We start from the raw sequence: 555766 nt of genomic DNA, 5'->3' as shown, positions 1-555766 counted from the left end.
ACAAATTAAAATAATTCTATTCATTTTTTGTTTTATTTTAAAAACGAAAAGAAACAAAAGAAAATTTTGTGAAAAATGTGTTTTGTTTCCACTGAAAGCATATCCCTATTGAAGAATGTAAACGAAATAAATTTGCATGTATGGAGTCTCCTAGGTCAGGTTTGAGAAGCCTTGCTCTACAAACATTCCAGCATTCTCATTAAGAAATACTAAGACAAATATAGGGCTCAGTTCGGTCTTGCTATTTTCAGCCTCCATTAACTGACTAGCAGCAGTTTGGAAAACTGTTATTTGGAAAAACTTAAAGAAGACTATATTTGGGAAGTATTTGAGGTGTGCAGGAGGTGAAATCACCATAGACACTCCATAAATACCCTTCATGCCACCCTTGAACCAACCTACAGCAGGTTAGTCACCCACACCTTTACATACTTTCTGTCTGCCTCCCAGAAGCCTCCAGTGACTATATTTACTCTTGCAAGAGCAGGCCTTCCTTTTGGCATGCCACTCCCATTATTCTCTATGAAATAAAATGGGAGAATTAGTCTCTCTTCCTCCCATGGAAATGGGAGCTGTACCAGGACAGCTTCTGTCCTTTTACTTTTTATATCCTGTTTACATGGAATGCAGAAGACATGTCAGACAAAGATCCCAAAAAGGTCGCATTTCAGAAGACACTCTTCTTTTTAAAAGGGCTGCACAGCCTCCTACCTGCTATATATCCAGCCTAGCACTTGCCACCCGTGACATGACCTTTTTTCAGTCCTACCTCTTCTGCACAAGCTCTCTCATATATGCAGACCTGTAATACACTGTTCGGAGGTGTCACTAGTATTTATTTATATTTATTTTATTTATTTTAAGTTTTTCTATACCGGCATTCGCGATGGGTATCGCATCATGTCGGTTTACAATTAACAAGTGAAGAGGTAACAAGAGGTCATAAATAACAATAAATAACAATAAATAACAATAAATTATAAAGGTAGTAGTAATAGTAAACAATATACAAGTGAAAGTTAAGAGTTGCAGTTACAATAAAACAAGGGAGTAATATAACTTGGAACAGAGAAAAGAAGCAGGGGTTTTAAACTAGATACATAGTTTTAAATATGATAAAAAGATAGCAGGGGTTTTAAACTAGATACATAGAAACTAGTAGAAAGAGGGAAGTAATGTTACCTCTTTATAGGTCTCTGGTGAGATCCCACTTTGAGTCCTGGAGACCACATCTACAAAAGCACATTGACAGGGAAGAGACAATTCAAAGAAAGTCCACCAAAATGATGCACGAAGCGCCACACACAGAGAGACTGAAGGAGCTAAAGATGAACTTTCTGAAAGAAAGAAGAGAAAGGGAAGATATGATACAAACACTCCAATATCTACAAGTACCAGAAGGTAACATTTTCCACAGAATCAAAAGATCAAGGGAAGCTTATAAGGAATGTGAGAAGATGCTATTTCTAACAGAGAGGGTTGTGGAAACCTGGAACATATTCCCAGAAGAGGTTATAGGAGCCGAAACGGTGGCAGAATTCATGCATGCATGGAATAGGCACAGAAGAATCACAGTGATGGAAAGAAAGAGAAGAGCACGTATCAAGCAAGCCCTTTGAAAGCACAGTAGGCTTGTAGAAATGAACAGACTGAGTGGTCCAAGTGGTCCTTTCCTACTAACATTGTCTACACTTTTAACTTATTTTATATTTATAGAATTTTACAATTAAACCAGGAAAGCAAACATTCCCTTTTAGGAACAGTAAATCCTCATAACTATAAATGTAATTTCAGAGGAAAGAGAAAAGAAAAAAACAACTATTTAGACATTCAAACCCACAATTAGGGGGAGGAATCAGGGAAAAAGAAACTACAAAATAAGGGCTAAAAGAGAAGATTACCACTTAATATGGCAAACAGAAGTTTCAATTACACATCACTGCCACAAACTCCTTGTCACTGACTAAGATGAACTAGACCAACCGCTTGATCTGCTTTCCAAAAATCTCTGGAGTTGCAAAGGATCTAAAAACATACCTAATCCCTTCATATTTAATTATACATTTATCAGGAACTTCAGATTACGAGGGCAGCACTTTAGTTAGGCCGCATTATTATCTAACAATCTTCATTTTATAAAAAGGTGACACTGGTGGAAGACCCTCCACAGGATACTTCAAAATCTCAAGGAAATATTTTTTTAATTTTAAGTGATATCAATATAGTAGATTTATGGAAATTAACATATTGCAAATGCCTTCTCCTGGCGTTATTCTCTAATATTTCAGTTTTATTACAAAGTGCTCAATTGTCTTGAATAAGTGCAGCAATAGTAGCCTGAAGAGTGAAGATACCAGTCTCACAATTCTACAGGCGATCGTAATGTTTCACCAAAACCTTATCTTGAAAAATCAGTTTTAAAGTTCCTGTGTCACAATTGGGAAATGCAGCCTACGATAGAAGTCTCAATTTGTGAGATCAAAGTTCAAACGTCCCTCAAAAAGACATCCTGGGGGTGTCTTGGGCCTGGGTGAGAGTACAACTTTGTCGGCAGCAGGCCCATGGTGGGAAGATAACACTCAAAGTAACTGCCATTTCTTCTCATCCATTCTGTGGAGCGGCTAGGCCTACTTCATCCAGGATCTCCTTCTCATGAATCCCCCTCACAGACTTGATTTGGAGTGAAGAGCATAAGAAATGCCACATTAGGTCAGACTCAAGGTCCGTCAAGCCAAGCATGCAGTCACCAGTCCAGATCACAAGTACCTGGTAGGATTCCCAAGAATAGGTCCAATTCTTCCTGCTCATAGCCAGGATAAGCAGTGGCTTTCCCAAATCCTCATGACTAATCGTGGTTTATGGATTTTTTCCCCAGGCACTTGTTTAAACCCAACTACTGTTAACTACTTTCACTACGTCCTCTGTCAACAATTTCCACAGCTTAGTTGTGTGCTGAGTGAAAAAACACTTTCTCCAATTTCATTTAAAAGTGCTACCTATTAGCTTTATGGAGTGTCCCTTAATCCTTGTACTATTGGAAAGGGTAAATGATCGTTTCATATTCACCTGTTTAACACCATTCATGATTTTATAGATCTCTATTATATCTCCTCTCTTCTGGCTGAAAAGCCCTAACCTATTTAGTCTCTCCTCATAGGAGAGCCATTCTATCCCTTTAATCATTTTGGTCACATTTCTCTGCATCTTTTCCAGTTCTGCTGTATCTTTCTTAGATGGGGCACTGCACTTACTATTTAAGGTGTGGTCACACCGTGGATAGATGTAGAGGCACTGCTTTTTTGATCGCTGCTGCACAATGAGCTGATAATTTCAAGGTATTGTCCACCATGAGGCCAAGATCCTTTTCTGGCTGATAACATTCTTACAGAACCCAGCATTGTGTAACTATAGTCTGGATTCTTCTTCCCTATGTGCATCACTTTGCACTCATCCACCTTAAATTTAATTTGCCATTTAGTTCTTCCACAACGCTCGATACAAGACCTACCCCTCCTTCAGTATCTTCCACATTCTAACACTGCCACATCATCATCCCATGCCGATATTCCTAAAAACTCATCATGGCTGGAGGTGTTGCAGGAGCGGGGGTTGGGGGGGTGTTGGAAGATCTTCCATAAAAGCTGAAGTCAGTCTTGGGGGTAAATGGGCTACTTTCTATCTCTTCTGCCCAAGTTTTACCAGTTATTACAACTGGGGCTTCAGCCTGAGCTCTCCGGGAGACAAAAGAATCGATAGGACCAACTACAGTAGAAGCAATCAGGTAATATTTTCTTTTCCTTTCCTTCTTAACTATGACAAGCAACAATTCCTGATCTGGTCCAGCTCCATACAGAGTTCACAAGCACAGGATTTGTTTCTGTTGGTCATCTTGGCTCCTTTCCCTCACTTCTACATTTCCATACAACCATAATCTTGTCTTTATAGCCGAGTAATCAATCACACACACTAAATATAAAAGGCTAGATTTTGTTTTCACTGCCCCTTTTGGAGGTAGGGGTGATGCCTGTAGGAAAGTTGCTTTGTCTATATTGGTATTTCATCAGGAGCTGGGGAATCATTTTCTCCTCCAGGGCATCCTCTCCCTGCTTCAGCTGGACTTAACCCTAGAGGAGGGACATGTTAAGGTGGGTTTGAAAGAAAAAAAAAGCAATTCAGAAAAGATGAGTCACAAACAAAACCCAGGAAATATATAGCAAGACAGGGTGTAGCATGTACAGTGCCACCTCTAGAAGGGTGCTCTCCTACTCCAGGGTAAACCCCACGACATGCATGTATCCAGTAGTGGCAAATGTGGACTGAAGGACTTGGACCATTTTTTTTTTTTTTTTTTTAGAAACTACATGGTGTGTCTAAAAAGAACACGATAGAAAACAATAAAAAAAATAAGGTAGAAACTGTTACACACATGATCTATAGACTGAAATTAGAAAGGTAATGAAACAATGGGCAGTCCAGGTAGTAGCCACATTCAGCCACATTCTTCCCATGAACAATTTGTGCCTTTCTTTTGCATGCACCATAGAACTGTGCTCAAAACAGAGAATTCAAACACAGGGACAAAGGGGTTTATGCAATTTGTGAAAAATTGATTTGTGTCTGCCACTAGTCCCACACCAACATGAGAAACGCAGGCATAGACACTGTGTGAAAGCATACTTACAGTCACACACAAGCAAACATGCTGGACAAAGGTTGACCTACAAATCTAAATACTTATGGGTTGGCTGTCCTTGACCTTCCATAGCTAGTCTCCTAGACCCTCATACAGAGGAATTCCACAGAGGGCATTTGGGAGCTCATGATTTGCTCTCTCATACCCAGGACAGAGGATACCTTGCTGCAACCCCCAGACTGGCAGGATGGTAGTCATTAGGTCTGGATCTGTCTGAAAATCAAAACAGAGAAAACACTATTTATTTCACTGCCTGCATAAAGTCACAGCAAACTACTGCTCGCACTCACCTCCACATCTGGACCCACTAACAATGCATGATAACCCTGAGGCATTCCATTGTTTACCTTTTTTCACTGAAAAAACTGACCATTGTCCTACTCGGCTTCCTATCTTTTAACCAGTTTTCAATCCACAATAGGACATTGCCTTCTATCCTGTGACGTTTTAATTTTCTCAGAAGTTTTAGATAACACTTGGCTGCTATGGGTGCAGATTTCTTTTTAAAGTTTCCTGATAAATGTATAACTAAATATGAAGGGGTTAGATATATATTTTTTGATCCTTCGCAACTCCAGAGATTTTTGGAAGGAAGATCAAGTGGTTGGTCTAGTTCATCTTAGTCACTGGCAAAGAGTTTGTGGCAATTTTCTGTTATGTGTAATTGAAACTTCTGTTTACCATATTAAGTGGTAATCTTCTCTTTTTCTCCTTATTTTCTTTTTTTCCTTGATTCCTCCCCCAAATTTTGGGCTTGAATGACTAAATGGTTATTTATGAATACAATAGTGTGATGGAAAATATGGTTACTTACCTAAGTTGGCAGGAGCACCCACCAGGAGTCATCTTTCATTTTTCAATACTGGTTCAGGTAGACCAGCTGGAGGGATGCAGGCAGTGGTGGCTGAGGCAACGTTTGCAGAGCTGTTGACCATCTCAACTCTTAATCAGGGTAATATGCTTCAGCACATCTTCTTTGCAGTAATATAGTGTGCTGCACCACTACTAGGGCAGCTCAGTAGAGCTATTTAAAGGACCATATCTGGTTTTGTTCTCTTAGCATAGGTTAAAGACATCCTGAGCTCTTTTCTGACAATGAACAAAACCTTTTTGAAAGGAACAGGAAAAATGAATAGCATTATTCATTCTTTGATTTCCAGAATTGACAACTTGTTTGTACATGCCATGCTTGACTACCAGTTTGATGCTACTTGGTATTTCTGTATTGATTTATATAACAGCAGGAGGTGATCATCTTGTCATAGAGATGCATTTCCCAATATGGGTCATGGATGCAGTGCACAAGATCCTGGCAAGGGTAGTGTATATGAAGATTAAGCCCCCTATATGAATATCGATGATGTGGGCATTTCCTCTATGGAGAAGGTACAGAGAAGGGCAACCAAAGTGATAAAGGGGATGGAACAGCTCCCATATGAGGAAAGGCTGAAGAGGTTAGGGCTGTTCAGCTTGGAGAAGAGACGGCTGAGGGGGGGATTTGATAGAGGTCTTTAAGATCATGAGAAGTCTTGAACGAGTAGATGTGAATCGGTTATTTACACTTTCGAATAATAGAAGAACTAGGGGGCATTCCATGAAGTTAGCAAGTAGCACATTTAAGACTAATCAGAGAAAATTCTTTTTCACTCAACGCACAGTTAAGCTCTGGAATTTGTTGCCAGAAGATGTGGTTAGTGCAGTTAGTGTCGCTGGATTCAAAAAAGGTTTGGATAAGCTCTTGGAAGAGAAGTCCATTAACTGCTATTAATCAAGTCTACTTAGGGAATAGCCACCGTTATTAATTGCATCAGTAGCATGGGATCTTCTTGGTGTTTGGGTACTTGCCAGGTTCTTGTGGCCTGGTTTGACCTCTGTTGGAAACAGGATGCTGGGCTTGATGGACCCTTAGTCTGACACAGCATGGCAATTTCTTATGTTCTTAAGTCTTGCAAGGTATATGATGCAGTGCTGGAGCATTTTTGTGGGGTACGTAAGCAGGGCCAGATTTTGGGATGGGTGAGCTAAACAGTCACATGGAGTGCCATTAGCAGGGAAGCACCCTGGGCACCACTGTCACCACCCATCCCACATCAGCATGGCTGTGGTGGATCCCAATCAGTCGCAACCAAAGAGAGGACTAGTGGCTGCGGCAGAAGAGAGACCCAGTGGCCATGGTGGATCCCATCCCACCTCAGTTGAAGCACTTCCAGTACCAGGTGTTGCCTTTCAGGCTCGTGTCCGCCCCATGGGTATTCACAAAATGCCTGGCCATATTCATGGCGCACCTCCACAGACTGGGAACGCATGTTTTTCCCTATCTGGATGATTGGCTGGTCAAGAGCACATCTCAGGTAGGGGCAATCAGGTCCATGTGCTTGACCATTTAGATGTTAAAGTCACTAGGATTCGTTCTCAACTACCCAAAGTCCCATCTCAGTCCGTTACCTCAACTGGACTTCATCAGAGCCCTGCTAGACACGCTCAAGCCAAGGCTTTTCTGCCATGCCAGAGGGCTGTCATAGTAGTGACCATTGTGGCAGAAATTCAACAGAGCCAGCAGGTATCGGCTTGGCACATATTGAGGTTGTAGGGCTACATGGCCAGGACTGTCTGTGTTATTCCCTTGGCACGATTACACATGCGCAGAGCCCAATGGAACCTGAGGTCTCAGTGGCGGCTACATACCTGTGACCTGAAGTGCCTGACCTGGAAGGTCATATTTTTGGTAGCGGTCACTTCAGCTCGCAGGGTCAGTGAGCTCCAGACCTTAGTGACTTATCCACCTTATACTAAATTCTTTCATGACAGTGTAAGTCTTGCGTGTGCACCTTAAATTCCTATCTAAGGTGGTGATGAATTTCCATCTTAACTAGTCAATCATCCTGCCAATATTCTTTCCCAGGCCCCATTTGCACCAAGATGAATGAGCACAGCACAGTTTGGACTTCAAGCGAGCCTTAGCCTTCTATCTGGAGTGGACAGAAGCCCATAGACAATCCACCCAACTTTTGTTTCTTTTGATAAGAATAGGTTGGGCATTGCCGTTGCCAAACAGACACTGTTCAATTAGCTGGCAGATTGCATCTCTTTCTGTTATGCCCAGGCGCAACTGCATCTTGAAGGTTAAATCAAGGCTCATTCTGTCAGAGCCATGGCAGCACTGGTAGCCTACTTGCAAGCAGTTCCCATGCAGGAGATCAACAAAGCTGCGACATGGAGTTCTCTACACATTCACATCCGATTACTGTCTGGATAGGGATGGTCAACTCGACAGTAGGTTCAGCCAGTCTATCCTTGGGAACCTGATCAAGGTGTAGAACCCAACTCTCCCAACCTACAACCCATTGTTTGGGTTCAGGCTGCCTCTCCGTTACCAACAGTATCGGTGTTGTTGTGCCTGTGGCACCTGGTTAGGTGTCTGTTGGTCCCCTTTTGTATTGGGGAGCAGCCTGTAGCTAGGGATTCATCCATGTGTGAGGACTATCATCCTGCTTGTCCTTGGAGAAAGCAGAGTTGCTTACCTGTAACAGGTGTTCTCCAAGGACAGGAGGATGTTAGTCCTTACGAAACTCACCCGCCACCCCCGCGGTTTTGGGTTTCTCCTTAGAAATTTAGAGAAATTATGGCCGAAATGTCCAGCGGCTGAATCCCTAAGAAAATTTATATCTTTTCTTACAAAATACCATACACTAACCAACCAATAAAACAAACAAAAAAAAGATTACTATGCTAAGCAATTCATGTGGTTATATTTAATTCTAAACTGCTTTTTGAGGTTGTTAAAAATTTAATTAAAGACCAGACATCTTCCATCACAAGAAACTACAACTTCACAAAGACTGCATGCAGTGTATGCCACTGCATTCTTAATAAGTTGAAAACACAATTCCCATCTGCTCTCCAACAAAAGCACCTGAAGACCCTGACGGCATGGTTAAATGGTCCATGTTCAACAGAGTATCGAAACTGGAAATTTGTCAAATCATTACTAAAATTAAACCTGCCATTCACCCTCGTGACCCAATTCCAGCCAGTTCCTTGAAATAAATACACAGGATTATTACTCAATCACAACATTAGTTAACCTGTCTCTCTCAGAAGGAACTGTTCCAAATAGGTTAAAACAAGCTGTGATAAAGCCGATCCTTAAAAATCGTCCAATATCCAACTTTCTTGCAAAAGTTCTTGAGAAAGCAGTGTTATCCCAGCGTGTAAATCACCTGGAAGATCAAACTATTCTCTTCACAAATCAATTTTGATTTAGGAAACATTACTCCTCTCATTAATGGACTCAGTTCTACGAAGACTTGACTCTGATAAATCAATTAGCACAAGACTATAAGATTTAACAGCCGCCTTTGACATTGTGGACGGCAGGGTACTCAGATGGTTCTCTTCATTTCTATCTAACAGAACATTCCAAGTCAAATTAGGCAACCATATATCTGATACTTTCCAGTGTGATACAAGTGACCCTCAAGACTCAGCCCTCTCAGCAACACTATTCAATATATACATGCTCCCACTGTGTAAATTACTGACGAATCTAGGAATAACCTTCTTCTTGTATGCTGACGACATACAGCTTTACATCCCACTCTCTAGATCATTTGAATATACAGCTTCATTACTCTCTACCTATATGAAAGCAATACAACAAGAACTTTTGCAACTTAAATTAACATTAAACCCCAAAAAGACTGAAATCATTTGGCTAAGAAGAAACTCAGATAGTTAAACCACCTGCATTAGACATGAGTAATTTTCAAATTAATCCCTCAAATCAAGAATGGGATTTAAGTGTACAGTTAGATGAGAACTTCACAATGAAAATGCACATCAGTAAATTAATTTAGACAGGTTATGCCAAGTTGTGGATACTACAATGGCTGAAACCACTATTAACTTTTGCAGGCTTCCATACTGTATTGCAAACTCTAATCTTCTTAAACCTTGACTACTTAATTCCTTACTACTAGGTCTTCCAGCAAGCCACTTAAAACCACTACAACCATTACAAAATGCTGCAGCATGAATATTATTAGGAACCAGGAAATATGATCACATTACATCATCACTAATGTCACTGCATTGGTTACCAGTGCAATCCAGACTCACCTATAAAGTATTAACGCTAATATTCAACATCATTCATTCCAATAACACTGGCTTGTTAGGAATGACACAACCTTATAATCCTCAGTGAACCCTAAGATCTCAAAATAAAGGACTACTGACTATCCCCACAATACGGAGCACATATCTGACGCAAATAAGAGATTGACTGTTTTCCATTGCAGGTCTAAAGCTCTGGAATTCTCTGCCTGAGACTTTACGTATTTTGCCAGATAGAAAGAGTTTTAAATGTGAATTAAAAACATGACTATTCAAAAACGCATATAATTTAAAATAAAAACATTAGAATATACAAAACCACAAAGACAAGGAGGACAAAAGATAAAAATCGAATCATAAAGAATAAATCAAAATGAGAGAATGCGAGATTCTGAAAACATCCACTGACAGAGGTGAAAACTATCATTTTGTTGTAATTATCTGTACTCATATGAACTAGATTAATTTTAATATATACCAGAAAATTTAACTTGTTAGATATTAATGCCTACCCATGAATACCACCCCTGCAACCAATCTTTGTTTGTTTAGCTATAGTTATGAATGTCACTTTGTAAACCGTTGTGATCTTTACATGGAATGACAGTATATAAAATGTCTAAATAAATTAAAATAAATATTCAATCCCATCAGGTTCTAATAGAAAGGAGGAATATTAAAAAATGATAAACAGGATAGAACAGCTCCCCTATGAGGAAAGGCTAAACTGGATAGGGCTCTTCAGCCTGGAAGGCTGAGAGAGATGTAAAAGAAGTCTATAAAATCATGAGTGGGATGAAACAGGTAGAGAATGGTTATTTATCCTTTCAAATAGTTCTAGCACTAGCAGACACTTCATGACGTTAATAGGTAGTACATTTAAAACAAATTAGAGAGAGTATTTTTTTCACTCAGCATATAATTAAACTGTGGAATTTGTTGCCAGAGGATGAGGTGAAACAGGTAGTGTAGCTGGGTTTAGACAAGTTCCTGGAAGAAAAACATTAGTCATGTACAATTAGGAAAGCTGCTGGCTGTGATCATGAAGGATTGATCTATTCTTTGGGATTCTGCCAGGTAGTTGTGACTAGGATTGGCCGCTGTTAGGGACATGATGGTGGGTTTGATGGACCTTTGGTCTGACCCACTATGGCATTTCTTATGTAACTATAAATCTTCTATTCCTCATGCAGGTACATGTTCCAGAAATATTTCAGTTTTGATTCCATGCAAAAATTATCATGAGCAGCTCCAATCATGTCATCCTAATGAGTCTCGTTATTCGTGGAATGTGAATCTGCTGAACGTGAAATGTCTTTGTGGTAAAACCACCAATAATTGATTTCATTAATGACAAATCAGATGATATTTTCTGAATCAGAGAGACTTGGACAGACAAAACTGGGGGCCTTAATCTTAAACTGAGTCTTTTCTTCTGGACACCTAGAGGTAGATTTTAAGAGCCACGTGTGGGCATGTGCACATGGATGCAGCGATTTTAAAACATACGCGCGTATATGTGCGTATTCGCATGCATTTTAAAATCAACTATTCGCGCATACATGTGTGCATGATTTCATATTGCTGCGCGCATGTGAGCGCAAATGCCGCCTTGCTCATGTAAGTGGGGAGGATTTTACTAGACACATGCGCCCATGCTAGAGTCCATTTTCCCAGTTCATTCCCAGTTCGCCCAGTTAACCAATCGGCCTTCCTAACCCCCCTATTATTTTGCCTACCTTTTATCCTGTTAGGCCAGACTCCCTAAACCTTGCTAAGTAGCCTATAATTTTTTATTACTTACACGCCGTTCATAGCAGAAGTAAAGTCATGCGATAGGGGAGTACATAGCTACATGCAGAAATCATGTCTCAGCATGGCCCGCCTGTGTCCTGCCCAGAACATACCCATGTCCCACTCCTTTTTCCCGAAATATTTTGTGTGCACGTAAGAAAAATGCACGTTGTTGTGGGCCTTTTAAAATCCACACGGTGCTTGCACATCCAAGACACACACATCTCTCCCGGTTTTACCACGCACAAGGCTTTTAAATCAACCAGGTGGTTTTTCCCATACAAAAGAGATAAAAGAGGTGGTGGGGTAACTTTGTTGGTACAAAACTCCATTCGTATAGTTAAACCTTTAGTATATCACGCCAAAGGGTTAGAATGTCTTTTAATTAAGTGGGAAGGTATAGCCAAGACTGCATTGTTTTTGGTTTATTATGCCCAATGTGATCATGATGTATCCTTTTTTTTAATTAGAATTCCCACAGCTTTTCATCTTAGGAAGTTTTAATACTCAGCCTGAATCTGGAAATGAATTTCTGGAATAAGTGAAGGTTTTGGGCATGGAACAATTGATGAAAAACCCAACTCATAATGCAGGCCATGTCCTTATTCTGGTCACATTCCAGCGAACAATAACAGCAAAGATCTGACTGTTTTACCAGTTTCTTGACTGACCATAATTTGATTAAATTTGACTATGTTCATCAAAAATCAAAAGATTCTGTGCCTCAGGTCAAGGCTTTTCACTCACAGCATAATTTATCTCCTAAAAATTATGTAGGTAATATTGCCCTTGTCAATTGCCAGTCAATTGATCATACAATAGTATAAGGAAGTATCTACAGCTTTTAATAAAGTTGTTCCCCTAAGAAAGCATCATGTCTCCAGATTAAAATCTTCTTCTTGGTATACTGATGATCTTGGGCCAACTTAAAGAGGCAAGTCACAGATTGTAGAGGAAGTTAGGAAGCATTTGAAACAATATCATTCAGCAATCCTGATCGCTAAACAAAAATATGTCTATTAGAAATATTTGACACAAAGCTCTAATAGAGAATTACTTAAATTAGTGGAAGAATTATCAATGTGATGCTCCTGTGTCTGTTGACTGGGACAATAATAATGTAGTTACTCATAGTGAATTTTTTTAATACAGAGATGCGTGTGCATGTAGGCGGCTTTTAAAATTGGGTGAACGTGTGCATCTTCTACACGCGTGAGCATTTCATGATTTTGGCGATTGCCCGGCTTTTAAAATTCACCTTCAAATATAATATGGAAACCACTCTGGCTTCCTTTCTAGATTTCAGTTATCAAACTCACAGTAGTGGTGGGAGTACTATGTTACTTTTTCTGGATCTTACCACCGATTTCAATACTGTAGATTTCAACATTTTGTAGGATCATTTATCCAATAGTTGGTATACTCTGGTCTTAGTCAATTCATATCTGCAGGACAGGAATCAAAAGACGATGGCAGGAGATGTTTTTTCCTAGTCTTTATCGATTAAAACAGTGGGGGTCCACAAGGATCAACATTTGCCCTATTATTATTTAACTACTTACTTCCATTAGTGAAGCTCATTCAATCTGTTCATATTAAATGTCAGATTTATACTGATGATTTACAATTATATATTTCAGGTAGAAAGGATTTGACAGATGAAGAGGCTATGCTATATAGATGCCTGGATGCTATTGCTTGTTGGCTTAAAGGAAATGTGCTGTAGGTGAACTCTGATAAAACAGAGATCCTATGATTTGTCCTCTCAGTTCACCTTGTTCTTCATTGCTACCTGTAGATTAAGAAGTTTTCTTGCTGCCCCAGGCCTCCTGTATGAAGTCTGGGGATTATTACATATATCTCCCAAAGCATGGGCCTCCACATTGGAGCAGTGACTAAAACTGAAAATTCAGCAGTTAAAATTATTTATTAAAAATGTTATACCACCTCCCTGAGTCAAAGACATGTCCAAGGCCGTTACAAAAACATACCAAAAATACATAACAAAAGCAAACATCAGATAAAAGTATGCTACTGCATAAAATAGCACTCCTTCAGAAACATTCCACCAAGTAGCAGATCAAAATGCTGTATGTATCCACTCATTAAAAATGGTTAACCAGTATCTGGGTAACAAGGATTCAAAACTTGTGACCCCCAGGTGTTCAAGGTTGGGACACTTTGCAGCATAGCTAGAAGGAGCTAGACTCCCATTGGACCAGTAGTGGGTGCGTCTCAAACTGAGGAATATAAGGTGCCCTAGCCTGACACCTCTTTGCCAGACCAACACTTTTCTTAGATCTTCTCTGGGATCATCTGGCTTGGTTCCTGTCCTGTTTTTGACTCCTGCTTTGTGATTGATCCTGGTAAGCCTTGGCAGCCACCTGCCCCCAAGGGCCCTAACTCATGGGGAACAGTGGATGCTTCACCTTCAGTGATACCTTGTTGCTCCAAAGTATGCCTTATATCCAAGCATGGTACCTTCCTTGCCTTGCCAGAGCAAGCCCATAACAACCACAGCATTTATTACCCCAGCCACTAAAGTTATCTCCACAATATTTCACCTAACATACCAGGATGAAAAATTAAATTAACTACCCCCACCTCCCATAAATCCCAAGATCATCATCCACCAGCCCATATTTTCACCCACCTAATTCTCCAGCATACAATAATTAATACTTTCTGGCAGTTACTGGATCATGAAGACTTAGTCACACACTGGTGACATCAACATGGTACCATTGCAATGGCCTCTATCAAAACATTATCTGTTAACCATTTGGAAAAAGTTCTAAAGTACAGGCGATGCTTAAGAAAAGGCCCTAGTTCTTGTTCTGACTAAGTGAAATTTTGCCAATGAAGGAAACTGCAATAGGCCCTCATTTGCAGAGTCTAAGGCTCCTGACGGAGCATTGTGCTTCAGTAGCTTCCCTAAATAAACAAGGCCCATATTATGAAGGGCTTTGAATGCTAGGCAAAGCATTTCAGATCGACACTGAATAGGAAAAGGAAGCTGGTGTAGCTTACATAATGCAGGAGTAACATGATCATAAAGACTACCTCCACTAAAGAGCCTGGGCACAGAATTTTGTACTAATTACAACCTTCTCAAGGACTTTTGTGAATCACCTACATATGCTGGTGGGCAAGCAAATCTTGCTTTTTTTGTAATGAGAGCAGTTGACTGAGGTAGGACTGTTATGGTTTAATTTAGTTTCTAGTCTTTGTATTTTAAGATTCATTTTATATTTTGCATTGCATATTTTTGACTATCAAGTATGGAGCTTATATGTTTATGAGTGGATTTATTATTGCTTATATGTCTGTATATGTAGGGTTAGCTGAGTGATTTATCATGATATCCTATGGAAGCAGGCTGTGAGAGGATGTTTAAATAGAGCAGTGCTGTGATTGAATTGTGCTCAAGCATTTTTGGCATGTTTCCCCTAGTTTGCACTGACATCACTACTTGATCATGCACCATGCATGTTTCCCTATCCAAATTCACATGTTGCTGACATCACCAGAATGACTTTCCACATCCAAACAGAATAAAGTCTCATACATATTTTAATAATACAGATATTGTATTTTGTACTTTGGAGAAGGGCTTTCATAAAATCCCTCATTATCCACAGATTATTATTCTATTTGCAACTATTTGGGCTCCCAATGAACCACTTTTCCAGCTTGAGAATGTGTATGATATTATCCTGGTCGACCCCGTAGTGAACATTATAATCTGACAGATTGTATAGTTTCATATAATTACATATTTTACTCCTAAAATGCATATTTATATATGGCTATAGATATACACACAATTATTAATATAGATTTATACACATCCATATGAAAAACATAAAAATACAATATAGACATGTATATATAACAAGATAAATATGAAATATAATAGCTCTATGTAAACATTCTTCATTGAGATGTAGAGGGCTATGAGAGGATCATGAGGATCCGCATCAGGCACTATATTCTTGTCAATCTAATCCTAAACAAACTCAACACTGAATTTCCATCTAAAGAATAATGCAGAGGCAGCCTTGCAAACATACAGGATGCTGTTAATTTTATTAGCATATTGTAATTTGTAAGCGGCAGCTTATAATAAGTACATCACCTGCTGTTCTTTATAACACCACATAAAACTTCTGTTTCCGTTTTCACATCTTCTCTGCTCAGATTCCTGAACAAAGTCCAGCTGTGACTTAAACACAGCAATCCTGATATTTATACCTGCTGTCCACAACGGAGCCACCAATTATTCACTTGGCCGAGCTCTGAAAAAGTCATTTCTGCAAATATGTCCCTTCACCTAGCAAATCTTTCTATGCGTCTGTGCTATACACCACATTTACTGCTGCTTTTTCCAACCTATAATCCTGATGGCCGTCCTGGACGGGGAACAACTATGCTCCTTAAACTGAACAAAGACAATTTTATTTCTCAAAAATATTAACACAATGAGATGTCTTTCCTGGAAGCATTTCCTACTTACTGGTATTTATTAAAAGAAAAACAAATCACAGGTTGTTCTCATGGCTAGAAAATGCTATACTTTCCTACAAGACTTAAACGTGTAAAAAGTTCTTTTATCTATCAAATGAAAAGATGTTTTTCCAACACTGGGTCAGATGTATTAAGTGATTTTCCCCACAGACACAAAATGTGAAGAAAACCCTTGCTACATCTTATATTTTGCATATAGCAAATTTTATAGAATTTTCTACTTGTTTTGTTTGTAACTATATAAGGATTTATTACTAGCATGAGAAATTAAATTTGCTATTTTACTGGCATATTCAATTAAAAGTGACTATGAACCTATGACAGAGGTTTTATCCTGTGATTGACTGAAAAGCAGATATTTTGGATATAAAATGAATATAATTTGTTTTAGTTTAGTAAATAAATGAACCCAGTATCTGATACCTGTGTCAGTCAGTTACAAGACATAAAAAGATAGCAATCTTCAAATAATGTGGTTTTCATACACGCTACACATTATTCTTACATCCCCATATAAAGACAAATAATGGAAATGTAATTTTGTTTTTCTAGGGCCATGACTAATTCTGGCTTGAAACTTGTTAAATTAGGAAAAAATGATCAGTCAGATGATTCAATTTAAAGAATTGACCCCCCCCCCACTATCCCCCCAAAAACCCTTAACCTTAATTTACAATTATTTAAAAATGCAATAGCCAAAAAGTATAAAAAATACTAACCTGCCCTGTAGAAACTGGAAGTTATGATCTGTTTTTTAAAACTCAGTCTTGGACAATCAGAAAATACAAGTAAATGAAGAGTTGCGCGTCTCCCTGCTGCCCGACAGTTATTCCTGAAATGATGTCTGGCGCCCCCTTCAACATTAAAATTCAACATTAAGTTTCCTCTTCATTCCTGAAGGCTTACAAGATTGGAGCTAGAATGCCATATTCCCCATTGATTAAATTAATCTAAAGATCAGTTTGTGGGCTGTGAAATTAGAGAGAATTAATTTCCCTGAAAATCTAAACCTTTTTTTTGAGTGGATTCAGATGGAAATGTCAGCTCCTTACTCTTTCTGATCAAAATTACTTTACCCTGAAAAAAAACACAAAAGAGTATAACCCCTTTCACCTTTCTGGAAAAAAAGCTTCTATATTGAATTACAGAATTAGCATCAAACAGCAAGAGCTAAAAAACACTAAACAGAGAAATCGTACCTCACATTTAAATTTAAACAAGTCTAATTTTTATAAAAAGCCTTTTTGTTTCAGGCATTGATTGTAAGTTGGCTTTATCGGAGTTTATTTTTACTAGTAAACAAACTAATTAAGAAATTGTTTCCTTTTTTTTTTTTGGTCTAGTGTCTTTCCCCGGTCTTAGTTGCAGGTAAGGAGCTGGTCTGACAAGATTTGTTACATTTTACCGGAGACCCTTTCAGACCACAAGGAGGTCTCAGATTGCCAAAATGAATCACTCCCACAGAGCAGAGAGGACCAGTTCTGCCTGGAAAGTTTGTCAGTATTATGCTTACCATCAACGATAATGCATGAGGCTTAGGGATCGTGAAATTGGCTCATCGTGGTATCATTTATTTCACAAAAGTAGGGGAATATGAATAGAATAACGATAAAACATAATGGATTTCTGGCATGCAATTTGTTCAGACAGGATTCCAAAACCTTTATAATTTAATACTTGGAAGATGGCCATGTAGTCATTTCTGGGGTAGAAAGTTTGGTGGTTGATGTGTGTAAGACAAGTTCTAAAAGGAGAGGAACAAGAAACAATGGGATCAAGTCACCCAAATTCTTTTTAGCTTCTGGAGGGTGAATAGAAGAAAAGACTCAAATAGCAACTGTAGGAAAAGCAGATATTTGGCAAAAAAAAAAAAAAGGAAAATAAAGGATATAGGGAACTACCACACATACTCCATGAACACCTTCCACTCAGCTCACAAAGACACATATTCCTTTTATTTCTCTTTCCCAGTCCTCAGACCCAAAATATATTTACTCCTGCTCCAGGCCGATATATGTCCAGAATGGAGCCTGCTGATACCATGCAGGCTGTGGGAGCAGTTCTGATGTATTTAAACAGGTAAAATTAACTTAAAGAAATCCTTTTCTTTGGAACAAGCGCATAGGAAACAATTATTTAGCCTTTCAAATACTAGGATTAGGAGATACCCCCATGAAGCTAACTGGTAGCAAATTTAAAACACATTTTAAGAAAGTCAAATGTTTATCAGTTGGCATGTAATTGCACTGGAATTTGTTGCCAGAGGATGTAGTCAAGCTCCTCTCACTTTTGACCATTTTCTTCCATTTGATGCACACTGCCGATGCCTCCTTAAGGTTCTTCCGCATTTTACCACGATCATTTTATTTAGGGATGTGCATTTGTTTATAATGAATGCCAACAATAGCATGACGTGGTGCATTTTTTAATTTATTCCAAATGGATCGAACCAAAGATAGCCTTCTTTGAAAATGTCCAAAAAGTTTTGAATATTTTTATATTTGTGGCATTTAAAAAAAACAAAAACAGGTTTTCTGTGGCTCTTGCTGGGCCTCCTCAGTCAAAAAGCTTTCCAGTGCCAAGGCCTAGAATATTGCTCCTGGCCGGGTTCTGGCACTTTAAAACTGGTGCTATCTGTCTGCAGGAGAGCACCAAAGTGATGTCACTTCAGCACCTTCCACCACATCGGCCACCATAGTACTGGTTGCTCTGGAGGAAGGCACCAGGCAGATAGTACCACTTTTAAAATGCTAGGACCCAGGAGCAGAAGCATCTGGGCATCCTACCTGCCCTTTTATAAGAAAATCCTGGAAGAGAGTTAAATAGGAGCTCCCAGACCCAGCAGTTTTTCACAGAGGGAGAGTCCTGGCTACAGAAGGCCCAGACAGTTTTTTTTGGCCCATCTGGGGCCAAAGGACACCCTTTTTTTTTTTTTTAATTGGTGTGTTTTCTTTTTTTGTTTTAGGTTTTTTTTCTTGTTTAACTTTTTTTTTAATTTGGCAAATAAACCAAAATCATAAAAATCATTAAATGAACCAAATAAAAATGAACCTCCCTCCAAAATGGAAAAAAAATAAAGTTGGGGGTTCTACCTCTCTAGTATTTTTGAAATCCAGAAAACTGACAGGAGGCAGGTAGCATCTAATAGACTATCCAATTTATTGAAGCATAAACCTTTGAGGACAGTGTCTACTTCATCAGATGCAACGCTCTTTGAAAGCTTATGTTTCAATAAATTGGTTAGTCCATAAGGAACCACCTGACTCCTGTCATTTTTTGCTACACCCACTGAAGATTTGAAATCCAGGACTTTGAACGATGTGTGACTCCTCTAAGCCTTGGTTGTCGTATCAGACCAGACCATCTGATGATCACTGATGCTCAGGTGGATACCTACCTGGGCATTAGAAACACTTTCTCCCTTGTATCATCTCATGGGTTCTAAGGAGAGCCACTTTAAGGGCGTCCAAGATCTCTCTACTCATTCTGCTGACATGATGCAGGTTAAAATCTCCTAATACTTCCCCCCTCCATGGACTAAGGGGTGAATTTTCAAAACATATATGCACCCAAGTATCTTGTACTCAACCACATGCTATTTTATAAACATTAAATGTATGCACATATTTTCAGTCTCCCATGCACATTTACGTATGAAAAAATAAAGAGTGATCTAGGGGCATTCCAGGGCAGGGCCAAGAGGTACAAGCACAAGATGCTAATTTGAGATAAGTTCCGAAATGTGCATGTGTAGTTATTTGTGTAATTTTACACTTGCTAATTATTTATTTATATAAAGGAATTTATTTTCTGTTCACATCACCGCATGGCTCGAAACAGAGCATAAAATACACATATGTAATAAAGAACATATATAATAAAAATTAAAACAATGTGTGCTATTGATATTGGACTGATTTATAGCCATTTTGGGCATATTGCACAGCCCAATTGGTTGGGTGGGAGATCTGCGTGAACTGGGGGGGGGGGGGGGGAGTTCAGAGTGAAGAAGTAGAAGGGTCTTCACCTGGAGCAATGTTTCTTCTACGCTGTGCACAACTTTTCTTGAAGATGCGCATAGCTTTTAAACCTCCCCCCCCCCCCCCCCCCCCCAATGCAGGAAGACTGGCAGGGCCATGGTGGAGCTCATCCCACCCCGGCCCAAAGCATAGAAGAAACCCCCAAATTCTGAGTGTTCCTCCTCCTTCCTGCTGGCGAGGCCCTGGAAGAAAAAAAGTTGCTGGAGCCACACGCACAGGAAGAATATACCAATTTCCATGCCTACACAGGGTTTTAAATGAGTACATTATTTTTTTGCATGTATATTTAAATGTGTATGCTTTTTAAAATAGGTAAGAAGTATACACATTTTCAATGCATTGCAGATATTCGCTTATAAGGTGACATATGTGCATTTTATAATCCACAGGTACCTGATAAATGTGGGTTATAAAATACTATAGTAGATCTCCATGAGGCCATATATGCATGTATATGGGGCAGTGTTGAAGTTTTTGAAAGTTAGCCTCTATGTTACAGAATATCTTGCCTTGACCTATTGCTGATATAATACCAAAGCATCATCAGTTAACTCTCCCCCATTCTGCCTGCATATACAGTTTCCCCCAGGGATCATTAGATAACTGGTTTCCCACTACATATATCAGAAGCATTTTATTTTGTTAATAAAAAACTTTACTTCTTTGTTTACATTCAGATTAAAGTACAGAGAAGGGTGACCAAAATGATTAAGGGCATGGACTGTCTCCCCTATGAGGAAAGGCTGAAGAGGTTAGGGCTGTTCAGCTTAGAGAAGAGACTGCTGAGGTGGGATATGAGAAAAGTCTACAAACTCATGAAAGGACTTGAATGGGTAAATGTGAAACTCTTTCAGATAATACAAGGATTAGGGGGCACTCCATGAAGTTTGTGTTGCATCTGTCGCTACTTGACGCTCTCTCTCCGCCCTCTCCACCTCTGTGGCGACTCCCTCCGGGTCTGACAGATGGTTGCTGCTGTGGCTTCTCCATGCCGTCTCCCTCCAGCATCCCCGGACCGGCTCGACGCTGCGGATCCGCCATGTTGCCTGGTGACGTGGGGCGCGTGCATTCCCATTGATGTGCCGGCAGGGGCGCGGGCCTCGGGGGCGTCCCCCTGAGTTGACGTCATCCACTTCCAATGTAGAGGGTCTCAGTATTCACTAACGAATTGAGTTAGCAAGGACACGGACACGGATACAGATTCGGATTCGTCCAAGCTACTCTGCCTCCTCGGACTTAGCAGGGGTACCCGCTCCTCGGGGGCCTTGCTCTCTTTTCTTTATTTCATATTGCAGATGGGAACCGGTACTCACTCCTCGAGGGCCCATGTTCCTGAACACTCTGAAGATTCTCTACTGCCTGGAAGCTATCGCAGATACAGACATTTGTGAGTTACTATTTCAGATTGCAGATAGGAACCGGTACTCGCTCCTCGAGGGCACATGTTCCTGAATACTCTGAAGATTCTCTACTGTCTGGAAGCTATCGCAGATACAGACAATTGTGAGTTACCATCGCTCTCTCAGAGCTTTCCCTGGAACCAGGTACTCACTCCTCGAGGGCCTAACCATTTCCAGCTACGGAGCTTCTTAGACTTTATGAGTTTTGTCATCCAGTTCTGGTTATGTACACTGCATACCCTGTCTACTCACTATCTATAGTTTCTCTACAGCTCAGCAACCCTGGGAACGCCGTTCCAGTACCTGAGGGACTTCAGCCCTGCCGGGCGTAGCAGCTCACTACTGCCACCTCTGGTGGTTCTACTAACCTGTCTAATAAAAGAACTATCTGTGTCTGTCTCCATATCCAAGCCTAGCCGGTGATCCCTCTCAAGATATCCTCCTGGGGGCGCAGTCATCTGCCTATTAATCAATAGGGAATAGCCACTGCTTGTTGCTTACATTAGTAGCATGGGATCTATTTAATGTTTGGGTACTTGCCAGGCACTTATAACTTGGATTGGCTATTGTTGGGAAACAGGGCTTGATGAACCCTTGATTTGACCCAGTATGGCATATCTTATGTAAGCCCCTATCTTTAAGGTATTGTTAGTTAATATTACTCCTGCCAAAAAATAAATGAGAAATAATTGATTTTTTAAAAGCTTGTGCTGTTAGCTAAAGAACCTTGCTGAGTTAGGGCTGTTGTCAGTTACAGTTATGGACTTGCTGGGGTTGCTGCTTAAACCCATTCTCTTATTACTTCCTTTGACACTGATGCTTAAAATGAAGAACCATAATCATGCCTCATAAGAGCTCTGATCAGTTGTTACATCAGTGCTTGGAGCATAACTATCTTCCACTTCATTTATTTATTTATTTTTTATATACTGACATTCTTACATCCGATGTAAATCATACTGGTTTACATTAAACAGAATAGCAGGAAATAAATTTCCATAGTCTAATACAATGAACATTTATTAACAAGCAAAAAGAAAAGGTAAAGAATTGGAATAAAGGTTAAATTACAGAAAAATATAAAAGGTTTTTTTTTTTTTTTAGAAGCACAAGGGTTGCACAAAGGGGTGCACAAAGGGTAGAGCCCCTTTGTTGCGCCCCTTCGGCGCGCAGCACCTGATGGTGAGGCGCTCTTCAACCGTCGCCGGGGCTCCCAGTGACGTCAGGGGGGGCGTGGTCACACATCGCATCGCAGTCATTCATTTCCCTCACCTCATTTCCACCACCTCCTGCTCCACTTAAAAAAAAAAATAAGCATATTTAAATAACTACAATTTTTATTATAAAACTTCTCTTCTAAAGCACCATTGTTTACATATTAGACGTGCCAAGTGTTTGCTGAGACTTAGTGTCAAGGTTTAATAACTTTGCAACCAATCCTAATCCACATATTCATTGTATTTTTCTTTGTTGTAGAAATATAGTGTGCACTTAGCAAGTGCAAGAGAGGTTAGGAATAAGAATGCATGCTAGTTTACACTACACAGACTCACTGTTTCATCTTATTCCTTTTGGGACATTACAGAAGTACAGAATCAGAGCAGGCATGGAAATTGACCTCCTTCGATAAGTGGTTAATACTCATACCTATAGATGAGTAACATTTCCAGTTGGATATAAAGCAGTGAGGAAGGTTCCTGTTCCTGGGTTATAGAAGAGATGGGTTCATCCTACTTCTCTGTTCACTTCTCAAATAAGTCAAAACCATTAAGGAAACTTTGAGTACGTCCTATTTCAACCTCCACCACCAAGAATTCTGGAGGCTGATATTCAGAAGCCATTTAAACAGATAACTGAAACTATATCTGTCTAAATGGCAAAGAGCTCATATTAGAAGCGGTATGCAGTTAAATTTTAGAATTTAGCTATGTAAAATCAGGGCAGACTGGGGGACGGGCCAGGAGTTAGCCACATAACTTATGTGGATAACTCTGGTCGCACCGTAGGGCTGTCCTAAAGTTAGCTATATATACTTATCTGGCTAACTTTAAGATAGCTGGGGATATTCAGCAGTGTGGCTGCACCACTGAATATTGCCTTTAAGTTAGCCGGACAGCTATATCTGGCTAACTTACAGGCCGATACAGTAAAGCGCGGCCGCGGTTACCCTGTTTCTAACCCGCTTTCTACCCACAATTTGGCCGCGTAAGTCTAACCCGCGATTCACTATCCATTTTTACCAATCTTTACCGCTTCTTTAAATCAACGCGTATCCCTTTCCGCCCGCAGCATGTATATGAGATGTAAATGATCGGATTAGCTATTCCCTCCCATACAGTAACTTGTGGCCTGATTATCGCCTTTTTAACCAACTGTTTTGCCGCGTCTTTAACCCGCTAATTTACCATCTGCCCTGACCCTGGCGTTAGAGGGAGGTGACAGCAATAGGCAGGCTCTGGTCAAATAAGTGGGTGGGTTGGAGCAAGCGAGTATCATGGTGTGGCCTGGTTCTCCTACGCTCGGGCCTGGTTCTCCTTCGTTCAGGCATCGGGGATTGCCAGTCCTCTCTCCCCCCTCCCCCTCCCGAAGCAAGGCGCAGGGCGAAAATCGACTCGACATGTTATTAAAGCAAATAGAAATTGTAACAAAAGTAAACTTACTGCATGCTTCCAGCAGCCCCAGTCCTCTCTCCCCTCCTCCCGAGGCGCCCACTGCGGCTCCCCTGCCTCCCGGGGGCAGCTGGCGGCGAAAGCGGCTTCCAGCAGCCCCGCCGGCGAAGGTGCATGAACGGACGTCCAATTTGGGCGCTCAAGCAGCGAAGGCGCATGAGCGCACGCTGTGACCTGAGCGCCCGGATGGACGTCCGAGGTCATGGCGTGCGCTCATGGGCCTTCGCTGCTTGAGCACCCAAATTGGACGTGCGTTCATGCACCTTCGCCGGCGGGGGCTGCTGGAAGCCGCTTTCGCCTCCAGCTGCCCCCGGGAGGCAGGGGAGCCGCAGTGGGCGCCACGGGAGGAGGGGAGAGAGGACTGAGGCTGCTGGAAGCATGCGCTTTGGACACGGTTTGCATTTGCATGCCATTTAAATACTGTATCGAGCGGTATGTGATCCGAACTGTGTGCGCGGCAAACGAGCGGGCGCCCGGCCCTGCCGCACTTTTTCTTAAGCGCCCTTACTGTATCAGCCTGATAATTAGCTGCTCCATGGCTGAATAACGGCCCTGAGATTTCTAGCCCTGCATTTTTGCATTGACAAAGCAGAATGACAACCCTCTGCAAACAAAAAGATTGATGTTTAAAAAAAATAAAGAAAAAAGGACTGAGTCAGACTGTTTCTAACAGAGTGTTACTGTGGTATGTATGGGAATTATTCTATTACTTGGAATGTATAAAGACTGCATTCCAATCACAGTACCATGTTAGTGATTTTTATACCTAGATGGGGCAATTTTCAGATTGTCCACTTTGGGACAAAGACCACACAAAAAGTGAATTGTAAAAGCTGGGCATGCACCAAAATTGGGAGATGTGTGCACATCTAGTACATGCGTGTCCACCCAGGTGTGCACAACTACTGATGCATTGGGAATAAAGGGACGGAATGGGTGTAGGGAATGGCCATTCCAGAGTGGGACCAAGAGATAACACATGCAAGTGAGCTATGGCCTGGTTGTGTGCCTAGGTATATTTCAGTGCAAATTTACTTCCGCTATGCAGGAAGTGTAAGTCTTTATAAAACTATTTCCAGGCATCTAGGAAGTGCTTGAAGCATCTGGGTTAACTGAGGGGAGTACAAGCTAAAGAACCAGGAGGGTTTGGAGGACCTAGCTCTAAACTGGGCAAACTCATGGACAAACTGGTGAAACTGGTATGGACTGGACACACGTCTGTTATAAAATTCCCTCACTTGCATGTCCCAAAGCTATTATGTGGCTGTGCGCACAAAAGCTTAAAATTAGGAGCACACACATGCACGCAGGATATAAAATTGCCATGTATCTGGCCACGTGCCCATATATTCATGTATATCTGCACCTGCTTGAAAGTTACCATTATACAAAAGGCTTTGTACCAATTCTTAAAGAAAAAATATGTATGTATATTTACTTTCAGGCCGATATAGTACAGTGCGCTCCGATGGAGCGCAGTTAGCTGGCATTTGGACACGCTAGCTTTACCCCTTATTCAGTAAGGGGTAATAGTGTGTCCAAAACGCTAATAGGGCCATTTGCATGTTGCGGGCGCTATTAGGTTCGGGGGGGGGGGTTGGATGCGCGTTTTGGACACGCTAGCTTTACCCCTTATTCAGTAAGGGGTAATAGCGCGTCCAACCCCCCCCGAACCTAATAGTGCCCGCAACATGCAAATGCATGTTGATGCCCCATTGGTCATTCCCGCGCGATTCAGAAAGCAAAATGTGCAGCCAAGCCGCACATTTTGCTTTCAGAAATTAGCGCCTACCCAAAGGTAGGCGCTAATTTCTCTGGGCGATATTAAGTCTGAGGTCCCGAAAGTTAAAAAAAAAAAAAAAATTTAAAATGCAGCTGGTGGGTCGAAAACCGGACGCTCAATTTTGCCGGCGTCCGGTTTCCGAACCCGTGATGTCAGCGGGCTCGAGAACTGACGCCAGCAAAATTGAGCGTCGGCTGTCAAACCCGCTGACAGCCGCCGCTTCCGTCAAAAAAGAGGTGCTAGGGACGCAGAAGTGTCCCTAGCGCTTCTTTTTACCACCGGGCCTAATTTTAATAAATTAAATACTGAATCGCGCGCACAGGAGAGTGGCCTGTGCGCTCGCCCGCTCTCCCGCGTTTTTACTGTATTGGCCCGTTTGAAACTTGTCATAAATAGAAAATATGTGCAGTCACTGACACCTGCATTTTCTGAAGGTAGTTTTTTGTTGGAAGAATGTGTATGTAGAGCTGAAAATACTGTCTACATACTTTTCCTCCCACCCTAAACATGCCGCTGGGAACCCTTCCTCTCAACTGAGTAAGGTTTCAAAGGGATCCCTCATGAAAAAATAACCTGAACATAAGAAATTGCTATGCTGGGTCAGACCAAGGGTCCATCAAGCCCAGCATCCTGTTTCCAACAGAGGCCAAACCAGGCCACAAGAACCTGGTAATTACCCAAACACTAAGAAGATCCCATGCCACTGATGCAATTAATAGCAGTGGCTATTCCCTAAGGGGCAGATTTTCAAAGGGGTACATGTGTAACCCCCGAAAAGCTGCCCCTTCTACCCCCTGCGCGCACTGAGCCTATGTTGCATAGGCTCGGCGGCAAGCGCATAAGTCCCAGGGCTTTCCTGGGGGGGAGGGGGGGGCTTGTCGCAGCGGCGCATCATCGGGGGGGGGGGGGGGGGGGCGTTCCGGAGGCAGGGCCACGGGCGTGGTTCCAGCCCGGGGGGCATTTCAGAGGTGTGGCCGAGGCCTCCAAAACTGCTCCTGGGCTGGGGACTCGCACGCCAGCAACCGGCCAGCGCGAGCGAGTTACGCCTGCTTCAGGTAGGCGTAACTTTTATAATAAAGGTAGGAGAGGGGGTTTAGAGAGGGAGTTTAGATAGGGCATGGAGGCAGGCTGCACGGCTCGGCACGCGCAGGCTGCCGATTTTGCGCAGCCTTGTGTGCGGCGACCCCGGATTTTAAAAGATATGCACGGCTACGCGTGTATCTATTAAAATCCAGCGTACTCTTGTTTGCGCTGGGCGCATGTACTTTTTAAAAATCTGCCCCTTATTAAATTTGATTAATAGCCGTTAATGGACTTCTCCTCCAAGAACTTATCCAAACCTTTTTTGAACCCAGCTACACTAACTGCATCCTCTGCCAACAAATTCCAGAGCTTTATTGTTCGTTGAGTGAAAGAATTTTCTCTGATTAGTCTTAAATGTGCTACTTGCTAACTTCATGGAATGCCCCCTAGTCCTTCTATTATCCGAAAGTGTAAATAACTGATTCACATCTACTCGTTCAAGACCTCTCATGATCTTAAAGACCTCTATCATATCCCCCCTCAGCCATCTCTTCTTCAAGCTGAACAGCCCTAACCTCTTCAGCCTTTCCTCATTGGGGAGCTGTTCCATCCCCTTTATCATTTTGGTTGCCCTGCTCTGTACCTTCTCCATCACAACTATATCTTTTTTGAGATGCGGCGACCATAATTGTACACAGTATTCCAGGTGCAGTCTCACCATGGAGCAATACAGAGGCATTATGACATTTTCCGTTAAATTAACCATTCCCTTCCTAATAATTCCTAACATTCTGTTTGCTTTTTTGACTGCTGCAGCATACTGAGCAGATGATTTTAAAGTATTATCCACTATGATGCCTAGATCTTTTTCCTGGGTGGTAGCTCCTACTATGGAACCTAACATCGTGTAACTACAGCAAGGGTTATTTTTCCCTATATGCAACACCTTGCATTTGTCCACATTAAATTTCATCTGCCATTTGGATGCCCAATCTTCCAAGGTCCTCCTGTAATGTATCATAATCCGCTTGTGATTTAACTACTCTGAATAATTTTGTATCATCCGCAAATTTCATAATCTCACTCTTTGTATTCCTTTCCAGATCATTTATATATATCATTTATATATATATATATTGAAAAGCACCGGTCCAAGTACAGATCCCTGAGGCACTCCACTGTTTACCCTGTTCCACTGAGAAAATTGACCATTTAATCCTACTCTGTTTCCTGTCTTTTAACCAGTTTGTAATCCACGAAAGGACATCGCCTCCTATCCCATGACTTTTTAGTTTTCTTAGAAGCCGCTCATGAGGGACTTTGTCAAACGCCTTCTGAAAATCCAAATACACTACATCTACCGGTTCACCTTTTTCCACATGTTTAACCCCTTCAAAAAAAATGAAGCAGATTTGTTAGACAAGACTTCCCTTAGATAAATCCATGTTGACTGTGTTCCATTAAACCATGTCTTTCTATATGCTCTACAATTTTGATCTTGAGAATAGTTTCCACTATTTTTCCCGGCCCCGAAATCAGGCTCACTGGTCTATACTTACCCGGATCGCCCCTGGAGCCTTTTTTAAATATTGGGGTTACATTGGCCACCCTCCAGTCTTCAGGTACAATGGATGATTTTAATGATAGGTTACAAATTTTAACTAATCGATCAGAAATTTCATTTTTTTAGTTCCTTCAGTACCCTAGGATGCATACCATCCAGGCCAGGTGATTTGCTACTCTTTAGTTTGTCAATCTGGCCTACTACATCTTCCAGGTTCATAGTGATTTCATTCAGTTCATCTGACTCATCACCCCTGAAAACAATCTCTGGAACTGGTATCGCCAACATCCTCATTAGTAAACACAGAAGCAAAGAATTCATTTAGTCTTTCTGCAATGGCCTGCATTCATTTCTTCCATTTTGGCAGGTACCCGCTTACCTTGCTAACTTTCTAGTACACACAGCAAAACAGAGAGTGTGCATGTATTTTTAATAATGAGATACATGTATACTCTCCCTTTCCCCACGTGTACTAGTAAGTCAGCGAGGTACGTGGGTACCATCAGTTCAAGGAAATGAGCACACATGAATGCATATTCTTAATATACGCAGGTATGCAGCATGTATTCACATAATGCCATTTTATAAACGTCTAAAGTACTCATGTATTTTTGGTTTTGTGTGCATATTTTACCAGTGCAAAAAGGGTGCGGTCTAGGGGTATTCTCAAGAAGTACACATGGAACTTGCTTTTTATAAGAGATGTGTGTATAAATTATGAAACATTCATACAATTTTACCAGCTAACTGACTAGCACAAGTGAAACCAGACTGGTCTGTTGTCTACAGTTTTTGGGTGGGAGGTCTGGGTAAACTGGTCGAGGTTGAGAGTAAAGTGCTAGAGGGTCTAGGTATCGGCCACTGGCAATATCAAGTACACACACAATTATTTTCAAAACAGTATAACGGTAACTTTCAAATCGGCGTGCATGTGCACACATAGATCAACCTGCACCCAAGTATATGGTTATCTTATAACATACGCATGCATGTTATAAAATAGCCAGCCCATGTGCACCAAATTTTAAGCATGTGTGCAAATGCCGCTTCTACTGCATAAATCAGAGGATTTTAAAAGGGGTGCACGCAAGCGCTATTCCTAGTTAAAAGATAAGTCCTCTAAACCCCCTTATTTTAACAGCCTTCACTTCCCCTCCGTTATCTCCAACCCTTAAAATCCTGCAGCTCTGCCTATTTTTATTTTAGCTTATACGTCATCCACAGCAGAAGTAAAGTTATGCAGCAGGGGGCCTCGGTGTGTCCCAGATCACAGAGTTACATGCCCATCTTAGGTTCATGCCTCATCCATGCCCCTTTTTGAAAACTTCTGAGCTGTGCGAGTCCTGGGAGATACACGCGTATCTCGGCAGCTTTTAAAATCTGCTCAGCATATGTGAACCCAACTGTTATCGATCACCCCGCCAGGAGGGCGGAGTTAGCAATCTGTTGTGACTAGACTCCTGTAGAAGAGAGGAGTTAGCAATCTGTTATGGCTTACCCTGCCAGGAGGGCAGAGTTAGCAATCTATTGTAATTCTGCTTATTAAGAGGGGAGGAGCTAGCAATCTGTCATGTGTCACTCAAGAAGGGAGGAGGTAGCAGTCAGTCACGCCATCAGGAGGCAGAATTATCAGTCTGTTAGAGGGTCTGCTAGGGGTTAAAGGTCTGTTATAGGTTAGGATTGCAGCATAGCAATCTGGAGTAGAAGCTGCTATGGAGTTGCTACCTAGAGAGGAGAGGTCAGCAACCATGTAAGATCTGTTCTTCCCAAGAGGAGGAAATAGTATCTGTTATGGATCTCCGCACAGAGTGGCAACCTGATATACGAGAGTTCCCCTGACAGGAGGTGTTGGCCCTCTGTGTGGTTCCTGCTAAGAAGTAGCAATTGGTTATGATACAGTTCCTAAGGAAGAAGATGTTAGCAACAGTTGAGGGTAGACTGCAAGGTAGCAATTTGTTATACTCAGCTCTTGAAGTGTGAGGGATGAGCACTCTAATGTAGAAAGGTGAATCCTTGGGTCTCTGGCAGATGATACCACCCTCAAGAGGATATCAAGAGAGGGACTACCGACTAGGCTGGAGTATGGAGACAGACACATATAGTTCTTTATTAGACAGGTAGTAGAAGCACCAGAGGTGGCAGTAGTGAGTTGATGTGCCCGGCAGGGCTGCAGTCCCTCCGATCCTGGAACTGCAATCTCCGGGTTAGCTGAGCTGTAGAGACTCACAGATAGTGAGTAACAAAGCGTACACAAGTTTTGTGTGCGTGGAGACGGACCGTGCCGGTGTAGAAATAAGATATATACACGCACGTCGGAATCTATTTAGACCATCATCCCACTGATTCTCTGATACAAAAGCCCCTGAGGCAGCCACTTGTAGTGGCGAAACTCGGCCAGAGTCGGGCACTTGCATATGATTTTAACGTCTCCATCAAATATTTGAAAAAGACTTCTTGTGGCATCCACCACTTTGTTATTTCCTTACGGCTCTACTGGATCGCCTACCCTGTTGTTTTTTGGGTCCATAGATAGTGAGTAGACAGGGTATGCTGGATACATAACCAGAAGTAGATGATACACTCAGATACAGGTCAATACAGTAAAGTGCGGCCACGGTTACCCTGCTCCTAACCCGCTTTCTACTCACTTTTCAGCCGCGTTAGTCCTACCCGCCATACACTATCCCCTTTAACCTACTCTTACCGCCTCTTTAAATCACCGGGTAACCCCTTCCACCCGCTGCATGTATATTACATGTAAATGATTGAATTAGCTATTCCCTCCCATACAGTAACGCGCGCCCCGACTATCGCTTTTTTACCCTGCTGTTTTGCCACGTGTTTAAGCTGCTAATTTACCGCCTACCCCTACGTTAGAAGCAGGGGTAAGGGTAGACTGCAAACTTTCCCCCAAAAGGAAACCTAAAAACCTAAAATCACCTCCTCCCGCAGCGACTTGACATGTTACGTACTTTTTGTTGCTTTCAGCCCCTTTCCTTCTCTGCCGTCCTCTGGAGGGGGCAGCCGGCGTTGAAAGCAGCTTGCAGCGGTCCCCCCTGCGCAGGTCCCGGTTCTTCTGGCTCAGCCCTCATCTGAAGATTGTGAAGTCAGGTAAGAGCCCACTGGTCTGTGCCCTCTCCAGTCACGGCGTGAGCGGAGCGAAGCATACTTTCATTGGCTTGAGCGCCCGTCAATTTGGGCGCTCAAGCCAATGAAAGCACATGGACAGATGTGCGTGACACATGCCATGATGTCACGCCCGCCCATCCATGTGCTTACATTGACGGGCGCTCAAGCCAATGAAAGTACATGGATGGGCAGGCGTGACGTCACGGTGTGCGTCACGCACGCCCGTCCATGTGCTTTCATTGGTTTGAGCGCCCAAACTGACGGGCACTCAAGCCAATGAAAGTACGCTTCGCTCGCGCCATGACAGGAGAGGGTACAGAACAGTGGGCTCTTACCTGACTTAACAATCTTCAGATGAGGACTGAGCCAGGAGAACCTGGACCTGCGCGGGGGGGACCGCCACCGGCTGCCCCCTCAGGATGACAGCAGAGAAGGGAAGGGGCTGAAAGCAACAAAAAGTAAGTTTTCATGGGTTAAAGTTGGGATCCACTTCCTGGTGCCTGTCATTTCAAATGTCATTTGAAATGACAGGTACCAGCGCACCCAGGATACTGTATAGGCGCTGTATTAAGTGCCTATACAGTAAAATGGGTTGTGCGGGCCTAACGCGTCGCAGACGCTTCTTGGACGCGGCTTGCATTTGCAAGCTATTTAAATACAGTATCGAGCGGTAGATGAGCAGGACTGTGTGTGCGGCAAACGCGGGTGCGCCCTGCCCTAACGCAGCTCTTCTACCGCTCCTTACTGTATCGGCCCGATAGATTATAATAAAGCTCAGTAGGTGGAGAGAGTTAGGCCCACAAGGAGCAAGTACCTGGTTCCAGGAACAGCTCTGAGAGAGCGACGGTAACTCACAGTTAATTATCTCTGTAATGGTTTCTAGGCAAACTGTAATAAGAACGCACAATATCTGTATATGAAATAACTTCTGAAATAGAAGGAAGGTTTTAGGAACATAGGCCCTGGAGGAGCGAGTACCGGTTCCAATATGCAACAGGAAAAGAAACTCACAATGTTCACATCTGCGATCACTTCCAGGCAGTAGGGAGTCTGAGCGTTCAGGGATGTAGGCCCTCGAGGAGCGAGTACTGGATCCCATCTTAGCAATCTGAAAATAAGAAGAGGGAGCAGGTACCCCTGGTAAGTTCAAAGAGGCAGAGCAGCGGAGAATGAAGCGGGTCAAGATGATCCCCGCAATCAATCCCTTGCTAACTCGATTCGTAAGCGAAGACGTTTTATGTTGGAAGTGGATGACGTCACTACGGGGGGACGCCCCCAAGATTCGCACCCTTGCTGGTACAAACTTCGGAGCACGCGCGCCCTACGTTATCAGGAACATGGCAGCCCTTGGACTCCAAGAGAAACGGCGAGAAGCCGCAGCAGCAACTGACCATCAGGCTTGAAGGGAGTCGCCTCAGAGGTAGAGAGGGTGTAGCGAGGGCAAGAATAGGCACGAACGCAACACCTAACATATTCGCACATCTCCTAATTAATGACACGTTGGGCGTTTAAAATTCACCTTTATATGTGGATACTGCCTCCGCATATAAATTAGGGTTATTATGTGTACATATTCTATTTTTTTGCATCTAAAATATACCCCTGTTTGTTTATAGAGAAAAGTTCTTTCATTACACTGGAAATATTCACATGTAATGAAACATATGCATGTCCTTTCAGAGCAGAACTATGCAGTTTATAAAATACTAGGCTAAAACTTCCATGCATCCACTTACACGTGCAAATGCTGAACCATCAATAGTTAGGTTCAATGTGACTAAATGTTTAATGCAAAGTTTTAGCTGCACTGAGGGAGGGAAATTTTCAGGTAGCTAATTTACACAGGTAAAACAGCAAACAACGATATTTAAGAATTAAATTTCTATTCTTGGAGTTATGCATGGATTTCTTTCCCTGCATGTATAAGGGATGAAATTCTACTTTTGTGACATTCACAGGATTAATTGCTATTCCTAAAATATGTAAGGTTTGGATCACTCAGCCTTGGCAGGGTGGATTCCCGCACAGATTATGGAAGAATGGACTCTTTTTCCTGAGGATACATTGCTAGTCCTGTGTTGTAATGTGCAGATTTCTGTTGCTGGGACATGTAAAGGATGGATTTTAATGGTAACTGCATAAATAATTAATTTCTTATATCGGGATGTGTAATTCCTATTACTATTTGTGTAGGGTATGGATTCCTGGTACTGGAGTAATTCCCAAACACAAGATAAGCAAGGAATGGATTCCTGCTCCTAGAACATGAAAGGAAAGAATTCCTATGTCCCGTCGATAGCAGGAATGAATTAGCCATGCTGTCATGGGATCTGTCAATCAGGTCCGGGAGGCAGAGCTTTACAAAGCAGAGATTTAGATATTAGCTCTCTCGGCTGCGAGTGTGTTCCCGCGCAGGAAAGTAACAGATTCTCCTCAGTCTGTTTTTTCCGCGAGCGGGATCACACGCGGGGCTGACTTCTCCTCAGCATTTCTTATTGTATAGAAATGTCAAAAAAGCCGGGGTTTAAACCCTGTGCCTATGGCAAGGTAATGTCTGTCACGGATGGCCATGACCGATGTTACCGATACCTGGGACCAGAGCATAATTTACAAAATTGTGATTTTTGTGCTCGAATGTCCCCAAGAGCCCAGAAACAACAGGCCTACAAAGTGTTTGAACTTTTCACATTTTCCGAGCCATCGGAGGCTCATTCTTCACCGGGTCCCTCGTAGACGGCGGCTCAGTCACAGAAAACAGAGTTGTCGTGGGATCCTCAATCCTCCAGGCTTGGAGGTAAGGACTTACCGAGCTGACATAGGCCTTCGGATCCGAGAGGACTGAAATAACCTCGGCGATTGGCGCAGGAAACAATGGCGCCGACGACTTATGCGCCTGAAGTACCTTCTGCGCCCAAATCACCATTGGCGCATAATACTTCATCATCGGCGCACAAGACACAGGCGCGCACAATGCAGGAAGCGTACGCGCATAACGCGCCGAAGACTTCTGCGTGTATGGTGCCGGAGCCATCTGAGCGCATGGCGTCTGACTTCTGAGCACAAATCGGTATATGCACACAACTTACAAAAAACATCGACGCACATGGCGCCAAAGGCATTAGCGCATTTGACAACACACAGATCGACGCACAGTGGACTACAAAAGTCCAAACAAATACATCATTCAATACCACATGGGGTAAAACGAAGACATCAGTCTCCACCTGTACCTCATTCCACCTCTTCAGACTAATTCTACAGAGGTGAAATCAAAATGAATCAGACGATCACTGTTGGGAGATGGAACCCATACAGGATCATCGTCACACCATCACCATAGGCGATCACGTCACTCACATCAAAAAGCTGTGAACACGAGAGATACATGGGCAGTGAGCCCTTCCACTTCTAGGTCATCTCACCCATGAAGTGTAGATTCCCTATCTCGTAGACAATTAATACAAATCACTTCCTCTGCTGCATCTTCATCCTCAGATATTTCTGTTAAGACCACAAAGGGCAAGATGAGGAACAAGTATGATGTACAAGCTACTTCCGCTAAAATTCCTACAGTATTGCTTCGCAAACAGCAGGCCATTTGACGAATTTTCCCAAAAAGCAGGGTTTTATTCCCCATAGTTCCTCATCCCCAAAAAGTCGGGTGGACTTTGCCCCATATTAGATCTACGGGAATTGAACAAATTCCTTTCCAAAGAGAAATTCAAGATGATATCGTTGAAATCTGATTCAACCCAACGACTGGATGTGTTCCATCGATCTGAAGGATGCGTACACATATTCCAATCCATCCATCCTCTTGGCGTTACCTATGCTTTCGTTACGGCCATCAACACTACCAGTAGAAGGTTCTTCCCTTTGGACTATCGGCTGCACCCAGGGTTTTCACCAAATGCATGGTTGTGGTGGTGGCTCATCTCAGACAACAGGGTATGACCATCTTTCCATATCTGGACGATTGGCTAATAATAGCCTCGACCCCGGAGATCTTACTCAATCACCTCCGACGGGTGATACAGTGCTTGCAGGAATTGGGGCTAGTGATCAATTTTCAGAAATCACATCTCCAACCAACACGACGACTACAGTTCATAGGAGCAGGCCTGGACACTCCGTTGCAAATTCCACCCCCATCATTGCACCTTTTGCGTGTCTTGGGTGCATTCTCTGGCATCCTCAGCTCGGTACTCACCCATATGTGAGGACTACCATCCTGCTTGTCCTGTGAGAAAGCAAATGTTGCTTACCTGTAACAGGTGTTCTCACAGGACAGCAGGATGTTACTCCTCACGATACCCACCCGCCACCCCACGGAGTTGGGTCTGTATACGTTTTTACATTTATTTTAGTTTTGCTTGTGCTTTTAGCTATAAGATGAGACTGAGGGAGACACCTGTGGTTCACAGGGATAATTGCAGGCTGAGCATGCTCAGTGCACCAGTGTCAGTCAAAGCTTTATAGAAACTTTGACAGAAAAGTTTTCCGTAAGAACATAAGAAAATGCCATACTGGGTCAGACCAAGGGTCCATCAAGCCCAGCATCCTGTTTCCAACAGTGGCCAATCCAGGCCATAAGAACCTGGCAAGTACCCAAAAACTAAGTCTATTCCATGTAACCACTGCTAATGGCAGTGGCTATTCTCTAAGTGAACTTAATAGCAGGTAATGGACTTCTCCGCCAAGAACTTATCCAATCCTTTTTTAAACACAGCTATACTAACTGCACGAACCACATTCTCTGGCAACAAATTCCAGAGTTTAATTGTGCGTTGAGTAAAAAAGAATTTTCTCAGATTAGTTTTAAATGTGCCCCATGCTAACTTCATGGAGTGTCCCCTAGTCTTTCTACTATCCGAAAGAGTAAATAACCGATTCACATCTACCCGTTCTAGACCTCTCATGATTTTAAACACCTCTATCATATCCCCCCTCAGTCGTCTCTTTTCCAAGCTGAAAAGTCCTAACCTCTTTAGTCTTTCCTCATAGGGGAGTTGTTCCATTCCCCTTATCATTTTGGTAGCCCTTCTCTGTACCTTCTCTATCGCAATTATATCTTTTTTGAGATGTGGCGACCAGAATTGTACAGTATTCAAGGTGCGGTCTCACCATGGAGCGATACAGAGGCATTATGACATTTTCCGTTTTATTCATCATTCCTTTTCTAATACAAATTCCTATTCTAACAAAAATTCTAACAAATTTCTATTACAATTTTTAATTGTAAATTTTTAATTTTTAATTGTAATTTTTAAATTTAAATTTAAATTTTTAATTGTAAATCAATTGTAAATTTGTTAGAAATTTACAATTTCTAACAAAAATTCCTATTACAATTTTTTTCAACTGTACCTTAATTTTTGAGCTCTTTCATCTTTGTATTTATACTTTACTCACACTCCATTTACTCTCTCTTTTATATATATATATATTTTTTTTTTTTCTATATAATATTTATTACTACATTACTATGTTTAATTGGTTATCTATTCTATTTGTTCCATAATTTGTTAGTTCTATTGTTACCTGTTTTATTGATCAACTGTTCTATGTAAAGCCCACTACTCTTTTTGGGCATTTAAAAGTTGTATGTAAACCGGATTGATTTGTAGTTCCTACAAGAACTTCGGTCTATAAAAAATTAAAAATAAATAAATAAATAAATAATAATTCCCAACATTCTGTTTGCTTTTTTGACTGCCGCAGCACACTGAACCGACGATTTCAATGGCTCCATCCTGTGATGTCACCCATATGCAAGGACTAACATCCTGCTGTCCTGTGAGAACACCTGTTACAGGTAAGCAACATTTGCTATATGAGTCTAATCAAAGTGGGGGTGCTCCGATGTTGATCCTTTTTAGAACCACATTCAATAATAACACTAATAGTAATGTAAAACATGAACATAGTATGGATAGCTGAAAAGAGAACTTGGCAAAGACTTTTCAAAATTTGGAAAGATACGCGTGAATGACACAGGGGCAGGGATTGTATGTGGTTATTTTGAAGAATTTAGTGCTATTTTAACATATTAAAGATATGTATTTTGTGAAAACATGCATGGTTCAAGTCTCATACTTAACCAGTACACTATGGTAGGAGACAAATCATTGCTTCCATTAAAGTCAAAGGGTTGCATACAATCTCCAAGAGAATTTAAAATGTGATTCTATAGCAAAAACTGAAAGAAAATGAAATTGGAAACAAATATTTGAAACAGGGAGTAATTTTAGAACACAACACATAGCAGTGAAGTCTGCATGTACCTGTTAAATGCAGACTTTACTGCTGATTTTCAAAGCTATATGTACAAAATCAATTTGAAAGTGCCTGGGTAAAGTGTCCTAGTACATGCACAAGTTTCACACAGAAAGTTATACCTATTTTTCTGTGGACAAGCATAAGGCAGCCACACAAACTGAGTGACATTATCATGTCTGTCTTTTCTCTCTCCTAGCCCAGAAAGATCTAAGTATATTTCATTTCATTTATTCAGTTTTATATAGTGCTTGTCAAGCAAGTTACGCAGGTGGTTTACAAAATAAAATATATATACTATATATGTACTGTTTATCTTCTGGGTATGTATGGGAATTCCCATGCTAACATTACTGTGCATCTCTCCCCCCATGGTCTTGTTTTGTCTGCTTCATGAAAATGGTCAGTTCTCTCTCTCCTCTCAAGTCAGCCAAGATTAAAAGAAAAAAAAAAAAAAAGATAAGTAAAGAAGCACCAAAGAAATTCAGGAATTTAAAAAACTCCTCTGGATGGCTTCAACTAAATCTTCTTCAGAAAGATATTCACCCTTCAGGAACACCATTAATATGGAGTACTTCCTTTCAGCTTGGCAGCAGCTCTGAGAATTTTTACTAAGTGCCTAGTAGTAGCTGTTTCCATATGTAGACGACTGGCTAATATCAAGTACATTTTACAGAAACTCTATAAAAAAAAATAAAATGCATATTAAGTCATGAAAATGATGCAAAATCTCGGATTTCTAGTGAATTACAAGAAATCCAACTTGGTTATTTATTTATTTAACTTCTTTTACTATACCGATACTCAAGATCAGGTCTTATCGTACCGGTTTACAATATAACAGGGGGAAACCAATTAACATCTAGGTAGAAGGTAAAGTTACATTAAAACAGGGAGCGTAAAATGGGAGATGGAAGATAGGGCAGAATTTAAACTATAACAATAGAGGAGTGATAAATATAATCAACAAGAACCAATAAATTAGTAATATATAAATAGAGATTTATCCTCGGCGGTTATTAACATGGTATGTCCAGTGGGAGGAGAGGAGGGGAGGTGAGTAGGGGGAGGGAATAGGGAGAGGTTGAAGGGTGAGAAACAGTGTTGGTCGACGGAGGTTCCTTTAACGATAGGCTTGTGCAAACAGCCAGGTTTTAAGTTTTTTTCTGAATGTTAGATGGCATTGTTCCTGGCGTAAGTCTTGGGGAAGCGAATTCCAATGTAGCGGACCTGCTGTCGAAAGTGCTCGCTTGTGAATAGAGTTGTGGACTGAGAATTTGTAGGGGGGGGGCCTTGAGCGAACTTTTGTAGGCAGTTCTGATTGGCCTTGCGGAAGTAAGTAGTTCGAGAGGGAAGGTGAGTTGGACTGTGGATTGTTGGCAGACAGATTTGTGGATGATAGTGAGAGCTTTGAAAAGTATTCTATATTGAATGGGAAGCCAGTGTAAGATTTTTAGGATTGGAGTGATATGGTCCTTGCGCCGTGTGTTTGTAAGGATCCTGGCTGCTGCGTTTTGCAGCATCTGTAGAGGTTTGGTAGAAGAAGCGGGGAGACCGAGTAGTAGAGCGTTACAATAGTCGATCTTTGAAAACAGTATTGCTTGAAGCACAGAACAGAAATCCTGGAAGTGTAAGAGCGGTCTTAGTTGCTTCAGGACCTGTAGCTTGAAGAAGCATTCTTTGGTTGTAGCGTTAATGAATTTTTTGAAATTCATTCTAGAGTCAAGGGTGGCCCCAAGGTCTCTGACCTGGCTTGCTAGTGGGATTATTGCATTATTGGCGAAGGGGTAGTTATCGCTAGGGGAGATAACCAGGAGTTCCATTTTGGACGTATTTAGGACCAGGTTGAGACTCGAGAGAAGCAGGTTGATGGCGTGTAGGCAGTTGTTCCAGAAATTTAGAGTAGAGGAGATGGGGTCCGAGATGGGGATTATGATTTGCACATCGTCCGCGTATATAAAATGGGTGAGGTTGAGGCTATTGAGTAGCTGGCATAAAGGGCGTAGATATATATTGAACAGGGTAGGGGAAAGTGAAGAACCTTGTGGTACTCCTTGTTTTGATGGAATGGGGTGGGATTCTTTGTCGTTTATTTTAGCTTTGTAGTGCCTGTTCAGAAAGGATTTAAACCAGAGCAGTGCGGAGCCAGAGATGCCTATTTCCATTAGACGGTTGATGAGGATGTCATGATTTACCGTGTCGAACGCTGCAGAAATATCGAGTAGGGCTAGAAGGTATGATTGTCCCTTGTCAAGGCCCATCAGGATGGTGTCCGTTAAAGAAAGAAGGAGGGATTCTGTGTTTAGGCGTTTCCTGAATCCGAATTGAGAAGGGTAAAGAATATTGTGAGAGTCCAAGTAGTCAGTGAGTCGGACGTTGACAAGCTTTTCCATTAGTTTAGCTATAAAAGGTAGGTTAGCGATGGGGCGGAAATTTACTGGGTTGGCTGGGTCCAGATTGGGTTTTTTTTAGTAAGGGTTTCAGCGAAGCAATTTTTAAAGTGTCAGGGACAGATCCTTGATTGAGGGAGCAATTTATGATGTCTGCCAGAGGTTTGGCAATGGTGTTGGGAATGGTGAGGAGGAGTTTGGTCGGTATTTGGTCCAATGGGTGTGAGGAGGGTTTCATTTTTCTTGATAATCGATTCTATTTCCAGGGATGATGTAGGTTCAAGATATTCTAGCGTCTGTTTAACTCAAAGATATTCTAGCGTCTGTTTAACTCAAAGATATTCTAGCGTCTGGTTCCAACTCAAAGACTGGAATTCATAGGTGCAAATCTAGATATGATCCAAAGGAAGGTCTACCTTCCAATTCACAGAGCAAACAAAATAAAAATGTTGATACAGGCCTTATTCCAGAACAGATGGATTACAGCATGAAGGTATTTGAAAGTATTGGGGCATATAGCTATCAAAAGTTCGTTACACCTTCAGCAAGACTAAAAATGAGACATGCATAGTGGCACCTAAACAACAAGATTCTGATAACACCAGAATTTCTACACTCCCTAAAGTGGTGGACAGAAACTAAGAATCTGGTATCAGGTCAAAGCATACATCTCCTGCAAATACAGAAAATTTTGACAACATATCTGCTCCATATATAATCACAGGGACTTTGGACAAAACAATCTTCAATTTTCTAGAAATGAAAGTGGTCTACAATGGTTTTCGAGTATTCCAGTCTTCCCTAAAGAACAAGACTCTCCAATTCGCACAGACAACCAAGTAGCAAAGTTTTATATCAACAAACAGGAAGGAATAGATTCTCACCAGCTTTGCAAGGAGACAACGAACAATTGGAAATTAGTGACAGAAAAGATCTCAGCTACCTCTGTCCTAGCAGACAGATTGAGCCACCAACTTCAACAGTATAAACGGACACTTGACGATGACACGCTACAGAACCTCTTCAACCATTGTGGGGAGGGGGGGGGGGGGGGGGACGCCAACCATAGAATTCTTTGCATAGCCATTCAATCACAAAATACAATGATATTGCTCCAACAGACCAACCAATCAAGCACTAGTGATGGATATATTTATCATACCATGGAACAAAGGCCTACTTAATGTGTTCCCACTGATTTCCTTAACAAGAGCAATTCCCAAATTGAGAAAAGATAAGCTACAAACTCAGCCCTCTGGGGATAGGGAATTAACCACAGTACCTGAATGTATTCTGCTTTGAAGTGGCTGAAAGGCAGAGAATATAAATACAATAAATTAAAAAAACAAAACAATTATTCTACCACCACCATTTTGGCCACATCCATGGCCTTACAGGCTTGCAATGGATAGCTGGGGTGGCTATGAGGACCGCCTGGTAACTTGTCTGCCTTGTACAAAGGAGACAGACCTCACGAATCACCTAGATAGGATTTTAGACAGTGCTGCGGAGGAACTGGTTGTCGTGGTACATGTGGGCACCAACATAGGAAAATGTGGGAGGGAGGTTCTGGAAGCCAAATTTAGGCTCTTAGGTAGAAGGCTGAAATCCAGAACCTCCAGAGTAGCATTCTTTGAAATGCTCCCTGTTCCACATGCAGATCCCCAGAGGCAGGCAGAGCTCTGGAGTCAACGTGTGGATGAGACGATGGTACAGGAAAGAGGGATTCAGTTTTGCAAGGAACTGGGCAACCTTTTGGGGAAGGGGGGAAGACTTTTCCAAAAGGACTGACTCCACCTTAACCAGAGTGGAACCAGGCTGCTGGGGCCAACTTTTAAAAAGGAGACAGAGCAGTTTTTAAAACTAGAATAAGGGGAAAAGCAGACAATCACTCAGCAGTGCATGTTTCAGAGGAAGGTATCTTTGAAGGATACTAATGAAACAGGAGAGTTAGGGCACAACAGAGAGATTCCAATAAAAGCAAAAGTAGTCCATGTGCCTATAACGAAAGAATCACCTAAGCTAACGAATTCCAAATTATCCGTCAACTGAAAAGCAGGTTGCTAATACAAACAAAAAACACACTTTGAAATGTCTGTATGTCAATGCCAGAAGTTTAAGTAGTAAGATGGGAGAGTGTATAGCAACGAATGATGAAATAGACATAAGTGGCATCTCAGAGACATGGGGAAAGGAGGATAACCAATGGGACAGTGCTATATCAGGATACAAATTATAACGCAATGATAGGGAGGATCAACTTGGTGCGGGGTGTGGCATTTTATGTCCAGGACAGCATAGAGGCATTGCCATTAGCAATGGTTACATGGAATAGACTTAGTTTTTGGGTACTTGCCAGGTTCTTATGGCCTGGATTGGCCACTGTTGGAAACAGGATGCTGGGCTTGATGGACCCTTGGTCTGACCCAGTATGGCATTTTCTTATGTTCTTATGTTCTTATACAGGAGTCTAAATGCACAGTAGAATCTATATGGGTAGAAATCCCAAGGGTGTTGGGTAAGATTATAGTGATAGGAGTATACTACCATCCACCTAGCCAAAAAGGTAAGACAAATGATGAAGTAAGAGAAATCAGGGAAGCTAACCAATTTAGCAGTGCAGTAGTAATGGGAGATTTCAATTACCCCTATATTGACCAGGTAAATGTGACATCAGGAAATGCTAGCGACATAAGTTTCCTGCATGAAATAAATGCTTCATAGAGCAATTGGTTCAGGAACAGATGAGAGAGGGAGCTAGTTTAGATGTAATTCTTAGTGTAATGCAGGATTTGGTGAGAGGTAATGTAGTGGGGCCACTTGACAACAGTGATCATAACATGATCAAATTTGAACTAATGAATGGAAGGGGGACAATATGTAAATCTACAGCTCTAACACTAAATTTTCTAAAGGGAAACTTTGATAAAATGAGGAAAACAGAAAAAAAAAAACTGAAAGGTGCAGCTGCAAAGGTTAAAAGTTTACAATAGACGTGGACATTGTTTAAAAATCCCATCTTAGAAGCATAATCCAGATGTATTCCATGCTTTAAGAAAGGTAAAAGGAAGAAAAAATGATTACCGGCATGATTAAAAGGTGAGGTGAAAGAAGCTATTTTAGCCAAAAGATTCAAAAATTGGAAGGATCCATCTATAGAAAATAGGAAAAAGCATAAGCATTGTCAAGTTAAGTGTATAACATTGAAAAGACAAGATGGGAGATGCACCTATATCCACGCAACCTCTAGTCAGCAGGTTTATGAGAGGTTTAACTCACCTTAAGCCACCAATTCGGCCTCCAGTCACAGAATGGGACCTGAATTTGGTGCGTTCTCCTTTCGAACCCATAGATTCCTGTGATCTTAAATTTCTCACATGGAAGACTATCTTCCTCATTGCCATTACATCAGCTAGAAGGGTTAGTGAGTTACGAGCCCTTGTCACGTACGAACCCTATACGAAATTCCTACATGACAGAGTGGTTCTCCGTACACATCCAAAATTCCTTCCCAAGGTAATTACGGAATTCCACTTGAACCAATCCATAGTTTTACCCACATTCTTTCCAAGGCCTCATTCTCACCAAGGAGAACGGGCCTTACATACCTTGGACTGTAAGCGTGCATTATCTTTCTATTTAAACTGCACTGCAGTCCACAGGAAATCCAATCAACTTTTTGTCTCTTATGACCCAAACAAACCGGGTCAAGCAGTGGGTAAACATACTCTATCCAACTGGTTAGCAGATTGCATACAGTTTTGCTATGAAAAAGCAGGCCTTCCTCTTCAAGGGCGAGTAAAGGCACACTCAGTAAGAGCAATGTCAACCTCTGTAGCACACTATCGTTCAGTGCCAATCCTTGACATATGTAAAGCAGCAACATGGAGTTCTCTTCACACCTTTGCAGCTCATTACTGTTTGGACAAACAAGGAAGACAAGATTCAGTCTATGGACAATCTGTCTTAAAGAACTTGTTTACAGTTTAAAACCCAACTCCTCCTACAACCATCCTGCTGTGATCTTCGGCTGCCTCATTTTCAACAATACTTCAGTGTTGCCTCACTACGAAATGACTCAGCCTCTAGCTTGCTAATCACCCATATGTGAGGACTAGCATCCTGCTTGTCCTGGGATAAAACAAAATTGCTTACCTTGTAATAGGTGTTATCCCAGGACAGCAGGATGTAGTCCTCACGAAACCCACCCGCCACCCCGCGGAGTTGGGCCTTATATTTTTTATTTTATTTTTGCTAAAGCTTATTGCTACATACGAGACTGGAGTGAGACCCCTGTGGCAGAGAATATCATGGCATGCTCAGTAGCCCCAGGCTGCCAGTCAAAAGTTTCTAGAAACTTTGACAGAAGTTTTTCCCGCAATAGGGCTCAGTCAGTGACGTCACCCATATGTGAGGACTATATCCTGCTGTCCTGGGATAACACCTATTACAAGGTAAGCAATTCTGCTTTCTACTAGCAGAAAAGAAACCATCCACTAGGAAATCAAATAGCCATAACTAGACAAGATTTACTCACTGGTATTAAACAAAGGGGACAGACACCCACTCCTGTGCTATTCCACAGTACATTACTTAATGCACCTTATAAACGGTTTGAAGTCTAACTCCATATAAGTATATCTAAGCGCCATCACAGCTTATCATCAGCATGAAGGCCAGCCATTTTTGTATTAGCTGGTAGTTTCTAGATTTTCCAATGTAAAGCCTTCAATTAAAATACCACCACCATAGTGAGATCTAAATACAGTGCTCCAGCAGCTAATAAGGTCACCTTACGAACCTATGGCAAAAGCAGAATTAAAAATTTTTGATATGGAAAATTCTCTTCCCAATAGCCATAACTTCGGCCTAGAGAATAAGCTACAAGCACTAGTAACCTACCCTCTGTACACCCAAGTATTTAGAAATCTAGTAGCATTATGAACACATCCCAAGTTTTTACCTAAAGTGCTAACCTAATTCTATCTAAACCAGATGATTACATTACCAGCTTTTTTTCCCAAGACCACATTCAATGCCAAAGGAACAAGCTTTTCACAAACTAGACTATAAGAGAGCACTCTTGTTCTATCTAGAAAGAACTAAATCATACAGAAAGTCAACACAACTATTTGTATTTTTTGATAAAAGTAAGAAAGGAAATGCAGTAACAAAACAAAATGTTATCTAGATAACTTTCCCAATGTATTTCTCATGGTTATGAAATAAAAAATTGTCAAATTCCGCAATCAATAAAAGTCCATCAGCTAAGAGATGTTGCCACATTGGCTCACTGAAACATCATCCGTACAAGACATTTGCAAAGCAGCAACATGGTTGATGATACATACTTTTACCCAACACTATTGTTTAGAATAAAAATCTCAAGTAGACAGTAAATTTAGATGTGTACTCAATGTTTTAAATGAAGAACCAACTTCCCGCATAGCAGCATGGTTTGCGAAAAGATGTAAAGAGCAGTTTTTGAGGCTGCTTTGTTATGCTAGTCCATGGAGAAAGCAAAGTTGCCTACCTATAACAGGTATTCGCCATGGACAGTATAAAAAAAAGACAGCCACACAATCCTTCCCTCCTCCTTGGGAAATTCAACACAAGCTTGGAAATAGACTGAAGGAAAAGTGTGTGACAACTTTAGCATAGGAAATCTCAGACATGCCCAGAAGATATACAAACAACTTTCTGAGCTAGGGAAAAGACCCACACTGTGCCATTGGTTGACATCGCCCAGTTTGTGTGACTGTTTGTTTAGCTGTCCATAGAGAACACCTGTTACAGGTAAGCAATTTTGCTTCTAGTCTTTGCTTAAGTCCTAATCCTACCCCCCTCCTGCAATATCCATTGCAAATATATATATACACATATAAAATATTTGAGTAATCAAGTTACATACATGCCCACTGGAGCAATTTTCAAAGAGTTACTTAAGGATATAAAACTGGGTGTTGTGTGTGTAAGCAGCTTTCAAAATTACTCCCATAGAAGGCAATTTTGGAATTTCCCTTTAAAAACTGAAATCAGAAGATCCTGCAGACTTGGCAGATGCAAAGTTGCAAAAAAAGTGGATTATAAAGCAAATAAATAATTTCCTCATCAACTCTTTGATGCTCAGATGAGTTAAATAATTTTGTTACTGTATTAAATTTTACTTTATAAGAATAATAAACTATTTTCTACTTTGAGTAGATACTGAATTAGGCAGGAATTAGGGGAATCATCTTAAAAAAAAAAAAAGAGGGTGCAAATTGTGAAGTTGCAGAAATGCTCTTGGCTTAGGTTCCTGGAATTCTTATTACAGCATTCAGAAAGCGCTGCTAAAGACTTTGATATCCATATCCTTAGAAACCAATGCTCGAAAGGATCCTTTTAAGATTGCTTGTCAACAAGAAAATGGTACCTTGCTAGCTGCAGCTGATTTTGCCATATGGCTTGTCTCGGAGAGTCAATAGCAAACTTTAAACATATTGAATGTAGTTTTCTGTAACTTGAAGTATTAACATTTTATTAAGGAAAACTCCCATTAAATTCTGAATGATATTTTATATATATAGCACCACATTTATGAGTAATGTAATAGAGGACAGTGGCAAAGGTCAAGGTTGGATTATCTGTTATGCATACTGGCAGATAAAAGGTCCATGTGCTCGAAATACTATGAGGACTGATGAGGTTAATGATCGTTCCGGCTGTGCTCTACATAGTGGAAGGATGCGCAGTGATTAAAGGTCATGCTGTGTGGTCATTTTGGCAATCTAGAGGTCAATATTAAGCGGTTTTGTTTGGCTAACCTCAGGACACTGCCAGACAAACTCAAGTTCCTGCCCCTCACAATGGATACGTTTTAGCAGAGTAAGCATTACCCAGGTAAAACTTACCTGGATAAAGAAAAACAAAAAAGGCGATGATGGGGCATTCTGGAGAATGGGCTTAAATTAAGCTAGCTAGAGCTGATATTCAGTGCTATCTGGGTAAGTATGGTCATGCCAGAGGGATGTTCTAAAGTTATCTGGCTAACTTGATCTGGGTAGCTGACTTTAGATGGGTATACTCAGCAGAACGCATAACTGGGTATGATCTGCTATCTTTACCTGGATAACTTTCCTGCTCCCTGGCTTGCGCCCAGTATGGACCTCCTAAATAGGACAGGCACGCAAGACTCCATCTGATTTCACAATGGGGAAGGCAATTTCCAAAAGCCATTTATTCAAGTAAATAGATTATCTGAAAATTGCCCATCCTGTATGGCTGTAAAAGTGCACATGGGTGTGAACAACATGCTTACCTTTACCTGCATAAATATCAGAGGTGGGGGGGGTTAGTTCAGGGAGGCAACAATATGCATAGTTTTATATTTTCAAAACTAAGCATTTTTTTTTTCAGAGAAAAGAAATATGCAGAAAAAGTAGGTATAAATCTCTGCAGGTACTTTATCCCTAGGTAATTCTCAAAAGGAAAGCATGCATGTACTTTCACTTTGAACCTGTCCCAGATATAACGTACCTCCGAACACTTGCATCTTTGTGTGTCAGTGCTTTAATGGAAAATAACGTGCATAGATATGGCAATGCAACTTGTGTCTGTTCTTTTCTACCCCTGACCTAAGCAGGCCTCCAGGACAACTTGTGGAACACTGCATCTACACTTAGCAATGTCCAGGAAAGGCAATTTTCAGACCAACACAATGTAGTTAATATGCATGGAAATGGCTTTGAAAAAAGCTCTTATAGAGCTATAAAAAAAAAAAATTGAATACAGCTCCTCACTGGCTGCTAGCTTTCTGATTTTTTTTTAAAAAGTTCTGTTTAAAATGTTCTTGGCCTAAAATAATGAAGTGGCTTGGGTCTCCAGCTTGCATTTATAAGAACAAATATTTTGAAGGTGTTCTTTCCTTCAGTTAATTTCTATTAAAATGTCTAGTGTTTATTTCATATACTGCTTATCTAAATAAAATGATGTCAATGACCTTTTCAACAGCCTTCACTGGATACTGGTAGAAATTAAAGGTCTCTCAACCTTTAAATACTGGAGGTTTACAAGGCAAAAGGCTGGGAATTTCCTGGTACAGCTCTAGCATCAATGGTCTGCAGCAGTATCAGTTTTATCATGGACTTTTTTTTTAAACTGTGATAAACTTGAAATGTTCAGAGGTGGCCAGACCTAAGAACCTTTTAAAAGTTGTGATCAGTATATTTGCTGTACAATACAGTGAAGAATGACACTGATGACACAAGATGAGCGCTACAGGCACTTCCTTCTGTTCTAGTCTGGCCTTCAGGTCAGGTCAGTATGCTGTCAACAGGGTGTGTGTATCACCAATACACAGTACTTTGGTGGCCTCAAATCCTCGTTCAAATAAAGGCACAAACTAATTAATACCCAGTGCATCTTACCAGTCCTTAGCCAGCTTTTGTACTACTTAAATCCTTTCACTTGCCTCTGTTCCAGAAACTATCCCAGCAGTTTAAGTGAAATGCATTCTCTAAACTTGAGAGAAAGAGGATAGAGAAGAAAAGAGAAAGACAGACAAAGAGGAGGCTGGAGATGCTCTGGCCCAGTTTTCCCTTGAACACCTGATATCTGGCCTGTAACACCCATTGTAAACTGTGAGCAGAAATGGTTCATACAATTTTTATGGGTATAACCTGAGCTGTTAGAACCCCAAGAAAAAAAGTCTCTTCCACTTTGTTACCTCAATTTAAAAGATACCTTATATAAAAATCAACCAACCATAATAGAATCAAAAATCTGTAAAAAGTCTGTCTGTGCAAGTCTGACAAGTTCATTTCATTTTGGGTTCCACATAAAACTGATCTCCATCCCGAATGTTGTAGGAATGAAGTGCTCGTGCATTGAATTTCATCTCCTCAGGACCAAAGGGAGCCTCATGGTCCAGGTAGTAAACTCGCATGTTGTTTGTGGATAATTGTACAACAGTTTTTAACTGTTTCTTAAATTCTGCCACAGTCTGGTCCAGGCGAATCCTCATTTTTTCAACTTTTTCTTCAAAGTGCACTTCAACCTTTGCACTGCTCTGAGGTCGAAGGTCCACCTCAGCCAAAGGCGCCAGCTTCCCATATTTTGTTACTAGCTCATGATATCTATGAAATAAAATAGCAATAGCTCAAGTGATCGCTCTCAAGGATCCTACATTAACAATAATAATTGTATTTATATTCTGCCTTTTGTGACACTTCAAAGTGGACTACATGCATGTACTGTAGGTATTTCCCTATCCCCAGAGGGTTTACAATCTAAGCTTGTACCTGAGGCAATGGAGGGCAAAATGACTTGTCCAAGGTCATAAGATGTGTCTTTGGGATTTGAATCCTGACTTGCAGCCCACTATTCTAATCACTAGGCTACTCCTCCACGCTCAGCTATGTGTGTGTAAACCATCATGTCACTGATATTCAACCACTTCACAGCCATATTTAAAGGCTCTAACTTAAAACAAAAAACCCACAAAATTCCTCATGATTCAGTTTGTCTGCACATTTCTGAAATATCCAAGAATTTAATTTCAGGATGGGATAAAGTTTACAGAAAAATGCATGTAACAAGAACAGCACTGTACAACCATTTTTAAAAATAAGAATACGGCAAAAATTGCACAGCAATTTTTATACACAGTTTGCACAAACTTTTTCTGAGGATTTATTTTCCTATCCAGAAACTACAAGAAATTATTTCCTTGGGCAAGAAAATGTGCTGTTAAAATTGTGCAAGCAAATTGCCTTCTAGGTTGAATGCATGGTTTCTATTAGGGATGTGAATCGTCCTAAATCGTCAGAGTGCACGATACAATACGAATGCCCCCGATTTATAGTCATAAATCGTCCTAAATCGTTAAATAGGGCACGGGAATTATTTGGGGGAGGGCGGGAAAACCGGCACACCAAAACAACCCCTAAACCCCACCCGACCTTTTAAAACCAATTCCTTACCCTCCCCCACCTTCCCGACCCCCCCCAAAACCTTTTAAAATTACCTGGTGGTCCAGGGGGGCCTCGGGGAGCGATTTCCCGTTCCCAGGCATCAGCTGCGCTAAAATAAAATGGCGCCGATGCCCCTTTGCCCTTACCATGTAACAGGGTATCCGTGCCATTGGCCGGCCCCTGTCACATGGTAGGAGCACTGGATAGCCAGCGCCATCTTTAAAGATGGCGCCGGCCATCTTTACTCATCAGTCCCTATTATAGAGTATAGTATAATAGGGGCTGATGAGTAAAGATGGCCAGCGCCATCATAAATAAATTTAAAAATCGGCCTGCGGCTTGAAAACCAGATGCTCAAGATGGCCGGCGCCATCTTTAAAGATGGCACCGGCCATCCAGTGCTCCTACCATGTGACGGGGGCCGGCCAATGGCACGGATACCCTGTCACATGGTAAGGGCAAAGGGGCATTGGCGCCATTTTATTTTAGTGCAGCTGATGCCTGGGAACGGGAAATTGCTCCCCGAGGCCCCCCTGGACCACCAGGTAATTTTAAAATGTTTTTGGGGGGGGGGGGGCGGGGGGGGGTTTTAGCAGCGCAGGCCTCCCTAAAAAAAAAAAAAAATTAGCGATGTGAATTGGAATCGGAAACGATTCCAATTCACATATCTTATCGATCAGATTTCCCCCCCCCAGCCGAACCTGATCGTTAAGACGATCTGGCACATGATTCACATCTCTAGTTTCTATCTCCCTCCCCCCTTTCCTGAAATTTATATCTGGCCTTGCCATCTACATTGCTGGATAGGATCACTACCAGTCAAAGAATATTAGATTTGTGAACAGACACAGGAGATTGGAGTTCAGCATCTTGCTCACTGAGGAAAGTAGTGCTTTGACACATAGGGGACAATCTTGAATAGCCTACATTCAGGCTAATAAAGGTCGTGGGAGTGCGCCTGCTCTCCCGGGGCGCGCACAGGCCACTCTCCTGTGCACGCGATTCAGGGGGGACAAACATGCCAATTAGGGCCTGCGGTAAAAAGAGGCGCTAGGGACACTAGTGCGTCCCTAGCGCCTCTTTTTAGATGGAAGCGGCGGCTGTCAGTGAGTTTGACAGCCGACGCTCAATTTTGACGGCGTCGGTTCTCAAACCCGCTGACAGCCACGGTTTCAGAAACTGGACGCTGTCAAAATTGAGCATCTGGTTTTCAAGCCGCAGGCCGATTTTAAATTTATTTTAAACTTTTAGGACCTCACACTTAATATCGCCATGATATTAAGTCGGAGGGTGCACAGAAAAGCAGTTTTTACTGCTTTTCTGTGCACTTCCCCGACGCCGGCAGAAATTAACGCCTACTTTTGGGTAGGCGCTAATTTCTGAAAGTAAACTGTGCGGCCTGGCTGCACATTTTACTTAGTGAATCGCGCGGGAATAACTAATAGGGCCATCAACATGCATTTGCATGTTGCGGGCGCTATTAGGTTCGGGAGGGGGGGGGGGGGGGTTGGACGCACTATTTCCCCTTACTGAATAAGGGGTAGAGCTAGCGCGTCGAAAACGCACGGCCAAACGGCCCGATTGTTTGTCAAACGCATGGGCACTTATAGCCCATGTTCATTGCAGGTAATTTTCAAAGGGAAATGACCTCTGCTGTTTTCCTTTGAAAATGGGTAGTTGCGCTAAAAGTGGCCGCATTCTATGTATCTCCTACTTGTGTGGGTGACCCAGTTGGGAAGCAAAATAATGCAAGTACATCTGCAAAGTACATGTGCACATGCTGCTTTACTCTCCCCAACCTAAAAATACTCTCAAGAATACCGCTTTAAAAGACGCTAAGAATACAGACACAGTGAATGCCCGTGCGTACTTTTAGCTGGGCAGAGGGCAATTCTCAGCCATGCCATTTTACTTGGGCGAATAAGCTTTGAACATGGTCCTTATTGTGGGCACACTGTTACAAGACGTGAACCGACACAGGAGATTGGAGTTCCGCTGGGAGAAAGGGGGCACAAACAGCTCATGCTGTAGGAATGGCCCAGCAAGCAACAAAGTTCCAACAGGGTCAGAGTTCAGGATTTTCACACCATGGGAGGGAAAAGGACCTCAAACAAATGTGGCAAATACAATGAACCAACCCTTTACAGTAAAAAAAAAATAAGCAGAACCTGACACATTCACCAGAGGCAGGCCAGGTGTATACTACTACTACTAGGTCAGTCTATACACACAAAGCTCTTAGCTTCACTTGCTTAATCATGATGTGTTAGCAGAAAGTGAAAATAAGAGCCTGATTTTAAAAAGCACTTACTGTAAATGCTTACAATTTGGTTTTTGAAAATTGCTACAATATATGCCATTGAATTGTTCATAGGATATTCACGTGTAAGTGCACTTTATGCATGTAAATAGCTTTTTAAAATTGCTACGATAGTATGTTACATTTAACTCCATTTAAAATTACCTCTCAAGTGAAGATAAACTAGAAATCCTTATTTCTAACTCCAGTGCAAGTCACATAAGTTGTTGGCATGACCAGATATGCAGGTAATGCCAATCTGGCCAGGAAGTCAAAGATGTCTAAAGGTTTTCAGAACTGACAGTTCGTTTATGGAAGCTGTATTTGTTTATTTTGAGTTCTTTATGAGTTTGCTGTTTTAATCAGGAAGATTTTCTGAGAAAAGCAAAGCTGCATAAATAAAATATACGTAAGGGTATATTTCTTTTATGTTGCTCCAGCAGCTGGTAGTGCAGATGCTTAACCTTGGAATCCTGACAAGGACACGACGTCACACAGGCATGGAATCACACATTTCTGTTCTGCATCATCTCGCACTTCTGACCCAGTTTTTTAGTTTGCCTTTTTCTGCACTCTGTCTTGTTCTGGTCTTTTAAAAATCTTTATGTTGTGTTTTTCTATCAGACACCATCTCTGTGTATGTCTCACTCCTTCTCCCAATCACCAACAGACTCTTCCTACCTCAGTCTTTCCCTTACTGAGCAAGTATATCTGTATTGGCCAAATTTAAAGAAAATCCTATATCTTTATGATGAACTTTGCACTTTTAAAATCACAGAAAGGTAGGATAAAAAGGGATATCCCTCTATCTCCAGACAGAATCTACTATACTTATATCATTGCAATCAAATTTTTGGCCGACTTGCACTTAATCTGTTCCAGTACAGTCAAATGCTTCCTAATATAACACAATCTCACCTGCTATAATTCATTACTTTTTATCCTTTCATAAATTTACAAAAAATAATTTCCAACACTTTTTTAAATTGAAAACTTCAATAAAAAGGTTAAAAAACAGGTTGATTATTCTTAAACTCATTGATCAAATAAGTTTTAGGAGGAGTAAATCTGTTGTCTAGTCATTAAACTATGCAGAAGCCATGAGCACAGGAAATCCTGGAATCAGTGACATAGAGCATACAAGGAGTAGGGAATCCTGGGGACAGTGTGATGTCGCACAACCCACAAGCAGCAGGAATCCCAGACTAATGTGACATCACAGAGGCTGCGAGCAGCAGGAAATCTCAGTATAGTGTTCCTGTATTTCACAGAACCTGCAAGAAGCTGGGAATCCCAGAAAAAAAAACAGGATGTCAGAGCCCATGAGCAGCAGGGAATCTCAGGGATAGAGCAACATCAAAAAATTCAAAGGAAGAGTTGCTGAAAACTAAAATGCTGCAGCCAAGGCCTGTTAAAAACACATGTTATAAAAATAAGCCTTTAAAGCAGAAGGATGAAAACCCAACTAGTTTCATTACTGGATACTGTGGAAGGAGCCTTGCACTATAAAGCTTCATGTTTCCTTCAAAGTTCAACAGAATTGTTTTCTAAATCTTTTTGTAGGTGACATTTTTTGTGCAAATGTTTTCCTTATTCCAAATATACATCTTAAGCAAAATTTGCAGTATTTCAAAAGTTGTATAGGCTAAGTATCAGGCTTATTTTTCTAGCAATAGCAAAAAAGAAGCCACATGCCTGCAAGTTGGTCTGCTGGCAAAATTCTGAGATCACGCATCTTTTTGACAAATATTTCATTTTCTATGGACTTCTGTACAGTAAGAAATTCCATTTAAAAAAGTATAAGCAAAGTCTGCAAGCTTCCTGGAGAAGTAGCCCAAGTCTTAAAAGTAGCATTTCTGAGTAAAAAAAGTCAGCCAGTGCACTTTGGAGAAGTTGCTTGCTTGCTCAGTTGTTTCTCTGGAACGTAATTCCTTTCTTGAGGTTGCAGGAACTGAACTTTAAGCAAAAGATGCACTATTTCAAAACTGCAGGCACACTGCTTTTTGTACTTTTTTGCCCTGCTTTTGCCTGGAACTTAAATCTGGCTCTAAGTCATCTGTAAGTCGTAATCATGATGAAAAAAATTCAGTACTTTTATTTCCAAAAGCCAAAGTAATAACTGTGATAAAATAAACTCAGAGAAAATGATGCATTAAGTATAATATGCACTGCAACCCCCCCCCCCCCCATAGCTGTTTCTTTTTAGTATTTCTGGCTTCTCTCATACTTTTGTTGAACTCATTAAAGGATTTAAAGGTGCTTGTCCGACCGACATTGTCTCCCCTCCCGACAGAGTCCCTCTGGCAAAACACATCAGAGAGTCTGACTTCAATGTTACTGTTTTACCTTTTGAAGCCTCAAATAAACATGGATTTGTTGAACAATAAATTATTTTGGGGAATCTGTGGACAGTATTAACATATCTAAGTGCATATTTTGCTATTCATTTTAATATTTACCATGGCTATTTTAGCACATCTGCTGATGCCTGCACAAGCTTTAAAATCTGGCACAGAGCCTGCAAGCAGCAGGGAATCCCAGAAATAGGGTGATGTCATAGAGCCCATGAGCAGGGAATCTCAGGGATAGTGCTAAATCAAAAAATGTAAAGGAAGAGTTATTGAAAACTAAAAGGCTTCTGCTGAGGCCTTTTGAAAATGTATGTTATAAAAATAAACCTCAAAGCAGGAGGATGAAAACACAAACTAGCTCCATTAGTTAAATCTGGCACAAATAAAAGTTCATTACTCCTACAATTACTCGTAATTCTGCGAGATTTCTTTGTGATTTAAATCATAAACCTTGCCCTAGGTCTTCTAAACAGAAAGGGAGCAACATCTCCAGTGCTAGGCTGGGAAAATAGGAGAAGCAGCTGACTGAAACGACAAAGAGTGAAAGCTGCTGAGCAGAGGTAGCATTTCAGGGGCTCTCAGCACTCAGGAGAACACAATTAGCCTTTTGTTTCTACCTTATGCAGAAGATTAATGTGATCAGTGCTGTGTTGCTGGCCCCGGCAGGACATGATGGAGCCCTGGCAGCATGTACAACCCAAGGGAATCACGTAAAATGTAGGAATGTTCCCTCACAACAGCAGCCTCTCTGTTTGTCTGCGGGATGAGATGACCTCCACAGCCCACTAAGATTTCCCCAGTGTCTCAGACAAATCAAGCCTTCATTGGGATGGGGTGTCCAAAAACAGTTTTCTGCCCTGTTCTCACCATAGCAAGCAGATACAATCAGTGCTATTTAGAAACCATTAGCACTTAGATAAGAAAACATACACGCCATATTTTACAAACAGTTCCAGGGCCAATAATCAAACTAGCATCTCTGAATTCATTAATATATGTGAAGAAAAGCTCCTAAACAGGGTTTAAGAACCTGTTCTGCATCTCCTTAGTCTGCTTCTGAAGCAGCAGCTCCATCATGCACAGAGTTCCACCACTGCACAGCCCCTGTAAAATGAGCCGAAACAGCAAAGTCTGTGCTGGAAAATCTTTGTAAGCCTTTCCTACATCTCTTTTAGATGCTACACAGACAATAGAGCTCAAAAAGGTATGGTCTTCAAGGAAAATGGGCAAACTGTGCATGGAGCTTTACAGCTTGAGGATATATGTTCTTAGGTGTCCACGTCTCATTTTATGTGGAATTCAGGGAGCAAAAAAGTCAGCGCTAGAATGAGGACGGTAGACTCAAGAGTAATCTAAGGACAGTGGACAAGGACAGTATGAGAAGCACAGAGGATCTCACAGGGAGAGGAAAAAGACTATAAGGCTGAGCAAGAGATGTGCGTGGGAAGACCAGATTGGCCGTATCATCTTTATATGATTGTCATGTTCTATATTTCTTTGAACTGGGAGTCTGTATCATTACAGGTATTTCCCCTCCTTATTGGTTCTCCAAAGAGATCACTTGCTGGTAGAGACTCCATGCCTGCACAGCTCAAATCTGAATGTAAAGTGGCTTTAATTAAAAAAAAACAAACCCCAAAAAAGCTATTTCTCAAGTTATGACTGTAAAGTAAGATATATTAGCTCTATATGGTCTTGAAGGGAAGGAGATTGTGCAATCTGACTAAAGTTTGATTTGCCCAAGCTGAAGCATCTCCATAAAAAAGACAAACAGAAGGCAGTGGGGGATACCTCTCCCCAAATTACACAGCATGAAAAAAAAAGAAGTTGTAAAATGATGGTGTTTGCTAAGTTTATGTACTTGTACCTCCCACGTGCGGTTTTACTAGTTTAATGACACAAGGTACTGTGCCTACTTCTGACTGCATGTTTCATCTCTCTCACCTCAGTTATTCTCTCGTAAAATTTCTCTGTGATGTCAGTCTCCCAGATTCTCACCTGAAAGGCAACTCTTCCTGTGGGAGATTCATATGGTAACGAATGAAGAATCTCTCAGAATCCTCCCTCTCACCATCAGTGACAACACTTCCATTCAGCTTGGAAACAGATGGCAACCTACAAATACACAAAAAAAAGAACAAACCAAACCAGTACAGCACCGCCACATAACATACTGATCATTTCTCCTAAAGCAATGCGTTGTGAGCTGCAATAATTTAGAGGCCCATTTACCAATATGCACAAACATGTATTAACACAAATTGTCAAGTGTTGCTAGTAAATAGGTCCAGATTTTCTTAAATATACATTAACAAGCATCAGTGAATTTTGGCAAATAGGACTCTTAATCTCAAGGAATAAGGTGCTTGTTCTACGTCCACACTGATCCCACTTCTTCAATCTGTATTCTGAATACAGTGTACAAGAAATTATACATCCACCTTTTACCTTCTTGGAGCAATTCCATTGATGAGAGGACAGACACCTCAAGCCATTCCCGATCTCATCAGCAGTCCAGAAACACATCATGACTTAGAGGCAGAAGGAAGAAAGGATATCACTACCCTCCAATACCATCTGCAGCATTGGCAACTTCCAATTGTGACAGGGGCAGCAGCTCCCTCCATCCCATGCTGGTAGGGACAATTGTCTCTCATGTCAGCTAGCCGTTCCCCCCACTCCAACAGCGGTAGCTGTTCCATGCTGAGAGTTCCCTCCCATGGCAGCAGTAGCTCCCTCTGCAATGGCCTCCATTGCTCTCCTTCGGCTTTTTTTTTTTTTTTTTTTTACTATTCTTGTATTAAAAAGACAGAGCAAACTGAAAGACCAGACCTGGCTATTACCAGCTTCCTGCGCTCTTCAGTGCTGTAAGGCTGCAGGAGAGGGATGCCTAATAATCTCACTTCTTCAAGCTTGGGGAAAGAATTAAGTTTGTCAATGTCCTCCCAGCAATTCAGACCTGCTTTAAAAAATGCATAGTTTAGAAAAGAAAGAAATAATACATAGCTGGCAATAAGAAAAATGGGTACTTCTGGCTACCTCTCATTTCATGGATGGCATCTGAGCTTAGTATCTTACATTACATAAGGTAGAATAAGCATCTGCCATGTCCTTGGATTTCAGCATGTGCTTGGTTACAGGAGTTGTTGCTTCTTTAGTGGAAGTTTATTATAATGTTCTTTTTGGGTCAAAGAAAGCAATATAAAGCCTATTCTGATTTAGAACACCGTACAAAAATGTACCCTGCTCTGTATGTCAAAGTACATGCAAAACATGTAAGAAATCTGGAAAACAAACAATGACTATATTTTTGGTACAGTCCAAGAACTCTTTAGAGGATGTATTTCTTGCAATTAATAGCCTGACATACTTCAGAATGGTGGATTGTAATTTGTGAAAACAAAAAGATTAAATTATAGCTTATTTTGATCACTGTGTATTTGTGGGTTTTTTCTGTGCTGCTAAACTGTTTGAATATAATTGCAAAGGTGCAATCTTACCAGAATGAGGTGAAAACAGCAATTAAAAACAAATGCAATCATCTTGTGAGCAAAGGAGATAAAATTTGGTAAAGGTCAAATAAGCAATGAAAAAGAACAAAGTTGGAGAAAACTCTTAATAAATGTGGCCCTAAGTCAAAATAGCACTATAATCACAGATGAATACTAAACATTGATTCCAGCTGTATACACTGTAAAACAAAATAAGAAGTAGAGGATAAGCAGGGGGCTGTGTCTCCTCTTGCACGTCACCTGAATTATGCAAACTGATTGATCGCAGGTTTGGAAAAAGTCTTGTTAGAGAGTCATCGGAGTCTTCAATTGCCATTACGTTATTGTTGGCCAGAATCAGGGTGTCCAGATAGGGAAACATTATTCCTAACTTGCGAACCTCAGTCCAGTCATGCAGGTTATTGTCAGTTATATGTAGCAGTTTGAGAGACTGAGAGCAAACAGGAGAACATGAGACGGTCTCGTAGTCGTTAAGGCACAGGAAGAGCTCCTCCAGCCTACAATAGTATAGAAAGTAGCTCTCACTTCTGCAGTTTCATCATCTCTTCACCCATACAGCATGCCCTACACTGGCATCTTCTACAAGCAGACTAAAGCATCTCCATTACTGACCTCCTCCTACAAACTATGCTTTCTTAACAGCCCCTTTCAGCATGAATCTCTGTGTGTAATAGACACACACCCCTGCATTAAAACCTCCAGTAGCTCCTCTCTATACCCTACTGCCATCTAGAAGTCTATCCATGCACCTATGTCTCCTAGAATCTCCACTCTATACAGCCCCTTGCCCCTAGGAGTCACTCTGACAGACCTCTTTCTTCCCAGAAACCCATCTACATATATCCCCCCCCACCCCCCCCCACACACACTTAGGCCCTTCTCTGAATAGAACATCTTACTTACACTGGTAATTCCTGCAGCAAAGTATGGACTGTTTCCCAAGATGCTTTGCTGTTGTTGAGGACCAGTTTACGCACTCGAGAAAAGGAGACCGCATATGTTTGTTCTAAAACAGACATGTGCAGAGGATTGGAGCTCAGGTTTAAAAACTCCAGCTGTGGAACGTTGGATACAATTTTACTGACCTAAGGGCAGCAGACAAAAGAGAAGAGACAATGCAGCGATTCCATGACAACGACACACATTCATTGGACATCCTCTCTCTCTCTCTCTCATCTCAGTTCAAGTTGTACAGCAGATAATGATTATTTTGGCTTTAGTTATTTGTAATTGTCATTAAAATTTTTTGTTGCTGCATTAAAAAGTACAGAGACTTTTCAGGAAGTACAACATTCAGACACTACGGGATTAACTTACTTCTTGCCAGTCTTCAAGTTTATTATCAGAAAGATCGAGTTCTGAAACATGGGCACAAAAGGCAGCAATTTCATTTTCATCCCCAGCGCATCTTATTCCACAACTGTTCAACACCAATATGCTGGGCAGATTCAGGCGGTCTAAAAGGGAAGAAATGGTCTTAAGAAAAACATTTGTACACATGAAAAGCATTACACCTGTCAATGTGCTAGCATAAGACATGAGGTCAGCCCATAAGAAAAGAACATGGGAAGCATAGCATGTGATACAATAACTGGTACATGGCGGTGAAATGCCACAACCTTCATGCAAAAAATCACATGACGGCAAAGTGCTGCGGGGTATGCGCAGGAATCTTTCAGTCTGTGGGACAAAGAAATTGAATTTGTTTTGACTTCTCATGTATGACTTTTCAACCTTATGCTTCTTTATGATGAATCACGAATAAACAGATCTCTAGCCTAAACGGGGTCAGCTGTATGTAACTGCTATAGGTACTGGGCATGGAGATCTGAATATAAGAGCAAGTACAATATTTCACATTTATGAGTTTTAGTGCTGGTCTTTGAAAATTATTTTATTACTTAAATTTGATGCTCTGCACAAATACATCGTATCCCATGCCAAATTCTAGATTATAAAAAACAATTATACACCATACAAACATATATGCTAAATTAATTAATACATTACAATTAAATTCATGTCTTTTAAACAGGTGTAAAACGTCAACAGCAAAATAAGTGTATCCAGCTATATTAATATTAGTCGTCAATTAAACAATGCAGTGTATGGCCAGGTTTTTATCTTTCTAAAAATGAGAAACAGGCTCTAGCTTAATTTCCAGGGAACTCTCATTCCAAAAGCAGGAGCAGAGACTCTAGTAGTTAATAAGAAAAAAGGATTTAATTTCCCTAACTACGCATCATCTGTTCATTTATTTTATTTATTTTCTCTTTTTTTCTATACCACCTATCATCAATCTAGAGGGTTTACAAATTTTACATACATAAAATACAATACCAATATAAAATAGTATAAAACATACAACATGAATAAGCAACTCTTGACCTTCCCCTCTAACCCCTCTTGCTGCTTAACTCTTCAACCCTATTTACCTTTAGATAACATTATAAGCCTCTTTAAAAAGCCAGGTTTTTAGCATTTCCCCAAATAGTTTATGCTCTCTCATTAGCTGTAACTCCTCCGGCATTGAATTCCAGAGTACTGGTCCTGCCACTGAAATTGTTCGTTCACGTACCATGTTCAAGCTAGCTTCCTTCACTGAGGCGGTGACAAAGGCCTTTATTCACATCCCACTGTAATCTGGATCTCAACCATCCATTTTCCAGTTTATAGAGTACATTATGTATTATTAACACTTTAAAACTGTTTCTAAAAAATACTGGCAACCAATGAAGGTCCTTAAGTACAGGCATAGTATGTTCATACCTCCCCACTCCACACAGTACTCTGGCCGTGGAATTTTGTAACCACTGTACTGATTTAATCATGTTTTTTGGTAACCCTAGAAAAAGTGAGTTACAATAGTCAATATTATTATTTAGTACCATCATTTGCATAGCTAACTGAAAATCATCAAACCCCCAAATATGGCTTTAAATCAATACAACATATGCAATTTGAAGTACCCGATTTTCACCAGCCTTATGCACATGATCTTTCATAACTAATTCACAATCCAACTGGACTCCCAAGTTACATACAACTGACAATAGTGCAAGATCAATTTCTTCAGTCTCATTTAGTACCCACCTGCCATTTTTGGGCATGCAGGAGCCTTGACTGCCAAAGTTTCACATTCCTGCAGTGCAATCCAGGCCCAAAGTTCTTATAGATACCTCACTTTTCACATCATGTGCAAAACACTATGGCATTTTGAATTAAGAAGCTATTATATGTTTGATCCCGAACTGGGTCGTCTAATCTGCAGAGGCAGCATTCATAGCCCTCCCCACCAGGGAGGGAGGGGGTGGTGAATCATAGATATTACTTAAGGGTGACACCTAGTGGCTGGTTTCAGAGCTGATGATTGTAGCACCCAGAAAGAGTTCTGGTGCATAGACCTAGGCTCAGGACTGTCACTGCAAGGACCAGATTATGTTTGGCAGGCAGCAATATAAAGTAAGGGAAATATCCCTGGGTAGTCATGAAGGAAGGCTCATGGCACCAGGTCCCAGTCTTGGTTCTGACTGCGCTGGAAGTATAAAAGGAGGAGGAGAAAATTGCCAGGTCAAAGTCAAAATCTAAATGCTGACAGGAAAGTTGCAAGAATCTGTCTCCAGAACCTACCTTTCATGGGTGAACCCTGAGGTCCTGCTGGGACATGAACCCCAACTCCGGGTCCCCGACGATATGGGAAGTTCTCAGGACTGTATTTCTCACACAGAACCTGCATAAAGCTTCTTCCGCTGGATGGCTCCATTTTCCTCTCCTGTAAGAGAGAATTCATTATGTTTGGTATGATCAAGATAAGAAAACATCCTTTAAAACTACAACAAGGCGATGTGTGAACATTTTACGATGCCTAAGTTTCCTTCTTTAGTGCAGAAATTTGCATATGGTCATGGCTACTAACCAATGGCAGGGCACTTTTTTGCGCATAGCTTGCGGACATATGGCACACGCATAGTTTAATATGTGTGCATACCATCCATTCTTATACGCGTGCCATACATCCACAAGGTATGCGCATACCCATGGAACAAAAGAAATGAATGGCCCAATGGATGCACATCCCTAGTTTTTAAAATGCTTGATGACACCAAATGTGTTCTATGTATCCCAAAAATTGCAATAATCTCACCTTGTTTTTTGTTCTTATGAACTGACAACGTAATTGCAAATTAAAAAAATAATTTAAAGCGGGATGAGGTAAGTTTCATATACTTAGACGCATGCCTCCACGGCCTTGCCTCTTACTTTCCAATATAATCATTAACTTACCTCCCTCCCACTCACTTTATTTTGTGTTTTTTTTGAATAAGATTTTTTCAATATTTTATTTAACTCATTTTTGTTAAAAAATATAATCTCCACCTTGTCTCTAGGTTTACCCAATTTTTTGAAAAAAAGTTTTTTCTCTAAAGGCTTGTCATAGGCACTATCACCTTATGAACCTAATCAATAAGGGGAGATTTCGCTTAAATCTCCAAACAAGAGAATTTCATATGAACGCCAACTTCATGCTATTAAATGCCGTGGAGGCATGCGTCTAAGTATATGAAACTTACCTCATCCCGCTTTAAATTATTTTTTAAATTTGCAATTACGTTGTCAGTTCATAAGAACAAAAAACAAGGTGAGATTATTGCAATTTTTGGGATACATAGAATTAATTTGGTCTCATCTTTAGCGGAGATTGATATAAATAAACCAAATGTGTTCTGACATCCTTGAGATTTCAAGTGAACTAGAACTAGGTTGTTTTCCTATAGGACATAAAATGGAGAAGGGATTCTAAGTGGGAGGGGATGGGGGAGATCACATGAACAAAATGAGGCGGGGGGGGGGGGAGGGAGGTCACTGGGCATTCTATTATCTGTCACAAATTTGATTAAAATTGGATAAAGAGTTAAAAAATTATTAAGATGGCTGCAAAGAGCTGTCCCAGCGGCTCAGCTGATAAGTGCTATGCACTGCCACATAGAAGGACCACTGTTCAATCCCTGTGTTGAGTCTTCTACTGCCTGGGTTAGCCAGGGCTGCAGATATGGCAGAGGCAATGTTCACAGCTCCTGGGAAAAGGGAGTTATGGTCATTGCCTAAGAGCGATACCTACTGGTTGGATTCAGAGACTATGATTGCACGATTCGAAAAGGAGCCCTGATGCATGGCTGCTGGCCCAGAACTGTTATTGCAACGAATGAAGTAAATGTAAATTGAGAGGTGATATCAAGTAGGAGGAAAAACCTTCAGGTAGTTGCGAATCACAGCTCCTGGTGCCAGATCCAAGCCCTGGTTTTGATTAAAGTGGAAGTACAAAGGAGTAGGAGGAAATTGCTGGGTCAAAAAAAGAAAGGAGGAAGACAGACACATACACAATGATCAATAAGGCTGTTTCCCTGTAGGAAGTTTGGCTACAAAGGGGCAGTCAAATTGATTTTTAAAGGTAAAATATGATAGAATTATTTGCCTTGTGGCTGATAGAGAATAAGATATTTCAAATATAATATTAATGTATTCTGTTTTAATTTTTTTTGTCAACAAGCAAGAGACACCATCCGACGCAGGAAAAAAACCCCAAATGTTTCTTCTGGGCATGCACAGACATTCCTGCGCAGCCACTGCATGAGCCCTCAATCTTTTTTGTTCACTGAAGAAATTGAGTCATACCTGTTAAATTTCCTTTCCTTGAGTCCTGCTAGACCAGTCCAGACAAGAGGATTTTACTCTGGTCCCCTCCCCCCAGGTGATGGAGAGAGAGAACACACCTTTTTCTCCAGGACATCATCGCTGGATAAAGGGTGATGCAGTCTGGGCCCTTGCCATTAACCTATCAAAGCAATGGAGCAAGCCCCTAAACCAAAAATACATTTACCTTTGCTTGAACTTCTACCAGTATCTCCTAGGCATAGGGAAAGGAGGAGAAAACAAAACAGACAGACAATGTGGGTACAGCTGCCTTCCAAAGGCTAGGCAAGGAGAAGGAGCGAAAAAGAGAAAAAAACATTCCGTGCAGCTGCTGTGTTTCCGGAAAGTTCCTGGCCTGGTCTAGCTGAACAGGAAGGAAATGAACAGGTTTACTTATTCTCTAGACCAATCCAGACAATTGGACATTTCCCAAGTTTAGACCTTGTCCAGACGGGAGGAAGACTGGGCTGCTCTGAGAACAGTCGATCTGAGAAAACGTGCCCCGAATGCAGCATTTGCCTTGGCTCCTATATCCAGTTTGTAATGTTTAACAAAGGAATGCAAGTATGACCAAATAGTGCTTACATATATCCTCAGGAGTCACTGCAAAGGATTCTGCCCATGACACCTGGCTCCTTGCTGAATGAGCACAGAGCATCTCTGGCACCTGTTAACCTTTCAGTAAGAATGCCAATGCTATTGCCTTCTTTATCCATCTGGCCAGAGTAGCCTTGGAAGCTGCTTTGCCTCTATGGGGGCCATCAAAGAGTATGAATACCCTGTCCATTTTCAAAAAGGGGTTTGTCGCATTCAGATATCAGAGAAATATGTGTCGGACATCTAAAAGATGGAGTTTGCTCTCTTTACTATGACATTTGCTTCCCCAAAAAAGGCTGGCAGTGAGATAGACGAAGACTAACTGAAATTAAAGGGCAACACCACTTTTGGGAAAAAAGGATGGAACTGGCTGAAAGGTAACCACTTTAGTGGAAAACATCAGGTAGGGGTCTCTGCAAGATAAGGACTATAATTCCAAAATACGTCTGGCGGAGCAGATGACCACCAGAAAGAAATGGCTTTAAGTAAAGCCTGGTCCCAGGCTCCAAGGATGAACTTCCCAATGCATTTAGGACCAAATTAAGGTCCTTTGACCCAATCTTTGTAGGAGCAAATGGCTGAAACCTGCTTTTTTTTTTTTTTTTTTTTTTTTTAGAGTGACAGCCCCTTACCTAGGTCCCTCTAAAAGAAGGCCAGGCTGGCCGCATCTGCCTTATAGGATGAAACTGACAGCTCCTCACCAATGTTCTAATTTTTGAAAGACTACATGTGCAAAAATTTTCATGTACATCTTTTTGTTAGTAGAGTTCATATTTGTGCGCTACAAGCCAATATAATGCAAATATTGGGATATATTGTGCACACTATGTTTTGCTGTGTGCAGAGGGTTTATGGCCTGTGTGCATGCACACAGCTTAGAGGGAACAGTGCTCCTCACAAAGAGGCGCATACCCAAACATATACCAAGTAGACTGAGTTCTTACATGCCCTTAGAATTGTTGCTATAACTAAAGGGTGGGGTATCCTTTCCTGTGCAAGTGAGCCCTCGCAAGGGCCAGGCCTTAAGACAAAATGGAGATAGGTCCCTCCATCGGAATTGGACCCTGAAATAATAAATCACATCTATCGAGTAGCTGAAGAGGGGGCCCAGCTAGAAGTCTTGCCAGCTCCACATACCAAGGTCTTGATCAATCCTGAGCTAAAAGCATCACCGTGGATAATTGATTCTCATTCTTTTCATGGTCCTGTTTATGAGGTGCCTAGGCAGGAAGACAAAGAATCCTGTCTTGTGGCCAAGGCAGAATCAAGGCATCTATGCTGCTGGAGCACCATTCCTTCTGATGACTAAAGAACCAGTGGGTTGATGAGGTACCCAGTTGCTCTGGGTGTGAACCCCTTAAATGTGAGCTCCCCAGCTCAAGGTTGAGACATCTGATGTCAGGACAATTTGACACTGAGGAATTTGAATTGGCAAATCTCAAAACCAGATTGGCATAATCTAGCCATCCTGGGGATTCCCAGCCAACTAGGTTTTCAAGATATTTGCAATGAATACAAAGCATTTCCTAAGAGTCTTTCTCCCTTTAAGTTCATATCATGATGACTCCTTAAGATTTTTCCATGGAAACCACTACCTTGTCCTTTACTGAAGCCATGTAGCAGTTTAGCAGCCCTTCTCTGAAATGCTTCCATGATCTCAAATGTTCTTACCAGGGCATGGCCACCACAATGTAACAACAGTATCCAAGGTGATCTTTCAATAGTGACCTATACAAGGGCAATACCCCCCCCCTTTTCCCGTTGCTGTTATCCTGTGTACCCAAGCATATTGTCAGCTTTCCCTGTTGCTTTATTACACTGTCTTGCAACCTTCAGGTCATCTGATATTACTCCTTCTAGGTCTTCCTGTTTGATAGCTGCCAGGGGCAGGGAAATATCTACAGTAGCTGATTGTAATCCACTTTGAAGTGTCATGAAAGGTGGGATATCTAATTTGTATTATGTCTTTCCTAGACCTCAATATAATATAAAACATTTTTAGTTGACTGTAAAATTTTAAAAAATAAGGGACTTAATCACATATACAAGTACCCCAACACCTGAAATAGGTTTAGAAAGGGATAGATAACAGTAAGGGGAAATAAACAGCAGAGAGACAGCAAGAATACAGGGGCCGATGCACTAAAGTACACCCAGCCTAGCATACAGGTTTATGCGCATTTTGGATACACTAGACTAGCACCTGATGGCAGTGAGGGAATTAGTATGTCCAAAACGCACGCCCAAACAACTGCTTAGCCAACAGCACTCACCACGTATTAATTACATGTAGATGAGGCTATTAGCTATTACCCCCTGATGCAGAAAATCCCCCCAGCGCCCAAAGCACACTTAACGTGGAAAACTTAACTCTGGCCCTACAGCTGGCATTAAGTCATTCCGGGAGTCAAGGGCTCATGGCAACAGCTGAGCAACAGCTGCCTCTGGCAGTTCCTGGGTGCTGGAGGCTGCTGCTGGCTCTGGCCACGTGTGGGGCTCACTTCACAAACATAGCAGCAGCAGCCCTGCTCTGCACCACCTCTCCCTTCCTCTGATCATCAAGTGCTTTCTCCAGAGCTGTTTTTCCCTTTCCCTCCCTCCCTTTCACCATATGTGAGGTGGATTTGAGCTGGGCTGGTTTTCTTGTGCCTGAAGAAAAGGCAGCTAGTGTTTGGTTATTGGGAGAGCGGGGGGGGGACTGTGGGGCTGTCCCGTAGTTCCTGAAACATTTCCTCCTGTCAGTGGGTTGTTTTTTTTTAGTAAAATCCCAGTCACATCTCCTGGGCGCCTAATCCATTTGAGTGCTAGGAACACACAATTTTTTGTAGCAGGTCCTTTTTAACACAGCATCTCATTTTAATATTGCATCAGGTGCCAAGAGAGGTGGCTATGCGCGCATTAGGAAAACGGGTGCTCAATACGAGTGCCCATTTTAATACGCGTCTTATTGCGTTCACCTGAAAGAGTTTATGAATCTGACACCCATTTGTGTTATTTGTTATGCTCTGCAGCCATGGCTTTGTTGTGATGGTAAAGAGCTTGGAACCAGGTCCAAGTATCCAGTTACACTGTATTTCTTTAGGGAAGGGATTCCCTAAAGAATTAAAAAATTATTTTTAATTATTTTTCTTTATCCAACAATTTTAGAGAATTCACTATTTTCAAAAGAAACAGTGCAACTAAAAACACTGCATATACATCTTACAGACTGGATGAGGAATTGAAAGCTGCCATCATTTATTATGCTACTTTGTCACTGTACTTAGTGACTGCACAATGTCCCAAACCTAGGGACTTTTGTTTTCAGTTTTATTTTATTTTTCCTGGGAATTTATCAGTGTTTACTACAATAAGGAATCTTGATTTATAATGTGCAATTTGAATTTTAATAATATTTTATTTAGTGCTTACATCCAGTCACAACCCTATTGTTGGTATTATGAGGTTTTACAAGTGCTGAAAATGAATAATGAATGAAATGAGCACAAAAATCCAACATTTTATATACCCAGAAGAATGGAGTCTTTTTCCCCCTCAGATTCCTCCTGATTTTGTATTTGTTGTAATAAACACTGATAAATGGCCTGGAAAATAAATGAAAACTGAAGATCTAAACTCATCTTTTAGTTTTTACCTTTCTTCATAGACAAAAAATATTGCCTAATTTCTGAGAGTTCTGTTTTGAGATCAGAATAAAATTACAACCCTAATGTAACAGTGTTACTTAGAAAATGTTCTTGCAAGAAGATGAACAACTTTGGTAAAACTACTTCTAAAAGCAGTGAAGTATTATTAAAGTAAAAGAATGAACTTACCGTACCTTCCTTAAGATCAAGAGGTAGAATTTCCTGTAGAACAGGAAGTTTTGTTCTATTTACTCCTACTACTGCCTAAGGTGGAGGCAGAGGTTAGGCACCAATCACTAAGAAATGTAACAGACTTAACAGCCCCTAACACTTCAAGATAACAAATTACAACATTATAGGTCAGTCTGATTACAAAGCAGCTAAAAGTTTCAGTGATTGGATTTAGAGCAACATGATCATGAATTCGGTTTTATAAAAGTTCTCCAGCTGTAGTCATTTTTATTAAAGATTTTTCTTTGTGTTTTTATTATTTTTTTGACAAACTTCTTTAATGGTCTCTCTCTGCTTTTAGTCCCTGAATGGATATTTATAAACTTGATCTATATATCTGGAGTAGATAGTGTGACCTAGTGCAGGGGTTCTTAACCCAGTCATCTGGATGTATGTAGCCAGTCAGATTTTCAGGATATCCTAAATCAATATGCATGAAACAGATTTGCATTCCACTATATCCAAATGTATGTCATATTCATTTTGGATATTCTGAAAACCTGACTGGCTACAGTGGTGTCCCAAGGACTGGGTTGAGAACTTCTGGCCTAGTGATTATACACTTGTGAAGCCTGAAGATCCAGAATCCAAGTCTATTGCTCTTCTGTTCTCTAGTCCCCTGATACCCAATGCACCCTGAGCTCAGTCTAGACTCTCAGCCTTTTCTACCCAGCTAACTAATAGTGGAATCCACTGTCAGAGCATGTTACGCTTTCATTCACTCCAGAAATGTTTACGAGTTACCTGAACAGCTGTCTCATCTAAACAGGTTTCAGTTTTTACCATCCTTTTCATATAATATGCAAATCTATTTCATGCATATTTATTCATGCACACTTTATTTATAGTCTGCTCTTCCAATTTGCCCAAAATGGTAACAGCATCAAACATCATTTCAAATTTGTCAATAAAACAATCAAAACCAATCACAAATAACGTATCAAAGTCAACAAACCTTTCCCACTGGAAACAATTTAAAACTCCAGGGAGGAAGACTTAGAACCAATGTCAGGAAATATTTCTTCACAGAGAGGGTGGTGAATGCCTGGAATGCCCTTCTGGAGGAAGTGGTGAAAACTAAAACTGTGAAGGATTTCAAAGGGGCATTAGATAAACACTGTGGATCCCTAAAAGGCTAGAGGATGGGAATAAATAAAGCTTAACCGGCACAGAGCAGCAGTTACTACCCTTAAGAGAAACATGGGGGTAACCTACAAGGAGCAGCAGTGACTGCCTTGGGAAGCTTGCTGGGCAGACTAGATGGGCCATTTTGGTCTTTTTCTGCCATCATTACTATGTTACTGTGTAAATATACATTATAATAAAAGAAAAGACTGTGTGAGTGTGTGTGTATATATATAATACTACAGTTTGCACAAACATAGAAAAACTGATGGCATCTATCAGAGGCTAGTGCTGGCAGTCAGTGTGAATGACCAAGTCAGGTGACCTGTTTGTGCAAGTGACATCCAGGAGGCTCAGGCAAAGTTAGAGTGTAATTGGCCTGCGCAGGTTGAGGAGGTCACAAGACAATGGCCCATGTAGGCCAGTGGCTGGAGCAAATAGATAAATTGTCCTGGGGGACAAAGTACTGGGGTTAGTAGGGGAAGAAAAGTAGAGGTCTAGGCATGTTGGTATGAAAACACTCACTGCCCAGCAAATATTTGTCTGGTGTCAGCTAGTAATTTTAAATAATCTAGACTAACCATTCACTATATAAATTAAATCATTAAAGGGTAGATTTTAAGCAGCCCGTGCGCATAAATCCCAGCGTTTTTCGCGCATGGCCAGGCCTTTTCGAAGGGGCGGGGGTCCATGTTCTGGGTGGGGAGCAGGCCGGGACAGCTCCATTGATTGCTGTCCCGAAGACCCAGCTGCTGAAGTAAGTTGTGAAACAAAGAAAAAAAAAAAAAAGAGAAAAAAAAGGTAGGGTTTAGGGCATGGGGAGGAGAGGAGAGGAGAGGGAGAAGGGAGGTTAGGTAGAGGGGCTAGGGAAGTTCCCTTCCAGTCCACTCCTTAATTGGACTGGGAGGGAACTGGGGAAGGCTGGAATGCATCACCGCACAGAAATTGCAAAAGTCCCCCCACCTTGCGCAAGCCACCTGCACATACATGCGCAGATTATAAAAACCTGGTGCGTGTGGCCTATGGATTTTCTACAATGCACGCGCATGTTTTTGATTAATATGTTTTTGATTAATCTACAAACCTAGTTCATAAATGATATCCTCTATGTTAACAACCATATGAACCGTTTTTGAAACACTGTTAAACATCGTAACTTTGTAAACCGTTGTGATGGCGAAACCGAACAACGGTATATAAAAAACTCGATAAATAAATAACAAATAATGGTAGAAAGTCAGCACGTCCATGTGTGCGTACACGCGCAGAGTGGAAAATCTACCCCAAATAATTAAAGTTGCCAAGGGAAGAGCAAGAAATTTAAAAGATAGTCATAAATATGTAATTCAGGCCGCTGTTTTGGCCAAGTTTATCATATAGGCTTTTTCTATGATACCTTGAACAATAAACAAATCACAAAAACACAAGGAAACCCAGCTTTATCTAAGGAAGCATCTGACTTGCCCAAGGTAACAAGTGTCAGTGACAGATGCTTAACCTGGAGTCAGCTCATTATTCTAACCAAAAGGCCATTCTCTCTCAAGGACATTAATGCATATAGTGCTGTCCGGTGCAAGGAGGTAAAGAAAGACAGAAGAGCTATATGAAAAGGCAACAACCACAGATGTGAACAGTGAAGCAATCCTATATATCCTCACACACTGTGAGGCAATGACAAGCAGATTAACTTCTTCCCCTATGTAGGGGCTTTGTTGGGGGGGGGGGGGGGGGGAAGAGGATTAGTGTATAAGAGATGGCAAATGCCACCCCCTCCAAAAAAGGTGTCCCCTCTTTGCCACCCTCAGCCAGTACCTCGTTGCATTCCAACGCCGCACTCCCTCACCGCGGCTACCGCCGCCTCTTCCTCCTCCAAACAACCCCAAGGGCAACGGCCACTGCAGGCGCGGGACAGACGGCGCCAGCAGTAACTGCTATAGAAATGGCTTCACCGCTATCTCTCCTCTGGTACGTCGCGCCGGTGCCCGGCGAACTCCAACGTGGGGACGCAGTCGCACGCAGCACGTCACGGACAGGCTGATGTCACATAACGGCTCTTCCTCCAGAGGCAGTGATGTGAGGCGGTAAGGGCCGCCCACCGTCCGCACGATTGGGTCAGCGGTCTGGTCGACACGGAGACGGCATTACGGCTTGGAGGTACGTCAGAACTGAAAATTATTCATATCGTGTTGGGGCTGGATACTTGCTGACCTTGGGAGGGGGAGGCGGTAAAGGGAGGAAGGCTTGCCCTGTCCAGTGGCCTAAATCTTTGTTGTGGTTTGTCGACGGCGGGTAAACGAGGCGGTTACTAGGCTAGGCAGTGATGTGTCATCTATGACGTAAGGCATGTGTTTGATGGGGATTGGGGACAGGTGGTGGTGACAAGTGATGGGGAAGGGGAATTGTATACACTTGCTCTGTAGCTGCACATTGCCCAGGGCGGGCAGTGACCAGTAGGTGGAGTAGGAGAGCTGTTCGGTGTCTCCTCTTTTAGTTTTGCTTTTCTCTTTGTCTACTAGGCTGCCAGCTGAAGCCTCTCATGGTATTAGGCTGCCCACTGAAGCTTTTCTGTCAGTAGCTGGGACTCAGGAGATAGAGAAAAAGCAAGAGCAGTCTAGTTGCTGCACAGTCCAGTCTATTGCAGAGAAGTGCATAGCCAATAAAAGCAAAAGTAGTCCACGTGCCTGTTAAGTAAAGAACCACTTGCATTAAAAGATTCCAAATTATCCCTGTCAACTGATAAGCAGGTTGTTAATATAAACCAAAAACATACTTTGAAATATATGTATGCCAATGCCAGAAATCTAAGAATTAAGATGGAGGAGGTAGTGTATAGCATTGAATGAAGAAGTAAACATAATTGGCATTTCAGAGGATAGGAGGATAACCAATGCTATACCAGGGTACAAATTATATCACAGTGATAGGGAGGTCCAGATTGGTGGGGGTGGCACTTTATGTTTGGGATGGCAGAGACCAATAGGATAAAGATCTTGAAGGAGACCAAATGCACAGTAGAATCTTATGGGTAGAAATCCCATGTGTGTTGGGGAAGAGTATGGTGAGAAAGGTATACTACCGTCCATCTTGCCAAAATGATCAGATGGACGATGAAATGCTAAGAGAAATTAGGGAAGCTAATAAATTTGGTAGTACAGTAATGGGAGTCTTAAATTACCTTCGGGAAAAACATATCACAATCTTTGTATTTAAATGTTATCAATGTTTAAACTGTAATATTCGTGCATAGATATCACATTTATAGATTAGGGACCTTCATAACATCCACGGTGCTGCAAGTTAATACTTGTGTTTTTGCACCTATGTGGATAATTTTTAATCATTGGTCCAATAGTCCACTGCTCATTCAAAATAATTTTAAACTTTTTAAAATGTTTTTATATTTTTCTAATTTTTGTAAAACACAGAGGATTACTTCCCAGTTTTTTGCTTAGCCGGAGTCAGAGGTCCGACGCGCACGTTTTGTGGTCCGCTGCTTTAGGGATATTTAGAGCTGACTCATATCGCCCAGCGCACTTCACCACGGTGCTGCTGCGGGTAAAAACTCCATTTATTGCAATTATTCAGTTATTTCTGAAAATGAAGCACTTTAAATTATATAGCCTCTGAAAATTCAATCGCCAAACATTCTACAACAAGCACATCTCACTCAGTGGGGAAAAAACACCGTCACTTACCGTACCTGTCTCCATATTCAGTTTCGGCAAGTCAGCAACTGAGTGACTGAAATCGAGTCTGATTTATAGGTTGATTTACTGATCTCACCTGATGTGAAGAATTGGCCATGATTTTACCGGGAAATCACACAAAATGGTGCCACTCAATTTCTTTATTGAATCCACCCGGGGTGACTGATTGCAGTAGGAAAATCCACTTTTGTTCACATTGCCTGAGCTGTGTTATTCTGTCTCCTCCTTTCCAATGTTGTTTAACTATTTCCAAGATTGTCCACTTAATGTCCTTGAATTTGTAGTTGTATTCTTTAAAGTGGGCAACCAAGGGTTCCTCAAGCCTGCCTGTATTTAGACAGCACTTGTGCTCAGTTAGACGAATCCTAATTTGGCGTTTAGTCATGCCCACATATGTTAGCGGGCATGGGCAAAAGATAGCATACTCCACAAAAGTGGAGTGACATGTAAACTTTGGCAAGGTCAGCACTTTGCCCGTGGCTGTGGTGATGGTATTCTGAGTAGCTTTGAGGGGGCAATACATGCACTTGGTGCATGGTTTCACTGGCTCAGGCTTGTCACTGGGATTATAGCAACTGGTGCGGACTACATAGTCCCTGATGTTCCTGTCTCTTGAATATGCAATCCTTAATGGTTGGTTAAATAAGGGATGAATTCATGGAAGGATTTCCCAATGTTTCCTGATGGCTCTACTGATTGAGGCTGACATCAGTGTATGTCTCAGCACCATGGTCTGTGGGTTCAAATCCTGTCCTGATGATACTTTTTGGTAAAAATAAATAGTCTCTATTAGAGTACAAGGCTCTTCTCTATGCTGATTTTACACATTGTCTCGGGTACCCTCATTGTAGAAAACGATTAGCCATATGCTTGGCTTGATTTTTGAACTCATTACGATCGGTACAAAGCCTCCTCAGGCGGAGAAATTGGTCGACTGGTAAGTTGGTTTTAAAGTTGGCTGGGTGAAAACTGTCAAATCGTAATAGGTTTGTTATGGTCATTCGGTTTCCGAAAGATGCTTGTATTGATACCCCGACCATTCCTGGAAATCAGTATGTCCAACTATGAGATTTGATGATGGTGAAAATTCATGGTAAATTTTAAACAGGAATCTAAATTGTTTAACCAGATGTGGAATTCTTGTAGACTTGATATGGAACCTGCCCAGATAGCAAAGATATCGTCAATGTATCTTTTCCAGCATTTTAAGTATGCTGTCCACTTACATCCATGAATGTATTGTGCTTCGAACATGGCCACAAAAATGTTGGCCACGTCTGGGGCCATTGCTGCGCCTATCGCTGTGCCCCGAATTTGGAGATAAAATTTGTCTTCAAACATGAAGTAGTCTTTGCTTAGTGCAAGTTCAAGCAATTCAATTATGTAACTGGTCGGGATCCTTTTTGGGTGCAAGCAGGTTTCCAATATTTTAGTGACTGCCAATAATCACCTGATCCTGCGGAATGACAGTGTAGAGAGATTCAAAGTCTAAGGTGACTAAAAGACAATCTTGAGTCAGATGTACTGTGTCAAGGAATTTTAGCATGCTCGAGCTGTCCTTAATATAGGAAGCCGCTTTTGGAATATATGGCTGGAGGATTTTATCTAAAAAAATGGAGATGGGTTCTAAAACTGATTCTTTGGCTGACACAATGGGTCTCCCGGGGGAATTATTAATGTTTTATGTATTTTTGGTACAATATGCAATAACTCGTAAGGTACCCCAAATCAAAGCCTCTTTCAACCACTTCTTTGACTTCCACTAAAATCTCCTTAGTGGGATCCTCTCCTAACAGTTGGTAAAAAGTGTCATTGGCCAGTTGATGGTAAACCTCATGTAAGTATGAGGTCTTACTTATGACCACAACTGCTCCCCCATTGTAGGCAGGCTTGATGACAATGTCTTCTCTGTGCTGTAATTGATGTAAGGCTTGTGATTCCTCTTTCATCATGTTGTAATACATGTGTGTGTTGGTTACCTCCAAATGTTCGACATCACGCAGAACTAGCTCCTGGAATGTATTAATGGCAGGATCCCCCGGTGGGGGAGGATTCCATTTGGATTTTAATTTGACCAATGATTCATTAATAGGGGTGGATTCAAATGGACTCTGAGATAGGTATATTTTTCGTTGTAGCTGCCTGATAAATTTAATGAAATCGCACCTGAATTGAAATGGATCATGCTTTTGCGATGGAACATAGTTAAGCCCTTTATTCAGAACCCTGTGTTCTAGGTCTGTTAAGGGGCATCCTGATATGTTGATGACTGCTGAATTTAAGTCCAGTCTTTCTGTCCTCCCTGTGTGGAATAATAATGGAGTTTTTACCCGCAGCAGCACCGTGGTGAAGTGCGCTGGGTGATATGAGTCAGCTCTAAATATCCCTGAAGCAGCGGACCGCGAAACGCGCACGTCGGACCTCTGACTTCGTTTAAAAAAGTTTCTAATTCTTTTGAATGAGCAGTGGACTATTGGACCAATGATTAAAAATGATCTACATAGGTGCAAAAACACAAGTATTAACTTGTAGCACCATGGATGTTATGAAGGTCCCTAATCTATAAATGTGATATCTATGCACGTATATTACAGTTTAAACCTTTGATAACATTTAAATACAAAGATTGTGATACAACGTTTTTCCCGAAGTTATACAATTCGTTGTACAGAGGATAAAGAGTTACGTCTGTTTTAGTCTTAAATTACCCCAATATTGACTGGGAGTTAAATGGAAAGATTAAACTACATTTTTGCTTCAGTGTTTACCAATGAGGAAGTTGGGGAGATACTCATTCCGGTAGTGTTTTTCAAGGGTGATGATTTAGATGTACTGAACCAAATCACAGTGAACCTTGAAGAAATAGTAGGCCAGATTGATAAACTGGATCAGACAGTATACACCGTAGGGTTCTGAAATAACTAAAAAATGAAATTTCAGATCTATTACTAGTAATTTGTAACCTATCTTTAAAATTGGCCATTATACATGAAGATTGGAGAGTGGCCAATGTAACCACAATATTTAAAAAGGGCTTCAGGGGAGATCCTGTAAACTGTAGATTGGTGAGCCCGACTTCAGTGTTGGGAAAAATCGTGAAAGCTATTTTAAAGAACAAAATCAAAGAAGATATAGATATACCTGGTTTAATGGGACACAGCCAGCATGGATTTACCCAAGGGAATTCTTGCTTCATAAATCTACTACATTTTTGAAGGGATTAACAAATGTGGATTAAGGAGAGCCGATAGATGTAGTGTATTTGGATTTTCAGAAGGCGTTTGACAAAATCCCCCATGAGAGACTCCTAAGAAAATTAAAAAGTCATGAGATAAGAGGCAATGTCCTTTTGTGGATTGCAGACTTGTTATAATATAGGAGACAGAGAGTAGGATTAAATAGTAGCTTTTCTCAGTGGAGAAAGGTAAACAGTGGAGTGCCTCAGGGATCTGTACTTGGACTGGTGCAGATGACAAAATAATTCAGGATTGCGAAATCACAAGCAGATTGTGATAAATTGCAGGAGACTAGAAGACTGGGCATCCAAATGGCAGATGAAATTTAATGTGGACAAGTGCAAAGTGATGTACATAGGGAAAAATAATCCACGCTGTAGATTATGTTAGGTTCCATATTAAGAGTTACCTCCCAGGAAAAGATCTAGGCATCACAGAGGACAATGCATTGAAATTGTCGGCTTATTTGCTGCAGCAATCAAAAAAAGCAAACAATGTTAGGAATTCTTAGGAAGGGAATGGGGAATAAAACGAAGAAGATTATAATGCCTTTGTATCGCTTCATAGTGAGACCACATCTTGAGTATTGTGTGCATTTCTGGTCACCACATCTCAGAAAAGATAGAATTAGAAAAGGTACAGAGAAGGGCAACTAAAATTATAATGGGGATGGAACAGCTCCCCTGTGAGGAAAGGCTAAAGAGATTAGGGATGTTAAGCTTGAAGAAGAGATGACTGAAGGGCATATGATAGAGATCTATCAAATCATGAGAGGACTAGAACAGGTAAATGCGAATTGGTTGTTTACTCTTTAAGATAATACAAGGACTAGGAGGCACTCCATGATGTTAGCAAGTAGCATATTTAAAACAAATTGGAGAAATTGTTTTTCATGCAATGTACAATTAAGCTCTGGAATCTGTTGCTGGAGGATGTGGTTAGGGCAGTTAATGATCTGGATTTATAAAAGGTTTGGACAAGTTTCTGGAGGAGAAGTCCATAAACTGCTATTAATCAAGTTGACTTAGGGAATATCCACTGCTATTATTGGCATTAGTAGCGGGGGATCTATTTAATATTTGGGTACTTGCCAGGTACTTGATTCCTGGATTGGCCACTGTTAGAAATGGGATGCTGGGCTTGATGGATCCTCTGTCTCACCCAATATGGCAATTTCTTATGTTCTTACAGCCCGCTGAAAACCTGCCCTTAGTTTGGAGGTACTATGTACCTGTGTGTTTGCAAACCAATTTTCAAAGGGAAACTTCCCCTGGAGTTTGTATGCCCTGTTCTCATGCTGTCTCCAGTGTCATCTCTTTTCCCCATAGTGAAAAGACTGTGTGTTTGTTCCAGTCTGAAATGCACCTCCTTGTTCAAGAAGACCAATTTAAATTCTCCCAGATCACACATGACATGCAGCTAATCATGGTATGACCCAGATCTGAATGTATATGACAAAGGAGAGTTCTCTAGCCAACTTTGCTCTCCACCTTATTTATTATCTCATTCATAACTTGGGTCATTTGGACTCTGGATTTCTATTTGAGGGACAGATGTTATTGTAGCACCCCTAGTCTGAAGCGCCTCCGGCATCATGGAGAAACCCAGGAACATGGCTGAACTTCCTGCAGGCCCTGAGCCCTTTTTATGGGCCTGACTACTTGGACTTCCTGTAACATGCCCTGAGGACATCACATCCTGCCTAGTATAAAGGAAGCTCAGAATTACTACTCAGTGCCTTTGCAACAGGTCTCCTGCTTGTTCTGCAATGCTAGTTGCTACAGTGTGTTCCTGCTTTGCTGCAACCTTTCTTCCCCTTGCCTTATTTCTTGTTGCTTGCTTTGCTCTCTGCCTGCCTCGACCTCAATTTGGCCACTGACCTTGCTTACTTCTACCTTCCTTGTACCTGGGCTGACCAACCACCTCCCAAGCGGGGAGGTGGTTGGTCAGGCAGAAGACTTAGTCTTGTTGTGTATCAGCTGTTGCCTGTTAAGATCTATCTTGTGCTTGCACAAGACAGGCTGTATAAACTTAACAGCTGCCCAAGGGCTCACTATCCTCATCTCACGACAGTTATTGCTGCTCTTAATTGAGCTTTCAAGCAGTAACTCATCTGTTCACATTTTGCATCCTCATTCACTATCTCTGTTTCACTGTCTTCTTGTCTCTAGTCTTAGCTTTTAGGAACAGCAGAGTAATGTTTCTTCTTTTGCTTCTACAAAGCTTTAATAGCATGATAGATTTTCTCCTCATTCTTTCAGGAAGAGTCTAAAATAGGCTTCCAATATCCAGTAATGGTAGAAATAACCTCTTCTTTTGCCATTAACTGATTCTACAAATAATCTTTGTTATACTTTTCATGTGAACCAAAATGTTTTGACTCAGTAATTTGATAAATAATTTTATACTTTTATTGATAACTCGCTTTGAGCATTCTCTGTATGGAAAACCAGAAAGAAATAAGAATATTGATGAATATGTGTATTTCTTTGTTCACCTTCCTAACCTTGTGTGTTTCTGCATGACTGAGCTCTAACGATCCTGTCAGTTCCTGATTTAATGACAATTTTTTTTATTATTATGCAGTTTGTTACAGTTTTCATCAAATTCAAGTATCCTAGTAGTATAGGGGTAGATTTTAAAAGAAGCACATGCGGCCTACATTTGCGTGCACTACCTGGCGCTTGCACATGTACGCCTGATTTTATAACATGCGCGTGGATCCCCAGAGAGCAGTAATAACTGTTTGGGCCCAGCTGGGGTCAGAGAGGCCCCAGGTCTCCAGGAGAAGGCAGCTCTTGTAAAAAGATAAAGGTAAAGAATGAATGTGAATACTGAAAGTAAATGCTGAGAAGTGAATTCTGAAGATAAATGCTGAAAGTAAGCTACTTTTGTAAATAAATATTATATAAGAAAAGTCAGAGTCCACTATGTGTCCGTCCTTTGGGGTGTTACAGATCACTTGTGCTTTCTCACAAGCCGGAGAACTAGTTATCCAGCTAAGTGATAGCCGTTCAGAGGGGCTGGATACTCAGCCGCTGCTCTTAGTTGGATAAGTCCTAATTTATCCAAGTAGTGCTGAATATCACCCTCACGATATCTTAATCTCAAACTGCTCTTTACAGCTACATTGCTACTTAAATACTCAGCATGTAAGATTGGTGGCTCAGTCTTACACTGAGTACCTAATCTAATAATAAGAGTACCCATTAACAATATATTCAGTTTATTCAATTCACACAATTAAAACAATGTAACACATTCACATCATACAAAATGTTCTCCCTTTAAAAACCACCCCAAATGAAAGCAATTTAGCTTGAGACCACGTGATCCACTGCACGAGTGAGATGTGTTGCTGGCTCGCTCCTGGTGCCCCCTCTGTGAAAAGCCTTTTATTTTAGAATTTCTTTTAACTGTGGCCACCTAACTGCTTACCTGTGGTTTCCCAATGGCTTAATGAGATTTTCTACTTTGGGGAAGCTGCGCTATATTGAGTAAACCGCAGAGGAAAAAGAAACCTCCAGGTAAGCAGCCTGAAAACAAAATGGTGGACAGCTGTTCGAGCTTGCAAGCAGCGTCGGGTACGGGCACTTTAGTGGAAGAAGTGATGAGAGCTGTTGTGCAAGCTCTGGATGCCTGATTTTTAAAGAGATTTCCCAACAGAATGCTTCAGGAAATGCAACGCTGAGTGAAATTAAAACCCAAGTGGAGGTCATGCAGTGACCTTTTCTTATGTTTAGGTCTAGATCCCCTTGAAGAAGTCTCAGACCACCATGGCGTAGAGTCACGAGAGGTGGCGTGGGATAATTGTGGAGATTGATGCCTCCGTTTTAGGCTGCTTCGGCTTGGATGTGACACTTTTTGTATCTTTAAAGGCGTAGGTGTTCGCCTATCCCGTGATGGACTCCTTGATCCGTTTTGGGGTTCTTGTTGTTTAGTAATTGATGGTCTCGGCGCCTTTTACAACCTCATCAGATAACTCTGACCACAGATGCCTCCAACAAGGGTTGGGGGGCACATCTGGGCGAGCTGAAAACTCAAGGTCTGTGGACCCCTCAGGATTCTACATACCAGATCAATCTCCTAGAACTACGAGCCATTTGGATGGCACTTCAAACGTTCTCGGATCAGATACGGGGATCAAGCCTCATGGTATATACAGACAACCAGGGAGCCATGTTTTACATAAACAAGAAAGGAGGGTCCGGTTCCTGGACTCTATGTCAGGAAGCAACACGAATTCTATATTGGACAGTAAAAGCCCTAGTATCAATTCAAGCAACTTATCTTCCAGGTTTGGACAATGTAACAGCAGACCGTCTCAGTCGGATTTTTCATCCACACGAATGGACTTTGAATCCAGAAGTGGCACAAAACATCTTCAAACAGTGGGGGTTTCCCATAATAGACCTCTTTGCCACAGAAGCTAACAGACAAGTCCAAACCTTTTGCTATATTTACCCCAGCAATCAAAGGATTGCTCCAGATGCCTTTCTCATTCCATGGACATCAGGCTTGATGTACGCCTATCCACCCATTCCACTCATATCTCGAACGATTCAGAAATGCATCCAAGACGTATCAGACATGATTTTAATAGCCCCGGCATGGCCGAGACAGCCGTGGTATGCGTACCTCGTGAAACTTTCCATTCATCCACCAATGACGCTACAAAATCTTCCATATCTTCTGACACAGGAAGGGGGCTCATTACTTCACCCCATGAACCAATCCCTTCATCTCACAGCGTGGAGATTGAAAGGCAAATACTAAATTCCTTAGGTTTATCTTCTCAGCTAGAGGATATTCTTATTGCATCATGTAAACCTTCAACCAGACGTAACTACAAAGGAAAGTGGCAGCGATACTTGGACTGGTGTACTCCAAAGAACATAAACCCTTTCTCATTCACTGCCACTCAATTACTACAATATCTTCACACACTCTACGAAGCAGGATTAGCCACCACTTCGGTACGAGTCCATATCAGTGCTATAGCAGCTTTTCACGAACCTTTTAATAACCTTCCAATGTCTAACCATCCATTGATTTCTAGATTCATGAAAGGAATGATACGACTTCGCCCACTGGTGACTAAACCTCCAATTCCATGGGATTTAAATGAGGTACTGGAACAACTAATGCTTCCACCTTTCGAACCATTAGACTCTAGCCACATTAAATATATGACATGGAAGCCAGTCTTTCTTATTGCCATAACTTCTGCTAGGAGAGTCAGCGAACTACAAGCCTTGGTTCACTACTCCCCTTATCTAGAATTCTACCATGACAAGGTGACCCTTCGTCCTCGCCCTTCCTTTCTGCCTAAGATGGTAACATTTTTTCATCTTAATCAAACAATAACTCTACCTATTTTTATGCCAAAACCACATAATATCGAGCGTGAAAAACTTTTACACATGTTAGATTGTAAAAGAGCTTTAGCTTACTATAAGAAAAGGACTCAGTCAATTTCGAGACCATCTCAACTGTTTCTTTCCTTTAACCCGAATGATCCTGGACAACCAGTCTCAAAAAGGACCATAGCCAGTTGGTTATCACAATGCATACTTTTTTGCTATAATAAACGTTCCATTAAACTACTCACAAAGCCTCAGGCGCACCAGATTCGCGCCACTGCAGCATCAGTTGCCCACTTGAACAAAGTTCCCTTAATTGATATCTGCAAAGCGGCAGCATGGTTGTCCATTCATTACTTTCACATCGCATTATTGCCTCCAACAGCAAATGACCTCTGATGCAGCACTAGGCACGGCAGTCTTATCATCACTAAAAAGAACATGAGACTGTCTACCACTTCAGGGGTTGATGTCCAAACCTGGAAACATTGAATATACAAGGACACAACCCAGGAGCTTGGGACTCCCAGACAGCATGGCTAATTCAGCCCTGCTATCGACGGGAAAAAGCAAGTTTGCTTACCGTAAATGGTATTTCTGTAGATAGCAGGATGAATTAGCCATGCGCTCCCTCCCTCCTCCCTAGACAGTCACACAGAGACAGACATATCTTCTTGACTTACCTCTCGCTTGGCTACAAAGAAACTGAAGAGGTGAGGGAACCGCGCGGGAACAGACGGACAGAGTCAAAAACTCTGTGATCAGCTAGAGGAAACTCCGCCTACTCAGGATTGCGACGCTTCCCAGACAGCATGGCTAATTCATCCTGCTATCTATGGAAACACCGTTTACGGTAAGTAAACTTGCTTTTCGCCTTCATCTGGCAGGGCCAGGGTTTTCTGCCATCAGTGGTCTTCAGCTTCGCCAATGCAGCTCCTTCAAATGGTGAGGCTTGGGCTCCCTGCCAATCCTGATACTCAGTTTCGCCATCACTTCTTCGGATTGAAAGGTCCTGAGATCCCCACCAACCTGATTCTCAATTTCTCTGCTGCTACTACCACCCACCTTTAGGTTATGGCGCCTGAGTTTCCCGCCAACCCCATCTTCAATTTCGTCACTGCCACTTCTTCTGTTCTTTGCTGCAGCTCCAGCTTATATTTTTGCTTTTGTCCTCCCACCTGTGATGTCAGTGTCACAGACGGGATGAAGACAGACAAAATTGAAAAAATATTTTTTCAATTTCATAAAATACTTTAATGTTCTAGACTGTCTTTACAAGCCCTGATCTCTGAGAAAGATACTTGTCATATGGGCGCCTCTCAGTGAGACCTGCTTTAACTTTGCTCTTAAGCAATTTTGCAAAGACTTTTCAGTGATATTTTTATAGTCAAAGGCTTAGACTATTGGAGGCAATATTCAGCTGCTAAGTGGCTTGGTATATTCAGCAGCATGGTTGCAAAGCTGAATATACCCAGCTTAACGTCGTGACCGCAGATGCACTATGCGCACCACTGCTCTCCTATACCTTCTGTATCTTACTACAATTTATTCAAACATATGAGTCTGTCTCCTTGTGGTGTAAAAAGGTCGCAGCTTTATTATTTAATTAACAATAACATAGTGATGCACGAGTCACCCTTCTTATCTGTATATAATATCCAGTCCAGGGTGCCACCCGCCGTGTCTCCTAGCAAGGCGGTCCCTTCCGCCGGCCCCCCACTGTTCTCCTCCTAGCAAGGGGGCCCCCATCCGGGCCTGCCAACTCAGGACCCAACTCGTGCACCCGCCTAAAGCTGCAACATGTGTATCAACATTTGACTGTTGCGATGCTTAACAAATCTAATAAATGATGAACAAACTAACCGTATAACAGAATGTCATTAACAATAACAGGTTACTATACATTATTCTTGGAACCCCATAATTAATGCCCACCCTCTAGTCGTAAATGTCCTTGTTACTGTGCTTACTGATAAATCTTGGCAGCCTGGGGGGGGCTGGGTGGGCAGGCTTTTTGTTGCCACCGCTGCAAAAGAGAGCGATGGCGGCAGCGACCCGTCCTTTTATTCCGGCCGCGATGCACATTTATCGCACGCCACGGGCCGATGACGTCAGGAGGGGGGCACGTCGGTTGGGGCCGCGCTCTCGCGAGAGGCCCCGGCCAACGTGACCCCGGAAACCCTTTCGCCTCCAGAGGGGAGCGGGGTGCGTTCCCCGTGCCTGGCGGCGCCACCATTAGCGGTGGGCTCGCACACTGGGCGTAAGCCCTTGTATATCTTAAAGTTATCCAGGTATGTTTATCTGGCTAATTTAGGACAGATCAGCTAGAATTTAGCCAGAGAAGCCTCTAAATAAGCCAATATTGCCATTTACACAGATAAAAGCCATTTATACAGATAATCTTTCAGTTGCGTATTGACCTCTGATAATTCTAGGGGAAGGTTGTTAATTTTTTTTTTAAACTTTAGTGTAGAGGGACCCTTACTGTTCAATATATTTATAAATGATCTGGAAAGAAATACGATGAGTGAGATAATCAAATTTGCAGATGACACAAAATTGTGCAGAGTAGTTAAATCACAAGCAGATTGTGATAAATTGCAGGAAGACCTTGTGAGACCTTGTGAGACTGGAAAATTGGGCATCCAAATGGCAGATGAAATTTAATGTGGATAAGTGCAAGGTGATGCATATAGGGAAAAATAACCCATGCTATAATTACACGATGTTGGGTTCCATATTAGGTGCTACAACCCAAGAAAGAGATCTAGGTGTCATAGTGGATAACTCATTGAAATCGTCGGTTCAGTGGGCTGCGGCAGTCAAAAAAGCAAACAGAATGTTGGGAATTATTAGAAAAGGAATGATGAATAAAACGGAAAATGTCATAATGCCTCTGTATCGCTCCATGGTGAGACCGCACCTTGAATACTGTGTACAATTCTGGTCACCGCATCTCAAAAAAGATATAATTGCGATGGAGAAGGTACAGAGAAGGGCTACCAAAATGATAAGGGGAATGGAACAACTCCCCTATGAGGAAAGACTAAAGAGGTTAGGACTTTTCAGCTTGGAGAAGAGACGACTGAGGGGGGATATGATAGAGGTGTTTAAAATCATGAGAGGTCTAGAACGGGTAGATGTGAATCGGTTATTTACTCTTTCGGATAGTAGAAGGACTAGGGGACACTCCATGAAGTTAGCATGGGGCACATTTAAAACTAATCGGAGAAAGTTCTTTTTTACTCAACGCACAATAAACTCTGGAATTGTTGCCAGAGAATGTGGTTCGTGCAGTTAGTATAGCTGTGTTTAAAAAAGGATTGGATAAGTTCTTGGAGGAGAAGTCCATTACCTGCTATTAAGTTCACTTAGAGAATAGCCACTGCCATTAGCAATGGTTACATGGAATAGACTTAGTTTTTGGGTACTTGCCAGGTTCTTATGGCCTGGATTGGCCACTGTTGGAAACAGGATGCTGGGCTTGATGGACCCTTGGTCTGACCCAGTATGGCATTTTCTTATGTTCTTATGCTGTATTATTATTGTTATTAATAAGTGCCTTAGTAGGTTGTATTGTCTTTTTAAAGGCCAAACATTGTAGTACATTAGCTTTCAAGACCACTTTTATTCCTTCTTCAGATGTAAAGAAAATATTTTGCTGCTGTTTGTCTTGAAACTCAAAATAAGTCAGGTGCTAAAACAGTTTCAACAGAGATTGCAAAGTGGTGATGTATTCTTATAACCTAGATTTACATCTCCTAGAAGGGTGATTATTACCTTATATAAATTGTAGTGAGATTGCTGAGTCACCAGTAATTTGGCCAAGCTCTCTCTGTTGTTCTTCATACAATAGTCTGTGAGTTGCTGTTCTGATAATTAATATTAAATACATGAGATCAGAAGGACAAACATGCAGAGTAAGAAATTAACATATATAGCAGTGACTCAACTATCCTACAGCTCTCCCACTGGGCCATTCATCAGTGGGAAGACCAGCAGACTCCAACCCTACTCTTTCAGCGCATCCCAAAATAAGTCTATAAGCAGTAGCATTCATTAAGATAGAGCCTTGGTTACTAGCTTTTATTCTTTTTGGTGATTCCTTTGCTGGTAAAGGTCAAAGGCTTTTATCATTTAATAGGAGATAAAGATATTGTCCCTGGAGCTGTGTACTGATACTGACACTAAAGATGTACTGATGCTAATTTTCTTTTGACATTTCCAGGAGCTAAACCTTTTGTCTCATTGTTCCTGGTACATGAATCCTTCCTGACACAAGAATGCACCCTGGGGCCTTTGACAGTGCTTAATCTCTGTCCTGGGGCTCTGCCTAGGCACTTCATCTACATTCCATGATGGAAATTGTAATTTATCGCCTCCTCGTTGTTCTAGAGCAGTAGTATTCCAGTCCTTGAGGGCTGAAGATGGCTCAGGTTTTCAGGATATCCCTAATTTGCATGCACATTGCCTCAATTGTATGCATATCTGTCTAATGCCTATTCATTAGGGATATCCTGAAAACTCAATCTTTTTGCAGCCCTTGAGGACTGGAATATCACTGTTCTAGGATCTCTTACCTGTACCAACTGTGTTTGCCTCCCACTTTTAAACAGGAGGAGGAGTGGCCTAGTACTTATATCACTGGACTATGTCAGAAGTCCTGGGATATGAGTTCAAGACTTTCTACTGACCCTTCTGAAGGCTAGATCCAGTATCTCAGGGGTGGCCAAATCCAGTCCTCAAGAGGCACAAATAGGTCTGGTTTTCAGGGTATCCACAATGAATATTCATGACATAGGTTTGCATGCACTGCCTCCACTGTTTGAAAATATATCTCATGCATATTCATTATGGAGTAGTTGGTACAAGACCCAATCCTTAGAGGAACAAATGATTTGGTGCGAGAGGTAACTGTGTTCGGTCCACTTGGCAATAATGGTCATAACATGATCAAATTTAACTTGATAACTGGAGGGAGGACACTAAGGAAAATACTATGGTAGCATTTAGCTTTTAAAAGGGCAACTATGATAAAATGAGGAAAATAGCTAGGAAAAAACTGAAAAGTTAAGAATTTACATCTGGTGTGGATATTGTTTAAAAATACCATCTTGAAAGTCCAGACCAGATATATTCTATGCATTAAAAGTTAGAATGGAAGGTCAAACAACTGCCAGCATGGTTAAACAGTGAGGTGAGAGAGGCTGTTCTATTAAAAAAAATCTTTCAAAAAATGGGAACGGGATCCGAATGAAGAAAACAGGAAACAGCATAAGCATTTTGCAGTCTATGGACTTGAAGATGAGTATCAAGAGGAAGGCAAACGTCTAGGCCAATTTGTGTACAAGCAAAATGGCGATCCGCTGCAAACTTTCCCATGACGGTGGGAAAATGAGAATCCCTTCCAGATAGTGGAACTATGCATAAGTTAAATGCAAAGCATTGATAAGGAAGGCAAAGACAGAATTTGAAAAGAAGCTTACTGTGGAAGCAAAATCTCATTAAAAAAAAACGTTTTCAGGTACATTCAAAGCAAAAGCCTGCGAGGGAGTCAGTTGGACCTTTATGTGATTAGGGGTAAAAGGGGCACTAAGGGAGGACAAAGCCATAACAAAGATTAAATCAGTTCTTTTGCTTTGGTCTTTACTGAGGAAGAGGTAAGGCAGATGCCCCTGCCAGAAGTGATATTTAAAGGTGATAATCCAAAGGAACTGAAACAAATCTCAGTGCACCTGAAAGAAGTAATAGAGCAAATTGACAAACTAAAGAGTAATAAATCACCTGGACCATATGGTATACATCCCAGAATGTTGAAAGAGCTGAAAACTGAACTTGCAAACTGTAAATTGTCATTAAAATCAGCTTCAGTACACAAAGACTGGAGGGTGGCCAACATAACACCAATTTTTAAAAAGGGGTGATCCAGGAAACTACAGACCAGTGAGTTCAGTGACAGTGTCAGGAAAAATGGTAGAAACTATTATAAAGAACACAATTACTGAACATGGTACAAAGCCAAAATGGACTTAGCCAAGAGACGTTTTGCCTCACCAATCTGTTACATTTTTTTGAAGGCACAAGTAAATATGTGGATAAAGGTGAACCAGTTGTGCCCCCTGGTCTTTGCACTTTTTGAAAGAGTTAAACAACTGATTAACATTTACTCTTTTCAGTTCACTCATTATTTTATAGACCTCTTTCATATCTCTCCCTCCGCTGTCTCTTCTCTAAGCTGAATAGCCCTAATCTTTTTACCCTTTCATTATAGGAGAATTGTTCCATCCCCTTATCATTTTGGTCGCACTACTCTGTACCTTTTCTAATACTGCTATACTTTTCTTGAGATGCAGTTACCAGAATTGCAGACAATAGTCAAGCTGTGGTCTCCTGAACCACAGCTGGGCTTACACTCTTATCCCTGCCAGCGAGTCCTGCCCCCGCAGGGTCTCGCCCACAGAACTCTTTCCCTCCATGGGGTTTAAGGTGGACCAGGCTTCTAGCCTGGTCCTGCACATACAGACAGTGGAAAACAGGGTCACTCCATTACACCTAGATTAGCCACTGTTGGAAACAGGATACTGGTCTTAATGGACCTTTTTAGTCTGGCCCAGTATGGCAAATGTTATGTTCATATGATATTCCGAAAACCAGGTCTGTTTGTGCCTCAAGGACTAGAGTTGGCCACCCCTGCAGTATATGATTTTCAGTCCTTCATAGAACATTCGTTGGCAATTAGCCAGTCTTGAGGTATGTAAATGAAACTCTGTATGTGTATTTATTATATAAATAAACATAATAATGCAGTACATGTCATTAATTCATAGTTCAGTATGTTAGCATTGTAACTTATTAAACACACATTTTTTTCTCAGTCAGTTCATTACATCCTTCCCTCTTTGGTGGGTTCTTTAATTTATCCGTGGCTTTTACTGAAATTTGTTCGCACACCAGTAACTGTCCTGTGCTCGCAGAGTTTGAATGTTGTCCACTTTACTGAACAGCTCAAGTCTTGTCTTCATGTTTGCATGCACCAGAAGGCAATACTGTGTCTTTTAATAGTTGTGTTTGGCCAACTAAATCCAGTGTTGTGACCAAGTGGCAGGATATTTCTATTTTAGACCGTTATTGTAAGACTTTGCATCTTACCTGGACTGAACTATTTCTGATAAGATCCTTTTACATCTCACAAACATTCTTTGTCATAGGGAAGAGACATAGACCAGTAATATGACATCATATGCAGCATGCCTACAAAAGCCTCACTCACTGGGTTTTGAAATGTCCATTTGTTTTTAGATGGAAGTCTACATCTCTCTGGCTCCTCCAAGACTGGTATTTCTTTGTACTCTTTTTCCAAGCAAAACGCCAGATGCTTATCATAAAACCCCAAGAGACCATATACATAGCCACACCGCCAAGTTTAACATACCACCTAGGCTTTGGTGAGATAAGTTCACAATAAGAAGCCATGCCCTACACCAATGCGCACTGCAGTGAAGAGAGCCACAAATAGGAAATCTACAGCATCCCCGGCGATGCTGTGATAGTTCCCCTCTTTGTCTTAGAAACCAGCGAGCCTGCAGCAGTGGGTTAGTAATTTCACTGCCAAGAGAACTGCATTGACCTCGGCACCAGACTCTCCCAACAGCAACACCATATTGATCCCCAGGATGCTTAGAATGTGATGAACGAGCATCAGGGCACTTTCTGTCTGAAAATACACACACCAACACAAGTCGAAGATGAAGTAACCCAGAGTGAAACAAAGCACCTGTATCTGAAGTGCTGTATTTGGGGAGCCTGTATGGAAAGAAACCAAACAAGTCATTAGAAGGTGGAGAGGATAAGCCCACTCTGCTTCAGCAACCAATTGGTTGTGGCTTCCTGAAGGAGACTAAATTCTTCTTAAAATTTGATTCTGCTGTTTATGGACATAACTTTGTAAAAAGGAGAAGAGTAATGATGGCCAGGACTTTTCCAGAGAAATCTGGGCCCCTAAAAGTCTTCTATAGTAGCTTCTCCTAATGTTTCTAGAGCATCTAGAAAATTGTGGTAATTGTCTCGGAGTTTGTAGAGAACTAGAATCTACTCCCCTTGCATGCTGGTGACAAGTGAAACCAATATATGGAAAAAAGAAAAACTGAACAGCAAGGGGATGTTTTCATCACCTGGATAAATTTCCCAAAACACACCTGGATGTGTGAAGGGCCACGGGCCATCAATAAATCCAATATATGCAGAAAGGGAGATGATGAGAACCCCATGGATGATAGTGACTAATCGACAGTTCCACTCGCAACTATGAAGTTTGTTAAGCTGGCAGAATGAAACATATAGAGTGAACCAACCAATCAGACTGCAGGCCACCTGAAGCATGGGTGAGGTCATTGTTCTGTGACAAAGGAAAAAAGAGTCAGATCAAAACCAACCAATCATAATGCAAATCGACCGCATTAAAAACAATAATGTCAAAGTAAGAGAAACTTGGTTCATAATTGCAACCACCCTTTATGGAAAGAGACATTCATTGGATTGATATGAATCAATCCCACATTAATTTATTTTTTAATAATTGAATGTTTTGTTAGCCTGTTTATACAAATTTGTTGAAGAGAAAAAGATAATCTATTTGTGAAATGTTATACTATTTCTCAATCCTCATTACAATTTTCTTCCACTTTTCTTTTCTCTCACATTACCCCTCTTTCCCACTGTTTCTTCCCATTTCAAAGGAACATTTATTTATTTATTTAGACATTTTTATATACCGACCTTTATTTATTTATTTATTTATTTATTTATTTATTTATTTATTGTTTTTGTTATACCGAGTTTCATGACTGGCATCACATCAACCCGGTTTACAATTAACAATGTGTGAAAAGCATAAGGTAATGTGATAACAATATTCCCAATAGAACTGTGAACTTTAAATACATTTTATAAAATTTTATAAAATTTTATAAAATTTTTATAAAATTTTATAAAAAATTTTATAAAAATTTCAAGTCGGTTAACAGTGCAATAGAATTACAACATAGAAACAACTATAAACTTCATATTTCTTCAATTTAAAACAAAATACACAATCAATTAAATATAAAATCCCTAAAACCAACACTACAGCAAACTACTTAAACATAAAACCCAGACTACAATAACAGTTGCATGTAAAAATCAATATTACCGTAAATAATTGTTAGTTTAGTTATTATAATCTAAAATTAGTGGCGGTCATTTGCTAAGGTTAATAAGGCTTAATTTTGAGTAGGAGTCAGGGTATAGGTACTAGTTAACTTCGGTAAAAGCCTGTTCGAATAACCAGGTCTTTAACAGTTTTTTAAATCTCTGTATACTTGGCTCTCTTCGAATGTTGAGAGGCAACGAATTCCAAATTTTTTGACCGGCCAAAGATAATGTTCTTTCTCTGACTGAACTTAAATGGGCTATTTTCGGTGATGGTATTGTTAACCGTGCTTATCTTAAATTACGTGCTGGTGTGTGGATACGAAGGGAGGCATTTAGCCATTCGGTATTGATGCCATACACTGTTTTGTGTATTAACGATAGACATTTATATTGGATTCGTGACTGGATTGACAAGCAATGTAGGTCTCTCAAAACTGGGGAGATGTGGTCATATTTCTTCATGTTGGTCAGTAGGTGTGCTGCTGTGTTTTGCAGTAACTGTAACGGACGGGCAGTTGAGTTTGGTACTCCCAATAATAAGGCATTGCAATAGTCAATCTCTTGTCCTCTCAACTATCTTTACTCTACTCTACCAGTTTCTCACCCCCTCCTTTCACCATCCAAGCCATTTGCACCCTTCTTCTCCTTCAACACAGTTATCCATGTGTCTCTCCACTTTCTACTGTTGCAGTACTCCAGTTTAATGCGGGTCCTACACAGTGGCTGGTGCTTGGAGGGGAATAATGTTTTTATTATGGGGAGAGACAGGTGAGAGTGCAGTGGCTCAATGGGGCTAGGACATGCAAATTACCTGCCGTGAACAGTGGAGTATGTGGGTAACAAGTCTCTTAAATAAATAAATATAGATTGGCTTGAAGTAGGAGAAGGGAGAGAAAAGTGTAGTAGCATCTGCTAGGGAAAGAATGGAGGGAAAGTCAGAGAGTTTGCTGTGGGGTGAGGGAGCCAAGGAGTGGCAAGTGCCCCCCCCCAAAACCCCCCCCCAAAATAAAACAAAACAAAACAGTGGTTGTCCACTTCACCACCTCAGGCAGTACCTCGTATTCCATCATGGCAATCTCCACTTTTTCCTCCATGTCACTCTGCCAGCAACAGCCACTGCTTGTGCATGTGGGCGGCAACAGTAGAAGCTGTGTTTGTAGCTGTGCTGCATTCTCTCCTCTGCTGCACTGCACTGATGCCAGGCATACTGACCATGGAGAAGCAGTCACCTGCAACATGTCACCAGCATGCTGACATTGCACATCTCTTCCTCCAGGAGCAGTACCATCCATGTGATTGGGCCAGCATTCTGGCAGACCCTGAGAAGTCCATTTTCAATAAGCCAGAAAGTGAATAAACTATCCAAATAAAGTTGTCTGGGTAATTTTTATCTGGATAATCAGCAGAACATCCAGATAAGTTTCTGTTGACTATTTTAATAAAGTTTATATGGATAATGTTAGGCCTGCTATATGCATGGACCAATTTATCTGCACAAGTTTTAGCCAGATAGCACATGATATAGTGCTATCCAGCTGAATATGGTAGCTTGCCATGTCACTTGCCCTGTCCCCTTTTTAGCCAGGTAACTTTGTCTGCACAAAAATGTGGGCAAAGGAGGTATAACTTTAAAGGGCTAGATGTATGTGGTTAAAAGCTGATTTTTATTCGCATAAATCCATTGAATATACACATCTGAGATCGCATCATAGTGATAAATTTAAATAATTCATATCCTTTGGGTGCTGCATACATGCTGGCCTAGAGTGGGGGATGGCGGAGGAGCCAGTGGGAAGATGCACTTGGAGGTAGGCCTGTTCTGCCCAGTGGCCCATGTGTTTGATGGAGATTGGACATGGTGGGGAAAGGAGGCAGTTAGAATGCTGGATAATGATGTGTCCTTTATGAGGTGAGGTGTGTGTTTGAGGAATGGCAACAATGGGTGGAAAGGGCAGGAACAAGTAAAGATGGAGGGAAATGTCTTACAAATCAAAGACTCCCCATAAAAGAATGAGCCAAAAAAAAAAAAAAGCTGTGTAAAGCCTGGGAGAAACAAGAAAAACAGCAGCTATAGCAACAAAATATGTTGTATTGTGCATCTGGCTAGGGACAACATAGTCCAGCACCAAACCCTGAGATGTGTCTTTTTTGTTGTACTTTCTTTAGCCTGTAATTTTTCTTTCCTGTTATTTTATGATTTTTTTTTTCTATGTATTGCTTTGGCAACACATATAACACTGTCAGGCTAGTAATCTGAATCTGCTCTGAAGCTACACATTGCAAAGGGCAGGTCACTAAGCAGAGCATGAAAGCATTTCAGTTTTTGAGTGCTCTTCTGTGTCCAGTCTCTTCACATAGTACTATTCTACCCACCAAAGCCTCTCTTTCAGTAGTTCGAACTCAGGATACAGACAAAATGCAAGAGTCTAGGCAGTAGTTTAGGTACCTGACAGTCCAGTCTGTTCTTAGAATACGATGCTGCTTAGCAAAGCCTCTCAGGCACCAATGTATGCATATGTTAAGGCACGGTTGTGTGCACATTTTGGTGTATACATCTTTTCTCCTGATTTAACAAGGAGTTTAGCGCTCAATGTGCACACAAAAGTGAAGAAAACTGTTCATAATGATATGCATAGCACTCATAAACCATGTTTTCTGCATAGAAAATATACACACAAATCATGTTTTGTATGCACATTTTTAGTTGGTTCACTTTTTTAAAACTCCCAATACATTAGGATACTGTTAGCTTACTGCATTAGAAGTTAACTTTTTTAGCATGTGAGTAAAAAGCAAAATGTGTACTACAGATTAGCACATTTTTTTTTTATCCATGGCATATTACATCGGGGGCTCTCTGTAGTTGGCAGGTACATAAAAAGCAAGAGTCTAGATCAGGGATGGTGAGCTCCACAGGCCAGGTTTTCAGGATATCCGCAAGGAATATGCATGAGATAAATCTGCATACAGTGGAGGCAGTGCATGCAAATCTTTCTTATGCATATTTGTTGTAGATATCCTGAAAACCTGGCCTGTTTGTGGCACTCGAGGGCAGGAGTTTGCCATCCCTGGTCTAGGTCATAGGCTAGCTGCCTGACAACTTTATCATCTGAGTATCATCAAAGCCTGTCAGTAGCTGGGAGAAGTGATATTGTGAGGTTAAATTTACCAGGCTTAAGTGACATTTCTGTTTAATGAAGAAATTAGAAAATAAAAACGTAAGATATGCCATACTGGGTCAGACCAAGGGTCCATCAAGCCCAGCATCCTGTTTCCAACAGTGGCCAATCCAAATCACATGTACCTGGCAAGTACCCAAACATTAAATAGATTTCAAGCTACTATTATTGATTAATAGCAGTTTATGGATTTTTCCTCTAGGAACTTATCCAAACCTTTTTAAAACCAGTTACACTAACTGCCGTAACCACATCCTTTGGCAATGAATTCCAGAGCTTAACTGTGCACTGAGGGAAAGAATTTTCTTCGATTTTGTTTTAAATGAGCTATTTGCTAACTTCATGGAGTGCCCCCTAGTCCAGTGGTTCTCAACCTTTTTTCTGTTGGGACACACCTCATGTCACATGCATGACACACTGAACACATGATCGTCATGGGACTAAATGTAAACATATACTCTGTATCTACAGGAACTGCCCTGACCCTCAATCAATGGGTGCAGAACAGAACTAGGACATTCCCTGTTCAATTTACTATCCAAAAAATATATTTCTGGTGTCATCTTAGTAACAGCAACATAAACACTCTCTCCTACCAGGTACAATAGCCCGCCTTATGAAAAAACAGTAATTTACCATCAATACATGTCCTATTGAGAAAACACAACAAATAATATTGAAACAAATGCCTAAGTGCTAGTAAAATACCTCACCTCAGTCACACACATAGACTTGACCTTCACCAAGTACAGAAAGACCACAAATTACAAATAGGGAGACAGAAACTGGTATGGAAACCCAAAAAAGCCACTCTGCATGCAGTGCAAACCTGGAGAAATGAAAAGAGAAATATAGCACATAACACACTCCCAGGTCTGCAATAATGCACACAAACTAATGTACAAAAGGTTACACCTGCATTATGAAACTCATTCAAACAGTAACAACCCTACCTATGAAAAGGCAACACTACAAATATTTAACCAGGCTGTAAACACCAATACACCTCCTATTAGAAAAATGGATCAAGCCAAGCTGCTATAGATTTCTCCACACAAACTACAAGCTTGCAGAATACCCTTACCCAGTCACACACATAGGCAGACCCTCTCCAAATATAGAATAAAGTGACCATCAAATTAATGTGTTTGGTTTTCAATTGTTGCACTACATACACTGTTACTGTTTCCAGTTCAGTTTTTGTCTCCACATTTCTATTTATACATTTCTCAAGTAATATAAAATAATAATTCTTAAACTAGAATAATAAATGTTTCAAAACAGCTGATAAATAGAATAACATCCAATCATTAGAAACTTGCAAAATTATTAAAAATTCTATAAACAATAAAATATTTCAAACAGCAGATACATCACATAATACCCAATAATTAAAATAGCAGTCAATCAAGAAAGATAAACTTAAAAAGCCACCTTTACTTACCCTCTCCAGCAACTCTCCTACTCCTTTCCCTTGTAGGCCAGTGGCTGCTGAAGCTCTGTCCTCATGCTTCTCTTCCTTAGGGCCCATGACTAGTCTGCCGTGCATACACACACCCACTTTCTGTCTCTCGCACAACAGTTATCTTTCTCTCTCTGTCTCTCTCACACATACCAGTCACTTCCCTGACCAATCTTTTTCTCTCACACACACACCATCACCTCCCTGACCAATTTCTCTTTCTCACACACACACACACCAGTCACCTCCCTCATCAGTCTTTCTCTCTCACACACACACATACACAAGTCACCTCCTTCATCAATCTCTCTCTCACAGCCACACTCCAGTCACCTCCCTGACTAGTCTCTTGCTCTCGCACGTTTTCTTTCTTACTTACATACACAGTCTCAATCACACACATTCTCTCATTCTCTCTGTCTCACTCACTCACCCCCACTCCCAGCACACATGGCAGCTACAGCACACGGCACCTGTATGCTGCTATTAAAGCAGTCGTGACAGGCTGGGAACTGTAACAGTAGTGACTCCCCCTGCCCCGCAGCGGTAAGAAGGCAGCACTTTGCCTGTGCTGCGATCATTGTGGTGCAGAGCAGTCAGCTGAGAATGTGGCTGCGGAGATTTCCTGCCACGCAGCCATTTGGGAAATCTATCGATTAGCTGCCCCGGGTCTGTGGCGAACGACTATCACCGCCGCAGACCCGGGGCAGGTAATCAATGGATTTCCCAAACAGCTGTGCAGCAGGAAATCCCCACAGCCACATTCTCAGTTGACTGCCCCTTTGCTCTGCACCGTGATGATCGCAGCACAGGCAAACAGCTGAGTTCTGCCTTCTTTCTGCTGCGGGACTGGGGGACTCTTGGGAGCCTTGGGACACAATTTTGGCAGCAGCATGGCCCTTTTTTCCTGCATGCCCGGTAAACATCACTTCTTCTTCCGGGCCAGAGGGGCAGAAAGAAAAGGCCATATTGCTGTTGCCGGATTCTACAAACACTGCTGCCATTCCATTCTGGGCTTCAGTGTGCTGATAGTCTGGGCAGGGATGGCAGCTGTGTTTAGATGAATTCTGTGCATCTCACTGGGGCGAGGAGAGGGAGGGAACAGCAGCAGGAGACCAGGAAGTGCGCGACACACCCTCCGGTGCTTGGCGACACACTGGTGTATCGCGACACACTAGTTGAGATCGCTGCCCTAGTCCTTTTATTATCTGAAAGAGTAAATAGCCAATTTACATTAACCTGTTCAAGTCCTTTCATTATTTTGTAGACCTCTATCATATCCCCCCTCACTTTCTCCAAACTGAACAGCCCTAATCTCTTTAGCCTTTCCTCATAGGGGAGCCATTCCTTGCCTCTTATCATTTTGGTTGCCCTTCTCTGCACTTTCTCCAGTGTAACTATATATTTTTTGAGATGTGGCGACCAGAATTGCACACAGTATTCAAGGTGCAGTCTCACCATGGAGTGATACAGAGGCATTATGACATCCAAAGTTTTATTCACCACTCCCTTCATAATAATTCCTAACATTCTGTTTGCTTTTTTGACTGCCACAGTACACTGAGCCGACAATTTCGATGTATTATCCACTATAACCTCTAGATCTCTTTCGGGGTGGTAACCTCTAAGATAGGACCTAACATTGTGTAACTAAAGCAAGGGTTATTTTTCCCTATATGCATCATCTTGCACTTGTCCGCATTAAATTTCATCTGCCATTTGGAAGCCCAATCCTTCCAGGCTCGCAAGGTTCTCCTGCTATTTATCACAGTCTGCTTGAGATTTTTTTTTTTTTTAATTATAATGTTTTTATTGAGTGCAATAAACATTCAAACCAATACAAAAGGCAACTGTGATTATTATACAAGTTATGAAGCATATGACACCACACTATACTCAAAGTACAATGTAAACTTCATACTACAGTACACTCACATTTCTCCTTTTCGTATCCCTTAGTCTGCTTGAGATTTAACTACTCTGCATAATTTTGTGTCATCTACAAATTTGATCACCTCACTTACATAGAAACATAGAAATGACGGCAGAAGAAGACCAAACGGCCTATCCAATCTGCCCAGCACACTTGTTGTACCCCTTTCCAGATCATTTGTAAATATATTAAAAATCACCGGTCCAAGTACAGATCCCTGAGGCACTCCACTGTTTACCCTTTTCCACTGTGAAAACAGATCATTTAATCCTTCACTGTTTCCTGTCTTTTAACCAGTTTGCAATCCACAAAAGGACATCACCTTCTATCCTATGACTTTTTAGTTTTCTTAGAAGCCTCTCATGAGGGACTTTATCGAACACCTTCTGAAAATCCAAATACACCACATCTTCTGGTTCACCCTTGTCCACATGTTTATTCACCCCTTCAAAAATTGTAGGAGATTAGGGAGGCAAGACTTCCCTTGGGTAAATCCATGCTGGCTGTGTCACATTAAACATGTCTATCTAAATTTTTTGTGATTTTATTCTTTATAACTGTTTCCACAATTTTTCCTGGCACTAAAGTCAGGCTCACCGGTCTAGAGTTTTCCGGATCACCCCTTGAGACCTTTTTAAATATTGGGGTTTCATTGGCCACCTTCCAGTCTTCAGGTACAATGGATGATTTTAATGATATAGGTTACAAATTTTTAAGTTCTTTCAGATCCCTGGGGTGTATACTATCCAGTCCAGGTGATTTACTACTCTTCATTTTGTCAGTCTGGCCTACCACATCTTCCAGGGTCACCTTGATTTGGCTCAGTCCATCTGAATTGTCACTCTGAAAACCGTCTCTGGAACAGGTATCTCCCCAATATCCTTCTTGGTAAACACCAAAGCAAAGAATCCATTTAGTCCTTCCGCGATGGCCTTATCTTCCCCAAATGCCCCCCATACCCCTCAGTCATCTAATGGTCCAACCAACTCTCTCACAGGCTTTCTGCTTCAGATATATCCAAAAAAGTTTTTATTATGAGTTTTTGCCTCTATGGCCGACTTCTTTTCAAATTCTTTCTTATCCTGTCTTATCAGTGTTTTTCATTTAACTTGCAAATGCTTATGCTTTATCCTATTTTCTTTTGATGGATCCTTCTTCCAATTTTTGAATGAAGATCTTTTGGCTAAAATAACCTTTCACCTCACATTTTAGCCATGTGGCAATCATTTGACCTTCCTTCCACCTTTCTTAATGCATGCTTCTAAGATTGTTAAAAAATACCATGTCCATGCCTGTTGCAAACACTTACATTTTGTAGCTGCACCTTTCAGTTTTTCTCTTTTTATTAAACTTTCCCTTTTGAAAGTTTAGTGCCAGAGCCATGGATTTACTTACTATATCCCTTCCAGTCATTAATTCAGATTTGATCATATTATGATCACAATTACCAAGTGGCCCCACCACTTGGTAATTGTGATCTCTTTCACCAAATCCTGCACTCTACTGAGAATTAGATCTAAAATTGCTCCCTTTCTCATCGGTTCCTGAACCAATTGCTCCATAAAACTGTCATTTATTCCATCGAGGAACTTTATCTCTCTAGCATGTCCTGATGTTATACTTACCCAGTCAATATTGGGGTAATTAAATCTCTCATTATTTTTGCACTACCAGTTTGCTGAGCTTCCCTAATTTCTCTTAGCATTTCACTGTCCGTCACATTATTTTGGCCAGGAAGATGGTAGTATACTCCTTTCACTATACCCTTCCCCAGCACACAAGGGTGCCAATGCCATCCAGTGCGCTGAGCCCAGCGCACTGTATAACCCGCAGTTGGTCGCGGGTTGTAGAGGTGCTAACTAATCCACTTATGCAATAAAGGGATTAACGCCTCTACAACGCACGTCCAACGCAGAGTGAAACTAATAGCGCTCATCACATGCAAATGCATGTGAATGAGGCTATTAGCTATTCACTCCCTATGCAAAAAAGAAATGTGTGTCTAGGACGCACATTTTAGCGATCAGAAATTAATGCCTGCCCGGATCAGGCATTAATTGCTGAGTGCTACTAAAACTAGTTCAGAAAAGCAGAAAAAACTGCTTTTCTGTACTGCCTCCTACTTAATATCCTAGCACACTTAATATTGATTTATTCACTCCTTCACTTATTGCCCATTGGTCCTTTTCACTGACATTTGTATTTAATATTGATTTTTATACACTCGTGGTGTCGGTAGTCAGGTTGGGAGAATGGACGCTGAATTTATCAGCGTCCATTTTCCTAACCCCTGCATGTGCGCTGGTTAGGAAAGCGGGACGCTGATAAATTCAGCGTCTGTTTTCTTAACCGGCGAACAGCCACCGACAGTGGACCTCTCTCCGGCTTGTGCTGCAATATTGCATCGCGCCCCCAGGAGAGGTGCCTGGGGTGCATTATGAAAGCGGGCGTTGAATACACAGCGCCTGCTTTCAGCGCACGTTTTTTGCATCGGCCATAAGGGATTTCTACCTATAAAGATTTGATTGTGCATTTACGGCCGAATTTTAAATTGGCCACGCGCATAAAAAATGGGGGTTACGTGTGTGGCTGGGTGTTGTGCACACCGCATGCATTTTCAAAGTGGCCAGGCCAATCGTATAACCCCCGTTATGTACAGAAGGGCCGGCATGCGCAAGTTGCTTCTGTTCCCAACAGAGTAGTAAGCAACAAAACAAAAAAAAAGGAAAGATAGGAGAGAGGATTTAGGGGGTGGGAAGGAGAGGGGAAGAGGAAGGGAGTATGGGTAGGGGGGGAGGGGGGAGGGAACTCGGGGAGGCCTGATTGCGTCGCTGCACGTAATCTTATAAAATTGACCCTCCCCCCCCCCCCCCCCCCCGTGCGCTGCCTGCACATCCATGCGTGGATTATAAAATCCCACACCATGTGCTGGTGGCCATGGGATTTTATAACATGTGCGCGCATGTTATAAAATCAGTGAGTCCATGTGTGCTGCCGGGAGGCGCGCGCACCTTTTAAAATCTATCCCTTAGTTCTACAGGATCTTTATCCTGTTGGACTCTATGCCATCCTGGACATAAAACGCCATCCTGCCACCGAGTTGCTCCTCTCTATCACTGTGATATAATTTGCATCCTGGTATAGCACTATCCCTTTGACTATCCTCTTTTCACCATGTCTCTGAGATGGCAATTATGTCTGTCATCATTCATTGCTGTACACTCTAACTCTCCCATCTTACTTCTTAGACTTTTGGTATTAGCATTCAAACATTTCAAAGTGTGTTTTTTGTTTGTATTAATATTCTGCTTTTCAGTTGACCGAGATAAATTTGAATCTTTTAGCTCTGGTGAGTTTCTAATTATAGGCACATGGATTGCTTTTCTTATTGGAACCTCTCTGTTGGGATGCCCTAACTCTAATACTTCATTAGTATCCTTCGACGATACCTCCCTCCGAACCATGTACTGCTGAGCAAATGTCAGTTTTCCCCTTTGATTTAGTTTAAAAGCTGCTCTACCTCCTTTTTAAAGGTTAGCGCCAGCAGCCTGGTTTCACCCTGGTTAAGGTGGAGCCCATCCTTTTGGGAAAAGTCTCCCCCTTCCCCTAAAGGTTTTCCCCAGTTCCTTACAAAACTGAATCTCTCTTCCTTGCATCATTGTCTCATCCACGCATTGAGACTCCAGAGTTCTGCCTGCCTCTTGGGACCTGCGCATGGAACAGGGAGCATTTCAAAGCATGTTACTCTGGACGTTCTAGATTTCAGCCTTCTACCTAAGAGCCTAAATTTGGCTTCCAGAACCTCCCTCCCACATTTTCCTATGTCATTGGTGCCCACATGTACCATGACAGCCGGCTCCTCCCCAGCACTGTTAAAATCCTATCTAGGTGACTAATGAGGTCCGCCACCTTTGCTCCAGGTAAGCATGTTACCAGGCACATTCTTTCAACAAATTATTCTAAGTCGTGGAAACATTTCAACCCAGCTTAGTAAACTTTACACCTGGTTAGAATACAGCATGGATGGACAATCTTTTTGGTCCAAGGGCCACAGCTTCTTTCTGAATGGTGGACCATTGTTCAGCAGGGGGAGGGGGTTCCCTTGGAGCTCTAGTCAAGGAGTTGGGAAGGAAGGGTCTCCTTGAAGCTCCAGTCACAGGGAAAGTGAGAAAAAAGGGAAACTTGCATGCTGCAGTGACATCACTTCCACTGACCCACAGATGTCACTTCCTCCCTTGGGCTGGCGAAAGTGATATAACCGTTGCAGGCAATAATATCATTTGTACCACCAAGGGCACTGGGAAGGATGCTTGTGGGTCAGAAGAGGACTGGGACTCTCACGCGGTCACAGGCTGGAAGAAGAATGCCTGTGGGCCATAGTTTGGCTGCTCCTGGAAATGCGTGTTACTGAAAATGCAGTGCTGGATTTTGCTGCTCAGAGTTTTGCTGGAAGGCGTTGTGGGGAATAGAAGCTGAGATTATTTTCAGGCTTTTTGTTTCAATTGCCTTGCTAGATATTTTGAAAGTGATTCTATCTATCTATCTATCTATCTATCGCACAATATTTACTCCGGCACAAATTATACAAGAATCCTCCTTATTATTATTAGATATTAACACACAAAAAACAAAGGTATTCCTCATCTCGTAATTGTTTATACAATGCTCTCACTGACTATTGTTTACAATAATACATTACTTTTATTTAGCATATATAAATGTTCACAAAACATTTATTTCATGTTAAAGTATCAACCTATTATCATACAACATAACAGATCTCATACACTCCCCATTAAAATACAAAATCCAAATATCAAGTTATATCTAAACCTTTATGAAAAATCAATCAAGTGACAAGCAACACAAACATATGCAATAGTACTTCAGGTGCACTCAAAATGTACGCACCTAGTTACCAAAACTTGGCAACAGTGCTGGTCGTACATAAATACTCATGTCATCTCGCTTCACTGTCCATAAAATGCTCTACCAGTTCTTACACTTCCATGAAAGAATATACGCTGTTGCAAAATTACAGTACAACACCCCCGACTTTTGTATGATGTAAAATTAGCTCAGCTGATGCAGGTTTGCACTGAAACAGGTGGTCTGCATCAGCAGAGTTAATTTTACATTGTACAACAGTTGTAGGTGTTGTACTGTAATTTTTCAACAGCAAGGTTCATTCTATACTGTGCTACAACCGGAAGGAAAATGAGGAGTAAGCCAAATTGCCGGATAAGTAATGGTTCGGTCTGCCGAGATCATTCAAAATGGAGGTATCATCAGAGGTGTCTTCAGAGCTCCCGATAACATCGTATCAAATTGAATTGTGATGAGCAGAGAATATTCTTTCATGGAAGTGTAAGAACTGGTAGAGCATCTTATGGACAGTCAAGCGAGATGAAATGAGTATTTATGTACGACCAGCACTGTTGCCAAGTTTTGGTAACTAGGTGTGTACTTTTTGAGTGCACCTGAAGTGCTATTGCATATGTTTGCGTTGCTTGTCACTTAATTGATTTTTCATAAAGGTTTAGATATAATTTGATGTTTGGATTTTGTATTTTAATGGAGAGTGAGTGAATGAGATGTGTTATGTTGAATGATAAGTAGGTTGATACTTTAAAGTGAAAAAAAGTGTTTTGTGAACATTTATATTTGCTAAATAAAAGTAATGTATTGTAAACAATAGTCAGTGAGAGCATTGTATAAACTAGGGGTTTATACAAGGAATTTATATCAAGCGTGTTTTATTAAAAAAAAAAAAAAAAAAAAAGCTTATGTTTTTGGTTTTGTCTGTCCATCTGTTTGTGACACCAACATCAAAGTGGGGAATAGCTAGGACAAGTGGACAAAACCAAAACATAAGTTCTAGTGGGGGAGCCACCACTGGACAAATCAATTTTCTTGCTGGGGCTTCTGCTTTGGCAAAGAGACGTCTGCTCCCCAAACAACCACCCCAAATTCCTCTGGCAACTCTTACCTCTCGGCTCTCTCTGCGCTGTGACAACTGTCCAACCGCTCAGAAACCGACAGATCCTCCTCCAAGCCAGCAGACATTGCACTGGCTCCTCTCGCCTCCTAGTTCTTGTGGCTCTGTGAGAATGGCCCAAGCACACTGAAAATACAGGCAGAATATTCCCCCCTCCCTCACCCCGAAGCTCACAATCCTGGATTATAAATAACTCCTTCTCATTAATATCTCCCCATCCCCCATGAGTCATCTGCTCTTCTCCAAGACTGTGTCTACTCACCAAGAGCAGTTATAGCAAGGCAGCCTGCCGCATGATAATCCTCTCCCTCCTCTGTCTCCTCCTCTTGCAATACTCTCACTCTGAGGCACGCTTGCGTGGTTGCTGTGGTAACCACAGTACTCTGCTGGTGAAAGGACTCAGACTGCTGGCTGCTAATGCTGCACTAACCCCCTCCGCCACCCTTGCTGTTGCAAGCTGCTTAGCTGGCAGATGGGCCCAGCTCGGTGACTCCTGCTACATCAGTCACGTTCCTGGAGGTTGTGACATACACACACACACACACGGCAGTGTCTGGACAAAAAAGTGTGCGCTGCACAAGGGTTGCTTTCAAGCATCCCCCTTTCCTTTCAGGCTTGTGTGCTTACAGACTCATTGACTGAAAAGAGTGACATGGTATACCCCAGTTCTTGGCATCCTTCTTGCCCGCACTTTGTGATGGCCCTGCACACACCCCACCTCCTAACACACTTCACCCACAGAGAGGTTGCAGCTGTATTTTTACATTGGTATGTGATGAGAAAATAATGCAGACTTTTCTGAAGGAAAGGATAGTAAAGTATCTCAAATCCAGTGGGTTGTGAGAACAAAGGCAGTATGGGTTTACCAGAGAGAGATTGTGTCAGATGAATCTGATTGATTTCTTTGACTGAGTGACCACACAGCACCAGGGCTGACCTCCGAGAAGTGTGGGGTGAATCTGCTGGAGAAGGGCTCTCCTCCTGAAACTTGATGAGTAAGGGGGCCTCCCCAGAGGTTGAACACTGCTGCTGTGTGGGCTGTTGCAATTCTTGGCTCACTAGTGGAAGATGAGGGGTTTTGGGGATGGGGCTTTCTCCAAGGACAAGCAGTATGTTCCCTGTACATACTAGGATCAGTCCAGACTGTGGGTTATGCTCCCATTCCAGCAGGTGGAGTCAGAATCAAAAGCTCGAGGGGAGGTCCTATATGACCTCACACCTTGTGCCTCAATCCTCAGTATCTTCTGACTCCAGCAGGTGTGAGCAGGGGACTGATCAGTCCCCAGCACAGGTTTTTAGGTTTTATTCCTTATTTCCTGTATTTTTGAGGAATCAAGAATTTAAAAAAAAAAAAAAAAAAATGTAATAGTTATCTAAATTTTAGTGGGATAATTGTTTGTTGGGTAGAGAGGAACTTGCTGATTAACTGGCTCTCTGTTCCTTTCCCCTAGTCGTTTCTCACTGTCATTTTTGATTTAAAAAAAAAAAAAAAAAAGATTTTCTTTCAGGTTTCCCTCTTGCCAGTTTTCTCGGCACTGGAGGACGACGACATTTGTTGTTTTTCAATCAGTTTTTTTTCTGACTGCTACTTTTCAAGACACCCCTACCTCCCCCTTCCTAACTAATTTATTTTTTGTTACTGACCCGCGGCCCCGCGACGTAACATTCCCCGGGGCCGCCGGCTTCTGGGAGGTACTTTCCCCAGCAGCTATCTCGGTCGGTAGGAGGGGGTCGAGGGTTTTGCGGCCGTTGGTTTTCAGAGCGCCGGGGGTTCTTTTTCTTCAACTGCCGCGCAGCCTAGTTTCCTGCCTCTCCGAGAGAAGGGGTTTTACCTTCTCATGCCGCGAACGTCGGCTTGTTCGAATTGTGGCCGTTTGGGGAGCCGACTCTCCAATGAGGGACTGTGCTCTGACTGCGTTCATACCGATACGGTAGACGCACCGGCTGGAGATGGCACAGGAAACTCAACGGAGGAGAGCACTTGTAGGCAGCGGCAGGTCCCGTTCCCGCTAAGTGCGGGAACGGCGGCCATTTTGTTTTCGGAAGATGAGGCTGGAGTCTCAGACTATGAGGAAGAGAAGGACTCTATTTCTTTACAGACCCCTGTTCTGACGACCACAGGGGCCCAGGGACAACATTTTTCGCTTGGGGGACTCCCTGGGGGAATTCCTCAGGGTTTACCAGGTTTTTCCCCGGAATTCATCATTCTGATGCATCGCGCCTTTTTGCAAACCAGTGGTCAGTCTTTATCTCCCTCGGAGCCTCCTCCAGCTAAAGTTCCACGTATAGATCCCTCTCTAGGGGGTCCTTCATTACAGGGTTCAAACCAACCGATAGCTACGGCGCAGATGCCACCCAGACCTATCTCGGGTACGTCTCAGGGATCGCCAATAATCCCAGGGGGGGATGTCAATCCAGATTCAGCTGGTGATGATCTTTCTCTATCAGTACAGGTAGAGGGAGACGATCCGAGGGTGTTACGCATCTTCCAAGCGGATGAGTTAGAGAGCCTCATTCCATATATTCTCCAGGAAATGGACATTGATCCCCCCCCGGATCCAATGCCTTCGGATCCCAAGGTAAGGAAAGGGGATCCTCTCCTTGCGGGGCTTCGGCCCTTGGCAAAAGCGTTTCCTACGCACCCCAGCTTTCTACAACTCATTTCCAGGGAGTGGGATACACCAGAAGCCTCCCTCAGAGTAAGCAGAGCCATGGAGAAACTGTATCCTCTCCCTATGGATTTTCTGGATCTTTTAAAGGTACCGGCAGTTGATTCTGCGGTCTCGGCGGTTACAAAAAGCACCACCATTCCGGTTACTGGTGGTACGGCTTTAAAGGATCTACAGGATAGGAAATTGGAAGTCTATCTTAAGAGGATTTTTGAGGTTTCGGCTCTCGGAGTTCGGGCTGCCATTTGTACCGCCCTCGCGCAGAGGGCTGGCTTACGTTGGGTACAACAACTCCTCACTTCTCAAGATCTTCCTGCCGCCGAGGCTCATCAGGCAGATAGATTAGAGTCCGTGATGGCATACGGTGCGGACGCACTGTATGACCTTCTCAGGGTTCTCTCTCGATCAATGGTGGCGGCTGTTTCAGCCCGCCGTCTCTTATGGCTCCGCAACTGGTCAGCAGATTCCTCTTCCAAGACACGTCTCGGCTCATTGCCTTTTAAGGGCAAGTTCCTCTTTGGTGAAGATTTGGACCAGATTATTAAATCTCTGAATGAGAACGCGGTACATAAGCTTCCGGAGGATAGACCCCGGTCAGCTAGATCATTCAGTTTCTCTAGAAACCGTTCTCGGAACCAGAGGCGCTCTAGAACGAACAGACAACAACCGACATCGAGGACTCCCTCCTACCGCTCACAAGGATGGAATCGGTCCTTTCGAGGGCGACGTCCGGGAAGAGAGGCTACGGCTCCCCGCTCAGCCTCCAAGCCAGCGCAATGATGTCAAGTTAGCCCGCGGGCTGATCCCGCGGGTGGGGGGCCGGATCTCTCTCTTTTACGATGCGTGGTCCAGAGTCACCACGGACCAGTGGGTCTTGGACATATTAAAACAAGGTTACGCGTTGGATTTTGTCCGCGCCCCCAAAGACAGATTTCTTTTCTCCCCTTGCGTTTCGCTTCACAAACAGCAAGCTGTACGCCAGACTCTGCAACGCTTGCGGGCCCTAGGGGCAATAAGGCCAGTATCCGTCACCGAGTTGGGACGAGGTCAATATTCCATCTACTTTGTAGTACCCAAGAAGGAGGGCACCTTTCGACCCATTCTGGATCTCAAAACCGTCAACAGGGCGCTTCGGGTCCCTCGCTTCCGCATGGAAACGCTCAGATCGGTGTTAGCTGCGGTCCATCGGGGAGAATTTCTAGCCTCATTGGACTTGACGGAGGCGTACCTCCATATTCCGATCCATCCGGATTTCCAAAAGTATCTGCGTTTCAAGATACTGGGACAGCATTTCCAATTCAAAGCGTTGCCTTTTGGTCTAGCAACGGCTCCTCGAGTATTTACAAAAATAATGGTCGTAGTCGCAGCGGCACTTCGCAGGGAAGGGATCCGGGTGCACCCGTATCTAGACGACTGGCTCATTCGGGCAAAGTCCCAAAGCCAGGGGGTCCAGGCTGTGGACCGAGTAGTGTCCTTGCTTCAATCGCTGGGATGGATAATCAACTACGACAAGAGCCACCTAACACCCTCTCAGTCAATAGACTTTCTGGGCGCTCACTTCGACACAAGGGAAGGAAAGGTGTTCTTGCGTCCAGAACGGGCGCAGTCATTGAGAGAGCAGGTTTTTCGATTCTTGACACTCCAAGTTCCAACAGCCTGAGATTATCTCCAGGTTCTGGGAACGATGGCCTCCACGATAGACCTTGTACCTTGGGCGTTTGCGCACCTTCGACCTCTACAGAAAGCGCTGTTATACCGGTGGAAGCCAGTATCTCAAGATTACAGTGCGATTCTGCCAATTCCCCCAGCGGCGAGACTCAGTCTACGTTGGTGGCTGGATCCTCGCTCCTTGGCTCGAGGAGTTTCTTTGGAAACACTGGACTGGTTGATGGTTACTACAGATGCCAGCCTCTCAGGATGGGGGGCGGTATGTCAATCGAGTTCCATCCAAGGCATTTGGACGAAGGAACAGAAACAGTGGTCCATCAACCGATTAGAGACAAGGGCAATACGTCTTGCTCTACAGGGATTCCTTCCGCTGGTTCGTCGGCGAGCAGTCAGGATCCTCTCGGACAATGCAACTGCAGTATCGTACATCAACCGTCAGGGAGGCACAAGGAGTCGTCTGGTCGCATGGGAAGCGGAAAAGCTAATGCAGTGGGCGGAGCGACACTTAATTCGCTTAGCGGCCTCGCACATTGCAGGTATAGACAACGTACAGGCGGATTTTCTCAGCCGTCAACGTCTGGATCCAGGAGAATGGGAACTCTCCAGGGAAGCGATGTTTCTGATAGAGAGGTGTTGGGGTCGTCCTCACGTGGACCTCATGGCCACTGCCAAAAACGCAAAGGCTCCGCGCTTCAGTCGCAGGCGGGAGCACGGTGCGGAGGGCGTAGATGCCCTGGTACTTCCGTGGCCCAAAAAGGTCCTCCTTTATATTTTTCCACCGTGGCCCCTGGTGGGGAGAGTACTCCGTCGGATAGAGAATCACCCAGGACCGGTAATTCTGGTAGCTCCAGAGTGGCCAAGGAGACCGTGGTTCGCGGATCTTCTTCATCTAGCTCGCGAGGGACCGATTCGTCTCGGACACATTCCTCGACTTCTAAAGCAGGGGCCCATATTTTTAGAGAGGGCAGATCGCTTCTGTCTTGCGGCCTGGCTTTTGAGAGGCGCAAGCTGAGGCGTCAAGGATATCCAGAAGCGGTAATTTCCACCTTATTGCGGGCTAGAAAGTCTTCCACCGCCATTACCTATGTGCGGATATGGAAGGTTTTTGAGGATTGGTGTGTGACCCGTTCCATTTCTCCGGGTCGCGCCTCAGTGAACCAGATTTTAGCTTTCCTCCAGACCGGACTTGAGATGGGTCTTGCCTATAACTCCCTTCGAGTGCAGGTATCGGCGTTGGGAGCATTGTTACAGTCTGGTTCTCTCTCGTCGCTGTACTCTCACCCAGATATTCTTCGTTTTCTCAGGGGTGTACGTCATCTGAAACCTCCTTCCAGATCACCCTGTCCGTCTTGGAGTCTTAACTTGGTGCTCGAGGCTCTCGGAGGTCCTCCATTTGAGCCTTTACGGAGGGCCACCATCAAAGACCTCACCTTAAAGACTACTTTTCTGGTGGCCATAAGTTCCGCGAGACGTATCTCGGAACTTCAAGCTTTGTCTTGCCGAGAACCTTATCTCCGTTTTTCTGATGACGGAGTTTCCATACGGACGGTACCTTCTTTTCTCCCAAAGGTGGTTTCTTCTTTCCACTTGAATCAGTCGGTAGAACTCCCTTCCTTCTTACCGTCAGATTCCAGACAGCTCCGTAGTCTGGATGTAAAGAGATGTCTAATGCAGTACTTGGCATCCACTAATGACTTCCGTCTTTCAGATCATCTTTTTGTTCTATGGTCTGGCCCCAGAAGGGGTCACATGGCTTCTAAGACAACCATCGCCCGATGGCTCAAGGGGGCAATTGCTGCTGCATATATAGGAAAGGGGCGCACTCCGCCTGTAGGAGTTAAGGCACACTCCCTTAGGGCGCAAGCTGCTTCGTGGGCAGAAAGTTCGTCCGTGTCCTCTCAAGAGATTTGTAGAGCGGCCACCTGGAAGTCTTTACATACTTTCTCTCGACACTATCGTCTGGATGTTCGTGCTCCGGGTTTCGGATCCTTTGGTGATAGTGTTTTGAGAGCAGGGCTGTTATCGGCCCACCCGGAGTAGGGAAGCTTTGGTACATCCCACAGTCTGGACTGATCCTAGTACGTACAGGGAAAAGAAAATTATTCCTTACCTGCTAATTTTCGTTCCTGTAGTACTCAGGATCAGTCCAGACACCCTCCCTGGTGATTGGGATTTATTCGGGGATAAGCCTCTGCTCTCTAAGTCTACTCCTTTTCTTCTCCTAATTTAGCCCTGGGGCTCCAGGGCTCATTGTTTCACAGTTTGGTTTACAAGTTCCATGTTGGAGTTGTTTTATCAGTTTTTTAATCTTCGTTCATTCTTGTTGAATAAGTGTTATTCTTGATTCCTCCGTCTCTTCTCTTTGGCTTTGTAAGTCTAGTTACTGAGGATTGAGGCACAAGGTGTGAGGTCATATAGGACCTCCCCTCGAGCTTTTGATTCTGACTCCACCTGCTGGAATGGGAGCATAACCCACAGTCTGGACTGATCCTGAGTACTACAGGAACGAAAATTAGCAGGTAAGGAATAATTTTCTTGTAGTCCTCATACATGGGTGACATTATCAGATAGAACTGTCCTTTGAGAACATCTGTTCCCTGTACGTACCACTCTGCTTTCCAAAGTGCAGGACCTGTGGTTATAACCCTGACTTTCCCCCTTCCCCAATGATGGCCTTGCCTAACGGGGATAACCAAGGTCTGCAGGAGGCAGTTATTTATACTTTTGTGGAAAAGGAATGTTAGAAAACCAGGAAAGAAAGGGAAGCAAAAAATCACAGCACATTTTGCTTTTATCTTTTTTAATCAATAGGGAGTAACATAGTCTTGAGGATATTTCTTACTGCAGTTTTTTAAATTTTGATTTTAGCACAGATGTTAATTTAACTACTATCTTAGTGCTGAAGTTAACTACCATTTTAGCTCACTTCTTCCAATTAGCGCATACTTTTTAACTATCATGCACTCTGCATATAGTATTATTAACTTATTGCACTGGAAGTAAAGTTAAAATTTAACATGGTACCCGGTAGTTAAAAAATAGACATTAGTTTTTAGCACAGATTTTTACTGCAGTTCTTATTACTTCGGTTCATAAGTCAGTTAGGCTCCACCAGTCCCTATTTGCTCCTTACAGCAATACACACAAGCCCTTGTTAGGTTGGTCTAACCCCCTATTGATCTTTCACATCTGGGGGAGTTGTGCTGCCATACAAGACTGCTCACAAACAGAATCATTTTTTAATTGTCTCCCTGTTTATACAAGCTTTTTTATTCCTTCTCAGGCCTCTATTGAGTGACTGTCAGCAGAGCCATGGGCGATCTGCTTACACTGACACAGCTTTCACATACCAGATTATCTTAAGTGCCATTATACAATACATCTGTCACATTGATAAGGCATGGGTAGCAGCCCAGGAACTCTATGTACTAATACATATACAGCAGCTACATAGAATAATATATCAAAACTTAGTGTTTGATTCTCTGGCCTAATGTATCCCAGATATGAAAATACCGAGAACCCCACAATGATCTTTTACACAAACTCTTCACTAATGCTTCCCTGTCCAGTCCAGGACACGTAAAGATGCCAGACCATCATATTATAAATCCAAAAAGCAAAGAGTGATCCTACCTCACACTCACAGTCATTAAGAAAAAGACAGGAACTGGAAAAGTAAAAAAGCACTTTTTAAACTAGAAATATTTCTAGAAAAGGGACGGGGTGTGGTCTGGGCAGGGCATGGGCGTTTTGGGGCAAGAACCAGATTTATGTGCATAAATACGCACTCCGGAGCATGTTGAGGTCCCCTGCTGTGTAACTTTATTTCTGCTATAGAATTGTAAGTTAAAAATTAAAGAAAACTAGGCAGATCTGTAGTGTTTTAAGGGTCAGAGCTAACTGGGGAGGGAGAGAAGGCTATTAAATTCGGGGGATTTGGAGGACCTATCCCTTTACTGAGTGAACTGGGGGTCGATCTGAAAAAACTGGGAATGGTGTCGGCACGCTCCCTTTTAAAATCCCCTGATTTACGCCCTAGAAGCGGGATTTGCGTGCCCACTTAAAATTCGGCACCCGTGTGTGCGGCCAGGCTATTTTATAACATGTAACGTGTACAAGTTATAAAATAGCTGTGTCCCTAGGCGCTGGCTGATGTATGCGTGCAAATTTAACCCGTTTGAAATTTACTGGTCCCTGTGAATAAATATTTCTTAATATTACTCCTATCCTGCATCTTTCCCCTTGTTGTAGAAGTTCCTTTCTGCTGAAACATGCTTGCTTCTTGTGCATTGTTTATACCTTAGAGGTGAATATGAATGTCTCTACATGCCCTCTCTGTTAATTTCTCCAGATCCTTATCTTATTTCAGATAAGGGATATGCATTTGGATGATATGAATATGAAATCTGATCCAAATAAGTTGATTTGGTTTGGGTCATCTGAGGTGAATGGTCACAAACCCCCAAAAAATCCAAATGCTTTTTGGCTCATGAGGTTAGGTCCCATTAAAGTCTGTGGGGAAGCAAAGCCAAATAGAGCAGAATCAGTTAGAAAGGGGCAAAGAAGAAGCAGGATAAATCATGTTTCAGGATTTTTTTTCAACCAGCCTATCTCAGCTGACAACTGCAAGGATGGATTGATTAATTTTTTAGGTGAAAGTGAAAATAAGAGCACTTTGAGCAGTCAGTGACCATTTTGTTCTCAGTCATTCGTCCGTTGAATCTCAGAAAGAGAAAGCAGATATTTTGAAGCTCCTTGCTTCAAAATTCCAGAGTTAAAGAAAAGATTAGAAAAAAGCTTTATATTTAGAAGAGAATGCAAGATGAGCTTTTTAATTGACTTTCCCTATCCTAGCTGTGTTTCTAGCAGCCGGTGAAATTATAATCTGTCAGATGTGTACAGTGTAACTGAATATTAGCAGGTCAAGACCACTTCTTTTCTACAGCAGGCAAGGCAGTATGTGTCAGTATCTGTAAAAAATATACCATGAGAGAAAGTTTCTCTTGTTCTCTTGCAGCATGTGCAGAGTAGCCCATCACTGACTATGACTGGGAGCAGCTTGCTTTCTCTGTGTAAAAGAATTAGTGACTATACTAATTCTTCTATGGGTGGTTCTTGTATTAAGTTCTTAAAGGTCAATTTTAAAAGCCTGACGCGCGCCAAAATTAGAGGATATGCGAATATGTGAGGTTGGCGTGCACCAAGCGGATTTTAAAAGTGCCCAGATACATGCGTAAATACTGCTGCACACACAAATGAAGCTCCCAAAAGGGGGGAGGGATGTGGGCATGGTCTGGGTGGGAAATGGATGTTCTGGGATTTTGACTTGAAATTAGTGCGTAAATATTTACACGATCCGACATGCAGCAGGGGACCCAGGTGCACAACTTTACTTCTGCTATAGATGACCTGTAAATTATAAAACAAAAAAAGCCTGGCAGATCAGGGTTTTAAAGGTGAGGGCTAACAGGATGGAAGAAAAGCTATTAAACTAAGGGGGGTTGGAAGTCCTATCCCTTAAATGGGTGAACTGGGAACAAACTCGTAAAATTTGCAGTGAGGTCAGTGTGCGTGCCTTTTAAAATTCCCTCACTTACAAAGTAAAAGCAGCTTTTTGTGAGCACAGGCAATGTCACCTTAAAATTGAGCACACATGTGCTTGTGGCCATGCTATTTTATAACTTGCGTGCATATAAACAAGTATGTTATAAAATAGCCATATCCCTGGGCACGGGCTGATGAACGCGTGCACATGTTCACCCACGCATCACTTTTTCTATGAAGTCAACAAGTATGCCATGGGGTATTGATGCCCCTGCGCTTGATGCTGTACCCTTTGCTCAATTGCTTATGGTATTGATGCCATTGTTGGTGCTCCTTGTCCCTCTTTTTTGTTCCTTGGATTGTTCATGCTACTATTTGTGATGCTCTGCTTTGACCCTCTCATGGTGGCTTAGGCTGTTCATGGTGTTGTTGGCACCTTTTGCCCCTCTTTTGGGGCCATGGAGTTTTTGTGCCACTCTTGGTGTCTTTGGGTGTTGTTGTTTCTGCTGCTGACACCTACCAGCAAGATTCATAAAACTTGGATGTAAAACCTCAGTGTTAAGAGAGGATGTATTACTTCCCCCATTGACCTTAATGTAAATGAATGACCAATTGCAACAAACTGAATGAAATTGGAAACTGAACAGACATTTTTTTTTCTGTGCATACCCCTAATTTCAGAAGGCTTATGGTTCATACACTGCACCATTTTGGTAACCCCTCTCCCAACTGTTCCTAATCTGCTTGTATTCTTTAGGAGACGCAACCTCAAGAATTATACAATTCTCCACATGAGGCTTTAGTTACCAATGGTGTATACAAAGGCACCTTTTGTTCTATTGATTGATTATACCTCTCTCTCTATGCACCCTAGCATTCTTCTGGCTTTGTCTATTACCTTGATGTATGATTTTGCAACCTTGAGAACATCAAACATGATCATCCCAAGATTTCACTCCTGTTTGGTCCATATTGATATCTCAGTCCTCATTATATAATGTCTGTTGGTTTTCTGCATTCCAAATTCATGAGACTCTACACTTTTTACATTAAATATTAAGAATATAATATAAGATATGCCATACTGGGTCAGCCCAAGAGTCCATTAAGCCCAGTATCCTGTTTCCAACAGTGGCAAATCCAAGTACCCAAATATTAAATAAATCTCAGGCTACTATTGCTTGTTAATTAAAGTAGTTTATGCATTTTTCCTCTAGGAACTTATCCAAACCTTTTTTTAAACCCAGCTACACTAACTGCCATAACCACATCCTCTGGCAATGAATTTCAGAGCTTAACTATGCGCTAAAACCTGGTTGTTCAGGAAGGCCTTTTCTGAAATCAACTAACATCTTTTCATTCAGACTCCCATATTACTTATTTCACTGTCATTTTATGAATTTTAGTAACAATGCTTTACCTATCAGTTTAGTTTATCACCTTTAACAACGAATTCTCAGACCATCCCCATTTCACTAATTTCCTGTCATTTTATAATTTTTAGTAAGAATGTTTTTACTTGTTGTTTTTTATCATTGATTTAAATGCTTTTAGTGTATTTATATGCTATTAACATTTTAATTATGTTTTAGGAATATTGTATGTTTATTAGTCTTGATAATGTGATGATTTCAGTTTTTAGGAACTGAAATCTACTAGAAATTTTATGCCTTTGTTGTAAACTGTTATGATGGAAGGATTAAATGGACAATTTTCTCAGTGGAAGGGAGTGGGCAGTGGAGTGCCTCAGGGATCTGTATTGGGACCCTTACTTTTTAATATATTTATAAATGATCTGGAAAGAAATATGATGAGTGACATAATCAAATTTTCAGATGATACAAAATTGTTCAGAGTAGTTAAATCACAAGCATTTTGTGATAAATTGCAGGAAGACCTTATGAGACTGGAAAATTAGGCATCGAAATGGCAGATGAAATTTAATGTGGATAAGTGCAAGGTGATGCATATAGGGAAAAATAACCCATGCTATAGTTACACGATGTTAGGTTCCATATTAGGTGCTACAACCCAAGAAAGAGATCTAGGTGTCATAGTGGATAACACATTGAAATCATCGGTTCAGTGTGCTGCGGCAGTCAAAAAAGCAAACAGAATGTTGGGAATTATTAGAAAGAGAATGGTGAATAAAACAGAAAATGTCATAATGCCTCTGTATCGCTTCATGGTGATACCGTACCTTGAATACTGTGTACAATTCTGGTCGCCGCATCTCAAAAAAGATATAATTGCGATGGAGAAGGTACAGAGAAGGGCTACCAAAATGATAAGGGGAATGGACCAGCTCCCCTATGAGGAAAGACTAAAGAGGTTAGGACTTTTCAGCTTGGAGAAGAGACGGCTGAGGGGGGATATGATAGAGGTGTTTAAAATCGTGAGAGGCCTAGAACAGGTAGATGTGAATTGGTTACTCTTTCGGATAATAGAAAGACTAGGGGGCACTCCATGAAGTTAGCGTGTGGCACATTTAAAACTAATCAGAGAAAGTTCTTTTTCACTCAACGCACAATTAAACTCTGGAATTTGTTGCCAGAGGATGTGGTTAGTGCAGTTAGTATAGCTGTGTTTAAAAAAGGATTGGATAAGTTCTTGGAGGAGAAGTCCATTACCTGCTATTAATTGAGTTGACTTAGAAAATAGCCACTGCTATTACTAGCAACGGTAACATGGAATAGACTTAGTTTTTGGGTACTTGCCAGGTTCTTACGGCCTGGATAGGCCACTGTTGGAAACAGGATGCTGGGCTTGATGGACCCTTGGACTGACCCAGTATGGCATGTTCTTATATTCTTAAGTTACTGAATGACGGTATACAAAAACTTATAAATAAATAAGTGAAAATAATTTTCTTTGATTTATTTTAAATAAGCTACTTGCTAACTTCATGGAGTGTCCTTCTATTATCTGAGAGAGTAAATAACTGATTTACATTAACCTGATCAAGTCCTTTCATGATTTTGTAAACTTCTATCATATCCCTCCCCCTCAATCGTCTCTTCTCCAAACTGAAATGCCCTAACTTCCTTAGCCTTTCCTCATAGGGCAGCCGTTCCATGCCCCTTATTTTGGTTGCCCTTCTCTGCACTTTCTCCAGTACAACTATATCTTTCTTGAGCTGCAGCGACCAGAATTGCTCGCAGAATTCAAGATGTGGTCTCACTATGGAGCAATACAAAGGCATTATGACATCCATCATTTTATTTGCCGTTTCCTTCATAATAATTCCTAACATTCTATTTGCTTTTTTGATCACCACAGCACACTGAATCAACGGTTTCAATGTATTATCCACTATGATGCTTAGATATCTTTCCTGAGTGGTAACTCCTAAGATAGAACTTACCATTAGTGTAACTACAGCAAGGGTTATTTTTCCCTATATGCATTACTTTGCACTTGTCCACATTAAATTTCATCTGCCATTTGGAAGCCCAATCTTCCAGTTTCACAAGGTCCTCCTGCAATTTATCACAATCTGCTTGAGATTTAACTACTCTGTATAATTTTGTGTTATCCGCAAATTTGATCACCTCATTTGTCGTACCCATTTACATATCATTTATAAATATATTAAAAAGCACCGGTCCAAGTACTGATCCCTGTGGCACTCTACTGTTTACTTTTTCCACTGTGAAAGGAGACCATTTAATCCTACTCTGTTTCCTGTCTTTTAACTAGCTTGCAATCCACAAAAGGACATCGTCTCCTATCCTATGACTTTTTAGTTTTCTTAGAAGCGTCTCATGTGGGACTTTGTCAAACACCTTCTGAAAATCCAAATGCACCACATCTACTAGTTCACCTTTGCCATATATTTATTCACCCCTTCAAAAAAATGTAGGAGATTTGTGAGGCAAGACTTCCCTTGGGTAAATCCATGCTGGCTGTGTCCCAGTAAACTATGTCTATCTAAATGTTTTGTGATTTTATTCTTTATAACAGTTTCCACGATATTTCCTGGCACTGAAGTCAGGCTCACTGGTCTATAGTCGCCCTTTTTAAATATCAGGGTAACACTGGTCATCTTCCAATCTTCAGGTACAATGATGGTTTTAATGATAGTTTATAATTTAATTGGCATAGGTCTGAAATTTCAGTTTTTAGTTCTTTCAGAACTCTAGGGTGTACACCTTCTGGTCCAGGTGATTTACTACTCTTCATTTTGTCAATCTGGCCAACACATCTTCCAGGTTCACCATGATTTGGTTCAATTCACCTGAATCATCACCCTTGAAAACCTTCTCCGGAACGGGTATCTCCCCAACATTCTCTTCAGTAAAAACCACCATGCCAGACTCTTCCCAGGTTCCTAAGTACATTTGTATCTTAATGTATGTTACGTCAGAGAATGATATTATATTTTTTGCATATAGGAATGGGATTGATTTAAGTTCTAGACTTGTATATGTCATTATAGTTGTGTGCTTACTATTACTCTTCAAATGTCATTTCAGTGAGATGTTAAACGGGTTCACAATGATTTTCTCATATGCGTAATGATATGAGCACATATGACAGGTTTTGGTATACAGACTTACCCCTCCCCATCCCTAACTTATCCCTTTTTTTTCCACCCTAAACATTTTTGACTAACAACACCACTGGGGAGAGAAGAAGAGGGCAGGGAAGAGAAGAAGAGTGGGGCCTGTAGGAGATGTAAGAGGAGTCAGCTGTGGTGTGTTTTTCTTAGGTCTGAACAGGGACTAGTGAATAAAGTAATAACTAGCTATAGGTGGAGTAACCTATTGGCAGCAGTAGAAAGGTGGCCCTAGAGCAGGGAGGAAGAAAGTATACCGCCTTCTGCCTCCAGGGGGAGAAAGTGAGGGTTAGATGGACTGGAGGGTGAGAGGCAGTTTGTGGAGTCAGGATCCAGATTTGTGGGGCTTTTTTTAAAAGCAGTTTGGGGATGGTGGTAGGAGGGGATGGATCAGCTGGTGAACTTTTTTATATTGGGACTTTGGGGAGGAGGTGGGAGGGAGATTGGCTAGCCAATGACATTTTTATATTGGGATTTTGAGGGAGAGGTAGTAGTGGGATGGAGATCAGGGCTGCAGGTGGTTCCTGAAGAGAACTTAACTTGCCATCATTGATTTACAGTACTAGCCAAATATATTCAGGAGTAAAGGTTGAATGCCCTATATATAAATATAGCCAGCTAAGTTTAAGCCAGGATGATTTTCAATCAAAAATCTAGTTGGCTGGAGTCGGCCAAAAATCAACCTTACTTAGCCATCCAAATTTTGACTTTCGTCAGTTCCTTGGTGGTTTTTTTGAATATTGACCTCTAAGGAAACATGATTATTGAAATTCTTAAATTGCCTTGTTTACAATCTTGGAAGAATTACCAGTCAAATCATGCATTTTGTGCATAATTTTCCAAAACATTTACACACATAGGAGTGAATTTTCAAAGGAGTTCTACATGTAAAAGTAGCATGTATCATAGCAATTTTTAAAAGCCCATTTATATGCATAAAGTCCATTTACGCTTGTGAAACCTTTTGAAAATTAAAATCCCTGTGGAGTGAATTTTCAAAGGAGTTATATGCATAAAAACAATTTTCAAAAGCTCATTTTCCTGCTTAAAATCTTTTGAAAATTACCTCCATAAAACCCAGTTTTTTTAAAAAATTACATGGGGAGTTAACACTTAAAACTTTTTATTTAATGAATTTGGATAGTTTCCTAGATTAAGTTGTAATGCCTACTTTTAGTTATTTTTTAAAACTGTTTATTCTTGTTTACCATTTTGTGAACTTGTTTTTATTTATTATGAATCTTGTTGTATGTCTGCATTAATTTATATGTTTTGAAATTGTGATCCTCTCTGAACAACGTTGTCACAGTGGGTGGAATAAAAATTGTTTAAATAAGTAAAAGTACATGTGAAACGATTTTCATGTGTACTACAAAGAGGTGTTCATGGGGTGGAGATATGATTTATGTGCATACTTTTTGATTTTCAAAAGTATGTGTGTAAAAATACATGCAAAAAGTAGTGTTGTGTGTGCACCTGTGAATTTTCAAAATGCATATATACACTTAAATCTGTTTGGAAATTTGGGCTAAAATCTGCAGGTAAAAAGTACCTAGACTTTAGTCCTAGATGGGCTGTTTGAAAATTACCCTCCATATACTCAATACCCAGTGTTGCGTTGCAGAGTAATCAGAAAGGCGCTCTCAGTGAACTCTGCCGATCTAGAAGGTCTAGACCTCTTTAAAAACCTTCAGCCCTCTACTCAGAATAAAGCATCCAAGAGATAAGTCGTTTTAAATGGAAGTAACAGTGAAATGTTCTGGAAATGAAACTGTAATATACTACAAAAAACTAATATACATTCTACTATCTCATTTCAACAAAGTTTCGATGCATTGTTCATGTTAAATCCTCTTGGTATTGCTTAATCCTGGAGTCTGCGTCCTTCTTTCTTGCGGGCTTACTTTGGATCTGGAGCTGCTCCTTGGTCTATAAAATGTTAAGTTATTTTAAAACTCTAAATTGTTTTCTGTCTACAGTGTGAGGGGGGGCTGGTTTTTGTTTCCTAAATTTAAAAAGTGCTATTAATTTTCAATATGAGTATGTCAGTCAGAGGAGCTGTCCAGAGGGTGGTGCTGAACAGCAGTAAAAGACTTCCCGTATTCTGTGAATAAATATCGAGTGCACCTACACACATACAGTCGTTCTTACAGATTCTTTCTCTAAGCAAAAAACACAATTTAATAAATCCCTGAAGTCTACCCTATTATTTCATATGGAGCAGGGGCATGTGGTTTACAGAATATTTTAGGAAGTAATTTTCAAAAGCATTTACATGCATAAATATATTTTTAAAATTTCCCTCTGAGTTGTATGCAGAAAAGTACACACAGAAGCGATTTCAAAGTACTTTTATGCATAATTGAAAAAGGCATCCCTGAGGGCAGCGTTGGGGCAGAGAATCCGTTTGCTTTCAATTTTTGAAACTGTGCACGCAAATGTATATGTACACATTTACACCTGCTCCCAAGCATACATTTGCGCGCGTATCTACTTAAGTCCACATGTACTTCCTACACATTGTTATAAAATGAGTGGCAGCTCATCTTCAGCATGCTCAGGGTTTTTCTTCCATTTACTTCTAGATGTTGGTGACATCCTGCGGGTGACTGCATTTGTCTGAAAAGGGATAATAAGGTTCATATATTTTATAATGAAGCTGGGAATGTATTATTGGCTCGGAAGCAGAGACTGGACTTAAAACCCATATAAAAGGGATTTATTTGGCTCCTTTTAAATAGGTGGCGCCTCTGAGCCATGTTGTTTTGTTTTTTTTAAACATCGGATGTGATTATTTTTATTTACTAAAGTGGCTAAGTATCTTTCAGTCACAGATTTTTCTAAGTCCAGAATTTGGGTGAATTAACCACTAAAGGAATAAAATATTAACTTAATTTTTTTTATCTGTTTACTATCTTAAAGGCAAACTATTGATCCTGCTTTTAAAATAATGTTTTATATTTCAGAAGGCCTGAACAAATGGTTTTGAAATGAGGATGAAGTATGGTTTTCTTAGAAAGAAAAGCTTTGGAGGTAATTTTCAAAAGGAATTAGATGCGTAAACATTGAAACATAGAAACGACCGCAGAAAAGGACAAATGGTCCATCCAGGCTGCCCAGCAAGCTTCCCATGGTAGTATCTGCTGCGCCGTGCAGGTTACCCCCATGTATCAGTAAGTTTTGCTTGACATGCTTTGCTTATGGACTTGGCTGTAGAAGCAGTCCTGTGTTATTTTTCCTAAATGTCTGAACATCAGTTCCCCAGACTGCAAAATGTCATGGCTTGTGTTGATTGTTCCTGAATCCAAATTTCTCTTTCCTTTCAGCCCTTCACCCCCCCTCCTTCGAAGCAGAGAGCACCGTTGTAATTGGGTCAAAAGCATCAAAGCTTATTGGTTAAGGGTAGTAATCCCATGCTTCTATTAAAGGTAGTAACCACTGCATTGTACTGGTTACCCCCGTGCTCATCAGTTCCACAGACTGTAAGTTGGGGCCTTCGATGGTTGCTGTCTAAATCCAATTCCCCTTTTTCCCTGCTGTTGAAGCAGAGAGCAAACTTGGAGTTGCATCAAAAGTATCAAGGTTTATTTGGTTAAGGGCAGTAACTACTGCACCAGCAAGTTACCCCCATGAATGCTTTCTTCGTTTCCTTTAGGTCTTGGCCATAGAAGCAGTCCTGTGCTTTTTTTCCTTATGTCCGCATAACAGTATCTCAGACCATGGAAGTCGGGGCCCTCTGTTGTTGTCTGAATCAAATTCCTCTTATCCCCCTGCCGTTTACCTGGGGAACAATGTTGCAGTTGCATTAAAAGCATCAAAGAATATTGGTTAAGGGTAGTAAGGTAGTGACCTGGATTGGCCACTATTGGAGACAGGATGCTGGGCTTGATGGACTCTTGGTCTGACCCAGTATGGCATGTTCTTATATTCTTAGTAATCTCCATGCCTTCTGCTAAGGGTAGTAACCGCCATACCAGCAAGTTACCCCCCTGCACACTTATCTCATTTCCATCTTATAGGCTTTAGAGATCCACAGTATTTAACCCATGCCCCTTTGAATCCTTTGACTGTTGCCTTCTTCACCACCTGTTCTGGAAGGGCATTTCAGGTCTCTACCACCCTCTTCTTGAAAAAATATTTCCTGACGGTTCTGAGTCATCCCCCCTGGAATTTCATTTCATGACCCTTAGTTCTATTGTTTTCTTTCAAACGGAAAAGGTTTGGAGTCCATGCATCATTGAAATCTTTTAGGTATCTGAAGGTCTGTATCATATCTCCCCTGCATCTCTTCTCTTCCAGAGTATACATATTCATATCCTTCAGCCTCTCCTCATAGGTCTTCCGATACAGACCCCAAATCATTTTTTGTCACCCTTCTCTGGATTGCCTCCATCCTGTCTCTATCCTTTTTGAGATACGGGCTCCAGAACTGAACACAATACACCAGGTGAGGCCTTACCAAGGATTTGTACAAGGGGATAATCACCTCCTTTTTCTTACTGGTTATTCCTCTCTCTGTGCAGCCCAGCATTCTTCTGGCTTTAGCTATCGCCTTGTCACATTGCTTTTCCATCTTCAGATCCCCAGACACTATCACCCCAAGATCCCTCTCTTGGTCCATGCACATCAGCCTTTCACCCCCCATCACATACAGCTCTTTTAAATTACTGCATCCCAGATGCATGACTCTGCACTTCTTGGCATTGAATCCCAGCTGCCATATCTTCGACCATTCTTACAGCTTTCTTAATTCTCTTTTCATTCTCTCTACAAATTATCCACAAATAGACATATTTTACCTTCTATCCCTTCCATAATGTCGCTCACAAAGGTATTGAACACAACCGGTCCCAACACTCTTCCCTGTAGCACACCACTTAACACAGCTCTCTCTTCGGAGTAGGTTCCATTTACCATTACACCGTTTCCAGAGACATATTGAAAAGGTCCTTCAGAGAACCTACCAACTCATCTCTGAGCTCCCTCAGTATCCTGGGATGTATTTCATCCGGCCCCATGGCCTTGTTCACTTTCAGTTTTCTTAGCTCTTCCCATACATTCTGTTCCCTAAACGGAGTTTCATCTACCCCATTCCCATCTACAGTTTTGTCTACAAGCAACAGTCCTTCTCCGGGGTCTTCTTTAGTGAACACCAAACTGAAGTATTTGTTTAATATTTCTGCCATTTCTTCATCTCACTCCACACATTGGGGTAGATTTTATAAATTTGCGTGATCGCGTACTTTTGTTCGCGCACCAGGCGCGAACAAAAGTATGCTGGATTTTATAAGATACGCGCGTATCTTATAAAATCTGGGGTCGGCGCATGCAAGGGGGTGCACATTTGTGCAACCTGCGCGCGCCGAGCCCAGCGCGCGCTGCCTGTTCCCTCCGAGGCTGCTCCGATTTCGGAATGGCCTTGGAGGGAACTTTCCTTCGCCCTCCCCCCATCTTCCCCTCCCTTCCCCTACCTAACCCACCTCCCCAGCCCTATCTAAACCCCCCCTTACCTTTGTTGCACGATTTATGCCTGCTAAAAGCAGATGTAAATCTGCGCGCGCCAGCGGGCTGCTGGTGCGCCATCACCCGACTCGGGGGCTAGTCCGGAGGCCTCGACCACGCCCCCGGGCACGCCCCGAAACGCCGCGTCATTCCGACACGCCCCTTTTACGAAGCCCCGGGACTTACGCGCATCCCGGGGCTCTGTGCGCGCCGGCGGCCTATGCAAAATAGGCGCGCCAGCGCATTTAAAATCCGCCCAATTGTACCTTGTCACCTTTCATTTCACTATACTACTGGTTCTTCATGCCTAAATGGGCCTTTGAAAATTGCTACAATATAGGCTACTTTTACATGCATAAATCTTTTTGAAAAATACCTCCATTATGCATTAAAAGGTCTGAAATTATATAAAAGTTAAATGTGAGCCGCCTTAATGTTTGGCTCACTAATCACATGTTATTATCTGAGACAATTTAATACAGGCACTACTCAATCTCTTTTTTACTGTGACAGCACAGAGCATGGTCAGCACTCACATAATCCCCTCCAAATCGACCAAGTTTAGTGCCTACACAATTGGTTGTTCAGCACAGTATAACCTTGCCCTTCACACACCGTTTTCCCTTGGTGTGAATCAATGGCATGTCAGCTTGCTGTTCATAAGTCACTGCATCGTGCAGATTCTCTCTTCACAAGAAGATGTCACTGGCTTTACCTTTCCAGGAACCTGCAGTGGACCCAGCTCCAGACAAACAGAATGAGAAAAAACAGGTGGGGTTGGGGGTTTTTTTTTGTTTTTTTACACATTATGGATGCGAATTAAAATAATAATCTAAAAGATTCAGGCATTTTACATTAGTGTATTCAAATTAGAAAGAGTTGGAACAGGATGCCTCTTGAATTCAAGGTTTCTTTACCTCTGAACTTTTATTTTACAATCAGAAATTGCATAGAATTTTATTTTTTTTTATCATAAATTGAAACGCTTTACAAAACCCTCATGATACTGAGCGGAAAGAAAAGTGTTAGGAAGGAAGGTCTTTTTTCCAAAGCCCATTAATGATCTGGTGTAGTCTTGTCATAGGCGCTTTTTCTATCATCTTACTGCAGCAGGATATTTTGTAGCAAACCCTCATGTCATGAGCTGCTGTCTCTGTTGGTTGGTGGACTTACAGTAACTTTGTTAAGTCTTGTAAATGCCAGTCTTCAGATGGAGAGTTTCCATGTCTGCATCACCTTCTCTCTATTCAAGAATGAGATGCAGAGACAGTAATGCAGCTCCTCCATCTTATGGTACAGGAGATATTTGATACCTTTCATCCTCCCTACACTAAGCAACCTTTCTTTAACATGTCAACTTGAAAACAAACAAAAATTAAAAAGACACAGAAACCCACCACTGTCTGGATATTTCAAGGCCTCTCTAAGTGTATGGTCTCTGATGTTCATTTTTGGCATTGTACTGCATTAATGGACTCCTGCGTTTTGTCTCCTGCCTTGGACCTTTTAACCATCATCTCCCTTCTGACATTACTGCATAGGAAGAAATCTCTTTATCCCTGCAGACAAACGCTTGGCGATCAATAGACGAGAAAAAATGATTCCATTTCTTCTGCTCCATCAGCCAAAGAAACCCCCGTTCTTCTGACTCCTTTCCCCATAGTTATTGCAACCTGCTAATAATTTCACTGCTGGTGTGGGCAGATTTGGCACGCTTCTGCAGTCTGGGAATGGAAAGGCCTCAGTGACGCTGGACTGTTGCTTTTTAAAGTTTGGAATGCCAGGTCAGCAGAACAGTCTCTTACAAAATCATTTTGAGGGAGTACATTTTCCATCCAGATGTCTTTCTGTTCTGCTTTTCAGATGTCTTGACTGTTAAAAATAAAAATGTAAAAGTTTTTGTAATTCTATAGGTTCATGTCCTATGTGTCAAGTTTATTATCCTTCTCTGATGTCCTTTACCATTCTATTCAGGTTCACTGCTGTTTGTTGTTTTCTCCCAGTCTAAACTTTCTTCACTTGGGGCTAGGGATGGACGGGACCTGAGACCCTGGAATCTGCGACATTCAGGACAGACGCGAATGTGCGTGCAGCCACGTGCCACAAGCGCGGCTTCTTGTGCAAGTCGCTGTGCTAATGGATCCGGGCCACTTCCTCCACATAATTTTCCATTACTGAGGGTGGCTGTGTTGCGGACTCGGCGTTCCTCGGTGACAGCAGAACGTGTTCGTACCCCTCCAATGTGTCTTCGTCGAGGGTGGAAGCTCTCCTTGCAGAGAATGATATTCTGCAGTTCAGTCATCATCTCTTGGCAAACTGACACCTGCAGCAGAGAAGAATGGCACATTTTTAAAATACTGATCACGCTGCATGATTTGATATTTCTGAGGTTTTGCACTATACCTGTAAAATAACTTTTTTTTTTTTACTCTCATAGGAATCAATTTTCAAAACTATACAGGCAGCTGAAAAATCCATAGGTACTTTTAACCCATGGATTTTGCATCAGTTTTCAAAAAGGATGTATGAGTGCTGCTGTTGGCTCAAACTGTAACACTGACATTCTGCCTGGGGACTCTAACCCAGGGGCTAATCTTACTGGGAGTTACCTGAGGGGCTTATCACCTGCATGCACACAGGACTGCATCAGGGGCTTACCCAATGTAAACACACACACAATTACTGGCATTATACCTGGGGGCTTGAACCCAGGAGCTTATTCCCCACACAAATAGTCACACGCATACTCTGACTCAGTACATCATGGTTCCAGGTATTTCTGATAGGTTTATTTAAGCAATAAGAGGATAGAACAGAGAATAAATAAAATCAAATACAGAAGAGTTAGTTGCAGATAACTATATATATATATCTTACATTTTCCAATTGGTCAATCTGTGCTATCATGTCCAGAAAGCGATCTCTTTCTCCTTTAGCTATTATCAGTCAGTTTAGTACTTGCTGCTATCCCTTTGCCAGTTATACTTTAGCTGTATATCTGGAACTGTTATGAGAAATGCATGCAGTGTTCCCAAAGCACAGTCTAGGCTGTCTCTTGACTCCCTCATATCAGATTCTGTGCACCTGATATTTACTACTTATTTTCACAGAGGTCCATCTCCAATAGGGCAGTTAGTGGACAAGTTATCTTGCTAAGGATAACTGGATATCTTGACTTGTATATTCAGTGGTAGAAATGTCCTGCTGAATATACTTGCTTAAAGTTAAAAACCTAACCAGCTATGTTTGAATATAGCCAATTAGGTTTTTAAGTTATCCGGCCTTATGTGCATGATAACTTCCTATTTATCCAGACATCTTCAAAAATTATCTGGGTAAATAGCACCGTGAATGTAAGAATGAAGAAGAAGTGGTATGGCCGATTTTGAACCTTCAGTAACATTTAAAATGCACTGTTGGAGCATTCTCCTCCAACCCACAATCCCTTTCAAATTAAATAAAAATTGTGCATGGTGGCACTTGGAACTCTTAAACCCCCCCCACCCCCTTCCCTAAAGCTATGAGAAAATAAATCTGCTGCTGCTGGTCCCTCCCTCCTTCGCCTTCCCCCAACAAGATATGAGTCACTGCATATCTAAAGCCCCGACTCTCCTCCCATCCTCCATGCCATGGAAATTCCTGCCGAGAGCGAGATATGCCCTTACCCGTTCCCGGCATGCTCCAGCCTAGCCTCTGTCAAAGCTTTGCTGGAAGCTTCCAGTGCTAGAAGTAGAAACCCTCAGCGAGAGTAGTCAGAAGGAATTCCATTACATTTGCACTTTCCCTTCAAAATTTGCCCAAGGAAAAAGTAACCACAGAAAATTTCACCTTTTTTAAGCAGATACGTTTTCCGATCTAAACAATACACTCACTCTGCATGTTGTTACATCCCTCGGCCTAACTCCACCCTGGGACATCTCCATGAAAATGTGGGTAAAAGTACATAAGTTATGGAACAAAATCCATATTTTTCTCTGAAGACAAGCAGGATGGTAGTCCTCATGCATGGGTGACATCATCGAAAGGAGCCCAGCACGGAACTTTAATCTCAAAGATTCTAGAACTTTCAAACATGCCCTACTGATCATGTGCAGCTGTAGTTATCACCCTGCCCTCTAGGCAGAGTCCTTCTATCTCTTTTTTTTTTTCTGGGGAGCCGCGTGTCTCATGGTATTCAGCTTTGCTCTCTCCTCACGGTTTTTGTAAGTTATTTTTTTCTAGAGCTGCAGCTGTTTTCTTTCCTTTACCTTATGGAGGTTTTATTTCTTTTCCTTTTTCTTCTTCTTTCCTCTGTCTGCCAGCCGCATGGAGAGCCTTACTTGCTATGCAGTCTGGCAGAGTCAATTTCTATTCTTTATTTAAAAAAAAAAAAATACTGCACCGGCAGTTTAGTATCTGAGTCCTCTCCTTGCTCTGTCTGTTTTTGTACCTTTGTCAGGTGCTGGCAGGACTGACTGAATGCAGTCCGTGGGTAATCCTTGTAGGCTGCTGAGCTTGGGGACTCGTCTGAGTTCTACCCGGGCAGGAGTTCCATGTTGTTTCACCAATCAATCAGCATTGATGGAGGTTCGGACAGTGCAGAGATCGAGGACCACACTGTTCCTGGCGGGGGGGGGGGGGGGGGGGGGGGAGCTCATCCTCCCCACATTCAAAGGAGCTAGTCTCCAGGGGCAGGAGCCCTGGAAGACGTAGCCTCCCCTCCTGCTTGCCTGTGATATGGCAGTGCATTGCCTTGTGAGAGAGGGTGAGTAGGAGCCTGGGCAAGTAGCTTGCTGCTGTACCTTCAGTGCCATGCCCAGTAACTGTTATTAAAGCTCTGTTGTTAAAACTGGGAATTAACAATCTGTTATTAGAGCTCTGTTGTTAAAGCTGAGAGATAGCAATCTGTTATTAATGGAGATGCTGGAGATAGCAATCTGTTATTATTTAGAATAGTTGTGGGTGGATCAGTGGCAGGTGACCATGCCCTCGGGGGAGATCCCGAGAGGGACAACTGTCAGGCTAGTGTAAGAGACAGACACACACTAGTTCTTTTATTAGACAATATATTAAACCACCAGAGGTGGCAGTAGTGAGCTGGAAGCGCCCGGCTGGGTTGTAATCCCTCAGGTATTGGAACAGCGATCCCAAGGTGGCTGAGCTGTAGAGAAACTAAGAAAGTGAGTAGATAGGATATGCAGAGTTCTGGAACAAGTCCTTGATGATAATACTCACACCATAGTCTTTTGAGGCAGCCCAGGAGTTGGAATGCAGTAGGCCCTCGAGGAGTGAGTACCTGGTCCCAGGGAAAGCTCTGAGAGATAGATGGAAACTCACTAATGTTGTAAGCAGTGATGACTTCTTAGCAGAAGTGGTATTCAGGAGCTGGTCCGGGACGTGGGCCCTCGAGGAGTGGGTACCGGTTCTGGACTGCGATCTGAAAAGAAAAAGAGTGAGGCCCCCAAGGAGCGGGTACCTCTAGTGAAGTCTGAGGATGCAGAGTAGCTAGGTTTGCGGAGAGTGAATCCCATCCGCAATGATACCCGGAGGTAGCGAAACCCCTTGCTAACTCGTCTTGTTAGCGAAAACTGAGACCTTAAATATCTGGAGCTGATGACGTCCTCTCAGGGGGACGCCCCTGAGGTTCGCGCCAACACCGGTACATCAGTTGGGCCGCACGTGCGCCCTTAGGCATCTGGTCAACATGGCGGCTTGCAGCGTCGAGAGGGTCAGGGAACGCTGGAGGAGGACGGCCTGGAGGCGCCACAGCAGCTAGCCTTCCATCAACCCCGGAGGGAGTCGCCAACGAGGTAAGGTTGGCGGAGCAGAGACGACGGAGAGCGACGGACACAACAGTAACGGTTGCCTGTGCACATCTGTGACCAGTGACATGTTGATCTGACACATCTAGGTCAGGACAGCGTCAGGGACCAGGACTGTCATTGAACGCCCAACTGGAGAGTTGACAGGTTTTTCAGGATCTGGAGGCTCGATTCCCAAAGCTTTCCTATCCCTTCAGGAAGGGAGGATTCATTTGGGTTCCAGGGCAACTCTTATGAGTTCCCCTTTGAATGCCTGGTTGTCCACCCCTGCAATGGGTGTCCATCATTCTCTGTTTCCAGGAGAAGGCATGTCACTGCTTTTGACTGGCGGTAGTGCTCTCCTTAGGTTGTCCTAAGGCACAGCAGGTCTATTTTGCAAGGGAACCTTTCCAGAGTAGCTCCCCGGTAAATATTAGAGGTTTCTCCTGTCCAGGAGTCACATTTGATACCTGCTGCGCTCAATGGGAGTTTTTTTTTATAAGAACCACTATTGCCAGTCATTCTCGCCTGTAGACCCTACCTCCAGTGAGAAGGGTTCTAATTCATCTAATTGGTGAGTATGCCTTTCAACCTATCGCCATATCCATGGCTGAGGGAGTTGGGGGAATGAGGGATCCTGCAACAGAGGTGCTACTCTGGTTGCAGTGGCTTGCAAGCTGTACTACCCTATTTTAGGGATATCCCTGTCTGCGGACAGGGGAGTCCTGGTTCATCTAACGATTGTTCCATTTACTGGACCGTGTGCTTCCTTGGGGGAAGTATATGCTATCATGGCTGAGGTATTAATCTCTAAGCCAGGTTCAGGGCAATCTGTTCTGAGATCGCCCTTGCCCTGTCCTGCTACCCTTAGAGTTTCCAGGTCAGTGAAGAAATCCTATTTGACAGGGGTTTGCACTTGCAGCACCCCGGCTTCCTGTCTCTTAGTGGTGTGTTTCTGGATTTCTTCCCTGGGGGATTTGCTTTCAGTTTCAGCTGTTTCAAGCAGGCTGAGGGCTCTATCTCTGTCGGTAACTCTCTACTGGAATCGGCAGTGAGTTATTTGCTTGGGGTGAGATATACAACCTAGCGACTTGTGCTTACTCTGGCAATCCAGCGGTCTGCCTCCTTGTATTCTTTGCTCCTTCCAACTTCCAGTTGGAATTTCGGAGGGGGGGGGGGGGGGGGGGAAGGGAGCTAAGGCATTCGTGCAGGGAAACACACACCACTTTTTCCTATATTTTCCAAAAGTTCTGGCCAATACTGCCTTTAGCTTTTCTCACCTAACTAGGTTGTCCAAAGTGCCTTCCTGCTCACCTGAACTATCCTGCAGGCAGCTGGATAGCCCTGATCTTAACAGGGTTCAGTGTGGGTGAGCTTCAGGCCTAACTTACCTCCCTGCTTGGGGTTTTGGGCTAGTGATCCCATTCAGGGATTGCCTGAATTTCTTGTTGCTGTCCTGCTGGTCAGCTATGTCTGGTTCTTTAGCATGTAGGGTCTGTTACAGACCCTTCCGTAGTTGCCGATTATTCTTCCAAAAGTTGCTTGGGTTTTCTGCCCATTATGCCTTTTAGCCAAATATGGGCACACTTCTGCAGAGACATTTAGTTCTTCTGATGTCAGTGGACCGCAGTTTGTTACTGGGGAGTTCTCGAGCCCCAGTTGTTTTTTTCAGTTGTCTTGTAACAACAAAGAAAACTGTGCGGTCTTCATCCAAGAGTCTTTCTTGTGTTTACATCTCTAGACTTTTTCCTATATCCAGGAGGTTCTAGACCTACTGTTAAGAGTTTACTAATCCGAAACCCCTGCCTTAGGCGCCTCTGTTATGCATCGGGGTTTTGTGTCTCAGTCTTTTCTATGGTTTTCTCTTTGTAGAGCCCAACTCTTTTCCTGCCTAGACCCCTTTGTCGGTCGGCTGCCTCACAAGGAAAAGGGAGGGAGGTGGTGCTTTCAGCACGGTGTGGGGTCCCGCTTCATTCTGTTCGGATAGCCTACAGCTTGGGATTCACCCATGTGTGAGGACTACCATCCTGCTTGCCCTCGGAGAAAGTGTTTTCTGAGGACAGCAGGATGTTAGACCTCACGAAATCCGCTCGCCTGCCCTGGGAGTTGGTTCGTCCATAAGCTATATTATGGACTGAAGGACTTTACCTAAGGGTCAGGGTGATGACTGCAGCTGCACATTCTCAATAAGGCATGTTTGAAAGGTCTAGATTCTTGGAGATCAAAGTTCTGTGCCGGGCTCCATCCGATGATGCCAACCCATGTGTGAGGACGTCCTTTGAGAACACCTGTTATAGGTAAGCAACTCTGCTTTATCTTCTTACAGTGTGGGCAATTTTCAAACAGCCTATATAACTCAGGCTTTTGAAAATTGCTCTCCCCATGTTCTCTGTACAAAAGGAAATAGAATTGTTTCCCTAATAAAAATGTTCTGTAATCTGTCATTTTATCTGAGCGGTCTTGAAAGTTGCTCCGATCTCTTAAAATGAATAGAACATTACCTCAGTTTCTTCAGCATGTTGAACTGTCCACAGAAATTCCAGCATAGCCATAAAAATTGCTACAATTAAACCACAGATGAGAACTACAAATATTCCACCAATGTTCTCCATTCCCAGACCTGAACAAAGCAGAAGAAAATTGATTGTTCTATTTGTCACTTCAGGAATATAGCATTAGCTAGGATTAGAGCTTAACAGTGGTGGAAAAGGAGGGCAGAGAGGTCTCACGTCCATCCTTCCCCATGGACTTAAACATTTTCTGTAACTGATATGTCTTTGTCTCATCCTCTCGGTGCTAGCCTTTTAGCTCCTTTACCTTCCTTTCTCCAACTTAGTACTATGCAACATAAAGATTTTACAATGCATTTGCATATTCTACAATGAAGGGGATTTTCAAAGGCATTTCCATGGGTAAAACAGTACTTCACCTACAGAAATAGCTTATTATAAAATTGCCTGCCAGATATGCTGGTAAAGTTACTCACGTATGCCCTACATGCATGTGAGTTTATCCAGACTGAGTGGAGACATTTTCGGGGTGATGTTGGGGAGGGGTTTGGACCTACGTGCATGCTTTTAGCTTTTCAAAAGTAGGAATGCAGATTTTCTTAAAAGTGTTTCCTGTGCACGCACAAATTAGCAGGTTTAATTCTGTGTGGGTAGTTTTCGTGGGATAATTATCAAAGTGAACATATTTGTACATGTGGGTTCACTTTGAAAGTTGGTGTAACATGGTTATATTTGTCAACTTTCTTATGTGGACTGTTACTAAATAACTCTGTATTGTGCATAAAGTGGGTAAATTTAGAGCATGTACATCTTGCTACATATCTTGATTCATAAGTAGCTCAGGACTGGAATACACTGGCATAGTGTGAGGTCTGGTCAATTTGGGATTTGAAGTGGGGATGATTTAGTTTGGAGGATAGATGGGCACAGAGTGAATACAGTGAAAGGCCACAGTCCCAGGGGCAATGACCTGATCCCCAAGAAATCAGATTGGTTGGAGGACCAGTAAAAATGGGTTTCTGGGAACAAGGAAGCATTCCCAGCAACTTGAAGGCTGACCAGCTTCTTACCACGGAATTTAGATCTTGAATTCTGACTCTGAACCGGTCATGCTTGCTTGCGACTTAGGCTGCCTGGTTCTTAGCCTACTTGTTTGTGGACTTCATTGAGCTTTGGTTTAGATCTGCATCTATCTGTTCCCTATTGGCAGGATCAGAGCTGATCTATTTATATTTATTATCTAGTATAACCTGGAAGTAAACACCTAGATCTGTACGTGACCTGTTTGTCTCTCTGTTCTTCGGGAACCCATGAGTACACCCTTCAGGGAAGTGATACAACGTATGAGTTCCAGATCGCTTCAGATTGAGAGACAAGTGCCTAATCCTTAGCATACTCTGTATATATTGTCTTTCACTAGGGCTTACATTTGATTGAATTTTGTACTTTGATCCTCTGCAGCTGATCCTGAAGTAATTCTTTGTCTAGAAGTCACTATTAGTCAACCAGGACAACTGTAAAATCATCTAATTTCTTCTGTCATAGTAAATCAAGATGCTAGAGTATGATTTATTGATTTTATTTTGCTGTGACTAAATGAGTGTTTACCACAGTCTGTCAATCCCTGACTTGCTTTGTTACAAATTTACAAGGTTAAAGTTTTCCTTTCCTTTCTATCATCATTTTTATTGCATTCCTGAAAGCCTGTCCAGCATGTTTGATAAGTAAGAAAAGTCTTCCTTAAGATTCAGCTCTTTTGCCTTGTGGAACAACATTTACCCTGTGGGGATAGGGAAATACCTACAGTACCTGAATGTAATCTGCTTTGAAGTACCTGAAAAAGCAGAATATAAATCAATAAAATAAATGTTTACTGTTATGAGATCCCAGGACAGTGCCAACTGGTACTGGGATGATAGTATATCAAGGATCTAACTGAAAACAATTGATAGCTATTCCCATTGACAAAAAAGAAAAATTAAAGGAACTCGCTTACACAAATAAAATATAAATTCATTTCATTCAAGAAACCCATAAAAAATAAATTTGTGATCTTCCCATAGCTAATCCTACCTGCCCATTTTTACTTTTCCTTTATCTACAACTATTTATCTCAGTCTTCCTTATTAGGGCCACAACTAGGGTGGGGCAAGTGAGGCACCCATCCTAGATTCTTCTCTGAGATGCCTCCAAATATATGCCATGTACTTCCTGTATTTTGTGTATTAAACCAAAGCTGGAATATCTTGTAAATGTATGTATGCACAAATGTGTAATGAATGTCAAATTTAAAACTTATTTAAACTTTAAACATTTTATAATTGGATGGGGGAGGGAGCACTAAATTGACCTCCTACCCCTTGCACTGGATTTTTCTTATCATTAATCCATGCTCTGTTAACTCATGCCAGTGTATACCGTGAGTTGTATACAATTGCAGGGTGAGAGAACAATGGCTCTTCCAGCATTAACTGTGTGCTCTCTAAAGTTTGCAATAATAGCACTTGGTACCACAGCTTCCTTCCTTAACTTCCCTAACATTAAGAACTGGATGATGGAAATTCAGAAGAGAAAATTAGAAAAAAGACTGTGATGCATACCCACCAGATTTAAGAAAATGGGATTAATGGTTTTATGCTCTGAAAGGCAAGAATTAAAATTAGGAGGGATGGTGTTCATTGGTATGAGAGAACCAAAAACTTTATAACTAGTTGTTTTGATTTTTCTTTTAAAGAAGAATTTAATATATTTTAATGTAAACAATTCAAAGCATCTCATGTAACATCTGTCATATGCAAACAAGGCAGGAACAATCTATATAGATTTTACAAAACGTTATCATCCATCCATATTCAAATACACACCTAACCATCACACATATAGCACTCATACTCAACGCATTTAGTATAAAATCACTATAACACACCATCTCAAACACAACGCAATAACGTGCATACTCATATATAACTATCTAACTCCAATTCAGGCATAATTGCGCCAACTCAACATCACGTTCCTAATACAACGTAACTGCAAATGTATGATATACCACTATTCATGCTACAATTAGTTCAATATTAGATCATATCATTTGCAAGTTTCCACACGTTTACAAATACATTTTAAATCACCATACACTTCAAAAAGTGTATTCAACTTTTTGGAGTGTATTAGGAACGTGATGTTGAGTAGATGCAATTGTGCCTGAATTGGGAAGAACTTGAGTATCATTTGAGATGGTGTGGTGATGCCTAAATTAGGAAGTTTTTGGAGACTACCTTCTTGAAAAATCAATTTATATCCTTGAATTTAATATTAATGATAAGATACCCCAAGATATAAGGCGGAGTTAGATTCAGGTTTAATATGGGGTGGTATGTTTTAAGTTATGAGCGTGTGTTGATGATATTCATGTGGGTTATGTATTGGTATTGGGCCAGCTATTCCCCCTGAAGAAGCCCAGGTTTGGGTGAAATGAGAGACATTTGTTGGGGTGTTTTATTGAAGAGTGAAGGGATTTTGAACTGAAGAGTGAACTATAAAAGTGAATTGAAGAAGCCCCGATGGGACAGGTCAATGGGAATTGAGATTTCCGTCATTTATTGGAGTTAGATAACCACTTAAACCTAAAGAAATTCGTCAACAACACTACCAAAGAGTGCTTTTATAAACTCCAAATACTAAAAAAGCTCAGACCCCTCCTACACTTCTGGGACTTCCGGACGGTCCTCCAAGCCACCGTGTTTTCAAAAATAGACTATTGTAACTCCCTCCTCCTGGGCCTCCCTACAAGCACCACTAAACCCTTACAGGTAGTCCAGAACGCAGCCGCTAGAATCCTAACAAACTCCAAAAAAGGCGACCACATCACACCCATACTTAAGAACCTACATTGGCTCCCCATAAGCGCCAGAATCATTTATAAGTCCCTCACTATCATACACAAAACCATCCACAATCAACTCCCACTCACACTAAAAATCCCGCTACGATTCCACACCTCAAATAGACCAATTAGAGAGGCCTATAAACAAACCCTCCACACCCCCCCCCCCATCAAATCCACCATGCACTCCCTCACCAACAAACGGGCCTTCTCCTTAGCGGGTCCTTCCCTCTGGAATGACATGCCCCCCGACCTCCACCAGGAAAGCTGCCCATTCACCTTAAAAAAAAAAACCTCAAGACCTGGCTGTTCACCCAAGCCTTCCCCTAACACCCCATTACAGGCTGGTGAGCCTCAATTCCTTCTCAGCCAATCCTAACCCCCCTCAAAGGCCAATGATTTCCTCACTATGCTACGCCATGCTACCCTGTAGACTCTACCGGGACTAATGTATATTGTTGATAGGTATACAGTTGACATGTTCACTGTTGATCTACCAGATATCAGGCACTTCCTTACCCTGCCAGGCTATGCTACCTGGCAAAAACCAAAGTGCATTATGTATATTATTATTGTTGATATGTTTTCTAAGTTCAGTATTACTAATTCCTAGTTAGAACCTCCCCCAGTATTCTGTTGTTCTGTTCCCCTCTTCGCTTGATTATTCCAGTTCACTGTAACCCACCTAAATAGCGTTCGATGTAACCTTTCGTTGTACTTTTGTTCTATGTAAACTGATGCGATGTGACATTTGCCATGCACTTCGGTATAAAAAAAGAATTTAAATAAATAAATAATATATGAGTATGCATTTTATTGTGTTGTGTTTTGAGGTGGTGTGTTCCAGTGATTTTATGCTAAATGTGTCTGATATTGGTGGTGTATGTGTGATGGTTTGGTGTATATATATGAGTATGGATGGATGATCATTTTTATGTACAATGTACCTGCATTGTTTGCATATGATAGATGTTACATGAGATGCTTTGAATTGTTTACATTAAAATTTACATAAAATTATTTTGTGAAAAAAACGTATGTTATAAGTTTTTGGTTTCTCTCATTTTCAATTTTGTGCATTTTTGTGATATATAAAGGAGAATTTTAAGACCTGCACGCCGGAGCACATGTGCGTATGTTTGCCGGCTCTCACACACGGACGCAACGATTTTATAACATACACACATATATGCGTGCCTGTTATAAAATCAGCTATACATGTGTACATATGCATACGATTTTACATTTACACACATTTGCGTACAAATACCGCCTCAGTTGCGTAAGGGGGGGGGGGTTTAGTAGATACTGCACTGACGCAATTAGCTGTTTCCCCAGTTTGTTCCCAGTTCACCCCAGTAAAGGAGAGGACTTCCTAAACCTCCTAGCTAACTTGCCTCTCTTTTACCCTGTTAACCACAACCCTTAAAACCCTGCTGATTAACCTAGTTTTCTTTGTTTCATGACTTACATGCCGTTCATAGCAGAAGTAAAGTTATGCGGATAGGGATCTCAGTGCACTGAATGCATAAATACTTATGTGCTGGTTTCATTCATATTTCTTGGAATGCCTGTACCCTGCCCCTTTTATGAAAAAAAAATTTACTCGTGCATCAGGAGATACGCATGTAGCCAGGCACCTCTTAAAATCCATTTAGCGCACACCGGCTGATACACGCACATAGCTCCTAGCTTTGGCGCACATAGGGCTTTTAAAATTCACCCAATATCGAGGGAATTGATTTGTACCTTCTCTGTACGTGTACATTGGTGAGAGACTTAACAATTCCAGTTCTGTCACATTGTCACACCAATGGGATGTACAAAAGCAGGGACCCCAGGGCTGGGTTAAATGTAACTTGTAGTACACTTGTACTGAACTTTGCTGTAGAAGATGCCCGTATGCTTCTTCTGTAATGCTTTGTAAATAAATGTAGAGATGTCTGAGATCAGTTCTGTTTAATATCTTTATGAGCGATATTGTGGAAAGGTTAAAAGGAAAAGTTTGTCTTTCTATGGATGACTTAAAGATATGCAATAGAGTGGATAAATCTGAGGGAGTAGACAAAATGTGACCTCACCTAAAAAAGCTTGAGGAATGGTCAGTTATGATTCAGTGCAAAAAAGTACAGAGTCATGCATTTGGGGTGCAAAAATATAAAGGAGCTGTTTGTGTAGGGTTGTGTAGAAGCTGATTTATATCGATCAGGAGAGACACCTTGAGGGTGATAGTGTCTGATCTCAAGGCAAGTGGCTAGAGCCAGAGAGAAGCTATGTTGCATAAATGAGGCATAACCAGTAGAAAAAAGGAAATGATGATGCCCCTCTACAAGTCACTGGTGAGGCTTCACTTAAAATACTGGAGGTCATACTTCAAATGGACAGAGATAGATTAGAAACAGTCCAGAGAGAGGGAGCCAAAATGGTGTGGAGTTTGTACCAAAAGCCATATGAAATGAGACTTCAAGGCCTGAACATATATACCTTTAGAGGAGAGACAGGGGAGATATGATACAGTCGTTTAAGTACATGAAAGATATTCACACAACTTTTTCCAATGGGAAAGTAGCTGTAGAGTTTGAAGCTACAAGAACAACATCAGAAAATTCGTTTTTCACAGAATGGGTAGTAGATGCATGGCATGCCCTCGCAGAGGAGGTGGCATGGATATAGACAGAAGCAAAATTTTAAAAAAAGCATGGGATAGACAGAGAGGATATCTTATTGGTAAGAAGATGGAAACAAAACACTGAAGTGACCTGCATAGGGCAGTGGTTCAACCCCAAACCACTTTGAAATTCTTATATTGTGCTTCTAAGTAAGCCATGAGGGTGACTTGCATGGAGCGTCAGTTACACCCTTAAACAGAAGGCGAAGGGATAACCTTCATGGAGTGGTGGTTACAACCCTGAACGCCTTGCTGGGCAGAACAGATGGGCCATTTCACTCTTTTTCTGCCATCATTTACTGTTACTATATTTACCAAAAAAACTCACATTAATCACCAGTTAAGCAGTCCTACAAAATAATGTTGATCACCATATTTATATTTTATAATTATAAATGTATAGATGACCAGGGAGTTGTCTTACATATTTCTTCTACTGAGGCTTGGGATTTTTTCACAATAAGACTAGGATTCCGATGTACTAAAGCGAGAACATTTTTTCATACTCCATGTACAAAAAATGTGTTATTTGTAGTAGTGTGCACTCTTTGCCATTTTAGTGCATGAAGCGAACTTCTTTTAAGAAAGTTTTAGCTTTACAAACAGTAAAATTTCACACAGTAGTATGCTTGCAAAATTTTATTTAAATTAATAGTTATTGAGTTGCTATGATGCAAAATTATGCAAAGCCACTAATTTATTTATTTAAAAAATTTATGAATCGCTCTTCCTGATTAAGAATCACTCAAAGCGATATACAATCAATATGATAATACATATCAGCCAAAATAAAACCTAAAAGATGACAGATCGAAAATCTGCACACATAATTAAAATACTTAAAATAATTAGCACATAATAAAACTATGCATGAAATTTGTTTCACAAAGTTGATTTCCTGTAGAAAATCTATACATGCTATTTCACAAATAGTGCACTAAATTCTTCTGAGGTTAGTAAACTGATCCTTAGAGCGATGATATGCTATGTATTCTTATTCAACAAGATAACGGAAGTCTTGGTTGCAGGAAGTCCTTTTGTGGTTTTTTTTTTTGTTTTGTTTGTACCTTACATTTCAAAAAGCTGTTCTACTTTCCTGAAGTCCTTGTTTCTATGCAAATAATTTGTTATTCCTTTTAAAAAAGTGTATTCAATTCCAATTAATAAAATAATGAAACATTTCAGCAAAACAATTAACCAATACATAAAAATATTATTAACCTCTTCCCCTTTTTTTTCCAACAACACACTAGAAGGAAACTTCACATTGAACAATAAAATAAAAATTACCAGATCTCCTGGTAGCAACTGTCTGACTATCTCATAGATCAACGACAAACTTTCTATTCAGAAAATCTGGATTATCGGGCAATATTGCATATCATATAACCTCTGCTACCACAGGTCTAACAGGAGTCATATTCTTTAATTACCATTCTATTTAGTCTATCAGGCGTGCAATACCATCTGTACACAAGTTTATAACTCTTCTCCTGCACATTGGTCCTAATAGAGCTACCATTCCAAAGCACTGTAAAGACTCCCATCTATTCATGATCATTTATTACATGACCACAGTCTCTCACCCAGGCTTTTTTAAAATGACATATTTTTTATAAACTTGTTTATAGTAAAGATATAGTTTAAAAACCAAACCTTTACTCTGTAGTTTAGAAACTAAAAGACGTGCTCTTTTGACGTCTAAGGAGCATGCCATGGTTTTCTTTCTCTGTCATTCTGAGGATAAATGAAAGAGTAGTACAATAGCTTGATTCATGTGAAAAAAATACATTTTTGAAACAAATGAAGGAAGTATTCTGAGGACAACTTTGCCCTGAAAATACTGAGTAAGTGAAAATTTACAAAATAATGCTTGAATTTTACTATGCTAGCCAAAGAACTGGCTACCAAAAACATACTTATTAATAATCAAAAAGTACAGACCAAAAAGACTGAGAAGCTTAAAAGGGGAATTCATCAGTGCATTTAAATCTTAAGAAGAAAGGGGGTACAACTTTTTTGGCTTCACATCCTTTCACAAAATGAATTTTGTTGCAATGAATATTGTTAATATTGCCACAACATAAACTTCTTAGTATATGCATTGAGGCATTAATTGAGGCCTTTGAATAAACTCCAGTATTGCTTGGATAGAAACTCTATAAGGAGTAATGTTAGTGGAAAAGAACCAGCTTGCAAACTTTCTCCAAATTATGCAGTATGATTTATTAGTTGATCATTTTTTTTGCCCACAGTAGTCCTGATATTACTCTGCTGTAATATGCCTTTGTACTTAACATTTTCTTTTCAACTTCCATGCTGCCAGATTCAGTACAGATGAGTTGGGATGAAGAACTCATCTCTGTGACAGTAAATTGTCACTGATAGACAAATGGGGTGATTTTGAAACTAACTATCTGCTTTGATGTACACCTTGAAGTGCCGAAAAGCGGAATATAAAAATCTAAAACCTAACCTAAATTTAACTGTGGGGCTTGCAATACCCATGGGATTATAAACTTATTTTCAAAGGGAAACCCCATCTGCAATCATTGGGTACAATGTATCCATGTACATGAAGTTTAAATGCTTTAAAGCAGGTACAAATGTACTTGTGGAAAGTATAGAATTAAAGCCCTGCACTTACTTTTCCACCCCCGACCTTTCTCCATCCTGACTTCGCCCACATTTGCTGTAAACAGTCTGCCGGCAAATTGCCAGGCAGACTGGATGGAAATTTGGTCTTTATCGTCCATCATTACTATGTTTTATGTTGGCCAAGAACTCCTTGGCCAACATGAATTATGTCTGATGGGCATGAATTATGTCTGGTGGGCATGAACTTACTCTTTGAATTAACTTTGCTATGATGGCTCATGAAGGAAAAATGAACAGAAGATATTTCCAAGTGTTAACTAAGAAAGCAAACCGGTAGCCGATCCAAGGTGGCTGTCAGCAATGAAAACACGTGGATGGATCGGTGTAAAACAAAGTTTTATAGAAGCTTGCCCGACTCTGGCCGAGTTTCGCTCAAAGAGCTGCCTCAGGGGCTTGCAAGCCACTCGAATTGGCTTAAAACATCACAAAGTTATCACGTAACGAAGTCAAAGGTGATAACACAGCAGGTTTCTTTAAAATAGTATTAAAATCAAGTACTTTTAAAGGAGATCTTTAAAAGTAAGAGTATTATATACCAAATAAACGCTCAGCATGGATTAATGCCTTCTGCATACTATTTTAAAGAAACCTGCTGTGTTATCACCTTTGACTTCGTTACGTGATAACTTTGTGATGTTTTAAGCCAATTCGAGTGGCTTGCAAGCCCCTGAGGCAGCTCTTTGAGCGAAACTCGGCCAGAGTCGGGCAAGCTTCAATAAAACTTTGTTTTACACTGATCCATCCATGTGTTTTCAAGTGTTAACTAAGCCTGATCTCCTGAAATATCTTTGTTTTTCTTGTTTTGAAAAGTTTCCATTAAATTTATTATTGGCTTCTTCTCCTTTTTGGCATATTAATTGGAAAACTTCTGTTTTTAACTCCCATTCTTCTGGGTGTACCTGATGGTGACTTGGTCAGTCTACATAGTATTCAATATGCCCATTATATGAATGGCAGTTAATCTATGAAGTGGAGTTCCTCTTAGGACAAAACATTTGTAGTTTCTGATATCAGTAGAGAACTCCTCATGTCACCTTGTTTGCAGATGTACAAAACTGCTACAAAGTTGTCCAATGACTGATAGGGATGTGCATTCTTCACATCTGTTTTGGTGGGTACACATGTACCTATTTTGAGATACACGCATATTATCTGTTTTCCCACATGTACTAGAAAATCAGCGAGGTATGCACGTACCCACCGAATCAGATGAAATGAACACATATCCCTATTGATTGAATCTTTTTAAGGTACAAAATATGACTCTCATTTCTAAAATATTTGTGTGAAGTTTTTCTTGGTGAGGCCATTGACCTTGGGTATAATATTTTGTAAACAGAGTTCCCCAGCCCTTCTAGCTTGCATCTGAGGTTTATGAATTTCCTGAAAGAATGGCTAGACACATCCTTCTCTGTAAATTTTCTTTTCTTGAATAACTTGCAAAAAAGTCCATGTCCATGTCCATGTCTGTTCTGGATTTTGGCTAAGCTTGTATCAGCCAATTTTGAAAGGTTCTGAAATGGAAAGTTTTGCCCATGGAACTATCTCTGTCATGGACACTGACACACTCAGCCTTAGAAGATGAAGACATTCTGTATATACGGGATTATACGTGTTTTGTCATTTGGATGAATATGTTGATTGTACCATGCTCAGATCCAGTAGAATAGACATGTAATCAAAAGTATATAAATAAACAAATAAATAAATTCTCCTGTGGAATTTCATTTGATGGCATAAGACTACCTGTCTGGGAGATGACAGATGTAGTTATAACTTGGGAATTACATTATGCCTGTAGTTTTCACACGAGCATTTTTTAGTGATTGGTCCTTACCAACTTGGGAGCAACAAATGTCACTTTTAGCCTTTCTGTCTCTGCATGTTTTCTACGGTTTGGCCTTGCGATGCAATGAATACCATCTCAGTGTTCCTGAGCTTCAAGTTTCTGGGTCACTGTCAACAGCTCCATCTTCACATGTTCTCTATAACCACAACCTCAGGAAGCACTGAATATCACCCTGGGGTTCCTGAGCCTTTGCTCCCAGTTCTCTGGTCACTTGAGTTTAGTGTGCTCCCTTCCTTTGATAACATCAGACTATTGCAACATATTCTTCCTGAAGATCCATTGCAGAGAGAGAGTGAAGCAATGGGATGGGCAAAACCAGTTACAGTTCAAGAAAGCATGGGAAAAGTACAGAGGATTCCCAGCAGTAAAATCAATGTTGCTGTTTACTGCTAGATTTAAAGCTTTTGTGATCTGTCTTGAACTACTGGAAATGAGCGGAATATAAGTTTTAAAATTTTGTTATGATTATATATCTGTTTTCCTCTTGAAATTCTGAAGGAACATTTTTTAGTGAGTTTGGCTTCTCTATGGATGACAGATTTCTTTCTAAAGCCCCTTTATGAAAGTCTGGTAGGTTGAGCAGTGACTTTTGGCTTGTCTTGTGGAAGAAAAGCTTTCTTCCCATCAGCTAGACCTTTAACTAGACCTTTTCAAGCTGAGAACCAAATAGTTCTCCTTCAGAAGGAATAAAACATCTGCACAGCAATATTTAAGTCAGAGGGCTTGCTGCCATTGCTTTTGCTGAAGGGGTTTTGTCTCCACTTGTACCCTGGAAGCACTGAATAGATGCTGAAACAATCCGCTTTTACTTTTTTTTTCCTTTTTGATTTTAGGGCCATCCACTTAAGTAAATAAACTAAGTCTGTGAAGAGCATGTCATGACATGATCCAACCCCACTGACCAACTGACAAAAAACTGAAGCTGGAAGGTGTGGTGCTGGTGATGTCGCTGTGAGCCTTAATGAGACCAGCATAAAGCTAATACTGGAACAACCACTGGTCTCGTACTCCTCAATGGTACATAATTTTCAAAGTGTATACTAGGGTGAAACTGACAGAATGTCTTACTATGGCCCTAATCCTTATCAGTTCACTATGTAATATCCATTCCCTCCTTTAGTTATGAATCCTCATTTCAGCCCTGGCTATCAACTTACCCATACCCATCAGCCATCTTCCACCAGTTGATCAGCCTCACCTTCCATTATGTTGCATCCGTCAGTCTCAGAATGCTTTGACCTCTGTGCCTCACCTTTCTTCCTGCTCTCTCTGCTAGCCTTGGGAAGATGGCCGCCGCTGCGTCTTCATGCCACTCTCTCCGGCGTCTCCGGAACAGCAATGGCAAGGCAATCTGCCATGTTTCTCCTGAGGGCCTCCTAGGGTGCGTGCACGCCACTCTGTCTTTATCCACGTCATGGCGGGAACCTCGGGGGCGTCCCCCTCGAGTGACGTCATGCCATCCGGGTATTTAGCCTGCCCTTCATTTGCTAACAATCGAGTTAGCAAGGATTGGAATGCCTCTGGCCTGAGCTACTCTGCTGCTTCCGTGCCGCCGCTGGAAGCTCTCTCTGCCCTTTGGGGTTATTCATCTAACCTGGGTACCCGCTCCTCGGGGGTTCTTTGCTTTGTTTCAGGTGCCTATCTGGGATTCCAGGTACTCGCTCCTTGAGGGTCTGCTCTCCCTGCCCTGGTGCCTGCAATCCAACTACTTCTGCCTGCTGGAATCTCCATCAATACAGCTACCAACTTAGGCCTGGATTTATCAAAATGCGGTAAATACCGCATGCGATAGCAAAAGGGGCGTGTTTTATGCTAATATAGTATTTATCGCAATTTGCGATAATTACCTGTGCAAAGAGCTAAGTTAGTGCACATTGCGATACCACTTCAGATTCTGCGATAAGTGCCAAACCTGATGTATTACCTGCATTCAACCACTGGGGAACAGTTTTTTCAATGATCCCAGGAGAGAGAGAGAGAGAGCGAGAGAGAGAGAGTGCCTTGCTATAGTGCCTCTTCCCTAGACAGCTATTTATATCCCTATGATGGACACACTACCTGGGCAACAACAAGCTAGTTTGAGAGAACATTGCTCAAATCTCATCTTGGAGTGAGTTTCCTCACACCGAAGGCCATCAAATCTTCACAAGAGACCACTGTTCTGTTCGTACATCTCACGTTGAATGTGAAAGTGGCCCCCAACCCCCTACACTCATACCTAATCCCCACCTCGAGTTACTAGGTGAGCCTCTCATAGGGATACAAATAGCTGTCTAGGGAAGAGGCACTATAGCATGTCTCTCTCTCTCTCTCTCTCTCTCTCTCTCTCTCTCTCTCTCTCTCTCTCTCTCTCTCTGCTGTTTTACCCCTTTATTATTCCCAAATCATTTTCCATGAAGCTAATAAAATAGCTCTGTTAATTGTCACCTTTTATATCAAATTTTAACTAATTTATTTAAATATTAGTTTGCTGCAAAATACCTAATTAATTAGATCTAAACACAACAGCATTATCTCTTGAGTAAGGCTGAGTTTAAATAGCTTGTTACAGCCATAAATCAACAGTAAAATATTAATGGGTAAAAGACTCAGATATCACAGAGCAAATGTTGGCTACATATTTTGGGAGTAACAAGGGCCTGTAAGCTGTACTGCATACATTATTTATTTTAAAAAATGTATAGAACGCTTATTGCCATTTTTAAGTGGTTTACAATTTAACATTCATAATAACAAAATTAATTCAAGCACAATATTACATTTTAAAACAACATAGATATACTAAAAATAGTAAAATCAATTAAAACACAAACCCCCCCGCAATAAAAACATAACAATGAATACTAATAAAATACATAAATGCTGCGGACTCCAAGGGATGTAATAACTGTAAAAGCAAAAGCCTAATATTTTTGACCGTTATTCTAATGGCTCATCAATCATAGTTAAATCATCAGCTGTTGCTCTCCTCAGTTATATGCTTGGCTAAAGAGAAAGGGCTTAACAAGCTTCCTAAACCTAAATAGTGAACTTTCGATCTGTACTTCAATAGTTAGCAAATTCCAGACAGATGGGCCTTGAATGCAAAAAGAGATGTTCATGAGATTTATCGAGTCTGAAATGCCTAAAAGAAGGGACATCAAGCAGATATGTCACAGATCTCAAATATCTGGTAGGCTCGTAGAGTTTTAAAACCAAATTAAAACACGATGATACAAGACCATAAAAACCCTTAAAAGCTAACAATAAGATCTTAAATTTTATCCACCAAGCTATAAGCAACCAGTGATGCTAAATCAAAATGAGAGATATGTGCTATTGCACATCTGGGGCAACCCCAAGAAGAGGGAATTACAATAATCCATTGAAGACAATACTAACGAATGAACAAGTTTTCAGGTTCTTTTTTGTCAAAAAAGGAGGCAACCTTTTTTGACCCTTGCAAGGCGACCCTTGCTTACAATAATTTAAGAATTAACTTAATACTTAATTCTCCTTCACATTTCCCCCCCCCCCTCTCATTTACTCTCTTGTTAATATGTTATATTTATTTTATGTTCATCTCTATATTTCCCCCTCCTTCTAATCACCCCCATGTTATTATGTTATATTTGTTTTATGTTAAACTTGTTCGATGTAAAGCGCCACCCCAGGCACTAGTTTATGTTACGCTGTGAACCGATGTGATATCACTGATGAATGTCGGTATATAAAAACGTTAAATAAATAAAATAAATAAACCCACATATGCAAAGTTTTTAAGAAATATATCTCTGACAATCTGATTAATATGGGGACATAGTGACAAAGTAGTATCCATGACCACTCCCAAATTATGGGCCTGGTTGACAGTTGGAATAGAAATTCCATCTACCATGATGTTTTTTGGGATGTTTTCAGATGGAAATTTAGCTAAATACAAAATCTCAGTTTTACACATATTTAAAGATAGTCTAATGTACTGTTCTAGTGCAGTCCTGGAAAATGCATGTGCTTTTTCTTTGGGACTAAGATTCCTTATATGTCATGGAATTGCTACATGCCATCTTCTGGTTAGTGTGGTTGGGAAAAGTTCCTTTATAGAGAGATAGCACTGGAAAGATTCTGGATGGATGGATACAGCACTCCTCTCAGTGCTCCAGTGGGGAGCACTGAGAGGTCCAGTGGGAGCACTGAGAGGAGGATCACCTTGCTGGTGGCTGGAAGTTTTGCTTGGGAAATTTTTTTTTTTTTTTTAAGTATTGGGGTGGTTAACTATTGGGGAATATTATTTAGTGTGTTTGTGCTTTTAATAGTCAGTAAGGCAGTGAATAAACAGAATGTTGGGAAATATTAGAAAGGGAATGGTGAATAAAACAGAAAATGTCATAATACCTCTGTATTGCTCCATGGTGAGACCGCACCTTCTATACTGTGTACAGTTCTGGTCACTGCATCTCAAAAAAGATATAGTTGCGATAGAGAAGGGCGACCAAAATGATAAAGAGATGGATCAGCTCCCTTATGAGGAAAGACTAAAGAGGTTAGGACTGTTCAGCTTGGAAAAGAAACGGCTGAGGTGATATGAAAGAGGTGTTTAAAATCATGAGAGTTCTAGAACGGGTAAATGTGAATCGGTTACAGTATTTAATGTTTCGGATAATAGAAGGACTAGGGGGCACTCCATGAAGTTAGCACGTAGCACATTTAAACTAATCGGGGAGAGTTCTTTTTCACTCATCGCACAATTAAACTCTGGAATTTGTTGCCAGGGGATGTGGTTAGTGCAATTAATGTAGCTGGTTTTAAAAAAGAATTGGAGAAGTCCATTACCTGCTATTAATTAAATTGACTTAGAAAATAGCCACTGCTATTACTAGCAACAGTAACATGGGATAGACTTAGTTTTGGGGCTTGATGGACCCTTGGTCTGACCAGTATGGCATGTTCTTATGTTCTTAAGCTGTTTTGAAATGAAAGAGCCAGCTGGAACATGACTATTCAATATAGGGACAAAAGTATCGACAGTTGGTTTTGCTGTAAGAGACATGATGCCACGCCCCTTCAAGGCTGGCTCAACCCAATGTGCAAGCCATGTATGTGCACAGGCTGGTGGCTTAGTGAGCACTTGGGGCCTAAGTCAAGATAAGGCCGCTGGACCAGCAACCAAGATGAAGATAATGCTGATACCACCAGACCCCAGACCACCAGGCAGCCAAGATCAGGACAAGGCCACCCACCTGATGGTGCCAAATCTGCCAGATGGCCAGAAGAAGAAAAGGCCATGAGGCTGTTCAGTGGTTCCGGGTGCTACTGGGCAGTTCTTAACCCACTGTGTGGCCAATATGAAGGAACTGCAGGGCTGCCCGGAGGTTCCCAACCCCCTTTACCCTGACCCTACGCATCCGCCCCCGATACCTTATATTTTACTTCCGGGAGCAAAGGACCCTCTGCCCGTCTCCTGGCACCTCCATGCTGCCCTAAGAGAGACAGCACTGGAAGCGTAAGCTTGGGTTAAGGGGAGCTAGAGGCAGCACTGGAAGCATAAGCTTAACACAAGCTTACGCTTCCAGTGTTGTCTCTCTTAAAGCACTGCAGAGGCGCTGGGAGCAGGGAAGAGGGTCCCTCGCTTCCAGCAATAACATATAAGGTATCGGGGGTGCCACAACATTTTAATCCTTGTGGGTGGGTGGGTGGGAGGGAGAGAAAGGAGGGGGCAGCCTGAATTTTGTTTTTAGAAAACACCAGGGGTCTCTGTAGTGTAAAAGATTTGGGGCTGAGGGAGGGGATGGCCCGATGGCCCATTTAATTGTTTGGTTCTTTTTCTTTAATGACAGTGCTACTTAGCTGGATATCTTTAGATATCTGGTTAAGTAGCACATTATCCAGGCACACAAGGCTGGATAACTAAAAAACCTACCCGACTACTTTCAAATATAGCCGGTTAGGATAACTTTAAGCTTGTATATGCAGTGGGATGTTTATCCTGCTGAATATATGGGTCAAGTTATCCAGCTAACTTTAGCCAGATACCCTGTCCACTAAACGACCTATAAATTGACCTCATTATTTCTTGATTTTATTGTTTAATGTCTAAGGATTGGTGATGTTTCTGTTTTTCCATTGTTGCACTGCATAGAGTCTGACTTGTGGTTTCCGGTTCACTTTTTGCCTGATTGTTTCTATTTATACTTTATGGTTTCTTTTTCCTGTGTTTGGTGAGAATCTGCCTGTATTCTGCATGTGTGACCATGAAGAGGTATTCTGCTACTGTATAGGAATCTATAGAAGTTTGGCTTGTTCTGTTTTCCTAATATGAGGTGAATTGGTATTTTAGGGCCTGGTGTAATATTTGCAGTGTTGCCTTTTCATTTTTACTTTTTAAGTGCTGTATTAGTGTGGGAGATTTATTATATTTTAATTGTAATTTACTCATGGCTTTCTGAGAGTCAAACCCACACCTACCATGCATTACAGTACCCCTAATGCCATACGGGTTCCAAATGTCTTTTTTGCACAGTTTTCTGGTTGGCACCACAGTAAGACATGGAAATATAATATACATGATGTGATAGTTTTTAGTTCAGAAGACTGAATATTCTTTTTCATGTAAAATCTGTTGTTATAAATACATAATTCTTAACTGTATGTTTGGAGGGGAGAGGGTGCAAGGGTATAAGGCTCGCCTTGGACACCTAATACTCTTGCTCTGGCCATGGGTTCCAGGGGAAGGGGTGAAGACCTGGAGGGTAGGATTGACAATTTTTTAAATTTAATTCTCTGGAAAGAGCTGGACTGTTTTTTGGTGGGCCCGAGACAGTGACTGAATGAAGGGGGTGGGGGGGACACAGCACAGTAATTGTTTGCACAGGGCAGCAAAAAAGCTAGCACTGGCCCTGCTCCCTTTCCACTTGGGGGGGTGTTGAATATTTTTGCTTGTTTACCATCGAACTAATTGACATGATCTAAAAAGCTTTCTTGAGAAATGTTAGCAAGCTAATATGGTACTATTGGTGGTTTTACCTTTTGCCCTATGATCCTCTTCTTTAGGGCATTTTCCCCCTTCCCACCATTTCTGCTTTAAAATCTCCAGGCGGTTGTTCTCTTGCAATTGGAGAATTGCCAAATCAAATTCATCACGGAAAATGGAGCCTGCAGAAAGAGTAAGTTCAATATAGGTCTGATTCTTTACAGGAGAGCTTTATGCTCAAAATGTTTGGCACTTATTGTTTAACCAGCTTTATGCTGATTCAGGTTTCTTGAGCATGTCTTGATGAGAATTCTTTTCTGCTTCTGGGAACATGTGTCCTGTGTTTAAAAGCAGCTGAGAAGTGATGTCAGCAAACCTTGTTCTGGGATATGAGGAACTTTGCGATATCACTGACTGCTCTGCTTCTGAAAATAGATGTTCCTAGTAGTAATAGAGAATCCAAGATACTGTAGCTCAGAATCCTCTTGGGTGTTCAGCTTATCAGAATTTATCATTTAGTTCAGATTGGGGAAATTAACTTATATATGGCTAAATAATAAGCAGCCTTTGATTAACATATAGAAACATAGAAATGATGGCAGAAGAAGACCAAATGGCCCATCCAGTCTGCCCAGCAAGCTTTCACACTTAATTTTTTTTCTCATACTTATCTATTACTCTTGGCCCTTAGTGATTCTGCACATATAATTCCCCTTTAATGATATATAAAACCTTTCCTCTTACTGTGAATACATTATTGCAACCCCTGATCTAACCTATCACAAGAACATAAGTGGAACTTGTTCCAGTTAGTGTGAAATTTCTTAAAGATTTTGAGGGGATCATTTTCAAAAATATTTCTGTGTTTAAAACTTGTTTTTATGCACATAAGCAGCTGCTCTAAAATTGACCTGGGTTCAGTGCTTTTAAAGTCCACATGTAACCTAGTTCTGTGCATAATTTTTTATTGACAGGGAAGAGATGTTCTGGGGGAGAATAACTTTGTGTGAGGTAATCTGTGCACATACTGGGCCAATGGCCAAAGCATATTCAAAATGAACTTATGCTTCTAATCTTGCTTTGAAAATATTGCCTAAGGTCTGCATATACAAGTTATACACACAGTTATAAAATTACCTTCTTAAATGGCCGTAATAAGAGAAGAAAACTAAGAGAAACACTACTCAACAGCCAAAGGAGCTCATAACTAGAAAGGCAAAACAGAATGCTTTGCATTGGCATAACATTCTTATCCATTATTTATTTATTTATTTATTTATTTATTTATTTATTTAGCATATTTTATATACCGAGGTATAGCAGAGTTGCCTTCACTCCGGTTTACAGTTACAACAACCTGATACATTTAAAGAAATTTAACAGCAAAAAACTGTAAACACTGGTATAGAACAATAGCATATAACTGATTAAGATATATAAGAAAATATGTATAAGAAAAAATCTGAGTTCAAATCGTGTAGGGGACATCTGCTATAGAACAAAATGGGAAGGATTCTGGTAGTCAGAAAGAAAGTTAGTCATTGGAGGGAGGTTGTATGTCAGATGGAGGGACACTCAAAGGGATAGATCTGTCGATTTATCCTTTATAATCTTTGAGAGTGTTGTCTTAGAGAGTTTGGCTGAGTAGCCAGGCTTTAAGATCTTTTTAAAAAGATTTTATGTTTTCTTGAGCGGTCAGGTGATGAGGTAACGAATTCCATAACTATAATTATAATTATATAATATTATAATTATATATAATTATAACCAACATCTGAAACCTCTACATAACAGGTTCACTGTACATATCACAGGCTATGGGGGAGCTAGCAAACTGTGATGCAGACTGCACCAAACATTATAATGTGAGGCTTAAGGACCTGAAAATGTTCAGCCAACAGGATATGATAGAGATATTCAGATACCTCAAATGTTTTTTCTCCACTGCAGTCCTACACCATATGCATGGCAGAGCTCATTTCTCTGTAACATGAAACTTTCTCCACCTGCTTTGTCTCAGGCAAATTGATTTATCTGAAGTTGTTTCAGTACTGCAAACCTTATAGAAATTTGTATAATCTAAGCTCTAGAATTCATTGCCAGAGGATGTGGTTACGGCAGTTAGTGTAACTGGGTTTAAAAAAAGTTTGGATAAGTACCTAGAGCAGAAGTCCATAAACTACTATTAATCAATAAGGATTAGAAGCTTGAGATCTATTCATTTAGGGCCGGATTTAAAAAGGGTTACGTGCATAAGGTACGCGCGTAACCCTTTTAAAAGCCCCCTGCGCGCGCCGAGCCTATATTGCATAGGCTTTTGGCGTGTGCAAAGCCCCGGGATGCGTGAAAGTCCCAGGGCTTTCTTGGGGTGGGCGTGTCGGGAGGCATGACGCGGACAGCGCGTCATCTGGGGGCGGTGCTGTGGGTGTGGTTTCTGCCCGGGGGCGTTCCGGGGGCGTGGCCACGGCCTCCGGACCAGCCCCCGGACCGGAACACGGCGTGCAGCAGCCGGCCTGGCGCGCGCAAAGTTACGCCTGCTTCGAGCAGGCGTAACTTCTGCGACAGAGGTAGGGAGGGGGTTTAAATAGGGCCAGGGGGGTGGGTTAGGTAAGGGAAGGGAGGGGAAGGTGGGGGGAGGCGGAGGGAACGGGCAGCACGCACAGGGCTCGGCATGCGCAAGTTGCACAAATGTGCACCCCCTTGCGTGCGCCGACCCTGGATTTTATAAGATACGCACGTATCTTATAAAATCCGGCGTACTTTTGTTCGCGCGCACGTAGAATTATAAAATCTACCCCTTAATGTTTGGCTACTTGCCAAGTACTTGTGACTTGGACTGGCCACTGTTGGATACAGGATACTGGGCTTGATGGACCCTTGGTCTGACCTAGTATGGCATATCTTATGTTGTAAATATGACTACAATTTTGGCACCAGGATTCTTTTTCATACCTACTGGCATCCCGATCCCATAACCCTTGGTGTCCAGGAGACCGCCGATCTGGGTCAGGTTACAGTTTTGTTGACGATAATACTCATTCATAGTGGACTCCAACAGAAATGCGTAATTGGAATTCAGAACTCTTGCAATCCCTTCCTCTGTGCTCTTCACAAAAACACTTGGCTGCTTTGAGTACATGTAATTCCACATCCGCTGGTAGGTCTGGTATCGGGAATTCTACAATAAGAAATGTAGTTTGCAGATGGAAGTTGTGCTTTCATTTCCAGAACTGCTTAAACATTATGCCTACCCTGCATTGACACCTTCTTCTAAATTTAGATGGTTAAAAGAGGCCCTTTCATCCTGGCTTAGCTATCCCTAATGTCCTGTCATTCCTGTCCCTAATGGACTTGCTGTCCTGTGCTACCAGCTAATTCAGTTTCATCTATACTGAAATACAGTATTAAATTTACAAGAGCATACTGCATCTCATTCACTCTACTTGTTTATCCTGTACTTATCACTTAATAGCAAAATTTTCACCTTTCATTAGAAAACAGGATTTAAAAAAATATTTGGTACAGTATATACTAAAAACTGACCCACACAAAAAGTCAGGTACAAAATGTGCAACAACACAATACAAAACCATTTTGAAAATGCAGATCTTATTCATGTGGTCTGCGATACAATTCTTTGAAGACTTAATTGTACATTTTAAGCAATGTGAATGAGCATTTATTTTAGTACTACGTTATATATGTTGTATCTGAGTTTCAATGTAGATGCTGTCAGCTTGGACCCAAAAAACAAATCGGAAGCTGATCAATAATGCTAGAAATCAATATAATCTGGGATTCTTTACTGGTGTTAGCCCGACTCTGGCCGAGTTTCGCTCTCGCAGGAGCTGCCTCAGGGGCTACTGTACCAATGGTAGCTTGTATTATCTCATGTGAATAGTACGAGAACTTTACATCACATCAATCGGAATTATAATAGGTTGACTCAACATTGAAGCAGTCACTTTTCAAAGCAGAGTGTGATTGATGTTTTGAAAACACGGAAATCACTCTCAATGCGATATATATTTTAGTCACGTAATGAACGGAAAGATGCCGTCAGCTAGTGCATCCTAATAGGGAATTAATATACTAAAAAAAGACTAATTGGTCAATCAGGTTGTAGGATGTGCATACGTTTCCTCGAATTTGGCAGATACGCACGTACCTCACTGAATTTCTAGTACACGTGAAAAACACATGGGGTGGATTTTAAAACCCCTGCGCGCCAGCGCGCCTATTTTGCATAGGCCGCTGGCGCGCGCAGAGCAAGTATTTAAAATCTGCCCCACAGTATGTGGGTATTTTTAATAATGAGATACATGCATTCTGTCCATTTTTCCACGTGTACTAGAAAGTCTGTGAGGTATTTGCACACTGCCGAATCCAAGGAAATGAATGCACATCTTTATCAGACTGGCCTATTTGACCATCTTCATTACTTATCCATCAGGGTCTGAATGGAGCTGTTTTGGTGCCCTAGTATTGACATTTCATTTTATTCCTTTTTCCCTTACTTTCTTAAATCTTAGATTTCCCCCTTCCCATACAGCATGCTGAGGTGGCTTTAGGAACCTTCCCTCAACACCGATCATTGGCAAGCACAGGCTACCAAATTAGTATGAGCATTTTCCCACACTGGGCACGAGCATACCACTTCTGCAGCATGCCCAGTTTCAGTCAATCCCTGTGGATGGGAGATCTTGTATCTTAGTATTAGCCCAGAGCAGACCCTTTGTATTCATATTCTATATGTGGAGGTATTCTATATGTGGAGGCATGTGTGCAGTCAGCAGTTAACAATAATAGTACATGTATGTATGTAAACGTAGTGTATCAAACCAGGTACGCCTTCGATCTGTAGATGTTTAGAGGGCTATTGTGAGAATAGGGGCACAATTTACATACTGTAGGTACTTTATACCCACCAGCATACACTTTAATTTTTAAAAGAAAATGCACTGCGGAAGTTTCCCTTTGAAAATCTAGGCCGTTGCTCACACTGCATTGAAACAAGAGCAACGTATGCACCAGAAAGTAAGTACAATGATTTCAAAATTAAACCACCAACTCAATCTCTCCCTTTTATTCCTATAGGCAGAAGTAATGGGTTCTTTCATCTGCACTCAGTGGGAGGAAGAGCCATTTTTAAAGGGGCTTTTTCACTGATAAATATGTTTACCAACATAAAAATGTTTTAAAAATTGCTCACTTAAATCAATTTATAAAATAGCCTTCAGCAGATATGTTGTTTTTGCTTTAATAAAAAACTTTTACAGACTGATTGATTTTTGTTTGAATATTTTTATGATATTAGATGCTGCCTGGAGTTGGGTGCATTATTAGCATTATTTGGTGTTATATCTAACAGTTCTACTAACAGCATATTTTGACATGTATATTTACCACAGCTTATCTGAAACAGAAAGCCAGACTAGGCAGTGACAGGCTAATTTCAAATGGAATCTCCATTTATAACAGAACAAAAGCACCACTCCCAAATTTGTCTGAAATGAGGATTTACTTGGAAGAAGGTCATGCTTGAGCCTCCGTGAATTGTGCCATACTCAATAGCTGTCTGATCGGCCAGATCATCCACGGACTCGATCGGCACATCCATCCTCTGCACTGTAAGAAATGCTGCCAGGTTGGCTGTGTAAGAGGAGATGATGATCAGGGTAAATGCCCACCTGCATGACAGAGACAGCTGAACTTAAAGAATTCCATCATCTCTGGTAAACAAAACAGTATTGTGCTGTGAATGTTTCCATTTCTTCAGTACTCTCTACCCACTCAGTATCCCACAAGGATATACAGCAATTTCTCCATGAGATACCGAGTCTTCTGTATACACAGGATTCCCACAGTGTTTTACGAAGACACAGCTACCTACATGATGATACTGAGATTCTCTGTACAGAATCCCAAAGACAGTAGGAAGGTTGATGAATATGGAATTGAGCTAGGAGAATGACGGACTTCAATGTAACATAATTTATACAAAGTTAAGTTTCTCTAACAGTGTATCTCTGTCTTCTTTCCATATCATTATTTCTCACAGGACAAGCAGGATGGTAGTCCTCACATATGGGTGACATCACAGGATGGAGCCCTGTATGGAAAACTTTTTTGTCAAAGTTTCTACAAAGCTTTGACTGACACTGGCACACTGAGTGCACTGAGCATGCTCAGCCTGCAATTATCCCTGTGAACCACAGGTGTCTCCCTCAGTCTTTTTTTTTCCGCTCTGCAGTAAGCATAGCGGTTAGGAGCTCTGTGAGAAATTCTAACACTTTTTCTTCACGGAAACACTTGAACTTTTACTTCAGAAACACTTTTCCCTGCACCGGTCTCCCTTTGCGTACGTTTATTCGATGCTCGGTGAGTACTATGCCCTGTTTTTTCGGTCGGTTCCTGTCACCTCCCTGGCCTGCCAACTGACTGCGTTCTTCCCTCTCCCTATGTTTCAGTTAGCCACACATAGCCTGCGAGTGTCCCTCTGTGACACTCTGCCTGATTATTAGCATTAGTGGGACAGGGACTTCCATGGTTTCCGTTGCCGCCAGGGCCCCTGTCGAGTTCAGGTCCTTCGATTTCCTCGGTACCCTCATGCAGTCAATGCCCCCATCGCTACCGTCAGTACCCCTTTTTAGACCGTCCTGGATTCTTCGATGCCATCGGTATCCCTACCCCCGCAGTACACTGATGCCATCGGTCCCTGCATCGTTCTATCAGTGCCATCCATGTTTTTCATCCATGGCACTGAATTTTCCTTGGGTTTCATCGGTGCCATCATCACCTGGATGGATGCCATCGATCTACACTTTTGTGTCGTCGTGCCATCCATGCCCAGGTCGATGCCATCATCGCCCAGGGCACTTCCATCGATGCCAGGGTCATTTCCATCGATGCCATTATTTTATCAATGTCATCGAAGCCCAGCACATTTCCATCGATGCCATTGTCCATGGCATTGATGCCAATGTCGATTCCACCGGTGGCATCCATGCCAATGTCAATTCCATCAGTGCCCATGTTGGTGCCATCGATGCCCATGTCGGTGGTATCAATGCCATCGACGCCATTGGTGCCAGAGTCTATCCAATCGATGCTGTCAACGTCCGTGGCCATGCCGTTGATGCCCATGGCCATGTCACCGATGCCGTCAGCGCCTGCCTCCATACATTGATGCCCTCGATGCCCACGTCGTTTCCATCAGTGTCTTTGACGTTCCTATCGATGCCGGTATCATTTTTCCGATGCCAACAATGGTTTTTTTATTATTCGATGCCACATTGTTTCCATAGATACCTTCGCCGATGCCGTCAGTGCTTCCGTCACTGTCATCAGTGCTCTGCCTGGGTCATCGACGGTTTTTCATATATATTTTTGACGATACCCTTGAGGCCACTTCAGCTGCCATCGACACCGTCAATACCGACATAGCACCTCCACGTAATGCCCTTGCCTAAACACAGTGCTCCATGCTTTGGGTTCTTATTAAAGCCCCATATTAGCCTACGACACTACATAGTGCCAGGAGCAGTGCAGGCATGCTGACAGTCCGTCATCAGTTGCCATCCAAGACAGCGAAGGCATCCATCTTGGCGCTGGGGAAAGACTGGGCCGAGCACCGTGGCACGCATCGTCACCGACACAGTGACCGTCCGCCATCCAGTACATCGGTGCTATCTTTCTCGGTGCTGGAGAATGCCCGGGCCGAGCAACATCACCACTGCCATCGCCACTGTTCCGCACAGTGCTGGCAGTCCTTGGTGCTCCAGAAACACCAGAACGCGTTCCGAAGAATTCTGCACTGGCTTCACGAGACATGAGAGCCGGGTTCACAAGCTGTTAATTGGCTCCCCTGTTCCCGAGGCGTGCCCCACCGACATCGGTGCGGGATTGTGGCCCTCCACAAAATTACTGTGGTAGCGCCAGCCACACTCAGCCTGTCTCCTCTATACCTGCGCCACCATACCAGGCATCAGAGTTGAGTCGGGCATCTACGTCCGACAGGCTACCCCTCGATGATTCCTGAAATCCACAGAGCCAGCAATCTTCACCGGCTCGTCCTTTGGCGATCCACGTCAGATGGTAAGTACCAGCTTCTGCGGCATTCCCATTGAGATGTGTTCTCTAATTCGGGCCACATGGTTCGAAAAGTTCTAGGTCACATACCTTTCAAGAACAGTATTAGTATCACATATCGCTATGCCAGCTATGTCAGCCACAATACCAAGAGAACCTCTCTATCATTTCTTTGGGATTGCATCTGGACATCCTCCATTTTCAGCAACGGGGCTCTGTACTGATTAATACTCTGGCTTCTGGTTCCTAATTCAGAACCAAAGTTCCAGATGCATTCGCTGATCTGCTAAACATGAGTTCCAGCAAATACTACCTCGAGTGCAAGTCCACCTCGAAGCCTGACGACAGGTCTCGATGTTTCCTTGTACAGCATACAGAAATGCGAGTAAGACTTTACCACTCACGCTCCCGGAGGAGGTTACATGATATCCAGATTACATCAGCCCCTCCAGTTGGACGCCTCTTGGTCTCCCAACTGGCCGGATATCAGAGCAGCCACCCCACTTTGTACCAAGGTTCCCGGTACACTCCCCCAGATGCTGCAAAGCGCAGTGGGGGGGGGGGGGGGGGGAGGGGGATTGGGGAGTTTTAATTACACTATTCTTTCTTTCAACAGAAAGTAGTTACTCTCCGCCCATCCTGGACCTCAGAAATACCAACTTTCTTCAGAAGGTACAGGTAAAATGGTATCTCTCGTCACCGTGCTTCCATATCACAGTAAGTAAATTACCTCTAATCTTTCTATGTGCTTCATGGCGAGTCAACAATATTACAATCCTAAACTCTGCCAGTTGCACCAGCTTCGGCAACTGGGGTATTTCATTGAATCACTATCGGTGACTGCTGTTTCTCTACTGAGTGCAACATCATTCACGCTTTCCTTGCATAGACAGCTGCATAACCACAGTCAGTCCATGCAAGGAGTTCTAACTTCTTCATGACTCACTATAAATTTACTATAAATTTACTATCTGGGATTTCTGTCACTGCCATAAATCCCTTATACAACACTTCTGGCCACCACAGTCACAATGACCTTCCTGTCCAGCAACCGCACAGACATTCTAACAAATTCCTACATGTCCCTGCGCGCATATTCCATAACCTCAGCCCCTCAATTTTTCATTGTCGGGCTATGGGTTTTTTTTCACTATGTACTTTCCTCATAGATCCAAAACTGCTATGGGTTAGATTCAGTGAAATTTATTTATTTATTTTATTTATTTAAATTTCTATACCGATATTAGTGGGGACATCAAAAACAAAAGGTTGGAAATTACATAAAACAGGTAGGTGGGGGGGGGGGGGGGGGAATAGGAACTATAGAACGCAGAGTAGGAAGTACATAGGAACAGGCTACTCAGAAATTCCATTATCAGTGAGTTTAAGCTGTTCAACTGCTTTCGTCCCTCATCTATATTGCAGATCTAGAACCAAAATCCTAGTCTGATCCTGCTCATGCTCGCATTTACTCAGGGTTGTAAGTTTGACCTAAAATCTTCTCAACCCAATATGCGTCTATTCCGCTCCAGGCACAGTTTCACAAAAACTTCCTGGAGCTTGTAGCCATGAGTTGTACCCTTATGCCTTCCAATACTGCCTCTGCAACAAATCTTTGTGCATACAGACAGACAGCATAGGGACATTGTGCTTTCCAACACACAAGCATGCACAACATCTTAGCTGCTCTGCAAGGAAGCTGCGCAGCTCTACCCTTGGCCCTTGCTTACTCTACGCATCCTCGGGCCACTTATCTAAGAGACTTACTGAACGCACTAACAGACCTTCTCCATATAGGTTCTATCCTCTCGAATGGTCTCGGACTACATGTGTGGCGAGAAAAATCTTCTGGTGCTGAGGTCAACCGAACTTGCCCTCTGCGTCCGAATCAAACCATACGGTGCACAGATTCTACTCCCTACACATGTTTCCAATGCATTCCCATAGACGCCTTTCTTTCATCAAGGGCCTCTTAAATGTGTCTCTTCCGCTGCCTCTCATAGCCAGCTCTCTTCTAATGCTGAACCGGGATGGGGTTCACTGTTCCTCAGACCCACGTCCTGGCCGAGACCAGTATGCTTCCCATACTTCTCAATCTATCACACCAGTAACCAATTCGCCTTCTCACAAGTCAGTTTCAAATCGTAGACTCACTGATGTTCTCAAGTACTGGTAGCGTCACAAAACCTTCCATACAGAAATCCTACCATTCAAAATGGCATGATTTACCACATCATGCATACAAAAGGGTATTACCCGTTTTCTTTTTTCTACACCACTCTTTTCTCTTGCTCCCTCGGATTCTGCTCCCCAGACATCCTCCCATAGGTACACCTCTGTTCCAGTTGGTGTATCGTTTAGGAGTGGAGATACCCGATTAACGGTAAACCCCTTCTGAGTCATCTTACCATGGATTATCCATTGATCAAGCCGCCTCTATTTTCACTAGTCACAGAATGGAACCTATATTTCGTGCTTATAAGTCTCATACGTTCTCCATTTGAGCCTTTCCATTCCTCTCATTTCACAGTATGACATGGGAAATTCTTTCCCTCATAAATGTCATTTCAGCCAACAGGATTAGTGAGTTACACACCTTGTTACATACTCATTAGACCCTGCATTCCTCCGTGACCGAGTGGTTTTACATATTCAACTTCATATCCTTCATAAGGTAGACGTTGCATCTCATCTTACTCAGAATATACTCTGCTCATTTTCCAACACCTCTCTCTCACCAAAGCGAGAGGGGTTTTCCACTCCTTGGACAGTAATAGTGTACTTGCATTCTATCTAGATCGCACTACACTCCATAGGAATTCCACCTAACTCTTTCCTTCTGTGGCAAGAGTCAACCTGCGAGTTCCACTGGGCAAACAGACCTATTCCTCCTAATTGACAGTCTGTATTTCTTTTCCTACCAACAAGCAGGCATTTCACTAAACACTGTGTAACCACACTCTGTTGCATCAGACCCAGCCTCAATAGCTTTCCTTCGGCCGGTGCTGCTTGTACATATTTATCAGGCTGCAACCTGGAGCTCTCTCCATACCTTCGCAGCCATTATTGCTTAGATATGACTAGCCGGCATGCTCCATGTTTGGCCAGTCCGTCTACTCCTATTCTTTTCGGTTTAACTACCCAACATCCTTCCACCAACTCGTTACGGGTTTCAGGATGTCCTCCGTTCCAAATTCCACCCCTGTCATTGCGCCTTTTGCATGTCTTGGGTGCATTTGGTGCACTCTTGGGCATCCTCAGCTTGGTACTCACCCATATGTGAGGACTACCATCCTGCTTGTCCTGTGAGAAAGTAAGTGTTGCTTACCTGTAACTGGTGTTCTCATGGGACAGCAGGATGTTAGTCCTCACGAAACCCACCCGCCACCCCGTTGAGTTGGGTATGTATATGTTTTTCCTTTTATTTTAGTTTCGCTTGCGCTTTTAGCTATAAGACGACACTGAGGGAGACACCTGTTGTTCACAGGGATAACTGCAGGCTGAGCATGCTCAGTGCACTCAGTGTGCCAATGTCAGTCAAAGCTTTGTAGAAACTTTGACAGAAAAGTTTTCCGTACAGGGCTCCATCCTGTGATGTCACCCATATGTGAGGACTAACATCCTGCTGTCCTGTGAGAATACCTGTTACAGGTAAGCAACACTTGCTTTATTCAGAACTTCCCTCTTCATGGTATGACATTTTGCCAGGGGTACTGTTACATTTTCTTACCAAACGCCACTGACACAACGTGTAGACAATGCTCTTGGGGCAATAGTGGAGCCCTGCTGCATGAACCCCCCAACTGGAAACCAGAGGCTGTTCCCAAGGGAATACTGATTCACGAGTAGGTTACACCTGCCCTGAGAACAAGGATGGGGGCTGTACCACTCATATGGCGTCAACCTGAGGACAAAAAGACAAACCCATTTGTTAGATTCACACTAAGAGGAAAGCAATGACAGAAAGGACATATTTTCAAGACGTTATTGTAATATTACATGGATGCGGCAAAACACATATCAGTGTGTACTAGTACATTCTCAAGTCACTGTTTCCAGGCTTTCTTCAATGGTTAATGATACCAGGATCACTGTAACAAGCATCCAAAATTGTGGTAATATAATATTCTGATTATTTGAGGCTAACTGTATTAGAGTTACAGCCCAAGATAGTACTTTACAATGTACTCTCTAGTCACTCATATTCCACTGCAACAGCTACACCTAGAACTGGAAAAAACGATCTTCTATACACTAAAAGTCCATACTTTGCAGTAGACGGCTAAAGCTGGGAGTCGAGTTAAGACAAATGTCGGTGACAGTCGGTGGAGAATAACTCATGCGTCAAAAGTTCTAAACATGACTCAACTCCAAGGTATCTCGCTTATCTAAATACTATTATGAAATTACACCATTCATTTATTAGTAATGCACTAATTAAAAATTAGTTAATTCCATTTCTGTTAGCACTCACCCACTACAAAGCAATTCTGGGTTCATGTTCTTTATAACTTCCAGTTAAGATATTTTTGTATTTAATTGGTGTTGCACTCTGAATGTAAATGAAATGACAAATTTGACTAATCTCCTGTGCAAAGTGAACCATTTTAAGTCATAGGTGCATGATTCCTGTGATTATTCACATGCAAGAATGCAAAAAGAGATGGAATGAAGTGGGCACAGACATGCTACTGTCCAATAAAATATTGTTTTTTCAATTCTGGCTGGCTGGCATCATCTCTCGTGCAGAGCTCTATCTCTAACATTAGGTGGCGATATGAGGAAAGGAAAACAGGAGGCAGAATACCGAGCAACCAGGAAGAGCACACAGCTGACAGCCAGGTAAGCAAGAAGCATGAAGAGCCAAACCCCAGGAGAAAAGGGATCCAGAAATGAGAAATAACCAGGTTTCCGTCCCTAAAATTCAGACAGAAAAAAAATTGTCACAATATTCATTAGAACCATGTAAATATCATCTGGAATCAGCACAAGTAACAATAAAAAAAACTAAACTAAATCCTAACTATCTAACATAAGGAGTCCCTGAGGATAAATTAATACAGGAGTCACCAAGTCAAAATGGAAATCCATCCGTAGAGGACTGGCAGTTTTCTGAATGGAAGACTTGGGGCAATCAGGCAATGACACTATAAGAATGGTAATAAACCAGCTACAAGTGCAATTACGCCACAGCAACACAGGTAATAAGAGGAGGGATACATTAAGAAAGGCTGCCATTTGTGTTATTTATTGCTAACTAGCAGTGACAGCATTAATTATCATATGAGAATCTGCATAACAATTTTAATAACACTGAAAGATTTCTTACCATATGAACTCTGTACAGGATGCTAATTCCCAAAGTCATGAATGGCTTTGAGAAATCAATCACCTTTTCTCTCTCTGCAGTGATTGTGAGGCCAGCAACCGCTAAATCTGCTTTCTGCAAATAAAGGAAGAATGGTATGAATCTAGTGTCTTCTTGGCAAGAGAAAATCCCATCATTGCACGTGGGGCTGTGGGAGAGGAGTGGGAAAGAAGTAGAAGATGATAAATTATGCATCTATCCATTCTCTCCTCCATCTTAGGGGTGAGCTGGGGTCAGAGGCCTTCAAAGTGCATAACATGGATAATATGCTAAGGAATTTGGACCAATACAATATTTTAAGATTACGTTTGAGTTTTCAAAACAAAAGCCAGACAGGTCGGGACAAAATGACATAAAGAATACAATAACAGAAGTCAGAGTCTTATGATGAGCAACCTTCAAATGTTTATGGGGAAGGGAAGGAGAAGCCCCTAAGCTATCTCAGAGAAAGATCTCCCTCCCTCCCACACACACATACATACACACACCCCACACCAGCATACGGTCCTTAAACACTTTAATATTCAAAAAGCTCTGACATCAGGGTTGTCCCTGCATCATACTATATAGAGAGATTTGAGGCACAGGGAACCTTACTAATGTCACCAGGATTTTAAGAGCGAAACGAGAGAAAAAAGATGAATCATGTTACTGGTATACTCTCTGTTAATACAGGCGGAATAATCAAACTGCCAGCATCAGTGCAAACTCTGCGGGTAGTCTGCACCAGTAATCAAAGCAAAGCTATGCAGGTAGTTTTTCTTTGAATATTGGCTTAGGAAAAAGTCCCTGCAGAGATTTCCACCTGCTTTTTTGGTGGAAACATTTTTCAGTCCAAATGACATGCATTGTTGCCTCCCTGATTTAACTGCGTCTGTGGGAAAACCTCCAAACTGTACAGGTAGAATTACATGCATTGTTAAACAACGGGTGAAGATGGGCAATTTTCAAAAAGCACCTTTCTGTGGGTTTTACCTATGGAAATTGCTTTGAAAATTGCCCTCAATATTAAACTCATTTCATAATCAGTTTAGGTTATGAAAGATAAATTTAACATTTATAAGACTTTCATATTATTAAAATAATATGCTAAGATAATTACTACAATCTTCCTTATACAATCGTGTGCAAATATTTAGGCATCTCTGGTCAAATTATATGTTACAATGAATCTCTAAGTGAAGAGAAGTTGACAAAATCTCTATAAAGTTAAACATGATGAGGGAAATATTGAGCCGTAGTGCAGTTCGGCTAGTAGCCAAACTAAATTTATCCGGCTAACTTAACCCATATTTTCAGCAGCGCAGCCATGCCACTGAATGTATCTGGCTAACTCTGAATATCCCACAAAAAGGCAAACCTTTCCTTCTAACCCTGCTGCAGTATTGAACAGTCTCGACCCCAGGATAGATCAATGAGGCATTCCACGCCTTTCTTTCCTTGGATGTATCATGTTTTCTTTGTCATGCTCCCTGAGATTTTTATGACAGAAAAGCCAGAAAACAAATATGAAAAATAGTCTATCATGGAACCAGTTTGTAATCCATGGGATCCAGTTTATTGATGATATGCTGGATAGTATCAAATAATTTGATGAACCCAAAATAAACCTCATCTAGTTTATGCTCTTGATTTATGCCATTGAGGTGGTCATCCTCAGGGCCAGTGCTACCTGTTTTGTTGCCCTGTGCAAACAATTACTGTGCTGCCATCCTCTCTCCCCCTCAACTGCTAAAGCTCCATTAATTATAATGGTGCCATTCCTGGGCTTCTTATGTTTTCCTAACAATAACAAATTGTGTCTGAGCATCATTTACAGAAGCAGTGAGGTTAGAATAAGGCAACCAGAATAGTGGGCATATGTGGCATGCTTAAGTGGGCAAGTAGTTCATTTGCAGGGAAGGGTGGTTATCTGCAGAACAGTCCCATGGAAATTTGTTATAATCTACTCTCAAAATATATCTTAGAATTTTAAAATCAGTAAATATTTGAACCTCAGTAAAATGTATCAAGGCTGGTGGGTATGTCCTACATAGGAGGGAATTAATTATGCACCAGAAAATTTCAAATAATCCAAAAAACTCTAGCTGTTCTCAACATAAAAATTATAAAAAATAAAATAAAATAAGTGACCAAACCCCTCCAAACAATGTATATTCTGTGGGGACAAGTCCTGGTCAAATATTTTGAATTGGGTGCCAGAATATTTTACACCAAGCCCAGTGCAAGAGCATTAGGTGCCCTAGTTGAACCTTACAGTCTTAGGCCTTGCCCTCCCCTCCAGCCCCACAACACATAATTAAAAGTTATGCATTTATAGGAACAGATTTTACATGAACAAGGGCATTCTGAGGTAAAAATATCACAACATGTAATATTTAATATGGGGTAGATTTTCAAAGGGTTGCACGCGTAAGATACGTGTGCAACCCCCAAAAACCTACCCCTGCCTCCCCCTGCGCGCGCCAAGCCTACCTTGCATAGGCTCGGTGGCGCGCGCAAGCCCCGGGACGTGCATAAGTCCCGGGGCTTCGAATAAGGGGCTAGCTGGGGGCGTGGTCATGGTGGTGGGCTGGGGGTGTGTCTGGGGCATAGTGGTGGTCTGTGGGTGGGGCTGGAGGCGTGATGGCGGTACGGGGGCGGGACCGAGTGCTCCGGCACAACGTCCTGTGCCGGGGCAGCTAGCCAGCGGTGTGCGCAGGCATGACTCCACGAAATAAGGTGGGGGGGGATTTAGTTAGGGCTGGGGGGTGGGTTAGATAGGGGAAGGGAGGGAAAGGTGGGGGGGACAAAAAAAAAAGTTCCTTCCAAGGCCGCTCTGATTTCAGAGCGGCCTCGGAAGGAACGGAGGCAGGCTGCTTGGCTCGGCGCGCGCAGGTTGCACAATTGTGCACCCCCCTGCGTGCGCCGACCCTGGATTTTATAACATGCGCATGCCAGCGCGCGCATGTTATAAAATCGGGCGTAGATTTGTTCACGCCAGGTTGCGCGAACAAATCTGCGCCCTCACTTAAGTTTAAAGATTTGCCCCTATGTGTACTGCTGTGGTGCCAACCAGAAAACCCTGCAAAAAAAAAAAAAAAAGCACATGGAACTCCTGTTTTATTAGCCTTTTGTAATGTGTGTTGGATATGGGTTTGGCCCACAAAAAAAAACAAGTAAATGGAGTTACAATTATAGTATAGCAATTCTTCCATACCAAAAGTGCCAGCACTCAGACAGCAACAATCCTACTGATGAAAAGACAATACTACAAAAATTACACCAGGCCCTAAAACATCAATATATCTTGTTAGGAAATAAAACAAGCCAAGTTGCTATAGATCGCTATACCAAAGCTATATGCTAGCAGAATACCTCACCTCAGTCACACATGCCGAACACAGAATAAAGAGAGCATAAAATATAAATAGAAATGTGCAGGCAAAAACTGAATTGGAAATCTGAACAAGCAAGATTCTCTATATAGTGCAACAGTAAAAAAAACAAAACCGCCCCCACAAAAAACAAATATTAACATAGTTCATACATTATCAAACAATAAAATCAAGAAATATAAATTAATAATAGTAAAACCATTATAATAAAAAGAATAAACATTGCAAAACAGCTAACAGAATAACATCTATTAATTAAAAACATATACAATTTTTTAAAAATTTCCCAAACACCAATAAAATATTTCAAAACACCAGACATATCAAATAACACCCAGTAATTAAAACAAATCCATTTGATTTCCAGTTACCTGAAACTGCCATGAATTAGTGGAAAAAGGTGGGCGCACAAATTTTCTCCTCTCTCATATACACACACACACATACATAAACATGTTCATTCTCTCATACAATACACACCCACATGTTCTCTCACACAAGCAAACACATGCTCTTACATACGCACGTGCACACATTCATTGTTATACACACACATGCATGCACATGCTCATATGCACCTACATGTTCACAAGCTCACACACACACACTTCCTTACATGTTCATGTTCTCTCACACAAACATGCATGCATACTATCTCACAAACATGCACCCACGTGTTCATGCTCTCTCATACACATGTGCATCTGTATGCTCGTGCTCTCATGCATGCATGCACATGCCTTCATGTTCATTCTCACACACATGCACACACACACAAACATGCTCTTTCACACGCTTGGGCCACTGCGTGCTTGGCTGCTGTTGCCTCTGTTGCTGCTGTGTGCAAGTGCATGGCTTGCATAGTGGATTCTGCCAGCCTTGGTAAACCAATCAGAGATATTGATTCTCAAAGTACCATCAGGCCTGCAAGTTCACCATAGGGTTTTAGAATTGCCTCATGGGCAATTGTCCATGGGCTTGCAAGCATATTTTTAAAGGGAAACTCCCTGCAGAATTTTCATTCAAACTGCAGGGCTGGCTGGCATGCCTACAAGCTTTGCACTTGCTTTAGAGCAGGTGCAAAAGCTAGAGTGTAAGTCATATATAAGGATTTAAAAAAGAAATCCCTGCACATTTTCTGCTGGCTCCGCTCTCTCCCGGGCTAGAGCCCCCATCCCTTTGTGGTGTGAAAAACACAAGTACTTTTACCCCCAGAGAGAGAAGGCAGTTTTTCAGCCTCCAATTTTATCTGGGTAACTGAAAAATAAAAACATGATGACAGAAAAAAAACATAGCCTATCTGGTCTGCCCATCCGCCCAACTAATTTATCTTTACAATTGCCATCACTCTCTCAGAGATCCCCTCTATTTATCCCATGCTTTCTTGTATTCAGATACCATTTTTGCACTAAGATTACTCCTGAGTCTAACCCCTTTCACTCTCACTCCATGATCCCTCATTCTAGAGCTTAATAACCCGGTAAAATCTTTTGTAAACTGTCTTCCCCATCTTTAGAAGCACATTCTTATTACATGGAGATGCCTGTATTACAATTTGTAGTTTTATTCACTTTTAAAAATGCAGAGAAAACATGAATTCCTTCCATCAATTAATTAATATAATTGCAAATGACTAAGTCCAATTCAGTGAAGGAATTAAATTCAGATTCTGTCACGAATACAGATGTAATAGTTGCTACTACCCTTAACAGAAGTCTTGGGGTTAGCTTATACGAGCTCCAGTTGCTACTACTCTTAACAGAAGGCTTGGCAGTAGCTTGCATGGAGTGGCAGTTGTTAATACCCTTAAAATAATGTAAAACACTTGCTGGGCAGACTGGATGGCCCATTTTGGTCTTTATCTGCCATCATTCACTATGTTATTATGTTAATAAACTACATGTTTCTGTTGCAAGCTGGCTGGCTGGCTGTGCTTGTCTTCTCAATCATGGCTGGAGCAATCTACAGCTGGAACTTTAGCCAAATCTAGTTAGATAGAAACCTTAATTCAGCCCTGTACAAGTAGTGACAATTTTACCATTCAACATAAGTCACCAATGAGTCCCTGCTAGAAGAAAAGCATGGAATGTGCTAAACTTTTCAGACTGAGTTATTTGAAAGAGTAACATGTTCTTTTCCTCAAGAGGATTCTAGAATTTTAATCCTTTTTATGTCAATTACAATTAGAGTGAAATCAAGGAAATTTGGAACCCATGATTTTATTAATGCTTACCCTTGTGATTAACTCTCCCACCATACCAGTCCAAGTGCCATTGGCCTCAGGGACCCCATAGACTCCATCTGCGACCAGGCGGATCTTATAGTTAAAGTGCAGGATTTCAGACAGTTCCTGGAGCATGTCCACACAGAAACCCTCATATCGGTCATTGCCCTCCAGGTTGTGGTGATTCCCCTTCAGCATTAAGTATGGGTTTTCCTGCAGAGAAACTGAGGACAATCATTCTCATTGTCACTTCAGTATCACAGCTGATACCTCAACATTCCATCAACCTCAGTGTCTCCATAAAAATGCTGATATTACGACAAAGACCTTTGATGTTGCATCTAGAGCTCCACCATCTCAGCAAAGTAAAAGCCTTGTGCTTAAATTTAAAAAAAAAAAAAAAGTGCATGCAGGAGAACAGAAATTGTAAGATCCTAATAGAGATGTGAATCGGAACTGGAATCGGTTCAGATTCCGGTTCCAATTCACACGTGGGTTTTTTTTCATCGGGCCCAATCGCGGTTTTGTTTATTGGCTGCGCCCGAGCCGATAAACAAAAAACCCACCCCGAACCTTTAAAACTAATACCTTAGCTTCCCCCTCCCTCCCAACCCCCCCAAAAACATTTTACAAGTACCTGGTGGTCCAGTGGGGGTCCCTGGAGCGATCTCCCGCTCCCGGGCCGTCAGCTGCCACTAATCAAAATGGCGCCGATGGCCCTTTGCCCTTACCATGTGACAGGGTATCCGTGCCATTGGCTGGACCCTGTCACATGGTAGGAGCACTGGATGGCCCGTGCCATCTTGTGCTCCTACCATGTGACAGGGGCTGACCAATGGCACCAGTAGCCCCTGTGACATAGTAAGGGCAAAGGCTATCGGCGCCATTTTGATTACTGGCAGCCGATGGCCCGAGTGCAGGAGATAGCTCCTGGACCCCCGCTGGACCACCAGGGGCTTTTGGCAAGTCTTGGGGGACCCTCCTGACCCCCACAAGACTTGCCAAAAGTCCAGCGGGGGTCCCGGAGCGACTTCCTGCACTCGGACCGTCGGCTGCCAGTATTCAAAATGGCGCCGATAGCCTTTGCCCTTACTATGTCACAGGGCTACAGGTGCCATTGGTCAGCCCCTGTCACATGGTAGGAGCACAAGATGGCACCGGCCATCCAGTGCTCCTACTATGTGACAGGGTCCGGCCAATGGCACGGATACCCTGTCACATGGTAAGGGGAAAGGGCCATCGGCGCCATTTTGATTAGTGGCAGTCGACGGCCCGGGAGCGGGAGATCGCTCCAGGGACCCCCACTGGACCACCAGGTACCTGTAAAAAGGTTTTGGGGGGTCGGGAGGGTGGGGGAAGCTAAGGGATTAATTTTAAAGGGTCGGGGTGGGTTTAGGGGTTATTTTTGTGTGCTGTTTTTCCCGCCCTCCCACAAAACGATAAGAGAACCCCCACGATCAATATCGTGGGGTTTTCCTATCATTTTGGGGGAGCCCCCGATTTCTGACTATTTTGAAAATATCGTCCGATATTTTAAATCGTCTGAAGCCCGATTTCACATCCTTAGATCCTAAGGGTCTAATGCAAGGACTTTTTTTAGCATTTCAAAGAAGACCTGACCCACCAAATATATTGGTGAAATCTAGGAGTTCCTCTATTTTAGTTTTCCACATAGGAATTTCTTGCAATTTCTTCATGTTATCAGATTTCTAACAAGGATGATGGAGTAAGAAGATGCCCCTTCTAATAGTCTGCCTCTGTTTGTTCTCTTAATGCACTTGACCTGCCTCAATCTCATTGGTTTGGCATTCTGACAATTTTGAAGACACAAACCTTCATCTTTAATTCACTAACTGTGTTTCAAACCTGAAACTATTTCCTGGCTTCATTTAAAATTGTACCTATTCCCAATCAGAGCTCTCTCCCTTGTTGCTTCTAAAGCCCTCAAATGTCAAATTACATTTCCATATGAAACGTCAACATGAGTTTAATTTCTACTGTCAAGACGTTCTCCTCAGCAGAGTAATGATACTCCTGACAAAATCTGCATATGGAGCACTGAACCAATAGACAAAAAAAAGCCACAGACAGGTGCACAAAACTGAAATTGGCGTGGGTGCGTTCTTACTTACCAGAATAGTAGTAACTATGAGAGTGGTGTTAAACAGACTGTCAGAGATGTTGGAAGAGAATAATCTTTTGTCCATGGAGAGTCCGTGAGTAACGTGCCAGTGTCCAATCTGTAGAGATGCAAATTATTGAGAACATATAATAGGAACAAATTGACATCTTAGAATATCTCATTATTACACTTATGTAACAATCAACCTAGTCCTTGCAATCCAAAGGAAGACACTTTCTGGAAAAAGCAGGTGGATTTCACTTACACTGATTTTTTTTCTTATTAAAGTGTTGAGATCAGGGGAGATTTACCTTCAGTTTATTGCAAAAGTAGCAGACTGGCTCATAAAAATATTCATGGGCTGCTGCTGAAGGGGCTTTGAGAGCCACCAATACCTAGTGGTTAGTGCATTCTTTCCCAGGCCTTATTCTTAATGCCTTCAAAACATTAGTGTCTCTTTCTAAATCCGGATGCAAATCTCGCAGCACCATCACTATAGTTCAGTCTAACCTACCTTCTTGATTACAAAGCATTTTTAAATTCAAGATATTGATACTGCAGAAATTAAGAGGATAATTTTCAAAGGCATTTCCACGGGTATAATAGTATTTTATTTGTTATTTATTGGATAGTCTACCTTTTCCCAAGATTAGCCTAAAGGCAGATTACAATAAATTTAAATGAAAGAATAGCAAGTAAGACAAGTTTACAGTTAGAATCAGATTTACAGTTAAATTAGCACTGGGAACCCAGTGGTGGATTGAGGTCTCTGTAGAGAATGCCTGGCCAAAAAGCCATGCCTTAACTTTTTTTTTTCTCTGAAAGTGAGGTAATGTAGCTCAAGGCATAGGGGTAGTGGTACCTTGTTCCAAATTTTTGGGGCATAACAGCCGAAAGTACAAAGCACAGGACAATCTGGCAGCAGCCTGAGGAGGAAAGGAAAGGCAAGCCATTTGGGTGGACTGAAATTCTCTTGTGGGTGTGTAGGAGGAGAGAATTTGGGAGAGGTACTCAGGGGCCTGTTTATTCACACACTTTTAGGGCGAAGCAGAGAGTTTTGAATTTTATCCTGCTTTCAACTGGGAGCCAGTGTGGTTGATGTAGTATTGGTTTTATGTGGTCAGTTGCTTTTGGCTCCCTCCGAAATTCTAGCTGCAGTATTTTATAGGAGCTAGAGATGCTTCATGCTGTATTGTGAGATGCCATTGAATAGAAAGTTGCAGTAGTCAAGTTGGCTGGTGATTAACCATGGATTAGAATAATGAGATTATGCTTATGAAGGTAGTTGGCACAGAAACATAAATGAGGTCCTTGCCAATTCAGTGATGTGCGTTTCCATTGTGAGGTTCTAATCGAGTTGAAGCCCCTTAGGACACTAGTGGCAAACTCTGGCCTTCGAGGGCCACAAACAGGCCAGGTTTTCAGGATATCCACAATGAATATGCATGAGATAGATCTGCATGCTCTGCCTCCAATGTATGCAAAACTATCTCATGCATATTCATTGTGGTTATCCTGAAAACCTGGCCTGTTTGTGGCCCTCGAGGACTGGAGTTCGCCACCCCTGCCTTAGGATGTAAGAGATAACTTGATAGGTACCCACAGGAATGCCCACCTGATATGCAGGTAAACGAGCATGTATATTTACCCAGACTGAGCAGAGGTAATACTGGGATCATTTTAGCAGGTGTAACTTGTGCGGGTAGATTTGGTGGGATAATTTTCAAAGCATGCTTATGTACATAAGTCTAACTTATGCAAAGTGTTAGAAAATTACCCCCTAATTGATCAATATATAATTCTGATATTCATTAAACCTCTGAAGACCTTATGTATTATCATTATTTAATTCATTGCTATCTTTATTTATATCCGGAACGGACAGTGTATGTGGCAGTGCATATAGACAATACAGATGAGTTATTGAAGGAATAGAATGAATAACACAAAAGAAAAAGATATAGATGGTAACTCCAAAATGAGCATGTATGTGCTCATACATGTGCGTTTCAGAGCAGGAGCGAAGATACACTGGAATTTTTAATCATGCAGGAATGGTAACTTTCAAACCAGCATGCGGGTGCACATTTACGCTCATACGTCTGCCCACACCCAGGGTCGTGGCTGTTTTATAACATGTGCGTGCATGTTATAAAATAGTCTGGCTGCACTCACGTGTGTGCCAAATTTTAAATGGGCAAGCACGTGTTCACCGAAATGCCGCTTCTACCGCTTAAGTTGGGGGCTTTAAAAGGAGTACGCGCCGACACTATTCCTAGTTTTACCACTTTGTCCCCAGTTCGCCAAGTTGAGAGAGGTCCTCAAAACCCTCCCCTCCCAGTTTAATAGCCTTTACTCTGCCCAGTTAGCACCGTTACTTAAAACCCCGCAGATCTGCCTAGTTTTTTCTTTTTTTACTTACACATCATACATAGCAGAAGTAAAGTTACGAGGCAAGAGGCCTCAGCGCGTGCCAAGCCGCGTCAGTATTTATGCACCCATCTTATGTTCACGCCCCAAAACACCCATGCCCCACCAAGAACAGGCTCTGCTCCTTTTTGAAAATTTTCAAGATTTTGTGAGCTGCGGGAAATTTTGGGTCGATTTTAAAAGGAGCGCACATGGATGTGCCGATTTTATAACATGGCGCACGTGTTATAAAATCCGATGGCTGTGCGGACATGCGCACCAGATTTTAAAATCCACGCTTGCAAGTGCGGACGGCTCGTGGGGAGGGGGGGGGATTTTAAAAGGTCATGTGCGGCAACAGGAGTAGGGTTTCCCCAATTCCCTCCCAATTAAGGAGCGGACTGGAAGGGAACTTCCCTATACCCTGCCTAACCTTCCTACCCTTTCCCTTCTCCTCCCCGACCCTTAACCTCTTCCTAACTACTTACTTTTTTTTGTTCAAATACTTATTGTCCTGGCACGCCCCGCACCCCCCCCCCCCCGTCCCGTCCCTTTGGAGAAGCCCAGCACTTCAGCACATAATGGGGTTTACGTACGTAGCCAGGCCCTTCCTAAAATGTGCGCAGCACATGCAAGGCCCAGCCACGCATGTAAGCCCCCCCGTTTTTACGTGTGACGCCCTTTTAAAATCGGGCCGTATGCGCATATCTCAGTAGCTTTTAAAATCCGTTCAGTGCGCACAAACCTGATTTCTTTGCGCATCCCCTAATTAATGCATGCGTCAGGCTTTTAAAATTCACCTCATATGTTTTAAAATACACCAACCATGTATAAGTATGCTCCTGCTTTTAAGAGGTTACTCAAGCACAGCTAGCGCACGTGTCTTCCATAGGACTTTGTATATAAGTGGATTTTATTACATGCTCATGCGAGCCACTTTCTTAGTTTTCCAACTAGTCCACCACTTTGTCCAGTTAATATCGAGATCTTTCAGACCCCTCTGGTTCTTCATCCTGCATGCCGCCCAGTTGACCTGGATTCCCCACTCTGTCCGATGAGCCTAAAACCTGAGATCTACAGACTCGCTCCTCATTAGCAGCAGCAGTAAATTTACATGGATATCTCACGCATGCATGCTGCGGTTTTCAGTTTTAAAATATGGAGATAGGCGCATAAGTGTTGGGCCTGCCCCAAAATGCCCATGCCCCTCCCCTTTTCTGCCCCTTATTCCTCACACGCACATGAGTACTTATGCACTTATTTTGCGGCTTTTTAAAATCTGCGTTGCTTGCGTGCGGCCCACATGTGTATATAGGCATTTTTGCATGAGCATCCCTTTTAAAATCGACCTCATAATAGGTAAAGAGTGCTCTACTCCCTCTTTTACTTCTTGCTTCTTTAAATTTTAGGTAGATTTGTCTGTGTTAAGATTTTAGTAATGAGGCAAATTGGCAATATTATGAGGGCTGTTATTCATATGTGAATACGGTCAGAGATGGAAATTACCCACACAGAAGGTTGTTTAGCATTTTATAACTTTCATGATATTTTTATTTATCTATAATGTATTATGCTCTGCTTGAGTTTTATGATAATTTTGTTGAATTTGTTCTTATGATTGTGATTTGTTGCCTGTACATTGCCTGCAGCTCATGAGGTAGGCGATAAATAAACTTGACTAAATAAAAATAATCCAAACAGCTTAAAATATAAATTAATCCTCTACTGTTGTGGTACTTGGTCTTTCACCACTGACAGAAACACATAGAAATTTATGAGCTGAGTCTCCATTACTTGTGCTGGCAGTTCATTTGTATAGCATTCTGAATATTCAGATCTCCCAATTTCCAGCATTCACATTTAACCCCTTCCCACAATTGCTCCATGATGCTGGTGAGCTGGGGGCTAGTTTATTCAGACATGGAAGGAAAACAAGAGAGAAATGTTGATGGAGGGATGAGAACCCCCCCCCCAAAAAAATAAATACAGGGAGAAGGCGAAAGGGAATGAGACAAGGAAGAGTAAGAAGAGAGAAGAAAGTCTATAACATTTTCCATCTCATTTAGAGTTTAATGAAGAAGAATCCGTGTCTACCTGGGGATGACTGAGAAATGAAACAGAAATTCACTAGCAAAATTTAAAGAAGTTCCAAGACCTTGACTTGTCAGCTATTCTTCTATGAATAGCTTTAGAAATAAACCAGATCAGATCATGGTAACTGTTATTAGTTTAGTCCAAATGCTTTCATGCCTTTTGCATGCCATCTGTCATTTTAGATGGGTAACATGCATATTAAATCCATCCTCATCTCCCAAATTCCCCTTTTCTCTATCCCCCCAGTACCTTCACCAAGATCCCTTTCACCCAAAGAAAGAACCAAATGAATTAACTGGAGGAGGCAATGTCAGAAAAAGATTCTATTTTTGAAAAGTAAAATAAAAATGGACATTCATTAGTGTGCAAATATATGCACACTTATTTATTTAGCTATTTTATATACTGTCGTTCCAAATAAAAGATCACAACGGTTCACAACATGACGTACATATTATAGATCAACATGTACATTGACTGGAAGAGGTCAGAAACATATACTTTAAATGACGTCCTTGAGGATGCATGCTCTGAGTTCAAATGATTTTAAGTTAGGTTATAGGCATTTTGAAATAACTATGGTTTTAGGTCACGTTTGAATTCCTTTGTGTCTAGAGTCAGTCATAGAGATTCAGGCAGAGAGTTCCATAATTTTGGGCCTGCTATTGAGAACACACGGTCAGGTGATTGTTCTGTAATGATGTCACAACTAGCAATCCTTTGTTTTGAGATCTTAATGACTTCTGCAGCTTGTATGATTGTAGAGCTACATCTACCAAGCCAGAGTTGTATATTTGTCACATAATTGCTGCAGAATTTTGAAAAATCTGCACTGGCCATAATTGACTAAACCATAAGGGACATAGTTGTTGAAGAGCAGCTTCATAGGGATATCAAGCGTAACACTTTGGAAGGCGCACGACCCCTATGTTGTCATAAGATCATGTATGTTGCAGAAAGTACTCCTTACTGTACCAGGCTATCCTCTTGAAAATTTGAAATAAAAGAGTAAACATTTTGCCCAAACTTGCGTAAACCAAGATTAGGAAATACTTCCCAAGAGATTTATAAACTTGTTCATGTCATGAGTTGAAAATATTGCTTTGCTACTGTTTATGTCCCTGTTCGATGTAAACCAACCTGATAAGGTATTTAACCTTGAAGGCCGGTATAGAAAAATGCTAAATAAATAAATAAATAAATAAATATACATTTGTTTTCAGAAAGTCTCATTTCACAACACAATGCCATTTATGGGCCAAAATTTACAACAAAGACACATTTTTTGAGACTCTATACATGGCTAACAGGTATAATTCCTAAAATGGCATAATACTATTAGTAAGAGTCTTCTGTTTGCTCCCTGATATGCCATTCTATCTATGTAATATAGGCTATAGCCTATCTGCTGTGCTACCTCAATAGTAACAAATGGAATCACCTCAAACTACTGCACTGTACAGCTAAATAAGACAAAATGGATCTCTGGTAAGAACACCAAATGCTTTAAAAAAACATGCAGGCTGATGCAATATCAGGTGCTCAGGTCAGCATGCTGCTAAACGTGCAGTTGGATGCACAGACTTGCGCCTGATGGTATCAACACATCCAAATGTGTTCAGTTCTGGAGACTGTATCTCAAAACAGACATTGACAGGATGGAGGCTGTCCAGAGAACTGTGACAAAAATGGTGGGGGGTCTCCATCAAATGACTTATGAGGAGAGGTTGAAGGACCTAAATATGTATACCCTGGAGGAGAGGAGTTGCAGGGGAGATATGATACAGACCTTCAGATACCTGAAAGGTCTTAATGATGCACAATCAACAAACCTTCTCCGTTGGAAATAAATTAGTAGAACTAGGGGTCACGAAATGAAACTCCATTGAGGAAGACTCAGAACCAACATCAGGAAATATTTCTTCACGGAGAGGGTGGTGGATGCTGGAATACCCTTCCAGAAAAGGTGGTGAAGACAAACACAGTGAAAGATTTCAAAGGGACATAGGATAAATACTGTGGATCCTAGGGACTAAAGGATGGAATTGAAGAGGGAAGTGCATGGGGGTAACTTGCTGTGTGGCAGTTGCTACCCTTGGCCAGTGGGCCTTAATGCTGTTGGTGCAGCTCCAATATTGCTCTTTGCTTTAACAGTAGGGGGAAAAAAAGAGGGATGGAATCGGACTCAGACAGCAGCCAACGAGGACACTGGATTTTGGGGTCTAGGAAAACAAGTAGGAGTGGGGGTAACTTGCTGATGCGGCTGTTGATGCCCTTGACCAATAAGGCTGATTCTTTAGATGCTACCACGAGCTTGCTGGGCAGACTGGATGGACCGTTTGGTCCTTTACTGCCATCGTTTCTATGTTTCATTTCTATGTTTCAAAACATGCGTCCAAACCAGCACGTAGCTAATAGCTCTCATCACATGTAAATGCCATGTTGAGGCTATTAGCTAGTACCCCTGATGTAAAAAAAAAACCATGCACCCAACGTGCACATTTTAACCCTCAAAAATTAATGCCAGTCCTGGAACCGGTGTTAAGTCTTGAGGAGCCCCAAAAGTTGAATAAAAAAGCAAAAAATACTGCTTTTCTGTGGTTCCTCTGACTTAATATCATCGCAATATTAAGTCGGAGGAACTACAGAAATAAATAGCAAGGGAAAAAAAAGTCTTGACAGCGGTCAGGTTTGGAAAACAGATGCTCAGTTTACGAGCATCCATTATTCTAACCTGTGTCAGCCACTTCTCCTGGGCACCCGATGCCAAGGAAGCACTAGGGACACACAATTTCCCCTAGCGCCTCCTTTTTAACATAGCAACTCATTAGCATACTGCATCGCGTGCCCGGAAGAGGTGGATGGGCGCACGTTAGGAAAGCAGGCGTTTAAATCATGAGTGCCTGTTTTTCATGCGTACATATTGCATCAGCCTAATGGTACATTGCTTGGATGGGGTAAAGAAATGAAACATTTCCCTGCAATTGGTACAGATCATTAGTTGATAAACATGTGAGTCCTAAAACTTTTGTGGGGGCAATTTTTGAATTATCCTGATAGGGACAAAAAACATACCTCTTTTATATTCATGGGCTTTGCACCAAATTTCAAAGTAAAAGCACACCTGTACTTTTGTTCTGAAATTTGTTGTGGGTATAAAGTACTTGCAGTTGCTTGCATCTGCTTTTTCTGCAGGAAGCATATGCACAAATGCCGTTTGTATGCCTACTTTGCTTCTCCTGACTTCATTGTGTCCCCGACTACACCACCTCTCAGTGTTCCACAATGTATGCATGTTCAGCCTCACTGCGGGAGGACAGTTTTCAGGCAGCTGATTAAAACACTTAAAATAATTTTTACTCTTCTAAATTACTTTGAAAATTTTCCTTCACTGCACTAATACTGTATGTTGTGCAATAGGCTCTGTATAGGGATTCAATTAATAATTAGTACAAGTCATTCAGGTTTGATAGGTGAAGGAATTCCCTGGTCAGAAAAGCTCACATTGTGTGTGTTTATTCTTGAATATCCCTAGTCTTATATATTCTTGCTCCTCTATGGAAAGTAGTTGCTATGGGATGCTGGAATGTGGCTACTATAATCACATTTTCTCGTTTTGGCTTATCCTATTGTTCTGTATAATTTAAAGTTGTCAGGCATCTGTGGCAAATCAAACTGGTAAGTTGCTATGTGCCTATAGGTAAGTTGGTTGGACAGAGTCTGAATTTTCCCCTAAATTGATAAGGCTTGCAGTTCACCTGCAGGCTTTTCAAACCTTTTGAAGATAGGTTACAAGGTCAAAACAGGATGGAAGAGAGGCCTAGTGTTGCATTCAATGTTACGCATGCCGCCCGTGGCAGACCCACAGCGTGGCCCTCTCACCTTCTCATATGGACTCCAGCTCCTGGTTCCTCTTCACTGGTGGTGGTGGGCCGCCAGCTCCGACCTCGGGTCGCCTCCAGTTCCTCCGGCTCTGCCATGGTCCCCAGTGTTGCCAGCCAAGATGTCCTTGCTCTTCAGGTCTCTCCTCATGGCCCGCGGATAGACGCCGCCATCAGCGCCGCGCCCCTCCCTAGGCGAGTGTGCATCGCTAGTTCTTTTAAAGGGCCCATGGCGGGAACCTGGCTGCGGCCTTGGATGCTGACGTCAGACTCTTCAGCGTATATAAGCTCAGGCCTCGCTCCTTAGCGTTGCCTTTGCAACAGGTCTCCTCGTACTCAGAGTACTCGTTGCTGATAGAGAATCCTCTCTACCTTGTGTTCCTGTTTTCTGTGGTTCCCGGTTCCTGTCTTCCTCGTTCCTGCCTCCTCTATGTGTTGGACTGACTCTTTGGATTTCAACCCTGCTTTGTTTGACTACTCTTCAGCTCGTCTCCAGCCCTGAACCTCAGCTACGCTCGACTACGCCTGCCTTCTCCATGCCCTGACCATTGCCTTTCTTGACTACGCCTGCCTTCTCCGTGCCCTGACCATTGCCTTTCTTGACTACGCCTGCCTTCTCCGTGTCCTGACCCTTGCCTTGATTGACTATGCTACAGACCTCTCTGAGTCCAGAGTTCCACATTGCTTGCCACAACCTCCGCTTGCCACCGGCTCCGATCCTAGCCTGTCAGTGATGCCTCCTTTTGTCTGTCCTCTGAACGTAGACTTACAAGCCTCTGGCCTTTATTTGCTTGAGTGCCTCCAGTTATCTTTTGTTCTTTGGCGCCTGAGTTCTGTACCGAATCCAGTCCAGGGTAGGACTACGTCATCTGCCAGCTGCTGTCTCTGGTCTGAACCACATCTCTTTACTCTTTACTAACTAACCTCGAGGCCCACCTAAGTCCTGCCGGCCCCAGCACCCAAAGGCTCAACCCAAGGGGAATGAGGGTTGGTATAGGTGAAGCTCCAGAGGCCTCTCACTTCAGGCAATTGACAGTTATTGACAATTAATCAGTTTTATATACCGATGTTTGGTATTTAACTTCACATCGATTCACATTTTCTTTATATAATCAATAAAGTAAAACAAAGTACAATCATAATATTAATAATTAAAAAGTTTGATAACAAATTAAGAATATAAAAGCATATAGATAAGCATTAAAAATTAACAAAAATAATAAATAAATGAGATCATTGACAATTAATCAGTTTTATATACCGATGTATATACGGGTTGCGTCAACCCCACCTCGGCCTAAGGGTCCACCTCTGACACAACATTCAAGAAGCTCACAAGCTCCCCTCATAAGCTGCTGCACTTACCGTGACCATGGACTCCCTCAGGCCTTTCCCAACACCGGGCTGCCCCTCGGAGGTGTGGTGGGAAGCCATGCTGTGATGCAGTGGGATGCCGCTTAGCTCAAGTGCGGCAGAATACTGTCGATACCAGGAGGCCCTACTCTCCTTAGGGCATGTGCACGCCGACCGCTGCAAATTTAAAGGGCCAACGGCAGGAACCCTCTTGATATCACCTCTTCAGCCTCATAAAATGCCGCTCAGGACGCCTCTCCAGTGCCTCAGGAATAGATCAACTACTTTGGTAGCAGTGCTTTGCTTCAGTGTGTTCCTGCATTCCTGTTTCTGGTTCCCCTGTTCCTGTTTCGTGTTCCTGATTCCTATTCCTGGTTCCTGTGCTGGCAGTCTGGTCCATTTCCTTGAGTTCTTGTCTTGTCTTCTTCATGAACATAAGAAATTGCCATACTGGGTCAGACCAAGGGTCCATCAAGCCCAGCATCCTGTTTCCAACAGTGGCCAACCCAGGCTACAAGTACCTGGCAAGTACCCAAACACAGTAGATCCCACATTACTGATGCCAGTAATAGCAGTGGCTATGCTCTAAGTCAACTTGATTAATAGCAATAATGGACTTCTCCTCCAATAACTTATCCAAACCTTTTTTAAACCCAGTTGTACTAACTGCACTAACCACATCCTCTGGCAACAAATTCCAGAGCTTAATTGTGCGTTGAGTGAAAAAAAAACATTTCTCCAATTAGTTTTAAATGTGCTACCTGCTAAATTCATGGAGTGCCCCCTAGTCCTTCTATTATCTGAAAGCGTAAATAACTGATTCACATTTACCCGTTCTAGACCTCTCATGATTTTAAAGACTTCTATCATATCACCCTTCTGCCTTCTCTTCTCCAAGCTGACCAGCCCTAACCTCTTTAGCCTTTTCTCATAGGGGAGCTGTTCCATCTCCTTTATCATTTTGGTTGCCCTTCTCTGTACCTTCTCCAGCGCAACTATATATTTTTTGAGATGCAGCAACCAGAACTGTACACAGTATTCAAGGTGCGGTCTCACCATGGAGCCATACAGAAGCATTATGACATTTTCCATTTTATTCACCATTCCCTTCCTAATAATTCCTAACATTCTGTTTGCCTTTTTGACTGCCGCAGCACACTGAGCAGACGATTTCAATGTATTATCCACTATGTTGCCTAGATCTTTTTCCTGGGTGGTAACTCCTAATATGGAACCTAACATCATGTAACTACAGCATGGGTTATTTTTCCCTATATGCATCACCTTGCACTTGTCCACATTAAATTTCATCTGCCATTTGGATGCCCAATCTTCCAGTCTTGCAAGGTCCTCCTGTAATATATCACAGTCTGCTTGTGATTTAACTACTCTGAATAATTTTGTATCATCTGCAAATTTGATTACCTCACTCATCGAATTCCTTTCCAGATCATTTATAAATATACTGAAAAGCAGTGGTCCAAGTACAGATCCCTGAGGCACTCCACTGCTTACCCTTTGCTACTGAGAAAATTGACCATTTAGTCCTATTTTCTGTTTCCTATCTTTTAACCAGTTTGTAATCCACGAAAGGACATTGCCTCTTATGCCATGAGTTTTCTTAGAAGTCTCTCATGAGGGACTTTGTCAAATGTCTTCTGAAAATCCAAATACACTACATCTACCGGTTCACCTTTATCCACATGTTTATTAACCCCTTCAAAAAAATGAAGCAGATTTGTTAGGCAAGACTTCCGTTGTGTAAATCCGTGCTGACTGGTTTCAATTAAACCATGTTTTTCTATATGCTCTGTGATTTTGATCTTTAGAATAGTTTCCACTATTTTTCCTGGCTCTGAAGTCAGGCTCACTGGTCTATACTTTCTCTGATTGCCCCTGGAGCCTTTTTTAAATATTGGGATTACATTTGCCACCAATCTTCAGGTACAATGGATGATTTTAATGATAGGTTACAAATGTTAACTAATAGATCTGAAATTTCATTTTTGAGTTCCTTCAGAACCCTGGGGTGCATACCATCTGGTCCAGGTGATTCGCTACTCTTTAGTTTGTCAATCTGGTCTACTACATCTTCCAGGTTTACAACGATTTGATTCAGTTCATCTGACACATCACCCTTGAAAACCATCTCTAGAACCGGTATCTCCCCAACATTAGTAAACATAGAAGCAAAGAATTCATATAGTCTCCAAGCCTTCGTCTTCAGTCTTAAGTGTCTTCTGCTCTTGCCTGTGCTGCTCCTTGCCTCCCTACCTTCTCTTCATCCCTTGTTGTCCCCTCGGACGCATCCCTGGTTTGACTTTGGCTCGGACTCTGACTCTGATTGAACTCTGCCTGCCACTGACCACTGCTTGAACCCTGACTCTTATCGAACTCCGTCTGCCACTGACCACTGCCTAAGCCGGTCCTCCCTTGCTGCCACCTGCCCTGACCACTGCCTGATTCTGACTTCACCTGTATTTCTCCTGCAGTAGACCCTGGTCTGCAACTCTACCTTCTCAATGGACCTTTGCCTCACCAGCAGAGGCCCGCGCCTAAGTCCTGCAGGCCCCGGCACCCAAGAGCTCAACCTAAGGGGAATGAGGGCTGGTACAGGCGAAGCTCCAGTTGAACCTCTGCCACAGCCAGTTCCACCAGCTGATAATGAGGACCTGCATGGCTCCTCCCTGCAGGTTGCATGAACTTCACCTCGGTCCACGGGTCCATGCCCGCAACACCTAGAAACCTTCTAAGGAAGAGTGTGCTTCAGTGTAAAGAAGGGCGGCCTATCTTACTTTAAGTGGGAGTGAGTTCCAGCAGAGAGAGACAGGTCTACCATTCTTCAAGAGAGACTGAATTCTGCATAGAGATAGGAGCCTATCATTCTTCAAGGCGGAGAGGGTTTCCATACTTAAAGGAGGTATGCAGGTTCCTGTGTAGAGAGACAAAGGCCTACCATACTGTCAGGTTGGAAGGCTCTGCAGCACAAACTATGCTGGTTAGTGTTTCAGTGCTGTTTTATTAATAGATAAAGCAATAACATAAATATTCCCTGACTTATGATGTATTGCAGGTACAAATCAACAGGTAACTTCAACCAAGGTTACAAACACTCACAGTTAAGGCAAAGCTTAAATCCAGTCCACTTATCCTGTCCAGGTCAGTTTCCACAGTAATTTGTCTTCATGGACACACACAGTCAATACTTGATGCAACTTCTATTTATAGGACTAGCACAGAGCTTCAAGACTTTCACATAACATCAATATATATAGGATGAAGTGCTCACAAGTCTTCCACTGGGATCCCACACTGTCACTTGGCCTCCTAGCCGTCTTAATGCTGGAAACATCTTCCAGTATATCTTTTGAATCCTCTGAGGACCAGTCTGGATTCTCAGGGGTGGGGGTCATATGTGGACTATTGGTATGCTGGGCCTGGATTTCTCAGAGCCATTCTGTGGCCCTACATACAGTCCAACAGCTTTGCACCAAGCAGATTATTTATTTATATTCCACCATATAGGTACTGGTTCAAGGCCATCTGTAACACTTTTTGCCCTAACACATACATCTAGGAGCATGACATTCTACATATAATGGGGCCTGGCATACTTCAGGGAGAATAAGTTCTAATATAGCGAGATGGGCCTTGCATACAATGGGGAGTGAGTTTCTGTAGGTTTATAGTAATGAGTAAGTTTTATTATTTATGAGTATTATGTTCTTATAAATGTTATTGTTTAAAGATATTTTGTTACCTCTTTCTCAATTTTGTTTTTATTTAATTTTTGCTTTTATGTTTTATTCATTTTATATGCTACGTATGTAATTGTATTATAAACTGCTCTGATGATTTGTCAATGGAAGAACAGCATATCAAAAAATAATAGTAATAATAAATAATAATAGATAGATGGGCCTGGCATACTTCAGGGGGAACCAGTTCCATGGTAGGGATTGCAGCCTGGAATACTTCAAGGGGGAGTGAGTTTCATTGTAAAGGGCAGCAAGAATGAGCTGATGCGATAAAGGGGAGAAAGCTGTATTGTGTGCAGGGTTACATGAGAAATGAGTACTGAGATGTGGGGAGGAGAAAAGTGCAAGGCCATGAGAGACAGAACAAACAATTTTAATGTGGAAAGAGACAGAGAGCCAGATGAAGGCCCCAAGGATTGCAAGTAACATTGGGAGAAAGTAGAAAACGAGGAATTAATAATTATCATTTTTTATATATCCCAGTGCTTCCCCAGAACCTGATTTGAGGGAATATTGGGTAGGTACGGCACAGGACAGGCACAGAAGAGAGTGGCTCTACATCAGAGCAGTGAAATGTGCATATCTATTTTATCAGGATGAAGGACCACAAAATGAGATGTGCAGAGCTACAAAAGAAGTATGGCTGTGGTAGGAAATATTAAATCTCCAATAGTGGGTCAACTGGGAATTGTGCTTCCTGTTTTTGTGTTGTGCAGGAAATATCAAAACAGAAATACCTTAATGTGAGCATTCTTGGAAGCCAGTGCAGATAGTCAGCAACACTAAACTGTAGAAAAGAAGTCTATGCTACAAGGACAATCCTACCCCCAACCTTCACATCAAAGGCTTGCCTCATTCCAAATGCAGGTCACAGACAGTTCAAAAAGATAAACAATCCACTTGTTAGAATTCAGACAGTGAAACCTATTCTGTTCAAAAGCAAATTCCCAGCAGCTCAGGGGCCCTTGGTTTAATCCAAATTACACACAGACAGACTGTCTCTTCAGACAAGAAAAGATTGGCTGCACCTGTCATTCGCATTTTAAATATTCAGTTATAAAATAACTTTGTTAAGCAGCATAATCTGATTGGTAACTGAATATTCCAACTTGTGTAAATATTAGAGTATGAATACACAGGTCAAAATGTTTGTGGTGATAGAAAGGACAAGGAGATGTTTTTTAAACACCCCAGGATGAGACAACCATGCCGGGATAACTGCATTTCCTGAGTGGTAAAATTTACCAGATACACAACAGACCCTAGAGCTCTTCTGATCTGCTGTTATTTCTTGCATCTTAGAGGTCAATATTCAAATGACTGTTGAGTGACCAAGATAGCTGGTTAAATTTTAATTGGCTAATTTAGGATAATTTTCAGCCACAATCTAGCCAGCTGTCTCAGGGCGCCAGATTTAGCCGCTCTGCAGGGTAACATATTCAGTTTGGTTAGCTAGCTAGATCCATTTGAATATCAGCCCCAGAGAGTCACTCTCTTGTCACCTAAAAAAGAAAAGAGTGTAGGAGCATTTTCTCAGTAACTTGCGATAAGAACCTTGCTCACTCCTGGAAGAAAGAAAAACAGTCTGTTATCAGGAAGAATAGCACATACCCCATCACTCTGTGTAATGTTCTGGAGAGCAGAATGCAATTTTCCATAAAAAAAAAGAAATTCAAGGACAAAAAGGGTCATGATATGAAGTGGGAGGGAGGGTGGCGCAGAGAAAATATGAGGAGATGCTTCTTTAATGAGAGGGTGGTAGAAACCAATACTGTGACAGAATTAAAGTATGCTTGGGACAAATAGAGATGGCAGTGATAAGTTTATTTATTTTATTTTATTTACAGGTATTTGTATATTGTCCTTCCTAAATTTAGATCAGGGCGGTTTCGAGTTTAAAAACATTCATAGTATGCACAGTATACAAAAGTACAAAAATAACATAGTTATCATATTAGGGGTTAAATATCTGCAATAATTGTGCTAAGAGCTCTGTTTTAGGATTAAAAGCATTCTAGTACAAGAATGCATCCAGTATTAACCGAGCTCTTAAGATGGCATTGTATTTAAACAGCCAGGTTGTCATATCTTTTTGAATTTTTTAAATCTTTAGATATCCGTAAATCGTCAGGCATGGTGTTCTACAATTTGGGGCCAGCTACTGAAATTGTTCTCTCATGGACTTTACTCAAGTGTGCAAACTATATTGAAGTTACACTTAATAATCCCTTATTTGATAATCTAAGAGGTCTTGAGGGTATGTTTAAGTGCAATGCTTCTCCAATCCAATTTGTATCTTTACAGTTGTGATTTTATAAATTAAGAAAAGTATCTTGTATGGGATGCGATATTCAATTGGTAACCAATGAAGTGATTGTAATATGGGTATAATATGATCACAGTGTAAAAGAAAGTTTTTTATTGAGGGGGTTTGGTTCATGTATGCAAACTTTTATATTCATCTACCCAGGAAGGATAGAGGACAAAGGAGGAAAGACAAAAAAAAATTGACTTCGTTAAGGAGTGATATCTGCACACAGTCGTCTGTATAGTTCATAGCTGGGAGATATCCTTAACAACAGCAGCACAGATGAGAACAACCAGCCAGAAATGGTGAGTCAATTGGTTCTTATCAGCTGTCATTTATTATGTTACTATGTTAGTAGAGGTCTGTACTTCCAGTCTTTAAATAAAAATGCAGGCATGGTGAGATATTTGTGAATATTTTCAGGCTGGAACAGGGGCAGGTACTACAGCTACCCTCTATGGAAAAAAAATCAAACATGACAAGTGTGACTCACAGTGACAGCCCTAACAAATTCAATGAAATCAGCAGTTCATATTTTAGGCTCTGCATAGTTCGATTGCACTGTGCTGGGCCTAGAATATGATCACTTACAAACTTGCTTGGCACTAGGCCATCTCTCTGAAGTCAAGCAATTTATTATTTCATATTCAACAAAGAGATGAAATACAGTCAAACCAACAGCATTGTTAACTGAAGTTGGGAAATGGAAACTCAAATATATCTTACCTGTCTAAAGCCATTCCTTGCATATTGCAAGATCTTTAGAGCATAGTTTGATCTTTGCCCTTTACTGTTGAATTCAATATGGCCAGTGAGACCTTCCAATTCTACCTGTGCAAGAGAGAGGGAATTAGAACACCATACTGAAAGAATCCCAAGCCTAGTAAAACTATAACAGATAACAGTGCCCATGGGTAACTGGGGCGAGCGTGTCCTTTCCCTCTGTGAGGAGAATTCCCCCACCACCACCTCACATGCCTCTGCAAAAATCCTCCCTTCTGCCCTTGACCTCTTTCCATGTCTCCTCTCTCACCTCAGGGTCAGGAGCTCTCTAGACACAGGCATCAGTTGCATTTCCTTGAAGACATTTCAGCATGGGGCCTATAAGCCAGCATATGCTCACTGGACTTGCAGCAGTCCCTTCCTCCCACATGGGCTTTCTGTTACCACGGAAACCTCTGTGAGGGTCAAGATCACTGCCAGGCTTGTGAGTGCATGCCAATTCACAAGCACCCCTGCTGTCTTTTCTTAAAGGAGTACTGAGATGCGCAGTTGTGGGCATTACTCAAGAGGACAGGGGCATGGCAGCAATGCCCCAGCACCTATGAAAATTAGATGCCTGAAGCAGTTTCTTATGTTGCCTATGCCAAACTCCAGGCCTGACTGCACCAACACAAAGGAGCATATATCTTACAATTTCTAACAGTGAGTGTGGGAAAAGGCAATCTATTCAAGTGATGATGTTCTTTGGGATGTCTCTAGGGATTATGACAATACACACTGCCAATCCTCTGATCCAGTGACGTTGCTGTAAACTTGTCCCTAAGCACAGAGTACATCAAATGGGATTTAATTGGATAACTCTTGTGCTCAGAAAAGACTTTTGAAATGTCCATCTATAAAAGGTTGGCAGACCTGGCATTTGCAATAGGATGATATACTCTGTCCTCGATCTGATGTCTACCCTGGAACAAAACTGTCCAATTGTCCTTAGATGTAGCTCTAAATATTTACTCCCTCTTAAAGCCTTGGAAATACTATTAGTTTATTCTAAAGTTCTTTATTGACGTCTGAAGTAGGAAAGCTGCCAGGATCCAAAATATTACATTTCCAAATTGCTGCATTTCAATGATATCCATGTCCTGTCTTTCCTGTGTATTCTGTCTCATCTTGTCCATGTTGAAAACTACCAGAAACTGCATCACTAATTTGTTTTGTTGGATTTTGATGATGTTATTCCTGATAGTGGTACACAGAGTGAATGAGGCAGCATCTTATCCTTTAAATGACACATACTTCAGTATAATTATGATGTCCCTTTGAGCCATGTTACATGAGGTGCCAACAGAGGAAGGCCCATCCCATTATGTCTGGCTGCTAAGAAAGATCAGGCTTCACATACACTTTGTTTTTTTCACATCCCAAATGTTTACTAAATTGCTCATGTATAAGGGCCAATTGTACTTTTTTTTCTCATGTGGCCCTGAACTACACTGCCAACAAGTATTATCTTGCCAAGTTGTTCTGGCATAAATCTGCCCTTCTTTAGCTCAGAGCAAATTTATCAATCTGCCTCAAATATTGACCAAGACTCCAGGCTGGTGCTGGAAAAATAAGCAGACGTGCAAATCAGCAGTAAACTTCAATCCCTTCTCACCATTCTTAGATAGTTCATGAGGCTGGTGCCGTGTTGCCAGATCTGGGCTGATCCACAGGACAGAGGTTTCACACCAATCTCCTGGCTTCGGTTCAGCTCCTCCACTGCACTCAGTACAGCATAGACAGCATCAAACAGCAATGCAGAAGAAAGCTGCAGTGAAAAGTGGCACATTGTGCACATCACCAGCTGTTAGTTTAATGTATTCTGTATTTTAATGGTATCTCTGAAATATTTTATTACTGCTAGATAAGATAAAATGGTATAAAAACCTAAAATAGATGAAGCCATAGGTTTATTTTCATAGGTATCAGTACACAAAAACACTTATCTTCTCATCACGGACTCTGCAGCATTGATTCCATATCTGGCAGCTTCCCCGACCCATGTAACAGGGGAAAACTGCGCCAGAACAATATGAAGTTGGGAGAAACATTTGAGAAAAAAAGATTCCTTTCTGGGAGAGAATTTTGTATTTATAACCAGTACCTCCAACACAATGCAGAGAATTCAGCTCATCTGAAGAAGACACAACAATAGGGAATGTATTCAAAGGCACAAGCACTTAATTAGAAACATCTGTTTTTGTCTAAATTCTAATTAACTAATGCAGCCAACTATAATTTGACTGATTTTCTCAGCTTTTTTGTCCTTAACAAGGTTATTAACGGTAACAGTGCAGCAGGATACCATTCACACGGAAGGTATTTCAGCAGTGCAGTCCCTACCAGTACAATGGAGTGGGTGGGCGAAGGCGCATTGGGGTAGATTTTCAAAAGAGTTCAACAGTGAAGTTAACTGGTTAATTGTTACCTTGTCCAGCCACAGCTAACTGGTTAAAGTTGTGGCTGAATAGTGCAATTATTTGTGCATGCGTACTTAAGCCAGCAAATTGAGCTGGACTGTGCTGAATATCACAATAACCAGCTAAATTTGAAAACATCACCTAGGCATGCCCTGACCCAGCCCATGTTTTGTCTGGCAAAATGCATGTATTTGTTTATTTAGTTGGATTTCTAGTTTACACAGTTATGTCTAAAAGACACCCTTGCCATGTAACAACAGATAAAAAAACACCACAAGAGATGTAAACCTTCAGTACAATAAAAACAAATATCAAGCACAAACAAAACAAAAATATAAAAAAATCAGATATTAATAACAGAGTACTCAAAAAACCCCCCAATAGTTATAGCTGAAATAAACAATACACAGTAAGGCCTGCGACATAACTAAAACAAGACCCGACAAGGCAGTTCAGGGAAAGGCTGTTTGGAATAGCCAAGGTTTTATGGGTTTACAAAACTGATGGTAATATGGACATAGCCTGGCTTCTGTGGCATGTGGCAGAGAGATGCATAACTCATAAAGGTGGAGTAGTTGGCAAGGCTACCTGCAATGAGTGTAGTTGGTGTGAGGGAGTAGTGAGGTGGGTAGTCAAATAGACCCAGCTCTTGAAATGCCTTAAACGTCAGCCAGACAGTTTTGAAGGTGATCCAATACATGACTGGTAACTAATGCAAATCATAGAAGTTAGGCATTATATGGTCTCTGTATTTGGTGCCAGAAGTGATATGCGCAAACATTCTGGACCAATTGGAGATAATGGAGACTGCAACCAAAAGGCGGTTACAGTAATCCAGGCACATGAGTGGTTACTGTAGTTGGTGCTCTCACAAAATTGGACAAGTTTGCTTTATTAAACATAAAGTAGCCAAACTATCCCCTACATTCATCAAAATGTAGGAATGTAAATCAGGCTTCGGACGATTGAAAATATCGTCGATATTTTCAAAATCGTCAGAAATCGGGGGCTCCCCCGAAACGATAGGAAAACCCCATGATACTGATCGTGGGGGTTCTCTTATCGTTTTGGAGGAGGGCGGGAAAAACGGCACACAAAAATAACCCCTAAACCCACCCCGACCCTTTAAAACTAATCCCTTTGCTTCCCCCACCCTCCTGACCCCCCCCCAAAAACATTTTACAGGTACTTGGTGGTCCAGTGGGGGTCCCGGGAGCGATCTCCCGCTCCCGGGCTGTCGGCTGCCACTAATCAAAATGGCGCTGATGGCCCTTTGCCCTTACCATGTGACAGGATATCCGTGCCATTGGCCGGCCCCTGTCACATGGTAGGAGCACTGGATGGCCCGCACCATTTTTAAAGATGGCGCCGGCCATCCAGTGCTCCCTCCATGTGACAGGGGCCGGCCAATGGCACGGATACCCTGTCACATGGTAAGGGCAAAGGCCATCGGCGCCATTTTTATTAGTGGCAGCCGACGGCCCGAGAGCGGGAGATCGCTCCCGGGACCCCCACTGGACCACCAGGTACCTGTAAAATGTTTTTTGGGGGGTCGGGAGGGTGGGGGAAGCAAAGGGATTAGTTTTAAAGGGTCGGGGTGGGTTTTTTGTTTATCGGCTAAGGCGCAGCCGATAAACAAAACTGTGATCGGGCCAGATGGAAAAAAACCCACATGTGAATCGGAACCGGAATCCGAACCGATTCCGGTTCCGATTCACATCTCTATCAAAATGTGATAAGAATGCACAGACTCTATAACAGGGTACCAGCAAGCTAAGCCAAGATAACATAGCACAAAAATTCACCTTTGTGAGACTTTCCTCACTCCAAATGATGTCAAATCTTCACCAAGATATACTGTGCTGTTTGTACGTCTCACTCTGCATGGAAAACTGGCCCCTAAACCACCACCAACACTTCACCTCAAGCTATTAGATGCCCCTTCTATAGGCATATAAATAGTTGCACACTGTGAGGGCCTCCCCAGAGGCTTATTGCATGCGTTAACGCCATAATTCATTTTGATGAATGACCCTGTATGACTGCAAACTCTGTGAATATGGTCAGTCATTAACAAGTTATTGTCTAAACTAACATGCAGACTTCTTACTTGCAATGTCACAGGGGCAGGGTGGCCCGGTAACAAGAGGGCCTGTAGTCTTTATGGACGATTCTTTCCTACCCAACAAATTTCAGTGTTTGCTAGATTCAGCTGAAGAGAAAATCTGTGCATGCAGCAGTTTTGGGGTTAGGGGGAATTTTTAACTCTCTATATTGATATGGTTAAAAGCAGATTTTAACTGCATAAATCATTTGAATATCAAACACATTGGCAATAAAGATGGCTATTCTTTTAACATTTCTTTTCAAAGCAATTCTTGAATGTTGGTTTTAGTTCTCAGACTTCAGCATCATGTTATTTTATCGCTACTAACAAGTTCTACATATCTATGGAGCGTTTTAAAGAGTATCAGATTTCCTAATAGTTTTTGTTGCATAACCATGCCTTATTTCTCGCCTTAAAATAACTGCTTTCTGAGCCCAATGAGATCCAGACAGAGACCTGGACAGAGAAGCAATAGAAGAAAAGAAACTAGGAAACAGCCTGGTTCAGTAATTTGTAATGGAGATATTTTTCCAACTGGAGATACATTTTTTTTCTCTAAAACTCATCACCTGTGCCTACCCCTTCCCCCACCAGAGAATGAAAGGCACTTCTCCTTTTCAGAAGGAGGAAGGCAGAATCCATTCCTCCCGAAAGACAGGAGCACATTCTCCTCCTGAAAGGGGCTACAGAACCTCTCTCTATATATCTTTGCCTGCAACAATACCCTGAAACACTGACCTTGTTAGGTCTTCATTTGCTGGAGTAGAGAATCTTACTTACTGCTGGCCCAGTGAAGGGAGCATGTTCACAGTTTTCCTGCCAAGACTGGTTAAGGCTCTGGACAAATTCTTGGAAGAACCCATGAGACTGATTGAAAATTGAAAATCCCAAGATGTTAACACGATCATCTAGTAGGCTGTCCAATCGCTGGAGGGAAAACTCCTGTATCACAAAAGCAGAAAATTACACTATCAGTACTCGTCGGAACAGGAAATTCTTATAATAACTGTAATATAGAAGCCTCCAAAGTATTTCAGTTGTATTTGTAGTGCATAATAGATATTTAGGGGATAATTTTCCAAATGATTTATGCGTGTAAAAGTAGTGTATATAGTATCAATTTTCAAAAGACCATTTACTCAAAGTGAATTTTAAAGGCACATCAATTATGCACAAATTGGGCATACATGTGCCCACCCTATTTTCAAAACTCGGAGATGTGGGTGCATTTCGGACTGCTTGCACATCTCACAGAGTTTCACAAAGGGGTGGGGTGCATGCATGGTCTGGGCTAGGCATGGGCATTCCAGGGCGGGGCTAAGAGATGTGCCCATGCCCTGCCACATACATTTATTTCTGCTATGGAGGAGGTTTAAGTCAGAAAAATAAAACAGCTGTTTTGGAGTGGTTTAAAGGGTCTTGGGTAACTGGGGAGAGTGTAGGCTATTAAACCAGTGGGGTTTGGAGGACCTAACTGATAAGCAGGCGAACTGGTATACGAACTGCTGAATCTGGCAATGGCATGGATGTGTGCCCTTTTTTAAATTCCCTGACTTAAATAGTAGAAACAGCATTTATGTGCCTAAGAAAATGCACATTTAAAATTGGGCCTACTGTATTTTATAATATACACGTAAGTTATAAAATCTTTGTTTGCCTGGGTGCACGCCGGCATGTGTGCCAATGCGTGCCTGCATGCAGGTTTGAAAGTTACCATCATGCAGTATGCGATTTGCCATACTGGGTCAGATTAAAAGTCCATCAAGTCCAGTATCCTGCTTCCAACAGTGGCCAATTCAGGTCACAAGTACCTGGCAGAATTCCAAGCCTCTTATCCCAGGGATAAGTGAATATCTGCAACTCCACCTTAATAATGATTTATGGACTTTTTCTTCAGGAACTTATCCAAACCTTTTTTAAATGAAGCTACAATAATAGCTTTCACCACATCCTCTGGCAACGAGTCTTTGTACTCTTTGAAAGATTAAATAACCAATTAACATTTACTCGTTCCACTCCACTCATTATTTTATAGACCTCTATCCTGGCCGGCACAACCATTAGACAGGTCTAGGCAGCCGCCTAGGGCAACAAGTGGGCGGGGCACCATTGGGATATGTGAGGGTATGCTATTTTCAAAATGGCAAAGGAGGAGAGAGAAGAGCGAGAGTACTATGTGAGGGAGGACATGACTATATGACTATGAGGGCCCCTTTGAACTCAAAGTGGGTTTTGGGGAGGGCAGTGTTACATTAGTCTGTCTAGGGTGCTACAGACCCTTGCACCGGTTCTGTCTCTATCATATCTCCCCTCAGCCTTCTCTTCTTCAGGCTGAAGTGTCCTAACCTCTTTGGCCTTTCTTCACATGGGAACTGTTCCATCCCCTTTATCATCTTGGTCACCCTTCTCTGTACTTTTTCTAATTCTGCTATATCTTTCTTGAGATGTGGAGACCAGAACTGTACACAATACTCATGGTTGCACCATGAAGCGATACAGAGGCATTCTGATGTTCTCTGTTTTATTCTCCATTCCTTTCCTAATAATTCCTAGCATTCTATTTGCTTTCTTGGCTGCTGTTGCACACTGAACAGAAGATTTCAATGTATTTTCAACGATGACATCTAGATCCTTTTCCTGAATGGTGACTCCTAATGTGGAACCTTCCATTGTGTAGCTATAATTTGGGTTACTCTTCCCTAAGTGCATCACTTTGCACTTGTCCACATTAAATTTAATTTGCCAACTGGATGCCCAGTCTCCCAGTTTTCCAAGGACTTCTTGCAATTTCTCACAATCTTCTTGTGATTTAACAACGTTCAATAATTTTGTGTCATTAGCAAATTTGATCACTTTACTTGTTGTTCCCATTTCCAGGTCGTTTATAAATGTATTAAAAAATAGGGATGTGCATTCGTTACATTTGTTTCGGCAGGTACCTGTGTACCTCGCCGATTTTTTAGTACACGCGAGAAACGGAGAGTATGCATGTATTTTTAATAATGAGATACACACATACTATTTGTTTTCCCATGTGTACTAGAAAGTCAGCGAGGTATTTGTGTACCCCCCAAAACACATGTAATGAATGGACATCCCTATTAAAAAGCAGTGGTTCCAGAACAGATCCCTGGGGCACTCCACTATTCAGCTTTCTACATTGGGAAAATTTACCACTTAGTCCTACTCTTTGTTTTCTATCTTTTAACTAGTTCCCAGTCCACAATAGGGCATTACACTCTATCCCATGACTTTTTAATTTCCTAAGAAGTCGTTCATGAGGGACTTTGTCAAATGCTTTTTGGAAATCCAGATACACTATATTAACTGGCTCACCTTTATCCACATGTTTGTTTACGCTCTCAAAAAATGTAGCTTTTTGGTGAGGCAAGACGTCCCTTGGCTAAATCCTTGTTGACTTTGTCCCATTAATCTATGTCTATCTATATATTCTACAATTTTGCTTTTTGTGATAGTTTCTATCATTTTGCCTGGCTCAGATATCAGACTCTGTAGTCTGTAGTTTCTTGGATCATCTCTTGAGCCCTTTTTAAAAACTGGTGTTACATTGACAACCCTCCAGTCTTCAGGTACCCCATAGATGATTTTAATGATAGTTTACAAATTACTAATAGTAAATCAACAATTTAATTTTTCAGTTCTTTCAGCACTCTGGGATGTATACGATCTGGTCCAGGTGATTTGTTACTTTTTAGTTTGTCAGCTTGCCCTAGTACTTCTTCCAGGTTCACTGACATTTGTTTCAGTTGTGCAGAAATATCACCTTTGAATATCATTTCTGGCAAGAGTTTCTCTCTTACATTTTTCTCAGTGAATACTGAAGCAGATAATTCATTTAGTCTTTATGCTATGGCTCTGTCATCCTTAAGTGCCCTTTTTACCCCTTGATCATTTAATGGTCCAATTGACTCACTCACAGGCTTTTTACTTCATATATACCTGAAAAAGATTTTTTTTTTAATTCTCTCTTTGCCTTCCTTATCAATGCTTTGCATCTAACTTGCCAGTGCTTATGCTGTTTCCTGTTTTCTTCATTCGTATCCCTTTTCATTTCTTGAAAGATGTTCTTTTAGCCTCTATAGCCTCTCTCACACAAATTAGCAGGGGTGCAGATAGCTTTGGTGGGGTAATTTTGAAAGGGAAAGTATGCATGTGCTTTGGTGTAAGTTATGATATGTTTGATTGAAAATTCATGCGGGCTATTACAAAATTACCCCCTTTATGTTTTGCGCTACCTATTTTAAGTTAAGATCTTATTTAGCATAAAAGTACATTTTTCAGGGAGTTAAAATTTGCAGTTTCATGCTCCTTGTGTAGGCATGTGAAATATTACCCAAGTAATGACCTTGGTGATAGTTTTATTTGCCCTCGCCTTAAGCATAGAGATATAATCCTATTCAGCTACAGCCATGCCCACTGCAGTAGGTTTTATCACTTGATTAATGTGGCATGAAGAAAAGGAGTAACAAGGCGAGAAGGTTCCCAGTTGGTATCCTATAGTCAGTAAGCGAGAAGAGAGGTGAGCAAAACTGGATCTAACTTGGTTGGCATAAGAAGTATTGGCTGATACATCCTAGAATTATGTTTGTGTTCAGCATTTTGGTATGCAAAAAGCTTGCTTTGGTTTTCTCATAGTTTTTGTGGAGCAAACTAAGGGGACGATGTCCTAAACTGCACTAACATCAACCATTAATCAGTTTTTAAACCGTACATTAACAGTCAGTGTTTGAGATGCAAATGAGGCACATGTTAATGCGGATGGTAACAGAAAACCTTAACTTCATCTGAGGTGTAGCAAAACATTTGGTGTTAATGCTTCAGCATTGCATTTTGTGCATTTTAACATGTTATTTTTTCGCTGCACTAATAGATAACAAGCTATTTAGCATATTTTTACATCCCATTATTCTCCAGCATTTATTTTGCATTAACGCTAATGCAAGCCAATTTACATGCAATAACAGCCCTGTTTATGCATTTTAACTGATTGTTTTAAATAACCCAGGCATTTAACACGCATTTATGTGGTAAAACACTGTTTTACCCACGGGAATATCTTTGAAAATAACCCTCAAAGGGTCCACTTGAAAACACAGTCACTAGAAAAGAAACCGTACAATCTTGATCTAACAACTTAACCTTGTTTTTTATTTGTTTCATTAACAAATGAGCTAAAATCTAAGCAGGTGCATGAAATATTTGGGAAAATATATAATGCTGAGCTAGTTGGTCATGAAATGCATCAAAATTCTAAGTATTTCAACAAATAATTGCTTTTGCTAATGCTGTGACTAACATCAGAAATTGAGTTTATGGGGTAATTTTCAAAAGCATTTACGCACATAAGTCGCATTTTTAAGCTCGTAAATAGTCTTTTGAAATTGCCTGGGGGTGGGGTTGTACGCATAAAAATATGCACAAAAGTAATTTCCCACATATGTCTACGCATACTATAAAGAAGGCTTTTCATGTGGCGGAGTTGGGGATAGGGACAGAATTTAAACACCTCATTTAGATTTTTGAAAGTTTACGCTTCAATGGACATGCACAAAGTGCTCTTGCACAGATATGTCAGCACTGGTTTCAAATTTTCTAAGGGCAATTTTCCAACTGCCCACATAGATTAAAGTCTAAATGTACTTTTTCACCCATAGACTTTAGCCAGAATTTTAAAAGGAGATTTATGTGCATAAATCTGCTTTGAAAATTTGCTCATACCAGTGCAGACATATGCGCACAAAAAAAGTGAAAGTCTGTCCGTCCCTCAGAATGCCTCTTCGTAGCACATATAAAGTATACTCAGAATTGCTTTTGTGCAAACTTTTATACACAGAAGCCCTCTGGGCAATTTTCAGAAGGACATTTATATGTATAAAACTGGAGTCTATGCATGTAAATCTCTGAAACTTTCCCCCTCAAAGCAGATTCATGCACATAAATCTGTTTTGAAATTTCTGGCTAGAATCTGTGGGTAAAAGTACTCGCAGATGTTAGCCTGTTCAGGCTGTTTGAATATTACCCTCCCCATGTTTAGGGGAATAAAGTCTGCAGATACTTTTTATCCACAGACTTCAGCCTGAATTTCTCACAGTGCATTTATGTGCATAAAATCACTTTGAAAATGTGCAGGCATGCTCAAGAGCCCCGGGATAACTGTGTGCATACTTATTGTTTGAAAACCAAGAGTATGCATGGAAATCAGGTCACTGCTGCCCCTGGAACGCCTCTTTCTAGTGCATGGACAAGTATTCGCAAATTTCTCCTTGTGCATACTTTGACATGCACACACACACCCCTTCCCGGGATAGTTTTTAAAACCAGGGTTCTTTGTGTAAATCCTTTTGAAAATTACCTCTCCATGTTGATCAGAGTCCTCCAGAAAGTTTGGGAATGGTATCTATTATCTTCCCCCTCCCTGTAAAGTCAGTACATGTACATTGTGCAGTTCTGCCAGGCAGTGCATTCATTTTTTGTCCAAATTCCACTGTGAGTACAATGTTTCATTTGCATCCCTTCCATATCACTGCAACACCAAGGAATGCTTTCAAGGCCTTAATATGACTCTTATCCATATGCAAAACATTTACTCCCATAGAAGCTGCCTCTATACCATATGTTGAGATGCCACTTTGCTGGATTTATATTTATGATGCAAATCTAGCATACTCGTCTTCTCATTTACAAATAAAAACAATCAAAACATCGAAAGTACAAGAGACATGGCAATTAAACTGAAGGAGAGAGAGCGCGAGAAAGGGGAGAGAAGACCAGAGAAACCAAAAGCATCTGAAAGGTTTTGCAAGGCTTCAAAGACCCTGTCAGACAAAGAGAGGAATGAGTTCTGTTTTGACACTGAAATATCAGCATTAGTCAACAAACATCTGACTGCTATCATCCTCCTGTTCCTACAAGGCATCTTTTCAACCCACGGAACAGGGACAGATGGTTAACAAGTCAGGTTATTAACACGTGCTGCGCACAGCTAGAGTGTCGTCAACACCTGCATACTAATCAGGCAACTAGAACGGCACTAGCACCCAAACCCTGCTTCTGTAGAATAGCAGAATCCTCCCCTCTTGCAGAGCATCATTAAGATGAGGCCGGACATTCTTGCTCCTTAATGTTTTTATTTTATTTTTCCCAGAAATTTATCAGTGTTTATTATAATGAGCAAAAACAGGAGGAAAAACAATGGAAATAAAGGACCCTTTTTTTTTGTTTGTTTTTCCCACTGTATTTCTCTCATTTTTGTTCATTATAATAACACTGATCAACTCTCAGGGAAAATAAAATAAAAAATGACAACAGAGGTCCCTATGTATCAGTCATTTCTAAAAGTAAAGTGTTTCTCAGCAAAAAGTTATCTTTTTGGAGTGTTTCATTCTAAATCATAATCTATTACAGGGATGGCGATCTCCAGTCCTCAAGTGCCACAAACAGGCCAGGTTTTCAGGATATCTACAATGAATATGCATGAAAAAGATTTGCATGCACTGCCTTCATTGTATGCAAATCAATCTCATGCATATTCATTGTGGATATCCTGAAAACCTGGCCTGTTTGTGGCACTTGAGGACTGGAGTTCACCATCCCTGGTTTATTATATATAAAAAGACTGCAAACAGGCTGTGACTCCCTGTGGATTTGCATGTGTTAAGAAGTTTCCCAGGCAATGTATATGAAGAAGAATAGTAAGGTCAGGGCATAGCTGAAGGTGTCATTAGCTTTTAAAGAGGAGTCCGGACTGGTTGAGATAAAGATGTTCTTTCTCAAACGGCCATATATATATATCACGTTACATATAAAAACTGGTTTTCATTCTGGCTATTTTGCTGTTATTTCCAAGACTAGCATTCAGTCCCTCAGCTCAGCATTCTCTGCCATAATGCAGGAGTAATATTTATAATTTATGAAGTGCCACCAATGTACTCATTGCTGAGATTTCACATAGAATGTTGTTGCCCCAAAGAGATAAAATTAAAATTTGAGCAATTGTAGATTCCTGCTGATCTGATCTGTTCCTACTCTTCACATCTTTTTCTACTTATAGATGTTACATCTGTTCTTTAAAATTCATTTTTTTGTTTTTCTGGTCATTTTGTTCAGATGACATCATTTTGTAGTACCGATACATACCTAAGAGTACCGATTATTAGGTAGTTGTGTTGAGTTGAATTAGTAATAAGAGAGCAATGTACTGGAGACTTCAGTTAGGTCATAAGGATAAAATATCAGACATAGCCAAATCCGTCAGTGCTCTGTTCATGTTGGACCCAATCATTTGTGAGCTCTTCTGCTAACTCACTGAATTTGTACTTTCAGTAGATGCATAGGGGACAGGGTCAAATGCATTGTACCAAATCAGCTCTTGTAGCACATGCATGAACATACAGACTGAAGATATGAGCTGAAAAAGTGTCTTACCAGATTAGTGAAGATGTATGTGTAATAGGCTGACACCATACCCAGTTCAGCAGCCTGTAAAGAAAAGCAAAGGAGATTAATTCAAAGTAGAGCCCTTCAGACTACACTTGAAATAACAAAAACTCAGCTCAGATTTTTTTTCCCCAAACTCCTGAAAACTCTCCAGTCAAATCCAGGAGTTAAGCAGGTCAGGGAGAATAAGAAAAATCCTCATGAAGTCACCATCAGCAAGCTTGTGATGTCAAAGAAAGGGGCATTGTAAAAGAGGAAAACAGGAGACCGAGAGTAGTCTGGAAGAGGGAGAAGAGAAGGAAGAGAAAACGGACACAAGCATTTCCAGAGCTGGTAAAAGAGAGCTTTAGAAAACCACCCTTCCCTTGCACCATCGCATGCAACTTTACGCACAGTGAGAAGAGGTTGCGACTGGGGAGGGGCTTGCATGCATGTGCCAGCTTTTGCATTTTCAAACGTATGTGCAGAATTTTCCTTGGGAAGAGTACCCTGCACAGCTTAGCAGGTGTCAATGCGTGCAGGCAGTTTTCCTGGGATAATTTTCAAGGTGAAAGCATGTGCATACTTTCACTTGGAAAACTGGCGCAAATTCTGTGGACAGAACATACTTGTGGACTTTGCGCTAAGGTGAGCAGTTACAAAATTACCCCCACAATGGATACCACACTTTTTCTGATGCCTGCAAATTTTTCAGTGGTTGGTATTGATAGAAATGAGAATAGTTCAGAACAGAGAAGTGGAAGTTGAAAGAAAAACAAAGAGAAAAGGAGAAATAAAAAGAGAGAGAAAAGGAGAGGAAAGAATGAAACGAGAGAGACTAGAAATAGATAAAAGACATATGGAAAAAGGAAAAGCTAGAAAGAGATGACGTGAGCCACAGGGAAGGGGAACTGTGTCAATAGCGGATGATCTACAGCAGTAACGGTTGCCATGGTAACTGGCTGTGGGGATAGCCCTCTGTCCTGAGAGAACGCACTGAAATTGTTTATCACTTAAAGACAAAAATCTCATTCACATTTTCCACACACCAGCAGCTTCTGAGGATTTCGGTAAAACAGCAGGGTTGAGAACAGGAAAAGTCTCTCCCTGGGAAAATGATTAAGCACTATCTAAATCTAAAATACTGTGGGGACTTGGACAGAAAAGAAATGGAGAGTGAAAGTGACTGAGAGCATCAGACAAAAATACAGAGCGACAGGGTAAAGACTGGAGATAAGCTGGTCAAGAAACATGCATGATGAGAGGTGATGCAATATAGGAAAGAGGTTGTGCGAGATGGAGACTGTACAAAAAAAGGCAAACTCCCAAGACAGACAGAAAGGGACAGAGAAAGCCATTCTCCCGATTTGCACAAGCAGCGCCTCTGTCCAGCGTCCACAGATCCCTAGCAGATTCTTTGCACGCAGCTAAAAGAATACGAGCTGTGCATGCCTGTGCATACTTTTAGCAGGGACAGAGCAGAGAAATTTTTTGACGTGCCTTTTAGTGCTCCTTTTGCCCTGCTTAATTAATTACACATGGCATGATGATATCAATTTCGGTCATTCCCCAGCTATCAGTTTCAGAATTGTAGCTCACAGCACATTAACAAGCCCTTTCTTTGGAAAGTCTTGTACACGTCCTACTTGGACATTATGATGGTAACATTTAAACCGGCACATGGGCGCACATGTGCGCTCAATTTTAAATGGGCGCAAGCTTATGCACGCAAATGCCGCTTCTACTGCGTAAGTGTGGAGATCTAAATAGACACACACACCATCATTACCCGTTTTCCCAGTTTGTTCCCAGTTTGCCCGGTTAAGGGATAGACTTCCAACCCCCCCCCCCCCCCCCCAGTTTAATAGCCCTCCTTCCTCCCTGATAGCTCCGACCCTTAAAACCCTGCTGATCTGCTTAGCTTTTTTTGTTTTATGGCCTACACACCATCCATAGCAGAAATAAAGTTACGTGGCAGTGGACCCCAGCGCGCTTGTGCATGGGGTGCGATCCAGGTAACTATAGACCAGTGAGCCTGACTTCAGTGCCGGGAAAAATAGTGGAAACTATTCTCAAGATCAAAATCGTAGAGCATATAGAAAGACATGATTTAATGGGACACAGTCAATGTGAATTTACCCAAGGGAAGTCTTGCCTAACAAATCTGCTTCATTTTTTTGAAGGGGTTAATAAACATGTGGATAAAGGTGAACCGGTAGATATAGTGTATTTGGATTTTCAGAAGGCGTTTGACAAAATCCCTCATGAGAGGCTTCTAGGAAAAGTAAAAAGTCATGGGATAGGAGGCGATGTCCTTTCGTGGATTACAAACTGGTTAAAAGACAGGAAACAGAGAGTAGGATTAAATGGTCAATTTTCTCAGTGGAAAAGGGTAAACAGTGGAGTGCCTCAGGGATCTGTACTTGGACCGGTGCTTTTCAATATATATATAAATGATCTGGAAAGGAATACGAGTGAGGTTATCAAATTTGCAGATGATACAAAATTATTCAGAGTAGTTAAATCACAAGCGGATTGTGATACATTACAGGAGGACCTTGCAAGACTGGCAGATGAAATTTAATGTGGACAAGTGCAAGGTGTTGCATATAGGGAAAAATAACCTTTGCTGTAGTTACACGATGTTAGGTTCCATATTAGGAGTTACCACCCAGGAAAAAGATCTAGGCATCATAGTGGATAATACTTTAAAATCGTCGGCTCAGTGTGCTGCAGCAATCAAAAAAGCAAACAGAATGTTAGGAATTATTAGGAAGGGAATGGTTAATAGAACGGAAAATGTCATAATGCCTCTGTATCGCTCCATGGTGAGAATGCACCTTGAATACTTGTACAATTCTGGTCGCCGCATCTCAAAAAAGATATGATTGCGATGGAGAAGGTACAGAGAAGGGCAACCAAAATGATAAAGGGGATGGAACAGCTCCCCTATGAGGAAAGGCTGAAGAGGTTAGGACTTTTCAGCTTGGAGAAGAGACGGCTGAGGGGGGGATATGATAGAGGTCTTTAAGATCATGAGAGGTCTTGAACAAGTAGATGTGACTCGGTTATTTACACTTTTGAATAATAGAAGGACTAGGGGGCATTCCATGAAGTTAGCAAGTAGCACATTTAAGACTAATCGGAGAAAATTCTTTTTCACTCAATGCACAATAAAGCTCTGGAATTTGTTGCCAGAGGATGTGGTTAGTAGAGATGTGAATCGTGTCCTCGATCGTCTTAACGATCGATTTCGGCTGGGAGGGGGAGGGAATCGTATTGTTGCCGTTTGGGTTTTAAAAATATCGTGAAAAATCGTTAAAATCGTGAGCCAACCCCCTAAAACCCACCCCCGACCCTTTAAATTAAATCCCCCACCCTCCCGAACCCCCCCCCCAAATGCTTTAAATTACCTGGTGGTCCAGAACGGTGGCGGTCCGGAACGGCCCCCTCAATTGAATCCTTTTGTCTTCAGCCGGCGCCATTTTGCAAAATGGCCGCCGCAAAATGGCGGCGGCCATAGACAAAAACGATTAGACGCAGGAGGTCGTTCCGGACCCCCGCTGGACTTTTGGCAAGTCTTGTGGGGGTCAGGAGGCCCCCCCAAGCTGGCCAAAAGTTTCTGGGAGTCCAGCGGGGTTCAGGAAGCGATTTCTTGCCGCGAATCGTTTTCCGTACGGAAAATGGCGCCGGCAGGAGATCGACTGCAGGAGGTCGTTCAGCGGTGGTACCCCCGCTGAACGACCTCCTGCAGTCGATCTCCTGCCGGCGCATTTTCCGTACGGAAAACGATTCGCGGCAAGAAATCGCTTCCTGAACCCCGCTGGACTCCCAGAAACTTTTGGCCAGCTTGGGGGGCCTCCTGACCCCCACAAGACTTGCCAAAAGTCCAGCGGGGGTCCGGAACGACCTCCTGCGTCGAATCGTTTTTGTCTATGGCCGCCACCATTTTGCGGCGGCCATTTTGCAAAATGGCGCCGGCTGAAGACAAAAGGATTCAATTGAGGGGGCCGTTCCGGACCGCCGCCGTTCTGGACCACCGCTGGATCCCCAGGTAATTTAAAGCATTTGGGGGGGGTTCGGGAGGGTGGGGGATTTAATTTAAAGGGTCGGGGGTGGGTTTTAGGGGGTTTTAGTGTGCCGGTTTTCCTGCCCTCCCCCTTCCCCCGATTTACGATTTTTTAACGATAAATCGGGGGAATTGGTATTGTATCGTGGCCCTAACGATTTTTGACGATTTAAAATATATCGGACGATATTTTAAATCGTCAAAAAACGATTCACATCCCTAGTAGTTAGTGCAGTTAGTGTAGCTAGGTTCAAAAAAGGTTTGGATAAGTTCTTGGAGGAGAAGTCCATTAATGGCTATTAATCAATTATACTTAGGGAATAGCCACTGCTATTAATTGCATCAGTAGCATGGGATCTTCTTAGTTTGTGGGTAATTGCCAGGTTCTTGTGGCCTGGTATTGGCCTCTGTTGGAAACAGGATGCTGGGCTTGATGGACCCTTGGTCTGACCCAGCATGGCAATTTCTTATGTTCTTATGTTCTTATGTAAGAATTTACAAGTCAATTTCAATGTGAAATCCAGACCAGACCAGACCATGCCCATGCCCTGCTCCTTTTTTTTTTTGTAAAAAATAATTTTGTGCATACAACGGAGATATGCGTGTATCCCGGCAGCTTTTAAAACCTGCTCGGTGCATGCCGGCCCAGCACATTCACGTATCCCCTAATTGATGCTTATGCCGGGCTTTTAAAATTCATCCATATGGGGGTAATTTAAAAACTGCCTACATTGATGCAAAATCTTTGTGGAATTTTACTTTACACTCATTTTGATAGTGAAAGCACTTTCACTTTGAAAATTACCCCAAAAGAAAGCTACCTGCACACATTTACATCTGCTAATTTATAGGGATGTGCATTTGTTTCTTCTGTTTTGGCAGGTTCGTGCTTTCCTCACCAACTTTCTAGTGCACGTGGGAAAATGGATAATATGCATTAAAAGTACATGCACTCTTCTTTTCCCGCTTGTACTACAAAGTTGGCAAGGTATGTGCATACTTGCCAAAACAGATGTGACGAATGCAGATCCCTACTAATTTGTGCGAGTAGCTTTTCAGAGAAAACTTATATGCATATGTTTGAAAATTCAAAAGTATAAAGTGGAATTTTAAAAATGTTATGTGCATAAAAATGAGTATATGCGAATATAAATATGCTATTTTATAAATCTCAAATATATACATGTAAATAGGGTTGGCATGCAAATATACAAATATAAAAAAGGGGCGGTTAAGGGCATTCCAGGCAATACACTAAATCTCTAAGTTTTGTATTTTCTACATTCCAGGGTGGAGCCAACATTTACATATGTAAGTTGCTATTTTATGTATGTAGCTTTGGCAACTTATTTGCATATATTTACACTTGCTCATTATTTGGTGTAAGTGATATTAAACATCTTTATTGTGTAGTACTGTCTGGGTGGAAGGTCTGAGTGAACTGGGACGAGTTCAGGCTAAAGAACCAGGAGAGTCTCAATGACCTCAATGACCTGAAGAAGGACTAGAAAAACTGGTGGACTAATTTCAATTACGTGCATATGTTAGAAAATTTGCAGACTTACATATGTAAAAAGAGACTTACCTGTGGTAAGTGCTACTTAAATTTTGCATGTAAAATCTTCACACACATATTTTTTAAATAAGTATAAAAACGTGGCTGCAGCAGTTCAGCGCTACTTAGCCAGATAAGTCTTAAAAGTGCTACTTCTCTGGCTAAGTAAGATAACCGGATAAGTCTCAAATTGAGCTACTTATCTGGATAAGTTATCTAACTTACTTAGCCAGATAAGTTGCTGTATTTGAGACTTATCCAGCTATCTTACTTAGCCTGATAAGTAGCACTTTTAAGACTTATCCAGCTAACTTGAGTATCGATTCACATGCATTTTTTTACATATACAGAAATGTTACAGGGAAGAATTATGTGTATTTTATAACCCTTGTGTTTATGATAACGCACAGGTTATAAAATACTGGGGTAGATTTGTGAATGACCATATAAAAGTGTATATGGTGCATGTGCAGGTCTTTAAAGTTATTGTTTATGTGTGTAAGTGCAAATCCTTTCTCAATTCCACTCCCAGGTACGTCCTCCCTACTGCTGGTAAAAGTACATATATGGAGGCCCTGCACGCATGTTACATGTATGCAAAGTATGCAGTTTTCTAAAAGCCCATGTCTACAGATAAAGCACTGTTTTACCCACAAAAATGGCTTTGAAAATTACCCTCCCTTTGGATTCTCTGCAGGCTGTAATATCTTATAATGGACTGCCATAAATACTTCCAAAGGTGATGTACATGAACTTTCAAAAGTCTATAGGTTCTTTTTCAGATGCACATGATCTGTGATCATGACAGCCCCACACTATTGGATGTAAGAGGAATGGCAGAACCCCTGAAAAAGTCAGAGTTCAAAGGTCAACTGTTTGCTCAGAACTACATACAGCTCCTTTAAGGTTGACCTGGACTAGGCCCTACAGATGTCAGCATCTTGATAAATCTATGTTAATGGAAAAATTGATTCCAGTTGTGTGCCAAATCTTACAAAGACCTCTGCAATTAAAATCAATAAACTATTTGTAAGAAACATTTTTATAATCTATCACAAAAACGTTTGTAGTTCACAGATCCCTGTAGAAATGTAACTTTAATTTCCACAACTACTAACATAGCATGTATTCTATTTCTGCCAGCCACTCGTACATCCTTCTGGCCTTCCTCTCCTAGGATCCAGGCATGTAATGGCAAATACTGCACAGAACAGAGATTTCAAAAATAGGGAATCAATCAAGTCTTGCTTCTTACACATAAATTATGTTATGTTGATATTGATAAATAATCATGTGGTCAGATCGTCCTTTGCCTTGATCTGCTCATTTTGTATTGACCTTATGAAGGGAGTGTAACTCCTGAAAGCTAGTCAAAAGATGTGTTAAGTTAACCCAGGAAAAAGGTATTACTTTTCAATTTTTAGTCAGTCTACAAATGTATCATTTCCAGTTACTGCAGAGATGATATACATATCAGAGGAAAATCAGAGTACATTCTTTCTCATTCACACATTTCCAACAGTTATCAACAGTAAACATATGAAAAGTTGATTTTAGGGCTCATATATTTGATTGCAAATGTAGAAAAAACACAACTTGGTTTTCCTTAGTCAGATAAGCTCTGAAATAGCTGAAATTAGTGGAAATCTCCACTGAGCGGGGAGGGTAATTTTGAAAGCCATTTCCTCAAGTAAAACACTTTTCTCCATCGACAAGCAAGTATGAATTAGCCATAATGCCACTGAATGTGTAATTAGTATTTTTTTGTGTTTTTATATTTTCTTATGCGACAGTTGTAAAAGTTTACTGTTGTAACCTGCTTTGCATCACTCTTTTGAGTTGAGGAAACAGTAACTAAATAAATAAATAAATAAATAAAATAACAGATGGATAATGTCATCTGATGATGCTGACATGGATCTAGCTGTTAGAACTGGATTTAAAATTATGGTGTCCATAGGCAGAGGTTCAGGAATTGGGGTGTTTTGCACCCAGAAATTAGAGAATGGCATGGGGAGTGCTAGTTTTGGGATGCCCTAGGCATGTGCTTGTGTTGCTTTGGCCTAAACCCTGCACTGCTAGCACATGCACACTGCCTTATGAGCTCCTTTCTGTGTCCAAGCTATCACATGGACGTGTCCAAGGCTCTCTTAAAAATTGTTTTCTACTTTTTGGGACCTAGTGCGCCTACCTGCCTTATTGCTTTCTAATTTTTCTGCCATTGCCTCGCAGCCCCTCAAACAGAGCTTGTAGAGGCCAATATTCAGTAGGTTGTTTAGTGAACAAGTACTCAGATAACTTAAAAACCTAGTTTACTGTGTTTGAATATAGCTGATTAGATTTTTAAGGTATCCAGCCATGAGTGAATGGATAAGTTGCTACTTATCCATCCCCCCACCCCCTGACAAACCCTTCCTCAGATTAAAATGTTTAACTTAGGTCAGGGCCTCCCATTCCTCCCCCCCCTGCAATGTTAACTAGGACCCCGCTGCACTCCCAACCCCTCCTGGACCCTCCCCCCACTTCCCAAAGCCTAAAACTCCCTGCCAGGAACGAGGTCTGCACTTACTTGCTCCCAGCGAGGTCCAGTGCAGCTTTTGAAAGTGCTGGAAGCATAAACTACACTCAGTTTATTACCCTTCTAGCGCTGGAAGTGTAAACTGAGTATAGTTTCAGCACAGCTTTGATATAAACTGCACTGGACCTCGCTGGGAGCGAGTAAGTTTAGACTCTACTCCGCGCCAGGATTTTTAGGTCTTGGGAAGTGGAAGGAGGATCCAGCAGGAGTTGGGGGTGCAGGTCCTAGTTAACATTGTGGAGGGGCTGGGAATGGAGGGCCTGGACTTGGTTATACACTTTAATCTGAGGAGGGGTTTGTTGGGTGGAGTGATGGCTCACAGCAATCTGGAACCTTTTTGTATTTATGAGATGTGGTGTGGGGGGATGCAAGGGTCGATAGGGCAACTTTAATATTAGATGGGAGGAGAGAGGAAATCGGGCAATAGGCCCCTTTAGTTCTTTTTTTTTTTTTTTTTTAATAAAAAATGCTACTTACCGAATATCTTTTGAAGATATCCGGATAAGTAGCAAGTTATCCAGCACACAAGGCCAGATAACTTAGCCAGATATAAGCGATATTCGGCTAAGTTAGTCGAATAACTCAACACCTCCCTGGGATGCCCCTGTAACACCCCTTTTTAATCTGGCTAAATTTTAGTCAGTTAAGTGTCTGAATATGGCTGTTTTGCCATTTAGATGGATAACTTTGTAAATTCTAAAAAACCCCCCAGAAAAACAGAAACTAGAAATCATAAAACAATGTCAAAGAGTATGTGGAAGTCCAAGGCCAAGAAGCCTGTGATAAGCAGGTTCAAGGCCTGCATCTGTGTGTGTAAGATGTCCAGCACAGATATGCACGCCATCTGTTATTTTTGCTTGGGCCCCCTAATCGTGAGTCCTCCAATTGCTACATCTATGATCTGATGTCCCCCAGGACCAGAAGCACCGTTTCTGGAAGATGGAAACCGTAGGAAGGCGCCATTTGGTAAGAGCCCAAAGCTTTGGTGTGAGCCTGGGAAGTGGGTGAAACTGCTGTGATGCTAGGTTCCTTTTCAGCTTTAGTGGCAGCCCTGAGTGAAAATGAGCAGATCTGGATATCTCAAGAGGATGTCTTTCCAGTAGTGGGAGCCCAGCTTTTGGATCTAGTGAAGAATTTCTTTGCCTCCTTAGAACCTGAAGACTGAAGAGGGAGATTAGAACCTCTCCTGTTCAAGATGGAGGAAATTTCCCTGTATAGTGGGGCTGCTCCAGTTCCATGCCGATGCACATTTCCTTGCAAGAACTTCTAGTGTTGGGAATAAATTCTCACCTTGAGGTGAGGAATTCTTCTTTTCTAGGAGAGCCCTTTCACAAATCAGAAGGGGAAGAAGTGGGCTCCGTCCATTCTGGGTTCCTTCTGGATTTTTCCTCAGTTGCCTTCATTATTAGAGTTATGGCTTAGTGTTCTGTGATCAGGAGGAAGATTCCAAGGGAATCCCATGTGATCCCCTACCTGACTTGTCTCAGCATCCCTCTCATCTGGAGGATCTCTGCTACTCCAGGTTTTTGGATAAGCTGGCAAAGACAGTGGCTATCAGTGTTAGGAAAGTAAAGACCCAAGAACAGATGTCTCCAGTTCTTTTAACCCCCAAGTAGATTCCCATTTCACAAACTCATCCAGGACCTTCAGGTGAGGCTGTGGTAAACACTTACATTGTGTCTTCTGGTAGCTTGGAAACTGAATCTGAAGTGTAGAGTTCAAGTCACCCTGGGATTTTGGGTAGTCCAATTGCCACATCACTTCATGGTGACAGAATCAGCATTGAAGCATAAACTGCACTCAAGATACCTCTAACACATCCCCTGAGAAGCACCCGAAGGTGTTGGGTGTGTTTGGGGAAAAAGGTCTTCCAGGGTTCCATGATGAGTACCCAGATTGCAGCTCACCAGCTCTACTTGCGCAAATACATCCGGAAGCTAAAACCTTTGACAGAATTGTCAGACACAGAACAGGTGGACTTTCATCACACAGTGAAAGGTGTAGAGGAATGTGAGAGGCACCTTATCTGTTCCATATATGAAGCTTTTGATGCTTTGGCGAGGACTTTGGCTGCTTTCATAGGGCTCTCATGGCTGCAGGCGAGTAGCCTCTGAGAGGATGTGCAAGATCTTCTCACAGATGTACCCTGTTTATGGGACAATTTGGTGATAAGTTGAAAGAGATGGTATCTCTGATGAAGCACATACTTTCACTTTGAAAATGTGGACAAAGTCCGCAGATAACAATTACCCACAAACTTTGCACCAACACAGGCAGTTAGAAAATTACCCCATAATATATTCATGCAGGATACCAGGTTGAACACTTAAAGGTGAATTTTAAAAGCGATATGAATATCAAAACCGGCAGATGGATGTGCTTGTATTGCTTATTCGCACCCATTCAATTTTATAAATTGGCCACATACACGCGCAAGTACTGATGCGCGAATATCTCTCATCAGGAAAAAGGAGCAGAATGTGGGCGGGGCATGGGCATTCTGGGAGGGGGCCAAAAGATATGCCCGCATGTCTGTACGCATATGGGCACATGTCCAGGTCCATTTCAGCGCAACTTTACTTCTGCTATGGTTGAGGTTTAAGTCAGTATAAAGCAATTTCTAGCCACATATGATCTTATTGAGGGGTTTCAGTTAACTGGGAGGAGTGCAGGATAAAGAACCCGACAGGTCTTGAAGACTTAACTGTAGATTTGGAAAACTGGTGGATGAACTGGTGAAACTGGTCATGTCTTGGATGTGCACATGTTATAAAATTCCCTCACTTGTGCGTCTCAAAGCCAACATTTCCTCACTGTGTACATACGGGCCGATACAGTAAAGTCTGCGGGAGAGCGGGCGAATGCCCGCTCTCCCGGCGCGCGCACCGGTGAGGGGCCGGTGCGCGTGATGCAGTATTTAAATTAGGTCCGGCGGTAAATCTGGGTAAAAGGAGGCGCTAGGGACACTAGCGCGTCCCTAGCGCCTCCTTTTTGACAGGAGCGGCGGCTGTCAGCGGGTTTGACAGCTGACGCTCAATTTTGCTGGCGTCGGTTCTCGAGCCCGCTGACAGCCACGGGCTCGGAAACCGGACGCCGGCAAAATGGAGCGTCCGGTTTTCGGCCCGACAGCCGCGGGCCGAATTCAAATTTTTTTTTTTTTTTTTTACTTTGTTTACTCTTCGGGCCCTCCGACTTAATATCGCTATGATATTAAGTCAGAGGGTGCACAGAAAAGCAGTTTTTACTGCTTTTCTGTGCACTTTCCCGGTGCCGGAAGAAATTTAATTTCTGAAAGTAAAATGTGCGGCTTGGCTGCACATTTTACTTTCTGTATCCCGTACGCATACCTAATAGGGCCATCAACATGCATTTGCATGTTGAGGGTGCTATTAGGTGCCGCGGGTTGGACGCGCGTTTTCCTCCCCTTACTGAATACGGGGTAAGGGAAAACACGCGTCCAATAGCAGGCTAACAGTGCGCTCTGTCGGAGCGCACTGTTCTGTATCGGCCTGATACAGACTTAAAATAAGGAGCACACATTTAGACCTCTAGCCTATTTTATAACGTGCACATACTTGCACACATGATATAAAATTTCAGCGCATCTGCCTACATGCCCATATGTAAATGGGTGCTTATGCGCCCACTTTAAAATTACCATCCCTGAGGGTAATTTTGCAACAGACTGCATAAAGTAGATGCAAATATATGCATCAGTCACATCAGTTTTCTAAGTTAACTTATGTGCTTTGAAAATTATCCAGCTGCTTTATATGCAGAAAGTTTTTGGGAAACTTTACATGCATACATTTAAAAATGCAGAATTATATGCATAGTGCCAACCCCTTCCCAAACGCACCCCCAGGCATGCCTCTGCTCAGTTCAGATAAATGTAGCTGCATTCCAGACACATGTGATGCAGTTTTACAATAGCTCACTTCCCCAAGAAAAGCACCATTTTACCTGTGGAAATGCCTTTGAAAATCACCCTCTTAACTGAGGTCGAGACTGAGAAGAGTATGAACTTTTGCTATCCCTAACTTTAATGGCTAGTAAATACACTTCCCTCAACAGTTTATAAACCCACTGTCTCAGCACTTAACTTCACCCTCACTGGTTTAAAAATAAGCACTAGTCAAAAGCTTGAGTTTTTCTCTCTTAACTTTGGAGGTATTCTTGGCACGTCTGCTATGGGCTGTGCTGCTTCTTCTGACCCTATAAATAAATATGTGCTCAGCTGTTGCAGTGCTTAGGAACAGGGTGCATGTATCCTTAGGTCCAAAGCATTTGCTAACATCCTTATGTTCCCCACATAAACAGAGTAGTGAATGCTTGGAATGAGGCTGAATATACATTTTTTAAATAAAATAAATGCTGTGTCTGTCACTTCACCTTCTGCAGGATGGTGTGTGACATGGAGGCATTGGCATAGACAATGATTGTTCCTGTCTTGTCATCTCGGATCTCTTTCAGGAGTGGGGTGGGATCCCGGCTGTCGTCCAGCATCCGGACTGAAAGACAGTCCTTTGAGATGAGGAACTGACGCAGCAACTTCTCCAAGTTTAAAAGGCCTAAAAAAGAAATTAACAATAGCTTTCCAATTAAAGGCACCATATAATTCTCCATCCCCTCAGAGGGGCAATCTCACCACCGTATTTCCAAGATCCATCACTAACTCTTATACCACGATCAGTTTCTGTTATGCAGGAAACTGACCAGCTAGTGTCCTGCCACAAACACTGAAACATGGGACCTAATTTTCAAAAGCACTTACCCATTTAAAACTGGGTTTTGCTCATGTAAATGCACTTTAGTCCAGTAAGTGGGCTTTTGAAAATTGCTATAATATATGCCATTGAATTATCCATAGGTTTTACTTGTGTAAGTGCACTTTATGTGCATAAATGGCTTTTGAAAATTGCTATGATAATATGTTACATTTACACATGTAACTCCTTTGAAAATTACCTCCACAGTTCAACCCAGGGTCCACAATGTTTGAAGGATCAAAGCTACTTGTGCATATAGAGATACAATATGTTACACTGTGACGGATGATTATACCCTGCACAAGGTGATCTGGAGCTCAAGGGTTTAAAGTATTGGCTACCGCAAGCTATATATTGAAGTAGTAGGAAAGTAAGAGCATCTTATTTATAATAGCTATAATGTCAGCTATGTAGTCTGGATGGGGGGATCCTGGGTGGAGTTCAGGGAACTGGGTGGGTCTGAAGCTTCCTTACATATGGGGGCAATCTTCAAATCCGTGGTACCTTGTACCTAATTTTCAAAGGGAAAGTGCATGCATACCTTCCTTTAGAACACTGTCCACAGGTATAAAGCATTGCTGACTTTGCATCTGCTTTTTTGTTCTGGAAAAATTACAATGGAAATTAAGAATTGTAGATATGAAATTATGGTCTGTGTGTTATTGTCCTCCCCATCTTAAACACGATTCTGGAAACTCCTCCTCACAGTCCGCGGCACCTAGAAGTATGTAGGCTATAGAAGACTACATACGCTTAGCTAGATTAAGCAAGAGCAGTTTTTAGGCCACCAGTTTACCAGGTAAAGCGCTTCGAAAAATGCCCCTGTATAAGAAAGACCCAAGAAATGGAGGCTGTGTCCACTTCTACTGGCTTGCAGACAGGTTTGTTATTCTTAAGGCAGATAGCACCGTGGCCAATTCCTCAACCTCCTGATTAAGGAAAATGATGTCTTCTACATGAGTTTGTCCTACTGCTTTCCTGTCTTGGAGATTGGTAAAGGCTATTCAAGAGAACCTTAGCTCAAAAGGAACATCATCAATGTAACTGTGTTGTTAGGATGTGACACCTCATATTTTATGTGGAGCCTCTCAATACTTTTCAGAGGGTGCTCTCGTTAAGTCGTTTTTCAAGCGTTAACCATGATATGTGGACTCGGTTATACGCTGTATGGACTCATTGATTTTATAATCACTGGTGTCAGCAATCCCTGATCTTAAAGCAATGGATTTGCGAACATGAAACAGAAAAATTTTTTTAAAGAATTTTTTAAGGTTAATTATGCGATGGAAAGCGTTCACTTATCGTATTCTGCTGAGCGTGCATGGGTGACAGCTTTTTTTCACAAACACCGGTTTAAACCCGTATGGACTCATTGATTTTATAATCACTGGTGTCAGCAATCCCTGATCTTAAAGCACCAGTGATTATAAAATCAATGAGTCCATACGGGTTTAAACCGGTGTTTGTGAAAAAAAGCTGTCACCCATGCACGCTCAGCAGAATACGATAAGTGAACGCTTTCCATCGCATAATTAACCTTAAAAAATTCTTTAAAAATTTTTTTTCTGTTTCATGTTCGCAAATCCATTGCTTTAAGATCAGGGATTGCTGACACCAGTGATTATAAAATCAATGAGTCCATACAGCGTATAACCGAGTCCACATATCATGGTTAACGCTTGAAAAACGACTTAACGAGAGCACCCTCTGAAAAGTATTGAGAGGCTCCACATAAAATATGAGGTGTCACATCCTAACAACACAGTTACATTGATGATGTTCCTTTTGAGCTAAGTGTCAATATATACATCATTCCTTATACAGTTCATCTTTAATTAATCGTATTCAAGAGAACCAGCATGGCTCCCTTCAGCCCTGCTATTTTGGTGAGGGCTTTCTTTTGCTGCTGTTTGGATTTGAATGCCCTGACATAAGGGATAAAGACTGCTTTTATTAACTAGTTAAGGAGAGAAGTAACTCTCTTACAGGACCAGGGGCCTTAAATCTGTGTATGTTCAATAAAGTGTACTAGAAGCATACACCTTGTTCCTGTTGTTGCTTCCTCTTGACTGCCCTTTTACACAACACCCTAGGAGATACACAGGTGCATAGACATGTACAGACATACAGAGTCAGTCCGATACCAGTATGGACACAACCACAGCATACATTTGCACAACTTACAGCATGATTACAAATACAACCAACACTGGCTTTTCATAGACTATCTGCACATGTGTAGTATGCACACATAGACTGCATGAATGTGTATAGTCAACCTTCATGTACAGACATTTAAATACGCTGTGTATAAATAATGCACAAAAGGCAATCGTTGTTCACTGAAAAAGTGGTCATGTAATAAGACTGGAGGAGAATGGGCTCAGGAATAATGTAAAGCATTTTCATAAAGGATGGTGGCAGAATGCAGATATTAGGAAGGTGCACTAATGGTAACTTTTAGAGATTTAGATTGCATCCAGCATATGCTGGTTTATGAGTGAAGTTCATTTCTGTCATGGTGTGCACAAAACTGACCCATTTGGAGAAATTATCACAAGAACCAGTAAGGATTTCAAGAAAGTATGGGACAAGCATAGAGGATCCCTTGTCACAGGGAAGTGAGCAGAAAGTAGGAGATCGAATAAAGGGGGTAATTTACTATGCCACGACATTTTATCGCAGGAGAGGAAAAATATTGCAGTAGGGGATATTTCCCGCAATATTTGGCCCCCTCCATCGTCTTAAAGTGCCAATTGGCCCAGAACAACTCCAACCAAATGTGCCAGTGCCCCCTTGGAGGTCTGGGTAGACCTCCGTCCACCCTCTCTGCCACCTGTAGGGGCAACCCAGCAGGGGAAGATATTTAAAAAATAGATCTAATAGTCGTGCGATGATGTCCCACCCCTTCCCTTTTGTCAAATGTTGACCTCCCCCAATCCAAACACCCCCCACACCCCCAGTAGCAGCCCCCCTGGATCTCCCCCAACATACACTATACTCACTGGCAATCTAGTGCAGGGCCTCCCAGTCAGTCGGGTTTTCAGAACATTCTCCCTGCTAGTCCAATAGATGGGGATGCTGCCCTGGCCCCCATTGAACAGCCAGGGTAACATTTTAAGGTAAGAGGAGTCTGGGGGCAGTGGGGTCCACTAGATTACCAGGGAATATTGTTCTGTAAAAAGGGAATGGGGAGTCCACTATACTACCTGGGAATATACTGTATGTTAAGGAGGCTCAGGGGAGGCTGCTACTGGAGTGTGGGGAGGTGTTTGCATTGGAGGGGGGGGTTGACATTTGACAAAAGGGAAGGTTTTAGGAAGGGGTGGGGTGTTACTACATGACTATTTGATCTATTTTTTAACTTTTTCCCTTACTGGGCCACCTCTACTGGTGCTGCAGGTAGGTGGGGGTGGGGATTTTGGCACATTGTGTGTGGGAGGGGGTTTTCCAGGCTATGCGGCCCTTTAAGAAGCAGGCCGGAGGCATCCAGATGCATTAGCGTCCCAGTGCCCCCTGGGAACAGTTTATAATTTTTAAAAAAGTATTTATTTCCCATGCACTCCTGAGTCGTATGTAACTTTTCAGGGAAATAACACAGCTGCAACAAGCCGTGTTATTTTATTTGCTTAGGATTAACTATGGATTAGTTGCTTTGCGTGCTTTTCAAAATGCGGGCATGCAAATGCATGCAAAGCAGTTAATCTAATTAGGGAATTTTTTAAAGGCCAAATATAGGGGCTGATGTAATAAGAATCGCGGTAAAATTGTCACTATTTTTCAGCATGGTTTTTTTTGGCACACGCAGCAAAAACAGGCACCTCTGTGGGATGTAATAAGGAAACGGCATGAAAATGAGATATAGGCAAAAAAAATGCATGGACTACCTAATACATGCGCCAGTACCTGCGTAAACCCTGCTACAGACAGCCGCGGGAAAATCACACATTAAATTATAGGCGCTAATAGAAATGTTGCAGAGTTCATTTCAAACCTAGAAAACAGGCAAGTGATCAAAGACAACAAAAGATGAAGTACATGTGGTACGTTGTTAGAAATAAAACTCCACCCCAAAGATAACTTAACTTTTTTGGGTTCTTTTGAGATCAGGGCACACAGTATACCTTCCACAGGTAAAGCACCCGTTCATTTCTCTTATGTCGTTGGTGTGGGTAAAGGCAAATATGCAATCAGAAGTATACAGTTGGCATGGCTTATTACTCTGAGGTATATGTAGTCAGATATGCAGGAGAGTTGGCATGGCTTATGTATCTCAGACATGTACTTAAACTTAACTCCTGCCCTGACCCAGGTGCTAAAGAACTGACATAAATAAACTCACATTAACCCTTCTCCCTGCCAGTGAGGATCTTCATTGTTTGTGAATAGTTAATTGCCTCCTTTGCATTCCATTTACATGGACTCACATTAAACCAGCCGCAGCTGTTTACCCAGGTTTGTGCATGCATTTTTTCTGTGCTAAATATGTTATTAAATACATGCATACGGTTAGCACCAAAAAACCTGTGTAAGGTTTACCACAGCTTATTACATCGGCCCCATTGTGAGATACTGCTGCGATATGGGTATATTGCATAATAGATTTTTCATGCGTTTTTGATGTGCATTTGTTTCCTCCGATTTGACGGTCTGCACATACCTTGCTGACTTTATAGTACACGCGGGAAAATGGATAGTATGTGTGTATCTCATTATTAAAACTACATGCATATATATATATATCTATCAATTTTCCCGCGTGTACTATCAAATCGGCAAGGAATGCACGTACCGCCGAATCAGAGGAAACGAATGAACATCCCCAACTCTTATCACGGCTTAGTAAATGACCCCCAGAGTTTGTAGTACTACACCACCATACTCTATTCATAATCCTTGAACTTTTTCTATTGGAAAGCAAACTGTAGAACTAGGGGTCATGAAATGAAACTCCAGGGGGGACGATTCAAAACCAACATCAGGAAATATTTTTTCATGGAGAGGGTGATGGATTCCTGAAATGCCCTTCTGGAGGAGGTGGTGAGGATGAAAAAGTAAATGAATTCAAAAAGACATGGGATAAACACTGTGAATCCCTAAACTGTAGAGGTGGAAATGAAGAAAAGGGTGCATAGGTGTAATCTGCATGGAGCAGCACCTACTCCCCCTAACAGAAGGCATGGGGATTACTACCCTTAACTAATCAGCTTTCATGATTTTGACACAAAGGCAACATCGCTCTCTGTTTTGACGGTGGGGGAAAAAAGGAGAAATTGATTCAGATGGCAACAAACTCTGGGCCCTGACTTTTACGGTCTGGGGTACTGATTTGCAGACATTAGGGACAAAGCACAGGACCGCTTCTACAGCTACATCCAAAAGCAAAGCACATTCAAGCAGCATTGTCTGAATCATCAAGAAGTTGCTCATCATGTAAAAATGTTGCCAGCAGTAATTTTGTTATGAGTTTGACAGTTGCTTGGTTTTAATGTTAATATTACTACCCTTAACATAAGACTTAGGGGTAACCTGCATGGAGCAGCAGTTACTACCTTAAGAAGCTTGCCAGGCAGACTGGATGGACCATTTGGTCTTTTTCTGCCATTATTAATGTGTTATATATGTAAAAGGAGAGAGAATGGGCAGACTAGCTCTGTCTTGTGGTTCTTATCTGCCATCATGTTTTTCATTTATGTGTCTAAGCAAAAGTGTAAAACAGGAGACACGTATTGTCCACCTTTGCTCCTCAATAAACAAGTGAATATAAAAATAAAAAACAAAACAAAATATGCTACAAAAAATATAAATTTAAATAAAGTGAAATAACCCCACAAAATAAAATATTTTAATATTTAATATTTGTATGTTATAATAAAAACTAAATCTTAAAATTAAAAGTAATAAAATGGTATTTTTTTAGGCTTAAAAATTAAAGGCCTGAGTTACAAGCTTTTTCTCATAGAGGCAGAATGGGACAAAAGCCTTTGGAAATCAGACCCTAGTTTGTTCAAGTGCTGTTGCACTAATTCAGTAATTTCCCACATGTGCATTCAGTTTTTAAGATTATAGAATGTCTGAATACTGACTTTAGTTTTGGCCCTATTCTTTGCAATTTACAAAATTTCTAAAGTCCCCGTGCACCATGAGAACTATGTGTGACATATTAGGTGGGCAGAGTCAGCAACGTTTTAGCACATGTCCAAGAAAGAGAAATACAGTTGTTTTTACAGGTCTGTGATCCATTGCATTCAGAGCATCTTTCAGCATGAAACCAAACAATACATAGCACAGAACAAATGAAGAAAAACTAACATTCTGCTTTGGCACAAATGAGGCAGGCAGTGGTGCTGTTGAAGAAGTGAAGAAGTGTGGCCACTGCAACGCTGACATCTGTGTTGCTGGGATGTAGATTCAGTGTTGTAAATCTCTGAAACTGGAACTTCAGAAACTCCTCTGGAGCAACCTTAACATGCGGAACCTACAGCAGAGAGAATATAGATAATTATATATGCTGATAATGGTATGAAGTGAGAGGGACAGGGCAGGAGAGGCGTGGCCCTTACGATACAGCGTAACCATGACAGATGAAGAAAGACATGATCCTTATAGAATAATGTGAAAAGTTTAAAAAGTGACTCTTTCAGTATGATATGATGGTTGCAAAGCCAGAAAGAACTGGGAGATGACCCTTATTATGTAATATGACTGACAAGAATAACTCTTGCAGTACAGTATGACCCTTATGGTAGTGTGGCAGGACAGAAAAAGAGGGATTCTTACTATACTGATGGGCAGAAAAGGTCAAGAAAGAAAAGACTTAACAGTACAGCCCATGACTATAACAGGGAAGCAGAGAAGTGAGCCTTACAGTACAGTAGGACAGTCAGAGGGTAGAAAAGCAGTGATCATTATGGTACATTATATTAATGACAGTAACAGGCTAGTTCTTCCAGTGGACAGCAGCAGAAAACTAGGAACATATGTTTTTCTTTCTTAATACATTATGTGAAGCTCCAGAGGACAAGGTAGGGATAGAAAACCTATGGTTCTGTTTCATTAAGAGAGTGTCAGGTTCTCTCTGCTTCCATTACTAACACATCCAGAGAGAATGAGCCAGTGACAAACAACCGCACTCCTTAGGGGATGAGTACATCACTGGCAGGAGAAGATGCTCTGTTAGGAACCAAGATCAGAAAGAGTGCTAAACTGCTATTAACCTGTTTCTTACTCCAGCTTTCACTGGAGTGAGTGCTGATAATTCTCCATCTGAGAGTTTAGGGTTTGCTGCAACCAGAGTTAATCAGTTAATGGAATAGAAAGAGTCATAGAGAAAGTTATTTTATTTTAACTCTATAAACTGCATTAAAATAATTGGATACTTTGAGTTTATTCTTGGATATCTTCATTTGTATTGGATTATTGCACATTCATATTTGTGGTCCCTGAGGTTTTTGGAGGATTTGCAGGATAGGTTAGCATTTAGCAGATGGCTGTTGCATGGTCTTACTTTTCACTAGGATGAAATAATAAAGAAAATTCATGTCTGGTGCATACAGCTCTAAGGTGTGATTTAAAACTCTCCTTTGGATGTGAAAGTGCTAGAGGATGGCAGAAAAGGGAATGGTGTGTAAAACATATAGATAAGATAATTTTTAGCAATCGAGTAAAAAAAGGAAAGAGAAGCAGAGTGAGAGCTTGAAAAGAAGATAAAAAGTGAGAAACAGGCAGAGAGACAAAATGAGTGTGAGTAGAAATAAAGAGATTTTTTTCTAGGGATATGCATTTGTTTTGAAATGACATGAAAAATACAGTGAAACAGATGGTTTTGTTTTGTGTCATTTCAAAGCAAAAAATTCATTTTATTTTTTATTTGTTTTGTTTTCTGTTTTATACGCACAGGGCCAGATATTCAAACCTGCGCGCACAAATCTATGCCCGATTTTATAACATGTGCACACAGCGGCGCGCATGTTATAAAATCTGGGGTCGGTGCGTGCAAGGGGGTGCACATTTGTTCACCTTGCGCGCGCTGAGCCCTAGGGGAGCCCCGATGGCTTTCCCCGTTCCCTCCGAGGCCTCAGAGGGAACTTTCCTTCCGCTCCTCCCACCTTCCCCTCTCTTCCCCTATCTAACCCGCCCCCCCAGCCCTACCTAAATCCCCCCCCCCCCACTACCTTTGTTTTCAAATTTACGCCTGCCTCTGGGCAGGTGTAACTTGTGTGTGCCGGCCGGGCCGCTGTGCGGAGGCCTCGGTCCTGCCCCCGGACCAGTGCCCCGCCCATGCCAACGCCCCCTTCCCGACCCCGAACCGGCACCCCGCCCACTACCCCGCCCCCTTCCCACCCCTTTTTCAAAGCCTCAGGACATGCTCGCATCCCGGGGCTTGCTTATGTCGCCGAGCCTATGCAAAATAGGCTCGGCATGCACAGGGACAGGTTTTTGGGGTTATGCGCAGAACTCTTTGAAACTCTACCCCACAATTTGTAAATTGTGTGCGTAAAATGCAATTATTGGAGGTAATTTTCAAAAGGGTTCTGCATACAAATGTAACATACTATCATAGCAATTTTCAAAAGCCTTTTACATGCTTAAAGTGCACTTGTGTGTCTATGACCTGCTGACAATTCAATGGCATATAGAGTAGCAGTTTTCAACAGCCCACTTACATGCATAAAGTTCATTTACACTTATAAACCCTAGTTTTAAACATGTAAATCCTTTTGAAAATTACCCCTAATGTGTGAAAAACTGATTCTGTGCATGCTATTTGCCTTTTAGACACACACTTTGCATATTGCATGCACAAAAATGGAAAAAGAAATGAAATAAAATGAAAAAAACCCAAACCTCTAAAATGTAAATAATTGGTAATCAGTTGCACACCCCTGGTTCTTTCCTGAATTCTAGCTTACCTCCTTCTCTCCACAAATGTTGCTGATGATGGAACTAGATGCAGGACTTGAGGATGGTCCCAGAACAGACACTACCCCCTTTGGAAGAATCTGGCACACTGAAAGATGGATCATAAATGGTAGTTCCAAAGTGAAATAAGGATTATAGATAAGGATTACTGAGCTGCTGGAAACAATATAGCACAAAGGTTAATGTGTATACCATCATTTTGACATTGTTCAAATACATTGTATAGATCCCATAGACATCTGCCCCCTCCAAATCCCACAATGTCTTACAGTATCTTCCCTCTGCTGCTAGTGTCTGCTTCCTTTTAAACTCACAGTGTCTGCCAATCCAACCCTACAGTATCTTCCCCCACTGTCACAGTGGCTTGCCTATCTAAATCCGCAGTCTCTGATCTTACTAACTTCACACTATCTGACCCCACAGTGTCTTCTCCTAAATCTAAGCCATCCCCTCTTCTAATTATCTGTTACCTATTTCCACAGGGAGGTAAGTTTCAAAGCCACTTATGCACTTAAAACCCAGTTTTATATATGAAAATGGTTGTACTAAAATAGCCTGGGGCTGAGAGCAAGTAAAAGTATGCACCTAACCCAGTTACATGCATAATTTTATGCAAACTGAGCAGAATCGTTCCAGGGGTGGAGATCTAAGATCATACTTTCTAATCTAAGAATTTATGAGGTCCATATTCAGTCACGGTACAGATAGCAAAATTAGTCAGATAAACGTAACCGGCTAAGTCTGGAGATATATTCAGTTGTGTTGAATGTAGCTGGCTGTCTTAAAGTTAACCAGAATTTAGGACAGATCTACAAGCCAACCAGAGTCAGCTGAATAAATTACCTGGCTGAATATCAGAGTTAGCCGGATAACTTAATCTGGTTAACTCAGCTCCTAACTTATCTGGCTAAATTCTACCAGCTAAATTATTATCTGACTAGAATTTAGCCGGATAAGTGCCCAAATCTTCATTTAGTCAGATAACATCTGAGTTATCCAGCTAAAAGCCTTTGAATACGGACCTCCATGTATACGCGTAAGTTATGCTCCCTGAAGAGAATGTGTAACTTTAGGAAAGTGAATGTGTGTATGTACTCATCCAGTTACCCAAGTTTTTTCAAAATAACTTTATACACATTACATAAGTTCACTTTGAAAATATGCGGTAAACTCTACGTGTGCATTGTCCATGCAGACTGAATTGCCATGCAGGCTGTTTCAGAATAACCTCAGATTATCCATTTCCACTTTCCAGAGCGCAGTCTCCATCTAATTTCCACAGTATCATCCTCCTCTGACTCAACTTTCTCTAGTTTCTGTTCCTGTTAATTCCATAGTATCTGGGCTTATCTAACTTCAAATTATATGCCCCCATTCTCCACAGTCTGTCCCTATCAACACACTCACTACTTTTTCCACAGTATTTAAACCCAAGGTACACTGAATCAGACTTGCCCTTCTACATGTCTCAGAGTAGTAATGGACTGTACATACTGGTTTCTGCTGTCTCGTATTCACTGTCTCTCAGCAGCTCAAAGATATCCACCTCCAGTTTAGCCTTCCCCAGCCGCTCTGGGACTCGGTTTATGTGATCCTTTGCAAGCGATATAGATAATCTTTCTCCTCTGCTACACTCCATTGGGTCATCTAGAATGGCAGCTACAACATGGAAAGTTCTCCAGTTAGAACATATAAACTTGTATATACTACAAAATAAAGTAATTCTATAAATGAGGGTATGCTATAGTACCCTCCAATGCCTCCAAGTTACCTAGGGCCACTTTATGGGTATGGCAAGGATCAATGATAAAAAGAACATGCTTTGTGTATTTATATGTAATAAAGGGCTTAAAAAATTATTGCAAGATCTGTACCCTCCAAAATATTAAACATAGCACATTCATTAAGGGTATATAAAATTTTATATTTAGAGCATCTCTTTAAGAATGAACCAAGTTATGAGGACTCAGGGCTCAATTTACTAAGGCTTTTATTTCCATTCTGTGTACATGGGGGAAAACCCTTAATAAATCTGGCCCTTTGCAACCAGAAATGGTAGCTTTCAAACCGGTGCCCGGATGCACATGTGCGCGCGTGCATCGGTGCATACCCAGGAAAGCGGCTATTTTATAACTTGCGCGCATATATGCGAGCATGTTATAAAATATCCTGGCTGCACACACATGTGCGCCAAATTTTAAGTGAGTGTGCACATGTGTGCCCAAATGCTGCTTCCACTGTGTAAATCGGGGGATTTTAAAAGGGGTGTATGTGACGCTATTCCCAATTTTATCAGTTCATCCCCAGTTCACCTAGTTAAGAAATAGGTCCTCCAAACCCCCCTAGTTTAATAGCCTTCATCCCCCCCCCCCCCTAGTTATCCGCAACCCTTAAAACTCCGCAGATCTGCCTATTTTTCTTTATTTTTTAACTTACATGTCATCCACAGCAGAAGTTAAGGTATGTGGCAGGGATTGTGTAATTATTTATGTGCACATCTCAGGTTCATGCCCCGAAACGCCCATGCCCCATTCACACCGTGTCCATGCCCCACCCTTTTTAAAAAACTTTCGAGATGTATGCGCTGTGGCATTTATGCGCTTATCCAGGTACCTTTTAAAATCTGCTTGCCATGCCTGAGCCCAACCTATTCTCGCATCCCCCGATTGATATGCAGCCAGGCTTTTAAAATTCACCTTATACTCTTTTAGGCTTAAAATCTAAAGGCCGAATTTTAAAACGGCCGTGTGCGTAAAAATGATAAAGCGGTGGGCCAGGGGGCATGGTGTGGGTGGGCCAGGGCAGAGGCCGGCCAGGACAGCGGCCATTAACTGCTGTCCTGGGGAAGCATGCGCCGGCAGTTGGCCGGCGTGCGCAAACTAGTAATTCGTAAAATAAAACATTTTCGGGTAGGTAGGTAGGGGTTAGGGGTTGGGATGGAGAGGGGAACGGGAAGGAAGGTTAGGCAGGGGGTAGGGAAGTTCCCTCCCAGTCCCTCCTTAATTGGAGCAGACTGGGAGGGAACTGGGGAAGGCCCAATTGCATCGCCGTGCATAATTTAATAAAATTCACCCCCCTCTGTGCGCCGCCCTCACATGTGTGTGCAGCGAACAGTTTTTATAACATACGTGCGCCAGCACACGCATATTATAAAATCGGTGTGTCAATGTGTGTGTGCCGGGAATTGTGTGCACATAGATGCACGTGTGCTGCTTTTAAAATTTACCCCTAAGCATTAACTTCATTTCGTTCAGTAGTATAACAGCATCCAGTCTCCAACAGTGGCCAACCCCGGTCACAAGTACCCAAGCAGGATCCCAAAGAATAGATCTGTATTGATCCAATGTGCGACTGCACCTTGAATACTGAGTGCTGTTTTCGTTGCCCCATCTCAAAAAAGAGATAGCAGAATTAGAAAAGGCACACATAAGGGTAACCAAAATGATAAAGGGAATGGAATAGTTCCCCTGTGAGGAAAGGATAAACGGGTTATGGCTCTTCAGCCTGAAGAAGAGACAGCTGAGAGATTCACCTAGGGTGAATCCCTAGCTACAAGCTGCTCCCCAACACAAAACAGGAACCAACAGTCACCCAACCAGGTGCCAATGGGCACAACAATACCTGTGCTGTTGGTTAAAGAGTGGGGAGACAGCCTGAACCCAAACAACAGCTCTAGGTTGGGAAAGTTGGATTCTACGCCTCAAACAAGTTCCAAAGGACAGTCTGGCCAAACTTATTGTCACGTAAGCCATCCCTATCCAGACAGTAATGTGATGTGAATGTGTGGAGAGAACTCCACATTGAAGCCTTGCAGATCTCCACAGGAACTGCTTGCAAGTGAGCCACCAATGCTGCCATAGCTCTGACAGAATGAGCCTTGACATGACCCTCAAGATGCAGTCCCGCCTGTACATAACAGAAGGAGATGCAATATGCTAGCCAATTGGATAGTGTCTGTTTGGCAATGGCAACACCCAACATATTCTTATCAAAAGAAACAAAAAGTTGGGTGGACCGTCTATGGGCTTCTGTCCACTCCAGACAGAAGGCTAAGGCTCTCTTGCAATCCAAACTGTGCAGTGCTTTTTAGCTTTGGTGCGAATGGGATCTGGGAAAGAATATTGGCAGGACGACAGACTGATTAAGATGGAAATCCATCACCATCTTAGGCAGGAAGTTAGGGTGCATACGCAAGACCACCCTATCATGAAAGAACTTAGTATAAGGTGGATAAGTCACTAAGGCCTGGAGTTCGCTGCCCCTGCATGCTGAAGTGACTGCCACCAAAAATATGACCTTCCAGGTCACAGGTGCATAGAGGCTCAAAGTTGATTTGACAAGAACATTCCTGAACGGACCAAAGACCCTGGGTACCGAGCCCATCTACATGAGCTCCCAACCCCAGGATAGATGCATCCATGATTAGGACAATTTGCGTGGGGACGCTCCAAAATGAGATCCCCTGTTCCAGATTGGAAAGTGCCTGCCATCAGGACAATGTGTCTCGGAGAGATGGAGTGACTCGGATGCAATCCTGGAGGCTCTGAGTGCCACTGTGACCTCAGGGTCTACTGTGGCAGAGATTCAACAGAACCAGCAATTATCTGGCTATCTTTAAGATAGTTGATTTGCGCTGTCAAATACTGCACCAAAGTTAGCTAGATAAGTTTATCCACCTAACTTTGCAAACTGGCCAGTGGCTGAATATTGCCTCAGTGTTTCCTTTAGGCAGATCTAGTAGACATGTTAGCCTGGAAGAAAACTGTTGTGCTATTTTTTAAGGAACACACAAAACAGATGTTATAATACATGAGCTTTTGAGATCTCATTGTTTTTATAAATCTGGCCCTTTATGTTTTTATCTATTGAGTGCCTCTATTATAGTACATGACATTGGTAGTGGTGGTAGTAAAAAGGACAGGAAAGAGTAAAAAATAGTAGATGACAGCCGCCTGTAGAACCAGACTGCTATGATGAACAAATAGGATACAATATAATCAACAGGCTTCAGTAATGACCTGGTTTTATGGCTAGTGAGTATTTTAAGGGCAGATCTTCTGAAACAAACAATGGTATTAGTTCCAGTTTCCTAATGAAAAAAGAGATGCATGAACATATATTTCAATAACTATTTCATTATTAAGATCAGGTTATGCATTGGCAGTATCCCCAGATGTAATACCTTAATATGAGTTTCTTCAAAGAAAATTATTTCATGGCGTGGTTTGAAAACTTAATGCAATGAGACAGAGATGCATATACAAACTTCCCAGCTCTCCTCCAGAGAATAAAATCAGGGACAGATCCCTCACCCCTTTCCCAGGGGGAGAAATCAGGGACAGACACCTTTTACAGAAACATAGAATATGATGTCAGATAGTCTGCCCAGATTTCCTTCCCTATTGATTATTGAGTCTACCCTTGCTTTTCCTCTCTTAATGATTCTCTGTGCATGTCTCATGCATTTTTAATATCTTATACTATGACCCCTTTTCTAGAACAGTATTTATTAAACTTGGGGTTGTGACCCACTACTCAGTCACGGGACGCCAATGACTGGGTCATGGTCTCACACCTGCATCCATTCGGTTCCAGCTGTTCTGGGGAGAAGAGGAGCAAGAGCAGCATGTGGCAGCTTTTCACTGCCCACTATAGACTCTGTGTGGCTCTCAGGAAGTTTGAGCCACATGGAACCCATATTCCTGCACCATTTTCGCAATCACCAGTGACAAATGCTGGAGTAGAAGCAATACATGGCTCAAAGTGATGTGGAGTTAGCCAGGAGACAGCAGAGTGAGTTATTGAGAGAAGGGAAAGTGAATGGGGAGGGGCTGGGGAGCTGGTGAAACTGAACAATAGAGACTGGGAAAAGGGGCAGTGTGAGAATGAGCAAGAATAATTCGGTGAAGATTTGTTGTATTCGTGGGGAATCACGATACGTTTCGCTTCCCCACAAATACAACGAATATGGCCCTATATGTTGCGGATTACCAATATGTTGCAAATGAATGCACACCCCTAATGTCTATCCTTAATTGTCCATGTGCTGAACTGGATTGTATATAATGTTATTTGACTCATGTTTTTCAGAATGCTTTTCTGCTGGAAAAGTTGTTAAATAAAGAGTTATAAAAAAAAAAAGCGAGTGGTTCTGTATAATTTTCCAAAACTTCATAGCATGTAGTTTCCAAAAGAGCGGGTGAATTCCTCCTCATTCCACTCCATACTGGATCACTGAACTAGGCTTCCTCAAAGAGGTTAACATTAAGTTTTTTGTTTCATTTTGTTTACAATTGTTTTCATTTAATTTGTAGTTTATTTTGTTTTGTCTGTTTGAAACAAAATAAAATAAATGTAAAAACATAACCAAAAGGAAGGAGCCAGGAACTCCTTTCCCCTTCCGAAAAGCACCAGCGCCATCAAAATTTAAAAACTGAAGCCTCTCCGGTCCTTCCTCTAGCTCAACCCCACCACCTCCAGATCCATCTTACCTTGTCCATGCGGTGTAGACATCCAAATGGGGCAGGAGCAATCACCAGTTGATCCTGCCCTGCTGGGTTGGTATTTAAAAATGGCACTGGTGGACCCTGAGGCCGGGACTGTTCAGTTAGAAACATAGAAATGACGGCAGAAAAAGACCAATCAGCCTATCTAGTCTGCCCAGCAAGCTCCCACACTTATTTTCCCATACTTATCTGTTTCACCGACCACCAAGTTCAGGGCCCTTGTTAGTAACTATTTGATTCAAATTTCCTGCCATCCCCTGCCATTGATGCCGAGAGTAATGTTGGAGGTGCATCAAAGGGGAGCATAAGGCTTAATGGTTACAGGTAGTAACCGGTGCATCAAGCAAGTTACCCCGATGCTTGTTTACCCAGACTGCACAGATCCATGCCTTGTTGGATGTTGTCTGAATGTAAATCCTCTTTTCCACATTTCTCCCTTTTCTCACAAGTTGTATGGAGGTATGGCCGTACATATGAAGATATGTACCTTGGTTTCAAATGAAAGCACATCCCTATCGTTAAGTTACTGGCATTTATACATAATGGCCTCTTCTTCACAACATAATTCATTAAGCTGTAAATCCTTCATTGCTTTGGCAAGTAATGATTGCATTATAAGTCAAGTGCTCCTGATAGTCTTTTATCAGTGGTGGCATTAGCTTCCTTGAGCATGCTTTTTTTTCACTTTTATTGAATTATAGGATTTTAGGTTCTAGATCTCATTAACAGCAATACAAATGTCCTCCCTCTTAGACACACTGTGATGCAACAACAACAAAAAAAACATGCCAAAAACACACTCAGCACCTTTGTAGCAAACCTGTCATATTAAGACATTTATTTACCTTGGTCTTATTTACCTTGGTTTTATTTACCTTGGTCATTCTTTTGTTATCTCAGTGTTAATCTCTCTTTTGCCTTCTCTTCATTCCAAGTTGCATTTTATCCCTGTTTTATTGTAACTGCTACCTTATTCTTCTATCACATGTTAATGTTTTTAAGTTATTAAGTATTTATTCTGTTGTCACACCTTGTTATTTGTAAACCGGCATGATGCGACTCCCATCGCGAATGCCGGTATATAAGAAATTTAAATAAATAAATAAAATAAATAAGACAACACTAACATTCAGAACTCAAAAAGCAATAACCCTACTTTTGAAAAAGCAGCACTGCAAAAATAGCTGTGGCTCTATACAGCTTCTATGGGGAGAAAATCTGGATGGCTATCGATCCCTGCAGAACTACAAGCTCTAGATATTTAAATATCTGAAAGGTATTAATGCATGAAAAGCAAACCTTTTTCAATGGAAAAGAAATTGTACTAGGAATCATGATATGAGACTCCAAGATAATAGACTCAAGAACAATGTCAGAATGTACTTTTTCAGAGAAAGAGTGGTGGATGCCTGAAATGCCCTCCTGGAGAAAGTTGTTGAGACTATAACAGTATCAGAATACAAAAAAGTAAGGGATAGACAGAGGATTCCTGACAGAAAGATGATGGGAATGAAACACTGTGCACCCCTAGTGGGTGGCAGCTTCTTAGTTCAGTCTCACTGACTCCGTCAAGAGCCACCTTGCCTGCAGCCTGCTGTCAGGGCATCCATCCCACTGTCCGGCTCCCGCACCTAATCACTAGGGATGTGAATCGTTTTTTGACGATTTAAAATATCGTCCGATATATTTTAAATCGTCAAAAATCGTTAGAGCCGCAATACAATAACAATTCCCCTGATTAATTGTCAAAAAATTGTAAATCGGGGGAAGGGGGAGGGCGGGAAAACCGGCACACTAAAACAACCCTAAAACCCACCCCGACCCTTTAAAATAAATCCCCCACCCTCCCAAACCCCCCCAAAATGCCTTAAATTACCTGGGGTCCAGAGGAAGGGTCCCGGTGTGATCTTTTACTCTCGGACCTCCGTGCGTTGTATTTTGTTTTTTTGTCCCCCGATGTCAGGAGCGTAGGAGATCGCTCCCGGACCCCCGCTGGACCCCCAGGGACTTTTGGCCAGCTTGGGGGGGCATCCTGACCCCCACAAGACTTACCAAAAGTCCAGCGGGGGTCCGGAACGACCTCCTGCAGTCGAATCGTGTTGCTGTACGGCCGGCGACCATATGTGTTCACGCACAGGTAACCAATTCAATTTACAAAGGATTGGTGAAATATGTTTGGTCCGTTTCTTATGAGAAACCAGCCGGGCAGTAGCAGCATTTAGTAAAAGTTGCATAGGTTGCAATGTGATCTTGGGTAACCCTATAAACAGGCTGTTACAATAATCTAGATGTGGAAACATTATAGAACGAACTACAGTCAGAAAATCATGATCATAGAAAAGATGCCTTAAACCAGCAATCAAACGAAGCTTAAAAAAAACAGTTTTGATGACCGCTCTAACCTGTGGTTTAAAGGTAAAGGACGCATCAAGCAGAATTCCCAGACTCTTTAGGGGCTTAGTAACAGAGAATGAAATATTGTCAATCACAATAAACTCTTGATCAGATTTAACATGAGGAGCATGAATTAACGATATTTCAGTTTTCTTAGTATTCAAGGATAATTTATTTTGTTTTAACCAACGCTTTATCGAATCAATACACAGTTGAAGCAAATCTACAGTTTCTTGCCAAGACTGAGAACTAGGGAAGAGTTTGGGCTGCCTAGGCTTGAGTGAAAGCGGGAGTCTCCAGTAATCGGTGGGAAAGGTCTAGCTCAATTCCTGGCATCTTTCAGGCAGTGGCGCCTATGATGAAGGCTGTATTGGCCGCAGGCTTGCTAAGGCTCTGCTCTGTATATTTCTAGCAGACATTAATTCATACATAGGCCACACCCTCTCTTATCCCTAGGAGATATCAGCTCTATCCTCACGCAGGTCAGACCGTTGTACTTTTGTCTGATTGCTTTCTCTGCACTTGAAAGGAAGAAGTGAAATGCAGCAGAATTTTCGCCTGCCAAAGTTTCCTGCAAGATGAGAGAGCAAAGCTTGTACTTCTCGTTAGGCTCCCATGAGATTAGCACTCTCATCCCTTTCCCCACACTGTGTCTGCAGAATTTACTTATTTGCACTTTCTCTCAATGACTGAAAACTTAAGGAATTTTTAAAGTGTGTCTGCCTTACAGATTTAATGCATCTATAACATTAAATATACTGAGGACTGCCACAATGCCACTTTGGGGATAGAAAAAGAATAATTCTTTTAATGCTCAAGAGCATCTTTAGTATGTGTTGTGCATGCTTTTATTTGTTTTGTCTTGGGTTTTTTTTTTTAACATTTTCTCATTATTTTAATTTTTCAAACCAAAATAGGCAAAACTAAATAAAAAGAACATCAATACATATTACAGCAATATGAGTCTGTTCTAGCATACCATTTATTAGTTCAGGAAGGGAAACAAAATAAAGATGTATCCCCTCTTTTTTGTAAACTACTCATATGCTTTTTCATTTTTATAGGAGCCTTACAATATTCAAAGATTAGGCAACAGAACCACAAGATGCACACAGCAGGGTAAGTCAATCTGTACTCTGCACCAGATTGTTTTGATGCAACTCATTAAGCAAGAGAAACTGCACATAATACCCAATATGAATTTCCTCTACGTAGATGCTTTATAATCATTGTGTTTGTATTTAATTTATGGAGAAAGTTTTCCCCATTGCACAAAGTGGAACGGTCTTAACAGCTGTTCTGTTGTGTTTGCTACCACGGGATCTGAAGCTGATGAGGGATGTAGCGGTCAATCAAGTGAACTGAATGACTGTTCCTCCATTCATAATTAAGAGATTTGGTTAGTTCTAGGCATCTTCCAGCTTATGAATCGAAATATTACTGACTGGTTTCACTTCTCTTCTACTTAGAAATTAAGTAGTGGCGTTCTCAGCCTGAAATTGCTTTGTTAGCATTTTATTGTAATGCTTTCAATTGGCTGCAGCATTTGTTCTATTAATGTTAAGAAGCCAAAATCAGGTTTGCACTGATAATGTTAATTAAACAATTTAACTATCTTTTTGTTTTAAATCTGTCATTGTAAATGATTAGCAGTTTTAAGATTTATATTAACTACTTTGTTTCCCTTCTGGTGGTGAAACAAAAAACAATTCCTTTCAACCTTAATTTGCTGAGAATTTAAACTTTTACAACTTTTCAGAAACTAAACTGAAAAGAAAATAGTGAGTGGAACACCAGAGCTGCCATCTAACATTGAACTACACCATCTGGGATTACTGGATCCCAGATGATCCACTACAACATCAGAAATACTGTCCCCATTGGTAAGCATCAAGTCCAATATTGCCCTCTCCCATGTGGGTTTTCTTATCAGTTGATGGAATAGTTCTGCCAGCAGAAAATAGAGGTTCTCCCAACTTCTCCCAACTGCTCATCTGTCCCAATCAACATCTGGTAGATTAGAATCACCTAGCATTAGCACCTCCCCTTTCATAGCAATTCTATAAATATCCCCCATTAAATCTCTATCTATTTCTTCTGCCTGTGATGGAGGTCTTTATATTAAAGCAATATAAATAGATGTTCCAATCCCTCTTTCCAGATTAACATCCCTACAGTTCTGTTGTTTTAATATTATTTTTTCCTTTCTTCCTACCCTGTCCTTCCTGTATCCCAGTCATGGTTTTCCATGTACCAAGTCTCCATGACAGTCAGTACTTCGAAGTCATCCTCTTCCATGACTGCTTCTAGATTTGGGACTTTATTTCCCATACTATGGGCATTAGTATACATTAGTTTGGAACTTTTGTTGTCATCTTCCAATTCTGTAAGTGCAAATTAGTTATATTAGAATTTGTGTTATTTGTTTGGCCTCATCTTGCTTTCTTTTCTTTTATACAACCTCTTCAAACTGATGACTTGAAGATTGAAATATACAAATTTATTTGCTGTAGCTGGGGAACTGTGAATGCTTCTCCATCTGCTTCTCATGCTAGGAATTTCTTTTAATGAATCATTATGATTGTGAAGATCTGAAACCAGACACTTTGACTAGATACTTTGACAGTTTTTGTACACTTTAACTTCCATTTATCTTCTAACATCTTTAAACAAATTGAAATTATTCCCCAGTTCTGTGACTGCTGCGCCTTCCCTCCATCTGCAGCTTTCTGCTTCTCACTTTGTGCTGTTCCATATTCTTTATCATATTTATTTTTCTAAGGCAAACTATTTATCTGTTTAAAGAAAAATTAAAGATTTCTAAGATAAATACCAAGATTGGGTACAATGTTAGACAATGCAACAAATTGAATGAAATGCTTATGGTGAATGTGCTACTTCTTGATGTATGATAGTGTGATAGTACGTCTTCCAAAACCTGCATTCTTATACCATAAGATGCTTGTTCAGATTGTAATTAAAGCAAGTTAAATGATCTTAACTGACCCAATTTCGCCTCATTTTTTTTAAACAATAAAAAGTAATTCTATTCTTTCCTCTCTTATCTGCCTGACTCTCTCCCTCCCTAGTTACTGTCTTTCAGTCCCTTCTCCATAACCTGGGTAGCCGTGACCATTTGTCGCTAAGGTAGGGGGAGAGACGGTAGTACACATTCACACATTCCAAAACATCTTAGAGACCAAATGTGGGTAAAATTGGCTGCAGCTTTATTAATAATAATATACAATCATAATCAATATAATCAAGCCATAACATAGATCAAACTATCAAACACCTCCTTGTGGCAGGCAGCATGTCATCTCCAGACCCGGGGCCTGCTGCAACCAAGCAAGACCCTGTCCTCTGGAAGGTAATTCTCCTGGGCGTTCCCGGTCACCCACCTCACCCAAGCAAGGTGACTGCCTAATCGACAGAATGGGGGCATCCGGACTGCCACTGCTGCAGGGCCAGCAGTGGCAGTCCGGATGCCCCCCGGCAGCAGACAACCCCCCTTGGCATCGAAGTATGGTGTACCATACGCTGTGCACTGCCTTCAGCTGGTGATCCCCCCTCCTGGCTTGCATACCCCTGCCATAGGGTTCTGGTAGCAATAAGGCTTACCTGGGACCGTATCCCAACACATTTGCAGCCAGTAACTATCAACCCAGTAGCACCTGTGAATAGCCCATCTCAAAGTGTTCAAGAACAGGTCCTGTCCCATATCTAAGAAATGGACCCCATCTTTGCGGAACAGCTCCATGCAATCCACACATAGCCAGTTGTGCCTCACTTGCATGCCACCACGATGTTCAGTAAAATTGCCAGTCTGTTTATTTAATTTCTGCATCCACTGTCCCTACAATGGTGAGTTCAAGTGACTCTAGTGCAGGGCATTAAGGACAAGATGAGTGCGATGTCATTCCTCATATTGTCCAGGAGCAGCCACCCAGGGATGTTTCCTAAATCATTGCCTCCGAGGTATATGATTAATACCTCAGGAGGGGCAGACCTCCTTAATTGCTGCCTCAGCAGGGGGATGAGCTGGTCCTAGCGCATGCCCCTCTGGCCAAGCCATCGCACTATCCCGTTTGTTACCACTACTCCCAGTTGTCCACTATTGGGATTTTTCAGTGCGCGCTGCTCCACCCAGAACACAAACGAGTGTCCTGTGATCCATATCATCCGACATCACTCGTGGAACCCATTAAAATATTATCTACCTACTGAAATGTTTCGGACAGTGCACCAGTCCTTGGTGTAAGGACATTTTGATTATTGTTGCACATTATAGATAGATTTACCACAAAAATTACTTAAAGTATTGCAGCTAATACAAAATAATGCTGCTAGAGCTCTTTTGGGATTGTCTCAGCTTTAAAATCGCTGCATTGGTTGCCTGTGAAGAGCAAAGTTTTGGTTGCTGGTGATTATTTATAAAATGTTAAATTCTAATGAGAGTTGTTTGCTGAAACAGAGCTTGAGCTGATATAAGCCAGGAAGAAATCTTTGGTCATTAGGAGCACATTTGTTAAAAGTTCTTAATTCAGTGTTATTTATTTGACTTAAAACTTAAAGTATTAATTTAAAGTATCAATATGAAGATAACTTCACCATCAAAAATCAAAGACATCAGTAGAATGAGCAAAAGTAATGAGCGATGTAAAGTATATTAAGACAAATTACAGACTAATCCGTTAAGATCACTGAAGTGGATCTTACGTATTACAAACTACTGTCCTGATGTTTAATTAACTTGTATCTGATGTAATATTGACTTAGAACATGTATTTGTTGTTGCAGAGACCCAGATTAAGAATATTGACCTAGAATATGAATATTGTTTTTTGTAAACCTTTGTGATCTTCTTTTGGAATGACAGTATATAAAATGCCTAAATAAAATAAATAAATTTGAACAGACCAGGTCTAGGGCTTTTTCCTATGTTGCACCCACTATGTGGCGAGATCTTTCTGCTTATCTTTCAGGAGGTTGATGAGTCTGGAGAGAATTCCAGAGTGGTATGGAGCCTGCTGCCGCCTTTTTCACAGACGCAGGCTGTGATTTGGTCCAGACCTCGGTCAGAGGAGTGGCTTCGGTGATAGCAGCCAGGTGTCAACTCTGGTTGCGAAATTGGTCAGCTGACACAGCTTCCAAAGCCAATCTTACCAAGATGCCCTTTAAAAGCTCGCTCTTGTTTGGGAGCGAGTTGGAGAAACTGGCCAGTAAGTGGGGCGAATCTCCGGTGTCTTGGTTGCAGGAGGATAAGAAACATTTACAGTGCCCCTTTGGTATGAGGGGTCATTTCCGGGGTTCCGGGCATTTTTGTCCCTACAGAAGGACAACCTTTCAGTGAACTCAGCCTTTTGGTAGGTCTTTTCATCCCCAGCAGCCCAAGAGAGGAGCAGGCTTGGATAGTGGACCTTCCTGAGCTTCCCAATGAAGGTTTGCCGACCCACTTTCAGGAACAAGAAATAGGGGGACATCTCTCTCTCTTGTGTCGGAGGTGGGTCGAGATGACGTCGGACCAGTGGGTTCTGGAGGTGATACGTGAAGGTTATGCACTAAAATTTTGCAGTATTCCTCGTGATGTGTTCATGATGTCCCCTTGCCACTCTCCAATTGGAACACCAATGCCTTCTACGCTTTGCGATGATGGGGCGCCATTAATTAATTTTCAGGTGCTACCTTTTGGTTTCGCCACCACTCCCAGAACATTTTCCAAGATTATGGTGGCGGTAGCAGCAGCCTTGCGAAAAGAAGGAATCCTGGTGCACCCATATTTGGAAAACTGGCTGATTCGAGATAAGTATCAGGAAGAGAGCTGCTTGGTGCCTAGTGGTTAGAGCAGTGGGCTACGAACTAGGAGACCAGGGTTCGAGTCCCGCTGTTGCTCCTTGTGACCTTGGGCAAGTCACTTTACCCTCCATTGCCTCAGGTACAAACTTAGATTGTAAGCCCTCTGGGGATAGGGAAATACCTACAGTACCTGAATGTAAACCGATGTGATATCTCAGATTGAATGTTGATATATAAATAAATAAATAAAAAAGGTGTTTTCCTTATTGCAGGAGCTCGGTTGGGTAGTGAATTTGACCAAGAGCAATCTTCAAGCATCCCAGTCGTTAAGAGTATCTGGGGGTCCAGTACAACAAGGGACAGTACAGAGTTTTCCTACTGGAAGTTCAGATCCAGAGATTGATGTCTCAAGTGCTTCAGTTGATGAACACCATACGCCCAACGGTGTGATCCTACCTACAGGTACTCGGTTTAATGGCAGCTATCCTGGAACTGGTGCTGTGGGCAAGGGCGCATATGCATCCTCTTCAGTGCTCCCTGCTACCTTGTTGGATCCTGCAGTCTCAGGATTATATTGTTCAGCTCCACTTGCTGATAGAAATCTGCTTCCGCCTCCAGTGTTGGTTGCAGGAGGATCATCTGAGAAAGGGAGTCCCCTTGTCCTCTTCGGCCTGGTTGGTACTCACGACAGATGCAAGTCTCCACAGTGGGGGGGGGGGGGGGGGCTTACTGACTGGAGACAGTTAACGGCCTAGGGGTGCTGGAATGCTGAAGAGTCCTGCTTGCAGTTCAGCCACAGGCTGCAGAATCAAGTGGTTTGTGTGATGTTGGACAACACAACGATGGTGGCCTATATCATTCTCCAGGAAGGAACCAAGAGCCAGCTAGTGTTGCAGGAAATAGACCAGTTGATGGAATGGGCGGAATGTCATCTCCAGATGATCTTGGCCTCTCACATTGCAGGAAAAGACAATGTAAGAGCAGACTTTCTCAGCAGGGAGAGTCTGGACCCAGGAAAGTGGGTGTTGTCAGCCAAGGCATTTCAGCTGATTGTGGATCACTGGGGCCTTCCATTCCTAGACCTGCTGGTGACTTCTTGAAATGCAAAGGTTCCTCGCTTCTACAGTTGCAGGAGAGATCTGTGGTCCCTGGGAATAGACACTCTTGTACATGTCTGGCCGGAAGACAGATTGTGTTGTGTTTGTGGCATTTTGGACCCTTAGTCGCAGTGGAGATGACTCCTCCCACGGGGAGAGGCCCCTTGGGGAACCACAGCGATAGGCTAAATGCAGAGAGCGGACACTTGTAGGTGGAAAGCTTTATTGTACTGCTGTAGATAGATGGTATGAGGCAGGAAGGAAAGGCACTGGAATCTGGCAAGGTGAAAATACGTTCTGACAGTCTCAGATGTAGATATCTCACCCAGCTGTCCAAGGTAGATAGGACCCCACCGTGCAAGATAAGCCGAGCCTGGTGGGTGGAGTTGGAGAACCAGATCATAAAGGTACTCACTGGAATGTAGTGCAGGCATCTTCCTGGTAGTGAAGATGGTAGGACCGAAGGTCCATGGTGCAGGATACTAGACCGGTAGGCCCTCAAGGAGCGAGCACCTGATAGTCCTGAGATCCTGAAATGAAGAAGAGAGATAGACCCCCAAGGAGCGATTGTCTAATTAGTAGAGGCCCCGAAGGGTGATGGAAGTGAGAGACCCCGAGGAGCGGGTGTCTAGAGCTTCTAATGGAGCGAGGCCCTGGAGGGTAGAGCAACGTCTAAGCGTGCAGCTTAGAGCGGTCAGAGTAGCTAGACCGTAGTCTTTGCTAACTCAAAGGTGGAAGTGTAGCGGAGGCTTTAAATACCCGGAGGTATTGACGTCATGCGATGGGGACGCCCCTGAGATTCCCCCCATGACATGTATTAGAGCATAGGAGATGTGCGCGTGCGCACCCTAGGAGGCCACGGGAGTGAGCATGGCGGACTCGGATGTCCATGCTGAGCTGGAAACGCCGAGGCCCTCGGCACTCGACAGTGGAAGTAGCCATCTTGCCCAAGAAGGAGGAAAATGGAAGAAAAGAGGTAAGGCAGAGCGGTCGCAGCCGTCTGTGACCGACAGATGCAACAGATTGCTTTAGGCCTTTCTTCCATGGCCCTTGCTGGGCAGGATAATTCGCAAGATTGAAGGCCACAGGGGGCTAGTACTCTTGGTGGTGCTGGACTGGCCTAGGCATCCGTGATATGCGGATTTGCGATGACTCCTGGTGGAGGCCCCGCTTCGTTTTCCGCTGCACATGGATCTGCTTCAGCAGGGACCGGCTCTTCACGAGGATCCGACTCAATTCTGCCTTGGCACTTGAGAGGGCTTGCCTGTTAAAGCATGGTTATTCCTCTGCGGTAATTGCCACTTTACTCCGCGCTCACAAGTTTTCCACTTCCTTGGCTTATGTGTGGGCATGGAGAGTTTTTAAGGCCTGGTGCTAGGCATGGGGTGTCCTTCCTCTTTCACTTAAGATCCCGCTAATTCTGGATTTTTTTGCAGGATGGATTGAATAAAGGCTTGGTCCTTAATTCCTTGAAGGTGCAGATTGTGGCTCTTGCCTGTTTCAGAGGCCTGGTGAATAGTGTTTCCTTGTCATCTCATCCTGATGTGGCCCGTTTTTTGAAGGGAGTGAAGCACTTAGGCCTCCCTTGAGGTTACCGGTTGCATTCTGGAGTTTTAATCTGGACATTTTGGTGGGTCCTACATTCCGACCATTGCGTAGCCTTTCCTTATGGATGTTGACTTTGAAAGCTGTGTTCCTGGTGGCAATATCTTCTGTGCATCGGTCTTCTGAGCTGCAGGCATTGTCTTGCCGGGAGCCGTTCCTTCAGGTTACTCCAGCAGTTTTACAGCTGCATACTGTTCCATTCTTCTTGCCCAAGGTAGTCTCGGACTTTCATTTGAATCAGTCCATCTCCTTGCCATCCCTGGATAAGGTCAAGGATGCGGTGGAGTTTCGCCTTTTGCGCTCCTTGGATGTTAAGCGTCTTGTCATGTGGTATCTGGAGGTCTCTGAGTCTTTTCGAAAGATGGATCGCCTGTTTGTTCTCCATGGTGGGAGTGAGCAGGGAGTTCTGGCTTCGTTCGATTAAGTAGTTGGTCACAGCCATGTATGTGGATGTTGGAAAGCCATTGTCTACTCATATTATGGCTCATTCCACTGGCACTCAGACAGTGTCATGGGCGGAGGTTAGCCTGTTGTCTCCCCTCGACATCTGCCGAGCTGCTACGTGGTCTTTCTTTCACACTTTTCCAGGTTTTATTGTCTGGATGTGCAGGCCCAGGAGGATGCAGCCTTTGCATGTGCGGTGTTGACTGGACCGCGGGCAACCTCCCACCCTGTTGGGGAGTAGCTTTGGTACATCCCACTGGTTCTGAGTCCATCTGTCTGCATGCTAGGAAATGGAGAAATTATGTACCTGATAATTTCGTTTTCCTTAGTGTAGACAGATGGACTCAGCTTCCCGCCCTCAGCTGCCATATAAGTGTGTCAATTGTCCTCCTGTGAGGCTCTGGATCCCAAGAGATTACTGGTAAGTGTTCATCCAGTCCCTAGCTTGGGGTACCTAGAATCTTATGTGAGTTCTGTGTTTATGGTTGGTTGATTACAGTTCTGGTTACATGTTTTTAATCAAGTTTTTTGTTAGTCTGTCCAGAGTTGCTTTTGAAGAGAATACTGGCAGGCTGGAGTCACTGCAGGGTTATGTATACTGTGACTTCAGCTTGCTCTGTCTCCATCTGCTGGCAGAGGAGCATAAACCCACTGGTCCTGAGTCCATCTGAATACACTAAGGAAAACTAAATTATCAGGTAAGTAATTTCTCCAATATTTTGGTGTGTGGAATAGAGTAAAGCAATTTGTTATTGTGGTTTGAAAATCTTTTGAGATGTTATTGCTTTAATGGACTTTATAATAAAATATTTTTCTACATTGAATAACACTAATGTGATATTGATGGTGGTACTCTTGTATATATATCATTTATTTATTTATTTATTTAACTTCTTTTACTATACCGACACTCAAGACCAGGTCTTATCGTACCGGTTTACATTAAAACATGGGGAAACCAATTAACGTATAAGTAGAAATGAGAAGTTACATTAAAACAGGGAGAGTAATAACATGGATGTCGGAAGATAGGACAGAATTAAACAATAACAGAAATGGGAGATCAAGAATCAACCAATAAGTTAACAAAATTACAAACTATAAATTAACATAAAACAATAAATTAGTAATACAGAAACATGGATTATAATCATGGATCATAATCATACATACTATAAAACAATGTAAAACAATAGTAAAACACAATATTCAGGAAAAAAACACCCTAATAAACAGACTGTGATATAAAATAAAATGTCAGAAATCTTTGAACTAAACATAAAGACTTAGATATTCAAAGTAGCCATTTATGTAAGACTGTCTGGCTAACTTACATGGGATATCCAGCAGCAAAATGTATAAAGGTTTAAAAAAGAACTGTGCAGCAATTTTCTGAGTCAGCCATGATAAAATGTTTACATAAAATTGACTAGTAATGGCCTTCTTTGCATGCATACAAATCACATGCAAAGAAGGTCATTGTAACAGAGGAGGATATCTGGGTGGGGAGAAGCAAAATATTCAATATATTGTGCAATGTTGCGTGATATACACGATATAATGCACGTTAAAGCCCTAATACAGCTTGATGAATCACCCGGAAAGTTACCTAAGTTAGCCAGATAAATAGCGCCACCTCAATCTACTCACTGCCTGCCCACTGCCCACCCATAACTTATCCAACTAACTACTTATCTGGATAAGCCACTTATCCCGTTAAGTGGCAGCTGCTGAGTGTTTGTTGAATATATAGTGGCCATCACTTAGCCAAATAAACCACTATTTATAAGAACATAAGAAAATGCCATACTGGGTCAGACCAAGGGTCCATCAAGCCCAGCATCCTGTTTCCAACAGTGGCCAATCTAGTCCATAAGAACCTGGCAAGTACCCAAAAACTAAGTCTATTCCATGTAACCATTGCTAATGGCAGTGGCTATTCTCTAAGTGAACTTAATAGCAGGTAATGGACTTCTCCTCCAAGAACTTATCCAATCCTTTTTTAAACACAGCTATATTAACTGCACTAACCACATCCTCCGGCAACAAATTCCAGAGTCTAATTGTGCGTTGAGTAAAAAAGAACTTTCTCCGATTAGTTTTAAATGTGCCCCATGCTAACTTCATGGAGTGCTCCCTAGTCTTTCTACTATCCGAAAGAGTAAATAACCGATTCACATCTACCCGTTCTAGACCTCTCATGATTTTAAACACCTCTATCATATCCCCCCTCAGTCGTCTCTTCTCCAAGCTGAAAAGTCCTAACCTCTTTAGTCTTTCCTCATAGGAGAGTTGTTCCATTCCCCTTATCATTTTGGTAGCCCTTCTCTGTACCTTCTCCATCGCAATTATATCTTTTTTGAGATGCGGCGACCAGAATTGTACACAGTATTCAAGGTGCGGTCTCACCATGGAGCGATACAGAGGCATTATGACATTTTCTGTTTTATTCACCATTCCCTTTCTAATAATTCCCAACATTCTGTTTGCTTTTTTGACTGCCGCAGCACACTGTACCGACGATTTCAATGTGTTATCCACTATGACACCTAGATCTCTTTCTTGGGTTGTAGCACCTAATATGGAACCCAACATTGTGTAATTATAGCATGGGTTATTTTTCCCTATATGCATCACCTTGCACTTATCCACATTAAATTTCATCTGCCATTTGGATGCCCAATTTTCCAGTCTCACAAGGTCTTCCTGCAATTTATCACAATCTGCTTGTGATTTAACTACTCTGAACAATTTTGTATCATCTGCAAATTTGATTATCTCACTCGTCGTATTTCTTTCCAGATCATTTATAAATATATTGAAAAGTAAGGGTCCCAATACAGATCCCTGAGGCACTCCACTGTCCACTCCCTTCCACTGAGAAAATTGCCCATTTAATCCTACTCTCTGTTTCCTGTCTTTTAGCCAGTTTGCAATCCACGAAAGGACATCGCCACCTATCCCATGACTTTTTACTTTTCCTAGAAGCCTCTCATGAGGAACTTTGTCAAACACCTTCTGAAAATCCAAGTATACTATATCTACCGGTTCACCTTTATCCACATGTTTATTAACTCCTTCAAAAAAGTGAAGCAGATTTGTGAGGCAAGACTTGCCCTGGGTAAAGCCATGCTGACTTTGTTCCATTAAACCATGTCTTTCTATATGTTCTGTGATTTATCCTACTAAGTAGTGTTCAGCGACTTTGGAATATCGGGCTCTTAAATGCCATATACCTAATCAGGAAAGGCTGATTGAAATGGCCAAGTTTTTGCACTGCCAGGCCTCCAGTGGTAGACCATTCTAGATAGTTGATGCTACGCAAAAAAAAAGGGCCTATTTTGAATAGAAGTAAAATGGAAACGAAATAATACAATAGCAAACAAAATTTTGTTTGTTTTCATTTTCAAATGACCACCACCCCCAATCCCCCTCACCCAGATTCCCTCAAACTTGTTTCATAATTGTTTACCCAATCCATGGGACTAAGGGCAGGATTAATCCTCAATCGCTCCTGCCCCATCAGGTCTTCACTTCAAAATGGCACTGGTGAGCACTGAGGTCACCATCTTGTGATTGTACAGAGGTATATTTTCACCTCCCTATAGACTGAATAGGCCATCATGTTCTTTGTTTCTGTGATTTTGTTTCCATAGGGTATACTTTTAGTATCCTACCAAAACTTGTGCCTTAATAATTTTAATTGAAGATGAAATGAAATAAAATAAAAATGGCAGTTTTCTACTCATTTCATGCATATTTACATGCATAAAATAGGCTTCTGATCACTGCCCAGTCGCTGCTGTATAGCAGCACACATTCATTCATCTTCTGGGAGAAGGGCATTTGCTGACTCAGCATGTTGGTCTGTCCATTGGGAGAAGTACGTGAGCACTCTAACAGCACCTGTACTTCTATCTGCTGAGGAAAGAAGCATCGGGGGGGGGGGGGGGGGGGGGGGATGGGAGGCTGGGGGAGTGAATGTTCCAATGTACATGTCTTTTTTTTCCTATCATTTTTGAAAGGACCTTACATTAGTTTACAGATAATTGTGTGGACTCAAAATTAGGCATCCTGAGTAGAAGGTGAAGACATCTAATGAACAGTTAACAACTATTCTTCAATAAAGTATGGAATTAGAAAAAAAAAGTTTTAAAAACCCCATAGCTTAAATCTTTTTTTTATTATACTGATGTATATGGCTTAGTGACCTTCTACTGTCATCTAATGTTGACTAAATCTGGTTGCTGATTCCATTTTATAAATATATGATGATAAGTTTTTTTCAGACTCTCTAGAATGCTTAGTCCATGTGAGAAAAGGAGGTGAAGCAAAAGGCAGAGGGGGAACGTATTAAAGATAACTGACATGAGATAGAAAATAAAATAAAGGAGAGAAGATGTGGAAAACATTGAGAGATCATGAAAGATTAAGGAGAACAAGAAAAGAGAATATGAAAAGTAAAAACAGAGGGAAAAGATGCTCAACAGGATTATTTTACTTTTTCTTCTCATTAATTTTTTGTCATGTAAAGTTTGCTCTCATTTCTCAAAGCTATCAGTATCCACCAGGAGTGACTGTTTGTTATCTAGGCATAGCTACACAACACAGATGAGGGTTGGATGCAGAAAGGTTTGATGCAGAAGTGGAATAATGAAGGCAGAACCATGTTTCAGTTCTGCACAGAATTGAGTTATTTTGTATGACTAATGAAAGACGACACCTTATAGTCAAAATTCCTTCTTATGCAGCAGGATCCCACTCACAGATCAAGATCACCCAACTTCTCCACCCGATAGCAACTGTCACAGGGTATTCCACTGCTTTTCTCTAGAATGAACTATTAAGGATCACTTTATCATCTGCTGCCTTACAATTTACCTTCCAGGTGTCCAGATGTCCATCCCCATCTGTAAGATCTGTTACAAGTGCATTAGTGCCTGTCTGTGTGATTTTCTAATGATTATTCTGGGCTCTCTCATCTGGCCCTCGTAATTCATAGTAAATAAATCTCTCCGGGAGTAGCAGCAGGTATTAAGTAACATCAAGTCAATTACTATACAAACATGATCCTTTCAGATGGTGTTCATAATCTGCTCAAAATGAATCGTTAGTAATCTGTCATTCCTCATTTGTTCTGTTTACATTATGGGGTCAGTTCTCAAAGAGTTACGTGGAGTTGTAGATGTAAAATCAAGATATACGTGCATATGCAACCTTTGGCAATAGTAAGCACGTTTTCAGAAGATCAGAAATACATGCATATTTACCATTTCGCATGTACTTCTTTGTGAGTAAACAAAAGGATAATTTGGGGCGAGGTTCAACTTACATGCAGGTGTTTATACTTGCTATTCAAGTCTCAGAAATGAAAAGGCACTTGGCTTTTGTCTGCAGTTTTTGGTTGGGAAGTGAGGCTGAATTGGTGGCTTAGAAGTGAAGTATGCATATCGCTCCGGCTATCCTAGCCCTCCAGGTTAATACCCCTTGTTATATGTAACTTTCATTTCTTGTTATATGGTTGACTTTGTTATTCCCCTCATGTTATTTGTAAACCGATCTGATATGAATTTCTTTCATGAAGATCGGTATATAAAAATGTTAAATAAATAAATAAAATAAATATGTTTTAAAATACCTGTTTACAGGTGAATTTTCAAATCTTACATGTGTAAAAATTAGCACTTGCATGCATAAAATAGCATATACGCAAGAGCATACTATTTAAAACACCCCAACATACATAAAGAAATCAGGGTCTGCGTTTGTGAAAAAGGGTTGGGCCAGGGGTGTTCCAGGGAGAGACCAACATTTACAAGCAGAAGTTGCTATTTTACAGTTTGCCAGAGTGATGCGTGTAAGTCTTTTACTTGATTATATTTACTCCTGCTCAATATCTGATGTAAGTGATCGTAGGCATCTTAAAAGTGAAAAAATAACCGGGTAGGGTGTCTGGGTGAAATGGGGGAATTTCAGGCTGAAGAGCCGGGAGGTTTTTCACAAGCTGCATATGGACTCAGTGAACTGGTAGATTAATTGGTAAGACTGGTTATTTCATTGCCACGCCATGTTATAAAATCCTCTGCCATACGCATATAAAAGCCATCTTACGGGGGTGGGGGGTTGGGGGGGGGGGGGCTGGTAAAAGTATCTAACTATTGCGAGTAAAATCTCTGCGCACACAAGTACTGATGCAGGAGTATCTCGCATTTGGAAGAAAGTAGTGGAATGTGGGCAGGGCATGGACGTTCCAAGGCAGGGCCAAGAGCTATGCGCACAAGTAGCTACTGTGCTTTGGTTCAGGCTCAGGAATATTTCAGAACAAAGCTACTTCAGCTATTGATGAGATGTAGGCTCTTAAGAAATCTATTTCCAGGCATCTCTGAAGTGTTTGAGGGATCTGGATTAACTGGGGGGTGCAGGCTAAAGAACCATGTGGATTTTGAGGACCTAGCTCTAGACTGGGCAAACTGGTGGGGAAACTGGTGAAACTGGTCATGGGCTGGATATGCGTCTCCAAGTTTAAAATTAGGCGCACACATAAATGCACCAGGGCTATTTTATAATATGCGCGCATATGTGCGTGAAGGATATAAAATTGCCACGTATCTGGCCGCACGCTCATTTACATATATATATATGTATGCCTGTGCGCCAGTTATAAAGGTACCATCCCTGCATGTACTTTCAGAGCAGAATTATGCGGTATTTTATAAATTGTGCAGCTCGTGCTGCACAGTTTTTTTTAAAATACTAGGATAAATCTCCACATATCCACTTACATCCTCATATGCAGTTCCGCAAATAGATTTGAAAGTTAGGCTTCCTGCACACATGGCAGACTTACGTACACTATTGAAAATTACCTTCCCCTATGAAAATATTTATTACAATAGTAGTAAATTGTTTCAGTAAAAGAAAAACAGATTTTTTAAATTTTTAGTAACATTATAGTACTAAAAAAAAAAAACCTGAAATCTAGTATCCAGAAAATCACCCACTAAGGCTGAGATATTTCTTGTGATTTTCTGTTTCTATTTTATCATCTCCATTCTCATATTACAAAAATCTAGAAATGGAGACCCGGGTGCTGTCACCTGGAAGGTAAGAGGGATGCCCTTCTGTCCCATTTTCCATGCTTTTGAATTTTTGTATCAATTAAGGCATCAGAATACTTAACATGCAGTGTGAGGATTGTTTTATTTGTGATTTGTAGTGTTTCAAACCTTTGTTTTAAACTTTTACCTTTCTGAGCTCAGTAGCTAATCATTTCTTCTATCCATAGATCTAGCTGTGAATGATTTCTTTGCCAACTCCTGAAAAATAGTCTTTGATATACAGGGTGATCCAATTCTTTCTACCTCAATCTTCTATTTCTAAACTGAAAGGCAATCTCTCTACATATGTCAAAGGTAGTCAGTCCTTGAAAATCACAAGCCAGTCAGGCAATTCACACTGAATATTGAAAACCAGACACGTTTGAGGCCCTTATAGGACTGAGTGGCCTAACCCTGCTATAGGCTAAGCTGTCCATCCCCAGGATTAATTTGATGGCTATCCTTTGTATTCTCCAGTGCCCTGGTAGTTGGAAAAGGTCCTGCTTTGACTACACATTTGATTTTCTAGTTACCCATCAGATATAGATATCAGTGTAAATTACTGATCAATAAGAAACCTTTAAATAATCCGCAGTCTCTGATTGGTCAAGGACTAGAGAATTCTTGCATTACCAATAAATGCCAGTCATTCATATTGAATCATCAGTAACAACAGGAGTAGAATTCACTGCTTGGGATGAACAGGCTTAAACTGTTTTCCTGTCTTTGTCTAACATGTCATCTTCCTCTAGAACAGCCATCTTAAAAGTCCTGGGGGGGGGGGGGGGGGGTGGGGGGGGGGGGGGGGGGGGGGGGGAGGTGACAGTATGTGAGGCAGGATATGATGGGGAGAGCCACGATTAGTTGGTAATGAGGAAATAGTTGTAGGAACTAAACAAGCTGTTGGGGAAAATAGGGAGCAAATACGTAAAACATATTTATTTGTACTTCTGGTCTTCTTCGCCATGAAAAAGTGTGCAAAGTGGATTAAAACTCATAAAATGCTACACATGAAATGCTAATACAATATATAGGACACTGAATTCAGTCAAAGCCAATAATATTACATACAATTTACCAACACAGAAATACTGTTTATACTCACAGGGGCGGATTTTCATACTCCGCGAATAGGCCTACTTTTGTTTGCGCCTGGAGCGCAAACAAAAGTACGCTGGATTTTAGTAGATACGCGCGGAGCCGCGCGTATCTGCTAAAAACCTGGATCGGCGCACGCAAGGCTATCGATTTTGTATAGCCGGCGCGCGCCGAGCCGCGCAGCCTACCCCCGTTACCTCCGAGGCCGCTCCGAAATCGGAGCAGCCTCGGAGGGAACTTCCTTTTGCCCTCCCCTCACCTTCCCCTCCCTTCTCCTACCTAACCCACCCACCCGGCCCTGTCTAAGCCCCCCCTTACCTTTGTCGGGGGATTTATGCCTCCCAGAGGGAGGCATAAATCCCCGCGCGTCAGCGGGCCTCCTGCGCGCCGGGACGCGACCTGGGGGCGGGTCCGGAGGGCGCGGCCACGCCCCCGGGCTGCCCCGGGCCGTAGCCATGCCCCGGGCCCGCCCCTGGAACGCTCCCGACACGCCCCAAAAACACTGCGCGGTTCGGGCCCGCCCCCGACACGCCCCCCGACACGCCCCCTCCGAAAACCCCGGGACTTACGCGAGTCCCGGGGCTCTGCGCGCGCCGGTAGGCCTATGTAAAATAGGCTTACCGGCGCGCAGGGCCCTGCTCGCCTAAATCCGCCCAGTTTTGGGCGGATTTAGGTGAGCAGGGCTCTGAAAATCCGCCCCACAATGAACACAAACTGAAACTAACAATAAATCAATTATATTAGCTAAATGCAAAATTAATTCTCAACAATAATCTATAGATTGTAAAAATAATTAGTTAAATACCTTTATAGTAAATGGCATTCTAAAAAATGGATTTTTCAAAAGATTTTCCATGCATAAAACTGGATTTTATACATGTAAATGCACTTTACCCATATAAGTGGGCTTTTGAAAATTGCTACAGTGTAGGCCATTGAATTGTCCATAGGATTTGCTTGCATAAGTGCACTTTCTGCACGTAAATGGCTTTTGAAAATTGCTACGATAGTAATTACATGCGTAACTCCTTTGAAAATTCACCTGTAAGGTTTTAATTGTCTTTTAAAAAATTAGGTAAATATCCAAACCCTGAATTTCCATGGTTAAAAGTTCCAAAACTTTGGACCAGCATAAGCAAATGTCCTTGTTCTCCCTAGGTTAATATCCCAAGGAAACAGGGTTCAAATCCCACTGCCACTCCTTATGACCTTGAGCAAGTCACTTTATCCTCCATTGCCTCAGGTAGAAATTTAGGGAAATACCTACAGTACAGTACCTGAAGTGCCTGAAAAAGCAGAATATAAATTGAAGAAATCAAATCAAAATCGAAAGAGGTAATTTAAGAAGGGCCTTCTGTGATGATCTAAGAGTTCTTTTAAAAATGAAAAATGGAAGAAAATGAGAATGGTCAGGAAAGAAGCAATAGAAAAAGTAGAATTAAATGCAGTAGCAGTTGGCAAAGGCAAAGAGGGGGAACACAGACACGCAGCAATGCAAAGATGTGAGAGGCACTGGAAGAAAGGAGATAGCTAAAGAGCAATAGAGAGAGAAAGAGCTCTAAGTTAACTGATTTTGTGAATACCCTGGATTAAGAAAGGCCATGTTGGTTGTCTTGATGTGCTGATGGATGAAAAAGTGTCTGTCATTGGTTTTATGAAGAATGTTCTCCAAGAATGCAGAGTGATGTGTTTTAAGTCATTAAGGAAATAATAATCAACAGACCTATTTGTGCCAAAAGCCTTTGGCTGCTTTTATGATGCCATTTTAATACAGTTTGTTGAAGTTAACACCAATGCCCTTAAAATGAACATTTTATAAGTCTCTCCTGTTTATCCACATCTCTATTGCTGCTATTAATATTTAATGTCTCTGGGGTAAAGTGTGCTCTCCAATATAACAAGCCCTGCTCCAGCATTAATGAGTGTTCAGGAAGCCAGGATTCTGATAGAGACTTAACCTTTTCCCTGCCAGGATTGAGAGAAAATTCCTGTACAACCAGTAACACTGTCCCAAGCATTAATATTTCTAACAAACCCACACTGGAGTTTATCTATCCAACAAATTAGTCAGCATCTATCAAATAAGCTCTTCTGATACAGTATTGCTACATATCCTTCCGCTGATTTGTTCCATTTGGAGCTGCCTTGTCAGTTTTAGGGTGATCCCCCTGTATTCAGCTGCCTTTTACTGAGTGGAAATTCCACCAGTAGCACAGACCTTCTGTAAACTGAGCTGTTTATCTTGGATTTTGGATTTTCTCTTCTCTTCCTTGAGCTGAGATTATTTCTTGTTAAAGTGTACTTCATGTATTGTTACTCTAGCTACCTAGGAAGAGCTTTCAAAAACATAATTCTTCAGGAATAAAATAAAAATAGGAATGAAAAAATGGGATCTAATAATTTTGTTCCAACAACTGAATTTTAACTTGGAAACAGATTTTCCAGTAGTATTGCTTTAAAATTAAATATATAGGGTCAATATTCAAAAGATTTACCCACTAGATTTTCCCCCTTTGCATGCACTGCCTCCATTGTACTCAACTCTAGATGTGGCCTGAGGACTGGGGTGAGAATTCCTGAGTTAAACCAATTTTCAAAGCAGACTTACATGCATATGTCCATTATCCCACCAAATCTACCCACACAAGTTATACCTGCCATAACAGCATAAATTTCCCATATAAATGGCTTGGACAGTTCAGACCATAGTGCAGTGGTAGGCGTCTCCATCATGGAGGGCTGCAAGCCGGTCGGTTTTTCAGGATATCCACAATGAATATACATGAGAGATATCTGCATACAATGGAGGCAGTGCATGTGAATGCATCTCATGAATATCTTCTGTGGATTTTTTAAACCCCACCGGCCTGCAGCCCTCCATGATAGAGTCACCTACTTGGTAAAATCATGTTGCCTCAGATTCTGTAACCCATTGGATTATACATAGTTCATTTTCCTTTCCTTTAGCAGAGTTTCCATTAATTTTCCCACCAACTAGGTAAGGCTAACCGTCTTGTAGTTTCCACCTTCTCCCTGCTACGACTTTTGTGGATTGAGCAGGTCTTTCAGCAGACTTGCCAGCACTTATCTGAGCTCCCTTAGTATTCTGGGAGGTATCTCCTTTGGCTCCATGTCCTAGTCCACTTTGAGTTCTGCTAGTTCCACTCAAGCATTCTCTTCTGTAAATGGGGATATATCTACCCCATACTCATTCATACTCTTACCAACTTCAGTTTTCAGAGTATTCATTTGTAGATCAACAAACTTGTTTTCTTCTTTAGTGTAAGATGTGTTGTGAACTGCATCCCAGTCCCCAGCAACAATCTTTAACATGTTGCTTTTTGTGGCATCCCAAACACAAACCTTGCTGACCAAGCATATTCCCACAGTTCTAAAAGAAAGTGTCTTCCTTCATTCACTTACAGACTGCTCAATGGCACACTGATATCAGATCTATGAAAGACTAATTCATCCAGAGTTGTAGAGTGCCCCAACCCAACTGCACTAGCATATATGTCTTGTACCATGTACCGCTAATAAACAAGACCAAATAATATGTCTTTTGCTTATTCATTGAAACATATGCTGAGCCTGTTAGGTCTTAAGAGAAGTCATTAGAGACCAAAATTTGTTAATAAGACATTTGCTAATTTATTGCTACCTCCTTCATTTGTTCTTTCGACTGCTGGACAAGAAAAGAGGGCAAGAGGATGTTGCACTTGACCACGGTGAATGATACAAAATGGTTTGGGGGACAATTTTTTATTTTTTATTATTATTTTTTATTAGATATTCACTGAGGTCAGAATTTTGAATATCATTACAAAAACCTTAGGATTACATTTCAACAGGGTTTCACGATACGTAGCATGTATTCGTGAATATGCTATTTTACAAGTGAGATTACGTGCATATTTTCCATTTCGTGCGTACATTTTACTGGTGGAAAAAAAGAGGCAGACCAGGGACATTCTGGGGTAGGCTTCAGAAGTATGCACGGTAGTGGCTATTCTAGAAGAGATATGTGTGCATACATTAACAAACTTATTCATACACTTTTACACCTGCTACTTGACTAGCACAAGTGAAATTGGACTTGTTTGTTGGCTGTAGATTTTGGGTGGGAAGTCTTGGTGAATTTCTGGATGCTAAAGATGAACTGGAGGTAGACTGAATGAACTGGCGGAGGTAGCAGCAAACTGGCAATTTCAAGTATGCACACAAGTATTTTCAAAGTTATATCCGCATTTATTATAAAGTAGTTGTCACCACGTATAAATCAGGGTCATTATGCATACATGTTATACTTTTTATGCACCTAGAATATATGTCCATATTTTTAGAAAATAGGTAGAGAAAATCTGTGTTTTCTTGCATTGGAAATATTTGCACCAACTAAAACATATGAGGTAACTTTCAAACCAGCACATGGGTACACACATGCACGCATATATGCACTTATGTTATAAAACCAACCTCAAACCCTCTCTCACTAATTCCTGCTGAATATTTATCATACTATTACCATTCACAACTGTGTCATATTTATTCATTTGATTACCTATGTACCGTTTCATAGTCTTATTTTTTCACTTGCTATTCTAATGTATCAATAGGCTGAAATGTAAATATTGTGCTGTTCAATTTCTCCCCTTCCATCCCAAGTTTATTTTCCTTGTTTTTTGTAACTTTCCCTCTCCCTTTTTCTGATTCACTGTATTTAAAGTTCAAGGTTCTTATTGAAAATATTGTTTTTTACGTTACGTTATGCTTTACACTCCTTGTTATTTGTAAACCGGGTTGATGTGATGCCTATCATGAAACTCGGTATAACAAAAACAATAAATAAATAAATAAATAAAATAAATAAATAGCTTGGCCACACACACACACACACATGTGCACCAAATTTTAAGTTGGTGTGCGCAAGTATGCGCAAATGTTGCTACCATGTAAATCGGGGGATTTTAAAAGAGGCGCGCACTGACACCATTTCCAGTTTTACCAGTTTGTACCCAGTTTGTCCAGTTAATAGATAGGCCCTCCCAACCTCCCTGGTTTAATAGCCTTCACTCCCTCAAGTTATCCCCGACCCTTAAAACCCCACAGATCTGCCTATTTATCTTTATTTTATAACTTACATGGCATCCATAGCAGAAGTAAAGTTACGCAGCAAGGAGCCTCATCATGCATCGTGCATGAACATGCACATCTCAGGTTCATGCGCCGAAACACCCATACCCCACCCAGACCATGCCCACACCCTGCCATTTTTGAAAACGTGTGAGATGTACGCACTGCGGCGTTTACCCATGTATTTGGGCGGCTTTTAAAATCCACTCGGTGCGCATGAGCCCAACATATTTGCGTATCCCCTAATTAATGTGCATGTCGGGTTTTTAAAATTCACCTTTATGTGTGTACTTTTGGAGAACTATGCAGTATTATAAAAATTGTGCTAAATCTCCATATATGGACTTAGCATGAAAGTTAGGCTCCTTGGGGTAGATATTCAAAAGCTATTTAGATGGATAACTGAAACAATTATCAGTCTAAATGGCCAAACTGCGACTTTAAAACTCTTACCCGGCTATATTCTAGCCAGATAAGTCGGGGGCATTCCAAGGTTGGGCAATAGACAGTACCAGGAGAAGCGGAGGAAGTTGATTAGGTCAACCGGCTAACTCCAATATTTGGACTTAACCAGTTAACCTAAATGGATAACTCTGGCCACCCTGTAGGGCAGGTCTAAAACTAGCCAGATATTCCTATCTGGCTAACTTTAATAAAGCTGGGTGTATTCAGCAGCGCAGCTGCACCATTGAATATCCCGGTTAAGTTAGCCAGATAGATATATCCGGCTAACTTAACTAGCCGCTCAGCAGCTGAATATCAATCCCTTATTGTCTTATCATTAATGAGTGCAGCAAAACATTCTCATTGTTTTGTTTTGGTTTTTTTAAACTCTTTTTAATTTTAAATAAAATATAAAGTATATTTGATAAAGAAAAATAGGCAACGTATATGGTTATATTTAACATAATGAAGAAATTATTAAAAAAGAAATAAGTATCCCAATACATAATGCCAAATTTAGACCTCAATATAAGGGGGAACAGTAAATAACCATGGGAAATGGCTAGAACATAAGGCAAATTACAGACATAAGGATGAAAGCTTCAAAGCAGAACACTACCCAATCAAGAAAGTTCCACATTAACATAGGAAGAGGAAATCACAATACCATGTTTGGCATCCAAGAATGTTCAAAAAAAAAAAGAATCGTGAAGAATCCAAAGTTACCACACATTTACAAGAGTAGCGTATAACACAGGTAGATACTAAAGCAAGAACTTCAGATTTCATGGCCAAAAATCTTTTTCTATGCTCCTGCATTGCTCTGGATAAGTCTGGGAACATTCACATTTTCTGACCTTTAAACAGAACATCTTTATTACGAAAATACAGACGAAAAATATTGTTTCGATCTTGCATGAAAATGAAAGTCACCAACAAGGTAGCACAACCCACCACAATTCCTTCTTCAAAATTCTTCAAGAAATCAGTTCAATTAGCGGGAACATCCGCCAAAATGTTATCTACAGGTCTCTTAGAAACAGGCAAGAAGATCTTCTCTATAGGAGGTAGTGCATTCTCTGGAATTGACAGGACTTCCTTCATGTAAGAAGCAAAAAAAGTCAGCAGATGAATTCAAAGGAGTCTGAGGAATGTTAAGAATTCTCAGGTTCAAAGATCTGAGGAAATTCTCAATATTTTCAGTTCTACAGGAGGTAGAAGATAGAGCTTTAATAATATTAACCTGCACATTTTGAGCTTTCATTAAAGATGTCTCTCCTTCAGATACCTTATTTTCCACAGAACATAATCAAAGTTCATGAGATTGAAATTTATTATGCAAGTCTGAGGTTAGAGAAACTAAAGATGACACAGACTTGATAGACATCATAACAGTCCATAGACTGTCCAGAGTTATTACTGCAGGTTTCACAAAAGAAGCTGAATCATGAATACCCAAAGATGGGGCCAGAGATGGTAACACAGAGCCTATGGAGTTGACTTCAGATAGCCCAGCCAATGTGGTAGATTGTGCGACCATCCCCTCTGCACCAGCCAGTGATTCCCAGGACTCTCGCAGCTCTCCCACCAAGCTCTGCCGCCAAATCTGCATCAGCTGGGCAAGGAGAACAGAGCCAGAAGATGTACTAGATCCATCCAAAAAATCCAGCAACTTCAGAAGAAGCATCTGTGAAAATGGCGGCACTATCGGGCAAACGCGGAGTGGATCGGCGGTCGGGGCTGAGAGAGACTTCCGCCGCTGACAGGCCAGCGTCCCCAGATCCAGCCAAGCCGGCTTCTGCTGCTGAAGTAAGGGTAAGTGCGTATTCTGGCATCATTGTCTTACAAAGGGCAGACGACATTTCCACTGGCTTGCCCTTCTTGATAGCTCCTTTTTGTTTCCCCATCTCTGAACATTCTCATTATTTGACAGGCCCTGTGGAGAGTCTGACCTTTCAAATTCATGTAGAAAGATTCAGAACTTTCTGGAGTCTCATTCATCACAAAGATCCAAGCTGTAACCCCATTGTATTCACGCACACTGATGAGCAGCAGCTGCAAATGCTATTCTGACCACAAGCATAACCTCAGAGCATCATTCTCTTTGAAGGCTGTCCCTGGGGAGGAATGCAGAAAGGGAAACCTGAACACGACCGGAGTTTTCTAATCAGTCATAGGGAAGACAGTTCTATTAGGTGTCGGATCAGCATGTCCATCACACTCCTGCGAGCAAACACAGAAAAGACACCCAGTCTCACACAAAATCTCAGTGCAGGCCGCAATCTCATACAAGCAGTGTGCCTGGGCACGGACACTCAATCATGTTATCGGTGTACACATATAATCAATCCTGACCGGGATCTCAAGGTCCCATTAGAAACTGATGAAATGTGTTCTACTCCATTTTGGGTCAGCTGTGTGGAAATATAATTTATTTTCTGATACTAGTGTGCTGCTTCTTACTCTGGGCAACCCCACTGGAGTACTTGAGCCTCCTGTACTGATTAGGCTGCTTGGATGCATAGAAATAAAGGTCAATAAATAAGTTAGAAAGGAGCATTCAAGAGCAGTTCCCCTTTCATCAGGTCAATACAATTTAACACACATTAGTGCCTTCGCCTGAAGTGAAACAATGGAATATTTCATGTCACCATCAACAAGGTGGCATGATCTCATTTTTTTCTAAATATCAGAAATTTGCATTTCAATTTAAATAAGTCTGCAGTGTTCAAATAAATTCTTAGGTTTATTCTTTGTTTCCTTTTCTTTCTACTTTCATTCCTAAATGGAAAAAAAATAATCTTTAATGGCATGTTCAGTAATAGTAACACAAGGAAGAAAATTGCTGCTAATTTTTCTAAATTATCTCATCATTTGTACACAACAGCTGTAGAAAAACTATAAAACTCAAACTCCACTGTTGGGGTAGTCTCCATGTATGCCAGATTCCTGGGTTTTGTGCACAACATCACAGTTTCTTCCTGTATATTACGGGGGTACAGGGAAATGAGCAGCCAATCAGATCACTGGGATTGACCTAGCTGACATGCTTCACTGCATTATTATGTTTTGTAATTAATTTTTCAGCAGCTTTCTGAAGGTGCTCCTCCCTCTGCCTCCACCTTCCTGTGACAACTGTACTTGGGCAATGGAGATCCATTGCTGGCTGATGGCAGGAATGGGTTCGTAACATTTTCTGCTTGCTGGAGTTGATCAAAGACTGCGAAGTTGTCAGCTGTCACTGATGAGCGTCAGACCATCACTTCTACATAGCATTTATCTGTCAGGACATATTGTCATCTCTCCAGCTGCGGCTGAGCTATAGGCCAGAGAGTCTGCTCTCCACATTTCCTGTCTTGCATACAGTAGCAGCTGAATTGTTCCACTACCCAGGGACTGACCTCACACCACAGGATGTAGAAGGTTCCGGAGGAAGCCCTAATGTTTGGCCCCTGGTGAAGGATTGTTGCTACAGTAAACAGACTTGGTACTTGGGAGGGTGGAAGGGGATATATAAAACAGTGGAAAAATCCCCAGGAGATTGCGAATTAAGACTCATGGCACAAGAATCAAACACTTCCAAATAAGTTCCACACTCTTGGACTTATGGCCTGGTGGAATAGAAGCATCAATCTTGGGCTTCTATGGTCAAATCATATTGCTGCCTAGATGTAGTAATTTGTGTATGCTGTCTTGTTCACAGCATTTTTGGTGGTGTTCACATCAGCTCGCAGAATGATTGAGCTCCAGGCTTTAGTGACTTTAGCATCTTGCACTAAATGTAATCAAAACAAGGTGGTGCTCCTCATCCATTTCAAGTTCCTGCTCAACATGTATCAGATTTCCACCTTAGCCACTCCATTTAAAATAAAAAAGACCATTAAACATTATTTCCTCACCCACATGAGCGTAAGGGAGAGGCTGCACTTCATATACTGGATTGCAAAAGATCTGTAACCTAGTATGGAGCAAACTGATGTCCAAAGAAAGTCCACCCCGTTTTTTGTTTCTTTTGAGTGCAATAGGTCAAGTCTTTAAATGACAAAATATACCATTTTAAATTCGATAATTTGTATTTCTCATTGTTATGGCCTGGCAGGTCTGACCTTAGAAGAGCATATTAAGGCCCATGCTATCTGGAATCTGATAGATCATTTTGTATCCTAGGTGCTGTAGTTGCAACTTGTTTTGCTATATCATTAGATAAAATATTTTGCACATCAGAAGAACATAAGAACATAAGAAATTGCCATGCTGGGTCAGACCAAGGGTCCATCAAGCCCAGCATTCTGTTTCCAACAGTGGCCAAACCAGGCCTCAAGAACCTGGCAATTACCCAAACACTAAGAAGATCCCATGCTACTGATGCAATTAATAGCAGTGGCTATTCCCTAAGTAAACTTGATTAATAGCCGTTAATAAACTTCTCCTCCAAGAACTTATCCAAACCTTTTTTGAACCCAGCTACACTAACTGCACTAACAGGTAACAAATTCCAGAGCTTTATTGTGCGTTGAGTGAAAAAGAATTTTCTCCATTTAGTCTTAAATGTGCTACTTGCTAACTTCATGGAATGCCCCCTAGTCCTTCTATTATTCGAAAGTGTAAATAACCGATTTACCTCTACTCATTCAAGACCTCTCATGATCTTAAAGACCTCTATCATATCCCTTCTCAGTCATCTCTTCTCCAAGCTGAACAGCCCTAACCTCTTCAACAGTTCCTCATAGGGGAGCTGTTCCATCCCCTTTATCATTTTGGTTGCCCTTCTCTGTACCTTCTCCATCGCAACTATACCTTTTTAAGATGTGGCGACCAGAATTGTACACAGTATTCAAGGTGCGGTCTCACCATGGAGATACATAGAGGCATTACGACATTTTCCGTTTTATAAACCATTCCCTTCCTAATAATTCCTAACATTCTGTTTGCTTTTTTGACTGCTGCAGCATACTGAGCCGACGCTTTTAAAGTATTATCCACTATGATGCCTAGATCTTTTTCCTGGGTGGTAACTCCTAATATGGAACCTAAGATCATGTAGCTATAGCAAGGGTTATTTTTCCCTATATGTAACACCTTGCACTTGTCCACATTAAATTTCATCTGCCATTTGGATGCCCAATCTTCCAGTCTTGCAAGGTCCTCCTGTAATGTATCACAATCCGCTTGTGATTTAACTACTCTGAATAATTTTGTATCATCCACAAATTTGATAACCTCATCATGGTGGTTATACCCTTACAGTTGAGTTAATGCTATGCTCACTGAATGGAAACCATTAAAAATTCTTGTAAATTCAGTAGAAACATATAAACATAGGTTCATATTCAGTGCGAAGAGCGGGTAAAGTTATGCCGATAACTGTACGCGGATATTCAGTGCAATGCAGCCAGTTATGTGTTTCGCTAATCATACCAGGATAAAGTCCAACTTATTTGGATATTTGGATATTCTCCAGGTAACTTTAGAACTCTTTTCAGTATACAACCAGACTTATCTGGAAAGCTTAGTCGCATAATGCTGAATATTGGGTAACACTCAAATCAGTGGTGGTAAATGCAGCAGGAAATCTGTATCCCACGATTTGTCCAGCCTAGTCCAAACTTAGCTGGACAAACCACTTTTATTATGGACCTTTGCAAGATTGGTCTGGCAGGACCAGTTGTTCTTGAACCTCTGCTGGTTCTTGCAAATCATTCCTTCCCCACAAGTGTACTATCATCTCCTTATTTATGATGGCTTCTTGCATCTTTCCTGAAATTAATGTTAGATTAGCAGGTCTGTAGTTTCCTGCTTTGGTTTTGGATCCTTTTCTGAATATGAGAACTACATGTGCTCTTTGTCACTCTTGAGGTTTTTGGCTGGTCTTAATTGCTGAAAACTAATTTCTAGTTTTATCCATAACAGAGCTTACAGCATTCGTCATATCCATTTCGGCAGGTAAGCACGTACCTAGCCAACTTTTTAGTACATATGGGAAATGGAGATTATGCATGAATTTTTAATGATGAGATTAATGCATACTCTCTGTTTTCCCACATGTACTAGAAATTCAGCGAAGTACGCACATACCCACTGAAACGGATGTGACAAACACACATCCCTATCCTTTAGCAACCTTTTATTAGTCATATACTTAGAGCACCTTTTGAGGTTGGTTTTGCTGCCTATAGCAATATTTATTTCATTTTTCATTTTAGATTGCCTGAGTACCCTCTTTAACGCTCTTTGGGCCTCCCTAACCCCTACCCACCTCCTGAAAACTCACCCCGAATCAACATGCCTCCTTACAATGGTCCATATATTGAGTGTCAGGCTGAGCCTTATAAAGAGGCTCTCCCTCTCCTCCCTGGACTCTTATGCCTACTGAGGACCTGTAGCAAAGTTACACTTGCTGAATGCCACTTTCTGTAGCCCCCCGCATGGCCCACTTATGCGCGTATGTGGCCATTTTTGCGCGCGCAAGGCTTTTAAAATCGACCTCTCGGTGTTTAAATTGCCGCTTTAGGATTCTGTTAAAGTGATTAATGAACAGGATTTGGTGGGGGCTGAGGAGCAGGTCTCCTCAGTCCATGCATGCAGTGCTGTGCTAATAAAGGATAATTTGGCTGTCCGTATTAAAATTAAACATTTGAAAATGACTGTAGGAGGGAAAAATCTTAGATTTAACCACTGTCTTCCAGCTATTATTGGATGAAGAGCTTGAACATCCCTACTGAAACCCTCCCGCCTACTGTATGTTTGGTAGGGATGTGCATTTGTTTGAAACAAAAGTGTAAAATGTGATGAATGAGCCTGTTTTTGTTTTATTTCAAATGAACCGAAAATGAAAACAAAAAATGTGGTTAATTTTTCATTTTTGAGAAAGAGTGTGCACTATTAGCAAACAGGAAGCTCTATTAGCAAAATAGTGCACACTATTTGCAAATAGGTGCGCTATTTCCCCCCCCCTCAAAAAAAAAGCCCGAAAATGAAAATCAAACAAAAAATCTCAGAAGTGGAATTTAGGGTGGTTTTACATACACAGTAGGAGGTACGAACACATCACTGAAGATTCATACATCACAGTATACATCACTGAAGATTTTCTGTCATTTCAATTGATGAAAGGTACAAGAGGAGTTGATTTGTACAATGCACTCTCTACCCAGCTTCAAACAAGCTAGGTAGAGAGTGCAACAAGTTAGGTAGAGAGTGCAACAAGCTAACACGGGCACAAGGCACAGAAAAAAGGTGTAGTTATTTCTGGCATTAAAATCCGCTATACTCTATCGCATTTGACGTTAGGAGCCATTCATTACCATTAGCTCTGCCCAAACTCCTCCCACTCACATAACAAAAGTCACATTTGCATAGTAGTGTGCGTTGCACTATTTAACACACACATTATGGCATTATTGCACATTTTAGGGCCTTAGCGCGAAATGATAAATGACCATGTTAGTTGGATATAACTGAAAATCAGCTAAGTTAGCTGGATAATATAGCTCCACTCTAGAATGCCCCTACATTATCTGGTTAAATTTAGTCAGATAAGTGTCATAAATATTCAAAAGCTTGTGAGTTATCTGGCTAAATGCCTTTGAATATGGACTATATATCTATCAATCTCTCTGTCTTTCAATATATATCTATACATATCTATATATTTCTATATATATATAGATATATATATATATATATAAAAAATATCCATATGTTTCAGAAATCAGTGTCTGCTGAATATGTCATCTGTAATTTTTGGGAATAGACTGCAAACTTCACTCAAAATATAATCCAATTGAAGTAGATTAGAAATAAAATAAATAAAATAAATAAAAATACTGAGTTAAAAATTAAAAGAAATTCATACTGCATTGCTTGAGGATAATATCTGAAATGGCTGACTGGACTGAACTGGAATGTTTCCTCTTACTATTCACCACAGAAAAAAATGTAAATCATGTTGTCACTTCAGTAACAGTGACACAAAAGGAACAATATGCAGCTCGGCAAATTAACCGGATAAACATATCTGGCTAACTAGCAGAGTATGTTAAAGTTAGCCGGATATGTTTATCCAGCTAAGTTTAGGACAGATCAGCGGCACGACCAGAGTTAACCACAAAAGTTTCCCCGGCTAACTCCAAATATCAGAGTTAACTGGTTAACTTATGTGGCTATCGCCAGTCCTCCCCGAAATGCCTCCCACCCGCCCCTGGAACGCCCTTGACTTATATGGATAAATCTAGCTGGATAATTAGTTATCTGGCTAGAATTTAGCAGGCTAAGTCTCTCAATAGGTCTGTTTTGCCATTTAGACAGATAACTTTTCAGTTATTCATCTAAATGGCTTTTGAATATTGATCTCACTGTCTCTCCATTATCAGGCACATTGTGTAATAATTCAAAACTGCAAAAAAGTCACTCATAACCTATATATTAAATCTACCATACCTAAACAGCAACAACCTGTATGAAAAGGCAATACTACAAATATTCCACTGTGTCTTAAAATACCAATATACCTCCTGCTGGAAAAAGAACCAGAACAAGCTGGACTACTACATATCACTACACAGAACTTATATGATAGCAGAATACCTTACCTCCTTCTCACACAATTAGAACACAGGCCCTCACCAAATCCAGAATAAGGGATCACAAATAGAGATATGCAAACAAAAATGGAATTTTCTTTGTTTTGCTCTCCACTCCAGCTTCACATGCTCCTCCCCCTTCAACCTCCCTTCCTGCTCCCTGCAGACAGGAGGGAACAAGAGGGAAGAGATGATCTTTGCTTTGCACTGTGCTCTCTTGGCTGCAGACTCCCCATTCCCCCTTCTGTTCCATGTATATTGCTTGGGAGGGGAGGCGCTGGAGCAGGCAGCGCAGAGGCTTGTTCTCTGCTACTGAGATTTGAGGCACTGGTCAGCAAAGTCATGAAGGCAGAGCCCTGTATGCTCATGCAATGGGTCCCCAGCTATGCCCTTAGGTAAAATCAGCCTTTGGGCCTGAGATTTGGGACAGCATCTCCCCTTGTTCCCTCCTATTCCTGGCACTGATAAGAAGATTCAGCAGTAGAAGGAAAAGCAAGAGAAGCTGCGTCCAGTTATAGTCCCACAAAATGTATGTAATCTTAAATTTTGTACATTATTTCATTTCTCCTCAGGTTTTGACCAGAGTAAGAGAGTGTTAGCTCCCGACATCTAATCAAAAATGTATTACGTTAGTCCAATAAAAAGGTATCACTTTTTTTTTTTGTTTACTGACCTTTATTTCCATGAAAGGAAAGAGAAAGAGCAAAGACAGTGTTGCATGATCTGCTCTGCTTCTTGCATGGAATGATTAAGAATAATATAAATGTCAGGAAAGTGAGTATTTTATCTAGTGCAGTAAATTGACTTGACTCTTCCCTCATAGCCAGGATGCATTTCGGGTCTTTTTGGTTTTAGCAGTTACAGAATGAAGCTTCTTTGGCTTTGCTTTTTTTTTTTTTTTGCTGAGATCTGCAACGTGTCACCTGGTCTTTGATTACTTCTAATCCAGCAGAACCCTGTAGTCCGATTATTTACTGATCTTTTCAGACATTTCTGCTTACTCTCCCTTTCATTTCTGCCTTTGCCAACTTGGAGCCATAGTCATCTTGCAAAGGCGACACCTAGGGGATGGATTTAGGGCTCATCATTGCAGCATTTTGGAAAGAGCCCTAGTGAATGCCTTCCAGCTGAGGATTGTTGCCGCAATAACTGGACTAAGTAAGCTGGGAAGGGATATAAAATGGAAAGTAAAATTCGCCAGGTAGTTACGAATGGAGGATCATGGCAACCGATCCCATTCCTGGTTCCTGTTGAGCAGAAAGTCCAAAGGAGTAGGAGAAGTCTGGCTTCCTATTATGAATTCCAGAGATACTGACTCTGCAAAGAGCCATTCACTCATTATATAACTAATTAAAAAATACAGCAAGGTGTGGCGGGAGGGCTGGAAGCAAGCTGCACCTTTGTTAATTAATAGAGAGATGGAGTGTTCCAGATCAACGTGGGACATAAGAATGTAATAGTAAATGGGGAAATGTAGCAGGGTTGTAATATAAAGAGATTTTTCCAGAACTTAGTGACTGGCTGGGGGCAGTTTTGTGGGGAAAAATGTTGAACTGGAAAGCAGAGGCAGCAATGTTAGAATAGCAAGGACGAAAGTGCAGTGGATTAAGGAGGACATAGCAAGAACTAGGGTACAGTGATGTGAGGCTAAATTCCTCCCTCCTGGCACAGGAGTCCTGCTGCATACTGAAATAAAGTGTGTGTGTGTGTAGGGGTCGGGGGAGGATTGAAATCCAAAGGGTTAAGATTTTCACTCCTGACGTAGAGCCATGCTGCATGATGGATAGCAGGGGCTGAGGTACAGTGGGTTAGGATAATTTTCTCAGGCGTTCTGCAGATTATGAATATCATTACCATAACAATCCAGCTGAATCCATTCAAGCCTTCCTCGGTGCAACCCAGGGTCAGGCAGATGTCTCCAGTGACACTTCAGCTCTCACAGATGCTGCTATTGTTGCACTGTGCATGCTGGCCCTGGGCACTGTAGGCAAAATATGTTATGGTCAGCCTGGTGGGTCAGAAGGGTATGGGGGGTTTCAGTTTAACAAACATTCTTTTCTGGATATCTATAAATCCATATGCTGGTGTAACTCCGGAGGTTAATTCAATCCATCTTTGAATACAAAGCCTCAGGCTCACATTGAATCTCTTTCAACTTCAGAGGTAAATAACAAAAGCTTATCCTTGGGAACCACCTTGCACTCCGTCAGAAGAATCTCATTTAAAGTGAGAATGCTATATCTGATTTTAATTACCTGCATCTTTTAACAGTAACTATTTAATATCCACTAGATTCCACATAACCTTCAAACAGTAGAGCATTCTGTTCTTTACATAGTTGACTGATGATGATAATTTAGATCCATTAAGCTTTTCTCCCCAGAGTCAGAATGGGAGAAAACCACAGTGACTCAGGCCCTTGATGACTTTCATTCAGAATGGATCCTGATACACTTTACAATTAAAACACATCAGAAATGCACATGCAGCTGTCTGCAGCAAGGATAGTCTGGCAAAACATTTATAGGGCCAAGAATACATGATAGCTTTTGCAGGAGAGACGTTAGAGGGAATGGCGTTATTATGGTTACCCAATTACAAGTAAGTATATTGAAGTTTGGTCAAAAAAATGTGCCATGTGAAATACAGCAAAATATATCATATTGTCCTCTTCCTCTAGAGTCTAGAGTATATGCATTTAGGTCTCTAACTTTCACCTCATAGAATTTATGGTGTAGACTCTGCAATGTTTTGTTAGCTCTTTTCTGGACTGCCTCTATTTTGTCTACTCCTTTGAAGATAGGCCTCAACATTTGGACACAGCACTCCAGATTAGGTTTTACCAGCAATTACTCTGCTATTACCACTGGCCTTTTCTTCCTACTCTCCCTTTGTAGTTTAGCATTGTGGCTGTTGTCAATGACTTGTAAGGTTGTGCATTCATTTTTAACAAATGCACTAAATGGGACGAATGAGGCCATTGAGATGGCCTTTCATGAAAATATCCAAAAATTCTTGTATGTCTGTACAAGAATATGGTGTCGACTGTCCCCGAGACAGTTGCCAAAGTGACGTTACTTTGGCACTATCCTGCGGAAAACCTGCACCATTTTTAAAGCACAAAGAGTGAGGGCAGAAGCAAGTGGGCATCACTCCTGCCCTTTCTATTATGCCGGACCCCATGCTTGAAGTTGGTGGGGGCCAGGGAGGTCCCCAGCCTGGGAAAATTTTTACTAAGGAGTTGGAGTCTGTGTGGTCCGAGGAGGTTCAGCTGGGTAGGCTCAGGCCCCATGCCCAAAGCTAGATTTTTACCGGCCCAGATTGTTAGGCCTGGGCTCCAGGCTTCTCTTTATTGGGCAGAAGGGAATTTAGAGAGTCTTGGGGGGGGGGGGGGTGTCTGTTTAATAATTGTTTTGTTTTGGGGTTCTTTTTAGCCATTTAATGTTCTATTCCAGTTTGGGAACATTAAATGAACTAAAAAACAACCCCCCTCCCCAAAATGAAAAAACTAAAATGAAAATGTAAGCCCTACATATCCCTACTGCCTCCAGTTTGGTGTACATCATTACCTCATCCCCCATCATGTACTGCTCCCTTGAAGGTGATTTTAAAAGAAATGCGTGTGCACAAAATATCAGATACGTGTGCAAGTAGCGCTTATTCCTTCTAGAGCTATTTTATAAACCTCACACATACATGCACAAGTACTGCTGTGCAAATAACTTTGTAAGTTTAAAAAAGGGATGGGGCCAACATTTACGTACACAAGTTGCAGTTTTATATCCGAGCACAGTGTGCATATAGCTGTTACCTGCACATAGTTACTTCTGCTATGTACGGGGGGCAAGACAGAATAAAACCCTTTATAGCCAAATCCTGACTGGGGGAGTGCAGGGTGAAGAACCAGGGGGTCTTGATGACCTAGAGATAGATTGGGCAAACTGGTGGACTAATTGGTAAACCTGGTGATTTCCTTCACACATGCATGTTATAAAATGTGCTCATTTGAACATGTAAGCGTCAAAATATATAAATAACCTTTCCTCATTTAACTACTTAAAATTAGGAGCACACATACGCATATTTTATATAATACACATGCACTTGCACAGACTATATAAAATTAATGTGCACATGGGTGCGTAGACACTCATTTTAAAGATATCGTCCCTGGTTTCTTTACCCCAAATGTATACCTGAATTTACACCCTTAGAAAATATTTAATGCAAAACCAAAACTGAGGGGGCGTAATGTTTCATTATACCCTGTCACTTTCCCTACTGTATCTGCAGCACCCAGTTGATCCGCATGATGCCTTATATGTTAAACTTGCAATTCCTGCGTTCCACAATGGGGAACTTCAGCTGTAACTTTATATACAACAAATGCTTTTCTGTTGCACAACAGATGATCTGCCATATGCTTCATATGCACAAAAGAAAATACTTTCCATAAGAACATAAGAATTGCTATATTGGGTCAGACCGAGGGTTCATCAAGCCCAGTAACCCTGTTTTCAACAGTGGCCAGTCACAAGTACCTGGCAAGATTCCAAACAGAGAATAGATCCTATGCTGCTATTATGCAGTGATAAGTACTGGATATTCCCAGAGACGGTATCCTTGATACTGATGCACAGGCAGCACATGTATGCATGTATGTTGGCTCGTGCCAAAGGATGCAGCCATTTTATAATATACGCATGTATATGCACGTATGGTATAAAATAGGCTATACACACATACTTGTGTACGGAGTTTTATTTGGACACACGCAAATGCTGTCTCTACTGCTTAAGTGGGGGATTTCAATAGACATGCACACTGATGCATTTACCAATTAAACCAGTTCATTCCCAGTTCTCCCAGTTAAGGGATCAGACTTCCTAACCCCCCTTGTGAACTAGTCTCTCTTTTACTCTGTATAATAAGGAGTGATAAAACTAGAGAGAGATGACGGAATCCCCCACTGTAAGGCCTTATAGGTCAAGCACCCATTTTTAAATTGGATGCACATACTACTTACTGGGAGCCAGTGCAGTTCCTTCAGGAGAAGGATAACATTATCAAACTTAGATTTCCAAAAATAAGTCTGGATGCCGTTTTTTAAACTAATTGGACCCTTCTAAGCTGAACAGTTTTGAGCCTGTGGAAAAGCATATTACAATAATCTGGCTAAGATAAGTGAATGAATAAGAGTTATAAAATCTGCTAATTCAAGAAAAGGCTGGAGCCAATGAGTCAACCAAAGAAGAAAGCAGCAACTCTGCATTAGGTGAGCAATATGACTGGAGAAGCTCAATGAAGAATCAATTGTACTGTCAAGTATAGTAATAACATCCTTGGTCTGGATGGGAACACCAGCAAAGATAGGAGCAGAAAAGTGACGACAAGAACTTCTACTGAACCAAAATGCCTCAGATTTTTCTGGATTAAGCAGTCAGCACCCATAGATAGAAAATCATTGAAATTAGAGAGTGAGTGTGGTAAGTCTGTATCACAGCTTGCAGTGAGCTGGATATCATCAGTGTAAAAATAACTTGAAAACCCCAGACAAGATAGGATAAATATAGATTGAAAAGGATGTGAATGAATATTCAGCCCTGAGGAATGCCATAATTCAGATGACAAGTGTTACGTTTGGCGGTCCATGGGTCAGGCCTGTGAGCCGCTGTACTCACTCTGGTTGCTGGCCTTTTCCCATGGCATGGACACCACCAACGACGGAACACTGCCAAGTACAGCGAGCTGCCCCTAACACCGCTATCTCTATGCTCCCTCACAAGGTTCCCTTACGTGCATGCAGCATGCTCAGAGCTTTAAAGAGCCCACGGTGGGAACAGACATCACGACGCCCTCTGATGACATCACCGGTTCCTTGTATATAAGGGTCTCCAGAACACTCTCTCAACAACAGGTCTCCTTCATTAGCATTGTGTGTTGTTCCTGTGTTCCTGATTGTTCCTGCATTCTTGCTCTTGTTTGTTCCTGCCATATCTCATCCAGCTTTGTCTTCTCCAGCCCTGCTTTCTCCTGCTTGTCTCATCCACCCTTGTCTTGACTAGCTTGTCTCATCCAGCCTCATCCCCTTTTCCTTGTCTCATCCAGTGCTTTGTGTGTCTTCATCCATTCTGGCCTGATCTCCTGGTATCGACCTCTTGCTTTGGACCTGACCACGCTTGCCTGCTCCTGAACCTGACTTCTTATTCAGACCTGACCATAAATGCCTGCCTTCTGGGCCTGACCTCTTGCTTAGACCTGACCATGTTTGCCCACTGCCTGCCCCGAACATTGGCCAGTCTCCATTTCTCCAGCTTGCTGCCTGTCCTGACCCCAGCATGCCCTTGGACTCTTGCTCTCTTCACCACCCAAGGGACCTAATGGACCCCAGAACCCAAGGGCTCAACCCGCAGGGGAGGTGGCTGCTATAGATGAAGCTTCAGACTGTCCCACTACAGGGTGCATTTGACAGCTGCTGGCTTAGGCATTGTAGGTTTGCCTATGAGACTGTGTCAATTAGACTGCAACACAAAGGCAGTCTAAAACAAATTAATGTACTTTGCTGGGTTGCTAAACCATTAGTGTGAGTCTGCACAGGAAAAGAAAGAAATGTAGTAAAAATTAAAAAAAAAACAGAAATAAAGAAAATTATATCTTCCCCTCTGGAATCCCAAATAGCTTATAAATAGAGATAGAAGGGCATTTCAAGAAATCACATAACAGAAATTTTGGACTGGAGATTTCTACAAATGTAAAAATTGCATAACCTCAAATTATATCATTGATTTAGGAAATCTAAATCATGGCACCTGCAAAAAGACATAATAACTAGATACATATAACAATCAATTATCGCATGGCAGATCAAAGTACAGTGATTCATGTGATCAAAAGAACTACATCACGGTAACCAAACATAAAACAAAAAAGAAATCAGGCCAAATGAGTAGATAACTCAGGTCATATAATGAAGTAATGTTGAGCTGGCTTGCTATGACAAGCTCTGAATTCTGACAATCAATGGAATATTCGGTGTATTCAGTAGGTTGTATTAATCTTTTGCTAATCAAGGCCTAAGTTAAATATGTGTGCATAGAACATGTGTGTATGGAAAGGAGCAACACAAATTCAAATTGATGCAGAAGTCAAATGTAATAAACAGAACCACAGATAACTCAGGTATGGCAGATACTACATAGAACATATATTTCATAAGACAAACACATATCCATTTATTTCACAAACATACAGAGTTTAAAAAAGGATTGGAGAAGTCCATTACCTGCTATTAATTAAGTTGACTTAGGGCCGGATTTTAAAGGGTTGGCGCATAAGGTACGCGCGTAACCCTTTTAAAATGCCCCTGCGCGCGCCGAGCCTATTTTGCTTGGTGGTGCGCGCAAGCCCCGGGACCTGCAAAAGGGGCAGTCAGGGGCGAGGCCAGGGGGATGGTGTCGACTTGGGGGTGTGTTCGGGGGCATGTGGGCATTCTGGGAGCATGGCCGAGTGTCCCAACATAGCGGCCTGTGTCGGGGCCTGCCGTTCCAGCAGACAGCCGGCGCGCGTAAGTTACTACTGCCCGGAGGCAGGCATAACTTAGCGGATAAAGGTAGGGGGGGTTAGATAGGGCCGGGGGGGTGGGTTAGGTAGGGGAAGGAGGGGAAGATGCGGGGGGGGGGGGGGGGGGGAAGGAAAGTTCCCTCTGAGGCCGCTCCGATTTCAGAGCGGCCTCGGAGGGAACGGGCAGTGCGTGCAGGGCTCGGCGCGAGCAAGGTGCACAAATGTGCACCCCCTTGTGTGCGCCGACCCCGGATTTTATAAGATACGCGAGGCTACACGCATATCTTATAAAATCCAGTGTACTTTTGTTTGCACCTGGTGCGCGAACAAAAGTACGCGCGCGCGTAGATTTATAAAATCTACCCCTTAGATAATAACCACCGCTATTACTAGCAACAGTAACATGGAATAGACTTAGTTTTTGGGCACTTGCCAGGTTCTTATGGCCTGGATTGGCCACTGTTGGAAACAGGATGCTGGGCTTGATGGACCCTTGGTCTGACCCAGTATGGCATGTTCTTATGTTCTTATGGTATCTCCCCAACATCCTCATTAGTAAACACGGAAGCAAAAAATTAATTTAATCTTTCTGCAATGGCCTTATCTTCCCTAAGAGCCCCTTTAACTCCTCAGTCATCTAGTGGTCCAACCGACTCCCTCACAGGTTTCTTGCTTTGGATATATTTTTAAAACTTTTTATTATGAGTTTTTGCCTCTATGGCCAACTTCATTTCAAATTCTCTCTTCGCCTGTCTTATCAATGTTTTACACTTAACTTGACAATGCTTATGCTTTATCTTATTTTTTTCAGATGGCTCCTTCTTCCAATTTTTGAAGGATGTTCTTTTTGGCTAAAATAGCCTCTTTCACCTCACCTTTTAACCATGATGGTAATCGTTTTGCCTTCCTTCCACCTTTTTTAATGCGTGGAATACATATGGACTGCACCTCTAGGATTGTATTTTTAAACAATGTCCAAGCCTGTTGAACACTTTTAACCTTTGCAGCTGCACCTTTCAGTTTTTTTCTATTTTCCTCATTTTATCAAAGTTTCCCTTTTGAAAGTTTAGTGTTAGAGCTGCAGATTTACTTATTGTCCCCCTTCCAGTTATTAGTTTAAATTGATCATGTTATGATCACTGTTGCCAAGTGGCCCCACCACCGTTACCTCTCTCACCAAATCCTGCGTTCCACTAAGAATTAAATCTAAAATAGCTCCTTCTCTTGTTGGTTCCTGAACCAATTGCTCCATGAAGCAATCATTTATTACATCCAGGAACTTTATGTCTCTAGCAAGTCCTACATTTACCCAGTCAATATTGGGGTAATTGAAATCTCCCATTATTATTGCATTGCCAAATTGGTTTGCTTTCCTGATTTCTCTTAGCATTTCATCATATATCTGACCATTTTGTCCAGGTGGACGTTAGCATACTCCAATCACTATACCCTTACCCAACACACATGGGATTTCTATCCATATAGATTCTACTGAGCATTTAGTCTCTTGTATGATCTTTATCTTGTTGGACTCTAAACCCTCCCGGACATAAAGTGCCACACCCCCATCAAATTGATCCTCCCTATCATTGCGATATAATTTGTACCCTGATATAGCACTGTCCCATTGGTTATCCTCCTTCCACCAGGTCTCTGAGATGCCAATTATGTCTCTCTCATCATTCATTGCTATACATTCTAACTCTTCCATCTTACTTCTTAGACTTCTGGCATTGGAAGTTTAGTTAGAGGGGTAGGGAAGTTTCCTCCCAGTCCGCTCCTCAATTGGAGCGGACTGGGAGGGACCTGGGGAAGGCCCGATTGCATCACTGCACTTATTTAATGGAAATTCATGCCTCCCCCCCCCCCCCACGCGTGCCACCCATACCTGCGCGCGGCCATCAGATTTTATAATGCGTGCACTGGTGCTCGCATTTCATAAAATCGATGCATCCATATGCGCACGCCGGGAACTGCATGTACATGGACAGCTGCACGCTGTTTTTAAAATTGACCCCTTTATGAATATTATTTTACTATTATGATTGCTTTATATTTCTTAATTTTATTATTTAATGTTTTATGAAGAATGGTAATGTTCCTGTTTTTCCATTGTTGCTCTGCATGTAGAGGCTGGGCTTGTTGTGGATTCCAGTTCAGGTCTTCTCAGCACGTTTCTGTTTATATTTTCTGATCTCTTTATTCTGTATTTGGTCAGAGTCTCTCTGTGTTCTGCACATGTGACCGAGGTAAGGTATTTTGCTAGCATGTAATTTCTGTGTAGGGATCTCTAGCAGCCTGGTTTCCTAATAAGAGTTTTATTGATATAATATGTGCAGTGTTGCCTTTTTATAGATAAGGTTGTTAGGGTTGTTTTGGTACGGGAGGTTTACTATATTGTAATGGTAATTCTATTTGTTCATGACTTTCAGAGGGCCAAGCCCACACGCAGCACGCATTACAAAAAGTCTAATTCCATAGGAGTTCCAAGTGTCTTTTTTGCAGAGTTTTCTGGTTGGCACCACAGCAGTGCATGTAAATATAATATGCATGTTGTAAGTGTTATTATTGCCTCAGCAGACTGTACTCTTGAATGTTCTTTTTCATGTACAATTTATTATAAATGCATAATTCAATTGTGTGTGTCTGTAAAGGATGTGGGTGTGTGTGGAGTGGTGTGTGTGTAAGGGCTGTAAAGTTTGCCATGGGTACCTAATACCCTTCTGTGGGGGGAAAGGGGGGGTGGCAGCTATAAGAGATTGCTGGAAGGAGCTGGGCTTTATTTGATGGGCCCGGGACAGACAATGAATGAATTGGGGGGGGGGGGGGGGGGGGGGCAGCACAGTAATTTTTCACACAGAGCAGCAAAAAAGCTAGCACTGGCCCTGCTGCTACACGAATAGTTCACAAAAGACCTGCTTTACTTTGCACTATAAATTGCCCTTCAAGTCATTAATTTGCTTGTTTGTGTATTTAAAAGTAAATAAATTAATGATGGTTAGTGCCAGGAGTCCTTTCTTTTTATTTTATTACTTTAAATATCTCTCTTGAATGAAGAAAAAGTGTTACTGCTGCTGAGAAAAGATGTTCTGCTATTTCTCTGGATATATATCTTTGGATCGCTCTCTGCAGAAACTCATACATTAAAATGAGTAATATTGGGGAAAAATACGTTTCGCATTAGGAATTAACTTTATTGTATGCTCTATGGCAAATAAATAGACTTTTGGGAATCTAAGGAGTTTCTTAAGAGGAAAAGATTTAATGAAGGTTACAGAGTGCATACATCTCTCTGGTAGGATGCGGAAGTGAAACATGAACATAAAGTAAGGAGATCATAACGTAAACATATACATTTCAAATGTGACGTTATAGAAGAGTTCAGAAGATTAATAGGAAGGACATGATTGATCTCAGATGAAAGAATGCATGAGATGATGAGAAGTGGAAGGACCCTTGCAGAAGATCTGGCCAAAAGGAAAATGAAATTTTCTGGGCATGAACAAAGATGTTAGTGCTGGCTAGAGGGCAAAAGAATTAGAGGAAAGCAGAAAGCAGTCACAGGCAGTGGTCTGAAAACGTCATCAGAACAAAGAGGAAAGATGGGCACAGAAAAAACTGGTGCCCTATAGTTGCCAACTTTCATATCAAAGACAGCACTTGAATGGTGAAAATATATAACATAACATTACTAAACCAAGACTATTCTCGCTGTATAATTTGCATTCCACAACTTCAGATATATGAATGATAAACACATATCAATAAGCAGTTATTGAAAGCAAGAGACATAGCATTAGGGTCCATATCTCAATATCAATATCTTCTGATCCTGTCTGCTATTAGGAATTTGTCATTTCCCCTTGTAAGGTGGCATTTAGTTTAGTTTCCTTTATTTAATTTCACATTTTATTTGTTTTATATATGCAGCTATCAAACTGCATAAGTCAAAATTATAGAAATGACAACTGCTGTTGGGCTTTTTCATTGATTCTGTAACCCAGTTTCCAATAATATTGACACAAAACAATTAGGGGTAGAATTTCAAAGGGTTGCGCGCGTAAGATACGCGCGCAACCCCCAAAAACCTACCCGTGCCTCCCCCTGCGCGCGCCGAGCCTATTTTGCATAGGCTCGGCTGTGCGCGCAAGCCCCGGGACGTGCGTATGTCCCGGGGCTTTCAAAAATGGGCGGGCCGGGGCCGGGGGCGGTGGTCCGGGGCGTTCCCGAGTCCTCCGACACAGCGGCCGTGCTGGAGGTTTGCACGCCGGCAGCTGGCTGGTGTGCACAAGTTACGCCTGCCTCAGGCAGGCGTAACTTTGACAACAAAAGGTAGGGGGGGGGGATTTAGGTAGGGCTGGGTGGAGGGTTAGATAGGGGAAGGGAGGGGAAGGTGGGGGGGAGCCGAAAAAAGTTCCCTCTGTGGCTGCTCCAATTTCGGAGCGGCCTTGGAGGGAACGGGGAAAGCCATCAGGCCCTCCCCTAGGGCTCGGCGTGCACAAGGTGCACAATTGGGGGCCATTGCTGCTGTGTCGAGGGATCGCGTGCCGGCAGCCTGCCAGCATTTGCAGCTTGTGCCTGCCTAGAGGCAGGCGCAAAAGGTAGGATACATCTTTGGGGGGGGGGGTTTAGAGTAGGGCTGGGGGGGGGGAAGGTTAGGGGAAGGGGTGGGAAGGTCAGGCTAGGGGGAAGGGAGCAGAGGAAGGCAGTGTGGCTCGGTGCGTGCAAGGTGCACAATTGTGCACCCCCTTGCACGTACCGACCCCAGATTTTATAGCATGCGTGCGCGCAGGGTAGCGCGCACACGAAGGCCACACACGCATGTTATAAAATTTACCCCATACTTTCTTGTTCCCAGCAATCTCTTATAACCTGCCTCTGGCCAGTTCAGTTCCCAAGTGTAGTGGCCTCCATATTCCCTTCTTGATCTCTTATGATCCCTGGCCCTACTTGCTTCCAATTTTCTTGTTAGCTCTGTTGCTAGAGCTCTACTCTCCATCTCCTGATTGTTGTTGGTTCAAACCCTGTTGGCCCCTTTCCCTGACAGATATCAGTTGTTACTCTCCTAGTTACGTTTTCCTTGGAACCAGACAGGAACAGTATATTAAGATTTTTTTGTTTTAAAGATTTGCTGGTTTTGAATTGTAAGTTATGGGTTTGCCCCTATTTATGTAGGGTGACAGTCTAGGAGGAAAATAAATGATTTCTGTCTATGCACAAGGAGGTGTTATCACAATTTTCCTTGTGATATATCTGTTGTTGCTTGATTAAATAGCTGAATGAAAGATAACTTTTTTCTAATTCAACCATTTGAAACCTTTTCTTGATGCTAAATTATCTATCTGGTGGGTAATATCTGAGCTTATTGTTGAAGTAGGAGGATTCTTTTAACTTATACTATCTGTATCAGCTTGTATTAAGGAACTACATAATTTCTTTTGTATTTATTAATATATATTTTCCTTTTCTTTGGTATGCTATCTAGCTCTCTTTTCACTTGGATCTCTTCTGTTTTAAGCGCTAGATAGAAAATGTTCATGAGATTTTTCCTTGTCTCTTTAGTTGTATTTTTATTACCTTCTCATGTGTTTTAATTTCCTGTATTCAAGTTATGCTTGAAGAATATTTTTAATTTTTCGATACAAATAAAGAAAGAAAAATCAAAACATCTTTCTCCTCTCATGTGTAGACCTACAAATATCAGGAAATATGTGAATTTTCTGTACAGAACACAAGGAATCTGTACAGCAGAAAAAAAATGTCAGCATCCTATCAGGATCAATATCCAATGTGACCTTAACCAGAAGGGTAGCTCAAATTATCACGTCCTTCTGTGATCTTTCAAGCAGGGCAGTAACATTCATATTGTCAGGCTTTATGTTGTGTCACCCTTTCCATGGGTCTTCCAGCACCTCCAAATATTAGTGATATGCATACTCATTTTTTTTGTCTTTTTCTTTTTTGTTTTTTTCTGAGATTGTTTTTCATTTTAGGGCTTTTTTTTTGTTTTGGGGAAATAAGAGCACCCTATTTGCAAATAGTGTGCACTGTTTTGCTAACAGTGCTTCCTATTTGCTAATAGTACACACTCTCACGAAAATGAAAAAGTAATACTTTTTGTTTTATTTTTTGGTTCATTTGAAACAAAACAAAAATGGACTCATTCATCACATTTTACAGTCTTGTTTCAATCAAATGCACATCCCTACCAAATATACAGTAGGCGGGAGGGTTTCAGTAGGGATTTTCAAGCTCTCCATCCTATAATAGCTGGAAGACAGTAGTTGTTAAAGCTAAGATTTTTTTTCTCCTAGAGTCATTCTCCAAATGTTTAATTTTAACATGGACAGCCAAATTATCCTTTATTAGCACAGCACTGGATGTGTGGACTGAGGCGAGCTGCTCCTCAGCCCCCATCAAATCTGTTCATTAGTCACTTTAACAGAATCATGAAGCAGCAGTTTAAACCCCGAGGGGACAATTTTCAAAGGATTTACATGTGTAAATGTATCTACTATTGTAGCAATTTTCAAAAGCCATTTACCTGTGTAAAGTGCACTTATGTGGGTAAATCCTATGGACAATTCAATGACATATATTGCAGCAGTTTTCAAAAGCCCACTTACACCGGTAAAGTGCATTTACATGTTTAAAACCCAATTTTAAGCATGTAAATGCTTTTTAAAATTAGGTCCTGAGGTAGTTGCATAACAATCATTAATACAACCTGGAAGTGAGTTGTTCTTGAAGCTAATAATGGTCTAAATCTGCCCCAAAGTGATCTCCTTCTGATGCTATAGCAGTACCCTCAACCTGAGGAACTGGCAGATTCGCCAGTAAACTTCCTATGCTGCATCACCTGTTATACCATTGTTATCAGTGTGTTGCTCCCCACACCAACTGCAGTTCCAATTCCTCATTTATGAGAAGGATTCCTCTGTACCTGTGCAATGGTCCAGAGTAGACACACTCCCCCCAGGCACACATTTTTCCCATCATTAAGAACAATGACTGTATTGCAGACAATGCCAGATTGATTTTGTCAGTTGGCACAGAATGAGGGTCTAAAGAGGTTTATAGGTCCAGGATCATGGAGTACATTATCAGACTTCATGGCCTCATAAATGGCCTGGCTCCCCAGTTCCTGACCACACAACAGACTGCTTCATGGCCCTCAAGGTACAAACCATGGAGTCAGAGGGGTAGTCTAAGTTTTCCTCTTGCATTTGACCATGTTGGATATCAGAATTAGAGAGAAGGAAAAAGTTAAACCAAATGAAACTTATTAAGAAAACAAAAGATATCATAAACTAGCACAGAACAGCACTAGCATCTCCAGGTAGTACCTCCCTCTCCTAACCACAAGAAATTTGTACTGTATGCAGCGTTTGGGATAAGTCGCAGCAGAAAGTGGACAGCAGTTGTGTGAGATCACAGGCTAAATAAAAAAAAATTAAAGAAAATAACTTGAAGGATAAATATCTCATTTATGCAAAGCTGATGAAGTGGACTCTTTTCCTCAAACTTATGCCTGGCAGTTTATATAGTAGGCCTGTGGGTAAATCCGGGCCATCTCTTGGTTGTGCTTAGACTTCAAGAAATGTCCTTCTTCCTGGAAGACCTGAGGGCTCTGATCTTGGGCTTCAGCCACCCTCCCAGCATAGAAGACCGAACAAAAGAACCCGAGTCAAAGTGGATGCTTGAGTTTTGTTAAATCACACTCCGTGACAAGACACCTCCCACTGGGCAGTGGCAGGGACCATGCTGACCTCATACATTCAGCGTCTGAGAAGACTCTGATGTATATAATCCGGGACACTTTGGTGGCACCCTTACAGGTGCCACCAGCTTTTATGGCATTTTTACTCTAAGAAGAGTTTTCTTAGTCTTCAGCAGAAGCTTATAAGAGAGAAACTTTGCTGCAATGCAAAAATTTGAAGTCTTTTCCATTTATTGGTGCAAAGGCAGGCGCCATGATGGATAATGCTGTAGAAAGGGTTTCACATAACTCTATCCTCTAGGTTGTAGTTTGTACATAAGTGCATTCAGCACTTATGAAAAACTGATAAATGAGGTATATTTAGAGAAAAGGCATCTGTGTTTACAAAAGGAACACATTTTACTCCTGGGAAAAACATGCAAAGTTTATTCAGCCTTTATCCAGAAGCGTGAACTAGTCATATCGTTCAAAGATCTCGCATAATTAGTCACATACTTCTTAGATCAAGAAAAAGGATTCAGTCCAAGCAAAAACCTGAAAAAGGCACAAAGGGGGTAACTCTGTGTGGCTGAATCCAACTTTCTACTTTTTGCTACCTAATTACCAAACACCAGCCAAAAGCAATCTCCTATTAAACATGAAGGACTGTAACTTCTGATCACAGATAATGAGGACTAATTACTATGGTTACCCAGAGTACAATATCAGTGAACAACCAGCTGAGACAACAATGAGCTGTGACTTTTCCCAGTGCAAAAACTCTATTCCAGGAACAGATCCATAATGAAGTCGGGCTATTACCAAAGCCACAGTTAATAAGCAGTCATGCTCAAACCTTGTCAGTGAGCCACTCCAAGATTCAAAGTCATATTCCACACTATTTTCTTTGTAACACAACTGGAAACAGGATCAAGTAAAGAATCATGACTCAAAGGCAAAACCAAATTATAACAGAGGTTGGCTATATCTATTCACAGCTAGAAGTGCTTACAATTCACATGCTTATAGTCACCCCTATTCCAACATTGATTTTCAGCGCTAGCTGGCTAAGTTTAAGCGTCCGTGTTTGAGAGCTCTAAACCTAGCTGGTTAACTTTCAGATGGCTAGATTTAGGATGGTTTTCAGTTCAAAATCTAGCTAGCTAGATTTGGCTGAAAATCACCTGGACAAATATTGGCTGGCAAAGGGGTGCATTTACTAAGCTGCAAGAAGGTATAATACACAGAAAACAGTGTTTATCATGTGATATACCTAAACTAATAATAACATTGTAGACTACTTAGCTTGAAAAAACTGTCCAACTCAGTACACTGGTTCAGAAATTGTTGTGTTCAATATCAATGCCCCATCTGACATAAGCCCATGTTTTGGTGTCCCTAGAGCTGCCTCAGGGATTCCAATTATCTTATCCCTTGTCTTGTGAACCCTTCCATATAGAATTAAAAAATGGTGCCTAGCTCAACATAAAATAAAATTCATTTTTAATTCTGGAATCTGTGTGATTGTTTTATTGAATTGATTTGAGGTTCTTGCTCCTTTGTCGGGTATATAGATTTTAACCAGCCAGCTCATAGTAAAAGTGCTCTGTAATAAGTGAAATCAGAGAATTATATTTTTCTTTTGTGTCCTGTGCAGACTTAAAGATGTCATTTGTCGAAGCTAAAGCAATGCACCCCAGCATTGATTGTTATGAAAAAAAAAATGCTACCCCTTTACTAAAATCTTAACCAGAATTTCTGACTCTTGCATTATCAATTACTTCAATGACAAATCTCATGGACACCTGCTTTGATAAATACAGTTGAGGCATTCTGTAAGATTATTCCTGCTATATTGCATAAGGACCCTTTAAAAGGTGAATATAAGAAAATGTTAATCTATACAGTCATTTACAAATAGCTCTGCTATGAAACTATTACAATTTCAGGCTCTCCCTTTGCAGCCTCTTCTCCTAGGGGATCCATCTCTAAATTGATCGATAATACATGAGCAAAATCCAAGAGTACAGGCATGGAAAGTGGAAAGGAAGGAGATGTGGTCTGGAGAACCCAGCTCTCTGTGCTCCAGAAAGTTTCTTGATTTAACAAATAAACAACTTGGCCTCAAACTCTGGGCCGGATTTTTAAATCTACGCGCGCGGGGTACATTTGTGCAAGATACCCGGCACGCACAAATGTACGCCTGATTTTATAACATGCATGCACAGCCACGCGCATGTTATAAAATCCGGGGTTGGCGCGCACAAGGGGGTGCACACTAGTGCACCTTGCACGCGCTGAGCCCTAGGGGAGCTCCAATGGCTTTCCCTGTTCCCTCTGAGGCTGCTCCGAAATCGGAACGGCCTCGGAGGGAACTTTCCTTCGGCCCCCACCCCCACCTTCCCCTCCCTTCCCCTACCTAACCATCCCCCAGCCCGAAAATAAATAAAACCCTTACCTTTGTTGCAGAAGTTACGCCTTCCCCCGGATCAGCAGCCTAGCAGAGGCATCTGGTCATGCCCTGCCCCGCCCCCAGACCTCCCCGTCCCTTTTTTCAAGCCCCAGGACATACACGCGTCCTGGGCCTATGCAAAATAGGCTTGGCGCGTGCAGGAGCGGGTTTAAAAGGGTTGCGACGTAATATATGCCCGTAACCCTTTTAAAATCTGCCCTCTGTGTACCCCCCTAATTTGGTGAGTGTGACTGTGGATTCAAATATCTGTTGATACAGTTTGATATTAGCATAAAAACTACATATAACTGAGCAAGAGTAGGTGAGGAAAAGGAGTGAAATGATTTTGGTTGGGATAAACTGCAGAGTGAAACATAATTTGCAACAGACACACGGAAGAAGGAGATTATTTTGGATCAGATGCAATGAAGGATGAGACATTATTTTGGCTGGGGCACACCAAAGGATGTGCTGTTTATTTAGACTGAGAGGCACTGAAGAGTGGGATGTTGCTTTAACCGACACTGAATGGTGCAGTACTTTGGACAGCAGCCTAGAGGTTAATCCTAAAATCCTCAGCTCAGTTTACTTACCAATCCGTAGAGAATGAGGGCTACCAGCAGTCTTCATTAGCCACACCAGAAAGAGCACCACAGGCGCCAGGACCCGGGGCATTTTCTATAAATCTTCATGGAGCACTGTGGTAGTCTGGGCATAACATAACTCTATGAAAACAAAAAAACAGTGACACAGATCTATATTTACAACACAGCCAACCAATGAAGAACTTTATCCGTCAGCAGGGTGTGGAGCCCAGAACCAAACAGCCGCATCGGGGACCCGGAACATCAATGTGCCCAGCTCTGCCCCCACGCTGATAGGAAATGATAATGCTGGGGGGAGCCCCATGCCACCTTGCTGGCATGGGGCTCCCCCAGAACGCAGGATCCAGGGCAGTTACCTCAATTCCCCTCCCATTAAGGATGGCCCTGACAGTCAGTAATACCACATAAATTAAATGAGCAAGAACTACAGAATTTCCGTCTAATTTGGCATTTCTCACCAGAGCTACTGAAAAAGCAGCAAATAGGTCGCAATATGTCCATAGAGATAACGGTTTCTCTTTGCTTTATCAGATGTCGTGTGGTGATCCACAAGGTTCCCTATTTTCACCATTGCTCCTTAATGTTTATTTACAACCATTAACATGTGTGATTAGAGAGCACAGTATTAAATATGTATTCTTTGCATTCCCCATTGGAAAGGCTCTGTAAATGCTTGGCTGCCATCTCAAGTTGGCTAATCTTTTTTTTTATATTTTAATTAAGCTCAAATAAAAGGTCTAAATTTTGGTGAGAGGTTAGAAATTTAATTTGGCTATAGAAAGGGAGAGGTGGTTTGATTTATAGTTAAAATTATATTTTATTCTGATTCTAGGATCATAACTTCATTTGTATATGATCAAGAATTTGGGTGATGGTATTTTATATTATTGTAGAAGTATTACTTTGCTGTGTGATGTGATTATTTTTTATTCTGTTGCTTGTATTAGTGTTACTTCTGTATGTAGCATTTTGTGAGCCGCCTTGGTTGTTCTATAGAAAGACAGGGTATAAATATTGGAAATAAATACAAAATAAACATAACTATCCTGACCAATGAGCAGAATCCTAGTAGCTGCAAAGGAATTTCTCTGGCTTTCTACCACCGTCGTTCTGCTCTTTGCACAATGCATACCAGCTTGATACTAAGATTGGAAAACTGCCTCAGAGGGCTGACTGCCAATGCCTTGTTTTTCTTTAACATTTTTTATTTATTTTCTAACAGCAATAAAATACAAAAATACAAGGCACCATTTATCACCCACACTAGGCTGAATCCATCAATTCCAAATATCAACTACAGAATCTCAGAAGTTCACCATGCGCTTTGCCTTCTGCTTATTTTGGATAAACGGTCTTTTTTTTCTCACAAGGAGCCAGTGGTATTCATGTGTTGTTAATTCTTCATCCTGACCCCAGTTTGATAGAATAATAACATTCTGGCATCAATTTTAAGAAGAAAATCAAAATATGTTTTTAAAAAGGGGGAGGGGCGGAGAAGTGGAAGCCAAAAGTAGTGCCTCTGGCATGGTTTTGGAGTTGATTTCAGGATTTATAGAGCATTTTTCCATAGACACAAAGGATGTGATTTATTAAGGCTTTTCTCCCATTCTGTGCCTATGGGAAAAGCCTTTGATGAATCAGGCCCAAAATGGGAGCAGACTTTAGCACATCTAAGCAGGCAGAGCTTGTGCCTAGAGGCTTGTGCTGTAAGAAGGAATAAGGAGGAATTTCGCTCTTTAAATACCTCTTAATATTGCTTCAGAATAAAAACCCTCATGTCATGCCAGTTGTTTATCTCTCATTTTCCCGCTGTCCCCCCTTCATTACTTTGTGATTATTGATCCTGCTTTTCACATTGCTAGATCATTTTTCAGCACCAGTTAAAGGACTGTGCAGGGGGGATTTTTCTTTCGGTTTGTCTTTTCCCCATTTCCAGAAGGATTTGGTTCATTTAATGTTCATTTTGATTCAGTTCAATTGCCCAGTCAAAATAAACAAATTCCAAAGAAAACCCCCAAATGAACCAAAACAATCCCCTACCCCCACCCCATGGTCCCAGTCCCCTGCCTTCCATTTACCCCTTCCATAATTGTGCTGAAAGGGCAGGAGGAATCCCTGGTTGTTCCTGCCCTGCTGGGTCCTCTTTAAAAATATTTTACACCTCGAGAGCAGATGTCGCTCTGTGTATGAATGTGGCACACACAGGAATTTCTGAAGCTGATTTATGCACATAAATTTGCTTTGAAAATTCTGTCTAAAGACTTTGAGTAAAAAGTACTCGCAGACTTTGAAAATAACCCTCATAAACAGTAAAATTATCAAGAGACTTTGCCTGAAGAAATTCTAACGCAATGGTTCTCAATGGAGGCACTGCAGTCATATACATCTCATGCATATTCATAATGGATATCCTGAAAACCAGACTGACTAGGCAGGTTCCAAGGATAAGGTTAAGTACCACTTATCTAAAAGATTTTGAGGTAATGCCAGTTAATCCCAACTGAGTTCCTGCACTATCTAATTTGCTCTGAATTTAGCAAGCACAGTTACAGCCAAAATCCTGAAAACCTTGGGGCAGATTTTTAAAACGTACGCCCGCACGTACTTTTATTCGCGCGACAGGCGCAAACAAGAGTATGCTGGATTTTAATAGATACGTGCATAGCCGTGCATATATTTTAAAATCCGGGGTCGGTGCGCAGTCTGCCTCCGTTCCCTCCGAGGCCGCGGCCTCGGAGGGAACTTTCCTTCCATCCCCTCGCACCTTCCCCTCCCTTCCCCTCCCTAATCCTCCCCCCCAGCTGTATCTAACCCCCCCACCTTTTTTGCAAAGTTACACCTGCCCGAAGCAGGCGTAACTCGCACACGCCGGTGGGCTGCTGGCGCGCCAATACCCAACATGGGGGCTGGTCCGGAGGCCTCAGCCACGCCCCGGAATGCCCCCAGGCTGGCACCACACCCCCGACACGCCCCGAACATCGCGCTGCCCCCGACATACCCCCCTAGCAAAGCCCTGGGACTTATGCGCGTCCCGGGGCTTGCGCGCGCCGCCAAGCCTATTCAACATAGGCTCAGCGCGTACAGGGGGAGCTTGGGGCAGGTTTTCGGGAGGTACGCGTGTATCCCTTTGAAAATCTGCCCCCTTGTGTTTTTGCATTGTTCACAACTGCTCCATCCTGTTGAGAAGAGGATTATGCTCTCCTTCCATAGACCGTATTCTAGTTGCTATGTTAGTCCACTTGAATATGTAGAAATGAGGGTCAAACAGATTTGAGGTGAGACCTTTTTATTGGACTAACTTGATATATCTGTGACTAGTTTTCATTGTAACTGCATTGTTTCTTCACTGATCTGATGAAGGGATCATAGTTCTCGAAAGCCTTCATTTCTGCTCTTACAGACAAGCAATATGAATCTCATTCAGGCCCTCTCTTCCAAGGACTCAGAGGTATCTTTCCAATCAAACGCTGCAGTCTCTCAGGTCACTGTCACAACAGGAGCACTGGAAAAATGTTATGGTGGGGGCAGTGTTGATTCCTGTGTATAACAGAAGTTATGGGCTCAAACCAGGAGGAGCAGCCACACACCCAGTGCCTCAGTTTCAGCATACATACGCATGACCTCATTCAGCTTCTTGATGTTTCCCCTCTTTGCACTCTATTTAGGTAGGATGTCACATAGGGAGCCAATCACATTTGTCCTCATGCAGCTGCTCATTTTTATCTGAAGTAGGAGGAGGTCTGATACCACTACCCTCCTATCTAGAACAGAAAGAGATTGATGCCGCGTGCATGTTATAAAATCCAGGGTCGGCGCGCGCAAGGTGGTGCACACTTGTGCACCTTGTGCGCGCCAAGCCCTAGGGGAGCCCCGATGGCTTTCCCTATTCCCTCCGAGGCCACTCCGAAATCAGAGTAGCCTCGGAGGGAACTTTCCTTCTGCCACCCCCACCTTCCCCTCCCTTCTCCTACCTAACCCGCCCCCCAGCCCTTCCTAAACCCCCATCCTGACCCCTAGTTTATTGTAAACCGGTACGATAAGACCTTGTCTTGAGTATCGGTATATTAAAAGAATTTAAATAAATAAATAAATAAATAAATAAATAAATAATCTTTAAGTTGCGCCTGCCTCTGGGCAGGCGTAGATTGCGCGCGCCGGCCATTGGCCGGCCCGCGATCCCGGGCACAGTGGCAAAAGGCTGCTGTGCCTGGAGGCTCAGGCCCCGCCTCCACCCTGCCCCCGGACTGCCCCACCCCGCCCACTCCCCGCCCCCTTTTTCAAACCCCGGGACATACGCGTGTCCCGGGGCTTGCGCGCATCGCCGAGCCTATGCAAAGTAGGCTCGGCGCGCGCAGGTGCAGATTTTCGGGGTTACGCGCGTAACCCTTTGAAAATCTGCCCCATAGTGAGCAAGAAGGCCACTCCAAACTCATTCTCTAGTGCTGATAGCACTAACATGTACAACACACTTGGAACATGAAAAAATCATGATCTACATCTTCAGCCACATATAGATTATCCATCAACCCTGTTCTTTTCTACATCAAAAAGAAACAATAGGGCCAATGCAATATTGGCGCGCGAAAAACGGGGGCTCTCGATTGAGCACCCACTTTCCTAACGTGTGCCCACTCACCTCTCCCGGGCACGCCATGCAATATGGTAATGAGCTGCCGTGTAAAAAGAGGTGCTAGGGGAAATTGTGCGTCCCTAGCGCCTCCTCTACATCGGATACCCAGGAGATGTGGCTGTCAATACGAGCGTCGGTTTTCTCCGGCTGCCGGCACAAAAAACATGCAATATATACACGGCCTAGACTGTGTGTCCAGAATATTTTTTTTTTCAAGATTTTATTTTTTGTGCAATGCTGCAGTGCTTTCTGTGGTTCCTCCTGTTTTGTATCACGATGATACTAATAGGAGGAACCACAAAAAGCAGGATTTTTTTTTTTTTGGGTACAGCCCTTGACCACAGCATGCCTTAACGCCAGCTCCCAGGCTGGCATTAAATTTACCACATTACAATGGTCGCATTGGCTGCGTGGGAATTTTTTAAATCAGGCGGAAATAGGTAATAGCTTCATCTACATGGAATTTACATGTGATAAGCACTATTAGCTATACACTGGTTTGGATATACGTTTTGGACGCATTGATCCCAGTATTGCTTCGGGCGTAAGTCTTGTGCATCCAAAACATGCGTCCAACCACGCGTTTAGCAGCGCACGGACCTGAGCACCCAATATTGCGTAGGCCTGAATGTCTTTAGAAGTGGTTGCTGTGGGTGCTACACTTTAGAAGTGTAAATATACTTCCTCTATTACAACAAGAGCTGCTTAACACTATAAAAAGAAAAACAGGAGAGGATGAAAAAGACGATAGGAAGAATCTTTTATCAGTAATGCCCTTTAACGTTTTCTACAGTAGAAAGGATTTTCAAACTTTAAAGGTTAACAAAACAGACAATACCTTTTTATTGGACTAACAATGCATTTCTCAACTAGCTTTCGGAAGTTAACACTCCTGTTTGGACTGGAGGAAGTGAGTGTTAATTCCCAAAAGCTAATCAAGAAAAGTATTAAATTAATCCAAGAAAAAAGATCTTGTCTGATTTTTCGTTAATCTTTATTTCTATGTATTCAAGTGAACTGACACGGCAACCTCACTACTTTATCCACAGCAAGAAATGCAGCACAGAATAAAAAAAGGAAAAATTGAAACCTAGGGGAGAAGTTAACCCCTTTTCTAGCTAATCGGATAGGGAGTTAAAAGCAAATACAGTTATTAAGATTCACCTTTTTCTTTATTTTATTCCTAAGGAATAAGTAGCTTCCACTATTCTGAATATAAATGTCACAGAAAAGGGTGGTGGATGCATGGAATGTCCTCCTGGAAGAGGTGGTAAAGACAAAAACAGTAACAGAATTCAAAATGGCATGGGATAAATATTGGGGAATCCCTACTAGCTAGAGAATGGAAATGAAGACATAGGGTCATCTCTGTTATTCCTTAAGAAGTGAATTTTCAAAGGCCTACGCATGTTATAAAATAGTTGCGTCCATGTGCGCGCACAGAGAACGGCGTACGCGCTCCTTTTAAAATCAACCCCAAAATTTACATTTCTGCGTGCAGATGACCTGCATAGAGCAGCAGTTACTTCCCTAAAAAACTTAGGGATTGATTTTAAGACCCGTGCACATGAGTATATGTGTGTGCGGTACCCGACGCACACACGGATGTGGCTATTTTATAACCCGCGCGCACATGCAAGGTGGCTTTTAATATCTGCGCTGGGAGGGAACTTCCCTATACCCCTACCTAACCTTCCTACTCTTCCTCGACCCCTAACCCCTTCCTAGCTACTCACGTTTTGTTTTTATTACTTCTGCTCCTCAGGAGCAGAAGTAATCTCCACGCACCAGCCATCTGCCAGCATGCGCTTCCCCGGGACAGCAGCTAATGGCGCTGTCCCGGCCCACCTCCCCGCCCTGCCCCGGCACCTCTGCGTGTAACGGGGGTTATGCGTGCGGCTGGGCCCATTCTAAAATGCGAGCAGTGCACAATCCCTGGCCACGCGCGTAACCCCCATTTTTTACACTCCTGTTTTTTTAAATTGGGCTATTACTGGGCAGACTGCATAGACCATTTTGGTCTTTATCTGATTTAATTTACTATGTTATTAATTTAGACAACCTGGAGCACTGCTCTTATATTAATACAGTGACAGTATGAACAACTGAGCAGTGTACTCAGAGAGAGATCTTTATAAAGTACAGTGTAGCTAGAAAACCATTGTAAAAAGATATAAAATGAAATATATTACAACAAAAATGTAAGAAGACAAAAGGAAAGCATTAAAGTTGAGAACAGGTGAATAAATAAATGCAAACATCTTGCTTATTTATTAATTTAACAGGTCTTATATTCCACAAAATCTATAACAATGCTCAATTCGGATTACAACCCATACATTCATAATTATCACATACTTATCAAACAACAAATAAACAAATAACTAAAATCATCTAATACTGCTGCTTCAACTAGGTGCACTAATTATCATTCATAATGAATCACCAGAACTTTGCCGATTCATATCACGTGTCTATTACACAATTAATACTGATTTTCCTTCTTAACAGAGAGGTAATTGCAGAAATGGATAATGATAACCAGCAAGCAAAGGGAAGGGATGAATTGTTGGATGATACTATCCATAACAGCTTGCAGGTCTCAATTATCCCAGTTTGATGTCTGAGCGTTCTCAGTACAGGGATGGATTTATCGATCAAGCCTGATCCATCATGCAAGCTGACATGTCCTGCTGCAGAGGCAATGAGTGGCCATTCTCTTTCTGTGAGGCGAGAGCACATGACTGATTATTTTAGGAACACTGAGGAACAGACTTCTAGGCTAAGGAGCTCTAGAGTTCTTTGCTTTTCGGGGGGAGATTTCAGGTCAATATAAAAAATTGTTGGAGTCAAACTTTCAATGGGCTCTTTTAAAACTGGCCTAATCATATCATTTAAAACCCTACCTGGTTTAACCTGCTAGGAGTATACATTCCTTCATTAGATAAGGATAGGTACATCTTTCTCTTTTTAGCTATCTGTCTCTCAATATATTTATTGATTATATTCTCTACTGCCTTTATCAGCAGACAATGCTCAGATTTAAAATAAAAGCATGAATATACAGTACTTACACAAGGAAAATAAATTATGTATAACCCTTGCAGAAAAATACGGTATATTTTTTTTTATAAAGGCCTGATAAATGCAGCAGCCTTATTAGCTAACATAAATGTAAATCCTTCTATCTCCATCCCTATCTTTTCTCCTGTGTAGTCTCTTCGGGAGTAATTTTGCAACAAACTGCATACACAGGCAGACTTTTACACGTATCCATATGCATTTTAAAAGCCCTACACGTGCCAAAGCCAGGAGATATGCGCATGTCTTGGGCTGGTGCGCGCCATACGGATTTTAAGAAGTGCCCAAGTACGTGCGTATCTTCCATTACATGCACAAATAAAAAAGATACAAAGGGGCAGGGAATGGGCGTGGTCTAGCTGGAGCATGGGCAGGATATGGGCGTTCCGAAAAGGTCACTTGAAATGTGCGCACATTTATGTGCACAAGCGCGTGCCAGGATCCTGTACCATGTAACTTTACTTCTGCTGCCTGTAAGTTTTATAATAAAAAAGTCAGGGCTAGTCAGCGGGCTTTGAAGGGTCAGGGCTATAGGGTAGAAGGAAGGAAGGATAATTAGGGGGTTAGGAAGTCGGGAGCCTTTACCTGGGTGAACTGGGAATGGACTGGGGAAACTGGTAATTGTGTCAGCTCGTGTATCTAATAAAATTCCCTCCACTTACGCGGTAGAGCCAGCATTTGCACGCATAAGCACGTGTCCATACAAAACTGCATGCACATGTATGCGCGTATACACGTGTATGTTATAAATTGGCCATGTCCATTTGCATGAGCTGCCGTATGTGCATACATGTACACCCGCATAGCTGTTTAAAAGTTACCGTCATAAGTTTAATCAGTTTTCAAAATGAACTTACCCGCGTTACGACCCTTAGAAAACTACCCAGCAAAACTAGACACACAAAGTTACAACTGCTGTTTGGTACCAGTAGTTTTCACTGTGAAAACTTATGCGCAGGAAGGATAGCTTTCAAACAAATGTACACTGTGGCATATATGTGCATATATGGCTGTGAGCAGATCTACACTAGTATTTTATAACCCATTTATATGATATATGCACGTTTTATAAAATACGCGTATCTCTACCCTGTAACATATGGGGTAGATTTTAAAAGCAGGGCACTCGCGTGCCGGCCCGCCTATTTTGCATAGGCCGCTGGCACGCTCAAAGCCCCGGGACGTGCGTACGTCCCGGGGCTTGCTAAAATGGGCTGTCCAGGGGCGGGTCCGGGGGCGTGTCTACGGTCCGGGGGCATGGCCGAGTGCCCTGCCACAGCGGCCTGTGTCGAGGCCTGGCCAGCCGGCGTGCACAAGTTAAGCCTGCCAGTGGCAGGCGTAACTCCATCGAACAAGGTAGGGGGGGGGATTTAGGTAGGGCCGGGGGGGTGGGTTAGATAGGGGAAGGGAGGGAAAGGTGGGGGGGACAAAAAAAAAGTTCCCTCCGAGGCCGCTCCGATTTTGGAGCGGCCTCGGAGGGAATGGAGGCAGGCTGTGCGGCTCGGCGCGTGCAGGCTGCCGATTTTGCGCAGCCTTGTGCGCGCTGACCCCGGATTTTAAAAGATACATGCAGCTACGCACGTATATTTTAAAATCCGGCGTACTTTTGTTCGCGCCGGTTGCATGAACAAAAGTACGCGTGTGTGTATTTTTTAAAAATTTGCCCCTATGTGTGTATGTGAGCTTACATCAATATATGCAATGCATTTAAAGAAATGATATCAATGCATTGAACACATTTACTTTTCCTACCTATTTTAGAAATATATACACATAAATTTTAAGTGCAAAAGTAGAGTAGGACTTTGTGTATAGCAGGATTTGCATAAATTGGTGTACTTTCAAACATGAGCACGTCAAGGAAATTACCAATTTTACCAATCAGTCCACCAGTTTACCAGACCTTCTCCAGGTCATCGAGATCCTCCTGGTTCTTTAGGCAGAACTCCGCCCAGCTCACCCGGGCAATAGTACACAATAAACAGGTTTAATATCACGCCAGATAATTAGCAGGAGTACAAATATGTGAGTAAGTTGGCAAATCCATGCATGTGTCTTTTAAAATAGCAACTTATATGTGTAAGAGTTAGCCCCGCCCTAGAACGCCCCTAGACTGCCCTATTTTACGCATGTATATGTGCACGCGAAAGTGAAAATACGCACAAGTTTTATAAAATACGGAACATGCGAGTAGATGTTACTTATGATGGTAACTTTCAAACTGGTGCATGGTTGCACTTTGGCGCATGTGCGTCATCGTGCCCCCAGATATGTGTCCATTTTATAACTTACACGCACAATATGAAATAGCCTGGCTGTGCACACATGTGCACCCAATTTTAAGTGGATGCGAGCCTAGGCGCGCAAATCCCAATTCTACCACATAAGTCAGGATATTTTATAACGGACACGCGTCCATGCCATGTCCAGTTTCACCAGTCGATTCACCAGTTTGCCCAATTAAGAGCTAGGGCCTCCAAATCTCCCTGGTTTGATAGCCTGGACTAACACCAGTTATCACAAACCCTTTAAACCCGGTGGAATTAGCTCATTTTTTTATTTTTTAAGTTAAAGCTCCTTCATAGCAGAAGTAGTTATGCGGCAGTGGACCTGGATGCACACAGAGATGCGTAAATATTTACTTGCACATCTCTTGGCCGTGTCCTGAAACGCCCACACAATGCCCAAAACACGCCTCTTTTTGAAATGTGCACACAACAGGAGATATGCGTGCATCTAGGCGGCTTTTAAAATTCGGTGAGTGCACATGAGCCCAACTTCTGTGTGCATCTCCTGATTTTGGTGCACACTGGGCTTTTAAAATTCACTTTTGTGCACATAACGTTTTGAAAATTCACCCCATATTTGTTTTAAATCAAAAACTACGCATGTAAATGAAAATCCCACCCAGACCCCCACCCCTCTTCCCCTCTTCAGAATGCTTCTCCCAAATGAGGGTAAAAGTGTGAGTATACAGTGCAGCTCTTATAGGCGCACTTTTACCCAACTATTGAGCTGGTAATTTTATAAAAGGGCATTTCCACACCTAAAACATTGGGAAAACCTTCATTTCCTTTCAAAAATTATCCTTCTTGTTTTTTTGCCACCATTTCTCTTTCCTTCTTTCCAGCTCTTCATAGACACATGGGGCCTGATTTTAAAAAGCATTTACTCGAGTAAAAACCAGGTTTACTGGAGTAAATTCACTTTACTTGAGTAAGTGGGTTTTTGAAAATTGCTACAATATATGCCATTGACTTGTCTATAGGATTTACTCACATAAGTGCAATTTACTTGAGTAAATGGCTTTTGAAAATTGCTACAATAGTAGCTACATTTACGCATGTAGCTCCTTTTGAAAATTACCCCCTAGGGGTACATTTTTGAAAGGTTCTAACCCCCCCCCCCCACACACACACACACACCCCCCACCTTTTATTTAGCTGCTCAAAATGTGGGGGTTCCCAGGAACATGGTTTGAGGGGGGAAGTTAGGGGATATTAGCTTGCCAGCCCTTGCACAAAATGCTTAAAGCAGGAGCACTTTCAAGCACATGGACTGCGTGTAGAACCTTAGCTTTCTGTTCTTTCTCGCTCCCACTTTTTCTCCTCTTTTCTATATTCATTGGCTGCCTTCTTTGCTCATACTGGGATCTCTTGCTGCCCTTTCTACAGAAGACCATCTGAGAATGTGGGTGATCACATAATATATGTATTGTTAAATACAATATAAGGAATCAGCAAAGCCAAAGCAAAAGCAATCTTGCTGTCTGTTTCACAGTAACATAATAAATCATTTAATTGTATTTATTTATTTGGTTTATATTTCACCTTTAAGGCACGTCAAAGCGGATGGCAGATAAATTGTAATGTACACCGCTCTGACCAGATCTGTCTGCTTTAGCAGTATAAAAGAATTTAGAAACAGGCCATCTGGTCTTTATCTATTTATTTACTTATCTAGTCTACCTCAGTTGTCTTTCTCTTTGGGTTTCTAATACTTTAGACAAATGAACATACACATTTCCAACTTCCCCCATGTCTTTTATCCCGCCTCTGTCTCAATCATTGTCCACCACTGTCCCCAATATCTGTTCCAAGCTTGTTTAAATTCTATTATAATGCTGGTCTCCACAACCTCTTCTATGATTCTTACAAGATCCATCATTAATTCAGCACCCAGGTCCCCTCCCATGTCTTACCACCAAGTTTTGTAATAATCCAAAAAGACAACAAAACTAGTGAGACTGTTGTCCAAAACTTCAGCCCCACTGTGTTCATTGATGTTTATAACCATGGCTACTCCTTGCAGGTTACTCAGCCTTCTGGAAAGCTTCCGGCTGGATTTACGCGCGCAGGGCTTTTAAAATCTGCCCCTATGTGCATATATGTGCATGTGTGAAATAAAGGGAGTGGAAAAGGGACAGGGCATGGGCATTCCAGGGTGAGGCCAATAGTTACGCACATAAATCCGTATTTTAAAACTGGAAGCTGCTGCACACAGCGGCTTGTTAACCACATATATTTAATGCTACTTCAGATGAGGAGTAAGTCTGCAAACATCATGTTTTAGGAATAACACAACAGGTGAGGGATCCGGGTCAACTGGGGGTAGTGCAGGATGAAGAACCAGAGGGATCTGGATGACATGAGCAAACTGGTGAACTAACTGGAAAATCTGGCAGTGTCCATCACATGACTGTGTTTTAAAATCTGCTTTCCTATGTGCATTAAAACCGACAAAGTCCTAAGGAAGATATGCAAATTATGCTTGTTTGAGTAATGGCTTAAAATTAGGAGCGCAGAAGAGCATGCATGATTTAAAATTCCAGCGAATGTCTGCTCATGCACCCATGGGCACATGCGTGCACTTTTTAAAATTAGCCTGCATGTGTGTAAAACTTAACAAGTGTGCGCATAAGTAGCCTCTACTCAAATATTCTGTATATTATAAAAGTTTGAAATAAGCATGCATGTTCACTTTTGCATGCACATATATGCACATAAAAATGGGGTAGTCTAGAAGCATTCGGGGCAGAGCCAACATTTACGCATGTAAGTTACTATTTTAAGGTACGCATGTACATTTGCCAACAGAATCATGTATTTTTACATCTGCTAATTATCTGGCATAAGTGATATCAAACAGATTTATTTTGCAGTATTGATTAAGTGAGAGGTCTGGGTGAAAGGGGGGGGGGGGGAGTTCAAGCCAAAGAATCAGGAGGGTCTCCATAATCTGGAGAAGGACTGGGCAAACTGGTGAGTAATTGATAAAACTGATAATTTCCTTGATGCATGCAATCCCACTATACGTAAGTCCTACTTTATTTTTGTGCATAAAATATATGCACATATATTTTTAAAATAGGTAGGAAAAATACAAGTGTTCAATGCTTTGATATTCGTTCTTTCAATACATTGCATGTTTTGCGCATAAGCCTGCATGCACACGTTATGTTGTAGGGTAGAGATACACTCATGTATATCAAATGCACGGGTCATAAAATACTAGTGTGGATCTCTTGTGACCATATATGCATGTATTACCACCGCACGTATTTGTCTGAACGTTACTCCCAGTGTCTGACAGTTTTTGGTTCTTATCCTCCTGACTGATATGTTTTCAAAGGATTTTTTTTTTGCATTCCCAATGCAGGATTTTACACTTTTTAATACTAAAACTCATGTTCCAAGCCCGTGACCATTCTTCTAGTTTTTTCAAGTCCCCTTTCATTTTGTTCCTCCCTTCCCTGCTCTCCTACAGGTTTTTGTATCATCATCTGCAAACAAGCTTATTTTTCCCTCGTTCCTTACCAGTGTTGCTAATAAAAATATTGAAAAGGTCTCACTACCAAACCCTATAGTATCCCACTGGTCACTTTGCCTTCTCCTAAGTGGACTCCATTTGCTACCACAATGCTACTGCATCTATGAAAGAAGACCAAGAGAAAATAAATATGCAGAACCTGTAAGATTTCTAAACACCAAGAATATGAAAATTATGATGATCAGCAAAAAGAATACCAACGCTGGAGAAATATTTGCTGATGGCACAACTCTGGAACACGTTAAAGAATATAAATATCTCGGTAACTGGATCATAGAAGATGAAAAATATCCAAAAGAAAAAATAAAAAGAACGGGAAAAGCAAAAAAATGCCTTTTGGGATTGCTAGTAGTTTCTTAGGAGATGCTTAGATTTAAAGCTAAAGAAAAGGCTACTGAGTGTATACATCTCAGTGCTAGGATATGGACATACAGTAAAGAGATCACGAAAAAAAAATACAAGAATTTTAAATTTGTGTTAAAAGACTTCAGAAAATTGGCTGGCAGGGCTAGATCTCAAATGAAAGAGCACATGAGATGGGAAGTGGACAGTGGCATGTGGCCAGGGCCTTCTAGGGATTCAGTGACTCCCCAGCCCTAGGGTTGCCAACTGGCCAGCTTTCAGCTCTTCTGGTTGGCTGCTGGCAGAAGTAAAAAAAAGAAAAGCAGTGCAGGACAGCACAGATGAAGAGAAAGGAAATCCAGCGAGGGGCCAGAGCTGATGTGTATTTTCCTGGCAGGCCCTGCAGTGGCCCCACTTCCTCCTCCTGCATGGGCCTCTTGTAACCAAGGAAACCTGGGAGAGGAGCAGGGCCGGCTGGAGCACACACAACACACCGGCTCTGGACCCATACTGGATTTCTTTTCTATTGCTGCTGCTCCTACAGAAGCTGTAACCCTGAAAAATCATAAAGGGAGAGGGGGAAGAAATCAAGAAGGGACTGTTTCTGCAGGAAAAGAAGCCAGGAACTGAGGAGAGAGAAGCTGAGAAGAAGCCTAGAAGGAGAGCAACCAAGAAGGGTGAGAAAAGGGCCATGGGGGAGAAGGGGACTAAGAAGGCGAGGAACCTAGAAAGGGTCGTGGGAGCGGGACTAAGAGAGAAATGAGCCTGGAAAGAGCAATGGGGGCATGGGGAAGAAACTAAGAGGGAGAGAGTACATTTTGGGGGGGGGGGGGGGGGGGGGGGGGGGAGTGGGCATAAGAGAGAAAGAGGAGCCATATTGGGGCAGGATACATAAGAAAAAGAGGAACCATATCAGAGGGCATAGGAAGGAGAGGAGCCATATAGGAGGCATAATAGGGAGAGGAGGTGCTATATGAAATGGCAGAGTGTCACTGCCTGGGAAGGGATTGCTCTGCTCCTACCCTGGTCTGTTAGGGCTCTGAGGACTTGAGGATGTGTATGGAAGTAGCTGGGCCGCTGGGGACTGAAGAATTTTTATAAAAGGGGCTCATGGATTATGTGTTTGGGGGTCTGTGGAGGACAGATCATATGTTTGGGAGGGGGCAGCTGGTTGTAAAGGGGAAGAGTTGGGTGATGAGTTTTTCCTTTTTAAATAGTTGGCAACTCTTCAGAGCCCTAATCGGCATCTTTTATTTTTGGGGCTTTTTTATTATTTTTTTTAACAGCAGTTATTGGCCTGCACAGCCAACAGAATACAGTGACAGCCTGTGCAAACCCAACAGAGGCAGGGACTGCAACATCATCATCGACCCTTGCAGGCTGACAGGATGCAGTGATTTGGTCTGTGTGGGTTCAACAGAAGCGGGAAATACAGTAGCACCATCAGCCCAGACAGGTGCAGTGACTCAGCCTGCGCAGACCCAGTCAAGACAGGGACTGCAGCATCATCAGCCCACACAGGCCAACAGGATGCAGTGATTCAGCCTGTGCATCCTAAGCAACGACTGGGATTCATTGACAATCATTAAGGACTGAAGCACAAGGAATGGGCCCACCAAATGGATATGCAATCTGGGCCTAGAACAGAAGGGGCTGCTGAACATCAGAATTGAAGGACATTGGCAAAGCTCTGCTAGAGAACCTGGTAAAAGAGGGGAGGGGTGGGGAAGGCAATGGAAGGTGACTATGCCGGGGGTAAGAGAGGGAGGGGAAGCTGATTATGCCAGGAGAATGAGGAAGAGGGAATGGAAGGTGATTATAGCAGAGGAATGCGAGGGAAAAAGAAGGGAAGGGGTGGTGATTATGTCAAGAGGATGGGAGAAGAGGGTAGAGAAAATGATGGTGTGCATTTCCTGAATCTTCTATTTTGAATGTTACCACAAACCACTGGAAATGGAAGAACCCTGATGAAGACCTGTACAAAAGGAAAATGAGAGTTGCTGAACATGTTCTTAGAGGCTGAGATGACAAATTAGCTAATCTAGTACTACAGCAGCCTCGGGAGATGACATAAAAAATGGTCAAGATCTAGAAACACAGGCAAAACAAAGAAGAAAGCTGAGCATAGTGAGAACTGGTGCACAATAGGGGCCAACTGTATCAAAGATGGCACCTGATGGTAATAGTGATGAAATTTGAAACTTGTGAGTAGTAGCACCAGTCCTCAAAGCTTCTCACTTAGGGGTCATTTACCAAGCCTCAGTATTTTTCTCCTCAGCAGAAAAATACCATGGGGGTTTTCAAAGCTGTGGTACTTGGTATCGCAGGTTTGGAAATCGCGCAGTGTTTTCCCTAGTGATAAAGTTCCATTGGGAAAAATGGAGTGGTGTGGAGTGCCCCAAAAGACGTGCAGTGGCAGCCCCTTCACTCAGGACCGCCGTGTTCTTAAAGGGCCACCATGGCCCAAAAGACACCTCCCCACAACATAACACCCCCTCCAGGATCTTGTGAACTCCCACCCACCCTCCTACTGCCTCTAGAGGAGGCCCTTGAGTCAAAAATATGTTTATCTGTGCAGCAAACACCCTTCCCCCCTACCCAATCCTCCCTGTCCAATAAATTGCTCCCCTGGATCCACATGCCCCTCCTCCCAATTCCCCAAACCACTCTAGCTCACTGCTCTGAGGATACCTAGTGGTCTAGTGGAGCCCAAAGTGCCCATTAGGATACAGGCCCAACATTCTCTCTATTTGATAGGCACTTTATTATTAATATTTATTTAGTTATTTAGCTCATGCCTTTTCATTGTAGTTCAAGGTGAGTTACATTCAGGTACTGGAGGTATTTTCCCTGTCCCCAGAGGGCTCACAATCTAAGTTTGATAGGGGATATCTAGTTTCGTAGCCAGCCGACACCATTTTGAATAGAGAGAGTGCTGGGACTGGAATCTAGGGAGTAATCTGGACTTCTCTAGACTACTGTTTATACCAGGCTATGGTGGTTTGGGGGATTGGGAGATGGTGGGTGGGTGGATGGATGGAGTGGGCCATTTGGATCTAGGAGGGGTGATTTATTGGAAAGGAGGAGGCAGGGCATTCACTGTGCGACTTAAAACATTTTTTTTAACTTATTCTCCTGAGGGCTGCCTCTAGAGGTAGTGGGCAGGGGTCTCACAAGACCCTTAGGGAGGTTTTCACAGATTGGGGGAAGGGGGTGTCTTTTGGACCAGGATGGCTCTTTATGCATCAGCACATGAGCACTGGGATTTGTGTTAGCATCCCGATGATTTCGGGGAAAGTTAGCTACAATCAGGAAAACACAGCTTGTGTTTTTTGAAGATGCATTATTTTATTAGCATAAAATATACTAGTAGTGAGCTGCGTTGCATGCATTTGCAGTCTCATTACCATACCAGAGTTATTTGGGGTTAAATAATGTAGTATTTAAATACTGTGTGTTATTGCTGCATTAGATGTTTAAAGTGGAGTAACGCTGTTAATGCACAGTAAACACCTAACACTGCTTAGTAAATGACCTCCTAAGCTAGTTAACATTCACACATCTTGAATAAGCATTCATAATTAAATTATCTTTTAAAATATATAAATGAAAGTATCAGAAGTAAATCATTCAGACGTCTCATGCTTGGAATGATAAACGGACAGAGCAAGCTGACTCTGAGTATCTTAAGGGCTTTCATTAGGGAATTGAATCTGTTTACATCTGCTTTTAACCCAAGTTAGACTTTGTCTGGAAATTATCAACTCATTTGCGAGGCATTAGAGCTTTTTGTGATGTTAGTTTTAGGAGGGTTCATGTTGCATGTAATGTTATTGCCCGGAGCCCTTGGTCGAATGGGTAGGTTTATAAATGTGAGAAATAAATACATAAATATAGAAAGGAGGTTTACTGGAGACTGTCATTGTCTAGGGGAATAGAAGCTTGAACTCCAACCTGACTTAATCAGGGATGAAGGCGTTTAAGCAATAAGAAGTCAATCAGCTGTTGCAAGATCATCAACCAAACCGTAATAAGAAAAGTGGCCTTATAAACTAGAGGCACCTGCTGCTCATACTGCTTCACAGGCAGCAGGAGGCTGAGTTTGATAGACCTTTGCTCTGACCCAGCATGGCACATCTTATGTTCCTATGTAAGATTACAATTAGCTAGAACATGAGGCACAGGAGGCTGCAACATTAGGGGGGACATATCTTTTACTAAGAATGTTTCCAATTCCTTGCCTTTAGTTAATGACAGATAAGCAGCTGGCAGAAATGTTAAGATCCTTTCTTATTTACCACATGCTAAGTAGAATGAGATTTTCCCCTTCTGAAAGCTCTCAATAATATCCCTTACCATGCAAGCACTCATCAAACAATCAAGGATAGACCTCTCCCCTCTTCCCTAGAGAGAGAGGTCAGGAACAGATCCCCTCACCCCTTCTTCAAAAAAAGAAATCAGGGCTAGACTCCCTCCTCCTTCCCCCACCTCAAAAAATAAATCAGGTACAGACCTCTTACTTCACCCTGAAAGAGCGAGATCAGAGACACATTCCTTCAGACTCTGCTTCAGAGAGAAATCAGTAGGGATGTGAATCGTTTTTTGACGATTTAAAATATCGTCCGATATATTTTAAATCGTCAAAAATCGTTAGAGGCGATATATAATAGGAATTCCCCCGATTTATCGTCAAAAATCGTAAATCGGGGGGAGGGGAAGGGGGAGGGCGGGAAAACCGGCACACTAAAACAACCCTAAAACCCACCCCGACCCTTTAAAATAAATCCCCCACCCTCCTGAACCCCCCCAAAATGCCTTAAATTACCTGGGGTCCAGTGGGGGGGTCCCGGTATGATCTTCCACTCTCGGGCCACGGGTGCGTTGATAGAAATGGCGCCGGCGCTACCTTTGCCCTGTCATATGACAGGGCAAAGGTAGCGCCGGTGCCATTTTGGTTCCTGTCCCCCGACGTCACGAGCGTAGGAGATCACTCCCGGACCCCCGCTGGACCCCCAGGGACTTTTGGCCAGCTTGGGGGGGCCTCCTGACCCCCACAAGACTTGCCAAAAGTCCAGCGGGGGTCCGGGAACGACCTCCTGCACTCGAATCGTGTTGCCGTATTGCAAAATGGCGCCGGCCATACATATGGCCGGCGCCTATTTAAAAAAACAAAACCGCGACGATCCGATTCCCTCCCGCCCCCAGCCAAAATCGATCGTTAAGACGATCGATCACACGATTCACATCTCTAGAAATCAGTAGGGCCAGTGGAAGCTGATTTGGCACCTTAAGCAAACCTTTAGTTTTTACCCCCACCCTCTCCTCTTCACTTATCTATTGGTGGCAGCTCCAGCCCAGCACTCCCTCCTACTCACAGCCGTGGCTCCAGGATTGCACTTCCTTCTGTGGTGGTATTGGCTCTAGTACAGGATTTTGCCACCCCCAAAATCTTGGTGCTTTAGGCAGCCACCTAGTTTGCCTAATGGAAGCGCCGGCCCTGGAAATCAGGGACAGAAGTTTAACCTCCCCGTCCCTTGGTCCAAGACAGAAATTGCTGAAAAACCTCCCACATCTCTCCTGGAGAGAAATCATGGACATATCTTTCTCCTCTTTTAGCGAGAAATCGGAAACAGGCTTCTCCTTTTTATACAAACTACTCAATGACAAGTTTTCTAAAAAATCAGGGATAAAGGATGAAAAGGAAAGTCAGTAACAACAGAAAAAAAAGACAATGATCAGTGTAAACATAATGATTTTTTAAAATAAAGATTTTGATAGGCCTTCTGCATTCTTCCAAGCAGAAACTTTAACCATGAGAGCTGATGCACTTAGATCACAGAAACATAGAAACATGATGGCAGAAAAAGATTGTTTTGTTTAGCCCATCCGGTCTGTTCATTTGTCTAATTAATTTAGTATTATAATTCTCATCACTTCCTTAGAGATTCCCTGTTTTTATCCCATGCTCTCTTGAGTTCAGATACTGTTTTTGTCTCCACAACTTCCACTGGGAGGCTGTTCCATGCATTCACCACCCGCTCTGTAAAGAAATATTTCCTAAGATTACTCCTGAGTCTACCCCATTACCCTCATCCCATGACCCCCTTGTTATAGAGCCTCCTTTCCATTGATAAAGGCTCTCCTTCTGTGCATGGAAACCTTTTAGATATTTGAATGTCTCCATCATATCTTCCCTTTCTCGCCTTTCCTCCAGGGTGTACATGTTTAGATATTTAAGTCTATCCCCCTATGCTTTAGAATGAAGACCACTGACCATTTGAGTAGCCACTCTCTAGACTGACTCCATCCTGTTTATATCCTTTTGAAAATGCATTCTCCAGAATTATACAGTATTCCAAGTGAGGTCTCACCAGGGACCTATACAGGGGCAATATCATCTCCTTTTCCTGCTGACCATTCTTTTCCCTATGCAGCTAAGCAATTTTCTGGCTTAACTTTCTGGCTTAAACACAGACCTCTCATGTTTAAAATCATGAGAGATCGTGTTTAAAATCATGAGAGGTCTAGAACGGGTAGATGTGAATCAGTTTTTACTCTTTCAGATAATAGAAAGACTAGGGGGCATTCCATGAAGTTAGCATGTGGCACATTTAAAACTAATCGGAGAAAGTTCTTTTTCACTCAATGCACAATTAAACTCTGGAATTTGTTGCCAGAGGATGTGGTCACTGCAGTTAGTATAACTGTATTTAAAAAAGGATTGGATAAGTTCTTGGAGAAGAAGTCCATTACCTGCTATTAATTAAGTTGACTTAGATAACAACTACTGCTATTACTAGCAATGGTAACATGGAATAGGCTTAGTTTTTGGGTACTTGCCAGATTCTTATGGCCTGGATTGGCCACTGTTGGAAACAGGATGCTGGGCTTGATCGACTCTTGGTCTGACCCAGTATGGCATGTTCTAATGGGGGTTTTTTTGTTTTGTTTTGTTTTTTGCAATTTACTGTTTATTCAGCTTTTTCAATATTCACAAAAGTAAACATTATACAGTGCGTAGATGTGAACAACCTATATCAAAGAAATACATTTTGTTCAATAATATCACAAATTAGTCCCTTCTCTACTATTCCAAGCAATCCTTGGGAGGGAGTTTAATAGGCAGTTATTAAAGAAAAAATCAATTTTAAATTTAACAGGAACGTCGCATGCATGTAGACAAATTTTTCTCTGCTACGATATCACTATGGGATTAAAGGGTTAACTGGTTCCAGAAATTTTTGCAAATGATTAGGGTCAAGAAAAATATATTTTGCATTTAAGTGTTTTACAACACATTTTGAGGGATACCTAAGACTAAAACTAGCTCCTTTGGCCACCGCTTTAGGTCTTAACAATAGGAACGTCTTTCATCTTTCCTGTGTTATACGTGAGATGTCAGGGTAAACCCAGATTATTTTCCCATAGAAACACTAAGCGATTTCTCATAAATCTTTTCATAATCATTTCCCTGACTGATGCAAACGTGCAAGATAGAAATAATGTCATCCTCTTTTGAATCTCAGTGTCCACTGAAAGTTCCAATATTTGAGTCAAATTCAGTTGTTGCTCCTTATTTTCTTCTTAAGAACATAAGAACATAAGAAAATGCCATACTGGGTCAGACCAAGGGTCCATCAAGCCCAGCATCCTGTTTCCAACAGTGGCCAATCCAGGCCATAAGAACCTGGCAGGTACCCAAAAACTAAGCCTATTCCATGTTACCATTGCTAATGGCAGTGGCTATTCTCTAAGTGAACTTAATAGCAGGTAATGGACTTCTCCTCCAAGAACTTATCCAATCCTTTTTTAAACACAGCTATACTAACTGCACGAACCACATTCTCTGGCAACAAATTCCAGAGTTTAATTGTGCGTTGAGTAAAAAAGAACTTTCTCCGATTAGTTTTAAATGTGCCCCATGCTAACTTCATGGAGTGTCCCCTAGTCTTTCTACTTTCTCCTTTACTCCTTTTTCCGGCAGATAGTAAACTCTAGCAAGAACAGGAAGTCCCTCTACTGGTATTTTCAAAATTCTTATCATATATTCTTTTAACATCTCATATGCAGATATTTCTTTTACATATGGAAAATTTAATATTTGAAGATTCAAGTACTTAAGTTCATTCTCCATATTTTCTATTCTTTTCAGATTTAAATCTTCCACTCCCAGAATTTCTACCTGAGTAGTTTCTAATTTCTCAACATGTGATTCCATTTGGTGAATTTTAGATGATTTCTTGTTAGATTCTTGCTCCAAATTAAAAAATCTGCTATTTGAATCAATTGTTATTTTAGCCAAACCGAATATAACATTTTCAAGACATAAGAACATAAGAAAATGCCATACTGGGTCAGACCAAGGGTCCATCAAGCCCAGCATCCTGTTTCCAACAGTGGCCAATCCAGGCCAAAAGAACTTGGCAAGTACCCAAAAACTAAGTCTATTCCATGTTACCATTGCTAATGGCAGTGGCTATTCTCTAAGGGGCGGATTTTAAATGCCCTGCGCTCGCTGGCGCGCCTATTTTGCATAGGCCGCCAGCACGCGCAGAGCCCCGGGATGCGCGTAAGTCCCGGGGCTTCGTAAAAGGGGCATGTCGGGGGGCGTTGCGGAATGACGCGGCGTTTCGGGGGCGTGACGCGGTGTTTCGGGGCGTGATGCGGCGTTTCGGGGGCGGGCCCGGGGGCGTGGCGCCGGCCCGGGGGCGTGGTCAAGGCCTCCAGACCAGCCCCCGGGTCGGGTGATGGCACGCCAGCAGTCCGCTGGCACGCGCAGATTTACATCTGCTTTCAGCAGGCGTAAATCTGCCAACAAAGGTAAGGGGGGGGTTTAGATAGGGCCGGGGGGTGGGTTAGGTAGGGGAAGGGAGGGAAAGGTGGGGGGAGGGTGAAGGAAAGTTCCCTCCGAGGCCGCTCCGAAATCGGAGCGGCCTCGGAGGGAACAGGCAGCGCGTGATGGGCTTTCCACAGTGAACACCAAATGGAAATATTTGTTAAGCAATTTTGCTTTTTCCTCATCAGCTGGGTTCAAAAAAGGTTTGGCTAAGTTCTTGGAGGAGAAGTCCATTAATGGCTATTAATCAATTTTACTTAGGGAATAGCCACTGCTATTACTGGCATCAGTAGCATGGGATCTTCTTAGTGTTTGGGTAATTGCCAGGTTCTTGCGGCCTGGTTTGGCCTCTGTTGGAAACAGGATGCTGGGCTTGATGGACCCTTGGTCTGACCCAGCATGGCAATTCCTTATGTTCTTATGTTCTTATCACCTTTGAGTCTCACAATGCCACTTTTGCACTTCCTTCTCTCACTAACATATCTAAAAAAAGGTCTTGTCTACCCATTTTAGGGCCTCATTTTCTAAAGTATCGCAGGCCTGCGATACTTTAGAAAATCGCGCTAACGGGGGGGGCGGGGGCCGAAGCGGGGGGGGGGGGGCGGTCCGGCAGCGATCGCACCGCCGCGGTGCGATCGCTGCCGGCATCGCGCCCAATAACTACACCATAGAAGGTGTAGTTATTGGGCGCGAAATAGAGAGCGAAAAGGGCCTTACCTTTTCGCTTGGCGCGCTGTCCTCGCGAAGTCGACCCCGGTGACGCCCCCGACTCCTCCTCTTCCAGGGCCGACTCCGCCCCGATTTCAGTAGCGCAGACCTGCGCTACTTTCGCTAGCTATCGCAGGCTTGCGCTAACAGCTTTGGATAATGAGGCCCTTACTGTGTTTGCTATCTTTCCTTTTATTTGAATTTTTGCATTCCTAACTGCTTTCCCAACTTCCCTTAATTTTCCAGATATTGTTGCCTGTCTTCCTCTGTCTGCGATTTCTTGTAGTTTATGAATGCTAACCTTTTCTCCCTTATCTTCTTAAATACTTCTTTAAAAAAACATAACGGCTACTTTTTCCTCTTCTCTTTGTTTGCTTTCCTTACAAAAAGAAAATTTAAGGCTGCAGAGCAATTTAAAGCTGTTTAGAAAACTCCTCAAAACATGGTTGTTCGAGCAAGCATATAGAGATGGCATAGGCTAAACTGAATTTCCACACTCACTACATCATTTTATGTAACCTGCTAGGATTATTTTATTAGATTCATTTATGTCTATTTTTAGTTACTATTAAGGTTTTAGTTCTTTTATGAATCATTAAGGCTTGAATCTTTGTATTTATAATTAACTCTGAGATTAGATTATTTTATTGTATTTTAATGTTTTTTTATATATCTATGATTAATATTTTTATTTCATTAATAGTTTGATGTATGAATAATTTTTGTATTAGTGACTTATTTTTAGTGTTTTACACAAGATTGCAATTTTCTCATGTTTATTTTTATCTTATTTTTATCATTTCTATGTTTCTATCTTTGTAAACCATTGTGAAGGCAAGTACCAAACAACGGTATATAAAAGTCTACAAAAAATAAAATAAAAAATATCATGAATGGTTGGCTGTTAATTGCAAACTGCAAGAGTGACAGACCTTGGCAAGAGGAGTTAGTCTTGGAAAAATCTTCCTTTTCTGTTCTCTGCCAATACATGTCCCAGTTCACCAGATAAGAAAAACAATGGATGAAATCTTTGCCTCAAAAATGCATCCTATATTAGATTTGTCTTTGGGACTACACAGGAATCAAGTTCCACACAGATTTTCACCAAGTAGACAACAGGCAGTGTTCTTCAGCTCAAAGATGATCAACCAATCTTGGGCATAAATAGCAATAAAGAAAAAAGAGAAACATAATTACAGAAAAAAATATTAAACTAAACAAGGCCAAACTAAAGATTAAACAACATCTTCAACCTGAGCCTGTAATCTCTGCTTCCACACTGGGGAGATTCTAGCACTGAAATAAAGCATCCCTTTATCCTCCCTATCCTGCCATACCCTCTTTCTCTGAACATTTTTCATTATATGTGTGTCCTCTGTGTCATTTTGGGTGTGCTTCTTTCTAATTCTTCTCTTTTTTTGTAGATTTTTCTTATTGTGGTCTGAGCCACAAGTAGGTGTTTGGGTAGCTAATGGAAGTGAAAATTGATGCCAGCGGCTGTGATTGGTGACTGGGGAAGACCAACTGTGAGCAGATCAACTAAAATTGTGCTTGCGGCAAAACAACATGGGAAATTGAGTTTGCATCAGTGGAAATAGGTTGTGTTTTCTGACTTGTTGAACTAATAATGCCTAGTAATCCTTCTACCCAATTTTCAGCCCAGGACACTGGGAGAGCAAACGAAAAACTGAAGCAGCTAAACTACAGGAGAAACTGAAGAGGAGGTTCTGTATATTGCAGATGCTGAATGTGTTGGTGTGCGTGAGACTGATGCTACGTTTTTGTGTACATGTGTGACCAAGGCTGCATGTGTATATGTGGCTGAGGTTATGTTTCTGTAAACGAGGATGCATCTGTGTTCTACAGGAAGTACATAATGACTCGCCTCATGGTCTGGGAGCTATGCACACAGCTGTAATTTGCCTCTCAGTCTGGTGATTGTGAAGATGTACCACTGGACTGGGTCACTCATCCTGAACTACTCAGCTGTGATGTATGCGATATTTACAGAAGAGAGATTACACACAAATAAATCCTGTCTGAAATATCTGCAGAACAAAATCAGTTCTCTGCCCCTTGGGCATGTTTCAGACTGCTTTTTACAAAATTCACTCCCTTAATCTTGAGCTGTTGGCTGCAGACAGAACCAATTCTTTCATCACTTACTCTCCATGCACCTCTCTCTCATCAGAGATGTGTGTGTCTGATGGACTAAATGAAGATAGAGAATGGAAATGAACGAGAAGGGGGAAAGGAGTGGAATGTGAGAGTTGCAGAGGAGGCAATGGGAGAAAAGGGCATGAGTATAATATATCAGGCAGTTGAGTGATGTTTGCAATCAGGTGTGAATAAATGGGTTTGTCCACACCCTATGAATTTCCTGTGTTTTGGGGCTTACACTTCAATTGGAACTGGCCCCTACTGGGACTACAGTGCCATGAGCTTATATTTGCAACTGCATAAACTGTGACAGTTGGACTGGGTTTTTCATGTCACTATAGGCATGCAGTTCCATATATGTAATTGTAGTGCCATCACTGCGGGCATGCAGCTCTTTATATGGAACTGTAGTGACATCAGATATATATCAGAGAAAGAAGGAAGGCCAGAAGTGGTAGTGAAATTGAATAATGACAAGGAGTAATGTTTGGAGAGACTGAAGAAATGGCTGAAATATTAACAAATACTTCAGTTCACTGTTCACTAAAGAAGACCCGGGAGAAGGACCGTTACTGGTTGGGAAGATTTAGATGGAGATGGGGTAGATTGCAGAAGAGAATGTATGGGAAGAGCGGTGGTGGTCCCGCTTCACAAGAGTGGTAGCAGAGAGGAGACTGGAAACTACAGGCCGGTTAGTCTACATCGGTGGTGGGAAAATTAATGGAGATTCTGCTGAGGGAAAGAGTAGTGAATTATCTACAATCAGGTGGACTGCTGGACCTGAGGCAACATGGATTCACCAGGGGAAGGTCCTGTCAGACAAATCTGATTGAGTTTTTGATTGGGTGACTAGAGAATTGCATCGAGGAAGAGAGCTTGATGTGATCTACTTGGATTTCAGCAAAGCTTTTGATATTGTCCCACAAAGGAGGCTTGTAAATAAAATGAGAAGCCTGGGAGTGAGCGCCAAGGTGGTGGAATGGATTACAAACTGGTTGACTAATAGGAGACAGCATGTAATGGTAAATGGAGCCTACTCTATAGAGAAAACCATGTTAAGTGGAGTTTCACAAGATAGGTATTCAGACTGGCTCTGTTCAATATTTTTGTGAGCAACATTGCAGAAGAGATAAAAGGTAAAGTTTGTCTATTTGCAACTGATAGTAAGATCTACAACAGAGTGGTCATGTCTCAAGGAGTAGAAAGAATGAAAAGTGATTTAAGAAACCTGGAAGAGTAGTTGAAGATTTGGCAGCTGGGATTCAATGCCAAGAAATGCAGATGCATGCATCTGGAATGTGGTAATCCAAAAGAGTTGTATGTGATGGGGGTGAAAGACTGATGTGCACAGACCAAGGGAGGGATCTTGGAATAATAGTGCCTGGTAATCTGAAGATGGCGAAACAATATGACAAGGCAATAGCTAAAGACAGAAGAATGCTGAGCTGCATAGAGAGAGGAATAACCAGTAAGAAAAGGAGCTGATAATGTCCTTGTACAGGTCTTGTTGATGCCTCACCTGGAGTACTGCATTCAGTTCTGGAGACCGTATCTCATAAAGGATAGAGACAGGATATAGGCAATCCAGAGAAGGGCGACCAAAATGGTGTGAGGTCTGTATCGGAAGACTTATGAGGATGAAGGATCTGAATATGTATACCCTGGAAGAGAGGAGGTACAGGGGAGATATGATACAGACTTTCAGATACCTGAAAGGTTTTAATGATGCATGAACTTCGAACCTTTTCTGTTAGAAAGGACTCAGTAGAACTAGGGATCATGAAATGAAACTCCAGGGGGGACAATTCGGAACCAATGTCAGGAAATATTTCTTCTCGGACAGGGTGGTGGATGCCTGGAATGCCCTTCCAGAGAAAGTGGTCAATACAAAAACAGTAAAAGAATTCAAAGGGGCATGAGATAAACATTGTGGATCCCTTAATGCTAGAGGACAGAAATGAAGAAAAATGTGTATGAGGGTAACTTGCTGGTGCAGCAGTTACTACCCTCAACCAATAAACCTTGATGCTTTTAATGCAACTGCAACATTGCTCTCTGCTTTGATGACAGGGTGAAAAGAGGAATTGGATTCAGAAAACAACGAAAGAGGGCCCAGACTTTTATAGTCTGGAGTACTGATATGCATGGGGCTAACCTGCATGGAGCGGCAATTACTACTCTTAATAGAAGGCATGGGGATTACTACCTTTAACCAATAAGCCTTGATACTTGATGCAACTGCAATATTGCTCTCCACTTCGAAGGTGGGGGGGGGGGGGGGGGGGGGGAGAGAATTGGATTCAGACAACAACCATCATGGGCCCTGACTTTTATGGTTTGGGGTACTGATATGTAGATTTAAAGGAAAAAGCACAGGACTGCTTCTATGGCCAAGTCTATAAGCAAAGCACACCAAACAGCTTTGTCTGAATTTTCAAGAAGACATATCACCCAGTAAAAATGTTACTAGCAGTAATATTTATGGGTTATCATAAGGTTTGGGGATAACTGAATGGAATGGCATTATTACCCTTAAGAGAAAAATGGGGGTAACCTGCATGGAGTGGCAGTCACTTCCCTTAACAGTAGCATGGGGTAAACTGCACGAACTGGCAGTTCTACCCTTAACAGAAACATGGGGGCAATCTGCACAGAGCGGCAGTTAGTACCATAAGAAGCTTGCTGGGCAGACTAGATGGACCATTTGGTCCTTTTCTGACATCATTACTATGTTAATGTTAATCACAGTGGGCATGCAGCTCCATATATGGAACTGTAGTAATTATAGGAAATTTAGCCTGCAGTATCATTAAAAGCCAAGTTTCCACGTTTGCATTACTATATTAAAAATATAGAGAAAATGTTAAAAAGGACTGCTTTATTTTTAAATCAGATGCTATTTTCACAGATATTGTAAGAGATTCAAAGGTTTGTTTAGAGTAATATCTAAAAAGAAATAAATGGTAGTTCTCTTATAAAAAGCACATTGTGTTACTTTGCCCTTTTTCAAAAATACTGTGACCTGTGACAACTCTTTATAAATTATTACTACATAGCTGGGAAAGATGACACTGATATGCAGTGCTGGGAAGATTTATTTTTGCCTTCAACTTCCAACCTGTTTCATCGATGTATCATCGACATCCAGTGCAGGAGAATTCAAAGAGGGATGCTACATTGGTGAAACAGGTCGCAAGTTAAGAATAAACCTCCACAGAAGAATAAGGTGACACACCTGCAGGGGTAGCATTTCTCCAGACCAATGACCTTCTTTCTGATTGGAACATTAAAAGAGAACTTCATTACAGCCTCTTAATGTAAGTCATTTTAAATTGAAATGATCAAACACTGTGAAACAAATACAAAGGCACTTACTAAACATTGGTTTCCTCACTCATAGGGCCATATACAAAAAGTAATTTTTCCATTTCATGCCTTTGATAGAAAAGTTTATTAAATCCCATAGGAGCAATAAAACTTGCACAAACATTTTTTTAGCGTGGGCTTGCAAAAAAAAAAATTAAACGTGTACATTAAAAAGCCACTTAACAAGTGATGAAAAAAGATTGTGTTAATATGATAATAAATGTCCCCAATTTCATGGTAATGCTTTTCTATGCATAGAAACCAGAAAATGAATTGGCTAAATACCGTGAGCATGTTATGCTAAGCATGCTCTGTTCCCTTTTTCTTGACCCCTTTTGTTGGTTTTGAAGAGGCGCACAACTAAGCTGGCACACAAGGATTGCTTGTCAGGGCAGAGGGAAGATATGGGAGAGCTAGGACAGGTGAGGAAGATCAAAGGAGTGAGAGAACAGAAAAATGGCATGAGTGTATGTTTAGAGCCATCTGTTTTCTGAATCAGTAAGAATCTTCAAAGAACAGTATGAGGACATGGTTGGGGATAGAAGGGAGCAATCAAGTAGAGACCCAGGAAGGAATCTGGTTGCCCTGATTAAGAAGGGCACTGAAGTATATGCATTGCAATGGCTGCACCAAAGAGTCTGCTATTGCCTCAAAATTCACAGAAATTAACTCTATATTTATTTATTTATTTATTTTAATTTATTTATTTAAAAAATCATTTGTATACCGCTTTTACAAAAATAGTATTTGATCAAAATGATTCACAATTAACAAACACAATTTAAAAACAATAAAAGTAAAATATATAAAATAAAATAACCATCAAAAACATAACAATTAACAACTTAAAGGGCATTAGCATAAGTGCCATAATAAACTGCAATCAAAAAGTTAGGTAAACCAAGAAATGGGAAGGAAAAAGAAGGGACAGGAGAAATACCAGCAGTGTAAGGTGAGAGTATGGATCATTGAGGATAACTGGCTCAAATCAAAACAATTGGAAGCTCAAAAAAGCATTTGAACCTCCGGCTGCAGTTCAGCCTCAAGCCTTTGAATTTCTGTAATGGTCTTTGGCCACAATAACAATGTCAATGACAACAAAGACCTTTAGTAACCTATTACTGCTTGTGTAAAGAAAGGGGGCGTTATTTTTTAAGTGCTTGTGTTTGTCAGTGTGTCTGCTCTGTTACCTCTGTCTCTCTGTCATTCTCTCCATCTCTCTCTCTTCCCTATCTTGCTAGTACCCTGTGAAAAAGTTCTTTTCACATTGGAGAGGAGGTTTGCGGAAGGACTAGAAGACCCACTCGCCAGACACTTGTCTCTGAAAGGAGTCCCATCTGCTTTGTAACTATCTGGGGAGCTTCCAACAAACACTGCTGTTTAGGATGAAGTCTTTGAATGTTTGCTATGCTTAGTGTAAGTACTAACCTTTTGCTATTTTTTGATGCACCACATGTATACTATATAATAAGTTAGTAAAAACATGTATTTATTTATTTATTTATTTACAGTTGTTGATATGCAAAGCCAGTATGAAGTTCTAGAGATACAAAAAAACTTTGAAAAAACATTTCCGATGGAGTGCAAGCATTAAAAGAATGAGTCCATTAAACATCTCCTATCAATATGAAGAACATTTTTGGACATGCCAGTCTGAGATGAGAGTTTAAGATAAGATTGTGCAGAAAAACTCTTTGATGTTATACAGTCCCCTACATATAATTTGGATTATATTCATCACCCCCTGAGGAAGCTGACTATCAGTGAAACAAGAGCCTATTGTTGGAGTTTTCTGATGAACTTTGGTTTTGGAAAGATTTACAAATCTTTTTTATTCTCAACATAGAGGCATTTATTATTAAATAGAGTCATTTGAAAATCATTTTTAGATATTTATTTGTGATTTAAAATTGTAAAATGTTGTATTGTCTTTCAAAGGAAAGGTGATTTGGTTTGTGTGAGATGTGGTATGTGTGTGTGTATAGAATGTGTGATGATTTTATTGAATAAGTATTGGTTGCATGGTGTATTTTTAGCATGTTGATATAGTGAGGGTGCTCTTGTAATTTTATGGGACTATTTAATGTTTGTTAAGTAACTATAGTATTTAAAATGCATTAAAAAATCAAAATAAAGATTTGTGTAAAAAATATATAATTTTTTTCCCTTTTTCACATTTTGGATTGCAGTCCTTAGTGACCAGAGTTACCATGGCCGTGATAGCAGTGATCCTGAGCGTCATGCCAGTCCTTGCAGCCTGTCCGTTGTGAAATCTCTGTGCCTTGCATATTTGGGGGGTAATTTTATAACTGTCTGCACTGATTCAAAGTCAATTACCCACAGATTTTACACCAATTTTCAAAGGGAAAGTGTGTGCATAGTTCCTCAGGGCTGGTTTTACATTACTGGCACCCATAGCCAGTGTGGGGGTGGGGCTGACAGGCATCTTGAGATACGGGGGTTGGGGGTGCCGTTCCCAGCCAATTACCTAAAGTGTCACCATCCCAAACTTGCAGCAGCAACCTAAAAAAAGAAATTTGGCAGGGGGCCTGCAAGGCCCTGCCCCTCCCATGGATTTCCATAGTAACAGAAAACCCATGTTGAGGGAGAGGGCAGTGTCTTGAGTGTGTGGCGGCCGACTGTAGGCCCCCTGTTGAATTTCTTTTTTTAGGTTTCTGTCACTACTGCTTTAGGTAAGTAGCTGGGAGGCAGCCACAGATAGAGGCATCCCAGCAGGCAATGCTCTAACACCTATCAAAATTTGGTACCAGAGGCAGTTGCCTATTCCTAAACAAATTTTAGCATGCACATGCTAAGGTCTTTCCAGACTTCTTTAACATACACAGTAAGGCCTTTAAGGTGAATTTTTAAACCCGCGCACGGGCGTCCTTGTGCGTGTGGTTCCCGGCATGTAGGTAAGTTCTTTATATGTTTTAACAAACAGACTGAAAAGCAGCCTATGTCCATCAAGCCCCTCCTTCTCACTATGCAAAACACTGATGGAATCCAACCTAGAATTTACTTGTATATTCAGACATAATTATCCTTGGCTCATTTGGCACTGAGCCCTGAAGGGGACCATAACTCTCAATCTATTAGCCAAGACAAGATGGGCAGGTTGGGGAGATGGTGTTGGGCTACATATGGGAATCTGTAAGCTCATCTGCCTAGAACAGAACCCATCAGCTATCTACTATGTTAGTCCAATATACTTCTTTGTTTTCTTTTTTTCTTGCATGTTGATTTTAAAATTACAGCGCCTTATCAAATAATGTGAACATTACCTCTTTTATTTCATTTGCTTAGCATAGTTTTCTTTAAATAAATGAACTCTGCACTTACTTTGGCAAAATAATATTCAAAAACTCCATTGTACTTGTAATATCCTTGCATCTCAGACCAATAAGAAAACAATCAACTTCTAGTACATAAATTAACTTTTATATGAATACATCTTGCCGCTTTCTGGTATATGCTTCTAATATCCACGGCACATGTAGGACTGGCTTCCTGTTTCTGAGACCCTTCGTTAAACTCTCCACTTCACTGCATTACATGGTAAAGACCTACAGGTCTTAATGAATGATTTATTAGAAGAATTTGGAATTCACTTGTTTGACTTTTGTCATTAAGATGATAACTTTAAAGCAAGCATGAGGGTGCCCATACACGTGTGTATGGGCGCGCAAGTGGACACACGCTAGAATTTTAAATCATGCTCGTACTTGCATGCATATGATTTAAAATGTACCTACCGCGCATTAAGTATGCTCCTAGTTTTCAGCCGTTACTTGAGCATACATAATTTGTGTATCTTCCCTAGGACTTTGTCAGCTTTAATGCATGTAGGTAAGTGGATTTTAAAACATGCTCGCACTAAGGACATTTCCCAGTTTTTCCAATTAGTATACCAGTTTGCCTAATCAATCTCAAGGTCATCCAGACCCCTCTGGTTCTTCATCTTGCAATCCCCACGGTTGTCCTGGACCCTCACCCTGCTGTGTTAGGCCTAAAATACAATTTCTGCAGACTTACATCTCATCAGGAGCAGCAGTAAATATACATGTCTAACAAGCCGCTGCATGCTGTGACCTCTGGTTTTAAAATACAGATTTACATGCGCAACTTTTGGCCCCGCCCTGAAATGCACATGCCCTTCCCTTTTTCCTCCCCTTTTTTTTTGCTTGTGCACCACACATACGCACATAATTAGCGACTTTTAAACTCTGCCTCACTCATGTGCAGCCCACATACTCGTGTTTATGGACCTTTTAACACAAGCAACACTTTTTAAAATTCAACCCTAAGATTTTCAGATAAATATCATGTTGAAAATCGATGCCTTGCTTTAAAAAATCTGGTATTCTCAGAGGAGCCACAACTAATCTGTATGGGGCACAGAGTATGAAGTGCGGTGATGCCCACCAGCTGGTCTGTTCAGTACAAGCCTTGTAAGACTCCAATGCAACATTTAAGGGTTACATTTCAAAGGGATTCCTATGTAGAACAAAAGTGTTGTATGTGCAGAAGTGGCTTTTTACAGAGGCATTCCTGGAGATGGGAAAGGTTTAGGACATGCATGTAAATCTGGTAGTATGATCATTTTTTGGGAAAAGTATTTTTTTTGCATCAAATAGCAAGTGTAGCATGGACGGGAGTAGTTTTGGTAGGATAATTATGAAGCAGATGTATCTGCATAAGTCTGTTTTGAAATCTGGTGTAACAAGTACTTTTTTGATGACTTTTCCCTGCAAGCTGTTTGGAAATTACCCTTCCTAGCCTCTAACCGTATAATCCTCTTCAACCCCAAGTGAAAAATGCTTGAAGTTCATTGTAATTATTTCTATGGCATATTAATCATTCAAACACATTTTCGCATTACATTAATGACAAGAGCCTATTTTTATATTGTCCTCACCATCTGTATGGATTTTTCACATTAACATTGTACAGTGGTGACTGGAGCTCTGGCAGCAACAAAACTAAAAGCCCAGGAACAGCGAATTACACAAACATGAAGTAATGTGCGACCTTTGCTTTTCCAGCGGCCCCCACTGTGCTTTCCTTGAGTAGGCAGCTTGTGAAAGGAAATTTGTCTGCTTCCACATTATTTTCGCATGCCTTTCCACCACAGTAATCTGCCTCTACAACTCTTTCTTGAGATGAGGGAGAAATTTCGACTTCTTGGCTTCAGTACGCATTAGGGATGTGCATTTGTTGGATCTGTTTCAGCGGGTACGCACATCCCTCACCCACTTTCTAGTATGCGCGGGAAAACAGTATGCATGTATCTCATGCAGTTTTGAAAATTAATGAAAGAGATTTAAACATAAAAAACATGAATACGCTCCATTTTCCACATACCAGCCGAAATGAATGTGATGAATGCACATCTCTAATATGCGTTACCCATGACACTATTACCTGATGTAATGGCTTGGTGGTACTACCACCTACAGTTACAGGCTGTCTCTGTTCATTATTATTATTATTATTATATATATATTTTTTTACCAACAGGTTGATCCAGTTCTGGTTTTCCCCAGTTGCACGCATGGACTCATAGAAGTCCATTTTTAGACATGCGCGTGAGCCTTGCTGGTATCTGCAGTCTCTCAATGAATCTGCAGGAATCTGCACGGCTCAGACTCGCCAAGCCATGCCATGCCTGTAGGAGGGTGCATGATAAGTGATTGGGGGTTGAGGGTCTCAGGTTGGCTGGTGGTCCAAGGCTGGGTATGTGGAGTCTATGGTTGGCTTGGGGTCCGAGTCTGGTGGCTGGGGTCCAAGGCTTGTTGGAAAGGGGTCTGAGGCTGGAAGGTGGGGGGGGGGGGGGGGGGGGGAAAGGGGGTTCCAAGGTTGGCTGTATATTTGAGACTGGTAGCTGTCTGGTAGCTGTCTGTATGTGTGTGCGCTGTTTAAAAAACAGCGCACACACATACTTTTGTGGGCCAAGGCTGCCTCTTAGCTCTGATTAGGTGAATGCATGCAATATGGTAAAACAAGGTCTGGAGCATCCTGTTGGAAAATGGAACCAGCTAGCAACCTTACCACTGATTGCCATTGCTATGTGACACACTACTCTGCCTGCTGAACCACAGCGTGCTCTGTTTTGAACTTAGTTTACTTTGCAGTGATCCTCGATTTTTCGGTATTTGGCCTCTGTATATTTATATTAGGGTTTCATATTTGACCACCTTGTGGCTATAAAGCATATTCTTAACGGCTGTTCAGACTGAAATGCAGCTAAAAGGAACTCTTTGGCCTCAAGGACCATCATTTTTTCTTGATGTAGCTTTTAGCTCGCCATTATTTCTGTTACAAAAAAACAGTTTCTGTACAGACTCTGCTCATTCAGACTGGCAATGCCTCCTGGGTGCATATTCTTAAAAGCTATTAGAGTGGCTTTCTTCACCATAGAAAAGTTGAAATGTTTTATTTTTTCTGATATCATTTTAAAGCATTTTCTTTTCTGGTCAGTCTGGGGCTGCTAAACTTTCTCTCTCCTTAGTGCATTTTCAGTATCCCTACATATCCTGACATTTTATTGAAATGGTACTTACAGTCCATAATAGTGAACAAGATACACATATTGGGGTACATTTTAAAAAACAGCGCACACACATACTTTTGTTCGCGCACCAGGTGCAAACAAAAGTACGCTGGATTTTATAAGATACGCGCGTAGCCGCGCGTATCTTATAAAATCCAGGGTCGGCTCACGCAAGGGGGTGCACATTTGTGCACCTTGCGCGCGCCGAGCCCTGCGCGCGCTGCCCATTCCCTCCAAGGCAGCTCCGATTTCGGAGCGGCCTCCTTCCACCCCCCCCCCGCACCTTCCCCTCCCTTCCCCTACCTAACCCACCCCCCCGGCCCTATCTAAACCCCCCCCCTTACCGTTATTGTAAAAGTTACGCCCGCCTCTGACAGGCATAACTCGCGCGCGCCATCTCCCGACCCAGGGGCTGTTCCGGAGGCCTCGGCCATGCCCCCGGAACACCCCTGGGCCGGCACCATGCCCCCCAACACGCCCCTCCGGAACGCCCCGAACGTCGTGTCGCCCACCCGACACGCCCCCTCTAGTGAAGCCCCGGGACTTACGCACGTCCCGGGGCTTGCGCGCGCCGCCGAGCCTATGTAAAATAGGCTCGGCACGTGCAGGGGTGTTTTAAAAGGGTTACGTGCGTACCTTATGCGCTTAACCCTTTTAAAATCTACCCCATTGGGAAAACTCTGAAAATTGTACTGAGGGCCATATATAAATTGAATCCTCAAAAACTGATCTTCTGAAGGACATGGACATAGAAAGGCTTAACTGTATTTCATAGGTGCATGCGTAGAGGATCACTAAATGCCTCAGGTTTGACCAAAATCAAGTAAACACATGAAGCAACTGCTTTAATCTGAGCTCAACACAATTAGATGGTAACTTTCAAACTGGTGCGCAGGCGCGTGCCCAGATAAGCAGCCATTTTATAACTTGTGCGCGAGTTATAAAATAGCCTGGCCATGTGCACATGTGCGCCCAATTTTAAGTAGGCGCACATTCACACCATTGCCAGTGTCACCAGTTCATCCATTCACCCAGTTACGAGCTAGGTCTTCCAAACCCCTCTGGTTTGATAGCCTGCGCTCCCCCCAGTTACCCGAGACCCTTTAAACCCATGCGAAATGGCTAATTTCTTTTATTTTTTTAAGTTACACTTCCTCCATAGCAGAAGTAAAGTTGCACGGCAGTGGATCTGGACATTTATGTGCATATCTCTTGGCCACATCCCATAATGCCCACGCTCCGCCCAGATCATGCCCACACAGGCCCCTTTTTAAATCAAGTGAGATTTGTGCGCAGCAAGATTTGCACATGCACCTGGGTGGCTTTTAAAATTCATTGGGCATACACGAGTCTGACTTGTATGTGTATCTCCCGAGTTTGGCACGTGCCGGGCTTTTAAAATTCAGCTTTTAGGTTGCAACCCTCTCATCTCATCCAACTTCTGTAGCATATTTTTTTTATAGGAAATTACATTAACACCACTAATGTTAGCAATCTCTCTTTTACCAGGAATTGGCGGCAGAAATTTCTGCTCCAATAATTGCCTTGCTGACTGTGCGTGAGCAGAGTCTCTAACGATTAGCAGTCTAAACAATCTCATTATATTTCCCCATGACACTGCTACTCATGCAAAGCTGTCATTAGGTCACACTTAGGATATTAGAATTTATATTATTTCTTGTTGTTGAAACCCCAATTAAAGGATTAGCAAAGGCAATAGCAGACTTTGAACCCATTTATTGGTGGTTGCTCAGAGTGTGGCTGCACTTTGATGGAGGCAATACAATGCACTAGATAGCAATGAATGAATTAAAAAATGTTGAGCGATTATGATGAAGGAACAAATAATGTTTGCTTGTTTAGATATGAGAAAATGAGGCAAGTGAGAAAGAGAACAAATCTTGACATTTGAGATATTTGTGGTGGTGGCACTGATCAGTGATTTATCCAAAGAAATAGTTGGTTAAAGACCAACAGACATTCAGAAGCATTATCAGATTTTTTCAGAGATGTGTAGGATTGTTATATTTTGGATTCTGAGTATGTTTAAACTGAGTAAAATGCAAATTTTGCAGATCACTGACATCTGTACTGACAAGTGTTTTCTTATGAAAAGTCAATAAAGTTTAAGTAAAAGAAAACAAACAAACACTATATTCTCCTAGTACATGCTGAATGAATAACACAATTTGTGTGTCTCCTTCTTTTGATTTCATGGGTTTTAAGTCTCTTAAGCTCAGTGGTCAAGATTAGCTATACTAAGAATTTCTCAAGCTCTGTAGTCTTTTTATTAGTTATCCTGCGGGGGGGTCTAGCTATATTCCTATTTATTTATTGGCAGGTGTGCTGCCAGTTATAAAACCAACTTTACTGCTTTTATACAATGCACAAGCTAATCAGGTCAACCACCCTCTTTCTTTTCACCCAGCAGTGTGATGCTCCCAGCTACTCTCAGGAGTTTATTCCTCTGCACTGCCATCATTAAAACAAGAATAGTGCAAACAAAACATCTTAATTTGCCTGTCGAGTTTGTGTAATGTATGGGATTTGGCCAGCACCATTGAGATCTATATTACCAACAATCCAGCTGCCAACTTATCCAGCTAACTTGGCTGAGATATTCAGTGGTGCAGCCATGCTGCTGAATATACTCTGCTATCAAAGTTAGCAGATACATTTTTATCCTACTAACGTTAGTGCAACTGAATAGAAGTTATCCAGCTAACGAAGCCAGATAATGGCGAAAAATTGACACTTATCTGCTAAATAGCTGGATAAGTAGCTCTAACTTGGAATGCTCTCATACCACCCCTCACTTATTCAGCTGTTTAGCTAGACCACTTAGCTGGCTTAGTCAGAAATTAACCAGCTAAATGATGTCGAATATCGACTTCTTTGATTTCTAATGTGGGTATGCAGGGGAAAGTGGTCATAGTTGGATTCTGGAGAACTCTAATACGCAGTACTTTCTGGCATTTTAAATCCAGTTGTACTTAAAGAAAACAAAAAAACAAAGCCTGTTTTTGAGAATAGGATACCTTATGTTGAGGATTTAAAAATCAGTACTGGAGCAAAGGTGTTCACGCCTGCTTATAAGTGGATAAAAACAAGTTTATTCAGCTTTCAATGGACCAAAGTACTATGGAAGGCAGAGAAGATTCCTTTCGGTACATTAGACATTATACCCAGCTTGGCAATAACCAACATTTATGTGTAGCCTAAGTCCTAAAGAGAAAGGGTTTTCCATAACAAGCTTCTCAACAACTTGAGCAGTTGTATTGTGCCTGTATTGGAACCATTGAGAATTTGTCAATTATTGTGATATTCATTTTCCATTCCAGCAGAACAAAACAACCCCTCTTTCATGTCATGCAAGATATGGCAGGTGTGTTGGTGAGATAGGAGCACAAGGGAGTGATCAACTAGCTAGCAAACAGCAGTGCAGTATTCCTCTCCACCTAAAGCAGTGTCTGTCCCCAGGAAAGGATTGCACTCCTATGCCAACCACAACATCGATCTGGCAACTTAACTCTACAATATTCAGCCAGCAGGGAGCTCCAAGAACAGTTATATTCAGGATGACTGAAATTAATTTTGCAAGCCAAACATCTTTCAAAACATCATCAATTATTTAGGTATTGAAAAATAGAAATGTAAAATTACCAACTCATAATGCACATATGTGAACATAATGCAGAAACATGAACACAAAAATATCAGCAGCATAAACATAATATAATGGTACAATACTGTGTATGTGAGATATAGAGAGCTATTAAAAAAATAGCTGTTTATAAATAAATTATAGTTTAATGATTCTAATTTTATTTTCATTGTTTGTGACTAAAGGGAAGGGTTCACCATTGCAAAACTATGAGATAAAATTGTTCTCCTCGTGAACAAGCAGGAAGATCAAACCTATAAGAATGGTGGAGAATTGTAAAACAGTCTTGTGTACATATGGATTACAGCCCTAATTTTCAAAGTGGACTTGCACTCGTAAATCCATTTGGAAAATTAGCAGGGTTGTGAGTATCTTAGAGCAGCTTTGGTGTGCACGTTTACATCCACATCCTCACAAACATTAATGCAAATACTTTTGAAAACTGAAAGTACAAGCATAAATAATTTCCACACCCCCAACTCCACCCCTGGTAACAGCGCTTTGCAGTATACATAAATATATGCGCAACATCACTTCCATGCATATTTTTATGTAAACAACTCCCAGGGCAATTTTCAAAAAGCCCATTGATACAAATAAAAGCTTTTGAAAATTGCTCCAAGAGATGTCAACTTTCAAACATGCATGCGGGCGCACGTGTTTTGGCCCGCACTCAGGGACGTATATGCATTCATGTTATAAAATAGCCTGGCTGTGCATGTATGCCAAATTTTAAGTGGACACGCATATGTGCATGCAAATGCCGCTTCTACCTTGTAAATCAGGGGATTTTAAACAAAGCACAAGCTTGTATCATTCTCAGTTTTACCAATTTGTCCCCAATTCATCCAGTTTAGAGAAAGTTCCTCCAACCCCCATGATTTTATATCTTTCACTCCCCCAGTTATCCCCGACCCTTAAAACCCCAAAGATCTGCCTATTTTTCTTTATTTTTTAACTTAGATGTCATTCATAGCAGAAGTAAATTCATGTGGCAGGGGGCCTTGATGTGCACCGGAATGCGTAAGTGTTTACACGCACATCTCTGGTTCATGCCCTGAAACACCCATTCTCCGCCCAGACCATTCCCACCCCACCCACTTTTGAAAACTTTTGAGATGTGCACAATGTGGAAGATAAGCAAGAATCTGCTCGGCATGCACAAGCTCGACTTATTCGCTTATCCCTTAATTAATGCGTGCATCAGACTTTTAAAATCCACCTTCAAATATTTATTTATATCAAAATGTAATTTTATTATTTTAAAAAAGGAAGTTAAATTAACTGCTAATGTGGCTGTTTTCTTCAACAGTGCCCTCATGTCCAATGTGAAAGTAATTCTTATAGCTACTGTCTTTGTAACTTCAGTCACAAATATGTCCGATTGCAGAACAGTCCTTTAAATTTCACTCTTTCCTGGAAGTTTAATTGATTGTTAAGGCTCCACCACACACATAACAGGCTTCTCTTCTGCAAAGTTCAGAAGTTATCTATTTGTATGGGTCATGAATTTTGCATAAGTGAGACCACACATTGAAACCTCAATTTTAAAAAGTCAAAAAGAGAACTTGGTAACTTCCCTGGTAGTGATGCAATGCATTCTAACCATTCTCACATATGTTAACAAAGTTCAGACTAGGAAAAATTTGATTGCAGCTACCACAAGTAGAGAACCAGGGCTGGAGCAGAGGGGTAGGTTCTCTCTCTGTAAATCTGAGAGCAGTGGGAAGACGAGCGGGGGCGGGGTGGGGGGGGGAGGAGAAAGAAGAAGTGCTGGAGTCCCATTTTTTCTATGTCTTCAGAGTTGGGTGGCCTAGGCATGTACCTCTTTATTTAAGAACATTTATATCCTGAATTAATTCGTCATTTAAGGTAGGGAACACGAAAATACACATAAAATAAAAAAACAAAACAAAAACGTGGCTAAAATATCTGCATACTCTATAAAAACAAGTGCTGGAGTCCCATTTTTTCAATGTCTTCAGAGTTGGGTGGCCTAGGCATGTACCTCTTTATTTAAGAACATTTATATCCTAAATTAATTCATCATTTAAGGTAGGGAACACGAAAATACACATAAAATAAAAAAAACAAAACAAAAACGTGGCTAAAATATCTGCATACTCTATAAAAACAACAACAACAAAAAAAACCCCCACACACCCTACCCCTAACCACAATTGACAAAATCTACCACCTTCCACCATTATATATTATATTTTGTTGTGACAACCTGGTTTTTTTGTCCATTGTGGTTAGGGGTAAGGTGCATTTTATAAAATATCTACATGACATGAACTTCCTAGTTAAAAAACAAAATAAGAACCACCATAGAGATCCAGGTGCATCCTAATAAATTATAATAGCAATAACAAACAGACTCTAATTAAAATGCATAATACCCTGTAACTTAGACAGAAGCTAAATCAAATTCATTGAAGGGTGAAAAAGACATGAACCCTGAACTCTGCAATAACTCACATCTGATTACTCAGTTGAGTCATTGGAGTAAAAGTCTGCTGAAATAGAAATGTCTTTAATGATTTTTTTTAAGGATTGGATGTCATTAAGCATCCGCAAATAGTCTGGGAGAATGTTCCAAACAGAGGGGGAGCAGCAGAAAAAAATCTTCTTGCTTATGTGTGCTAAGTGGACAGAGTGAGTAGAAGGCCTTGCTGCACAGATTTAAGTGAATTCATAGGTTTGTATATATGCAGCATAGCACTGACCCAGGAGGATAAATTAGTACTCAGAAGTATGTGGCTTTACATCACTGTTTTGTACTTAATTTTCAACTGGATCAGCAGCCAGTGGAAGAAACTGAGTATGGGAGTAATATATTCACGGATAAATGTGTAACCCCTGGGCTAGCATCCCTTCTCAGGACCCCAAAGACCACACCTCAATTAGTCAACGTCCTCTCTTGATCTTAATCTAATCTGTGTGTCCAAGAATTTCCTGTCAGAGGGAAGATTTTTGTTCTAGGTCCTGAGTGATGTTCAAGTTTTAGTCAAGTATTTAACGTCTGTTGTGAACTGCATTAATTATCATGTTGGAAGCATATGTGATTTCCAACTCAAACGTTTACTGATTTAAAGATGGAAACCTTAGGGGTAGATTTTAAAAGGAGCGCGCGTGGCCTACATGTGCGTGCGCGATTTTATAACTTGCAGGCGCGCGCAAGTTATAAAATCAGGGGTCGGCGTGCACAATTGTGCACCTTGCGCCCGCCGAGCCGCGCAGGCTTCCCCCGTTCCCTCCCCCTAACCTGACCTTCCCACCCTTTCCCCTAACCTTTTCCCCCCCAGCCCTACTCTAACCCCCCCCTCCAAAACTTTTGTTTTACCTTTTGCGCCTGCCGGCCAATTGCCGGCATGCGATCTCTGACACAGCGGCAAATGGCTGCTGTGCCAGGAGCCGCTGACCCCACCCCTGCCCCGCCCCCAGACCGCCCATGCCCCGCTCCCTCCCCACCCCTTTTTGCAAGCCCTGGGACTTATGCGCGTCCCGGGGCTTTACGCGCGCTGCCGGGCCTTTTTAAAATAGGCCTGGTGCGCGTAACCTTTTGAAAATCCGGCCCTTAATGAACACTTTCCTTACAACTTTTGCTGTATACAAAATAATTTTACAGCTTCCAATCACCAGTAAATCTGTGACTTTACTCTTCCAATAAATTTATTTTGTGGTTAACTCCAATTCCAATTAGTTATTTTTATTCTTCTCTGGACCAAATTAATGGGACAATTTTAAAGCTTCCTCTCAATAGCTGGCAAGCAGCATGATAACCCAATTTAGTTGTATTAGTGTAACAGTCCCATTTCTCATATCATTACTTTAGTTATTGAATATTCTCCTTCCTTTGTTTTATATCTGGATGGTACTGTAGTATTTCCCTTTTTTTTTTTTTTTTTTATTTATTTATTTATGAAGTTTTTACAATTTTAGACAATAATCAATCTTGTCAATAAAAAGGTACATGCATGAATTATAGAATCCTTTAACAATTCAAATAAGTTTTAACAGAAGAATAACAAAAAAGAATTCCAATTACATATACATGCACCTGTTTATAAAGAAAAGGAAGGCCCTAGTTTCTATTATCTGGAGCAAATTTTAAAGAAAAAATTTTTTTTTTTTTAATCTATAGGAAATAGGTGTCCTTAAGTGTCATTTTTCCATAAATCCTATGACCAGTTAATTGGGAGGAGTGTTAGTTTTAACTCTAGAAGCCAAAAATTTTCTTAATTCCAATGGTTCTAAAAAAACATAACGGTCATTTAAATGTCTTACAATGCATTTACATGGATGATAAATTGTCATCTGCGCTCCTAGTTTAACTTCTGCACTCATCTGTAGGAAATTTTTCCTTCTAACTTGTGTGTTTCTAGTTATGTCTGGGTACATCCAAACTTTTTCAGTGAGATATAATTTCTCTCGGTTCCTTAAGAACAGTTTTAGTATGTTATCTCTATCTTCATTTTTTAGGAACCTCACACATAATGTTCCCCTAGACTCAATTTGATCTTCCATTGAGCTCTCTAGGAAATCTGTTAGATTATCCAATGGCTGAAGTTGATTTATAGCCTTAGCTTCTTGATTTTTGGTTACAATATAAAAGATTTTCTCTAATAGAGGAATATCTTCAAAGGAAATTAATAAATTTTGATTTAAAAATCTTTTAAATTGCTCCAAATGCGATATTAATTTAACTGAGGGGAAATTTAAGATTCTTATATTTTTATAGCGAGAATTATTTTCTAAAATCTCAAGCCTCCTTGAGTTCGCTGTTTCTCCCTTTATCAGCCCTATCTGTATCTCTTGGACTTTAATCAACTGTTTCTCTAGGTTCTCACATTTCTGGGTATTGTTTATTACATTATTTTCAATTGCTTTTCCTTGTGTCTGTACCTCAGACAATTTTACTTCCAAATTATTCATTGAAGTTTTTAAATCAATTAAAACTTCCCATATGTTTTCAAGAGTAACCCCACCATTGTTCTTAGTTTGAAAGAGTTTCTCCTTAGCACTGCTCCCAGTTTGCTGTGGGTAGTTAATGATCCTCATTTCTGAGGGTCCTACCCCTCCTATGCCGCTTTTAGGTGTTGATGTTGGGGGGTCCATTGATGCAGATGTCACTCCATTTCCTTTCCCCATTACCTCCAATGGGTCATCTAAGGAACTCCCTCCAATAGCCTCACTAGATATGTTTCCTCCCCCGAATTTAGTTGATAAGTCCACATCTTCAGTAGGACTTATCTCCTCAGGATTCATATTTTGTAGAGGCTTAGGCGGATCGGTAGTCCTAGGAGCTCTGGGACTTAAAGAGATCTGAAATTGTTCCTGAGGAACCAGAGACTGCTCCTTCTCTGTTCCTAATTCGGAATTGCCCAGAGATGTCTCACTTAAGATTTTGAGAAAGTTGTCAATTAAAGGCTGTGAAGGGATTGGAGTGAGGCCAGTCGGGGTTTCTGGACGCAGCCTTCCCTTCCGCTTTGTATGAGGCATTTCAAGGAAACGAAAATATTTTTATACTTTCTCAAACACCTATATTCACTAGGGACTTCGTGAGGGAGGGAGAGAGATACGGGTGCGAGAGAAATAAGACTTACAGTTTGATGATTACAGCTCCTTCTCTAAGCCGCGCGCGCCGGCGACGACTGCGCGCCGCAGGGGGGGCCGGTTTTAGCACTACCGGTCCCTCCCCTTTGATGACGTCAGACGCGGTAGGCAGGCACAGGAAGGTCTCGGAGCCTCACTGAAGAAAAGTTCAGGTAATCCAAATTGGTAGAAAACTAAGCCGGCTCTGGCAGGGGAATCTCCTCACCCCTCAACCCGTTCTCTCTCTCCGTCCCCGAATCCTTTCCGCAGGGGGGGCCGGTTTTAGCACTACCGGTCCCTCCCCTTTGATGACGTCAGATGCGGTAGGCAGGCACAGGAAGGTCTCGGAGCCTCACTGAAGAAAAGTTCAGGTAATCCAAATTGGTAGAAAACTAAGCCGGCTCTGGCAGGGGGAATCTCCTCACCCCTCAACCCGTTCTCTCTCTCCGTCCCCCAGTATTTCCCTTTTGATCTCAATGAGATGATAATGGATGCACCAGATGGATGCCATGGATCTTCGCACAACTCCTTCCCTTCCTTTCCCTTCTCCCTGGGAATGAATGATAATTAATTTCTGCAAAAGGACATTGATGGTCCTTTGGGTTTCCCTGTGTGAGAGACACCTTATCCTCCAAAGTTTGGCAAAACGGAGTCCGTGGGCAATAGGATACTCAGTCAACTAACAAAAATAGAGAAACCAAAATACAGAGGAAGGAAGGACAGAAAATGTCCTCCTCCTAAGAAAAGGTTTTCGAGAAACATGGCAAACATGGAGGTCACATGATGTGGTGAGCTGGGGCAGACGGTGCCATCCTCTGACAATCGCATGAAATCCCCTATTTGCGGGGTCAAAGTAGTGCACAATTTGGCCTGGTAAGAATAGCATATGTCGATTGACAAGAACAAAAAAGCACTCACAATACCCACTTCACTCTTGGATCACAACTAGACTATGGTCAGGCTTTGTACAGAAAGACCTACTTATTCTGTTCTATTTAAGTATGCTAGCTTTTTGTTTTTTTTGTTTACTTAAAATTATTCTGCATAATTCACATCTCATACCATAAAAAAGACCCTTATAAACAACTTGATTTGCAAGTGCAGTCTGCTACTTTAAATCAATAAATTAGTGAAATGTGCAGCTAGGAATGCAGAGACATATCTAAATTTTGGGCTGTAGAAAAAATGGCCTTGGTTGTTTAATCAATAAAAATGTATTTCCAACTGCTACTGCTGTTGTGATTACAAAACAATTTCAGCCAGAGTGAAAAAAGTCACTGCATCTAAATTAATGTCAGAGAGGACAGGGGCTTATAGAACAGTGAATAAGATACAGATCTGGCCACTAGCATCTCCTAATGTTCAACATTCCATCCCCCAAACTAGCTGTTCTTCCCTTCAGCCTGGCTAAATTTACATTCTCCAACAAGGCCGTTAGTATGCAGCAACTGAATGTACCGGTGGCAAATAGGTGAAAGGGTTGACTGAGACAGCCAACTGTGCATGCATGGCAGGAACATAGAAATACATGGGGAGGGCAATTTTCAAAAGGGGCTGTCTGATAATTACCCACCCTGTCTGCGGTCTGCGGGTAAAAGTAAGCATGGAGATCAACAAGAAGCATACATTTACCCATGTGAAAAGTAGATGAGATCAGAGGGAGGCAACAATGCATGTAGTTTGGAAAATCCCCCCGCCCCTCAGTAGAAGAAGCCTTTTGGGGCTATGGTCATAACCAATGTTTTGTGCAACATGCCTTCCCTTTGCAAGATACATTAGTGATTTCTGTTGAAAGAAATCTGTTTATTCCGGTTATATGTGTACAAGGACAGAATCCAAAACTAGACTGTTTTAGTAAACAGAATAACAAATAGCAGTAAATATGAAACATGCTTGGATTTATTGCCCACTTTTATTGGTTTGGGTTCCTTTAAGAGAAAAGTGCAAACATAAATTTGAAGCAATCTAATATAATTTTATTTGGAGTCTTTTATATCAAAGCATCCTAAAACAAAATACAGTTAGAAAAGATACAACACAGTTTTATAGAACAATATAGTTGAAAAAAAGAAAGAATGTAAGCACTGATACATCAACCTGGGTAACAAAGATACAGCATGAAGAGGTTTACCATTGACTGGAGAATGATCAGCCACACCACTGAAACGTCAGGAAACAAGGTGTGAGGGAAATGGGTAGACAATGTGTTGAGATGCTCATGCAGTAGGCAGGGATTATCAAGGTCACTGCAGCAATCATAGCACTGTTTCTTTAAAAGCGACAAGACATGGCTTTGCATCAGAACATTTTTGGAAGTTTTCCCCAATGCCTTTTTTCTGATTATGTTCCAATGGAATTGGCCAGAGTAAAAGGAAACAGTGTAGCACGGGCCAGCTCTCATCATTATCCAGGAGCTGGCCCGTGCTACAGTGTTTCCTTTTACTCTGGCCAATTCCATTGGAACATAATCAGAAAAAAAGCATTGGGGAAAGACTTCCAAAAATGTTCTGATGCAAAACCATGTCTTGTCGCTTTTAAAGAAACAGTGAAAGAACAGTGGGCTAAATTAAAAGGAACTATAATAATAGCAGCAAATCTTTTTGCAAGAAAAGTAAATAAAAGGAAGAAAAAAACACAACGGAACTTGATCTGGTTCTCCAAAGAGATGGTCGAAAAAGTTAAAGCAAAAACATCAGCATTCAAAAAGTACAAAGGATCCGCAAAAATCCTGGATCGGCGCGCACAAGGCTATCGATTCTGTATAGCCGGCGCGCACCGAGCCGCGCAGCCTACCCCCGTTCCCTCCGAGGCCGCTCCGAAATCGGAGCGGCCTCGGAGGGAACTTTCTTTTGCCCTCCCCTCACCTTCCCCTCCCTTCCCCTACCTAACCCACCCGCCTGGCCCTGTCTAAACCCCCCCCCTTACCTTTGTTGGGGGATTTACGCCTCCCGGAGGGAGACGTAAATCCCCGCGCGCCAGCGGGCCGCTAGCGCGCCGGGACGCGACCTGGGGGCGGGTATGGAGGGCGCGGCCACCCCCCGGACCGCCCCGGGCCGTAACCACGCCCCTGGGCCCGCCCCCGACATGCTGCCAACACGCCCCCAAAACGCCGCGCCGACCGGGCCCGCCCCCGACACGCCCCCCTCGCCAAACCCCGGGACTTACGCGAGTCCCGGGGTCTGCGCGCGCCGGTAGGCCTATTGAACATAGGCGCACCGGCGCGCAGGGCCCTGCTCGCCTAAATCCGCCCGGATTTAGGCGGATTTAGGCGAGCAGGGCTCTGAAAATCCGCCCCTTAGAGAATAGCCATTGCCATTAGCAATGGTAACATGGAATAGACTTAGTTTTGGTGTACTTGCCAGGTTCTTATGGCCTGGATTGGCCACCGTTGGAAACAGGATGCTGGGCTTGATGGACCTTTGGTCTGACCCAGTATGGCATTTTCTTATGTTCTTATGTTCTTATGTTCTTATTTGCATTATGATTGTTGTGTTCCGCGCCCGTGGATGGCTGCGAGCACACCCACCTACCTGAACTCCGTGGCGGCCACCGCGGCAGCATCGGGGCAGATTGCCCTACTTCATGTGCCTGGTGCCCCCGCGCGTTGAGGCGGGCCTCCGGACTAGCCGCCAGGTTAGGAGCTGTTCCTGCTCCTCCCTCGTGGCAGCTAGCAGCTTTCCTCCGCGGCCCGAGATCCAAGATGGCCGCTGCCATCTTAGGCGCAAGGCCGTGCCTCCTCACCAGAATTAAAGGGACCTTGTCTCTTTAATTGTCTACAGCTGATTCCAATCCATTGGGCCAGAGGAAGTATAAAAGGAGATTTCCTCTGACCATTCCTTGACTTGGCAACTTCCGTGGTTAGTCAGGTCTGCTTGCTTCGGTGAGTTCTTGTGCTTTGGATCCTTGTTCCTGTTTCGTCTTGGTGTTCCTGGTTCCTGACTTTGGATCGGCTAGCGGTGATTCCTGGTGTGTGACTTCGGATTGGCTAGCGGTGATTCCTGGTATTTACTTCGGATTGGCAAGTGGTGATTCTCTGGTATGTGACTTCAGACTGGCAAGTGGTGATCCCTCAGTGTGTGACCTCGGACTGGTAAGCGACGACCCTCTGGCACTTGACCTCAGACTTCTTCTTGACCATCGTCTCCAAGGGCCCGCCTAAGTCCCAGCGGCCCGGGTCCCTACGGGCTCCTCCCGGGGGGACCACGGGCTTCCAGGGGTGAAGTTCCAGTCAGCCCTTGCACCGAACTTCTTGATCTCTCAAAGGTCCTCCTAAGTCCCAGCGGTCCGGGTTCCTACGGTCTCCTCCTGGGGGGACCGGGGACTTCCAGTGGCGAAGACACACTTCCTTCCTTCGACGTTACGACTCTCCATCTGCCTCCACAATTGCCTCTGTCTCCAGTGCCAAGGGTCCGCTGGTCACGTCTTCTGTTCCTGCCTCGACAGTCGACAGGAGAACCTACGGATCTTCCTCCTAAGGTATTCCATCCTCCCGTCGGCCCAAGGGTTCACAAGCCTGAGCATAACAATGATGTGTTGACTCATTGAAAATTGTGTTGTAATCTTTGTTTTTGCTCTACTATCAATCACTTAGTTTGGATAGCGCCTATCTTTTGAGGTCTAATGGCACGGAATGAACGATGCTTTATAAAGCTGGATGGGATAAATAACTGTTGTATCTACAGTGCTGAGCAGATATTTCTCGTAATATTTTTCTCCCTTGCCCTCATCCTGTCCAGATGCAGTTAATACTAAATAATTGAAAGAAGGAAAAGAAGACCTAGACCTTGTCCAACGAACACAGGACATGGCTGCAGGCTAATGTCCTCCCCTGACCCCAGCTATGGCTTTAGCCTGCAGGTGTCTCCAAGTTAGGTTATAGGCTTTTAAAATTGCACCTGATTTATTTATTTAGTTTATTTTAAAATCTTTATGACTCACTCTTTCCAGAATTAAAAAATTGCTCAAAGCGATGTACACAATATGCAAATAATGCACAGATCACCTTGGAAATTTCCCTTTAAACCTAAACAAAACTGCAAAGTTGGGGATTATTTTGTAACTGCCCACATTGGTACAAAGTCTGTGGATACTTTTTACCTGCAGACTGTCCACCACTTTTTAAGGGAAGACACATGTGGACTATCCCTTATCCCACCAAAGCTGGCTGCATGTTTCCACCTGCTAATGTGTGTGCATAGTTTTATTTTGGGGGGAAAATACGCACTTAAAGGTAAATTTTGAATGCCTGGTGCATGCATAAATGAAGGGATGCACACACAAGTCAGACTTTTGTGCACCGACCAAATTTTAAAAGCTGCCCAGATGGGTGTGTATCTCCCGCTGCACGCACATCTTGCTTGATTTCAAACAGGGGTGTGGTATGGGTGTGGCATGGCTAATAGATGTGCGTGTAAATACTTATGTGCCCTAGCACATGCCCAGGTCCACTGCCGTGTAAGTTTACTTCTGCTAGGGAGGAGGTGCAAGTTTCATTTCTGCTGGGTTTACAGGGTCTGGGGTAACTGGAGGGAGTGCAGACTACTATATCAGGGGAGGTTGGAGGACCTAGCTCTTAACTGGGGGAACTGGTGGACAGACAAGTGAAACTGCCATTAGCGTGGATGCACACCCGTTATACCCTGACGTACGTGATAGAATTGGGATTTGTGCGCCTAGGTGCGTGCCCAATTAAAACTGACTACACATGTGCATGTGGCCAGGTTATTCTATAGAGTACATGCATATGTGCATGAATGTTATAAAATGGCTGCATATCTGGGAATGCGCTGACGCACATGTGCCAAAGTGCACCCACGCACTGGTTTGAAAGTTACTGTCATACTTTTGAAAATGCATGTGATTCCAAACCCTGCCCCTACTTCCTCTCCTGGGAATGCCTTATCAAACTGCATGTACTTACCCATATATCAGGTGGGCAATTTTATAAAAATAACAAAAAATAAAAAATTCCACAGGTAAAGCAGCATGGAAATGGCTTTGTACAGTATCCACCCTATGAGTAATTTTCAGTAGCTCATTGGAATATTGGAAGAAAGTCTGCGTTGCACAGATTTGCCATTGCTAACTGTAGATTTTGATTTATTGTTTAAAGGGAAAAGTTGATGCGTGTGTGTTTGGTCGAAGTGGAATTATGTCAGTGTGAGTTCCCTGTCAATCGTAAGATTTTCAGAATGCTAAGAGACCAGGATGCTAAAGAGTTCAGCATGACAGCTGCTCACTTAGAATCCCTACTGCAAAACTCATTTTCACTTATCTAGAAACCACACATGGAAGAAAATGCTGAGGAATCAGGGGAGTTATCAGTTAAATAAAACAGCAAAGTCTGAAGTCTGCAGCTTTGAGAAAATGAGACTGCTGACACGGAAAGCAATTCTGCCCATGCTTAGAAAACACAAAGCAAAACACCCTGAAAAAAAGTAGTGCTGTGTACTAGTTAAAGCAATAAAAGCTAGGGTGATAAGATCTATACACCTTCTCTTTCACCCTCTGGGGTTTTAATCTAATTTCAGTTTCTGAATCTCTATCTCATTAATGTGTCCATTGCAGAAATTAGACCATGAGCAGTCTGCCCAGATAGGAACTCCCCAGAAGCAGCTTTCCCATTTCACTAATTTGTAAATTGTCCAGCTGTTGCTCAGCCTTGCCACTATCCCCAGCACACCAGTAAAGAGGTAGTGAGGGAGGTGGGGGAGTGCCTGTCAGGATAGAGACACAAAAAGGCTCTCAACAATTAATAGGGCTGAAGAAGGCCACACAGGCTGCCTTGGCCCATTTTCCTTACACGATTACTAAAAATAATTTATATACTTCTCACCTTGATCTCTTTTCCTAACACACTAGGCAGCCACAGGCCAGATCTTGTTCATCCTCCTCTTGACCAATAGATATTAAAAGAGGTCCTGGGTTCACATCTTAGTTTAGCACAAGAAGCTGAGATTCTTGCTTATCAAGTGTCAATTGCAGAATGACACTTGGCAATGTTTCCATCTGGGGGAGCTCAGTATACAGATTAGGGTACACCGTATTCACATTGGGACGGTAACTTTCAAACCGGTGCATGGGTGCACATTTGCAAGCAGACGTCAGCCTGCACCCAGGGACATGACTATTTTATAACATGCGCACATATTATAAAAAACCTGGCCGCGTGGACATATGCACTGAATTTTAAGTGTGCGTACGCATGGGTGCGCAAATCCCACACACACAAACGCCATTCCCAGTTTTACCAGTTTGCCCCCAGTTCACCCAGTTTAGAGATAGGTCCTCTAAACTCCCCCCCCCCCCCAAGTTTAATAACCTTCACTACTCCCAGTTAACCCTGACCCTTAAAACTCCACAGATCTGCCTAGTTTTGATTATTTTACAACTTATACCTCCCTCCATAGCAGATGTAAACTTATGCGCAGGGATTCTGGGTGTGCGCCCAAGTGCACATCTCTGGTTCATGCCTCGAAATGCCAGGCCCCACCCCTTTTTGAAAACTTTGGAGATGTGCATGCAGCGGGAGATTCACACATATCCGAGCAGCTTTTAAAATCTGACTTATTCGCACATCCCCTAATTAATGCGCACACCGGGTTTTTTAAATTCACCTTTTTGGGAAGAGATTAGGGTTGTGCTTTTAACAAAATGCTTGTGCAGAAAAGCCAGAGAATAACCAAAACTCTGAATTAAGATTCAGGTATTTTAACATAACATAGCAAACATACTAGCCGTCCTCTCCAAAACATTCCCAGTCTGCTTCCCTCTGAGGAAATCCTCATCTAGGGCGCGTAGACCTCTGGGTTCTAAATGAGCTGAGTAAAGGATGTTTGCATGGCGGGCCTGTAGTATGGCAGAAGTGTTTCTTAACCTTTTCAATGCCCAGGCCCTAAACTGATATGGACCAGTTGACTGGTAAAGTGGGGGAAAACTGAAGAGTGGGGCAGGGGAGGAGTTTCTTCCTATGGCTGAAGATCATGGAGGTCCCCTCCATGGCTGAAGTGCAGGGTTGAGGAGGGGGAAATACACATACTCCCCCGCCCCCCTTCAGTCTGAAACCAACCACCCCCTAATGTTTTAATTACAAGAATTAGGACCCAGAGCAGGCGAGGAAGAGAAATCAAGTCCAATGGAGAGTGAAGCCATGGACTAAAAATGTTTACATTTGTGGCAGTGGGGATAGATGCCAGCGGCCTTCGTAACTGCATAGCCAAAAACCCGCAGTGAGGGCAGTCTGGGGCTCAGCTGAGCCTGCTGTGCATTGTTTAGTCTGCAAGCCTAATGAGCTGTTCAGTGCCAGTGGTAGGGAAGAGCTGGAGAATGCCTGGAGCCTGTCCCAACACCCAGAAGCAGCCACAGTATGCAGCACTCTGGGGCCCAGAGCAAAGCCAATACCAGCCTGTTTTGACTGGGTGGTTTGGGGCAGTAGAAAATGTCTAGGAACCTTCATTTTCGATTTTTTTTTTTTATTATTTCCCCAGGAATTTATCAGAGTTTATTATGACAAGAACAAAAACAGAAAAAAATCAGTGGAAAAATGTGACTCATCATTTTTCTAAGTAAATATTGGAGTTTATTTTGGTGGACAGAAGCCAGGACAATAAAAGAATATTAAGCCGATTCTCCCACTCAGCAGCATCCCTATCTCTACCCCCATCTCTGCCTGGCATGTCCTTTTCTTTCCCCATACCCTCAACAAAAATCTCCCTTTTTTCCACCCATTGTAACAGCATTCATCCTTACTGCTAGTGGCTCCAGATATTAGGGATGTGCATTTGCTTCCTCTGATTAGCTGACTTTATAGTGCATGCGGAAAAATGGATAGTATGCGTGATTCTCATTATTAAAACTACACGCGTGCTAACCGTTTTCCCATGTGTACTAGAAAGTTGGCGAGGTACGTGCATGCCACCATCTTGGAGGAAACGAATGCACATCCCTATCGCATATCTCCCCTCTCCCTCACTCTGCAGCACTGCACTTCTCTCTGGAGGGGCCAGGGAGTGGTTCTGGTGGGTGTGGCCCTCTTCAAATGCTGCATTAGTGGCACCAAGCAGCAGGCACTTTGGCTGCTTGGTGGGATGGGGAGGCGGAATTGAAGCAGCAGGCGAGCACTTACACTAGTGGAGGGCTTGACTTGAAACACTGTAGGTGTTTTGGCCTGAACTGGCTTCCAGCCCTTGCTGAAGGCCTTGAGCAGCTCTGGAGCTGCTCTTTACTCAGCCTAAAATTAGGGTGAAAATCAGTTTAAACCAATTGTCACTTTTGAAAATACCCAGGAATTTATGTGTGAAAATTGATTTAAACTGAAAACAAAGGACCCTAAAAGAGTCTCACTCGTGACTGCAGGCAACCAGATGGGAGCCAATATCTAGCTGTAAGGCCCAGCAATGTTTACAGAACTCTGCAGCTAAACTATTAACAGGTACATCTAGATGCGATCTTAGAACCCCCAATTTTATTCATCTTGCTTTGGCCCCCAATTAAATATTGTATTGATTACAAGACTAACGCTGATATATAAGATTATTAATAGTGAGGACACTAAATGGTTAGGTGCTGTGCTTCATGTCTATACCCCTGAGCTCTCTCTAAGATCAGCCAATAAGGGATGGTTGGAAATCCCAAGTATTCCTCAAGCACATATGGGAGATATCAGTTGCAGGTTCAATACTATGGAATACGAGGCCAGAATGTCTATACCTAATAACATACACTACAATATTTTAAAAGTCATTAAAGATATAGTTATTCAAATTGGCATTTGATGAATCTACATCTTAAAGTATAAATCACTGTGACCCTTGAAATAGTGGTTGAAAAATATTCTATAAATAAATAAATACCCATATGGCTGCAGTGTGGGTCTGCTTCCTCCTGCAATAACTGCCATCAGGGGCAGTTCTATAATGAGCCAGGGTGAGGAGGCTGCCTCAGGTGGCCAAATTTGGGAGCAGCAAAAAAATGCCTCCCAAAACGCCCGGCAGCTGCCTCACCCTGCAGCCGAAAAAGGAGGAGGGTCCCATGCACCGCAAGTTGAGTCCATCCCGCTGACAGCAGATATATTGGTCTGTAGGGTCTGGGGTAATTTTTGCAGCATTGCCTTTTCATAGTTAGGATTTTTACTGTTTGAGGGCTGGCAGTTAGTGCTCTTTTAGTATGGAAAGTTTACAAATATTGTAACTCAGTTTATTCTGGGCTTTCTGAGGGCAAAGTCCACACCCAATATACATTACTATAGGCCTAATACCATATGCATTCCAAGTATGCTTTTTGCAGGGTTGTGATATTTTTACCTCAGAAGACTGTACTCTCAATGTCCTTTTTCTTGGAAAACTGATTATTATAAATGCAGAATTTGTTAGAGATACCTTCATTCAAAATAGCAAGATTGGGCATAACTAGAGAAAAAGCATTCTCACAGGACAAGCAGGATGGTTGTCCTCACAAATGGGTGACATCGAGGATGGAGCCCACCACGGAAAACTTCTGTCAAAGTTTAAACAGAACTTTGACTGGCCCCTACTGGGCATGCCCAGCAAGGCACTGACCCTGCAGCCAGCAGGGGTCTCCCTTCAGTCTTCTTTTTTCCGCGCAGCAGTTGCCACGCGGTGAAAGGAGCTCTCTAACCACGTTCCTGACAGGAATTTGGAAGTTAATTTCCTAAGAAAATTTTGCCCCTCAGGGGTCTCCCTTCGACAAATTTTTAGTCATCTTACGGAACCCGGTAAGTTTTTTGCCTCTTTCCATCGACTACCGTCGATTTTGGCCCTTGAGGCCTGTTGGCACTTACCGATCCCCAGCCTAAATTTTGGCTTCAGGCCATGGCAACGGGGTTCCGCCGTTGTCCGGATTGTACCCGGACTATGTCCATCACAGACCCCCACAGGGTTTGTGTAATGTGTTTGGGTAGTGAGCATGATGTCCTGACTTGCACCAAGTGTGCCTTAATGACACCCAAGGGTCGCAAAGCCAGGATGGAGAAGATGGGGCTCCTCTTCCATGCACCCACCCCAACGCCATCGATAGCATCGACGTCATCGGAACCGGCACCGTCGAAGTTGTACCATCATCGTCAACCCTCCGGTGACCGTCCGCCATCGATCGCTTCTCGGCCGTCGACTCCCGTCCCTTCCCCGGATGGGCGAGGGGATCGGAAGGAAAAGCACCGCCATCGACGGCACAAGTCTCGGCCTGTCGAGGATCCACAGCCATCGACCTCTGCTCAAGCCGAGCCACCGACAAAGAAGCCGCGAACAGACCGGACACCCTCCATGTCTCGTTCGCCGGCATCGAGGAAACCCTCACCCTCCCGGGGTGCGGGGGCCGTGATCCCACCGGTTACGGTGGTCCCTCCGGCCCTGCCTCAGCCTCCCTCTCCCGTCGACCCGGGTATGGTTACCCCTGGTCTCCGGGCAGAACTGGACCGGCTGGTCCAGGAGGCCATCGAGAAAGCAATGAAGAAATTGCAACCTCCATCGGCACCGTCTCCGGCACCGGTTCCAGTGCCCCCCTCGACACCGACACCGGCACCGGCTTCGCCACCGAGGAGGGAACCGACCACCGAGCCGTTGATACAAGCGCTAGCACCGCTACTGAGCCGCATGGAGGCGCTCATGATGGCCCTTCCATCGGTGATTCCAGTACCATCGACAACACCACCGTCTCCGACTGGATTTTCATCGGCAGGAGAAACACCATTCCGGATTCCCCCTTCCGGGGTGGTTCCATCGGTGCCTTCTGGTATATCTCCACCGATATATCCTTCGGTTCCATCCATTCCACGCCAGGCACCGATTCCATCGGCAGCACCGAAGCCATCGATGCCATTTCTGGTTCCACCTACGGCACCGATTCCACCTCGGTTTCCATCGATGCCTTCAGAGCCTCAGCCAGGTCCATCAGGGCTACAAGCCCCACTTGATCCCTACGATACCTGGGGTGATGATGATGATACATCTTCTGACACAGATTTGCCTTCGCCACCATCTCCTACAGAGAGTAGAAAAAGATCTCCTCCTGAGGATCTATCTTTCATTAATTTTGTGAAAGAGATGTCAGAAGTTGTACCTTTTCAACTACAATCTGAAGCTGATGACAGACACCAGATGATGGAACTCCTTCAATTTCTGGATGCTCCAAAAATCATCGCTTCCATCCCTATACACCAGGTGTTTTTGGATCTGCTCAAGAAAAACTGGGAATCTCCTTCATCAGTGTCACCAGTTAACAAAAAAGCTGACTCCACCTACCTTGTCCAGTCAGCACCAGGTTTCCAAAAGCCTCAACTGGATCATCGCTCTGTTGTGGTTGAGTCCGCGCAGAAGAAGGCCAAGCGTCTTAAGCCGCACTCTTCTACCCCACCTACCAGGGACAACAAGTTCCTAGATAGTGTTGGACGGAAAGTCTATCATGGAGCTATGTTGATTTCACGCATAGCTTCATATCAACTTTACATGACTCAGTACAACAGAGCCATCCTTAAGCAGATGCAAGACTATGCTGACACGTTGCCAGACCAATACCAACCGCAGCTTCAAGCCCTTCTTCACAAGGGATTTGAGGCAGGGAAGCACGAGATTAGGACTGCCTACGACATATTCGATGCTTCCACAAAAGTTTCAGCCACAGCCATCTCAGCCAGACGTTGGGCTTGGTTAAAATCATCCAACCTTCGCCCAGAGGTTCAGGATCGTCTTGCTGATTTACCCTGCTTAGGCGATAATTTGTTTGGAGAGCAAATTCAGCAGATTGTGGCGGAGTTAAAAGATCACCATGAGACGTTGAAACAACTCTCATCTGTCCCACCTGAGCTGACCTCCAAGCAACCGCAAAAGAAAGACTCTAAGAAGTCATTCTTTCGACCACGCCGTTATTACCCTCCATCGGCCAGGCCTCGTCCAGCTCGATCCTCTACTAGGCCTCAGCCGCGTCAGCCTAGGAAACAAAGGCCTACTGTAGCCCCTCCTCCTGGGCCTGCGGCTGGCCTTTGACTCCCCTGTAGGGAACACATGCCAAACCCCTCTTCCGGACATCCCTGTAGGAGGTCGACTGTACCATTTTCTACAACCTTGGTTGCAGATCACCTCAGATCAGTGGGTGCTAACAATTATCGCACAGGGTTACCACCTCAACTTCATAACTCTTCCGGCAGACTCCCCGCCTCTTCAAGCGTGGAGTCTATCCACCCATTTGGCTCAATTACAACAGGAAGTATCCCTTCTTCTACAATCAAATGCTATAGAACCCGTTCCTCCCTCTCAACGAGGCAAGGGATTCTATTCCAGATACTTCCTAATACCAAAGAAATCAGGGGGACTACGTCCCATTTTGGACCTTCGAGCCCTCAACAAATACCTTCAAAAAGAGAAGTTCAAAATGGTAACCCTAGGCGCGCTGCTCCCTCTGCTACAAAGAGGGGATTGGCTGTGCTCTCTCGACCTCAAGGACGCTTATACCCACATTGCGATCACACAATCCCATCGCAAATATCTGCGGTTTCTAGTAGGCCACGACCATTATCAATACCGTGTCCTCCCTTTCGGTCTAGCTTCTGCCCCACGAGCCTTTACCAAATGTCTCGTAGTGGTAGCAGCATTCCTAAGGAAGGAAGGTGTCCACGTCTACCCATACCTGGACGATTGGCTAATCAGGGCCTCCACCCAACAGATAGCTCAATCCTCCCTAAAATTGACAATTCAAACACTCCTTTCCTTAGGGTTTCTCGTCAATTATGAGAAATCTTGCTTAGTCCCGTCTCAAACCTTATCCTTCATTGGGGCAGACTTGGACACCTTACAGGCAAAGGCTTACCTTCCTCTTCAGAGGGTCCACACCCTAATGTCCCTGGCTCGCCAGCTCCAGTCTCAGAACACTGCCACGGCTCGCCAGTTCCTCATTCTCCTAGGGCACATGGCATCCTCGGTTCAAGTCACTCCCATGACCCGACTAGCCATGAGAGTAACACAATGGACTCTACGACACCAATGGATTCAAGCTTTTCAGCCTCTGTCCTCCATAGTCACAGTCACACAAGCGCTGCGCCTATCCTTAACCTGGTGGACGACTCAGGTCAACCTCCTTCAGGGCTTACCCTTTCTTCCACCGGATCCGCAAGTAATCCTAACCACTGACGCTTCTCACATCGGTTGGGGAGCCCATGTGGACGACTTTCAAACCCAAGGGTTATGGTCCAAAGAGGAAGCCGAACACCAGATCAATTTCCTGGAACTTCGAGCAATCCGCTATGCGCTCTGCACTTTCAAAGATCATCTCTTTCATCAGATAATCTTAATCCAGACGGACAACCAAGTGGCCATGTGGTACATAAACAAGCAGGGAGGCACAGGCTCCTTCCTTCTGTGTCAGGAAGCTGCGCAGATCTGGGCGGAAGCCCTCTCCCACTCCATGTACCTCAGGGCCACTTACCTGCCGGGAGTAGACAATGTATTGGCAGACCAGCTGAGCCGTGTCTTCCAACCACACGAGTGGTCACTCGATCCTCTGGTAGCGACCTCTCTGTTTCACAAGTGGGGTTCTCCCCGCATAGACCTCTTTGCGTCCCCTCAGAACCACAAAGTGGACGATTACTGCTCTCTCATTCGGAGCCAGCACTCTCGGCCGAGGGATGCATTCTCCCTCAAGTGGACATCTGGTCTGCTCTATGCATTCCCTCCACTCCCTCTTGTGTCAAAGACTCTCGTGAAGCTACGCCAGGACGGAGGAACCATGATCCTGATAGCACCTTACTGGCCAGGCCAAGTATGGTTTCCAATACTCCAGGATCTCTCCATCCGCAGGCACATTCCTCTGGGAAAGGACCCGCATCTGCTCACTCAAAACGACGGATGCCTCCTCCATCCCAACCTCCAAGCCTTGTCCCTGACGGCATGGATGTTGAAAGGTTAGTCCTTCAGCCTTTCAACCTTTCAGATTCCGTTTCTCGGGTCCTGATAGCTTCACGAAAGCCTTCCACAAGAAAGTCTTACTCATACAAATGGAAAAGGTACACATCATGGTGCACTTCTCAGTCCCTTGATCCCCTTTCCTGTCCAATCTCCAAATTCTTGGACTATTTATGGCATCTCTCTGAATCAGGTCTTAAAACCTCTTCTATCAGAATGCATGTCAGTGCGGTAGCCGCCTTCCATAAGGGTATTGGGGGTAATCCTATTTCAGTACAACCCCTAGTAACACGCTTTCTTAAGGGCTTGCTCCATCTAAAGCCGCCCTTGCGTCCTCCGGCCCCATCCTGGGACCTTAACCTGGTTCTTGGTCATCTTATGAAACCTCCTTTCGAACCTCTGCACTCCTGTGACTTTAAATATCTCACTTGGAAAGTGTTATTCCTTTTGGCTATTACTTCAGCTCGCAGGGTTAGTGAATTACAGGCCCTAGTTACCTATCCGCCTTACACTAAGCTCCTGCAGGACCGGGCAGTACTCCGCACTCACCCTAAATTTTTACCTAAGGTAGTTTCTGAGTTTCATATCAATCAATCCATCATACTACCTATCTTTTTTCCCAGGCCCCACTCCAACTCTGGAGAGCAGACCCTGCATACCCTAGACTGTAAACGAGCTCTAGCTTTTTACCTAGACCGTACAGTTTCCCATAGGAAGAGCACTCAATTATTCGTCTCTTTCCATCCTAATAAGTTGGGACAACCTGTGGGTAAGCAGGCTCTTTCTTCCTGGTTGGCGGACTGCATTTCTTTTTGCTATGAGCAAGCTGGCATTCCTTTTCAAGACCGTGTTAAAGCACACTCTGTGAGGGCCATGGCGACGTCAGTGGCACACCTTCGATCGGTGCCGCTTCCTGACATCTGCAAAGCTGCAACCTGGAGTTCTCTCCATACCTTTGCAGCCCATTATTGTTTGGACAAGGCTGGAAGACAGGACTCCATCTTCGGCCAGTCTTTCTTACGTAACCTTTTTCCAACCTGATGTACCAACACCCTTCCACCTACCCGGTTGGGTGCGGATGCCCTTTCCCAAATTTCTCCTCACTTATTGTGCCTGCTGCACACCGTTGGGTACATTTGGTGCAAGTCGGGACATCCTCAGCTCGGTACTCACCCATTTGTGAGGACAACCATCCTGCTTGTCCTGTGAGAAAGCAAATGTTGCTTACCTGATGTAACAGGTGTTCTCACAGGACAGCAGGATGTTAGTCCTCACGAAACCCGCCCGCCTCCCCGCGGTGTTGGGTTTGTTTTATTTTTACTTTCTAGGCACTGCCTGTAGCTTTGAAAATCAGACTGAAGGGAGACCCCTGCTGGCTGCAGGGTCAGTGCCTTGCTGGGCATGCCCAGTAGGGGCCAGTCAAAGTTCTGTTTAAACTTTGACAGAAGTTTTCCGTGGTGGGCTCCATCCTCGATGTCACCCATTTGTGAGGACTAACATCCTGCTGTCCTGTGAGAACACCTGTTACATCAGGTAAGCAACATTTGCTTTCTCTGTAGCTGCTCCTGAAATGTGGAACTGTCTTCCAGAGCAGATTTGGCTGATCTCATGCAGTTAAAGATTAAAAATGGCATTGAAGACGCAATGGCTTAGGCAAGCATTCGAAATCATCTAAAAACAGATTCCAGTGCATGGAATATTTTTATTCTGATATAATTGTGTATTGTTCAACCGATTAATTTGTTTTTAAACCGCTATAAACAATAGGAGGTATGCGGTCTCTAAATTCATTTCAAACAAATTAAATACATAAATAATTGTGTGTGATGAGGGTGGGGGGGCACAGGCACACTGCTGCAAAGCTCGCCTAGGGTACCTAATGCCCCTGTACTGGCCCGGAGAGTGTGCCCCACACAAAGACCCCCACCGTTCACCCATCTCCCACTTCTCCAGGGGAAAAGGTGAGAGGCAGTTGGGAGGGTTCCTAGAAACATTATCACTGGCACCTCTGGGAACTCTGAGCCCTGCTTTCCCCCTCCTGCCAGACTGTAAAAGGACCCCCTTGCCCCTCTTGATAATTTGACCTGTGGTGTGCTTTGTTGGTGGAGGGGCGAGATGCCAGAGAAAGACTGTGACACAAGAAGTAAGCAGTAGCAAACATAGGTCTGTTTCTTATCTGGCTGTAGTTCCCTTTCACAGTCTTTCCTGTTACAGGACTTGTCTGTAGTTTTTGGGAGGGAGGATCTGGGTAAACTGAGCGGGGCTCAGGGTGAAATAATATAGGGTCTAGTAAGTATTTTCAAAATGGAACATGAGCACACTTGGTAAACGCCTGTCTCCACATTTAATTCTGGGTATTTATTCATGCAGTGTCACGGTTATTTTGCATATAAAATCCACGCACGTATGTTTACAAAATGGGTAGAGGAAGTATGCGTTTTCTTGCATTCAAAATGTGAGTGTGTACTTTCAGAGCACACAAATAAATGGAATTTTATAAACTGTGTAGCTCTGTCTGCATTATTCTCCGCATGCCCAATAACATGAGCAAAAGCTGTACCGCAGAAAGTTAGGTTCCCTGGGGGCAATCTTCAAACTGTAAGCGTTGGGACAGAATCCACGGGTACCTTTAAACTGCAGACTTTGCACCAATTCTCAAAGAGATACTACACACGTGCCCTGCTGAGGGGATTAAGCAGCCACGGACACTTACACCTGCTTTTTGCCCCAGGAGTTCCTTCCTCTAAATGCAGCTGAATGTTTGTGCATTGCAGAGCAAGTATCAGACAGTTGATTTACGTACCCAAATCCCTATTTCCATGCATAAAAAGCTTTGAAAATTAAGTGGGGAGGGTTGGGGGCAAGGCATGGGCTTCAGAGTTGGTAAGCCATAGCCTCCACCCCGAGCACAGAAAGCTGAAGGGACCTTGTCATACATAGGAATGGAAGAGACTGGTGATCGCTCTTTGTGCCTTAGTTCAGCTAGCCTTTCAGCTGAGACAGAGGAGCATCAGTGTTTATTCTTTTTTTTTTTTTTCCCATTTTATTTATATTCCACTTTTCAGGGCATTTCAAAGTGGATTATGTTCAGGTACAGAAGGTATTTCCCTGTTTCCAGAGAGCTCTCAATTGTACTTTGTACCTGAGGCAATGCAGGGCAAAGTGACTTGCCCAAGGTCACAAGGAGTGGCAGTGGGATTTGAACCCTGAGCTTCCCTGGCTCGCAGCCCCTGCTCTAATCACTAGGCCACTCCTCCATCAGCTGGCTGTTAGTTTTATATCCCAGGTGATGAACCCAGAAATTCAAATTACCTCTCCCCTTTTCATCCTCAGTCTTCTGCTCACCCCCATCACTCACCTCTAACCCTCCCCTCCCTTACTCAGCCCAGTTTTTCTCTGTTTTATCCTAGTTTGTTTCTTCCCCTCTCTTGTTTCCTTTCCTCTCTCCCCAATGCCTCCTTTTCCCCTTCTTCCATTGTCTCTCCCATCATCTCCCCTCCCATATCATTCTTATCATCTCTCCCACCTTCCATCATGCCCTCTCCCCATATTTTGTAATTTCTCTCTCGTCGTCTTTCCTTCTCCCTCCCAGTTCAAATCTCAGTCCTTTCCTTCTAGTCCTTGCCGTTGGGCCTTAGGTCGTGTCCCCCAAACCCTCTGTTTACTGGGCCTTTGCTTCCTTTCCTCTAGCCTTGCCAGCAGAAGTCAGTACAGAGATTCTCCTCATGCTGCCAGGTGATTCCAACAGCCTGCAGTTTGGATCAATCGGACTCTTTCTCAATGCTCTCAAAGTTCCTCCAGACCCTTCAGCTGATGGATTCCAGGCAGGACCTCCACATCATGAAGTCAACACTCCTGAGGTCCAGAGTTGGTATGATTCAGTTCAGGTCTAAGACTGATCATTATACTCTAAATTTTCGCTTTAAATGAGATCAAAGACTGTTCTGCTTGTCAGTAGATCCCCTTGAGTGGGATCTACTACTGTTTGCCTGGAAGGAGTTTGTTTAGAGAACAATGTTTCCCCTAGTTGTATGAGTGTATGTGGGGTGGTTGGGGGGGGGGGGGGGGCGGTTAATGATCAGTTACAAGCTGGTGACTATGTAGTGGGATTCAGTCCCTGATTTTGGAGGACAATACACACAAGATGAGGATCCCAGACTTCAGAGCCAAATCTGTGTTGCTGGCTGTCCTCTTATTGGAGGGGGTCTTCCTTGTCTATGAGGCTCTAAATTCTTGTAAAAATGGCCTCTCTTCAGGCTCTCTGGCAGCCAGCACCTCCCCTGGCAGTGGAGAAAAAACTGCAGTTACCAACACTTACAGTCCTTCTCTGCCGCTAGCTGCCCTGTCCCTCCTCACAGCCTGCAAGTCTGCAGAGAAGATGAAGTCCTGTATCCCTCCACAACCACTTTCCATGTGACAGCAGCAACAATAAGGTTCCAAGAGGAAGAGGCTGTGTGGACGGACCTTTAAACCGAAGCAGGGTTGATGCAACCTGAAGGCAGGAGCCCTGCAGGTCCCCACCGTCAGCAGGCAGACCCGGATGAGGCAGAGGCCCAACTGTAGCTTTGCCTTTACCAGCCCACATTCCCCTCGGATTGAGCCTTTGGGTGCAGGGGTCTCTGTGGGTGGAGAGATCAATCGATGTAGCTTGAGTCAGAGCAGGAGTAGATGAAGTATATCCGGTGGCAGGCTATGGTTGGAGGCAGTCACCAGTCGGGAGCATCCAGAAAGAAGTTCATACCAGGTGTCTGTCCGTAGGGAAGGAGGGACGGATAGGCAGGGCAGGAAGACAAGGAGCAGAACAGGCAGGTGAGGAACCGAAGAAGAACTGAAAAACTGAAGCAGGACCACAGATACTGAAGACAAAGATGAGGACCACTGGAACTGGAGAGCAAGGACAAGGAACACTGAAGTAATTCTCACTACAGGAATGTAGGAAGACCTGTTGCCGAGGCAAGGCTTGACTGTAGCGTTGCCCTCTTATAGGGCCTTGAGCTGACTTCATCAACAGGGGCCACAGGAATTGTCTCACCATGGTCCCTTTAATTAATAAGAAGGGGCATGGTGCTCAGTGCCAGCGGTGTCCAGCCGTGTGTGCCAAGGAGGTCTGTGGAGGCATGGCTGGTCAGGCCAGTGGCACTCTGCTGCATCGGAGAGCTGCGTCGGTGGCATCAGAAGCAAGCGGGGCCCAGGCAAGAGGTGAGAGTGGCAATTTGCGGGGTTAACCTGCGGACCGCCGAACATAACGGAGGCGATCTAAAGTTCTTGATCTTTCTGACCACCTATGAATAGGACGCAAGTCCGACTTAGAACAGACAGTCTTTGGTCTATGGCTTAAAGCTCTGCACAAGGAAACTAGAATTTGTCGCCAGCATGGCTGTGGGATTTGCCCCATGGAGCTGAATGGATATATGAATGTGAGGGATGAAATGAGATGGAAAGCTGGAGATATCAGAACAGAAATGTTGGAATCTGCATAACAATCTTTTTTTTTTTTTTACGGCTAGAGTTTCCTCCTGCTCCTTTCAGGTTTCCAACTCAGTTGGACCCAGTGCCGGGATCCTGACACTGTGAGCCTTCATTTGCAACTATCTGGTTAATGTTTCCTCCTGATTTATCTCACCTCCCATCTTATATTTAATCTGCTCATTGCATCAACAGTTCTGGCATGATGGCCATGCACTGGGCCTCTTTCATGGGCCCTGAATCCAGCCTCTAGGTATCACTCATGACTCCCATCTTCCCGGGTCTAAGAATGCTGTTTCTGCAGCTTCCCCAACCCAGGATTATTTACAACAAGCTCATTATAGGGAATTTCCTCTTGCAATAAAGTCATGAAGGCCTCTTTCTTTCCATTGTTCTTCAGTGGTGGCAAAGCCCCTGGTTTAGTGCATCACTGCTAAGCAGCACAGATTTTAATCACCGTTAGGGACAATTACTGTGTAGCCTAATTCCAAAAGACCAGAATTGAGTGATGCATCACAGCAAAACAAGAGGAGGGCAAACCCTGCAGCTGGGTGCCCTGAAATCTGACTGGCATTGGTGGCAAACTGGGACGAGCAGAGCTAAGATGATATCTGTCATTTGTATTTCTTATTTTCATTTTCCTAGCTCAGGCTTTTTTTTTTTTTTTTTTGTCAGAAATGCTATATCTTTATCTGTTCACTGCCCTGAAACATCTGTTATTGGCAAATTTACAAATTTTCACTATAGTTGGAAACCTGAAGGAACATTTAGGAAACTACAGTCCTGCTATTATAAATAAATGAAAATTGTCACACCAGCTTATGTTTCTGGCTGTGCTCTGTACCTGCGAAAACACTTTCATTTTTAGTGTTTTCTAAGTAAAATGATTCATAATGGCAGAACTACCTTCTGGTAAAACCAGCTACTCATGCCACAGGTCACTGTGCTCACCTCAGACAAATGAAAGGACCTGCCCTGAATACCCCCAGCAGGGTTGCAAAGAGGTATTCTGTTCCCCTAATTTCATCAGTTTGGTGCAATACACTCCTTAATCAGGTTGGAACTTCATGAATCTGTGTCTTTCTCCTTGTATAATACTTATTCTGCCTAGACAAAGTATTATTGTCAATTGTTGTTGCTTAAATTTTATGTTTATTGTTTGTGTCCTTAGGCTACCCACAGAGAAGCATCCTATTGTTCCCTTGGTTGATTCAACAGTCTGATGAAAGTAATAGGAGCAGTAATTGTAATTCTAAGCTCTCTTAACTCATTGCATGCCAACCGGTTCTGAATCATGGACCTCACCTTTTTATTAATGCAGTTAAGCCAAATTTTATAATCATGAATTTTAAAAAAATGCCTTTACCCTAGAGTCTTGTAGATTATGGCGTGAATGTTCACAATGGGGTAGATTTTCAAAGGGGTACGTGCGTACCACCCGAAAACCTACCCCAAACCCCCCCTGCGGGCAATTTGGTGCCTATGGCCAAGTGAAAAACTGCACCCTCACCCATTCTTATTTATTTGACATTTTATATACTGTCATTCCATGAATAGATCACAACGGTTTACAAAGTGACATTCACAGTTATAACTCAACAAATAAACAAACAAAGTCAAACCAATGCAACATTGCCATTTGATTCCTGGGATAGGACAGTCAGTAACATAGCTGAAAACCTTAGTCCTGTCCAGACAAAACTATTAACAAAGAAAGGAATAACTCCAAACATAAGAAGCCCTGGTACATGATGAATTAAGAAGAAAACAGAGCCTTAGAAAATTGCAGAAACAATGGCGGAAATGCCCATCTGCTGAATCCCTAGGAAAATATAAATCTTTCCTTACAAAATACCGTACACTAACCAATAAAGCAAAAAAAGATTACTACGCTAAACAGATTCATGGGGGTTCTATTTAATTCTAAACTGCTCTTTGAGGTTGTTAAACATTTAATTAAAGACCCATCTTCCATCTCGAGAAACTACAACTTCACAAAGGCCTCTTTTAATGTTTGTATAGCAATGCCCATGGCCAGTGCAAGGGTATTAGGTGCCCTAGGAAAACTGTACAGCCTTACACCCCCCCCCCCCCCCACCCCTTCATGCCCTCCTCACACACAATTAAAAATTATCCATTTATAATAACAGATTTTACATGACCAAGAACATTCAAAGCACAGTCTTGTTAAAATTATCATTTACAATATGTATATTATGTATATTATATTTACATGCACTGCTGAGGTGCCAACCAGAAAACCCTGCAAAAAAGCAAGAGATACTTGGAACCCATATGGTATTAGGCCTACTGTATGGGGTCTTGGGCATGGGCATGACCCTCAGAGAGCCGCTCAAACAGCAACAACCCTACCTATGAAAGTTAAAACTAAAAAAATTATACTAGGCCTAAAATAGTAATAAACCCCCAATTAGAAAAACAAAACAATCCAAGCTGCTATAGATCCCTACATAGAAACTACACACTAATGGAATAACTCACTTCAGTCACACATGCAAAACACAGATAGACTCTCAAATACAGAATAAAGAGACCTTACATTAGAAATAGAAATGTACACATAAAAACTGAACTGGAAACTGCAACAAGCCAAATTCTGTATGCATTGCAACATTATAAAAAACAGAAATATTACCATTTCTCATAAAACAAAATTAGTAAAACCATACTAATAAAAAGAATAATTCAAAACAATGAATGAATAGAATAACATTCAATAATTAAAATCTCATATAAAATTTTCCAAACATCAATAAAATATTTCAAAACAGACACATGCCACAGGGCATTGGACTATTTCCGGAAGGGTGCATTCTTCCTTGTCCTCCGAAGCAGTGCGGCCCCGCCAAAATTGATGGCATCAAAGCGCTGCCTTAGTAAGTGGAAAATAAGCATGGCCCCACCAGAATCAGAGGTGTTACCAGTGGGGCCCTGCTGTTTTTCCACTTACTAAGGCTGCGCCGACCACGCTGTCAATTTCGATGGGGGGGGGGGGGGGGGGCACACTGTTTTTTCTTTTGCTGAGCAACTGCTGGTCGCACTGCTCTCCTTGATGCTGTTTGGTAGCCACGACTATGGCCGTGGCCATATTGGCCATAGGCATGCTACAGCTGACTGAAGGATATGTAAGAGAGAGAGAAAAGATATAAACACAAGGAAATATTGGTTAGAATAGAGTAAGAGAGATGGGAGCAAATGTCCTCTAGGATAATGTAGATGTCTGGGTACACCAAAGTAGTTTTTAGCTTACTTTCCAAAGGGAAGAAGCCTTGCAAGACTGCCATGTCCCCAGGGGAGGGGGGGGTTGATGTGTGATCAGTAACATTTGATGGCTCATAAAACCTTTTACTGTTTGTCCCCTTCTGATCACTCATCAACCCCCTCCCCCTTCTCCCACCTTCTGCTTCACCCTATCATTGGAAGACCTCTTAGGATTCATTTTATATTCTGACCCAAGGAAGGGTGTATTAGCTCTCAAAAGCTAGTCGAGAAATATATTAAGTCAGTCCAGGAAAAAGGTCTCACCTGATATATTTGTTTTGTTGATTTTATTTGTTAACGTTTATTTCCATGGATCCAAATGGACTAACATGGCAACCACACTGCATTATCCTTTTAAAAGCAGATTTTGTATAGGAAACTTTAGAAAGTGTTTCAAAATGGGGGGGAAGAATGTTAAAATTGTTTGGGGCCACTGCACATAAAGGGGCGGATTTTAAAAGGGTTACACGCGTAACCCTTTTAAAAGCGTCCTGCATGCGCTGAGCCTATTTAGCTTGTCCCGAGGCTTGAAAAAATGGGCGGGAAGTAGGCGGGCCGGGGCGGGGCCGGAGCCTCCAGGCACAGCGGCCATTTGCTGCTGTGCCTGGGATTGCAGACCGACCGTTACCGGCAGGCGCAACCTAGGCCTGCCCGGAGGCAGGCGTAACTTAAAAATTAAAGATAAGGGGGGGGGGGAGTTTATTTTGATCTGATGGCTTTTAGCTCACTTAACTGCTTCCTGTGGAGTGGACGGGGGAGGGAACAACCTGATGTTTGTTATCTGTTCAGCGTTTAGTTCTGAGAGGGGCTCAGAAACCCGCCCTCTTCAGTGTTGTATTAATTACTGATGTTAAAAAATAAATAAAAACGTTTAAACATAAAAGGTAAGGGGGGGGGTTAGGTAGGGCTGGGGAACGGGCTAGGTAGGGGAAAGGAGGGGAAGGTGGGGGGGGGGGCGGAAGGAAAGTTCCCTCTGAGGCCGTTCTGATTTCGGAGTGGCCTCGGAGGGAACGGAGGAAGGCTGCGCGGCTTGGCGCGCGCAAGTTGCACAATTGTGCACCCCCTTGCGCTCACCGACCCTGGATTTTATAACATGCGCGTGCGCAGCTGCACGCGCATGTTATAAAATCGGGCGTAGATTTGTGCGCACAAATCTACGCCCGCGCATAGTTTTTAAAATCTGGCCCAAAGTGTGCTAAAAACTTTGCACACATTTTTTAATGCATGCGTTAAAAAAAAAGGTTTACTATCGATGTAGTAACTTAATGATGTGCGTCACCGGTGTGTGCTATGAAAAAGACGTTGCTAGCTGTTAGTACATTCTGTAGGCCCCATCCCAATTAGCCCAAAGGTAACCCCCTCCTAGCCTGCTCCCCCAGCACATTAATGATTACCTTCTGGACACATGCTCTCTCCCACCCCATGTTGAGTCTCTTACCGGCTCAGCTTTCAGCGATGATCCGGTGTTGTCCAAACTTTGAACCGTATGCAGTATTGGTGATTCCAAGTTCACAATACCAGAATGTCAAACCAGCAGGGGTAAGAGCCTCTCCTCCTGCCATGTCAGCATGGGGGCGGGGGTAGTTGGAGTGTTCAGGATGGAGGACCAGCCCTCTGTTTTTGGTGAAAGGCCTTCCTCCATCTGTAAACTACTGTGGTGCCAAACTGTGCTGGCTCCTGGGCTGGAGGAGCATCTCTTGTGAAAATCATCCTCAGCACTTGGCTGACAAAATCCACCACTAAAGTGACAGCTGCCCTCCCCCCTCCATGGTGCATCCAGGCCCAATCGGGTCTGTCAAACTGGGGGGGGGGGGTCCGAACCCAGATTCCCCCGCCCTGCAGCACAGAGCACGGCAGCCTGTGCTTTTTCACTCTGGAATATGCATGCGCATACAAAATCAGCTTTTATTTTCCACCTGCAACGGTTTCAATGTGTGCAGCCTCTAGGGAAGGGAATGTTATCTTTGTTTTTAGAATTATAATAGGATTTTAAACCTGCCTGAGAGGGTGCATAGCTAAAAAGCTATTTTGAGAAATAGCTTGCTAATAAATTAAGTACGTTAAAAGAAAGTCAATAAAGTAGCTGGGTGGAGATGATGCTTTTCTATTGGATTAACAAATGTTTTAAGATGCAGCTTTCAGAACTATTAATGTAAAGCTCCTTGATACATGGCTTGAGAAAGGGGGCTATAACAGCCCTGAAAGCAGCATCTGAAAGCATTCATCAGCCTAATAAAAGGAATCGTCCCTACCCAACCTCTTTGTTAGGTTTCTTTTGAAACCATTTATTTCATCTAAAGATAAAGCGTAAGTGTTTTTCTTTAGTAGTTTAATACTCTGGAGAGCAGTCTGGAAAATGAAAAAGGCAGATTTACTTCTATTCTCATCTTAAAATGGGGGTGAAGGGAGTGCGGGGCAGGGGGTTGATTTAGAGTTTAAAAATTGATTAACATTTTGCACTGTGATAGCAATTTGGTTTGGGCTGCAGAATATTCCTGCTAAAATTGATTAGGCCTGTCAAAAAAATTAGTAGCAAAGTGCTCGGCTAATTAAGGTAGTTCAAGCCTTGGCAGAGCAGCCTGCCTGGACTACAAGACAGATTTCTCTGGCAACATTAGGGTAATTTCACCTTCTTCTCTCATCATTACTGAGAAAGAGAGGAAGAAAGATGTTTAGTCTAACAGATGACAGTGTCCCAGGGAAACCTCCAGGCACATATTCCTGCAGAAAGGGAATTCCATGTTTAAAATTAATTCATTTATATATTACCCTGGAAGAGAGATGAGAAGTGGGGGCAAAATGGGAAGGACACCTGGGGCAGTAATGGAAGATCCTGGGCGAGTGTAGGTTTGAAGGGAGAAGGCTGAAAGGAAGTTGATCTGTTGCATGTACTTGGCTAACATCTACCAGATAGATTTACAGAAAAGAAAGCTTGTTATTTTAATTGGTTAGTTTTGGGATGTTTTTGGCCTGGTAATTCCTCCTTTCTCCTTTTTTTCTTCCCATTCAGTCGGAACCAGCACTGGGATTCTGATACCATGGACCCTCACTTGCAACTATCTGGGGATTTTCCCCCTGTTTAACAGGCCCACCATCCAACTGTTCCTAGTTTGGTCATTGCAGATATGGCCCTGAAGCTGGGAACCATGAACCAGAGCAGAGCTCCTAAAAGCTTGCGTCGTGGGCTCTAAATCTGGCCACCAGGCATCAACCTTAATGATATCATGACTTCCCCGCTCCCCCAGGGGCTGTGAACACTGTTCCTGCAGCATTTTATTTATTTATTTATTTAGAAACTTTTATATACCGGTATTAGTGGGGACATCATACCGGTTCACATAACAACTGAAAGATTGGAAAATACATTTCAACAAGGGGGATGTAACTGGGAGAGGGTAGAACATAGAGGCAGTAGGAAGGACAGGGAAAACAAGAAAATCATAACCAAAACAATTTACAATTTACAATGAATGTCTCCTTAATATAAGGAGAGGGAGTCACCTGAATGGGGAGACTACGAGGGGGGAGTGGAAGGAATTATTCTGTGTAGGCATGGTTGAACAGGAGAGTTTTTAGTTTCTTTTTGAATTTAACTGCACAAGGTTCAAGTCGCATGTGGACAGGTAGGGAGTTCCAGAGAGCCGGACCGGCAATAGATATGGCACGGTCGCGGGTGGAGGAGAGATGAGCCAATTTCAAGGATTGGACATGTAGGGTGCCTTTGTTGGTGGATCTGGTGGCTCGGGTGGACAGGGGGGCAGTGAAAGGGAGGTCGAGCCAGTTGGAGTTATGGGTGTGAATGGACTTGTGAATTATGGTCAAAGTTTTGTAGTGTATACGGGACATTATGGGAAGCCAATGTAGATCCTTGAGGATAGGGGTTATATGGTCATGTTTGCGTGTGTTAGTAATGAGTCTTGCAGTAGCATTTTGCAGAAGTTGGAGGGGTTTTATAGAAGACATTGGGAGCCCTAAGAGAAGGGCATTACAGTAATCTAGTTTGGAGGTGAGGGTGGCTTGGATCACTGTGCGGAGGTCATGGGCGTAGAGGAGGGGTCTGAGTTTCTTTAGCACATTGAGTTTGAAGAAGCCAGTTTTGAGGATGGAATTGATGTGAGGTTTCATACTAAGATTGGGATCAAGAAGGACTCCGAGGTCTCTAACGGAAGGTTGAGCTGTGAGGAGGTAAGTTTAGGGTCGTTAGGCAGGCGGTCAGGGGGGAGCGAGGAGATGTGGAGGAGTTCCGTTTTGTTGGTGTTGAGAGCAAGCTGAAGGTTGGTGAGGAGGGCGTTGATGGCTGCAAGGCATTTTTCCCAGTGCTCCAGGGCGTCAGATATAGAGTTGTGAATGGGAATGATGATCTGTACATCATCAGCATAGAGGTAGAATTTGAGTTTAAGGTCAGAGAGGAGGTGGCAGAGAGGGGTGAGGTAAATATTGAATAGGGTAGATGAAAGTGATGATCCTTGAGGCACTCCTTGTTGAAGGGGGTGTGAGGCAGTTAGGTTGTTTCCAATTTTAACAGAGAACTTTCTGTTAGAGAGATAGGATGTGAACCAAGCTAGAGCTATTCCTGAGATGCCGATGCTTTCTAGCCGTGTCAGGAGGTGGTGGTGGCTGATGGTGTCAAAGGCCGCTGAGATGTCAAGAAGGGCTAGTAGGTAACTGTGGCCTTGTCCCAATCCTCTGAGAAGATAGTCGGTAAGGGAGAGCAGTAAGGATTCGGTATTAAAGTGTTTCCTGAATCCAAATTGGGAGGCATGGAGGATGTCATGATTTTCTAGGTAGTCCATGAGTTGTGAATTGACCACCTTTTCCATGAGTTTGGAGATAAAAGGGAGGTTGGAAATGGGGCGGAAGTTGGAAGGGTCTTTCGGGTCTAGGGAGAGTTTCTTGAGTAGGGGTTTGACAACAGCGTGTTTGAGGGAATCTGGGACTATCCCGTGGGTGATGGAGCAGTTGATAATCTCAGCTATGGTGCTGGCTGCAGACCTGGGGTGCAGAAGGCCCAATCCAGGAATCAAAGGGGGTCCCTGCACATGGTCCTAATTGATGACTTTTAATGGTCATCATACATGTCCTCATGGTCCCAAAAGTTCTTTTAGATCTCAGACTCTGTTTTAAACATTTAACTGACCCTGTTTAGGAATGTTAATATGTTCACAAACTAAGAAGAAAAGGCATGGGAGTGCTTATTAATCCTAGAATACACCATATAGGAGGTTGCTCTGGGTTTGCTGTCTCTCCTCAAAGTGTGCATGTGCTGGAAAATAGGACAGGGCATTCAGTAATTATTTGGGGCAAACCGTATGTTCTCAAATTATTTAGTATGCTTGCATTTGTTTTCTTTGGACCCCACAGAGTAGGCCCAAATCTCAGATTAATGAGTACATTTTCAAGGGGTTATTTGTGAAAATTAGCATACCTAAGAACATAAGAACATGCCATACTGGGTCAGACCAAGGGTCCATCATGCCCAGCATCCTGATTCCAACAGTGGCCAATCCAGGCCATAAGAACCTGGCAAGTACCCAAAAACTAGGTCTATCCCATGTTACTGTTGCTAGTAATAGAAGTGGCTATTTTCTAAGTCAACTTAATTAATAGCAGGTAATTGACTTCTCCTCCAAGAACTTATCCAATCCTTTTTTAAACCCAGCTACACTAACTGCAATGACCACATCCTCTGGCAACAAATTCCAGAGTTTAATTGTGCGTTGAGTGAAAAAGAACTTTCTGCAATTAGTTTTAAATGTGCCACATGCTAACTTCATGGAGTGCCCCCTAGTCTCTCTATTATCTGAAAGAGTAAATAACCGATTCACATTTACCTGTTCTAGACCTCTCATGATTTTAAACACCTCTATCATATCCCCCCTCAGCCGTCTCTTCTCCAAGCTGAAAAGTCCTAACCTCTTCAGCCTTTCCTCATAGGGGAGCTGTTCCATTCCCCTTATCATTTTGGTAGCCCTTCTCTGTACCTTCTCCATCGCAATCATATCTTTTTTGAGATGCGGCGACCAGAATTGTACCCAGTATTTAAGGTACGGTCTCACCATGGAGCGATACAGAGGCATTATGACACTTTCCGTTTTATTCATCATTCCCTTCCTAATAAGTCCCAACATTCTGTTTGCTTTTTTTGACTGCCGCAGCACACTGAACCGACGATTTCAATGTGTTATCCACTATGACACCTAGATCTCTTTCCTGGGTGGTAGCTCCTAATATGGAACCTAACATTGTTTAACTATAGCATGGGTTATTTTTCCTTACCTTGTATTTGCTATTTTATAAACATCAAAAGTATGTGCATATTTTCGGTTTTGCATGCACATTTACCTGCGCAAAAAAGGATGTGTAGGGGTGTTCCGAGGTAAGGCCAAGAGGTACATATGGAAGTTTTGATTTTACATTAGTAAACGTATTTGCACAGTTTTACACCTACTAATTGACTAGCGCAATTGATATCAGACTCATCTGTTTTTGGGTGGGAGGTCAGGGTGAAACTTGGTGAACTGGAGAGAGACTGTGAACTGGCAGAGTGATTTCAGGTACGTGCATATATTTTTAAATTCTTATTTATTTATTTATACAATTTTTATATACCGTTGCATAGAAACAAGTTCTATCTCTACGGTTTACAATATGCATCTAAAAATCCAAAACCAGTAAAAGAAATAAAAGTGCATCATAAAATGTTCCAAAAATAAATTACAATAGTTCAATAAAAGGCTAATAAATAGAGACTAAAAATTAACCTTATAATTAGGTAAAAAACAGACTAAAGGATAGAATGAATGAAAGACCTGGCTTATACTTCAAGTGACCGTCTCAAATGCCTGTTTAAAAAGCCACGTTTTTAGATCTTTCCGGAATCTCTTCAAGTTATGTTGTAACCGAAACTCTTGTGGTAATTTATTCCAGAGGGTTGGACCTGCGATTGAGATCGCACGGGCCCTCACTTCGCTCAAGTGAGCAGACCTTACTGTTGGTACTGACAGGAGGGCTTTATTGGCTGACCTAAGGTTGCGCTGGGGAATGTGTAATTTTATAGTTGAATTTAACCATGCGGACATTTCACCGTACAATATTTTGTGGATAATGCATAAGGTCTTATGCATTATTCTACTTTCAACGGGCAGCCAATGTAAATCCTTTAAAGCTGGAGTGATATGATCCTTTTTTTCATCATCTACTTCTGCATATGAATCTAGGTTTTACACATACATGGTTTTTTCATGCATATGTTTATAAAATAGATAAAGTATGCACTTTCAATGCATTGCAAATATTTGTGCATACAGAAACATATCCACGTACTTTCCCAGCAGAACTATGCTGTGCAGCAACCTGGATAAATCTCCATGTGTCCACTTATGTGCACAAATCCAGTAACGCGACTAGGTTTTAAAAGTTATCCTCCCTGGGTATTAGTCTTGGTAAGCAGAATGGCAGCGGCTGGACTCTGGCAGTTTTTGGTCTTGGAGGCAGGTGTGGGATGAGTCTGAATATGAAGGTCTCAGGATGATGAGTCTGGCCCCAGAGGGATCAGAGCCCCTCCCCCAGCCTCTGTGTATTGGGATGGGGCTTCTCTCACAACCTCCGTGTGATGAAAGTCTAAACTATTCAGGAAAGAAAGATTATCCAAGAGACAGCAAAGGATCCTCCTCTTGATTAGTATTCTGCTATCATCTTCATCATGTTTATATCTTGCTTTCTGCTCTTTATTCACTCATTGGCACATACACACACAAATGAACACACATACAAACACAAACTGATGTGTTTAAAAATGCATGTTAGACTTTGCTGAGTGTTTTCTTGAGATGCTTAATGACTGCATTTGGAAAACAAGAAGGAGCTGGATTCAGCTGGCTGATTGCAACATGTTGCCAGAGTAACCCTGGGGTTATGTTGGCAGCATTTAACTGCAGGCTGGACCATCACCATGGCACAGGGCACTTCTAGTTGATTTTCTGATCATCTTTGTAGGTCAGTTGAGCAGGATGTCCTCAAAGTACACAGGAAACATATATTAAAATCATCCCTGTGACATGGGAATGAGGTGTTATGTTAAACACTCAGCTTTCTATAAATTTCAGATTCAGGCACTTTTAAAGCCTTTTTATAAGCTGAATGTCTTTCAGAGATCAAAATATATTCTTCCCTTGAATGATTTTCAGACAGTTATACAGTCCGTTGCATTGAGTGCAGTGGACTAGTGCAACAGTTTGTATGTTGGGCTGCCAAAGAATTGCCTTTGGACCCTTCGAATATTACAGAATGCTGCTGCCAGATGAGTTACGGGGACTCCTGTTAGGAAGCACGTAAAGCCACAATTGGCTGAATTACATTGGCTGCCCCTGGCATGTATAGGACTATAATGCTCATGAGGGGAAGGACCCCAGTACTTACAAAATCTTCTACTGCCATATAGCCCTGCCTGCCCTCCCTTTCTGTTCTATGAACAATAAATTGTTAGTAGTACCTGCCTGTAGGGCTGCCCGTTTAAAGGGTCATTTTAAAAGGAGGAACTTATCTAAATGTTACAAACTATTGTAGCAATTTTAAAAAGCCATTTGTGTGCCTAAAGTGCACTTACATGTGTAAACCCAGGCCCTTAGATTTTACCTGGCAGTGAGATTTCTCGACCACTATGCCTACCTTACGGAATGCAGTTCCTCTTGCAATCAGGAAGATTTCTGATCTGCATTTGTTAAGGAAGCATTTGACCAATAATTTGTAAACCCAAGCATTTTCTAGTTGAACATGTGTACAACCAGACCTTTTGAAATAATAAATATGTTGTTTGTGTAATCATGTTGAATAATTATCTGTTTTTAAAATTGTAATCTGCTCTAAACTACTTGTCCGGGTAGAGTGGAAAATAAATACATTTTAAATAAATAAATACATTCATGAATAAATCTTAATGTGGTAGTAGGGAACCAAGATTTCTCTCTTTTAAACTAGGCTCCCATCTTCGCTTACTTGGAAAATATTTATCTTGAATGATAGCTGTTAAGTTTGTTACCACATTGCCGTAGTGCTATTCATTTAGAAATTGTAGGAATCATATGGTCCAGACCTGCATTCCAAGCTCAGGCGCTTTTCTGTTTTCCCTTAACATAGTAAATGATGGCAGCTAAAAACAGTCTGCCCAATTGATTCTTCCTTTCTGGTTTTCTACAAAGGGCAATTTTTGGGGTAGATGGGTTTATGAATTCCCACACTTAAACCATCTGCAATTCTCCCACTTCTCCCCTCACATGCCCTTTCCCTGACTGTTCATCCTTGTTTCTGTCACTGCCCTCCATGTCTGTCCCAAATTCTGTTACAATGCTGGCCTCCACTATTTCCGTTGATTCCCATTTCAGGCTCTGTTGCCTTTCTCTTTCATTGTTACAGGACTAATATGTAAACCAACACCCAGATCCCCTTCCATGTCTTACTACCTAATCTTGTAATAATCGATATAGCCACCAAAATTAGTGAGGCTGTTGTTCAGGCTCCGCATGCAAACTAATCATAAGATTTGCCATGCTGGGTCAGATCAAATGTCCATCCAACACAGTATCTTGTTTCCGACAGTGGCCAATCCAAGTCACAAGTACCTGGCAAGTACCCAAACATTAAATACATCCTATGCTACTAATGCCAACAACAAGCAGTAGCTATTCCCTATTGACCAATAGCAGTTTATGGACTTCGCCTCCAGGAACTTATCCAAACCTTTTTTAATCCCAGCTACCCTAACTGCCTTAACCACATCCTCTGGCAGTTAATCCCAGAACTTAATAATGCATTGAGTAAAAAAAATATTTTCTCCTGTTTCGTTTTTTAATTTTGTTAGAAAACAGATGTATGATCCTACTAAAAGGTTGCTTATCACTCTAGTGTGCCACACAGTGGGGCAGATTTTAAAAGGGTTACGCGCGTAACCCTTTTAAACCCCTCCTGCGCGCGCCGAGCCTATTTTGCATAGGCTCAGCGACGCACGCAAGCCCTGGGACGCGCGTATGTCCTGGGGCTTGAAAAAAGGGGTGGGGCAGGGGCATGCCCAGAGGTCTCCGAACGCCTACTAGGCCGGGGGATTGCGCGCCAGCACTTGGCCGGCGCACGCAACCTACGCCTGCCCAGAGGTAGGCGCAACTTAAATAATAAAGGTAGGGGGGGATTTAGGTGGGGCTGGGGGGCGGGTTAGATAGGGGAAGGGAGGGGAAGGTGGGGGGGCGAAAGGAAAGTTCCCTCCGAGGCCGCTCTGATTTTGGAGTGGCCTCGGAGGGAACGGGGAAAGCCATCGAGGGCCCCTAGGGCTCGGCGCGCGCAAGATGCACAAGTGGGCACCCCCTTGCGCCGACCCCCTATTTTATAACATGCGCGAGGCTGCACGCGCATATTATAAAATATGGCATAGATTTGTGCGTGCCAGGTTGCACGCACAAATCTACGCCCGAGCATAGGTTCGAAAATCTGGCCCTGTGTATTGCAGATGAAACTAGCTCAGTATAAGATTTTCCTGTACACAGTCCTCCAACAGAGATTTGGCCCACTGCATTTTTTTTTAACTTGGGGACGGAGGTGGGGGAGGAATCAAAGCATTTTGCCCAGTACTTGTCTTTTTCGGGGAGGGAGGGGGGGGGGGGGAAATCAGATGCTAGGTTTAGAGTGGGTGGCAACATTAAACATGGTTTGGCGCAAAGCTGAAATTGTAAAAGGTTTGTAGGCTCTGATTAACTCAAACTTACTTTCCTTCCACAGATTAAAGCTGTGGTGAAGTCTGTCTTTTTTTTTTGTTTAAGTTGCATGTTTAAATCTTTGTTAGATCAAGCAGAGTTTCACCAGGTAGTCCAGACTTTTATACTACCTTTGTTAGACTATTGCAACTCTATTTATATTGGACTTCCAGCCTCCACTCCCGACTGATTTCTGGGCACTGCACTACAGAGTAGAGATGTGAATCGGAACCGGAATCGGTTCGGTTCCGGTTCCGATTCAAATCGTGCATTTTTTTTCGTCCGGCCAGATCGTTTTTTTTGTTTATCGGCTGCACCCGATCCGATAAACAAAAAACCCACCCCGACCCTTTAAAACAGCTCCCTTAGCCTCCACCACCCTCCCGACCCCCCCAAAAACGTTTTAAAATTACCTGGTGGTCCAGCGGGGGTCCTGGGAACGTTCTCTCGCGCTCGGTCTGTCGGCCGATAAACAAAAAACCCACCCAACCCATTAAAACTGCTCCCTTAGCCTCCACCACCCTCCCGACCCCCCCAAAAACGTTTAAAATTACCTGGTGGTCCAGTGGGCCCCGGGAGCAATCTTCCGTTCTCGGGCCGTCATCTGCCACTAATAAAAATGGCGCCGATGGCCCTTTGCCCTTACCATGTGACAGGGTAACCGTGCCATTGGCCGGCCCCTGTCACATGGTAGGAGCACTGGCCGGCCGGCGCCATCTTTAAAAATCCAGTGCTCCTACCATGTCCAGTGATCCTACCATGTGACAGGGGCCAGCCAATGGCACATGGTAAGGACAAAGGGCCATCGGCGCCATTTTTATTAGTGGCAGCCGACGGCCCGAGAGCGGGAGAGAGCGGGAGATCGCTCCCGGGGCCCACTGGACCACCAGGTAATTTTAAAATGTTTTTGGGGGGGGGGGGGGGGGTCGGGAGGGTGGTGGAGGCTAAGGGAGTGGTTTTAAAGGGTCGGGGTGGGTTTTTTGTTTATCGGCCGACAGCCCGAGCGCGAGAGAATGCTCCCGGGACCCCTGCTGGACCACCAGGTAATTTTAAAACATTTGGGGGGGGGGGGGGGGTCGGGAGGGTGGTGGAGGCTAAGGGAGTGGTTTTAAAGGGTTGGGGTGGGTTTTTAGGGTGTGTCCTAACTCCCGTTAGTGTGCACTAACCCGATTAACGATTTTTTCACGATAAATCGGTGGAATTTCTATTGTATTGCACTCTTTAACGATTAATGACAATTTAAAAAATATCGGATGATATTTTAAATAATCAAAAAATGATTCACATCCCTACTACAGAGCACATTACACCAGTCCTTTTTTACTTACTCTGGCTGCCTGTGGTTTGGTGGGTGAAATATAAAATGGCACTACCGGTACATAAACTTCATTCTTTCGAATCTTTCCCCTGGGCCAATGCAGTGCTTCATATTTACAACATTGCATTCATCTCAAAGAGGACTATTAGATGTTCCTAGACCAGAGAGAGGGCTTTGTCTGTTACTACACCCATATTTTGGAATGTGTTACCTATGGATCTTCAACTCCTGACTTGCTCTAAAACCTTCAGATCATTGCTTAAGACCTTTCTCATTTAGCAGGCCTTTTCACGATGTGTCAGAATCATCTTTCATTTTAAGGATTCCCATATATTAGCTATATGTCTTGTTTTTATTTGTTTTTGATTATGTATGTTAATTTGTACGTCGCCTAGAGCCTGTCATCAGGTGACTAATAAAAAAAAAAAAAGAAAACCCACAAACAGCAAAGTTACCCAGATAACTTTATCCAAGCATATTCAGTGGCACTTTTATTCAGATAAGTGCCACTAAATATCCAGACAAGATTCCTGGCTAAAGGTATTTGGGTAACTTTGCTGCTTGCTGGGCCTTTGAATATGGACGTCTGTATGCTCAAAGTGGCATATAGACAGGTGGAGATCATATAAACTGATTTTCTCTGCCAGTTTTTCATTAGTAGATGGTCACTGGTTTGAAAGGGTTTTCTGCTGTGTACCCTGTATCTCTGTGCTCCGGTAAACTTTGTTAATAGTATGCATGCATTGCAAAGGCCTCAACCAAAAGAATACTGGTTCCTATGTCCTAGCAACACATTTCTAAGGAGGATATTGCATCTTTTCAACCTCACAAATCAAAGGCAGCAATTACTTCTGATTAGTGTACATAGACCAGATTGGATAAAATACTCTATTATCTCAAGGAGAGCACCAACGACATTCTGAGGCCACACACTTAACACTACAGGCCGATTCAGTACAGTGCGCTCAAGCCGAGCGCATTGTTAGCCGCCGTTTGGACGTGTGTTTTTGACCTGCTATTACTACCCCTTATACAGTAAGGGGTAATAGCGCGTGGAAAATGCGCGTCTAACCCCACCGAAACTAATAGCACGCGCAACATGCAAATGCATGTTGATGAGCCTATTAGTTAGTCTTGCGCGATACAGAAAGTAAAATGTGCAGCCAAGCCACACATTTTACTCTCAAAAATTAATACTTGCCCAAAGGCTGGTGTTAATTCCGGCCGGCACCGGGAAAGTGTACAGAAAAGCAGAAAAAATAGCTTAAGAACATAAGAACATGCATACTGGGTCAGACCAAGGGTCCATCAAGCTCAGCATCCTGTTTCTAACAGTGGCCAATGCAGGCCATAAGAATCTGGCAAGTACCCAAAAACTAAGTCTATTCCATGTTACCGTTGCTAGTAATAGCAGTAGTTGTTATCTAAGTCAACTTAATTAATAGCAGGTAATGGACTTCTTCTCCAAGAACGTATCCAATCCTTTTTTAAATACAGTTATACTAACTGCAGTGACCACATCCTCTGGCAACAAATTCCAGAATTTAATTGTGCATTGAGTGAAAAAGAACTTTCTCCGATTAGTTTTAAATGTACCACATGCTAACTTCATAGAATGCCCCCTAGTCTTTCTATTATCTGAAAGAGTAAAAAACCGATTCACATCTACCTGTTCTAGACCTCTCATGATTTTAAACATCTCTATCATATCCCCCCCTCAGCTGTCTCTTCTCCAAGCTGAAAAGTCTTAACCTCTTTAGTCTTTCCTCATAGGGGAGCTGTTCCATTCCCCTTTTCATTTTGGTCGTCCTTCTCTGTACCTTCTCCATCGCAATTATATCTTTTTTGAGATGCGGCGACCAGAAGTGTACACAGTATTCAAGGTGCGGTCTCACCATGGAGCAATACAGAGGCATTATGACATTTTCCATTTTATTCACCATTCCCTTTCTAATAATTCCCAACATTCTGTTTGCTTTTTTGACTGCCGCAGCACACTGAACCGATGATTTCAATGTGTTATCCACTATGACGCCTAGATCTCTTTCTTGGGTTATAGCACCTAATATGGAACCCAACATCGTGTAATTATAGCATGGGTTATTTTTCCCTATATGCATCACCTTGCACTTATCCACATTACATTTCATCTGCCATTTTGATGCCCAATTTTCCAGCCTCCCAAGGTCTTCCTGCAATTTATCACATTCTGCTTGTGATTTAACTACTCTGAACAATTTTTTTATCACCTGCAAATTTGATTACCTCACTTGTCGTATTTCTTTCCAGATCATTTATAAATATATTTAAATACAGATCCCTGAGGCACTCCACTGCCCACTCCCTTCCACTGAGAAAATTGCCCATTTAATCCTACTCTCTGTTTCCTGTCTTTTAGCCAGTTTGTAATCCACAAAAGGACATCGCCACCTATCCCATGACTTTTTATTTTTCCTAGAAGCCTCTCATGAGGAACTTTGTCAAATGCCTTCTGAAAATCCAAGTACACTACATCTACAGATTCACCTTTATCCACATGTTTATTAACTCCTTCAAAAAAGTGAAGCAGATTTGTGAGGCAAGACTTGCCTTGGGTGAAGCCATGCTGACTTTGTTCCATTAAACCATGTCTTTCTATATGTTCTGTGATTTTGATGTTTAGAACACTTTCCACTATTTTTCCTGGCACTGAAGTCAGGCTAACCGGTCTGTAGTTTCCCGAATCGCCCCTGGTGCCCTTTTTAAATATGGGGGGTTACATTAGCTATCCTCTAGTCTTCAGGTACAATCGATGATTTTAATGACAGGTTACAAATTTTTACTAATAGGTCTGAAATTTCATTTTTTAGTTCCTTCAGAACTCTGGGGTGTATACCATCTGGTCCAGGTGATTTACTACTCTTAAGTTTGTCAATCAGGTCTACCACATCTTCTAGGTTCACCGTGATTTGGTTAAGTCCATCTGAATTATTACCATGAAAACCTTCTCCAGTACGGGTACCTCTCCAACGTCCTCTTCAGTAAACACCGAAGAAAAGAAATCATGTAATCTTTCCACGATGGCCTTATCTTCTCTAAGTGCCCCTTTAACCCCTCGATCATCTAATGGTCCAACTGACTCCCTCACAGGCTTTCTGCTTCGGATATATTTAAAAACATTTTTACTGTGAGTTTTTGCCTCTATGGCCAATTTCTTTTCAAATTCTCTCTTAGCCTGTCTTATCAATGTCTTACATTTAACTTGCCAACGTTTATGCATTATCCTATTTTCTTCTGTTGGATCCTTCTTCCAATTTTTGAATGAAGATCTTTTGGCTAAAATAGCTTCTTTCACCTCCCCTTTTAACCATGCTGGTAATCGTTTTGCCTTCTTTCCACCTTTCTTAATGTGTGGAATACCTCTGGATTGTGCTTCTAGGATGGTATTTTTTAACAATGACCATGCCTCTTGCACACTTTTTACTTTTGTAGCTGCTCCTTTCAGTTTTTTTCTAACTATTTTTCTCATTTTATCAAAGTTTCCCTTTTGAAAGTTTAGCATGAGAGCCGTGGATTTGCTTACTGTCCCCCTTCCAGTCATTAAATCAAATTTGATTAAATTATGATCACTATTGCCAAGCGGCCCTGCCACTGTTACCTCTCTCACCAAATCCTATTCTCCACTGAGAATTAGATCTAAAATTGCCCCCTCTCTTGTCGGTTCCTGAACCAATTGCTCCATAAAGCTATCATTTATTCCATCCAGGAACTTTATCTCTCTAGCATGTCCCGATGATACATTTACCCAGTCAATTTTGGGGTAATTGAAGTCTCCCATTATTACCGCACTACCAATTTGGTTAGCTTCCCTAATTTCTCTTAGCATTTCACTGTCAGTCTCACCATCTTGACCAGGTGGACGGTAGTATACTCCTAACACTATAGTCTTCCCTGACACACAAGGGATTTCTACCCATAAAGATTCAATTGTGCTTGATTTGCGTTGGGTCATAGCGATAATAAGTCGGAGGCCCCAAAAATAAAAAGAAAAGAAAAAATCTTTAAAAAAAAGAAATCTGCCCACGGCCCACGGGTTGGAAAACGGATGCTCAATTTTGCCGGCGTCTGTGTTCTGAACCCATGGCTGTCAGCGGGTTCGACAACCAATGCCGGTAAAATTAAGCGTCAGCTGTCAAACCCACTGACAGCCACCACCTCCTTATTAGCGCGGGCCCTCATTTGCTTACTGAATTGCGCGCCCAGGACAGTGGCCTGGGCATGCGTTGGGAGAGCGGGCGCTCGCCTCGGAGCGTCGGCTCTCCTGCGCAGTTTACTGAATCGGGCTGAGTTCATTCTACAAAAAGTCAGATATATTGAAGCCTGAACATATCCCTGATTTGGGCTGTACTGAACACACCCTGCAGACCTATCCTTGCCTATTTCTGCAGCAACCCTTCCTTCATATCCTAGGCTTCCTCTTTCAGATTCTATCATTAGGATATCTTATTATAGATCCTGCAACATACTACAGACTAGCACTTGACAACTTACACGTATTACAACTTACACAGAGCACAGAGAATCAGGAAGAATAGTTGTTCCTCTGATTTTTAATGTAAATCATTGTTATAATTGTAAACCGGAGTGAAGGCCGACACCAATACTTCGGTATATAAAAACATACAAATAAATAAATAAATAAATAAATAAAAATATCCACAGGTTCACATCTACCCTAAGGCAGACCTCTGTGATCCTGTTAATCTTCATGTGGACCAATGTATCCCTTTTAGTGTCCAGCAGACCTGTGCCCAAATCATTCTAAATACAGGTCAGTAGTTCCCCACCAATTCTTATGTAATGTCTCCATCTGTCCTCACATGGATCTATGTCTCTTCATCAGTGCTAAGACAGAACCATGCATTCTTATCAATCCTCACTGTCTGTCTATTGGTAACCATACATGTTCATGTATCTATATTAAATCTTCATTGGTTTGTGGGTCTAGCATAATTCTCATGTGAATCCCATATGTCTCAGTCAGATTCCAGGAAAGTCTCTCTCTATATGAATCCTCATGAAGGCCAGTGAAATTGTGGCAATTCTCGCGGTACCTGTGTAGCGCAGGTCTTTCACTCATTGTAGGTTCTAGCCCTCCAGTTACCTCAAACATTATCTTTCCACCACTTCCCATCTTGCTATGCTTCAATGCACGTAAGATACTCCAACAAAAGGCATGACACTCAAGAATGAGGTCCAAACCTCTGTTTTATTGTAACACAACTACAATCAAACCCACAGCCAGCATAAAGCAAATGGATTGATGTTAAAAACATGATCTAAATCCTTTTGAACCAATTCTATAAAAACTATGTTTCTGCTTCCTTGGCATTTATCACTTGCATGCAGTTAATCTGAATATCCTGTCTTATGCATTATGTTCATAACAGAGTACAGACTGCTCACTCCTCGTCCATTTTGCTGTCCTCCAAATAGAATAGGAAATCCATTGGTTTAACACAGGGTCCTCCTTAGGAGCTAGCAGTGCTTGACTAGGTAGCTGGTACATAGTCAGCATTCTGTTGACTCGGTGCAGTAACATTTTTTAAACACGCTTCACAGACATTCCATATAATATACAGGTAGGCCTTTCTCTCTGCATGTCTTCCCTTTATGTCTCAGCTCAGAGCATGAGCTGATCACACAGGCTGTACCAAGCAAAACTGAGCAGGGTGACCAGAGCATACCAGTTTAGTAAATATGGATTATGCCAGGATGTCTCCCCTATTTTCCTGAGCACCAGGATGTATTTATTATTTCTCATGTGCGCCCATATCTCTGTCACTTCTCACACAGGCCTGTGTTCACATCCAAACCAATAAGAGTCTTTTGTGTTTTCATCAATCCGCACATGATTTATTCATCCCCATCAACCCAACGCAAATCTGTGTGAACAATCATCCTCATTAAGATGCTTCTGCCTCTACTGGTCCTCACTCTTCCCATCTCTTTATTTTCTTGTCTTTATCACCTTCAACCCAATGTACCTCTTAAAAACATCTCTTATAGAGTGCAAACAGAGCCAACAATGTGAATTCACATTAGCACCAGTGAATATTCTCACTGGAATTAAATAACTAACAGATCTTTTTGCTTTATACATATTTCCAAGTGCTTAACTCCTTTTGCCTCAATTTAGTTATAGAATCATAGTTTGATTTTGAAAACAGCATATCTGCATCAAAGCCCAACTCCCTGAAAAATGAGCAGGCTGCCACATAGTTCATTTTCCAGTAATCTCTACTTTCAACTATGAAGTAATTTCATTTTATAACAAACACTATATAAATGAGATATTTGGATGCCGTTTCAAACAGTATTTTGCCTAAAAATCTTAAATTTTTTTTCAACACCTGAGCTAGAAGAGATGTAGATGCAGCATAACAGACGTTCGCCTATATTTGCAATCCTGCTACACACGTTTGTATACGATACCCTACTGTCCTCACCATAGGCATGAAGAACAGCAAGTTTCATGATTCTTTAGCTTCCAGTGCATTTATTTATTGTATTTATTTATTTAGGTGTTTTATATACTTCATTCCAAAGAAGATCACAACGGTTTACAAAATCGGTATTCATATTCACCGGGGACTGTGGCATGGCAATCTTTATCTTTACAGAGATACAACCCAGCTATAACCAATTCAAACACAGCTAAAATTTAGCTCTGTATACCCTCAGCTGGCTACAATCTCTTTTCAGTTATGTTCTCCATAACCTGGGAATTGTCATGTGCTACGAGATTATTAGATCTTTCTCCGACAGCGCACTCCCAGGGTAAGTATAGCGAGTATTCTGGTCCTTTGGTTCTATGTTGTGCTGGACCTTCTGCCATTTTCAGCAGCTGTATTCCAGACCACAGCTAAATCATCAGATTGCTGTAACATTTTCTGAAAAATGTACAATATGCAGCTGAAAGCTCTTGGTAGGTATGAGCAAGGTGGTAGAAGACCCCCATAAGAAAGCATTAAAATTATATGGGAAATTACATTTACTTAAAAAAGCATTTTTCTGTCTTAGGGTAAATAGTGCTCCATTTTAGTATCATACGTCCACAGATATCATGTCAACCTGGCCCACTTCTTGATCAGCATTAACATGAATGTCAGATTCTTCATTAGCTTACAGGAGTCTCATACTCACTCTCCCATATGGAGATGGAAAGATTCAGGACAGCAAGGAAGTGCATGCACTATTAGTCACAGAAGTTTGATATTGAAGATACAGTGTGGAAGAAGAGCCTCCAACATTCAAAACGTTTTCTATTGGCCTCTGTGATTTGTCTCCTGTTCTGCTGCATCACCAGCATCTTTCCAGCCTCCTTCAGACCTATTTAAATGTGCTACTTATCTTCACAGGAGCAAAGAAGGGCGCATCAAATAATACAGAACACATGTACGTTATTCTTTCTGTTTTGTGTGACTTTTTATTCCTTATTTTTTTTCTCTTTTTTATTTTATTTTTTTTTATATATATTTTTCACAAAGGGGTGGGTTTCAGAGAGTGTAAAATACATTGTTAATGGTTATTCTGTTGTATTATTGCAGGAGGTCTTATCCCAGTCCTCTGCTTTTTTCTTTGATATATGGAAATTTTATAAATGTTCTGCATTTTAGGCTCCCAGGAGACCTGGCTCCTGGGATTTGTCCAGCCCTATCATAACACCTCAATCTATCATAACATTATTATATATTATAACTTTTCTTACATTCAAGATCTCAGTGAAACACAATATTCTCTGAAAGCCCTAGGAAAACACACAGCATATGTGCACAGAAAACTGGAGGAATTAGCATAAGTTTGAAATTTGTGGGCAGTAATACTATCATCAGTATGTCACCCCAAATTGCACATCTCTCACATCTGACAATCATGAGGTCACTCCCCTTCCATAAATAATCTCATATTCATTCAGATTTGATAAATATTTGGATTTTTATTTTAAATTTATTGTGCTGGAAATGCATTTTAGTTGCTGTAATTGAATTTATACTCAGAACAGTTGTTTGTATAATCTGGTGTATTTGCTGTTTAAAATATTATTTGAACAACTAACTTGGAGTCAGAAGGCATCAGCAAGCCAATGGCGAGTGTGGCATGATGGCGCTGTTGGACAGCACCTGGTTAAGATGAGTACTCCTCAAAATGTCTTCCCCCAAAGCAGTTTTCTTAACAAAACACTAGCTGGTGTCGGGTATGCGAATTTTTAGTTTTTTAGTGTTTTGCTATGCAAAAATTTTTGGAAAAAAAATACTGAACTGGAGGTAAATGATAGAGTGGACCAACATGTCACACGTGTCATTGGCTTGCTGATGCCTCCTAACTCCAAGTTAGTTGTTCTACGGTGGTGCGATATGAATTTGTAAAGCTTTTTCTTTACTTACTTTCAATTTGTATTTGTCGATGATTTGATAAAGCTTGGCACTTTTGTGCTTTGTACAATATTATTTGGCTATATGTTTGGCGTGATATAGTCTAGTTGCGGCTGTGCTAATCAACCTCAAATTACTACCTCTGCTCCTTCCTGCGTTCGCTTACCTTTCAGAAACATTAAAGCTTTTAAAATTTTAGCAGTTGTGTACAGTGCTCGACTGAGAAGACTGACGACAGATTCCATTACAGAGCAGGCATGCATAAGCAGCAGTGAACCCTGCTCTGAAGGGGCGTTTAAGGATTACAGAGGGATTCAGCCTCCATGCCCTGCAATTTTTGGTCTCCCTGCTGAGGCTGTCAGCAATAGGGCTGGTTTGTATCAAATTTATTTTGCATAAGTAGGGACCTTCATTTTCAGTTTTTATTTTATTTTGTCCAGGAATTTTTCAGTGTTTCTTACAAGAACAAAAACGGAAGAAATTAGTGGGGGAAAAAATGACCAGTCATTTCCTCAGGTAAATATGGTTGTTCTTGTTATAATCACTGAAAAATAAACTAAAAACTGAAAACAAAGGTTCCTATCCATAGGCTGCAAACCAATTTTCAGACAAGTAATAGTTTTCCTGAATTTTCTCCACTGAATTGAGCTAGATTTGACCTGGTACCCTTGAGGTGAAAGGCTCTGTAATCTTGTGTCTCATAACAGGGTTTTGGGCAAAGACTACTACTATTACTTACTATTTCTAAAATGAATAGCTGCGTGACTAGGGAAAGCAGACTTCAAATCCCACGTCCTCTTGACATTGGGCAAATGACTTTATCTTCTGTTGACTCAGGTACCCACCAGATTACAGCTCTTTTGGAAGGGAACTTATTGTTCCTGAATTCTTATAATGCTGTAAATTATCTTGAGCATCATTTAGAAAGGTGGGCCAAAAGTGATAATGAATTATTCTTACACAGCACTGCACAGATGCATCTACGAGACAGTTGCTTCTCTGTGGCGTTTACAGTCTAATCAAGACCCACCAACAAGCCAAATACAAAATTTTAGGAACTTTATTTATTACAGCAAACATGGTTATAAACTACAAGGTTATACTGTGACAATCCCCAGGGTTTAAGATAAAGGCCTTCCTTTCTGTGCCCGGATTTCTCTTGTTAGAGTCAGATGAAAGCTGAGTGCATGTCCAGTAACCTGATCTGAAAAACTGACTCGGGCCTTAATGCTTACCAGTTTCAAGATTGTGCCAATGCAACCATTTTTCTAAATGCAGTCTAAAAAGCAATCAGAGGGTAAAACTTCACCCCACACAGAGACGAGGTACTCACCAAACAGGTTGCTCTAGAGACATCTGCACACCAGCATTCTGATCCTGCCTTCTATCTGTAAATGCATCCAATCTGCTAGCGGCTCCTGTTCATCGCCACAGTGACACCTTTTGAATAAAGATAGAGGCAACTATTCCACTGCCCAGCAACAGATCCTCATCACAGCTGGTCAAAATGTGAAATGCCGTTGGCAAACTTATGGCATCTTTGACAGGATCAAATGCTATTCAGGGTGCCCTCTAAAGCTTTCATTAATATACAGTTGAGGCAGATCAGAGTCCCTTGACTTAAGAAAAGATATACTGCTGAGTAAATGCCTTAAACTGGTGCTCCTTAGTTACTGAATGATTCCATCTGCTGCTCGGCAGTAGGAGCAGCGATATTTGCACCATCTTTCCTCCTTCAGTTGACCACACCCAAGTTATAGTCGTTTCCATGATTAGACCAACTGCACAGAATCTGTTTCTGTAATATTTGTTTTGATTGTATTTTCTGTAAGTAGTAACATTATTCATGAACCTTCTGTAAAATACAGGCAGTGCTTGGTGGGGGGAAGCGGATTTGCTTTACAATCATAGAAGGATAGTATTGGTACCTGGATTCAACCTCCCATTAAATGACATGTTGTGCAAACTGCTCTTCAATTTGCCTGCACTTCACAGTGGGAAAAGTACACAGAGGTGCTTAGACTGCAAGGGGGAACTTACACCCATATTGCCCATCTATAGAGGTCTGCAGGAGTCTCTTATCACAAGGGGTGGCCCGGTACCACAATATCCGAATGCCACAAGTCAATCTTGGGACTGGGAAGAAACATCTCTTTTATAGATGACATCTTACCTAGTGGAGTTGGAGAGAAGACCTTTATTTGATGTCCCCTTCTCCATATCTGCTGCTTCCTCTGCGAGTCATCTCCCTCCATAATTTCTTCTTTACTCAGAATTTGGTCTCCTGCTCTTCCCTCCCAGGATTCTCTGTTCTCTGCAGTGGGCTTGGGGTGAGTTTGATTTTTTGGGTTTATAGGAGGCTGCTCTGTGTCTTTGCTCTAGCATCCCCCTTCCTGGGAGTTACTGTGCTGGGGAGATTTCCAGGCATCATTGGCATTGGCCAACACTCTTTTTTTTTTTGTCCCTGCTCCTTTGGGTATCTAATTCATTTGGAACCTGCCCCAACTAGGTCTCTGGCACCATGAGCCTTCATTTGCAACTTCCTGGGATTTTTCTCGCCATTTTTATTGCTCAGTGTCTCTCTGTAACCCAACCATCAGTAGTAGTCCTCACTAGGGAGCCAAAGTGCAGATCCTTTCAGAACCTATTATGCAACATATGTGCCCCAAAGCCACCTCTAGGGATCACTGTCTGTTATATGGTGGCAGGGATTCTCTCTCCCAGCCCCACTGCCTTCATTTCATTGCTCACAAAGGACTGCTTTCAGCCAGGTACCTTCCACTTATTTTAACAAACCTTTTCTCCCCATTTGTAAGGTCTGAGGCCAGAAGACATTCCCTCTAGTTCCCTTTCTGTATCAAAATACATTTTCCCCAATGCACTCCAAGAACTTGTTCAATGGTGTATATTGTGTTTTGTTTTCTAAGCGATTATTTGAATTATTGAAGTCTCCCATAACCTCCATTCATGTTTTCTGGGTGGTTTTGCAACTCAGTCATAAAATGTCTCATCCACCAGTTCTAAAGCATCATTCTTATTGTTTTTCACTTTCATCTTTACTCAAAGGCCTTTCAACAGGTTTGCTTCCACTTATTACTAGATCGCAGAGAAGTGTGGAAATGTATAAATCCTTGGTCTACCAGGCAACATTTCCTCAGCGTTTATCTGCCAGTGACAATCCATGAGCAATCCTTCCACTCTTGTGAATTATCCCACTCACTCTGTTGTGTCAGTTAAGTCAGAATTTTCATAATTTTGATTGTGAACTGGGTTTCAGATTATTCATGGTTTGCTACTCACAAAACTGCTGAACTGTCTTGGACAGTAACAGCCTCTTGGCTCTATTGTTGTGTTATTCCAATAAAAAGATATCACCTGTTTGCTAATGTTTTTTTCTAAGATATTCACTGGACTCTCACGGTGACCACATTACGTCCTTATAAATTTTAAAACATTTCTTTCATATTTTCTATCCTTAAGTTATGCTTCCATCTCTCACTTTTCTCAGCTGAACTCAGAGTGATTCTAAGGACTCTAGGTGCAGAGCATTAGTTTTCTGGGTATGGATGCACTGCGAATTGAAAATCCACTCACCTGCTCATCTGGACTGAGTGGATTTTCTAGGCCAGTGGGCAGGTCTGCTTGGGGCAGTGGCGTTTTTGTTCCAGTTGGGGATCCTGGCAGCAGGAGGTAGTAGTTTTGGTCACAATTGGATCCTGCAGAGTATGTGTGTATGTGTGTGTGTGTGTGTGTGTGTGTAAGGGGGGCAGCAGAGAGGAGGAGGAAGAGGTTAGATGGTGTCTCGGGGTCCCATCTAGGCCTGGAAGAGAGAGTAAGACAGCTAAATGGAGAAGGGGACAAGAGGAGATTGAGAGGGCTGCAAGGGTGACTGGAGGAGAAGAGAGACTGCACCCAGAGTAGGAGGTGTTTTCAGCCTCCATTAAGGCCTGGGCGGAGAGTTTGCTGAGGATGGTGTGGAGGGGACAGGAAGAAAGGAGAGTGAGAGGGCTGCAGGGGCGGGTGGACTGAAGGAGGACAACGTGAACTGTACCTAGCGGGTTGGGTAGGAGGAGGGAAGGAGTTATGGCATGGAGGAGAGTGGTGTAGATGGGGGTTAGGGTACACTCACCCTGTACTCTGCCAGCCCTCCTTCCCTCAACACAAATTATTATGGGTGGTGGGGGGAAGGGAGGAGTACTTGGCTAGTAAATCCTGGAGGAATTTTAGAATCCTGATGATTACATAATTTCCATAATATAGCCAGACCCAATGTGACAAAAGGCTTTGACTCTGATCTTCTTTATCTCTACAGCTGAAAATGAATATGCATTGCATTGCTGTCACCAAGACTAAACGTCTTCCAGCGTAGATCTTTTTGATTACTATTATTAATTTTGAAAGTTTTAAACAACTAGTTTGTTCTGTATAATTTCTTTATTGCCTTGTTTATATTTCCATTCCAGCGCACAGTGCTGAGCACAACAGTTTTAGAAAATATCATAAAACAAACAGCTGCATTCTGCAAAGGAAGCAGACGATGACTTCCCAAACTCAAACATCGAGCAAGGGTGAGAGTTCTGCTTTTGATTTATTTGTTTATTTGCATTTATTTGTCCCCTAGCCTTAAAAACCAGAGCTAGGCTTAACAAATGCCCCTTTACTATTGTGCTATTATTACAGCAGAAAAGAGAAAAATATTCCCATGCACGAACTTAGCAGCCTAAATAATGGTTTAGCACTTTTTTTAAATTTGTTAGACTGGATCTCAAGAAACTGAAAATAAAAGCCAACAAAAGCTGGTAGAAGGGAGTCGCTCTGATGTTATATTGCTGCTGCTGTTATTGTCTTAGCACAAGTGCACACTTTCAAAATTGAGGCAAAAGACTGCAGGTAATAGAGAAAGTGAAAAAATGCCCCCTGCCTTTCACCCCCTCCCCCAAAGTTTCCCTTGGAAGGGATTTTGGTGAAACGCAGAACAGTAAGTACTGTTTGCACTGCACATATCCACTGCACTTTTCTGGCATCTCACCAGATCATCCACTAAATCCACTTCAGCTCTGCTCAGCTTTGCTGATCTTTTTTTTTTTTGCTGAGTTCGGTAAAGTTAGGAATCATGTTTTCTGTTAAACCTTTTATAAAATAACTGTAAAAATGAAACAGACTGCTTTGCTGAGAGCAGCAGTGCAGGTGAGATTCAGAGGTTTAGCCCAATTGCTGGGTGTGAGGTTATCTGGCACAAGGGTGAAGGAACCCAGAGGGAGATTCACTGGTAGAAGGTGGACCTGAAGATGGGTCGGGCAGGGTAGAAAGCCGTTTTTTTTCCCCCCTTATAGAAAAGAATCACGTATATGAGAAGTTACTGCAGGCACAAGTATTGAGAGGCAGTTGCTAGTAAGTGCTCAGGGGGATCAGGAACAATTCTTGCATTTTGGGTAAAGGACTCAATATGAAGGCTGAGCTGTTTCCAGGAGGCGAGCTACTATTGGGATAGGGATGTCAAGAGGTGCAGGTCTTCTTGGGAGCAGAGGTGTGGGAGTGTCATAGCTGCCGTCACTGCTGGAAGCAGAGGTAGGAGGTGTTCAGACTCTCCTGAGAACAGGAATGGAGATTTCAGAGGCACAGTCACTTTGGCAGCTGTCTGAAGCATGAAGTGTCCCTTGGTGCAGTCATGGGGGGCTAGGGATGTCAGATGCAGACAAGGAAGAGCAGGAGTGGAGAAGGATTTGTCAGTGGTGTGAGCATATAGTTCAGAAGGGAGTCACAGCTGGAAAGGAGACAATTGGAATAGGACAGTGAGACACTCGGGAATAGCTCTGAGGAGCAGGGACTGGGAATCCTTCTGAAAAATCAGATGCAAAGGGGAAGAGAGAATGAAAGTGTAAAACTAGAATTAAAGGGAGAGTGCAAGGAACTAGGGATGTATTTATTTTATTTAATTCAATGAGCCATACATGGAGGCAGGAAACTCGTAATAGATGCAAGGTTCATGGCCAGATTCAGACTTCTAAGGGAAACATTACAACTGATAATGAAATTAACACTGCCAGGCCCAAATGGTCAGTCCATGTTATGTACTGAGTACAGTATTGCAGACCCTACTTGATTTCAGACTTAAGATGAACCAAGAAATGGAAAGAGGGAGAGAAGAGATAGGAGGAAGGGATGAATGAGGGAGATGGGGGGAGGAAGGGATGGATGGATTAATGGAAGGAAAAGAGAGATGCAGGGAGTTGAGAATGCATGGATGAAGGGGAGATGAAGGGGAGATGCAGGGATGGATGGAGAGGAGAGATGAGAGATGGAATGCAGAGGAGGGATGGATACATAAGAGATGTAGGGAGCTTTGGAAGGAAAGATGCAGTGGAGGATTCAGGGAGCTGGGGATGGATAGATACAGAAGAGACATGCAGGGAGCCAGGAAAGAAGGAATGCAGACTTACAGAGGAGAAATGGAGAGGAAAAGAGAGATGCAGGGAGTTGGGGCTTGATGAATGCAGAGGAGAAATGCAAGGAGCCATGGAAGAATGGGTGAAAAAGAGAAATGCAGAGAGCTGGGATGGTTGGAAGATGGGGGTGGGGGAGCATGTGAGGATCCAGAAAGAGGAGAAATGCAGGGAATCATGGATGAACAGGAGCGATGCAGGAATGAATGGATGAATGCAAAGAGATAGGCAGGGTCCTGGAGGGATTGAATGCAGAAAAAAAGGGAGATGTGGGGAGCTTAGAATTCGGAGATGGACGGGTGCAAGGGAGAACGATGGAGAGCCGGGGACAGATGTAGATTGTGCAAGTCCCGGGCTTGTTGCAGCATAAACCAGTTTCCTACCTGAGATGGTGGCCAGGGCTGTAATTATCCGTTAGGCTAAAAAGGTCAGGTGCCAGCAGCAGGAGCCCAGCAAAATCCGGCCAGTGTTAGCACCGAGCGTGCGGCTGTTTTCCAACCCGTCAGGGACCGGAGGCGAAGAGACTGAGCCCAGCGGCCGGGCTGCAGTGGGACACGTGAGGCGCGGCTGCCCTCTGCTGGAGACTAATGGAACAAGCCCGATCCTGAGGAGCCGGAGTGCTGCAGGGGGACAGCGCGGGGATGCCATTTAAAACCCACGAGAGAGGGGTCCCTCACTCACCTTTAACTGCAGACGCAGTTTTGTTTGTTGTTGTTTTTTTTTTTTAATCTGTGCTCTGCAAGATCCCCGAGGAAACGCGCACTGGCGGCAGCTTTGGAGTGGATGTCATTCCGTTTGCAGAATACAAACGTGCTGGCCTGGTCGCTATCGTGCCAGTGGTGATCCGGGAGGCAGTGTTTTTGAACAGGTTGATCGTTGTATTCGTGTAATCTGGAGCTGCAACTATGTTGAATTTCCTTCAGGTACTATTTGTTATCCAAGGTATTTTAGAGCTATGCAGGAGCTGTTTCAATAATGTGGTTGGAGACTCAGATATATGACATGAATGCTCAGCTGCTGAAACTACTGAAGCCTCCATAGTAGAGTATATTGTAAAGCTAAATCAAAATGTCCCAGCAAAATGGAAAGCAATAAAGAAATTGCCATGTGAAAATCAACGTTTGCAATTTTGTAGAGTAGTGATTTTTCTCTTCTCGATAGTTGCCCCATCTCTTTTTCATAAACAAGTTTCCTTGGAATACAAACTAGATTTTATTTTTGCATGTGTGCATATTTTAAGTACCTAGAAGATTCTCTGTATGATAAAGTTTTTTCCCATTGAGAGGAGCCGATTGCCCAAATCAAAGATGTCTGTTAAGTGTCTTAGGCTATATGCAAAGCTGCAGACGAGTCCGAGTTCCAGGGAAAAGGAGCTTAGTAGTAATAGAAAGTGGGAAGTGCAGTAGGAGGAGTGAGAAAGGATAGGAGAATGTGTGTGATAGAAACCAGAGGAGATGATCTAAGCTGCTTTGCTTCAGTGCTCCCCTGCTTGGCTGCATCTGCACATGCTTTTATTTATTTATTTAAAAAACTTTTATTCCACTCATCCACAAATCTTAGGGGTTAACAACAAATATACATAATAAAAACACAAAATAAAGCAATACAAGTCAAAAAGTGAAACAATAAACAAAATCCCAAAAAATAAACAGGCAATAAAACCTAAAAATAGCAAATACTGTGCAGCATCTGCCCAGTGAGTGGCACATATAGTTATATATTCTTTGCTCCAGGGATACTTTAAGGAGAGAGTGACCCACTGTCTTTCTGCAGTTTAACTCCGAACAAGGTTGATTTAACTGTAGATTTTGCCAACTGACTCCAGGTTGAACAAATAAGCCAATCCAGTCTTGGTTGTGCTCCTTCCTATGCATGGATTTGTAGTTCTTATTGTCACTTTGATTATCCCAGGACAAGCAGGATGCTAGTCCTCACATATGGGTGACGTCACTCACGGAGCCCTAGTGCGGGAAAACTTCTGGCAAAGTTTCTAGAAGCTTTTAACTGGCAGCCTGGGGCTACTGAGCATGCCCGGCGTGCCATGATATTCCCTGCCACAGGGGTCTCACTTCAGTCTTCTTTTTTCCGCGCTGCCCTCGATATCGCGGTCACAGGAGCCCTGTCAGGTTTTCCTCACAACTTGACAGAAAAGTCAACAATTTGTTTAAATATTTTGCCCTATTTCGGGTCTCATACTGTTTGGCACCGGATGGTGACAAACAAATTAGCTTTCGCTAATAAATTCAGCGGTTTTCCATCGACGGACATCGAGTCAACATGTCATCAGGCTTCAAAAAAGTGCCCAGCCTGCAACCGAACAATGTCCATAACGGACCCGCATATTGAATGCGTTCGGTGCCTTGGAGGACAGCACAACATCGCTGCCTGTCCAGAATGCCAGGAGATGACTGCAAAGGGCAGAAAACTCCGCCAAGAAAAAATGGCACAGATTTTTCAAATGCAATCGGGGCCTTCACCGACAACTTCTACAAAATCATCACTGGTAGGCCTTACTAAAAAGATTCTCATCAAGAAAAGGCTTCCGGAGGGTTCGGGCGATGCCTCTTCTCCAACACCCTCCACTTCATCGACAAGGTCGGTATCGGAACCAAGATCGAAGCACAAGCACCGACGGCATCGATCTATCCTGCTGCTTCCGCCGCCGGACGAACCGATCGCTAAGAAGCAAAAGACTTCCTCAACTTCGGTGACTACGGTTCCATCGGTTCCAGTATCGATACCGTCGACATCACAGCAAGTATCAACTTCGATTCCTGACTTGACTGTGTTAATCAGACAAATAGTCACCGATGCCTTACAGCATCAAATTCCGGTATCATCACCGATGCCGACAACCAAGTCGACCTCCAAGGTCTCAACAAAGACAGCAGCGGTCTGCGAGGCCTCAACCAGCTCCTCAAACTGGGCCAGCCTCGGGCTTTTGAAACAAACTTCAGAGAACAAGGCCTATATTCCAAACCCCAAACCACCTTGCCAGTTGGAGGAAGAATATCCCATTTCTACAAGAAGTGGACAGCAATAACATCCAATCATTGGGTCCTTTCGATAATCCATCAAGGCTATCGCCTCGACTTCACATCGCTCCCTCAGGAGTTTCCACCACAAAATTCCCATCTCGATCACACTCACATCCTTCAATTACAAACAGAATTATCCGCTCTTCTGCAATCAAGAGCTGTGGAACCAGTACCACACAGTCAGAAGGGCAGAAGATTCTATTCCCGGTATTTCCTCATTCCAAAGAAAACCGGAGGCCTACGTCCCATTCTAGATCTCAGAAATCTCAATAAATTCTTAAAAAAAGAAAAGTTCAGGATAGTTTCTCTAGGCACCATGCTTCCACTTCTACAAAAGGGAGATTGGCTTTGTTCTCTGGATCTTCAAGATGCTTATACGCACATTCCTATATTCCCGCCTCATCGCAAGTATCTGCGATTCACAGTAGGACATCAGCATTTCCAATACCGAGTGTTGCCATTCGGCCTGGCTTCAGCTCCCAGGGTATTCACCAAATGCCTGGCAGTGATAGCAGCACACTTACACAAACAAGGTGTTCATGTCTTTCCTTATCTCGACGATTGGCTCATCAAAAGTCAATCTCAGCAAGGAGCAATAACTTCACTAAATCGCACAATAGCTAGCCTGTGTGTGTGTATGTGTGATTAAGAGCATATATAAGTGAGAGAGAAAACGTATGTGTAAATGTGCATGATTGAGAGCCAGTGTAAGAGAGAGAGAGAGAGAGAGAGAGAGTTTGTGTGTGACAGAGAGGAGAAAGTTGCAAGCAAACCATCCCTCCTCCTGCTAACTCTAAAACAATCTCAGGACACCTGGATATCAAACGTTCCAGGTATGCACAGCAAAGCATTTTTTTTTATTATTATTTTTCATTATTGGGTCTTTGTGCCTGCTAGTTGGAAATATTTTATTGGTCTCTAGAAATTTTTGGTATGAGTTTTTAATTATTGGATATTTCATTCATCAGCTGGTTTTACTGCTATTGATTTTATATTTCGTGATTTGTTTTATGACAACTGGTGATTTTTTCTTTTTCCTTTGTTACACTGCACACAGAATCTCTGGCTTGTTGCGGTTTCCAGTTCAGTTTTCATTGGCATTTTCTATTTATACTTTATGGTCACTTTATTCTTTGTTAGGTGAGGATCTGAACGTGTGACTGAGATGAGGTATTCTGCTGGCATGTAGTTTCTGTGTAGGACTCTATAGCAGCCTGGCTTGGTCCGTTTTCCTAATAGGAGGAGTACTGGAGTTGCACGGCCTGGTGTAATATTTTCAGTTTTGCCTTGTAAGTTTGAGTGCTGGAAATTTGGCACTGTTTTGGTATGGGATGTTTATGCAATTTCTGTTCAGACAGAGTACTTATCTTTCCCTTGTGTCACTCTTAACAAAAATAATACTGGGCCTTTATTTATTTATTTATTTTTTATTTCCGCCATGATTGTAATGAGCAATGTGTCACAGATGTGAGCGTGGTCTGTCAGGTGTGTCACAATGGGAAAAAGGTTGAGAACCACTGGTCTAGTCCTTTAGAAGAGAGAGAATATGAAAGTTTAGCGAAGGGTTGGCCCAGTAGCAAGTGCTGTGCAAAAAATTGGCAAAATCTTCTGCAATTGTGTGGCAAATTTGCATCATTTTGTACATATTTGCAGTTTAAAGTTTTTTTTTTTATGTGTATAGTTTTTTGCCGGCATTTGTTTCTCTAATTTATTTGATTCTTTTTTAGAGGCATAGGAATCTTAATTTTTGGGGCTGGGGAGGAAGGAGGGAAAGGGACCTGGAAATGAGAAGAGGAGATTGGAGAGAAGGGAAATGAAAAAGGAATGTTAAGGAGGAGGGAGAAGTAGCTCCCCCCACCCCTATCCCTCTAGTCACTGGCTTCTGACTGCAAAACAAGAGAAGGAAACCTCTGCAGCATCTCCAGTGCATCTGCTTCCACCTGGGCCAAAGCATCACAGTGATTCATAATATCCTGTCGGGTCCCAGCAGCAGTCAAAGGAGCCAGTGAGCAAGGGGATATGGGTGGGGGAGGGTATATTGAACGCTTTTGTTTTGACAAGCTGCCCTATCTCCAGCAGCAATTTGGCCAAGATTGGCCCAATTCCCTAGCAAGAACCTAATTTTGTGATTTTTATTGTGGCTGCAAAATCAGGGGGGGGGGGGGGCTGAGCTTAAATACATGAGATTATATCTGTGTTTACAGTGCATATACTATTGTTGAGTGCAGCTGAGGCGTCAATGTAGAAAAGGCAGAGTTATTGGGATTTATTAGTTTATCATGCAATTATTTTTCATTAATGTTTATTGTACTTCATTACTAATGTATGTTCTTTTTCTTTAATCTAAGCTATCTGTTTTCTAACAAAGTATAATTATGTGGTTTATCCTCTGCTATAATTTGTTTTAAATTAAGAACTGTCAAAAAACCTGTTTTTGACAGATTGTTGGAGTGTAGAGTTGGAAGATGTCCCGCTTTCAGATGAATTATTCATTGTTGGTTGAAAAATGATTAATTTTCTGCTCTCTCTACATTAAAACAAAATGGTGAAAAGCTAGTAAATCTTGATTGATCCTCTGGCTTCAGGAATACAAAACTCAGACTGCTTGGGGTGAAGTGTTAATCATACTGATAAGTTAGATGGGAGATTCAACTATTTTATTTAAACCTATTCACGAAAGGTCATTTGTGGAGTTTAACCCAAGAAATCCTCAAAGGATCTAGAATTGCAAGAATTTCATTAGAATTATGCTTTGGGTGACCAACGCTGGTGCTCAAGAGCCACAAACATGCCTAGTTTTCAGGGTATACATAACTATCATATACCATGGGGGAAGTACAAGTCATAAAATGTACATAAGATGGAAAACTAACCCATGGTAGCTCCTTGTTCTCAAAAACTTGGGTATACATGTGGCTATCCCGAAAACGTATTTGGCATTGGACAAACTCTCCTGCTTTCTTCCCTCTATACCTAGCTGACCATGCCTTTGCTAAGTTCAGAATGGAGGGAATGTGCTGCTATTTGTAAACAGTGGACACACTAAAAAGCTTTCTGTGCCCATGGAGATAGAGGAAAAGAAGCATACCCTTTCCCAAAGTTGGGACAACAGGCACATGAAATAAGATAGCAGTCAAGATTGTTTATAGAAGCTTATTTAATATTTAAACACTTTTGTATTTTCCCAGAGCCCAGAAAAAAAAAAATAAAAAAAAAGTATTTTAGATGACCAATAGTTTTGTTTCAAAAACATACAGCTTTATCAGCTAATGCATTAAAGAGCTATTTTACAAACTTACATCTTGATAATTATAACAGTAAAGTCTGTCACCCAAACATGATCAGTTAAAATACAGGTTATTAATAAAGATTTTATTTTAAAAGAAGGCTTCCAGAATTTTAAGTAATCTGTTAAAAGTACATGATTGTATGGTATTCAAAGCAAATAAAATATTCTAGTGGGAAGTGTTTCAAAGATTTAGTATTGATAAAACAGCATGAATACTGTAGTATTCCTTTAGTAGGTCGCCTGCTTGTCTGAATCTAGAAAACTATACAATGCTGGGAATGCAATTCAGTATTATTGGACAGTCTGATGTATTTGATCCCTGTCATCTACCTCCATTAGTACTGCTGGCATGAAGGCTGCTCCAATTGTCCTTCCTGGTGACCTCTTTGAAAGACACTACTGCTGTGTAACAAACTCCTGGTAATGTGCATATCATTTCTATACTACTGGCTTACAGTCTGTGTTTGTGCAAAGGTTGCAGTAAGATGGTGAACATTTTTCATCCTCCGGATACAGAGTATATGCAATAGGAAGTAGAAAAATAGAATCAGAGCTAAAAGTGGGAGAGTTATTGTGCATATTTACATTCTGAGGCATTGATCAGGATTAGAGATGGTGCAGTTTGAAAGAGAATGGTCCCACTAAACACAGATCTCCCACCTCAGAATAGAAACTTCAGGCCGCAGTATCCCACAGCTCAGCTATACACTGGATCTCTAAACACTAAAAGGGTTTATATTTGGCACTTAATTTGTCTTGTTTTCATACACATAGCTCAGAGGATTGTCTACTTGATGCAGATAACATTTATATTTCATAAACCATACATAAACATAAAATGCTGTAAGTTTAAAGTAGTTTATAAACTTCATCAAACAGAAGCCAGTGCTCTTATGTTTCAGATCTAGAGCAAACAGTCCTGGATAGGAGGCATACCACTTTTAACTTGGCTTAACCCCCTCTTGAAAATGCTGTTTAAAAGCACTTAACACAATCAGTGCAGGCACTGGAACATACTGGCCAAAAAGCAGCAGTGTGTGGCTCGGTAGGAATTCATACTTTAGCAGTGATGTGATGGTCCTCTTGCCACAGTCTTTTTGCATTTACTTGGCTTGCTCAGGAGAGTAGTATAAGATCAAGAGTCAGATTTCCAGATTAGATATCCACCATTTATGGTGGGATATACTAGTATATATGTACTTATTTTAACTTAAAAGTTCTAATCACACAACATTATGCTTTTCCTATTCAAAAGCAAAGACCACACAGAATACCACTTCCCCATCCATGTATGTACTAGAGAAGCATGGTATCCTTGCTGCCCAAGTACAGAAGCTATAGAACGTGTAAGGCCTTATAGGAAGTGTAGCTCCTTCAGTGTTGCCATGTGCTGATCTGTGTCCTGCTCCCTGAGCCACAGGCAGATTTGTCCCCAACCAGGGGAATCCACTGCGTGTTTAGGACTAAATCAATTCTCTACCAGAAAGAGAAAAAAAAATAAAATGTGTTTTTGATACATAAAGTCAAATAAATACATCAGATTTTTTTTTAAGTCTAAATACATTTTTATATCTAACACCCAAAGCACTGTACATTTGGTTTTATTGTGAAAAGAAAAAAAATTGGGAGAAGCTGGCTAGAGGAGACTGGAACATCTCTGACACTAGCAGAGATACCCTGCCCAACAGCACTATTTCCAACCTCGTTGTGCTGATGCTGTGCCTTACAGTACAACTGCCACCCAGTTAACCACTACAGCCAACAGTAGTGCATGGATGGTCAGAGAAGATCCTTCTCCTAAAGCTTCTGCAGGAGCATGTTGTGGCAGTGCAAGGCAGACATTTGTGTCCAAAGTTCAGCAAGCTCCAGCACTGCTGCTCTAACTTTTATCTGTAGAGTAAAATAGACAGAAAAGCAAGGTTAAAAAGGTAGAGAACTTGCAAAGAGAAGCTTCTAAGCAAAGAAACTGCAGCCCCTCCCACACAGCACAGATGCTGTCAGAGAAGGCCTATACACCAGAAAAACCATACCCTGTTATGCCACCAGCTGAGAGAAATTGGAATAGATGGAAATGTTAACAAATGGTTCTCCTTTTTCCTGAAAGATAGGACATTCCAAGTCAAACTGGGCAATCACATTTCTGACACCTTCCCCAATCGATACAGGTGTCCCCCCAAGGTTCAGCACTCTCAGCCATATTATTCAACACTATATACTGCCTATATGCACATTACTAGCAAATCTAGGAATCAACTTCTTCCTATATGCAGACGACATACAATTCTACATCCCGTTCAACAAAACATTTGAAAAAACTGCGTCGTCTCTGTCAACATTCGTGAAGGCTATACCACAAAAACTCTTTCAACTGAAACTAACTCTAAACCCCCCAAAAAACTGAAATAGTCTGGTTAAGAAGAGATACCTTGATAATCAAATCGCCAATCCTAGACCTAGGAATTATAAATATTACTCCCTCAGATCAAGTACGAGACCTAGGAATACAGATCGATGAGAACTTCACTATGAAAAAGCATATAAGCAAATTAACCAAAACAGGATACTGCAAGCTGAGAATATTACATCGGCTGAAACCTTTACTAACAATGCCGGACTTCCGCACTGTATTACAAACACTAATATTTTCAGACTACTGCAACTCCCTATTGCTAGGCCTACCCTCAGGACTACTAAAACCACTCTAATTACTTCAAAATGCCTCTGCTAGACTCTTACTAGGGACAAGGAAATTTGACCACATTTAACTTGCTGATAGCACTGCACTGGCTTCCTGTACAATCCAGAATTCATTATAAAGTATTAACTCTAATTTTCAATATCAATATTAATCCATGCTTATTAGGAGTGACACTTCAACATTACACACTACAGAGAGCCCTAAGATCACAAAACAAAGGACTTCTAATGGTGCCTTCTACTCGAAACACACACCTATCCCAAATAAGAGACTGAATGTTCTCCATAGCGCCACCCAAGTTGTTGAACTCTCTTCCAGAATCACTATGTCAGATAACAGAAAGAAAGAGTTTTAAGCGTGAACTGAAAACATGGCTCTTTAGAAACGCATACGACTTAACATAAAATGCCAATATGCTGATAACTTCAACGTCAATACAAGAGATAATGTTAGTGGAGTAAACTATAAACAATGAACGATGTAAAGCATATTGTTAGTAGAATTAGAATTTATATTTGAAGTTGTATTGACCTAGGAAATGTATGAACATGAACTACCTAGAAACTATATGAATATGAACTAGATTATAAACTGTTGTGTTGACCTAAAATATGAATGTTGACAGTACATGAATGTTGACCAAGAATATGAATGCTGAGTTTGTAAACTGTTGTGATCTTCTTTTGGAATGATGGTATATAAAATGACTAAATAAAAACATTTATGCTTGTCTGATAATTTCCTTTCCTTTATTTCTGCTACCCCAGTCCAGAATGATTGGCTTTAGTCTCATCTCTGTCATAGTATCTGAACCAGGGACACCCAGCTGTTTCAAGGTCTGGGAAATCAGGGCCGGCAGTTAATCTCTATGAAAGAACCGCAACATGGTTCGATATGATTCCAGCCCTGGAGGAATTTCCCCATCTTCCAGGGAATCAGGATCAACTTCATCATCAGTGCCATCCAGATTCCTGTTGGGAACACCCGCAGGGAGCAGAGGCGAGCTCCGGCCCTTAAGCATAGGACTGGAAGAGGGAGGAGCCACCGGCTGAGGGTCCTACCGGACAGCAATGGGGGAAAGCAGAGGACTATGCCTGAAGAAAGCTTGCAAGCCTTGAAAAAAATTCCACCCAAGAAAAAGCAAGCAGATCCAGACCAAGACCCGAAGGAATTGGAGCTGGTCCCACAGAACAGCCTTTGCCTGTGGAGGAGCCAGTCAAGGGAGAACCAAGATCTGGCATTCCCCCAGTCAAGGCTGTGACCAACCCATCATCAGAATGGGAGGAACCAGGCTTAGCAAAATTTGAGGAAGACAACTCTCCCTGAGCGTCTGAGCAGCACAGACATAGGTTAGAAGCCAGGTCAGGATGAGAAGTCCTAATATGACAGGCAACACAGATAGGAAAACGCTTAGGCTTCTTGCTTACCAGCGCCATTGCGGCAGTAAATGTGCATCTGAACTGCTCGTGCTCAAAAAAGGAATGCGCACAAAGAATAAGCGCCTAGAAGAGAATGCAGCAAGGCGCACGCACAACTTGTGTGCCAAGCTAAACGTGTGAACAGTGAAAAACTTGTGCACATAAAAAGCGCACCCAAAAAACGAGTGCACAACGCCAATGCACTGTGCACACCGACAGCCTGTAGAGGGCAGCAGAGCACGCGAAAAAACACCACCATGGCCTAGCATGCGGCGTGCAAGAAAAAAGCCTAAGTGCAGGGCCTAGCCCTCCAGGGGCCACTCAACCCACCAGGCTGCCCAGTTCCCTAACCCCAACTGGAATGGGAACGAATGTCGGCACAGCGCACCGAGCACGGAGAAAGTCCTGAAACCCCTCTAACTGTCTCTGATTCAAAAGTAAATTTTTTTTTTAAGCCTTACCTGAGCTCAGTGCTTACCGGCTGAGTACAAAGACAGTCTCCTGCTTTGGGGTGGGAGAGGGCATCTGCTGTCACTGCCATGCTCAGCCTCCTGCACCCACTGCCTTTCAGCTGAACTAGCAGCTAAGTCCATGCTGGGAAACCCAGCTACCAGACCAAGGCACACCTCTAAGGGACCACAGAAATCACCTCAGGAATTCTCAACTGGAGGAGGGACTGTTGGGTATCACCACAGGAGAGTGGGGCTCTCTTTCCCTTAATTTAAAATTTTAAAATTTCTCCTTCCAAAAGGAAGGATCCTGGTGCACCCATATTTGTATGACTGGCTGATTCGAGCCAAGACTCAGGAAGAGAGCTGCCTAGTGACACACAAGGTGATCTCCTTATTGCAGGAGCTCGGTTGGGTGGTGAACCTGACCAACCAGTTGTTGGAATATCTGGGGGTCTGGTTTGTCATGGGGCAGGACAGAATTTTCCTACCAGAAGTTTGGATCCAGAAATTGATGTCTCAAGTGCGTCAGTTGGTAAACACCGTAACGCCCGATGGTGTGGTGCTACCTACAGGTGCTCGGCTTGATGGTGGCTATCCTGGAAGTGCTTCCATGAACAAAGGCGCATATGCGTCCTCTTCAGTGCTCTCTGTTGTCTCGTTGGATCCCGCAGTCTCAGGACTATGCGATTCAGCTCCACTTGCTGATGGAAATCTGTTCCCACCTCCAGTGGTGGTTGCAGGAGGATCACTTGAGAAAGGGAGTTCTCTTGTCCTCTCCAACCTGGTTGGTACTCACAACAGATGTGAGTCTCCACAATTGGGGGGGGGCTCACCGCCTACAGTTAAAGGCCTAAGGGCGTTGGAATGCCGAAGAGTCCCGCTGGAACATCGATCGCCTGAAAGCTTGGGTGGTATGGCTGGCATGCTTGCAGTTCAGACACAGGCTGTTGGATCAAGTGATTCACGTGTTGTCTGATAACATGATGACGGTGGCCTATATCAATCGCCAGGGAGAGCCAGCAAGTGTCGCAAGAAATAGACCAGTTTATGGAATGGGCGGAAGGTCATTTGCAGAGGTCTTTTTCTGCAATGTGAGAGGCCAATGATAAAGTAAGTGCGGACTTTCTCAGCAGGGAGAGTATGGACCGAAGAGAGTGGCTGTTGTCAGCCAAGGCATTTCAGCTGATTGTGGATCACTGGGGCCTTCCGTTCCTAGACCTGTTGGCAACCTCTCACAATGCGAAGGTTCCTTGCTTCTACAGTCACAGGAGTGATCTGTGGTCCCTGGGAATAGACGCTCTCGTACAGGTCTGGCCAGAAGACAGGTTGCTTTATGCCTTTCCTCCGTGGCCCTTGCTGGGCAGGATAATTTGCAAGATCGAAGGCCACAGGGGCTCGTACTTCTGGTGGCACTGGACTGGTCCACGCATCTGTAGAGAATACTGGCTCAAACCGGTCTGTGCTCAATGGATGTAAAGTTATGTCATATTTAAAAAACAAAGAATGTTCTCTGCCTCCAGCAGGTGGATGTGGGACTAAACTCAATCATTCTGGTCTGGTGTAGCAGAAACATAAGGAATTATTTCTATTAGACATATACAGTGCTGTACAGATATACAAGACAGTCCTTGCGCCATACAATTTGGTCAAGACTCTATGGGAAGTAAATCTATTGTAAATAAAGTAGCATATGTCCCCATTTGGAAACAATGTAAACCCTGCTACTGAAGAAACACTGGGATCATGACACAAAATTAAAGTCGATGGTAAAATTAAGATCAAGTACCTCTGTGCCCCATCTTCCTTTCAAAGCAGCAGCAGCAGGAAAAGACAAAGTCTGTCTTTCAAGCTGACCCCCAGTCCCTTTCCCCAATAAGGTGACAGGCAAGCAGTTCTAACTCCAGTAGAACTGCTTGCCTGTAGATTAGGTGTTTCATCCATCATTGTACTATAATAAGAAACAAGCAGCACCAAAGGCTGGGACATGACTACCTTGAATGACTAGCCCCTGTAGATCATGAGGAACATGGGATTTAAGCCACTGATGCACCTCTTAGTCCCCAGTTATGAAGTGACCTTCTGGACAATGTTCAGTCTTCTCCCCCATTACACCCTGCTGTATTTGCATGTAGGCGCAGTTGGCCAAGGTGAACAGGAGTAGCCTCCACTTCACATCTGGAGTGGCCAGAATGCTATGCAGCTCTACCTTTCCCTGCTGGCAGCAGCTTTAGCTTGGGGCAAACCAGTAGGGTACAGGTAAGGCTGTGCTGCATGTGCAGGCGATAGACATTAGTCCCAAATCCATTCAAAGATACACTTAGGATCTTAGTTCGACAAGAGTCACTCCCATTAATCAATATTCTGGAAGAGAAGTTAGAGGGTTTCCAACAGGAACAGGGACTAGCACTAGAGGTGTTGCTTATGTGCTAGCTATGCTGTGTGTCTGACAAGCAAAAAGTAATATCATCCTCTGGTCCAGCAGTCTCATATAATGGAAGGAGATACTAGTAACTAGGGTGCGAGAATGGAAGTGCCATAGGCAGAAGAGTAGAGGGGATGCAGCGCAGGAAAGAGTGAGTACTCTATATAATATTGTCGTCATGAGCTACACCTTGTCAGCCACTATTTCCTCCTCATAGTGACCATAGAACAAGCTATCCTAACATAGGCCATAGCTATAGTGGTCAACAGCAGAGATTATTCCCCTATTCCCACCAGCACAAATTTCAGTAACACACTATCACACAGGCTGTAGACTGACCCAATGTGGTCAAGTTGACTCAGCATTTCTTTCCCTACCCACCAACCAGCATACCTAGTGAACAGATATTCTCAATGACAGGGGACATCGCAAGTTCACATCATTCATAGTTGGTGCCCAAGTAGGTGGAAGAGTTGGTCTTCATTAAAATAAACCTCCCTCCATCTTGTTGCCCTGAATTTCCATGAAGGTGGCAGTAGGATTGAATGCACAGCTACAGTGAACCAATGTTCACAATTTTTGCCTTCTGCACCTTGTTGTGTTGTTGCCAGTTGCCACTCTTTCCATTGCTATCTGGCCTTCTCCTCATGCCGTGTCTCACTCCTCATTTAGCGCCTTGCTGGTTTGTACCACTATTGCAGCCTGGCTTGCCTTTCTCAGTTATACTGGGGTGTTAGCTTCTACAGCAAAAATCTTTTTAACACAAACCAAAAAATATTTAAAAAAAAAACAAAAACCCCCCCACCATTTCCTGCCCCTCTCATGCACCTTGGAAACACCTACCACTGTTGGTACCGTTTTGTCCTTCGCACAGTGCTGTCTTAATACCACTGTTGTTGGTGCCCTTTGCCTCTGTTTTGGAGTTTTGATGCCACTCTTCACTTTATGCCTTGGGGTATTGATAATATTGTGCTTGCTGCCCAGGTGTGCATGCCATGCTTTGGAGTTTTGATGCCACTTTTCTTATTACCTCACTTCTCACTCTGTGCCTTGGTGTATGGATGCCACTGTGCTTGTTGTCTTACCCTTCATTCTATGCACCTCTGGGTGTTTATGCTGCCTTCACCTCCTATTTGTGCCTTGGGATGTTTCTGTCACTTTTGGTGCTGCTTTGTTTCTCTCATGGTACGTTGAGGTCTTCATGACTCTGTTGTTGGTGCACTTTGCCCCTCTTACTATGCCTTGGGGGTCTTCATAACACTATTGGTGCAGCTTTGCTCCTATTCAAAGTGCTTTTGGGTGCTGATGCTTCTGATTGGGCTATTTTGCCCTGTCACAGTGCCTTAGGTCATTCTTGCCACTCTTGTTACAACATTGCCCCACTCTTGGTGTCTTAGAGTGCTCTTCCCTCTGCTGCAGATAACTGCCTGCCAGTTTCATTAAACTTCATTAAACGTAAGATTAAAAAGCAACTTGAGCTCACTGACTAATAGAAAACAAATGCCAAAATGTATTTGGCTCTAAACTGAACAAAACCAAATCACCAACCGAAATGAACTGAATGAATGAACTGAACTTGTTTTCCACAGCATCCTGATCAACTTTATCTTCAATATTTTGGCTTTATGAGAAGGGTTCTGTAATATAATCTCAAAGCTTTGGCTTGAAAGATTAGTTAATTTTATTCGGGGTGCTTGGTCTTCATTACATTTCTGCAAACATTAGCATTTAGTGGCTTGGATTCCAACATACCTGAAGTTTCATCTAGAAGTGCAGATCCAGCCAGCCTCTGGCAAAGAGTATGGTAACTGTCCTCTATCCCCTACAACATAAAAGCCACAAAATATCAATCAGGAAAAACATTTTTATAATATCTGGACACATGACACTTGTAGGACATAAACCCAGTCTCCTGAAAACAGAAAATAAAATTGCAATGATTCAGCATGTGCTAAATATCACATAGTAGAGAATGGCAGATAAAGATTGAACTGGTCCATCCAGTCTGCCTAGTTAAGATTCTTCCACTTTGGAAAATTTATGTTGGGTTGCATATATTCCCAAATGCAACTCAACAACAACCCCACTCCCAATCTGTTCTTTTTACCTACCCTCCATATCTCTCCCAAGCATGTCCAAAATCTGTTAAAAGTGCTAGCCTCAACCACTTCCCCAGTAGCCCATTTCAGATCTTATCTTGCTAAACTGGTTCAAACCAAGGCCTCATTTCACCTAGCACCCTGTCTCCAAGAGGAACAAGCAGTGGATGCTTAGAGAAAGTATATGAAAATAGTTGATCTCCTGTCTTACTCTCCAGCTTCCTGCAGTCAAGGTTTAAGGATGCATTTAACATGGGGCAACCTCCCTGACTTATGTTAAATAGCATATAATTAGTCTAGCTTCCATAAATGTACTTAATCCTCTTGTAAAATCAGTCACATAGTAACTGTCGGCAGATAAGAGCATTTGGGCCATTACAACCTGTCCAGCTGCCTCTTACTGTACTATCTTCTGCCCTTGCTCCTACCACTTCCCCCTGTATCCATCCTAAACATAAATTCTGCTCCCATCTCTGCTGGTAGGCCATGCCAGACATTTCTCCATTTTTGTATCATTTGCTTCCAGAGTGTCCTATGGCATTTTGTTCCACATGCCAACTACTTTCTTTTGATTATTTTAAATCTGCTGCCCAACTTACTTATTGGGCACTCTAGAAGGAATAACAAAATACGTGCACAACACACACAGCAATAGGAAGGTGAATTAGAGAAACACTGAAGAACTGAGGTAAATAAAGAGACAATGTGATTAGCATGTCTTTAACCCAGATCAAAAAGAAGAGAGAGAGAATGAACCCTGAATGGCAGGGAAAACTTATTCTGCAAGAAGGGAGCTAGAAAGGAGAAAGCACACAAAGGACAGTGCTTTGTGAAGCTCACATTGAAGAGGGTGTGAAGATGAAAGCAGAGAGGGTAAGGTGGATGAGGAGGGAGGGTGGCTCCAGCCCATAAAGACATTTGAAGGCAAAAATAAGGACTTTAAGCGGGGGCAATTTTCAGATCCCCCATAGAGGCTGCATTTTCAAGTGGGATACACCCTGTGAAAATCTAGCCTAGAAGGCCTGTGGATACAAAAGTAGATGTGGACTTTGTGCAAGTCGGGTTCTTGGAGAAAAGTATGCATGGGATTTTGAAAATCACATCTTTGTCTGTACTTTCACTCACCCAACCTGTGAGAATGCCCCTTTTCCCCTTGGATACAAGTATAGGTGCTGTAAAACAGCACTTGTAGATTATTTGCACAGAAGCCAGGCATTTTTCAAAAGTCTATTTTAGGAAGTTAAACCTGCATTTACCCATATAAAATGCTTTGAAAGTTCTCCTCTGAATTGAAGACAGTATTGGACAATGAAGGAATGCAAGAAGGGGAGAATCGTGCAGAACAGTTTTGCAATCTTTGGGAGAGAGTGTAGAGCTGAAACAAGAAAACCACTGCTGTGGTAACCGAGGCATGACATAAAAACAGGATGTAGGATGACTTTCAACCAACTCTGCGCGGCCCCATATATGTGTACATATAATCACAGGGAGAACCACTACAGCATTTTATAACCTGCAGGTATCAGGTACGTGCAGATTATAAAATGAGTATGTCCATCCCTCAATATGCGTGTATATACAGGGGTGCGTGAATATCTGCAGTGCATTGAAAGAGCAAGTTTCAAGGTAGTAAACGCATTTACTTTTCCTACCTATTTTAGAAACCTGTGTATATTTTACATACAAAACAAAATATGACTTGTTCCTGTAAAACCCTGCTTTGTGCATATTGGTTTATTTTAAAACTTATGTGTGTAACTCCTGACTTTTCCCAGGAATGCCCCTAGACTGCCCCTTTTATACACCTGTAGATGTGTACACAAAAATGAAAGTCCAGGCATAACTGCAGGGAAAAGGACGGGGAGTTATTGCTTTTCAATCTCTTCCATGGACCCAGCCCGCACAAGCAACAGGTGCAGAGTATGGGGGTACTTTTGCACCCGCAGAAGTTGCAGATCTTATTTTCAAAGGGAAACCGTGGGAATTTAGCAAGTTGGCCCCGTCATGCTCTACATCTTTTTTGGTATTGTTTCCGCTCAGTGCTGAACAGTTGAACATAAAAAGCCCTAGTAAGTTCCATTAAAGAGAATGCAGTTTCTCCATTGCAAAAGATATGGCAGCGATTAAGTTGTTGAAACTTTTGGGTGCTCGGCAGCGGTAGTCTTTGGCTTGGAACATTAAACTCTTGGACACTCAGCCTTATGACCTGTTCTGAAACTGTGTTCATGACCACTTTGCTCACTAATTTGAAGAACCTTATACCCAATATTTTCAAAAAAAAAAGAGACATGCAAGTCCCCATTAGAATATCAATTTCCATATTTATCAGGGAAATGCTTTCTACCTTTCCTCATTTATCCCTCCTGCAATGTCTCTTTCAATACTCTTCTAACACAATACAATCCAAAGTTCCTGACACTTTCCAAGCCAAAGAATTAATGCAGCATCAATATAGTACAAGTGAGTGCCTTGTTCTGGGGACCCTAGTTCCAAGTTTAACATTGACATAGGTTTCATTCCTGCTCTTTTATGCTTGGGAATGGCAGCAAGTGATGGATTTTGGGAAAGATCCTCGTACCTTTAAATGTTCCAGGTCAGTCTCTATTGTTTGAATGTGCTGAAGCATCTGGCCATAGGCCAATGAAGTGAAGGACCAAGGATCCTCTGCCTCCATCTGGCTGCACTGCTCCAGGAATTCTGCCGCATTTGGGGTGTTGCCTGTATCTTCTTGGCTATTTCCAGGAGAATCCGAGTTCTGAAGGAGACAGTCTGTTAAGGGGCTGCCTGCAGTGCATTGTGTCATGGAGGAAGAGAACTCATCATCAGTGGAACTTTCCTGCAGCATCTCATACCCATCAAGGATCAAACAGTTTCCTGTTTGCAGATAAAGGGAGTAGAAAACTGAATGTAATATTCAACCAATAATACCTTTCTTTTATCACTTTGCAACAAGTTATGTTACAAGTAAAGCTTACTTCCTGCATATTGAAGATTAGACAGTCTCCCTTTCCAGTCCCAAATCCAAACTCTCATAAAGGGAGGGGAACATCTCACCTATCAATATTTTCTAGGTTCTGACATACTCACAACTGCCATCTTGAAATTACATTTTGTTCAGCAGTTTCAGGGTGATCCATGCATTCTGAATACTGCCCTGGCATGCTGGGACCTACATAATATAGCAAATGATGGCTGAAAAAGGCCAACTGGCCTGTCCAGGTATTCTTATCTATACTGCAAAGATATATCCAGCATGTTTGCTAATAAGATCTCTCTTCTTATCCAATGCAGTTTTTGTCTTCTTCCTCATTTGGACTCTGTAGCCTTGGGCAGATGACCATTCAATATCCCCCACTTAGTTCATATTTAGCACTCCTACCTTCCCATTTCTAGCCAAGAAGCTTTGCCATAATCTAAACAGTTATCAATAGCAGTGCACATAGCTCAAACAATTTATTTATTTACTTACTATTTTTCTATACCGGCTTTCATGACGGGTATCACATCAAACTGGTTTACATTTAACAGGGTGTGCAATATACAGAGAACTCGAGCAACTATAACAAGTGCAAGGTCTGTCAGGCAGACTGGTCCCTGCCCAGTCTGCCTGACAGACAGATTGAGTTATTTGAGTGCCTGCATTTCCAATAGGATGCCTAGTTATAGAGGGAGATGATGAAAAGAGAAAATTAGGGGAAAAAAACCCCTAAATGGAGTGGTTGCCAAGGTCAAAAGATTGCATGAGGTGTGATCATCACTTAAAAATACCATCTTGGAAGCCCAGGTAAGTATTCCATGCATTTAAAAAGATTAAAAGGAAAACGAAACTATGACCAGCACGGTTTAATAGTGAGGTGAATGAGGTAAGTAAAGCCAAAAGGAAAATTAGTTCTTACCTACTAATTTTTGTTCCTGTAGTACCACGGATCAGTCCAGACCGTGGGTTGAGCCTCCTGTCCAGCAGATGGAGACAGACCAAAACTGAAAAGGGTATCCTATATCAGGGTAGAGCCTACCCTGCAGCCCTTCAGTATAAGCATTGTCAAAGCAGAAAAAGACACAAAGAACAGGATCAAGCAAGTAACTACAAAACTCAATTGAGCAACTCAACAACTTTTCAAGGAACTCTGTAGAAAGAAACGCTCTTGCAAATACTTGGTCACCAAAACCAATGCTTCCGGTGTTCTGAAGAGAAGAATACAATACGGGCACCCGAAAATCTGTAGGAAAGAAAAAAAGATTTGGAGCGGACGACATGAAAGAATAAACAGGGAAGGGCGTCTGGACTGATCCGTGATACTACAGGAATGAAAATTAACAGGTAAGAACTAATTTTCCTTTCCCTGTACGTACCCGGATCAGTCCAGACCGTGGGATGTACCAAAGCTTCCTAAACTGGGTGGGACTGAGACAGTCCCGCTCGAAGCACTTGCCGACCAAAAGAACCAAAGACTGGTGCTTGCACATCCAGGCGGTAGTGTCGAGCAGGGACGTCCATGTAGCAGCCCTGAAGATTTCTTCCGGAGAAACAGACTGATTCTCCGCCCAGGAAGTAGCTGGAGACCGCAGTGAATGAGCCTTTAGGCCCTCAGGAACTGCCCGACCTTGACAAAGATAGGCCGAGGAGATTGCCTCCTTCAACCATCGAGCAATGGTAGTCTTAGAGGCCGGTTTGCCCCGATTTGGACCAATCCAGAGGACAAAAAGATTATCAGAGACCCGAAAGTCGTTAGTAACCTGGAGGTACCGGAGTAAAACGCATTTAACATCAAGCCTGCAAAGATCGCCCCCAGCGGTACCCGCAATCTCCTCTTGAGAGAACGCTGGAAGCTCCACCGACTGGTTGACATGGAAGGCAGAAACGACCTTCGGCAAGAAAGGCACTGTTTTGATAGAGACTCCGGAATCGGAAAACCACAGAAAAGGTTCCCGAAAAGACAACACTTGGATCTCTGAAACTCGAACGGAACAGATAGAAACGAGAAAAACCGCCTTGAGCGTGAGATCCTTTACCGTAGTCCGACGGAGGGGCTCGAACGGAGCCGCAGAGAGAGCCCGAAGAACGAGATTAAGACTCCATGACGGACAAATGGAGCGAATGGGCGGCCTCAGGTGCTTGACGCCTTTCAAGAACCAAACCACGTCTGGATGAGCCGCTAAAGGATGACAGTCGATTCTATCGAGAAGGGAGCCTAGGGCGGACACTTGCACGCGTAATGAACTGAAGGAAAGACCCTTGGAGAGACCCTTCTGGAGGAAGGAAAGTACCAATGAAATAGGAGCGGAGCGTGCCGAGACACCCGATTCCGCACAAATGGTCTCAAAAACTTTCCAAACACGTACATAAGCCAGAGAAGTAGACTGCTTGCGAACCCACAGCAGAATGGAGATAACTTCTTCCTTATAGCCCTTACGCCTCAGACGTCTCCATTCAAAAGCCAGGCCGCTAGACAAAAGCGATCGGCCTGGTTGAAAAATACAGGCCCCTGCCGAATCAGGCGAGGAAGATGGCCGAGCCGAAGAGGCCCATCTGTTGCCAGGTTGACGAGATCTGCAAACCACGGTCTGCGAGGCCATTCGGGTGCTACCAGAACCACTGGCCCTTGGTGGAGTTCTATTCTTCGGAGAACTTTTCCCACCAGAGGCCACGGAGGGAACACGTAGAGAAGGACGTCTGCAGGCCAGGGGATAGCTAGAGCATCCACGCCCTCCGAACAGTGTTCTCTCCAGTGGCTGAAGAACCTGTTGGCCTTGGCATTGCGCAAGGTCGCCATGAGGTCCAGGTGACAATCAGATCCATGGCTTCGGACAAGAGTTCCCACTCTCCCGGATTGCGAGACTGGTGACTGAGGAAATCGGCCTGTACATTCTCCTTGCCCGCTATATGTGAGGCCGCCAGGCAATCCAGATGACGCTCCGCCCAGGCAAAGAGACGGCTGGCTTTTAGAGCCACTAGGTGACTTTGCCCCCTGGCGGTTGATATAAGCGACCGTTGTGGAGTTGTCGGAGAGGACTCTCACCGCCTTGCCGCAGATCAGGGGTAGAAACTCCTGTAGAGCCAGGCGCACCGCCCGGGCCTCCAGCCGATTGATGTGCCAACGAGACTGAATCGGAGACCAGATCCCCCTGCATGGTCTGGGACTGGCAGACTGCTCCCCAGCCGGAGAGACTGACATCCGTGGTTACTACCATCTACTGTGGAGTCTGAAGAAGCATTCCCCAGAGAAGATGAGGAAGCGAAAGCCACCACTGCAAGGCGGCGATGGTAGAGGCCGAAAGCGGGAGAACCGTGTGAAACTGTTCCGATGCCGGCTGCCAACGGGATAGTAAAGCTCTCTGTAACGGACGCATATGCGCAAACGCCCAGGGGACTAGGTCGATGGTGGAGGCCATCGAGTCCAGGACCTGGAGGTAGTCCCACGCCGTCGGGAGAGGGAGTGAGAAAAGATTTCGCACCTGGTCGAAAAGTTTGAGAGCCCGAGTGCGAGGCAGGAACACCTTGCTCATCCAGTATCGAAGCAGGGCCCCAAGAATTCCAACACCTGGGAAGGCTGAAGGTTGCTTTTGGGAAAATTGACTATCCACCCGAGGGAGGCGAGGAGAGCTAGAACCCGATCTACCGCCTGCCGGCAGCGACTCTCTGACTTGGCCCGCACGAGCCAGTCGTCCAGATAGGGGTGGACCAGGACCCCTTCTCGACGGAGGGCAGCCACCACCACCACCATAACCTTAGTGAGGGTGCGCGGCGGCGAGACCGAAAGGCAATGCCCGAAACTGAAAATCCCGGTTGAGGATGTGGAAGCGAAGATACTTCTGGTGATCGTGGCGAATCGGAATGTAGAAGTAGGCCTCCGTCAAATCGAGAGAGGCAAGGAACTCGCCGGGATGAACTGCCGCGATGACTGCTCTCAAGGTCTCCATGCGAAAATGTGGGATCTTGAGGGCTCGGTTGACCCTCTTGAGGTCCAAGATCGGACGCAAAGCACAGTCTTTCTTGGGTACCACGAAGTAAATGGAGCACTGGCCAGCGCAGAGTTCCTCCTGCGGAACTGGGACAATGGCGCCCAGACTCAGGAGGCCTGGAGAGTGTTTGGTCCACCACCTCCCGCTTGAGACAGCTGCAAGGAGAGACAACGAAGAGGTCCAGTAGGTCTCGAGCAAATTCTAAAGCGTAACAGTCTCGGACAATCTCGAGAACCCACTGGTCCGACGTGATTTTGACCCAATCTTCGAAAAACAGGGAGAGACGACCACCCAGATAGGGGACCGAGGAATGGGTCAACCGAATTTCATTGTGAAGCAGGCTTTGGGGTGGGGCACTGAGAGGCCCCCTCGCGGAAGGGCCTGTGCCCACGAAAGGGCTGGGACCAAGATTGAGACCGGGAAGAATAACATCTAGAGGAGCCACCGCGCCCGCGAGGCGTATATCTCCGGTTGAGCCCAGAATTGAGGACGGGAGGGCGCAAACGATCTAGATTATTTTAGATGGTCTTCAGGCAGCTTATGAACCTTGTTTCCCCCCAAGGAATTAATAAGCTGCTCAAGGTCCTCTCCAAAAAGCAACTTACCCTTGAAAAGCAACGTGTCCAAACGCGCCTTGGATGACGGATCTGTTGACCAATTGCGCAACCAGAGGAGCAGTCTGGCGGATACCGCCGAGACCATCGCTTTCATCTGGACGTGGAGGAGATCGTACAGCGCATCTGCCCCATACGCGATGACATCTTCCAACCGTTCAGCCTGCTCCACCTCTGCAGACGGGAGGGTCCTGGGTGCCGAGCAATTGTTGAACCCACCTAAAGCCTGCCCGCTGCATGAGACTACTGCAGATAGTCGCCCGAACCCCCAGAGCCAGAAATTCGAAGATGCATTTGAGATGGGCTTCGAGCTTACAATCCTGTACGTCCTTTAGGGCCGTCGCCCCCACTTCTGGAATAGTGGTGTGTTTGGTGACCGCAGAGACGGAGGAATCTACTGTGGGAATTCGCAGCATCTCCAAGCAGTCCTCCGGGAGGGGGCAGAGCTTGTCCATAGCCCTCCCAACATGGAGCCCCGCTTTGGGAGCTTCCCATTCCCTGAGGAGCAACAACTAGTGCACAGGATGGAAGGGAAAGGCACTCGCTGGAGCCCTGAGTCTCGCCAGGACCGGGCCCATATCTTTGAGCAGCGAAGTCGTCAGTGTATCCGCAGAGGGCCCCTCAATTCCCAGCTCCTGGAGGACAAAGGGAATGAGGGGTTCCAATTCCTCCCTCTGAAACATGCGGAGGACCCGGGGGTCATCCCCTTCCAAGGGGATGACCCCCGGGTCCTCCGCATGTCCTCCGCATGTTTCCGGATCCCACCACGGATTTGGCGGGGGTCATCCCCTTGGAAGGGGGTCATCCCCTTCCAAGGGGATGACCCCCGCCAAATCCGTGGTGGGATCCGGAGTGACCAGAGGTGCTGGAGGGTCAGGGATGGGAGGTACCCCCGGGACAACCCGCACCCGGACAGGCCCCTGTGGCTCCAGAGTCGATCGTGGGAGTTTCACTGGCAGGGGGACCTGAGGAAGGGTCCTCCTCCTCCTGCAAGCTGGCTAAGTAAGATTTGTGCAAGAGCACAAATTCAGAGGAAAAACGGGGCCTAGCCTTGCTGGAGGAGGGGGGGGGGGTGGGGGGTCAGGGACCTCATCCTGAGGCAGCATGGAGCTCAAATCAGTGGGGAAACTCTGAAAAATTTGGGTCCTCAGTGCCTGGCAGCCCCGAATCGGGAGCTGCCGAAATACCCAAGATGGCTGCCGTTCCTGTAGTTTGTCGAACCGGGAACGGCCGTGTCATGCGGAGAGAAGTGCGACCCTGGGCTGAATTTACAATCGCTGCCGAGGAGGGACCCTCCTCACACGGCAGGCATGCAGAACTGAGCCCCTCACGCGATAGGCGCGACGAGGGTTCACCACAAGCAGTGCAGGAGTGAGGACGCAGCATGCTCAGTAAAGAGGAGCTGCGATCTGAAGTGAAAAACAGCTGAGAAGAAAAAAATTGGCTGTCGGCAGGAGCGGAAGCAGAAGAATGAACCCTGTACGCTCCTCTGCACTAAAGGCTCTGGCTGCTGGCTTGTGGATTTAAGGTACTTAGGACTTTCCCCCCCCCCCCCCCCCTTTTTTTTTTTTTTTTAAACTGAGAGGAAAGTGGAAAACCTTCCCAGTACTGGGAGGGAAAAGAGGAGCACTGAGCCCCCAAGGCAGCCAGAGAAGGGGGGGGGGGGGTGAGTGACTGGACCACCAGTATCAACCCACCACACAGAGGTAGCAACCTAGGACTTAGGCTATGCCATGCACACTAAGCCCGGCAAGAGCCAGGAGACGGAAACATCTCTTGTGAAAAAAGAGACAGGCAGAGTCCAACACAAACAAAATTAAAAGATTTTTTACGATTGAAACACTAGAAATAATTTACTACTTGCTTGATCAGTTAGGGAAAAAGAAAGAACAGGAAAACAAGGGCTGACTAGCCAAGATCAGGAAACTGCAGGGTGAGCTGATCCATTTGCTAGGAGACAGACAAATACTGAAGGGCTGCAGGGTAGGCTCTGTCCTGATATAGGACACCCTTTCAGTTTTGGTCTGTCTCCATCTGCTGGACAGGAGGCTCAACCCACAGTCTGGACTGATCCGGGGGCGTACAGGGAAAGGGCATTTTGTCAAAATGGAAAGCAGCCTTGAGAAGTATGCCTAAACAGACAACCAACATTGAGAAGGAAAATACCCAGACACCTCTGCTATTCTTTAGCCTGCCTGGGCTGAATGAACTCTGAGTGACTTTCTGAGCATGATTTGCAGAATTTTCCTGAGCAGGTAGACAAGCTGGCACCAGAAAGGGGAGGCCTATTCATTGGGTCACAAAGAAGAAACCAACGGCGGGAGCTTCAGGCACTATTCTGTTAAAATCTCACTGGACAAGATAATTAACAGAACAAAGGATTATCTGGAGAGTGAGGGCAAATGGGCTAGGCCTGGGAAGACTGGTCAGGGCAGGTCAGCAATAGGTTGTCATGTCAACAGCATGATGTGACTCTGTAAATGATTCTCTGGGCAGTCACGTAAGTCTAGAAACTTCCACAATATTGTATGTTTAACTATAAAAGAAGGGTCACTTCCTGTATCCAACGAGATGCTGGTCAGTTTGTAAGACTAAGGGCACCCAGTATCCAGCATCTCCCAAGAACACTTCTAATGCCTAATAAAATTACTTTATACCTTTTACTGAGTCTAAGTGTTCTTGTGTGCCTGGCCCTAAACACAGAGTATTATTTACAGCCTCAAATGAGGAAAGTATAGCAGAGCATAAGTACTGTCAAGTGTAAACCAATAAGAAGCTTGCCATAGAGAGAAAAACTAAGAATCAAAAAGCCTATGAGGGAGTCAGCTGGACCCTTGATAACCAAACAATAGAAAGAGTGCTTGGAGGGCCAAGAAAATAGATAAACCAAATGAATTCAGTGTGTCTTTACTGAGGAGGATGCTGCGGCATTCTTTGATAGTGATGATTATGAACAACTAAAGCAAATCACTGTGAAACTAGAATATGTAATAGATCAAACTAAAGAGTAACAAACCACTAGAATCAGATGATATTCACCCGAGTTCTGAAACTATAAACCTATCATTCAAAACATCCACACTACCTCAATGACTGGAAAGTGGCCAATGTAACACTGATTTTTTAAAATTGTTATTACATTTACATTTTACATCGTAAATCCAATTTTAAAAAAAGCTCCAGGGTGATCTAACATTAGGACCAGGCAAAATGATGGAAGCTATCCATAAAAATGAAATTATTGGCCATAAAGATAGATATGGTTTATTGGGAAAGAGTCAACATGCCTTTAGTAAAGGTAAGTCTTACTTTACCAATCAATTAGATTTTTTGAAGGTGTAAATAAACACATGTTGATACAGAGGCTGTATCAACATGTATCCTTCTCCAAGTTCGGCCACCCTTGTTAAATGTAACTGTACCTTCTGTCACCACAGTTCTAGTTCTATGTATTTATTGCACCCCCATTCTATGTAAACCAGCAAGATATGTTTTCATGATTGCCGGTATATAAAAACTCTAAATAAATAAAATAAATAAAATATATATAAAAAAAGCTGAACTCCTAGATTTAGGCCCCTCTAAGTTAGGCACCTATTTTCAGCCAAACTTACAGGGTCATTTTTCAAAATGCGATAACGACTGCATCGTGACAAAATTTAAATGAGGAAAAGGGGAGGGGCTTGGACAGGGTTTAAAAAATTTGGGACCCGATTGTGCTGCGGGCGATGTTTAACCTTTTGCAGGGGTGCTTCGGGGTGATAGTATGCACCGCGGCCACAACCACGATGGGCGAAAACGCACCACTGTGATGTGGCCGGGTGCACACTATTGCCCCCCCCCCCCGCTTGGGGCCGTGGCTCATCATTACGTTATATTTATAGCGGAATGATAAATCCTATGGTTAGCATCTTAAGTTTTCTACTGAAAATATACATAAATTTAGGCTCCTATTCATTTGTATATATTTATGCGCTTAATTCTGAAATTCAATGCTAAGTATCTGTTTCCCACTCAAACTTTGCTCCCATAGCCATCCAACTTTTAGAATTCTAAATTTAAAGGCCTAGTGAAATTAGGATCCAAACTTTAGGAATTCATGTTGAACAGGGCCAATTTAAGAGCATACCTGCAAAAGTTAGGAGCCTTAACTCTTTGAAAATTGGCCTCAAAGTTTATTTGGATTTCCAGAAAGTATATGATGAAATCGCCTCATGGGAGGCTCATCAGGAAATTAAAAAGTCATGGGATAGGTGGCAATGTCCTATTGTGGATTGGTAACCCTCTGCCAACTGTTAACAGATCTCAACCTAATTCATTATCTGTACGCAGATGACGTGCAGATTCTAATCCCTATAACAGAATCAATATCAAAAGCGCTCACTCACTGGAATAACTGCCTTCTTTCCATCACTAATCTACTCAACAGCTTAAACCTGGTTCTCAACGCCTCCAAGACAGAGCTGCTCCATATCTCCTCAAATGAAAACAATATCGCCCCACCATCACCACACTCTTCTCACATTACCTGCAAGCAGGTTAGAGACCTTGGGGTAATACTAGACAATCGACTAAACCTAAAGAAAATGGTCAACACAACTTCCAAAGACTGTTTCTACAGACTACAGGTTCTAAAACGACTTAAACCACTCTTATTCTTCCATGACTTCAGGACAGTCCTCCAAGCGCTACTATTCGCCAAAATAGACTACTGCAGTGCCCTTTTCCTAGGCCTCCCCAAATCCACTACCAAACCACTGCAGATGATTCAAAACGCGGCAGCAAGATTGCTGACCAGTACCAGCCGCGGCGAACACATCTCACCCATCCTCAGGAACCTACATTGGTTACCAGTTCATTTCAGAATTCTATACAAATCAATCACCTTAATTCATAAAACCATCCATCATCATCTTCAACTCGACCTGGAAATCCCATTCAAACTCCACTCCTCCAACAGACCAACTAGGGATATTCTCAAAGGCACTCTGAAATTTCCCCCCACTAAAGCCTCACGCCTCTCTACAACCAAAGACAGAGCTTTTTCGATAGCTGGCCCATCTATCTGGAATAGCATCCCATCAAATCTCAGACTGGAGCCCTGCCTTTTAACTTTTAGAAAAAGACTTAAAACCTGGCTCTTCCTCCAAGCCTTCACCGATCCACCAGACATTCACTAGTTTGACCTCACTCTTACCCGACCTGGCATTTACACTCAAGAATGGACTCTGACTCTTCCAGGTTAAAGCACCTATTAAGCATTTAACCGTACACCCTACGGTAACACTTTATATTTCTCCTGCCTTATCTTCCTTCCAGCTTGTCGCAAGCTTCCAAGTTCTCTTTCCCTGTTGATTGTAACTTTGACTTATTCCCTCCTATTGTTTAGCTCTCGTTTACTTGAATTGTTACTCCAGTTATTCCCTGTTAAATGTAAACCGATCCGATATGGTTATTACTATGAAGGTCGGTATAAAAAAACTGTTAAATAAATAAAATAAATAAATAACTGGTTAAAAAACAGGAAACAGAGTAGGGCTAGTTAGTTTTCCAAATGGAGAATAGTCAATAGTGATGTGCCACAGGGATCTGTACTAGGACTAATGGTAAAAATATCACATAACAAAAAGACATGCCATGCTAGGTCAGACCAAGGTCCATTGAGCTGTCTCAGACTGTCTCAGACAGTAGCTAGTCCAGGTCAGAAGTATCTGGCAGGTTCCCAATAGTTTATCTATTCCTTGTATCTCACTCTCAGGAGTAAGTACGCGTTTTCCCAATTCTACCTAGCTAATAACTGTTTATGGACTTTTCCTTCAGGAACTTGGCTCCTCTTTTGAACCCCACTGTGTTAGTTGTCTTGACCACATTCTCATAAATGATCTGGAAAAGGAACAATGAATGAGATGATAATTTGTACTTGACCCAAAAATATTCAAAGTTGATAAAACAGCAGCAGACCTCACACCATTTTGGTAATCTTCTAGACCACCTCTACTTAACATCCTTCCAGGTGAGGCTTCACCAAGGATCTGTACAACAGCATAAGCACTTCTTTTTCTACTGATTATGCTTCTCCCTATACACCAACATCCTTCTGGCTCTGGCCACTGCCTTGTCATACTATTTTGCTACCTTAAATCACCAGATATAATTATTCCTAGGTCTCTCCTGTTCTGTCACCATTATCATGTACTGCTTTCTCAGATGTCTGCATCCCCAAATGAATAAGTGCAATATTTGGCATTGGAACTTAGCTGCTAAGCAGTCAACCATTCCTTGAGATCTCTTTGATAATTTCTTATACTGTCTATTCCCTCAGGGATGTCCACTTTGTTGTATTTTAGTATCATCCACAAAAAGACACACAACAGAGACTATCTAATTTTGAACCGAATTGATCAGTAATTCTGTTATTGGAAAGTCAGTATATAAAAATGCTAAATAAATAAATAAATAAAAATCTAAAGGAAAGTGCTTTAAATTTAGTAACTTGGGGCTTAAAAAAGTTTTAGGAGAGTACTATTACTTTCCCTTTAACTTCATCTCTAACGCATATATTAAAGCATGCAAATTAATGGAATTTAATTTCTTTTATTGGGGTAATTTTTTCTTATGTAAGTTCAGCCTCTTAGACAAAATCCGATCTTACCAGGACATGATACACTGGCATAGTGTGTGTAACTTGTGCTTTGTTCCCCTGAGCTCTGAATGCACAGCACACTCACCTGAGATCCGTAACTGCACCACTTCCTCCTCTTTCCTCTCTGTTCCCTCACTCTCCAATGGGTTGTCATCGCTGTGGGCTTCTCGGGCATCAAAGAACTGGTCCCCACTTTCCTCAGCACCACTATCCAAGTCTGCAGCGGGAGTTTCCAGGCTCCTTGATGGTGGATCATTTGAGCTGCTGTTTTTCTTGGGCTTCCTAGCCTGAGGTTTCACCTCTGATAGAGTCTGCACACTGAGACCAATTGCAGGTTCCTCGCTAGTAAGGGGAATCCCGCTAGTTTCCTGCTGATGCTGCTGTCTATTGTCCAAAGGTCTCACTGTACTGCTGACGAAAGATTTATGAGAAAGTGTCCTATAGCCAGAAAACTGCTGCCAGTCCTCACTGGTCCCCCTTTCAGGAAAGCCCAGCTGCTGAACCAACAACTGCCTTAAAGAGCTCACTGAAATTAGAAAGAGGGTATTTAGATACAAGAAATCAAACACTGCCCTTTCAGGTTTAATCACATATAGATATACAGGGATCCAGTCTGCATATGATGGTGCTAATTGAAAGCCAAGCAAATTCTGTGTATGAAATAGAATACCATTCACCAATATACATTATCCAGACACTTTGACATTTCTATGTTAAAAGGACAATGTAAATACAATCTAGGAACAAATGTTATTCCACCATATCAGAGCATGAAGAAGGCATTTTTCACTAAGCAACTGAAGTGACTGCAGATGCAATGAGTTTTTCATTTTCCTCAGGATTCCCCAAGTCTTAATCAAAGTATGATTAGATTCAATGGACTCGACTTCTTTACTTTTAATTATAATTTCTGTAATGCCTCTAGATATACACAGGGCTGTACAGACACAAATAAGTAATGATACCTTCTCTATAGAGCTTTCAATCTAATCAAGACAAACATACAGGAGAAAAACACACTTCTGAAATTTCTCTCAGTAATTCTGCGCTGAAGCTCATAATACTCCACTGGATTGTGACAAATCACTTCTGATCCTCGAAATAAACTATACTCTGTCACTTTTTTGAGATTCAAATTTGAATCCGGGAAAGGAAGCCAAACAGGAAAATGAGTGAAAGTCCGTGAAACAGAGATGAAATCAAATCTTTTTGCTTTGTAAGGACTTCACACTGGGGAAATTCTGCACAAAGGAGGCTGGAACTGGACCATTCAGAGAAAAGATATGAGTTAAAATGCAATGATGCTGCATCACAAGAGAAACATCTTTATAGCCACGAAGGAAGAAACCTTTTATTTTGCAATAGCTGTGCACAAAGGGTTATTCTGCCTATTACAGATATACTTCAAGAGAAAAAAAAACAAACATTCAGGCTTTACTGTACTCATGTTCAGAATCAACTTAGAGGTTTTTTCTAAAGAAAACGTCACCTAAATTAAACATGACACTGAAGTTCTAGAAAGTATTTTAGCTGCTTTGCTGCAGTTGTGTTTTCAACTGTGTCACAAAAATACATTTAAAGGTGAATTTTAAAAGCCTGATCTGCAAGTTGGACTCGACTTCTTTACTTTTAATTATAATTTCTGTAACGCCTCTAGATACCCACCCTATTTTAAAATGCTGCCCTGACACACATGTATCTCCTGCTGCACGCACATCTCGCTCCAATTCAAGAAGGGCCATGGTTTGGGCAGGGCTGACAGATGTGTGCGCAAATACTTAAAGCGCCTGAGCGCATGCCCAGGTCTTATTACAGCATAAGTTTATTTCTGCTATGGGGAAAATGTAAATTAAAAAAAAAAAAAAAGAAAACTAGCCATATCTGATGGGTTTTAAGGATCTGGGCTAACTAGAGGGAGTGAAGGACCTAGCTCTTAACTGGGCAAACTGGCAGAATAATTGGTGAAACTGGCAATGGCGTGGGCATGTCCCTTTTAAAATCCATATTTACGTGGTAGAAGCGGGATTTGCATGTCCTTGCACACCCCCACTTAAAATTAAGACACAAATGCATGCAGCCAGGCTATTTTATAAAAGCACGCATATACACATGCAAAATTATAAAATGTCCACATATCTGAGCGTGTGCCGACGCACATGCGCCAAAGCACACCCACAGACCAGTTTGAAAGTTACCGTCGCAAATGTAGATTTTAAAAGAAACACTCGGGCATCCATGTGCGCATGAGGAAAATTTGTTAAAAGTGCATGGTGACACGATCAGGCCTTTCCCCAGTTCCCTCCCGATCCGAACTTACTAAAACTCCTACCTAGCCTGCCTTTTCCCCTTCTCCTCCACCTAACTACCCTTTTTTTTTGTTTCGCAATTTACCTGCTCTCCCGAGCAGCAGTAAGTTGTGCGTGCTGGCCAGCTGCTGGTTCACTGGGACAGTGCGTAATAGCTAGCCCCTGCCCCTCTTCTCACAGCTGGCTCTTCTACGTGTCCACGGGCGAGTGGCCCAGCCATACGCACGTCTCACGGTTTTTACGTGCGCCGGTGATTTAAAATTAGGGCTATAGAATGGATTTAGATGGTTCACAAGTAACATCCTCACCAAGCATGAACCAAATGTAGGGTGCATTTAGGTCCAGTGTGACACTGTTCCAAACATTTTTGCCTCTTGTGGTTCAGTGAGTGACAAAGAATTTAAAAAGGTTTTTGCCCTACTTTGTATCAATTCATTTTTGCATCTTGATATAGAGTTTTTAAAAACCTTCATATTAGACAAGTTTAAAAGTGCATTTTTGTTTCTCACTTCAGGAGAAAAAAGTTAATTCATTCTAGGCCATAAATTTCTTTTGTGCTGGTTCAAAAAAAAACAAAACAAAACAAAAAAGTGTTGTACACAAACAAGAGGCCACTTCTCTCCACAATCAATACGGCTACTTCATGAGAATGAGGGGTATAACTGGAGCTTCTCTCTCCCAATGCTTCTCCTGAGGGAGAATGGGCCTAAGAACTTCCTGCTCTGTGTTGTGGTATGGACCGCAGTTATCAACTAAGACATTTTTCTCCATGCTACTACTTACAATTCCTTAGTGCATCTGTTGCCCACCGTTGTTGGGAGACAGGGTATGGAAGCTCTGTCTCTCTCAGAGTCTCCAAAGTATGTTGTTCCTGATCAAATGGACTCTGTGACCAAGCCTCCTGTTCTGGCTTCTCGGGTGCGGTAGGTGACGGAGTCAGGGATTTCATAACCAAACAGGAATCCATGCCTAAATCTTTATCTAGCCACAAAAATGAAGGAAGGATTAAAATGCACAGCTAGTTTACCAGATTGTTTTGTCTCTTTTCTCCTTTCCACGAATTGGAGTGAGATACTGCTGGATCCATGGAATAACTACTGCATTAGCAATGCAAAAAGAGGTTCAAATCATGTAAATGGAACCTTTAGAAAGGGGACTAAAAAGCCACTGCAAATATTTTCTGAAGACAGCAGAGTGTGGTTACCATCATCTTTCAAAAAAACAGTTTCACACAATTATTTGGTGGAAGTACAAATTCTAGTAATGATTGTAAGAGAGAAGGATGAAAGACACTTTCTGGAACAGGGAGATTATCTGAACAAGAAAGGCTGAATTTTAGACTGGATTGCTTCTTTTTGAGAGGTAGGATGTTGGAGGTTCAGGTAAGGGGAGAGAAGGCCATATTGTAATATTTGCAGTGTGAATTACACTGTCCCCTTTAATTTTTAACATTTTCCTGCAGCCTTTGGGGAAGTTAATTCGCAGTTTGGGTTTTATGCAGACAATATACAGTCTGCTCTCTAGGGAAAGACCCTGCATTATCTTTGGGAAAGGTGCAGGAAGGGTTAAAGATTTTAATAGACTGGTTGATAGAAAACAAATTGTTTTTAAAGGAAGGTAAGACAGAATGGATGATTTTCACTACTGTTGAGCCGGATAAACCTTTACAGTTGGAAGTGGATAAGATCAGTTGTGTCAATTCTACAGGTCACAACTTAGGGGTTCAATTAAACCAGTGGTTCCCAACCCTTACCTGGGGACCCCCCAAGTCAGTCAGGTTTTCAGGATATCCACAATGAATATACATGAGAGAAAATTTGCATGCACTGCCTCCATAACATGCAAATTTTCTCTCATGCATATTCATTGTGGATATCCTGAAAACCTGACTGGCTGGGGGGTCCCCAGGACAGGGTTGGGAACCACGGAATTAGACGATAAACTATCCTTGTTGGTCCAAAAGGTGTTTTGAAATTGAAACAAAGAGAATTAAGGGATGGGTGAGCTTTGGAGCATTTCAGATTATTATTCAGACATTGGTTTCCCCCAATATTTGACTATTGTAATGGGATCTTGATGGGGATAACTGCAAAAATATGCAACATCTTCAAGTAATACAGAATTTGGCAGTCAAACTGGTGTTCCTGTTCATACCCCAGATCAGTCCAGACAAGTGGGTTTATGCAGCCCTACCAGCAGATGGAGGCAGAGAACAAAACTTTGAGGCACTGCTACATAACAGAGTGTCACCTGCAGTCCCTCTGTATTTCTCTTCTGCAGCAGATGGTAGAGGTGCAAACCTGCAGTCTGATTTAAAAAAAAAAAAAAAAAAAAAGGGAAGACAGAAGATTCCTGGAAGGTTTGCTAAGAGCTTCTGAGAACCAACTCACTATGTTAAACCGCCCTGATGAAGTCTCCTGGGCCTGATGGTTTGCCATCAGAATTTTACAAATTGTTAAGTGACAAAAGTAGGTGCCCCTTTGGGTGAAATCTGTGCTGCATTCAGTGTGTTAGGTAGATTTCCCCTCATCCCGAACCTTGCTTCCATAATTGTGCTCCCGAAACCAGGGAAAGACCTGCAGGACCCAGCTTCTTATAGGCCAATATCATTGGTAGATTTTGACAAGGATTATGGCGCAGCGCTTATTGGGGACAGTGCCATCTCTCCTGGGGGAAGAACAAATAGGCTTTGTTAGTGGTAGATATACCATGAATAATATCTGTAGAATTTTGGCTTCCATTGAGCGCTGCCAGTGGCTGCAAACACCATCCCTTCTGTTAAGTTTAGATGCTGAAAAGGCATTTGACCACCTTGACTGGGGCTGTTTCAATCTTTGCAGGCTTATGAGATCGAGGGATTCTTCATCCAAATTCTTCGAGCTCTCTACCAAGACCTACGTACTGTTATAAGAATAAATGGGTTTCCTATGCGGTGGGTCCAGAATTACTTTTTATACCTACGTATTATTTTACAAGGGACTTGGATCAATTGAGTAAACTTAATATCCAACGACTGTTTATTCAAACTGAAAATCTACTGCAAAGCTGGCGTTATTTTCCATTATCATATTTCAGATGATCATTTTACCCAAATGGTTGTATATGTTATTTATTTATTTATTTATTTATTTAATGGCTTTTATATACCGACGAACGTTGGGAACATCTCATCGGTTTACAGAGAACACAAAATTTAGCAACAGGCTTTACAATTAACGCATGATTATATGAAGAACAGTTAAACCAATAGGGATTACATATAATAGCTTCGTTTTTACAAGTAATATATGGGTAAGGAGGTTAGGTAAGGAAGGTTCCAGACCATCCCCTGCCAACGCCTAGAAAAATTAATTTGCACTTATTTGTGGAAAGCTGGTAAGCCTAGGATTGCAATTCAAAGGCTTATGCGCAAATGGGAACAGGGTGGGTTAGGCCTGGCAGACCTTAAATTATATAATGTAGCAGACTGGCTCTTAGGTACTCAATTCTGTACACCTTTGTCAATAGAACGTTCGCTTATTTCTGCATGTAACCTAGGCTACCTATTCCATTCCAAGCGTGCCATAATATCCACTCAATTTCGACAAAGCCCCTTAGTATTGCTGGTGTGATGTGCGTGGAGGCGGCTTTGTCGTATGTTGAAACTGGATTGGCATATCTCTCAGATTTTTCCCCTGCTAGGTAATAGGGCTAACTCAAGGGGTTAATGTTCAATGGCATGAAAAAGGGGTACAATGGATTGCCCAATTTCTAGATGAGGATGGTGCCATTCACTCCTTTTCTGATTTAAAAGAAGAGCTTGGGTTATACAAGAGAGATTTTTTTGCTTATTTACAAACAAGGCACTACATTCAATCCTTGCATGTGAAAGTTTGGGGGAATGATCAAAAATTGCTCCTCTCAGAAATTTTTGATGTAGAGGATCCATCCCATCATTCAACATCCTATCTTTGTGCTGTTTTATGTAAACTTAAAACCAAATTAGACCATGACACCATACTTGGCAAATGGTGAGCAGAATTGGACATGGATCTCTCATTAACCCAATATGAGTACTGTTTTGGATGCATTAAATCAATTACTACTCACATTGCCCTCCGGGAAACACATTTTAAGTTTTTAGTGTGATATTACTTCTTGCAGAAGCAGGCACAGTTATTGGGAATAACCCCTACAGACCTCTGTCCCAAATGTAAGGAAGTGCCTGGAATGCTAGGCCATCAATTCTGGTCACACCCTTAAATTCAACATTTTTGGAAAGCCTCTTTTACATCAAACAACAGAGTTCACAATTCCTTTGCAAGCCAAGGTGCTTCTTTTTGATAATTTAATGAGAATTGTGCCAGGCCACAGGTATGAGAGGTTATGGATGCCGAAAGTGCTCATATTGGCAAAGCGTACCATCCTGCAATGCTGGATAGGAGAAGACCCCCCCCCAATATGACTCATCTGTGGAACCAGGTAGATACTATGTGCATTAATGAGAAATATATGGAGAACTTTGATCTGCAGAAAAGACGTAGAACGTTTTTGTTGATATGGGATAATTATTTGTAGTCCCTTCTACCACGGGCGAAAAGCCAAAATTTGAAATGATTATTATATAGTCGAGCGAGAGACACCTTTTTCTACCTCTGAGTAAAAGCGGGATGGGGGGTCACATTGTCTCTCTGTTTATGGTGTTATTTGTTGTTGTATAGCAGGCACTGTGCAGAAAACAGTGTCAGCTAACATGTTCAATGGGTTGTAACTAAAATTTAATAAAAAGATTTGAAAAATAAAACAAAACTTCATTCATATATAGTTTTAACATCTCCAAAGGGGATATCCTGTTTGCTTGGCCCATCTGTCAGGGCTGTTGCGGCAAGACCCATATTTTCAGACTGGGAGGATCAATTCTGTCTAGCGGCTTGGCCTTTGAGACGCAATGGCTCCACTTGAAAGGTTATTCGGAGCCTGTGATTTTGACTTTCCTTCAGGCAAGGTGGCCTTCTACATCTTTGGCTAATGTCAGAGTGTGGAGAGTCTTTGAATCCTGGTGTTTACAGAACAAAGTGCAGCCTTTGAAGGTGGACGTTCTGCAGATTCTAGCCTTTTTGCAAAGCACTTTCACTAACAGTTTGGTCTGGGTTCAGGTGGCAGGCTTAGGTTCCTTTCGAGGTAGGATTCAGGGAAGACTGTTGGCATTTCATCCAGATGTGGTTCATTTCCTCAAAAGTGGCAAACGTTTGCATCCTCCTGTTTGGCAGATTTGCCCAGCATGGAATCTGAACTTAGTTTTTCGGGTGCTGTATGGTCCTCCCTTTGAACCGATTAGGAGGGCTTCTCTAAAGAATTTAACCCCAAAGGCTGTTCTCCTGGTGCCTGTTCAGCTAGAAGGATTTTCGAACTGTAAGCTTTGTTGTATAGAGACCCTGTCCTGCGTTTTTCAGAGAAAGGGGTTTCTTTACGTATGGTTCCTTCTTTTTTTGCCTAAGGTGATTTCCTTCTTTTACCGTAACAGGCGATCGAGCTACTGGCCTTGCTGTATTTGTCTGTGGATGCTCCTGTGGCGAGGGAGCTTTGCTTGTTGGATGGGCACAGAATTCTTTTACGATATCTTAAGGCGACAAATGCCTTTCAGAGATCTGATCATCTTTTTGTCCTGTGTAGTAGCGCTAAGAAGAGAAATGAGGCGTCCAAGGGCACTACTGCATGATGCTGAAAGACGATAGCTTCGGCTTACATCTGTAAGGGCTGCTCGGTGCCGGAGGGATTGAGAGCGTATTCCACTAGGGCATGAGCAACCTTGTGGACGGAGTGTCAACTGCTTTCTACGCAGGATTTGTTGTGCAACGATGTGGTCTTTGCTTCACACTTTTACAAACATTACCGCTTGGATGTGTGGGCGCTGGAGGAGACATCTTTTGGGGAAAGTGTGTTGCGCGCAGGTCTTTCAAGTTCCCTCCCAGAATAGAGGGGCTTGGGTACATTCTACTTGCCTGGACTGATTCAGGGTACGAACAGGAAAGGAACATTGGTTCTTACTTGCTAATTTCCGCTCCTGAAGTACCACAGATCAGTCCAGAGACCCGTCCCCATCTTTCAAAAGGCTTCCTCGTGTCTGGATGTTGTTGAGCTGGTATGGGATATATTCAGATTAATGAGAAGTGTACATAGTTTCAGATGTGTGTTCTGTCAGGTTAAGAGGGCCTAGTTTTTCAGGGGGCTCCAACCTTTAAGTATCTATTTGCCCCAGGTTTATTGGGGTTTGTTAAGGTAGATATCTTGGCTTGAGTACAGGTCAATACTGAGGGACTGCAGGTGGCACGCTCGGTTATGTAGCAGTGCCTCAAAGGTTTTGTTCTGTCTCTCCATCTGCTGATAGGGATGCATAAACCCATTTGTCTGGATTCATCCGTGGCGCTTCAGGAACAAAAATTAGCAGGTAAGAACCAATTTTCCTTTCGGATGCCCAAGAAGGGTTCATGCTAGACCTCGTTTTAAAAGAATTGTACTGGCTTCCCATCAATGAGAGGATAAAATTTAAATTTATGATTTTAATGTTTAAGGTAAAGTGGAACGAGGGTGCAGAATATCTAACCAGTCAAGTGCAGAAATATATCCCAGGACATAATTTACAATTAGCAAAGGGCCCAATATATATAGTCCCTGGGGTTAAAATGATATTAAGGGGGGGGGGGGGGGAATCCTTTTGGAGGAGGATGTTCTCGGTGTTTGGGCTGGCGCTCTGGAACTCGGCCACTTTAGATATTAGGCGGGAAAGAAACTACATGTCAAAGTGAAGGCATGGCTTTATCCTAAATTGTAATAGAAATAAGTGAGTGTTTTTAACAGCAGAATTGAAAGAATTTTAAATTGGGATGTTTTCATTATTTTAATTGATCTATTGTATATTGATTATTTGTTCTGTTGTAAACCGCTCTAACCAGAACCCTATTAGTGTGGTATAGAAAAGTTGGGAAATAAACGATAACCTCATTTAGTTCAAGAAAAAGACACCTGCACGCTGTGATGGAGAATCTAGAGATCTAGATCGATAGACAGTTGTGTCTGTACTCATCAAGAGTGCGTTTGTCCTGGTGCCTGCTGTGCACATACACGATTGGGTAATTAAGCATACTAACTGGATTAGTAAGTACCATTTTCCATCAACCTATGTGCATAGCAGCTGCTGGAGTAAATGGGAGACAAAGCTCAACTGGTAGCACTTTGAATATCACAGCAGGAGTGACTGGGCATCGCTCTTACCCCTATAGACCTCCACTGGCCCTGGTGTAAGATAGGAGATAGGGGCAAAAGCCAAAGGATACAAGGGACCTGAAGTTATTCAAAGTCATTTAGGGGATAGGGTTGTACATTGTTTTTATAGAGGGGAGGGGCAGAGATGGAGGTCAAAAGGAGTGATGTATTCTATCATTATTGATAGGGTTTTATACTGGTATGCTATAAACTAATGAGTTCTGATCATCTCCCAGGTCTCTGCATAAACATAACAGCTTTCTACAGGTTTAAATGGGACCCAGATTGTTCTACACGAACAGGAACATATTAGTTCAGTAACCTTTTAGGTTCCTTACCTGGACTCTGCAGCCCACAGGAAGGAATATCTTGCAGGTCATCTTTGAGTTTCTGCTGATCCTCTTCCTCTTGTTCATCGCTAGAGAAGAACAGTTCTATCCATTATTGCTGTGAGCTCCAACACTGGAAAAGCCGTTACTCGCCTTTTGTCCTTTCTTCCTCTGAAATGTTCTCTGCTCCTTTGGTCTTGGCTCTGGCTTCTGCCTTATCCACCACAAACGTCTTCTACCCCTTTATATCAGAGATTTCCCCACCACTCCTGCCCTACTTCATCTCTTGCCTTTGATGGTCTACCTTGAGAAGATTTTTATGAAGTTTAGGAAATAGATTAAAACTTGATTATTCAAGCTTTTAAAATGAGCTGTTCTTGCCTTATTTGTTCTTTTTGTATCTGATACAATTAAAATATAATGTAGCTATTATAATAATATTTTATATGCATGTATTTTTATTATATTGGATTTATTGGGGTTTTTTTTTTTTTTTTTACTGATATTTATTGTACATCTCTGATTTTATTTATTAGAAAGGTGATTAATTAATTAAACCAGTCAGCCAGCCAGCTTTTCATGGCTTTTTTGCTCATTGCCAAGCTTTTGCACTTGCACCCCCCTTTCTTCTCAGTCTTATATTAAATCCCTCATCTTTCAGGCAGTTAAAAACTTTCATAAAAATGTAGTTCTCCTACTATCCAGTTTTTGGTTTTTTTTTTGTAAATCTAACAGTGATGTGGATTGTGTACACTTATGCTTTCCTATTTGAAAGTACTTCAGAAAAAGCTATCAAATACTATAATAAAATAGTAAAATATTCCCTCCAGTGCTCCCAAATCCAGCTGCAGAAAGAGATTCTTGACAAATACTCACACCTGTGGTAGTGGGATCACCCTCTTGGTCTCAACTTTTACTGTCCCTGCCATTTGTGCAATGAGGCCCTGCCACCTGAAGATGAAATAGAAGTCAGCATTTACCCCAGAGTGAAGGAATCTGCTACAGTGCTCTATAAGCAGCCAACAGATTGAGTAGCATTGCGGTGCCTTCTAAAAACAGTCCACATAGGAGTTTCCTTCACCACAATCCCATTTTTCTAACACAGCACACAAGATCACAACAGTCAGGTTGGAAAATCTGCTTGCTCTCATCAACAAAGCACATTCATTTCCTCAGCCGTGCATATTTTTATTTTTTTATAGATTTTAAAAAATTCTGTCATGTTTGTGCATTTCAAGTCTTGATTTTCATATAGGGAGATTCAAGGAAATGTAAACTTAAGAGAGATGTGTGACCTGTTAGGCAAAATAAAAGGAAAGGACCTGGGCAGAGCCGCATGCAGCAGAGAAAGAAGGGAACTTTGTTGGATGACTGAATGTGTAGCTTGACAGGAGCCGGACTACCTCTGCTGACCAATAAAAACCTTCCTTTTTGTGCTGCACACACAGCCCATGCATAAAAGGGGGATCATGCAGGCGGGAAAGAATTACAGTTATGAAAATCAGACTCTTCTATGTTCCTTTGCAAAAATCTCAGAAAGAATGTAATCGAGCACAAATTTACCAGGAGGATGGAAAGAGATTCAAAGAAAGCCACTACGAGAACCACAAATGTTAATCTTTGATGATTTCTGACAGCCAAAACATTAACTGCAATGCAGTAGAGATACTCATGCAATCTTTCACTTACACACTCTTTTCAGAAACGGTTTGTGCCACCAATTCGTAAATCTGTGCACCATTTTCTGACATGGAGATTACAAAGAAAGCCTTGTTATCTGTCGAGAGAAGAAACATTTGTCACTTCATTAGAATTGCCAATGCTCAGTTTGGCTTACAAACTAGTGATGGAGCAAGATAATCCAGGATTTCATTACCCAAGAGTCAGAAATGACTTGAGCATTACCTCCACGTTAAGAGAGCGTACAGCAACAGGTTCTCTGTTTCCAACATAATGGAGTCCATGGTGAAGAATATAATTTTATAGTCTATATAAAGAATCTCTGTCTCTCCACCTACCCCTCACATTCTGCCTCTGGTCTCCTATTCTCTCTTACAGTAGCTTCCCCTTTCTTCAGCCTTATTCACTGGTCTCTTCCTGTCTGTACTACCTCATCCCCCATCCTCTTTTACCAGTGTCATCTTTCCCCATCCATTATTCTCAGTGACAGTCCACATTATACTGACCAGTTGCAACCTGGCGAACCAGCACAGTGTTCAGTTTGATGATGGGGCTGAAGATGTGTTTGCTGTCAGCACTGGATGCCAGGATCTTGCTGTGACATCTTAACACAAGCTTATCATCCTGTTTCTGCAGAAGAACCAAAATGTCCTCCAGCAAGAGGGTGTACAGATCTGAGGAAAGCAACAAGGGTGGCATAGGATGAACCAGGTGACTTTCACTTACAAATGATCATTACTCTGGTAGAAGCTCAACACCTGAGAAAATCTTAACCAAACATAGCAATTTGTGCTGTAATGTGCAAGATTACACTATAATACACAATGTTTTGAGCAGAGCTATAGATAGGATGAGCTTACTTACTGCAGTATCCCAGTGAAGCCTGGGTGACTGTACTAAAGCATGTCACTACTCCCACACTAAGAAACTCATTGGGGTAGATTTTAAGAGGCGCGCGAACAGCCTACTTTTGCTTGCGCATCAGACTCAAGCAAAAGTACGCTGGATTTTAGTAGATACGCGCGGAGCCGCGCGTATCCACTAAAATCCGGGATCGGCGCGCGCAAGGCTATCGATTTTGTATAGCCTGCGCGCGCCGAGCCGCGCTGCCTCCCCCCGTTCCCTCCAAGGCCGCTCCGAAATCGGAGCGGCCTCGGAGGGAACTTTCCTTTGCCCTCCCCTCACCTTACCCTCCCTTCCCCTACCTAACCCACCCACCCGGCCCTGTCTACACCCCCCCCTTACCGTTGTCGGGGGATTTACGCCTCCCGGAGGGAGACGTAAATCCCCGCGCGCCAGCGGGCCTGCTGCGCGCCGGGCCGCGACCTGGGGGCGGGTACGGAGGGCGCGGCCACGCCCCCGGGCCGTAGCCCCGCCCCGTACCCGCCCCCAAAACGCGGCCGACACGCCCCCGAAACGCCGCGTCGACCGGGCCCGCCCCCCCGACACGCCCCCAACACGCCCCCCTCCGAAAACCCCGGGACGTACGCGAGTCCCGGGGCTCTGCGCGCGCCGGGAGGCCTATGTAAAATAGGCTTCCCGGCGCGCAGGGCCCTGCTCGCCTAAATCCGCCCGGTTTTGGGCGGATTTAGGCGAGCAGGGCTCTGAAAATCTACCCCATTATGTCTTACAATTTCCCTGGCTATTAAAATGTTTGATAGACCTATTACATTATTTAGCCCATCCTAGTGGAAACTGCTAGTGACTTAATAGCATACTTCAACAGCTCTCTGACCTCTAACCATGGACCCCATTTAAAAAAAAAAAAAGTCGAGGAGAGAGTAGGCACTACTACAGCTCTATGTGTTACTTCCACATATGAAAGCAGATAGCATTACCTCTCTAATTTATCAGTCTCTTCCAGCACAGGCAGCAAGAAACCATCTGGCTACATGATTGTTCATGATTTCTAGTAGCCCCTATCATAAATATGCTCTGGGCCACAACCAAAAATCATGGAAATTGATAAAAAGCACAGCAGAAAGCAGAGTTGCTTACCTGTAACAGGTGTTCTCACAGGACAGCAGGATGTTAGTCCTCACATATGGGTGACATCATCAGGATGGAGCCCAATCACGGAAAACTTTTGTCAAAGTTTCTAGAACTTTGACTGGCACCTACTGGACATGCCAAGCATGCACCAACCCTGCATCCAGCAGGGGTCCCCCTGCTGGATGCAGGGTTGGTGCATGCTTGGCACCAACCCGAAAAATAAGAAAATGTAACGAACCCAACACCGCGGGGTGGCGGGCGGGTTTCGCGAGGACTAACATCCTGCTGTCCTGTGAGAACACCTGTTACAGGTAAGCAACTCTGCTTTCTCACAGGACAAGCAGGATGGTAGTCCTCACATATGGGTGAGTACCGAGCTGAGGATGCCCAAGCAAAGCACCAAATGCACCCAAAGACGTGCAACAGGCACAACGGGGTGAAATTTTGGTTAAAAGGGCATCCTGAATCCTGATGGGTCGGTGGAAGGCTGTTGGTACATTAATTGGCAAATAAGTTGCGTAGGACAGACTGGCCGAAGATGAAATCTTGTCTGCCAGCCTTGTCTAAGCAATAATGGGCTGCAAAGGTATGGAGAGAGCTCCAGGTAGCAGCTTTACAAATGCCAGTAAGTGGCACTGAGCGGAGGCGCGCTACTGAGGTCGCCATGGCCCTGATAGAGTGTGCTTTGACACGGTCTTGGAATGGAATGCTTGTCTGCTGATAGCAAAAGGAAATACAGTCTGCTAACTAGGAGGAGAGGATCTGCTTTCCCACTGGTTTACCCAATTTGATGGTATAAAAAGACACAAACAATTGAGCGGACTTTCTGTGGGTGGCTGTTCAGTTTAGGTAGAAAGCTAGAGCCCGTTTACAGTCGAGAGTATGCAGAGCTTGTTCTCCTGGATTTGAATGGGGCCTGGGAAAGAAGGTGGGTAGTATAATGGATTGATTAATATGAAACTCCAATACTACCTTAGGCAAAAACTTAGGGTGAGTGCAGAGTACTACCCTGTCATGCAGAAGTTTAGTGTAAGGCGGGTAGGTTACTAATGCCTGTAACTCAACTAACTCTGCGAGTGGATGTAATCTCCAGAAGAAAAATCATTTTCCAGGTGAGATAGCGGAGATCACAGGATTGGAGAGGCTCAAACGGCGGTTTCATGAGCCGCCCCAAAACCACGTTAAGGTCCCAAGAAGGGGCCGGAGGGCGCAATGGAGGTTTTAGGTGCAGCAAGCCCCTCAAAAAGCGTGTTACCAGGGGTTGTACCAATATGGAAACATCCCTGACACCTTTATGGAAGGCGGCCACCGCACTGACATGCACCCTGATAGAGGAAGTTTTCAGGCCTGACTGACAGGTGCCAGAGATAGTCAAGAAACTTCACTGTGGAACAAGTGACGGGGGTCGATGGACATGGAAGTACACCATACCGTAAACCTGTTCCACTTATAGCGATAAGACTTTCTTGTGGAAGGCTTTCAAGAAGCTACCAGGACACGGGAAATCGGCTCTGAAAGGTTAAGAGGTTGAAGAATTAACCTTTCAACATCCAGGCAGTCAGAGATAGGGCCTGGAGGTTGGGGTGACGTAGGCATCCGTCGTTCAGAATGATCAGAAGTGGATCCTTCCCCAGAGGAATTTGCCGGCGAATTGATAGGTCCTGAAGTGTTGGAAACCACACCTGACGTGGCCAGTGAGGGGCTATCAGAATCATCAATCCGCTGTCCTTTCACAACTTCACAAGAGTCTTCGAAATGAGTGGAAGTGGAGGGTATGCATAAAGGAGACCACTGGTCCACGAGAGGGAGAAAGCGTCTCTTGGCTGCAAGTGAGAGAGCAGGTGTTTTCTACTTTGCGGTTGTGGATTGATGCAAAGAGATCGATATGAGGGTAACCCCCAGCATTGGAATATTAAATCCGCTACTGTGGGGTTGAGGCACCACTTGTGCGGTTGAAAAGCGCGACTCCGCTTGTCTGCCAACACATTGTCCACTCCCGGCAAGTAGGTGGCCCTGATTGGGCTCCATCCTGATGATGTCACCCATATGTGAGGACTACCATCCTCCTTGTCCTGTGAGAAAGCGCAATTTCCATTGTGTGGCAGATAAATCTTGCATCATTGAAGTTCTTGTGGCCTTGCACTGCAGCTGCCAGGGTTATAAACTGTGGCATTCCTCTCTCCACTCTTCCCAGTTTTTACCACTACTGTTCTGTTGCTTTTGCAATCTATTATGCAAGCTTTTACTTTGAGATTTTCCATAAGCTTACTTACAACTAGTACATTTTTTGACTGCAAAGTCAATGACTCACCTATAGTTTTATCCCGATTTACCTTCCAGGCCAAAGGTCCTTCATGAACCATTTTCCTCTTTGTTAAATCTAGATTCTATAACAAAAACAGTTATTATGAACACTAAGATCAGCCTCTGGGAGACTTTCATTTTACAACAATTCAACAGAGACCTCTGGATTCTGACACTACCAAATTAATTGGAATAACTTTAGTAACCCTTATTACCATGTTCCAATTCGGTATATGTATTACTAAAATCATTTCGTAAAAGCGCTATTGGCAGAATAAACAACAGAACATGGAGTCCTGATTATCATCACTATACCATGTCTCCCCTCCAGAGACCAAATGAGAGAGGATTTCTTCAACAATATGACTTTCATACTTACCCTGAACTCATCAAGCATTGGGTATTCTGCCTGCTTCAGAGAAGACAGGTCAAGCCGGCGCTGGTAATCCTCTAGCCGCTGGAAAAGACAGGATGAACCATCAGTTAATGGCTTGTTTCCTTTAACATGCAGAACAATTCCACAAAACGAACTAAGCTTCATCTCCCTTAACCCTCAGTATAATCCTTTCATCTTCCCCCCTTCTGTTTCCCGTTCTCCCGACCCTGCCTTCCTCCAGACCCCCACCTACTTACCATGCTTATAAATCCCCCCTCTCCCTATCCTCCTTGGTGTCCGTCCCTCCGAACTGTAGTTGATCCTGTCTAACTCACTCTGCTACATAATCATGGCATGTATATTTACAACCCTTGTATATAATTCTCAACATTTGAGCATGGTGTATTTAATCCACATATCCTGTGTATATTATTCCTAGTTATATAAACACTGTTTAAAAAATCCACTGTATAATGATCCCAACTGTTGAACTGACCCCTCTCCCTCTAAGTAACCGAACTATCTCCGAGCGAGTCATCCCCCACCGCTATACCTCGTTATCTGAACCTATCTCTGACTCCTTCCACCTCCAAGTTATTTCCCCCTGTTTTATTGTAACTTTGCTTCTGCCTCCGTGTTAATCCTCCCGAGTTCCATGTAAACCGATTTGATATTTCCTATGAAAGTTTGTATAGAAAAGTTCTAAATAAAGTATTTCTGCCTGTGGTCCCCATATTCTTCCTGCATGTCATTTACTCTCTCACCTAGATTTCTCCTCCTTTCCAAACCCTGCCACTTCTCTTTATGCCCTTGGACCCCAGTCCACCTTTAACTACCTGCTTATTTTCAGCCTCTTTTACAGCCTGGTTCACATGGTTTAGGATCTGTCGACAGCAATCTGCTGCTTTCTTCACCTTTCCTTCTCCTCAGGTTGCTCTGATGTAGAAAAAGGAAAACTCAAAATATGTTACAAGCACTGGGATTATAGTATGTGGGGTGGGATTTCTCACCCGGTCTGGAAACAAGCTTGCTGATTAAGGGTAAATGTCTACACAGAGAAGAAAGAGAGTTTGTGTGTGTATCTATGTAATTGAATTGGTAGGAATGAGGCTTCACAAGTCCTCCATTTTACACCCACAGAATGGGCCCTGCACACAGAGATTAGTAATATCACTGTTCTTAAAGGTATGCCAATATTGTGAATCCCTTGCATAGTGTTCTATAACTGCATATGGTCTCATTTCTCTCGGGAGGGAGAAGGTCATTATTAGGCTATATATGGAATGTACCTGAGTACTTTGCAATGTTATCAAGCAGCAAAGGATATTTGGTAAGCCTTTGCATCTCAGTGGGAATGATATCCTTCAGCTGTAACCGTCGGCACAAAGGATTACTCTCTGCATCCTAAAATTGAACAGTATAAGAACCACATTTGTCATTTTATTAGGTCTATAATTATCTGCATTTCTATCATATATTCATCAAAGAAACATCTATTACTTCACATTTCTGGTATTTACTTAAAAGATAAGTAGTTCCGCCATTTGTCATTTCTGAAATAAAACTCCCTTTCCCATTCAATAGTTCTACAGAAGACTGCTCATCTGATCAACACACATTTTCCTCTCCATACAATTAGTGGTGATGACTGCCTTGTCGGGACAGAAGCACTGGCTACTCTGTCACATGCTTCTCTTTTCAAGCTTAAATTACTGCTTTTAAAGAGTATCAGCAGCAGCCAGTGCGATTATCCTTCTAGAAACAGAATTCAGATCCCCCATCCATTTTTTTTGTTCAGACTCTGAACCTGTTCTTCAATAAAACATTCCTGCAAATGATGAAAGAGTGGAAAGTATACAGGAGCTTCATGACCAGTGACTAGAGAAATAACTTGCCTGAACTTTTCTGTGCTCACATTCACCTACAGACTCAGTACAATTGCAGATGAAGATCTTAGCACTGAACCCTAAAAGCAGCAAAAGCAACATGCATCATGTCCTGGTCTCATCGCTCTGTGGTTAATTTGATCTCTCTCTATGCATTTGCCATGGATTTAGCCTCAGCTGCCCCTTACTGTACCTACCAATAGACAAGTGATGAACTAACACCGTTCATCCAACAAAGTAAATATCTAATCCTGAGATTTTCCCATTGGAATTAACATTAGAAAATACATAAGAGCATTAGGCTTGCCATAATGGGTCAGACCCTGGGTCCATCAGGCCCAGTATTCGGTTTCCAACAGTGGCCAAGCCAGATCACAAGTACCTGGCAGGATCTCAAGGGGTCGATAGATTCCAAGCTGCCATCCCAAGAATAAGCAGTTGATTTCTGCAACTCTACCTTAATAATTGTTAATGGACTTTTCCTCCAGGAACCTTTTTTAAATGCAGCTATACTAACAGCTTTCACCACATTCTCTGTCATATTCCAGAGCTTAATTATGTTTCAAGTTAAAAAAATATTTTCTCTTATTAGTTTTAAATGTATTACCCAGTAATATTCATTGTTTATCCCCTGGTCTTTGTACTTTTCGAAAGAGTAAACAACTAATTATCATTTACTCGTTCCATTCCACTCATTATGTTCTAGACCTCTATCATATCTCCCCTCAGCCATCTCTTCTCCAAGCTGAAGAGTCCTAACCTCTTTAGCCTTTCTTCACAGGGGAACTGTGCCATCCCCTTTATCATTTTTATTTATTGGTTATACTAACTGCTACTCTCATTACCTAGGTCCGCTCGACCCTCTAATACTCCCTACTTGTTCGTTTGACCCCTTGTTAATTGTAACTTTATAAATCAATTTCTCATCTTTTTGTTTATCCCTATTGATCTGTAAACCGATGTGATATGTCTATGAATGTCGGTATAAAAAAGTTCTAAATAAATAAAGAAATCTTGGTCACCCTTCTATGGACGACCAAGATGATAAGAGGGGAAAATTCTGAAAGCCAAGCAATTATATGCTCAACTGGAAATTTAGGCACATAAGTTTGCACACAGAAATAATGCAGATTTTCAATTAGTATTAGATACCTAAAAATAAATCTGAAACTTTAGCTGGATGCTTAAATGGAGTGTCCAGATGGATATTTAAATTCCTGGTGCAGTAAGGAGTGGTCGTTTCAGTGACTTACTAAAAGTTAGCTTATGATGTTTAGTTGCAGGATCAAGCATGTCTGGGCCACCCTTTTTTGGGGCATCTACAGTCAGCTGTCTAGCACCACCTACATTCCTAACTTATTGCTTTGAAAATTCCTCAGGAAGTCTAACTGATTCTTTTGCAATTCTGGAGGTTTAACCCCTCTACACACTTTTAAAATTTAGGCCTATAACCGGCAATGTGAAGTCATCCCAGTAGCCAAATGAAAATGTGTATTGCTTCAAGCCAAATTCAGCTCTATTGCACCCTCTTTCATTTCTTGCCACAGCTACAGCAGACCTAAGCTATATCAGAATTGCCAGCCACAGCGCTACTCCCTCTTCTGGGCTTACCTGCATGAAAGACAAAAAGCGAGAATCTTTTTTCTGACGAGACTTAATCACCTCCAGAGCAAAGGGCTGGTTACTGCAGAAAGTCGCAGCTGCCTCTTTGAGCTTCTCTTCTCCTTCACCATTAAACTGTAAAATACATGTTCAAGTAGACTAGAATGGAACATGAAGACTCAAAGATATTTATAATTTTCTTAAACATTTTTCTCTCTATATAAAATTGTTCTAATGAATTTAGTACTCTTGAAAGATGCAAGGTTACAATGCTGAAAACTGAAGTCTTCCATTTAACCATAAGAGAGGCTCAGTACAGGCTGCAGCACAGAGTTTCCCCTCGCTGCCCTACCAATGCTCTGGAAAGAATAGCTTCAACATAGACTTAATGTGATATGAAAGACTGCACTTCATGCTTGTGCTTCCAGGTATTGTCACAAACTTGTGCACAGGAGAATCCACATTCGCTAGTTTATGAAGCCCAGTCTTCAACCTGAAATTACAATGTTTTGGAAAGGCTCTTCCTTCTCCAGGGGTTTTACCAGAGCATGCAATCATCTTCCACATAAGTCCCAGATTTTTAGATTTCGTTATTTGATAACGATGCTATCATTACTGGTGTAAGAGAAGAATGTTTATTTATTGATCATTGAAAGTGAGATTACTCTGCTGGACTCATACTTTTTGGGTTTGTTCTTTGGTACTGGAAGGAATAACTCCATGGTGATTTTCTGCCTGGTCACCAATCCAGAACCTTTTTGAACTTACTTCCTTTTCCCCATTAGGAAAGAAGGTGGAGACAGAAACCGGATCGGACCCGGTACCTTTATTATTTAGATAATTCCACTAGAATAGTCTAGGATAAGAGTAATTCATTCTACAGGCCAGGGCAATCTTAGGCTCTGCTGAGGCAGCCAATAGTGGTACCAATTAGTGCTAAGTTGTGATGTGGATACAACTAATTTCTAAAGGACACCCAAAGCTTTCAGCTGGTAATGACACTCGATCACTACAAACCTACATTAGAAGTTAAACATTCTGTAATCTTGTGCCAGTATGGGTGAGACAGTCAGTCCACTGTCTAAATTCTGTACAGTCATTTTCATAAGAGATGCATAAATCAAAAGAGGACAGGCTTTTTTCTTATAAGAAATGAACTCCTTTTCAGAGTGAGAATTTCAGCAAGCCAAAATTTCATGTCTATTGATGATCACCTATTCTTACTTTAGACCAAAAAAAATGTAAGAAATACCACTTACCCAGGTAAGCAGGTCTTCCCCAATCTGATCAATAACTGATGTCTCATTCCTTTTACGGATAGCCCTCATCTGCTCGTTCAATCCCACTGAAAACAACAGAAACAGAGTCAGATTATTTCTAAGTATTATTCAGAAGAACATAAGATATTTCATGCTGGGTCACGCCAAAGTCCATCAAGCCCAACTTCCTGTCTCTGACAGTGGCCAGCCAGTTCAGGTCACAAAGTACCCAGCAGGTGCCAAAAAGTAGATCTGTTCCTTATTGCTTACTCCCAGGAATTAATGATGACTTTCCCAAGTCTATGGGCTTCCCTCTGGAAACTTGTCCAATCCTCTTTTAAACCCTATGCTAGTTATCTTGACCTCCAGCAACAAATTCCATGGCTTGATTGTGCGCGGAGTGAAAAAAATACTATTTGTTTTAAATTTGTTAGTTGTTAGTTTCATGCAGTTTCCCCTTGTTTTAGCATTATTTGATAGGGTAACTAACTGTCCCCTATTTACCCATTCTACCCCAGTCATGATTTTATAGACCCCTTTTCCATGCCAAAGGGCCCTGACCTGTTTAGCCTTTCTTTATAAAAGAGCTGTTCCATCCCTTTATCATTTTTGTTGCCCTTCTCTGTATCTTTTCTATGTTTTAGATGGGGTGACTTGAACTTCACGCAGTACTCAAGGTACAGTCACACCATGGACTGATACAAAAGCATTATGATAGTCACAGTTTTATTCTCCAGTCTTTTCCAAATAATTTTTAACATTGTTTGCTTTTTTGTGGTTTTTATAACATTTTCAGATAAAAACTCTACATTGTGAACAAGTAATGCACATATCAGATGAGTGAATGACATGCTATAGAAACAAACAAACAAACAAACATATGCTCAATTTTATGTAGCAATTATGGGGGTCGTTTTCAAAAGGTTTTATATGTGCAAAATGCACTTTATGTATGTAAGTGGGCTTTTAAAAATTGCTACAATATATGCCATTGAATTGTCAATAAGTTTTACACATAAATGCATAAATGTTTATTTTAATATTGCTATGATAGTATGTTACATTTACACATGTAACTCCTTTGAAAGTTATCTTCCCCTATGTACAAATGCTGATATTCTTTACCTTACTTTATTATAATTGCCTAATTCAAAGCCAGGGAAATTCATTCAAATGACATTTGCCCCATACTTGCCAGCCAGTCCAAAAAAATCCAGACTTGTTGGTACCGTCCACATTGTAACAATGGTCAACTCAGCAGCTTTAGACTAAAACTTCAGAAGCACCTAAGTGGGCTCTATGTTGCCATTGCACACTGAGCTGAGGATTTCAAAGTACTCCAAGCTCCTTTTATTGATTGGTGATTCCTAATTCAGAACCCAGCATTGTGCACCAGTATTTGGGATTATTCTTCCCTTTGTGAATCTCTTTGCACTTGACCACATCAAATTTCATCTGCCATTCAGATGCCTGGTCACACAATTCCTCACAATCTGCTGCTATTTTGACAACTTTGTATAATATTTTGTCATCTGCAAATTTGATCACCTCACTTGTTGCTTCTTTTCTAGACCATTGATGAATATAATAAACAGCATCGGTGCCAGTACAGATCTATTGACCTGTCCCATTTGGAGAAATGACCATTTAGTCCTACTCTCCATTTCCTATCTTTTAACCATTTATCAATCCACAATACGACACTGCCTCCTATCCCATGACGTTTTACATTTTCTAAGGAGTCTCTCACAAGGACTTTGTCAAATACCTTCTGAATATCCAAATATACTATATAAGCTGGTTTCTCTTTTCCACATGTTTTATTACAACTTAGAAAAAAAACTAATAGATTAGCAAGGCAAGACTTCCCTTTGCTAAAACCATGTTGATTTCTCCATTCAGCCATATCTATTTATATGGCCAGTAATTTTGTTTTTAAAAATAGCTTCTACCATGTTGCCCAGCATTTATGTTAGGCTCACCAGTCTAGTTTCTCTGATCATTCCAGGAGCCCTTTTAAAAAAAAACCCACATTATATTCAGGTACTGTGGTTGTTTTAAACGATAGGTAGGGACCTTTGTTTTCAGTTTTTATTTTATTTTCCTGGCAATTTCAATGTTATAGGGAAAAAAAGCAGTGGAAAAATGACTTATAACAGGAGAAAATTAGTGGAAAAGTCATTTTTCCACTGGTTTTTTTTTGTTATAATATTGAAATTCCCAGGCAAAATAAAATAAAAACTGAAAACAAAGTTCCTCAATGATATGTTACAGATTACTAGTAACAAGTTTACAATTTTATATTTGAGTGTTTTTTCCAGAACTCTGGGGTGAATAACATCAGGTCCTGGTGATTTGTTACTCTCTAAAATTTCAGTTTGATCTTCTATGTCTTCCAGCTTTATAGTGATTTGCTTTAGGTGCTTAGAGTCTTCACCATCCAAGAAGGCTTCTGATGTAGGTATTTATTTATTTATTTAGAACTTTTCTATACCGACCTTCATGAATAGACATATCACATCGGTTTACATCGAACCAAGGTTAGAAAATATATAAATTACATCGAACAATGGATACATCGAATAAGGGCACTTAAAGAAAACTGCATCTTATGAGAAAAAGACACAAAAAAATAGTAAAAATGAACTGAGATGTTAAAAGAGAAAATCAATGATGTGAAGACCCCCCCCCCCCCCCGACGTCAGGACGACCAGCCAGCGGCGACCCGATTAACGGCGCGATTCCACCAGGGGTTTTTCCCCTTTGTGCTAACCTTTGTGGTCCTTCTAATATAATTATATTTATGTTTATGTTAATAATTTAACTTTTATTAATGTCATTTAGCTTTTTGCTTTGTTTAAAATTATTTCATTATTGACGTTTAAATGTATTAGACTAAGGAATTTTACTTCCTGCTTATTCTGTTTCATTGTAAACCGGTTTGATATGCATTTTATGCAGGAAAATCGGTATAAAAAAACTATAAATAAATAAATAAATAAATCAAACAGGGATAAGCAAGAACATTGGTGGACTTGGTTAATATCTTTCACCAATTGCATAACGAACAACAGTGGATAGCAAGACTAAAATGTATGCGGGTCGGTAATTTACCGGGGCAGTTAATATATACATTGGAGGCATCTAATGGCAAGAGGCTGAGGATGATGTTAAAAGGAGTTGCAATGCTAAGGATCACTTAGAACAAGAAGCTTAGGATCAAAAGATAAGATGCTTAAGATCAAGAATAAGCAGGCCCGTGAAAGGCCGAAAAAAATAGTGTCAATGAGAGGTTGTCTGTTTTTTAGGGAAACGCTTGTTTGAACAACCACGTCTTTAGCCTTTTCCTGAAAGTTAGAGGGCAGGGTTCCCGGCGGAGGTCTGAGGGAAGAGCGTTCCATTGGGAGGGACCAGCTGTGGAGAAGGCGCGTTTCCTTAGAGAGGACTTGGCGGGAGGAGCGTACAGGGTGCCTTTGTACGCTGTTCTGATTGGTCTGGAGGAAGTGTGGTGGCGAAGAGGAATATTAAGCTCAAGGGATGTTTGGTTGTGAATGGTCTTGTATATCATCATGAGGACTTTGTGAAGGATTCTGAATTTAATGGGGAGCCAGTGTAAATTCTTAAGAATGGGCGTGATATGTTCTCCTTTGCTGGTATGTTCCCAACATTCTCCTCAGCAAAAACAGAGGCAAGAATTTATTTAGTTTTTTTGTTATTTCTTTGTCCTCCCTGAGCACTTCTTTTGCCCCTTGGTCATTGAATGGTTCAACTGACTTCCTCACAGGCTTTTTGCTTCAAATATGAAAAAGGTTTTATTATTAGTTTGTAACTCTATGGCAAGGTTCTTTGCAAACTTCTCTGTTGGCCTGCCTTATTATTGTTTTACACTTAACTTGCTAGTGTTTATTCTCTTCCCTAATTTCATTATTTGGGTTTTCTTTCCATTTTTTGAAAGATGCCCTTTTGACTTTAATTGCCTTTTTCACCTCATTATCAAAATATACATGGAATACATTTCATCTGGGCTTTCAAGATCCTATTTTTAAACAATTTCCATGCCTCATGTAAACTTTAAACCTTTGCAAGCATTCCTTTTATTTATTTTTATTTTATTTTATTTTTAATTAATTTCTTCATGTTATTGTAGTTTCCCTTTTTAAAGTTGGCCATTCTTTTTGATGTGTCTGTGCCAATAATTTTACACCATGTTTATGCACTGATGATTTTTTGTCTTTTGGCACCGATGAATTTGCATTTCAGTGCTGATGATGCCACGTAATTGTCATATGGCTGAGCCTTCCGTGCCATGGTGTCATGGCACCAACGCACTATAATGCCCCATTGCCAATGATTCTGTGCCATGACACTGACGGCTTTGCGTTGTCATGTTTCGTTGCCGTTTCCACACTGACTCTCTGACACCGATGTTTCAGTGTTATGATGCTTTGGCATCAATGCATTTTCTCATTTCAAGGATTGCTTCGGCACCACACTTTCTTCAAGTGACTTTTTTTTTTTTTAAAGACATTTGATGGCAAAATTCTTGATGTCTTTTCTAACACTGTTTTGATCAAACTCCTCCAATAAGCTTGAAAGCCCATATTTGATTCTGAGGTCCCAAAAAGCCAACGCCTGCTGGGACATTCTGCAACACAGTTTGAACTGTCATAGTCTGGTCCAAGGCACTTTAAGAATAGATCATGTAGATCTGCTATAGCCATTTTTCTGTGACCCTTATCAAAGGATTTAAAAAGGGCTTTTCCTTCCCTTTCCAAAGAAGTCTTTGATAACATTTTTCTAAGTGAAAACACTGTGACAAGAGAGAATTCTTTCAACCCTTCGCATGAGCAGATGAAATAAAGACTGAGGGAACAGTTTAAAAAGCTCCAAGTTGAGGGAGAATGGACCTATTTGGCATCTTCAGATGACGTCACTCATCTTGTAGGATTAACCTCTCAACATCCAGGCTATGAGCAACAAGGCCTGGAGATTGGGATATCACAACCTGCCTTGATCTTGCCTGATGAGATTTGGGGAAGTCCCTAGACTGATCAGATGGACAACTCCCATAGGAGCAGAAAAGATACCTGTCTCGGCCAATAAGGGTCTATGAGGTGCGTTTTCTTTGGGGGGGGGGGGGGGGGAAGCATTTTGCTCTCCAGTTCAGAAGTTGTGCCCCTCCTGGAGCCTTAACTTAGTCCTTAAAGTAAAGGCATGTGTGTGGCATCATTTGAGCCTCTTAAAAGGACTACTATAAAAGATATCACTTTGAAGGTGGTTTTCTTGGTGGCGATTCCTTCCGCTAGAAGGATCTCTGAACGTCAAGCCTTGTCATGTAGAGATCTTTTCATTAAGAATTTCTGATTTGGGCAATGAGCATAGCCCCATCTCCTGTTGCTTACATTGAGGATGAAGGTTCCTCTGACCCCTGGGGGGGATGATACCTCGCAGTCTTGCTCAGACCCTTCTCCAGCAAAAGAAATCTCCACAAACTGGAGGATCTGAAGCAGTGTGTGCCTAGCATCCTCCTCAAGTCAGTATCTGAAATGGGATGGTTTCCGCCATCACCCTCAAAAACCCTGTTAAGGTTAAGTCCCCAGGTGGAGATTTCTTTTGCTGGAGAAGGGTCTGAGCAAGAGCAAGAGCAAGACTGCGAGGTATCATCCCCCCCAGGGGTCAGAGGAACCCTCACCAGTGACCATGGCGGGAACACATACAGAAGAATGTCCTTCGGCCAAGGCAGAACTAAGGCATCGACGCCTTTTGCTCCTCGTTCCCTTCTTTAACTGAACCATCTTGGGGCCTTGGCATTTCGGTAAGTTGCCATTAGATCCATGTGCGGCCTGCCCCATCTGTGACTGATGAGACCTATTGCTTCCTCCGACAGCTCCCACTCTCCGGGATCCAACTGTTGCCAACTGAGAAAATTTGCTTGTACACTGTCCGTGCCGGCGATATGCGAGGCTGCTAACAGCACCAGATGCTGCTCTGCCCAGTTGATTAATTCCTGGGCTTCCTGAGTCACCCTGCTGATTGATGTAAGCCACCATCATCGCACTGTCTGACAAGATCCTCACTGGCTTCCCCTGCAAAAGAGGTAGAAATGCTCATAGCGCCAGTCGCACTGCTCTCATCTCTAAGCGACTGACGGACAGCAATGCTTCCTCCACAGACCTTGAACACTGCTCCCCATCCAGAGAAACTGGCATTTGTGGTAACAATCATCCAGTCTGGAACCTCCAAGTCCATCTCAACTGGTCCCAACCAAGCCACCATGACAAACGGACCTGGCTAACTCTGTAAGAGGCAGGGGAAGCTGAAACTGCTCCGACAACAGGTCCCAGCAGGAAAGCAATGCCAACAGCAGAGGTCACATATGAGCAAATGCCCACGGAACCAACTCAAGGTGGAAGCCATGGAACAGAGAACCTGCAAGTAATCCCAGACCCTGGGCACTTGCTTCTCCAACAATCTGCGAACTTGCACCTACAATTTTGTAACACGCTTCTCGGTGAGAAAAACCTTCCCCACTTTGGTATCAAAACACCCCTCCAGAAACTCCAAGATCTGAGTAGGGGAAAGATGAGTCTTGGGCAGATTGACTATGCACCCCAGTGATCTCAAGCAATGGAGGACAAAGTCCATTGCCTGCTGGCAAAGGATCTCTGACTTCGCCTGAATCAACTAGCCATCCAGATTTGGATGAATCAAGATGCCTTCCCTCTGAAGGGCCACTGCCACCACACAACCATCATCTTGGTGAAAGTCCTGGGAGCTGTCGCCAGACTTAACAAAAGGGCGCAAAACTAAAAATGTCTTCCTAGGACCATGTATCTTAGATATCTTCTATGATTAGGCCGGATTCCTATATGGAAGTACCCCTTGGTTAAATCCAGGGAAGCAAAAGAACTCCCCCTTCTGCACCGTTGCAATTACAGAATGCTTAGTCTGCATCCAAAAACAAGGAACCCTGAGAGCCATGTTCACCCTCTTCAAGACAGTACAAAAAGGAGCCGCTTCAATTCCCCTGAAGAAAATAAAGCCCCACTGTCGCCTTAAAGAAAAGCACACCACAAAATTGTTTTTTATTTTCAACTTTACCTGCGCAAAGCAAAAGAACAAGAAAGCACTTCCCTGAAACCTGACGAATGGCAGCAGGCTCTGTCCGTCCTCCTAAAGATAAGGGAACTGGAACCACCAGCTTTCAACCCTGGGCAATAAGGGACTGAGCAATAAAGGGTCCCCAACCCCCTGCTCATCCACCTAAAAAATCAGAAGGGATGGCCCCCCCACCAAGACCTACCCCCCCCCCCAGGAGGCAATCTTAGAGACCAAGGCTTCTCTCACTGAATTTTCCTTTTTTAAACTAGTCTCAGACTACAGGTTATCCACTTCCACCATCTACTGGAGACAGAGAAATACTGAGGGACTGCAGGTGGCACCTCGGGTTATGTGGCAGTGGCAGTGAAATTCTCTCTGTCACCATCTGCTGGAAGGGAGGCAAAACCCAGGAGTCTGGACTGATCTGGGTACATATAGGGAATGACATCATCCACCCCTCTGATTATGCATGAGCTGTTTACATATGCATGTCTGGCTTGTTAAAAGCTGCAGGGGAGAGAAGTTAGGGGGGTGACCAGCAGAAGAATTCCATACTTACCAGAAGATGATACCCAAAGCATCACCTCTGCCCCTCCCTGCCCCTCCCTGTAGCAAAGCAGAAGAGCTCCTGTGTCCTAGAAGTCTGCAAGTAAGAGTCCTGCCTGTTACCTGGCTGTTAGTCTTGAACCTGTCTTTCTTCTCTTGGGCTCAGACCAGCCTTAACTCAGCAAGCGACTGAGGCCAACACCACCTGCTCCCTTCCGTAGAGACTGCTTTAGGTTAAACAGAAGGTAATCTCCTAAAGTTATGGTGTGTGTTAGCCAATTACATTTATTAATATATCCAAAGCAAGTTTACGTCTCTGATATGTTTATGCTTACTAATGTTGCAGAGCTTTACTCAGTAGAGGAAAGTGTTTCTTATTCTCACTGTTAAATCTGAAATGTCTGAAAATAAACCAAACAGGTGTCCTTTTCTAGACTTTTCAGATTTCATATAAGGTAATAAGTGGTAAGTTTTCATGGCATGGCCAGTATCCCCCAGAGAGAGAAGGGTAGGGGGAGCAGGCAGTCTCATCCCAGCTATGTATATCCTTATATTGCTTACAGTACTAATGTACCTGTTGGTGCAGGCTAGGCCCTTCATTTTAAAAAATGAGCTTGCAGTCCTAAAGGGACAATCTGTCCATAGGACTGCAGGCTCCCCATGCAATTTCCTAATTGCCATGCTAATATGTTCTTACCATGGAGCATTAGAATCTCATCCAAGTTTGAGAAGATGCTGCGTATGTCTGCAATTGATAGGATGCCCTCTCGAGAGATGCGCTGGCAGAACACCTGATCCAGAACAGTTAATTTGCGTACATGAGCTCGTTCCGTGTAGAACAGCTCTGCATGAGAAAAGGATACAAAATGTTAGTGATTTAATGAAGTGCAGCCCTGATGAACCCCATATAGAAAGGATGCTCTAGAGTGATCCATATGAGAAGCATCTGCTTCCAACTAGTACGCATAGTTACAATTTGTGCCAAATCAGCAGTAACGTCGTAAGTTGCTTCCATCCAGAATACATAGTTTGACAAACAATAATGAAATAGCCACGGGATGCCCCTTGGAATTCTGAGCTTGTACACCCCTTGTCCCCTCCTCACCATGAATCACTTCTTGTTGTTTAATTTCATGTGGTTTTAGACCTCTCAGAACTTCCCAGCCTACGAGCTGCTGCCAACTGGGAGGATCTGTTTCCATGTCAAAGTCATACAGCTCATCCTCACTCTGAATATCCCCAAAGCCCACACTGTCCAGCCTAAAAAACAAAACACACAGGTAAGATTCTAGGCATTGATTGCTCTGAAAGGCTCCTTAATCTTCCTGCCATTAGTGAGGAGTAAAATAACTCTATAGTCCAGTACTAGGGAATTAACTACTATTCCTTAAATCAACTCTCATAAATACTTACTTTCTGAAGGATTTCGGTGTTCCCAGTTCAGCTAATCTAAAAATTAGGGGGGGAAAAAAAGGGAGTCACAACCTGTTCAGGTAGATGGTGGCATCATTCGTGCCCATTAAAAAAAGAAAAAAAATAACTGAAATAGAGGGTTTAATACAATGCCTAGGGAGGGCAACTCTGAAACTTGCTGCAGGGCCTACAATCTTGTGAGGACTGCAAGAGGAAATTCAGCATAAGATGCTCAGATGCCGGTACTTTTGTGTTGAAGCAGGTGCAAAAGTACAAGTTAAAAGTAAGTATGAGGATGTCAGAATGAAATCCATACATGTACTTTTCATGTCCCTGCCCCACCCCCGTTCCCAGTACCACCCACGTCTGGCACATCTGAAAAGTATGACTGTTGTCATCCAATATGCATACTTTTAGTCACATTCACAAGGGCAATAATCAAACCCCATTTTTTGTGCAGTTAAGCATGCATTTACTCTCCTAAAATCTTTTGATTATTGCCCCTTCACCCTTTATTATTCCTTAGCTTGCTAATATTCAGGGTCCAGTATTAGGCAGTGCAAAACGCCAGATGGAAGAGAGGAAAATTAGTTTCTTACCTGATAATTTTCGTTCCTGTAGTACCAAGGATCAGTCCAGGACACCTGGGTTGTGACTCCGCACCAGTAGGTGGAGACAGAGCAAAACTTGTGGGCGGAGCCATATATAAGCCCCTGTGCCAGTCACAGCCCCTCAGTCATACGTAATGTCAAAGTAGCCATGCAACCAAGTAACAAAACTGGCTAGAAAATGCACTTCTAACTTTAAACTAACACCAAAAACTCCTACTCGAACCGGACTCCCCAACCGGGAGAGCTAAACAAGCGAACAGCAGAACTAAGAAAACATGATGAGCGGACTCTCCGTTACTGTAGCGAAGCCCTGCGGGCGGGATCCTGGACTGATCCTTGGTACTACAGGAACGAAAATTATCAGGTAAGAAACTAATTTTCCTTTCCCTGTACGTACCAGGATCAGTCCAGGACACCTGGGATGTACCAGAGCTAAGTTATCGAGGGTGGGAAGCAGAGAGTCCCGCTCGGAGTACCCTCTCTCCAAAACCCCCGGAATAGTTAGCCCGGACATCCAACCAGTAATGCCGGATAAAGGTATGCAACGACTTCCAGGTAGCCGCCCTGCAAATCTCCTGAGGCTACACCTGAGACGCTGCCACTCAAGACGCAGCTGGAGAGCGAATCGAGGGAGCCCAAAGACCCACGGGAAGTGATTTTCCCCCGCACCAAGTACGCCGAACCAATGGCCTCCTTGAGACAAGTGGCAAGCGTCGTGCGGGACGCCGCAACTCCTTTCTTTGAACCAGAGAACAAAACAAAGAGAAGAGCCGTGACCCGAAATGGATAATTGACCTCCAGACAGCGAAGGGGGGATCTTCGCACGTCAAGCTTCCGTAAGTCCCTCGCTACTGGATCAGAGGGCTCCCAGACCGCAAAAGCGGATAGCTCAATTGAAAAACATGGAAAACAGACACCCCTTTCGGCAGGAAGGAAGGAACCGTCCGCAAATAAACACCGGAATCGGAAATATACAAGAAGGGTTCCCTACAGGACAAAGCCCGTAACTCCAAAGCACGCCGTGCCGAAGTAATCGCCACCAAGAACACCGTCTTTGACGTGAGAACCTGAATAGTTAAGCGTTTCAAGGGTTCAAACAGCGCCGCGCATAAGCGGAGAGAACGGAATGGAGGTTCCAAGCTGGACAGGGGAGACGCAATGGAGGACAAAGGTGCTTAGCTCCCCGAAGGAAACGGGAGATATCCGGGTGAAGAGTCAGGAAAGTACCACGGACCTTACCTCGCAAACAACCAATCGCCGCCACTTGGACCCGTAGGGAACTACAAGCCAGACCTTACCTTTGGCAAGACCTGCCTGGAGGAACGCTAGAAGCCGCAGTAGGGACCACCCCACGCTGCACGCACCATTCCTCCAATCCACCCAGACACGGACATAAGCCAGGGACGTCGCCTGTGGCCTGGAACGTAGCAACGTGGCTACCACCGCAGCTGAGTAAACTTTTCTCTTCAGCCGAGTCCTCTCAAAACCATGCCGCAAGGCAGAAGTGATCCGCAGTCTCCAAAAAGACGGGGCCCTAATGGAGTAGACCCGCCATCCCCTGGAGCTGAAGGGGTGCCGCCACTGTGAGCTGGACGAGGTCTGCGAACCACGGCCGGCGCGGCAACTCCGGTGCCACCGGGAGCACGTTGGCTAGGTGCAACTCTATGCGCCGCCGAATCTTGCCGATCATCGGCCACGGGAGAAACCACGTACAGCAGAACATCCGTCGGCCCGGGAAGCGCCAACGCATCGACGCCTTCCGCCCCCTTATCTCGACTTCGACTGAAACATCGCTGAGCCTTCGCGTTGTGCCACGTGTCCATCAAATCCATGTGGGGCACTCCCCAATTCTCGCAAATGAGAGGCAACACTTCGACCGCCAGGTCCCACTCACCGGGATCCAGGCGATGCCGGCTGAGAAAAATCCGCCTGAACGTTGTCGACTCCTGCACCGTGAGAGGCTGCTATGTGGCTGAGATGGAGTCCTGAACAGACCATTAAGCGCTGAGCCTCCTCCGCCACCTGTGGGCTCCTTGTCCCGCCTTGGCGGTTGATGTAGGTCACGGTGGTCGCGTTGTCCGACAACACTCGGACCGCCTTTCCCCGCACTACCGGTAGGAAGGCTTGCAGAGCCCAACGGACCGCTCTGGTCTCTAGTCTGTTGATAGACCACTGGGCTAGCGACACTGACCATAGGCCTTGGACCGAGCTCCCTAGGCAGACCGCTCCCTGAGCGGAGAGGCTGGCATCCACGGTCACCCCCGTCCAATTTGGCACCAGAAGAGACACTCAAGAGGACAGATGACTGGAATCCAGCCACGAGAGCAGGCTGGACCTCGCGAGCCCCTCTAGTGGAAGCGGTAAGTGGAACTCCTCGGAAACCGGCGCCCAGCAAGATAGTAAGGACGACGGTAAAAGGCCGCAGATGAGCGAACGCCCAGGAAACCAGCGCAGGCGTGGAAGCCATATAACCCCGGACCGCAAGGCAGTCGCAAACAAGAAGCGCCGTACTTGAGCTGGCAGCTCGTATCTCCATTCGTGTGACAGGGACCTCTAGCCCTGCGACGTGTCGACAACGGCTCCCAGAAATTCCAAGGTCCGCGAGGGTGCCCGATGACTCTTGTTGAAGTTGACCAGCCATCCTAGGGACTGCCAAGGTATAAGACCCTGGCCAACTGACAACAGACATTGATCCTCGGGCTTCGCCCGAATCCACCAACCGTCCAGGAACGGATGGACCAGGAGATAATACTGGCGCAGCCGCGTCGTCACCACGACCATCACCTTCGTGAACGTGCGGGGGCCGTCGCGAGACCAACCAGGAGCGCTTGTAACTGGCAGTGCCGTCCTAAAACGCAGAACCTGATGAAGAGCAGGAACGACGGCTGAATGCCTATGTAATGATACGCCTTCGCGAAATCCAGGGAGGCCAGAAAACTCGCCGGTCCGCCCCGCAGCAATTACCGACCGAATCGACTCCATTTTGAAGGGAGAAAACGCGAAGAAAAGGTTCCAACTCGGAACTGTTCATTAATACGTTGAGGACCCACTGGTCGGACGTTATTTTGGCCCATTCTGCGAAGCAAAAAACCAACCTCGCCACTATGTTTGGAACGAAGGACTGAGGCTGCCTTAAGGCATGGACCAGCAGAATCTCAGTGCGAAGCCCCGGGCCCCGCGTCAGACGGAGATCCTCTCTGTCTGTCGGAACGCTTCCCCCTGGAAGGACTGTGGACACGAAGAGACCAGTGAAGACGTCGAACGATAAGAAGGCCCAGAGGACCCCTGGGGACGAGTTATCTTGCTACCTTTGAAAACGGAACCTAGCAGAATAGAAGGACAGAGTTCTGGACCTGTCGTCTGGGAGCTTGCAAATCCGGATCCCATCAAAGGAAAGCCTCAACCTGTCCACTCCTAACTGAATAACAGCTTTTCCCCTGAAAAGCCGTGCCCCAAGGAGAGCCTTGGAGGATCCATCCGCTGCCCAAAAGCGAAGTACCAGCAACCGGCGGGCCGAAAACAACCGTGACCATGAACTAGCCGAAGTACGCCGTAAAGTAAAGAGAGCAGCCGCACAAAAAGCGATGGCAGCCTGCAGTCGATCCGCCTGCGTGGCCTCGTGAACTGAAAAACCTGCCTTCGCCTGTAGAACTTGGGCCCAGTGCAAACTAGCCCGCCTGGCGTAGTTACCACAGATGGCAGCCCGGACCCCTCAACGCTGCAACTTCGAAGAAAAAACGTCTGTGCTACTACCGACACCGCCGAAACTATCTTCGGAAGCCGAAAACCGTAGGAGCTCCAGAGCGTCCTCTGTCAGTGGATAAAGCTTGTCCATTGCCTTGGTCCCCTTCAGACCCAGCTCCATAGTATCCCATTCCGGACAGAAATGTCTGACGCCGAGGAATGGAATGTGAAAGTCACTGCAGGACCAGTGAGCACCAGCAGGAACTGGGTCCACGTTCGCACCAGGTCGAGAAACTGCCGGTGGGGCTTCTAGCCCTAGGTCGTTGAGGATAGCCGGATTTGTGATGGTTTGTCCAGCCAGCCAGGGCAAAACTGTCCCCGAACGCTCCATCGGCCCCCCCCCAGGGGCTCTCCGGGCGGAACAACCTCATCCTGTGAGGGGAACTCAGACTCCGCATCTTACGGGACCGTACCCGGTGGTCGCCATTCCGTTGCTGGAGCCAGGGAGAAGTCTGGGCCCTCCCGGGATATCTTCTTCCATGGACCATCCCCCTTTGGGTAGCCATGCCTCTTCGTGCGGCTGCGGCCCTTGTACTTGAGTACCGTGCGCCGTAGGAGCGCGAAAACGGCCGAAAACAAGGACCCGGGATTCTGTTTCCGTGGACCATCCCCCTTAGGGTGGCCATGGTCCGCTATGCGCCTGCGGCCCTTAAATGAGAACCCTGCGCAGTAGGAGCGCGAAAGCATCCGAAACAAAAACAAAAACCAAAAAACAAGGACCCCGAAGGCGAGGAGGTCCCAACCCCGCCAGCCTCAGCCGGGGCCTCAGCTCCCCCGGAGGACCCCCCGAGGACCTTTGTTGAAGAGTCTACCCGGGAGGCAAGTCGGGAATCCCTGCCGGTTCGCGCTCAAAAGCGCGGGCTGACCTCAAAATGGCCGCCACTCCCGCGCTGAGCGGGAAGGGGTCAGCCGGCAAGACTGAAGCGGCCAAAAATGAGCGACGGTGATCGTGCCGATCGGGATCGGCCCCCCCCCCCCCGTCTGTCCTGGACGGACCCTTCCGACCGGGACGCAGGCATAGAAAATCCCCTCTTGTGCGAGCCCCGCGCGCGCGCCAAACCGTGCCCCTCGGCAACCAAGCGGTCGCGGCGGAACGGACGGCGGACTAACAGACCCGAAAGTACAAGAATTAAATCCTACCGCCGAAAACACTCCCCGCCCCTCGCCGAGCCGAGAAAACTTCCCCACCGGTGAATAGACGAGGAGCCGCACAAGAAAATAAAAGTACAATATTTTTTTTTTTTTTTTTTTTTACGCAAACCTGCCGCTGTTCAGAGTCCTGCCGCTGTCCAGAGTCCTGGGTCTCCTGTTTCCGTGGGGGGTGAGTGAACCGGGCTCCCCGGTGTCACCCCCTACGCTGCTGCCTGTGGTAGGCCGGGTCCTCAACCCTCAGCAGCGGCCTCAACCAGGGGGGGATGGTCCCCTCAGAACCTTCCCACCCCCCTGGGAGGCAGGGCGGACAGCTTCCTCTTTTCACTTCTCACCTTGAATTTCTTCTTCTTAATTTTTTTTTTTTTTTAAACCAAAAACCAAGAAACCGAAATCAGTAAAACCACAATGCCCCCGACTAACTAACAGTCGTCAGACACGCAGAGGCTGTGACTAGACCTGCACCACCTACTGGAGACAGAGTAAGACTGAGGGGCTGTGACTGGCACAGGGGCTTATATATGGCTCCGCCCACAAGTTTTGCTCTGTCTCCACCTACTGGTGCGGAGTCACAACCCAGGTGTCCTGGACTGATCCTGGTACGTACAGGGAACTTGAGTGATCTGCAGTAAGGTTCCAACTTCAGGGCTTGAATTAGACCAGGTGAGCACTCTTGGCCTGAAGAGGGGCATCAGTCGAGTGCTAGCCAACCAAAGTAACCGATTGAGGCATAAAGCCAAGAAAGTTGAATTGCACTTTCCACCATAATAAAAACTAGAAGTCAAGGGTGGGTGCCCAGTGGTGCTGCACAATAGGGATGTGGATTCGTCATATCTGTTTTGGCGGGTATGTGTGTAACTCGCCGATTTTCTAGTACACGCAGGAAAACAGAATATGCGTATATCTCATTATTAAAAATACATGCACTCCCTCTGTTTCCTGCGCGTACTAGAAAGTCAGCAATATATGCATGCATGTACCCACCAAAACAGATCTGATGAATGCACATCCTTACTGCGGAATGCCGTACAAAGGATCTGCATTCCATTCCGGGGTCAGATCTTCTACTCCCTAGGTTGGCTCGGAATATTGTACATGGAGTCCCAGTCATTACAAAATAGCACCATCTAGTGGCTGGATATAGCACCCATGATTGCAGTGTTCTGGCTGAGGACTGCTGCTCAATGACTGGAATAAATGAATTGGGAGGGAATATTAAAAAACGGGGGACTGCCCCCCACTGGTTTAGGTGAGAAGGAAGACTCATGGCACTGCAGCCCATAGAGGCTGGTTCCAACTAAGCTAGAAGCCCAGTGGAGTGGGAGGAATCATCAAACAAATAAAACAGATACAGAGCTCAGGTACGGCAACATGACACAGACAGGAAGGACGAAATGTGGGACCCTGCATAGAAGGATCACACAAATAAACAGAGACTGAACACAGAGACAAATTTCAGTCTGCTTTGAAATCAGCAGGTAAGCGCATATCTGCTAGGGAGCAGGTGTGAAATGTGTACACATATTTACGCTCATAATTTTGAAAGACAAAAATTTGCATGGAGTTTTTCTGCCTCAACTCCTACCATGCCTCTTTGCTATGCATGGAATCCCTTTTGTGCACTTTTACGTGCACAAATCCCTGGACAATTTTCAAAAGCCTATTTTTTTTGTGTGTGCAAATGCTTTTGAAAATTCAGCCTAAAATGTTCGCAGGGAGCTCCTGCTCCCAAACAGCTCTTTTGTAATTACCTCTCAAACTCTCCTTCATCCTCATGCAAATGTTCCAGTGGAGGAGAAGGGAAATCAAAAATTGTGTTGGATGTGCGTGGCGTGCTATCACAAGAATCAGAAGAGGACAACACTTCTGTCTGCTTCAATCCTAAGGGAGAAAAAAAAAGAAAGACATGATAATTATGAAAAGGCCTAGTCCATTACCACAGGATTAGCAGAAACTGAGGAGCAGTGTAAGAAATAGACACATAAAAGCCACAAGTCAGAGGCAAGATTGTTGTGGCACTGATTGCGATACAGTTTTCTGATACTATTTCCAATCTTTGTATGTCAAAGCAAGGTTTCTGTTGTATTCAGTTTATCTTGACATAAGTACCCCATCATCTGTGATCCACTTTGTTAATACAGTACGATAACAAGGGTCATTAAAACAAATCTTTGCACTACTATCTTTCATTCTAGTTAGTAACGTAATCTGGCTTAAATCGAGACACTTTCACAAATATTCTCATGATAGCAGATGTGGAAAACAGACACTAGTCACAGATTAAAGCGGCTCGTAAACCACACACATTACTCTTCAAATGGTCTTCATTCCGGTCTTCCCCACTGACTAACCAGTCTGCTGGGTTCTTCACTCACCGGTTTCATCTTTCCCTCCCTCTGGGGAGCTGTAGATGCCTGCAGTTAGGTGATAGATGGGGTTGGTATCTGTTCCCTCACTGTGGCGCATCTTTCCTGAATCAACAGGCTCAGGGCTGCTGGATGACGTAGGTAAGTGCTTTGGGTGACGCTGCTTGTGCATTTCCATAGCTCTGCCGACTAAACACATACAAAGGTTAGAAGTCTAGTGTTATAGAAGAATAGTCCACATTTCTATACCATCCTACTCCAAAAAATGGACATGGGGCGTTCTACATCATAAATTAAATACTGAGTGAGGCAGGCTCCACACCCTCATTTTAAGTCCAGCCCCCTCTTTCCTTTCTTCACAGGAAACACTGAGGTTTCCAGCCGATGCGATATGCCAAATTGAATATCGGTATTTAAAAACAAACAAATAAACAGGGATATTCTTGCTCTCCCATCCTTTCCTCAAACCTCACTTCCCTCTTTATTGGTTGCAGATATTTCTAGACTGTCATTATGATACACAACCTTTGAAGCAGCACAGCCCCTGTACCAATGTGCTTACAAATAAGTCATTATTACAATTTCCTACCAACTGAGGCCAGAGAGCTCCCCAGAAAGAAACTGTGGTCCACTGGCATCTGAAGGACAGACAGCATCTGCAGACGTATGCCCCATGTTTGGCTGATAGGCACAATGGACAGAAAACCCCAAACAATGCTTGCAAGAATAATCTGCAACAGCAGAGTCTGTGATGACCCTACATGCCAAAGAACCAGACATAACTGACCATGCAGGACAGCATCAAGAGTTTCAGGGGATGAAAGGCAATCCCTGAATGGGATCGCTAGCCCAAACCCCCGAGCAGGGAGATAAGTTAGCAATTCTTTATGTTCTTAGGCCTGAAACTCACCCATGCTGCACCCGGTCAAGGGCAGGGCTACCATCTTGTCTACAAGATAATTCCAGTGAGCAGAAAGGCACTTTGGACAATCCAGTGAAGTAAGGAAAGCTAAAGGCAGTACTGACCAGAACTTGGTGGAAAAATAGGGGAAAAGTGCAGATACACACTAAGATATACCACGAATGCCCTAGCTTTTCTTCCCTTCCCCATGACATTCCAACTGGAAATCGGAAGGAGTGAAGAACACAAAGAGGCAGACTGCTGGGCTGCAGGGGTAAGAACAAGGTTGTATATCTCAACCTCAAGCAAATAACTCCATGCCGATTCCAGTAGGGTGTTACCCACAGAGAAAGAGCCCTCAGCCTGCTTGGAACAGCTGAAACAGAGTGAATCCTCCAGGGAAGAAATCTAGAAACATTCCAGCAAGAGACAGGAAGCTGGGGTGGCACAAGTGCAAACCCCTGTAGAACAGGATTTCTTCACCAGCCTGGAAACCCTAAAGGTACCAGGGCAGGGTCAGTGTGATCTCAGAACAGCCACCCACAAACTTCCAAGTTAAGCTTCCAAGTTCTTGACTCCCGTTGATTGTAACTTTTGACTTATTCCTATCTATGGTTATTTATTGTTTACCTGAATTGTTCCTTCAGTTATACCCTCTGTTAAATGTAAACCGATCCGATATGGTTATTTACTATGAAGGTCGGTATAAAAAAAAAAACAAAAACTGTTAAATAAAATAAATAAACTTGGCTTAGGTATTAATACCTCAGCCCTGATTACATATACTTCCCCCAAGGAAGCACATGGTCCAGTAAATGGAACAAGCATTGCATGAACCAGGACTCTTCTGTCCACAGACAGGATTATTCCTAAACTGAGGAAGTACAGCTTGCAAGCTACCGCAACCAACGAGCAGCACCTCTGTTACGGGGTCCCGCGCCCCCCAACTCCCTCAGCCATGGATATGGAGAGAGGTTGAAAGGCAATACTTGCCATTTAGATGGACTAGAACTTCCTCACTGAGGTAGGGTCCCCACAATGAGAATGACTGGCAATAGTGGTCCTCCATGAAAAATGCCCATTGAGCTCAGCAGGTATCAAAGGTGACTCCTGGACAGGAAAAACCCCTAATCTTCACTGGGGAGCTACTCCGAAGAGGAGGCTCCTGGTATGGCGGGGAGACCAAATCTGGAATGGCTCCCTCACAAAATAGATCTGCTGTGCCTTAGAACAATCTAAGGAGAGCACTACCGTCCGACTGGCTTTTGGATCCTGCGAGGAACAGAGAGCAACTGCTAGTCAGAAGCAGTGACATCCCTTTTCCAGGATATGGAAAATGAGGGCCATCCACTGTAGGGGAGGACAACCAGGTGTCCGGGGAGAATCATAAGAATTGCTCTGGAAACTCAGTCATATCTCCCCCTCCTGAAGGAACAGGAAAGCAACTGGAATTGGGGGCCTCCTGATCCCAAAAAAACCTTCCAACTCTCCAAATGAAAGTTTGCTTACAGGTATTGCAGCCACCCTCAGATGGGGTAGGCCACCAGGGAACTCAACAGAGTGACCCCCAGCAAAAATTGTCCAATGACTGTCCTGGCCTACAAGGAGATGCACACATTCAAAAGAATCTAGGCTCCAGTTCGGCGATAAACCTGCAAGGGACGGAGCCCAGGAGCTTCCCCCACAAAGGGGATTTCTAACAAGTGAGCGGTTGAAAGACAGTCCTCTTTTGAGGATAGGAAAGACTCCCAACACTATCACTCCTGCTATCCAGTCCCACATGGGGGACCAGGAGCACAGTCTTAGGTCAGTCCTGTGGCCGAGGTGCATAATCTATTGTGTTTGCCACAAGGGAAACACACACACACCTATACAGTAGAGGGCAACTGGAAGAATAGTTCCCTCTGTAAAAGCACGCTGACCAGTACTCATACAGTGGTATCCCATCCTATGGATGGCGGCCCACCTACGAACCCATTCGCAGTGCTTGAGAGTAGAATCCCACAGCACAGCAAGGACAGAGCACCACCTGCTAGAGTCAGTGGCTGTGCGCTGTCAAAAAGCAGTCACAGAGTGTGTGATGGTGTCTCTCTCACCAGTGCTCCCTAGCACCTTAAGGTGCAGAAGAGACGAGGAACTTAGTATCTTGACGAGACGATGGCAGAACCCTGGCATGGCTGCAAACTGCACCGACAGAGAATGCCGTCTGCCAGTGCCCGAGGCCTTTGGAGTAGATGACCCCTGCCATACCCGACCGCACATGCTGCGCTCCACTATCACGCTAACTCCCAATGGAGTGAATCGGAACATTGTGATAATGGCATCCCAATTCCACTGGGGCTCGGATTATGGCATGGTATTGGGTGACGTTCTGTGGCATTACTCCCATGGTACTCCAATACCTGATAATGCTCCAAGAAGCTGAACACAGCCTTTGAAATGGCGATGGGAATGGCACACTGCCATTCCTTCATGGAACGGCAGCAGTAAAGTCCATGGCGACCACTGGTGCCCCTGGTGCTCTGCAGTGGTGTCCTGCAGCATCTGGTGCCCACCATCTGGGGCCCATAGCATTCTCACCCTCACCAACAATGGAGCGCATCAATGGCACCAAACGATGCTGTACCCAGGGCCTTTGATGGCGCTTGACCATGTCTTGACAGTTTGATGGTATATAGCACCATCCCCAGTGCCACAGGAGAGCAAAGCTAAATACTGTGACACACATGGTTAATGTGACCACATGGCTGAACAAGGGGGGGGAGGGAAAGAGAGTGAGGGACGCTGCCTAAGGGCAGGGTGATAAGCACAGCTGCACATGCTCGGTAGGGCAAGTTCTAGAATCTTTGAGATCAAAGTTCCAGACCGGGCTCCATCCAATGATGTCACCCATGTATAAGGACTACCATCCTGCTTGTCCTCTGAGAAAAGTAAGCATCTAACTTAGTTATGCAGTAGGGAAGAAAGCCTTTACACGTATGCATGTAAACGTACATGCAGAAAGTTACACTTTATTAGGAGCAGTGTAACTTCCTGTGCATGTGTGCGCGAACTGCACAACACAGGAATTTTCAAGGTGGATTCTGCTTTAGCCATATACCTGCTATTGGAAATTACCCCCTCAATGATATGTATGTAATGCTTATTGTTTTGTTTATTATATTTATGCATTTATTGATCTGTTACATATTTAGGGGCAATTTTTAAAGGGATTCTCTATGACTAAACAAATGTTTACCTGCCTCAGGTCTTCCATGGGGAAAAGAGGCAGTGCTGACAGCGGGACTAGGGTGGGCAGACATATACTTGCCACGTGAGCCAAAGTGAAATTACATTACACTACATTTTCTGGAAAGGATTAACTTAGCTGTGCCTGAAGTCATGAAGGAGCTAAAATTGTGTGCATCGTCGTCTTTAAAGGAAAGCACTATCCAGAGTGGTGTGTAAAACTAATATAAATGGAATGGATAGAGATAAACCAACTTTCTCAATTTCTGCGATCTAATAACAGCATAAAGTCAACATGATGCCCTTGAAGATATGAAGAGTTCCTCAGCTTTGCCTTAAGCTTATGAAAAACCACTCCACATGTAAGAGGTGCCTCCTTTCAACCTCAAACACAATGGGCAGGCTGCAAGAATCCTTTGATTGCTAATGCTTGCCACTGTAAACTACTACCAAGACAACTTGCAGGCTCCTAAATTAGAGCTCAGCTTCCACTGCTTTCCCTTGAGATTGTCGGAGCAGCAGGACATGGAGTAAGTGAGCATACTTGCACTGCTGTCATGGCGGCTTGGTCTCCTAGGAGGCCCCAGGATATTGGGAAAGACTCGTCTTTTCACCTTCTCATCGCCATCTTTCTCTTTCTTAATACTTTGCTGCAATCCAAACAGAAAGCACGGTGAGTTTTCCTGCCTGCTCTTCTGCTGTTTTACTCACTTTTCTTGTAACACACCTCAACAATTTTAAGCAGAAGCACCTTCTGACCAAAGGAGAGAAGCAGAGATATAAATTGGACCAGCACTATATCACGGAGAAGGCTGCAGTGCTGGAAAGAGGGATGGAAATGGTTCTGTGTATCATCACATGTACGATGTTCTCACCAGGAAGATGGGCAGAAATGTGTACAAGCAGTTTGAGAACAATAAAAGCACTCTAAAGGGCAAACCTGGGCAGTGGAGAACACAAGAAGAGAATAGCCAGAGAGGAGACCAACTGACATATTGCTAGGTTACCTTGATCTTGGGTAGGAACCCAATCCGGCCACGCTTCTGCTCCAGGTTACGTGGTTCCTTCACTTTTACACCCAGATGTTTCATGTAGGTCAAGATCACATACTGCATTGTTGAGCTGTGTGGCATGAGAATCAAAACTTGAGTGAGGAAACAGGTATAGGGCCTAAGCAAAAAGTCACTCCTATAAATTAAGATCTCACATACAGTATCAAGCCAATGACTTCCCAAAGGGAACAAAAGTGGCAGTACCAGTTAGGGTGGATAAGACGTGCTGTCACTAACACTGCATGCTGAAAGATTTATTTTTATTTTTTAATCATTTATAGTATAATAAAAGCTTTTATTATCCTACTGCGGGTAGGATTTGAGGTTTGTCAGTGAGGGAGGAACCAAAAGTCCTTGAAAAACAGAAAATTGAAACATTGTACCTGGTACTAAAGTCATGTCTTCCCTCTTAATAACGTACCCAATTGGGTCAATTTTCACATAATGCTGAGTACCTAACTAATCCCGGGATTAATCATTCCACTATAAATATAGCGGAATGATGGCCCACGAGAAAAAAAGGGGCAGGGGAGCGAAAGTATGCAGCCGGCCGCATCGCAGCAGTGCATTTGCCTGCCACGATTGCAGCCGGGCCTCACACTTTCACCCCCATAGAGCCATGGGACAAGGTTATTTCCTGCAGTACTGCCGGCAATAATATGGAAAACATTATCGCCTGCAGTGCTGCAGGGCCATAACCCCATCCACACTCCTCCTCTTCACCTGATTTAAACTGTACTGCCGCAATGCGGCCAGGATCGCATGCAATAAGGCCCTAACGCACGCGATAAAAGCAAATTATTCCTTATCTGCTAATTTTCGTTCCTGTAGTACCACGGATCAGTCCAGACCGTGGGTTATGTCCCCCTTCCAGCAAATGGAGTCAGAGCAAAAACTGAAAGGGCACCCTATCATAAGCTGGAGTGCCCTCTGCGTCTCTTCAGTATTAAGCATATCAAAACAAGAAACAACAATTGGATGGATCAAGTCAAAACTAAATTGCAAACATGTATGGAAATATCAATCCTTTACAATCTGTACTGAATTAGATTAAATGAGTATTGGAGCTGCGAGACACTCCCAATCCCAGAAAATCCTTAGGGAGGGCATATGGGCTGATCCGTGGTACTACAGGAACGAAAATTAGCAGGTAAGGAATAATTTTCTTTTCCCTGTCTGTACCCGGATCAGTCCAGACTGTGGGATATACCAAAGCTTCCCTACGTAGGGTGGGTCCCGGATATCCCAGCTCGAATTACCTGAGCACCAAAGGAGCCAAAGACCGGTGTTTGTAGATTCAACCGGTAGTGGCGCGCAAAAGTGTGCAAAGATTTCCAAATAGCCGCTTGACATATCTCCTGTGCGGAGACTGCTCGGCTCTCTGCCCAGGAAGCCGCTTGTGCACGGAGTGAATGAGCCCTGATGCCTTCTGGAGGAGATCGCCAGCTCCAATATACGCTGACGAGATTGCTTCCTTTAGCCAGCGAGCAATGGTGGTCTTAGAAGCCTTGTGTCCTCTTTTGGGACCGCCTCACAAGACAAACAGATGGTCCGATAAAACGGAAGTCATTAGTAATCTCCAGATATCGAATAAGTACATGCTTGACATCCAGTCGCCGAAGTTCCCTGGAATCATCGTCAGAGAAAGATGGTAGCTCCACCGACTGATTCAAATGGAAGGCGGAGACGACCTTTGGTAGGAAGGATGGCACTGTGGTCAAGAAACTCTGGCGTCTGTGAAACGGAGGTAGGGCTCTCGACATGACAATGCTTGGATTTCCGAGATCCTGCGGGCAGAACAAATAGACCCCAGGAATACGTCCTTGAGTGTGAGATCCTTGAGGGAAGCTCTTTTCAGAGGTTTGAAAGGTGGGCCGCCCAGAATCCAAAGTACCAGATTTAGGCTCCAAGAGGGGGACACTGAATGGACCAGTGGCTTCATGTACTTCACCCCCTTCAAAAATCAGACTGTGTCAGGATGTGAAGAAAGAGGAGCTCCCTCCAGGCAAGGGACCAGAGAATCCAGCACCGCCACTTGAACCCTCAGGGAATTGTAGGCCAGCCCTTTTTCCAAGCCTCACTGCAAAAAGGAAAGTATCTGCGGTACTGACGCGTGACGTGGAAGCACATGCATGGATTCACACCAGGCCTCAAAAATCTTCCAGACCCGGACATATGATATGGAAGTGGAAGTCTTGAGCCTTGAGGAGGGTGGAAATAACATCCTCCGGGTAATCTCTTCTCCTCAGCCTGCGCCTTTCAAAAGCCAGGCCGCAAGACAGAAGTGATCTGCCCGGTCAAAAAATACTGGACCCTGGCGTAGGAGGTTCGGCAGATGACAGAGATGAAGAGGGCCGTCCACTGCTAGATTGACCAGGTCTGCAAACCACGGCCTTCGAGGCCATTCTGGTGCTATTAAAATCACCGACCCTTGATGAATTTCTATCCTCCAAAGCACTTTTCTGACCAGGGGCCATGGCGGAAACATGTAGAGCAGGAGTCTTCGAGGCCACGGGAGTACCAGAGCATCCACGCCTTCTGCGCCGTGCTCCCTCCTGTGACTGAAGAAGTGTGGAGCTTTTGCATTCTTTTGAGTGGCCATTAGGTCCAGGTGGGGGACTCCCCACCTGCCAAAGACAAGTGACACTGCTTCCTCGGAGAGTTCCCACTCCCCCGGATCTTATATGTTGGTGGCTCAAGAAATCCACCTGGACATTGTCCACCCCAGCTATGTGCGACACCAGACAGGAGAGGTGGAGCTCCTCCCACTCCATCAGCTTGTCCGTCTCTAGAGAGACATACCGGCTCCTCATTTCTCCTTGTCGATTGACATACGCTACTTTGGTTGCGTTGTCGGAGAATATACGGACGGCTCTGCCCTGGACCAGGGGGAGAAGACGCTTCAGCGCTAGCCGAACCGCCCTGGTCTCCAGACGATTGATTGGCCATGCAGCCTGTAAAGTCAACCATCACCCCTGCGTCGACTGCATCCTGCACACTGCCCCCCAACCGGAGAGGCTGGCATCCGTGGTAATGATTACCCACTGGGGGGATCTCTAACTCCCCCCCCCCAATAACAAGTGATCCAGGCTGAGCCACCAGGTGAGGCTGTCCTTGGCAGCCTCCGGCAGCGGCAGGGGTACCTGAAAATCCTGAGATACCGGCTTCTAGCATATGCGTAAAGGCCCAAGGAACCACATTTATAGTTGAAGCCATAGAACCGAGAACCTGAAGGTAGTCACAAGCTGTGGGGGGTGAGAGGCAACGAAAGCACTGCACTTGAATGAGAAGGGACTGAGCTCATTCCTGACGGAGGAAGACCTTGCCCACGTTGGTGTCTAAGCACACCCCCAGAAAGTCAAGCGTCTGCGAGGGGGTAAGACTGCTCTTGGCAAAATTGACAACCCACCCAAGAGAGTGGAGAAGGTGCAAGACCCTGCTGACCGATTGTTGGCACAGGGCCCAGGACTTCGCTCGGATGAGTCAGTCGTCCAGGTAGGGGTGAACTGAGAATCCCCTCTCTCTGCAGGGCCGCTGCTACCACAACCATTATCTTGGTGAAGGTGCGGGGGGGGGCGGTCGCCAGGCTGAAGGGCAGGGTCTGAAACTGAAAATGCTGACTGTGGATCTTGAAACGAAGGAAGCGTTGATGATCCTTTAGGATGGGGATGTGAAGGTAAGCCTCCATCAAGTCCAAGGAGGCTAACAATTTCCCCTCGGTGCACCACCGCTATTACGGAGCGCAAGGTTTCCATCCTGAAGCGTGGTATCTTGAGAGCCCTGTTGACCATCTTGAGATCCAGTATCGGGTGGAAAGAACCTTCGTTCTTGGGAACTATGAAATAGATGGAATAATGGCCTAACCCTTATTCTGTTGCGGGCACTGGGCAAATAGCCCCTAAGTTCAGAAGTTGGTCGAGCGTCTGACGCACTATGCCTTGCTTCTTCAGTGGACAGCAGGGAGAGAAGATAAACCTGTCTCTTAGGGGGTCGAGCAAATTCTAAAGCGTAGCCATTCCTTAGCATATCCAGGACCCATTGGTCTGAGGTAACCTTGAACCACTCCTCGTAGTAGAGAGACAGACATCCTCCTATCCTGGGAGTTGAAGAGTGGGCCGGCAAGACTTCATTGGGAAGATTTGGAAGTTGCCCCCTGAGAGAGGGCATCATAAGCTGGTCTTCGCCCACGAAAGGAATGAGACCAGGATTGTGATCGTGAGGAGGGTGGCCTCTGAGTCATGGGCCTTGACTGCCGGAAACGGCTGCGAGTGGAGCTGAATGTTCTGGCACCCCAAGAACGATCCTCTGGCATGTATGTACCTTATGTACCTTATTCTCCCGGAGTGATTTAATCATCTGGTCCAGCTCTTCCCCAAACAGCAATTTTCCTTTGAAGGACAGGGAACCCAATTGGGATTTGGAAGAAGTATCCACCGACCAGTTGCTTAGCCAGAGGAGACGCCTAGCCGATAATGCTGAAACCATGGACTTGGCCAGCACCTGGAGAAGATCATACAGCGCGTCCGCCCCATAAGCTATTACAGCTTCCAGGTGTTCCGCCTGCTGTGCTTCGTTCGGTGGTAGCTCTTGAGCACTCAGGAGCTGTTGGACTCATCTGAGACCCTGCTCTCTGCATGAGGGAACTACAAACTGCTGCTCTGACGCCCAAGGCAGAGACCTCAAAGACTCTCTTCAGGTAAACTTCCAGCTTTCGGTCTTGTATGTCTCGCAAGGCGGCGCCCCCAGTCACCGAAATGGTTGTCCTCTTCGAGACTGCAGACACTGACGCATCCACCTTCGGAACCTTGAGAAGATCTAGGAACTCTTCCAGGAGTGGGTACAGCTTGTTCATTGCTCTGCCTACCCTCAAAGATGCCTCCGGAGCCTCCCACTCTCGGGATAGCAATTCAAGGAGCATAGGATGAAAAGGAAAAGTCTTGGCTGGAGGTCGAAAATCTGTCAGAACGGGGTCCCCCCTCTTATCAGCCTTTTTGGGACCCGGGGTTTCTGGTGATGGCTCAATATCCAATTCAGCCAAGACATGCGGAATAAGCGGGTCCAATTCATTCCTCTGAAACAGACGCAAGACTCGGGGGTCATCACCATCCACTTGCGTATAAGGGACCGGATCATCCAGATCTGAATCAGCGACAGGGTCCTGAAGAGGGGGTGAATCCAGGGCAACGGGATGGGGAACCACCCGAACATGGGAGGGCCCTTGAGAACCCCCTGGCACTGGAGGCCCCTGTGGAAGTCCTGCTCCTGTGGACCCCTGTACCTGGGGCATCCAGGGTATCTCCTAATCTCAGCATCTTGGGTGGCGGAGGAGCAAATCCTGGCTCAGTCTGGCCAGATAAGCATTATGCATTAGGAGGATAAACTCAGCCGAAAACGGCTCAGGAGGAGGACCAGAGGGAGGCACGGAAGAAGGAATCGTAAGGGGATCCTCCGATGGTGGCTCAGCATCTGGGAGGTGGGCCAGAGTGAGAATCGGCGGGGAGGGAGAACGGTCAGGATCTGCAGCACCATCTGGGATTGGGGCCGACCTCCCTGCAGGCAGGCGTGCTTGACCGCGCGAGGGAAAGCGTGCCGCTGGCAGGGGCAGATTGGCCCATCGGGGGATCGAGCATCCCCCGGTGGGCCAATTGCTCCAGTCACGTGGTCTGCCATGCGCAGCCGTGACAGAGCCGCGCTCGGCAGACCACGTGACGTGTCTTGGGTCGGCCTGGGCGGCGAATACCCGGGCCGGACCGACATCGTGAGTCCGCTGCTGGTCTCGAGGGCCCTTCGCCACCGGGGAGGCACCTCACACAGAGCCCTTACCGGGAGAGCCGCAACCCGGGCTCTCCACAGGCACTACATCGCATCAGCCGCGGCATTGGGGGGGGGGGGGGGAAGACTGTCGGTAAGTAAAAATCACCCCCGAAGGCTGCTAGTAGCAGCCAAAATGCAAATTCAAGACTGTTTAGGAAGGCACAGACCCGATCAAGGTTTCCTATTTTAAACTCTGTCTTTTAAAAAAAAAAATAAAATAAAACTGAGGAATGCTGTGTCTCTGTCAGTGCTGCCCCGAGGAAATCGGCATCTCGGAGTAGCGGGTTGTGCAAGCAGAGGGAGAGGATGGACCACCAACATGCACCCCTAATCAGGCAGCTAAAAAGTTAAACCTGTAAGGAAAAAACATAGAAACTTACCCCAAAACAAAATAAATTAGAAACTGGTAGGCTTAGCAGCACTAACAGTTCAGTCTGCAAGCTGCAGCTTTACTGGATACTGAGGAGAAAATTAAGCGAAACATTATCTCCTTCTCTTTCTTTTTTTTTTTTTTTTTACTTTTAAGTTTGATCCATCCAAAAGGAGAAGAAAGTATTAAGGAAAAGTCTAACTATCCTCTCGAAATAAAATGGGGAACCGCAGGTGCAACCCTCATCTGCTGGAATCAGAGAAAATACTGAAGGGACGCAGAGGGCGCACCAGCTTATGAAAGGGTGCCCTTTCAGTTATTGCTCTGACTCCATCTGCTGGAAGGGGGACATAACCCACAATCTGGACTAATCTGGTTACGTGCAGGGAACGGCACATCGCACTTTAAAGAATGACCCTGTTAGCTGGCAAATTTTGGTCCATTTTTAATCAGATCTCATCCGAAATTCAGTCACCTAAAATGCAGCCAGCTAGACTAGAGTGCTCAGATTTTGGTTATCTAATTTACTTTTCATTTCTCTCTTCCTCCCAGCCCCAAAGTTCAGTCTTTAATAACATAGCTCCCTCTTCCAGAGACGCGATCCTCTCACTCCCACCTCTCCCAAAATACAATCAGTAACAACATAACTCCATGGAGATCAGTTGCCCTTCCTTCCTGCTCCCATTTCCTTTTGGTAAGCAGGAGGAGGATGCTTACCTCCTCCAGCACAAATGACACTCCAGAGTGGGGGAGGCAGAAGGGCAGCATGGCTCCGGGTGCTTCAGGGTAGAGGGTTGTCAGCAGACTTTGGGGGGCAGGAGGATGGATAGCACCGGTTCCAGGGTAGGCGAAAGGGGATGATCACCTCGTCCTGAGGCTCAGACGAAAGCAGCCTAGATTTAAGTTTGCTTCTGGAGTCCTAACTTCTTTTCTCAACTAAATCTGTTTCCAGGACTACCCCATTTCTAGGGCTAAATTTAGCCACCTAGTGAAACTAGACATTAAATTTAGTTGTTCACCCCTCTGTATCGCTCCATGGTGAGACCGCACCTTGAATACTGTGTACAGTTCTGGTCGCCGCATCTCAAAAAAGATATAATTGCGATTGAGAAGATACAGAGAAGGGCGACCAAAATAATAAAGGGGATGGAACAGCTCCCCTATGAGGAAAGACTAAAGAGGATAGGACTGTTCAGATTGGAGAAGAGACGGCTGAGGGGGGATATGATAGAGGTCTTTAAAATTATGAGAGGTCTAGAACAGGTAGATGTGAATCGGTTGTTTACTCTTTCAGATAATAGAAAGACTAGGAATTTGTTGCCAGAGGATGTGGTTAGTGCAGTTAGTATAGCTGTGTTTAAAAAAGGATTGGATAAGTTCTTGGAGGAGAAGTCCATTACCTGCTATTAAGTTCACTTAGAGAATAGCCACTGCCATTAGCAATGGTAACATGGAATAGACTTAATTTTTGGGTACTTGCCAGGTTCTTATGGCCTGGATTGGCCACTGTTGGAAACAGGATGCAGGGCTTGATGGACCCTTGGTCTGACCCAGTATGGCATTTTCTTATGTTCTTATATAATAGAGGTCTTTAAGATCATGAGAGTTCTTGAACGAGTAGATGTGAATTGGTTATTTACACTTTCGGATAATAGAAGGACTAGGGGGCATTCCATGAAGTTAACAAGTAGTACATTTAAGACTAATCAGAGAAAATTCTTTTTCACTCAACACACAATTAAGCTCTGGAATTTGTTGCCAGAGGATGTGGTGTTAGTGCAGTTAAGTGTAGCTAGGGGTCAAAAAAGGTTTGGATAAGTTCTTGGAGAAGTCCATTAACTGCTATTAATCAAGTTGACTTAGGGACTAGCCACTGCTATTAATTGCATCAGTAGCATGGGATCTTCTTGGTGTTTGGGTAATTGCCAGGTGGTTGTGGCCTGGTTTGGTCTCTTTTGGAAACAGGATGCTGGGCTTGATGGACTCTTGGTCTGACCCAGCATGGCAATTTCTTATGTTCTTATATTTTCAAAGACTGATCTAGCCAGCCAAATCCTTAACTAGCTGGCTAGATCTCTTTAACAATTTGCCCCATAAACAATTACTGTTTGGGGTACCGATATGCAAACATTAGGGAAAAAGCACAGGTCACCTTCTATGGCCAAGTCCAAAAGCAAAGCACATTCAAGCAGCATTGTTTCAATTATCAAGAAGGCAGCTACCCCGTAAAAATGTTGCTGGCTGTCATTTTGTTAAGAGTTCGATAGTTGCTCGGTTTTGATTGTAAATATTACTACTCTTAACATAAAGCTTGAGGGGTAACCAATTGGGAGCAGCAGTTATTACCATAAGAAACTTGTTGGGCAGACTGGATGGACCATTCTACCATCATTACTATGTTAGGAGGAATCTATTCCTAGTAAAACATTATTTACCTTTTCTCCTCCTCTAGTGGCTGAGATGTCATCCTAAAAAGAAAGCATGCCAAAGTCAGAACCAAGCTTTGCACAGATAACATGCATTTCATAATGCTATGTTATTTTGACATCACCCTTCAATAAAACAGTAATTTTTATTTTAAAGATTTTCTAAAAATGAGTTGCACTACAGCCTATATACCCAGATAAAACTGGTCCAAATTGCCATTACCTCAATATTAAAAAAACAAAACAAAACCCAAGATATTTTTTCCATGTAAAAACATTAGGCCCCAAACAATTTCAACTATTAAAACCTGAAGAGAAGCTGTGTGGTAAGCAAGGGGAATTGTTACGCTATACTGCTTTCCTAAGCACAACAGGAGGGGATAGCAGAATCTTCAGGGTACTATGGGATATTGATGCTCCAAAAGGTTCACACTCAGATAGTATTCTAAGAGTTTGTGTTTGAAATTAGCCAGCAAACCCCAAATTATGAAATTTTCCCCTACTCCCCAGCTAAGTTTTGTTCAACAAATCTTTGCTTAGACAAAGGTGACGCAGGGGTGTTTCCCAGGATTTGGTTTCACTTTGCCCAAAGCCACACTGGGCTGGCTAAGTGTCAGGGTAATATTAGGCCCGCTATTTACCTGGACAAAATGAAATCATGCCCCAGGTACGCGCTCCCCCCCATGCAGCCATTTTTGGTCTGGGTAACTTTATCCAGACATAGTCTGGTAAATATTGGCCTCATTGTTATGAAATATTCTTTCATTTTCATGAAAAAGAAGCATTCCTTTATCTTTCTGCTCCACCAATCAAGAACATATGGTTTCTATCCCTCATTCAGCAGTTAGAAACATTTTTCAAATTAAAACTTCAATCCACGCCCCCCCCCCCCCAAAAAAAAAAGATGCACAATATCCAGTGTGTCTGAGATGTCCATCATAATCATTTTATTTCATGAGCAGAGATTTACAACAAGCAATATTTACTGATTTGCCCCAAAATAAACATTTTATTTTTTTTTAAATCAGAAAATGTTTTCTTTTGAAGAGATGGGCACAATTTCTTTTTTCCAGAAGTCCAAAGCCCTCTCAATCCAGTACAAGTTGGTGGATTGCAGTTCAGAAATGATCCAAATGAGGTGATAAATTGGAAACTCCATCCATGAGCCACAAAGGCCTCAACTGGGTTGGTTTCAGCTTTAGGACAGTTTTCAAATACAGATTTACCAGCATAAAACAAACAAACTTGATCATCAGTGCATTACACTGAAGATTCCTGTTGAGAAGAACATATGAGCAATTGTAGAACTGCATTTTGATTTTTTATTGCCACTACCATATTCTTCACTTTAACCCTGAATAGGTTGTCTCCTGCACAAGAAATATCCACCAGCTTTTCATGAACATTGTCCTGAAGTTCAGTATCCTTAGCCATGCTATCTTCTTGCTGATATGGCTGTTGCAGATATTCTTGCTACCCTAACAAAAGAGTCGTATATTGATCTCATCATATGCTTCACACAGTCTTTTGTGTCCATTTTTATCTCGTTAAATGACTCGTTTCTCCTCTGGCAAATTTTGAAGCATGCTGATAGAGGTTATCCAGGTTATTGTATAGGTACTGAACCATCCTAATTTGATGAGCTACATTTCTGGCTTGCAACGCCACTCCTTGAAATGCACATATCCCAATCATATTTTTGATTCTTGGGTCCTTTCCTAGAGAAATTTGTCTTTTTAGCAGTCTTCATTTTTGATTATATAATAATAGAATCATGAAGAATCTGTACTCTTTCACTGCCTGGGCATTTCTGTATTTTATACTCAATGTTAATATTCTTTGCCACGGGCAGTCCGGAGAAAGGCGTTTTCCAGATTTTGTTTTGTATCTTCATCAGAGCATCATGCATTGGCAATGGATTGTACTGTTTTGGAGGTTGGATAAATCTCAGTACACCTTACAAGTCTATTATATCTTCTGTATCCTCTTCTAAACTAAAATCTCCGACATCTTCTGCAAAAATTTGAATTATGTGGAGTTCTCTGGAGGCATTAAAACTTCTAGGCTGTTCCGGCATAGAGTCTGAAAGTAGATCCAGGGAAGATGCATCAAATTCTAAAATGCAGGATTCATGTGAACTGGAAGAATCATCAGATATAGTCTATACATACAAAACAGTTTCAGATTTGTGTTTTCTTCTCTTGTGTTGTCTTCTACTTTTCAGAAATAAGAACATAAGAACATGCCATACTGGGTCGGACCAAGGGTCCATCAAGCCCAGCATCCTGTTTCCAACAGTGGCCAATCCTGCGTTTATGCAAAAGCTATAGGCAGACTTTGTAAACAAATAAGAGGATGACAGCTGGCACTCCTGTAATTTTTCTACATAGAAACATAGAAATGACGGCAGAAGAAGACCAAACGGCCCATCCAGTCTGCTCAGCAAGCTTCACACTTTTTTTTTCTCACTTGTGCTCACTGCACAAGTTGCAATGAGCTTTTCTGTTGTGTGGGTAGCTGCATCGTGTATTTGTTTACAAAGTCTGCCTATAGCTTTTGCACAAAAGCAGGATATTCTTGCATGTTTTCAGGTTAGAAAGTAACTGAGAACCTTATCTCAGGCTTAAGGCTTTTTAGTTGAATTTCTGCAGAAGAGTCTGACGAAGATTGGTTGGTTGGTTGGTGGCGCTCCATTGGTTCGGAGTTGGAACTTCATGTGATTGTGTAGGCCGATGCTTTTAAACTGGTGAATCTTCATACTGATACTTTGGCAATGGCAATTTCCCTGGCGGGACTGCAAATGCCGACCTGGGCTTTTCCTTTCCATCCCATGCTTCAGCAGTTATTAGATGAATCTCTGGAGCTTCTGCGGTCCCCCTAAGGTAGACGCTTCAGTTTCAGCTGTCAAGCGGACCACTATTCCAATCGCAGGTTTGGCAGCTCTCAAGGATCTTCAGGACTGCAAGCTGGAAGTCCTGCTTAAGCGCATCTTTGACGTGTCGGCCCTGGGTATCCGGGTGGCGGTATATAGCAGTTATGTGCTGCGGGCGAGCCTGCGTTGGGTCCAGCAATTGCTGACGTCTCGAGATCTTCCTCTGGGAGAGTCAGAACAGGCGGAACGATTGGAGGCTGCGGTGGCATATGTACTTGTATGACCTGCTCCACACTTCCTCTCGCACCATGTCGTCAGCAGTGTCAGCAAGACGTCTTTTGTGGCTCCGAAACTGGTCAGCGGATGTTTCATCCAAGGCTCAGCTTGGGGCTATTCCGTTTAAAGGATGAGGATTTGGAGCAGTTGATAAAGTCCCTGGGGGAGAACAAAGTTCACAAGTTACTAGAGGACAGACTGAAACCCTCCAGAGGGTTTCCATCCTCTCACTCTCGTTTTTGGGAACAACGGAGGTTTTGGCAGAACAGGCCACAGGCAGCTGAGCAGCGACAACCGTTGGCCAGAGGCCAAGCCTGGACCTTGTCCTTTCAGGGCCGCAGAACCTCCCGGGAGGGTGGTGGTTCTTCCTCTCTCGCCTCCAAGACTACACAATGAGATGGGGCCGGCCCATTCCTCAATCCCTCTGGTTGGGGGTCGCCTGTCCCGGTTTTATGAGGTGTGGGCCAGAATTACTTCCGATCAGTGGGTGCTAAGCATAATAGAACGATGCTATGCTTTGGAATTTGCTTGACCTCTCAGATTTCTACTTAATTTCTCCATGTAGTCCCAAGGTCAAACAGCAGATTGTTAGTCAGACTCTCGAACATCTCCTGGCTCTTGGAGCTGTAAAACCGGTTCCTCCAGAACACCGGAGGAAAGAGAGGTACTCCATTTATTTTGTAGTCCCAAAGAAAGAGGGATCCTTCCGACCAATTTTGGACCTCAAGAGGTAAACAAGTCTCTTAAGGTGCCGCACTTTCGCATGGAGTCTCAACAACAAATGAGTAGTAGTAAGTAATCCATAAGTGAGAAAACCGGCTCTCTGAGGCTTTTTTCTTTGATTGTATTTGATTTCCTTAGATATCACCTTTAATGTGCAGTAACGTAGAGGTCTAACAGGTAATACAATTGGAAAGAATTATTTCCTTATTAAAAATGGATAAACAGATGTTGATTTATCAATGTTATATTGTATTTCAGAGATTGTAATACCATATTTCATGACAAAGTGGATACTTTGTAAAATTATGAAAAACTTAATAAAGAGTAAATAAAAAAAGAAAAAGGCTTTATGCATAAGGAGGACAAAATCTAAAGAAAAAGAATTAGAATCAACATCATCTCCCCCTGAGATATCAGGGTCCTCCTGGAAAAAATCCTGGTCCTGATCAAAAGTATCATCAGGACTGGCAGGGGGAAGGCTCCCCCGCCCCCATAGCTCTTGCCTGAGCTTCAGCAAAGGTGTTTAAGATGGTTGCCGTCCCTGCACTGAGGGGAAACGGGTCAGCCCGAGGCTCCCGGGGAACAGATAGTTTTGGTGCCCCTCAGGGCTTAGCTAATACTACAGACCCAGAAAAAGAGCTGCTTTCCCCTCCAGGAAGGCAGCGGGAGCAAATACCGGCCCTGGAAAGCCGCGCGGACGATTCTCCACATGCCACAAAGATGGCCACGGCATCGTGGAGGGGGAAAAACAGCCCAAAATGTGGCAAAATTAGTCAAAAACACGGCAATTCGCACGGGGAGGGGTCCTGGATTGCAGCCCACCAAAAAAGAAAAATTTTCAAAAATTTCAATTTTTTTTTTCCCTCAAACGCTGAGGATCGCCACGGGGTAAGAGAGGGACCGGACCACTGGTAATCTCTTCCTCAGCTCCTTACCTGGCCGGAGCCCCGTGGGGTTACCAACCCCAGCTCCAATAACCTGCCACCAGAGGGGATGACCCTGCAGGATCTAATACCCCCCTGGGAGGATTGGGCAACACTCCCTGCTGCAGAAGAACTACTTTTTTTTTTTTTAAACTTGCTTGATTCAAAACTTTATAGTTAGTTCACTCTTACTTATTTCAAGGAATAGCCTAAACCCCAGAAACAGGGCAAGACTGCAGGGTTTGCACCACCTCCATCTGCTGGAGACAGAGAAATACTGAAGGGATGCAGGAGGCACACCAGGTTAAGTGAAGGTGCCTTTCAAGTTTCTCTCTGTCTCCATCTGCTGGAAGGGAGGCATAACCCATGGTCTGGACTGATCCGGGTACATACAGGGAACACAATCTATAAAAGACTCTAGTCATCTCCAGGACCAGTACAGCTACTAGAACTCTGCACTGCTGATTCCTACTAATCAATTAATATCCTGTAGCTCTGAACTGTAATTGGCTAACAATTCTGATGACATCACAAAGTTTTATACATCCAGAATTAGACCTTGCCGTGCTCTGACAGTTAAAACTTTCCCATACTGTCTCTTATGCAGTTCCAAGAAAATATGGAATTAGAGACTGTGTGAAATAGAAGGATCTGCCTATATAGTTTAAAGATTATGCCTTATCTTTAGGACAATTCTCCATCACCTTCATGGACTGCAAGCTTCTCTCCATCATTCTGCCTTGATGACATTTAATCTCTGCTTTCATGGAAGAGTGGCATACATATATGCATACACTTGCAGCATGTCACTGGAGCTTACCCCGACACATGCCATGGAACCAATGCACACACATATATGCACTCAAGACAGTCACAGATGACGCATGAATTGATGACCACATGTAAGTCATAGAACCAGTGTCCATGCCTACTTCCCAGAATAGACCCGATGCCTGTGCATGCCCACTTTTGGAATGGAAGCAATGCCTGCCCCCCCCCACACACACACACAAATATACAAAGCACTCTGTGCCCAGCATAGAACTAATACCAATACATATCAGCTTGCTCACTATGCAGAACTGATGACTACATACACCAGCCCATGACATGGAACAGATGCCCCAACACACGCCTGTATTTGGCATGGAGCTCCTTACAGCACTTCCTCTATTTTGCCGACTATGTGCTCAGCACTCAATCGCTCCTTCTCCAGAGTGGTCCGGTCACGAATTCGCTCAGCATCCAGTCTAACTAGTTCACTTTCTGCCAAGGTCAGTCCCATGCTGCGTTTCTGTCTAAAGAGAGGAAGAGATAGCAAGCGAAAGCACAATCAAACCCCCATAACAAGGACATCATCCAAAGACAGGAGTCAGGATTCCCTAGCAAGCAATACATTTCCCCAGTATCATTTCCTACATGAGTTTTGTTATCATTTAGGACCTGATCTGAATGCTGTAATACCATGGGACTTAACTTCTACTACTGAACACAATTCTTCATCCTTGCACCTTTTATTTTTACCTTGTCTTTAGCATGAAATAAAAGCATCGCAAAGTTAAACAGCAACACAAGGCCTCACAGTCCTGAATCTACAAAATATTCAGTTCATAGAACTAGCTTCACATGCAATTATTTCCAACTACCAGCATATATGATTGGAAGAGTAGCTGAACTATCTGTGTAAACCTGGAGTTTCCAGGTCCAAGGCTTAGCCAGATATTGAGTAGAGTCCATGGTACTGCAACAGGTAGGCAACAGGGCTGACCTGAAGAGTCTCTTTCTACTTATTTGCCATCCTATTCTCTGTTTCCATACTGCCCAAGGATTAATGAGTTGCAGGCTGGAGAACTTATACCTGAAATCTTCTAGGTGCCGCTGCACATCTGGATAGACTTTCTCTTGCATAGTGTAGATGTAGTGACGGTGAAGCTCCTCTGGAATCAATTCTGGCCGTCTCTTTTCTGTGGGGATCGTTCAACAAAACACTCAGTATATTCTCTATCAGCTCCAATATACACATCTACAGACAGCACATCCAGGTTCAATATGAAGATTAAGAGATAACACACCTTGTACCTAATTCACTGAGTTTTAGAATGTGGTGGGATGCGATGATGCTGGCCTAGTGGCTCAGCAGTACTATCATGCACAGGGACTGGGTTCAATCCCTAGCTTAGGCCTTACAACTCCTTGGGTCAACTGGGGATACTGCAGAGGTAGCTCCAGGGAGAAGGGACTAGAGGGAGGAGTTGTAGTCATTATGCAATGCTGTCACCTATGTTTGCAGAGTTCTAGGAGGAGTCCTGGTATATGGTGCTCGGCAGAGACTGTTGCTGTAATGACTGGATTAAAAGTAAGTTGAGAGGGATTATTAAAAATAAAAAACAAAAAAAAAAACATTCAGGGAATAATCTCTGAGTAGTTGCAACTGAAGGTTCATGGTGCCAGATCCCAGCCCTGGTTCCGATAGAGCTGAAAATCTAAAGGAACAGGAGGAAACCACCAGATTAAAAAAAAAAAAAAGTGTGCTAACTTCAAAATATAGACCTATAGCCAACTTCAAAATATAGACATACAGCCAAGTTTATGGACCTGCTATCTGAAAATCTTGTCATTTTACTGTTGTGCTCTCATTTACAGTCAGATGTGTCACTTTTTTTATTAGCACAACATAGGTTTCTACAAAATCATCCACTTGTCTTAATTTTAGCAGATGTAGAGTTATTACTAGCAAGTATGCTGCTAATAAGAATGCTGTATGAGTTTTTAGTTTAGTGTAAAAAAAAAAAAAAAGTGTTTAAAAAAAGTTAGCTCCCCAACTAGGTGCCTTTATTTAAATTCATCTTTAATAACAGAGCCAAAGTAACTCATTTCTACTCTAACAAGAAAGTGACTTTGGCAGCTGGAGATGCTGGAAATAGCTCATAGATGGAAATGCTATTTGCAAGACAATGAGCCAAACATTTTTGCATATAGAAACCAGCACACATTTCTAAATCTAGATAGGCTGAATACATCCACCATTCACACACAAATCACAGATTTCAGATCTGGGCTGTTTTGAATCCATGTATAATTAAAAAAAAAAAATTATTTATGCCTTCCCATGAAAGCTTAAGGTGTGTAATCATAAAACAAATACGTAGCGGCATAATATAAAACCGTTGATACAGAATTCTGCCAACATGCAGTGCAAAAAACTGCAAATCATTTATAAAAAATGTATGTGTTATGATTCAACTTTTCAGCAGTGAGATGAGATCAACACTTGCAGTAATAAATTCATACAACAGAGTTGATTGTTTAAATTTTCCTCTCTCAAACTTGCCAACTAATTAACTTTGGGGGTTTTTTTTAGAAAAACGTGTTAATAAATCAATTTTCACCAATATTTTCAGAAATTGTTTGAAGATATTTGCTTATGAAGTAGAATGTACTGAGGGAATATTTATAGTGCGAGTATAAACGCAAAACATTGCCATGTGTTTACACTCACGCTTCACAAGCAAATATTTTAAATGTGCCCGGGGGGGGGGAAGAGAGAGAGAGAGACACACACACACACACAAAATCACAGAGTATCTTTTAAGGGCACGTTTAAAATATTTGCTTGTGAAGCAAATATATATATATATATATATATTTATTTTATTAATCAAAGATATCATCCATGCATGAAATTTTTTGGTGAAAACTGATTTATGAACACATTTTTCTCAAAAATAAGCCAAAGTATAGTTTACGAGAATTTGAGACAATTTAAATGATCAATTCTGTTGATCGCATCTCGCTGTGTAAAAGTTCAATCATAATGCATACATGCTTTATAAATGATTTTATAAATTATTACAAAATCATTTCTAAGACATGTGAATTATTATTGAGAGTTCCACTATTAATTCCACATTCAAGATCCAAGTTTATCTCCCTTGTTCAAAGTAATTGCATTCTTACATGCCTTTCAATGTTATAATGTAAACCGAAGTGATATGTAACTTTGCTACATGAATTTCGGTATATAAAAATGTTAAATAAATAAATAAATAAATAATAATTAATTCAATTTTGTGGTCTCATTTAAATTTAGGCTCATAAAGAGTACAAAAAATAACAAAATACAATATATATTCAAATTTAAAACAAATAGTTTAAGGCTTAGCCAAAAATGTAACACAATTATGAAAATTAATCGCGTCCACGAAAAATTAATACATACCCCCCCAATATATTTGCATAAATACCCTCCAATTCAGGGGTCCTGGTACATGATACTCTTCTAAAGTCTCTCTCTACCCCAGCCCCTATGTATGAAAGCAAGTTTCAGTAACCATCAGTTGTGAAAGCATCACATGTATGAATAGGAAAGGGGCATAAGGCACACATATGCCTGCAGCTGCATTAGACAGCTCTATGTGTACATGAGGGCCAGCATATGAATGGGTCTAGAGAACACTATTCTATATTTGAGGCATTGCGTCCTTACCTAGATCCCCTGCGACATCTTCTGGAACCAAAACCTTCAGGTTCTGCAATTAAAAAAAAAGCAAAACATTGAAAATGAAGCACAGCATTAAATGGACATAGGAAAATTGGTTCTTACCTGCTAATGTTCATTCTTGTAGTACCACAGATCAGTCCAGACTCCTGGGTTTATGCATCCCTGCCAGCAGATAGAGAAAGTTTGACAGACACTGCTTCATAATCCCTGATGCCACCTGCAGTTCCTTAGTATTAACCTGTACCCAAGCACAAAACACTTGTAAAACTTGGAAGACTTTTTTTCAAGAATTTACAACAAGTCTGTATTCCATAACCTTAAAAGTTTGTACCAAAAAGATTACAGCTGAGCAGACGACTCTCCATCTCCATAGATCGGGCGGGTTCTGGACTGATCTGCGATACTACAGGAATGAAAATTAGCAGGTAAAATACAATTTTCCTTTCCCTGTAATTACCTGGATCAGTCCAGACTCCTGGGATGTACCAAAGCTCCCTACTTAGGGTGTGACCTGGAGAGTCCCGCTTGCTAGACACTCTCCCCAAAAGACCAAGACTCCGGATCCCCTACATCTAAATGGTAGTGCCTTGCAAAAGTGTGCAGCAACTTCTAAGTCGCCGCCCTAAAAATTTTCTGTGGTGAAACCAACTGGGCCTCTGCCCACAAACCTTCAGGCACCTGATGGCCTTTGAGAAAGTATGCCGACCCAATAGCCTCCTTAAGCCACCTCGCAATGATAGCTTTGGAAGCCCGGGTACCTTTCTTCGAACCACTCCATAAAATGACCAGATGATCAGATCTCCTAAAATCATTCGTTACCTTGAGATACCTCAGCAAAGTCCTACGGACGTCCAACAGCCTAAGCTCCCACGCATGACGCGCAGAAGCATCCAATTCCGGGAAAGCTGGAAGCTCCACAGTTTGATTAACATGAAAAGCCGATACCACTTTGGGAAGAAACGAGGGAACTGTGTATGAGTATGAGATCTGAGGGAACTGTGTATGAGTATGAGATCTAAAGGAATGGATCGCGGCAAGATAAAGCCTGCAACTCAGAGATTCTCCATGCAGAGCAAATAGCTACCAGGAAAACGACCTTCAAGGTCAAATCGAAGAAATCGAACCACAGCAGGATGAGAGGACAATGTGTAACCCTCAACTCTACCATGTAAACAAGCCAAAGCCGTTACCTGTACTCTGAGGAATTGAAAGCTAGGCCTTTGAATAAACCTTCTTGAAGCAAAGATAAAGCCTAAGACACCGAAGACCATAAGGCCTGTACACAGTTAGTTATACACCATGCTTCAAAGACCTTCCAGACTCTGATATACAACAACAAAGTAGACATCAGTCTAGCTTGTTGAACTTTGTCTCAAATGCCGCATCTCAAAAAGCCAGGCCGCTAGACAAAAGCTATCTGCCTAGTCTGAAAATATGGAGCCCTGCCGAAGAAGACGAGGAAGATGACTGAAGCATAATGGTCCATCCACTGCCATGTTGACCAGATCCGCAAACCATGTCCGACAAGGCCACTCCAGGGCTACCAACACCACTTCTCCTGGGTGTTTCTCTATCCGATGCAACACCTTATCTGTCAGAGGCCAAGGGGGAAATATGAAAAGAACCCACCAAGGCCAGGATATTATCAAAGTGTCGACCCCTTTGGCCCCGTATTCGACTGAAAATGTGAGATGCCTTTGCACTGAGATGTGTCACCATTAGATCCACATGGGGACAGCCCAACCTCTCTTGGATGAGCTGCACTGCTGCCTCGGACAGCTCCCAATCCCCTAGATCTAGCGTTGTGCGACTTAGAAAATCCACTTGGACGTTTTCGACCCCTGAGATATGAGATGCCGCTATCTTAATCAAGTGCTGCTCCACCCAAAGAATTAACTCCTGAGCCTCCTGGACCACAGCATGACTCTTGGTTCCTCCCTTCCAATTGATATATGCCATGGTATTCGCATTGTCTGACAAGACCTTCACCGAGAAGTTTAAACCAAAGGTTGAAAAACAAGCAACGTTAACCACACTGCTCTGGTCTCTAAGCAATTGACAGACCAAGAGGCTTCTTCCGCTGACCAATGCCCTGGGCCGATTGTCACTGGCATACTATCCCCCAACCAGAAAGACTGGCATTACTAGTAAGAATTACCCAATCCAGGACCTCCATAATCGACCCTACAGACTAGACTGGACGATTAAGCCACCAAGCCAGACTGTCCCATGACTATCGAGCGAGACGGTCATATGAAACTCCTCCGACAACAGATTCTACTATGCCAACAGAGCTCTCTGTAGCGGTCTCATATGCGCAAAAGCCCATGGCACCAACTCCAGCATTGAGGCCATTGAGCCAAGAACCTGCAAAAAATCCCAAGCTCTGGGATCCAGCAAAACCAACAGATGCAGGACTTGCGTCTGTAGCTTGCAGGCTCTCTCCTCCAAGAGGAACACCTTGCCCTTCAGCATGTCGAATCGAGACGGGATCAGCTGGCTCTTTGCAAAATTCACCACCCAGCCTAGAGATTCTAGGGTGGCGATTACCTTCTGCACTACCGCATGACAAGTGACTTCCGACTTTGCTCTGATGAGCCAATCGTCTAGATAAGAGTGTACCAGGAGCCCCTGGCGCCACAATGCCGCCGCCACCATTTCCTTGGTGAATGTGCGGGGGCACCGTGGCAGGCCAAAGGGGAGAGCCTGAAACTGAAAATGCTGACCCAGTACCATGAAACTAAGGAACCGCTGGTGATCCGGACGAATGGGGTATGTAGGTAGGCTTCTGTCAAATCCAAAGAAGCCAGGAACTCTTCCTTGTGCACTGCTGCGATTACAGACAGCAGAGTTTCCATCTGAAAACTTGGGACCTTTAGCACCACATTTACCCGTTTTAAATCCAGAATGGGGTGAAAAGAACCTTCTCTCTTTGGAACTATGAAGTAGATGGAATACTGACCTTTGCCTCGTTCGCTCTGCGGAACCGGAACCATTGCACCTAAGATCCTTAACCTGTCTAACGTCCCCCGGACTGCCTGATGCTTTTCCAACGACCCACGGGGGGGGGAGGGGGGGGCACTAGAAACAAGCCATGAATGGGCCGAGCAGCAAATTCTAATGCGTAACTGTCTCTTATTACACTGAAGACCCACTGATCCTGAGTCATCTCGATCCACTCCTCGTAAAATCATGCTAGACGACCCCCTATAAAAGAAACAGCAGAGTGGACCAGCCTCTCCTCATAGTGAGGATTTGGCTCCAGCGGCCCCACTATTGGAGGAAGCTCTGAATGGCCATCGACTGCCTCCAAGACTGACCTCGAGAAGAGAACTGCTGGAGGAGCCAAAATGGCTGCCGTTCCCACATCAGAGAAAATCTGAGGCCTGCTGTAGTCTGAACATTGTCGCATCACAGAAACCCTTGGGGGAGAGCCCAAATGACTGTTCCTGCATCTCATGGTCACCGAAGCCTCCAACAAACCATCTCCCCCCGAAATGCAGGCTGCACATAAACTAAAGCGGCTGAGCTGTGCCGATCCTGCACCACATGCGTGGCAAACAGAGCCACGAACAAATGCGCGAACAGGAGCAAGAAACGGAGCCTGCACACCCACTACAAACTGGGACCGGACGGGGAGCGCCACCCGCGAGTCAGCCTTACCTTTTTTTTTTTTAAACTTCTTTAAAACTCTGGTCAGCCTTTCCTCTGCAGAGAACACAGAGCTGTCCAGCTCAGGGTCAGCAAAAGGCAAAAAGAAAGAAGGAGAGACTGAAACCAGAAATTAAAAAAAAAAAGAAAGGCAAGCTGATGAAAGGGAAAAAAAAAAGGGGGGGGGGGAGAGAATTTATGAAGGGGAGGGATCTGGACCACCAGATTTACACCCCACGGACTAAAGGAGCAAGCATACAAAAAGGTCACAGACCTCCAGCTCATCCACCTCAACCAAACAGGAAAGGATCCACCAGGACCCAAACACCCCTGGGAGGAAAGGCTCACACCCAAAAAAGAAGAGTCACCAGACATCAGAACTGTAGGGTTTATGTGCCAGCCACCATCTGCTGGAGACAAAGAAATACTGAGGAACTGTAGGTGGCACCAGGGATTATGAAACTTTCTCTGTCTCCATCTGCTGGCAGGGATGCATATAGCCAGGAGTCTGGACTGAACCGGGTACGTACAGGCAAACAGAGTCAGAATAGTCATCTACAGAGATCAGGTAAAGAATGCAAGAGATGCCAAGAAAGCTCGAAGCCAGCACACTGCTTAGCATATCATCAGAGTTTGCTACAGGTCAGACAAGGTCAAAATGTTAGACTTCATGACAATCAGGTGAAAATCCTAAAATCCACAGGTGTTTAACTTATAAACAAATCTATTTTTTATTTTATTTTTATTTAATAAACTCAACTCAAGCCTCTTTACAAACCATTTGAATAAGGAGATATTTGAAAAGAGAATGATTTTTAGAGAACAAAAAAAAAAATTAGCACATACATTTAAAAATTTACCTTAAAGAAAAAGAAAAAAGGTGCTACCTGTGCACTTGTTACACTCCAGAAAAAAGCAGAAAGAGAAAAGAAGCAGGTAGCCCTAGCTATTGTAAAACAATATAAAATTCTCACCTGTTAGTACAGTAAATGAAGAAGCGTCTTAAATATGTACAGATAAGTGTACACACAGCAAGATCAAGCCGAAGAGGGTTTGGAACAATGTCCGAAAGTTTTTTTCCACTGTGAGGGTGATGGATGCCAGAAGAGCCTTTCCAGAGGAGGTGTAAAGACAGGGATGGTAACGGAATTCAAAATACAGTGAGAAACAGAGGGTCCCTGGAGTCAGGGGATAATAATGAAGCACTGGATAACCTACACAGTGCAGTAGTTCAGCTAATACCACAGTGCTATGACTGCTTTGTGCTTCCAGTAATCATGTGGGTAACCCACAGAGAGCCGTGATTTCAACTCTAACTAGCAAGTATTAGGGTAACCTGCATGGAGCAATAGTTACAGCCCTAGACAGCAGTGGTATTGCATGTTGTGTTAGCTTGTATACTGGTTTTGGGAGAAACCAAGTTGAAGCTGGCAGAGTCTGAATTGGCCTACTAGCAGAAATGGTGGAGGCATCACTCTGGCAGGTTTTGGGCATGCTTAGGCCAGTAGTGAGAAAAGGGTTGAGAGGATAGGTGAACGACTTTTTTGGGGGGGGGGGGGGGGGGGAGGGATTTTGTGCACACTTATGCTTAAATTTGATGAATCTACTAGTCTTGGGGGAATTCTGCGCTACTGTGGAAGGCAGAATTCTCCCTTTCCGCAGATTTCATCCCTTGCCTTGCAGAATCACAGATTTCCTTCCTCACACAGCATAGCAGACTTGGCTACACTGCCACCGAGACTGCTATGCTAGTATGCTCACCTGCTGGAAGAGGAAGCATCACTGAAGTGCACGACGGCATCGCAGCACGGGCGAGGTTCACGCGGGGAGCAGAGGTAGCGCAGCCCAGGTGAGGTTAGCAAGCTCTACTGTGCGAAGGCCACGACCATACAATTGGTGAGCGAGAGGAAGAGATGAAGGGAGGGAGAGCGAGCGAGGGGAAGGGAGAGCGTTTCTAGTGGGAGCTCGAAGTATGAGGAGAAGGTAGGTGAATGGGACAGGGGCAGAGGTCAAGGGGGATTCATATTTCCATTTGTTGTGGGCCAGAGGTCTGCTGTCTTTGACATGTGTACTCTGGCACTGGACAGCTGAGCACACTCTGACTTCCCCAGCAGAGGTTGCATTTAATCAAACATCTCCTGCTGCACGAGATCAGCCCCACAGCAGCTGGAGATGTTTGGTTACATGCAACTCCTGCTGCTGCATGTGAGGCTTGGAGCTAGCTTCCTGATTCAGTAGCAACGAAGGTCATTGTCTGCTCAGCTGTCCAGTGCCAAGCCGTGCCATGGGTTACTGCCCCTGGCCTAGAGCAGGTGGAGATGCGAATCCTCCTTTGATCTCTGCTTCTGTTCCTGCTTACCTCCTCTCACGTCACCCCCACTGTGATGGGAGAGAGAGAGAGAGGACCCAGGGGCTGCCAGTGGACCTCATCCCGGTGACGGCTGAAAAAGAGGCCCAGGCCCTGGTCCTGAGAGTGTATGTGTGAGCCCATTTGTTTCTCGTAAGCCGGTGTAGGTGGGTAGTTGTCTCCCTGGGAGTCTGTGTGTGTGTGTGGGGGGGGGGGGGGGGGGGGGAGAGAGTGTGAGTGTGTGAGAGAGTTGCACATGGGGAGACAGAACATGTGTGTGACAGATGGTATGTGAGAGAAAGCATGACTGATAATATTTTTTGCAAATTATTTTGACAAATAAATGTGCAGAATTTACAAAATGTGTGTGCAGAATTTTAAATTATTTGGAGCAGAATTCCCCCAAGAGTAATCTATTGGATGGATTGGATGGACTATTTTGTCTGCTATTGTTTACTATGTACTACAGAAGTATTTGGGCTGTCTAAAGGAAGATTTCCATCAGTGACCAGATGTGGTCAGTGGTGTGACATGCCCTCCCCTGCTGTACCATATATTGGGAAGTGCACATGCACTGAAGGCCAACTTATTTTTGGACTGGCAGTAAATCTCAGCTTGAGGTTAGGGTAATAGAGGGCTCTCTGTGTTGTTCTTAGCACAAACTAAATGGGGTTAATTCTAAGAAGTTAAGGCTAAAACTGGTCAAATTAGAATTTAAACTGGAATTCATAACAAGGTAGCAAATGTGAGCTTACAATATGAAGTAATCAGATAAAGTATATGTTTTACAACATAACTGAAAATGGATGGAAAGGACTGGCCACAGCACTGACACAGGAGCTTAATAGAGTTCAAGTCTCCTGTCTGATGGAGTCAGTAGGAGCCAGACATGCTGTGGATCTAATGTGCCCAATCTTCAGAAAGGAAGAAAAATGGCTGCTGTTTCTACCAGCCAAAGTTACTGTTGTTGGATTGAACCTTATACTCCCCCCTACTCCTCCCTACAATTTCTCATGTTATTGTTCTATGTAAATCCTGTTGCGATATTGTGTTCAAATGTAAACCGATGGGATGTTCCTAACGACAGTCTGTTTATAAAAAATACTAAATAAATAAAGTAGTAGCACTAAGTCTTGGAGGAGACCTCTCGCCAGCGCTCCTGGTCATGAGGGTCATGTGTGTCATATCAGGGGTATGTAAAATAAATAGATAAAAGGTAGAGAGAGCAAAAAAGAAAGGGATTAAGTGAAAGCCATTAGTCTGCCTCTTACCCTAGTGGGGGATTTCACACACAGGAACCTACCGCTGCTCGGTCAAGGAAGAGCTGATTGAATTCTAGAAAAACTCGACGGGTCTCCTTTGGGTTGGTCTGTTTGTACAAGTCTGTGTAAAGATAGCAGAGCTGAAAAGACAAAGAGCAACAGTGTGACATTAAACCAGGTGTCTTAACTTCCTGCATAGGGAAAGGTCAGAAAGATGTGTTGACTGATCTTGGGGGTTCATTGACGCAGTTAATTCAGGACAGATTCTTAGAGAGGTTTGCTTCTTTAGGAGTTAATGAATGGATTTACATCAGTGACGTTTAAACTACAATGGAATTAAAACGCTTTTTGTTTGATGGCTCAAGAAGCACAGAACAGGTAACCTGCAACTCTTCCGCCATCTGAGGAAGTATCTCAGTGTCCTGAAGTGCCGAGGACAGGTGAGACTTCATGACTACTCTCCAGACAGGCAAAAGATGACAGTGCAAACATTCTGCTTTCTGAACATGCAGAGGGAGCTCTTACCAGTGTTGTTGGGTCAAACTGTGAGACTACATGATGTAAAAATACTGCCAAATGAGCTGGGCGTGATTTCAGTAGTTCGATGCTTTGGAAGCAGTTGCATTGCCCATTAATCTGTACACAAAAAAGTTGCATTTTTTTTTACAAGTTATTTTTAATTATTTTACTTTTTTTTTTCTTTTTACAAGCAAATAACATAGTAAATACTTTTCCTCACTGATATCCAAGAGGTATGACAATGTGCGAGTATAAAGCAATGCATCCTTAAATCCACCACAGTACAGACAAAAAGTGAGGCAGAGGTTTGTTCTGAAGGCTAATTAGGTTCTTTCTACGAAGAAATTCGGTCAGATATCAGACTATACAACTAGTGGTGGAATTATTTATGATTCCAGAATTAATAGCCCTGTTCTTGCAAAAACTGGCCCGGGATCAAGGCCGACTTCCCTTCTGTGACTGAAAACTGCATCCCCTCTTCCCCTATGACTTTCTCTTTGCTCCCTCTCACTGGGCCTTCCCATAATCCCTCAGTTTACAGCCCTAGTTATGAAATGCAGTACTCACACTATGGCCTCCTACAAGCAGCAGGAAAACTCAAATTCAGGGCTATAAGTACTGAATGCTGAGCTTGCCCAGAATTGGAAAGCAGATGATCCTAACAATGCTAAAGCACACAGAGAGGAGGCATTTGAAGCATGTGGTTTGCCTACCTGTTCTTGCTCAGCATCAAAGTCGTCATCTTCTGCTCCAATAATGTGATTTCCCAAACGAACAGATGAGCTTCCGATACCAAACTGTGAGTCCTGAAGAAAGAAATACTGAGATAAAAAATGCCCCTTGCTGCTAAAGTTGCAACTACAGATGATGTGGGTAGGAGTAGCCTAATGGTTACAGTAGCAGGCTAAGAGCCAGAGAAGCCAGTGTTCAAATTCTGCTAACAGTCCTTGTGACCTTGGACAAGTCACTTCACTCTCCATTACCTCAGATGCAAATAGATTGTAAACCTTCTGGAGACAGGAAAATACCTACTGTACCTGAAATTACTTCTATTCCTGGGCCAAGAAAATCTAGTCTCTTTAGAACTGCTAGAAACTAATGATTAGGAACTCCTAGGAAATAAGCTCACCTATTTGAACAAAACATCAGAATTTAGTATTCAAAAGATTCTACAAACAATGGAATCTGCTACATCTAATTTGTATCCTATTCATCCTAAATTCATTAAATTGCTTGAACTATGTCTTGCTTCATCAACTATGCATTAGAGCAAAGTACATTCCTATAATTTTGAAAGCAGCTGTCATTTGACTAAGTTAAGAAAGGCAACCTTGAAACTTTTAAGTCTGATAAATATAGACCAACCTCAAACCTCTCGTTTATATCAAAAGTATTGTTAAAAAAAAAAAAAAAAAAAAAAAAAAAAGTGGTCTGATTTTGTGAAGGGGTATATGAAAAATCCAAATGAGGCAGTGTTAAAATACAAGGCAAGGCATAAGAGCAAACATCATGACGACGGCGATTACAATACTGATGACTCAGTTCAATCTTTTTCTTTGGACACATCTTCGTCTATGGACTCTTTAGAATGTCCTATCCATGATGCATCTCTGTTGTTGCCTTCAACACCTTTTCCAGATATTCCCAGGAGTGTTATACCAACTGAAGACAACACATACTCTTCCCTTCATAAAGAAAATGGCAAAGACAACTTCGCAATCAAGGAAAACAAACCGGTACCAGCAGATTCTGGTATCCTCTGGTTCATTCAGCCACAAAAGACTCGTTAAACGATCCCAATGCTAGATGCGTTCCTCAAGGTTCAAGACAATAGGTGGAACACACCTCACACTGTAACACCTGCCCCTAAAAATCTATTTGTAAGGTATGCGATCAAACAATGTTGTGGTCACATTAAACCACAAATGCCTCACAAAATTTTGATTGTAGAATCCGCAATGAAGTGTTCAAAAAAAAAAAAAAATCAAGGCTTTATTCTAGCACAACCCCAGTAAAGACCAGAGGATTCTAGACAACACTAGTAAGAAGGTTTTTTCTGCATCAACCTTACAGGCCAGAATACAAGCCCATCAAATACAAATAATTCAGTTTGTATGATTCTCTAAATAGTGTTTGCAATTTCCAAACTTGCATCCCTGATGAAAAGGAGGAATTTGTTTTTTTCCTAAGACATTTAGATGAGACTATGAAATACCTTAAGAGATCAGCATATGACGTTTTTGACGTTGCTTCGAGAACATCAGCTGTGGCTATAGATGCCAGAAGACTAGCTTGGCTTAAGAGCACCTAGTGCTAGGGAAGACATACACAAAAAGTTGACAGATATGCCTTGCAAAGGCAAAAATGTATTTGGTGAGAAGGTGGAAGAAGCGGTAGAACTAAAGCAGCAAAATGCGACCTTGCAGTCTACTTAATGTTTGGGTACTTGCAACCTGGATTGGCCACTGTTGGAAACAGGATGCTGGGTTTGATGGACCCTCGGTTTGACCCAGTATGTCAACTTATGTCTTCATCATTGTCAAGACAACAGCAAGGTAGAAATGCTGGCTACTTACTCTTATAAACGTCCATTCTACACAAATTCTTACAGAGGCCATTAGAATGAGTACAATTATCTGAGAAAACAACCACAACCATACAATTCCTTCATACAATAGAGAGGACAACCGCAAAGGAATCAAAGATCTCGCTTAACTAACCATAGGAACAACAAGCAAAATCTGTCATAAGAACATGCCATACTGGGTCAGACCAAGGGTCCATCAAGCCCAGCATCCTGTTTCCAACAGTCATTTCAACAACCCTCCCAATCCAGTATTTGATAGTCCATCAAAGCAGAGGAATGCTCATATCATTCCCACTGGAGGAAGGCTAAAAACTCTTAAAGAATTGGAAGAAAACAACAACATCAGATCGTTGGGTGCTATCAATAATCCAGAATGGCTACCACCTGAATTTGAGAAAACTCAAGAAATCGGTATTGCAAAACCGTCCCAACATCCCAGATGAAGTAAACCAGTCTACAGATCGAGATTACCACTCTTTTGCAATCAAGAGCCATCACGCAAATTCCAACCTCCCAAAGGAAGACTGGGTTTTACTCAAAGTTCTTCCTAATTCCAAAGAAAACAGGAGGCTTACTTCCAATACTGGTTCCCCAAGGACAAGCAGGATGGTAGTCCTCACACATGGGTGACATCATTGGATGCAGCCCGGCACAGGAAACTTTGACAGACACACGGAGTACGCCCAGCATGCCGCTAACTCTGCGTCCACGCAGTGTCCCTCTTCAGCTGCTTCTTTTCCGCTGAGCTGTCACCTCGCAGTTTCGGAGCTCGCGCTTCTTTTGGCTAGTTTAAGTGCTTCTTTTGTTTCCATGCGTTGCGTGGGGCCCCTCGCCCATTTCGGGCTCCCATCGGTAAGTGCTTCATGCTTTCGCGGTCGATCCCTATTTGCTTACTCTCCCGTATCCGCCAGCCATCGACTGCACGCCACACTCTTTTTCATGGCATCAACCGGCTTGCGCTGGTGCTCCCAGTGCCCCCGGACTATGTCCATCACAGATCTCCACGAGGTCTGTGTCCTTTGCCTGGGGGCTTCCCATGATGTCCACGTCTGTGACCTCTGTGCCCAGATGACCCCAAAGGGTAGTCAGGCCCGCCTTGATAAAATGGAAAAACTTTTCGGGTCCAAGCATTCAGAGCTGTCTTCGGCATCGGGGACTTCCACCCCACTTGGAAAGGAACCCCCTATGATACCATAAACCTTTCTCAAATAATTAATATACTAAGCATCCAGGAAATCCTCAGCTCAAGAGGGCATATTCCAGCAAATGGAAGTTTTTCTGTGAATGGTGTTCTTCAGATCAAATACAGCCTCAATCTTGTACTTCAGAATAACTTCTGCAATATTTACATCACCTGTCTACCCAGAACTTAAACTCCACAATCAGAGTTCATCTGAGTGCAATTTAGTCTTATCATACCTCTGTTTTATCAAAACCAATCTCTCAAAATCCATTGATCCAGTGTTTTAAAGCCACCTTTGCATCCTCCAATGCCCTCCTGGGACCTCTCCTTTGTATCTGATCCATTTGAACCTCTTGCATCAATCCCAATGCAACTCCTACCCTGGAAATTAGTTTTTCTAATAGCAATCATTATGGCTTGGAGGATAAGCGAACTGCAAGCGCTGGTTATCCACGCTCCTTACACCATTCTCCACAAGAGAGTCTCCTTAAGAACAAATCCAAAATTTTTGCCAAAAGTTTCTTCAGATTTTCATATCAACTTATAGAGCTTCCAATGTTTTATCCAAAATCGCACTGCAGAAAGGCTCAAAGGTATCATAACTTTATTGCAGGAGAGCTCTTCTCTTATTTAAAAGTGACACAACCTTATAGAAAGTTAATTCAATTGTGCCTTTCTCTGAACACAAATGAGGAGAGAAGGTCTCCAAGCAAACAATGCATAACTTTATGTTCCGCTTCTGAAAAACAAGAACTCCCTGAAGATTTTAAATCTCACCAAATGAGGGCTATAGCCATCTCAACTGCTTTCCATAAACACAGAAGCTGATCAGAGATCTTGAATGCTCCAACATGGTCAAGCGCAGATACTTTTATCATGCATTATTACCTCGATCGCTATCTTACTCTAAGCACCAAATCTGGAAAATCATTCTGCAACCCAGTCTCACTAAATAGATCCAATGCATCCTCATAGAGGGGAAGTATAAATCAGAAGACAAAATGATACTTCCACATCCACAGCTTGCGAGTCCCACTTGTCTGGTTCTTTGCTTGCTTGTCCACGAAGAAAACAAAGTTTCTTACCTTAACAGGTGTTCTCCATGGACAGCAACGCAAACAGCCACACAATCCCTTCCACTTCCCCAGAATGCAGAAGTGCAAAAAAAAAAAAAAAGAAGAGGACTGAATATAATACATTTTTCATCTCAAGTTATTTGACTAAGCTGAGGACTCAGCAAGATGACCACTGATGGGAACGCCTGCACATGCTCAGATGACAGAGAACTTTCTGAGCCACATATGGAAAGCATGCCCGAATTCATCGCTGATGGCTGATGTCACCCACTTGTGTAGCTGTTTGCGTTGCTTTTCATGGAGAACACCTGTTAAGGTAAGAAACTATTACATTTTATATATATATATATAAAACAATGAACATCTATACATAAGGCTCCACAAAATAGAATACAAAATCAACCCATAAATAGAAAAATCAGGAGTCTTAGATAACGAATCCTTAATATTAGGAAAAGCAGGAGAAAGTTGTTCAACTCACTTAATTAGGCAACAAAACTATCCAGCTGGTGAGTATATCATTTACATTGTATGATTTATCTCACAAATCAGGTGCTTAATAATAGAACAAGTCAATATGAAAAAATGTTCCTTCCTATAATAAAAGTATTAATTTATCCAGGTTATACAATAGATAAATTAACAAGAGCTTATTATTCAAAAACATTGAGCACCAAATATAGTTAAGCATCTATATTAAAGTATAGCTGCCTACAAAATTTCTTTGACTATAGGCACATTAACTTAGGGTATCCCTATATCTGACCTAACGCTAGATGCCCAACACTAAGCACATAAATTTGGTCCTAAAATGTTCCTAAAAGGTGATCCCTGCCACTCATACAACAGTGCTGAAGACAAGCCTTGGAGGAGACCTTCCTCCAACTCTAAAGATTGGCAAGAGCTGTCTAGGGTGGGGGGTATTACAAATATGAATTAAAAAAATATCCTGGTGCTGTATGATTGTTAAAAAAAACAAACAGTAAAACATTCTGTAGGGCCTTCTGCTTGGACTGTCAGTTGTAAGATAGTTTTCTTACATTATCTGTCAGCTCCTTTTGCAGAATCCCCTTTAGAGGATGAGTGCATGACTTCTGCCTGTGTGGTATGAATTCATTTTCAGGAAGGAATGATTTGGTATATGTGTGGATATTGGCAGGAGGGGAAATGTTCCCCACAGTAAAGGAGAAAGATGCCTCTGGCAAATTGATAGTTTGCTGAAGTTTATACTCACTGTATCCTGAAGTTCACTTTTTTCTGGACTTTCATCCAAGTGACTCCTTTCCTTCAGGCCACCCTGTGGACTCTGAAAAAGAAATCTCTCTATAAGCTAGGTCAGCAAAAGAGAGTTCGACAATCCGAGAAAGCTAAAATGTGGGTTTCAATGCAAAACTAAGTAAAGGTAGAAAATAGGGATACAGTTACAAAATATAAACCTGAGGCTGAGGCAAGGAGAGTATCTAGATATATCATTCTAAACCAGCTCACCCATCTCCTTTTCATTAAACTCCAATTACTGGTAGCCTGAGGGAGAACACGTGTGGTACTCGGGGGAATCAAAGAGGGTGTAAAGCATCGTTACCGTTTCAGCTAATGGTGAACATCCACTTTCAGATGAAAAAGCTGAAAAATGTTAACTACCAGTGAACTTTCAACAAGCAAAGCTAAAAGTTTAGTGCCATTCAATACTAACATCAGTTATATCACTGTCTGGTCGGGATATGTCTCCGCTGCTGAAGTCAATCTTTCCTAGCCCATCTCCACTCTCTGCCTCAAGTTCACTGATCTGCAGCATCTCCGATGGAGATTTCAGGAGCAAAACATCATCCTGAAAAGACAAAAACCTCAGCTAAAACTACATGGGACACTGCAAGAAAATGAATAAATAATGGTCAGGATACCTGTTCCAAGACAGAGCTCAACTCTAACCATATCACTTCTACAACAGGCTATAGTAGTCTTTAAGATCTCTCTATTCACTAGAACTGTAGGACAGCATATAAGACTAACTCAAGAGCAGCCAAAAAATGATGTGCACTCAAGCTGCAGTATGAAAACTGTCCTGCACGGCCTGTGCTCTGACAAGTCCCTGCATCCTGTATTCCTACATTTCCCACAGGTCAGAGCTGATACCTGTGTCGAGCCTGTGGCTTTGGAGAGCTGCACTTGGAGCTGGGGGATGTGTTTCTTTGCTTCTTGAATTTCCTTAGAGAGTCGCGTGGAGGGAGCTCGATAGTACTCTTCCTGCAAGGACTGAAAAAAGCACAACAGTAAACAAATGCACAAATGCTGCCATTGCAGAAAGACTAAATGAATTCTTTACTTCCGTGTTTACTAATGAGGATGTTGGGGAGATACCAGTTCCGGAGATGGTTTTCAGGGGTGATGAGTCAGACAAACTGAATGAAATCACTGTGAACCTGGAAGATGTAGTAGGCCAGATTTGCTACTCTTTAGTTTGTCAATCACCTGGACCGGATGGTATGCATCCTAGAGTACTGAAGGAACTCAAAAATTAAATTTCTGATCTACTAGTTCAAATTTGTAACCTATCATTAAAATCATCCATTGTACCTGAAGATTGGAGGGTGGCCAATGTAACCCCAATATTTAAAAAAGGCTCCAGGGGAGAACCGGGTAACCATAGACCAGTGAGCCCGACTTCAGTGCCGGGAAAAATATATATAAATGATCTGGAAAGGAAATTGACGAGTAAGGTTATCAAATTTGCGGATGATACAAAATTGTTCAGAGTAGTTAAATCACAAGCGGATTGTGATACATTACAGGAGGACCTTGCAAGACTGGAAGATTGGGCATCCAAATGGAAGATGAAATTTAATGTAGACAAGTGCAAGATGTTGCATATAGGGAAAAATAACCCTTGCTGTAGTTACACGATGTTAGGTTCCATATTAGGAGCTACCACCCAGGAAAAAGATCTAGGCATCATAGTGGATAATACTTTAAAATCGTCGGCTCAGTCTGCTGCAGCAGTGAAAAAAGCAAACAGAATGTTAGGAATTATTAGGAAGGGAATGGTTAATAAAACGGAAATTGTCATAATGCCTCTATATCGCTCCATGGTGAGACGACACCTTGAATTCTGTATACAATTCTGGTCGCCGCATCTCAAAAAAGATATAGTTGCAATGGAGAAGGTACAGAGAAGGGCAACCAAAATGATAAAGGGGCTGGAACAGCTCCCCTATGAGGAAAGGCTGAAGAGGTTAGGGCTGTTCAAGCTTGGAGAAGAGATGGCTGAGGGGGGATATGATAGAGGTCTTTAAGATCATGAGAGGTCTTGAACGAACAGATGTGACTCGGTTATTTACACTTTCGAATAATAGAAGTACTAGGGGGCATTCCATGAAGTTAGCAAGTAGCACATTTAAGACTAATCGGAGAAAATTCTTTTTCACTCAACGCACAATAAAGCTCTGGAATTTGTTGCCAGAGGATGTGGTTAGTGCAGTTAGTGTAGCTGGGTTCAAAAAAGGTTTGGATAAGTTCTTGGAGGAGAAATCCATTAACGGCTATTATTCAAGTTTACTTAGGCACCTTACTTAGGGAATAGCCACTGCTATTAATTGCATCAGTAGCATGGGATCTTCTTAGTGTTTGGGTAATTGCCATGTTCTTGTGGCCTGGTTTGGCTTCTGTTGGAAATAGGATGCTGGACTTGATGGATCCTTGGTCTGACCCAGCATGGCAATTTCTTATGTTCTTATGAAAAGCAGAAGGCCAGCAAATAAAGTTTCTCAGGGAATCTGCCCCCAAATTTGAAAATCCACTCAATGTACACACCACACCGCAGGTACGTTTGTACCAGTAAATTTCGCACCTGTAAGACAGGAGGTGCAAAGTATGTGCTGTAAAGTACAAAAGAGAACATAAGAAAATAAGAAATTGCCATGCTGGGTCAGACCAAGGGTCCATCAAGCCCAGCATCCTGTTTCCAACAGAGGCCAAACCAGGCCACAAGAACCTGGCAATTACCCAAACACAAAGAAGATCCCATGCTACTGATGCAATTAATAGCAGTGGCTATTTCCTAAGTAAACTTGTTTAATAGCAGTTAATGGACTTCTCCTCCAAGAACGTATCCAAACCTTTTTTGAACCCAGCTACACTAACTGCACTAACCACATCCTCTGGCAACAAATTCCAGAGCTTTGTGCATTGAGTGAAAAAGAATTTCTCCGATTAGTCTTAAATGTGCTACTCGCTAACTTCATGGAATTCCCCCTAGTACTTCTATTATTCGAAAGTGAAAATAACCGAGACATATCTACTCGTTCAAGACCTCTCATGATCTTAAAGACCTCTATCATATCCCCCCCTCAGCTGTCTCAATCTCCGCACATTATTTTCAAATACTCCACTGAACTCCACCCCTTTTTTCATCAAGTAAAATTATGTTCATTCTACCTCTACCTGCATATTCAGGGTCCCCCAGGGGGAGAGTTATTTACAAAATGAATTTTTACATGGATAAAATACTCATGTTTGTGTTTACCCACCTTAAACCTTTTGAATATTGTCCCCTGAATTAATGCTGGGGGGGTGTCAGCTGTAGAATACAATGGGGGCCGATGCAATACAGTGCGCTCGCTGAGCGCACTGTTTAACCCACAGTTGGACGCGGGTTGAATAGGCGCTACCTAATCCCCTTATGCAAAACTAATAGCGCTCATCACATGCAAATACATGTTGATGAGGCTATTAGCAATCATCCGCAATGCAAAAAAAAAAAAAAAAAAAATTGTGCATCTAAGACGCACATTTTTACGCTCAAAAATTAAATCCTGCCTAGAGCAGGCGTTAAGGGCTGAGCACTCTCAAAAGTTGTACAGAAAAGCAGAAATAATTCTTTTTCTGTCATCCTCCTTCTTAATATTGTTGCAATATTAAGTAGGAGGAACAAAATCTTAACACAAATTAAAAAAAAAAAAAAAGTTTTAAAAAAGTGCCGGAGGTCTGGTTCAGGAAATGGATGCTCAGTTAACAAGCGTCCGTTTCCTGGCTGTGCGCCGATTAGGAAAAACGGACGCCGATAAATTCAATGTCTATTTTCGTAAGCGGTGGATGGCCGACCGCACGGGGGCTCCCGTTGTCAAGGAGGTGCTAGGGGCGTGCAAGCAACCCCTAATTTAAATACTGCATGGTGCCCCCAGGAAGGGCGCCTGGGGGCACGCTAGGAAAGCAGGCGCTGAATGTTCAACGCATTTTCATTGCATCAGCCCTAATGTGTGGTGGTTGTGGTGGCTCAGAACCATATTCAAGCTGTCTGCATCGGGACAAAGCCTGCATGAACTTTGCACCAATTTTCAAAGCAAAACGTACACACATACGTTCATTCTGAGACTTTCCGCAGATGCAAAAAAGTAGCCATGAACGTGGATCCCTGCTGGTTTTTCAGAGAAATTAAGCTGCGTAGATTTGAAAACATGATGCGCCCTCCCGTGGGAATGTCTCTTCAGTGCCACTAAAAGATCTGCACATTATGGAACCCTCCTGTGCTCTTAGCTGGACACGTTAATCACTATTTACCCATATAAAACATTGTCCTCGTGCTCAGGGCCAACGTCCAGCTTTACTTTCATATGTTTTATGTTTTAAGTGTATCAGTATGAATGTAATGATTGTAATCCATCCTGTTGTACATGATAGATGGAAGAGGAAAAAAAATATAAAATTTTAAAATAAAATACATTTTTGTACTGTATGGCCATACGATCATTGGAATTTCTTCAATCCAGAGAATGTTTATTAAAAAAAAAAAAAAAAAAAAGAGCATTTTAAATTAAGGGCCCCAAATAACAATTTTGGAAAGGGCCTCCACAGCACGGAGAGATCCAGGAGTGGGCCCGCCCCAATCACAAGGGCAACTTGGGCTGAAAAGGGAAGTAAAAGGTCACACAGAGTGGAGCAATTTTTAGTGTTGATTGATTTTTGGTCTTCTTGCCAGCCCTTGCTCTCCGCCTCCCCTCCAATCTTTCCTTTTCGGTATGCTCTAAGCAGAGAGCAGTCTCAAGTTACACTTAGGCCATGGCTCAGCGCTGCAGCACTGGCAAGCACCAAATTTTCGATACCCAGATGTCCTCTCCCCTGTGATTTCTCCACCTCTGTACATATGTGATTCATATTTTCAAGGTCTCAATAATCACAATAAAATACTTTTCAACAGGAGCATCCATTAAATAAATTTCCAGGAAGCAAAGAATCAACTTCTTGCTTTGGTTTTGTAAGTACTGCTCTGGGTTTGGAGCAGAATAACACAACATTTTCCAAGCCTGTTATTAAGAAAAAGATACAGCACGTGTGTTGTCAAGTATCCAGCTATCGCACCTCACCTGCAGCTGTTCTTGCTCCCTCTGCAGCATCTTTCTCAGGATCTCCACTTTTTGGTTGTGAACAATATTATTCTCTTCCTGCAAAACAGGACTAAGCATGAGAAACAAACCATTCATCCCCACAAATCTTCAGCTTAAATAAGAACATGTCATACTGGGTCAGACCAAGGGTCCATCAAGCCCAGCATCCTGTTTCCAACAGAGGCCAATCCAGGCCATAAGAACCTGGCAAGTTCCCAAACACTAAGTCTATCCCATGTTACTGTTGCTAGTAATAGCAGTGGCTATTTTCTACGTCAACTTAATTAATAGCAGGTAATGGACTTCTCCTCCAAGAACTTATCCAATCCTTTTTTAAACACAGCTATACTAACTGCACTAACCACATCCTCTGGCAACAAATTCCAGAGTTTAATTGTGCATTGAATGAAAAAGAACTTTCTCCAATTAGTTTAAAATGTGCCACATGCTAACTTCATGGAATGCTCCCTAGTCTTTCTATTATCCGAAAGAGTAAATAACAGATTCACATTTACCTGTTCTAGACATTTCATGATTTTAAACACCCTCAGCGTCTCTTCTCCAAGCTGAAAAGTCCTAGCCTCTTTAGTCTTTCCTCATAGGGGTGCTGTTCCATCCCCTTATCATTTTGGTTGCCCTTCTCTGTACCTTCTCCATCGCAATTATATCTTTTTTGAGATGCGGCGACCAGAATTGTACACAGTATTCAAGGTGCGGTCTCACCATGGAGCAATACAGAGGCATTATGACATTTTCCGTTTTATTCACCATTCCCTTTCTAATAATTCCCAACATTCTGTTTGCTTTTTTGACTGCCGCAGCACACTGAACCGATGATTTCAATGTGTTATCCACTATGAAGCCTAGATCTCTTTCTTGGGTGGTAGCGCCTAATATGGAACCTAACATTCTGTAACTATGGCATGGGTTATTTTTCCCTATATGCATCACCTTGCACTTATCCACATTAAATTTCATCTGCCATTTGATGCCCAATTTTCCAGTCTCACAAGGTCTTCCTGCAATTTATCACAATCTGCTTGTGATTTAACTACTCTGAGCAATTTTGTATCATCTGCAAATTTGATTACTTCACTCGTCTTATTTCTTTCCAGATCATTTATAAATATATTGAAAAGTACGGGTCCCAATACAGATCCCTGAGGCACTCCACTGCCCACTCCCTTCCATTGAGAAAATTGTCCATTTAATCCTACTCTCTGTTTCCTGTCTTTTAGCCAGTTTGTAATCCACGAAAGAATGCCGCCACCTATCCCATGACTTTTTACTTTTCCTAGAAGCCTCTCATGAGGAACTTTGTCAAACGCCTTCTGAAAATCCAAATATACTACATCTAGCGGTTCACGTTTATCTATATTTTTATAAACTCTTTCAAAAAAGTGAAGCAGATTTGTGAGGCAAGACTTGCCCTGGGTAAAGCCATGCTGACTTTGTTCCATTGATTAAACCATGTCTTTCTATGTGTTCTGTGATTTTGATATTTAGAACACTTTCCACTATTTTTCCTGGCACTGATGTCAGGCTAACTGGTCTGCAGTTTCCCAGATTGCCCCTGGAGCCCTTTTTAAATATTTGGGTTACATTAGCCACCCTCCAAGTTTTCAGGTACAATGGATGATTTTAATGATAGGTTACAAATTTTTACTAATAGGTCTGAAATTTCATTTTTTAGTTCCTTCAGAACTCTGGGGTGTATACCATCTGGTCCAGGTGATTTGCTACTCTTCAGTTTGTCAATCAGGCCTACCACATCTTCAGGGTTCACCGTGATTTGGTTCAGTCCATCTGAATCATTACCCATGAAAACCTTCTCCGGTATGGGTACCTCCCCAACATCCTCTTCAGTAAACACCGAAGCAAAGAAATCATTTAATCTTTCCATGATGGCCTTATCTCTAAGTGCCCCTTTAACCACTCGATCATCTAACGGTCCAACTGACTCCCTCATAGGCTTTCTGCTTCGGATATATTTAAAAATGTTTTTACTGTGAGTTTTTGCCTCTACGGCAAACTTCTTTTCAAATTCTCTCTTAGCCTTTCTTATCAATGTCTTACATTTAACTTGCCAATGTTTATGCATTATCCTATTTTCTTCTGTTGGATCCTGCTTCCAATGCCAACAAACATTTCCATACATAAGAAGAGAAGTGCCATGCTGTGTCAGACAAGGTCCACTGAGCCCAGCATTCTTTCGCTGACAGTGGCCAGTCTGGGTGACCATGGGGCAATACAGACACATGATATTCTCGGTTTTATTCTCCATTCCTTTCCTAATAATTGCTAGCATTCTATTTGCTTTCTTGGCCACCACCGCACACTGGGCAGAGGATTTCAACATATTATCCATAATGATATCTAGATATTTTTCCTTTGTGGTGATTGCCAATGTTGGAACCTTGCATTGGGTACCTATAATTTGGGTTTCTCTTCCCTATGTGCATCACTTTGCACTTGTCCACATTAAATTCCATCTGCCAATTAAATGCCCATTTTCCCAGTCTTGCAAGGTTCTCCTACAATTTTTCACAGTCCTCTTGTGATTTATCAACTTTAAGTAAGTTTGAGTAATCAGCAAATTTGACCATCTTGCTAATTATTCCCATCTCTAGGTCATTATAAATATGTTAAATAGCAGCAATCCCAGCACAGATCCCTGTGACACTCCACTAGTCATGTCTCCAATAAGAAAATTGACCATTTAGCCCTACTCTCTGTTTTCTACCTTTTAACCAGTTCTCAGTCCACAACAGAACATTGCCTCTTATCCTATGCCTTTTTAATTTCCTCAAGAGTCTTCTAAGGTACTTTGTCAAATGCTTTCTGAAAGTCCAGATACACTGTATCAATTGCAGATTTTTCATATCATGTGTCAACTTTTTGGAAAATCACTTCAGACTTTTAGAACATCTAAAGTGTACTTTATCAGATTTTTATGATCCACTTTGGAATTTTCCATGGGGTTTTCCCAAGGAAAAAATCTACCTGCTTCAAGTTAAACCTCAAATTACTTAGACATTTCGGCCCAGAGTTATTTTAGTGCTGCTTTTTCTAGTGATTTATTTTATATACCGTCAATCTGTGGACAATCTAGACAGTGTACAATTAGTCATATGGATAAGAAAATACATAATACATCATAAAAATAAGGTTAAAAATTAATCAAAATATAAACAGTGCATTACTTTATAAAATAATAAAAATAAATAAAAATACAATACTTAAAACAACCTAGCAAGTAAAGAAAGTAAAAAATTGAAATAAAAACAAAGTAAAACAAAAAACAAGTAAAGCCAGGTGTTACAACTTTAAGCAAGGAAACAGTGGAAAATCCAGACATACATATTGATTATTTCTCTGCCGCTAATTCATAGGCATTTTTAAATAGTAATGTTCTCAGCTTTTTTTTTAAAAAAGAGTTTCACGTCCTTTTATAATCTAACTTCCTCGGGTAAAGAGTTCCATAATTTGGGGCCTACAACCGAGATAGCCCATTCTCTAACCTCCAATAGATGCGTCGTTTTGATTGATGGTATTGATAAAAGACACTTATTAGCTGAACGAAGGTTCCTTTGTGGAGTTTGAAGATGTAATTGAGCATTTAGCCATTCAGTTTGTGATTTATGGATTTAAATAGACTACATAGAGACTTATACTCAATTCTTTGCTTTATCGGTAGCCAATGTAATTCAATAAGGGTTGGGGTGATGTGGTCAAATTTTTTCCCCCCCACATAACACTCTTGCGGCTGCATTCTGGAGAAGCTGCAATGGTCTAAGATGGGACCCGAGTATTCCAAGAAATAAGGCATTGCAGTAATCAAGTGTAGAAAATAGCAAAGATTGTAAAACAGTTCTGAAATCGTTAAAATCTAACAAGGGCTTAAGCCGCTTTAAAATCTGTAACTTAAAATAGCCATCTCTAATTTTTTGTTTTATGTCTTTATTTAATCTAAAATCAGAATCAATTAAAATACCAAGGTCTCACACTTGACTTGAAGATTCAATCTGCATGAAATTGGTATTAAAATGGAATGTTTTACTAAAATTGGATTTTCTACGTAACAGAATTAGCTCTCTTTTGATTATTTAAAATCAACTTCATATGAGACAAAAGTTGTCTAATTGAATTTAAATAGATTTCAAGTTCCTTTAAGGTGTCTTCCAAAGTATTTTTTATAGGAATTAGAAGTTGAACGTAGTCAGCGTAGATATAGTAGATTAGTCCTAGTCCAGACAATAATTTACAAAGTGGCAAGAGATAAATATTGAAAAGGGTTGCAGATAATGTAGACCCTTGAGGAACCCCAGATTCGATGTTTATTTTGTTAGAAAAGCTATCCTTTAATTGAACTTGATAAGATCTGTCTGAGAGAAATGATTTATATCACTTGAATACACTTCCAGTCTATGAAGTACAAAAGTGAAAATCAACTGTATCAAAAGCAGCTTTTAAATCTAAAAGAACAAGAATCACCATTATCAAAGCCTCGTAATACAGTATCAGATAAAGCTAAAACCAATGATTCAGTACTAAAATATTTTCTAAACCCAAATTGTGTTGGGTATAATATATCTTTCTAAATGGTCAGATAATTGGTTTTGAACAACTTTTTCAAGTATTTTTGCCAAGAAATGGAGATTTGAAATGGGTCTTAAGTTATTGAAGTCAGAAGGATCTTTGTTATTTTATTTCAAAATTGGTTTGATTGCACATTTTAAGGAAGCAGGTACCAATCCCTCAGAGAGTGAAAGATTTACTATTCTGGTAATTCCTGGGGCTATATCGTCTTGACAAAGTTTAAATATTTTAACGAGATCGGATCCCAAGGATGATTTGCTGGTTTTAGCTTTTTTATAATTGAACCAATTTCAATCGTACTTGCAGTTTCAAAGGAAGACCAAGATCTTTCATTATCAATAGGAAGGGTAACTTTTGAGCTTGATTTTTCCAACAATGAAGATTAAATTAACAATTTAATCTTTGAAAAATTTTGCAATATCCTCACATTTAGTTTGAGGTATTTCAGAGTTTGATACTATATTATTGACTGATGAAGTGACTAAAGCTTTTGACAATTGAAAATAGAGCTTGAGGATTATATTTAGTATCATGAATATTTTTAGTGTAATATACTCGTTTCGCATGATTTATTTCCACTTTCATTCTAAAAGATGAAAGTGATGTGCACTTACCCCCATCAGCACAGGACTGGTGATCCTTTCCACATTTGCAGATGTTCCGGGTGAACGAGGAGACGTGGTGCTGGGAGACATGTTCTGACCAAACGTGCCAGGATCCCCCTCAGTCTCAGCCAGTGGAATATGGGGTGACCCTGGAGGGCGACCCTGCACTGTGAGAGCTACATAAGAACCAGCTGAGGAAAAAAAGAACCATTAGCTACTCTGGAAGTCAATGATGTGATTGGACTTGATAGACCTTTCAGCCTAAACATCTTCTGATTGCCTACTTGCTCTGTCTACAGGATAATCCAGGAGAAGGTGAAAACCCTCTCAACCCACCCCCCGAATTTGTAAGGCAGTTCTATCATACAGTGAAAAAGTTGTCTTTCCACTGAAAAATCTAAAGCAAGAAAGCATCAAGGATTGCTTCTTGGTCCTGTCTCCAATAAATTTTGTTTGCCACAGATTCCATTATGGACCTATACCATCACTCAGCATAGAACCTGACAGCAGATAAGGCTGGCTAGGTCCATTTAGTCTGCCCATACCTGATGCAATATCACATAACCTAACCATTTTTAAGCTTTCTTCTAGCTATCTGCTCTTCTGCACTGGTCTATTGCAGTCTTGTTTGCTAGCCACTCTCCTCTGCCTTCTAGAAGCCAATTTATTCTGCCTTATCACCATGGGTTCACTTCTCCCTCTAACTTGCAACATCAAGTACATCAAAGGAAAATATTTTGCATTCCTGGAAGAGATTGGAACTATAATTCCAAAGACTTGGAATAACCAGATTTCTCCCAGTATATTCATCAAGAGAATGGAGAGATGTGGATCACTGAACTGGGCTTAGCACCTTTACAGCTGCCTGCTCTCTCCTTAATGCTTCTGAATCATCTCAAGAATCACTGTTAGCAATGGACAATCATACCCACAGACTACAACAGAACAGAAGAGTGGCGTGTTTTCTGGACTTTTGTTATGGGCTGCTGTCTAGCTGTTTGGGATTTCCAATGAGCACATTACTGGAGCCAATTATACAGAAGAGTCAGTTGGCATTTTCAGAAAACCCATTTGTCTTAAGGATTCTAGAAATGGTTGAAAACCAAACAGCATGGACAAGGTTTACTTACACTTGATTAGCTTAACCACCTCCAGATGGTTGGAGTGAGTCACAAGAGTTCCATTCACCTGCAAGAAAATAACTTTTTACAGAGTCTCTGACTAAAGCACGATCACTGATGCCTTGTCTTAATGGGGGGAAAAAAAAAAAAGGCTGGCTCTCCTACAGGGTTACTGTGCACAGCTTTTCAAGTAAACTACAACATCTAAACAACTGTGTCAAACCGAACACATAAAAGAAAAATCTTTCTGCATCCAGGCCTTTGCATACAAAGGATCTTGAGATGCAGGAAGTTAAAGGAAGGATCAAAATGCGCACAGCATCATTCTATTGTGGCTAGTTCTTTGTTACCTTAATGATTCTGTCTCCTGTTTGCACTCCAGCCCGCATTGCTGCTCCATCTATAAAAATAAAACAGTGCCATCCATGGATACAAAAGTCTTTCCCATCACAGACTTGCTAATTACAATCTGAGGTCCTCTTCAGAAATAGAAAATCCACTGTGTTCTTAAACTGGACTCTCCTTTCCCAATTCCTTATGTGTCCAACCCAACTGCTCATTTCTTGGTGGGTCTTTGTCGCTCATTTTCTTGCCCACACAGTTCTTTCATTCACAGAAAGGAAATCTGTGTTTGGAGTTGCACCTCACACAGGCACCTAGTGTACACCAAAACGCCTAAAAGAATTTAAGTACCTTCTTTAACAGATTGTACAAAGACGGGATTGTCACCACTGACCGTCAGTCCAAACCCATTCTCATCCCGTTGGATAATCACACAGCGCTGAACCAATCCTAAACAGAGAGATGGAAAACCCAGAGGGCCAGAGCGTCAATTCAGCATCCAACAAAAGTATATCAGAAGGTTAAACGAAGCAAAAGGGTCAGAGAGCAGCCCCAGCATCAAAACAGTGGCGGTCAAAATGGAAGCATTTGTATTAGGGTACAGAAGTGAAGCACAATCAGATCAACTCCTCTCCACCCCTCTACCCCAAAAAGGAGCCAGGTATAAAGGAGCTGAAAACTTAAGGGCTGAACAGAAAAGTGATTACTTTTTGGGATGAATAGATATTATCCCTTGGGAATCAGCTTAAGTCACTAACTCCTTGCCGGTCACATATTGACTCCTCTGCAGACATATTTCACTATAACCCTCTAGTCCATTCACATTACTATAAAACAGGATATGTCTGAGATGATTTGAAAAGTAAAGCAAACTACCGGGAGTTGAGCAGCTAGGGCACTACCCAGAGCTCACCACACTTTCCAGGCTGTGTTAAAGGGAATACTTTGAGGGGGGAGGGGGGGGGGGGGGAGGAAATCACCGGATGAAATACAATTGCATTCTATTCTGACTTGAGGAAGAGAGCATCAGCTCCCTATAGTTTGTTAGTCCAATAAAAAAGGTATCCCTTATACAATGCTTTAACCTTTATTTCCATGTATTTGAGTGGACCAACATGATAACCACACTATCCTATCCTCTTGTATCTTGTCAGGAACGTAATCTTACTGGACTAAGGGCAGATACATTGTCACTAGTTCTCTCTAACGCCAATGACATCAGACTCACTACTGGAAAAACATTTTGCTTCAGTATAAAGTGAGATGGGGAAAATATTACAAGGACAAGAAAATCATTAAAAAAGGTTTCATGAGAGCAATCCAACATATGCTGAGATATACAGTTTACCCAGGCTGAAAGCACCAAGTCCAGCATCTTCATACACAGCGCAACACACTTAGTCCTCGTACTCCTATCACCCAACATACCATATACACATTAGGGATGTGAATTCGTTTCCTCCAAGTACCTCACCGACTTTACAGTACACACAGGAAAACGGATAGCATGCGTGTAGTTTTAATAATGAGATACACACATAGGGCCAGATTTTCAAAGGGTTACGCGCACCAGGCCTATTTTAAAAAGGCCCAGCAAGGTTGTAAGTCCCGGGGCTTACAAAAAGGGGCAGAGCGTGGGCGGTCCGGGGCGGGGTCAGGCTCCCGGCACAGCGGCCATATTTGCTGCTGTGCCGGGGATCGCGTGCCGGCAGTCGGCCGGCATGCACCTCTTGCACCTGCCCAGAGGCAGGCGCAAAAGGTAAAACAAATTTTTTGAGGGCGGTTAGAGTAGGGGGGGGGGAGGGGGGGGAAGGTTAGGGGGAATTTTCTTCACAGGCCGCTCCGATTTCGGAGCGGCCTGGGAGGGAGCGGGGAAAGGCAGCGCGGCTCGATGCGTGCAAGTTGCACAATTGTGCACTGCCTTGCACGCACCAACCCGATTTTATAACTTGCGCGCACAAGTTATAAAATCGGGTGTACATGTTATAAGATCTACCCCATGCTGTTTTCCAGCATGTAGTATAAAGTCAGTGAGGTGTACCACCGAATCAGAGGAAACAAATGTACATCTCTAATACCCATCACCTTCATGTAAAGATGCCCAGCATCCATATTCCCTATCACACCACCTGCTAATGCCTTCATGGCCCCATTGTGACACTTCATATGCCCTGCCCAAGACCTAACACTTTCAGTAATGCCTAACATTTTCATATACAGCTTATTTTAGTTGCTTTCTACTTCTATAGCATCAGTATAACTGCAACTGTTTGGAATTGCTCAAACAGCATTATATAATGGCTCAAAGAATTCAGCAGTAAAAACACTCCTGAGCTATACTCCATGTCACAATCCTTTCTAAACAGTAGTTGGAAAATATTTTTGCTTTAAAAAAAAAAAATGTAGCCAGCTACAAGTCTCACACATACATCACAAACTCTTGCAGTGCAGAGCACGTACACACAAACATATACATATGTAGGTCCAAATACATACATCACTTCCAATACCTGCTCCTGCAAAATACAGACACACAACTTGTAGGGATGTGAATTAGTTTCCTCCAATTCGGCGGTACGTGCGTACCTCACCAACTTTATAGTACACACATAATAATGAGGTTGTTTTATTTATTTGTTTTTATATATAGACATTCGATCTGGGATATATCACATCGGTTTACATTCAGGTACTATGGGTATTTCCCTATCCCCAGAGGGCTTACAATCTAAGTTTGTACCTGAGGCAGAGTGGGTAAAGTGACCCGCCCAAGGCCACAAGGAACAACAGCGGGACACAAATCCTGGCCTCCTGTTTCGTATCCTACTGCTCTGATCACTAGGCTTTTTCTCCTCCCTGAACATAATTAAGACATTGGCTGTTTATTTACACATTATAACTTATAGAGTAATTTATAATAACTTACATATATCTGGACATCAGGTTACACCCATATTATACGTTTTCCAGCGTGTAGTATAAAGTTGGTGAGGTACGCACGTACCACCAAATCGGAGGAAATGAATAAACATTCCTAATACCTCATGCCCCTTGTACCTGTGCAGAGTAATCATACAGGGCACACACACACATCTGGGCTAGATACGTATATTATTTCCAATATCCTGCTGTGCAGACTCCACATACCCTTATATACCATTTTCCCTGATCCCCACCCTAGAGATAGGTTTACTTTCACAGCAAACAGAAGGTGATCCTTCTCTCCTCATGTGCAGAATCCACATTCCGCCCAGCAAAGATCATGCTGCAAATGAAGAAATATCTTGACTATAAAAGTCATAAAGACTGGGGGAGGAGTGGGAGCCTCACACAGCAGGATAGTTTTTCCTGTAGGTTCTTTATCACAGATGACACTTTAGGAAAGGATCTCAGCAAATCAGACCATGTATGTATTGTTAGCTTTGCTTTATGGAAACCTGTGTGCAAACAGAGGAAAACCTGACAGTAAAAAATGTTAATTTCTGTTTCAAAAGTACTTTAATAAAGACATTAGGAACCCGTAAGGGTGAAATCTGTTTGTACCAACAGCAAGCAACATAATGAACTCCAAAGAAGGAATGCTTTGGCATTCAGCAGTTTGCAAGTGTTTTTTTGCTTCTACAATAAAATGTGAGTTCTATTAGTTGTATGTTGGTAAAGGACAAAAGGAAAATTGGTTCTTACCTGCTAATGTTTGTTCCTGTGGTACCAAAGATCAGTCCAGACTCCTGAGTTTTGCCTCCTTGCCTGCAGATGGAGACAGAGAAAGTTTCACAGACACTGTACATAACCCGGTGTGCCACCTGCAGTCCCTCAGTATTGACCTGTACCCAAGCCAAGTTGACAGCAACAACAAATTTCTAAGCAAACTCTCTCCCCTCCAAAGAGCCGGAAGAAGGTAAAGATGCCCAAAAAGACGAATCTGCGCTATATACAAAGCAAGAGTATGAGCGGCAGACTATCCCCCTCCAGTAAATGGGAGGGTCTCTGTACTGATCTGTGTTACTACAGGAACGAAAATTAGCAGGTAAGAACCAATTTTCCTTTCCCTGTACTTACTCAGATCAGTCCAGACTCCTGAGATGTACCTAAGCTCCCCTTAACTCAGGTGGAACCTGGAGAGTTCCGCTCATAGAACACAGTAACCGAAGCAAATGGAAGACGGAGCCCCAAAATCCAAGCAGTAATGCCTAGCAAAAAAGTTGCAATGACTTCCCAGTGGCTGCCCAGCACATTTCATGTGGACACACCTGTTGTGACTCAGCCCAGGAAGTCATCTGAGAATGTGTTGAGTGTGCCCCTAAACCCACGGGCAGTGGGCATCCTTTAGAAATGCAAGTCGACTCGATTGCCTCCTTCAGCTAGCCTTAGTTGCCTTATTTCCCTTCTTTGGACCACTCCACAGTACAAGTCTGGCTCTACCGAATGATGGTATATAAAACTCAACAAATAAATACAAAGAGGAAATCCATTCTACGGAACTCGTAAATGACCTTTAGATACCTCAGTAATGTATGCCTCCCATCTAAGAACATAAGCTCCCCCATGTGAGGCATAGAGGAATCCGAATGCAGAAAAGCTGGAAGCTCCACTGCCTAACTAAGATGGATTGCCGACACTACCTCAGACAGAGAAGAAGGCATCATACATAAAGATATCCCTGAATCAGACATCTGTAGGAAGGGATCTCGACACAACAGTGCCTGGAGCTCTGAAATTTTCCTGGCTGAACAAATAGCTACCAAGAAAACCCCTTTAAGAGTCAAGTCCTTAACCGTAACTATTTACTGGTTCAACCTGAGTCTCACACAATCCTCTAAGGACCAGATTCATATTCCAAGACGGACAAACATTCCGACCTGAGGATGCAAGTTCTTAGTTCCCAGAGGGAACCGCATTAACATCCAGATATGTGGACATAGGATACCCTTGCACTTACCCCACAACCCAATGTGACTACCCAGAACCTTTCTGTAAAAAAGCCAAAATTATGCGACACTATAGCCTGAACAGGACTTGATCCTCCAAATTCTCACATTTGTCAAGGATGTAGAAGGTTGCCTAGCCTGCAATAAGGTGGAAATAACCACTTTGGAATATCACCTCCATCTCAGTTATCTCCTCTCAGAAGCGAAGCTGTGAGACAGAAGCAAGCTGCCTGACCTGAAAATATTGGGCCCTGGTGGAAAAGAGTCAACCGATGTCTGAACCTCAGGGGCCCATCTATAGCCACATGCTGATCAGATCTGGGAAGCATGGTCGATGTGGCCACTCTGGAGCTACCAGGATCATGTTGCCTGGATGTTTCTCTATCCGCCATAATCCCTTGTCCACCAGAGGCCACAGAGAAGAATCCCTGCAGTCTATGGCAGCACCAGAGCTCAGATTCCTTCCGTATCATGTTCTGTTTATTGGCGGTAAAACCACGACACCTTGGTGTTCTCTTTTGTTGGGATAACCCCATCTTCCGTGAATTAGACACATCACCACCTCCAACTCCCATCCCCCAGGGTCTTACTTTCTCCAATTGAGAAAATTCACCTTAACATTGTTCACTCCGGCGACATGAGACTCTGCCAGCCTCTCCAAGTGCTATTCTGCCAAAAGAATCAACCGAGCCTCTCGAGCCACTGCCCGATTCTTGATTCTGCCTCGACGGTTGTTGTAGGCCACTGTTGTCGCATTGTCTGATAGGATCTGTACTGGATGACTGTGTAACCTTGGCAGACAGGCAAGCAATGCATAATGCACTGCTCTCATCTCTAACTAACTGACAGACCATGAGGCTTCCTGTTTCAACCACAGGCCCTGCGCTGACTGATCTTGCCACACCGCCCTCCAATCCAGAGAGACTTGCATTGGTGGTGACTATTACCCAATTTGGAATTTCCAATTCTGCACCACACTCCAGATTGGTGTGAGTAAGCCACAATGAAAGACTATCCCTAGCTTCCCCCTCTAGTGGAAGAGGAAGATGAAACTCTTCCAATTACAGATTCCAGTGGGAGAGAAGAGCCCCCTGCAGAGGCCGCATATGCGTGAACGCCCAATGCATTAATTCCAATGTCGATGGAATTAAATAGTCCCAGACCCAAAATAGTCCCAGGCCCTGGGCACCGAAAGCTCTAGCAGAAGCCTAATCTGACTCTGCAATTTCAGCAATCTCTCTCCATTAGAAACTCTCTCTGCCAGAGTGTCGAACTAAGCTCCCTGATACTTCAGAGTTTGAAGAGGACTAAATGGCTCATTGCTAGGTTCACCACCCATCCTAGAGACTTCAAACTCATCAGTACCTTTTGTACTGACTGTCGACAGAGGTCCTCTTATTTCACACGAATAAGCCAGTCATCCAGCCACAGATACACCAACACACCCTCCATTTGAAATGCGGCTGCCCCCACCACCATCACCTTGGTGAAGGTATGTGGAGCCCTTGCTAGCTGAAGAGAAGGGCTGAAGAAAAAAAAAAAAGTGTTCCCTTAGGACTTTGAACCTCAGGAATCTCTGGTGCTCCAGCCTGATGGCTATGTGCAGATACGCCTCTGTCAAGGCAAGAGATGCCAAGAATTCTCCCTTGTGAACCGCTGCTATGATGGACCTCAGAGTTTCCATAAGGAAACGGGAAACCTTGAAACCCGCAATTAGCTTAATTCCAATATCTCTTGAATTGGATATGGGAGGGGGGGAGGAGAAACAGGTGTTTAACTTCAAAATTGACCTCTGGCCACACTAAGAGTGTTCAGAGTTTGAGTCAACAAACTCAGCAAAACATCTCCTTTGAAAAAAAGAAAAAAATCTGAACAGAGTCCAAAGTGGCTCTCAATCATATGCAATTTCTCCCTCTTCTAGAGGTGAGAAAGCCATTTCCCTATCATAATCCTCCATTATCTCATGATCCACATACCCTTGAACATTACCAGGGTCAGTATACCTGTGGCATTTGCCCATCGTGACTGACAAAAGGGAGCCCAAGCATGTGATCCCTAAACAGTAGGTTGCTTCCCCCTTTGCTGGATGCCCCTGCAGAAAGATCTGCAGGCCCTGGAAACATTCCACCCAGGAGGAGGATGAATCTATACCAGAGCCCACAATCCCACCCCTGCTCTCTCCAACCTGTCTCAACAGAGCAGGGGGGGGTGGGGGGGGGGGGAGCTTCTGCCCTCGGGAACAAGGGAAGAGGAGAACGGACTGTTGCTTTGCCCGAGAGCTAGACTCCATCACCCGCGAAACTAGTCTTACTGGTGCAGCCCTGCTCAATGCAGAACCCTGAAAACCATACCGCTTTTGCTACATGCGCATGCTGTTCCTTCCTGCACCCATGGTTCTACCAGCACCTCGATGGCAAGCAGGGTAACAATCCCTTGGCACCAAGAAGTCAACACCCAGTCTCCTAAACAGGCAGAGAAGCTGCTGAAAAACCTCATCACTGAGCTCCCTGCGATGCTAAGGTAGCTCCCTCCACTGGAACCCCAATGCTGCACAGATTCTTCTAGCTAGTTCCTTGATTATTTTTTGTAAACTCTGAAAACAAATAAAGATACATAGAAAGCAATGCTTTCCTTTGGTGCAGAGGTTCGGTTCCAGGAGCACAGGCTGCATGGCAGATCAGAAAAGAGCCAAATCACTGGCTACATCAGTCTTCTTTCTCCAAACTTTAGCAACCCAGCCCAGGACAAACTGTATAAAAGGGACATTTCCCTGCTCCACTGGGCTTGCAGTACATAACTGGCAGCAGGTTCCACCACTGTCTCGTAGGGGGATGAGGGATCTGGACCACCAGATGTCAACCCCACAGACCTACAACTGAGCTATCAGAAGGGTCACCAACCCCCCTGCTCATCCACCTCAAACCAGGGGGGATGGCCCCATCAGGACCTCACAATCCCCTGAGAGGATCCAGAAACGTTCTTGCCTTTTAATCTTTTTCTCTCTCTCCAGACTGCAGGTCTGCTGGAGACAGAGAAATACTGAGGGACTGCGGGTGGCAACCTGGGTTATTTACAGTGTTGGTCAAACTTTCTCTGCCTCCATCTGCTGGCAGGGAGGCAAAATCCAGGAGTCTGGACTGATCTGGGTATGTACAGGGAAGGTCCAAATATTTGTTAAGAGTAATAACTTTCAGACCCAGGCCTCCATTAGGATAAATCTCCCAGTGCTAAATTGCTTTATATATTAAGGGGTCATTTTCAACCTGTCCATAGTGTGACAAAGGCAGTGCATATTTTTTTTTATCCATGGGCTTTGAACCAAATTGTCAAAATGAAACTAGGCATGGTCACTTGCATCTACTTCTTGTGCGCGTAGAATTGTACTTGAACAGTCCATGTCAAAATGTGAAAATGCAATCTCCATGTGGCTGCAAGCATCTGAACCGTAGAAGAGCAGGACGATTTTTAGCCACATTGAGGACGGGAAATGTTCAGACGGTTGATTAACATGTGAAAGGCTTTACTTAGATTTAACTTGCTTTGGAACTTGTCCTCTAAATGTATCTCAAACACATACATGTGCAACACAAATTAAACCACCAAAAGTTTGACGTTCTGAGTGAAACAAAGTGGAAATTTCAACAGCAAAGGCTCCACTGCCCCTGAAAATTTGCTAGAATTATGTTCCATTTGCTTCATGTTTTCCAATCAGTTGTCAGACTTCTACTGTCAGCTAATATTTGTTAGAGTGGGACGAAGCCAGGGTTTCATTTTTCAATTACTGTTAGTCACACTAAAAAGAACCCCTGGTCCTCCACCCAGCTGTTGCTGTATGCTGATCTCACAGGTCCTGGTGAAGCAGCAAATCCCCTCCCTGCTACAATCACTAGAAAGCAAATTATTTCATTTCTACCCAAAAGGCTCTTAAATCTTCCAAAGCAAAACCTATTTTCAGTACATAGCAAGAAGCAGGACCACTGATTACAGGGATCTATTTCTCACAGCAAGTCTTCATTTTTTCCTCTCAATGCCAGGTCAGGAAACACCTGCAGATAACAGAGCAATTCCTCACACCACAGTTTTTCAGCCTGGAACAGCCAACTCTCCAGCATCACTACAGCTAATGCTGGATGCCAGGGTGTGTGGTATTCACTGCCTTTCTAGAACGGTGTCTACACTGGACAAGGACTGAACTAGAAATGATGAGTCAAACCTTCTTTTGCTTAGGTGCAGAAGCAGAGCACCAAGATCCCAGGAGTACATAGTCACAAGAGGGTAGATATTGCAGGAGTAGGGATTATAAAGATCCTGCAAGACCTATTTTACTATTATTTTGTGAGTTAGGATCCCAGTCACCACATTTATATAAAGAGAGTCTGTACTACCAGAAAGTCTGTCTCAACATCTAGCAAACAAACAAAATACAGATGTATGCCATATGAGTTCCCTAAAGAAGCTAAAAATGACAAACTTAACTCAGGATGCGATACAGATGCTGGCATTAAGGGGGTGAAGGACAGAGATGGTCACAGATGGTGCAGATCAGCATCCTGAGACTTCTCTAAGCTCGTGCATCACTGAAAATCCAAAAATCATTCTCCCTCTTTCAGACACCACACTGCAGAAGGTGGCATGCAGAGGCAGAGGGGATTAGAGGAAAGAGGAAACAGATGCACATGCAAGCAGTACAGAATGAGTGCTTTGGAAAAGATGCGATGCCACACTGGCCACTTCGGCTTACCATACGTCTCGTGTCTACTCTCATCCCAACTAGATTTTGTCTTCCTTGATGCGCTATCTGCACAACAGCAGGAGAGAAGGAGAAATAAAGATACAAGAAATGCAGACACACAGGACACCTTCATGGAAAACAAACAGAACACGATTCCGTAGGTTAAAATTGTACAACACAAACAGGGTGTGAATAACATTGATGATGATACTTGGGGTTATAACATGGTACAATGGGAGAGCTCACACCAGAATAGCATGCAGTTACTACACAATCCCAGCAACAGTCTTTCCAACTGAATTAAAGTATGCCAAAAATATTACCTGGTATAATACCAGATTCCATGGACTCTCACAAGAAACTGTTCTATATACACCGCTCAACCAAACTGTGCTGCAGGTGGGAGACCCCCATACAAAGAGAAAGGCTCATACCTCCGCAGAGTAGCACTGCAGGTGAGAGAGACTCAGAGATTTAAGGGTAATAGATGGCTAAGTTAAGAACTATTTAGGTCCTCAGTTTAAAGTCTCAGAGCTTCTGATATGTAAATCATAAAGAGATATCCCTCGAAAACAGTATTTCTGGTTCTACTAGGAGGAGAAAGTAGTATCACCTTCGAGCTTCATCATTTCAGATTGTTCATTTTTATGTGTTTTGTCCATGAGAGAAAGAACAGAGAACTCCTAGGTGTATGGTGTTGGAAGAGATTATCTCACTTGACTATCTGTGAAGCAACATACCTCGCCCTGTCATGGTCTCTAGCCTTCAAAGCTCTCTCGATTCCCCACATCCTGGGCCCTTGCATCAATGGGGTGAAGCAGAGCGCAAGCATGCGAAAAGCTGGCTGGGAAGCAGACAGAAAGGAACGGGGGAATACTGTCCAGATTCATTTCCCAAATGTTTGTTCAAACACAACATTATAAACACAGAACAGTTATTTAGGTTACAGGTCAGCTCATACCAAACAGTCAGTAAGGTTAGAAATTGCTTCAAATCACATAAGAGGTCAGTGAGGTGCACCAGCTGAAATCACTCAGTATTAAGAGTCAGTGAGGTTAGAGGCCAGGCCATGCTACTGAAAACAGCCAATAAGGACCAAAGTGTACACAAAGTACAGAAAATAACAAAATGATCCTAAAACTAAGCCATAAACCCTGCTGGGTTAAGCCAGTGAAATGCCAAAAGGGATATGGTTCATGAACAGAAAGGTCAGAGTATTCAGAGAAGCTACCAACCAGCGTTTCAGGACAGAGGCTAGCTATCGGGGCTTGCTGAGGTACAAAGGCAGCGTTCTAATCTAATATCCAATAAAGCATTTCCCTGGATAACCCCATTATTATAATAATTTCTCAATAATGGGAGAATTAAAAAAAAACCAAAACATTTCCACTTAAATAATTACACAATTCATCAGTCTTTCAAAATATGATAAATATCATGGCTTAGAAATACTATATCTAATATGTCCATAACTCCCTCAATGCAGTCATACTGCTGGTTTTCCCACTATGGCTACCACCATCAGAAGGTAGAATCTGTGAAGCTGCCTAACCACCTGAACTTAACTACTTGAGACCACCTACAGGAGCGCCTAGCAAAAGTCAAGGAATGGGAGGTTCATGTATCTGATACAGGAGAACTCAACCAGTGAAAAGAATGGGCAGGCTCACTCTGGGGAAGTGGGAGAGCTCCTGGCACCAGTGAAGGAATGGGAGGAGATCAGTGGAAGCAACTGAAAAAACAAACAGTCATCTCACCTTATTGCTTCAAGTCACTTAAAATAGTTATATTTTCTACAGCTGCAAATGAATGTGAACACCTATATATCATGCCAATTTCTCTGCATTCCAAATAACTTCACAGGAACATCATAAGGCGGGGTAGGCAGCTCCAGTCCTGGAGTGCCACAAACAGGTTTGGTTTGTCAGGATGTATGTGCCTCATCTCCATACAATGGAGGCAGTGCATGCATATTCACATTTGTGGCAGGCCGGGACTGGAGCTGCCTATCTCTATCATACTGTTATGCCTGCAAGTTCAGCACAGTGGTGGGCCAAAAGGGACACCTTGATTCAGAGGCTTCTCTCAGGAAGGGGTGCAGTTATGTTTTTGTTCAGCTACTAAATCAAAATGGTCATACCTTGTAAAATTTCCCTTTGCACAAAATCTTTTAATGAATTTTGTCCAATTTGATATTTTTCTTTTAAATTTAGGGATGGCATCAGGATCTGCAATGCATTCAGCAGTGAAGTATGTGTTTTTGACTTCTCCATTTCTTATGAAACATTATATTTAATATTTGGGGATTTTTTTTTATTCTGGTAGGCAGTGTTGCTCATTAACTTCTTATTCCTTTGGAAAAGATTCCAGCATGGATCCTTCCATTACTGTGAAGAGAGAAGCTGGAGATTTACCTGCAGGGTCGAAGTCATGAGATGCACTGCTGCAGCGCTCCACCTTCTGTTTTTTATCTGCTGGAGACTCGCGGTTTAGGATGCTGGCGTGCCTAATTCACACAAAATTAAAAAGCAAGACTCTGAATGATCTGGCATGGAACTATGCAGGAGACCAGCCACTATAATCCCAGAAGCAAAATCTTCCACTTCCAAGCCCCAGTCAGTCAGTTTCCAAAACCTAAAATTCCCCAACACCAACCACTGTACCATGAAAAACCCTAAACCCAGGCCACTGCCTATGACCAGAGTACCCCAGAAATAAAATGTAACCACCTTCTCACAATCAGAAATTGCTGTGTGCTGCCCCCCAAAACATAAAGGGGCGGATTTTCAGAGCCCTGCTCGCCTAAATCCACCCAAAACCGGGCGGATTTAGGCGAGCAGGGCCCTGCGCGCCGGTGAGCCTATTTTACATAGGCCTACCGGCGCGCGCAGAGCCCCGGGACTCGCGTAAGTCCCGGGGTTCTCCGAGGGGGGCGTAAATCCCCCGACAAAGGTAAGGGGGGGGCTTAGACAGGGCCGGGTGGGTGGGTTAGGTAGGGGAAGGGAGGGGAAGGTGAGGGGAGGGCAAAAGGAAGTTCCCTCCGAGGCCGCTCCGATTTCGGAGCGGCCTCAGAGGGAACGGGGGTAGGCTGCGCGGCTCGGCGCGCGCCGGCTATACAAAATCGATAGCCTTGCGCGTGCCGATCCAGGTTTTTAGCAGATACGCGCGGCTCCGCGCCTATCTACTAAAATCCAGCGTACTTTTGTTTGCGCCTGGAGCGCAAACAAAAGTAGGCCTATTCACGGAGTATGAAAATCCGCCCCAAAATCTCTAGGATGCACAGATATGTGCTGAAGGAATAAAATGGCATCTCTCTCCCCCTACCCCACTCCATGCCACTTCTGATGAAGAAGCAGCCTATGTACTAAAGCTTAGATTGCACACAAAAAATACCATGCTATGCCCGAACATGATAACTGATACCCAACAAGTTAGTGAGCACACACCTGCATTGAAATTATGCAACACTGCATGTAAATGAGGCTTTAGCAGGCACACACTCTACACACTATTTCTCGTATACCCAGCTAAGGCCTAACATTTAACACCTGCCTTGGACCAGGGTTTGCAGCAGGAATTCTTAAAATGTATTTCAAAACCCCTGCACTAATTGATCCAAAGCCTTTGGATTTCTTTCTCCTCTGACTCACAGCAAAACTAGTAAAGGGCTTGGTGGTCCACATCACCATCACACACACACACACACACACACACACAAAATCAATGATGGAGGCCCCAACATAACGTGCTGTATTTTCCCTCCTCCCATCCCAGGATCAAGCAGAGGTGTATGTGTCCTGACATCACTCCCACACCCATGCCCTTTTCCTCACCCCTGTGTACACCTCCTACGCCTTTTGATGATGTCTCAATGAAGATCAGGACAGGTGAGTCAGCTGCAGCAGACTGAGAGGGAGGCGGCTTGCTCTCTATCCTGCTTCAATCTTCACTGGGGCCTTATCCAAAGAGGTAGGATGTGGGAGGGAATCTCCTCAGGGAAAGAGGAGATACAAGGGTGATTGATGCACCTGCCATAATCCTTTATTTGGGAAGATATGGATGTTATGTTGAGGCTACCAAACCTCTCTTCTTATGTCTGGAAAGGAATGCATTTTTATCTTGGAGCTGCTGAGCCATAGTTATTTGTGCCCGGGTGGGCATGGGGCACCGAGGGAATGAAGTCTCCCATGCTCACCCGTTCCTTCTCTTAGATCTGGTTAGCACAAGAGCCACGCACCTCAAATTTTTCAGGTTAGCGTGCACGCCAATAATATGTATGTACTATGGGGAACATTTTTTTGTGGGCAAGTAAAAAACTTTAGTGCATCACCCATTATGTGACATTTTAGCATGGACATTAAGACTAACTTTTAAACAGGTTCGTGGGCGCACATGTGAGTATCCGGCCTGCACCCAGGGATATGACCATTTTATAACATACGTACGTATATTATAAAATAATCTGACCACGCACACTGTGCATGCGCCACAAATGTCACTTCTACTGCATAAGTGAGGGGATTTTAAAAGACATGCGCACCGACGCCATTACCAGTTTTACCAGTTCATTCCCAGTTCACCCAGGTAAGGAATAGGACTTCCAAATCCCTCTAGTTTAATAGCCTCCCTTCTCCCATTAGCCTTGATCCTTAAAACCCTGGCTGCCTATTTATCTTTATTTTATAACTTGCACCGCCATTCATACCAGAGTAAAATTATACAGCAGGGGAACCTGGTGCAAACCTGTGCATAAGGTATTTACACGCTAATTTCAATGTGAAATCCAGGAATGTCCATGCCCCACACAGACCACGCCTACATCCCTTTTTTGGAACTTCTCATTTGTGCGCGTAGCGGCAAGTACGCATGTACTCAGGCAGCTTTTAGAATTTTTTGGCGCACACCAGCTCAACTTGTGCGCGTATATCCTGGTTTTGGCGAGCCAGGCTTTTTAAAGTTTTAGTGCACACACACACAGACACAAAACTGCATACGTTTTCATGCATAGGCCCCAAAGTGTCAGAGTCATGTTTGCAAACTGGCTTACTATGCATTCTTCTATGACAGATCACTTAACTTTATCATCTAATTTCTATACAAATGTCCTGCTGTTCTGAACATTTTGTTCAAATGTTTAAGCTCCAGTCTCAGCACAGCTTTTGGAGAAAGCATTTTCCAACAGACAGTCAAAATAAGGTATGCTGCCTTACCTGGTTGGTTTTTTGAGAGGAAACCTGAAAATAGAAGAACACACACATCAGTTCACTAGATGACTTCTCAGAAAATGTGTTTGCAGTGCATGATATAGAAAATAATGATGCTATAACACAAAACAGCATAGAAAAATAACTTGTAAAACAGACAAATGCAGATTCTGTAAAACAGAACTGGAAACAGTTCCACATGTTATTGCTAGATGTAATGTGCTGATATCAAAAGGCCTGTATTTAAGAAAGGCACAACAGAGTGGCATGGCTCATCCATTGGAAACTGTGCACACTGGGGGCAAAACCCTAACAGAACTGAAGGGAACGAAGAAGCTGAAAAACAGCACTACTGATAGTCACTGGATGCTGACACCTCTATTATAAGAACATGCCATACTGGGTCAGACCAAGGGTCCATCAAGCCCAGCATCCTGTTTCCAACAGTGGCCAATCCAGGCCATAAGAACCTGGCAAGTACCCAAAAACTAAGTATATACCATGTTACCATTGCTAGTAATAGCAGTGGCTATTTTCTAAGTCAACTCAATTAATAGCAGGTAATGGACTTCTCCTCCAAGAACTTATCCAATCCTTTTTTAAACACAGCTATACTAACTGCACTAACCACATCCTCTGGCAACAAATTCCAGAGTTTAATTGTGCGTTGAGTAAAAAAGAACTTTCTCCGATTAGTTTTAAATGTGCCACATGCTAACTTCATGGAGTGCCCCCTAGTCTTTCTACTATCCGAAAGAGTAAACAACCGATTCACATCTACCTGTTCTAGACCTCTCATGATTTTAAACATCTCTATCATATCCCCCCCCTCAGTCGTCTCTTCTCCAAACTGAAATTCCTAACCTCTTTAGTCTTTCCTCATAGGGGAGTTGTTCCATTCCCCTTATTTTGGTCGCCCTTCTCTGTATCTTCTCCATCGCAATTATATCTTTTTTGAGATGTACACAGTATTCAAGTTGCGGTCTCACCATGGAGCGATACAGAGGCATTATGACATTTTCCGTTTTATTCACCATCCCCTTTCTAATAATTCCCAACATTCTGTTTGCTTTTTTGACTGCCGCAGCACACTGAACCGACGATTTCAATGTGTTATCCACTATGACACCTAGATCTCTTTCTTGGGTTGTAGCACCTAATATGGAACCCAACATTGTGTAATTATAGCATGGGTTATTTTTCCCTATATGCATCACCTTGCACTTATCCACATTAAATTTCATCTGCCATTTGGATGCCCAATTTTCCAATCTCACAAGGTCTTCCTGCAATTTATCACAATCTGCTTGTGATTTAACTACTCTGAACAATTTTGTGTCATCTGCAAGTTTGATTATCTCACTCATCGTATTTCTTTTCAGATCATTTATAAATATATTGAAAAGTAAGGGTCCCAATACAGATCCCTGAGGCACGCCACTGTCCACTCCCTTGCACTGAGAAAATTGTTCATTTAATCCTACTCTCTGTTTCCTGTCTTTTAGCCAGTTTGCAATTATGGAGAAAGTTAAGATTCTTAAGAACCAAGAGATGCAATCAGAGTTAAAGAAAATATGGCAGAAAGCAACAGAAATAGTCCCAATTATACTGGGTGCCACTAGCCTAATTAAGAATAATTTCTAAGCGCACTTTGACATATTGCCTATACAAATCACACTCTATGAGGCGGCAGCACGCTGCACCATAATACAAGTATTACAAAGGGTCTTAGTAAATGTGAGATATTGAGATCACTCCCAACATACCCAAGTTTACGAATAATGTTCATTCCTGTAGAGGTCTGCGCAAAACAAACCCTTTTGAAGACACTTGCCCTGACAGAAACAGTCTAAATGTAAGAAAGATCTAGTATACTGTTAGCATTATTAGCACTTAAGTTTTCTATATAGCCAATGCACGAAACAGCCTTAGGTAATTCTACAAGGAAAAGTTTCTCTGAATAACCTGAAGATGGCTGAACCTAAAGATGTTTCTTCCCACTTGATTTTGGATTATTACTCCGACTTCTGGCTAAAGCAGGTGACTATGAGTAAAGGTTGATTATCACTACTGCTAAATGTTTTATAGAGTCTACATCATGAGATCCAGGCAGTAAAGAATCCTAGGTTCTACCATAATGCATTGATCCAGAGAGAAACAGATTGGCTGGGCTTTAGTAAGAAAACCTTTAACTAGAACCTTAGGCAGACAATAAGATGCCCAAGTGATTGGAAATGGATCAGAAAAAAAAATCTTTTTTTTAAATTTTATTTATTTAGATTTATATTCCGCTTTTTGCACTTTTTTTCAGCGCTTCAAAGTGGATTACATTCAGGTACTGCAGGTATTTCCCTGTCCCCAGAGGGCTTACAATCTAAGTTTGTACCTTAGTAATAAAAAGTCTATACAGAAAAGACCTTTCCATGTCTATTCTTTTCTTCCCACAATAAATTCTAAACTAAAGAAACATATATTTTGAGCAATTCCAATATGCCTCTCCATCACCTGTGAAGAACTTCTCTGCTATGGTCATCCTTTGGGGTCCTCTCTACAAGGGGCTGAGTTCTTTACAAAGAAAGATAATTATTATAGCCAATGGAAGCAGGGAGCACATGACCCCTAAACTGCTTCAAGGGTAAAATGTGCTTTCCCTCACACATTTAAAGTCTTGGATTATTTAAACTAGTTATTGACCCAGTATATTCTAGCCCATTCCCTATGATCTGTGGAAAGTGAGGCAGTTTGTGATTCGCTCATTTAAAGATTACTGGCTGCAGTCCACATGGAGGTGGGCTTTTTCAACTGCAGGTACTCTTATGTGGAGCACATTCCTATGGTCCTTAGGCAGGAGAATGATTTAGGACAGTTTAAAAAACAAAAACAAACAAAAAAACAACCCCTGAAAACGTTTACTTAAACGAGACATTTTGTAAAGGTACATGAAGCAGTTTTTAGTCTTATTCTTTTATAGTTTGGTTTTAACTCATATTCTGGCAACGTCTAGGTATTTTATGTCATTTTGTACTGTTGTGTGTATTTTTTGATGTTTTATGTTTTTATTGTTCTCTGACTTGAACAATCTTGTATTAAAAACTGCAGAATAGAAATGTTTTTAATAAAGCTTGTATATGATCAGCAAAGGGAGAAAATATTCAGTTCACATAATCTTATTTGACATCATAGATGCCAATTCCGTTCTGTAATATGACAAACCTTCTTACTGCATACTAGAGATCAAGATTAATTCCAATTTCAGATTTTGCAAAAGTCTCTGAGCAACTGATATATAATTTTAAAGAATACAGAAATTATATGGTTTAAAATCAAAATAAATGTTAAAACAGTAAGATTCAATAATCTTCACATATTTATACTGTATTGGATAACCCATCACCCAGTGTGTGAAATAAAACAAGCTAATAAGTAAATGTTTTTTTAATTTTTATTTATATTCCTCCTTTCAAGACTTTTTTCCTCTTCAGCTTTTAAACTATCTGCACAATGTCTAGAGTTAAGTGAACAGCAAGTGGTAAGGGCTGTAGAGATGGGGAGAACCTAAGAGAGATTTCTTCAAAAATTCCCTCTTTTAAACTTGTTCTCATCCACAGGCGTGCACACCACATTTTTATTTTCCTTGACTAAAAAGTTGCTGATCACAGTAATAGCAGGAAATGAAAATGCTGCATCAGAGATCAGAGAGTAGAACTGCTGCACTCCAGATCACAGCAGTAGCAGCAAAAAATGGCAGAGACTGTGCCACTGATCAGAGCTGGATACTGCATCTGCAGTTGGACAAGCTCTGGTCCTATGCTGTTGACCAGAGTAGAAGCAGGCAGCTGAATCAGACACAGCAGGAGTGGCAGTCTAGTGGATCCATCTTCTTTAGAAACTACATGCTTACCTCAGAAAGGTGAAATCAGAAAGAAGAAGATGGAATGGTGACTAGGAGAATACAGAGGAAAAATCCAGGCAAGAGAGAAAGGTCACAATTTTCTGGCACATAATGGCAGAACTCACCGTGTAGGTGCTGATACTCCTCAATTGTAGATAGATGCAGACAATAAAAGGTAAGCATGGCCGGTCTGCAAGAGTTTTGAGCCCTCTTTGCTTGAGAGGTATTTCCTTATAGATATGGTACATCAATTTCTATCAGATAGTATTTTGTGATAAACATAATTGTGCCAAAAACTGAGTTCAACTCTCTTCTCTCCCTGCCAAAGGTCTGTAGATAGGCAGACAGGCTTGGGAGAAAGAGAGCACACTGTTGTTTCTGCCAGAAATTTTCTGATGCGTCTGGGAAAAATGAAAGGGGTCCAGAACCTTTAATTAAATGTGAAAGGGGTCCTTGGCAGAAAAAATGTTTGAGAAATGCTGGTTTACAATATAATGCGGGGGCAGCAGTACAGGCAGTGCCAGTGGAATCTTCACTGCAAGTGGTGCCAGGATTATCAGTATAAATGATGACAGGTCAGAAAGAGAGAATCACAGAGGAGAGATAAATATAGAGCAACAGTCAAGGCTGTCAAGTCTCCAGGGGTCAACACAACAACTCAAAAAATAAAAACAAAAAAAAAACCCCACACCCCCAATGGTGGAAAATGCCTTCAAAAATTCAGACAACAGTGCACACACATTACAATGTTTTATGAAATCTTAGGGTATTTAAGTTCAAATAACCTCCTCTCTATTGCTTCTAGGGCAAAAAGAAACTGGGAATCAAAAGCAATGGCCATACTCACTATCCATAGAGGAACTGGTCACAACCAGACCAGCTAGTCTTTTTTTGACATTGCTTTTCCTTGAAGGCTACTCTGTGCATTGGAGATTTGACCTGGATTTCAACATCATTTGCTGCCAGCTGCCAACCACCCTTCTGTCCTCTGATATGCTTTTCTTATCTACTAGTGATCCACTCAAACAGTCCAAAAGCCTACATAGCAGCTAGGGAAATTGGATGGCCCTATTTAATAAATTAACATTTATTTTAAAGATAAATAAAACTCTTCCAAGCAATCTTTTGTTTTAGCTAACAAAATATTTAGTAAACCCAAGCAAGGATTGTTAGTCAAGATGCTTCATCAGAAAACAGGATTTTGAAATGATGGTAAGGCAAGATAAAATATGCTCATACATAAGAGTCAAGAAACTGAAAAATATATTTCAGAGAAAGTACCAAAACTAAGTATTAGCTGGAAGACTTGGGGCAGAAATAAATGGCATAGGCTTTTGATTGGGAAGGATGAGCAAGTTCTATGCCCAACTGTTTCAGTCAAAGAAACAAAATTCTTTGCAGGCCCTGATAACATTTTGGCATCTACAAAACACAAAGTACCTACCGTACTCTCTTTCTTACTGCACTGTGTAGAATGGATGTGTACATGTTTTTACTACTGTTCCCCTTCCCATTTACTTTTCACAAACAGAAAAAAAAAAAAAAAAAGGAGATAGAACACCAGAGCTACAGCAAAGGAGGAGAGGAGGAAGAGACACAGCAACAGGGCCACCCACAGCTACTGAAGAAGAGGGCTGCAGGAGCAACAAACAGCCATAACCCACCCCCAAGGTGGAGAGGTGGCACACCACCAGGACCATTGCTGCTAGAGAAGGAAAGCAGGAGGTGCAGAGATTCAAGAAGACTACAGGGGTCCAGGATCCAAACTCTACACCGTACCTCTTAATGAGCCTGCCTGAGCAACCAGAACTTGCCACTGATCACCGACACTTTCAACTAAGATTCTTTAGCCAGCAAAGAATCATAAAAGCTATTTGATTGCAAAATGTGAGACAACAATCATCGAAAAACAGCAGCAGAAGTGATCAAAAGTTACACATCTGTCGCACATGAAAATACTTTGGGGAGAGGGAAGAAAGGAGATCAAAGGGGGCCTTGAGTGAATCTTGGACACATTTTTCGATCCCTGGGAGCTGGAAGAGTTTCTATGGACCTCTGGAGGAAGGCAAATTATTATGAACTAATCCTCCCTGGTGTCACCAGTGGGGATCCTGAAGATTGCTCTTTTGTACTCTCTAAGCTTGAAAGAGATACATTTCCTCATGCTACTCAGTCAGATTTTTTTTTTATTTTTATTAAGGTGAACCTGTGAGCTTCCACTGATGACTTAGGCAGCCAGGCCTTCACTTGCTCACATCCACCCTTTTACAATTCAAATAAGATACAGAGAACAACTTGGGTTTAACAGGGCCACAGCTTTAATACAAACATACGGGATATGCCCGAGCCCAGTAAGTAACATTACGTAACGTCCAGTAACCATCCGCCACCTCCCAGCAAGACGGTCAGCACCAGCCGCCCGGCCATCAGTTCCAAGCCTTGAACAGAGTTCCGACCCCCACCACCAGCCAAGGAGCCTGTACTAGACAACTGCACCCAGTTGTAACAGGAATGGAGTTTAACACAGAAAATATGAACTGTGGCGGCTTGGGCCATCTGCCTCAAGAACCCCCCCACCCCCCACCCCACTACGACAAAACAACCCCCTTTACAACAGCAACAGAGAAGGGCGGGTGGGAGGGAAGCGACCCGCATGGCTGCTGCGACGCCAGACACTGCCGTGAAGTGGTGGCGCACAGCCAGAAGAACCCCCCACCTACTCGGGACGTCACAGGAAGCGGCCAACAAAACCCGGCCAGCACAGGTTTGAATTCCGGAGCTGGCAAGTCACGGGCTTTACCGCCCGCACCTGGCCAGCTCCAGCTCTTCCCCCCCCCCCCCCCCCCCCCGACTTCCTTAGTCTTAACCCCTCTGGGCTCGGGTTGCTCACCCACTGACCTCCCCACAGCCCAAGGATCCCGGGGCTGCTCCCCGAGTGTACCTGGCGCCATATGACTTTGGCCGACCGGACACAAGGTCCGATCGGCCTCCCAGAAGCATCCATCCTATTTACACGCATGGGAGACAATAGATACCCGAAGACAGACAGAGGGAGCCCATCAACCTGACTCTATGGCAGTCTGAAGACATTTCATTATATTCTGCTTTGTCACTTAGCTGAAACTCTGTCAATGAACAGAGAAACACTTTCAAGCAGGATCTGTGAGAAACCCCCTCTCCATGCCATTACTAAAGTCAGAGAAATAAATATTCTAATCAAGAACCTTGCTCTTCCCCAAAATGAACAAACCCACCATGGTTTTAGATACAGAACCAGAGAAAGAAAACTCATCCCACATGTAGTTCTCTCAGTTCAACTCCTCCTGCTTTATGTCCTCATGATTGCCGAATCTGTCACCAACAGAATTACTGATGTAAACCTACTGAGCAGCAATATAGTAATAGCATATCCTACGAGGCAAGACAATTTAATTTGACTGGACAGTATGTGCTGGTGGACTGGTCCTTTTCCATCTTAGGCTGCCCAAGGAATAAAGGATAAACAGACAGGAGGGAGGACAGGTGTTGGCCAGCTGTCCCTTACACACACCCACCTCCAACCTAGCAGTAGCTCTTCCTTTGCCACCCACCCACACCTAGCAGCAGCAGCAAAGGCAGCGGCATGGGGACTCAGAGAGAGGAATCTCATGAAGGAAGATAGGAAGAAGTGACAAGATGAGAAAGCAGGAGCTGCTGCAGATTCAGGGACAGCAACCTGGGGCAGGGGAGGAGTGAGAAAATAATAGAACCTGAAGGCAGAAATGGGGCAAGGACGCCCACTTTTTCCCCCCTCACGTCAAATGCTGCATAAATCTTTTCTTGCCAGAAACTTGTCCGTCTTATTGTGCACACAATAAGTCCCACGCTTGCCTGAAATAAGGAAAGTTACATGGCTCTGAAACTAAAACATTACTACAGGTCTCGGACACATTTGGATTCCTGTTAAATAAATAGCAGACCAGATAAAAATGCTACGGGCCTCAGGTTTCATGTAAAAGTATCACAAAAAAAGATCTGCAAGTCACTTTCCTTCTACAAATTTTTGAACCAGTACATTTTATGCCCAAGGATTTAAATTTCTCGTACCTTCAGAAATGGAAAATTGGTCCTTACCTGCTAATTTTTGTTACTGTAGTACCACGGATCAGTCCAGATTCCTGGGTTTTGCCTCCCCTCCAGCAGATGGAGACAGAAGTTTTAACGGACTCCATCCTATACCCCTGTGGTGCCACCTAGAGTCTGTCAGGATTACACTGTACCCAAGCAGAGAAAAGTAAACTAGCACAACCAAAATTTCCCTCCTTCGTAGAGCAGAGGGAATGAAAAACTGGTAACATGAACAAAAATATGCCCATTTTCCCTACCCTTTGAAGGTGGGCGCACAATATCAAAATGCATTGAATAAATCTGCAGAATATGATCATCAACCAGCCGAGCAGACTCTCCATTTCCCCATGGGTGGGACTCTGGCCTGATCCATGGTACTACAGGAACGAAAATTAGCAGGTAAGGACCAATTTTCCTTTCCCTGTATGTACTCAGGAGGAAAAAAAAAAAAAGATCTCTCTGGTCTAATTGTCAAAGTACCCAATAAGACGGTAATTTGGAAAGCAGACAGAGTGGTGCTGCCTATGGACTCTTAAAGTCCAGAATGTTCATAAGTCAGCACACTGGCAAAAAGGGAACAGTTGAATCTTCCCTAGAAATATAGAAGGCAGGGACATTGTCTGGTATCTCAGCAATAAAAAAAAACAAAAGTACTCAGGCTCACTTTGCAGTGCTGTTACACAAGAGGAGTAACTAATGTAGATATCTTTCCAGAACAGCTACAGGTGCCACACCCACTAAAAGTAGCAAGAAAGCAAGATAAATAATTATCTTATTTAATCTGGACAGGCCTGTACCAAGACAGATGCTCCTCCTTGTACTTCTTGAAGAAACTGTCAAACAAAAAAACTATTTGAGATCCTACTTGTCTCGATGTAATAACTGAAGAAGTAAAGGCTGAATAGAGGATCGACTCTGCTGAAATAATCATCAATCTGCAAAACTGAAAACACTGATGATATAAAAAAGATTCCTCAATGCTGCTTCTGGTAAAAGAAATGATTGCATTTTCCTTAAAAATAATTCTTCCAGGGCAATTCATATTCAGTAGCTATGTCAAACTCTAAACATGCATTTGAAAAATAATATTTAAATCACTAGAAAAAGGTTCCCATATCCATTCAGAAAGGGCTTATATATACAATAATAAACCAATTAGAGATGAAGAATTGCAAGTAACACATTTAAAACTAATCAGAGAAAATTATCTTTCACTCAACTCACAATTAAGCTCTGGAATTTGTTGCCAGAGGATGTGGTTAGTGCAGTTAGTGTAGCTGGGTTTAAAAAAAGGTTTGGATAAGTTCATGGAGGAGAAGTCCATTAACTGCTATTAATCAAGTTGACTTGCAGCCAGATTTTAAATGCCTGGCGCGCGTAAATTCCGTCTTTTACGCGTGTGGCCGGGCCTCTTAGAAGGAGCGGGCCCGTGGCATTCATCGCTGTCCCAGCTGCCGGCATGCGCAACTTACTTCAGGTTGGACCCTGAAGTAAGTTTGAGGAAAAAACAAAACAGGGAAAAAAGGTAGGAATTAGGGGTTGGAGAGGGGGAAGGGGGAAGGAAGGGAGGGAGGGAGGTTAGGGTAGGGAACTGGGGAAGGCCGGGATACTCTCCCCCCCCCCCCTTGTGCGCGGCCCAACAATTTTATAACATGCACGTTATAAAATCAGCGTGTCCATGTGTGCGCGCCGGGTAGCACGCACACCTTATAAAATATACCCATTAGGGAATAGCCACTGCTACTACTGGCATCAGTGGCATGGGATCTGCTTAGTATTTGGGTATTTGCCAGGTACTTGTAGCCTGGATTGGCCTCTGCTGGAAACAGGATGCTGGGCTTGATGGACCCTTGGTCTGACCCAGTATGGCAATATCTTATGTGAAAAAATAAAGAATACATCTTTGATATATGAGTGAAATTCCAGATAACAATCCAGGTTTCCCTCAAAGATCAGTCAATATTGAAACTACAAACAAGACTGTCAATTGCATGCAACATCTCATCAATTAGTTTACAAATTAATATAGAGTTGTCACAATGCTTCAAAATATGTGAGCAACTTGATCAAGCCCTACACAGAATGAAAACAGGGCAAGGCAGCACTAAACAATCAAGACTCCCACTTCTAATGACATAGCCTGCAGAGTTATCTATCACTTTGGACCAAAATACTAATTTTTAGCATCTAGGATTTAGGAAATCTTCATTCTCAAAGGATAGCAGGGAGAAAGGGGCTCCATTGGCAAGCACTGAAAGTAAGACAGGAAGCAGCACATGACCAGCTTTCATTCCAGCAAAGTAGAAATCTTGGTCCATGATGTGAGCTCACATTTCCCACTACTTTATACAGAGATCACCATGGAGCCACTGGCAATGAGAAGTGGTATGGCTGATGTCAGTGCCAGACTGTTGTAAATAGTATTGGAATGGAACACACAAGGTGGAGAAGCTCAAACAGCTGGGGTAATGACAGCTCTCAAATTTGTGTGTCAAAATGATCAGCACCAATGAACTCCATGTGGTATTTCTCCTTAGCTGCATGCTCGAGTGCTCAGCAGAATGAGACCCTTCTTGTGTTCCAGGCCCTATCCACAGGCTTTGGCCCCAAGGGGATGAAAGCCTTTCTTGGCACTGTTGAGTCTCCAGCAGTCAGCATGACTCCATGGTCCTTATGCTTCTTCAGCGCTTTCAGCACCACCTCAGTAAAGCTGGTCTTTTTTACTTCCTCCAGGTGAGATGGTAGTCTCTCATCTTACAGAAATTACTGGCCCTCAGCAACATCCGAGAGCTGATGCTGCAGAGAAACATATCACGATCCTGCCCTCGACACAGAGAAGGTCTTATGGTAGTCAGTGATGGCCATCATTTGACTGTCATCTGAACACTTCTTAAAGCCATTGGCCTTCTCTGCTATTGCCGTAAACAATACAAATTCAAAGGGAGAGAAAACAATTTAAAATATAGATAGATGACAAAGAGAAAAAGGAGACAGAGGCCAGGTAGTGTGCCAGATGCTGCTGCAAGAAGTGCCTCCTGACAGGGATGACAAAAAAAAAAAAAAGAATAAATTTTCCAACATTGAGAACCTCTGTAAGCATCAAGAGAGAAGAAAACAGCTACTAAGGCACACCCTGCCTAAAAGAAGCTGAAGAGATAGGACCAAAAAACCTCACAGCTGAAAATATGGCACAGAGCAGTGAAAAAAAAAAAGAGTAGCGCTCAGGAATGTAGTTCCCTCTGTACCAATGGAAAAAGATGAACAGAGGAAAGCTATGTAGCCACAAGATCACAATAGCTGTTACCCATGCTCAGAGGGTGCTACAAGCTATGGAAAAGTAATCCATTTTAGCACTGAATGTCATCACCCATCTGGGTGACAAGATGAACTGCTTTCTTTAGAGAGAAAGAGAGATCCATTTCAGCTGCTACCAAAGGAATATAAAACAGAAAACAATTCTATTGTCGTATGACTGGTGTCACTCTAAACAGACAATACCAAAACCAAGGGAACAGAAAAGAGAGTTTGCTCAGTCACCTGCGCTCACTTCTACATGATACCACTGGTCTTAAAGGAGAAAGAAAAGAAAAATAGCAGAAAATAAATCATGTAAAATTCTCAGAGAATGAGTTCAATGAAGTTCTGCAATGATCAACATGAAAGCTTCCTTCCCACTGGCCAGGAACCCTTTTGTCTGGACTGGGGTAAGTTCCAAAGCCTAAGAGACCTCAGTCACTTGTCTCTCATTCATCTCTAAGTCCCACTATGCTGAGATCAGTAAACAACCTTAAAAGAGATGGCTGGTGGTACACTAGAAAATGTTTCCACCAATCTGCTTGCACACAGGCCTCAGTAAATAGGAAGTAAACTGTCAAATGGGAATCCTAGGAACAGTCCATGCATAAAAACATAATAATATGTGCCATGCTAGGTCAGACCAATGGTCCATCAAGCCTAGCAAGCTGTCTCAGACAGTGGCCAATCTGGCTCATTTGGAAGGACCCAGGAGATCCAATTCCTTGTTACTCACTCTCAAAGAGTGGCTGATTATGGTTTATGGCCTTTTCCAATAAGGAAATCACAAAATATGAAGGTAACAAATTGATTTCTCTCACTAACTATACAGAAATACAATATAGAGAGAACACATGATTAATATGCAATACAATATTTTTCTCAAAAATATTTATTCAGTTTAACAATTTACGCTAATACATAAACGTTGCTAGAAATCAACAACGATATAAAATCAAAAACCTCAATTAAAACCCCACATACATACCACTCAATCTGACCCATTCAAAGATTTAATTGTTAAAGATAGAACCAAGAAATGGATTTAATTAAATATTGCATAATTTTACTACTTATTATAAAGAATCTTTATCTGGATAGTTTAGATACATCGATCAGTCAAAGTTTAAGTTACTGAAAATGTGATTGAAAATATTTTATCAATTTTGACATGAATATTGTAAAATTGATTTTCAATCATCTGATATTGAGAATTTCTATGTTACCTCAGAGATAAGATTTCTGTGTGTGATACATGTAGTTATTGAGGGTTGATACTGGAATACATTGGATTGAGTGGTATATGTACGTGGGGTTTTAATTTTATATTGTGTTATTGATTTCTCCCAACCTACTTTAAGTCCAGCTATACTAAATAGTTCAAGCATATATTGTCCAGAAACAAATTCCACAGTTTCACTATGCATTGACTGAAAAGATACTTTCTCCAATTTGAAATTATTTGTCCAGTCTGAATTTGACTCCTTGCTTCCCTGGTTCTCAGTCTCCTACTCCACCTCTAGTTCCCCATTTACCCATTTCACCCTACTCATGATTTTATAGACCTCTTTCATATTCAACACCACACAGCACAGGGACAAGCCTTTCTAACTGATTAACGCACAAACAGTATTCATAGGTACAACGTGAAAAATGGAAGCAGGAGAAAGCGCAATTGCTTACCTGTAACAGGTGTTCTCCTAGGACAGCAGGATGTTAGTCCTCACAGATGGGTAACATCATCAGATGGAGACCGGCATGGAAAACCTTTGTCAACGTTTCTAGAAGCACACCGAGCATGCCCGGCATGCCGCTATCCACGCATCCACACGAGGTCCCCCTTCAGTCTCGTAACATAGCAAAATACGAGCGAAAAATTAAAATAAGAAAAAAAATGCAAGAAAGCCCAACTCCACAGGGTGGCGGGTGGGTTTCCTGAGGACTACCATCTTGCCGTCCTAGGAGAACAGCTGTTACAGGTAAGCAACTGCACTTTCTCCTAGGACAAGCAGGATGGTAGTCCTCACAGATAGGTGAATACCAAGCTCCAAGCTATTCCCAACAGCCAAGACCAACAAGTACCGAACAAGGTGCCAACAGGCACAAAACAACTGTGGTACTGTTGGATGGCAGGGAGTCAGCCTGGCCTCTACTAGGGGGCCTTAGGTAGGAAGAGTTGGGTATAAATCTGAGAGATTTCGCAGGACAGATTGGACAAATTTACTAATCTTGTCAACCATCCTTGTCCAAGCAGTGGCGAACGTGTGCAGGGGGCTCCACGTCACAGCCCTGCAGATTTCAATGAGGGGGACGGCCCGTAAGTGTGCCACCGATGCAACCATAGCCCTCACAGGGTGAGCCTGAACTCTGCCTTCACGTTGAAGGCCCGATTGCACATAACGGAATGAGATTGAGTCTGCTAGCCAGCTGGATAAGGTCTGTTAACCCCCCCGTGACACCCAGTCTGTTCTTATCGACAGATATGAATAGCTAGGTGGACTATCTATGGCCTGCTGAGTGATCTAAGCAGTAGGCCAGCACTCTCTTGCAATCCAAAGTATGCAAGGCCCGCTCCCCTTGATGGGAATGGGGCCTCGGAAAAAAGGTGAGTAACACAATGGACTGATTAAGGTAAAAACGGTCTCGACCTTAGGATGTGTACGCAGAACCACACGATCATGAAAAAATTTCATTTAAGGTGAGTACTTCACCAAGGCCTGAAGTTCGCTTACCCTATGAGCCGAAGTAACCGCCACCAAGAATAGGACCTTCCAGGTGAGGAATTTCAGCTCACAGGTGCTCATAGGTTCAAAAGGAGTTTGCATAAGCCGTGTCAGCACAACACTGAGATCCCAGGAAACCACGGGGGGGAGGGCCCGCAGAGTGGCTTTAGCTGCAGCAGGCCTCACATAAAGCGACCTACTATAGGTTGAACTGAGATGGGTGTGCCGGCAACACCCCGATGGTAAGCACTAATTGCGCTCAGATGGACCCTGACAAAGGAGGTTGTAAGCCCGGCCTCGGAAAAGTGCCACAAGTAATCTGGGAAGTGGGCAGGTAATTTGATCTAAACCATGCCCCTCTCACCACACTGAGAACCTCTTCCACTTCAACCTGTAAGACACCCTAGTGGAAGGCTTCCTGGAAGCTACCAGCACCTGGGCGACATTTTCTGAGAGATCCAGGGGCTGAAGGACTAGGTGCTCAACATCCAGGCCGTCAAGGCTAACGCCCGGAGGTTCGGATGGCGCAGGGTGCCCTGATTCTGTGTTAGCAGATCGGGTGCGATCCCCAGGCTGATGATCCCATCAGCCTGGGGATCGACAAGTCCTGAAGGAGGGAAAACCAGACCCGCCTGGGCCAGTGAGGCGTTACTAGGATCATGGTTCCCCGATCCAGCTGGAGCTTCAGGAGAGTTTTCATGAAAAGTGGAAGAGGAGGGTATGCGTACAGGAGACCCATGCCCCAATGAAGAGCGAAGGCATCAGAAGGTGGACGGCCGGCCGTCCTGAAGAGCAAAAATTGCTCACCTTGCACTTGAATGAGGAGGCAAAAAGGTCCACATCCGAAGTTCCCCACCAGCAGAAGGACCAGGCTGCCACTTTCGGTTTCAATGACCACTTGTGCGGTTGAAAAGAATGGCTTAGACAGTCTGCCAGCGTGTTCAGCATCCCAGGCAGGTACATTGCTTGTAGAGACATCCCTTGCGACAGAGCCCAGGACCAGATTTACACAGCCTCCTGGCAGAGGGGGAATGACCCCGTCCCTCATTGCTTGTTGATATATGACATCGCAACCTGATTGTCCGTTCGGATCAGGACCGCTTTGTGGGACAAGCAGTCTCAGAATGCCCAAAGCTCCAAGAAGTTTATCTGGCATAGAGCAGTCCATTGACCCTGTGCGTGGAAGTTGTCCACATGGGCTCCCCAGCCCTGGGGAAAGGCATCTGTTGTTAGCGCTACTTGAGGCAGGGCAGCCTGGAAGGGGATCCCCCTGCTTCAGATTGTAGAGATTCTCCCACCATGATGGAGAGACTCTCAAAAGGTTGCATGATGGAGACACAGGCCTCAAGATCCTGGGATGTCTGCTGCCATTGAGACCGCAACGTCCATTGTACTCTGTGCATGCAGAGATGGACTAATAGAGGTAACGAACAGCGGCTGCCTTGTGGTCCAACATGCGAAGCAATAGGCGGGCACTTATGCACTGAGATTGCAGCACCCACATTATCAAGGCTAAAGTGACCAGTGCTCCTGCTTGGGAATCGCTCGACCAGCCAGTCATCTAGTTAAGGAAAGACTTGCACCGCGTCTGAGGTGTGCTGTCACTACTGCCAGGCATTTGGTGAAGACGCGAGGGTTTGAGGCCAAACCAAATGGCAATACTCTGTACTGGTAGTGAGCCTTCCCCACCACAAGGAAGTATCTTTACCATCTTAATCAGAGATAAGTAATGTGAGCATAGGCATCCTTGAAGTCGAGGGAGCAGAGCCAGTCCCCATTTTTGAGTGGGGGGGGGGGAAATCAGAGTACCCAGAGAAACCATTTTGAATGTCTCTCTTTGGAGGAATTTGTTCAAAGCCCTGAGATAGAGAATGGGGCACAAGCCTCCAGTTCTGATGGATATCAGGAAATTCCTTCTAGAACCCTCGACCCTGCTGGTGATGGGTTCTACCGCCCCCACCGTTAGAAAGGTGGAGAGCTCTGAGAGAAGTATGTCCTGTTGTGCGGACAAACTCCACGATGGACATGGGGGAGAGTCTTCCGGGATTTCTCTGAAATTTAGACGATACCCCTCACTAACAATGGTGAGGACCCATCTGTCCGAGGAGACGATTGACTAACGATGGGTAAAGCAGAGAAGTCTGACCCCCCCCCCCCCCCCCCCCCCCACTGGGGATCGGGTGTCAGGGGTGCAAGGTGCTGACTCATGCTCCCTTGCCTCCAGTCAAAATCCCATAGCTGGGGCCTGTTGGGGGTCTATGAGTTCTCAGTTGACAGGGGTGGCCCCTGGAAGCAGTATGGGGGCATGCAAGTCCAGGAGGCAGGGGAATAATACTTCTGCTGCCTATAGAAGAACATCCTAGAACTTGGTCAAGAAGGTTTCTTTATGGAGGGTGGCTGGTCCGAAGAACTGGCGGAGGATAGCTGTTGAAGGGTTTCATGATGATCCTTCAAATTGGGCTAACACATCCATGACCTTGTCCCCAAAAAGATTCTCTCCTGTACAGGGGAGGTCAGCAATCATCTCCAGGACCTCTGGTTGTAGGTTGGAAGCATGGAGCCAAGCCATCCTACAGGCACCAATGCCCACAGCGGCCACCCTGGCAGAGGTCTCGAAGACATAGGTGGATCTCATCTCATGTTTTCCTGCCTTGAGTCCTTGTTGCGTGATAGCGGAGAACGACTCCTGCTGCTGTTGCGGTAGATGCTCCGCAAGTTCTTGGACCTGCTTCCATAGATTCCAATTGTACCGAGTCATATACTGGCACACATGCTCAGTGTGCCAGTCAAAACTTCTAGAAATGTTTTCTGTGCCGGGCTCCATCTGATGTCACCCATCTGTGAGGACTACCATCCTGCTTGTCCTAGGAGAAAATCCTAATATATCTGAACCATGACAGATTATGTAAAATTAGCCCCCACTATTTGTACTGAACAAGAAGCCACTTTCATTGAGCTCACAGCACATTAAGTTATCTTCTACTACACAGCTGCATTCTAGACTGCAGCATATGCCAACGACTAGCAACCACCAAAAGCTACTGTACTTTTTATAAAATTTTAATCACCTGTTTCTAGTTCAACACCACCCTGATAATAACTGATATGAGAAGCAAAGATCATGATGTCAGCATCAACCTAGGTAAAACTAAGTGCATCAACTAACTCAAAATTAGTACAACAACCATGGTATCTACTAGACCACACCGAATTATTGCCACAAATCTATTTCCTTGAATACCTGAAACATACTCAAGTCCCCTTTACTTACAAATCTGTGCAATCTTCAGCAGATCATTTTATCTCACTGTGCCTCCATTATGTTTCTGGATCCATAAAACTATTTCTTCTTGGTGGCTATATAGCCACCTATTGATAAAATATAGTAGCTAAACTACATTTTGTGGAGGTCATTGTACTCAGACTTCCAGATGTAATCTGACACACTGAAATACCTTCCTACCCAAGGCATCTAGCTCCCTATGCTCTCGCCTCAAAGACCATGGAAGGGCGATCACAGTCTCCACAGTCCCTGGATGCCGCCGGAATGCTAGGAATATTCTAAAATCTACTTAAAGTATAGTTTGTTCTATTAATGGCTTTTCCTTATTAAACTACAAATGCTAGAAAAGTGTTTACATCCCCATCCCATCTACATAAACAAATACAGGATAAACTGGAAGATCTACAAGCCAAAAAGACACCTACGCTCTGCCACCAAAACTCTCTTGGATATACCTAATATGTTAAGCCTTGCTGTTTTTAATAACTAGAAATTGAGCTTTTTCAGTAGCTGGACCAAAACTATTGAACTCTCTTCCAGATTCAATAAGAGAGATCTAGGATTTTAGAAACTTTAAGAGCTGTGAAAACCTTTTTCTTCAGGCAAGCATTTTTGGTCCAAGACTGACTTATCTAATAGAGTACCATCAAGGATCTTTTGCCTCTCTAGGTAAATTTCTTTAAGCCAAGCGGATCTTAACTGGCAAAGTAACTCTAAAAATATTACTTGTCGCCCATAAGAAGAACCAAGAAGCAAAGCCAGCGATTCCAATCATGTGTTCTTTGCAATTCCTCTGTTTGTCTACTAAGTTGTATTTCCTTTTCTTGCTTTTTAGATATATTTACGATGCAATTATGTATGTTTTTATTATAAGCCGCCTCAGGCATCTCCTGTAGAGAGTGGGAGAAAAATGTTCTTAAATAACTGAGGGGTTGAGGAGAAACACTGAAATGTATCAAAGTTAAGACACCAGTTGCAGGGCCTTCATCCAAGAGTTAAGGTAGATTCTTACAGTGAAACTTCTTTTCTGATTCTGAGCCATTGTCAAGGTTTTGAACATATACTTGCCTGCTCTCCTGGAGCGAGTGCATTTTCTGGATAGGAGTAACGACCCAAGAAGCAGCTGAAGCATCTTTAGGCCCCTATCAGGGTCCAAGAATCGGAGGGGAGAGGTGCCCAGAAGGAGAGGATGGAACAGGACAGGCAAGGAAGGTAGAGTGGGAGGACAGAGGAGGCTGCAAAAAGAGAGAGTGAGAAGGGACTACACACAAGTGTGCTGAGAGAGAACAGGAGTGAAAGAGCTGTACCGGCTGGGGTAGGAGGGATGTGCACGTGCCATGTATTTCTACCATCCCACACATTATTCAGGATGGTGGGGTGGAAATCGAGAGTACATGGCATGTGTACTTCATCCCTGACAAATGAATCCTGGAGGAATTTTAATATACTCAGTCATTCTTCCTAACATAAGAAAAAGGAAGAGTGCAGAAAACATAGGATAATCTATAAAATAGTGTCTGATCATAGCCTAGTGAATGCTTAAAATTTAGTTATAAACTATTTGGAACATGCAGAAGATCTCACATATACAATTAAAATTATTTTATTTATTTTATTTAAATGCTTTTAAAATATACCGACATTCATAGGACACATCATGCCGGTTCACAATCAACATTGCAAAGGGGGAAGAGGAAATTACAAATAACAGGGAGGGGGGAGGTGGAGCAGTGAAGGAAAAAGGAGAGGATGGGGGTCAGGTGACAGTAAGCGCAGAAGTTGCGGGAAGGAGAAAGGTAGTGAAGTGCTAGGGGAGAGAGAAATTGATAGGAACTGTGTTAAAAAAAACTGAGAATAAAAAATTAACAAATTTACAAAATCAGCAATTCCCTAGGATGCATCAACGGATTAGAAGGGGTAAGGGAATTGGAAGTGGCAGTGGAGGGGGTTTAGGTCTGGTTGGAGTCAGGTTTTGATGCCTTTTTTGAAGTTGGGTAAGGAAGGTTCAAGGCGGAGATACGTGGGAAGAGAATTCCAGAGGGAGGGGCCGGCTATGGTAAAGGCTCTCTCTCTGGTAGTTGAGTGGTGTGCTATTTTGAGGGGTGGGATGTGTACAGTGCCCGCCGTGGAGGCTCTGGATGGACGATTGGATGTACGGAAACGTGGTGTTTCCTTGAGCCAATCGTGGTCATTTTTGTGAAGCATGTTATGGAGTATTGTAAGGGTTTTGTATTTTATACGGAAAGGGATGGGGAGCAATGCAGTTCTTTTAAAATGGGTGTGATGTGTTCTCTCTTACGAGTGTCTGTGATGATTCGTGCCATGGAGTTCTGCAAGATTTGTAGTGGTTTAATTGTGGCGTAGGGCAGGCCTAGGAGAAGTGAATTGCAGTAGTCTAATTTTGATAGGATTGTGGACTGCAATACAAGGCGAAAGTCTTGAAGGTGGAGGAGGGGTTTGCGCTTTTTGAGGATGTGGAGTTTATAGAAGCCGGTTTTTAGAAGGGATTTGATGTGTGGATGAAAATTAAGGTGTTTGTCTAATACAACACCTAGGTCTCTTACAGATGGCAGGATGGGGAGGGTTGTGGGGGTAGTTTTAGTAGAGGCCTGTGAGGTAACCTCAAGTTTGTTGGAAATGAGGATGATTTCAGTTTTTGCTGTGTTAAGAGCGAGTTGGAGGCTGTCTAAGAGAGAGTTAATGGAGGCAAGACAGGATTCCCAGAAGTTTAGAGTTTCTTGTAGGGTTTTTTGCATGGGGATGTCAATGACAATCATTTAAACCATCAAATCATTGAAGTTCTTAACCCTTAACCCTTATTTTTCCCTCTGACTGTGACCAATAAGTAATACAGCTTCTAAAGACATAACATATAAAAAAGAAGAAGAATGCCTTTAGACGTACTCTACAAATGGGTTCAAAGTTAATTTGCCTGATTCACTGTCCTGGGGCTGCCTTTATGATACTAGCTACACAGAAATGAGCTCTCAATCGCTAAACGAGTCTAAGAAGGCCATACAGATATACCTCTCAGGGAGCTTATCCTTGAAAGTTAGTCACAGATGTATGAATTTAATCCAATAAAAAAAGTATCACCTTCATCTTGTTCATTGACCCTTATTTCTACATATTCAGGTGGACCTAGTACAGCAAACATAATACTTTGCTCTCAAAGCTTAAACTCTAATTGTTGTATTAAAATATTTTTGGCACACTTATCACTATATACTGCTCTACAATACCTGATGAGTCAGAACCCCTCCTTGTTGGCGGGACACTGCTAGAAAACAGCATCAGAATTTTCAAATAAAGAGAAACCCACCAGTGGGAACCGCTACTATTTTAAAGAATGCCAAAAGGGGATGATGTCAGTACTTTGGATTTTATATAACAAATCCTCCCCACCTCAACTGAGAGAAGATAAATGTGATAAATTGTGTGACCTTCATAATAGGAGTCATTGACAAATGTTTTCACAGTTTTTTCTCCGCCTTATATCTAATCATAGGTCTTCAAATACCACATCTTTTGTCAATAGCAGAGCAAAATGTATCTGTCTTGTTGGACTCATCATCACCATATTTCTAGAATTTTGTTATGAATTCATAAAATATGCCACACTAGCCCAAAATGGGTCCATGTATTGGCCAATCTTGTCCTTCAGGGTGCGGTCACTATGTTTTATATTCTCTCAACATTTTTCTGGTCAGTCATTATGACGTATCATAGAACCAATTACAAACATATGGGGCAACAGATTTTTTTTTTTTTTATTACATGACTTGGTGGAAACGAAGATTTATATATTTTTTTCCCCACAAATGACATAAGGGTATGTAATATCAATTTTTTTTTTTTAACAAAAAATGAATATTTTAAATATTTGCACAATGAAAGCCTAAACTGTCAAATTTTGAAACATGAGGTGATAAAAATTAAAAATGATAAAAGCTTTAAAGACCTGAAATATGAAGGAAGCATTTCCTCCAGTGTTACCAGACCCTACCTGTAGAATGCAGAAATAAATTGCATATCATCAGGGAAATGGGAAGGGTCGAAGGAGGAGAGGTGAAAGGGAAAAAGGATTGAAGAGGTGAAAGGGAAAAAGGATTGGGAAGACTGCTATCTCTTGCCATTTTCAATGGCAAGAGATAGCAGTGTTGGGTTGCAATAAGCATTTTCTCCATAGGCATAAGATGGGAAAAGTCCTTTAGTACACAGACCTCATACAAAAAGGATGTGTAGAAATAGGCAGATTAATTTTGATGTGGACAAGACTATGAAATATGCAGGACACACAGAACCAGCCATCATTTTTACTAACACCCAGAAAAATATTTGGTTATTATAGTGGGCAAAACGTAGTACTTGTCCTGCCTTACTGACTAACATGTATCAAACTTGGAGTGAATTTAAGGCATAAGCAGGGTCCTTCATTTTCAGTTTAAACCGCTTTTTACCCATAAATTCCCAGATTTATCCCAAAAGTGACAATCTGTTTAAACCTATTTTCACCCTAATGTTAGAATGATTAAAGAGCTGCTCCAAAGCTTCAGATACAGCGTCTCAAGGCCTCCAGTAACTGCTGCAGGTCAGTACGGAGCAAAGCACCTGCTCTCCACCAGCAAAAATGCTCTCTCTCCAATGTCACTGATGTGGTGTTTCAAAGTCCCACCTCCCCCTCCCAAAGTGCCTGCCAAAGGAGCCACTACTAGTAAGGATGAATGCTGTTGCAATGGGGGGCGGAGGAAGAGATGGAGATTCTTGTTAGGGGTATGGGGAGAGGAAAGTATAGGCAAGGGATGGGGCTAGAGATAGGGATGCTGCTTAGTCAGTGAGTGGGACAATCTGTCCATCAAAATAAACTCCAATATTCACCCAGACAAATGAGTTATTTTCTACTCATTTTCTCCAGTTTTTGTTCTTGTCATAATAAGACCTGATAAACTCCCAGAAAAAAATGTAAAAAATAAAAAAACGAAAATGAAGGTCCCTAGGGATAAAGAACTTACTCTGTCATTGTAAAAGGCCTTTGTTAAGACACACCTGGGCTATTTGGGGAGGGGAGGGTGGGGGAGTGAGCGGGTATATTTCTAACTCTTACATTTCAGGACCAACATCAAGAAACTAAACAAAGTGCAGAAAATAACAGAAATGTTAAAGGGGATGGGCTGGTCTGCAAGGAGAGGCCTCAATTCCATATTTATTTATTTAACACTTTTTTATACCGACCTTCATAGTAATAACCATATCGGATCGGTTTACATCGAACAAGGGTATAAACTGAAGCGACAACTAAAATAATTAAACAATTGAGGTGAAAAAGGCAAAGTTACATTCAACAAGGAGTAAGAACTTGGAAGCTTAAACAGCTGGAAAGATGTTAAGGCAGGTAGTAATTATAAAATAATACAATAGAGAATACGGGTTAAAGCATAATGTGCTTTAACCTGGAAGTGCCAGAGTCCATCATTCAGGAGGGAAGAAGACCATCGTCCAGGTAAAGAATAAGGGCAACTAGTGATTGTCTGGGGGATCAGAGAAGGCTTGGTGAAAGAGCCACGTCTTGAGTTTTTTTCTGAATGTTAAAAGGCAGGGATAAAGGGATATGATAAAAAGATTGAGAGAGCAAGCTTACACAGTAAACAATATTAAGGGTGTGCAACCCAAGGAACCAGGAAGCTAACCTTAGGCTTAGAGATTTAAGTTTCAGCATTTACATGGAAAGTAGCAGATTTAAGAATTGGTCAGAAGCCCCACAGTGTTTTCAGGCATCTCGTTGCAAAGAAAAAAAAATTTGCCTTCCACCAAATTTAGTAAATAGAGAAACTTGTTCTACTTAAAGTACAGCACAGAGTTGCAGATTATTCACCTAATTTCTTGTTGCATAGTAATTTAAAAAATATATATCAATGTTAAATAGAACATAATTAAAAAGGCAGGGAGGGAATTTCTGGCATAATTTTGTTGACAAACATTCAGATGACAATTACAGTTTGGCAAAGAGCTGAACAAACCACATATTGTTTCGTTTTGAAGTGATGGTGCAGTTTGACAGGTCCAGCAGCAAATAAATGGCCTGTTTACAATCTAAAAACTCCTTAAATAGGAGATTAGATCTAACACATGGAGTTTAGCAATGTTTAATGACATTTGTAACTACTAATCTCCAAATTCCACTCTATTTATAGGTCTGGATGTCTAGAATAAGGGTTACCAAATATATACTGTAAATACTAGTTTCTTGACTGGAATTCTAGAAAAATAAAATTTTAAAAAGAACATTAATATTTTGGTAGTTTTCACCAAAAATGTTTTCCTTAAAATCACTAGTGAAAATTTGACAAATTCCAAATCCATAAAGTTTATGGGCCGGATTTTAAAAGGGTTACGCGTAAAAGGTACGTGCATAACCCTTTTAAAAACGCCCCTGCGCGCACTGAGCCTATTTTGCATAGGCTTCCACGCGCGCAAGTCCCGGGGCTTTCCTGGAGGGGTGTGACACGGCCGGCGGGTCATCCGGGGGCGGCGCCGTGGGCGTGGTCGCAGCCTCCGGACTGGAACATTGCGCACGGCAGCCGGCCCGGCACGCACAAAGTTACGCCTGCTCGAGGCAGGCGGAACTTTCGCGACAGAGGTGGAGGGGGGGGGGGTTTAGATAGGGCCGGGGGTCAGGTTAGGTAGGGGAAGGGAGGGGAAGGTGGGGGGAACGGGCAGCGCGCACAGGGTTCGGCGCACGCAAGTTGCACAAATGTGCACCCCCTTGCGCGCGCTGACCCCGGATTTTATATGATACGCGCGTATCTTACAAAATCCAGCGTATTTTTGTTTGCGTCTGGTGCGCGAACAAAAGTATGCACGCGCGTAGATTTATAAAATCTACCCCTATGTATTTTAAGACATAAAACTACCAATTTGAAGATATCATGAAAAAGAAAACATTTAATACCAGTATACCAAGTAAGCACGATTAAAAATCTGCATCTGTCACAAAAAACGTCCACCTGTGTAGTCCAGCACAATTTCAAGGCAATATTTATGGTATCCAAGATGGGAATTCTGCAAGGGTCTATATTGTCCCCTACACTTTTTAATATCTTTCTGCTCTCAATATGTTCGATGCTGGATTCTTTTGACGTCTTTTTTAGATGCTACACAGATGATGTCCAACTGTATTTTACCAGTTCAGAGGATAGGAGTCAATTTCTTGATCGGACCTCTCAGTGTCTTACAACAATTGGATAATGGACGCATTTGAACGGACTTGTTTTGAATTTTGCTAAATCTAAAGCATTATGGATCTCAAAGACCAAGGCCAGAAAAATTTGCCAACTATTATGGTTGGCGGGGAAGTTGTTCCTTATATGGATCAGGTGAAAAATCTAGGGTTCATTTTTGACTACTCTGGACTTTTAAGATTCAATTGCATAGTATTCTTTCCACCGGTAACTTTAAGTGACTTAGGAGACTAAGCTTAAGATCCATCTTGGATGTGTGAGAATTTAGAGGGGTTGCTCAATCTTTTATTCCGTCCCACGGTGGATTATTGTTATTCATTGAATGTTGGTTTACCCCAAAATTGCTTGTTTCGCAATTATTGCAAAACTCAGCAGTTCGTTTAGTTAAAATCCCCCACCCCAGAGACTTTAAAAAAACACTCATTTACCTCTCTTACAAAATTATTTAAGTTTTATTTACCTAGTCTATCATTGTGGGCTGCTAATCAACAGCTTTTAGTGATCTCTTAAGGGGCAAATTCAACTGCAGACAACAAGAAATCAGTCTTACATTAACTGGTCCTAAACTTTGGAATGATTTACCAGTCAAATTGTGAATGTTGACCTATCCCTTTTGCTCTAAACACACGTGTTCCACAAGGATCCACTTTAACATTTATTTTTATTAATTTAATGCTTTTTTATACCGATATTCATGATACAGATCATATCATAACGGTTTACAAGGAACAAGGGGGAAATAACGTTAACAAAAACAAAGATAGCGAAAAGTTACAATAAAACAGGGGTACTTGAACTGGGAAGAAGAGGAGCCAGTGGCACTCCCATCTGTCAGTTATTATCCACCTTAGGTGTAACATACAGAATATATGCAGATGACATCCAATTTTATTTTCCAACTAAACATACCTGGCTTGATAGACAAAGTCCTAGAAATTTAAGTGTATCTACAGTTAAATGGTTACTATTAATAATCAAAAACTGAAATATTCATTTTAGGAAACCCCCGATTTGACAACATCTCTACATCCATTCAACTGGATAACTCTACCATAATATTGTGAAGCAAGTCCGCAATCTTGGCATCATACTTGATCCAAAATTAGACCTAACTACACATATTAAAGCGCGTCTTTAAAACCTCATCTCCTAAAACATATAAAACAGCTACTTGACTAATCATTTTCGCACAATACTTCAGTCTTTAATTCTTTCAGGCCTAGACTATTGCAATTCACTATATCTAGGCCTTCCCCAATCTACCATCCATCCACTTCAACTTCTACAAAATTCAGCAGTCCGACTCCTTTCCAACAACAGGCCTCATGATCACATATCACCAGTAATTCATCAACTGCATTGCCTTCCTATTAAATGGTGCATCCAATACAAGATTCCATCAGTCATAACCTGATTTACAATAACAACTCTACCTGGTTATCTGCATCATTACACGTATACATCCCTTGTAAAAATCTTAGATCAAAAAACAAACTTCTATTACAAATTCCTTCACCTAGAACAAGACTAGCCATAACCAGAGAACGTGCATTCTCAATAGCAGGTCCCATACTTTGGAACACACTTCCTCCCGACATAAGACTAACCGCAGATATAAAAGCTTTTTTAAAAAAGCTCTTAAATACTACCTTTTCTCTGCAGGCCTTCCTAGATTTATGTACATCTTGATTATTCTTTTGCTCTTTTTCTAATTTTCTTTCTTAAATTCTTCTTTCCTTAGATGTATTTTATATTACTCCATATTTACGTTGTCTATTTATTTTGTCTCAATATTAAATTATATTATGCATGTTTTATTTGTAACTCACCCCAAACATGAGGGCTCGGAAAATAAATACTTTATTTTTTTTTTTTTTTTTAAGTTTTCAGAAAAACAGCTAAAGACTATTCATTTAATTGAAATTTTTCATTGTATTTATGTTTTGTTTATTTTATTGCTGTATGTTATCTTATGATCCACTTACCTTGAAAGTTTCACTATAAGTAGACAAGAAAACATTTTAAATAAATATGCTTTTGCACAACTAAAATATTCTGAAAATGTCAAATCTGCTGCAATCACAATAAAGTATGCAGTATATTACATTCTTAAGCAATAAATTTGATATGCTGAAGAAAGTTATTGCTCTTTCAATGGCTAGCTATTTTTCGACCTACTGTAAACCAACGCTTTGCTGACAATTTAGTCTCGAGTTCACTCTTGCAACAGAAAGGTCCTTCGGGAAGTAACTTCCTGAGGTTCCAGGAATTGTTCCACTGTGTCCCTTGGATAGTAGTTCTGCATTTCCGTGCAGAGCAAAGGACAAGGGTGTACGCAGTAGGCTGAGCAGCACAAGTTATGGTTCAGTTCAGACATGAAAACACGAACACATACTACCAATGCTTTCCTCTCAAGTCTAACAGACAGCACTCACTCATCTTTCTGCGTTAAGCCTATCCAACACTAAAAATGGAAAAAAAAAACCATAAAAACAGACAACTGCAGGAAGCTTGCTGACAATTCATTCACCACTAATGATCTCTGAGAAGATCAGACCATCACCCACAGGAACCACTTCCCCTGCTGCAGAAACCACAGGGTAAAACCTCAGCATGCAGTGTATTGCTGCCTCACAGAATCAAAGCGTCTGCGAGATCAGTGGGAGAGGGACTTGAAGCTTCCTTAACAAAAACTTCATCTTCACCTGTTTCCCTGGGTGGATTCTTGAAATTTTTTCAGCTCTGTAGGTGTTACAGATTCTCCTGAGCTCCCAAACATAAATCTCACACCTCCTTCAACAGCATCCAGGAATCTGAGATAGAATGTGCTCTAATAAGTGCCATCCTTCTTCCATTCTCTGGTTTCACACTTACACCATGATAGATGCCTCTCTACCTGCTGCCTTTAATGGTTTCACTTTTCTTTTAAACCTTGGTTCCACAGGAGAGGCCTATGATGAGACGGCAAAATGTCCGAGTATGTTAAAGGTTGTGTTTTTGTGTGTGTCCCCCTCTCCTCCGCACCAAACTAACTTTGAAATGGCTAGACCTAGCTGCACCAAACTTGTGTACAGATGTATATCTTTGCGGGGAGGGGGGGGGGGGGGATCTGACTTTTCCAGTTTTCAAAGCTAGTGAGTGATTTGGGTGAGGGTAAGGTACACGAACTGGGCAAATTTGGTATCTTTTGAAAAGATATGTATGTAGGGGGATTTGAACCAAGGCTATCTAGAATGATTTTGCAGCAGTAACAATGTCTTTTCCATAGAAATCACAGACTTGCATCAACTTTGCAGATCACATATTTCAGGCTCCACAATAAGCAATAATGTTAACAGTAATAGCGTTAACATTTATTCTAGGAACATATCACCCACTATGCTGAAGTGTCTCTGGTTGCCTGGGTTCTTCTACCCATCTAACTTCATCCAGCTTATAAAGAGCAACCTTAAGAATTGAGGACTCACAAAATTGCTATCCTATATCCCCTGCCACCACTCTCCTTGAGAGTCTCGGCAAAGGATTTGGAGTTTAAAATTCTCCTGTATATGGGAGAAGCAGATGGAGGTTGCAGAAAATCTCTTATAATAGCCCTGATGCAGCGCAATTTGTGAAACATGGCCATGTGGGCTTTTGTTGGATAAGATAAGTATTTTGAGGCTGCTTCATTTGAATACTATAATATAATAAGAGACATTAAGAACTTTCAAGCTTCTAATGGAACATTGTCATTAAGTTTTTTTATTGAAATTTTGATAAAGTTTCTCTCTTGACATCGAGAAAGGGTTTTTTCCTGTGATGGCAGCCTCCTGCAGGCTTGAAGCTAAAACACTATGGCAGTTTGAAGTTTTCCCCACAGTGGTTATCTGAGGTTTTCCCTTTCAAACTGAAAAATAATCAAAAATGTAATTATTACAAACATATAAATTATGCTTTTATCACCGAGGTGTTCTATTTCTGGGAAAAAAAAACAACCAGTAACACTGGAGGTGAAAATTGTATCGTAAGAAATTCATATTTAAAAAGATTTCTCCTTTGGAATTTATAAATTATTACCAGTGTGCAGTGTTGATTGGAAGAGTGACAGATACAGTGAGGTGCCATGAGTGATGAGATTTCTCTGAACCAGCACCAAAATCTGCCCCTTCCTTTCCAAATACACAACCAAAACCCATACCCACTAAGAATACTGTAAACTGCTCACCTCCTTTACAGTCTATTCAAAATTCAGCTGCATGACTTCCCTCCCCTATCATGACCATGTATCCTCTCTTCTCAAGTCACTATATTGGAAGCAGGTAGGAAGCCATGTACAGTTTTAGTTTCTCTTACCAGTACATTCACCTCTTATTTCCTGCTAACCTTCCTTGTGACCTCTGCTCATCAGGAAAACTGCTCTTTTCTGTGACCTTCTCCCCCATCATCAACAGCCCACTCTGCACTTTCCATCATTCTCTACTATATGAAAGAAATAGCCTTTCTGAATTGGTGTGTCATGCCCATCTCCAAATCCTACCTAAGAAGCCACCTTTTTGAGGCTGCTTTTAAATCTTAAGCTTGTGGATTCTGATCATGGCCTAGTCAATTTTAACTGGGTCTATTAAGAGATTAGAGTCAAACAAATTGTAGACTATACCTTTTTATTGGACTAACAATACATGTATGACTAGATTTTGCGAGCTATTCTCCCTTCATCATGTCAGTGAAGAGAAGGTAGTATTGCTCGCAAAAACTAGTCACAGAAGTATTGAGTTTTTGATCCTTATTTCCATATATTCAAATGGATTAACATGGAGTCCACAATCCTTTGTTCCACTGGGTTTATTGTAATTTATTTCCTGAAACCTATTTATCTCAGTCACCTCTCCATTAGATTGCAAGCTTCAATGAAGAGGGGATGTCTCTTATGTGTATCTAGCCAAAGCAAGAAAGACAATCAAAACACAAAACTCAAAATGGCAGACAACCTAAACAAGCTGAGGTCTGGGGACCTTCTGTAAGAGGTCTAGCACTAACTCCAGCTGACTGATACCCATATCATTTGTTTAGCTTGTCTTCCATTTTGAGTTTTTTTTTTTTTTTGGTTTTTTTTTTTTTAGAGTGTGTCTCTTTTGCTTCGGTTAGTTACTTGTGACCACTATTTCAGGCTCTAGTGTCTCTTATGTGTATCTGTATATTATTGCATATATCTAGTAGCACTATAGAAATAAGCTACTAAATAGAAACAGACAATGATGGCAGAAAAGGACCAATCAGTCCATCCAGGCTGCCCAGCAAGCTTATGTTAGCATCTGCCACATCATATTGGTCACCCCCATATTTAGTTTCCCAAACCATCAGTCAGGGCCCTTGTTGATTGCTGTCAGAGTCCAATTTCCCGTTAACCTCTTGCCGTTAAAGCAGAGAGCAATGTTGGAGTTGCATCAGAAGTATCAGGCTTATTGGTTAAAGGTTGTAACCACCACACGAGCAAGTTACCCCCATGCTCTCTTTTCTTCATTTCCAACCTCTAACCTTTAGGGATCCACAGAGTTTATCCCATGCCCCTTTGAAATCTTTCACTGATTTACTCTTCACCACCTCCTCTGAAAGAGCATTCCAGGCATCCACCACCCTCTCCATGAAGGAATATTTCCTGACTTTGGTTCTGAGTTTTCCTCCCTGGAGTTTCGTTACATGACCCCTAGTTCTACTGATTTCTTTCCAATGGAAAAGGTTTGTCGACTGTGCATCATTAAAACCTTTCAGGTCTATATCATATCCCCCCTGCACCTCCTCTTCTCCAGGGTATACATATTTAAAGTTCTTCAATCTCTCCTCATAAGTCAGCTGATGGAGACCCCCCACCATTTTTGTCACCCTTATTTTTTGCCTCCATCCTGTCTCTGTCCCTTTTGAGATATGGTCTCCAGAACTGAACACAATACATCAGGACCTGTAAAGGGGGATTATCACCTCCTTTTTCTTACTGGTTATTCTTCTCTCTATGCAGCCCAGCATTGCTTCGCCGCCTTCAGATCGCTAGATACTATCACCCCAATATCCCGCTCCGTGCACAACAGCCCTTCACTCCCCATCACATGCACTCTTTTGGATTACCACACATCAGATGCATGACTGCACTTCATGGCTTTGAATCCCAGCTGCCATACCGTCGACCACTGTTCAAGCTTCCTTAAAATAGTGTCTCATTCTCTCCACTCCATCCGGCGTGTCCACTCTTGCAGATCTTAGTATCATCTGCAGTCAAACTTTGCCTTCTATCCCATCCGCAAAGTCGCTCACAAAAATATTGAACTGAACCAGTCCCAATACCGATCCATGTGGCACTCCGCTTAACACCATTCTCTCTTCAGAGTAGGTTCCATTTACCATCACATACTGTCCTCTATCCATCAATCAGTTTGTAATCCATGTCACCACCTTGGCACTCCCAAGCTTCTCATTTTATTCACAAGCCTCCTATGTGGGACCATATCAAAAGCTTTGCTAAAATCCAAGTAGATCACATAGAGCGCTCTTCCTCGATCCAAATCTTTCGTCACTCAATCAAAAAAAAAAATCAGATTTGTCTGACAGGACCTTCCCCTGGTAAATCCATGCTGCCTCGGATCCAGCAATCCTCCTGACTTTGGATAGTTCACTATCCTTACCTTCAGCAGAGTCTGCTTTCATTTTTCACCACTGTGGTGAGGCTAACTAGCCTGCAGTTTCCAGCCTCCTCTCTGCTCCACTCTTGTGAAGTGGGACCACCACCGCTCTTCTCCAGTCATTCAGCACCACTCCAGTTTCCAGGGATCTATTGAACAGGTCATGCAGTGGACCCGCCAGCACTTCTATGAACTCCCTCACTATCCTGGGATGAACCTCATCAGGCCCTATGGCCTTGCCACTTTCAATTTTCCTAGCTCTTCCCATTCTCTTCTGTAAACTGAGTTTTGTCTACTCCACCCCCATCCAGTCTTGTTAACTAGCAACAGTCCTTTCTCCAGGATCTTCTTTAGTGAACACCGTACTGAAGTATTTGTTTAATATTTCCGCCATTTCTTTGTCTCTCTCCACACATTGATCCTTGTCACTTTTCAATTTCACTATACCACTTTGGACCTCTCTCGGATGTATCTGAAAAACATTTTGTCATCTTGCTTTACCTCTATGGCATGCCACCTAAAACTCCACAACCCTCTTCAAACAAGTAAAAGTTGATAAATATTTTATTGAGCTTTACTGAACTCGCACATCAACAGTAAAAAATTGTATATCATGATTCTATAAAGTCTGTGCAGTTGAATTCCACATAGTCCACAGCAGTCACCCCAAGGATAGCAAGATAATTTAATTTGGAAGTCTCTTTCCCAGGGGCCAACACTGTTAGGAATATTCAATTCAGAATTTATGTTCTAACAGCAAACAAGTTTAGATACTGATGCAATTTCAGGGCACTTGCCGTTGTCGTAGAAAAAATGAACGAGGTGTCAATATAATGAAAGGTGCGCATACACTGAAGGAACAGAATACAGTATGTTTTACCTTCATTTCTCTGTATCTAGTCTTATCTAATAAAGACTAAACAAAGAGCTGAGATATATTAAGTTCTAATATCCATTTGGAAATGTGAAACATATCTTACAAATATTTTAACATTGTTTTACACCATTCTAGTTGCTAAACCACTATCAAAATAGGCTTATCAAAATCCATGCTTTGTGGTAGTATTCATACGTCTTACCGTGATTCTTTCCATTTCTCACAATGCTAGCAGTTTGGCTAACCTCAATTCAAAATACTTTGGATTTTTTTTTTCTAAATTCATTACATTTTTAACAGAACTTTTTGGAACTTGCACATTCCATGCCTGTTTAAATAAACTTTTTATTTAAAAACTCAAACATGATACAAACAGTATTCCCTACAATGCAATAAATACGATTCCATTTCTTCTGTTACTACATTTGCTATACTGTCATGAAAAAGATGGAAATAAAATCTAAGCTGACGTAGTGCGGTCAGGCTTGGGGAGGAAGGTAAGACATCAGCTGCTACTGGGGTGGCCCGTAGTGTCCACAGAGTGTACCTGAGTCGCTCGGGCCAGTAAGAGTATCGAACCATCAGGCTTGCCACCTGGAGGGGGAAGAGGAGAGGATAAGAGGGATCAAGAGAGGCAGCAGAGTCCAGCAAGGAAAGAAAATTTGGGAAAAAAATCTTCACAAAGTAAAAAAAACGGCCACTGGCTGTCAGCGAACTAGTTATCAAAGACCACACACAAGTTCAAGACCTCAGTGCAGAATTGAGCTACTGCACCAGGCCATTGAGAAACTTCCTAATGAGCCAGTACATTAATTCAAACCCTGACCAGGGCTATTGATGTTAGTAGGTCAGTGTGGGTACACAGCTGGAGCACACATTCCCAGTCCATGCAGATACTCCTCTTCCCTATTCCTGCCCACTTCTGTTTGCTGGCACAGAGGAAGTGTGAGCAACAGTAGAAGAAACAGCAGCGCTTCTGGACACAAGTCAAGTGGAGAAGCCAGGCTGAGCAAGGCTACTCTAGTTCCATAGCCCATGCCGAGCACGAAAAAAATGCACCTGATGCAAATTCAAGAGTTAGATGCCACTGAAACTGAGGAGTGAGAGAGGACAAGATCAAAAGCTGGAGGTGGAGAGGACCGACAGCATGAGGCTATCAAGAAATCAGTTTAGTGGTGGCTGGCTATTATCCAGTAAGACCTCATGGACCTAGGAGGATGTTCTTGCTAGGGTTGGTAGATGTTTGAATTGTTGCAGCGCTTGGAGATAAGACATGAGGGACTGGCTGGATTAGGTGTCATCTTCCTGGGATGTCAGAGAACCAAACAAGAAGAAAAAAACTGATGGACAAGGAGCACTAATTCGATTATAGTATATGATTATAATAAAATGTAGTTATTTGAATTCCAAGGGTGTAACTTTCCCCAAAGTATAATTTTAAATAAACTTTACTTTAAAATTGTGATACCTACATATGTGAAAATAATCTTACCTACTAAAGTATCACACAGGGTCTGAAAATCTAAAATAGGACATGTCATATATATATCTAGAAGAATGGAAACCGTATTTACTTATTTAAGCAGTTTTATATACCGTTGAATGGAGAAATCCGTCTCAACGGTTCACAAAATTCAAATATAATAATAACAACAAAAGAATAGTTAGAAGAAAGAAACAATACATATAATATTATAAATAACTAAAAACTATAATCTAAAAATATAAAAATTACCATCAATAGGAATAAAATGCTACCTTTAAAAAGATTAAAAACAGTGAAGAAATAAAAATAGAAATATTTAAAGTCTCTCAAAATCTGTCATTGCCTATGGATTCTTTTGTGTCCTCTATTCTTCTGTATATGCTTGCCGGAATAACCAGTTCTTTAAATCCTTCCAAAATTGTTTTTCATCATGTTGCACTCCCAAATCTGGTGGTAATTTGTTCCAAAGCTTTGGACCCGCAATTGATATGGTTCGTTCCCTGACTTCACATAAGTGGGCCGATTTAATATTTGGAATTGTAAGGAGACCCTTGTTGGATGATCTCAAATCTCGTTGCGGGACATGCAATCTTATTGTTGTATTAAACCAGTCAGTTGTATCTCCATATAGAATTTTGTGGATGATACAGAGCACCTTAAAAATTATTCTCTGTTCAATCGGTAGCCAATGTAACTTTTTTAGTACTGGAGTTATGTGCTCTTTCCTTTTGGTACCTGTCAGTATACGTGTTGCCATATTTTGTAAAATCTGTAAAGGTCTAAGTCCAATTTTCGGTAGACCTAAAAACATTGCGTTGCAATAGTCCAGTCCTGTGAATATCATTGACTGTAATACTAATCTAAAATTCTCTTGTGATAACAATGGTTTAAGTCTTTTCAACATCATTAACTTCCCATATCCTTCTTTAACTATCTTTGAAATGTGTTTTTGGCAATTAAATTCAGTATTGATCTGGAAACCTAAATTCCTTGTTACATTTTCAAATTTCTTATCCTTAATAACAGTGGTCAAACTTAGATTTTGTTCATCATAAAACCTTTTCCTATCTAAAATCATAAATACAGTATTTGAATGACGATGTAGTAAATCAGGGAAATATGTGTAAGTCAGCTAGGTTAATATGCCTTAGTATCAGATAAATTCACTATATGTTAATATAATAAGGATATGTAGTGGGAATATCTGCAAGACTGAATTTCTATCAATATGTATGAAGGAAATGTACTGTACATTATTTCTCAATGACTCAATTGGTTGCTGAATTTTGCTCTTCCTTTTGTAGAACAAACTTCCTAAACTAAATTGGTACTGTGTTCTTTAAAGGGTTAATTTTCAAACCTATTTTATGTGCATAAAACTCAACTTTACATGCATAAATGGAAGATATAGCTAACCCCTAACTCTTTCCATCTATAAGATATCTCAAAATGCTAACCTGGTGGGAAAAGGAGATTATTATGGAAGGTTAAAAAGGAAAATGGACTGGAAAGCAAAGTCAGCCACTTTGGAAAGTGAAATTGAGGAAAGGATCATCAAATGTCCAATTTGGCAAGCATAAAATCTAGTCTAAAATACAGTCTGGTAGAGGAGACTACTCGTGTCAAACCAGAACTGTTCCAAAAATTAAATTAAACAGTTTTAAGCTGTCATGTGTAATAGCTTTTTTTCCATCCTTTCTTCTACAATAAAATACCACACTTTGATACTAGTCTAGAGGGTATAAGGGCCCATGTGAATGCAAACAGTTATTTCTGCAGTTGCCAGAGTTGATTCTGGGGCATATCATCTGGCAAAGCTAGGAAAAACGTATGATCTCTACAACAGATTCATTTTAATCGCCATTATGCTACTGAACAAGGAAATTGTGAAACAGGACAAGATTGTTAGTCTATTTCCAGGATATGGAATAAAGGAGGATAATTAGTTTTATGTAATTGTTAGAACTGGTTGGTAATCTGAATACTTAAGAATTTAACAGCAGATTGGGCCCAGTGAAATGAGAAATTAGATTTGATCTGGGAGAAAACATGTTGCATAACAGTGATATTTAAAGCCTCTGTTTTCCCCAGGTTAACTCTGAAACTAAATTTGCAAACTCATAAAGCTCTTGCACCAAACCACAGAGAAATTGTTGGGTTAGACACAGTCATATTACACTGTTCAGATGTTTTGTGCTTTATTGGTCAAATCTTTTTGTTGTAATTTTATATTTTTAGATTGTTAACCCTCTTTGGGCATGTTTGTAAGGTTAAGTGGGTTATAAATCTAAATAAATAGTTGGCAAGGAATACAAGTTTGTGACGTTTTCTGAGTGGGGCACCTTTAAAATGGAAAAATTCATCCTCACTCTTTAGTGTAAGCTAGAAGTGAGGAAATTATTGCAATGTTACATTAGCTCTGAGGAGGAACAGACAGCAACTGTAAGCCACACCCTCAGTAAAAGACAGAATAATAAACAAGGTAGAGATGATGAAATGGAGTGGGTGGGCGGATGATATACTTTCTGACCATGTTCTTTCAGCACTGAGAATTACACATGTTCAGCATTAAGTTATCTTTGAACAGAGAAAAAAAATTAAAAGTAACAGTGCTATCTGGAAACATACCTAGAAATGGGTATCTTCCATCCCAGAAGTCTTTTCCTTATCTTGAATTTCTTTAATGTTTTAAGAGTATTCCCTTTACTGGTTCATCTTAAGATTAGAGGTTGCAATGCACCTCTCTTCTTTATAGTCAGTGTATCTGCTCCCCTCTCTTTATCCATGCTGTTTTGCATGTGGGAATTCAGGTTTTCTAGTGCAGGAGAGACAGGCTATAGGCTGAAACATTTTGCACCTGCTCTAGCTAGACTACTTAGCCAAAGGGTTAGAAGACCATAGTTTGTCTCACTCTAACTAGATGAACTAGACAAAACTAAGCATTCCAAGTAACAGAACATGAATTCTACATAGCAATAGTGTTTTGGTTGTACCACAAACGCTTTTGGCAACTGCATACATTTCAAAAGTTTAGCATTTAATAACAAATCTGAAACCCCACTCTTATGTCCCCAACATCATTTTGTGCCAACAGGATAACATCAGGAAACATGATTAGACCGTATCAACTCAGGACCTGTTTATTTCAAGCAGAAAGACTCCATTCTCTTAGTATCTGTCCATCAAGTGCAAGGACATCTTTAGGTCCAAGGCAAACCCAATTCCAATGTTTAGTCAACAGATCAAGTAGTAGAAATCTTAATATTAAAAAATAAAGATGGGGAAAGGCTTTCTCTTAGGAATGATACTAACTAAACAGCATTTCCTAACTCTGCTTGCTATAAATAAAATTATGCCAAGCCAATAAAATCAAATATTCCACCTCACACTCATGACAGAATTCAAATTATAAAACACAAACCTAAAAATCATGTATCCAAGTGTAATTTGATTCATTTCAGGTTCTATATGTTCCCAGATACTTCACAAAAAGAAGAGCGACAAAGAAGAAAAAAAAATTACTATAAGGCTGGATGTCAAGTAGTGCCACTGGGGGGTAGATAAGGAGTGAAACATCTCAACTTTTAGATTAAGTGAAAGGACTTTAGCTCACAAATGTATGATAGCAGGTTTCATTCTTGAGAGCAACCACAAGTATTTAAGGAAGGTGTGCAGTTCTGTAAATCTTTTTACAGTTCACTCAAATATGACCAAGGAGGAGACGCTTTCTTTTAAAAGAACCACATCTGATGGGAGATATAACCACTTCCGGCAATAATAAGCATCTTAACTAAGACTGACTTGAAAATGAAACTAAAATAATTGAAACTTTTCCCATACTACCTGATTCTAATTAAACTTATACAGACATGAGCAACAAACTTCATTACTGAGATAGATAATCCAATACAGAGGACAACTATAAGAATCTTAGCAAACCTCAGAGTACCGGAATCAATAGGTTCTGAAACAGTATACAGAAACCTCAAAGCACAGAGATTATGCCAAAAGGTCTCCAAAGATCTTGTTAAAAACCTGACCAGACTTTTCAGATTTCTCACATTTCTGTGCTTTTGGGAAAAAAAAAAATCTAGGATAAGTCTGGATTCAGGTACCTAACCAACTAAGCAGTAAATCTCCAATAAGACATTCCAGCTTTGAGACTACAACCCTTAGTCTTTTAAAATTCCCATACATTTTCTCACCTTCCCTCCAACCAATTAAAACACATGAGAAACAGACTTAGCAAGACAACTTTGGAATCTGTCAGGTTTTTATTCACTTTTATGGCGATCTAAATATAAAGAGATTTGATAAAGAAGCCACCTCATTCATAACTTCTTATACAAATCAGTATAAGAACAGCCAATGAATGGGAAAGAAGAACGACACAGGTTTTGCACGCCACACAAATAAATGACGTCTGACAGGTGGTGTTAGAGACTGTCAATGAACATTTCACTAGCAAAAAAGCACAAGCAAAAAAGTTCCCAGTTCTGACAGATCTAGTACAAGAAAAGGCGCTATGGTGAACTCATTATAAATCCTAGGGTACCATTAATACCCAGAACCAAGACCATAATCAAATAAAATAATTAAGTATCTGGACAGTTAGTTATTGCAGCCACTGAAGATACCTCTCACATGTTTCAGAGCAGAGATGCAGCTTCCTCAGAGTACACCATATGCTCACAGAATGCCGTAAATACTGGTAATGGACTGCAAGATAATATGTTTGATTTATGAACTAGGTTAAGATATTGCATGAACACTGGTTTTGGATATCCTGAAAACCAGACCTGTTTGCAACCCTTAAGGATTGAAACTGGGTTGGCTAAAACTTAAATTAGCGCATTCATACTTTACTGGCTGTGAACTATTCTCTAGTAATAGAAATGAATGCATAGTCTGGAACAGAAAGTGATGCTCACACATCTGGTACAGGATTATGCCTTCAGAACTGTGTGTCTCCTTTCCAGGTATATTAACATTACAATTATCTCCATTATTTTGGCAGTAGGGCCTTATCAAATAATTGCCTGCACTGATAGATGGTTACAAACTGCTGGTGAAGGCATGAAATAATACAGCAAGGGGAACTATCTGATAACATGCTTTGCTAAATGCACTATTAGAAAAAAGAATTAAACTAAACTTTGAAAAAAAAATGGCATTAGCTTCATAAATTGCCACCTTAGGGTCTGCTTCATCAGGATATTTCACATAGACAAAAGAATAAGAAAAAAGGCCTTAGTGAATCACGATCTTAGTGGCAAGATTCAGCAGCCTTTTATTGCCAGTTAATGTCTTTTGAATCCAATTGTTGATTGGCTGGTTTTAACATTCCATTTTTTAGGGCTAGAATAATGGCTCCCTGCCCTCCATATCAAGACTGTTTCAGTTGTGAATGTATTGGTTTTCCAGTTATTTTTTTTTCTCAGGAATTAAAGGTTAATCTGGAACAGTATGTCAACATCAAGAAACCACAGGATGTTATCCACACTGAATTCCCTTCCAGACTGTCAACCTTAATACTTTGTAATTGATCATAGCCCATTTTGTTAGGAATAAAGTAACACATTATGACGAATTAGTGTGGACAGAAAGCACAGACTCCTAAAAGCTGACCATACTGACCTGTCCGTGACTGCAGACTGTATGCCACTCATTGGGCCCCTGGCAAGAATCTTATTTATCCAATTTGCATTTTAATACAAATCTCAAAGCCTCAAAAGTTTCAGATCTAGTTCTTCTCCAAGAAAGGTCTCCAATAAAAAATACTAATTATTCAGTTTGATTTCAAACCCCGTGGAGTTATAGGAATAGCAAAAGTGTAAGTCTCCCGGTGCACAATTAAAAGATGGGAGAATGGATTTTCTAGACTGGAAGACCGGGGCTTATGATAAATCCTCACGAGTGACAAAGCATAGCTGAGGTGCAAATGGAGGGCTTTCTTCTGTCCTTTCTTCCCGGTTTGGAAGAGCTGCCAGGGGATGGCTTAGTTCGATGTCAGCATGCCTTTCCCCGCAGGACTGCCGATGGTGTTTTCTCCCTCGGCTTTAAAGCAGTTAGTGATGTCGGGTTCTGGGGAGTAGTAAGTGCCTTATGCCAGGGAGCCCTCAGGCTTGCGGCTTCCCGTCCCTTTTCCGCAGGGCCGGGGGGTCTCGGAGGGCCCAGCAGGGCGCCGGGCCCGGCTCCATCTCCCCCGGGCAGGAGCCCGTGATTTCCTGGGTGCTGTCGGCGAGAGTCGGCCTCCACCGCGGTCCAAGCGCGCTTTCTCCTTGGCTCCTGGCCCGGCTCTGTCCCAGGTCACCAGCCCGGTCCTTTCTGGATCTCTCTCGGCTCGGCCCGGTCCTATCCCGGGTACCCCTCAGCAATCCTCCCGGTCCTATCTCGGGTACCCCTCGGCTCCCGGCCCGGTTTCTTCCCGGGTATCCCTCTGCTCTCTACTCCGTCCTCTCTCAGGTCTCCGGCCCGGCTCTGTCCGCCGTCAGCTCACGCTCTCTCTCGCGGGACTATCCGTGGGCTCCGCGTGCACGCGCTGGTTCCGGTTCCGGTCTCGGTTTCTGAGGGCTCAGGCCTGGCTTTTTAGCTTCTTTTACTCCTTTATTTTATTTATTTATTTTTTTTTGTTACTTTAGGAACCGATTCACCACTAAGCAATTACTCCGCAAGACAACGTGCCGCCGGCCTCCAAGGCCACATCCGCTATCACGGGAAGTAGTCCCTGTGTAGCGAGATGGGACGTCCCGGACTCTGGGAGCAAGTGGGGCGGTGTGGGGGTGTCCCTGGCTCAGCAGAAAGTTAGGGGTTTCTCAGTCTGAGGCGACTAGAGAGACGGGTTCTTTTGGCCCAACAGAAAACCAGAGGTCCCCCAGTTTCGGGTCAGAAGAGAGCAAGCTGTCCTTGAACCTGAGGCTACCAGAGAGAGGTGTTTTTTTTTGGGAGGGGGAAGGCACTCTGGTTCCAGGACCGAGATGGAGGATAGAGAGAAACTGAACTGGGTATCCCAGTGCTTTGATTTATATATCTATATAAATAAAAATGTTAAATAGTGTGGACAAAATCGCTAATCTCAGAAACCACTGAACCGATTGCTTTCAAATTTGGACACAACCTTCATTTCACATAGAGGAAGGTTCTTCTGTACTTACATTACAGATATGTCACCCCTGTGACAGGTAAAATAGGTTTAAAAATTGTTTCGAGAAAACAGCAACATCTGCTGGACGTAAGCGCCATCTGTTACACCTTACACTAACACACGCTACACTAATCATTTCGCCAGTCCAGGTCCACGTTTCACTTCCATTTTAACACATTTGCACACTTTTTTTGCCAGAAGATAACTATTTCCTTTACAGATAAAATACACCCACCACCCTCCTCACACCCCCCACACACACATGCCAAATTGATTTACTTCCCACAGCCTCCCAACACACACAAAACCACCCTCCTCACACCCCCCACACACATGCCAAATTGATTTACTTCCCACAGCCTCCCAACACACACAAAACCACCCTCCTCACACCCCCCACACACATGCCAAATTTATTTACTTCCCAGGCCCTCACAACACACACAAAACCTGACAGAAGTCCGGGAGGCTCCAGAGGGGGGCCAGGACCGGTCCAGGACACATCTCCTGCACTACGGCCATCGGCTGCCAGCAATCAACATGGCGCCGACGGCCCTTTCCCTTACTATGCCACTCGGGGACACCAATGGCGGCAGTAGCCCACGTGACATAGTAAGGGCGAGGGACCCTCGGCACCATTTTCAGGACTGGCAGCCGGTGGACCTTTGCCCTTACTATGTCAGAGGACCTACTGCTGCCATTGCTCCACCCCACTGACATAGTAAGTGCAAAGGGCCGTCTGAACCCGTTTCAGTGCCCGCAGCCGACGGACCAACGCCAATACATCACTCCCGGACCGCTCCTGAACGCCCGCTCCACCGGCTGACATTTTTTATCAGGTCTCAGGGGGGTCTGGAGGGTGGGGGGTGGTAATGAATTTATTGCGAACATCTTGGGGAGGGGTCACGAGGGGGGCAGGTTTCATTCATTCAGCAACTCGGGGGGGGGGCAGGGGGGCTACTGTTTTTCGCAGGGCTGGGGGGGAGGGGCAGGAGAGTGTGGGGTGGTTAGTTTAAGAGAACTTTTCTCATAGGGTTGTTTTTTGGAGGAAGGGGGAGGTTCACACACAAATACATACACTAAACTTGCACGATCTCGGGAACGCACCAAAATAGCCCTCCCCAGACCACAAAACAAATTTGGAAGTGCAAATTTGGTTAGGCACTCCCCTATTTGGCTACATAACGCGCACAGACGCCCAGGGACAGACCACATGTAGCACCAACAATTTTAATTTCCCAGGTCTTGGGAGGGGGCAGGAGGGTGGGGGGTTATTATTTGATTTAAAGGGTTGTGATTGGGGGGGTTTGGGGTGGGGGGGTTCCCACAGAAATAGAAAGACAAAGGTTTTCTGATCTGAAGGGTAGGCAGTAGGTGGGGAGAGGTGACAGTGAGGGGAGGGAGAATGAGGGGGGAGTGAGTGTCAGGGGAGGGAGAATGAGGAGAGAGGTGAGTGTGAGGGGAGAGAGTTGGAGTGGGGACAGGGGAGGGGAAGGGGGGGTGAGAGACCAAGGGGGAGGAGGATGAGTGACTGAGGTAAATGAGGAAGGGGGAGGGAGGGTAAAGAACCTGACTCTGCCACTGCAACGCGTGGCCGGGTACCGCTAGTTATTTATATATAGAAAGTACTCAGGCTCTCAGTGCTCATGTATTTTTATTTTACTTTTATTATTTGTTATGTTGTTTATTAGTTTGTATGCTTTATTGATGATTATTAAAACTTAGTATGTATGTATTGTATTTTAAAATTATGAATGTAATATTGTAAACCACCTAGTAATTCTGATAGTGTGGTCTGTACATTTTCAAAATAAATAATCACAGTGACTAGGGAAAAGGATCCCACAATTCTGGTTCCAAGGGATGCTTTACAGTATAGGATTTGCAGAGATAGCCATTCCCTGCATATTATCACCCTGGCAGTGTTAAGGACCAGCAAGCTTCTTGATATCTTGCATATCTTGCATATCAAGGTTCTGGTAACATGAGAGGGCTCCCTGGATCTCAGAAACGATGGGGGAGATGCTGAGGTACAAGAAACAGAGGTCAGGTATAGATAGGCACAAAATTACTGGAAGATTTATTATAGCGAAATGATCCGCCATAGGAAAAAAAGGGGCGGGGTGATAGTGAGCAGGCAGCCACATCGCAGTGGTGCGTTTTCACCCACCACGGTAGTGGGCCTGCTGCACACTATCGCCCCCATAGCACCAATAAATAGTTGTAGTTATTTCCAGCGCTAATGTGCGATACATTATCGCCCGCAGCGCTACAGGCCCCTAAATTTCCTTAGCCCCGCCTAAACCCCACCCAAACTCCTCCCTTTTCCCTAATTTACATTTTCAATCCAGCATGCAAGCGATAATGGCCCATTGCAAATTGAAAAATGACCGCTTAAGTATTAAAAGAATTATAGAAATTGGGTGGCACCTTATAGACTAACCAATTTATTGAAGCATGAGTTTTCAAAGACAGTGCCTACTTCATCAGATACAAAGTTAGTTATTAGTTACTAAGAGCAAAATAGGTTTAGCATTGTGGTGGACTACTATTACATTAGCTTATGAACCTGTCAAAAGCCCTTTGTGCAGCTCCCAAAAACGTCTGTAATAAGTCTTATATGCTGTTGCAATACAAGGTATCCCACTTTATTTTGCTTTCTTTAGTAAGGAATCAGTGGGACTACAACTCCTTTTTATCTATAAAACAGTATAGGATGTAAATGAACAATATCCAGTTAGCTTTTAATCCGCAGGACAATATTGGAGGAATTAGTAACAAGTACTGAAACCAGTTCATTAACAGACTTCTTAGATTTTAAGTGTCTGCAGTCTTTGAACAGTAAGAGAATAAATAGAACTCCCTGAGGAGAAAAGGGAAATAGCTTTCAGAGTCAGAGAAAAGTAAAGTCCCCACAGGAGATGGCGCCTCACTCACATACAAACTGCTTTATCATTAATGGAGCACATTAACCCCCTCCTCCTTGAGTTCTGCATATCTTACTAATAAAAGCCTGCCTTGTTAGTGATAGAACATGAAAGGTTTGCTATGTCCTGAAAGAGAGATCTTATGTATTTATTTTATAGCATTTCTATTCCGCCATTGCTGAATCCATTTTACGTCTGTGACTAGCACTGTCCAGCTGAAGGGATGTAACTTGAAAGCTAGTCAGACATGTATCAGGTTAGTCTGATAAAAAGATATTCAAAAGCCATTTAGATGGATAATTTAAAACCAGGATATCAGCGATTGTTCAGCTGGATAAGTGGGCGGATGGGAGGTATTCCACAGACCTGTCCTATCTTTAGGACAAGAGGAGGGCAGAGTGAAAAGCACTCACATATAGAGAAATCGCAGTAAAAGAATGTGTGGCGCAAGTTATACTGAACTATAACAGTTCATCAACAAAAATTCTTTTGGGGTCTCTCGTTTATATATTAATGTACACCATGGCATTTCATTAATTTCGTGCACAGTGATTGTGTGCATATGTAAAATAAAATAATTTTTATTGATGAACTGTTATTGTTCAGTATAACTATCTTTAGGACAGCCAGGGGTATTCAGCTGGCTAACTAGCTGAGCTGCATAATGGCTGAAAATCGACTTTGTATTGCCTACAGCTTGTTGGTTGACTTTCAGGCCAATGCAATATCCACGCGGGAAAAACAGCACCCGCTTTCCTAACACGTGTGTATTTTCTGCTTTTCTGTTCAACTTTTGGGGCTCCTTAACAGGGCCGGTGCTAGCTTTTTGCTGCCCTCTTCCCCCAATTCATTCCGTGCCTGTCCCAAGCCCATCAAATAAAGCCCAGCTCCGTCCTGCAATCTATATTTTTTTAAACTAACACACACACACCCCCCCAGAACCCATGGATAAGGAAGTGAATTAGGTACCCTAGGCAAACCTTACATCCTTACACACACACACACACACCACATCCTTTACAGACACACACAATTAAATTATGCATTTATAATAAATTGTACATGAAAAAGAACATTCAAAAGTACAGTCTACTGAGGCAAAAATAACACTTACAACATGCATATTATATTTACATGCACTCCTGTGGTGCCAACCAGAAAACTCTGCAAAAAAGACACTTGGAACTCCTATGAAATTAGACATTTTGTAACACTTGCTGGGTGTGAGCTTGGCCCTCAGAAAGTCATGAACAAATAGAATTACCATTGCAATATAATAATCCTCTCATACCAAAACAACCCTAACAACTTTATCTATGAAAAGGCAACACTGCACACATTACATCAGGCCCTAGAACACCAATAAAACTCTTATTAGGAAACCAGGCTGCTAGGGATTCCTACACAGAAATTACATGCCAGCAAAATACTTCACCTCGGTCACATATGCAATAAAAAACACATAATAGTAAGATCATATTCATAAAAAGAACATTTCAAACAGTCAATGAATAGAATATACAAAATTTCCCAAACAGCAACAAAATATTTCAAAATATCTGATGCAGCCTCTCTGCTTTTTTGGCTGCCAGCAGCCCCATGGCTCTCCTGCTGCTGCCGGCTCACCACCTCTCCCGGGTATGCTGCACCGTGCAAGGTATGTACACCTGGTCACGCCGGGCCTTCTCCTCAAGACCTAACATCAGCATTGCGGTTGGCTTAATTTTTGAGGGTTAAAATGTGTGCGTCAGGTGCATGGTTAATTTTACATTGGGGGGTACTAGCTAATAGCCTCATCAACATAGCATTTACATGTGATGAGCGCTATCAGCTATGCCCTGGTTTGTACATGCATTTTGGATGCGCTGATCCCCTTATTGCATCCGGAGTTATGGATATTTATTTATTTATTTATTTAACATTTTTCTATACCGAACTTCATGACAAGCTTCATATCAGGCCAGTTTACATAAAAACTAGGGGTTAACTGAAACATAACCATATAACAGGAAGGCCGAAGCGCAGATACAAATAACAGGGAGATAGAACTTGGGGGCTAGAGTAGCCAGGAAATAAAGGACAGAATCAACTGGAGAATGAGAACGTATGGATATACCGTGGCTGGGTCGGTCATTTAGTCTATTGGGCTAAATGAAAGAACTGTTACAATGTTAGGCTTAAGGGAAGGCTTCCAACCGCGGGTTAACCTGTCTGCTAGGCTGAGCGTACGGTATTGCATTGGCCTGACTGAGGGCAATATGTCAGTCATTTACCCAGTAAATAGCTATCTGAAAATTCCCTTCACTTTGGCTGAAAACATGCATGGGTTTGCATAATTTGCACACTAGTGTGTGCACTTTTAGCCGAATGGAGGGCAGGAGTTCCTGGAGTGTGTTTTGATTGATATCAAAAAATGATGGCACTAGACTGGGCTGGCTTAATCATTAGGAAGACGAGGCCATCCTTACCCGGGAGCCTCTGGGCAGAGCAGGGGCAGCAAAGAGCAGCTGCAGTCAAAGCAAAACAAGTCCTGACAACCACATAAACTCGCAGAGCCATGGGTGCTTTTAATCACTTTGGCCCGGATTCTCTAAGGTCCGGCGGTAACAGGGGGGCGGGGTGAAGCGGGGGACGGTCCTGCGATAGCCGGCAGGGACCGCACCTCTGCGGTGCGATCGCTGCCGGCTTTCGTGCCGAATAGCTACACTATAAAAGGTGTAGTTATTCGGCGTGAAACTGGCGGCGATAAGGAATCTTACCTTTCGCTGCCAGCGAAGTGTCTGCAGCGTTGGCCCCCGGTGCCGCCCCGACTCCTCTTCCAGGGCCAACTCTGCCCCGACTCCACCCTGAGCTAGCTGTCGCACATGAAAAGTCCCTTTACGCGTGCGATAGTGTTAGAGAATGACCCCCTTTGTCTTCACAAATAACCATTCCAAGTACTGCTTTGCACCATAGATGTATTTATTTTGGTGGTTTAGGTTTTATTGTTTGTTTGGGGGTTTTTGTGTGATTTGACTCTTTTCTCTACACCTTTGACAGGAGCTGGGCTTTCAGTTTTGTTCCCAAGGTTTAGCCTGTGGTGCATGGGACAGGAAGGGAGGAGATGAGGCTGGAGCCCACACAATACAGAAGAGCAACTCTGCTCCCTACTCCAGCCCTTCCCCTCTTATTGTTTCCTCTCTCATCTCCCAAGCAGCTGCAAAAAAACAGGAGAGGAGGGGTGAGGTCGGAATGAATGGCATAGCAAAGAAGAGTTCAGTTTTTGCAGATTTCTACTTCTAATTTGTGGTCCCTCAGTCTGTGTTCTGCATGTGTGACCGAGGAGAGGTTCTACTGACATGTAGTTTCTGTGTAGGGATCCGTAGCAGTCCAGTTTGTTCAGTTTTCCCAGTAGGAGGTGTGCTACATATGCAAGAAGTGTGGGGGTTTTTTCAAAGCTTTATCTTGCTTCACAGAGTGCCTATCAGTGAGATAAAATGGTCCCTGTCTTCAATTAAACTGCACTTATTTATCCGCCTTGGAGATGTTAAATTCCTTTCCTCATTTTCCCCAAATATTTATTTGTCATGTCTGTCTGCCTTGACTAGATTGTAAGCTCCTGGGAGTAGAGACTGTCTCTTGTATACTTCTTATTGTGTTTGCAGCTGGCCCCACTGTTTTAACTCAAAGACCTTCCCACCTCTATATATTTTGTCTGTTTCCTGTCTGTCTTGATTAGATTGTAAGCTTTGAGAAACAGAGACTATTTTGTGTGTCTATGAAGCACTGTGTACACCTACTAGCTCAATATAAATAACAATAATAATCTGTAAATGTCTAATAGTTCTAGGACCTGATGTAGCATTTGCAGTGTTTCTTTTTTCACAAATGGGATTGCTGCTGTTTTAGTTATGGGAGTTAGTGCTGTTTCGGTATGGCAGATTTGCTATGTGGGTTCCAAGGGACGTTTTTGCAGGATCTTGTGTTACTTCACAAAATGCCTGGTAATGGAAGGAGTTTGTATCACGGCTACTGAGGTGATAATAGAATCAGAATTTTTGTAAGGGAAGTGGTAAGGGGAAATATCCGTATTCAGCCCAGCCAACCAGCCAGTGTGGATCTCTTATAATTTATACATTGATGTATTTCTTGATTTTTTTTAATGCAGTCTAGCCCCCCTTTCCCCCATAATCATAAATAACACATTAATTAGACATTGCATCATGATTTCTGAAACATATTTGTCTTATGTGTGTACATATTTCTTTAAAAAAAAACCAAAAACGTTATACCCTCATTGTCTTACATTCTAGGTAGGATACAGATCAGCATTCATAAACTCAGATATATAACCAATTATGGATTGTTCTGTGAGGGGTGATAGTGGGGGTCATCATGATTGTTGAGTTCGATTATCAAAATCTCAAGGTGGGGGAGGGACCACGCAAGG

At 42.5% G+C, this 555766-nt stretch overlaps 4 protein-coding genes across 5 annotated transcripts; all 4 read right to left on the bottom strand.

The window, feature by feature from the left end:
* Window positions 1-45522: 45522 nt before the first annotated feature.
* On the bottom strand, window positions 45523-72057 carry TBCEL (tubulin folding cofactor E like). 2 transcript variants are annotated; one of them, XM_029572273.1, is made up of 8 exons: window positions 71601-72057; window positions 62149-62290; window positions 59836-59975; window positions 59422-59603; window positions 58759-59015; window positions 57839-57965; window positions 57005-57121; window positions 45523-49519 (listed from the first exon to the last, which is right to left on the bottom strand). In XM_029572273.1, the coding sequence occupies exons 2-8, from the start codon at window positions 62279-62281 to the stop codon at window positions 49201-49203; spliced, it is 1275 nt and encodes a 424-aa protein (XP_029428133.1). In that variant the 5' UTR covers window positions 62282-62290; window positions 71601-72057; the 3' UTR covers window positions 45523-49200. The 2 variants fall into 2 exon arrangements, with proteins under 2 accessions (XP_029428133.1, XP_029428134.1); XM_029572274.1 differs by lacking the exon at window positions 45523-49519 and adding an exon at window positions 52788-53939.
* A 16834-nt stretch (window positions 72058-88891) lies between these two features.
* Window positions 88892-103970, bottom strand: TLCD5 (TLC domain containing 5). The gene is given in 6 exon segments (XM_029572280.1): window positions 88892-89568; window positions 89570-89652; window positions 89654-89706; window positions 89709-89897; window positions 90290-90489; window positions 103850-103970. Coding segments are annotated over 6 exon segments (810 nt in total). The 5' UTR covers window positions 103927-103970; the 3' UTR covers window positions 88892-89360.
* Window positions 103971-124714: 20744 nt separating this feature from the next.
* GRIK4 (glutamate ionotropic receptor kainate type subunit 4) lies at window positions 124715-377074 on the bottom strand. Its single transcript, XM_029572271.1, has 21 exons — window positions 376939-377074; window positions 371446-371552; window positions 281206-281337; window positions 224200-224364; window positions 222696-222793; window positions 220096-220261; window positions 213407-213585; window positions 200822-200875; window positions 193157-193318; window positions 189465-189617; window positions 187814-187918; window positions 171295-171402; window positions 169172-169375; window positions 163523-163636; window positions 163001-163110; window positions 161924-162097; window positions 155627-155792; window positions 153055-153280; window positions 150156-150284; window positions 132084-132202; window positions 124715-126125 (listed from the first exon to the last, which is right to left on the bottom strand). The coding sequence occupies exons 3-21, from the start codon at window positions 281285-281287 to the stop codon at window positions 125769-125771; spliced, it is 2871 nt and encodes a 956-aa protein (XP_029428131.1). The 5' UTR covers window positions 281288-281337; window positions 371446-371552; window positions 376939-377074; the 3' UTR covers window positions 124715-125768.
* A 7058-nt stretch (window positions 377075-384132) lies between these two features.
* ARHGEF12 (Rho guanine nucleotide exchange factor 12) lies at window positions 384133-547923 on the bottom strand. The gene is given in 42 exon segments (XM_029572270.1): window positions 384133-384772; window positions 391625-391694; window positions 394550-394845; window positions 406277-406717; window positions 409281-409478; window positions 416078-416157; window positions 416945-417019; window positions 417758-417845; window positions 418255-418422; window positions 422052-422127; window positions 422424-422501; window positions 423257-423339; window positions 423342-423356; window positions 423710-423824; window positions 425918-426043; window positions 427168-427253; window positions 435512-435658; window positions 435920-436074; window positions 436228-436263; window positions 443483-443612; window positions 444107-444286; window positions 448771-448876; window positions 449234-449348; window positions 457898-457930; window positions 463843-463980; window positions 464541-464646; window positions 467169-467211; window positions 474485-474583; window positions 474969-475079; window positions 475676-475768; window positions 481043-481114; window positions 481502-481636; window positions 481942-482061; window positions 486165-486242; window positions 491399-491580; window positions 492520-492577; window positions 492861-492910; window positions 493204-493302; window positions 502522-502578; window positions 504927-505018; window positions 507723-507746; window positions 546904-547923. Coding segments are annotated over 42 exon segments (4497 nt in total). The 5' UTR covers window positions 546936-547923; the 3' UTR covers window positions 384133-384761.
* Between the last annotated feature and the right edge of the window lie 7843 nt (window positions 547924-555766).

This window comes from Rhinatrema bivittatum, chromosome 12, assembly GCF_901001135.1.
Source record: "Rhinatrema bivittatum chromosome 12, aRhiBiv1.1, whole genome shotgun sequence".
Taxonomy (NCBI): domain Eukaryota; kingdom Metazoa; phylum Chordata; class Amphibia; order Gymnophiona; family Rhinatrematidae; genus Rhinatrema; species Rhinatrema bivittatum.
Note: the sequence above shows the minus strand (reverse complement) of the source record. Positions and strands in the feature narration are given on the sequence as shown.

Bases quoted from the DNA above. Each gene is read 5' to 3' on its own strand.
- TBCEL (XM_029572273.1), bottom strand. From the start codon at position 62,281: ATGGAGCCATCCAGCGGAAGAAGCTTTATGCAGGTTCTGTGTGAGAAA. The intron at 57,122-57,838 runs GTCTGGTCTTTC...GTGTATTTGTAG, and splicing joins AGGAAGCTGGTAATAGCCAG to GTTGCCATCTGTTTCCAAGC. The intron at 49,520-57,004 runs GTGAGAATCTGG...TTTATTTCATAG, and splicing joins CAGGAAGAGTTGCCTTTCAG to ATATCATGAGCTAGTAACAA.
- GRIK4 (XM_029572271.1), bottom strand. From the start codon at position 281,287: ATGCCCCGGGTCCTGGCGCCTGTGGTGCTCTTTCTGGTGTGGCTAATG. The intron at 222,794-224,199 runs GTATGTACAGTC...TCCATCTTTCAG, and splicing joins ATACGAGACAGCAGAAACCA to TGTGCCAGATTCTTCCAAAG. The intron at 220,262-222,695 runs GTAAGCTAGAAT...TCTCTGCTGTAG, and splicing joins ACATTTGTGGAGAGAAGGAG to GTTCCGCATGTTAAGGTTGC.